Source organism: Macaca thibetana, chromosome 2 (assembly GCF_024542745.1).
Source record: "Macaca thibetana thibetana isolate TM-01 chromosome 2, ASM2454274v1, whole genome shotgun sequence".
In the NCBI taxonomy this organism is placed as follows: domain Eukaryota; kingdom Metazoa; phylum Chordata; class Mammalia; order Primates; family Cercopithecidae; genus Macaca; species Macaca thibetana.
This window is the reverse complement of record NC_065579.1, coordinates 168,254,082-168,804,436: the sequence shown is the minus strand read 5'-3', so window position 1 is coordinate 168,804,436 and position 550,355 is coordinate 168,254,082. Positions and strand designations below refer to the sequence as shown.

The 550,355-nt window shown below is 36.7% G+C and overlaps 1 protein-coding gene and 1 long non-coding RNA gene across 14 annotated transcripts; one reads left to right on the top strand and one right to left on the bottom strand.

The window, feature by feature from the left end:
* Window positions 1-65,562: 65,562 nt before the first annotated feature.
* CBLB (Cbl proto-oncogene B) lies at window positions 65,563-279,243 on the bottom strand. 7 transcript variants are annotated; one of them, XM_050778914.1, is made up of 19 exons: window positions 279,119-279,243; window positions 277,638-277,819; window positions 263,405-263,655; window positions 186,794-186,940; window positions 162,090-162,246; window positions 156,558-156,679; window positions 151,196-151,333; window positions 147,340-147,427; window positions 143,882-144,013; window positions 129,896-130,099; window positions 113,857-114,042; window positions 111,984-112,349; window positions 103,400-103,494; window positions 95,239-95,385; window positions 91,643-91,737; window positions 91,398-91,529; window positions 88,340-88,480; window positions 79,860-79,979; window positions 65,563-69,369 (listed from the first exon to the last, which is right to left on the bottom strand). In XM_050778914.1, the coding sequence occupies exons 2-19, from the start codon at window positions 277,803-277,805 to the stop codon at window positions 69,110-69,112; spliced, it is 2,949 nt and encodes a 982-aa protein (XP_050634871.1). In that variant the 5' UTR covers window positions 277,806-277,819; window positions 279,119-279,243; the 3' UTR covers window positions 65,563-69,109. The 7 variants fall into 7 exon arrangements, with proteins under 7 accessions (XP_050634871.1, XP_050634870.1, XP_050634873.1 ...); XM_050778913.1 differs by having other exon boundaries at window positions 278,944-279,155; XM_050778916.1 differs by lacking the exon at window positions 279,119-279,243 and adding an exon at window positions 278,468-278,708.
* A 93-nt stretch (window positions 279,244-279,336) lies between these two features.
* On the top strand, window positions 279,337-491,409 carry LOC126947844 (uncharacterized). Of its 7 annotated transcripts, none has more exons than XR_007723219.1 (9): window positions 279,337-279,554; window positions 312,840-312,951; window positions 324,046-324,152; window positions 370,035-370,117; window positions 371,574-371,691; window positions 446,670-446,750; window positions 474,086-474,204; window positions 476,048-476,309; window positions 477,032-491,409. It is a non-coding gene; the product is annotated as an uncharacterized LOC126947844 (long non-coding RNA). The 7 variants fall into 7 exon arrangements; XR_007723218.1 differs by lacking the exon at window positions 477,032-491,409 and adding an exon at window positions 449,222-449,322 and having other exon boundaries at window positions 476,048-476,482; XR_007723223.1 differs by lacking the exon at window positions 477,032-491,409 and adding an exon at window positions 281,238-281,268 and having other exon boundaries at window positions 279,337-279,764; window positions 476,048-476,482.
* Window positions 491,410-550,355: the final 58,946 nt, after the last annotated feature.

Below are 550,355 nucleotides of genomic sequence, written 5' to 3'. Positions count from 1 at the left end.
CACCTTCTTCCCACACCATCCCCTTTCCAACTCCCCATTCCACTGAGAGCCACATCCATTGCCCAATAAATTCCTCTGCATATACTACCCTTCAATCCATTCACATGACTTGATTCTTCCTGGATGAACAAGAACTCAGGTGCCAAGAGGGTGGGGGCTTGGACACTGCTGCAGGGCTCTCACAGAGTCTGCTCCCGCCAGAGAGGAGCAACCAGCAGATTCCCGCATACATTCACTCTGGTTCCCACATTTGCTGTGCAATCGCATGCTCCCTCTCTGAAGGAGTGGCAAGTGGCAGACTGAGTAAAACAAGCCATCCCAGTTCCCTCCCACAAAGGGGGTCAAGGGAACTATCCCGTCTCAACAGTTACCTCCTACATAGTAGGCATTCAATGTATATGAGTTCATCTTACTTTATCTTTGTCTTCTGCAGTTGAAAACAATGTGGACACAGGTGGCTCAGTACAGCTAAGATTGGCAGTGTGAAATTTAGGTGACATCACCTCTTTCAATTCAGTTTAGTTATTTGCTTTCTTTGTATCCTAGCCTATTTTGAATATATAACCCGGTATCCTATGTTGGGAGAAAAAAAATTAAATAATTTAATGAAAGAGCTTTAAAGGACCTCACTGATCAGAGATTTTGAAGGCATCATCAAACAAGAATCTTCCTACCTCCCTACTATTTTCCCTTCTCATTCCTCATGCTTCAAGTTGAGAGAATCAAAGCTGCAGATGCAAAGCAAGCGTTGGGCAGGAATGGAGAAAAAGAGCAGTCAGACTTCACTTCTGTCTCCAAGCCTTAGTTGTAAGAAATAAAAAAAGAAAAGCCACACCTTACAATGAAGATTGAATTGTTGATTAATAGGTCAGACACCCTGATTGAGTTGAGTCCATGTTTTGTGATTTTAAGTGACTATAGAACTGTTTATTATCTATGAGTGGGCCAGTTCCCACCCAGGGGCAGGGAACTTAAAAATAAGGCCCTTTTTTCTTGGGGATCTTGTTCTTTAGACTGAAAGTCGTTGAGTGAACAATACAGCAACAAATTTAATAATTGCTAATTTTTGCCATGTTATTACTTTTATGCCTAGGCTTAACAAAGGAAGAATCATCACCTGCACTATGGAGCCATAAGTAACATCTGTTAGAATGCCAAAAGAAATTAGTCAATTGTAGAGAAGAACTCTTAGTGGTAATTTCTTTCTTACCTTTCCTCCTGTTTTTCTTCTCTTATTCAAGTCTTACACACAAACCAAATCGTGGATGGCACAAATTATCCAATCGCCATTACAACTAATGAGATGAGCTTTCTATTGTATTCAATTACAATTTCAATTTTGTAAACAAATCCATCTTCCATTGTGTCCTGATACAAAACTTAGTAAACAGCCTGATAGAGTCCTTTTAATTATTGCCTGTGATAGTGGATTTAAAGGATTTGGGGTCATCTATCTAAATTAATGCATGGGCTGATTACAAAGTACATCACAATGAAATTCGTTTCTTAGAGGATCTTTTCTGAAATTAAGATAGCACATGGTTAGACTATCATTTCCTTGAAATTCCTCTGCATCCCAGGCAGCTTATAATTAATATGCAAGGATAATCATTCCAAATGCAACTTTTAATACCACTGACATGTTCCTCCCTTAGAAGCTAGCAATTTCTAATCCCTTTATTATTAATTTGATTAATGCAAACTGCTATATGTGGCTGTGAAGGAACAGAGGCAAATCAAAGTTAGCACACTAGTTCATTTAAATTTAAATTGCTGAGAAATGATATGCTCTTTAGTCTGTGATCTCAAGCAAAAGAAAAAATATCCCTCATACCAAATAATAGATTTTTTTTCACACATGAAGAATCCAAAGGAATACTTCAAGTTCAGAATGACTCTGAATTCTGGAATAATATACTCATATTCTCCGCGGATTTAAGGAGGAAAAAGAAAATTCAGAACACACCTGAATGACAGTAAAGTAACTCCAAAAGCAACTTGGTTAACCAAGAGCTCATGTGCTAAATGAGAGGGTCATCCAGGTTACAAACAACACCTTAGAGAAATATAACCAAGATAATTTTATAAACCTCATTTACATTTCATTTTCCATGCTAGTGTCCTTTTTGCATTTCACTGATCATCATTTTAGGCAGTTTTTCTTGTTCATCTTGAAGAATACATGATATTCTATAGAAGGTAGCTTCATCTGCATTTAGGTTTCTTTTGGGGGAGGGATGTGTGTGTGTGTGTGTGTGTGTGTGTGTGTGTGTGTTGTTGTTGTTGTTGTTGTTTCTTCTCTTTTTTTTTTTTTTTTTTTTGAGATGGAGTCTCGTTTGTCACCCAGGCTGGAGTGCAGTGGCATAATTTACAGGCAAGCACCAGGACACCCGCACCTGGCTAATTTTTTTTTTTTTTTTTGGTATTTTTAATAGAACGGGGTTTCACATGTTGGTCAGGCTGGTCTCGAACTCCTGACATCAGGTAATCCACCTGCCTCAGCCTCCCAAAGTGCTGGAATTACAGGCATGAGCCACCGCACCCAGCCTGCATTTAGATGTTAAAGTGCAATGCAAACATATGAATACACACACGATCTATTCATGTAAATAAGAAATGTGAAGTTCAGAAAAGTACTTTCTGAAGAGTCCATATTCCATAGTATGAAAAATATTTTTTAATTTCAGCATTGTTGACTTACTTGCAATAGCCCATTCACCTAAAATGCCTTTGTGTTTCCCTACAATTACCCAAATACTTCTCTTTAAGACTACAATTCAGCTGAATAAAGTTGTGATCTTTATTTTATTTTCTAATGACTTCCATGCACCTATACTTAGAAATATCTGGTTCATGGCAGGGCACGGTGGCTCACGCCTTTAATCCCAGCACTTTCGGAGGCTGAGGCGGGTGGATCATGAGGTCAGGAGATCGAGACCATCCTGTCTAACACGGTGAAACCCTGTCTCTACTAAACACACAAAAAAATTTGCCTGGTGTTGCGGCGGGCACCTGTAGTCCCAGCTACTTGGGAGGCTGAGGCAGGAGAATGGCGTGAACCTGGGAGGCAGAGCTTGCAGTGAGCCGAGATAGCACCACTGCATTCCAGCCTGGGCGACAGGGCAACACGGCAACACTCTATCTCAAAATAAAAAAAAATAAAAAGAGAAAGAAAAAGAAATATCTGGTTGTGATAGACCCTCAGTAAATAAGTATAGGAAAGAAAGTAAAGCAAAAAGGGAAGAAGTCAGGGGAAGAGAGGAAGAAATATCACAGAACACATAGTAACTGAGGAGACCATGTAACTCAACAATCTACTCACTACTCTAATGAGTTTTTTCCACATGCTTATGATGTTCAAGCAAATTGTTTTTTTTTAACTATCATAATTCAGCAATGCCAAGGTCTGCCTTTTTCTTTCTCATATTTTACCTTCTCTATAACTGACATGCAAATTATGCTGATGAACCCTTACTTTGCCTGGCAGTAATCATAATATAGTTGTCACTTTGTTTTTAAAAAAAAAAAAAATCAAAAGTTCCAGCATCAAAACTTGCAAAATTAAGTTTCAGAATATTGGAGGAAAATTAAGGACACTTTTTTAATCTATAAGATACAAATATTGTGAGTGGAGATGAGAAGGGCATGGATCAAGCTGGTTGAGCAAGTTCCAAACAAAATTCTAAGGTAGAATCCCTTGAAATCATTGTAAAACTGACTTAAGAGCCCAACACCCATAGTCTTTAGTTAGCTTGGCCCTTAATTGGACAAAGAAAAATGTATGGAGAAGCGTAGACCTTGGTGACTGTCAACTGTAAAGCAATGTGGAAGAGTCATACTCAGAATTGTGAGAAATTCTAGAAATTGTTAACCAACATAGTTTACTAATATTGTTGATTATATGTATGGCAAGAGTAATATATAGTTAAAAACTAGTGCCTAAATAATACTGAAATGGGAGAGTTTCGTGATTCTCCTAGCAGGACGTGTGACAGAGGTGTGGCTCGCCTGTGTAGTTGCCCAGCAGCTCAAACCCCTAGGGAGAGCATGCAGAATGGCAGGTGCAGTGGCCTGGTGAGGCTTTGGGCTCTGGCTCCCTGCTAGTGTCTAGGGGTGGGTGCCTGCAACCCCAGTGTTACAAAGCTCTTTCAGCTTGGCTGTCCACAGATGGCTTGAGCGTTAACCAGCTCAATGGACCCTCTGCCTTTTCACGAGAGCAGAGGGCCAGTGTGATAGTTTTCTGTATCCTGCGCTCTTGTCCAGTGTCCCGGGAAAATTGGGTCACACACAGACTCGAAGGATGAATGCGAGGTTTTATTGAATGGTGGAGGTGGCTTTGAGCAGGATGGACGGGGAGCCAGAAGAGGTGGATGGAATGGGAAGGTGACCCTCTCCTGGAGTTGGGCTGGCCAGCGGCGGGATTCCTCTCTGACCACCCCAAACTGAACTCCTTTCAGAGTTCAGATGTTCCTCCCCTTCTCCCTTTCTCTGCCGCGTCGTTCCACTGTGTGTCTGCTGGTCCGCTGGCTTGTTGGTCTGCTTCTGGAGCTTAGAGTTCGGGGTTTATATGGGTGCAGGATAGGGGTCATGGTGGACCAAAAGGCAACTTTTTGGCATGAAAACAAGAATGCCTGTTCTCATTTAGGGCCACGGGTCTTCAGGCTTGAGGGTGGAGCCTTTTCCGGGAACTGCCCTCTTCTCCCCAGAATTTCCATCTCCTGTCCGTATCAATACCATCAGAGCTCTTTCAATCGGCAGAAAACAAAACTTCTAAGTGATACATAAAACAATGTGTTATAGCTTGATTAACATTTTTCTTTCCTACCACATAAGACAATTGTGAGTCTTAAAATTGGTATTCTCAATGAAACATAGTATATAATAAATAAGCCAAGAATAAATCACAAAGAATGATTCACGTTAGCTGGAAAAGTATAAGCAATACAGTTGACTCATGAACAGTGGGTGGATTAAGGGCACCAATCCCCACCATTGATGGAAAAAGTGAAAGTCTGTAAAATATTTGAAGAGATTTATTCTGAGCCAAATGTGAGGACTGTGACCTGTGACACAGCCCCAGGAGGTTCTGAGAACGTGTGAACAAAGTGGTGAGGTTACAGCTTGGTTTCATTTGGTTTTATAGTTTTAGGGAGCTATAAGACATCAATTGATACATGTAAGGTATGCATTAGTTTGGTCCAGAAAGGTGGGACAACTTGAAACAAGGGAGGCTTATAGGTCATAAATGGATTCGCAGATTTTCTGATTGGCCGTTGGTTGAAAGAGTTAAGTTACTATCTAAAGACCTGGAATCAATAGAAAGGAGTGTCTGGGATAAGATGAGGGACTATGGAGGCTAAGGTTCTTATTAAGTAAATGAAGTCTCATAGGGGACTGCCCTTAGAGGCAATAGATGGCAAATGTTTCCTATTCAGACTTTCAATCGGTACTGAATTCTCAGCTAACCTCTTCAGGATCAGGAAAAGACCTGAAAAGGGAAGGGGACTCTCTTTAGAATGTAAGTTTCTCCTACAAGAGACAGCTTTGCGGGGCCATTTCAAAATATATAAAAGAAATACATTTTGGGTTAAAATGTTTTATTTCTTTCAGGGCCTGCTATCTGTCCTGTGATGCTATACTGAAGTCAGTTTGGAATTTGTTATCTTATTGCTACAGAGAGTTTGTTTTGTCAGTCTTAAGATCTCTGTTTTAATGTTATTGTTAGTCAGCTGTGCCTGAATTCCAAAGGGAAGAGAGTATGAGGCATGTCCAACCCCACCTTCCCATAATGACCTAAACTAGCTTTTCAGTTTTCTTTTGGAATCCCCTTGGCTGAGAAAAGGGGTACATTCCATCAGTTGGGGGGCTTAGAATTTTATTTTTAGTCTACACCATGCAGTCCAAAATCTATCAATAACTTTTGATTCCCCAAAAACGTAACTACTAATGGACTACTGTTGACTGCAAGCCTTACTGATAACACAAAGAGTTGATTAACACAGATTTTGTACACTATGTTTATTGCATACAGTATTCTGACAATAAATAAGATACAGAAAAGAAAGTATGAATTAAAAGAAAGTATGAAGAAAAGAAAGTATGAATTAAAGTATTATGAAAATGGTAAGAAAGAGAAAATATACTTCCTATTTATTGAGTAGAAGTGGATCATCATATAAAGGTCCTCATCCTTGTCATCTTCATGTTGAGTAGACAGAGAATGATGAGGGTCTTGCTGTCTCAGGGGAGGCAGAGGCAGAGAAAGTCAGTGTATAAGTGGACCCGTGCAGTTCAAACCTGTATTGTTTGAGAGTCAACTGTTCTCTCTTCAGTGAATTTGCAGTTCTACAATAGAGAAAGCAATAACATTGAACCTTTGAAACAGTCTGTGTTTAAGTGTTGGGTGCCCAAGCGTAAGCTATTTTACTTTTCTGAAGCCTCAGGTTCTCTATTTGTAAAACAATTAAAATAATGCCTCCCACAAAGCATTGTTGTAAGTCAGTACAAGAAACCCAACTCCTCATTCACAGAAAGCATTTAAAAGTGGTTACTGTTAATTTTATTTATTTATGTTTACACATTTCTCAGCCAGGCATTCAAGGACTTCCAGAACACAGCCTCAATGCCTATTCCTTGCCACAGAAATTATTTGCTTCTTCTTTGCCTCTGTGGTTTGGTTCCTACTTTTAATGCCTTCCCCCTCAACCCTCCCTCCTCATGTCAAACTTCAAATACTGCTTCTCATTCCGTATTCAGCTCATTTGTTGCTCTGTATTCCCTGTTAACTGATAGATTTGGATGCTTAAGTTGATTTAGTTTCAATTATTTAGGTAAACATCCCCGATAGGTGGTAATACCTAGTTTCCTTTGTATCATATCAGAAGGCATATGATGTTTGATTGTCCCACTTTTAGTGACAGCTAGATTTGGGGTTTGAGATGCTGTCAGACCGATCATTCCATCACGAAGATTTCCATTAACTTTTTAACTAATGGTTCAGCATACACTGATGACTTCCATTGATAATTCAGTAATTGAAATATGACCATTTTCTAATTCCATCATTCTTTCTGCCTGTATTAAAGGAAATTCCTCCATAAAGAAGAGCATGCACAAGTTAATTACTTGGTTACCCAAAACACAGCTTGCATAGGAAAAGGAAATGGATGTTTGGTTCTTCCTCTATTAATTTTTAAAGTAAACAGATTGGATCTAGAGAGCCCCAAATGGAGACCAAGGAGTATTTTTTTCCCGAGAGTCTTACTAAACAAATGGAATCTTATATATTTTGTGTGTTATGTGATTTGTATATTATTGTTGATGCTCAGTTGTCCTATTGTAGGCCAATGGGAGGGAGCCCTTTCCATTTGTTTTTTTTTTTTGTTGTTGTTGTTGTTGTTGTTGTTGTTATATGAGACCACTGGTCTAGATAAATTCCTTATTTCCTACTTACAATAAGATGTCCCAGGTTTATCTTCCCATTTTTTGCCCTAGGCCTAGTTAAGATCAGCTACTTCACCAAAATTCCTAGAATATTTTAGTGGAAATCATGTTTAGAAAAGATAAGAATTATCCTTGCTACTGGGCACTTTCTGGCAACAGAGTCAGCAAACAAAAGGTTTTTTAAGAGAAAAAATGAATTTGTCATTCAAATTCAAGACTGAAGATTTTTATTTAACCTAGTTTACTTTATACGGGTATCTCTTTTCAATTTTCTCATGCTGAAAATCTCCTTCCTTAAATACATCAATGTGATTACTTATTCATTTTATCTTAAACATACCTATAATAGTTTTAAAGTTACAATATATGTTCTACTAAAACTTGGCACTTGAAATTTTTTAACGTGATGTAACTTTTTTTTCTGTGTTATTATCCAATGGTTGAGTTTATATTTGTTTGTTTTCAATTTTTTCTATTTATTTTTTCTTTCTATTCATTTCTATTGTTTTTAAAATAAAATTTATTAACTTTATTAAATTTTTTCTATTTATTTTTTCTTATATAAAACATTTACATGGTTTCAATGTCAAAATTACAACACAAGTTTGTACTGCAATCTGTCTCTTGCTTCCTTCCCTGATAGGTAACGGTTATATTGGATGTTTTTAGTTATTCTTCAATTCTTTCTATTTGAAAATATAACAAATAACATGTTTACCTATATAACAAAACTTCACATGTTCCCTCGAACCTAAAATAAAAGTTTAAAAAGAAGAAAATATAACAAATACATGTGGGATGTGTGTGTGTATACATGTTTCTGCTTGTGATTATGTATGTATACACATGTATATACATATATATGTATATACACACATGCAGATACATATATATGTATATACACACATGCAGATACATACATACATATACATGTATTTTTGTATACTCTTGTTTCCATATTTCCTACTCTTTTATATAAAGGGTAGCATATTCTTCATACTATTCTGCCTCTTGTCTTTTTTCACCTAGTAATATATTCCAGCAATCACTTCATATAAGTATGTAGAGATCAGCCTCAATCATTTTTACAGCTGCATGGTACCCCATTCTGCGATCATGTTACAGCCCAGTGGGTTCTTCTTGCTCACGTTCCAGAAAAGCCAATGCAATGACACTAGCAAGAGTGTTGCAGCAGAGAAAAGAGTTCATTTATTGCGGGGCTAGCCAAGCAGAAGGATGGAAAATGTTTCTCAAACCTACCTCTCTAAGAATTCAGAGGCTAGGGTTTTTCAAGGATAGTTTGGCAGGCAGAGGGCTAGGGAATGAGGACTACTGTGATTGGTTGGGCCGGGGAATAAAATCACAGGGGGTCAATGTTGTCTTCTTGTCTGAGTCAGTTCCTGAGTGGGGAAAACAGGACTGGTTGAGTCAGTTTCTTGGTATGTGTTACTCGTCAGGGTGGTACTAGCTGGTTCATCAGAATGCAAGGTCTGAAAAATACCTCAAACACGAGAATTAGATCTTACCATAATGATGTTATCTATAGGAACAACCGGGGAGGTTACAAATCTTGTGACCTCCAGCTACATGACTGCTTAACTGTAATTCTAACCTTGTAGCCAATGTGTTAGTTTCACAAACGTGGTGTTGGCCCCCAAGAAAGGCGAGGGTTATTTCCAGAAGGGACTATTAACATATTTTAAAGTCAAAATATAAACTAAATTCCTCCGATACTTAGCTTGGCCTATGCCCAGGAATGAGTAAAGACAAGAATGAGTAAAGACAAGAATGAGTAAAGAATGAGTGAGGTTAGAAGCAAGATGGAGTCAGCTATGTCAGATTTCTCACATTGTCGTATTTTTCACAAAGGTAGTTTCAATTACACCATGACTGAGTTAATCAGTTCCCTATCGGTTGTTTTGGTTGTTTCTAAAAAAAAGAAAATAACTTTTATCTGAGAAATGCAGGTCCTTTTAAATTATTAGGCCCAGAGAGACATGAAAATGAGACAGCAATCATGTCCTATTACCTTATTGAACCGTGTTTCCATCTCTTGAAACAGCTTGATATTGCCACAACTGAATAATGCCATACCAGAGACTATACCACACACCCTATAACCTAATAATGTATGTAGTCAATCACTAAGCCATGTTATTTCTGTAAACCAATAAGAATTCCTAACGAACAACTTTGTATCAACCCACTTTCTCTCTCTCTTTTCTTAACCTTTAAAAGTTTGCTTGTAACAAAGGAGAAATAAAGTTAATATCCAAGGTTATTGGCTCTGAGTTTTCTGGGCAGCTGTCTTTGCTTTGACTTAAGTAAATTCTTTGAATTACATTTTGTGCCTCAGCCTTTTTCTTTTAGGTCAACGTGTGGCCCGTAGGCTCTGGGTCTCCTAAAAATTTCCTGAAAAATCACTGAAGTAAGGCAGATTGATTAATAGGAAAAAAGCCATATATGTTTATTTAATGTTCATACATGGGAACCTTTATTCTGAAGACCCAACTTCCCAGTGAGGTACAGAAGCTTCTATACAATCTTGAGTTTACAGAAAGAATGGGGACTTGGATCTTGATAAAGTAGGTTGTGGTACGGGAAGAAGAGGAATTCTATGGAAAGGTAATAAATTGCTAAGGAGAAAGATTGGATCCAGGAACAGACATGGACTTGTAAGTAGTTCTCTTCAGAATTTAAATAACCTCAGAGACAGTCAGATGCTCATAAAAGAATCTGCTCAGGCGTGGTCACATCTTGCTTTTTTCTGCAATAGATAATGAGATAATAGGGAGGGGAAGAAAAAACAGTTGTTCTCCTTGGTGACTCTGGATCTTACACAGATAAAGGAACTTCAGCTTCTTTCAGAGAAATGGTGGGGAGCTGGGGGAAGGTTATAGAGACTTTGGGGTTTCTTCAGTTCAGCATGTCAAAATGTTACTGGTGACAGGTATCCAAGTTACCAGCTGTGGATCTGCACGTGTCTGCAGCAACCTCAGTTCTTGCCTCCCGAGAAGGAAGAATTCCACTGAAGAAAAAGAGACCACAGCAAGTTTCAGATGAGGAGTGAAGATGTATTTTAAAAGACTTTAGAACAGGAAAGAAAGGAAAAGAACGTACTCTTGGAAGAGACCCAAGTGGACAACTTGAAGAACAAGTGCAATGTGTAACCTTGATCCTAGCACTTTATAGGCCGGCCCCTTTCCCATGATTCTTCCGTTAGGGTGGGCTGCCCGCATGCACAGTGCCCTCTTACACCTGGGAAGTGAGCACGTGCAGCTTGTCTAGGAAGTGGTACACATGCCCATCCAAGACTTTCTTCCCTCTTCCGGTGGGGTGACCCCAGAAGGTCATACTCCACCATTTTGTCTCTTAACGCACATGCTCAGGAAGTTGCTTCTCCCTGGCATCTGCAATTGATTCACATTTTAGTGCAGCAGGTGTGGACTATCAGGAAATGGCCTCTCCCTGGTGCTGGCTGCCAATTTATCACTTTTAGAAAGGCAATGTGATCATTGCTAAACCATCACCTGACATTGCTAGTGAGTTGGGGAGATGCCTCTCCTGCCCTGCTCATGCCTGTCTATCTGGAAAAAAAAAAAAAAAAAAACACACCATATTGTGGAGTATTGCTTTCTGAGCCCCAACACTGACATAACCATTTTTTTGATATTACAAATAGAGCTTCAGTGAATAGTCTTGTGCACACTTTAAGTATTTTTTTTTTTAAGCAGTGTATGTTTAAGATATATACCTAAAGTGAAATTGTTGTGTCAAAGGGTAAATGTGGCCTGGTGCAGTGGCTCACGCCTGTAATCCCAGCACTTTGGTAGACCAAGGCAGGCAGATTACAAGGTCAGGAGTTCGAAACCAGCCTGGTCAACATAGTGAAACCCTGTCTCTACTAAAAATACAAAAAAATTAGCTGGGTCGCGGCCGGGTGCGGTGGCTCAAGCCTCTAATCCCAGCACTTTGGGAGGCCGAGACGGGCGGATCACGAGATAAGGAGATCGAGACCATCCTGGTTAACACAGTGAAACCCCGTCTCTACTAAAAAAAAAAAAAAAACAAAAAACTAGCCGGGTGAGGTGGCGGGCGCCTGTAGTCCCAGCTACTCCAGAGGCTGAGGCAGGAGAATGGCGTAAACCCGGCAGGCGGAGCTTGCAGTGAGCTAAGATCCAGCCACTGCACTCCAGCCTGGGTGACAGAGCAAGACTCCGTCTCAAAAAAAAAAAAAAAGAAAAAATTAGCTGGGTCTTGTGGCGGGCGCCTGTAATCCCAGCTACTCGGGAGGCTGAGGCAGGAGAACTGCTTGAGCCTGCGAGGTGGAGGTTGCAGTGAGTGGAGATCAGGCCACTGCACTCCAGCCCCGGTTAACAGTGTGAGACTCTGTCTCAAAAAGAAGAAAGACAGAAAAAGAAAAAAGGGTAAATGTGTAAGCAATTTGGCTGGATATTACTAAGTACTACATCACAGAGTTGTATCACTTTTTATTCTCAACAGTGTAGGGGAAGAAAAATTAATTTTTCCCTGCCTTTTCTGCAATCTTGTTTGGAAGAAATCCCTGTAGCAAAAGTCAGATTAACAAGAGAAAAACAAACAGAAATTCATTAACATGCATACCTCATGTGTGCATGAAAGATACCCGAGTGTATCCGTTAGGGTTCTCTAGAGGGACAGAACTACAGGATATATATACACACACACACATATATAAAGGGGGGTTTATTAAGTATTAACTCGCACTATCACAAGGCCCCACAATAGGCCATCTGCAAGCTAAGGAGCAAAGAAAGACAGTCCAAGTCCCAAAACTGATGAACTTGGAGCCTGATGTTTGAGGGCAGGAAGGGTCCAGCACAGGAGAAAGATGTAGGCTGGGAGGCTAGGCCAGTCTAGTCTTTCACATTTTTCTGCCTTCTTTATATTCTAGCCATGCTGGCTGCTGATGAGATGGCGCCCACCCAGATTAAGGGTGGGTCTGCCTTTCCCAGCCCACTGACTCAAATGTTAAAAATGTTAATCTCCTTTGGCAACACCCTCACAGACACACCCAGGATCAGTACTTTGCCTCCTCTATCCATTCAAGCTGACACTCAGTATTAACCATCACAAGTCCACCCCTTGTCAGCTTCAACCCATACACATCTCCTGAGATCATGCATAATCTTCAAATAAAGACAATAATAAGGTCATAATTATGACCATAATACAACTATCCTTCATACAACTAGAAATCCACCAATTCCCAACCCAAATGCTATTATGTAAAGTTACCAACACTTAAATGCTGATATGAAGTCAATAAATCATGTCATATGATAAAGGAAAAAGGAAATAAAATGAAGATATTTTCTTAGTACAAGTGTATACATGAACAAACATGTTTTTAACAAAAGAAGGAGGAAATACTTATGACAATTACAGTTCTCATTTCTGCAGCTGGTCATGTGGTCGTAACTGGTATTGATGACTACTTTCTTCTACCACCCATTCTGTATTCCCTTTGCCTTTGGCAAGCACCTCAGCAGGTTGTGTTTTTTTTTTTTCTTTTCCTGGTGGAGTGACCCAAACCTTCATTCCTGAAGGGTCTGGGCCATTTGTAGTCCTGCCTGGACTGGGCTGTTGTAGATTCCCATTGACCTTAATCATAGGGCATGATAATACTGAGAGATGCCCTAATGTGTCTCCTGGTGGCAGCGTTCCACCCTCTGGAACTGAGACCTCCAGGCCAGCAGAACATAATGTCGTGAGAACAGGAAGCAAAAGTTCTGCAAGTGGATCACTATGGGTGATGGTGAGTGGGGTCACTCCCACTTCCACCTCTTGATTCATGAACCCATAAATCCTGGCTATGGGAGAAACAGTACCATATGTTGGATGCTGATTCAGAGCATACACAGCCTTCTGGAGAACTTTGCCCATTCCTGCAAAGTACTTGTCACCTAGTTGTCATCATAATTGTGACTTCAAAAGGCCATTCCATGAATGAATCCAGCTGCTTCTGGATAATGAGGAACATGGTAAGACCAGTGAATTCCATGAGCACGAGCCCACTGCTGTACTTCTTTAGCTGTAAAGTGAGTGCCTCGGTCAGAGGCAAGGCTGTATGGAATACCATGATGGTGGATAAGGCATTCCCGTGAGCCTACGGATGGTAGTCTTGGCAGAAGCATTGCATGCAGAATAGGCAAACCCATATCCAGAGTAAGTGTCTAGTCCAGTGAGGACAAACCTCTGCCTTTTCCATGATGGAAGAGGTACAATAGAATCAACCTGCCACCACGTAGCTGGCTGATCACCCCCAGGAATGGTGTCATATCGAGGGCTCAGTGTTGGTTTCTGCTGCTGGTGAATTGAACCCTCAGCAGTGGCTGTAGCCAGGCCAGCCTTGGTGAGGGGAAGTCCATGTTGCTGAGCCCATGTGTAACCTCCATCCCTGCCACCATGGCCACTTTGTTCATGGGCCCATTGGGTGATGACAGGGTGGCTGGGGATAGAGGCTGAGTGGTGTCCACAGAACAGGTCATCCCTATTCACTTGACTAATAAAATCCTCCTCTGCTGAGGTCACCCATTGGTGAGCACTCACATGGGATACAAATATCTTCATAGTTTTTGAGCGCTCAGAGAGATCTATCCACATACCTCTTCCCCAAATTTCTTTGTCACCAATTTTCCAATCGTGTTTCTTCCAAATCTCTGACCATCCAGCCAAACCATTGGCTACAGCCCATGAATCAGTACATAATTGCACATGTGGCCATTTCTCCTTCCATGCAATGTGCACAGTCTGGTGCACTTCTTGAAGATCTGCCCACTGGGAAGATTTTCCTTCACTGCTGGTCCTTCAGGGATGTCCTAGAAAGGGACTGTAGTGCTGCAGCTGTCCACTTTCGGGTGGTGCCTGCATATCATGCAGAACCATCTGTGAACCAGGCCCTAGTCTTCTCTCCCTCTGTCAATTGATCATAGGGAACTCCCCATGAGGCTACTGGTACAGGCCAGGGGAGAGAAGGCAGGGTGGCAGGAGTGGGGACCATGGGCTTTTGAGACACTTCCTCATGTAACTCACTTGTGCCTTCAGGGTCTGCTTGAGCCCAATCACATATATAGCACTTTCGTTTGATGACGGAATGCTGTTGTACACAACCCATTTTATGGTTAGATGGGTCAGAAAGCACCCAGTTCGTGACAAGCAGTTCGGATCACATTATGTCTTGATGACCCATAGTCAAACGTTCGGTTTCCACCAAAGCCCAATAACAGGCCAAGAGCTGTCTTTCAGAAGAAGAGTAGTTATCTGTGCAAGATGGCAGGGCCTTGCTCCAAAATCCTAGAGACCTCCACTGTGATTCACCTATGGGGGCCTACCAGAGGTTGCAAACAGCATCCCTCTCTGCCACTGACACCTCAAGCAATATTGGATCTGCTGGGTCATATGGCCCAAGTGGCAGAGCAGCTTGCACTGCAGCCTGGACCTATTGCAGCACCTATTCTCCGGTTCTGGACCCCACTCAAAACTGGCAGCCTTTTGGGTCGCTTGATAAATGGGCCAGAGTAACACATCTAAATGAGGAATGTGTTGCTTGCAAAATCCAAATAGGTCCACTAGGCATTGTGCCTTTTTCTTAGTTATAGGAGGAGCCAAATACAGCAACTTATCCTTCACCTTAGAAGGAATATCTCAATGGGCCCCACACCACTGGACCTCTAGAAATTTTACTGAGGTAGAAGTTCCCTGAATTCTAGTCAGATTTATTTCCCACCCTCTGGCATGCAAATGTCTCACCAATAAGTCCAGTGTGTTTGCTGCTTCTTGCTCACTGGATCCAATCAGCATAATGTCATCAATGTAATGGACCAGTGTGATACATTGTGGAAGTGAAAAGTGATCAAGGTCTCTTTGAATAAGATTATGACACAAAGCCAGAGAGTTGATATACCCCGAGGCAGCACAATAAAGGTGTATTGCTGGCCTTGCCAGCTGAAGGAAAATTGCTTCTGGTAGGCCTTATGGACAGGAATGGAAAAAAAAAGGCATTTTCCAAGGCGGTGGATGCACACCAGGTACCAAGAGAATGTGTTAATTTGCTCAAGCAATGAAACCACATCTGGTACAGCAGCTGCAGTTAAAGTCACCACTTGGCTAAGCTTACAATAATCCACTATCATTCTCCAAGATCCATCTGTCTTCTGCACTGCCCAAATGGGAGAGCTGAACAGGGATGTGGTGGAAATCACCACCCCTGTGTCTTTAAAGTCCTTGATGGTGGCACTAATCTCTGCAATCCCTCCAGGGATGCAATATTGTTTATGATTTACTATTTTTCTAGGTAGAGGCAGCTCTAATGGCTTCCATTTGGCCTTTCCCACCATACTAGCTCTCATCCTACAAGTCAGGGAGCCAGTGTGCGGGTTCTGCCAGATGCTAAATATGTTTGTGCCAATTATGCATTCTGGCATTGGGGAAATGACCACAGGATGCATCCAGGGACTAACTGGACCCACTGTAAGTCAGACCTGAGTGAAAACTACATTAATTACCTGACCTCCATAAGCCCCTACTTTAACTGGAGGACCATAATGACGTTTTGGGTCCTCTGAAATCAACATCAGCTCAGAGCCAGTGTCCAGTAGTCGCCAAGACAGCTGATCTTTTCCCTTTCCTCAGTGCAGTTACACTAGTAAAAGGCCAGGATCTCCTTGGGGAAGGATGGGAGAAAGATTAACAGCTTCAATTGTCAGTAGTGTAGTGGGTCCTTCCCCAAGGGGACATGGTCTCCCCTTCATTCAAAAGGTTCCGGGTTTGTAAACTGGATCAAGTCTGGAAATTGATTGAGGGGCTGTGATTCTGTTTTTATTTATTTATTTATTCTGCTTCAAATTATTATTCTGTCCATTTGCCTTAGAAGTTTTCTGCTTTTATAAATTAAGTAGGAATGCAGTAGGCTTCTTAGGAACACCTTGATTAATTAGCCAATGCCAGAGGTCTACATGAGTCAGACTACTCTGGTTGCTGCTTTGCCTCTGCTGTCCATTACGGTAGCTACGCTCACCTTGCCTTTGATGGTTGAGCACCGCCACTTGGCCCCTGCCACCTCAGGATCCAATTATTCCCATTGTTTTTAAATTTTTTAGTTGAGCGACTATGATTCTCACTGTTAGATCTGACATTCAGAGAAGAGCAATTACAGGGCTCTTCAAAGATGCAAGTGCTGCCTTCACAAATCTATTTCACAAGGCATTGGTCAAGGGTATAGCTTCTGGACCCTCCCAGCTGGGATGAGTAGGTCTAAAGTGACTAATCCAGTTCACCATCCCAATCTCCCTAAGCCTTTGGATCCCTTCCTATACATTAAATCAAGGGAAATCAGGCATTTCTAGCTTGTTCACAGTGGGCCATCTTTTAATCCATATTTCAGTTAACCAAGCAAATAAACTGTTAGAACCTTTTTTAACTCCCCGAGCTGCAATATTAAATGCAGAGTCCCTACTTAGTGGGACCAAATCAATAAATTCATCCTGATTCAACTCTACATTCCTTCCACCATTATCCCACACCCTTAATATCTATTCCCATGCCTGTTCTCCATATTTCTGTTTATATAAATTAGAAAACTCAAGCAGTTCTTTTTGAGTGTAGTGCACCTCCTCATGGATTACACTCTTGGCCTCACATCTAGGGGCCTGTGGGGACTTTAGTCTAGTTATAGGTCTAGAAGCAAACAGGGGTGTTGGGGGTGGCTCCCAATAAGAGTCAACATTATCTTGCCTGGCAACTGCCTCAGGGGAGGCAATCACTGCTGGCTCAGGCAGCGCAGATTTTATCTCCTCAGACGAAGGTGGAAAGGCTGATGGCAGCTTGAGTCAGGTTGTAGAGGGGATGTTGCCACTACTGGGGACAGGGAAGCTGTTTCTTCTGGCAAAAAAAGTTTCACCAGAATTCACAAACTCAGTCTCCCCAACTTCATCAGTGTCCTCCCATACATCCCCATTCCATGTTGCAGGGTTCCGTTCTTTTCCAACAGATGCCCTCGCTTCAACAGTAGACACCTGGCAAGGCTGTGCACGCAACTTTTGTTGAAAGTCAGCCACTTTCATGATAAGAGTTTGTGTTTGTTTTTCCAGTTTCAACTCTTTCTCTATAGGAGATAAGACTCTCACTCAGGGCGATCTTAGCAGATTTGAGGCTCAGTATCTGCTTCTGAAGCCAAGAGTTAGAATCCCTAATCTCACCATTTTCTTCCATTACTTTTTCCACTGAACTTAAGAGCAACCAATCAGCTTAATTATGTTCCTTGGTTCTCTACATATGGACAAAAGTATTATGGATAGAGTCACTAAACTCCTTGCCTCTCAAGAGTGGTGAGTCAGGAGTGTCAAATGCATTTATTTTGCATAACTCTTTAAACAGCTAACACCAAGGACTATCAGTGTTCTCCATACTATTAGAAGTAGAGTCTTTAACATTTAGTCTCATCACATTAAGCAGCCAACTCCAGAAACCTCAAAACCAACAAAAGAACTCCATCCTTAACATTGTGTTCGTCTGGAAGCACTCCTGGTACCAAAATCTGTATATCTGTATATACACACATATATATATGTATATATACACACACACACACACACATATATATACTCTGTAAAGAAGGTTAATGTCTGTAAATAGATGTCAATATTAAATAGCAATAAATATTTAAATACTAACTGTATCCAAATTTGTTTTTTCTGTTTGTTTGCTTTTTGAGACAGGGTCTCACTCTGTTGCCCAGTCTGGAGTGCAGTGATGTGATCTCGGCTCACTGCAACCTCTGCCTCCCAGGTTCAAGCGATTCTCCTGCCTCAGCCTCCTGAGTAGCTGGGATTACAGACATGTGCCAACAGGCCTGGATAATTTTTATATTTTTAGTAGAGACGGGGCTTTTCATGTTGGCCAGGCTGATCTCCAACTCCTCAGGTAATCCACTTGCCTGGGCCTCCCAAAGTGCTGGGATTACAAGTGTGAGCCCCTGCAACTGACCACCATATACAAATTTGAGCTAGACACTGTCAGAAAAACAGTTGACAGCTTGCTGAAAACATGCTTGTAATTTGTGGTGGTTAATTTTGTGTGTCAATTTGTTTAGGCTATGGTGCCCTGTTGTTTGGTCATATATATATGTATACATATACACATGTATATGTGTGTGTGTGTGTGTATATATATGTGTGTGTGTATATATATATATACACACACACATATACAGGGCAGTTTATTAAGTATTAACTCGCACTATCACAAGGTCCCATGATAGGCCATCTGCAAGCTAAGGAGCACAGAAAGACAGTCCAAGTCCCAAAACTGAAGAACTTGGAGTTCCATTTTCAAGGACAGGAAGGGTCCAGCATGGGAGAAAGATGTAGACTGGGAGGCTAGGCCAGTCTAGTCTTTTCACATTTTTTTCTGCCTTCTTTATATTCTAGCCATGCTGGCTGCTGATGAGATGGTGCCCACCTAGATTAAGGGTGGGTCTGCCTTTTCCAGTCCACTGACTCAAATGTTAAAAATGTTAATCTCCTTTGGCAACACCCTCACGGACACACCCAGGGTCAGTACTTTGCATCCTTCAATCCATTCAAGCTGACTCTCAGTATTAACCATCACACTGGGGAAAAGGAGTAAATCTCAAGGAGACAATTTTTGAGTGCAGACTAAAATATAGTCATCCCCTTAAACTAATTAAAGAGGAAGGCGGAGGCTGTTTATGGGGAGGTGACCAGGAAGAGTACAGTAAGCAAGGATAAGTTTGTTATGCAGATTTAATTCTGTGCCTTCTTTATTGATAAGAATCTCTAGTGAATTTTAAATCATCCTTCTCTTACTGATACAGACGAGGAGACACCCTTCCAAATGGAGATTTCTCTTATAAATCTAAATTTCCCTTACAAAAGGGTAACCTCACTTTTCAGGGCATTTCTGTCTTTGGTGTCTTTACATAATCTGTCCAAAATAATCCTTATGCCTAAAAGGCATATTTTGGAGTGGCATATTCTGGTCTCCTATACCAGCAATGTCCTGTTTTCCCACAACCAATGAGTATAACTGGGCATTTCTTTCTTTTCTTTTTTTTTTTTTTTTTTGCCATTCTGATGTATAAGAAACACATTTTAATTTAGTTTTAATGTGATTTCTCTTATTTTAAGCAAAATTAAATATATTTAGCATTTATTTTTATGTTAAACAATTTAATAACTTTTGCTCATTTCTTCTTGAGTTACTGGTTTTTTTTCTTAATTTTATATACTCTTTATATTTTATGTATTTTGCATTAGGGTTCTCCAGAGAAACAGAAACAGAACCAATAGGACATATATATGTATACATATATATATATATATGTATATGTGTGTGTGTATATATATATATAACTTACAAGTTACCATAATTGTAATGTTTACTCATTTTCCCTGAGTATCTTTCATGTACACAAGAGATATGTATACACACACACACACAGCATTATATATAATGCCTTCTACACACACACACACACACACGGCATTATGTATAATGCCTTCTACACACACACAAACACACGGCATTATGTATAATGCCTACACACACACACCACACACACACATGCTTTTCTGATGGATATATATATGTATATTTATACATATATATGTCCTATTGGTTCTGTTTCTCTGGAGAACCCTAATGCAAAATACATAAAATATAAAGCGTATATAGGAGTATGTTCTCCTATATATTATATATGTGTATGTCTGATACAGAACAGCTGGGTTCCCAGTTTAACCCCCACCCTTACACCTGGAATCACAGCCCTAAGTGAAAACAGCTGACCCCATTTTTCTACCCAAATGTTACCTTTTTGGCCTGCCACACCCCTAACCTGTGCCCATAAAAGATTCCAGCTGGCAGAGCAACACAAGCTGCTGAACAGCGGGAATACAAGTTGCTGAATGTTGGGAATACAAGCGGCTGAGCCTAGGAGACTAGGGATAGAGCTAACTTCAGAGGGTGCGACTTCAGAGAAAAGCAGCTTTTTCCCCGCACCATCCCCTTTCCTACTCCCATTCCGCAGAGAACTATCACCCAATAAAATCCTCCGCATACACTCCCTTCAATCCGTTCCTGTGGCCTGATTCTTCCTGGACGCCAGACAAGAATCTGGGTGTTGAGAGAGCAGGGACTTGGACATTGCTGCGGGGTCTGCACAGAGCCTGCTCTTGCTAGAGAGGGGCGACCAACTGGTTCCAGCGTTCATTCGCTGTGGTTCCCGCACTCACTTGCTCCCACGCTCCTTCTCACGAGGAGTGGCCAGTAGCAGGCTGAGTAAAATGAGCCACTCCAGTTGCTGCCCATGAAGTGGGTCAAGGTCAAGGGAATAACCCTGTATCATGTCCATCAGAAAAGCGTGTGTGTGTGTGTGTGTGTGTGTGTGTGTGTGTGTGTGTGTGGTATGTGTGTGTAGAAGGCATTATACACAATGCCGTGTGTGTGTGTGTGTGTGTGTAGAAGGCATTATATATAATGCTGTGTGTGTATATACATATCTCATGTGTACATGAAAGATACTCAGGGAAAATGAGTAAACATTTACAATTCTGGTAACTTGTAAGTTATAGGTCTAAAGTTTGTAGACAGGCTAGCATCATGGAGATTCAGGAAGGAATTGATGTTACAGTCTCAAGTCTAAAATTCACAGGTTGGAAAGTCAGTCAGTGTTTCTACGCTGCAGTCTTTTTTTTTTTTAATACTTTAAGTTCTAGGGTACATGTGGATAACGTGCAGGTTTGTTACATATGTATACCTGTGCCATGTTGGCGTGCTGCAGTCTTGAGGCAGAATTGCTTCTTGTTCAGGAAATCTCAGCCTTTACTCTTAGGACTTTCAAACAATTAGATGGGCCCCAGTCACTTTATGGAAGCTAATCTGCCGCTTTACTCAGTCTACTGATTTTTACAAAGTTAATCACATCTAAAAATTTCTTTCAAGGAAATGTAGAGACTGATACATGACCAAACAATGGGGCACCATAGCCTAGACAAATTGACACACAAAATTAACCATCACGAATTACAAGCATGTTTTCAGCAAGCTGTCAACTGTTTTTCTGACAGTGTCTAGCTCAAATTTGTATATGGTGGTCAGGAGCTGTGGCTCACGCTTGTCATCCCAGCACTTTGGGAGGCCCAGGCAGGTGGATTACCTGAGGAACTGGAGATCAGCCTGGCCAACATGAGAAGCCCCGTCTCTACTAAAAATACAAAAATTATCCAGGCCTGTTGGCACATGTCTGTAATCCCAGCTACTCAGGAGGCTGAGGCAGGAGAATCGCTTGAACCTGGGAGGCAGAGGTTGCAGTGAGCCGAGATCACGCCACTGCACTCCAGACTGGGTGACAGAGGGAGACCCTGTCTCAAAAATAAATAAATAAATCATAAATAAATGTGTATACAGTAAGAATGTAAACATTTATTGCTATTTAATATTGACATCTATTTACAGATATTAACCTTCTTTACAGAGCCTAGGATGCCCACTGAGAGCTATTAAAACTTTATTAGAATTTTGTACAATTCAATTACAATATTTTTGTTAAATATTAATAATTTGTTTAATGATTATGTGAAGGTTATTAATAAACAATACTTTGCATGAATTTTATAATCATAGGACTGAGGTAAATGAATACTTTTTACATGATCGCAGAAACATTGTATTTCTTTAATTTAACAGATATCTGCCACAACGGAACAGGGAACATTCTTTTAATTCTCAGATCAATAAATATGTGGTCCTTCTGTGATAAGTGAAAATATTTGAAAATCGATGAAAGAATTCCCACAAAATAATATTTCACCTCAGGACCAGACCCAGGCACCTTTTTCTTTCTGGGAAACTTTTTTTAATCTTATTTAATTATATCTTGCAACTGGTCACCACTATCATCTTAAATACCTTGCCTCTTGGCCATAGTGATTGGTTCTGATCAAGACACGACCATTGCTGTCCTATCCTGAAACTTTTAACTTGGGAAGACAGAAAATCAGCTGCAGTCTCTCGTTCGTATGAGTGACGTGATCATCTATGTTTCCTAGCATCTATTAGTTGGTCAGCTGTGAATAATGCCTACTGAAGGAGGAAAGCAAGCCACTAGGCTGAAGTGGCAACCTGGCTGTATTCCTGGACCTGGTTCCACCTGTTCTTGATACCCAGGCTTCCCAATGTACTTTATTTAAGCTCCTTTTAGTTTTGTTTTGTTTGAGACAGAGTCTTGCCCTCCCACCCAGGCTGGAGGGCATTGACACAATCTCGAATCACCACAACTTCCATCTTCCAGGTTCCAGTGATTCTCGTGCCTCAGTCTCCTGAGTAGCAGAAATTACGGGCACCCGGCACTACATCCAGTTAATTTTTGTATTTTTAGTAGAAACGGGTTTCACCATGTTGGCCAGGCTGGTCTCGAACTCCTGACCTCAAGTAATCCACCCACCTCAGCTTCCCAATGTGCTGGAATTACGGGTGTGAACCATTGTGCCTGGCCTAAGCTCTCTTGGATAAGTTACTAAGATTTCAGTTTCTGTCACTTGCAATACAGAGAGTCAACATACACATGTGCACAGTTTCACACATCGTTTTAGGGAACTCATGGACTTCCTGAAGAAGTGCATGTTTGAATTCTTATCCATAGATGTCCAATATGAACCTCTGTTTGAAGCTATCCTGTGAACATTAGTTTCCATATGTTCTTTACCCAGGGAAAAATAGTTATTAAAAACTCTTTCACTTGGTAGTTTTCATGTACTTGATCATTTCAATCCTTATAACCATAATTAAGTCACGTATATGTCATCCTTGTTTTATATTTAAAGACACAAGGCTGTGAAAGTTAAGTAATATTTTATTAAGCAGCACATCTAAACTAAACCTGGTATTTTTGTATAAAATCTGAAGTTCTTCCTCCTACAGTAAGTAATCACCCAACTGGATTCTTCTTGCCTGCTGCACAGATAATGTCAATTCACTAAGACAGTGGTGTTGGAGCAGAGAAAGAGTTTAATAACTGCAGGACCAGCCAAGCAGTAGGACAGGATCCATTTCTCAAATCCACCTCTCTGAAAGCTCAGAGGCTAGAATTTTTAAGGATAATTTGTTTGGCAGAAGGCTAGGGAAAAGGTGCTGTTAATTGGCTGGGGATGAAATCACAGGAAGGTTCCTATTATTTTGCAATGCTGAGTCGATTTCTAGATAAGCGTTACAGGACTGGTTGAGCCAGTTCCTTGGTATGAGTTATTGGTCTGAGTAGAGTCAGTCGGTTGCCAGAACGCAAAAGTCTGAAAAATATCTCAAAGACCAATCTTAGGTTGTGACAATGGTGGTGTTACCTAACTGAGCAATAGGGGAAGTTACAAATCAAATGACCTCTGGTGTAGCAAACAATTATAGAAAGGCAAACTAGGGAACAATGGCTGGTTATCATTGAACTGTGCATACATCCTAGCAGAATTCAGGCCCCTCCCATAACTCTAACCTCATGGCCTTTTATAAGTCTTACAAAGTTGGTTTTGGTCTCCAAGCAAGGAGGGGGTTAGTTTTGGGAAGGGACTGTTACCCTTTTTGTTTTAAAGTTAACAAATGCCGTTGGCTTGTGAGGTTAGAAGCAAGAATCTAAATCAGTTTGGATTTGCCTCACTGTTACAATTTTTGCGAAGACAATTTCAACTAAAGTTGCTTCTAAGCATTATTGAATCTGTTGGTTGTCTTTAATTATTATTTTAAGTTACAACTTTGAAATTTTCCTTTGAAAGAATAAATATGATTCAACTGTAAAAGGAAAAGATTCGCTATTGGCAAATAAAAATGTAATAATAGAAACATATATAAAATATAATTTTAAAAGAAGTTTCAGCTTGCTTATTTGCATATCATCTCACTCCAATTTTTAAGTAAATAAACTGTGATGAATAGCAATAAACTTCTAAAGTACTCTGAAATCAGAAAATCCTTAGGAGAAAAGAGCCATAGTAATAAAAGTGTCATTATAAATAATTAGATATGCTTGTCACACATCCACTTTCAAAGGCTTCTATAAAGTGATTGACATGTAAGCCACCTGGATTAATCTTCCAGCTTCAGTTTAGTTTCTACAAGAATCTATTTATCCTTTGGAGAGTGAAACTCACAGAAGAAAACCAGGAGAACAAAGCCCCATGACTGTTTGGGAGGGCTCAGGTTTTCCTAAACACAAGCACGTGAATTGGTCTTTGCACGTTTGCATTTCAGAAATAATTGAGACAGCAGGGGAAATCATGCTCCACATTATCTCCAAGTGGAACAGCCGGCTCTTCAAAGTTCTTCTCTGGCCAGGCAGAGGAATGATTAAACAACAGAGCTACCCAAGAGTATGCTCAGCCTCCACAGGCTACATGCTTCCCCTGTCTATTCCCAGCCCCATCTCTGGAGAAACAGATTTTCCTTTTAATCAGGCAATATTCACAAATGACAGTGACAAATCAGGAAATTTTAAAGGAAGAGTTGAGTAAATAAAGACAACAGGAGAACTTTAGCTGTGGCTTTATAGTAACCGCCGTCCTAGCTTTTGTCCTCTCTGTGGACCAATTGCACAGCATCTACCTTCACTTGGCTTACAAAAGGCTTCTGTGCTCCTTTGTGCTTGGAATACATGCTCTCACTGTTCTCAACGGAGTTTCCAGGTTGTTCAGCAGCTCTGTGATTTACAAGGCCCCCTGGGTGCCCTGGATCTGGTTAACTCCCAATTCCTTTACTCCAGGAATGAATATTTTCTGTGCTAACAGATAGAACAACTTGCCAGCTTAAAATTAGCTCCTCTTGAGTATAATGCATTGTGGTGTGACAATTTCCAGCCAGCCCTGACTCCGCTGCTTCTCTCAGGCTTCTAAGCAGCTGGTTGGCTGAGCAGCCAGGCAGGAGGTCCATCTTCTCCTTCCTTTGTAATCTCTCACTGGGTCTTATCAGGTGCTTCAAGCCCAGTGGGTGCCCAGGAAATATTCTTGTTTGTCAAGCCCCCTATGGTCTTATAGAAGGTGGGGACATAGTGTGGTCCCTTCCTCCCCAGGAAGGTTCCATTCTTCCCGTGTCCCACTACCACGCACAGAGACACAACTGGAGAAGTGTCCACTGTCACTTGCTCACCATTTGCCCTTCTCTATTTCTGACAGAGCTAGTTGAGGATAGAATCTAGCAATTAAAAAAAATAAAAGTAGCAATTTTTAAAAAAGGAAAATGTGCAAAAAGTTCAGAGTAAGAGTTTTTACAGAAGGTGTATCCAGAAGATAGATGAAGCAAGTCTGTATGTGTAAAAGTATTCTGAGTATCACAAAGTATTGAGCATCAAACATGTGCTAGCCATTTTCTATTATGTATTCAATTAAGCTTCAATAATTCTTTCTACCAGGGTGCTTTACTATCTCCTTTTCAGAGTTGAGACAATTGAGGCTAAACTGATGTAGGTCCCATGCAGATAGAAGATAAGCACCACAATGTACTGTAAAACCCATGCCCATGCTCCCAAGAGCCTCTTCAAAGGACTAGTAAAGGACTCATATTAGTATTCACTTACAATCTCATGAAACACCCAGGTGGGAGATAGAATATGAAGGAATTGTGGGACTAGATTAAAAGACATGCAATAGCTTAAATCCAGAATGACTGGAAATATCCTGGAAGAAATTCTGCAAAACAAATTTAAGAATATAATTGGCTTTAAAGATAAAGATAAAAATTAGGGCATTTTGGGTGTGCAGTGATAATGACTGGGCTTTACAGGGCTGTGTAAGCATATAAAATTGCTGGAAATGGTGTAGTCAGGGATGTGATTACATTTGTATCCATCTAGGACCATATTCTGAATTGGCTGACAGCATTGGTTCACCCACTTTATTTGGGTTTCCTCATTCCTCCAGAGAAATGGTCAGCTGACTGTGGGCAATAAAGCATCACTATCTGCTAACAGCACATTCCAGGGAACACTTGTGTGGCAGTCAACAGCAACTGCTGCTTGGAAAGAGATAACATGTTTCCATCAATCACTCAGAGTAAGAAATGATGTCTGGGGCTACAGCCCACTTATTCAAGTGTGGCATCCTCTTGTCTAGAGTGGAGACTCTCATAGTGGAGGTTTAGAAGGAAATGACAAAAGCATTGACATTTGTTAATCACCTATTACTTCCTAGACACATTACATTAATTACTTACAGCAATCCTATGAGGTAAACATTACTGTCCCATTTTACGGATAAAGAAATGGACATTCAGGGAGGTTAAAGTCAGTTAGCCAAACTCTTGTGGTGGTCAGCAAGTGGCTTTCACACCCATGCTGGTCTAAGTCCAAGATCAGCTTCTTTCAGTATACTATAGCTGACTCATTATGCATAATTGTTAATACCTAATTATAGAATACTTTGGAGCCAGACACAGTAGCATTGGTAGTAAAAAGAGAAGGACAAGAAGGATGAGGAGGATGATAGGGACTAGGATGAGGAGGAGCAGCATCAGCAGGCATTTTTGTGAGATTTCCATGTGTGAGGCACTCATAAAGATTGGCTCATTTAATAATCAATACATCTAAATGAGGTAAATATTTGCACTCTGATTCAAGATGTGAAAACTTTGTCCTTCTTTTCCTTGGGACTAGAGGGGGGAGAGAGAGAGAGAGAGTGTGTATGTGTGTTTCAGGTGGGAGGAATACTGGGAATACTGATGACTGCTTGGACGGTCGTCTGGTGTTGATAGTGATGAAATAAATCTTATGAGCTCTGGTCTACATCTTTGAAACTAAATAACAGGAGGGCATGTTTTTAACCAAAATTTGGGGTGACAGTGAATCCATGGATCTTTTTCAACTTGACATATCTTGCTTGAGCATTTTTCCACTCCATTGGGTAGAGCTGTCATATGGGACAGTGATAGCCAGTTGAATATACACGCATCATGATCCTGATTATTTTCTCCTACATAATGAGCTACATCCATTAATCTAAGAATATTATTTATTACTACAGACTATTTCTTGTTTATTACTATAGATTATTATTTAGTTATATTAGTCTTATGTATGTACTTTAAAATACATATATTCTTGAGGGTCATTTTGCAAATAGTACTCACGAAGGATATCCCTACAAGTATTGGTATGGACAAGTATATATTACAAAACCCAGGGAAACATATGAAGCTATTACCTGGTTTTGAAGAGGAAAGAGAGTCCTGTCAATAGAGATTCTCTCTCCTCTGTTCCTATCACAAATCAGCTCAGCTCATCCCCCATAGTGACAGTGTTACATCTTGTATTTATTAAACAGTTAGGGTCCTGGCTTTCTTTCTCTTTCAGGTGTGTAATGTGAATTAGATATCACTCTCCTTAGGTTACTGGGTATTTCTCAACTAATTGAGCATTAGATTTGCATTCAATTATATCCATTGTTACCAGTTGAACACGCTACCACAGATCCATACTGAACTTACACATATCTGTCACTTTTGTCCTAACTCTGGCAGTTGCCTTGTGCTGAGAGATGGGAACGTTCCTGAAGGGAAAAAGCCAGTGCCTCTCTGAGAATCATCCAGGAGATTGGTTTTTACTTTCATTCTCAACTTGCCCTCAAAACACAGATGCTGTGCTTACAAGACTAATTGATGATTTTATTTCAATTGCACAGAAATGATGTCGAAAAAGTGAGCAGACCTTGGGCCATTATAGCTCAATACTGGGTGGAAGGCCATTGAGTTATCAATTAAAATTAAAAACTGAAATCCCCACTGTTTTCAACTGTCATGGTAATAAAGAAAAATGTACCCCCAAGTGGTACTGTATTGATCACTTAATTCATTCATATGAAACTATGCCTAGTGCAATGTTTATAATATCAGCAATGTCAATTGCAGTGGAAATCTGCTGGTTCTAATAGCTAATAATTTATATGTATTTTCCTTTACCACAAGCCATAAGTGAAATATGATAGTCTTTATAGGCAATAGATCTGATTCCCTTTTCTACCACATACTTTACATAAAACCATATACTGTTGTTATCATTTGTATAAGTTAATAACTTCTTCCACATTGTTCTTTATAGTTTGCAAATAAAATGCCATTTGGGTCATTAGCAGTGAAGAAAGATCAGAAAATCCAAACTACTTAGACTTTTTGTCTAAGGCAAAATTCAAGACTTCCATGGCTGTTACCACGTCGTTTCTAAATTTAATTGCTAATTCCAATCAACATTCAGTCAGTTCCAATTATGTGTCTTGCACTGCGCTCAGCATTATAGTTGAATCAAAGAAAATTAAGACAAGGGACTGGCCCTCAAGGAGAATAGATAGAAACAGATGTGAAAACTGAGTATAATAAAAGGCCAGCCAGGATAAATAATACAGCACTGGTAGGACGTTGTCAGAATGCAGAGGAAGAAGGAATTATTTTAGACTATAGGGTGCCGACAGGATTCATGGAAAAAGTAATGGAGTCTGGAGAAGAAATGAAAAGAACTTTAATATACGAAAAAGAAGATGTTGAAGTCTCCCAGCTAAGGGAAGAAAACACAACAGGGCACAGAAATTCAACTGTATTCAGGGAATGGGTTGGGATTTCTAGGTCTCTGGACCAAGTGGCAAGGGGAGGTGACTAGGAGATGAATCTGGAGAATTAGGTTTGGAAAATTTTGAATGTTTTCAGGTGCTGTGATAGAATGCAAAAGTGGTCAGAAATTATTCTCACCCCTTTATGCACACAACTTCCCCACCCCCCTTTCAAATAGAGTTTATTTTTTCTAAAAGCATTTTAGATTTATAAAAAACTGTGCAGAAAGTACAAAGATTTCTCAGGTGCTCCCTCTCCTCCCCCTACACTCTGACACACGTGGTTTCTCCTATTATGATTTTATATTAGTGTCATACATTTGTCACAACTCATGAACCAATATTGGCACATTATTACTACCTAAAGTCCATAGTTGGCATTAAGGCTCATGCTGTGTCACATATCCTATGGGTGTTGATAAATGTATAATGTCATGTGTCCACCATTAAAGTATCAGAAGGAATAGTTTCACTGCCCTAAAAATTCCCTGTGTTTCACCTATTCATCCCTCCCTTCTTCCCTCAAACCTCTGGCCTTCATTCATCTTTTACTGTCTTATAGTTTTGTCTTTTCAAGAACGCTATATAATCGGCTGGGTACGGTGGCTCACACCTGTGATCCCAGCACTTTGGGAGGCCGAAGCAGGCAGATCACGAGGTCAGGAGATCCCCATCTCTACTAAAAATACAAAAAAGTTAGCTGGGTGTGGTGGTGCACCTGTAAGCCTAGCTATTTGGGAGGCTGAGGCGGGAGAATCGTTTGAACCTGGGAGGCGGAGCGTGCAGTGAGCCTAGATTATGTCACTGCACTCCACTCTGGCAACAGAGTTTGACTTCATCTCAAAAAAAAAAAAAAATGTGATCTAATAGAAAGCACACAACATATGAAGCCTTTTCAGATTGGCTCCTTTTACTTAGTGAAATGCATTGAAGCATTTAAGAGTCTTCCATGTTGGCCGGACGCAGTGGCTCACACCTAAAATCCCAGCACTTTGGGACGCTGAGGCAGTCGGATCACTTGAGGCCAGGTATTCGAGATCAGTCTTGCCAAAATGATAAAACCCTGTCTCTACTAAAAATACAAAATTAGCCAGGTGTGGTGGCACGCACCTATAGTCCCAGCTACTCGGGAGGCTGAGGCACAAGAATTGCTTGAACCCGAGACAAGGAGATTGTAGTGAGCCGAGATTGGCCACCACATTACATCACAGCTGAGATTGGCCACCACATTCTAGCCTGGGTGACACAGCAAGACTTCGTCTCCAAAAAAAAAAAAAAAAAAAAGAAAGAGTCCTCCATGTCTTTTCATGGTGTGTGATAGCTCATTTCTTTTTATTGTTAAATAATATTCCATTGCCTGGATTTATCACAGTTGTTTATATATCCATCTATTGAGGAATATCTTGGTTGCTTCAAATTTTCGGTAATTATGAATAAAACTACTATCAGTATTCATGCACACCTCTTTTTAATGTGACTTTGCAGCTCTCCTCAGCAACATACGATATCTGTTTCTCTACCCCTTGAAGTCAGGCTTCACCATTTGATTAGTTTGGGTCTGTGGCTCACTAGGAAGCGTGAAGAATGAACAGGGGGACTTTGCCTGCTTGCTGCTCTTGGAACCCTGCCACAATTATGCAAAGAAGCCTGGGCTAGTATGCTGGTTGATGAGACACAAGACCCAACTATTCCTGGTAGTCCTGGCTGACAGCCAATGAGACCACCCTAAGCTATTCAGTCACAGACTGATCTGCAAGTTGGCTTCAAATGCATGAAAGACTGATAGAAATCAGCAAAGCAGGCTCAGACCAGAAGAACCACCCAGCTGACCCAAGATTTTCTCGTCTAAACAAATGATTGTTATTTGAAATCACTAGTTTTGGGGTAGTTTGTTATCCGGTGAAAGCTAACATAACAATGCTGTACTAAATATGAAGTGATCTGTATTTTATGATGAGACGTTAGACACTGGAAACAAGAAGTTTAGAAGGCTATTGTCATTAATCTACAGAAAAGATCATGAGGTTAAAAACTTTTGGATGATTATTAGATAAATTGGGTCTTGCATATATTGTAGCAGAGAAAACTGGAAAAAAGAATATCCATTTCTTCATGGAATTTAAAATAATACCTCATTCTTAAACTTAAAAATCAACAAACATCAATGAACTATATAAATATCAATCTCATTTTATTCGAGAATAAACATAGACCTATGATAAGAACGTTTCCATGGTATTTCTGTAATCATACTGACCAAGTTTTGGAATCCTGTGGACTCCCTGCAATAAAAGATTTCTGCCTCTGGAAATAAATGCTTCAAGGCAAGCACAAGCTATAATCTATGAAAGTGCAGACACAAAAGCTTCAAATGCCTACTATCTTTTATTCTAGATGCCAACCTTGGACTGGACTCAGAAGATTGGAGTTGGAAAAGTAGTATAAAGAGGTTTGTTTCTCAATTTTTTTTTTTTTTTTTTTGACAGGGCCTCGCTGTGTTGCCCAGGCTGGAATGCAGTGGCAACCATCATAGCTCACTGTAGCCTGGAACTCCTGGGCTCAAGTGATCTTTCTGCCTCAGACTTCTGAGTAACTGGGGATATAGGCACGCACCACCATACCCAGCTAATGTTTGCATTTTTTTGTAGAGACGAGGTCTCATTATTTTCCTGAGGCTGATTCTGAAATTCTTGCCTCAAGAGATCCTCCCACCTTGGCCTCCCTAAGTGCTGGGATAGCAGGCGTGAGCCACCATGCCCAGTTGTAAAAAGAGATTTATAATTAGAAACTCAGCAGACACTTTAGGCAGGGACAGACCCTTGGGAGCACAATCAGTCACAGGAAGAGGGAGACTAATCAGGCAAGTGGAACGTGTAGCAGGAGGGCATAGTGAAAGACAGCAGTTGACGAGTTCATGTTCTAGAAATGCGGCTTTTGAATGCCCAGTAAGAGCAGTCGTATTTTGGCAAGTGGACTGAGGCTGGCTACAGAGAAACTTGTAGACATTTAAGAGGCAGATGAACAAAATCATGTTGGTAATAATGTGACCTAATTAAAGAAAACTCACTCACTGGTCACTGGATCAGATCCTGGAAATAAGAGAGTAGCTTAATACTAATTTCCATGCTATCAGGAATGTCCTTCCTCCATGTAGGTACAGGGGTCACTCTCAATTAAGTAGCTACTCAGATGTCACCTATCACAAAGATCTTCTTTGACTCCAGATTCTAAAAGGCCCCCCACCTCTTATGGACATGATTCTTGTCTCATAACCTGCTCTACTTTTCCTTACACTTATTGCTTCTGGTATATTTTTTATATAATTTGTTTATTTTCTCTGATGTGTTGTCCCCACAAGAATGCAAGATCCATGACAACAGCAGCATGATTCTCTGGTGCATGTCAGGGTCCAGTAAAGGCCCTGGCCTCAGGCCCTTAGCAAATATTTTAGAAGTATCAAGCAAACTGAAGAATGGTAAGTTAATGAATAAATGTCAGAGCAGGACAAGGTGTAGGATTCTGTCCTACCTCAGTCTGGAGCGGCTCAGGTCCTGGGGTTCTTGTAAACCCACATATAGGCAGCACCTATAGACTTATCTATAAAATCTAAGGCACAGAGAATTAGGGGCTGGTAAGGCAATTGACAGATGGTGATAATAAAATTTCTATCCACTGATTTTGTTAAGATTCTGTTGATAGTAAGACATCACATTAAGTGGTGTGTGTGAAGAGGTATACCTGAGAACTGATGAAATGTAGTATTATCAATTTCATAACAATTCTCTTATTTAATTATTATTGACCTGAAGCTGAAGATGGAGAAAAATAATTCAGATTAAAGTCAGGTACTCAACTGTGGCTCAGATTGCCATTTTCCTATGTAATATCCATTTTCTCTTCCTTCTTAATGACAAACCCCCGAGTTTTACCTTGAGTACACATCCTCTCAGAATTAAAGACTATTGTTTCCCAGATTTTCCAGCAGCCCTTATAGTGAGGTGTGGAGGTGCGGTCATGTGACTTAGTTGTGACCCAGTGAGACGCAGATGGAAGTGCTGTGGGCATCTTCAGAGACAGTTGCTTAACAACAGCGGATTCAGTTTGGGAGGACTCATTTTTACCAGTGTTCTGCAATTCTTCACATAACCCTCAACTCAGAGATGATGGTGGGAGACCCTGGAATTGCAGCAGCTCTCTTGGGACATAAAATGATACTGAGAATGGCAGCCATGCACTAAGATGGTGAGGCGTAAACGTAGGAGCTTGGTCCCTGATAGTGCCTTAGTGTCACCAGAGCCGCTCAATGCTGCTCAGCTCAGAATACGGACGTCAGTAAAAGGCAACTTCTATCCTGTTGCTGTTGTTGTTACATGCAATCGAACCTGATTCTAACTAATATATCTGGTTACCAGAATTACAACAATAGGTTATTAATTTTAAAAATACTGGATTTATGTTCAGAACATATGAGTTCCTGTTGCCAGTTTCCCTGAAAACTGTTATCGCTGACAACGGGAAAAGTGATTTTAATCTTTCTGGAAATCTGTTTCCTCCATTTTAAAATTTGAGAAAATAATGTGTATGTGTAATGTTGTTCTGAGAAGGAAATGTAAAGCTACATATGAAAAGTATGTTGTATACTTTAAAGTACTAATAATTATAAATTTGGGGGTGTGTGGGGCCTCTGCAAAAAATAGTTTAATCCTTGTTTCCGCTGGTCTACCTAGACATTCTGAAAAAGAAATCAACCTGTGTCTCATCATACAATTTAACTGATAATTAGAGACCAGCTACTATGTGCCGATCTGCATGGGGTGCTCTGGTACAAATAAATAAATAAATGATGATACTAGCTACCAATCACCTCTAAACTAAATAGAAGGGAAACATTTTTTTGTTTTGTAATCAACTATAATCCAGTCGTAAATTACTTCTACTCCCCTTACAGATAAACTAAATATTGCAAGCAACAAAAATTAATTTTGGATTCTCTCCACCACAAATCAATATCTGGCTAGACCATAGCATTTCTTAGAATAATTGAGTGGAAGAGACTGAGAGTCTGCTGATTATTTTCTGACAATTTCTATGCAGAAAAGGTTTTAAACCACATTTTAGAATGAATTTGGAAAAGTTTCACATTTCAACTTTGGGCTCCTCTATGGCATAGCTAAAATATTTTGGGGATAATTTTTAGAAAAAGGAAACTGGAGATTAAAGGGAATTAATATAGATGACAGAGTAAAAAGAGCTGTTTGTGCAACGTATGCTTGCAAAAAATAAAATTAGTAAACAAGGGACAAATAATGCCGAACCTTAGACCGCCACTTCTGCATTTAGCGGGGAAAAGAGATAAGAAGTAGGTTAAGGGTTATTAACATAGTGTAGTAATTGCTAGTAATGTTTATAAAAGTTTCTGGCTTACTACTTCTGAGCACTTTGGGGTCCCTTTATGGATGGGTGATAAGGTACGAACAGAATATATATGTCACTTTTTTTCTTTTTTTTAAATTAAAAATAAACAGACGGGTCTCCTTTTGTTGTCCAGGTTGGGGAGTGCAGTGATGTGATCCTAGCTCACTGCAGTCTTGACTTCCAAGGCTCAAGCCATCTTCTTGCCTCAGCCTCCTGAGTAGCTGACACTACTGGTGTGTGCCATCATGCTTGGCTTATATATGTCATTTTTGAGCCTAAGCATTCAGTTATTACTGCCAGATCCCTAGAGCTTTTTCCTCTGCCATTGTGACCAGCACTGTTTGATATGGTGGTTACTTCATCAGACTGGGTCCTAAAGTGTGGTAAAAAAAAGCACAAAATTCCAGCTGACCAATTAATAGACATATAGAAGGAGCAAGAAATACATTTTGATTTTTTTGTAACTGAGATCTTTGATTTCTTTATTACTGCAACATAATCTAGCCTTTCCCAACTAGTCTATACAATATTAGAAAGTTTGCCATGTTCTGTCATGAAGAGGCCATATGTAGAGGTAAGGCTATATAAACTATATACTTATAATGAAGACGTTTAAAAAAAATAGCTGGATGGCCATGGAGATTTGCTCCACTAGTCATGTGAAGCTAAGCAAGTTAAAAATATGATAGAAAAAATTACAGTAGGGAAATACAATCAGTTATTTACTGATTTCTCACAGGAATGGCAAATACAAAAGCTGTATTGTTGGCTGAGCGTAAGGTGAGGCTGGAAATGAGTGCTAAATTGCTCTGGACCTAGAGAGAAGTGGAAAGGGAGAGATATAGCAAAAGCTGATGGTCGAATAATGAAAAATAACAAAGCCAAAAGAGCTGGAAGGGTTGGATGCTGAAAGAGTGGAAGGGAAATGATGTGGCTATAGATCGATTAGAACTTTGGGGGTAAAATTGAAATATCTAATTGGAAATTATATATATATATATTTGATATATATATAGATTGATATAGAGATAGATATCTAATATACAGATATACATATCTAATATATTAGATATGTCTCACTCTGTCTCTCAGGCTGGAGTGCAGTGGTGCAATCTCCACTCACTGCCTGCCGCCTCCTGGGTACAAGTAATTCTCCCGCCTCAGCCTCTCGAGTAGCTGGGATTACAGGCATGTGCCACTATGCCTGGCTAATTTTGTATTTTTAGTAGAGACGGGGTTTCACCATGTTGGCCAGGCTGGCCTCGAACTCCTGGCCTCAGGTGATCCCCAGCCTCAACCACCCAAAGCCCTGGGATTACAGGCGTGAGCCACGGCATCCGGCCTTGTTCCAAGCTTTGTATTCTCCCATGTGTCTCTGACTCCTTCAGCCTTGTGAGTGATTGGTGAATTTGTGAAAGTCAAGCACCAGGACTTCAGCTACCCATCTTTAATTATAGAAACAAATCAAACCAAAATAACATCTTCAAAGCAGAAATTAATTACGAGATAATTTATATGTGTGTTTTATGATCCAAAATAGAGTTACAAGAAGGGATTCTGCCATATTTCAAATATAAACAATTTCTATTTTTAAGACAACTCTGCCAGAAGAAATACTGATTTATTTCTAGAAACGGACAAATCTTCCAAATAGCCTAGGAAGGCATTGGTAAATCAGGCTCCCAAGTTTTGTTCTTCAGTCAACTTGTCATAGGAAACTTTCTTACGAAACCAAAAGTGTGGGATGAGAGCACGAAGAGCAGTGCATCAGGTTTAAGTGTGTGTGTCAATCACTTGGTTATGCAAATTTCATGTGCCTGTAGGAGCTGCTCAAGCCTTATCTCCTATATACCACTTACATTGCATAATGAGCTGCTACTGCACATGCCCAGATATGGTTTAGTGGAATAGAGAACACTCCATGTAAGACGAGTATTTTCAGTTCCTGGTCACTTGTCCTAGGTTGAACATGTATTTGGTCTCCACCAGGACCAGGAACAATCCAGAGCTGTATCTCAAATGGAAAGTAACTACTGAAGAGCACATTTTATTGCTCAAAAACTCTGAAATACTCATATGAAGGTTTTTGACAGGCCTCACCCCACATTCTAATATCTCACACACACACACACACACAAAAAAAATTGAAGCACCATTGGATAAGCTGGTGTTAAGGTTAAAGTGATAGGGTATTTGGAATGCAACCTGGGAAAGTTAAGGAGCCTTCTCCAGGCCATACATAAAGTTGTACAGGTTACTTGGTAACTGGTCAGAGCAGCATACACAAATATGATTTATGTTACATCCCAAATCAATGATGCTCACTAAATGTTTAGCCATTCTCTGCGGTTGGTAGTACAAAATGCAGGAATGGTCATTCCTTGGAGAGTACAACTTGACATGCCCCAGAAAACTGGAGATCTGGAAATTTCAATGAACTGGCATGCTCTAGAATTTTCTTGGGGTTTATCCTTCATTAACATGCGTGTGTTTTTCTTCCCAAGATATTTTGTGTATTATACTTACCAAGTACAATAAGTCTGATGTTTCAATGTCATAGGCAAATGTAATATGCTGTGGAAATATAACATGATCAACATCCCTGTTGACTAATTAATAATAGAGAATCAGAAAGCTAACAGAGATTAGTAAGATTGTGAAAATATACTGTTGACTCTTTCATGTAAAAGAAAATTGATTCTGATAATCCTGGCTTGTTGGTACTTAAAAATCATTTTTCATCTCAATAGTTTCATGTCAGTTTGCTAAAATGCTTTGCTGATTTACTCCAGTCAAGTGTCCATGTTTGGCAAAGCAGTTCCAATTCAAGTAACTACCCGACCTGTTAAGATATTCCAACATCATTCTCCAAGAACTATCTATTTTTTTCAGTGGTAAAACAGAAAAGTTAAATGAAGATATGAAAGAATAGCACTTGTCTTAGTTTCCTAGGGCTGTGGTAACAAAATACCCCCAAACTTGTCTAAAACTGGAAATTTATTGTCTTAGAGATTTCGAGGCTAGAAGTCCAAAATAGATGTGTTGGCAGGGCCATGCTTTCTCTGAAACCTGTAGGAGAGAGGATTCGTTGCCTCTTCCTAACTTCTGGTGGTGGCCATGAATGGCTTTCCTTAGTTGCAGGTGCACCACTCCAATCTCTGCTTAGCACATCACGTGGTATTCTTCCTCTGTGCACACCTCTGTGTCTTAACATAGCATTCTTCTCTCTTTGTCTCTCTCCTCTTCTTATAGGACCACTAGTCATATTGAATTAAGAGCCTACTCTACACTAGTATAACCTCATCATAGTTTAACTGGTTACATCGGCAATGACCCTATTTGCAAATAAAGTCCCATACTGGGGTTTAGGACATCAGCATATATGTCTTTTGGAAGACACAATTTAAACCATAACATCACCCCTGCATCTTTTCAAAACTTTGATGTTGGTACTCATTTCTGCAATTTCCTCAAAGATTCAGTGTTGGATCTGAGAAGAACAATTGCTTTAGGGGCTTCAAATATGCCCCTTTTCTTTCAATAACCTTTACTTCATTGGTCAGGGACCATTTATCAGGATTCTGCTAATTGCAGTTTATGTGTATACCAACTCTGCATTCAGAAACAAGGAAAACAATCTCAGCGTGTATTTACAAACTCATGAGGCCTATTCTGACATGGACTCAGGCTGCTCCACTTACCTCCTGACCCTATGCCCTAAGCCGCTGGTATGACTTGTCTAGCAATGGTGTTCTGGCTTCCCAGGGCCTGAGTATTGCCCTTTCCTAGTTGACAGCAACTTTGGTAAACAGCTGCAGGACAATTTGGGAAAGACCACAAAGAAACTTCACATTACATACGTGTGGCAATGTCAAGGGGACACATTCTCTCTTCATTCAAATGTCTGTAGAAAAAGTGGTCTGGAATTGCTACAGGTCCGGAAAGTGGGAAGAAGTGCTAATCATTATAGTGATAGCAATTCAAGTGAGGTGTACACAAGCCAAACCTATAGTTTTTTGTTTTTGTTTCTGCCTTAATTTTACATAAATCTGTAGGGCGACAGTCTTCTGCCCAATTATTTTAATCCATTGCCAGTGATTTCTAATTATAAAAGCATTTTGATTATGACTCTGGACTTGATTTCTACCACAGCAGGAAGAGGTGCGGGAGAGAAAGAGACATTTCAAAGAACTGACTTACGTGATTGTGGTTGCTGGCCAGTCTGAAAATCTGGCAGGACTGCCGGCTGGAAACTCTCAGGCAGGAGCCAACTGTGCCCTCCACAGGTGGAATTTCTTCTTCCTCAATGACATCTTAATTATGTTTTTAAGGCTTTGGATGAAGCTCATCCAGATTTCAAAGAATAATCTCTTTGAAAGAAGCTCCTCCAGATTTTGAAGAATAATCTCTTTTAAAGTCAACTAACATTGGATGTTAACCCACCTACAAAATACTTTCACAGCAACAGCAAGATCAGTGTTTAATTAAATAACAGGGTACCAAACCCTAGCCAACTTGACACATGGAACTTTTACAGTCCTATTTCTAAGATACATTAACTCAATGAAATAAGTCAGACCATTTATATGGTAGCATTTCCCACCTTAATGCTGGCCTACAGGGAACAGTGTTTACAGAGCTTTATGATAATCTATAGAGTATCTCTCACTTTGCATTTCTGAGTGTTTTGGTGAAGAGTGTGTTCTCTGGGTCCCATCACAGACATAATTACAGGCTGAATGGGTAACATAGAAAATAAATCGATTCCATCATTCCTACCTTCCTAAATCTTTGTATTCCTCTTACTACAATATACTAAAACCTTCCTTGAATGTTTACATCATTCCACATAAGACAATCTCTAGTCAGAAGCACTCTCAAATGCTTGAGCTCACACACTGATTTACAAATCTCTGGAAAATGCACGTACATTATAAATTTCACCTAATCTAATTTTGGTTCTTTTTCCCTAATTTAGAACCTCAGGGATCCATTCTGACACCTATTCCTCATGTTGTTGCAAGGAAATTAGCAAAATCTTGAAAATGTTTGCTGTAAGGCTATCCCATACCATTGAAGTCTTTCTCTGGGGCCCCCTGGGCATGCTGAGGTCTGATTGTAACACAAAAAGCAACAACATTGAGGGTGGAGTCACAAGAAAAGTTGTTTTTTTAAGGAAATGACCCCAAGTGAGGACTTACAGGATCTATAAACAGAATAGAATCAGCCTCATAAGACAAGGAAGAGGAGTTGCTTCTGCTAACATGGGAGGACCATAGATCTGGAAGCCAGAGAACTCAGATTCTTTAGAATCCATCTGTGGATTCCCACCTATATCTAAAAAATGCCCTAAAATACACAGGAGAGCTGCTTCAGCAGCCTACATGATCAGACTTTGCCTTTGAGTTTTAGCTAAATCATCCTGATAAGACATCATTTTAGGGTAGTCACAAAGTCTCCTGGCCCTTATCAATTCCTGAAGCTAAGAATTTAAAACTTGATTTAATTATTTTCTTCCTCTTTTTCTCCCTCCATCTTTCCCTCCGTTCTTCATTCCCTCTCTTCCCTTCTTCCTATCTCTCACTCCTTCCCTCCTTCCCTTCCTTCTTCTTTTCTTTCTTCCTTTTTTTTTTTTTTTTTTTTTTTTTTTGAGACAGAGTCTCGCTCTGTTGCCCAGGCTGGAGTGCAGTGGCACGATCTCGGCTCACTGCAAGCTTCGCTTCCTGGATTCACGCCATTCTCCTGCCTCAGTCTCCCGAGTAGCTGGGACTACAGGCGCCCGCCACCACGCCCGGCTGATTTTTTGTATTTTTAGTAGACATGGGGTTTCACCATGTTAGCCAGGATGGTCTCGATCTCCTGACCTCGTGATCCGCCCGCCTCAGCCTCCCAAAGTGCTGGGATTACAGGCGTGAGCCACTGCACCCGGCCTTTTCTTTCTTCCTTACTTCCTTTTCCATTCCTTCCTTCTTTCCTTCTTCTCCTCCTCCTGTATAGATTGCAATCACAAGTTTTCAGACCAATTTACACTTTGTATTCCTCTTTGTAGCCAAACAAGCCTACTTTAGAAATCTGTTGGTCTAACAAAGCCTAACCTTTATTCCAGGTGGCAGTGGACAATAATTTAAGTAACTTTATGTGGTCATGTGTACCCCATCTATTTTGTGTATCCCGTTTTTAATGGTACTACATCCTTACTTCCTTTAATCCAAACCAGGTGAGAAAATCCCAGATGCTTACTCTTAAGTGTTAACTTCTTGCTCCAAAATATCTTATCAGTGTTGAAAACGGAAACAACTCTAGTTATATTCAGAAGAAAAATCTTGACACAGATAATTAAACGATAAAAAAGAAAGAAAGAAAGAAAGAAATCATCAGAAGGGCTTAGCCAGAATGCTCAAGGCTTAGCCTGTAGGAATGATTTCCAGATATGTATAGGACTGACCCACAAGAGTCTGTTTCACTGGAGGCCATTACTAGAGCTGAGCTTAAGAACAACCCTGAGGTTTTGATTGAAGCTTTGAATTTTAACACCAAAAAAAAAAAAAAAAAGAAAGAAAGAAAAGAGATTGGACATTGGAATATTGCTTCAGGAAAATCTCACTTTTCCACAAACTCTGCCTCTCTTAAAACTTCCAAAACTTAACCTAGTTCATTTCATGGGCAGAATGTAATTAACATAAATAATCTAAGTTGCAAGGAAATCTGGGAAATAGAGATTTCAGTTTTCCAATCTCACAAATAGGGGGGTGGATTGATGGTTGAGCAAGCCTTTCCACAGTTTTTATCAGAAGTAGAAATTGAGCTGGGCGTGGTGATATGCACCTATGGTCCCAGCTGCTTGAAAAGCTGAGGCAGGAGGATAGTTTAAGCTCAAGAGTTTGAGTTTGAAGTGCAGTATGATCATGCCTGTGACTGGCTACTGCACTCCAGCCTGGGCAACATAGTGAGACATCATCTGCAAAAAAGAAATTAAAACAATCTGTGAGATGGAGACCTGCCCTTATAAAGTTGTTTTGCTAAGGACTTATCCTGCTTGTTTTGACACATATGTGGGAGTTTTGTGTTTCCAGTGTCCTATAATTTCCATTATAGATGACAGAATCCCTTGCCCTCATTCTCATTGTGTTCCTAATTCAGTCTTATCGCAGGAAGTATGAGGTCAGAAGACTGGGAAAGGACTACTTTGAAGGGCACTGAGTTCATTTTCAGAGACTGTATTGGTATATCTAGCACTCAAAATTGGTTGGCCAGGGCAGGCTTCCCTATTCCATAAGTAGAAATGCTACTTATAGACCTGTTGTATTAATCAATCTGTGTACACCTCGTAGATGATATTCCTTCTTGTAGAACCCTAAGACACTCATAAGATTTTGGGAACCCTGCAGAGCTGGTGATAAAACAGCTCTCTGGGGGGGCAAAACCATTTTTCAATGGTATAACATCAGTTACTTCCTTTAATCCAAACCAGGTCAGACAATCCCAGATGCAGTGTTTATTGTTTGATTTGTAGCGCTTACTGTTTTTGGAGTTTACATTCTCCCTGCATGTCTGATTTCAGGGTACCAACATGATACCATTGAACACGGGACATGATGTGCATAATCAGCTCTTGGGAACCTTCAGGAGTGGGCTCCAGCACCTCACTGGACCTCTGGGTTCCTAGTAGAGTGGAGAAAGTGTTCACTTAGCCACAACTTTGCCTCTCCCTGGAGGCCAACTGAGGCATGTTAGTATACCCTCTCCCTGTAGTTCTGGAGGGATGACATTGGAAAGCTAAACAGTGGTGTTTGTTTCAAGGTGCTTGATCCAATTTCTGTGGCCTTTGTCTGAAAAGGGAAGAATAAGAATGTGTCAACCTGGCATTCCCAGACTGCCTGATTGGGTCACATTTGGAAAGCTGCTGTGTGCACATCTGATTATCCTGAACCCAGGACTATGATTTATTCTTTCTTTCTTGGGACGTGCATCAGTTTATTATATTGATTAGCATGATTGTCTGAATAGTGTATTTCCGTGTCAAATCTATGGAAGTTTGAACCCTATATGCTTTTGCTCAATACTGTATTTCCAATACCTAGTAATTGTACCTAGACTGACACATAGTGGGAATTGTAAAATAAATATTTTTTGAGTTAGTGAATGAATGAACAAAGGAAACTGCATACCAACTCCTTGACCACCTATACGCCCATGAATGGCCCCCAGATCTTCCTGGGTTATATTATAATGAAATAACTAATTTATCCTTCTTTCTTCTTTGTGAGCAATATTCAAATATAGATGTACTTTTCATTTACTTTGCTAAATAGACCTATATGTGCCTTTTAAACCTTCCTTATAAGTCAGGTGCCTTTATTTCACTCTACTTTAGATATTGTGTAGTCAAATACTAAATACAAAGAAATCCATCCTGGCTCTCCATAAAGTGATGTTTCTAGCTTTTATTTATGATAAAGGCCTTCATATTATTCACATCTAAGAACACAGTGAAACCCCCAAAGAATGGGGCAGATGAATTATACTGGGTTTATTATTAAGATAAATGAGAAGTATTTTGGATAATTCTTCAATTTTGGAAAGATCAGGGATGCCTCCCAGTGAGACACTGCACTTGGGAAGATGAAATCTTCTCCCTCAATGATTTTCTGCTCCCATTTCTAAATTAACGTGCCAATTTCATGTCTACAACTGAGATCATTCATTCATTCAAAAATGTATTATATAACTATATTCTCTTATGTCCTCTTTGCCCACTTTTAAATTGCTGTTATGTATAGAGGGGCTGTTAATTTCTTCAAGGGAGATCGAAAAGAAATCTAATAAATGATACCTGAATATTAATTTCAAAAATATTTAGTGCAAAGAGCCAAAAGTAATAGAAAACACAGGAATAGCTGGTGGCAATACCTTTTCGATTTTCAATTTCATCAGTTCAGTACAATTTAAAGATTCTAGGTAAAATTTAAAGCACTTTTAGAAAAAGAAATTACTCATTAAAATGAAATCCAAGGAACTCAGTTTGTGGCTCCACAATCTCTCTCTTGTGCTGATGTCCCCTACCAAGGACAATAATGATTGATTGAGAAACTTTCAGATTATGGAAAACCCGTGTCAAAAACAGGAAAAAATAAGAAAGGGCTGGCCTAAAATGGAAGGCCAAGCTAAACTAGGTTGGATCTCCATCTGCTGGGGTTATTGGGGAGAATGTTTCAGCATTAGATGAAGGGTTGAAAGACATATAAAGCCCTCTTTAACCCTAAAATCTGTGCATGCATATGCACATACACACACATAAATGATGAATGCTTCAGTCAATGAACTGTATAATAGTATCCAACTAAGTGCATTGTAACATTACCTGATTGTCTACAAATCTTAATGTCAGTTTACAAGCTTCATAAAGTCATGAAATGTCCAACACTCTCATTGTACATGAGAAAACTGTGCTTGCTCCTGCCTTATTTCACCATATTGATGGTGTCTCAGAATGCTGACGTGATTTGCTCAGAGCTATAAAACTGTATGCAGTTACGGGAGTAGAGCTATAGACCAGATCTCCTGATGCTAACATGATAGGTGCAATTTTTCTACTACCCTGCCTTGCATCTTAAGTTGCGGTCTCCTACAGGAAAGAGACCAGCTTTATTTCTTTCTATGCTTTCAGAAAATAAATACATTCACATATATATTTTTACACTCTTCTCACTGAAGAAAACATTAGTGTTTTTAAATTATGGAATTAAACATTTAGAATGAGGCAAAGACATATTCCCTCTACCTTACATTGAGCTGAAAGATTGTTTCACAGCAAAGCAATTGGGAGGAAAGAGGGATGGCTAAGAAGTATAAAGTACCGAGCACAAATAAGGCCAAAGATAAGAAATAGTTATTTGTGAAATTTTCTGTAGAAGTTACCTTTTATTTTGGAAACTTCTGAAAGAGCAGTTTAGAAAGTCTTTCACTGGTAAAAGATGCTTTTAAATATACTTTTAAAAGCACATTGCACTGAGAATTAAATCACCAGGCAGCTGTAAACTTTAGGACAAATAAAACTACAAATTACGTTTATAGGACACATTTCATCCAGAGGAATCCCAGAGCACTTTATAAATGGATTAGAAAGCATGCATCTAGGAATCAGCACACCCACAACTGAAAAACTTCTGCCTCCGGGGCCTGTCCTGGAAGCTTGTTAGCAAAAGACAGCCATGCTGCACTCCAACACGGGCAAAGAGAGCCAGGTCTTAACCGACCCACGTGTCAGCTCCTGATTCAATGCCACCGAGCGGTGCATTACGAAGCATGATCCTGAAATGAAAATTTTTAAGAAATTTCATTAGGACCAATCATCCAGGAAGTTACAGTGTTTCTCTCTCGTAGCACAGTGAATAGGACATGGGCTTTGAAATCAGACAATCCTGGGAGAAAAATCAGTTTGGCCATTTATTAGTTGTGTGATCATGGGCAAGTTATTTAACTGCTCAAATTCTTAGTTTCCTTATGTGCGCTTGTTGCTATAGTAAATGAGGTGATAGAAGACCTTAGCCCTCTGCTTGAGAAATAGCAAACATTCAGTAAATGTTTGTTTTATTCTTTTGCTATGGAGTACAGAAATTATCCCTTCTTTTTAAACATTACTAAAAACCAATTTAAATTTGCTTTCTTATTCATGTTTGTGTCTTCTTCACCACTATTATCTAGGCACATATATATATATATATATACACGCACATATAATATATAATATATGACACATATCAATACAACTATTTTACTACATGTGAATACATATGTATCATATGATGTACACATATATACTTGGTTGGGGGGATATTACATTTGCACCCTTTTCCTACACCCCACAATTGTTAGGAATTTGCCTGGAAAGAGAATGAAATCTGGCACACATATAGAGGGAGTAACTTACACAGGAGAAAAAGAGCTCTTTTGTGGTGTCAGGTGGGGAGGCTGAGTCTACGAGAGCAGAGGGTTGTAGGTGGGCAGATGTGGTAGTGCCAGTCTTAGGAAGGTTTTACTGATTGCTTCAATGTTCTCGTATCCTCAGTGCCGTGGAAGTAAAACAATCCCCTAGAGTGAAGGTGGGGCAGGAGACTGGGGAGATATAAGGAAAGAGAAAGGATATAAAATACTCATCTAAGAAACAGTGAGAATAAATAGCCTGGGTAGATAGACAGGATTTCTGGCCAGCATAAAAGGCCTTCTTGAAGTCTGGGATCATGTTTTTAAAGTGAGACTAGTCAGCGTGTTGGAATCTTTCTTTTGCCATGTGTAGCTGCATGGTTGTAAACACGGAATAGGTGGAGAATTTGATTTAACCAGTGTTTAAGTTTGATTTAATGAGGACTTAGTTGTGCTAAGAAAATCTAATGACAAGAGAGAGGCAAGAGAATGGAGAGCGTTTGCAATGAAGGGATTATAATGGTTGGCCTAGAATTTAAGCTGTGAAAGGACAGAAAGAGAACATCAGGGATGTGAGGGAGAGTGACAAGGTGGTAGAATTAATAAATTGGAGTCACTGAGAAGACTGAGGAATCAGGACCCAGTATACTAGAGGGGGTGAATTAGAAAGATAGGAGCTAGTGGTCAGATAACTTGCTGCATGAAATTGAGACTATAGAGGGTGGTTGTTACTAGCATTGACAAGGTCTAGAGTGTGACCCTAGGTGTGAGTAACCAAGGTAGAATGGAAGACAAGACAATTGGAGTAGAGAGGGTCAAAGAGCTAGGAGGCACGGTGTTGGAAGAATCATCTACTTATATATTAAAATCACTAATTTTTATAACAGCAATAGTGTGAGAGAGACCTTTATTCATCCAGGTTGTAGCACAGTAAGGGTAAAGCCAAATGCCTCAGAAGTTGGTTAAGGTTTGCAACAAGGTAGTTAATAATTTAATCTAATTCCATGAGATTCAGAGCCAGTGGGACCCGAGGGTCTTTGCAACCTGTGATAATAGAAACAAAGAGATTTAGGGGGAAATTAAGAATAAACCATTATCCTACCACTGTACCATGATAGTATTTTGGAATGCATTCTTGCAGAGTTTTAGGTACTTATCCATACCGAATACCAAAAAGAGTGTAGTCAGTAATAATAGAGATCTGTAAGTCAGCTGCTCTCTTTACCTCCCTGTAGAAATCAAAGCTCCTACCAGTGATTGAGGAAAACTATTTTCACTGGATGATGAAAGAGAAATTGGGAAGAAAGCATAGATTACCGTCTCACTCAAGGAGTCAGTCAAGCAAGGAACAACCAGAAAACTCAGTCACACGCTTACTCCAGGCACGAGAAATATAAAATCCAAAGTCACCTACAGCCCACGTGTAGTGGGAATTTAGGAGTAGTATCACCAGTCATAGTCATTGAAGGTATTTTTCCCTGTCTGTGGTTGTTTATCTTTATTCTAGGTAATTAGATGTGTGAACTTTATCTGTTGGGGAGATCTCCTATTCTTCTTGGCCCAAGTTTTCCCCCCAGGTACATCCAGGCAAGTATTCTACATTGTGAAAGCAAACTGGCAGAGGAACAAAGTCACTTTCTCCAGTGAACTCGATCAGTAACGAAACTGATCTTTTGATCCACAGCTCATGAGCCTTATTTCTAAAATTGTTCTGAAAGTAGGGAGAGAAAATAGGGGAGTTATGTATTTGTCCATCTATCCCACCCATATATATATATATATATATATATATATATATATACACTTTATCCTTTATGTTTTCTGACTTTTTAATGTCCTGTTTCAAAAGGTCTTGGCCAGAACAAGATAATGTATTTTTCTCATATTGTATTCTAGCACATTTATGGTATCATCTTTCATATTTAAGTTTCTACTCTAGCTGAGATTTGCATTGTTTGAAATAGTGATTTAATTTTGTTTCATCAAAATATTGTTACTTGTTCTAAATAATAAATAATAATAACTAATAATAAATAAACCATTTATTAAACAGCCTAGATTTCCCCCACTGATTTGAAATGATAATGCGTATAGCCTAGATATCAGATAGCTTCATCTTGTCTTATGTGCATCAGATGAAATGGTCTCAAACCATAAATCTACAATTTCTTACACTCTCTGGATATTCTTGTGGAAGTGTCATCTCAGGCTTAAGTTGAATTACCTCAACCTTTGTTTGTCTGAAAGACTGTGTTTAGTCATCTCTCTCTCTCGTTTTTTTTTTTTGAGGTATACATTTTCTAGATTGAAGTTTTGCTTATTTCATCACTTTAAAAATGTCCTGTATGTGATGTTTCTTTTTCTTGGTGTGGCAGCAGGAAGCTGCCTATAAGATATTCTCTTAATATTTGTTTTTCAGTACTAAAAATTGCATGCCTTTGTGTGTTTTTCCTAGCGTTTATCTTACATAAATTTGTTGAGCCCCTTAGATCAGGGCCTATAGTTGTTATCAAATTTCAAATTTTTGCGAAGACTATTTCTGCAATGTTTTGTTTTGTTTTGTTTTGTTTTGAGACAGAGTCTTGCTTTGTCACCCAGGCTGGAGTGCAGTGGCACAATCTCAGCTCACTGCAACCTCCACCTCCTGGCTTCTAGCAATTCTCCTGCCTCAGCCTTCCGAGTAGCTGGGACTACTAGAGGTGCACACCGCCAGGCTCAGCTAATATATATATATATATTTTTGTATTTCAGTAGAAACGGGGTTTCAATGTGTTACTCACGCTGGTCTCAAGCTGCTGAGCTCAGGCAATCCACCCGCCTCGGCCTCCCAAAGTGACAGGATTATAGGCGTGAACCACCGCGCCCGGCCTATTTCTGCAATATTTTTTATATTCCTTCCTCTCTCCTTATGTCTCTAATTATGTGCATATATATATGCATATTATATATACATATATAACTTTATCCTCAGGCTAGGCTTTGCCCTTATCCTAGGCTATATACATATATAGTATATATAATTATATATAATGTATATACCTAATATAATATATATTTAATCATATATGTAGATGATTATGTGTATATATTATACATAACATATATCCTAGGATATACACATAAATAGCTTAATTATATATATAATTGTATGTAATATTGTATATATGTAATTATGTGTATATATAAACACATAATAAATATATATGTTAAAACACAATATTAGACTAAGGTCACTAATATTTCTTTTTCAGTTTAACTTTCTGCTTCATTTGGGTATATGCTATTGATATATCTTCAAATACTGTGTTTAATTTGCTCTTAAACTAATCCAGTGAAATTTTTACTTTCATTTGATTTTTTAAAAAATGTCTAGCATTTATCTCATTTTCTTCATATTTTTCTTTCGATACAGTTATGATAGCTATTATAATATATGCTTGTTCCATTATTGCTGGCATTTCTGTATCTGTTTCCATTAATTGAATTTTCCCCTGGCTAGGAGTTGCCTTTTTTGCTTCTGGCATATCTGGTAATTATGACAGGATGCTGGATGCAATGATGATTACTTGGTTGAAGGTCTGGATTTTATTGTCTAATTTTAAAGAGTGCTGAGCTTTCTTTTATCAGGAAATCAAGCCACTTACAGATGAGTCTGATCACTTTGAATCCTGCTTTAACTTTGTGCTGGTGAGCCTAGATAGTTCAGGCCTACTACTAAGGCATGACGCCTCTGGGTTCCACGGAATGACCTGATGACCACTGCGGACACTCCACTGCGCCTGACTGGAGCTCAGTAACCCTGTACCCATGGTGAGCTCTGAAAATTGTTCTTTACACAATTCCCTGGTCATCCTTCATTCTGCTTTGCGGAGTTTTACTCTATGCATGTGTGGCATAGTCCTTAGCAAACACTCAAGGAGAAGCCAATGCAGGTATTAGGGATATATTTTCTGCATATCTCTTTCCTTTTCTGGAACTCTGCCCGCAGATTTCACCTGCATTGGTCTCCCTTAGCACTGATTGCCCACTTAACTTCGTAAAACTGCCACACACTCTCTTTAGTTTTCACCTTTTTTGCCTATAGTCTGGAAACTGTTGCCTAATATCTGAACACGGTTATTTTTCAAACATTTTTCAATATTTTTGCAACACTCAGGCCTAGTTTTCTGGTTATTTATATCAGGAGGCTAAGTCTTGCTTTTGTTGTCTTCATCACTGGAAGCAGAAGTCAAATCTTCAGAAATTTTCTGTCAGTCTACTTATCTGTTTGCGTGTGATGTATCTTTTTACTACATATTATTTCAACCTCTTTTTCATTTTTTTCTTTGTGAATTTTACTATAATGTATCCAGATATGAGCTTACTTTTATTTATCCTGATTTGTCATTTTTGTGCTTCTCAAACATAAGATTTCATTTAGTTTACTATTTCTATCACATTCTCACACACTTAGTGTTTTCAGCAGTGGCTTTTCACACATCTCTCCATTTTCTCCATCTGGAATTCTTTTCAACTTATGTTGGGCCTTTTAATTATGTCTTCCAGGTCTCTTATTCTATCAGTTTTGTTGTATTCTGATTACTTTCCTATAATCTGTCTTCCCATCATTAAGTCTCTATTTCTAGATATTCTATTTTATCCTTATTCAAATCTTTTTTATTGTTCCTTTTCACATTGACAGATTTCATTTTACTTTGCCTCAGTAATTACATATCCATATTTATTCTGTATTATTTTCAGACTATATTCTATCAATTAAATTCTTGCTTACATAACCCTCATGGTTGCTGGGACTCTGACTCCTCTTCTTGGTGTTTTCTCATTGTGTGTTGTATTAGTCCATTTTCACACTGCTGATAAAGACATACCTGAGACTGGGCAATGTCCAAAAAAAGAGGTTTATTGGACTAACAGTTCCACATGGCTGGGGAGGCATCACAATCATAGAGGAAGGCAAGGAGGAGCAAGTCACATCTTACGTAGATGGCAGCAGGCAAAGAGAGAGAGAACTTGTGCAGGGGAATGCCTCTTTTTAAAACCATCAAATTTCATGAGATTTTTCACTGTCATGAGAACAGCATGGGAAAGACTTGTCCCCATGATTCAATTACCTCCCACCAGGTCCTTCCCACAACACATGGGAATTCAAGACGAGATTTGGGTGGGGACAGAGCCAAGCCATATCATTCTGTCCCTAGTGCCTCACAAATCTCATGCCCTCACATTTCAAAACCAATCATGCCTTCTCAACAGTCTCCCAAAGTCTTAACTCATTTCAGCATTAACTCACAAGTCCACAGTCCAAAGTCTCATCCTAGACAAGCCAAGTCCCTTCCACCTATGAGCCTGTAAAATCAAAAGCAAGTTAGCTACTTCCTAGATACAATGAGGGCACAGGCATTAGGTAAATACAGCCATTCTAAATGGGAGAAATTGGTCAAAATGAAGGGATTACAGGTCCCATGCAAGTCCAAAATACAGTGGGGCAGTCAAATCTTAAAGCTCAAAAATTATCTCCTTTAACTCCGTGTTTCACATCCAGGTCATGCTGATGCAAGAGGAGGGTTCACATGGTCTTGGGCAGCTCTGCTCCTGTGGCTTTGCAGAATACAGCCTCCTTCCTGGCTGCTTTCATGGGCTGGAATTGAGTGTCTGCAGCTTTTCCAGGTACACAGTGTAAGCTGTCAGTGGATCTATCATTCTGGGGTCTGGAGGACAGTGGCTCTCTTCTCACAGCTCCACTAGGCAGTGCCCCAGTAAGGACTCTATGTGGGGACTCCAACCCCACATTTCCTGTCTGCAATGCCCTAGCAGAGGTTCTCCATGTGAGCCCCACCTATGCAGCAAACTTCTGCCTGGACAACCAGGTGTTTCTGTACATCCTCTGAAATCTAGGTTGAGGTTCCCAACCCCAATTCTTTTTTTTTTTTTTTTTTGAGACGGAGTCTCGCTCTGTTGCCCAGGCTGGAGTGCAGTGGCGCGATCCCGGCTCACTGCAAGCTCCGCCTCCCGGGTTCCCGCCATTCTCCTGCCTCAGCCTCCCGAGTAGCTGGGACTACAGGCGCCCACAACCGCGCCCGGCTAATTTTTTGTATTTTTAGTAGAAACGGGGTTTCACCGTGGTCTCGATCTCTTGACCTTGTGATACGCCCGCCTCGGCCTCCCAAAGTGCTAGGATTACAGGCGTGAGCCACCGCGCCCGGCCCCAACCCCAATTCTTGACTTCTGTGCACTCGCAGGCTCAACACCACATGGAAGTTGCTGAGGCTTGGGGGCTTGTACCCTCTACAGCCACAGTCCGAGGTGTACCTTGACTCCTTTTAGCCATGACTGGAGTGGCTGGGATGCAGGGCACCAAGTCCTTAGGCTGCAGACAGCAGGGAGGCCCTAGGCCCCGCCCATGAAATCATCTTTTCCTCCTGGGCCTCTGGCCTGTGATGGGAGGGGCTGCTGTGAAGATCTCTGGTATGCCCTGGAGACATTTTCCCCATTGTCTTGGGGATTAACATTCTGCTTCTCATTACTTATGCAAACTTCTGCAGCCAGATTTAATTTCTTCTCAGAAAATGGAATTTTCTGGAATAGTCAGGTTTCAAATTTTCCAAACTTTTATGCTCTGCTTCCCTTACAAAACTGAATTCCTTTAGCAGCACCCAAGTCACTTCTCAAAGGCTTTGCTGCTTAGAAATTTCTTCCACCAGATGGCCTAAATCATCTCTCTCAAGTTCAAAGTTTCACAAATCTCTAGAGCAGGGGTAAAATGCCACCAGTCTCTTTGCTAAAACATAACAAGAGTTACCTTGCTCCACTTCCCAAGAAGTTTCTCATCTCCATCTCAAGCCATTTCAGCCTGGATTTCATCATCCATGTCACTATCAACATTTTTGTCAAAGCCATTCAACAAGCCTCTAGGGAGGTCCAAACTTTCTCACCTTTTCTTGTCTTCTTCTGAGCCCTCCAAACTGTTCCAGCCTCTGCCTGTTTCCCAGTTCCAAAGTTCCTTCCACGTTTTTGGGTATCTTTTCAGCAGCACCCCACTACTAGTACCCATGTACTGTATTAGTCCATTTATATGCTGCTGATAAAGACATACCTGAGATTGGGAAATTTTCAAAAAAAGAGGTTTATTGGACTTACAGGTCCACATGGTGGGGGAGGCCTCACAATCATGGTGGAAGGCAAGGAGGAGTAAGTTACATCTTACAGAGATGGCAGCAGGTAAAGAGAGAGAGAATTTGTGCAGGGGAATGCATCTTTTTAAAACCATCAAATCTCATGAGAATTATTCACTATCATGAGAACAACAGGGGAAATACATGCCCACATGATTCAATAATCTCCCATCAGGTCCCTCCCATAACACGTGAGAATTCAAGATGAGAAATTTGGGTGGGCACACAGCCAAACCATATCGTGTGTTTTGTACCATTTTTATACAAAGTGGGTCTTTGTTTTCTGTACGAGGGGTAGATGACCTGGATTGTGGAATTCAATGTTTCTCTCAGGAATTTTAGGGTTATTACTGGTCGTGAACCATTTTTGATTAATTGATCGACTTAAAGGTCTTGGAACTCTAGGGTGTTATAATTTCAATATCTAAATAGGCAAAATTTTCATAACTTAGATTTTCAACGGACATTTATTGTCTCTCTAGAGTCTAGGTAGAGACAGGTATGCTGTCCCTTCAACTCCCTGTGTTTACGCACAGGCTTTTCCCTAATCTGCCTTTTGCTGACATTTTAGCCCTTTGAGATTCTAGTTTTATGTAGGAATCTCAGTTTTAGCTTTTACTTGGCAAGAGCCCACGGCCTACCTACTGTCCATGCAGGGCATGAGCTTTATGAAACAAGCTCTTCCATGATTCAGAACAATAACGGAAACTTGGGCAGCCACAACATATATTCTCATGTTTTTTATTCTAGTTTTTAGTTCACTATTTGTTTCCTGCATCTCGAGATTTCCTTTTCTTTCTTGAATTACTTTTGTTTTATTGTATTCAGCATCTCTACTTAGTTTTAAGAGGAAATGTTTCAGTTTCATAGACAATAATCTGACCAGAAATTGTATATTATTTTTAAAAGAATAAAAAATGAAAATTGCTTCTCATATGAACATAATATAGACATGAGATTCGAAATGGTCATGGTTTCCTAACCCTTTCCTATCTTTAGAGTTATCTATTTAATTTAATTTTTGGCAGAATAAATTTACTACATATTTTGATTAATAAAATATCTTACTGATGGTGTCAATCAGGGAAATGTGTTTTGTATTCAGTCCTTGAATGTCACTGTGCAAATTAAGGAGTTATAATTTAATTCCTGTATAAAACAGTGGATTATAAACCTGGCTCTATATCAGAAACATTTTTAGAGCTTGGTGAACATAATTTGAGCTTGTGATTGAGTAAATCTTGGGTGCAGCCATGTATAAATGGAATTAAGCCTTAATCCTACTTCAAATAACATGTCCTGAAGCCTTTATGTCCTAAAAATCTTGTGTCCCACCAAGTCTAAAATACTGCTAACCAATATCCCGCTAGCCATAGAATTTGAAAATAAAAAAAAAAGAGAAAAACAGAAAACTCTCATTTGAACAGTACACCTTTATTTAGGGTGTGCAAATTAGTGTTTTCTTTCCTGGTACCCTATGTGGTAAAGTGCCAGTTGACCCCATTTCATTTTTGGAATGTGCAGAAATTTTAAATTTCTATCATTCTGATAATTAGAATTAAACATCCTGCTTATTTGTTTTATTAACTTCGCTTTGTTTTAAATGTAGATAGGATTAAGCTCAATATATACTTGCTGAGCTTTACTTTGTATCTCTTTCAGAAATATTGTTATTGCCACTCTAAACTTCTATATAGCACCTGAAATTTTATTCTCAATTTTCCATTAATCTTTTTTTCTCAATAATATTATACATTTCTTGGGGCCAACCATCCCTAAATAAGTACCCTTATCATTTTACCACTGTGTCTAGTATAGGCACTTAATACAAAGATACTCAATCAATGTCTAATTGATCTCATGGCCTTTATTTTACATGCATTTTCCATATAATTACCCACTCTCTACTCTTTTCTCAGTTTATTTATTCATCCTTTCTCTCACTGTACAGTCTCTCGAAACCATAGATATATGATAATCAAGAGGCTATTTCATGAATGTATCACCTGAATACTATAATTGTGGTCATGTCTATCTATAATATTCCTAGAAGCACTAAGAATTTCCCTGAGGACTGCCATAATACCAGAAATCTACACTCATGAACACTATTTGACCTGGGCAGTAAAACCTAGTATTTTACTACCTACTATTGTACTTCAAATCTAATCTTAGGGGAAACACATTAATATATTAAAAAAAAACATTAACCCAGAGTACTTGCTCTGTTCATGACAGAGTAACTGGTATTTCATCAACCCACTGGCCAATAGAAAACAACTAAGAGGAGCGGTAGGGTTGGGAGAGAGACAGTGTGTATGTGTGTAATGAGACTGCAGAGCAACTAGGCAAGGGACTAGAGCTCAAACAACAACAAAACACATCAATTCAACTGGACTGAGGATGTAGACATCATGGCAGCCAGAAGTGTCAAATCCCACACAGAAAGCAGCCATAAAGAAGAGAGGATAAAATTTCAAATATAATTTCCCCTCGTGGTATTGATTCTTAAATGTCACAAACAGAGAAATTTACAAAATCAGGAAGATGGCAGCAGTTGGAGTTTAAAGAGCTAAGGAGAAATTTTAGCATTATGCTGGGTCATGTAGATAATGTTCAAATTCTGTCCAATTAAAGGGGCCCAGGAAGCATTAGGAATTCTCTTGAAGCCCTGAAAGACCATGTCCTAGGATTAAGAGCAAAACCCAAATCGGCCAAAGACTAAAGCCATCCTTTAAAATTATAAGGAATCCATGTGAACCTAATACACCCTCAAAAACATTTTAATGATTTTTGGAGAAAGAAAATATCAAGGGCCTCCACAATTTTTTATTAAAAAAAAAAAAAAAGGCCAAGTTAAATAACTGAGTGTAGCGAGACATATGGATGATTCAGATATTTGTATTTTCAGAAAAGAATTTTAAAATGAATACAATTAATTTGTTCAAGAAAATATAGGATTGTATTTATAGTTTCAAAAGATACCTCGAATCCATAAAAGCAATTCAAAGAAAAATTCAATTTTAAAATGGAAAAACATGTTTGAATTATTTGATAACTGTAAAGAATGTGTAATCTCTAAATTATGAGAGTAACTATTGAGAGAATTATGAAAGACTGTATCATTAAAAAACTGAGAATGGTGGCTCACTCTTATAATCCCAGCACTTTGGGAGGCCAAGGAGGACAGATCACCTGAGGTCAGGAGTTTGAGACCAGCCTGGTCAACATGGTGAAACCCCATCTCTACTAAAAATACAAAAATTAGCTGGGGATGGTGGGGTGTGCCTGTAATCCCAGCTACTCGGGAGGCTGAGGCAGAAGAATCACTTGAACCCAGGAGGCAGAGGTTGCAGTGAGCCGAGATCGTGCCATTGCACTCCAGCCTGGGTGACACGAGTGAAATTCAATCTTTGAAAAACAAAAACAAAACAAAACAAAAAAAACTGATAATGGAGGAAAAAATGGAATAATAAAAAAGGCCTGATTTATAAAAAAGAAGTCAAGGAAAAAAGAAACACACGAATGAAAATAAATAGAAAGACAATAGAATTAAACCCAAGTATTAATTAATTGGCATGTATCTGAACTAAATATTCTAATTAAAAGGCAAAGATCATCATGCTGGCTGATAAGGTAATTATATATGTATATTATATATATGTTTAATATATATTTTATATGTATACACAGAGACGAAATACACTTTAAATATGTGGAGAAAATAATTGAAAATTAAGGCTGGGTGTGGTGGCTCATGCCTGTAATCCCAGCACTTTGGGAGGCCGAGGCGGGCGGATCATGAGGTCAGGAGATTGAGACCATCAGGGCTAACACGGTGAAAGCCCATCTCTACTAAAAACACAAAAAATTAGCCGGGCGAGGTGGCGGGTGCCTGTAATCCCAGCTACTCAGGAGGCTGAGGCAAGAGAATGGCGTGAACCCGGGAGGCGGAGCTTGCAGTGAGCCGAGATGGCGCCACTGCACTCCAGCCTGGGCGACAGAGCAAGACTCCACCTCAAAAAGAAAAAAAAAAAAAAAAGAAAGTTAAAATATTGAACAGCTGTACATGAATACATTAATAAAAAGAAAGTAAATATGGTTTTATAATATAGAAAAAGCAAACTTTAAGAAAAAATATTTCTAGAGATAGTAAAGAATGTTTCATAATAATTATAGTCAACTCAATAGGAAATGAAATAGCCCAAATGTGTATACATCATATATCATAGTTTCAAAATATATAAGTCAGGGAAAACAAAAAAGGGAATAGAGAAAAGCATACTTAACTAGAGATTTTAACGGTCCATCAAAGGGTAAAGACATGTAAGACATGAAAAAAAAAAGAGGTCTAGTGCAGTGGCTCATGCCTGTACTCCCAGCACTTTGGGAGGCTGAAGCAGGAGGATTGCTTGAGCTCAGGCAGACAAGGCTGTAGTGAGTCTTTGCACCACTGCACTCCAGCCTGGCAGACAGAGCAAGATCCTGTCTCAAAAGTGAAAAAAAAATGAACTAACTTGACTTAATTGGCACCAATTACATTTATTGAACATTGTGCTGTATAGTCGCAAAACAGACTTTTTCCCAGTGCACATGCAATATTTACCAAAATGGACTATACATTGTCACAAAGCAAATCTCAAAAAATTTTAAAGGACTGAAATAATTCAGAGCATTTTTTTTTTTTTGACTACATTAAAATTAAGCTGGCCAGGCATGGTGGCTCACGCCTGTAATCCCAGCACTTTGGGAGGCCGAGGTGGGTGGATCACGAGGTCAGGAGATCGAGACCATCCTAGCTAACATGATGAAACCCTCTCTCTACTAAAAATACAAAAAATTAACCGGGCGTGGTGGCGGGCGCCTGTAGTCCCAGCTACTCGGGAGGCTGAGGCAGGAGAATGGTGTGAACCCGGGAGGCGGAGCTTGCAATGAGCCGAGATTGCACCACTGCACTCCAGCCTGGGCCACAGAGCAAGACTCCATCTCCAAAAAAAAAAAAAAAAAAAAGAAAAAGAAAAAAAAATTAAGCTAGAAAAAGTAAAAGAAACTTAGAAAATTTCATTTGTTTGCAAATTAACCAATATATCTCCAGATGAGCACTACCATTCAAGAGAAATGAATGCATATGTTCCATAAAAGACATATATGAGAGCATTTGTAGCATTTAATACTCTTGAAATAGCCCAAATGCCCTTTATTGGGTGAATGAATAAACAAATTATGGTATATTCATATACACATAGCAATTAAAAAGAGCAAACTGCTACTACATGGAACCATTTGGATAGATTCTACAGAAACGTTATTGACTGAAAGAATCCAGACACCAAAATATATATACTGTATGATTTCATTATTTAAGGTTCAAAGATGGGTAAAATTTCTCTCTCATGACAGAAGTCAAAAACTACTTCTGGAAGACAAGATGGTATTGATTGGGAAGGTACATGATGGAGTATTTGGGGTGTAGGAAAAAACTGCAAGTCATCTTGTAGGACATAGTCATGCAAGTATGAGTGTGTGTTTCTGTGGGTGTATGTGTACAATTTACTGTAAGCGTGTTATACTCTCTGTTATGCGCTGAACTGTGTCCCTTCCAAATTCATATGCTGAAGACCTAATCCCCAGTACCCCAGAATGTGATGGCATTTGGAAACAGGGCCTTGAAAGAGAAATTAAGGTTAAATGAGGACATATGGGTAGGTCCTAATCCAATCTGTAAAACTAGGTGGGCACAGTGGCACATGCCTGGAGTCCCAGCTACTTGGGAGGCTGAGGCCAGAGGATCACTTGAGCCCAGGAGGTCGAAACTGCAGTGAGCTATGACTGGGACACTGCATTCCAGCCCAGGAAACAGAGCAAGACCTTATACCAAGGGGAATCTGGACACACAGAGACACAGGAGCATGCTTTAACAGGAAGAGGACCTTCTGATGAGGCGGCAAGAAAGCGGCCATTAGCAAGCCAAGGAGAGAGGCCTCAGGAGAAACGAAGGCTGCCAGTGACTTGACCTTGGACGTCTGTGCTCCAGAACTAGGAGAAAATAAATTTCTGATGTTTAAGCCTCCCAGTCTGTGATATTTTCTTATGGTAACCCTGGTAAACCAACAGAACTCCCAAAATAGAAAACAGAAACTAATATTTTAAGTGCTTAACATACTCATTTAATCCTTTCTACCACCTTATGTAGTAAACACAATAATCATCCCTGTTTTACAGAGAAGTAATTTGTCAAAGATCATAAAGGTATTCAGATGCAGTCCAGTAATGTAACTATATTGTTCGACTCTGAAGTCCCTATGTTAATTCCTAGGGTACATTCTTTACAGTTTCTTTTAGCAAGTCGTTGGCTAGCAGAGGGCAATGGTTCTGCAGACATGGCCAGGAAAGTTTTTGGATATGAACACTAAGAAAAAGAAAACTCCAGAGCATGGGGCATTGTCAAAAGAGTAAGACTAAAAGGACCTCTAGCATGAAGGGTGTGGGTGAGGGTAGGTACCCGTAGAGCACTTATCCTCTGGGTAAAGTGTCAGCAATAGGGAACATGTTGTTTGTGCTTCACACTCTAACTAGTTATGAATGTTTCCCACTACAGCGCCAGATCCTCAAGTCCTGCAGCAAGGACGACGTCTCATTTTCATTATCCTGTGTGGTATGGGACGTTGAAGAGACCATGAATGTGTGTTGAGTTAAAGGGAAAGGACTGACAGATCTTTCGAAATGACCTTGTCCTACTTTACGTTGTTTTCCTTAAAACTAGTCCCGCTCTCATCTTACACCTCTAATGGTGGAAAATAAATTGCAGTCTCACATACTAATTCCGAAGCTCTCTGTCAGTTTTATTTATTAATGCTAATCAAATATGCTAAATATGCCAAATGTGCCTGTTGCACATAAAATGTGATCCAGCAGTGGATTTTTGGTACCATATTTTCTCTGTCCCTTTAATAGCTTTATTCTCCTCCAGAGCGTTGTTGTATCTCCTGTGTCTCGCATTTTCCTGCTCCCTTTTGCTCTGTGTGGTTGTCTTCCTGTCTTTTTCTTCCATTTTCTCTGATTTACTCCCTTTTGAGGGGGCTGTCACTGGCTCAGCATCTAGTGATTGATAATCATGTCTTGTTCTCACACTGTAATTGCTGTGTCAAGATGGCAGGCGCAGTAGGCTGCCACGATTTTACCACTGACTAAAGAGCAGATTTGCTGCCTGCTGATTAATTGGAGGGGTGCCTCAAATGAGGAAGTAACTCTCTCTCCCCAAATGCCTCTTTTCTTCATGTAAAGACAGACTCACTAACCATACACTAGAGCCCTCATCCGCAGTGGTCAAAGCAATATAGCTTTCAATATATTATTAATTGGTTTTCAGGAATTTTCAAGATAATGCTCATTTAGCTTTCCCCAAGTTCTTTCAAATAATTGCAAGGCAGTACTTCTATTTTTCCTTACAGATAAGGAAACTAGGTCACAAAGACTTCAATTATCTTTCCTGTCCTCACTGTGAGGAGTCGTCAGTGATGACAGAAGTAGAATTGCAGGCTATTTTTCCTTTAAACTAATTTTCAGATTATACAGCCCCACCCCAAACACATGCAAACACAGAGTTAATCTAAAAACAAAGAGATAGCAATAATGTATCAATACAGTTTATCAATAAAGATTCTTAGTGTGAAGTTTTGCTGGGCTAATGCATACATTCCGTTCCATTAGACAGTGAGTCCCTCAGAGAGATATTTTTGAGTGAAGCAATTGCCTTTGCAGCCCTCAACAGTGGATGCCTCACTTGTAAAAACGAAACATGGGATTGGAACTGGCATCATGTTTTACTTATAGTTTGAGCTAAAGTTTGAACATTCTTTGATATAATTTGAATTATTGGTAGGCAAACTATTTATATATGTATTTTTCACGTGTGTGTGTGTAAAGACAGATAGACAGAGAGAGAGGGTCTTGCTCTATTGCCTAGGCTGGAGTGCAGTGATGTGATCATAGCTCACTGCAGCCTCAAACTCCTCGGCTTAAGCCACTCTTCCACCTCAGGCTACCAAGTATCTGAGAATACAGGCATGTACCTCCATGCAAGACTAATTTAAAATAAATATTTTGTTTTTGAGACAGTGTCTTGTTATGGTGCCCAGGATGGTCTCAGGCCTTCTGCAATCCTCGTGCCTCAGCCTCCCAAGTAGCTGGGATTACAGATGCAACCACTGCACCCAGCCAGATTATATATTTTAACATAAACTTCATTGTTTCTAACTATACATAAAAATATGAACAGGACCAGAATGTTGTATAGTCTTGCCATGTGACAAGGAAGATAATAGTAGAATGAAATCATGGACTAATTACCTCTGAAGTTATGGGTAAACAATGTTGAGGCCAGAAACTCGTTCTGAAGGCTTTTCCCATAGAGACAACCAAGTTTCTAGAACTTCCCTTTAAGAAACCTGGATGAGTTGTAATTATATGTAGAAGCAGTATATTAAATGATGCTGGGAAACAACCATTGAAAGGGAGTTCTGGTTCCTAATCTTCGTAAAAAGTGTAATGAATTTAAGAATGCATACTTTAAAATGTGGAGAGCATCAGTGAAGTCATCTGAGGTCTTCTAAACTCACCTGTGGATTTTCACAACATGCTGAGGCATATATTAACTTTCTAGGTGAAGAGATTTGAGCATAAAGTAAAATCTGAGGACACTAGAGTTTAACTGAGCTAACAAACACACAATTAACCGCAGCACTGCTAGATCTAGTCTGTGACTTAGCATTTTCTCTTTATGTTTTATCAAATACCCTGGCCATCTTCCTGAGGAAAATGGAGCTTGAATCTGATTTTAATCAACAGTGAAGGGTTTGAATACTTCTAAATTTTCCAGGTGGAATGAAAGTGTGTGATCTTTAAATGGAACTAAGGGCTCTCGTTGTCATCTTCAACTTCAAGAGAGTTTAATTTTAGGGGTTAGTATCACAAAGGATTGACAAGTCACACACTGAAGTGGTAATGGTCCTTTGAGAGGAGAACAAGAACATTGGTCTTCTGAAGGTGCTAAAGTGATGATGAGAGGCTTAAGTGTCCTTATATGTCATTAATGTGAAAAGCAAAGTATGTTCAAGTTGAATTTGCAGTGTCCTTACCATGACAAGTTTATAGCCTCTTACAGATTAATAGCATGGCTGCCAAAATTGCCTCGGTGCCTATGCATTAAAGGTTCACAAATGAAACAGGTTTTTTTTTTAAATTTAACCTCTGAGAATATTTATTTGTTCCCCTTCCCTATTTATTAGCTTTTTTACTGAATTGAGTAATTAGAACACTTTTCTTTTGCTGAAAAATGGCAAGCGGTAAGGTAATTTTTCCTTTCCCCTTCGTAGTAAACAGTAAATTGATTTTAAAAAGAGGTACTTCCACACATTAAAAATGGCACTAGAAAGACACATAGTGCTAAGCCACTTTAGAATGCAGATTGCTTAAGTCATCCACACTTTCAAGTTGCTGATCTCTTCGCAAAATTTGCAGTGCATATGTAGTTCAGCTTCAACTACATGATTGTGTTTACTTTACAGGGTAGTGCTGACCACTAAGCAAATCATCTTTTAAAAAACACCCCAACTAGTCAATAAGTAACATGTTTCCATGTGTTAGTCATGTTTAACATGTATTAGTCAGTTCTCACACTAATAAAGACATACCTGAGACTGGGTATTCATAAAGGAAAGAGTTTTAATTGACACACAGTCCAGCATGGCTGGAGAGGCCTCAGGAAACTCACAATCACGGCATAAGGGGAAGCAAACACGTCCTCTTATACATGGCAGCAACAAAGAGAAGCGCCCAGAAAAAGGGGGAAAAGCCCCTTATAAAACCATCAGATCTCGTGAGACTTACTCACTATCACCTCGTGAGACTCACTCACTATCACGAGAACAGAACGAGGGTAACCGCCCCTGTGATTCAATTACCTCCCACTGGGTCCCTCTCACAACATGTGGGGATTACATGAACTACATTTCAAGATGAGATTTGGGTGGGGAACAGTCAAATCATGTCAGCATGTACTTATCTTTCTGAGTGATACCTCCTGCAATATGTGATAATAGTAGGAGGTGAAAGTCTCTTACTCATTTTTAATTCTCTTTCTTGCACACAGAAGGATTGCTTAGATCTTGCCTGATTGTTTTTAGGTCTATTTTTAATATCTAATGCATTAGGTGGGACTAATTGATATGATCATAATTCTAGCTCTCGTCAATTGTTGAGTGACTCAGGCAAAGTTATGTTCTCTGATTTATAAATTCTCTGTGCAAAGAGAAGGTATCAAGTGTAATGGACCTACTTTATAAGAATTTTGAGAAATGCAACTTTGAAAATCAAACAGAAAATGTTCCCAAACTCAAAGTGCTATATAAATATTTAATTATGTTAGCACTGATTAAAATGCCCAGTAGAGATATATTAATCTTGTTTTAGACCATCTTTTTTTTTTTTTTTGCAAGAAATTCTAGATAGACATTAAGCATCACTCTTGATTAAACATTTATACAAGTAAGTGCCTTGGTACTGCTGTTTTTGATTCATGTCTAAATAGCCTAGGGCCTAGGCACTTGTGGTTACGTTTAATTTTCTGCAAGGATACTTTGTATCTTACATTGGAATGGTTCTTTAGGGAAACGTAAGCTCCTTTTGAGAGTAGTTTGAGGACAGTCACTGATGTCCTAGGGAAGTTGCTGCCAGACGTTTTGTTTCATGTCCCTGATATTTACCTCGTAAACAAGCTAACAAATGAGGGTTGAATAGTTTACTGAGGGGGAAGCAATGCTTGTAGTGAAGGGAGAACTGGGTGAGATTGGGCCCTGCACTGCTAAGGGGTAGAGGAGAGGGTCTCTGCTCAAGAGACTGTGGGAGGCTTTAGGTAGAATTTGCATCTCGAGGGGTGAGCCCTCTGAGCCTGCCCGGCAGGAAGTATTTCCAGAGAAACAAAATGCATCTGTCCAATCCACACCATCTCACCAGAGGACCCTCTAATAATGGCTATCTGACTATAAATACTTTTTGTTAAGCTAAGGAAACCACTGAAGTTCATTTGAAATGAAATGTCTGTGTTTTTTTTAGTAATTTACTAAACATCTTGAATCTTGTGGGCTGCCAACATGGTATGTTGAGATTTTTTCTGTAATCACTTATTTTGACTATTAATGATCTTTCCTTGTTTAATTACCTGCATTCTAATTCAGTCTAGCCTGTCCACTCTCTCCCAGTGTTGGGCAGCCCTTAACCACAGGGACTGGGAGCAGAGAAAGGGCAAGATAAACCCTTTTTTACCCCTCCTCTTCATTCTGACATTTCTGCTTCTTTGGGATTGGGGTAGGGGAAGAAGACTTAAGGGAAGAAGTAAAATTATTTTTACAAGTGCTATTATAGGGCATGTTCGATTTTGTATTTTGCCCCATGCGGTAAGTTCTCAAATGTGGACTTTGTTGTCAAGCTCAAGTGGGAGGCCACTCGGTTAGTGTCTGACACATCAGATACATCAGATATCCACTGGCTTGACTTCCTTGTGCCTGGTCCAGCAGTGCATACTCCAAAGTCTCTTGCTGCTTGACTGTGGCTGGCAGGAGGTCTCCTTGGGTCCTGCCAAGACAACTCCAGCTCAGCTGCCTTGACAGGGCTCTGCCTGTCCCAGGGGAGTATGATGTATCCTTGTCCTCCCAATGGTGGGGATGCTTATCACCTGATTGACTGCTGACTCCTCTCTAGTTTTGTTCTACCCTGCTCTAATAACCACAGATGGCACATCAGTAAGTCCACTGTATGGACTCTAATAGAATAAAATACCAGTTCCCTAATATCTACACTTGGTGCTCTCTGGAAGCTATCATTAGTTGAATTGGGAGAGGTGGACCAAACTCAGAACATTCTCTGTCATCACTCACTATTCCCAGGTACCCCTCCAGTCCATCCTCTTCTGCTTGTGATGACTCTTATGACACAGGAGTGGAAGTTCTGCCACCAGCCTCTTAATGAGTCCCACAGAGGTTTCTCGGGGGGGCTAGGAGAACAGTCTTCTCAAAGCACTGAACTAATGATGAGCGGCATCTCACCTTTGCTTAAAAAACAGTATTTTATCATGTGTGTTCTTCCTATTTGAAAAGCTTTAACTCTGAATTTCTTTCTTAATATCAACAACAAAACCTTGCTCCTTTTAGGCTTACAAAAGACTACTTAGTCTTATGGGTTCTCAAACTTTCTATGAGAAACATCATTTCCAACTTCTCTTCCACAGTCCTAAAACAGGCAGCGTTGTCGAAAGCATTACATGCTTTGACACTAAACTCCTTACACATAGTAAGGGCTCAATAATTAGTTCTTAAGCACTTACCATACAGACATAATTCTAGTACAGTGTGGTACGTTGTACACAACATTTTTGTATTGGAATTACTTGCTTATGTGTGTCTCCCATTTCACGGTATGTGCCTCCAGGAAGTAACTGTTATTGCTATGCATGGAATTTTGCATGTAACAATTACTTTCACAACATTCTGCCATGATTCTTGATATAAAAGCAGTTATTAACATTGTTATCTCTGTTGTTCTCTCCCCACTATATACTGATCAGTGAAAAAAATGATTTAAGAAATGGGTAATTTAAAGACCAGATGGTATGGTTGATCAGTACCCTCAATTATCAATTAATTATATATTATAGGACATCATCCTGAAGACTTTCAGCATTTCCTAGATATGATATTTCTTACTTGGAACATTGATACACCTTTGACTTTCAAATCTATGACATAGGGACAATTTTATCTATTATGCTATCTTAAAATTATGATTTTGGTATTTAATAACTAAATTACTTAGGATGGGTATACCTTGCACCACTTTGTTCAATTAGACATGAAGAAGAAAACTTACAACATAGAAATGCTCTAAATTTTTTGTGTTCATTTGAAAAATAAAATACCAACTCTGCATTTGGTTAATGTTCATTTTATAAAATACCTTAAAAGAACAGATAAAATAGTTGAGGTTACATAATAACCAGAATTGAAAAGGAATGAAGAAAATATAAATTAATGGAAGACGTGACTATTTTGCCACATTACACAAGTTTTAAAAAGGCATTTAAAAAAACAATAAAACAGTAATTGGGGAAAAAACCCTTCACTCTATCGGTGTCTTTGTCTGGAAAACTTTCCCAGAATCACTAAAATTCCAGGTCAACAGGCAGTACCTGAATTATTCAAATATACTGTAATTTGCTTTCAAATCTGTTAGCTGAAGAGAAACTAACATTTTAACCAAGTTAATTCAGTGCAAATCAAAGCTTCAAGTTGAAAATCTGAGATAAAAAAGTAACGTTCAAACTGTAGGAAATGCTTCTGGAACTGAAAAAAAAAATTCACATTACGAACAAATCTTTGCAAGTGTTCTTGGTATATGAAATGCTGAGTTAACAAATGGGACCCTTCTAAGTTGCAATGAGGGCTCTATTATGAAGACTATTTGCAATGTGGGCAGGACAGAAACGGAGAGGGAAGAGCTGAAGGTCGTATTTGTGGAAGGAAATTCAAGTTAAGCAAAAACTGCTTTTATTCAATTCTAGAAAAATTTGGTGAGGATATATCATACATTAGGGGAAAAAACAGATTATGGCGATAAATTTACTGGAATATAATTGAGGATAAGTCCTTCTACCTCCAGAACATGTTTGGGTTGAGTGAGAAGGGTTCACATTGGCCAGATATCAATAAATTAATTTGTCTTAATTTTATGAATTATATGAAATGCTGACTTAAAAAAATATTTGCGTTACCAAATCTTGAGAAATGGAAGGAATGTCTAACTTGTTGAATCACAGTGAAACAAAGTCTGGATCACTTCCAAACATCAACTATCAATCGCTTTTACAATAAAAAAACATTTAATTATTTTCTCAAAAAAAAATTTTTTTAGGTTTAATTTCATAGGTGATAGATAGCAATGGGTCTTTGTTGACAGTGTTTAATAGAAAGTTTTCCTCTTTTCATTCCATTCTGTATGAATTTTTGATTCATTCTTTTCAAATGACAATACTAATGGTTGCTATCGAGTACAAGATGCAGAGATTTTGGTGGAGGCTGGTAAATCTTCTCTGCAAAATAGATATCCCTCCCACAAATTTCAGGTCCAGGTTTGCTATATCATCACCAGTCTTTCTTTTTAAATTCTCACTGGAAATTTTCAAATATTATTTATAAATGGAATGAGAATGTGCTGTTTTCTAACATTCTTATTTTACATCATTCTCTGATCTATTAGGAATGTTATAACAATGTTATCACAATGAAGTGGCAACTTTTGGCTTTTAGACTGTACCTATCAGCAGCAATCATAAAAAGGCCAAAATAAACTGTGCTACTCCAAGGTGACATCTGAAACTGTTAAAACAAGTGAAAAATCACAATGACAAAACAGGGGTTCATAAAGCAAAAGAAAATGTGCCAATACAATTTTAAAAGTGTAAGAAACTTCGCTCATACACCTACTTCTGGGAAGAACATCTAAGGCAGACGAAAAATTCCCCTCCAGGGACATAACCAGCTCAGAACCATCTGAAAAAATTCATACAAAAGCAGAAATTACCCAAGGCCTGTGAGTTCTCATCTCATACCATGAAAGCAAGACTGTCAAAAAAAAAAAAAAAAAAAAAAAAAAAAAAAAAGGGCACGTCACTTTGCAAAGGAATGCATTAACTCCTCTCCCAGGGTCAACTTAGTCTACGTGTCCTTTGTATAACATTAATTTCCACCAGATCTACTAGATGTTCAGTCATGTCCTTCCAAGTCCTGAAGGCAGGCTCACTATCTGATGCATCTCGGTATATCACAGTGGGTGTGAATTGAAAAGAGGAGACACAGAAATATGCACAAACCCACAATTAGTCCGTATTTAGAAAACTTTCTGTGGCTTCAAGCATTTACACAGAGATGATTTTATCTCATTTCTCCATTAATTTCTCACTAGAAATGAGTAACAGCTAATTCTAAATTCTAAAGCTTTGGGGGAAACTTTCCAGGCTTTGTCTTATCAGACAGACTTTGTCATAAAAAATACAGAAAAACAAAAATAAAACATTACGCTGGAATCAGCTTTTGAGAGTTTGTGCTTTAAAAACACAGTGCCTAACAGCACCAAGCACATCATAGATGCTCAATAAATAGTTGTAGATTTATTAAGACTAATAACATGGTATCTGAAGAACCAACCACCATTTTGTAAAAAAGGCAAAACTGTATTAATTTCTTTCACCTGATTTGATAGAGTAGTGTGGAGCAATGAATGAGAGAATCTGCAAATTAAATATGAACTCTAATTTGATTGCAGAGAGGAAATTACTGGGAACTTTGCAAAAAACATCGCCACAGTAGCCTTGACACTTAACAGTGCATCAAAGAGTTAACGTTTCCACTGCAGTATGAACTGGTTCCCACAGCTCTCAGGAGCTAGAATGTAATCACTCAAATGGGAAATGAACTCTTAATTCCACTTCAGAAAAGATATGCCCATAATTTTATCTGAGAATTGTTAATATATTTCAGGGAGAGGGCCCTCTCATTCAGCATCCCTCAAAGTAACACAGGCATAAGTATCAGAGGACCTTGTTATATAACTTCAGTACAGCATTGTCTTATACAAGTGTTATATCTTCCACATCTGTAGTAGCTGCTTTCTAATACTGTAGATTTTTACAGTTGTGATACCCCGGGATGACAGACATGAGACTATGGAGGATTAAAGGTCACAAAGCTTAAACTAAAAAGGGAAGCTCCTCGATGTTATGTGAAAACCCCTTACAAAAGGCAGTTTATTGACAAATAAATGCTCTATACATTCAGGTTTTCTCCATCTCTCAATAGTGATGGTTTCCAAAGAAGAAACTCAGTAGTGAAGAACACATAATATATATATTTTTTTGCATTCGTTTGATCAGTTGAAAATCAGAACCTTTAAAGCATCTTGTGAATGGGAGAAATGGAACCGGACCTGGGCAGGGCCTGGGGATGGTAGAGAGCCAAATGAATAAATGATTTAACTGTTGATGTGGACAGCAAGAGAGCTGGTGGGAAATGTTACAGCAGACCTGACCACGCTACAAAGGGTCTGTGAAGAACACAGTACAGGTATCAAAAACCCAAAACAAAACTAAACTAAAAACAAGAACAAACCGTAACTTTGCCAAATTGTAAACAAGGAAAAGCATTTCACAGGTTCAAAGTTCAAGGGAAGTAAACGTCTTTAAATTATTTTTGTCAGTTCAACCCTGATTTAAAAATATGGCTAGCAAAAACAAGGAAGCCACAGCAGTCGACATCCTGAGCAAGCATCGGTCTCCTTTGAGAAGCTGCACTCCCAAGCCTCTTCTCAAGCTGCTACACGAAGAGGAGACACTTCTCTCTTGAATTCCATCTCAGTTCTCTCATTTCCACACTCCTGGAATATGTCGATTGCTTTCCATTTTGGTGTCTACAGTTCTGGTTGCTATAGATTTAGACGTGGGGATACTGGAGGAGGGAAGGCAAATTCTCGGAGGATGCTCCGGGCAACTTCGACATTATTCTGGGCTATCTCTAAGGCTCTCTTCACCTCTTCAAAGGCATAACCCTCTCCCATGAGTTTTGCAATTTTTGCATCGACATTTTCCAATGCCGCCTCTGGCCCATGGGGTTTTCTGTGGTGAATTTCTGGTGCAGTCCTGCGGGGTCGTGGTTTAGGGGGTCTGGCTGGTGCTTGTGAACCATCTGTGTAGATTTTTAAAGAGAGATACCATTTAGACAGTGAGATAAAAATGAAGGCAAGACAACATAACAGCATTATCTCATTTCCTATGGAAATACTATTTCTTGTTTTCTTTACAAATAAAACTTTTTCAATTTTTCCATACTATTGTGGGATAGGTAGTATTATCCTCATTTTGAACAAGAGAAAATTAAGGTACAGTGTGTTGGTAGTTCCACTGAGAAATTTACACATTTCCTTCTCTAGTCCACATTTTATTCTTCAGGCCGTATGTAGTCAGAGAGATAGAGAAAGAAAAAATAATCAAAATAACTATCTAAAAAGGGAAGGCTTTCACTTTGTTTAGCAATATAGTTCACGTTCTACTACAGCACAGGCTCTGGTTGATGGTTCCCCAGAGGAACAATCTTGGGAGGTTTCTATGAGAGGAAACTTTGTTTACAAGCTCACAGATATCCATGGCAGACCATTCCCATAGGTCCTGAGTGCCATCCATGTCACAGCAGAACTGCTCTAAAACAGATGCTCTGTAGCATCTTCCTAGCTGATTTTTCAAGTTAATAATCTGTGCCTTACTGATGCTAGGAGGAAAAAAAAAACAACAACAAAATAGTAGATGCTTTGACTCTACTGTAGTCAATAGGTTGAACAGAAGGAAACTCAGTGCTTTGCTCCAACACTTTATACAGATTGCAATGTAAGAAGTTTTGCTCAAGAACGAGCAAACCTAGAACAAATATTAGGAGTAGAGAATTGGGTTCTAGATCAGTCCCTTGGTGATAATACAGCCTCCAATTTAAACCAATGACACTGGTACCCATGAATGGACAGTAACCTTAAGGAAAGAGAAAAGGTCCCAGGTCACGGGCTAGCTAACTTGACAGGGCACTTTCATCATGTATTTCCTGGTCATGTATAGCACTTTATCTCAAAAGCCTAGACAAAAAATATACACACACACTATACATATGCATGTATACATTTTTTTTTTTTTGTTTTTTGAGATGGAGTTTTGCTCTTGTTGCCCAGGCTGGGGTGCAATGGCGCAGTCTCAGCTCACTGCAACCTCTACCTCCCGAGTTCAAGCAATTCTCCTGCCTCAGACTGCCAAGTAGCTGAGATTACAGGCGTGCGCCACCAGGCCTGGTTAATTTTGTATTTTTTTTAGTAGAGACAGGGTTTCACCACATTGATCAGACTGGTCTCGAACTCCTGACCTCAAGTGATCCACCCCCCTTGGCCTCCCAAAGTGCTGGGATTAAAGGAAGGAGCCACGGTGCCTGGTCCAGTTATACATTTTAAAATGTCAGCTTTATGTCATGAAATACGCTTATGGATTGAAGACTATCTAGACAACAATATTTAATACCTTTCTCCTAGACCACTGACAAATGCCAAACAACAAATTCAAGGACACAGTTAAGTGAATGGTGATCTGAGGTTAAAAGCCAAATGTCTCGTACTTAATGCTCCCATCTTGTCTCCCCACTTCTGCTGCCTCAGCAACTTTCCCAATGGCTTCAGGAGATACTGTAAGCGGATATTTTCAATAATAATAAATTTAAATAATAAAAGCTAATCTAATGTATTATTTAATATTTTTCCTTTCTAAATCAAAAGACGTATATTTTTCCATGAGAAGGTAACTTGTAAAACTATCATCCTATATACAATTCTAGCAATATCAATATAACATATATAAAACAAAGCCTCTAGGATAAAAGCATTGTTTCCACATCAAATAGTATGTCTTTTTTTTTTTTTAATGAGATGAAGTCTCATTATGTTGACCAGGCTGGTCTCGAACTCCTGTCCTCAAGCAATTCTTCCATCTTGGCCTCCCAAAGTGCTAAAATTATAGGCGTGAGCCACGACGCCCGGCCATGATGACAGTCTTATTTTAAATTATTCCTTTTTTGTAATAAAATGTCCAGTTTTAAAAAATATTATAGCTGTAGATAATGTATATTAAAGTATGCCCATATGTAAGAACATATAATTTCTGGTCCTTGCTAATATCTATACTGTTTCTTGGATCTGTAATTAAACATCTCAAACTATTATCGTCTGCTAAATTGCATCTCTTAGTATGTTTTGTAGTTCCATTTATTTTCCTATTAAGTATTTTCATTATATCATAAAGGAATGGACAATAAATTGTGTTTTGCTTTTAATCATTTTCAAAAACTATTAGAAATTATTGAAAGCTTTCCTTTAATCAATTACCAAAAAATTCATATATTTAAATCATGTCTCCTGAGACACTTTTAGATGAGAAAAGTACCTAGACTTTGATACAATAGTACCTAGACTTAGAAAAACATTAACTTGTTTTCCACAGGTAATTTTCTAAGAAATTTTTAAGTTATTTTGTCTGTCCAGGATACTGAGATGTGCACACAAATGCTAGGCATGTTTGAAAAGAACAGCTGTGTATACAAGTGGGATGAATAATAGTATTCATGACAGCCAGGAATGACTCTAATAAATAGTATAATTGGCAATTAAATCTTAAATCTCAGTTTGGCCACTAAGATCTTGGGCTAAGCAATTTACTTTCACAATTCTCATTCTCCAAATCTACTTTTATATATCTGTGTTTAGAGGTATTATTTATCCCTTTTCAATCAGGTAGTATGAGAATTAATGTAATATACAGTATATGGACTGAGGAGACCATTAAAAAGAAAGAACAATGAATTAATGTTTATAATGATAAGTGCTATACTCAAATGCTATAGACCAGCAATTACTATAAATTAACAGGAATGCCAGAGAAGTATGAAAGAAGTTTTGTTGTGAGTATCTGATTCTACAGAAAGCCTTCTAGAAGAATATTAAAAAGCAAGAGCTGGTGCAACCTGAACTACTAGTTGTTAAAAAGGGGATCATTTCCGCATTGACCATAAAAGCAAATTGCTTAGAACCAATCACTCTGTCTCTTCCCAAAGCTCAGACGCAGCCTTCACTTTCTCCACTTTTCTTTTTCACAGTATCTAAAAGTGGATCACACCAGGTCCTCATTTACTTTAGCACTTTCAAATGTTTAGGATAGTGGAAGGAAGCAATGAAATGAAGATGAAACTATCTTCTGTTCCCCTAAAAGTTAATTATATTGCAGTTTGGGAGCACATTGAAATAACTATAAATTTTATCAACCCTATGGAATTTCTGTACCTGAATACACATCATCCTTAAAAATAGTTATTTTGGAAGAGCATGTGTTTGTTTTAGTGCTAACATCCATGTTCATGGTATTTTTGAACTCTTACGACTAATTACAGCAGTATCAAAATAAGTACAAGAATGTGAGCCACAGGATATAAGTAGTACATCTTCTGGGGTACCAATTTTATTAAAGGATATAAGGTCATTAATATTTTAAAGCACTGAAATGAATACAGATACACTAAGGAGTAAAATACAAAGTTTGCACAAATTTTTGAGATAAAACAGACTTTGAAACAATGTCTTGCACTAAAAAACTAAATATTGACCTCTTCTACGTAATGCCCCAGTCCTTTGTTGTTCACTGTAAACTCTTCTTTGAGAAAGAAAGATTTGAGAAGCCCTGGTTTCGGAGTAAATTTTGATTCAGCTTTCCTTTTCTGAGCATGTAAAAGAACAGAGTGATGTGGCAGATCATCAATAAGACAGTTACTATACCACTGTTACGACTTGAGACCATCACTGCAACAGTTACTACTGTTACTACTTGAGACCATCATTAGGAGAGTTACTACTGTTACTACTTGAGACCTTCACTACACAGTTAACTGCTGTTACTACTTGGAGACCTTCATTACAACAGTTACTACTGTTACTGCGTGAGACTGTCATTAGGACAGTTACTACTGTTACTGCCTGAGTCCCTCACTACAAGACTGAAAAAAGGGACAAACACAGAAATGATAACAACAACAACAACAACAACAAAAACCCAAAAGAAACTGTTTTAAGGAAAGGGTTGGGAAAGAAGAAGAGAGCTCCCTGCTTCTAGTGAGCAAAGGCAGCACCCTGAGCTTCTACAGCCCTTTGTATTTATTGGGTAGAAAAAGCAGGGAGGGGGAGGAGGTAATGATTGGTCAGCTGCTTGACTGATTACAGGTTCACATTATTGTTAACAGGCTTCAGATGTGCCTAATCACAAGCAACACTTGTGCCTGGGTCCTGACTGCCCTCAGCATCCCTTCTGGGCAGCAGACGCAGTTTGTCAGTTTCCCAACATTCCTTTAGGAGAACAGTTTGCTGTTTACTCGTATAGCCTCCAGTAGTATACTGAGTTGATCACCACCCTCACTCTTTCGGCCTCCAACAGAGTGACATACAGAACAATACTGGATGGCATGGGAATTAGCATAACATGGTTGGAATAATACCTAGCATGATTACTCGAGGTCATACATTCTAGGCGGGGGCAATCATTGGTTCTCGTGGGATGAAAAAAAAAAAAATTTTATATGCTAATATGGTTTGTGGCCTTCCCAAGAGCCATAGTACATAGAGATATATCTCTAACTCTATGTCTACTAAGCACATCTGTGGTATTAAACTGTCATTTTTCCTGGGGACAGAAAGCTTATTAGGAAAAAAAAAAAAAAAAAACAACAAAGCAGTGTCCAAAAGACCCATAGGCAGACCATAATTTTTTAAGTGAGACACAATGCTGTATATCTACATAACCTCTATTTAAAGAATTGAGAATAGTTCATTTCAGTGGCTGTCAATTATTTTGCCACAAAAAGCCTTTATTACTCCCCTCATCATATAAAGATTGGGTTGGGTTTTCTTTCTGTCTATATTTTGAAAGATGTGTCTAATAAGCAAATGCTATTGTATTGATGAATACATTTTCCCATTTTCTATTATACTGGATCATGTTCAACAATAAGTATAACACTGAGCTTCTACATATCTAGACAATAGCAAAGGGATTTAACGTGATAGTTTTCTTGTATATAAAGTTAGGGTTTCTGTTATGGTTTCAAAATGTTAAAAATGTATTTGATAGCACATAAAAATAATGGACTGTCAAACAATAATTTAAAATGACATTTTTTAAAATGATGCAGTAAAATATTTATAATACTCTTAAATGGAATTGAGACAGAATTGACATATTGAGTTTGATCTCGAGATCATAAGTGAAATGTGCATAGACAAAACATTACAAGGTTACACTTGAAAATGGCAATAATGTTCCTTATTGATAGGGTTATAAGTGATTGCTTTTTCTTATTGATTATTTTCTCTGTAATTTCTTTTTATTTTCCAATGTATATATAGTATGTGCATAAATAGAAAAACTACCACCACCAACAAAATAGTCTCAGATCTCCTCTGATACTCTTAAAGGCCTCAGCTGTACAAGTATCTAAGACTGAGAACCAGAGATTGATTTTGCTCATGTGAAAAATACAGGAAGTACATAGTGGGTGGCTTTCCTAAGGTCATGTGAAAGATAATCAGAATCTAGATTTTGAAATCTCTAGTACAGTTTTACTATTTCTAAAACCCTCCATTTCTTTGTCATCACGACTATTCCATCACTATTATCATGATTTTACCACTGAACATCTCCAAACTCAGTTTAGCAATTCTTGTGACATGCATATGTACATTTTTTTCTAACTTAATTTTGGCATGCTGATAGGATAACAACATAAACTTTATTTATTAACAAATTTTTTAAAAACTGAAACTGATTTAAATTCTGTCACGCTTATACTTTCTGCAGTAGCTTGAGTTAGTTACTAACCTTTGCTGTGTCTTTCTTTCTTCTATAAATTGACATTAACAATATCTATTTAAGGCTGTGCTCATTGGCTCATGCCTATAATCCCAGCACTTTAGGAGGCTGAGGCAAGTGGATCACCTGAGGTCAGGAGTTCAAGACCAGCCTGACTAAAATGGTGAAACTCCGTCTCTAGTAAAAATACAATAATTGCCTGTAGTCCCAGCTACTTGGGAGGCTGAGACAGGAGAATTATTTGAACCTGGGATGTGGAGGTTGCAGTAAGACAAGATTGCACCACTGTGCTCCAGCCTGGGTGACAGAGCGAGACTATGTCTCCAAAAAAAAAAAAATGTATATATATATATGTGTGTGTGTGTGTGTGTATATATTTATTTCAGAGTGGTTATGAGAAATAAAATTATATCTATTTCTATATTACACAGTAAAAATATGTTGATTTATATTTATATGTATAATATACCATATTATGTAATCATATATTTGTATAAAATATTAAATATATAAATGTATAATTATAAATAGATAATATAAAATATACATTATTAAATAAAATAACATGAATATTTATATTTTAGTGTATAACTATATAAATACAATTATATATATTAACTTATATAAAATTTATATATCTGTATCTAAAATACTTAGCAAAGCATCAGGACTATAGTATACGCTTAACAAACTTAACAGATTTTAATTAGATAAAATAATATTGTACATATTATCTGAAACATACTTTCTAAATCTACTTAGTAAAATAGCCACAATTCTTGGAACAGACATCAAAACTCTTAGACTGCTGACCTTCTCAACTATAACAATAACAGAATTAGAAAAAAATATAAATAAATTTAATTGATCAATGAATAAAAGAAATCTCAAACACATTATAATAACTTTGTTATTCTACCAGAAGTTGGATCAGTTAATTCTGGGACTAATTTTTATGCCATAAGGTTGAATTACTGCCAGTCACATGCAGTGGCTCAAGTCTGTAATCCCAGCACTTTAGGAGGCTGAGGTGGGCAGATCACAAGGTCAGGAGTTCGAGACCAGCCTGGCCAACATAGTGAAATTCCGTCTCTACTAAAAATACAAAAATTAGCTGGGCATGATGGTGGGTGCCTGTAATCCCAGCTACTCAGGAAGCTGAGGCACGAGAATAGCTTGAACCCGGGAGGCGGAGCTTGCAGTGAGCCAAGATTGAGCCACTGCACTCCAGCCTGTGCAACAGAGTGAGACTCCATCTCAAAAAAAAAAAAAAAAAAAAAAAAAAAAGAAAAGAAATACTTATAGAAGGACATGATTTAATAAACTAAATTACAAACAAAAAAATCACATATACTGTTTTAAATATATACAGAAAATGGTTATTTAGAATTAGATTTGTAAGGAAAACAACTCTAGGTTCTCTGGCTTTCAAACTGAAGCTGTCAGTATGCCCCAGTATTTTACGCAGCTGAACTGTGGGAAAACGCAACATTGCCATTTCCTTTGTTGAAACAGAAAATCTTAAAGACATATAATCTACCTTAAAATTACAACCCTTGTGTGAAGTGAAGCCATGATTTTCAACTGAGATCATAACAGAGATAAACTATTGAATATTTGGTCCTAATATAAAATTTATTCACTATTCCATCAATTCTCCTTTAAGCTAGTAAACTAATAGTAGTATTGAAATTAATTCCTTTTGTAATGAGATCTCCTTTATTTTATAATGAGATTGGCTTATTTGGCAATAAGGTCTTTTAATAGTTTCACACACATGTGAGTTGTGCTAAAATCTAGCATTGTTTTCAAGTGTTACCTTGAACTTCCTTCTACATACTAACAATATGAAAAATCACCTCAAGAGTGAATGGTGCACTTCATTAACACAAGCCTTTTAGAGTTTTCAAAGAATGGTATTCAAACTGTAGTACAGTATGTCTTACAACAAGGGAAAGCAAACTGGGAAATTTGTAAAACCTCACACATAGAAGAGACATGAGCCCCATGTGAATAATACAACCATGTAGAGAAACAAGCATATTATTAGCAAAAATATTTGTCCTATATACAAGTCTATGTGAATTTAACATGCGCTGGTAAGCTCTTCTTATATCTGGGCTACCTATGATATGTTCATATATTTAAATTTCAATTATACATTAAAAAAAACTTTAATAAAACTATAAAATATTTTCCTTTGGGTGTAATAAACATTTAAAAGGCTCTTTGTATATGTAGACATACGTATACATGCAGACATACTTTTTAGATAAAACAAGGGAGATATTTTAAAATCAATGAACCTACATTTTAAAATTCTTTAGAAATATGCTTTCCATAGAAGCCTATCCATAAATAAGTCACTATCAATTATTTACACAGCCATAAGTGACAACAGAAGTTGAATTCATAAGGTATAGCAGTCATACCAGAACCCCCATTTGGTCATCTTAAAAAGGCCTTAATAAAAACAGATTAATTACTGCAAAATAAGAGCTATTAGAATCCTAAAGGCATATATGCATTCAGTCTCAAGGGCTGAATGGAAAGACCTCATCTAGAAGGCAAGCTCAGTCTCTCTGCTGATGTGAAATAAACTAGTCAACAGCCTGGTAGGCCTGTGAGCTTCACGTAAACAAACGTTGGAAAAAAGTATCTTATTTTCTGTGGTTGACTGTGTTTCTAAAGAGAATTTAGGGAGTAGACTGAAATATCTGATGTCACAGCTAGCTGGGGCCCTCAGAGTAATAGTCATGATTCTTTTATTACTTAGGTAAAAACCAGTTCAGGCTTCTGGCAAATGGCTATTCGGGGATATTTCAACAAGGTTTGTGATTTGAAGTTCTTCCAGACATTTCTAGTGTAATGCTAATCGGGATTCACACTGCTTGAAATCATATATGTGAATGATGTTCCTCTGGGCTCTACAACACCCACTTATTATGCAGCAAACTGTAAAGAAGCTGTGAAAACACTGTGTTTTGGCCACAACTTTTCCCATAACTAAAGTGTACGTTTCTTTTGATGCAGAGCTGGTGGTACTGAATATGTTATTTTAAATCAGTCATAGCACTTTGCTTGAAGTTATATTTTAATGCTATTTTCTTTTTAAAAAAATGCTTCCTTATGTTATACAGAAGCTGTCAGATACTGTCTTTCTTTCTTGATTTTCATGTTTTGTCATCAAATTATTTTGACTGGAATTTCAGGCTAATCATGGATATATATGAAACCCTAGAATGACTAGAAACAAACTGGTAAGAGAACACCGGACAAAATTTGAAAAGATTAAAAAGATTTTCTATGCTTTCCTGAGTTATATGCAAGCATTTAAACATATAAAACTACACAGGGATTTCTGCATCTCCCAAGCATGGCATCGAGCACATAAGAACTACCATACTGACAATTCTTAAAACAGCTCATTAATTATCTTGATTCAGAAGTTTCAGAATGTATTGCTATTACTATTAGCAAATCTTCTATCAACTGAGGTTTTAGCTTAAAAAAATTTTGAAATAAGACAAAAGTTCATATAGGAAAACTTCTGATATTCACAAATATGAGACAAAAATAGTGCTTATCAGATATGTGTGTTGAGTTTAATACAGACATCGGCTATTCTTCCCTCCTTTTGCCTATTTGCCCACTCAAATCCATCCATCCATCCATCCATCCATCCATCCATCCATCCATCCATCCATCCCCAACTATTCATCTAAGAAACACATGCTCGGCACTCTGTTGGACACCTGAGTAGGCCTTTGGGAGATGATTAGATTATGCAGGTGAAGCCCTCATGAAAGGGATTGGTTTCCTTACAAAACAGATCCCAGAGTACTCCCTTGCCCTTGTGAGGACACAGTATGAAGGCAGTTATCTATGAACCCGGAAGAGGGTCCTCACTAGACACTGAATGTTGGTACTTCTTGGATCTTGGACTTCCCAGCTTCTAGAACTGTGAGACATATATGTTTGCCGTTTAGGCAATCCAATCTATGGTATTCTGTTATAGTAGCCTGAACTGACTAGGACAAGCAGTGAACCAAACAACATTCTTATCTTCAAAGTGTTAATACTTGAGCAGATGAGAAAGATAACCAACAGTCAAGCAAATGAATTTTGAATAACAAAATTTTAGGTAGTGATGGGTGCTATGAAGAAAAAGCAAAAAATGAAAGAATATGACTGCAGAAGATAGGGGCTATTTAGATATGTTCAGGGAAAGCCTCCTCGAGAAGCAAAGAAGCAGCATTCTGTTATTAATAGTTATGAGTATGACTTGTATTTATGAAAATGGTACATCCTTCTATTTGATGGCTGTCAGTGGAACACTGGTTGGAGGCCTAAATAAGCTAAGAAAATGAATAGTTTGGTGCCAGTATTAATTCCACAGAGATTTCCATAAAACAGCATTTCAATGTACAAAGAGATTTTCCCCATTTCCCAAATCTAAGACAAAATGAAAGTTAGATAATGAATACATTCTGAATCAATGAAGTGGCTCCACTGAGTGATCAAAGATAATATTAAACTTGATATTTTTCTTTTCCATGAGGCAGTTTTGTAGCCATTCCTCTCACAATGCAAGCTTCATAAGCAAAATGCAAAGATGATCAAAATACTTTCTTAGGTGGACAACATTCATTAAATTATATAATGAATAAGAAGGTGCTATGAAAAGCATAAAAGCACTATGTAACAATAAGGGATTATTGTTACTGTTATTAGCCAACTCACCTGAACACGAAGGAAGCTGATCATAGTCCTGTGATGTTCTGTTAGTTTTGATATTTTCACCTGGTAACCTTCTAGCGGGAGGCAAAGGAACTTGGCCACTTGCTAGATCAACAAAGGGATCTTAAAAATAAAAACAAATTTCAAATTAAAAGGATGATCTGTTGACTGGCTGAAGAAAAAAATTCTAGAATTATTTCATGAAGATTATGGCTTTCAAAAATAAATTAGAAAATTAAGTTCATGACTGATATTAACCATTTTTTACTGCCTGCATATTTTCAAATTTCTTCATCACTTGCTTAAATATGCTCTTCACATTTATTTCCAGAAAATACAGACTACTTGTTTTATATTTATATTTTGCAGATATCTTGTTTAATTATAAGATTGTTGACAGTAAAAAGAGTTTCTAAATTTCATTTTCTGTCCCAATCCAACCTGTACAATATAGAAGTTCTAAAGTAAAAGCAAAAAACAAACAAACATACATAAAACCATGGGTTTGGATCCTCCCTGTAAGAGTATTATCAAATTACTTGATCTCTCTAGGCACTGGGCACACAAGATTTGTAAAACAGACCTGAAACTCTGGATGTGTGTGGATTAAATGAAGTTGTGTAAAATCTTCTGTACATACAAGGTGCTTATTTTACATTGGGCATCCTATGCTTAACATCATTGTTGTTAGTTGGCTCACAAAATAGTCAATTTAATTGTTAAAATTATGCCAAGTAATTAACATTTGAATATACAGTAAAATGTGATAATTTACCACCTTGGCAGTCAGAGACAGGGCATCTGAAACAGTAAAAAATATGATATTTACTAACTGGAACTAAAGAGAGAAAAAGAGATTTTGTCAACGTTGCTGTATTAAATCATTAACACCATAAATCCAACTGGTTTAACATTCATAGTATCACATGGGTTTAAATTCTTAGTGAATTGATTCCCTTTTTGAGTAGAAGAACATTATATCTGAAAACCTCGGTTCACTAATAATTTATCTAACTATCATTGCCACCTCAGGCTCTGCTGCTTTCCTCTCATAGTACTTTTATGTTGTCGGTATCTCTGAAAGCACCATCAATTCTTCTGAGAACAGGGATCTCTGGGATCTTGTCTTACTCCTCATGTTTGAATCATACCTCCTAACTCAAACATAGCACCTAGAACACTCTTGGCAAATAGCTTGCACTTAATATTTACTTTTAACCACCACAAATAAATCCACACAAATTCAGATTGTTCACAAATTCAAAATCAGTGAAACCTGAATTGCTAATGTAAAGCAAAAATTTTAAATATTAAAGAAGACCTGATTGAATTTCACTGTTTTAACTTCCACTCCCATTAGACATTAATAATATGTAAGTATTTGATTATTTAAGATGAAAACATATGCTTAAATATTGCCTATTTTTATATTAGGTTTTGACTGGATAATGTAAGGCAGGATTTGAAGCCATTATCTTTTCACCTTTTTTGCAGTATAATAATTATCACCAGCTTTGCTGAGGACTTTCTGACTTAGACAAGGTTCTTTAACTTCTTTTCATTAATTTCAAGATTAAAATAACTCTTAGATTTTGAGTTTTCAATATTTGAAGAATTGATGGTCCAGCTCCACTATTTTCCCAGAAATATGTTTAGGAAGGAATGAGAAGATAAATCGCATGAGACAAATGTTGATTTTTCGGTTTGTTAGAGAAACCAAAGGAAACAAATACGGTGATTTCAGCATAAATTTTGAAATCTCCCAAATTTCAAAAACTAGATATTTCATAAAATTTACTTCAGGTTCTTGTAGACTCTAAATGCCCCTGATATAACATTAAATCAGAGGAAAGATTGTCTTTTACAATACATACACTTGCTTATTTCTTTACGGGAAATTTATAGGCTTGTCAAATATACTTAATGCTATTTCTAATCATCTATTTAAGGTTAAAAAGTAAACTCTGGACACATTTCAGAGCCATAAATAGATAGACTACAAAATATACCACTCTACTATATTCTTCCATTAAACTCTATTATTTTAAAAGTACTAGATACACTCAAAATATTATTATAAATAGCAAAAATACCTCCTTATGGTTCTATTTTGAATCATTATCATTTCTATCTTGCATCATATCCTAAGTTTGCTATTTGTCAGCCATAGGGTAAACTGGGCTCTCTAAAGCAAATTATAAAGTTGGAAGCATTCAGGCTTTAAAGGGAAAGACATTAGATATAACACAATTGCTACACAGAGTACAGTAATTACCAGTTGTCCCTGAAAAGAAAATTTTGTAAAGTAATAACGCTTTTCTAAAATAAATTCTTCAAAACTTCAAAAACTACAGAAAAATATTATATCCACAGGATTAAAACAAACTGAAATTATCACAGCCAATTTATCATTTATATAGTAATAAGCGTTTGAGAAATAAATGGATACATACAAAGGTATTAATCTGTTCTAAAAAGCAAAGTACTACTGCCTGTGATTTATAGTATAGCATTGCAAAACTGAAAATTTAATACTTATCTGGGAGATTATAAAAAACTAAGGAAAGACTGGGAGGAAATGGTTTGCTACTTAAAAAAGAAATGAAATATATATCAATAAAAATTACATTGCATACAAATATTTAATAATTATATATAATGCTCATGACATATTAACTGGAAAATGGTTATAAACAGCATGTACTATGAGAAATAAATTTTACATAAATGTGAACTTACATACTCATAGGCAAAAACAAAAACAAAAAAATAAAGAAGGATACCTAACAATGATTATCTTTAGTAGGAGGAAGTATGGGTTTTTTTGTTTGTTCGTTTTTTTGAGAGAGTGTTGCTCTGTCACCCAGGCTGGAGTGGAGTGGTGCAATCTTGACTCACTGCAACCTCCGCCTCCTGGGCACAAGCTGCTCTCTTGCCTCGGCCTCCCAAGTAGCTGAGACTACAGGCACGAGTCACCAATCCAGCTAATTTTTATATTTTTGTAGAGTTGGAGGTTCGCCATGTTGGCCAGGCTGGTCTCAAATTCCTAAGCTCAAGCAACCTGCCTGCCTCAGCCTCCCAAAGTGCTGGGATTACAGGCATGAGCCACCATACGTGGCCCAGAATGTTTTTCTTAATTTTTTTTTTCTTCACTATCTGAAATATTTTCCAAATTTTTACCAAGTGTAAAAACAGAGGCAAATAAAATTAAATATTTAAAACAATGGCAAATTTCCTCCCTGGCTGTCCATAAACCACCTGGAAAATTTATCGATTATCCCCCAAATTTTAATAGAGTATATCAAAGCAGAAACTAATTGCTAGAAAAGGTTTGAAGAGCCATTTAGGTGAAACAAAGTTCTCCCCTCTTTGCTGCCCTCATGCTTTAGCTCACGTTCTTATCTTAGTGTGTAATGATCTACCATTGGTTTAAATCCTCCAGTGTCAGATAACTCACTACACTCAGGTAGAACAATTCGTAATGATTTAGGAAACTTCTTTGTAGGATGAATGCAATTTTCATTCTTAACATTTCCCATTGATCTTACTCCTACCTTCTGAAGTGACATGGAAGAAATATAATCCTTCTTTTCCAAATATTGTAACCAAAGACAACTCTCATCTACATCCAAGGTCTTCTCTTCTCTGAGCCAATTCTCAGTTCTTTTAATCCATTCTAGTTTACTTTATCATCCTGGTTGCACTCTTTTGAGAATACCCCAGCCCAGCATATTTCAAACTTGAATATGCATCAGAATCACCAGGAAGGCTTGTGACCACTGGGTCCCATTCCCAGGGCTTCTGATGTATTAAGTCTTGAATTTTCATTTTAAAGCAAATCCCCAGGAGATGTTAATGTTGTGAATCTGGAGAATACCATTTGAGAACCTCTGCTCCAGCCCATTAACGCTTCAACATCTGCCTGGTCTCCGCAAACGCTGAGCGCTGTGGAGGACTTCACTCCTCAGATTTGAATTCTGTGAGTTCAAGTCCCAAATGGCATGAGCTTCCTTATCATGACAATGCTTTATAAAGACTGTAGTCAACAAAACCCCTAAAACCTTTTCAACAATTGTTGCTAGTGATCTGGATTTTCTTCATATTTTACTCATGCATTTCTGGATCCAAGAATAAAACTTTCATTTATCTTTAATAAAGTCAATTTGGCTAGCTTTCAGAGTTTAACTGTGACTTTAGATAAGATCTTCAAATGAGATTACAGGTTAGAGAAACAGCAAAAGAAAGGTAGCATAAGGACTGACAAAACACTGTATTTTGTGCACTGCACAAACACACCTAGTTATGGTTATGAGAAGGACTTAAATACAACCTTTGTTTTGTTTCTTGAGTCCTGGCCTGGCACAAAGTAGACAGAGGGGTGTCTACTTCAATTCACCAGCAAAAAGGAAGTACTTTTTTGTAATATGGAAAAAAGCACATATACACTAGTGGTAGCCTTGGGATTGGAGACAAAAAAGTGTAAAGCTTTTTGGTTGAGGACTTCAGGTTTTGTTAAGAAATGATTGGCCTGTCCAAAATTGATGGCTCATGTACAGCTGTAGGCATTACTATTCTGCCAAAAGAAATCTTGTATGAAAGCCTAAAATAGAAAAAGAGATAAAAGAAGAACGAGAGCCCTGGCTCTGCTTGCCCTGCTCCCTTGATCCTACAAGAGTCCTGAGGCTCTTTTGCAGAGACATAGGACACTGCAGTTTGACAATCACTACTATATAGAAGTCAACGAGCTATAAGGCTGAAAAGCTGAACCTGGCCCAACTGTGCAGGGCACTGAATGCTGGAATAAAAGTGTAGGCTTGATTAGGTACTTAGTATAATATCATAAGAAAATTCAACCTCTTTTCCTAAGACACCTATCATTTGTCTTTAATTAGAAATAATTATTTCCTCAGGAACAAATCTCAATAATGTTTAGAAAACATGTATCATTACACCAGACTAAGATTTCACAGACTGAACAACGAAAACAACAGCAAAATGCTCACAGAGTTGGTTAAATTTAGCAGTCCCTTTTATTTACCTTTTATAGTTCTAAAACTATTTAGTTAAACTTTAGCATTTGTAGCATATTCTTAATAAAGTCAATTCTTAGGGAGAAGAACTGCTATCGAGAATCTTTTACATTTTTTTAGACAGTATAATGTATTAAATACTTTGCAAAACAATACTCAAATGCTCATTTATCAGCCAAAAAAACCTTTATGCTCTATGATACTATGTAACAGCATTAAAATATTAAAATATTTCTTTTGAAAAGGAGGAAAGTTAATATACATGGCTTTAAATTTGAATCAAAATAATTGTCACCATGAAAGACATAAAGGCGCTGGGTGGTTGACGTCTGTAATCCTAGAATTTTGGGAGGCTGAGGCGGGGGGATCACATAAGGCCAGGAGTTCGAGACTAGCCTGGCAAACAGGGTGAAACCCCATCTCTACTAAAAATATAAAAAATTAGCGGAGTGTAGTGTTGCACACCTATAATCCCAGCTACTTAGGGGGCGGAGGCAGGAGAATCACTTGAATCTTGGAGGCAGAGGTTGCAGTGAACTGAGATCGCACCACTGCACACCAGCCTGGGCAACAGAGTGAGACCCTGTCCCCCCCCCCCCCCCCAAAAAAAAAGTCATAAAGGATCTGGTACCAGACTAGAAATTTGTCATGTAAATGACATGAAAGACTGGAAAAGGAAGAAAAAAAGTTGCCTGTTTTTTTTTTTAGAAATACTTATTGTAAGAGATGTCAACATTATTTGGAACAGAATTAGAATATGTCCATGTATTAAGAGGGTCAAGAGAGAGTCAACAGGCTTGGAGAACATTGCCCTGACCCCCATGCTAGCCTGACACTCTAAGTTAAGGATAACTGTTGTTGAGCTCCCTGGCAGCCATGCAAACACAAAACAGGCAAATCTATAAAATAAGTAAAACAGTTTATAAAACTTGCATTTTAGCTAATAAGAGGGGACATTTTCATTTTTTTTTTTTTTTTTTTTTTTTTGAGACGGAGTCTCGCTCTGTCACCCAGGCTGCAGTGCAGTGGCCGGATCTCAGCTCACTGCAAGTTCCGCCTCCCGAGTTCACGACATTCTCCTGCCTCAGCCTCCTGAGTAGCTGGGACTACAGGCGCCCGTCACCTCGCCCGGCTAGTTTTTTGTATTTTTTAGTAGAGACGGGGTTTTACTGTGTTAGCCAGGATGGTCTCGATCTCCTGACCTCGTGATCCGCCCGTCTCGGCCTCCCAAAGTGCTGGGATTACAGGCTTAAGCCACCGCGCCCGGCCGACATTTTCATTTTAAACTAGTAATTTTTTGGCAGTTAATCCTGAGGGGTATCTTTATGAAGATTTTTACATAAAAGGAAATGAACAACTAAGATAAAATAAATAAAACCTGTTACAATTAATTCTCTTGACAAAAACAGGTAAAAGTGTATAATTGTGTAAAATATTCTCTTCTATTATAGCTCTTTGAGAGCTTGACTTTATTTTTCAAAAATGCCACAACATCAAAGTTTCATCTACTGGGGCTTAAGTTACATATATAAAAGGTGACAGGAGAGCCAGAAACTATCCTGAACTTAGCATCAGGAAGTTTAAGTAACTAAGATTTAGAATGACTCATTGTTCTAAAAATTATGTTAAAGTCTATGTATAAGACAAAGTTTTGAATAAGTGAAAAAAAATAGCAAAATATAGCAGTGTTGACATGTAGCTATATGAATAAAAGCCTAAGCAGTTATGATATGGTTTGGCTCTGTGTCTCCACTCAAATTTCATTTTGGGTTGTAATCCCCACGTGTTAGGGAAGGAACTGGTGGGAGGTGACTGAATCATGGGGGTGGTTCCCCCATGCTGTTCTCATGATAGTGAGTGCTCATAAGATCTGGTTTTTCATGAATGTCTGGCATTTCTCCTACTTGCTCACTCTCTCTTGCACCTGCTGCCATGTAAGACGTGCCTTGCTTCCCCTTCACCTCTGCTGTGATTGTATGTTTTCTGAGGTCTCCCCAGCCACGCAGAACTGTGAGTCAATGGAACCTCTTTTCTTTATAAATTACCCAGTCTTGGGTAGTATCTTTACGGCACTGTGAAAACGGACTAATACACTATACTTCCTGCTTGGACTGGAATGGGTTATGACACTAGTGCTTTAACTGGCAGCATCCAGTGAACTCATGAGGTCCCAGAGGTCAGGAGGCATCTATCACAAGTGGGTAAACAGTGAATGGCTCAATCAATATTTACTGATGAAAAATTAAGCAGAAGATTATTCTTGAAAAATAAACCACTTTAAGAAAGTGAAGCTGTGTATTCAAGTTGTATGTCCGTAACTTGTGTGTCTTATCAAAACTCTTCAAACTTTCTAAACTATCAAACCAAGTAAAGAAAAAAACACTAAGAAAAACTAATGGTGGACATGACTAATAATCAACTGAGGAAACTGATAAGGGAATCAGTTGGGAATAAAGATTCTCAAGTTTCCATGAGGCATATACGTAGCTAAAGGACAAACTGAGCACTTTTTAAAGATTTTCATGATTTATCTCATGTAGAAATGTAAGGAACTCATGAAAACAAGAATATCTTTACCCTACATTTTCCCAAACCAAGTCCAGGAGGCAAAGGTTTCAGGGCACAGTATCACTAACAGGACAGACTGGAACTGTTAATTAGTATCAGCAGATTCCACATAACAATTTATTTTCTTTTTCCTGATAATTCTAACTAATGCAGCAGATGGTTTATTAAGTCTTCATTTTTATTTCAGATCCTCTTTTGAAATTTTAAAATATACTAATATAAAAAATTAGTTTACTAATATTAAACAAATAATAATTATATAATATATAATATATAAATATATATTAAATAGCATTAAATAGTTACTAAGAAAAAATTAGTTTTCCTTTGAATACCAATAATTAGTGAGTAGATACACACCGAGGCATTAAAAATATCACAAAAAAATAAAATGCAGCTATTTCAGAAAAACTTCTCTATTCATGTTATAACAATGTAATTTACCAAAATCTTATGTTTTGAACAAAATTATGACACTAAGGCATATCTAGTAAAATTTTAAAAACCTATTAAAAAAGACTGCATTGGGAATCAGGAGACAAAGTCTAAATATGTTCCCATTACTATTAGCTTAACCCCTTAGCAGTTCTGGTTCTCAGGGTTGCATTTTGTAACATAAGGAGGTTTCTGGACTGGACAATCTCTATAGCATCATTTCTATATTCTGCAGTTCTTTATTGCTCTTTCCATCTCTCTAATTCTGTTGGCATTAGACCAATCAACTGACAAACAAATGTACCCACAATTCCTACTTTTACAACCCAGGAATTTTTCTGTTCTGTTAGGAAGGTAGAGACTAATGAATCACTAGCATTTATTTGATAGTACGGTTTTGGAAATATTTTTGCTTTAAGTGAATAGTTTTCTTTGGCTTTTCCCTCCTACCTGAAGGAAGAAGAAAAAGATCCTGTCCTGAGGATGGCCGGCTACTGGAGCCAGGAGGTTTTGAATGTTCAATGAGACTATGCCTTGCAGGAGGTGGGGGAGGTGGGAGAGTTGGAGGGAGGGCATCAAAAGCATCTTCACCTGCATTTAAAGAAAGGTCGGTATCAGCAGCAGAACTTCATTAATCAAAATACACAGCATCAAACAAAAGTAATAACTGATTTTCTCTTGCTGCTTATAAAGAATTTCACTCGCAGGGTTTATCCAGCAGTTCACCAACTTTGATAACGGGATCTCATTATTTTGTGGGAGATTCTGGAGAGAAACACACACACGCATATACATACAAACATACATACATACACATACACATACATACAAACACACCAATGCAAACTTTTTCTATCAGGCCTTTTTGTAAAAACCAGCATTGTAACTTATGAAACAGCTCATAGTTTACTTGTAACCTTTATAATATTAAGACTCAGAGTTTGAACTAAAAATTATTATCAGTCACACCATGAAAACAGGATTTTCTGTGTAACAAAAAGAGTTCGCAGCCTTTAATTGGAAAATCACATCAAATACATATAATTTAATGTCACAGAATATTAGATTATCCCATATAGTTTATTCCACTGGATTTTAATTTATTTAACCTAATGTTTCATATATTTGATATGCTGTCAAAATATATATAAAATGTACCTAGAGCAGAGGAATATATTTTTCAATTTATCAGATTTAGCTACAGAAGAACAGCTAAATACAGAAACTTCTCTGGTTCCAAACACTACTTACATTTGCATATTTCCCAGCTTTAATAACTAGAATGTTGCAGCATATTTTTATATCTACTTATTTGTCCCCTGACACACCTTACTATTCTACTCACAGTTTTCATTACCTTGAGTCTTTAAAAAAAAAAAAAAAGCATATGTAATTTTCCAAGCTAGCTCAAAATACTTTATGAGACAGGGTATACACAAACACATATTCTAATAATAAAAATTCATGTTTTTAAGTTGAATGATTTAAACATAATGGCATATTTAAAGAAAAATGAGGCTGGATGTCGTGACTCACGCCTGTAATCTTAACATTTTGGGAGGCCGAGGTGCGTGGATCATGAGGTCAAGAGATCTAGACCATCCTGGCCAACATGGTGAAACCCTGTCTTTTATTTGTATAAAATATAAAATATTAGCTGGGCTTGGTGGTGGGGCACACCTGTAATCCCAGCTACTCTGGAGGCTGAGGCAGGAGAATGGCATGATCCCGGGAGGCGGAGCTTGCAGTGAGCTGCGATTGTGCCACTGCACTCCAGCCTGGCGACAGAGCAAGACTACATCTCAAAAAAAAAAAAAAAAAGATATTACTGTTTACTGAACTTGCTTTAGAAAAAATTTGCAGAATAATTTCTTCAATCATCATATTTTTCTTATTAACATATCTGAAGATACAGGAGAGAGTTTTGCTATCATTTTAACTTTTAGCTATTTCTCACATTGTCATATTTATTCAAATCTTTTTTCAGCCCTTAAACATCAGGCACCATGCCAGGGTCATGCATGATATGAAAATCAAAATTATAAGGCTCTGACTCAAGGAGCTGAGATTCCATGAAAGGAGCTTAAGAAAAAGCTCACAAATAGGTATGAGTTACAGGTGAAAGTGTTCGATTGGTCCCATAAAAGAGACATATGCACTGGATGAAGAAAGAGAAATGTAGACAAGCAGTATTCAGTGAAGTATTGAAGAACAGAAAGTACTGGGATATCAGAAGGCTCAAAAATTTATTTGTCAAATGCAAGGGCAGGATCGTCTAAGTAGAGTAAATAGTATGAAGAAAAAATGACATGCACAAGAAGACCTAGAAAAAGGCCAACGTAAAAAGACAGGTTGGAGAATCTATCTACTTTGTCTTATAAAGTAGTCACCCATCCACATATAGCTATTTAAATTTAATGAAAAGTCAGTTCCATAACCACATTTAACCCATATGCAAATATACAGATCCTTTACATCACCACAGAAAGCTTTACTGAACAATGCTTATCCAGGTGATGAAGATCTGGGTAATACGTCTAAAACCAGTGTGCAGAAAGAAGTGGAAGGGAGAGAAAGACTGTAGGTAAGAAAGTTAGGAGGCTTTTGTAATCGATGTAGATGGGAATACAGTCCTGAACTATAGAGTGAACAGGAGCAAAAGATACTGCTATTGTGTCATTCAAAATACTAGTCAGTGGTACTTGTGAGAAAATGGAAGGGTTCATTTCGTATTTCTGGTGGCCTAACAGCCAATTCAGAAAAGCTTGTAAATTGATTTTCTTCAGATATTATTTTATGTTACAATGACTTGTTATTGTGAAGCCTTATGTAAGGTGTGCAGACATTCTAACTGTCTTCTAAAAACAGGATGAGATGCTTCCTAATTAATGAAATTAACAGTGACACTGGCACCAGTCAACTTCAACATACACACATACCTACGTGTACCTTCACCTGTGGATACACACAAATACACATAGGATGTTTCTTCATATTATAATTTGAAACAAGGAAATTGAGAGTTTTTTGAATGTGTTATAGTTGTATTGATTAGAATAAAACAGAATTTATTATCAGTTCTCTACTTATAACTATTTAATTTTGCATAATTTAATTAGCATAAGTGGAACTGCTCATGCTACAAGAAAAGCAAGTTCATATTCATTAAGAATTATTATACTTAAAGAAAATCTGAACACTTCAAGTCATCACTTCAAAACTACTAGAGCACAAAGCTCTCATATGTTTTTAGACTACATTTAGTATGGACCAAACAACTTGCTTAAAACCTGACTGATGCCCAACTATTACACTACTACTTTAATCATCTACATGGAGAAATGTTCTCGTGAACTTGGGAGTCACCATCCCTGGAGAAACCATTCTAATTTCAGGCACATTCACAACCCAGTGAGTCTGTGTTATAGTGAACTCTGAATTCTGAAAATTCTGAAATTAAGAGAAGAAGGAGAGGTGGGTTGCTGAAAATGTTTTTAAAGGTTTCAACCTAATGGAGGGATGAGAAGATCATAATCAGAGGGCGTCCTGTTGAGTGAAGAACCATGCTTTGGATTGTCCCGAGTTGGAGGCCTGGCAGGTGGTAATGGCACTGGATCAGAGGCTGAATCAAAAACATCTCCTAGAGGATAACACAAAACCTTAATGTATTTTCAGTACAATGGCATGAAATTTTGCCTTTAAATTCTGACCATTAAGATGTACATCACAAAGGAAATTATATTCTATACGTACCCTTTAAATATATGCCTAAGTCAGGGATGTTTGATTTCTTCTCTGAAGATGGACCATGTGTTCCATTCAGTATACAGTGACCATTATCACAAGACCTAAAGGACAGTTCACAATAAAATCATATAAGGAGAATACTTTCCAATGAAAAGTAATTCAAGAGGTAGAGGGAACTAGAATTCCTGCTCATTTAATAAAGTTTGAACATATATTTTCTTTTCTGGAAAAATTATCAGTAATAACATCAAGATACTCCTTATTTTAAAATGTAGAAGTAAATATCTGAAGGAACACAGTCTCTTTTTGTAAACTATAACCAAGAATTACAAGGGCCACAAAAATTGTTGATATCCTAAACACATATGTAAAATTAACTTATCTCTGCGGAAGAATTCAGCAGAACCTGGTCAAGTTTTTGAAGTAAAAAAAGAAGTATGTGCCAAGGCAAAAACATATAGCGGTCTCAATGACTTCATTATTTGTTGATAGTATTTAATATCACATTTTTGCTTCTGTAACTGAAAATTTCCTTATAAAAATAAGCTACAGCCCATAAAAGAAGAAAAACTATTAAACTTTCAGTAATTCCATTATAATTCTGACAGGAACATTCAAAGAACTAGAGCCTGTGGTACTATTTCACCACTGCCAAGAACAAAATTCTGGTCCTCTGACACTGCAAAAAATGACTTTAGCAAAGGCCTCGGGTACATGACAAGCACAGTATTTTAATGTGTTTGTAAAGGGTACTACTCACTAGAAAAGTATGCTTCAGTTGTTGGGGCTTTTTTTGTTTTGTTGTGCATGTGTGTCTGTGTGTTGCAAAGGCTGGAGTGCAGTGGCACGATCTTGGCTTACTGCAGCCTCCGCCTATCAGGTTCAAGCAATTCCCATGCCTTAGCCTCCCAAGTAGCTGGAATTGCAAGTATGCATCATCACGCCCAGCCAATTTATTTTTATTTTTTAGTAGAGACAGGGTTTTGCCATGTTGCCCAGGCGGTCTCAAACTCCTGGCCGCAAATGATCTCCCCACCTCAGCCTCCCAAAGGAGGCTGGGATTACAGGTGTGAGCCACTGCACCCAGCCAAATTGTTGGTATTAATTCTTTGGAATCATACTGTGAACACAATGGCTAAAATTGGGCCATGGGAAGATAGCAGTAGGAAGAGAAGATAGGGAGCATATTTTGCTTCAGTATATAGCTCTATAACAATCAACTGACAAAGAGCTATAGAAATCAGAGTTTACATTTTACTTTCCTCTGATTTACTCTGAATTTTTAGAGCAAAGTAAAAGTGCATATGTAATGGAGGAGATGGTGGATATTTGAATAGATAATGCAAGAATGCTTCATCTGAAATTCATTTCTATTCTCTCTGGTGGCCACTTCTCTTTAAGGGGCCAGATATAGTTCATTTAAAAATAGTTATCACGTATTGAACCTTCATAACAATGATGGATTTTTACTGAAATTAAATTGAATTATTCATTTACTGTGTCACTTTTTCTACATATTGACAATTCACTTCTCCTGATGTTCTAAAGGGGTAAAAATACACACAAGGAGAGAAAGAGTTAAGCTTAAAGAGCTCTTTGGAGAGGACGAAAGAAGATACTTCATCCATCAGCTTTCAAGAACAAATTAGATAAAGAATTCACTCCAATTACATTTAGGGATTATCAACATTTATTTCTCTTCTGTAACAATAGAAAAATGGTAATGATGGTTATAATTCAAATTTATTTTCAAGATTTGGGCGCTCTGCCACAAAAAAACTCATCCAATATGATGTAACAATTAAAATTTAACGTATTAAAATATACTCCTCACTTATTCAGCAATAAAAAAAAAAAAAAGACTCCCAAAGAGACCAAAAAAGCTCATCCTACTTTAGTTTTTAAAAATTACTGCACATTTGCAAGAGCCAAAGAACTGAAAATTGTAACAACTTATATTTGATGAGAAGGAATATCTTTTGTTCTCAAATACATCACTAGCTACTTGGTTCTTCTGATACATAAAATTACCTCCTCGTTATTTCTTTGTCTTCTCAATGATACTATTTTATCAACAAATTTCTTATTTAAACACCAGCAATAGCAAGGAGTGTTTAGGTTCTTGCTTTAAAAAAAATAAAGTCCTGTGGTGTAGACTGTTAATTCTGGGTAATAATTCAGCAGAATGTTGATAATTCTAACCAGGGTCACTTATTAAGACAGACATCTGCTTAAAATGAAAATGTGCTTCTCTTTCCAAGTGCTGCATTTTCTAACTCAGTGACATGCCTGAAGAAACACATTAAAACATTTTTTAGTTTTTCATTGGAAAAGAAGGGAACACCGTACTTATAAAATGTTTTCAGTTGATTGACTTGACCTCAAAAGGAAAAGGCACACTAAGTAAAGATGGCACAGAGGACTGAAGTAATTGCCATCTCCCCTATCCTTCAGTCAGTCCTGGAGAGATGCTGGAATGCAGGGCCAACAGCAGTACTGGAGTCCTATTCTAGGTGCCAAGCATGGCCCCAGGAATGTTATACAAAGGAAAGCAGAACTCAGAAACTAAGTTTTGAAGCTGAGAGTACTGAGTACCTCATAACATGTCAGTCAGGTAAAACAAACAAACGCAGAAATATGAGATTTCAGTTTATAAATTCAATAATATAAATGCAGACTCATGCTTTTACTTAAAGATAAATTAATATTTCAATACAAACAACACATTATTAATAACTCTTATTTACCTTAATGGGGCTTCCAAGTCAAAGACCAAGGCTATCCCCATGTAAGTGAGAATAAGCAAACAAAAGGAACGAAAAACCCCCATTATTCCTCACATTTTTTTTTTTTTGAAACAGTGTCTAGCTCTCTCGCCCAGGCTGGAGTACAGTGGTGCGATCTCGGATCACCGCAACCTCCGCCTCCCGGGTTCAAGCGATTCTCATGCTTCAGCCTCCTGAGTAGCTGGGACTACAGGCGCCCGTCACCACGCCCGGTTAATTTTTGTATTTTTAGTAGAGACAGAGTTTCACCATGTTGGTCAGGCTGGTCTCGAACTCCTGACCTCATGATCCTCCCGCCTCAGCCTCCCAAAGTGCTAGGATTACAAGCGTGAGCCACCACGTCTAGCCTATTCCTCACATTCTTATTTGATCTGAAGGAAGGTAAAACAGCACTTGATAGAAAAACAGAAAGTTAAGGGAAACAACTTGGTATTTGTTCCCATTCTTCAAAATCTGAATAGAAGTAGGTAGCAAGTACATCAAGAAGGAAAATGAAAATAAATTATACTAGTCTTTACATTATGAAGAAAAATTCTAAGGAAGGTCAGAATAATACCTTAGTTTCTGAGCACTAATTTTTTCTTCATGAGATACATGCTTAGAACTGATCAAATAAAGTGACTTCCTGATTAATGAGAAATCTGCATCTTTTAGTTTTCTTTAGAAGTAATGCAGGGAATGGTATACAGGAAGAGAAGGCTTTGAGCTTGAAATCAAGGATTTTTAACTAGACATAAATCAAATGTTTAAAAACAAACATTGCAAATGATAATGCTTACGCAGATCTAAGTGGCAAAAAGCTGCCCGTATTCTTACCGAACAGGAGGTTTTACATTATGACAATGAGATGGTTGTGAATTCAGGGAAACAGGGTGGGATGAAGGAATCTTGTATTCATCATCATCTTCCTCTACTGGGTCTCTTGTTTTCTCTGAAAGAGAATTTGCTAGCGGACCAGTACACCTACCAGGGGAAAAAAAATCCAATCTAGTTTAAGCATAATATTCAAAACAGGCAAGTCTGATGTGACATATTCAAGTCAAAGAAGCTACTTTATCACTTATGTTCATTATTCAATTACAGGGTATCATCTGAGAAGCTGTTCTTATATTAAATACAAATGAAAAGGATTTTCAATCTTTTGTTAAGACTCTTGATGGGATAAAAGAATTTTCATCCTTACAATTTTAAATGGCACAATAGGAAAAACTAGTAACCTGTTGAATAAAATAAAAAGATGTTGGATTCGTAAGATAAAATGTATAAATTTATTCAAACCAAAGCTATTAAAATATTAATATTTTATCTCAATTTAAATCAAATGGGTAAAGTATGATGTTAAAATAATAAGCATGGTAGTTTTATATATTAAAGAAGTCTTTACAGAATGGTCAGACTTTTTGTCTCCTGTGAGTATTATTTATAGTTGGAAAAATATCCAGTTTAATTCTGTAAAACTTAACTATCCTGTGAAATTATAGGTGAAGTTGTTAGGTTTTTCTTCCTACCAACAACTGAGAGCTAAAAATGAATGGAATGATTAGATGTAGATAATGAGATAACTTATTTTTAAGTCTTTGAAGTAGAGTACATTATATTTATGGCTTAGATTCCCTGGCTAAATAAAAGAGAATTAAAACGAGTAAAACCATCATCTCATATCAAAAATATTAAGGATTTCACTTATCCATAAGAGTAAATAAACCAAATAAAACAAACCCAATCAAATAGGCAAACATAAACATAATGTTTTTCATAGCTGTTGCTACTGGAGTTTAACCCTGGCTGAAGCCAATGAAAAATGCCAAAGCAGAAATGCACAAACTCAACCTGATTCACTTTAGGAAGACGAACTAGTTTGCAAGGCATTGCAAATACACTAATCATCATGAACCTCATGAGAAATCTGTTCAATTTAAAAAGGAAAAAAAACCCCCAAAAAACAAAAAACTAAGTGACTGCAATTTTGAAGCACCTTCTGTAGAGGGAGCAAGAGGCCTTTGGTATATTAAACAAACATGCCTGAATTAACATTCATTTTTATTTCTTTTTATTAGTTAGAACGGAAACAATTTTAGGGGCTTTTCTTTGCGAACATTACAAGAAGACATTTTGAAATCAAAAGATTCAAGTTTCAAAGATATTATCTAAGTCTCTAAGACATTCAAAGATCAAAGAAAAACTAAGATTTTTCAAATATAGTAACTATCTTTGAAAAAAATTTCAATACTGATCTTTAAATTCTTGTTGTTTCAGCAACCTTAGAATTCACATGAGCTTTACAGGGAGACAAAAGCACAGTGATATAGTGACAAAAGGTCAATGTCACTACCTACAGCATAACCTAAGGGCCTTAATAATAATCTATTATTACACCTATTATGGTTTAATTTTGGAGGATTTACTTTCCAATTAAAGAAAGTTAAGTATATGGGCTGCAAAATGGTGATCTGATGGCACTGGAGCTGGGAGGGACTTCTAATATTACTTCTCCATAAATTCCTGTAAACACAGACATCAATTTAGCTAAGTCAAGGACCAGAATGGGTTCTATTATCAAATGAAATGAGAAATAAATACTGTACATCCTTTCTATGCCTAAGATATTTTCATTTATAATGAATCCCTTTCTATGCAATTCAAGCATACACTATGTAAAAAGAAAACAGTATTTCTCACTAAATATTCAACAACTATTCAATATCAGAAATGTTCTAACATCTGCCTGTTGCAGGTTCCCTCCAAAGATTTAAGTTTCCAAAGAAGCAGTTCATTATGAGTCAACATGGACACTTTTTTAAATCACATATGTTGCGGCTAATTTGATATTTTACTTTCATTGATAGACAATTTCTCGAGTAATTTCCCCCATTTGTGGCTTTGCTACAAATCAGTAGATTATTTCTGAATGAAGTGAAAAGCAAAGCTCATCTAATACTTCATGGAGATAAGGCTTATTGCTAAAACTTGCTAGTATAAATTGTTAGCTTAAATGGATTTTAGAGAATTATATCTAGAAGTGAAAAAATAGTCTTCAAGTGGTGTTTGTATCTAAATATGAAAAAAATACTTAGGTGTCCCATTTATCACCTTTTTAATAAAGTTCTAAAGATTCAGATTTTATTTTTCTGCTTATGGTTTTTAATAAAAATTGTTAATATCAGTATAATAGTCTATTTAGATTAGAAATAAGCCAATTTATAAGAATAACATTCCAGTGTGTTTTATTTAAGATTACATGGTTTTTATTAAAAAGTAATCTTATCCAGTTCTGAAAAAAAAAATGGTTTCTATCACAAAAAATAACATAAGAGGATGGTACAAATGAAGTAAAGAAGATGTATATAAAATAGCAAAATAAAGAACTAAAGTCATGTAACTAATTACACCATCTGGAATGACACGCGGGGTTTTATTTTCCTCTACAAACTCATTCAAAAAACAGGTTTAATTTTACTTGTTACTAAATAACTGGCAAAATAATTAGATTTATAATTAGTCATTATCTATTAATATATACAACATTTGGCAGTAGAAAAAAATTCTATCTTGCGGGGCATGGGACAATTTTCAGTCACTGACTAAACTTACGGGAAATTTTTAGGATACCAGAGTTATAATAAAGCTGAACAAATGGTATTGGCTGACTCCACATTAAAGCCTACCATTACACTTATTACTGCAATCCCTTTATATTCTCATCCTACATTCACAGAATGTTCTGCACTGTTGCTGTTATTACTGAGTTAATACTCTGGTAATACATAGAGACACACACTCTCAAAGATGCATAGTCACCCTCCCCACAACCTGGACATTTTATTAAATTCATAGTGTTAGCTATTTGAGCCTTCAGTGATAAATACTTTCATTTTCTACATATGCACATTTGAAACAAACCAGGAAACAGGTGAATTTTCAGGCCAGCACAGGAGATAGTATCCAATGCTATGCTTAATTAGTAAGCTTGTTTTCTACACATAAGGATCTATCTTCCTTTAATAGTATCTGAAGGCAAGTAATGAAAAATATCTTCTGTTAGAATCTTTAGAGCTTGCCCTATACATTATTCCATATTTCTTATATTACATTATCCCAATCCTAACAGGGAAAATGTCTAATTCAAATAAATAGTCCAGAGAAGAGACAAAACAAAATATAGCTATATTTGAAATGATTTTTGCACATGTGCCACATATAAATCATTTCCTCAAAACACTAAATTTTATCATATACATGCTAATTTTGAAGGGTCTTTCATGACATCAAAAACATCTGTGTGGTATACTATCAAGCTTTAAGATAAGCTTTACTTATAAGCATTTTCACTAACTTGTTTGTAAATCGGAGCAACAGATTTGAAGTTGCTTTGTACTTGTGTTCTATCCAGCTTCTGTGCTCTTCACACAGATAACCTCTTGGTTTGCTCCCTTACTTCCTTCAAGTTTCTGTTCAAATATTAGCCTTTCAGAGAGGTCTTTCCTAATGACCTCATCTAAGTATAAACCTCTCTATCATTATTTATCCTCTTCCTTGCTTATTTTTCCTCCTAGCACTTACCACTAGCTGACAATATACAATATAGTTACTTGTTTACTTTCTCTTCTCTCTAACTAGAGCTTAAATTCCAAAGAGGATAAAGGATTTTATCTTGTACACACTGAACCTCTAGTCAGTAAAGCAACTGAATGAAAATAGGACAGTTAGGTGAAATTTGTATTCTCTGTTTATGGAACCAAAAATGTAGGCACTTATCTCTTTAGGAAAATATATATTATAAGAATATATATTCATAAAAATAGATAATACCACTTCTAACAACAAAAAAACCTTTCTTACAAAAATGCAAACCAAGTAATATTGGTTCATGGGTATTTGAAAGCCTAAGTTTAATATGTCAAAAGTACAAAAGGTCCATCTCTAAAAGACAAGGCACACACACACAAAAAAATTCTAAAAAAAAAAAAAAAAAAAAAAAAAAAAAGATATTCCTCAGCATTTCAGAACATTATCTTACCTGGAAGCAATTACTCCATTATTACTTGTAATAATGCCTCTGTTCATTTGCCAAACTATTGTGTGTCAAGTAAAATAAATATTTCCTTAACTATTCAGAGTATCATTTAGTTTTAATTTTGAAAAATCAAATTATTTCAAAATAAATATAATTTAGTAAATAAATAATGTAAACTATAAAGTAAAAAGAATCCACATAGGATTACTTTGTTCTCCCTCCAAAACAGTAATTACCCATGTTTCTAGGATTTACTTAAAATTTTGTATTTATAGCTAAGTGTCAAAGATGTTAAGCAGACACCATTTAGAAAAAAACATTACTTTAGAAAAAGACATCATTTTAGAAAAATTAAGTATATAGATACAAGTAATTTCAGATTGCTTTTACAACAGTATATTTTTTTAGAAGTAAATTTCATACTCTTCTAGGTCTCAAGACAAATTACACAATAAAAGTCAAATAACTGCAAAGATACAGTTTAACAGGAAAGGAAACACTATCACAGAGCAGTCTCTGACATCACGTAAATGGAAATCAGTAAACAGTATCAAACATTTAACAATACTATTTCTGTAAATATGTATAACAACATAGTATAAATATAAAGGTAAATGCTAGCTTTGACGTTCTTGGATTTAACATTGGAGTTTTCAACATTTGTGAGAACTAGAGAAGTGTATGTTTGGTAGCAACATGTAATTTTTGCTTTGGCCTGATTTTGAAACATGCACCAAGAGTCTAAGATGGAAATGAATTCTCAAACATCCGACATTCTTATTTCTGTGAGTGGCATTTTGCTAAGACCTCTGTTCTAAGACCATCCAGAACCAGGACTCTCGACTCACTGTTAGGTTGCCAGGTTTGCCATCAGTATTCTTTAAAAAAACACACTGTATAAAACCTAAAAAGTTGAATCTCAAAAGGATTTTGGAGATAATTTAAGTTAAACAGATCCCCTCTTCTATCAGATGGGGAAAGGCCAGAGAAGTTACCCCGTTAAAAATAAGACAAAGGCTGTGGTGGTTCATGCCTGTAATTCCAGCACTCTGGGAGGCCGAGGCAGGCAGATCACAAAGTCAGGAGTTCGAGACCAGCCTGGCCAATATGGTGAAACCCCATCTCTACTAAAAATAAAAAAATTAGCCGGGCATGGTGGCGGGTGACTGTAGTCCCAGCTACTTAGAAGGCTGAGGCGGAAGAATGGCTCGAACCCAGGAGGCAGAGGTTGCAGTGAGCCGAGATCGCGCCACCGCACTCCAGCCTGGGTGACAGAGTGAGACTCTATCTCAAAAAAACAACAACAACAACAAAAAAGACAAATACTTAATGGCGGAGTCAGGTGTGGTACACAGTCTGATTTTATTCTACTGTTCACATCAGCATTCCATGCTGGTTTTATAATAAACACAGTGTATAACTAAACAACTAAGAAAAATGCTTATGATAATGTTAAGAAAGGAGGGCATAAAATTATCTCTACAATATAATCTAAACAAGGTATAAACAAGTTTAAACAAAAAAGTCAAAATGTTAAAACTCTGGACATTGATATTTAGCATCTGCGTATGCTTATACTTATGTATCTCACTTTTTTCTTATTTATATACTTTGCATATTGTCTAGAATGAACAACTGCTACCTACAGAGTCAGAAACAAAAATAAACTGGAGAGATAAATGTGCCATTAAAAGCTAACATTTGTATTGCTAACTACGGCTGACATGCAGCATGCCAAATTGAAAACTAATTTGCTGGTAAGCGTGCACTGTTAAAATATTACTCTAAGTGAAACAACTGCACTGTTTCTGAGTGAAAAATCAAGAGTAAATAGGGAGAAAGTATGACTAATTTTAGATGCACTTACAAATTGAAGTATTAGAAAAAATACATTTTACTATGAATTTGTTATTCTTGCTTCATTTACAGGAGAAGCAGGTATTTAATGTTAAATACAAATGAAGCAAACTGCAACTTCCAGCTTGCTTGCCAATATGAATTTAATAAACAGAATGTGAAAATTTAATCTCTAATTAGCAAGATTTCATTTTCTAATGTTTTCTGAGTTATGAGAGGTAATTGAGCTTAGATGTTTTATTACATGCACATATATCCAGAGTTCATTTAGGGCTAGAATATCATCACATGTTGTCACTGATTTAGAGCCTACTACGCAGAGTATGTGTAATTGCTTCCAACTCCTATGTCTGCTAAATATCTGGCAGTTCCAAGAGAAGTTCCCACTGGAGAATGATCTAATTTGCTGAGTTTTCCACCATCCCCTGAACAATGTCAAATTTCACACCCTTGTTTTTTCTCATATGCTGCCTTTCCCAATTGTGCGTGTACTTCATGAGTCAGGAAATGGCCATCCCTCCATGAAACATCCTTCCTTCACAAAGGCTATAACAGCCTCTCCTCCAAACTCATTTGAAACTACTAAGTTAGCATTATAAATGTTAGTGCATACCATTCTCTAGTGATTTCGTATATGTTAATGTTATTTTCCAAAGCAGACTGTAAATTTCTTGGGGGCTGGGATCTACCTTATTTTTCGTTTGCATTGATGTGTATAGTGGGAGTTCAGTGAACTGCAGATGAAGGAATGAAGAAGCTCTAAGACTTTCAATTGGAAATAAGGACCTCAGCAGATAAAATTTAAATCAACTGACCAAGCATCCACGTATTCTCTGTGTACTTACTTACTATATGCAAATCATTTACTTAGTATACATCAAATACAGGAAGATGTCATGGGAGATACAGAACACAGTTTTTGGCCTCAAAGTCTTGTAATCTTTTCAATTGGAGAGCCACATTAAAATCAGAAAACAGTATGGCAGAGTATATAATTAAATGAGTAGAAAATAAACTGCAGGAAGAGGAATGTGAATCTGTCTTAACCATTACAATTGAAGAAGTCACAGATCATTTCACAAAGAAATACAGTCTGAGATACGGACCTTTAGGATAAAGATTAGGAAAAGGTAAAGTACAGGAGGAACAGCATAAAAATCTCAGAAAGCCAGAAAAAACAATCCAGATAAAATTACAGGGCAAGTATTAGGAATCACTGAACAATATTTTAGTTGGGTAAAATTCTGTAGGATCTTACTGTTAGCAGAAGAGTATAGAATTAATTTAATAGAAAAAGGGAAACAATGCTGGTTTTTGAGTGGGAAAGTGACCGGGGGAAGGCAGAATTTAAATTAAATGAACTCAGTTGCAGTGAACAAAATACACTGGAGGAAAGGCAGACATCCTGACTTCATATAAAGAACAGGAAAATTAGAATTGGGATATCCAGTTTATCCTGGTTTAACTTGGGAAGATACCAATGAGAGATATCTAGTGTGCCTCTGCAGCCCCATTTTTCAAATGAGATACCCACTTATCTCATTTTACTAGCCCTAAACCCACTGATACTAAATCTCTGATCATATGAGATGATCAGTTGCTCTTTCAGTTGTCCAGCTCTGAGGCAAAGCTAGAGCAATGGAGAAGAGGAGAGGAATATGAAAAACTCCAAAAGAGTAATCAAAAGGACTTGGTAGCTGAATGGATGTGAGAAATGAAAAAAACTGGTAGAACCAAAGATTCTTTTATGATGTCAAACTGGAAAGCTAAGATAAAATGGGTTACCTCTGAGGAGGAGAGGTAAATTTGAAGGGATACCTCATTGTGCTACTCTATCCTCTTTGATGCAAGGAATACTTAGCTTTCTCTCCCTGTTGCTCTATGTGTAACCTCAAGAGTTAGGTAAGTCTCATAGATGTTGTGGTTACCAGCAAAGTATCAGGAAGGATCTTAATTTATGGTAAGTTAGTTTGTAAATACAGCTGGCTGTTTAATATCAATGACTTTCTATTCGTCGTGTAGTGTCTGTATTGAGAACCTCTCAAAACCACTTTTTACCATATCTTGATGCACAGACAAGTGATCTCCAAATTCAACAAAACTCACTTTATGCTAGGGAGGAGGGTGGTAACTGGAGGAGGAGGAGAAAGCCGGGGAGGAACGTCATATTCTTCACTTCCAAGATGACCATTGGAAAAGACCTGAAAGTAAATCAAATGGTTAGTTTCCAAGAATTTAACTTCTGAAGGACCTTACAGCAATAGCTGCTCTTAGGTAACCTACCATTTTGAAGACAATGTGTAAGTTCAGTATATTTAAACAAGCGAAATGTCATACAATTTATTCAGGAGTCAGTAGCACCACACTGATGAGTCACCACCGCCTAAAGTGGTTCAAGGTTATACAAAAAATAAAAATGTTACACTATGATTCTTAAACACTGAGAGGTAATACTATAATTTATATAAATCACATACAGATATTATTGGCTAAATAGGTAAATAATAAAATTCACCAACTATGATCAGGTTTTATTGAAAAGTTAGCATTCTCTATAAGGGGTAAAGAAAAAAGCAGCACTGATGTTATTCTTTTTTTAATTCCTTCCAAATTAAATTGCTCTAAATTATATTTCTCCATGGTGAACGGAACATTCTTAAACTTTCTGATAAAACAGTACATTAATATAATCAGAAGTGCCTTTGTTCTTTCATGGTTGAAGCTTCTGCGCTAAAGATAACTAGAGACCTGTTCTGGCTTTCCAAGTGCAGGCAAATTTAAACAACATTTTCAGTTAGTGAACATACAAACCACAATTTCTAACTTGCTCATATGGGACCATCCAAAGCCAGCGTTCAATTACTCTGAATTAGGGAATTCTGGTGTCTAGATTTCTGTTACACTATAGGAAATGTCTGAAAAACTGTTATTTGTTTCTCCTACAATTTGAAATTACAGCAACTTAAAAGGGGGGGGTTATGAGAGGATCATTTTGCAGAAACATATTCACAAGAAAAGACTGAACACATTTTAAGACCTGTAAGCAATCATTAGATTTTTATCATGGAGTTCCTTTGTAAACTCTTATTAATTCATATTTATTAGGTAGACTGATGGTGGGGCTAAATGCAAGTGAAGTAATTTGAACAGCGATGGATAATTCAATTGAGGACTTAACAATTACTTTTCTCCATCACATTTCTAAAATGATGTTGAAGCTTTAGAATATAAAATTGAAAAGGTCATACTCTTACCTATCAACTTAAAATAAGAAAAGAAACAAGTTTAAAGAACACATTTGAAATTTATCAGCGTATGTATTTCAGAGCTACAAAGCTGATCCTAAGCTTTAGTACCAATTTCTCTTTTTTCATGTTTCCCCTCATTAGACTCAATATACTGTAGCCACACCATGACAAAATATTACCTTTAAATAAAATGATTTTATCCTGGGCTTTTGACTGTGGCCAAATAACAGAATAAGGCAAAGTGTTCTGAAGTGTGCCAGAAAGAAGAAATTTCCTAATAGACATTAATCATTTTGAAGTTTAATAAAATCCTTTAACATAAAAAAAGGTCTTTTAACTGACAAATACACAAATGCTCATTGTAATACTGAGCTTTGGAAGTCATTCTTCATTGGAATTCTTTGCATGCTGCAGGAATAGATACAATGTAAGATATCTGCAGTCAAATTTCCTTAATTCATGTCACAAATACATATAAAACTCATTTGGGAAAATGTAATGTGAATTTTATATGCAATAGTTTGTTATTTGAGGACAAATCATCCAACATAGATAGATGCTTAATAAAATTTCAGCAACAATAAAATAAAAGAGAGATATGGGAGTTTCAGTTGTATTGGTTCTAATTTAACAATAAACCAACCATAATTTTATAATCAGAACACTGTGAATATATCTTTCAAAAATACCAATACACTCAAACATTTACCGGTATTGAAATTGCTTTCATCTTGCACATTAGGTAAATGAGAATAAAATACTAATAACAGAGCTTGCATATTTTTGTGTACTACTATTCAGTTTCATGAAGAGAAGTCATACAGGCAATGATGGCTATCACTAGTAAAACCACAAAGTACAATTAATGAGGTAACTTACTCTTGGAGGGCAGTATCTAAGAAAATTAAATGACTTGTTCCTAATTTTTTGAAACAATCCATTAATTTGCTTTAAAATGTAAATGGCACTTTTTCTAACTGTTTCAGAAATACCATTTGTTACTGATGTATAGTAACTAAAGGATTTCTAGAGCCACTGAAATGCTGTAGTGTCTTTTCTGAACCATTCATTTGATGTTTGGCATCTGATAATATTTTGCTCGTGTTCTGTGTACTTACATTTCGTCAAGGAGAATTTAGGCCACGCTGGGCCTCTTTCAGGACAAAAACTCTTATTACTCCTTTACCATTTTACAGCATATGCCTTATGGTGCTTTACACACAGTAGGGCTGAAATGAATATTGACTGCTGATTGGCTTAGATGTACTTATTAACGGAGGTATTAACTAGTGAAATGACTTTCCTTAGGTTTAGCTGAAAGAAACTCATTATTACTGAAATACTCTCAGCAAATATGTGTATATATATACACACATAAATATATATACATACATACATACACACACACACACATATATATAATTTGTTTAATGGCTGTTATTCCTGCAAACTGTTCATAAATATATACTGAGAGTTGACAATATGCCTAATACGAAACTTGGAATTCTGTATAGTTCTTTCCTAATTATTAGATTGAGACAGCAAAGGACCTAAATGTGCAGGTACTTTATAAAGTGATGATCATGTTTCTGTTCATCTAAAGTGGCTGTTTATATTTATGGATAGTGGCTAAAGGACAAGATTTAACATTATGTCATTCTGAATTTTATGTTCTCACCTGCAACCATTTCATTACACCAGAAAATCATTTTAGCTGCCACTACCTGAGTGAGTACAATAAATCACAACTTTGGGGGCTAAAAATAAATACTTTATATATTTTCAAGATATCTAAAAAACCTGTTTGCAAATGGTAAAAAAAAAAACTGTAGTTCTTCAAATGTGCAGACTGATAGAATCAACTGAAGCAGTTCACACTGAAACCTCACTGAATCCTCAACTAAGAAACATCTTTTCATCCTCTGCATTCTTAGCTCACTGTCCCAAATCTATCACAATTGCATTGGAAATGCTACCAATTTAAATCTTCTAAATTCACAATTCTAATCCTAGTAATTCCTCTGCCAGAAAAGAAAACTTTAAATGTTCTTTCCTGCCTACCAAATTATGATTACTTAATGTAGAATTCAAGACACTTGATAATTGGTTTCAACTTACCTTGCCATGGTCTTACCTCACCTGCCCACTCTTTTTATGCTATAGGCCATCCAAAACTGACTGTATTATCACTAAACATATTCTCCCACCTCCATGCTATTCCTTTCTGTAATAACTACAAAAACAACAGCTGCCAGTCTTTTAATATCTATAGCCAGTGACCCTCTTGCATGAAGCTTTCTTTATTACTTTTTCAGTCCTGCATCTTGGAATTTTTTTTCTTCTTGGGGATCCCACACATTTTCTGGATGCTTCTCATATGCCTTACCTCTTAATCACATGCCTGTCTCATCCTGACTAGCTTTTCTGTGCTTTATTCCTCTTTGTATTCCCCAGAGTGTCTTGAACATGCTAGGTACTCATATAGCTGAATTAGGTAATGAGGTTGAAGAAATAAGAAAACAATAGTGGAAGTGTAGACTTGTGAAAGAAGTATAAACTGGCTTGTATAATTTATTAGAAATCTAGGTTATCTTAGATTAATATTTCTCTAAATGCCTCAAGGTATCATCTAATCCTAAAGTGTAAAATGTTTTCTTGTGATTCAGATATTGTTTAAAAACTGAAGATTAAAACATTTGGGACCCTTGAGATACACAGAAAACAATTTTGTGAAAATCTTCGCACAATTAAGAAAAACATTTTTTAAAAATCTTACTAAACACAAGCCTTTTCCCGATCCTACACATGTCAACCCCCATGCATGTCAATCCCTACACATGCTACCTCAAAAGTACCCCTGTATTTTGTCCTTCAGCATCAGACTGGACATGAAACCAGCACACACAGAGGACTGATTTTCTGAAAGACAGTCCTCGAAATTTATAGGTAACTTTAGGTCATTAATATAAACATCTGCCTCTCCACCAAAAGTACAACAAGCCACAACTGCAAAAAGGGAAATCATTTGATGTATTTATCTTGCAACGTCTTCAAAAAATTATCATACAAAGGTCATCTTTAGAACAATGTCACTGTAAGTAACATGACCAGTTAAAGATAGTTTTATCACAAAAGAAACAGCAGTATTCTTACTGCCTCAAGGGAACAAATAATGACAGTTGGGTACAATGTTGATATCTAGAAATAAGTAGATACATTTCAAGTTTCTAGTCATATTTTAATATACTTTGGTAGAACTATTTTCCTCAGATAATTAAAACAAACCACCAACGACAGTAAATATCTAGCCAACAAGATGTCTATTAAGGAACAGCTTTATAAGGTGACTAAAATCTAAGACTTTCAGAGAATGGAAACAATGCTATAGGACAGAAATCTCTTACCAATAAAGTCAGATAAATAAACTTAATAACTCTTAGCCTGTAGATCCACATTTAAATTACTACCTTGACTAGCTTTTGATTATGCCAGGCACGAGGGGAAGAGTAAAGGGAGTAAATGAATGTCACAAAAAATTCTTACACTTCATTTTAACTATGAGCTAGAAGAAGTTTTTTCCTCAGAGCTCTCTACAATTACCAAATGGAGTAATTAGAGCTTAATTTATTCCCATTTCCCCTACCATTCATTGTTCTAGTTACAACGCAAACAGAAAAGGCAAATGGTTCTATTGGATGATGAGAACTGACATACTGACAGGACGAGTAATGAAGGGAAGCGAGTCCTCGCCCATCGACAGGGTATTGACTTTTATAAATTCCTGTGTGTTCCAGATGTAATAATTAGTTTTCACTTCAATTTTTAGTACTTATCTACATTTTCTTATCTCTAAAATGGGAAGATGCTATTAAATTTGAAGCTTTGCCTCTAATGAAAACTACTAAACCTAAGCGGCAGTTTTTATGATTTGACCAAAAAAAAAAAAAAAAAAAAAAAAAAAGCGTATTTGCTTACATTAGGGGGCCTGATGAATTATGTGAACAATAAAACAGCCTCCAAATATCTAAATCTCCACAATCTTTATCCCAATGATAAAGTAAGACAAAACAAAATGGCACTATTAGGTATGAAGGGTGAAAATATGTTGTTAATATCTACTATTTTCATTAAAAATCTTAGTCCTTTTATAAAATAAAAATATCTCCCCTTTCTCTTCACTCGCTCTCTTTTTCTTATTGTATATGATCTACATATTTAAAATGACTACTCTTCTGCAGAGGAAAAAAATCTACTTTAAACATGAAAACTATGCAAGATACACAAAAACCTGTCCATTTGTAACTCCTTGCATATCATGGCCATATTCTTCCTCCACCTTTTCTCTCCTGGCCTACAGCTGCCTACACTCAAACCCAAGCACATATACTCCTTTTTCTCTACCACTGGCTTTAGCGTTAGATTACTAGCACCAAGGAAGTATTATATTATAAGCTTAACCAAGTTATAACTTGGTTATTGAGTGCCTACCAAACATTCATTAGGAACTATGCTAAATAAAAGAAAAAAGGAGTGAAACAAAGATGTTTTGGTTTATAAAACAGACAACTATTTTGAATAAAAATGCCAAGTGTTACAACTTATTTTGACACTCTATGTCCAGCTGTTATTTTTGTTTTTATTCCTGAACCAAGCGGTATAGAAATTCAGATAGTTGGAAGCTAACTATTATCCTAGATACCAGGTATTATTATTATTCCATTTTATATAAAGGAATAAAATAAAGTTCCACCTTATTTATAAGGAAAATAAGTGAGGTTGGAGACAAAGATGAAGTAAGTTGCTATATACACAAAGCCAGTACATTCTAGAGCAGAAAGTGAAATCCAGGCCTGATTTCAGAGCCTGGTAACAAACTCCAACCCAGGATCACAGAAACTGAGAATTACAGGATCCTAAGTGATTATGTCAGTTGCTAGTTGAAGCCAACCTCTTAAGTCTCCCAACAATGAAATGAGAGAGGAATTAGGCCTTTTCTACTTTATGTAAGTTCTGGTAAGCCCTATGATGTAATGAAGTGAAACCATTTTTCCTTTATAATGGTAATAAAAGAGGAGACAAGGTCTGTTTTATAGTTTTGTGGCATTCAATGAATCAAGGTCTTCTTTACAGTTCACTCCAGAAGTTAAACAATTAGGTTGAAATTAGAAATCTTAGAAGTCTAATTTTGGTTGAAACACCAAATCTAAGAGTAACATGAGATTAACTTGAGGATATTAGCATTGCAATATAAAGACACACAATATATGAGATTAGACCTTAGGGAATCTTAATGAAAATTATTTAGAGAGAACTAAGCAGTAAAGTTTAGTTTTCAATAAGAGATAAAATTTTCAGTCAGTCTTCTCTGTTATACTAATCTGCATCAATGACCACAACATGAAAGTTCACAGAGAAATATTTAAAGAAATGTTCTTATAACTGAACTCACAATTAATATTTCATACCTAAAGTTAATAAAATACAGTATCTCATACCAATAACCTAAGAAACTGTCACCTCAATTTTTGCAACTGTAACATTTCTTAAAAAAATTATCAGCCAGCTTTCTAGAGCTTAGGAGGGTAAATTTATAACAGCATTAAAACTAGAACACGTTATCCAAAAGAACCCTGAAACAAGATATCTTCAATGAAATGGCTATGACAACTATTATATTTCAAGTACTTTTGAAGTCCATTTAGAAAATAAATTATAACACGCTTCTGAGATATAACTAGGTAATTACAACTTCTTCTAACACTCTTCCCAAGATAAGTGTGATCACATATGAATAAAAAGTTAAGGCTAAAGGGGAAAAAAAAAACAACACTGAAAATTTTTGAAAATGAATGGCAGGTCCTTCCAATCAGCATTCTAGGTTGTGGAAAAACTCTTTTGAGGATGAGCTCCCCACTGACAGAGATCATTATAAAATTGATTTTATTAGTATGTTCTCTTACATTTACATTATATTTAGATGACCCTGAGGAAACTTTTAGAGATCCTCATATTTATAATAGATGAGACTGAAGGTACCAAGTTGAGTCACCAGCAAAGAGTCACAGCAAACTGCCACCACTCCTTGCCTTTGTTTTGAATGCAGTGCTACTGAGTTGTGATTCTTCCTTTCCTGGCTACCCCACATCACTGAGGTTAAATATTGTCATACAAAGTGTTCATTATCACTGTACCTCCACACACAGAGGAGCTGAGTGCAAGTCACGCTTCTTCCTTGTATCCTGAAAATAAGATGAACTTACCAACTTTAACCATTATTTTGAAGGACTAGACTACTTCTGTAAAATATCAATTTAAGGTCTACAGAGATGAGATCACTTTAATATTACAGTCTTCAGAAGAGCCAACGCCTCCATCAGTAAAGGGAAGATGGCAAGGATCTAATCTCAGAGTCAAAAGCATCCTGGAACCAAATACCAGAAATTATTACAGTATACCTCTGCCAAGGAACTACCAAGAATTCTAAAGTAAATGATTTCTGCTGCTGTCTCTTCAGTTTCCTGCACACATAAACTCCTTCCTGGACATATAAATGATAGTGGTAACATCCTTCAAGTGAGAAGTCAACAAGGGGGAGAATCTCTCAGTTTTAGGGGAAAAGAACTTGATTTTTAAGAGTGAACTTGGTTTAGTGTTTTTGAGTATATAGGAAGTTCATTTTACCTGGCTGCCTAATGTGTACTGTCCCAGGCAACAATAACTAACTCCAGCAACGGATTTATCACATGTACAGTAACACGACTTGTAAAAATTGGATGGAACTAAAACAGTTTGTTAAAAATACAGTGCTGACCAGGCGCAGTGGCTCACAACTGTCATCCCAGCACTTTTGGGAGGCTGAGGCGGGAGGATCACCTGAGCTCAGGAGTTCAAGACCAGTCTGGCCAACATGGTGAAACCCCATCTCTACTAAAAATACAAAAATTAGCCAGGTGTGGTGGCAGATGCCTGCAATCCCAGCTACTCGGGAGGCTGAGGCAGGAGAATCACTTGAACCAGGGAGACAGAGGTTGCAGTGAGCCGAGACCACACCATTGCACTCGAGTCTGGGGGACAAGAGCGAGGCTTCGTCTCAAAAAAAAAAAAAAAAAAAAAAAATGCAGTGCTGATTATACCACCACTAAGTTGTTAACAGAAGAAATTTTTGGCAAATGAAATAAGGGAAGGTGAAATAAATCTCTGGCAAATTGTCTAGTGTCTTCACATTAAAATTAAATCATTACTTAGAACCTCCTGACTTCTCTTAAGTTCAAATTTTAATGAGCTTCTGATTATTTATAACTTGGGGATAATTAAAGACTTGCAGGGAGGTGCCATGCTAGGCAAAAAAAAAAAAAAAAAAAAACTTCCCAACCTTTTATGCTACTGACCATCAGAAGCATTTATAAGCAGATTCTCTAGCTTCTGCTTTGCGTATTTCTTACCTTAGCTCCTTCTAAAGGCAAATCATGGCGTCTGTGTTTCCGCATAAGCACTGGGTCAGAGCCCACTCTACTGTGCCTTCCATTCACATTTGAACTCGCTGTGATTCCAGGTTTTGGAGAGCCCTCTCCTAGGAGTCGACATCCCACAAGCTGATTAGTCCCAAACACATCCCGAGGGCACCATGCTTCAAGAGGCATTGGTGGGTCTCTGGAAGGCACGCTTTCCACATGATGGATGTGTCTACTCAGTCTATTGTCTGGTGGGATTGGGGGAGGTCTTTCAGGTGGCGGTGGAGGAGGATCTCTTAAGGGAGGAGGTGGTGCTGGGAGTGGTTTATCTTGTTTTCTCACCATGCAAGGAGAAGACTAAAGAAACAGGAGAGAGAGAAAACAAACTAAAAGTTGTACCATGCATTGAAATAACTTTCAAACATGTATTATTACTTTAATTTTCTAAGCAAACAAGGAGTTTTACTAGATTCCTGTGCCATCTTTTAATAAGTTTCTTTTATTACCAGTTAATGAAATTTAAATGAGAATAAAAAACTCATAAATACATTTCATTAGGATTTAAAAAAACCAGAAATGAGTACATAAATCCAAATGTTAAGTTATAGAAATGATACAGAAACAAGTAGATCAAAATCATATGATGGCTTTGACATAAAATGTCAATAATTTATTTGCACATTTCTATGATTTAGGTGAGACAAGAAAAGTTGTCACTGTTCTAGTTTTTTTAAAGAGCAACTTGATTTGTAGTATTTGTAATATTTTTAGAAGATTAAAAGCTTTTTCTTTATTTTTGTTTTCATCAGTGTGATACAGCATTTGGGGGCAAATGTGCTCTGCTTCTTTATCAGTTATTACCAGAATAGTAAAAGATCACAAATAACAGAGCAGCACTACATATCAAATTACTTCAATTTTATGAATTCTTACAGTATTTTAAAAGATCAGGCTGATTCTTACATAGAAATATAAAGGTATAGATCAATGAATTGAATGTGTATGCTTTTCATAGCTTTTGACTTTTATTTACATGGTTAATCTGATGATTGATTTGTAATTTTAATGTTAGAAAGTAGCAGAGAAAAAAGGAATCTGTTGTGTTTATATAATTCTAAATGATATTCTAATAATGTGTGATCTTAAAACCAAGTTAACTGGTAATACAGGAAAATCAAACACTACTAAATATATTGTGCTTCCAACAAATTTTAGAGAACAGAGCATGTTACCAAATAAAATTAATTTTTAAAATTGTATACTTATCAAATTTGAAGAAAAAATCCACACAATAAAATAAACTGTAGGCTTAACTGTAGAGTAAGAATTATGTCTTTAATATTAAACAGTAATATAATTACTTTGCAAATATTGCAATTCATTGTAATTAATTTCCCGAGGTTTAAAAACTACATATAATTCTCTCTTCTGAGTCACCTTGAAACAAGGGTGATAATTTGTCACACCTTAAGCCCTTATGCAAATATACTCCCATCACATTTTTCTTGTCATGGCACTATAAAAATGAGTGCAAAATATCATTTGATAACAGCATGCAAATTATTTCAATGCATATAATGACTTTTTAAATCTATTTTACAAAATAACCATACTTACTCTGCTACTTATTTTGGTAAATCATGGGGCTACAGACATATGCTGTCTCTGCAAAAATTACATGTAACTTTTACAGTAATAAAACAAGAAACATGAACATGTGCTCACCATAAACTAAATGAGAAACTCATCAAACTTGTTCACAATTAAAAGCACAAAAAATATGAGTAATGGAATTTAGAAGAATCTGAGCAATCAATAATTGTCTTACAAAATTTTATCTGTGTTTCTAATAAAATTGATCTACCTTTGGTGAACCCGTTGGGCTGCCACAGGGAGATCTAACTATGCCTTTCTGAATTAGATCCAGGCGAGGAGGCACTGGTGGCAGGCTTAGATGTGGGATCTGGAGTGGGTCAGGCTGTGGCTTTCTTCTCTGGGCAAGGGGAGAGGATCCTGGTGATGTGACTGGTGAGTTCTGCCTGTCAGTGCACTAGAATAGAAAAAGAGAAAGATGCCGCTGTTTATTAGCTGTGCAGAGTGTTCTCTGTTCTTAAAGAACACATTTGGTTGGAAGAAGGTTTCTGGCACCATACATTTGTTAAAATGAATTCCCTTAGTTTACCCTGATTAACAGAAGCAAATAGTTCACATTGTCCCTCAAGGGTAGTATTACAAAAAGAACAGATTGATAAGTTTTTCTTACATATTGCAGAAAGGGGCTAAGAAAAAAGAACAGCAAAAGTATAATATAAAGACAATCAAATGCAGATATTCTTCAAGAAACCCATCTATATTTTCTGAGGAAGCCAGAAACACATAATACAATAATGCACATTGCTCTTGGATCTCTATATTATAAATTTTTTTGCTCGTCCTTTGTACATTCTAATAGTTAGCTATTGCTTTGTTCCAAACATGCATCTTGTACATAATCTATTTTCCTGCAAACCAATGAAATCAGGTGGGGTTTTAAAAAAAAATTGTATGTTTAAAATAAACAGGTTTAAGCCCATTTTTTTTTCCTTAATACTACACATAGAAAAGATTCTCAAGTTAAACATTTTTCTTGAAACACAATGAACTATATCTAGGAAAGTCTGTCTGTACTTCTGGCAAAAACTGATTAAGTTTCTGTTACTACAAGTTTTCCATATTGTCTGGTAGATAAAGTAGCATCAAAAAGCCAGTAAGTATTTCAATTTGTATGTAACGCTTCCTATTGCATAAGGTTGTGTGTTTGTGTGTGTGTGTGTGTCTCTATGTGTTTTAATGCAGCATAACCTGATTTCTATTTGTTCTAAAAGCCATATAGTTAATCAAGTAGCCTTAACAGGATAAACAATATTCTGTTCTAAAATACTGGGCAGTTTCCTTTTCAAGTCTAAGTTACTAGCTCTTTCAAGATTTAGGCTTACTTTTTACAACACTCTCTATCACGCTTTGATATTGTTCTGTTTCTGAATGTTAGTATTTATAGAGTTTTAAACTTATTTGTAAGCCATTTTCCTACTAACGTTACTTACCTTTGTACGAATTGCTGATGTCATCACTTGACAATTTAATATGAACTCAGCAGCTTTATCATTTAGTCTGTCTTTAACTGAGATAATAGATTTGTGTTCACATTCACACTGTTACACTGTATAAGGCTTTTGTTAATTAACTAAAATCCATACTTTATTCAGATTTTCTTAGTTTATACCCAATGTCCTTTTTCTTCTCCAGGATCGCATGCAGGACACTATCTTAGTTTTTATTATTACGTCTCCCTGCTCTCCTTTTGGCTCTGACAGTTTCTCAGACATCCATTGTTTTGGATGACTCAGTTTTGTAGAGTACTGGTTAGAGATTATACAGAATGTTCCTTTACTGGGATTTGTCTAATTTTTAAAAATAATTAGCCTGGGGTTAAAAGTTTTGAGGAGTAGGACCACGGAAGTAAAGTGTCATTCTGACCACATCATATCAAGGATCCATGCTATCAACATGATTCATCACTGCTGTTGTTGACCTTAATTACCTGACTGTGGTTTTGTTTATCAGACTTCTTCACTGTTAAGTTTCTTTCTTTTTTCTCCTCCTTCCCATAGTATACGATTTGCAAGGAAGTCACTGCACAGCCCACATTTATATAGTTGGAAATTTATGCATCCTTTGTAAAGACTTTTTAAAAATAAATCTGAGGCCAGCCCTGGTGGCTGATGCCTGTAATACCAGGACTTTGGGAGGCCAAGGCAATAGCCTGGGCAACACAGTAAGACCTCCTCTTTACGAATCTTTTATTTTTTTTAATTAGAAGGGTCTGGTGGTACACTCCTCCAGTCCCACTACTCAAGAGGTTGAGGCAGGAGGATTCCTTGAGCCCAGGAGTTTGACTTTACAGTAAGCTATATCGTACCGCTGCACTCCAGCCTGGGCAACAGAGCAAGACCCTGTCTCTAAAAAAACAATAAAATAAATAAATCTGGGTAGCTAAACAGAAGACCATACCTCCGATATGCCTGAATATTGTCATGACATTACTAAACTGCAAAGTCTTTGTCTCTGTTGGTGCCAAATAACATAATCATTCAACAAAATTCAACATAATTTTACATTACAATTTTAAGAAACATTTCTTTTTAAAAAATTAGTGATTCTTTTTCATACCTTTTAGCTTGGTTATGGTAAGTCGAAAAAATTCAATTGTCACTGAAGGAGAAAATAAAGAATCTCTATAGTCACAAACTGACTTTAGTATAGTCAGTGATTCTTAACTAAAGAACAGTTCTACCCAGAAAGTCACAGGCCTCACATGTTCCATAAATTTGATACTTCTGGAGCAAAACTAATCCCAAAGTCATCATAGATCAGAAAAAAATCCTCATATAAAGCTATCTGCATCACAGAATCTTGACACTGTAGATCAGCAATTGTCACAGGACAACTAATTCTCCAACATTCCTATTAGGATAAATTATATTCTCTGAGAACTAGAAAAGCTGTTACCTGAGAAAAATGCTTTGTTGATATGGCTACTATCCTTTACAAAGAAGAATCAAGAAGCAAAGCTATCAACACTGTTTCTAGCCCAAATAATATATTTTTATATATATAGAAAGAATGCATAGTTCTTTAGTTACTTGCAAAGACACTTTTCAGGGCTAGATGCACACACTGCAAAGACTGCTGAATGAGACCTGTGTTCCTCCAAGCACTTTTCTTCTGCAAATATTTTCCCACTTCTCTCATTTACTGTAACAGGACACAGAATTGTGATAGAGCTAACAGCCCATCATCAGTATTAGAACATCATCAGTATTAGAACTTTCACCCTAGAGTAGATTAATTACTAATATTTAAGCAGTTACTAAACTTCTAGCATGTTTAAATAATGGGGTAAACTTGATTTGAAATGTGTTGAAGAGCCTGTTAGATACTGAAAGAGTATAATGAAAATCCTCAGAACAGACATCCAAACCAATGTGTGTGGCAAAGTAATAACCTTGAAATTTTAGATACTTCCAGATGAGCAGACTATCTGAAGCTTTGTGAATGTAACTGGAAGCACACCTTGCTTAGTGCAATTCATACTGTGTTCTGAAGGTGATTATGTACTGTCCTTTTGAAGAATTAATTCATTTTGAAGCAATACAGTATCTGTAAGTTGGCTTAGTTAGAAAGATTTTATGGAGAGTATGTAAAGGACCAAAATATCTTATCAATAATCAATCTTATAATCAATCAACCTTTATTGATTATATGTACTAAACTCACCAAACCTCATTTTCCTGAGTTCTCCTAAATTACAGTAAAATTCTCACCTAAGAGTACATAATTTAACAATGCCCTTTTGATAGTAATGCATTATTCTTTGCTGAACCTTTTACTATTTTTAAAAACAATTACGCAATTAGCATGCTGAAGCTTTGCAAAGTTGGTAAAATTCAAACACTACGAAGATTTGTAAACATTTTTAGTAGATATTGTTCATATAGAAGGTCATTTTTAATTTATTTGAGTCATGACAAATTGTATTTTTCTTGCCTTCCTATTTGAAAGTCTAAGGAAAAAAGGAAATCTAGCACAACGTTGCACAATCCAGTCCATAATTAATTTTTTGGATGAGATATTAAAAATTCAGGACATCAAAATTTATCAGCTTGCTTTAAAGAATAAAAAGTCTGCTCTTTTTTATCCTTCTGAAAATAAAAAAATAAAGTAGATCAATTCAATGTAGACTGAAATTATTTCTCCTTTAAAAGACAATGCTGTCTTTATGTAATATCTGCATTTTTAATTTTTATTTTTGCATTTTAAAAGACTAAATTCTAGAGTAACAGGCTTTTCCCCTGTACAGGTAATCACCAAATAATTCAAATGCCTCTATAGCTGGGACCTGAATGTGGGACTTCATCTTTAGTCTACCAGTTCATATCATCCCCTAAATTGACTCCTTATCAGCCATTTCCTCCACCCTTTTCTGGGCCTTCTTCCACAGTTCTAATCCCCAGTTCAATTTACCCAGGCTATTTATCTTTCTCTACATATGATAGGTAATAAAGAGAGCTGTTGGAGTAAAACAATAACAACAAACAAACACAGAACCAATCCCCTGGCTCAGGTTTAAATCCTAAGACTGTGAACTGTGCTAATTATCACTTACTGATTTGTCCAGTATTCCTCTTAATCACTACTACTTCCATTGTGTATAAAAATGCAGACCAAACACATAAGTATAAAACATCTTGGGTAGAAAAGTAGGAAAGGATTCATTTAAATTCTGAATAACAGTTAATATTTTGTTCATATGGATAATCTTGATTAGAAAATGTAAATTTCAAGTATGGCTATCTAACTAAGCTCTAATGCCAACTGGTTATAAAGAACATTTTTTTTTTTTCATTTGAGTAATCATATAAATAAACATATAACCAAATGTATAACCTGATTTCATATGCAGTCTTGAAAATGTCACCACCTATTGGTATTGTTATCTGTAGATTAAAGAATAAAATTAATCCATTTGACAGGAACATTTTGGGTTAATAAAATTAAATAATGCATTATAAAATAAATGCTGATGTAAAACATTTATAAACACATAAAATAAATGCTGATGTAAAATATTTAATTTTTATTTAAATGAAATGATTAGGAAAATGGATTATTTTGATGTAAAAGGGACAGAATGTAAACTATTATCTCTAAATTTCTAGTCAAAGCTTGCCCATCTACACTGCCAAAAGGTAATTCCATTAAAGTTATTTTTAAACAGAATGCCCATCCGTGTTATTTCTTATTTTGTCCCAGACAATTCCTCCCACTATCAACTCTAAACAATGCAATAGTAACAAAATCAAATATCTAACCAAATAATTAAATTAAGTAAATATGCATTCAAAAGTCAAATAGAAATGCCTCTTGGACTATTTGCTATTATTAGCACTGACCTTTAAAAAAACAAACTTAGAATTTAATTTAACATGATTAGGTTCTTTCTTCTTAACCTAGAAAGGGTCTTAAACAAAAAAACAACAAATGATAACGAGAAAAGTAGTTTAAGAATCAGATTAGGCTTATAAATTTAGGGGTATGCATGTTGTCAAACTGTTTGCCATAAAAAACATGTTTTACTGGTTTTGGCAGTCCTGTCCTTGTGTCTTTTCAATTTTCTGTTTATTTCACTTTTTCTCTCTTCATTATAAAGAACATAATTTCACTGCAGGAAATTTTGGAATTATAAGGAAATATAAAGATATTTTAAAGAACACCTACATATAGCCATTGGTGATGGTTCCTAATCACATACACAATGTTAAATCTACTCAATGTTTGTTAGCATTATACAGAAAAAAATTAACTGACGTTAAACATTCTTCATGAATATAATTTTAAAGTATGCATATATGGATGTACCAGCATTTACAAAACCATTCCTGTGCAATGAACACTTATGCTGTTTTCAAGTTTTCTTTATTATAAAGTAGTACCATAAAGAAATCTTTAACCATATATGTGCTAGTTTTTAAGGAAAGAATCATAGAATTTTTTTGAGCACAAGATTCTAGACATGTAACTGTGTCAAATTTATGAACATTCTTAAGACACTTTTGCTGTCCAGATGGTAAAACCAATTTATTCTCTCACCAGCCATGTGTGATAATTACCATTACACAAAACTCAAACACAAAGAATATTTTTGTTTGCTCTGATGCTTGATTGTCAGTTTAATGGGTCATACCAATGTTTAAATTTGCCCTTTCTTCCTTGACAAATAATTTGAAAGAAAAGCAATGTTTGTTGGACACGTATATTTCTTCTTTGGGTCACTAGCTGCTTCTTCTTTTTTTTTTTTTTTTGTCCCCATATCCACTAATTTCCTGTTTGTTGATATGAATGTGCTCTTTATATATTAGGATAATGAACCTCTTTCTTTTATAATTGCTGTCACTATTTTTTCTGCAGTTTAATTTTTCTGACTTTTTCATGGTAGAGATTTCACCTGTGCTCTTCTAGTTTTCATGTGTTAATGAATGACTAAAGTATCATGTCCTTTTGGGCAGTGCTTAAATGAGTTCCTTTCTTTGTTACTCCTTCATGTTCATCTCTCTACTCTTAAGCCAAATAAATATAAGTATGGAAAAATTAAGTCATAAAGCAGAGAAAGTAGAATGTGAACACAGAATTAATGGTACAGAATTTATTCACAACATCAAAAATCTTTATGTAGCGGTAACTGCAAAAGTTGGGAAAGACAGAAACATCCTTTCAAGTTACAAGACACTGAGTAGTATCATTTCATTCCTTTATCTTGATTTTAGGTGATTCCCACATTTTTCTAGTATTAACTTGTTTCTAAAACTTTATGATAAATTATCTGTTTCAGCTTCTTACTAAATTCAAAGGCTGAGCCAGCCTTGATTCCTTCCTGTATTATCATCACACCAGTGTATTTGTCTAATTAACAATTTCTCTTAAGTTCTCTAGTCCTGGTAACATTGAGAATATCTTTTACAAACTAGAATACTGGTGTTCTAGAAATTTAAAGACCACATTGGATTCTTTTATGTCTACATACTCACCCTTTGCCTTTGGAAATTAATAAATACTATTATTTATTTTTCTGACAAAATGCACAGAATCCTTTTTTAGGATCCACGAGGAACAGAGAAATCCACATTTTCAATCTTTAACAGAAAATCCTGACAGAAAAAAACTCAAGAAGTAAAGTAGTCAAAAGCCCATCTCATTATGTTCAGTAATTACCAATAATAATCGGGGACTCATTCTATTTTAGTCACTGTTCATTTTATCCACATCTTTAAAGAGCCATTTTATAAAAACGTTAATAAGATCCATTATTATGGAAACGGCAAAACATTTGGTAAGAAACTTCAAGCACAGTCAGGCTTATTATAAAAACAGGACAAGATAAAACCTCTCCAATTACTAATAGGATGAGAGTTCCGACAGTCCCAGAGATAATCAATTTTATAATACTTTTAACAAGATTTTTACTTAATGCATTTCCATATCTGAACAAGGTATATACATGTATTATAATAAGGATGATGAGAAGGACTCAGAGAGTCAGTGTTTTTCTATAAATGAGTGAAAATTAATGAAGGGCATTGATAAAATATTTATCACATGATAAAATATTCTAAGTATATTTTACTTGCTACTGTTCTCTTCTTTTTTTTGCTTTATTTTGTGAACAAAACAAAAATCAAGAGTATTTAAAACAGTAGCCTACACAGAATATTATTCAGAGAGGGTATATGCTACAAAAATGCTTACACACACACTCACATATTCATATGTAATTATAGCTTAAGTAAATGACTTTTGTTATCTATTTTGGAGTACCTCCACAGATAATAAACAAAAGCCTATATGAAGAATATTGTGCTAGAGCAACACAATCATTTCCTGCTTACCCACAGTCATACTTCTAGAAGTCTCAACCTATAAGAATTTGCGGAGAAACCCAGAATGAAACAGGAAAGTCCTCTGAAGTAGGAGGAACATTTTTTTTTCCTACTTCTTCCTACAGAAACAGAATGTAGGCACCCTGCTACCTTCCTAAGAATATGGACGTTTGATTTGTGTGTAAAATGAAGCTAACTCAAAGGCCGAATTACTGTCTATGTTCTACTAGTATGTTCTGGAAATTTTCAAATTAGAAGCAGTAAAGAAGTGGAGGAAAACAGAAACCTATATACTAAGAAATGCCAATTGGAATAAGAGCCGATTTCTCTTTGAGGTCGGGCAGGGAAGTGGTCAACAAAGCTGCCGACAGGTCTCCTTTAAAGTAGTGCAGTCTCACACTTGGGATAACCTCAAGGGCACTGTTCTACCGAAATACTGACCACTGTTAACACAAGAGATGATACTGCTTCTCCTTGAAATACCTTCTTATAAGAGGGACTTGATCTCTTGGCCTATGATCAGCCTCCATAACCTTGAAATTTCTTTAAAGTTTTATATTTTACTTTAAATATTTATACAAATTTTACATCCTGATCCAAATATATGTGTGATTTTAGTTTAAATTTATGGTTCTCTTCTCTTTATGCAACCTACCCTTAAATCTTGTAGCAAAATGTAAGCTTCTAGAAATGTGTCGTGTTGACTGTAGTGGCTTCTTATGCCCTTTGGTTCACTCAGCTGCATAACCAATTTTGAGAAGGCAGGGAAGGGTGACATATAATTCAGAAATATTTCCATAAAAATGGCTGAGAAACAAGAACATTCTGAGAATTAAAGGAATAAATTTCAGTCACTGAAAATAATGGTTTCATGTGAAACCCTTATTGCTCTCCAAATGCCAGCTAAAGCTGGTTCGAACAAGCAATTGCTATTTGGTTACTGTAGTTCTTCACCCTACTTTAGATAATACTTAATCATTTCAACTTAATTACACAGAAAATAAGAACAATGTAACCTTATCTAAATTATTTAATCCTTAAAATAGTGTTTCAGCTGACATGTTGACAAGTTTGCATTTTCTGAGTTTCAAATTTGAAATATGGTTTAACAGTAAATTATTTTAATGTGGTCATGCAATGAAATTATAACTATATAGATGTTAATATGTTAAAGAAATACAAATAATTGCTTGGTAACCAACATAATTTTGGCATCTAATTCTTCCTAATGGAATGATATCGTATCTAAAAGAAAAACTTCCATAGACAACTCAAAAATACAGATAACTGAACTCTTAGAAGCAGAGCAATATTTCAGGAGTCTTAAATAACACTAGTATAAAAAATGTGGCCAGGTGTGATGGCTCACACCTGTAATCCTGGCACTTTGGGAGGTTGTGGTGGAAAGATCACTAGAGGCCAGGAGTTCAAGACCACACTGGGCATTAGAGTGAGATCCCATCTCTATTAATCTATTTTAAAAATAATATTAGTAACAACTAATACTTAGCATTTTCCATGTGCCAGCACTGTTCTAATGTCTTTTTATATATATGAACTCATTTAATCTTAAAGAGGCAGAGTTTTATGGCCCAAGTACTTGAGGGAAGGGGAGTGGAAGGGGTGTTAAATAAAGCAAGGTACATAGATACTAAGTAGGAAAACTAGAAGATGAGCCCAGGCAGTTTGACTCCAAGAGGGTAGCTCTACTTAAGAATATAACAAGTAAGAACAGTGTCACCACTGATCATTTAAACAAAACAAAACAAAACAAAACCTTCTCAAGGGCCTACTGTGTATCAAGCATCATGCAAAGCTCTGAGAATGAGAAGAAGAATAAAGCATAGTCTGTGTCCTCAAGGAGCTGACAATCTACCAGAGGCAGTGGACTCAAAACTGAGTAAAAGAGTTCAAGTGTTGCTTCTTCTAATATACTATGTATTCAAGTTATTTTTGAGAAATACGTAAAAATGTCTTCAAGGTATCCTATGACATCATACACCACTTGGATGAGGCAGTTGTTTCTTCTGTTAATCACATGCTAATAAAGAAAATACCACTATTTCATATGAAGAGCTTTTAGAAAATCAGTAAACAGAATGCAAATAAATGAGAAACAACAAACCTGTGACTTTGGATTGCTTACTGTCACTCATGACTCTACCTAAATGTTATGAGAAGGGAGTGGTGAGGACTAGACTATCAGTACTATAGTCACAGTCATTCTTCTTGGGTAGGATCACCCACGTTGCAGGATGGTTAGTATCTCTGGCCTGTTCTCAATGCCAGCAGTATTTGCCACCCTTTAGTCATTGCGAAAACCAAAAATGTCCCCATATATTACTGAATACCCTCAAGAGGTAAAATTGCCTATAGTTGAGAACCATGTTCTACATTTCCAATGTCTATTTTCATTTTTGTATTTCACTTCTGTTGTAATTTTTGTCCTTACAGCTCCAATACGGACACTAATCCTGTGAGTCAGATTTAAATAGACAACATAAAAAGGCAACACCCTCCTAAAAATAGCTGCAACAACACTGTGATATGTACCCACCCCTCTTTCCTTAGGATCAGGAATACTATGCAGCAGCAGTCTCCAACCTTTTTGGCACCAGGGACTGGTTTCACAGAAGACAATTTTTCCACGAATGGTGGAAGGGAGGGGAAGGGGATGGTTTGGGGATGATTCAAAAGTGTTACATTTATTGTGCACATTATTTCTATTATTATTACGTTGCAATATATAATGAAATAATTATACACCTCACCATAATTTAGAATCAGTGGGAGCCCTGAGCTTATTTTCCTTCAACTAGACAGTCCCACCTAGGATGATGGGAGACAGTGGCAGATCATCAGGCATCAGATTCTCCTAAGGAGCGCACAACCTAGATCCCTCCCATGTGCAGTTCAAAAAAGGGTTCATACTACTATGAGAATCTAATGCCACTGCTGATGTGAGAGGAGGCAGAGCTCAGGCAGTAGTGTGAGCTATGGGGAGTGGCTGTGAATACAGATGAAGCTTTGCTCACTAGCCTGTTGCTCACCTCCTGCTGCACAGCCTGGTTCCTAACAAGCCACAGACTGGTACTGGTCCACGGCCTGGGGTTTGGGGACCCCTGCTTATAGAGGCTTTCTTCACACTTATTAGGAAAAGCAATATTTAGATGACATGTTAAGTTTTTAACTAGCAAGATGTATTTTAATTGAAGAAGGCAACAAAGGAGAATGCATAAAAAAGAATAACTCCCTTGACTTAAGGTTACCCATTTTTATTCTAATATGGCCATTCATTAAGATTTTAAATATTATTTTAAGAAAATACAATGTTTAAAACCATAAGAACTAATCTGGGCTCATTCACTAGTTCAGTCTGTCAACATTTTAATTTTATATGTGAATTTTTATTTATTTCAAATGTAAATGTTATGTATTTGGTGATTAATACTGTGAAAAACTGCTAAGATTCCTTCTAATCCTCTGGCAAAAGGAAGCAAATCTCTGGGTAGCAACAGATCCTCTTTTTTAGCTGTGATCTGATTGAAGTCAGAGAGAAGGCTGTGATCTTACCCATCACATCCTGAACTTTCTCTGAGCGCTCACATCTGATCTCATTATCCCAGGACTCTGACAGCTTGAAAACTCAGGCAACGATATAGACTCAGGCAAAATCGAAAACATATTCTAGTTAGAATCATAAAATACCTTCTATCAAAGAGGGAATCAAAAGGTATGTATTATAGACTTCTAGGTGCTATTGCTTCTGTAAGCATTAGCATTATTAAACACATTTAACTATAAAAGAAGTAATAGAAATACACTATACGTTTAGTATGCTACTATTTATAAACTCCAGCTGTGGGGTATCACCTTGGTAACAGGAATATACAATCAAAGTATGTTTCCATGCTACGATGGAAGCATTACTCATTTAAAGAATGTAATATGCTTAAGACAGGCAGAAACAATTTCACAATATTGTCATCGGCCCACTCATAAAAGAAGAAAAAGATGAGTATTCAAAATGGCAGATAGAAACAATGGAACCATTCTGTTGGACAATCACTGGCAGTCACTCTTTTAACTGACAGAATAAAATGTTGTAAAAATAAATGAGTAAGGCCAGGCATGGTGGCCCATGTCTGTAATCCCAGCACTTTGGGAGGCTGAGGCAGCTGGATCACTTGAGGTCAGGAGTTTGAGACCAGGCTGGCCAACACGGTGAAACCCTGTCTCTACTAAAAATACAAAAATTGGCCAGGTGTGGTGGCAGGAATCTGCAATCCCAGCTACTCAGGAGGCTGAGACAGAAGAATCACTTGAACCAGGGAGGCAGAGGTAGCAGTGAACCAAGATAGTGCCACTGCACTCCAGCCTGGGCAATAAAGTGAGACTCCAGCTCTAAATTAATTAACTAGTTAATTAAAAAATGAATGAGTGAATGAATGAAAATGCATGAATGAACGAAGAATGATTTAAAAAATAGAGGAAGAACATACAGGTAGAAGAACTACTGTGTCAAGATGACCGTGTGACATTTGTTTATAACCACTCCTGTAAGAAAAAACTAGACAAAATCTATTAGTTTGATGTTCGGTGTATATATATATATTAGTATTCAGGTTGGAACAAAGTTTAAAACATGCATAAGATTAGGTCATTGCCTAAAGGAACACGTGTGCAGGTGTGTGCATTTATTAGTTCACTTAGTAAATAGTAATTGAGTGCATTTAGGTGCCTGGGAACACAAACACAAGGCACTGTCCCTGGCCTTAAGTGTTAATAATCTAATAGAAAAGATAGTCCTTTAAATAACAATTTACTGTAGCTCCTGATATAGAAGTATATATAAAATACTATAAGAACATAACATCATCGCAATATTTTCCAAATTATTCAGAAAGAATTATGCTTGTATCTACATAAAAATTTAGGTTTTATTGAAAATTAAGTGGTATACATTTATGAAATGCTATAAAAGTCACAATCAGCTTAATTGACTAGAGGCAGATGAGTAGACATAAAGACATTTAATTGAAATATAACTCTTTAACTTAAAAACAAATAATTACAAGTGATATACATTTCTAAACTATATAACGGCCACAGGAAAGTATAACAAGATTGTAGTGAAGTAAAGCTTTATTAAATGACACTGCTGACTGCCAAATAAGTTACTGAAGTGTGACTTCTAGGGCAGTAAGGATTCAGATCATCATTCTACTCTTTGTGGGGTAAAAAACAGAAAGCATCAATGTAAAAATCTCTCAGTTCCCTTGCAGAAAGCTCACCAGTGTGCCAGAGACAATGAAATATGAATGGTCTTGGGAGTGGGTGATAAGATCAAGGAGAAACACTAGAGCCACCTTGGAACATTCTGCTTCTCATGTTATGTTCCCAGTATTTCCTTTCTATTGTTAGTGCCACTACTGAAAAGAAGCTCAAGCTTCAACTTAATTCAATGGAAAGCAGGTTGAGACTGCAACTTTTCCCAAATTCACATAGGGCAAATACTGTTTTCTCCCAAGGAGTAAGGTATACAAAATTCTTCTAAAAATTTCTCTTAAAGCCTAGACCCACCCTCTGACTTGGATCATTGAAGATGAAAACCCATTTAGTAAAGAAAATTGAAATGTCTTCACAGCTAAAAAAAAAAAAAAGCACTGCTACCTGGAGCACTTGAACTACTTGAGCTGTTGTATCTCAAATACTTTTCTGTCATTCTCCATTATCCATCCATTCAATAAGCATTCTTTAAATGCTTACTATGTCCTAGACCTGGGAATGCAAACTTTTTCTTAAAGGGCCAGGTAGTGAATATTTTAGGACAAGATGTAAAATCAAGGACATCTGTAGGTACTTAGTATCGTAATTTAAATATATACCACTTAAAATGTAAAATTATTTTTAGCTTTCAGTAAAAAGGGTCACAAATCAATAAAACCAGCATTAATAACATATGTCATTCTCTCAACAATTTAGGGAGGTATTATTCTTCTCATTTTTCAGAAGAGGAAATCAGGCTCAGACTAGTCATGTGATTTGTATTTGTACATTGTAAAGCCAGTATTCACACTTATGTCTTCTGGGGAACAGTACATTAGTATCACCAACTCCCCATATGTAGCTCTCTCACATGCATAGTGATGAAATGATTTCTACTAACACAGATTACGGAGTATGTCCTAGAATATGTATTACATAGTATTATTAATTAACATTGGTAATAATATAGTAAGCATTTATGACTTTGGTGACCTGACGTTCTTCTAGGTTCTTAGGTCCTTGATCTCAACTGATCATCACAACACCCAATAGAGAAGCGACTATTATTTTTCTGTTTTACAAAGGGGTAAACTGAGGAAGAAAGAGGTTATATAACTTGCCTGGCATCCCATTACTACTCTGTAGCAGAACTGCTGCTTTATTTCACGTCTTCCTTAAGTTAACGTTTTTTGAGATTCAAGTCTCAAGTCTGTTTCAATTTGAGATTATTTTTCTTGTTCATCCTTTAGGGTTTCTGAGGAATAACTACTTTCTTTCTTCCATTTCTTAGGTCAAAAAAAAATCCCATAATTCAAACTATTAATAAAAACTATACGTTTCAGGAGTAAAGCGTGAACTCATGTGTAGTTTCTCTGAGGGTTAAATTACAAAATTTATGAAAAACCAGTAAGATAAATAATAAAAATCATTCCAGAAAAAAGCAAAATTTGAGAGTAGCCATGTTGGTGATGTTAACATATCTCCCTATGTAAAAATTTGTATGTAAAAATATCCTAAGGGAATGTATTTGGTCAGCAGGGAACACTGGGAGGGAGAAAATGCAGGAGTTTCCCAAGAGGAAAACTCGGACACAGTCCTAAAAATGAAGTAACCCAAAGAAATGCCTTGTCGAAATTCCAGTACCAAGCATTTCCTTACTACAGAGATAGATGAATACAGTGAATACAATCTGATGCCATTACACATTATCATCACTGCATCTAGTGACAACGGCAAATAAGTTTCATGCTACCTGCCAAAACCTAATGAACTATAGTGGAAGATCTTCAGGGCTGCGTTGAAAAGGCTCTGTAGGCCAAGTCTGAACTCAGTGATGATAAGTATCATGACTGATTAGCCATGTCTGCCCAAGTCAGGAGGAAGGGTGGCACCATATATGCAGACCTTTCACACCACTCAATCCCATTTCTCTGATTTTGAGAGCAAAAAATTTGTGAAAGTAATTGGGATTTCATGTATCTTCCTGTACAGGGAATAGCCTGATATCCAAGAGTCTACCTCCCTTGACCACTGTATTTCCGGTCTGCAAATTAATCAGTTGGCATTCTGGTTCATTGACTAGTCTGTTGTGTACCTGGTTATATAAACTTAAACTGGGCAGTAACATCCATTCTCAGTGAACTGACAAGGTCAATTTTTCTGAGTCAACAACACTGATGAGCAAACTCAGACTCTGGTAAATTCACAAAAGTAAATCTTATGTGACCTCTTAGAAGCCAAACAGTGAGACAGCCTTCCCATTAAGAAAAAACTCTATCAGACACTTCTTCTAGAATTGAACAAAGAATATTTTTAATCAATTTCAGTTTCACAATTTCTAAATTTAATAATTTCCCTTCTTAAATTTTTTCTTCACAGATTTGCTACTGCCAGTGTTAGATGATGTTTAATTCTATACAAACACACTCATCACCTCTGATTATGATGTTTAAAACCAATGAGAGTACCTTGAGTAGAATCGAGTTCTCTCTCAATCTATGATTATATCAGCCTGTCAACATTATAGTTGTGCCCTGCACAATGATATTTTGGTAATGGACCATATACACCATGGTGATCCCGTAAGATATTATAAGATTAAAATGAAGCTGAAAAATTCTTGTTGCCTGGTGGGTGATATCATAGCCATCTTAATGTCATAGCACAAAGCATTACTCACGCGTTTGTGTGATGCTGGTGTAAACAAACCTATTCTGCAGCCAGTTGCATATAAGTATAGCACATATACTTATGCACAGCACATAATATGTGACAATGATAATAAATGACCATGTTAGTGGTTTATGTACTTACTATATTATACTTTTTATCATTATTTTAGAGTATACTCCTACTAATGAAAAAACGTTAACCGTAACATGGTCTCAGGTTCTTCAGGAAGTATTCTAGAAGAAGGCATTGTTATCGTAGGAGATGACAGCTCCACGTGTGTTACTGCTTCTGAAGACCTTCCAGCAGGACAAGATGTGGACGTAGCAGACAGTGATATTGATGATCATGACCCTGTACAGGTCTAGCCTAGTATGTGTGTGTGCTTCTTTTGTAAACTCAAATACATTCAGTCATACTCCATTTATGACAGCACCATTTCTTTTTCATATGGTCACACCACCCTAACTAAACCCATGTTTCTAGTTTTACCTTTCGGACGTTCGCCAACCGATTCATCATCAAGGACTCTTCTCGATCATCATCGTCGTCCAAGTCGAGCATCGGCATGCCAAAGGGGTCAATGATGCTGCAACACCTGGAGCCTTCATCTCTTGGATCAAAGGGGTCCACGATTATGGGCTCAGTTCCTTTTATTTCACAACGACAGAAAGGGCAGCCCTGACCATCTGACTCCTAAACAAACAGAAAATGCATGGTTTCAAAACAAACAGTACTGAGAAATGCTAATGTTCTACAACTATAAAAGTCACCCCCCTAAAAAAAGTTGATGGGGTAGGAGGTGGGGGAAGATTTGTCTTGAAGAGGTAGTGTGCGTACAACAGGGAGTCAACAAAATATATAATAAATGGTCAGTATCTTCAGTTTCCTAAGGAAAAAAAAAAATTTAAGTTCGATTTTCCCAAGAAAAGAAACCTCTTTATTTTCCTGAATGTTCACTTATTATTCTAATGTATCAAGGCAATAGAGTACTGAAGAAAACTGGACATTGAATCATGTCTCTCCTTATGAAAAGACAGCAGTACTAACTAAACATTCCATTAAAAAGTACATTTTGGTAAAAATTCATAATACAGCAGTAGTATCGATGGGAAAAATACAATACCTGTGCATCTAACTGTGGCTGAATATTTGTTTTAACTGCCTGTGTATTTTAAAATCTTTATACACAATTAGGAAAAATTAAAATGTGTGCATTTATATTCAAAAGCCATCATCTGTCCTGAAAGCCTCCCATCCTGACATACAACTCATTTGGAATATAAAGTTCTCTGTGAGATAGTAAGTTTTGCCCCTTATCTTGCTTTTAAACAATATGATACAAAAAGATTTGTGCAAATACTTTTGGGCTGGAAATGTATTTACTGGTCATTATTGGACATTTTGCTCAAAGTTTCCTACATTCATTTCTCAAAACTAACTATATTAAAAATTCACAATTTGCAGGGAAATAAAAAGACTGCTTTCTTGCCCTACAGACAACATTGCTTTCTAGAGATAAGATGGTATATGATATTCTCCACCCTATTTTTGGTTTTGCATTATACCCTGACTTTAGCAATGTGTTATTTAAACGTAGTAAAAATCACAAAATTACTTTAAGGGAGAAACAGGATGAAATAGCACCATTTTAGTGGCAAGACAAGGGATGCAGAGAGCTGATGTCTTTAAAGAAACTGTTCCATAGTTAATTCAGGACTCTCCTGTCCACTTAGTTTAATAGGAAATCAGTGATCTACCTGCCCAACAGTGACGTTTGGATCAAGGATGGAATAACTCTCTCCCTCTCTTCTCACTGAACAACTACCTCGCATCTACTTTGTGGCAGATCTTGTGATAGTTTATTCTTTCTAAGCTTCATTCAGCTCAACAAATTGAACACCTCCTTTGCCAAACAAAGTGTCAAAAAACAAAAAACACTGAGCTTGCTTAAGAAAAATAAATCGCAACATTCCCTTATTCATCTGCTTGTATATAATTTGGAAAATAAACTTGGAATGGTAAAATAGTTGAACTAAGGTGGTATAAAGAAATACAGATATGTAAATACAGAATCCTTCAAGGTTTCCCACCAAACATGTTCATGTCCAGCGGGCTTCAAAACATATTAAATATTATTTGCTCCATCATTTTATAGATAATAAAACCAAGATTTAGTTCTTCTATTTTTGATAACCTCCTTGCAATGATATTTTCTAACACAGGAGTAAATAAGAAAAACAAAATCTTTCTCTTATAAAAAGAATATTAAATTTGAAGTCATATTCAATATATGTTATCATCCAGGCAAAACTCCCCTTGTTATAAAAGTCAAAAGGGATCCATATTACGTACCTATAGTGGAATACTTTTACAGATTTACAGAAGACAATTTCAAAAAGACAGTTTTATTTAACAGCAAGCTGTGCCAGCCTGGGCAACATAGCAAGACCTTGTCTCCACAAAAAATAAATGTTTAAAAAATTAGCCAGGTGTTGTGGTACACACCTGAAGTCCCAGCTGGTTGGGAGGCTGAGCTGGGGGCTTCGCTTGAGACCAGGAGTTTGAGGCTGCAGTGAGCTACGATAGCGTGACTGCCCTCAGACTGGGTGTCAGGGTAAGACCCTGTGCCAAAAAAAAAAAAAAAAAGAAAAAAAAAAAGAAAGCAAGATCTGAAGATCTGATGGTCCCTCTGTCTTTAACACATGAAGAACGGAAAGCAGTACTTTGAGACCTACGTAGTCGCTTAATTTACTCATACGTTTAAAAAAATTATTATAGAAAATCTCAGATACACATAAAATTTGAGGGAAAACTATAATAAATTTCTAAGTACCTATCACCTGACTTCAACAATTATCAATTCATCCTCAATCCAGTTTTATCTATATGTTCTCTTGTTCCTTCCACTCTTAGATCATTTTGAAGTATCTCCTACACATCATATAAATTCATTGGTAAATATTATAGTATCATAACTAAAAACCAAGAACTTTTTAAAGATCTAATTCCAGTACAATTATCATAACTAAACATTATTCCACCCAATCAAAATCATGAAAGTCACGTTATTTTTTAGTATAGTGCATAGAATGTGCAAGCCACACTATTAGGCTACGTAAGTTTCTCTTTGAACCTCCAGGGTTAACTCACATATCGCTCTGGTTAAGGATGACTTCTAGTTTATGTGATCTATTTCCTTATAAGAGGCAACTGAAAATACTGAGTTTTGAAGCTGGAGGAGGTGAAAGGCAATAATTGTGTCTTTATAGCACAAGAAAAAACAGAACTATTCATCTAAAACTGAATTTAGATTTTTCTCTATGCTACTTGAAAGTTTAATGTTATACAAATTACCGATGTGTGTTAAGAGTACCTATTATAAGAGCAGATATCACAAAATACATCTTCTCTTCAGTTTTGTTGTTGAGAGTGTACATTACTCATCAGATCAACAAACAGCTCCAATGAACACTAATTTTGATTTGCAAACACAGATCACACTGAATGTGTCTCTAATGGTACTTACTCTAATATGACTTCATCACACTTTATAAATAGACTACTGTCACATGCAAATTATGTCTAACGACAAAGTCTCAAATGATACTTTGGTTACTCTGCCCTAGTTTCTGTCAGATGGTTGATTAAATACACATGAAAAATGTCTTTAATACAATAATTAAAATAATGTTTCTATCAATGTATACTTAATGCAATATCAAATAATATGTGTTAATGGAAAAGAAAGACCAATAAATAACTCATTTTCTAGTTCCCACCATTCCGTGAATGTTAAGAGGAAGTACTGAGGACTCCGTCTATTTAAATGACTCAGTAGGTTTCACTTCCTCAAATAAGAAATAATTCTAAGCCAAAGGATACATAAGTTATCAGTGAATACAATACACAGCTGAAACTCAATTCTGTCATTTCTCGTAATATAGTAAAATAATTCAGACTCACATCTCAAACATTAATACTGTAAGTCAGTGACATTACTTAAAAATATAACTTTGGGTAAACTCAGATAAAAAACAATGACAAACAAATATAAAAACAATTTAAACCTTCATAATACTCCATTCTCCACAAATACTCCATGTAAAAACCCAAATGAATATTATTAGTACCATCTCATCACCATCATGTATCAATCACCTTCCATACTCTGCTTAAGTATTGCTAAGATAGACATACTATATCTTAAATACCTTCTTTTAAATGTTTTTCAAGATAGCATTATATATAGTGTAATTTATTTGCTTTCAGCCTGATCATTAGAGGCATACTTTGACTTAAGGTCAATCATTTTATGCCTTCCCACATATATAACATACACCAAGGGCTGTAGGGTATATACATAGGGCCTCCTAAGTCTCATTTTGGAGTGCATTTTATATTTTTACTGTATGTGTATGCATATGCATGTGTGTATTTTTTCCTTTATCAATAACTTCTAATATATATTACCTTGCTGTATTTCATGTAGCTATGAGGCTGCCACAAATCTTTTTTAAAACATAGCAATTATAACTGGAAAAATTGTATGTCTATAAATGCACTGAGAATAGGTTGGATCCATACCAAGAATTTTCAAAGCACAGTATCTCCCACAGAAACTCAGTAACTCCTGACTGAAAGAACGAAGGATAGTTAATAGTAATCTTAGACAAAATGCCCCAGAGTGGGAGAGATCTTTGGTTCTGGTTTATTTTATGATGAACAAGGGAAAAAGACATTGGTGAATCTAGACTCTTCTAGTTCTGATTTGGGAGGCCCATAAAAGCCTGCATAGTGAATCAGAAAAGGAGCACAGATACTCTGAATTAGGATACTTGGACTGGACTTCTACCTTCCCCAATTACAGCTGTGTGACCCCGGGCAATTCATTGCATCTTACATACAGGGTACAATGAGATAATGCACATTTAGAGACACCATAAAGTGAGATAAATTATTTTAAAGCTTTATAAAGTGCTATAAAAATTCCAGTTGGCATAATTAGTATAAAAATAGTCTCAAGAATAAATACAATAAGAAAACTAAGGAAACATATCTTAACATTTGAAAAAACTCATATCTCTATACGAATTCCATTTTGTAATGAAATGAATACAACTTAAAACCTGCAGAATTATCAGTGTGCATAGATTAATCATAATTGGAAATATGAGATATCTCCTAAGTACTTTATTAGAAACAGTAATAACTAAAATTCTAGGTACTATTGTAAGCACTCTCTAAATATTAATTCATTTAATCCTATAAGGTAGGTACAATTGTTGTTCCCCCTTTTACCAACAAGAAAAATGGGTTTACTGGTTTGATGAAGGTCACATAGCAAGCAATACTAAGTAGGAAATCACAACAAGGGGGTCTATTTCAAGAGTCTAATCATTTCAACACTACACTATAGGATCAGCATGTAGTGGTTTTTCAATCTCAGATTCATAGCCAAGGTTAAAATAAAGGTGAAAAACAGCCAGTTGCTACTACTGATCAATCACAAATGTAAAAAATTTAAAACTATTTTGCTTAAATTGCAAATTTCAAAATTAAAAAAACTACTAAAATCAATGAATATTCTGTTGGCTCTAATTGAAAAGTTTCAGCTCTTTAACAGGAAGACGTAAAATGTATCTGAATAATTATACCATTTCTGAGGATACGTTTTTACATAGTAAAAGCTTTTTGTTTTAAACATTTGTTGCTTGAATCCAATTTAAAATTTTAATGCATGAAGTTGGTCTAGAATGAGCTGGTCATTTAGAATGAGTCCACATTCTAAACACTTTTTAAAAATGGTGTCAACTTTAACAACATCTATAAAAGATCCATGCTGGAGTCAACTGAAAATGTTTCCAAAGTGCCAGTATCTGTTACTGTCCACACACTTTACAACAGAGTGAGCATCCATCTAATTTAATCATTAGACTTAAGAGTCAAGTACTTATTCTGCTAGATTTTATAATATCCATCATTTCCTTTCCTTTTCTAGTGTATCACTCTAGTTCATAATGTTACTATAATGTATTTGGACAACTCTCGCAGCTTCTTTATTACTCCCAATGTGAAAGGGAAGCTCTAACATTTAATCACATTTACACGAAAGACACAACAGGTGGTTAGAGACAAAAGTGCCAATTTAAAACACTCGTAAAGGCAAGTATTATTTTCTATTTGTAGCACCTAAGTTACAAAATTTCATTGAGGCTAGAAATTTGAAGACCGTTGAAGACCGGTTGCCTTTGAAGGAAGATAGAGTAAAAGATTTATTTTATCGTTTTTTTAATCTTTTGAGACAGAATCTTGCTCTGTTACCTAGGCTGGGGTGCAGTGCCGTGATCTCAGCTCACTGAAACCACTGCCTCTAAGGTTCAAGCCATTCACCTGTGCCTCAGCCTCCCAAGCTGCTGGGATTACAGGCTCCTGCCACCATGTCCAGTTATTTGGTATTTTTAGTAGAAACAGGGTTTGCCATGTTGGCTAGTCTGGTCTTAAACTGCTGACCTCACGTGATCCACCCATCTAGGCTTCCCAAAGTGCTGAGATTACAGGTGTGAGCAAGCATGCCTAGCCAAAGATTATTTCTTATTGCTTTAAAAGTGATCATTTGAGCTTGTTTCTCACCTCTCTCAGAAAACTATATACTTTTTCCCAACAACACTCTCTACATATGGAACATCTAGAAATCTCCTTAATCATATTCCATATTAAAATCAGAGTTTATTGATTTTTGGTGAATTACTATTTTAAATACTCTGATATCTTTCTTTTAAATTATATCAAACAATATACAGGAAGAATTACCACAGGAAAACTAATTTTACGTTTAATTGAATTAAAGTCCTTGGCAGTAATTCAAAACATAGCTGCATATCCAACTGATAAAGATATCCATTTTTTATTTTTGAAGGAAGATATGAAGAACACAGTTTGGAGTTTTTTCCATTCAGGAGCTCAAAAGTCACTTTCTTTTTTTTTTTTTTTTTTTTCTTTTATTATACTTTAAAAGTTCTGGGATACATGTGCAGAACATGCAGGTTTGTTACACAGGTATACACATGCCATGGTGGTTAGCTGCACCCATCAACCCATCACACATTAGGTATTTCTCCTAATGCTATCCCTCCCCTTGCCCCGCAGCCCCTGACAGATCCTGGTGTGTGATGTTCCCCTCCCTGGCTCCATGTGTTCTCACTGTTCAACTCCCACTTATGAGTGAGAACATGCGGTGTTTGTTTTTCTGTTCTTGTGTTAGTTTGCTGAGATGATGGTTTCCAGCTTCATCCATGTCCCTGCAAAGGACATGAACTCATCCTTTTTTATGGCTGCATAGTATTCCATGGTGTATATGTGCCACATTTTCTTTATCCAGTCCATCACTGATGGACATTTGAGTTGGTTCCAAGTCTTTGATATTGTGAACAGTGCTGCAATAAACACACATGTGCATGTGTCTTTATAGTACAATGATTTATAATCCTTTGAGTACATACCCAGTAATGGGAGTGCTGAATCAAATGGTATTTCTGACTCTAGATCCTTGAGGAATCGCCATACCATCTTCCACAATGGTTGAACTAATTTACACTCCCACCAACAGTGTAAAAGCATTCCTATTTCTCCACATGCTCTCCAGCATCTGCTGTTTCCTGACTTTTTAATGATCGCCATTCTAACTGGTGTGAGATGGTATCTCATTGTGGTTTTGATTTGCATTTCTCTAATGACAAGTGATGATGAGCTTTTTTTTTCATATGTTTGTTGGCTGCATAAATTTTATGTCTTCTTTTGAGAAGTGTCTGTTCACATCCTTCGCCCAATTTTTGATTTTTTTTTTTCTTATAAATGTGTTTAAGTTCCTTGTAGATTCTGGATATTAGCCCTTTGTCAGATGGATAGATTGCAAAAATTTTCTCCCATTCTGTAGGTTGTCTGTTCACTCTGATGATAGTTTCTTTTGCTGTACAGAAGCTCTTTAGTTTAATTAGATCCAATTTGTCTATTTTGGCTTTTGTTGCCATTGCTTTTGGTGTTTTAGTCATGAAGTCTTTGCCCATGCCTATGTCCTGAATGGTATTGCCTACGTTTTCTTCTAGGGTTTTTATGGTTTTAGGTCTTACATTCAAGTCTTTAATCCATCTTGAGTTAATTTTTGTATAAGGTGTGAGGAAGAGGTCCAGTTTCAGTTTTCTGCATATGGCTAGCCAGTTTTTCCAACACCATTTATTAAATAGGGAATCCTTTCCATATTGCTTGTTGTTGTCAGGTTTATCAAAGATCAGATGGTTGTAGATGTGTGGCGTTATTTCTGAGGCATCTGTTCTGCTCCATTGGTCTATATCTCTATTTTGGTACCAGTACCATTCTGTTTTGATTACTGTAGCCTTGTAGTATAGTTTGAAGTCACGTAGCATGATGCCTCCAGCTTTTTTCTTTTTTCTTAGGATTGTCTTGGCTATATGAGTTTTTTTTTTTGGTTCCATATGCAATTTAAAGTAGTTTTTCTAAGTGTGTGAAGAGTCAATGGTAGTTTGATGAGGATAGCATTGAATCTATAAATTACTTTGGGCATTATGGCCATTTTCATGATACTGATTCTTCCTATCCATGAGCATGTAATGTTTGTCCATTTCTTTATGTCCTCTCTGTATATTTAGAAAACCCCATCGTCTCAGCCCAAAATCTCTTTAAGCTGATAAGCAGCTTCAGCAAAGTCTCAGGATATAAAATCTATGTGCAAAAATAACAAGCATTCCTATGCACCAATAATAGACAAACAGAGAGCCAAATCACGAGTGAACTCCCATTCACAACTGCTACAAAGAGAATAAAATACCTAGGAATACAACTTACAAGGGATGTGAAGGACCTCTTCAAGAACTACAAATCAAAAGCCATTTTCTAGATTCCTGAAATAAGCACAGAATGAAAACAATTCCTTAACTTTTAACCTTACATGGTAATGCTGCAGAATCCCTGCTGCATAATATGCTGCCTCACAAAGGAAGATGGTCAAGGTTGAGAAGATTAACATTTTGTTAATATCCCATTAACACGTGGACATGAAAGACAGCTCTCCAAGTTTTATTACCAAGGGTAGCACGGAAGTGTTGCACACAGAGTAACATTACTTCAAAGAATGTCTCTAGAAAGGTGATTATTCAACTTATTTAGTATTCTGTGCAAACTCTGTTCGCTTATTCAATTTATTAAATAACACAGATGTTTCAGAAAGAGAAAAAAGCATCTGACACCTCTTCAGAGGCATGACTAATGGGCCATTATGACAGCAATTAAAGAGTAACCACTTGCAGCCTGTAACAACTGACACAGCTACTGTGCATTTCTTAAGTTTTCTGTTAATTACATAAAATTTAAGTCTCTAACAAATTTCAATTAAACCAAAGTAGGGCCTCAGATGGAAGGAAAAGTTGGTGAAGAATGACTTGCTAAAAATGCGCACTGCTGCGCATAGTATGATTAATGGTCAGGGTTTAATATTTCCTATTGGATTCTAACTGATTTATCATAGCTTCCTGGCAGACATGCAGCCTTTAAAATCATTTTCATATCAGCATGCCCAACCAACGTAGTAGAAAGTAACAAAAAATGTCTAGCAGCCATAATTAAATTTGAACGACAACAGGATACTCATTTCAAGTAATTATTAATATCATGCCCCTCAATAGAAATTTCAGGTTTAATTTTAACTTTAACTTCTTGAGGCTAAGGATTGTGTCTCAGAGTTCTTCTTAGTTCAGGGCATAGGACAGAACATGGGATGTTGCAGCTGCTCAAAGAATGTTTCCTAAATAAATAAATAAATGGAAAATGATAGTTGAAACAATCTTGGTTTGCTTCTACCAAACCAGTAAGAGGAAGAAGCAAAATAACAAATTCTTCCTGCGCACAGTTAAGCTTGCAAATTTAATCATACAAAACAAAAACAGTGTCTTTAAAGTACCATTTTTGAATGAGGAAAAAATAGAAAAAGAGAAACATAAGTTATTTTACTCTTAAGTCCAGAGACCTCATACCTTGAGAACATTTCTCTACGTATCTACAAGCTTAGATACCACTTTTGACAATATTCTGCGCAACTATGAAGTGTGCTATAATTTTGTTCTTCTTACTGATACATTTACTATCAATTAGGTTAAGTCAAGCGAGCAGCTAGGTGAGATTACAGATACGAGACCTTCAGCATATCTGTTTTACAACTGTGCTTTCACTAGATTAACTTTATAAGACTTTTATTTTTATTAAATACCAGAGGCATTTTGCAATAACACGTTTAAATGATCAACAAACGTTGCTGTTCATGCAATAATACAAAAGCTGCCAAAACAGATATGCCAGTCGGCAGGAAGCACTACTATGTGAAGCCTATATCTAAATGTAAAAATATTTAGATTATCCAAAAGTAGAAATGTTCAAAAGTTGAAACTTCCTTTGACCAGTAAGATCCCACTGAGATACAGAGACTGTGAAATATCAACTTAGAATTATTGACCTAAGAACAATTTTCTTTAGGGGTAGAGAAAACATGAACCGGGGATTACTGTGCATATATATATTTTTTTGGTGCAAAAAAGCAATAAAAATGCAGTCTTATTGCTTCTGTGTTAGTGCTGGTAGTACTGCAAACAATAAAAGTAAAATAACATGGTTCAAAAATGGTTGGAAAAAATCACAAGGTAAAAAGTTAAGGAAATCACACAATAGCTAGTGAATGGAACAAAGGGAACTAAGCCTTAGAATTTCTAGGATTCGCTCTCAGATACTGAACATGATAAAAGGTCTTTGAAAAGATCATAAATACTTCTCAGAAAAGTATTGTAAGAGCTTGTCACAATCAATCTACAATACTGTCTTTTTATTTAATGTACTTTTAGATTTCCTTTTCTTTTACATTACCTAGCATGCAATCTATAAGTATTTACTGAGTAATGACCAATGTGCAGATAACATGCTAGCAGAGAGAGATTCTAAAGTAGGTAAAGTAATCTACATTCTAGAAAGGAAATACATAAATATGGAAATATTTACAACATGAACATAATGAGGTAAGAGCTTACAGAGACATATACAAAATGTATCAGGAGGATGCTTATTAATGATGAGCTGCTTTGTGTGAGGAGAATTCAAAAATAGTACTGAAAATAAAGGTTTGCATATTTTTCATTAATTTGGGTGCAAAATTCAATGATCAGATTAAGATAATAACATTAGTGTCTAGTAACATAAATGTTATTATTTCAGCCTTCTGAATAGTTTTGAATGTGTCATTTTTGTTACTACTTTACTTAGTAAACTACTTTATTATTACTGTCTCACATAACTTTAAACATTTTAGCTAAACACAATTTTCAGAGCTTGACATTTATGTACTTCCTCAATTTCTAAAGCAAAACTGAGAAGCAGCTCAGAGTGAAAAAGAGAAATAGTAAATGTTAACAACTTACCAACATTACTGAATATATCTTCATATAAGGTCATTAGGTCAATATAAAAAGTCATGAAATAATTCAAGGAATTGATAAGCAACAAGCAAGAGGAACTACACCAATCTGGAGAATGCACAGTAACACACAGAAATGTTGTGGCGATGTAAAGGACACAGCATTAATAATACAGAATGATAACTGGGAAATATTCCTATCCCTTTTGCACATAATGGACCTATTGCAAATAGTTCACAAACCTAACAAATAAATACAGTTAAGTCCTCAATTAATATTGTTAATCAGTTACTGGAAATTGAGACTTTAAGTGAAACAACTTATTGTATGATGAAATCCATTTTACCATAGGCTAATTGATAGAAACAAGAGTTAAGGTTCCTACAGCTTACAGTATGTCACTTTGCTCAAAGTTGCAGTTTCCAGGAATCTACTGACAATGTTAAGAGAGGACTTACTGAAGGCAGTATTTATTTACTAAGAATAAACTTTCTTTTAAGAAGTATATAGAAAGTAAAATAAATAAAATATTTGTTGCTTTATATTCAGCCATACTTTTCTACTCACCCTACTTTTCTACTCACCCTGGGCTGCAAGATAAACAACTGTTTGTTGTGTTTTTATTTTTATTTTTATTTTTTTATAGAAATGGGGTCTCCCTATGTTGTCCAGGCTGTTCTTGAACTCCTGGGCTCAAGGGATCTTCCTGCCTCCGCCTCCCAAATTACTGGGATTTAAAGGTGTGAGCTGCCATGCCCTGCCAGTAAACAACTATTTTGTATGATGCTTTAAACAAAACATTTTACTAAACAAATGTTTCTGTCAAACTAATAGCAGCTTCTGACTTTTTTTTTGAGACGGAGTCTCACTCTGTCGCCCAGGCTGGAGTGCAGTGGCGCGATCTCTGCTCACTGCAAGCTCCGCCTCCTGGGTTCACGCCATTCTCCTGCCTCCGCCTCCCAAGCAGCTGTGACTACAGGCGCCCGCCACCGCGCCCGACTAATTTTTTTGTATTTTTTGTAGAGACAGGGTTTCACCATGTTAGCCAGGATGGTCTCGATCTCCTGACCTTGTGATCTGCCCGCCTCGGCCTCCCTAAGTGCTGGGATTACAGGAGCGAGCCACCGTGCCAGCCCTAGCTTCTGACTTTTAACCAACTTAACCCCCAAATACTAAGCACAGTATTGAGTTACAGATGGGAAGTCTTGCAACATATATGCATGTGTATGTTCTAAGACTGAAGCCTGGAGAAAAATGGGTGAAATACAGAAGCCTTGCACGGAGGCAGTGTTAGGAATTTGTATCAGGCTATTATTCTGATTTTCTTCAGGGAGAAATGCAAGGCTTTTAGTTTCTATGCACCTGTAAAAACCACACTACCATACTGAAGGCAAAGAATGGTGACAAATACCATTTGTTTTCTTTGTTAGTTTAATATGTATCCTGAAACACTGAATCATTATCAGGTACACCAGTCCTAAGTAGTCCAATTACAGACAATCTATCACTAAGTCACTATCTCTATAATACCTCCTACTGACACATTTGAAATAAACCTGCAATTTTGTCTTCTACCAACATATCTAAATTTATTGAATGTAGTTTTTAAAAGGCACTGCTAAGTTTGCAGAATTATTACTGTTAACAAAATTTAAATAGAAATCAAGTATCTATGTTGAGAATGATCTCCTCCAACATCTCCCTGTAATATGCAAAATTCATCAACATCATGAAGGGATAAAAGGAAATAAGGGAGAGGAAATAAAAACCTAAAACAAAACAGAAACCAAATTCATATCGAAGGAGAGAAGTATAGGGATTTTGAACAATGTTCCTGAGGTAGCAAAGATCTCTGGGCATTCAGAAAGGACTTCGAAAATATAAATCAACTGTAATTCATTTCCTAATTCTTCCTCTTTTCTTCATCCATTAAAAAAAAGTTTTTCACAAAAGAAGCAGCAGGCCTTTTTATGACTATGAAAATGGGAAAATCATTATATTTTATTACTAAGTAAGGAGCTTGGCAGGCGAGTCTGTCAGCCCCCTTCCATGAACCTCAATGTCCATCCTTCCTCAAGTCATGCAGAGGTACAGGGTTGGACAAAGAAAATCAAGGACTGAAAGGGCCCAGAAATAGGGTAGGAATGTCAACTACATGCTTCACTGAAAATTTTTTTAAAGGCTAGAAAATTTAATTATTTGCTTTCTAAACCCTATAAATATACTTCTAGCTTCAACGTAATTATGTCAAACAGCAGTTTCAAAATGGCTTGATCAAAATATTCCATGACTTCTCCAAATACTCAAAACTGGAAATCTGTCCAAAGATCCATTTTTAAAATCCCCAATCTTCGTTACAGATGAAGAAATAAAAGAATGTTCTTGGGAAAACCAGTTATTCTCCAGACCTTCCTATAAAACATCAAATCAATTTATATTTATTGAATGCCTGCTACAAATGGGCAGGCAATTTTCCTGAGATTATGCTTCAGTAAATAGGAAACTTTAATGCCTGTTTCTGTGGGAACTGTAAGTATTTGGAGATACTTCCTGTCTTGATTCTCCAATTTCAGCACTACGGAGCATATGAGACAGGAACCATGACTCCTCAGGAGAAAAGGAAGTTTGCTTGAAAATATCAAAATAAGATTTATCTACTAAGATTTACTTGCCTTTGGAAACTGACCTACTACAAACTGAATCTATGAATAAATGGCATAAATATATTTAGTTGGTAATATCTACAAGTGAACATCCTGAAATCCATGGTACTATAGAAGTACAACTACTGATGACTAATAAAATTAAGTTACACATTTAAAAGAAACAAAATATAAGATAGTTAAAATCAAATTATATAAAGCAACTCAAACATACAAAATGTCTACACAATCATTTAAAATAAAGCACTTATCAGCATTACTTCCTAAGCCATTAAGAAGAAAACTGAAAAGAAAAATACTAGTAGGACACATAAGACAGACATCCAGGTTGTTAATGATTATACCTGCCATGCCGTAAGGCAAGAGGTGCACATCAAATGCCCACAAGGCTCAATCTTGACATCTTTGTCATTCTCTGCACAAATCTTACAGAGCTGAAAAGTGGAGCCCATTTCACAATATAATTCATATTGTTCCTGGAATTTGGGGGAGGGGGAAGGAAAGTAGCATTAATGTATTTCCAGCATGAATTGTTAGTATCAAATTTTCCCAAATGAAATGACACACAGTAAATATCTCACAATTGATCTTGTCAGAATTTTGTTACCATCTGAGACATGTTTTGAATTGATAATCACAATTTGGTCTACAAAATCCATTCTAAAAAGGTTTGAACTTTTATCATCTATCTTATATGCTTCTTAATTATTCATATTATTTAAGGTTCCTTTAGGAAAGGACTTGCTTCAATAGTCATGGTGACTCAAAAGACAAAATCTATGGTTTTAAAATAGGAATATAAAATGATTTTATCTTTTTTATAAATGCCACATGCTCATATAATTTAACTATCAAATTGAAAAAAAAAAAAAGGATACTTGGCTAAACATTATTTTTTGTTTCAATATCTTTAGAAATCCCAGAAGGGAAGAGAAAAGTGACAAATATTTACCAAGCATTTCCTGTAAGCCAGGCACTGTGGTCCACACTTACTATGTCACTTAATCGCCAAAGCATAAGAAGATATATTGAACTTAACAAAAGTTAGGCCTGGGGCTTAATAAGTTTAAATTGTTTGCTTCAAACTCTAAATGAAGTCTCTGACTAAAAAGTGCATACTCTTTCCCTAACACTGTCAAGAAAACAAATCACATCAGTAACCAAAAACCATTTTATTAAAACTGCCATGTTCTTGATTGATTAGGCTTTTAGCTTAAAACATTTGACAGTAAAATTTTCAAAATTCAAAACATTTGACACAGTAAAATTTTCAAAATTCAAATACCGAAAAGATCTTTGTGACAAAGATACAAATAAATTGGTAAATTCGAAAAAAAATATAAAAAAAAAGTTAGGAATACAAAGAAAAGGAATTATGAAACCAATATTTGGGTAAATAAAGAAACTTTTAGTTCGGTAAGTGACTACAACGTGCCTGGCACTGAGTAGGATAAATAAATAACAATATTTAGTCCACAGCCTACTAAAATATACTATAATCCTGGTGAGAAAAAAATATATATACACATAAACACACGTGGATACATATGCATGTACATGCAGGTACACACATATAAACTGTGTCTACTATGATGCGTGAATATACAAAAATTTTATGGGGAACTTAAGGAAAGAGACAAGAGAGAATGCATAAAAATGGAAAAGAAATAAAACTAAAGTAATTCAAAGTAAGTTATAAATTGCTGATGTCCCTGAAATAATAGGTAAGTATTGATACTGGTTATGACTGTCTAAAGGACAAATACGCAATTATAAAAAAAATTACATTAGGCTAAAATCACAGATACAGACCTCAGTGCAACCTAAACAATAAGAATATGTATGAGTAATTTAAGGGAACGTTATTACTTCCAAAGGTTTATTTTTTTAATGGCTTTATAAAGAGGAACTGTCTTTCCTACGTATCCTTTCACACATATTTGAAAATACGGGATCACTACATAACTTTTAAAACGGCAATCACATATTAAATTTAAAATGGCAATCATAACCGGGCACAGTGGCTCACGCCTGTAATCCCAGCACTTTGGGAGAGAGAGGCAGGTGGATCACCTGAGGTCAGGGGTTCGAGACCAGCCTGACCAACATGGAGAAACCCCGTCTCTACTAAAAATTCAAAAATTAGCCGATGTGGTGGCGGGTGCCTGTAATGCCAGCTACTTGGGAGGCTGAGGCAAGAGAACTGCTTGAACCCAGAGGGCGGAGGTTGTGGTGAGCCGAGATTGCGCCACTGCACTCCAGCCTGGGCAACAAAAGCAAAACTCTGTCTCAGAAAAAAAAATGAAAGAAAATGGCTCACGCCTGTAATCCCAGCACTTTGGGAGGCTGAGGCAGGCGGATCACGAGGTTGGGAGATCGAGGCCATCCTGGCAAACACGGTAAAACTCCGTCTCTACTAAAAAATACAGAAAATTAGCCGGGCACGGTGGCGGGCGCCTGTAGTCCCAGCTACTCAGGCTGAGTCGGGAGAACGGTGCAAACCCAGGAGGCAGAGCTTTCAGTGAGGCGAGCTGGCGCCACTGCACTCCAGCCTGGGCGACAGAGCAAGACTCCATCTCAAAAAAAGAAAAGAAAAAGGCAATCGCTTATTAAATGTACATGTACAATATGTACATATAAATGTCAACGTGTATGTCTCACATAGTAATGTAAAGACCACAGGAACTGAAACTTGGATAATTATAAGGCAAATCATTATCTACTATCTTAAAAAAAGCTGTAATTCTCTTGTTTTTTTCCCTCAGATTTTTATTATTTATTACACAAGGCGTGAACATGTCTCAAATATAAAATATTTTAAAACCAGACTGAATGTAAAATAAAAAAATACTCAAATTCTCCCTTCATCCCCTCCCTGATTGCTCAATCCCTGTTACCTCCTCAGTTAAATCCTTTTACGTTTGGTGGTTTTTTTTGATCTTTTAAAAAGTATACTCACATGTTCACATACAGCAATTAATTATGTATTTCCTTACAGAAGTTGAACATACATAATGTAACTTTACCAAATGAAATGTTACCTACTTGTACTTTACATAAATGGAATTATTTTATAGTACAAGATGCAGAAGTTCCCCCGTGAGTATGTAGAGCTACCTCCCTCCTGTTGATGACTTCACACAATACAGTATGAGAATAGTAGCCTACTTAATCTATTACTAAACTTCTTAGTATTTTGTAACTTTTTACTTTTAGAAAAAAAATTACAGTAAATATCTGTTGTACAGGTTTTTGTGTGTGTGTGTAAGTGATATATATGGGATCTATTACATTTATAGATTCTAAAGTGAAAAGATATTTTCACTTAGATTTTTATAATTACTGAATATCACTCTCAAGAAAGGTTTTACCAACTTACATTCCCATTCAAAATCTATGAGGTTGCTAGCAATGGATTTAGAAAAACATAACTGTTATCTTCAACAGGCTTCAATTATCTATTTGACTCTAAAATCTAAGGCATACGATTATTCTAATCTTTTTTTTGGGAGCTTTCTAAACTATGGCTCTCTCCTTACATCCACCTACCTGCTCATGGATTTATTTATTTCCCCCATATAAATGCCAATACTATATGGAAAGCAAGAATTCTAACAGCATAAATTTGTATCAAAAAATCTAAGAAAGTAATATAATTTCTCTTTAAACACTCTTATAATTCCTTAAGTATATTTTGTATTAAATACTTGTGCATGATTTTAACTACTGTATGAGAGTCTTATTTATTTAGAAGGCATTATGGATACTTATTTAATTATACTTTTCTAGAAATTATCCTTACCTGTGTAACTTTTATATGGTCATGAGGTGTAGGTTCACATAATCCAGTTAAATCAGGATTATAACTCCTCCCGTCAGGATAAAGATAACTGAATTTAAACAGAAACTTTATTATCTTAAATATGCAAGTTTTAATTGCATTTAAGGATATTTAATCAACTTTTTCTATATTCAAACATACATTTGGATGTTTCCTTTTTATGTAACATATCGATAACATATTACTTCATTATTTCCAAAATATTATGTTGTTTTTAGGACACTTGGAATGTAGAAATTATTTTCATATAAGAAATATATAATGAATATAGCCCAACCCACTAAGCAACCATTTTCAATGAAATACCTTTAATATATGTCTCTTATATAAGCTAAGAATATTTCACTGATCAATCATGTTCTATTCCAAAACACTTTGAGGATATACCTATTTGCAACTGTTACATCTTTCATCTGAGGCACAGGTAATGTTAATCACATCATTTTACACCATGCCTAATACCACGTGGAAAGAAAATATAATTAAAGGCCACAGTTCTCTTGTAAGTTATCCAAACGCTTCTGTGGTGTTCCTGTTTCTACAGTTTCCATATCTCTTCTCTCATCTTCCCCTCACCCTAACACAAACACATATGCACAAATGCAAATACACATACACATGCATATACACATTTTAAAAAATTAGAAAATGCTACATTTCCATGTTTCATTGACTTAACACTACAAACACAAAATGGTCTATAGATAGAAACAAGGTTCTATTATCAGGAAAAACTGAAATCTGAACTAAAAGTTGTAGTAATAATGCATTCTTGCTGTGTTAAATCAGAAGTTGTACTTGTTATTCAAAAATTCATTAAAAAATAAAATTTACTGTGTTGGTAAACACTTATTTTTAATTTTAAAAAGTGGTAATGTCACTGCTGTGTTTCATCAGTTTATTAAATTATGGTTAATTCTGTTTAACATCTTTCTATACTAAATTTCTTAAATAAAATAGTAAGAATATAGTACTATAGTATGTATATTTAAAAGGGTAAAACTATAACAAATCTATTCTTTAAAGTAATAAACAATATTTATCCTCGAATGAGGTGTCTACAAACACGTTAAGTGTTAGAATTTACCCAGGAAAACCAGAAAAATGAACTTAAAGGACAGATAATTCTGACATAGTAAGGGACAAATCAGTGAGATGATTTTTTTATGATTTAGCAAAAGGAATTTACTACATCTGAGTATGATACAAATTTAGAATGTCCTTATGGGTGTGCTACAAAATTTGACAAATATTAAATGAGGAATGATAATCCAAAGAAGATAAGCAACTTTTTAATATACTCTAAAAATTGGCCATTTAAAAAAATATTATATAAAATTTTAGGTATCACATTTCAATAATATGAAGAAATTCTAGCAAGAATTCAGAAATTAAAGTTACAAAAATAAGGATTAGGGTACCATAGGAAAGGTTAAAAGTTCTTTTTAACCTATCAGGAGGTTGTTGATAGGTTAAAAAGGTATAAAAAGGACCTTTAACATTTCCTATGGTACGCTAATCATCATTTTTGATTATTTCTGTCCTTAGTACACCCAGGATATACTGCAGATGAGCACTTTTCAATGGCATTGAAGGAGTAAAGAATGTTGGGTGGTTATCAAAATAAACATCTCTTTCAACTATGTCATACAATATTGGATTAACTATTAATATAAGGAAATACAGTGGACCCGGATGGTAGCTGGATGCAATGATATCCTATTCTGATCTTATGAGAAACCTTATCTAATTAATTTATAAATCCTATTTTATCCTAATATATTATTAAAGTTCAAAATCAACTAGCTAAATCCCTCTGGAGATGCGTGTGTGTGTGTGTGTGTGTGTATGTGTGTGTAACTCTCAAGAGTTACTGTGCCCAGGAGTTTAAAGGCTTTGCTCCGCTGATTATAATACTAAAATTTGTGACTCTTTGAATGACATTTGAAAAACAGAAGGAATAACTCAAACAAGCTATATCAAAATTTTTCCCTCTACAGATTTGTCCATTTACCATCTACTTATAAATTCAAACTTTAAAGTATATTTTCTTAAAAAAAAACTCTGTAATCATTGTAAATCAAAATCTATACACAAATCTTTGATGCATTAGAAGAAAGGTATAAATAACCAAGACTAGCAAATTTATGAAAATCAGAAGGAAAAGGAAAGAGAAATACACATTTGGTACCATAACTTGCCATACAATTACTACGTAACTAATTTATTGAAAGGTTTCGTGTGTGTGGGTTTTTTTTTTTTTTTTTCTTTCCAGATAGGGTCTCACTCTGATGCCCAGGCTGGAGTGCAGTGACACGATGTCGTCACTGTAGCCTCAACTTCCCAGGCTCAGGTGATTATCCCATCTTAGCCTCCAGAGTAGCAGGGACTAGTCACACGCCACCATGCCCAACTAGTTTTTTTGCATTTTTTGTAGAGATAGGGTTTTGCCATGTTGCCCAGCCTGATCTCGAACTCCTGAGCTCAAGTGATCCTCCTGCCTTAGCCTCCCAAAATGCTGGGATTACAGGAGTAAGCTACCAGTCCCACCCAAAAGCTCACAGGTTTTTAAAAATTCCTACTTTTTCTTTGCATAAATCTCATCACTTTTTTTCCTTTCTTTCTTTCTGTTTTGCAATTACTTTGAGAAAGGTAAAACTCAAATCATTTCCTCTTTGTTAACTCTGGTGGAATTTCTTCTGCTAGGTTTCAGAATTCATACTGCAGTGAGTTTGATCATGAGCATCTCTAAGTTACGCAGCAAGGCAGAGGGGAAGAAAAAGCAGCATGATCAAGTGCACTGAGAATACAAGGAGAGGACAAAGGGAGTGACATGTGAATAAAGCAAAGAAGAACCAGACATATTTACTATTAAGGGACCCAATAGATTGTCCATACTTTGTGTGTCGAGGGAGTGGGGAGAATTCATTAATTTAAAAAACAAAGGGGAACTTATTTATTTTTAAATTTTAAAAAGGAATATAGCCTGAGATAAACTAAACTTAGCTATTAACACATAGTCCTAGAATATGGAGTTATTATCAGTGTGAATGAAGGAAAGATCTACGAGAGAAAAGAAAAGGAAGGGGTGGAGGGAGAAACAGATAAGAAAGAGAAAAGAAACTCTGGCACTAACAATCAAACTTTAAAAAGTGAAACTGGCCGGGCGCGGTGGCTCATGCCTATAATTCCAGCACTTTGGGAGGCTGAGGCAGGCGGATCATGAGGTCAGGAGATCAAGACCATCCTGGCCAACATGGTGAAACCCTGTCTCTACTAAAATACAAAAAACTAGCCAGGCGTGGTGGCACATGCCTGTAGTCCCAGCTACTTGGGAGGCTGAGGTAGGGGAATCCCTTGAACCCAGGAGGCCGAGGTTGCAGTGCCAAGATTGTACCACTGCACTCCAGCCTGGCAACAGAGTGAGACTCCGTTTCAAAAAAAGAAAAAAAAAAGTGAAACTAGTAATCTAAGGGTTATATGAGGAAAAAGAAGTCAATTATTCTAAATAATTTAAAATATAAACAGTTTTACATCCATTTTAAAACTACCTTTAAGTCCCAACTTTTTATCATATGAAAGATAAAAATTCATGTAATTTGAAGTTGAAATGTATTTGCTGTAACACAGTTTCAAATAATTAGGTTACCTTAAAATGACTATATAAAGAGATGAACAACAAACTAAGGAACATCCATTATTTCTCAGTCTTAAGATTAAAAAGCAGCCTCATTATCCATTTTCTCCATCACAAAGCAATCTTTATTTTTCAAATTCATGAATCATAAGCACTCCAACTCCCATTTCTCATACTTACAATCCTTCCCTGCTGCCATCGATCAGGGCTTGAAATAAGGGCTTGTTATGAGGTATGGTCTGTAAGATATTCCCATCCCCAGTCACATAGCCAATGGCCCACTGTCCCAAACGAGTGCAACTTAACCGGAAAATATAGCTGCAAAACATAAGAAAATTATGTTTAATTTAATTCAGAATGTAAATCAATACTAAACAATTTGTTAGGGTTCCTTCAAGCAAAACAATAAACAGAATCATTCAGAATTCCTGAATACTCCTCATATTCTAACTTCTAACTTATTTTTAACAACATTGTACTTTTCCATTTATCAATTTAGAAGAGAAACACTGATCATTACTTTTTATTTAAATACTTCCAGATACATATATAAGGAAATAAACAAGATTGTAAACTATCTAGGGATTTTTTTTTTTACCATCATCAGGGTGCTGTGTATGGAAGTGTTGATGGCATGGAATAGCTACAAAATAAATCACTCTTGGAATGTAAAAACAAAATAAGTGAAAATTTAAATTCAATTTGCTTACCTCAGAAAAAAACTGAGCCAGTTTCTACTGTAGAACTCGATATATTCCTTTGTAATTTAGACATTAAAATTAGTTTTGTTTGTTTGTTTTTTGAGACGGTGTCTCTGTCGCCCAGGCTGGAGTGCCATGGCGCGATCTCGGCTCACTGCAACCTCCGCCTCCCAGGTTCAAGCGATTATCCTGCCTTAGCCTCCCGAGTAGCTGGGACTACAGGCGCGTGCTATGATGCCCAGCTAATTTTTTGTATTTTTGTTGTTGTTGTTTTTTAGTTTTTCAGACAGAGTCTTGCTCTGTCGCCCAGGCTGGAGTGCAGTGGAGCGACCTCGGCTCACTGCAAGCTCCGCCTCCCGGGTTCACGCCATTCTCCTGCCTCAGCCTCCCAAAAAGCTGGGACTACAGGTGCCCGCCACCACGCCCTGCTAATTTTTTTGTAGTTTTAGTAGAGACGGGGTTTTATCCTGTTAGCTAGGATGGTCTCGATCTCCTGACCTCGTGATCCGCCCGCCTCGGCCTCCCAAAGTGCTGGGATTACAGGCGTGAGCCACCACAACCGGCCAATTTTTTGTATTTTTAATACAGACAGGGTTTCACTTGTTAGGATGGCCTCGATCTCCTGACCTAGTGACCCACCCGCCTCAGCATCTCAAAGTGTTGGCATCACAGGCGTCAGCCACCGCGCCCTGCCCGCTTTTTAAAAAATAGTAACTTTTCTTTCAGGTATTCCAGCCATTCATCCCTAAGGTTCAAAAGTGCAAACTAGGTAATTTCATGGCTGCCATCTAACCATATCAAATTCAGTATCTTACAATGGGAAGCTAAGATAGTTCAAAAATATAAATCAAATCAAATCCAATCCCTTAAAACTAATATCCAACAAAAGGAGACAGCAACTTGGCTTTAAATCCATCATTATCATTTATGTATCAATCTAGCTATCTATATACTTATTTCATTTTAGATCATTTCTCTTTATTTGAGTGTACTGCATTTAATCTTTCTATCAGGATACCCTTCTGGATTTTATTACCCCATTAAGCAGATCAAAAACAAGCCAATTTAAATCTGTTGGCTGTATTTTAATACTCTAGCTGCTGTATGTATGTGGCAGACACAAGTATCTCAAAATATACTTTAGTTATTGATAGACCAAGTACTATAAATGTAACTTTAAAGATATACTTTAACATACATAATGGCTGTAGTCACTGGATTTAATTAACTTGTATATTTAGTAGTAGAGTGTAATTTCATCTTTTGACAAACTAGAATTTTAAAAAAAGAAGTGATTTTTAAATATTAAAAAAATTATATTGGTGATAGAATCTTTGGAAAGAACTTTTCAAAAAAGTCTAAAAACATATATCCCTAGACAAACTGAAAATAGGATATCAATCTGTCGATTATTGGCATTCTTAATCAAAATCAGATAAAATAATGCCACTGAGACTTACGGCTATGATATTATGAGAAGTGCCAAAAATAATAGAAAGTCACTATAAATTATAATTCAGAAGGACATTATTAAACTGTTATATAAAAAATAATATAAAATTCCTTCAAATTAAATCAAAAGTTAGAATCTTAAAAATCTGTGTACTATGAATCTCAGCAAAATTTATAGAGTATATTAACATGAAGAAAATAATTACAAATCTGCATTGCTAGTAATTTTAAATGTAATTCCAAATTTATTCGTATACTAAGAATTTGGTAGATACTGAAATACATACTTGTGAAATTGCTCAGATTTTTAATTCATGTCCTTTTCTATTGCTCTAAACATTGTTTTGGGATGGTGTTTCTAAAACTCATTACTACACAGAAGGTTCAAGCAATTCATGTATATAAGAGATAGTAATACCAGCAATCTGGTAAGAGCCAAGGGCATTTTAGAACAATTTCTTCCTCTCATGCACATTTTTCCTATCCCATTTAATTTGCTGCTGACCCTTTGGCTTGTGGCTACCCCTTCCCAACCTCAAGTGAATTTTTGGCTTATTTTTAGCACCCTGCTCTCTTAAACAGCATGCTTAATTTAATCAAATTAGGGGTAGGTGTGGTGGCTCACATCTGTAACCCCAGCACGTTGGGAGGCTGGGCCAGGTGGATTATTTGACACCAAGAGTTCGAGACCAGCGTGGCCAACATGGCAAAACCCCGTCTCCACTAAAAATACAAAAAAAAAAAAAAAAAAAAATTGGCAAGACATGATGGTACATGCCTGTAGTCCCAGCTACTCAGGAGGCTGAGGCATGAGAATCATTTGAACCCAGGAGGTGGAGCTTACAGTGAGCCAAGATGGTACCACTGCATTCCTGCCTGGGGTGAACACAGTGAGACTGTTTCAAAAAAAAAAAAAAAAAAAAATACACACACACACACACACACACACACACACACACACACAACTGAGGTATCTTTCATGTTGACGAGGTGGTTTAGGGTTCAATGCCACTCTTATCACCTAAAAAGCCACCTAATGAATATTTCACTTAGATTCCCAAATGTCACTACCTTCACCCTGTAATTCATATTTTGTCAGATGGATCCCTAATAATAAAGCACAACCTAAGGAGCCAAAATGTCCCTGAAGTAAATCCAATTGTTTTCTATACTATGAAGTCAAAGACACGAAATACTTTCCAAGATTTAAAAAAAAAAAAAAAAAAGTTAAACGCAGATATTCTCCAAAGCAAATATTTGTTACAATTTTTTTTTATTCATTAAGGGTGTTTTCCTAAACACATCTTTAGTACCCACATCATACTTTACACATTATAATTTGTTATATATTATTTATTTCATCATTAGCTACCTAAAATTTAATAGAAAAAATCATTACATGGCAAGTTAGGAAGGAAACAAAGATTTTTTTTTCAGAGGACACTATTCTAGTTTTTTAATTTATGATTGATACACAAAAAAGCTGTATAAAAGGTATATACTGTACGCATTTGAAGATAAGTTTACTGGTGGGTCTTATGAGAAATATTCTTAGCAGAGGGCAGTAGTTTTTTATTAAGAGAACTTTTCCAAATAGTAATGAGATCTGGCTGTTTTTCTCAACATTGTAATTCATGTTCTCCATGATATTGAACAAGTAAACAAAACCAAAAATAAAGGCCTCAGTTTCCTCATTATTTCTATGATTGGACAAGATAATTTATCAAATAACTCACATGTTAAGTTTCTATGATTGCATAATTCCAACCACCACACATTTTTCAAATCATACTCCAAGCGCAAGAAAGATACTTCATATGACGTCATTCAAGAGAGTAAAAATTATGGAAAAATCTGGTCATAAGAGATTGTTGAATGAAACAAAATCATTCATCTAAAACATTGTCAACATGCAAAATAACTGATGTGCTCTCATGGTCACAATGAGAACTAACTCTCCTTAGTATAAATGGAAGATTTCAGTGGAAGCCAAACTGTTTTTGTACTCACTGGCTTCTTTTTCAAATATACTATATAAATTCTTAAAAAGACAAAAACATGGAAAGTTTCATTATGACAGAGAACAAAAAATCAGCACTATTGGCTTGTACTAAAAAAAAAATGTTTTGGCCAGGCGTGGTGGCTCACACCTGTAATCCCAGCACTTCGGGAAACTAAGGCGGGCAGATCACGAGGTCAGGAGATCAAGACCATCCTGGACAACATGGTGAAACCCCGTCTCTACTAAAAATACGAAAATTAGCTAGGCATGGTGGCACATGCCTGTAATCCCAGCTACTTGGGAGGCTGAGGCAGAAGAATCGCTCGAACCAGGGAGTCGAAGGTTGCAGTGAACGGAGATCGCGCCATTGCACTCCAGCCTGGCGACAGAGCAAGACTCCATCTCAAAAACAAAGCAAAACAAAACAAAAATGTTTTAAAGTACAAACATTATATACAGCACAAATCAAATAAAAATGATACTAGAAAAAAAAAGGTACACTTAAAAACCACCACCAAATTCATCCCTAAAATGAAATGTTCTCTATATGAAAATCAGTGCACTAATGAATACTGGAATAGCATCTGAAATGTGAGGATTCTGACAAGCAGGTCTCTAATATCCCTATTGCTGTACTCAGCATACTGCCTGCCATAGCACAAATGCTTACTATGTGCCTAATGAATTTTTAGATGAAATACATGGGAAAATGCACTGAACCATGAAAGAGAGAGATTTTCTGGACCCCGATTTGCCATTAATAAGGTGTAATTTCTTGGCCAAAGCCACAGGGGCTGACCGACCTCTCCAAGGTTCATTTAGTTTCATCATTTGGAAAATAAAATATAAATTCTGAGGCTACAATAAAACATAAGGCATTATGAAAAAAGTTTTCAAGGACACGAAATTGGTTTTGATTATAACAATAGGTCTATATATGCTATGTACATACATTTATTTGTTCATAAACTTACATTTATATTTATGTGTTCAGGTGCATGTATATGTACTTGTATTTATCAGAGAACTTAAATGAATGTCTTTAAAATACCCCAAAGTAACGAACATAAGACTGTTCCATTTATTTGTTCTTTAGCACAGTATTCAAGTATTCAAATATATACATACAATTTTGCACATAAACACAGATATCATGAAAACAGAAAGGAGACCACATCCCCTTTCACTTTATGAATACCAAGTTTCAGAGTAAGCACAATGTATCAATTTAAAGGATTAGATTAAGAAGCACCATTTTGGTCTTTTAGCTTTTCTAGCCCCCTCCCAAGCATGCCATCAGTGGGTGTTGCTGACTAACTTAGGAACAAACCATGGAGAATTTTCATCTTTGGATATATCACATAATATTACTGCTAAAAAGTCTTACCTTCCGGGTTTGGTGCTGTATTTCTGTAGTCGTGCTTTAACTTCATCATACGTGAGAAATGCCATGTAACCTGGATGCGTCACAGCTAAGAAATTCCAATTCCGCAAAATAGAGCCCCAAGGCTAAAAAATAAATAAATTAAAAGAGATTATCTAGAGAATATCAAATATTGATTACATACTGAACCATCATTTAATACATTTAACATTATCTTGGATATTTTAAATTAATCTGACCTTATGTGGTTTAGGTCAACTTTTGTTACCTACCAGCAGACATTCAAGTCTATTGTTCTTTAGAGAAATATGATTAGGCAGAAAACAGATTTCTCAGGAAGAGAATACGGAGAAGAAAAAAGAAAACCACAAAATCTCTTCTCTACACAGTCTATTCTCACTACAGCACTTGTGACCATTTTAAAACATAAATGAAATAATTCTTCTGTTCAAAGCCTTCTAACTTTGAATAAAAGCCAAAGTCCTCATATATTGCTTAGAAGGACTTTACAGGGTTTGATCCCCAGCAGTACCCCTTTTTGTCTCCATCTGCTATAACTCTCCCACTTTCTGCATCTTCTCCAGCCTGCTATTGTCTTGAACACAAATGCCCTCTTTCCTCTTAGAGTCTTTGTATTTGCCGATGCCTTTACTTGAATTTTCTTCCCCCAAATATCCATCTCATTCCTGTCTCCAAATGTCACTTCCTCAATGAAGCCTTCTCTGATCAGCATATTTAAAACTGTTACCTCTTGCCATATTCCTCACCTCTGTGTATGTCTGTTTCGTTAACAACTGCTTCATTTTACAGAGTGAGAAACCATATCATAGAACTTACATGACTTGGCAAAGGTTACACATTAACCATAAGCTACATAAGGACAAGGAACATGCCTGTCTTGCTTGCCCATGGGATGCCAGGACCACTGCAGCATCAGATAACAGTAATCAGCCAAGGATCAATGTCACTGAACAGATCCTCCAGTGACTTGTGTAAAAGGTTAGTGTTAACACTACTGTAGTCACATCTGGCTTAACTTTACATAACTATAAACTTAGGAAAGGTTTAGGGTTTAAAAGTGAGTTACATAAAAACAAAACCTTTCGCATAAGTATTTGGTTTGTACCATTGCATCATTCTCTCTTTAATCTGATTGGTTGTATGTCCAGCTACCAGGGCAAGAGAAAAAAGGCAGGCAGTGATAGACAACTTTACTCAAGGGTGTGGATGAATCATCTCTGTAATTTTTTTAAGGCTGAAGCTACATTTATTCCAAGGAACTGGCAGCATACTCTATCTGATGTGCCAGATTATTAAATCTTCTACATAAAAGAAAAAAAACAAAGTATTTTTACGTTGCCATGTTAAAGCTGTTAAACAGTTATTCTAGACATTATTACTGGTAAAAGTTCCTGCTTTTGTTTGTTTTGAGACTTGTTCCTCATTATTGTTAAGCAAGTTACAAATTTATAAGTCAGAATTCTTCAAGGATTATAACCCTTGAGATGAGGATAACAAAGAATGATTTAGTAATAATAAAGTTTTTAGCCTTTTTCAACATAACAAGAAAAATCTTCGGGGTATTTCCCCATCACACTAAAATACCTAATTGGGCAAGAAAGGCGCTCTAGAGAATAATAATATGAGAGGCTGAAAAAAATGCATGTTTTTAATTTTCTCCCTAATGCATGACTAAAAAATTGCATTAAACATTACTTAGAAAATGTCAGTATGTATTTTTAAAAACTGAGCGATAACTGTTATTCTAGACCCTAGTTTTTGTTTTGTTTTGTTCTACCCATCTATAAAGGACAAGGATGAAAGAAATATCAAACAAATATTTGGGTCACTTCCAGTAAAGTCCACACAAATTAGTGGAAGAGTGGTTGAAAAAAAATGCTGAACTTTATAGAGCACCAATGCACAGATCAAAATATAAGTAAAAAAATTAAATTGGTGTTTTGAGCCAACTGCTACAGTATTTAGCAACCATTTCTTAGTACATAACCCAGAGGGCCAGCTTCTAATTGCAAAAATATTTATGTAATAGAATGAGTCTGTGTATTGTTTTTCTTGTATGCAGCCCACTCAAAACAGAAACATGCAGTACCTATGTGCTTTTTATTTTTAAAGTATTTCGATGACTACTGGCTTAAAAAAGGCAAAACAAAGTGTTTTGGAGAATATATTTTTTTTATTTTGCTTTTCAGATTAAAGAAATTTTTTCGTATATAAGAACATAAAATTATCTAGATATTTTAAATGACTATAGAAATTAATGAAGTGAATAAAGGAGACAAGTCCCTCCATTCTCTCAAATGCTACTATTTTCAAGAAGAGCCAGTTACTGACTTATAGCTTAAGTTGGAAGAGGGTCCTCGGCTGGTCTGCCTAGATACTCTCTTTAATTCTTTGCTACAACTGAGGACTTACCTCTTCTTTGATTTTCCTCACTATTCCATTGATGCTACATATTCCACAGTCACTAGGATATTCTACTAAAATACTCCATCCTTATCCTGCTACCCCCAAATTTAGTGCCCCATTTCTCAGTGACCCCATTTTTTCTAATAGTGGGGATATAGAAGAAAAGGAGAACAACAGCCCCAGGGAGAAGGAAGAGAGAAGCAAAATCCCTATAATTCCTTTCCAGGACAGTAGCATGTGCCGATTCCAGCATCTCTAAGTGACTTTGAGAGAAAAGAGAAGGATAAAGAAAAGGAAAGAAGGAAGAAGAGGAAATGAGGAAGGTGACCACAGTAAGATCCCTCCAGTGACTCCCAAGTATTTGTTCAGGTTCTGCCTGCATATAAGAATGAAAGCCAAGAGGAAGCAAACCTTTTTACTTCTTTCATTCCCTCTGTAATTCTCAACTTCATCTCCTGCCCCCCCGCTGGCTCCTTCTTCAAAACCTTCTGCTAGTTTCTCTACTTCAGACCCCAAATTCTAAAAGTGTACCTTGCTCACCTTCAGTTCCCATTCTGCTAAATATCCCACTCTCAATAATTTGCAGTCAGAAGAAGTCACTGCCAATTAACTACTAATATCATGGCTATAACTGAATGTATGTTCCTGCAGTCACACAGTATTAGCAAAACATATGTTCATACGTAATATATAAATGTAAGGATTTAATGAATACATTTAAGAAAATCACTTAATTTTTAAAGTTGTATAAAAAGATCAGCAAAAGTTAAACCATCTACTTCTCTATACACAGAACCAATTTTATCATATTTTAAGGCACACATACGATTATATTCAAAGCATTTCATTGGAGTATAGAAATAAACAAATGATGAATCTCAGAAATACACAGGGGCTAAACAAGAGTTCTTCAGCTCCTTCTGTAATCACATTTTTAAAATGATTAGGAATTCCCTGGCCCAGGTAAGATTTTCATTTTATGATCTAAAACTTTTCACAGTAGCTTGACTTAAAAATAGCCCTTTCTTTTCCCATCCCAGTGAAAGTAAATAAGATATATATTCCTTAGAGTATCAAGGCTGACTTGTGCTATTTTAAAGTAAAACAGCTTATAAGAAAATATGTCCACATATTAAATAGCAGTTTAGGTAAGTGTTTAACCAACATTAAGTTGCCCTCATACTTTCAATATATAACGCCAGGGAATTCTAGCATTTAATACCCACAGTAAAAAGTCATCCAGGCTCACCACAAAAATATACTCACTTCCTAGAATGAGCAGTTAGGTTTAATGTAGGAAGATTACTTTTACTCTCTTCCTTGACAAGGTGAAGAAGCAAAGCTCCTACTATTTAGAATCTCTTTGTATCATGTTAAATAAATAAGATATTCTGTAAAATTATCAGAAACCTTTAAAGAAAGGAGAGGTTCCATTATAAAATGACCAATATCAGATAACTTTTTTTTCTAAAATAGATCTTAAAATCTTTGAAAAACGTAAACTGTCAAACTATAATATACACCAAGGGAATAATCATGAACTCAAAAATTTAAAATAATCAAAAGCACACTTTCATTAGTGATTTATCTAATTGCTTACCCTATATACAAGGTAGAATTATGATTCCGAAATTGTAATACAATGAAATATATCCTGTATTTCTTTTTTTTTTTTTTTTTTTTTTTTTGAGACGGAGTCTCGCTCTGTCGCCCAGGCTGGATGCAGTGGTGTGATCTCGGCTCACTGAAAGTTCCACCTCCTGGGTTCACGCCATTCTCCTGCTTCAGCCTCCCAAGTAGCTGGGGCTACAGGCGCCCACCACCACCATGTCCAGCTAATTTTTTGCATTTTTAGTAGAGACATGGTTTACATCCTATATGTATTGTTGACAGGAGTTAATCTCTCTTCTATTAATGGGTTCCTTCATAAATTAAAAGCTAATCCTGTGCAATGTGGTTTTTATTACATAAACTAGTCATCCAATCCTTGCTAGCTAGTGCCAAGCAGAATTAAAGATCAGAGAAGTGAAGTTCATGTAACATGAAAAACATGAAACCAATATTATACTCTGATATTTGTTGAAAGCATGTTTCAAAGAGAATAAATTTTACTTCAGATTAAAATGATAAAAAATTGTATCAGAATATAAGTAAGCCCAGTCTGATCAACTTACCTCATTTACTATATAATTTATGTTACTAAATCATAAAAATGTTAAGCAGAAAATTTTTATTTTGTGACTACTTGAACTGAAACCCATAGATGATATACATTTTAGTGGCAGAGGCAAACTCAAAACACAAATTTCAAGTCTTCATGTTTAAGGTAATTCCATTAAGGCATGCAAAAGAAGAAAATGATAGCATCCATATAATGCTACATTCTTCTAATTTGCTATGTGAAAACAATTATGGAGGATAATTTAAAAGGAAAAACAATAAGCATAACAAAAATGTTCATCTTAAAGTTGTTTACACTAGAGAAAATGCAGGTAAAAAATCTAAATTTTTCAAAAGAGAGCTTTGTTAATACTGACATACTATTTTGAATGAATATGACATAGGAACTTATGAAGAATATTTATTGACACTGAAAACTGTTCGTTACACATGGTTGAATGTGCAAAGCAATTTATAAAATAAGTACAGGACACAAGTTCTGTTCTATACAGAACAGTCTGGTATTTCTAAGTTTACTATTCTAAGTTTACTATTAACCTAATAAACGCAGAAGGCAAAGGGAAAGATTTTAGATCTAGCTGGAAAATGCCCACCTGCAGTTGTTGCATTCTATCCATCATTGTGCTAAAACATCAACAAAATAAAGTGAGAAACTAAGTAGAGAGTTTAAAACAAAGCTCTTTTGGATGGATCCTCTCAAAGCTGACAAGCAGCCACCAGGCTCACAGCATCCGATACTCCAAACTTAAGCCAAATGGCTCACTCTAAACTTTTAGCAATGACCAAACATACCAATAAAATTACAGACTAATAGTAATGACACTATTTTCCATATGTTTGTTTATATGTGTGTAAGAGAGAGAGAAACAGAGAGAAAAGAAAGGGAGAGAGGAAGGGAATGGATAGACTAAGCAAGTATAAACTTACCTGAAACAGCCTGGTAAAAATATCAAATTCAAAAACTGAAATGTAATCATTGCAAGTTAAATCAATTGTTGATTTTAGAGCCATTGCTTCCAGGCCAGAGCTAATCTGGTGGACCTCATGAAGGCACTGTCTGAATACTTTCCATGGTACGATAGTTCTGTGCAAGGTGGAAAAAAAGGGAAATAATTGAATCAAGTGTCATTTAAGAAATACCTCCCTTTGAAGCAGCAAAATTCAATAATAAAATTAATATAATTGTATTTGTACTACCAGACAAATATTTGAGAATACTGTTCATATTTCAGAACAAATGTAGTGGGTTCCGTTTAACTCAATTATTTTGCATTTGCTAAGAATAAGACAAAAATTTAAATTAATTTTCTCTCAAACAGTTCTAGGCTATCAAGATAGCTATAGAAACACATCTAAAAAAAGGTATTAGGTCAAAGTCTTATGTGTCATGACCTCTTCATGTGTGTATACAAGGTTATTTAATAATGAATCAAGATTTAATTCTCATTTTCTAAAAACAGTCATAAGATGATGGATCCATATAATATACATCCTTTATTCATTGCACAAATGAGTAATATGTATTAGCCAATTCAAGAAGACTAAGATGGAAAGCCATCAAGACATTTCTGCCACAACCTTGATGTTTTCTGCAGAGATGAAAAGCATATGTTATCTAACTTTTCATATTAATACAAAAGAAAAACTTAATTTTTTAAACCAACCACAATGGTTATATCATGGGAGTTTATTCAACATTTATTTATTACTGTATTTTGACTAAATATCATTCAACAAAATTTTAACATGTAATACAGTTACATGATCCAAAAAACTTAGAAGAGCACAGAATGGTAACTAGGGAAACGTCTCTCGACCTCTCCCCATCTGACCAGTTTCCAACTGACCTACCCTCTTTCCCACCATGAAAATTAGTGACACCCAGGATGCATTTCTTAGTTAACCTTCCTGCTTCAGAATAATGCCTATTCCTAACTTGGCAGAAGAAAGAAATCATTCAGTTTTTAAAATTTAAACTACAATTTTTACAACAGAATAGTATAAAAGCCGTCCCTCTTATAAGATAGCATCCTCTTATAAGATAGTAAATATTTAAATCTTAGGTTTTCTTTACTAGTATCTCTGAAATACAAGAATCAGGCAGAATAAACTAAACTGTGCCTGGCCCCATTCTGTATCAATCCACTCAATGAGATATCACCATAAAGGTACAACTTGATATTCAGTAATTTTCTGCAGCAGTGGTTGTCAAACTTCAGCATGCATCCAAATTATCTGAGGCTTGTTAACATAGCCTGATCCTCAACCCAAGATACTATGTTTCAGTAGCACTGGGGTGGGGCCTGAACATTGACAGCTATAAAATGTTCCTTGCAGCTGCTGCTGCTGCTCTAGAGACAACACTTAGAGAGCCTACTATAGCTACTCATTGCTAAAACAAGGCACTGTTGGGGAAATACAATTATAGAAATAAAGATAACATCTTTGCCTTTGAAGAACACACTTTAGGGATAGAAGTAAAACCTGTAATGCTAAAGAATCTAGAGTGGGGTATATAAGGACATGCAAGCTGGGTGATGGATACACAGCAAGGGCTGGAGGGATTCCAGAGAAACAGTCTGTGGGAAGTGGCATAAACTAATGGTGAGACAGATTGACAACACTATGCTGTATAATTTATAAGAGAGTTTAGGTTTGAGGTACCATTAAAAGAAAAATATGAGGCTTCATACCTCAAAAAGTTTTTCTCTATGTATGAAAAAAACAGGAAACCACAGAGAACTGAGGAGAGATACCACATCAGATGCCATTTAGAAGAAACACACGTCAGGCTCTGATTAAGGTTAACAAAATGCTGCTGTTTTAAAAACACAAGGAACACTTTTAAGAATATTAGGGAGCTGTTGATTTACAATGAAGTATAAATATGCAATTATGTCCAGCTTCATTATAATTACCATGAAACCAATGTCTAAGAAGTACATTTTTCTTTTCCAAATTAAAGTTTCAAATACTCAGAACACAAAAGGGACATGGATCATGATACTCAGAGTAAAAAAAATATGATCAGAGAACCCGTGACTTCAGAACAGTATAAATTTTATTTTTTGTATGAAGAAGTTAAAGCATTTTGTTTCGTATATAAAGTATACAACATAAAGTGGTCAAACTGTAAATATTTATTTTGTGTATAACATATAAAAAGTTTTTTTAAAAAAGGCCAAATAGACACCTTCCACATCTGTTACTATAAAAATGATTCTAATCTAGTATGTACAGTGAATTCAATTCATAATTCTTTTGAGCACCTAGTGATTTCCCAGAGCCAGTTATACGAGATGTATGAACTTAAGAAAATTTTGGTCTTATGTACCCCTTCATAATAACAATTTACAAAAGGACAAGTTACATTTCCACAGTACTTGTGTAAATGAAACTTTGTCAGATTACTCGTGACAAACCTCAAACCCAAAGAGGCATTCACTGGAATCTTAATTAGTGGTAGTAATAGGGATTAGGAAGCCAGGGCATTATTTTGTTAACTTTTCATATGTGAATGTTTGCACAACAGATACTCCTCCTTTGATCACCTCAGCAAAACACCCATTATTGTGTAGGAGGTGGGGGTGGGGAACAGAGGTAGGGGGAAGGGGATTTCAAGAATGAAGAATAGATACAGAGTATAACAACATAGTCTTTAAAAACAAACAAAAATTAGATTATTCTCAACTGTTGCACTAAGGCTCTAAACTTTCTTAAGACTAAGTGGCTACCATTCTTTTTTGAGGTGTATGGGAGGAAGGGAACCCAGAGAGCATGAATTTTCACACTTCTATTTAAACTTCTGCAAAAAGACAGCGGTTTCTACTACCTCTTCCTTTAGAGATGAAGCAATTATCTCTAATATGAGAGAAAATATTAATGAGAGAAAATATTAATGGCAAATTGTTTTACAAATGTAGAAATTTCAGGGTGCTGGCAGAGACCTGGGAAGAAGTAAAGGGAAGAGACAGAGACAGAGACAGACAGACAGACAGAGAGAGAGAGAGAGAGAGAGAGAGAGAAAGAGAAATGAAAGAGCCAACTAAACTCCAAGTTTTCACTAATCCAAAAATCTTTCAATATGTTCTAGTTGACCCTTACAATTATAAACCACTTAAGTTGCAGGCTGAATTGCTTTTAAAATACAGTGGAAAAGTATAAGTAATTGTCAATCTACAAAGAATAGAATACACATATAATTATATGAGTAATAATATAATTTCAGGATCTTTTTATTTCAAATAAGAGTAAGAACTGCTATTTATTGATGGCTTACTACCATTTATCTATTATACAGAAATCTATTGATGACTTTTTGTTAAAGTGATAGTTCTGTTCATATAATGTCATGAGACATAAGAATATGATAAATAAGACTACGTTATAATCCTGTTATTAGATAATGAATTCTAGCCTGTCTACCAAAAAAACAATAGTAATCCTCTTTAAAGTCTTGAAAAACAGTATCCTTTCAAAGAAAATGGGATTAATCAGATGCAGGGAAATAAATCTGGAAAGGTGTCAGCTGGTCAGTAGTGGACAGATCACTTAATCTTCCAGGCTGGTTTTCTCCTGTGTAAATGTGGAGAAGTGTATTAGATATTCTAATTTGAAAATCCTGCAATTTTAAGAAAAAAGTAAGAGGAATGGAAAATAGTGTGAGGAGGATGATTTTTTTTTAAAAAAAGGTAAAACATTTTCATTAAACCACTAGTTCGTAAAAGGTTAAAGGTTTTAGTTTCAACTGATAGGAAAAACAAAAAACATTTCATACAATACAGGGTGAATATCAACAGAAGCTAGGGTGTTTGCAAACAGGAATTTTGTATACTACTGGTGTGAATGAGAATTTACACAGCACTTCTAGAAGGCAATTGGGAAACAAATTTCAAAAGCCTATACATTATAACTAAGAACATCAACTTCCAGGGATTTCACCTAAGGAAATTATGTCCAAAAAATATACAGCAGCCAAAGGCCCATCCACAAATCTTTGAAATGCAGTGTTGTTTATAAGACAAAATATTTGAAAATAAATATATTCACTAGTAACAATTTTGTGCAGAAAAATATTTATTGTCATGAAAAAGTGTTATTGGGATATTACTAAATGGAAACAGTATTTTTAAAATTTTGTCCTTTATGATCCAATGTTAAACTATAATGTCTGGAGATACCACAAATTTAATAACCGTATTGTGGTGGAAGGGATTATAAGTGATTTTAAAAATATATTTTCTGAATTTGTACATGGTTTTTAACTTTTTATATGTCTAATATGCTCTGGTGTACTAAAAGAATAGAAGATGTACTAAAACTTTTAAATATATGTAATTGTAGAAGAATCAATGAAAAACACAAAGCAGTATCTGCTTATGACATAGCTTTATGTGTAGAAAATACAAAAATTTTACAGATTAAACTATAGGAAATAAGAAAATTGAACATGGTTGCTGAATACAAAATTGATATAAAGTATCAGTTATCTTTCTTATATTGGCTACATATAACTAGAAAATGAAACTTTAAACATTTGATTTTTATAATGCTATCTAAAAGTCCCAAATAAATAGAAATAAAGCTAACAATAGATGAGCAAAGCAAAAATATCAATATACACACATACACAGAGATATAAAAAACATAAATAAAGGTATATAACACTTTAATGGTAGATTCATATTACAAAGAGTTCTTCCCAAATTGGCCTAAAAATTTAATATAACTGAAATAAACAATCCCAGGAGGTATTTTTTGTAGTAGATACTAATAAACTGGTTCTGAAGTACATGGGAAATGCAAGAGTCAAGAACAAAAAAGGTAATCTTCACTAAGAACATTAACAAGTATATACTCCTTACATTAATTAAGACAATGTGGCATTGGTACAAGCATAGACAAACAGATGGAACAAAACTAAAATTTTAGAAACATGTACCCATATATAAACACTGGATGATATAGTTTGGATATTTGTTCCCCCCAAACCTCATGTTGAACTGTAATCCTCAATTTTGGAGGTAGAGCCCAGTGGGAGGTGATTGGATCATGGGGGCATGTTTCTCATGAATGGTATAGCACCATCGCCTTGGTGCTGTCCTCACGACAGTGAGTTCTTACAAGAGCTGGCTGTTTAAAAGTGCATGACACCTCCCTTGCGCTCTCTTCCTCCTGCTCTCACCACATGTGACATGCAGGCTCTGCTTCACCTTCTGCCATGAGCAAAAGCCCTCTGAGGCCTGCCTGGAAGCCAAGCAGATGCTAGCACCATGCCTGTACAGCCTGCATAATGGTGAGCCCAATAAACCTCTTTTATTTATAAATTATACTTGATGTTATATATCCAGTTTCTGTGTTAGGTTGTTTTAGCAGTGCTATAAAGAAATACCTGAGGCTGGGTAATTTATAAATAAATAATCAAATGAATAGGTTAATTGTAGTACAGCTATACAATGAAGCAAGGAGAATGAATAAAGTACTGCTGCATGCAAGTAGAGAGTTGAATTCCATAAACATAAAAAGAGGAAGAAGCCAGTTTTTTTCCAAAACAGTATAATTAGTATGTTTTCAACTATGTATAATTTTATGGTGCCATGTATCAGAACTACTAGGTGGTGACTATGTGAGACTTTCTGACGGGCTGAGAGACGGCGTCTTCCAAGATGGAGGTAGTAAGGTATTACTACTTTATCTGCGTAGCATATACATGGGTATGTTTACTTCAAAAAATTTCTCACTCTACATGTATGATTTGTGTACTTTTCCCCATGTACATTAAACTTCAATTATATATTTAATTTTTAAAAAATATTACACTAAAAATCCAAGACTAAAAACAAAAAGTAACTACCTTAATACAAACAAGGAAATTGACATGTTTGTTTATTGTTGGTTTGTTCTGTTGCTGTGGTATTAGTGGTGGCAGGTGTTTAAGATCCACAGCTCAGGATCTTGTAGCTCAGGAATATATACTATCATCCTCATTTTAAACAAAAAGAAAATATGTTCTATATACATTAGCCCAACTCTATTTCTAATTTTATGTAAATTTTGTCAGAAAATTCACCTTGATCAACTAAGATATGTTCAATGTCAGTATCTTTAAATCGAGGGCAAGCTTTGTTCAGAAGATAATAGGATATTTGTAACATATTTGACATGTTTTGATTACATTATGGACACAAAATATTAGCACTGTGATTCCTAAGTCCGTTGACATTTTGTATATAGTTATTCCTTAAATCCAACCTTTTTTTTTCATGACTCCACTTTTTAAGAATATGAAGATAGATTCTTATCAGGCCATTATTACTCTTGCTGTTCTATCAACAAGGGAAAAGCAATTGTTTTCCAGCAATCTACAGAAACAGCATATCAAAACACTCTGGTCACACAGTCACCATACAGCAAGTCATCTTTGATAGGATGGTAACCATAGTTACCAAGGATATTCATAATTAGATTGAACCACTCTTCCTCATACATGAAAATTCCTGACACTGATAAAGACATAGAGGCTGGGTATTTATGCTGGATAATTTTTATTTGTCAAAAAGCTCATAACACTTCATCTATAGTGTAGATAAGCACTACTGTCACTTATTGTTTGTGTGTCACTTTTCCAGCCAGAAACCTCTGTGATCGGTGGCACCATTACCCGAGTTTTCCTCAGGCCTGCTGGGCTCATTCCACCAACTTGACCTGGCAGGCCACACTCACCGTGCACTACCAGCACAGATCCCACACCTGCCAAGGGCGAGTCAGATGTGGAGCAACAAGTGGTGCATGAGCAAGTGAGCGTGGAGTCGGCCACTGCGCACAGCCACGCACATTGGCTGCTGTAGCAGGGCGGGCAGCTCTGGGCACCAGCACAGGCACTGGCTCTGGGCAAGCCAGTGGCAGGATCTGACGTACAGCAAGTGGCTTCCGCTGTGCGTACCTGTGTCTGGAGGAGGGGAACACAGTGGCACCCAAAAGCTTGGAGACTCCAGAAACTACAGAGCCCCAAATGGGGTGTCACAGCCCTAGCTCAGGGAGCCTGTAGGTGTGGGTTCCCCGAAGAGCCACAGCTCTTCTCTCCTTCTCATTGCCCACAATGTGGGGAATGGAGGGAGTAGAGGGTGGGTACATTTCAGCCCTGTTTGTGTTACTGTTTTTTCAGTCCTGCCATTTGGCAGTCCCTGAGTTCTTGTCCCGTGTCCAGGAAGAATGAGGTATACAAACAACTGGAGGGTGGGAAGGCAGAAAGGAGCTTTACTGAGCAGCAGAACAGCACTCAGGAGACCCAGAGTGGGCAGTTCCCTTTCTGCAGGCAGATCATCCCAAGGAGTCAAAGAGACTCAAATTGGGTAGCTTCTTCCTGCAGCTGGTAGTCTGATGTCTGTGTGAGTCCGGCTGGGTCTGGAGGTTTTTATGGGCTCAGAAGGGAGGATGTGTGTGCTGACTGGTCCACAGGAAGGCCCAGAAAAAGCACCGCAAGTTTTCATTCCCACTGTGAACTCCACCAGGAACTGACAGCCCAGCCCTGAGGCTGTAGGCTGTCCCTGTCTTGAAGGTGGGGCTTCAGTGGGGACCTGCGCCTTTCCACCCATGAGCCTGTCTGCCTCCTGCTGCCACCAATCATGTCATCTACAGGTGCCCTGGGTGTTTCTGTGGAGGGTTGCCTGCAGGCCCACATGGAGCTGCCCTCAACTCTACCCCCTTGGCCTCCCTCCAGTGCTCCTTGGTCCCAAAGTTTGGAAAGGGGTGAGTTGGCAGGGAGCTGGCATGTCAGCGCCATCCTGAGTGTGTGCACACCCAGCCAGGTCACAACAGTGCCCATGCTTGGCCACAGCTTTGCTCCATCCCAGAGCAGGCACTGGGAGCAGGGTGAGGCCAGACAACAGGAGCAGGCACTTCCAAGCCTGCTGGGGTAGGGGGACTTCCCGGTCCCCAAAGAGTATAGGGATGCCCAGGTCCACAGCTGCAGCTGCTCCTGGAAGCACGGGGCTCCAACCTCATTAACGCGGAAGAGGGTGGGGCTCCTGCCTGTTCCCACATCCCGCCCACTCCATGGAGCACACAGTCCTGGCCATGCCTCCCCTATTGCAGCATCTTCACAGCAGCCGCTTCAGACGGGCAGCTGCGGCCATCATTACTTCTCTGTATAGTGGACAAGTATTTTTCACATATTCACATTCTGAAGCCTAAATCTAGAATCATATTTTTATAAGATTGCAGGAACACAGGAAATAGCGTCTTTAGTATTATTTCTAATCTTCTCAATTCTTTCGTTCACATGATAGATTTGACGCTTTCTAGCTTCTGGTCTCACATGCTAACCTTTGAACATAATAAACAATAAATTTGCTATAGTCATAAAATTATTTTTACATAATTCTATTTCTTTTCCGGCTTTGAAAATAAAGTTCATTAGTGGAAAGGAACAGGAAGAGGAGCTGAAAGTATGATCCATAATAATGTGTAAAAATTCCATTTAAAACTTTTCCACTTAGAAGTCACTGACTGTAAAAAATAGAAAGATTCCGGTTTTAAAACAATTAATACTTGTTCTTTTCTTTAACTGTTCTTCAGCATATATTCTCTGAAAGTTCACTAATACAGGATAAATTTATGAGATACAGCAGCTCACAGGTTATGCAACATACCTTTGATATGCTGAAGTCAGATTAAATAAAATTTAAAAATTACATACTCCAGAAAGTGCTGCCAAAGAGAGGTTTAAGTAAGGCTTTAGAATGATCTTTCCTTTAGCAATAAGAGCTCAGAATTACAAACAAAAAAAAAGTCAATAATAAAACCAAGTTCCTTGTAAGTCTCTCAACATGAGCCAATTAAATTAACAACCAATAGGTGAAGTCTCCTAGATGTATAAGATAAACTGAGGCAAAAAATAAAGAGCTTCTGATAACATTTCTAAAACTCTGAAAGAAAAAACTGTGCATATATTGCTGTGCATAATTAAATCCATCAAAAAGTCATTTTAATAAAACTACTGAAATTTTAAATAACTCCTTTGTTATTAAAGACTAACAAAAACAAATCTACGCAAGAAAAACAACTATAGCATTTCCTATTAATAACCAACATTTAAAATAAGGAAGAACAGAAAGATCAATCATGAGCAGCCTATTACTGAAATGCAAATACCCACATATTGACTTTACTGTTGTTGTTTTTGTTTCTCATTTCATTTTGTTTTGTGGCAGGGTCTCATTCTGTCACCCAGGCTGGAGTGCAGTAGCGTGGTCTTGACTCACTGCAACCTCGACCTCCCAGGCTCAAGCGATTCTCGTGCCTCGGCCTCCTAAGCAGCTGGGATGAAAGCGTGCGCCACCATACCTAGCTAATTTTTGTATTTTTTGTAGAGACAGAGTTGTGCCACGTTGCCAGGCTGGTCTCGAACTTTTGGACTCAAGTGATCCACCTGCCTTGGCCTCCCAAAATACTGGGATTACAGGCATGAGCCACTGCACCTACCCCCTACACACTGACTTTAATAATGATGTGGTTTGGCTGTCTCCCCATCCAAATCTCATCTTGAATTATAGCTCCCATAATTCCCACATGTTGTGGGAGGGACCGGGTGGGAGATAATTGATTAATGGGCAGTTTCCCATATACTATTCTTGTGGTAGTAAATAAGTCACATGAGATCTGAGGGTTTTATAGGGGTTTCCCTTTTTGCTTGGCTCTCATATTTTCTCTTCTCTGCTGCCATGTAAGATGTGCCTTTTGTCTTCTGCCATGATTGTGAGGTCTCCCCAGCCACATGGAACTGTGAGCCCATTAAACCTCTTTTTCTTTATAAACTACCCAGTTTTCAGTATGTCTTTTTCAGCAACGTGAAAATGTACTAATACAGTAAATTGGTGCCAGTAGAGTGGGGTGCTGCTGTAAAGATACCCAAAACTGTGGATCCAACTTTGGAACTGGATAACGGAGAGGTTGGAACAGTTTGGAGGGCTCAGAAGAAGAGAGGAAGATGTGGGAAAGTTTGGAACTTCCTAGACACTTGTTGAATGGTTTGACGAGAATGCTGACAGTGATATGGACAATGAAGTGCAGGTTGAGATGGACTGAGATGGAGATGGGGAACTTCTTGGGAACTGGAGTAAAGGTGACTCTTGCTATGTTTTAGCAAAGAGACTGGCAGCATTTTGCCCCACCCTAGAAATTGTGTAACTTTTAACTTGAGAGAGATAATTTAGGGCATCTGGCAGAAGAAACTTCTGAGCAGCAAAGCATTCAAGAGGTGACTTGGGTACTGTTAAAAGCATTAAGTTTTATTCATTCACAAATATATGATATGGAATTGGAACTTATGTTTAAAGAAGAAGTGGAGCATAAAAATTCAGAAAGTTTGCAGGCTGACAATGTGATAAAAAAGAAAAACACATTCTCTGAGGAGAACCTCAAGCTAGCTGCAGAAATTTGCGTAAGTCAGGAGGAGCCAAATGTTAATCACCAAGACAATGAGGAAAATGTCTCCAGGACATGTCAGAGGTCTTCATGGCAGCCTCTCTCATCATAGGCCTGGAGGCCTAGGAAGAAAGGTTTCATCGGCTGGACCCAAGGCTAGGTCTAGGTTTCATCGGCTGGACCCAAGGCTCTGCTGCTTTGTGCAGTCTCAGAACTTAGTGCCCTGCATCCCAGCCACGGCTATAAGGGGCCAACATTGAACTCAAGCTTTTATTTCAGAGGGTGCAAGCCTCAAGTCCTGGCAGCTTTCACATGGTGTTTGAGTCTGCAGGTGCACAGAAGTCAAGAAGTTGAGGTTTAGGAATCTCTGCCTAGATTTCAGAAGACGTATGGAAATGCTTGGATATCCAGATAGAAGTTTGTTGCAGGGGCACGGCCCTTGTAGAGGTAGACATCTGTTGTAAGGGCAGAGACCTACTTCTGCTAGGGCAGTGTGGCAGAGAAATGTGGGGCTGAAGACCCCACACAGAGTCCCCACTGGGGCACTGACTAGTGGAGCTGTAAGAAGAGGGCCACTGTCCTTCAGACCCCAGAATAGCAGATCTACCGACAGCTTGCACCATGCCCCTGGAAAAGCCACAGACACTCAACATCAGCCCATGAAATCAACCAGGAGGGAGACTGTATCCCTGCGAAGCCACAGGGGTGGAGCTGCCCAAGACCACAAGAACCCACCTCTTGCATCAGTGTGCCCTGGATGTGAGACATGAAGTCAAAGGAAATCATTTTGGAACTTTAAGATTTGACCAGCTCTCTGGATTTCGGACTTGTGTGGGGCTTGTAGAACCTTTGTTTTGGATAATTTCTCCCATTCAGAATGGCTGTATTTCCCAATGCCTGTATCCCTACTGTACCTAGGAAGTAACTAACTTGCTTTTGATTTTACTCATAAAATCAAAAACTTGCTTGCTTTAAATTTTACTCATAAGTGCAAGGGACTCCTGTTGTCTCATATGAGACTTTGGAATGTGGACTTTTGAGTTAATGCTGGAATGAGTTAAGACTTTGGAGGACTGTTGCAAAGGCATGATTGTGTTTTGGAATGTGGACGTGAGATATGGGAGGAGCCAGCAGCAGAATGATATTGTTTGGCTGTGTCCCCACCCAAATTTCATCTTGAATTGTAGTTCCCATAATTCCCACATGTTGTGGGAAGGACCTAGTGGGAGGTATTTGAATCATGGGAGTGGTTTCCCACAAACTATTTTTGTGGTAGTGAATAAATCTCACATTGGCTCTCATTTTCTCTCGTCTGCTGCCACGTAAGAAGTGCCTTTCGCCTTCCACCACGATTGTGAGGCTTCCCCAGTCACGTGAAACTGTGAGTGCATTAAACTTCTTTTTCTTTATAAATTACTCAGTCTCAGGTATGTCTTTATCAGCAGCATGAGAAAAGACTAATATAAGTAAGTTTTATTTACTTTGCTATTAAGTCACACTTTCCTACCAGCAGAACATGATTCTAAAAAATCAAAGAATCTGAGATTCTACTCTTCTTGCAAGCTAACAAGTTGGCCTACGAGTTTCATGTATAGTGGCAGAAGACACTGGGTTTCTGTCAAAGGACTGGGTCAGAGTCAAAGGACTTTGTAACTCCCAGCAAGTGCAGTGGCTAGAGTACCAGCATTTCCTTGCACTTGTTCCCTAAACACAAATTCTCCTAAAAGAATGCAAAGACGGCCAGGTGACATCTGCATAAACTGTGGGTTTGATTCTGGAGTAGAATCTAGAACTTGAGGAACCCAAACATTTTATAATGGATAATGCCTGTCCTTTGACCCAGGGAGAAATACTACCTCTATTTTACGAGGCTTTAAGATCCTTGCTCTAGAAGGAGACCGTCTCTCCCTTTATTGACCCAAGTAGACACATTCAGCAGAGAAGAGAACAGATGTTTAGAGGATTAAGACCAGGACCTCTATAAATCCAGGGGTACACACTATTAGTCCAGTGGTTCCAAATAGCTTTCAGATATTAAAAAGTCAACTATCTGGGGACCAGGTAGATAATATAAATGAGTAAAGAGGCCCAGGAAAGGACTGTGATGAATTGGAAGAGAGATGATGTAAAAAAAAAACAGCTGGCACCCAGGTCTAGCCAATTGCTGCCATATCCCAATTCATACCTATTGTTGCCATCATTCCCGGTTTTTCAGTTTCAAAACAATATTTTTTGTGTGAAACCAATAGTTTTTGGGCACTATGAACCATGCCCATGTAAGACAACAAACTTAATGGTGTATATTCTCACTGCTCCACCAACACTGTTCTCTTTTCTCTCTCCCTCTCCTGGGGACTCTCTATTCCCTAAGACACAACAACACTGAAATTAGGCCGAATAATAACCCTAAAATAGCCTCAAGTGCTCAAGTGAAAGGAATAGTCACAAGTCTCTCAGTTTACATCTAATTATGGACATGATTAATTTTAGTGAGAAAGGCATGTCTAAAGCTGACATAGGACAAAAGTGAGGCCTCTTGGACCAAACAGCCAAGTTGTGAAAGGAAAGAAGTTCATGAAGGAAATTAAAAATGCTATTTCAGTGAACACATGAATGATAAGAAAGCAAAATAACCTTACTGCTGATATGGAGACAGTTTTGGTGGTTTGGTTAGATCAAACTAGCCACAACATTCTGTTAGGCCAAAGCCTAATCCAAAACAAGGCCCCAACTCTCTTCAATTATATGAAGGGTAAGAGAATTAAGGAAGCTTCAGAAGTAAAGTTTGAAACTAGCAGAAACTAGTTTATTGAGTTTAAGAAAAGAAGCTCTCTCTAACATAAAAGTGCAAGGTGAAGCACCAAGTGCTGATGTAGAAGTTGCAACAAGTTATACAGAAGATCTAGCTAAGACCATTGATGAATGTGGTATACAAAACAACAGATAATTAATGTAGATGAAACAGCCTTAAGAAGAAAGAAAATGCTGTCTAGAAAATGCTAGAGCTAGAGAGAAGTCAATACCTAGCTTCAAAGCTACGTGATGGGTTCAATCATACCCCAAACCTCGGCATCACGCAAAATGCAATAACTTGCCTATGTACCCCCTAAATAACCTCCAAAATAAAGGTTGAAAAAGAAAAAAACAAAAGCCTCTGATAGTTGCTCACCCTTTCTACCATGTGTGGATATTGCAAAAAGATGTTTGGTCATCCATAAATTAGGAAGTGGGTCCTTACCAGACACTTTGTCAGCACCTTGATCTTGGACTTCCTAGCCTTCAGAACTATGAGAAATAAATTTCTTTTATTTAAAATAAAAAAATAAAAATAAAAATAAAAAAAAGCTTCAAAGGACAGTTTCATTCACTAATCTAAAAATCCTAGGTCCTTTAAGAATTATGGTAAACCTACTCTTTCTGTGCTCTACAAATGGAACAAAAACCTGGATTACTGAATATTTTAAGCCTACTGTTGAGATATGCTGTGTAGAGGAAACAATTCCTTTCAAAATAGCACTGTTCATTGGCAATGCCCCTAATCATCCAAAAGATTTGATGGAGATGTACAAGGAGGTTAATGTTGTTTTCATGTCTTCTAACACAGTACTCATTCTGCAGCCCATGAATAAAGGAGCCATTTTGACTTTCAAGTCTTACTATTTAAGAAATACATTTCCTACGGCTATAGCTGTCATATATTGTGATAGATCTGGACAAAGAAAATTGAAAACCTCATGGAAAGAATTTACCTTTTTAATGTCATTAAGAACACTTATGATTCAAGGGAGGTCAAAATATCAACATTAACAGGAGTTTGGAAACAGTGAATTCCAAATCTCATGGATGACTTTGAGGATTTCAAGACTTCAGTGTAAGAAGTAACTGTAGATGTAGAATTTGCTAGAGAACTAGAATTAGAAGTAGAGCCTAAATATGTGGCTAAATTGATTGAAATCATAAAATTTCAACAGACAAAAAGTTGCTTCTTATAAAGAAGCAAAACAAGTGCTTTGTTAAATGTAATTTACTCCAGGTGAAGATGCTGTGAACATTGCTGATATTACAATAAAGGATTTAGAAAATTGCATATACTTGGTTGATAAAGCAGTGGCAGGGTTTGAGAGGATTGACTCCAATTTTGAACGAAACTCTATTGTGACTAAAATATTATCAAACAGCATTGCATGTTATAGATAAATATTTCATGAAAGGAAGAATCAATTGATGTAGTAAACTTCACTGCTGCCTAATTGTAAGAAATTGCCACAGTCACCTTAACTTTCAGCAGCCACCACCCTGATCAGTCAATAGCCATGAACATCGAGGCACAACTCTCCAGCAGGTAAAAGATTACACCTCACTGAAGGCTCAGCTGCTTGTTAGCATTTTTTAGCAATATTTTTTAGTTAAGGTACATACATTTTTTTAGACATAATGCTATTGCACACCTAACAGACTGCAGTATAGTATAAATACAACTTCTATATTCACTAGGAGGCCAAAAATAATCTATATGACTTGCTTTATTGCAATATGCACTTCATTGTGATGTACACTTTATTGCAGTGGTCTCAAACTAAACCCACAATATCTCTGAGGTATGCGTGTACTAGTAAATTAATTTATTATTTGTGACATTCTTTATGTGATTTTCTAATTGTACAGAGCTGATTTTAAGTATTTATCTTCTTTTTATATCCTGTCTTCCCCAAATTGAATATTGCTTATAGGTAGAAAATTATAATTGGCATCTTAGTTGTTTTGTATCTTGTTACAATGAGTTGAACAAAATAGGCCTCCAATAAATATGTTAAGTTTTTATTTTCCTTATTGACATAAAGATACCTGAATTTTTTTTTAACAGGCAACAAAGGGAGGTGGCTAACTAGTAGAAATATTAACTAGTGATTCTTTGAATCCTACTTTAGTTCTTTTTTCTTTCTCTTTCTGCTAGAAGTTTTCATTGTAAAAACTCTTAATTTCTCCTGTATACCCCCTCTTTTAATTTAATATAATTAAGTTGTGTTTTCTTTACCTAGAGGGAAAACTGATCTAGTTAATATGCTAGAAGAACACATATCTCACTCGCTGGAAAGGTAAAGAAAGTATTTTCCTTTGTTTCTTAGTAAAAGTGAAAGGAACATACAGGAAACCAAAGAAGGTCCTTATCGCTTTTGCAGGAAATCAATCGTAGAGGCAATAAATTGAGCTATAAATAGATCATTTCCCCCCCCCATGATAACCAAGAGTTTCTTATCTTCAATTCTACTTTTATCTTGGGATACATATAAAATAAGTTTTTAAATTTTTCTTTTTTTTTTGCTTTTAGATTGCTAGGGAGTATGAAACTGCCATCATACAAAGTCAAATGTAAATTATATTATTTAGAGAATTAATTAATTAATATACTGGTAGTATCTGGAGCACTATTAAAGGTTTAAATTGGTTAATTATTCCACAAAATAGAATGTTTATTATATGCCAGACACAGTTTTATGTGCCTTAGAGGTAAGGTTTAGCTACTTTAAGTCTTCATAACAAACACAGACGGTAGCTATTATTAGTATCATTCACATTTTATAAAGGAGGAAAAAGATGCATAGAAAAACCAACTAGATTCCCCAAAGGCACATAGTGAGTAAATGTTGCAGTCAGAACCTGTCCAGGGACAGATGATCTGGCTCCAGAGTGTGCATGCCTAACCCTAAGTATGCTGTCTCCCAGTCAATCAAGCAAGTAGGCTCCACCTCACACAAACACATGCTCATGCACATTCCTCTACTTCTCAACTCATCTGAATTAAACGTGCAATGGTTCCTGAAAGCCTATATATCAAACATTGTGCTGAGCTACTTTAGAAATACAAAGATGAATAAATAAGCTTGATTTCATGGAGCATATAGTCTAGGGGGAAGTATGACAACTAGACAAATAATTTTAATAAAACCATAAAAATAGTAAATGCAGAAGATAAGTCAGAGATTAGAGAAGTTTAAGAAGAGATCTAGTAATAACACTAATGGGAAAAATCATGAGCAAGATTATCTTTGAGGGATTAGTAAGAATTTTTTATGCCAGGGATTATAAAAATCTTCAAGTAGAAGGAGCAATATGAGCAAAGACATAGAAACCTATCATTGCTGATGTGTCAGGAAAGAGCCAAATAAGCCAATTTAACTGAAGAACAGACGTAAGTAAAGGAAGAGAGAGCTTAAATGGCAGAAAAGTTGCATCTTATATTCATACATTCAACTAACAACTACTGAATGTCTATAATGTATACAGTACATAAAAGACTCATTCAACAACCATTTAGAGAGTAGCTTAAAGATTACATTGAAAATGAGGCTAGCATATGTGAAAGCACTGAATACAAAATCTGACATGGAACAACCTAATAAACGTGTCTGTTTTCACCAACTTTTGCATAGAAAGTCATTGAAGACTCTTGCAATCAAGCAAGAAAGACCTACATAGTAAACATATTTTAAAATATAAATGTGTCTAAAATACAACAGCAACCAAAGTATACAGTAATTAACATAGATCACATGGAAGGGTGTAAATGAACGAGAAAAACTCAGAAAAGTGGACTTCTGAACTGAACTTAAAGAAAGGTGTCAAAATTCTAGGACAGAAGAAAAAGAAGAGGGAAGAGAGGCATCTAAGGAATAGAAATGTAGGAACTGATTATTTAAAAAGAGATCAATATGTATATAATGAAGGCACTGCAGATTGAAAGTAGAGGATAGACATTGTCCATCCATGCAGTTATTCACGTAGTCTGTTAACAATTATTATTGCTGCTGGGCACGGTGGCTCATGCCTGTAATCCCAGAACTTTGGGAGACCGAGGCAGGCGGATCACCTGAGGTTGTGAGTTCGAGACCAATCTGGCCAACATGAAGAAACCCCGCCTCTACTAAAAATACAAAAAAAAAAATTGCTGGGCGTGGTGGCGCATGCCTGTAATCCCAGCTACTCGGGAGGCTGAGGCGGGAGAATTGCTTGAACCTGGGAGGTGGAGGTTCCTGTGAGCCAAGATGGCGCTATTGCACTCCAGCCTGGGCAAGAAGAGCGAGACTCCGCCTCAAAAACAAAACAAAACAAAGCAAAACAAAACAAAACAAAAAAATTATTGCCTAAACATTCCAGGAAATGTGTCAGGCTCAAAAACACAAAAATAAGTAAGATGCCGTCTCTGCCTCCAAAGAAACTTTCTAGTCTATTGGAAACCTCTCAATTGAGAAATGGGTGCATGTCAGCAGTTCACTGTAATCTGTTATGACAGATGTGAGCTCAGGTACCTGGCAGCACAGAGTAGGGATATCCATTAGGGTACTAAAGTAAAGCTTCCAAAGTGGCAACACTGGTTAGGGCATGGGTGACTGCCTATCCAAGCAGTGAATGCAACATAAGAAACCAAAGACAATGAGGAGTAAAAAATGAGACATACATCAGGAAATACGAATAGTATTGAGTCGTTTGTTTCTTTGCAGATGAGTTAAGTATACAAAAATCATAAGCAGAAAAAAAGAAGCCAGAAAAAAAAGTTTATAAAGCTTGTGATGTTAATGTAATTTTAGACTTTAACCTAGAATTAATATTCATGGAAACACTTCAAGCAAAAGACTGGAATGATTAGCTCTGCTTTTTAGAGAGCTCACTGGTCCCCTAAGAACAATTGGGTAGGTTGTTATTGGAGATAGGGAGACCAATCAGAAGGTTGTTGGGGTAATGCAGAGTATGAATTTAAATTTGAAGAAGAGAATTTTAAGTATGAAGAGGACAGGATACATAAGAAGATTCAAAAGTTAGTATCTATGTTTCTAATTGAATTATAATTTGTTTGGAAATTTATGTCTATATCTTCTCAATGTTGGTTTTTCTTTTTTTTTCAAGATGGCAGACTGGAGGCAGTGTTAGCATTCCTCTTCCACTTGGAAGGACAGAATAATGTGCAGAGATTCACACTGTGAATTTATTTTCAAAGAACCAACGCAGGAAATAAAGAAAACAGAATCTACAGACCCTGTGAAAGAATTGGTAGGCTACAGCCTACTACATGAGACAGGTGAAAAACTCTAAGTCCTCAGAGTGCGAGAGGGAGAGAGCCTGCCTCCGAGTACACATCCCCACTGGGGAATCTGAAAATCCAGGCCATTGGAGAAGCCCTTTACCCCTCCAACAGCTGGAACAGACTTAGGGAAATAAAAAAGCAAGAGCAGCAGCAGGAAGAGCTATGTAGGTATTCCCAGTCTCCAGCATGAACCCAGGGAAGCTATTCCTGACTATATCTCACAGGGACCCTCTGGAAGTCAGCCAATGACCTCAGGGAAAGGACACAGGATAAAAGAACCTCCCAACAGAATTTTGTAATATAATCTCGAGTGGAACAAATTCCCTTGAACAGAATGGGACGGGAGGAGTTGCAGCAAGCGGGAAGTGTGCTACAGACAGGAGAGTAGGAGCTGGGTGCCTGGCCTTGTAGGCAGACAAAGAGGTGCATGGGTTTTTGAAAGCCACGGCAGCTTTCTATGTGGAGAAGCTTATGACCTGGGGCAGGTCTGAGTTCTGTGTACAGGCTGCCTGGATCTAAACCAAACATTGTTAGCAGAGCACTGTGGGAGTGAGATCAGCCTTGCCAACTGCAGGAGAGCTGGGTAAGGTTTACTGCCACCCACTAACAATAACAAGCAGTGAGACTGAATCAGTAATTTTAAAAATGCAAACAAAGAAAGTCCAGGACAAGACAGATTCACAGCTGAATTCTACCAGACATTCAACGACGAATTGGTACTAATCCTACTGAAACTATTCCAAAAGACAGAGAAAGAGGGAATCCTCCCTAAATCATTCTATGAAGCCACTATCATGCTAATATCAAAACAAGGAAAAGACATAACAACAGCAACAAACTACAGAGCAGTATCTCTGATGAAAATAGATGCAAAAATCCTCAACAAAACACTAGCTAACTAATCCAACAGCACAACAAAAAAGTAATACATCACAATCAAGTGGGTTTCAGAGATATAAGGACAGTTTAACATACGCAAGTTAATAAATGTGACACATCACATAAATGGAATTTTTAAAAGTATATATAATCATCTCAATAGACCCAGAAAAAGCATTTGATAATATACAGCACCCCTTTGTAATCCCTCAACAAAATACGTATAGAAGAGATTTACCCAAAAGTAATAAAAGCCATATATGGCAAACCTATAGCTAACATCACACTGAAAGGCAAAAAGTTGAGAGCATTCCCCCTGAGAATTGGAACCAGACAAAGATCCCCACCTTCACCACTTCTACTCAACACAGTACTGGAAGTCATAGCCAGAGCAATCTGATTTTTAAAAAAAGAAAGAAGCAGCACACAAATTGTAAAAGAAGAAGTCAAACTGTCATTGTTCACTGATTATGTGATCATATACCTAGAAAAGCCTAAAGATTCATCCAAAAAGCTCCCAGATCTTATAAATGAATTCAGTAAAGTCTCAGGACACAAAATCAATGTACACAAATCAGTAGCACTCTATACACCAACATAACCAAGCTGAGAAACCAAGAACTCAATCCTCTTTACAATAGCTGAAAAAATAAAATAAAATACTTAGGAATATATTTAAAGAAGGAGGTGAAAGATCTCTCAAAGGAAAACTACAAAACACTGAAACACAGAAATTATAGATGATACAACCAATGTAAACACATCCCCTGCTCATGGATGGGAAGAATAAAATGACCACACTGCTCAAAGCAATGTACAGACTCACTATAATTCCCATCAAAATACCATCAACATTCTTCACAGAACTAGAAAAAACAATCTTAAGGTTCGTATGGAACCAAAAAGAGACCATATCACCAAAGCAATACTAAGCAAAGAACAAATCTGGCGGCATCACACTATCTGATCTCAAATTACAACACAAGGCTATAGTTACCAAAGCAGCATGGTACTGGTATAATGAGAGGCACATAGACCAATAGAACAGAATAGAGAACCCAGAAGTAAAGCCAAATACTTACAGCTAACTGATCTTCGACAAAGCATACAAAAACATAAATCTGGAAAAGGATACCCTATTCAATAAATTGTGCTGGAAAAACTGGCAAGCCACATGTAGAAGAATGAAACTGGATCCCCATCTCTCACCTTATTAAAAAATCAACTCAAGATGGATCAAAGACTTACATCTAAGACCTGAAACCATGAAAATCCTACAAAATAACATCAAAGAAACTCTTCTGGACATTAGCTTAGGCAGAGAATTCATGGCAAATGCATAAAAATACAAATAAATAAATGAGATCTAATTAAACTAAAAAGCTTTTGCACAGCAAAAGAAATAATCAGGAGAGTAAACAGACAACTCACACAGTGGGAGAACATACTTGCAAACTATGCATCTGACAATGGACTAGAATCTAGAATCTACAAGGACCTCAAGCAAATCAGCAAGAAGAAAACAATCCCATCAAAAAGTGGGCAAAGGACATGAGCACACATTTCTCAAAAGACATATACAAACAGCCAACAAACATATGAAAAAATGCTCAACATATCACTAATCGGGAAAATGCAAATGAAAACCACAGTGAGAAACCACCTTACTCGTGCAAGAATGACCATAATTAAAAACAATAGATGTTGTTAAACATCTTTAAAAACAACGGATGTTGACGTGGATGTTGTGAAAAGGGAACACTTTTACATTGCTGGTGGGAGTGTAAATTAGTAACAACCACTATGGAAAACAGTATGGAGACTCTTTAAAGAACTAAAAGCAGAACTGCCATTCAATCCAGCAATCCACTGCCAGATATCTGGTCAAAGGAAAAGAAGTCATTTATGAAAAAGACACATGCACATGCTTGTTTATAGCAGCAGAATTTGCAACTGCAATGATATGGAACCAACCTAAGTTCACACAGACCAACAGATGGATAAAGAAAATATGGTATATTTACACCATAGACTATTACTCAGCCATAAAAAGGAATGAAATAATGACTTTTGCAGCAACTTGGATGGAGCTAGAAACCATTATTCTAAGTGAAGTAACTCAGAAATGGAAAACCAAATATCAAATGTTCTCACTTTCAAGTAGGAGCTAAGTTATGAGCACACAAAGGCATAAGAATGATATCATGGACTTTGGGGTCGTGGTGGGGAAGGGTGAGAGAGGGGTAAGGGATAAAAGACTACATATTAGGTGGTGTGCACTGCTCAGGTGACCCGTGCACTAAAATCTTATAAATCATCACTTTAATCAATCACTTTTCTCAATGTCAAAAAGTACTTAAATAAGTAGCTCATGAGCTGCTACCTGACTTGCTGAGAAAAATGACTGCTACCCAGAGTCTAATCACATTAATGTGCTTCTTTTTTTTAACAGGCAGTAATATATTTTCCAAGCTTCATGCTTAAAGTTTCTAGATTATAAGCTATTATTCCAGAGTGTGAAGATTCAGTTTAGTATTGGTCTCATTTTGCTGAACATAGACAGACACATTTATTCAATAATGTCACTTTTCTTTTCCTACAGATTTCTATCTCTTGGTCAACAGACTATGAAAGGAAAAGCATAACTGTGTTGTTAAAATATTATATTCATTTGCATAAAAATTGACCATAAACAGAATTTCCCAAAAAATTTGCCATGATACATGTTGTGTTACTGTTCCCCTTGGGCCACAAGGCAGGCAGTGCCTCTTGGCTGCTGGGCTTGGGCCCTGAACAGAGAAGGTAGCACAACCATGTCTTCAAGAACAACAGTGCTATAGTTTGAATGCCCCTTCCAAAACTCATGTTAAAATTTAATTGCCATTGTGACTGAATTAAGAAGTAGAACCTTTAAGAGATGGCGCTGCCCTCATGAATGGATTAATGGTTCTGTTTTACGAGAGAATGCTGTTTTCAAGTTTAAAGGCACTGGTTAGGCTAAATGAAAGCATTCTCACATGGCCTCCATGAATCTCACATGGCCTCAATGAACAGTGAGATAAATGACATGCATGCTCCCACAGGAGAACTAAGTTTTGGGAAAATATAAACAATACTAGAGCATAATGAAAAAAAAAATCAACCTTTTGAAAGGATGCACATTATTCATGCATATGTCCATTCATTCAATAAAATATTATGGAACCACAAGGTAAAAACCTAGGAAGAATAAAAAAATACTTTCTCCAATTATCTAATAAAGGAATCGCTAATTTGGATGACTATGGTAATGCATATATGTTCCAAAAGGAGCACGAAATTTGGCAGTTATCCACAAATTAAAAGTGTTAAAAAAAATTAAGCAGCTTTCTCAATTCAGTAAAAACAGTGGATAAAGATGAAAAGACTTGGGAGGTAGGGAAAGTAACTAATCACTATTTCAAGAATCCCTCATTTGATGTAGTAGTGATTTCACTCATGTAGCAGTTGAAGAGAAATTTCAGCCCCTTGATGTCTGTGGTTATAAATAAAGGGAAATAAAGTTGTCTCAAATGCATAATTTTCTGTGGCTTGAAGTGCCAGCAAAGTAAACTCCTCTCTTAATAAAACCGATGAGCAATCTTTCCATTTTTTATTGACCTTATGACAAGTAAACAATTTTATAACTCACCAGAAGTTTCAGTTTTCAAAAAGAAATACCACAATCAATTTGTCCTATATATTTTCTTAAAACTTTAAAAAAGAAAGTTTATTTTGAAGGTTACCGACTGTTTGAACTAAGCTTACAATGTTAATAAATGAACTGCAACTACAGGAAACCCTCTCAGTTCCTACATCCCGAACCTGGCAGGACTGTTCTACTTTCTACAATTAATATTTAATTAGTATAGTCTTAGCTGTCTGTATTATTCTAATTCAGATAAGGATAAACTTTTTTCTAAAATTCTTCATTTCTGAATGAATATAGGAACATTATAAATAACTAGATTGCTACAACACAGAATTTCCATGATAATGGCAACAATGGTATTTTATCCTTTAGTGCCTAAAAGTAACTCTGAATACATTTTAGTATAATGTGGGAAATAGGCTTTAATATTTTGGCTGCCAAAAAAAGTATGTGCTTAATTAAATGTACATTACTTTATGTAGGTATATTCCAATCTTGATGACGACTATAGTAAACACAATACTTTGTAAGAAAAAAACAAAACAAAACAAAACAAAAACAAAAACAAAGGAAAACCAATATTGTAGTTCCCATATCAAAGTACTATAAAAAAAGTGTTTATTAACAATTTTTATGTCTAATTTCATCAGTTAAAGGACAAATACAGACCTTTGATACAAGATTAAAACAATAATCTATGTAAGCAATCACACTTCCTCCTTACTACTCAGCCAGGGCTTTGCCTACATTCTAAGACATTCTGAGGATGTGCTCTCATTAAAGGTAATTCTTAAAAAGTTACTGGGGAAACCACTTGCCTCCTGATGCTCATTCTTGATCATTTTACTGAGAAATTGGTGACAAGAGTTTCGCAACTTGTATATAAATTATGCTGACTTTAGACATTCAATTCCATTATTTACCAAACTCACCAGAATCTGTCTCTGTAGGGCATACCTAACAGAAAACATCTTTAGCTACTTTGCAACAGGCTACATCTTTGTGATAATGTTATCCTCATATCTTATTCACATATATATAATCTCTATGCAGTAAAACAAAGAAAGGCTGGATCAGGGTGCCAGGGCCTTCTCTCACCTCGATTTCAGATCTTAACCAAGCTTAGCATACCACCTCCTCCAGGAAGCAGTCCCTGATCACTGATCCCAAAGCAACTATTCCCCTCTAAACTGTCAGAGCAATTTACTTACACGATTTTTTAAAGTATCTATTCCCTTCTACCTTTTATTTTGTGTATTAAGCATATATTAAATTATAAGAAGTTATCAGCTTCTCATGTATAAAGACTCTTACATACTTCTGCTTCTCAGAACAAACTCAATGAATGCTCATGTAATAAATAACATTGTATATTTACTTAGTCATTAAAAAACTACTGTATTATTGAGGTATACCTTTGGTGGCTACAAAAATTACCAATCAATCAAAATGCTTATCAAAAATAATAAAATACATTCACAAAACACTCAAGTAAAATATATACCATATCCAACTGGAGGGAGGATACAGTAACCCTTGCAAGATAGATCCGCAGCTATAAAAATGATTTTTACTTACTTGTCTCCAAAAAACTTTCTCCAGAATTCAGCAGCATCTGCTTTTGTGATACGAAAGTTATCTCCCTGGAATTGACCATTGGGAAAGATTGCTTTGATTTCTGCCAGCATGTGACTGAAGATAAGGGACAGTTTTGTGAGATTTCGTCTGTAGGCACAAGGGAAAAAAATGAAGATAAGAAATAAATACCTATATGCACACAAATTTTTATGGGAATATATATTAAGACAAATGTTATGCATGTATCAACGTACGTCTTGATGGTTGATCATGAAAACCTCAACTGAATGCTGCCCTTAAAAACAATGTTTATGAAAACATTGAAAATTTTAATTCCTAACAAAGCTGTCAATTTATTAGTCATCCATGTATTCGTTTAACATAAACACAAATAAGATAAATCACATAATTTCACTGAGCTCACAGATTAATGGAAGAGATTGACACTTAAAAAATAATAATCAAATATAAATGGTAAACATAAAAGAGAGAGTGACTATTTCTACCTGGGGGAGTAAGGAAAGATTTGCTATCAGAGGAGAATCTAGGAAGAAAACTCATTGTTTGACAGATAAAAGACCTGGAGTGGAGAGAAAGGGAGGATGGAGAGGGAAGTAAAAGGTATTTCAGGCGGTAGAAATATCATGTACAAAAGTTTAATACATAAGTATAAAATGAAAATGTATTTGTATTATATCATTTTTGGCATGGTTAAAGCAGAGCAGAGGGTAACTGGAGAAAATAACATGAGACAGAGTAAGAAACTTTGGTTGGGATATGACATAAAGAGGCATCTGAATCAATGCACAGTTTTTGTTAAACATACTTGCCACTCCTACCGAAATATCAGATTTTCTGAGGATGGGTTCTAGATATGTGCATATTTTAGAAGCCCCCTGGGCAATTCTAACGTGCTTTCCTCATTAAGAGGTACTACTATAAGAAATGGAGAGTCAGGCCAGGGGTGGTGGCTCACCCCTGTAATCCTACCACTTTGGGAGGCTGAGGCGGCCAAATGGCTAGAGCCCAGAGTTTGAGACCAGCCTGGGCAACATGGCAGACCTCATCTCTACAAAAAATTGGCGGGGTGTGGGAGCACATGCCTATAGCCCCAGTTATCAGGGAGGCTGATGTGATCTCTTGAGCTGGGAGGTAGAGGTTGCAGTGAGACATGATCACGTCCCTCCACTCCAGCATGGGTAATAAGAGTGAGACAATGTCTCAAAAACAAAAAATTAGAGAGAAAAGAAATAAATCGAGAGTCAAATGGATTAACAGATCCAGAATTTTGAAGACTTGATGAAGTCTGTTTTAGAAGGAAAAAACTGTGGTAGTATGACAAAATGGTTTAGAACGGAGATACAGGTGTCACCTCTATTCTAATTTCCATATTAAGTTCCGGAGATTCTGGCAAGATTTAAACCAGGCTTCATACTACAAAATAGTACTATCAATCACCTGTAATCCTTGCTAACATTTCTTAAATTTTCAATATTACGTTAACTGGCATAAAACTACTAGTGCTAGATAGGTAAGAAGCAATTAAAACACAAAATACTAAATAACTTCCCAGTTTTAAACAAAGCGTATTTCTTTATATCCCCTTTTGCTCAGAATGACCAGAAATCAATAGGTACATTCTGCATATGTTTTCATTTTGAAGCTTCAGCTATTATGCATGTGTATGTGCGCCTGTATATATATGGGGGGGGGGGGGGAGAGAGAGAGAGAGAGTGTGTGTGTGTGTTGGGAGGTGAATGGAGGCAAGTGTATTAGTACTCAATAAAAATATAGCGGAAAATTAATATAGAGAAAGTCATCGAATTTACAACATATAAAACCATATAATGTATCAACAGAACTTTGTCATTGAAAGTTATGTTTCTTTGCTCCATATTTACTAATGTATCTGTGTTTAATAACTGTCAAATAATAACAAAAACTCATGTTTGTTACCAAGGAGATCATGTAATATGTACCTGACCATAAAACCATTGGGTGACACTCTTTCTAAAACATTTACAAAGGAGACACATCACTTCCTGTATAAGATTACGAATATAGAATAAAGATACTCATGATCAAAAGTGGGAAAAGTAGTAATAAGAATGCAGTAAGATATTCTATAAAGTCAATAAATTCATCTTCCCTAAAAAACTAAAAAAAAAAAAAAAAAAATCACCTATTTCCATAACTTATATTATCTATGAAAAGCTTTTTGATGAAAAGTGGGGGGGGGGGCATAACATAGGCTTTATTTTAATGCTTGACCTGTGCCCATAAACCATCTGCAAAATTCATTATAATATACACAAATGTTATATCATTTTATTAGATTTAGCCACTTTTGCACAACTCAACCTAATCCAAGTGTAAAACTTTTGTTAATTAGTTGAATCTTTGATATCAATATGATTTTGTCATTTATGTTAACATGTCATCAATTTAGATGATGGTAGATATAAGATATTCAGTTTTAAAAAATAAAAAGTAAACTGTTTTACTATATCGAAGGAAAGACTTGTGGCTAATATAAACTACAACCAACTACCCAACTTCTAAGATTTGAGTTTAAGAAAAGTATAAAATCACCTTAGGAAATCTGCAATGAATTTATTTCTATAATTGGGCTAAAGATTTAATTTTACCGAACTTCCAATTGATACATACAAAAGAAAAAAGAAAAATCAAGATGACTATAATTAGGGTAAACCAACTGTTCTTTATTTTCTGAATTGGCTGCACTCCATTCCCTTGATTCTTTGTCCTTTAATCATATCCGATTTTTTTTTTTTTAATTTTTACTTGTTAGATCTAAAGTCTGAAACACCATGCCAGTGATTACCCATTCTGGGTATCTGATCCACTGGCTATGTAGACCCTGAACTTTAAAAGAAACATAGTAACATTTTTTATAGTCTAGAAGCTCTAATAATCACTAGTATCTATATAAATACTCACTGATTGATTATAAAATGTGTATATACTTCTATTTGCTGGCTTCTGTAAATGGATCACCACAATTTTATTTGGCTTTTTACACAAAATAAGGCAATGAAAAAATACATTTTGCCTTTAGTCTTGAAAGAAACTCAAGCTCATATTGTTAAAAATATTTGAATATATATATGCATATATACATACACATTCCAGAATATATATATTTACTTTATACTTATACACTCACACACACTCCATATATATGTAAATAATCATCTTAGAAATCTACTATTTAACATATTTATAGAGGTTGCAATCTACAGCAAGGTATGAAAAGAACTGACAAACTTATTCTGTTGGAGCTTAAAAGGAAAAAAAAAAAAAGAACCAAAAACTAATTCCGGTATCTAATGTCATTTAAATTTGTTATCATAGCAAATACATTTTCTTTTTTATATGATACTGTGACTTATTTTTGTTTACAATGTTTTGCTATGTAGTATGTGCTTTCTTTATTCCCCCATCCCACTCTGCATCCTTTGATATCCACTTTTTTTTTTCGAAGCGGATTTTTGCTCTTGTTGCCCAGGATGGAGTGCAATGGCGTGATCTCAGCTCACCACAACCTCTGCCTCCCGGGTTCAAGCGATCCTCCTGCCTCAGCCTCCCAAGTAGCTGGGATTATAGGCATGCAACACACCACACCATGCCCGTCTAATTTTGGATTTTTAGTAGACACCGGGTTTCACCATGCTGGTCAAGCTGGTCTCAAACTCCTGACCTCAGGTGATCTACCCGTCTCAGCCTCCTGAAGTGCTGGGATTACAGGTATGAGCCACTGTGCCCAGCCTGACACCCATTTAAAAAAAAAAACTTTCAATTTTGAAAATAAAACAATCCAAGAATACAATCATCTCTAACCATCTAGACATAGAGAGAAGAAAAGAAACAATCACACATCTTTGTAAATGGAATTTTTTTCTATTATGCAATTTTTCCACACTTAGCCAATTTTCCCTAAGCCCATGGGATTTCCCATCATCATAAGACCTAAAATGATGACTGCCTAATAAAGGGTCTGATACTTAGTAAGAATATATTTCTGACACTAAAACAAAACAATCCCCAGACAACTAACTAAATACAAATCTGCCCAGAAAGAATACACTGAATAATCTTATAAAAGAAATTTTAATTTTAATAAATTTTAGATGGAATTTTTGATATCAGTTCTTTCACTTAAAAGAGAAGCTTCTTATTTCCACATATATTCCATTAACCATCACATTTATTCATTTGCTTTACATGGGATTTTGTTTACAATAAATAATTTTACAATAAAAGTTTTTTTTTTTTTTTTTTTTTTTTGAGACGGAGTCTTACTCTGTCACCCAGGCTAGAGTGCAGTGGTGAGTTCTTGGCTCACTGCCAGCTCTACCTCCCAGGGTCACGCCATTCTCCTGCTTCAGCCTCCCGAGTAGTTGGGACTACAGATGCCTGCCACCACGCCCGACTAATTTTTTGTATTTTTAGTAGAGACGGGGTTTCACCATGTTAGCCAGGATGGTCTCGATCTCCTGACCTCGTGATCTGCCCACCGAGGCCTCCCAAAGTGCTGGGATTACAGGCGTGAGCCACTGCGCCCGGCCAATAAAAGTTTTTTAAAATACTAAGTATTTTAAAATACCAAATAATCAAAAAGTAGTTGTCAACATTGGCCAAACTGCCAAAGATGTTAACATTAGAGGAGCCTTGAAGAAGAAAGAGGGACGGAGGAGTAAAAACCAAGGAAGGAGAAGAGCTACATTAAAAAGAGAGAAAGAGAGATGTGAAATGCATCCACAATGTCATCACCTAAGTAACAAGGTACCTCTTTCATCCTGGATTCTGTCGCCTATATCATATTTCTTTAAAATGGTATGAATCAATTTCTCCAAATGTCAAGTTACATTGTGGGGATTCAACTAGAATGTGGATTTGAACTACAGTGAATTAGCACGCTCACTCTATTGGAATGATGGAGCTTCACTGTTTATTAGCAAGTTTTAACAGTTTAACATTGCTATAGTCAACATAATAAGCACAAAGGAAGTATATAAATCGCTTGATGGAGGATGGCACAATGCTACCCTTAATGAATTTATCACATAGTGTGAAACAAAAAGTCATGAAGAGATCATCATAATACAATGTGGTAGGAGTAATCTGCTCTAATTATAGCCATCTTGACTTGAATTAAATTCATAAAACAAATAGAAAATATATCAAGATTTGATTAGTAGCCTCCACTAAATGCAGGAGACACACACAAAGAATGTAATCTAATTATATTGCATGTAGTCCTCGAGTTTTTTCTATTCCAGAAACAGCTGTGCTATAAATCAGAGGAGGAAATAAAAAGCTTTAAATGCTGAATTAGTGAAAACTTTAAATGACTATTTTCAGTGAGGTGCAAAGTCTGTGAGAATGTGCTGCTTTTGGTAGAAGAAATGGGAGATGACACTTTTACCCAAAATCTATTAATAATTCAATTCTCACATTTAAAAGCTAGAACATGCTCTTCTTAATTTTTACAAGGTGAAACAAACTCAACATAAAAAGAAAGGCAGGACATAAAGAATAAAAACAGAGGTGCTTAAAATGAAACTCATATCCAGCTAAAGAGCAATTTCCACTGTATTTCTGATGTACTGCCCTCCAAAATGGGTTCAGAGATTTACTCCACACTGTTTCTGACCTTAGGAATGTTGTGATTCCTAAGTGAGGAGACTAGGCTGATATAAGTGTTGCCTTTCATTTCTCTCTCATGGGAATAGATACTATTACTGAGATGGGTCCTGAGAGTCTTAAATAAAACTGGATCCTTACCCATTTCCCCTGCCCAAATGCTTTAAAGTTTTAAATGTATCTAAGGGGAGTACACAACAGACATTAAAAGTTCAATTACCAATAAAGACTGAGTCTACCCAAAGTCATAAGAGAAGTCAGCAGTGCACCCAGGAACAATCTAAACTGAAACACAGGCAGAAGGACAATTTTTCAACTTGCTCCATTTTACTTCTTGGATACTAAACTGATAACTTTAACAGAAATTTAGTAAACTAATTCCAAAAAACTACACTGAACCGGCAATTAAAGGAAGATCTTACGTTTCCTTTGTTAAACACCTCATCTACCACTAGCATGGCTAGGGAGGTTACACCCAAAATTCTGGCTGGGAGAGATAACTTTGAGCATTCTTTGATCTCTCTGTAGTATTCTTTCTTTTTATTTATTTATTTTTTTTGATAGAGTCTCACTCTGTCGCCCAGGCTGGAGTACAGTGGCACTATCTAGGATAACAGCAACCTCCACCCCATGGGTTCAAGCGATTCTCATGTCTCAGCCTTCAGAGGGTGTATGCCACCACACCTGGCTAATTTTTGTACTTTAGTAGAGATGGGGTTTCTCCATGTTGGCCAGGCTGGTTTGGAACTCCTGACCTCGAGTGATCCGCCCGCCTTGGCCTCCCAAAGCGCTGGGATTACAGGTGTGAGCCAACTGCGCCCGGCCTGTGGTATTCTTTTCAACATATTATCTACAAAGTTTTATCAACGGCAAGAAGCTGTCCCTCAAAATAAGGATGCTCTTCACAGGACAAATATATTTGCTTCTAAAATAAATAGATTTAAATGGACAATTTACAAATGCCTTACTTAAAACATGAAATAACATGCCAGCCTATCATGCTCAATGTAATGTCCTTTGAGAAGCTTCCAGAAAGATATTCAAAAAATATTCTGATTAATTTTTCTAGTATCTTACATATTGACGAGTTTGGTCCTTAAGTTTGTTAGTACTGGCTTAATATCCTCAGCCTGCTTAAAGATAAAGAAAATGTTACTTAACCTCTCTGTTTCCTCATTTCTAAAAATTTTGAATAAAAATACATAAGACATGTAGGTAAGATCCTGATGCATCTAATTTTTTGAAAATCTTCAATCAGTAAGTTATTTATTATTAATTCTACTTACCACTTTTGTTTAAAATTATAAACACTTATAGCAGCATTTCTTCTTTTTCCATATAACTATCATCCAATAAACTGAAAGCTCTCTTACTAAGGTAAGAGAATCATATTCTCACATTATTAAGATCATCAATTATCATGATAGCCTCGTATAATTCAGAAACAGCAAACAATGGGCAAGTATTTGATACAATCATTTAGTCATTTATTCTTCAAATCTCTGAGTGCCTATCATATGCCAGGCTTGGTCTAGGCACTGATATTACAAAGATGAAGATGACAGAATCCTATACCCAATGAATTTAAGGGATTTAGAGAGCTCCAAAGTTAAAGAACAATGCAGTTGGAACGAAGCTGAGATGGGACCAGAAAAAGATGGCAATCAGAAGAGAGAGAGTGTGTTTAAAATTTCCAGGGTGATGCAGTTCTGGCCAAAACGCACCTGGCCCTGCAACTGGTAGCTACAGCAGAGTGAAGGTAAATTAAGTCAGGAATTGGATAGCTTGAGGGTTGAATGGGGTCATTCATGTGGATTTTGAAACCTCCTAGAATTATGACAGCAGTATGTATGAAGAGAAGAACCACAATAAACCTTACCTCAATATATTCAATGAAGTTTCCAGAATGATTTTTTAAATGTCAGTTATTTTAACTTTGCATCAATGCTAAAGCTGGATTAACATCTCTTTGACGATTTCACTAAATGGTTTTATCTGGAAAATTTATTATGAAAACCTACTACAGCATAATATGATCACTCATACTTTCATTTGGTTTAAAAGCTTAACAATATCTATTTCAATAAAGAAAACTCCTTTTTCTTTAGTATTTAACTTCTTTTGATGAAACCTAATCTGTAACAAGTATCTTTTTGTAAAATAAACCTTTAAAATGGAGACCACTCCATTATTTGAGACAAAAAAGAAAAAATAATCCATTCTTTCATTTCTTTATGGTAAAACAAAATGAAAGTTCTGTAAACACAATGGAAAATCATGATTGCTACGAGATTCACACAGAAGCAACGAGAACACTGCAGAACTTTGATTATTTTTCAAAAGAAAAAGAAATATTACAAACACTGGAAATTCAAACTATACTTCTATGACTTAGAGTTATGTGATAAAAGACCAGTTTCATCAACAAGCAAAATAAACTTGACCTTGAAACAACAACAGTAGTAACAAATTTTTTAAACAAATCTACATTAACTTTTTTATTATTTGCTATTCTCAGTAGCCTATCATAAAACAGTGAAGTGGCAATCTGAATGGAGTCAGTTAATCCATATTTATTGCTCCTGATCCTCTACCTTAATTTTAAAAGCATGGATCAAAAAGATATATTTGGTCAGTTTTTTTTTTTTTTCCAAGTTCTACCCCAAACCCAGCAGGAAAATCCTACTTCTACTTGTTACATCATTTTTATCACTGTTGACAAATCAAGGATGGTTTTTGTTTTGTTTTTACTCAGTAGAATATAGTTAGAAATTCTGGAAAATAATATTTTCCTCAAGTATTCTATTGTCCTTTCCACCATTTCTCACACTACTTCTGTTTTCTCCCCAAGCTATCCCAATGGTCTGCTTTCCTTGAGTTAAGCACCCCACTCTGATACAATGTTTCTATGCCTCAGCCTGTTGAATTCTCAAATGCACCAGCTTTATGTCAAAATACTTCCATGGAATCTTTTCCCTACCCCTTCCTATATATGACGTGCCACAACACTTTATCTGCCAGGGCACAGAGGTTTCCCTGAAGGGCACCATGGTTATTTTACATAGATACTGTGTTTCAGCTCTAACAGAGCACATGTCTTTGTTACAGAAGAAAAAGTCTTATACCTGTAACAACTTCTTAAAATAGATATCCAATAAAAGCTTGCTAATTTCAAAGATTATAAAAAATATTTTTAAACTATAAATAAGGAATAATTTGCTGACCCCAAAACAGTGCTAATGAACAGACAGATAGGAATAGCCTATAAAATTAGTTTACAGAAAAGAATTTTTAACCAAAACCCACTTTAATAGAGAATTAAAACTTGGGAGTTTGACTTTAAATTAGAAAAATAGCCTTACTCTGTGAGTTCTGAGACCTTTTATTTTCTCTCATATTTTTTTCTTTCTTCATGAATGGTAAAACAGAATACCAACAAGACAAAGGAAATTAATGCTATATCCCTCATGTGCAGTTTCCAGAAACTCAAGTAAATGTAACATATTTGTCATACTTTCTGAGGAAGCATAACATAGTTTCCCATCACACTAATTGTTCCCTGACAGTTCCTTCCTTCTTCTGGCTCTGGAAATTTTCCTTATTGATATCTGTGTCTCACTTCAATACTGTTCTTTTGGAATAGGGTAAGTAAAACACAAATGAACCATAGGAGGAAAAATGTCATCTCTCTGATGCTTATGTTGTGCAATACTAATAGAAGAAAACTAAAATCATGAGTTTTTTTCTACCTCTTCCCCAGGATTAAAATTATCTTTATTCAGTATGTGCAAATATAAAGATAAAAACAAGCACAAATTTGCCAAGCAATTCCTACTCATTTCAGGCATGATCTGATATAGATACCTCATAGAAAACTGGGAACCAGTGGTAGTGCAAGTGCATATGAAGTGCCCCAGATATGCCTTCTCCATTTGAAAGCCAACGCAGCCTAGTTGCCAATGGGGCCCTCTGAAGGATGGGAGACACTGCAGTGAGTCTGGAAATCTATTCTCACACATAACACTGTGTGAGTGGATCGGGGGAAAGTGGGTAAAATGAAAGTGTAGAGTGAAAAAAGCAGGATAATCAGTAGTATGCTCAGTACAATCTTAGTTCTATTAAAAGGCTATAAATAGCACATTATAGATTATATGTAAATAGGAAAACAAATACAGGATATAAACAAAAAGGCATTATCAATAGTAACCTCTGGTTAGCAGAATTATTAAAATTTTTCTTTCTTTTCTTCTTTAAATTGCCCTATTTTCAGTAAGAAACAAAAATGTCATTAAAAAGCCTTTTTTTTTTTTTTTTTTTTTTTTTTTTTTTTTTTTTTTTGAGACCGAGTCTCGCTCTGCCGCCCAGGCTGGAGTGCAGTGGCCAGATCTCGGCTCACTGCAAGCTCTGCCTCCCGGGTTCACGCCATTCTCCTGCCTCAGCCTCCTGAGTAGCTGGGACTACAGGTGCCCGCCACCTCGCCCGGCTAGTTTTTTTTTTTTATTTTTTAGTAGAGACGGGGTTTCACCGTGTCAGCCAGGATGGTCTCGATCTCCTGACCTCATGATCCGCCAGTCTCGGCCTCCCAAAGTGCTGGGATTACAGGCTTGAGCCACCGCGCCCGGCCAAAAAGCCATTATATTGATGTTCTCTGATAAACCTGAGATGTGCCTACCGGAGACAGAATAGATTTCCAGACTCACCGCAATGTCTCCCTTCCTCTGAAAGGCCCCACTGGCAACCATACTGCTTCGGCTTTCAAACGGAGAAGGCATCTCTGGGGCACTGAAGCCAAACCACTTGCATGAACCCACTGATCCCCAATTTTCTAAAAAGCGTCAGTCCTTCCTCCACAGTACATTCACAAATGGTACACCAGTATTTTTTCCACCTCCTTCCCCAAAACAAAAACCTCTTAGTTCTAATTTCATATCTTTGAAATAAAAACCAGACAACAGAAAGCTCAAACACTTAAATCCACAGTCTAAAAATGGTTTAAACAGAATGAGGGGTCTGGATCCTTAAATCTAGTTCGTGATTTATCTCCTTCCTTTATAATAGTCTCCTAAAAAATACAACTAAAATTAAATTATTCTTAGGAGCAAGAAACCTCAGACTAGTTATATAGATAAATTAGCACATCACATGTATTCTTTGTCATATAACATCACGAAAGAAATGTGTATAGACGAACCCAACCAGATGATTCAATTAACTACATTTTTCTTCCATTTATTAGATATATGATATGTCTTAATATGCATGATAACAGTTCAAAACAAGAACACTAATTTAGATGTCAGTGGTCTCACAGAAAACTGCTTTCTTTTTAAAGCATTGAGACTATGCCAGGTAGTTTTTTTTCTTTCAAAATGAAAAATAAAAAGTAATCATAGAAAAACGTGGCTGTAATAACCTACTAGTTCTCAGCAGTACAATTTCCCTGAACCACTATAAAAGTCTTAAACTTTCTGAATACAATGATGACTAATATAAATATATATACATACATATATGTATATATATGCATTTTTTAAAGGTCTAAGATTTTCACAAATGCAAAAGTTAAGCTGGATTTAACATGTTCTACAGCTGAGAGGTGGCGATGGGACCTTTTTGGATACCTGGTTTATATTTCTAATAACAAGGCTAATTAAGGAAATACTAGGATACAGTGGAAGAAAACACAGTGTTGATAGACCAGGTTTCTAGACACAATTCTGTCCTTCACACTATTCCATGATATGAACCACAGTGAAAGCTTCTCTTATCCAAACCTTCTTCTATAAAACCAGGGGGTTGTGGTACATATGTTCTATGGCTCCATACCATTCTATGGGGCTATCTACCACTTTTATTCTGATCAGCAGGAGACTAGATAACTCTGGCACTAAAATGTCTATATGCTTTAAGCAAAAATTGTGAATCCATTTCACAACTTACTACTAACACGAAAGTACAACAGATTATATGATGTTTTCAACTTATAGACTTTCCTCAATATGCCTCAGTCTTAGACTGAAGAAATCCTGAAGGCAGTATGCCAAGAATCTAACACAGAAAACTGAAATTACGGTAAGCATAAAAACTTTCAATTAGTATATTTGAAAGCCTTGACTTTTATTTTGTTCTTTACCATCACAGGCATCACTGACATTTCTTTTCTTCTTTTTTCAACAATGAAAACTCCATGAATAACACTGGTCCTCAAAACAAAGAAAACCACAAAGCAGTAGAAATAATTTTTTTAAAAGGCAATTTGAAATCTGTATTTCATGTTAATGAATAGTAAACACTAGAATACTGAAACCATATGAAAAATATAAACTGTAGTAGAACGGAAAATGCCCACTGGGAAACTTCAGGTTTAAGAAGCTGACTTATTTATTTGCTCTTAGTGAGGCAATGTGCTAATATTTGTAGTAGACACAGGATAACATCAGATGTAAAAGTTTTACCTTTCATCTCACCCAACAACTCAGAAATTTCCAAATTTGGAGAGACTACTACTTTTACCACATGATGACTCCTCAATAATGTGATCCAAATACCTTCATAATCTCAGTCTCACTGCAAAGAGAATTATCCCCCCACATAAATAAAACTATCCTCAGATACTGGCTTTGAAGCAGAAGGACAAATTTATCTGCCTATACCATTGAAGGTAATATATTACAATGGTGAAAAGCTCCAGCTCTAAAGTAAAAAAAAAAAAAAGCAGGAGTGTCCAATCTTTTGGTTTCCTTGGGCCACACATAAAATACACTAACACTAACAATAGCTGATGAGCTTAAAAAAAGAAGTCATAAAAAAATCTTATAATGTTTTAAGAAAGTTTACGAATTTGTGTTGGGCTACATTCAAAGCTGTACTGGGCCATATGCGGCCCACAGGCCACGGGTTGGACAAGCTTGCTCTAAAGCTTAAACCACTTACTAACTAGATGACCTTGGACACTGACTTAACCTCTTTAAGCTCAGTTTTCTGATCTCTAAAACATACATTGTAAAAGTACTTAGCTAATTTTGTAAAGGATTGAGTACTTAGCTCAATTTGTAAAAAATTAAAAATGGCCACAAAATCTTTGGTACTCTTCTCAACACAGGGGAGTCTATTTCCCTCCCCTTTTACTGAAGTAGCCTGTGACTTGCTTTACTCAATAACATGTGGTAGAAGTGATGCTACATAAATTTTGAGCTAGGCATTACAAGTTCGGTAGTTTCTGCCTCTGCCTCTAAAAATTATCTTGCGTTTAGCTGCCATGTTCTGAGGAAGCCCAAGCAATCACGCCGAAAGACCCAAGTATGCTGCCAGCTGCCAAGTACCAAATGCTAGGCATGTGAGTAAAGCCACTGAACCTTCTAGCTGAACTAGCATCTCAACCAACATTATATGAAGCAGAAGAAACATTCAGTAAACCCACAAAACCATGACAAATAATAACTGCTGTTAAATCAAGCCACAAAGTTTTGGGGTTTGCTATACAGCAGTAGAGAATTAGTTTAGAAAATCGATAAAGAGTATGCAATCAATAATGTTAATTGTTATTAGCACTATTAGAGCTACCAATCTGTTATTATCACCATACTCAATACTAGCACTTGAAAGGATAGGGCTCTTTTCTCTCTGAGAATAGAAATAAGTGAAGAAGCTGTGTATAAAGTATCAAACATCATATTTAAGAATGTTATTCTTGTTAAAGTAATTTTTACATTAGAAATTATAAATTTCACATGTTCTATATTTTCTCTGATACAAAAACCAACCAGGAAAGGTTTTTAGAAGAAATTTGTACTATCCTATTTGGAAAGCAGCATACTCAGATTTGAATCAGAAGTAATTTACTGCAATTAATTCCCAAAACATATTTACTTAGATAACCACACAATGAACTGAACTGTGAGAATACCATTAAGCTAATCCACTGATTTCTACTGACAATAGACTTAATTTCTACAAGTTTTAAGTTCTCAAAGGTAGAAAAACCCCTGACATTGTATGTAGTAAAATGTAAGCAAAGACATAGAATGTTTATAGACCTAACAGCAGTGTCTTTTAATTAAGCTGCCATTTAAATTATGTGTTTTCTGAAGACAATTTAACATAACTAGATTTGACATATGTCTAGATAAGAAATCATCCTGGATGTTGGCTTGTCTATTCAGTGGGGGTCTCTGTTTAAAAGTCAAGCACTATTAATAATCCAACTTATCAACACTAAAGATACATACTGATTATTTTAGCGTAATTCTTTTGGCATCCAGCTGTACCTGACCTATCATTACAATACTTTTTAAGAAGACATTTAAAAATACTGCTTAACAGATCACTGTACATGTCTACCTATGTAAATGCTATTAGGGAAATGATTATTCAATAGATGCATTGCTATACCCAAGACTTGTAGGACTTCATTTATATGGTAAGTACCAGAATCAACTGTTACTCCTCTCATGAAGACACTGATCATTTTGATGTAATAAAAATAAGAAAACAATTTTTAAAACAAATTTTAATATTTCTGTTAAACATTAAAATGATGGGAAGATTGTGTACTAATTTTTTTAAAAAATGATTTCTTGCTTAATTATTTCTTAAGAAATTAAATATTCAAATAGAGGAAAAAGTGCTACAAATAATCCGCAAAGATCAGGCTGCAAAGCAGCACTAGAAAATCTTTTCATTTTCTTACATATCTTACTCATGTCACAGCTTGCTGCTTCTTTGTCTAAAAGTACAGCTTATTTACACAAATATCAGTTCTCCCTGTTTTCAGATTGATTTTATATGCATAAAAATTATAATAAACATATATGGAGTTTCATCGACTGTAATAAAGTTTATTCACTCAATGAACCTTTTTTGAGGACCTGCTAAAATCTGCCACTACATTAGATAATGGAAATACAAGATAAAGCCAGTTCAGTCCTTGCTTTCTGGGAGTCGACAGTCTAGTGGTTACTTAGATATAGAAACACACAATTACATACACTCTAACTGTACAACTAAGGTCATTCAAGGTCCTTCCAAAACACAGGAGCTAAAGAGAGGTGTTCAACTCTGTTAAGAGGAGCAGAGCAAATGCAGAAGAACGTGCCAGGCAACAAGCCTGGCAGATGAAGGCATACAGATGTAGATCAGTCTGGCAATATAACAGATTGCAGGGTTAGAAGTGATGTGTTTTCAGGAAAGAGGCTGACAGGGGAGCACATCATAGATACGGCACTGCCTCCCCATCCAGGCTGCCCATTGTGCCAACACAGGACCCCTTATACCCATGCTGCTCAGGAATGCAGAGGTCTGCACGTGCAACCATGCTTCCACCAGGGAGAACTGCATGAGTGGGGAGTTCAAAATAGAAAGCCACTTTCAATAATACGTTATCACAAGGCGTAATTTAATCATTAGGAATTCTGAGATTTTTACCCAAATTTAAAAGATCGGTTGAAGATTTCGCTGTTGTAAGATATTAAATGAGTTTAGAGCGTTTCTTCCCTGTGTCCTTGATGAAATATAATCTAGATTTAACAAACTGAGAAAAAAAGCAAAAGAAAACAATAGTGCACAGAGAAGAATGCACCAGAAGCCTATGTCTTAGAAGCAGATGTTCTACTCTGGCAGACTCTCAGCCCCTGGTGTATTCACCATTTGAAACACATTCAGAAATCACACTGTTGATGTACTTCTGAAAAGATGTGTTTCTCTTTCAAAATACCACAGTTAATTCCCTCACTTCCAGAAATGATTCATCCGATAAATATTTAGTGTAGTAAAGAAATATATCCTTTATTCATGATCTAAAATAGAATACTGAGCTGAATATGGCAAACTCAAAGCACATATTATCAATAACCAATCAAACTCAAAACACATATTATCAATAACCAATCAAATACCATGCCACCTGCCGACATTCTCTTAAGGAATTCTCTTGATAGAGAGACTCCCAGCAGCTCTCAAGAATAAACCCCACTTGATTCTACGGACTACACTGAAATCCGTCTTTTTTAAACGGAGTGAAGTTAAGCATTACATTTTTCCATTAAGTTTTATGGAGCAAGATAAATTTCCTGTGTCAAAATCTGTCACAAAAATCTGTTTTCCAGACATCTGGTGTCACACACAAGAATATGGTACCACATGGGGATATCTGTAAATAGCAATGGGTGGCCTAGCATTTGGTTTCTGATCAGAATTTATTTTCAGCATGTTAGTTGGTGAGTTTAATTTGGATTTTATTAATATCTATTTTTATCACTGTTCATTCCATAATAGTTATTTTATATATGCCACAAGGAATAATACAATATCTTCTTCATTGTTTACAGCATTTTCATATTTAAGTGTAAACAAGGAAAAACTAAATACACGGAATGGTGAATCTTATTTAAATCTTATTTAAATAAGTATCTAACAATGACACTCAAAATTTGGTCCTTAGACCAGCAGCATAGCAATTACCTCAGAGCTTGTTAAAAATGCAGAATCTCAGGTCCCACACCAGAACTGCTGACTCAGAATATACACTTTAATAAGATCCCCAGGTGATTCTTATGCATGTTTAATGTCTGAAAGCACTGGTTTAGCAGGAACCTCAAAAGATCCTTTATTTTTCACTGCTCTGCCTCTAGGTAAAACTACATCTAAAGCATCTTCAAGATCTCAGTACTTATTTAAAGATTTGTGAAAGTGATTCCTCTCTGTTGTCCCAAACGACATATCTATCAGTCAGTCCCTCCCAAGCGGGGAGGCTGCTAACGTCACTACTGGACTAGAGCATCATTGTTTTAGAGTGAGTTAGCTTCTCTTTCAGGTCAGACCTCAAGGGCAACTACTTATGGGACTTTCATTTGTCATCCCTCTTGCTCAATAACTCTGAAGTACTCATCCCCTCCTAGTCTTTGACAGCCCAGTTCTAGAACAGCGTGTACTTTTTACATTTGTAAATATCAACAACAGACTGATAATTCTCTCATCACCACACCCCAGTTCACCCCCACATTTCTATCCTGGGAGAAAAATTAAATTCTTCTGATGGGTCAACAGATTGCCAAAGGTCAGAAATATTGCTCTTTCCTTGTTCCCTCCCACTACAAGAAATGGAAGAGGACCAGGCACATCACAAGTTCAGTCTAAGTGTGGCTCACCTCTGCCTAATTTGAGAAAAGAGCAAATTAGTTCTTCCCTCAATAATCTCCATCAATCACCATTAACCTTTGAGATTCCTAAACACACACAATCCACCTGCCATATCTAGTTCTATCCTTAAGATCAGGAAAGGAGGAAAAAAAATTGAAAAGGTAAGACCAACCAGTAAAGAAATAAAAAAGTATTTTCTCCAAATGCACCACTAAGATGCTTTCTCCTCTGGAACTGATTTTTCCTACTGTTATGTATCTCTCTGTAACTTAATAATTAAAGAGCCATAGGGCCTCCCTGATTGCTTCCACTAGCATAAATATCCTTGCAAAATGTCAGTCAAGCACTGTTAACTTATTTTGTCATGAGAACCTCTAATCAAGAGAAAGATCTTGACACAGTCTGTGGTGGGATGTTGAAAGCAACATCACAGCTAACAAGGCCAGAGAGTGGTTTGAAAGGAGCAGCTGCAGAATCCTACAGGAAATGCCGCTACATTCTGGTACCTGAGAAAAGGAAAGTGAAAGGCAGAACTCTGGGTGGAGCACACAAGCATGCCCAGCACTCTCTGGGAAGCTGGCCCTGCAGTAATAAGCCAACGATAAAATGAACTAAGGGGCTCTGAAAAGCTGTGATGCAGAGAAGCAAGTCTTTTCATAAGGAACTGATGGAGGGCGGTGTTCCTTCCATAAACCTCTGGTTACCAGATGCTTTTATTTAAGAGATGCTAAAATGTTTACCAAAAAAAAAAAAAAAAAAAAGGAAGGGGGAGGGATTGACATAGGACTCTTATTTAGTTCACCAAATGACACCATTAACACAAAATCTATTATTTACCTGTCATTAATATTTTCACACAAGAACAAGGAAAAAAAAATCTCAGGAAAAAAAGTATCCATTTAAATGGAATAAACTGAATTTCATGAAATATTCACTAAAATGCCTATTATAACTTCCAGTTCCAGGTCACAAATAGGTGCGAAGGAACTCATCAGGAGCAACTCTCAGGAAAATCCGAGGTGTAGCTGTTCCACTTTGCAGTACATCCACATGCTTCTAATCATAGGAGTAGAACTGAACTCAATATACACTACAAACTTTGATAAAGAAATGCGAACAAAGGTGACAAAGAAGCTTCTCACAAAAATAAATTAAATATGCACTGTTAATAACTAGTTATTCATCTATGAAGTATGAAAATATTAGCTCATTATTTTCCAACTCTGAAAATAACTTGCAAATATAGTTTATATATGGGAAAAGGCCATAAGAAAAAGAATGAATTATTAATTCATTACCCGGCAAACACTAAAAATAAGACTGATCATGCTCATCTGACTCAATAAACTCAACTGAAAATGTAACATAAGGCCGGGCGCGGTGGCTCACGCCTGTAATCCCAGCACTTTGGGAGGCCGAGGCGGGCGGATCACAAGGTCAGGAGATCGAGACCACGGTGAAACCCCGTCTCTACTAAAAAAAAAAAAATACAAAAAATTAGCCGGGCGCGGTTGTGGGCGCCTGTAGTCCCAGCTACTCGGGAGGCTGAGGCAGGAGAATGGCGTGAACCCGGGAGGCGGAGCTTGCAGTGAGCCGAGATCGTGCCACTGCACTCCAGCCTGGGCGACAGAGCGAGACTCCGTCTCAAAAAAAAAAAAAAAAAAAAAAAAAAAAAAAAAGAAAATGTAACATAAAATACAAAGATTTCTTTGGGCATAAAATTCCAGGTCATCAAATTACTTAACAGTAAGTAATACACTTGTAGTGCTTTAATTTAATTATGAATATTTTCTGTTGAATTTCTTGACAACTGTTACCATGTAAAGAAAAAAATTGTTATTTTAATATTGGTCTTATGTGAATTAGCCTATTACTAAAAGGCTTGTTACTGAAAAATCCAAATAGATTTCTGCCTAACCTAATACTACTTCATTAGTGTAAAAATGATATAATCTGACATTAACCTTACAGGGCAGTTTGTTTCCCCAGAGTCAGCAGCATATTTTTAAAAAACATACTTCTGTAACACTCTTTTAGGATATTTTGAAATAATCACAGAATTGTACAGATGGAAGTCAACTCAGAGATCATTTATTAATTTATATCTTACTTACAAAGGTGAAACTGCAAACCTAAAGGCTGTGACAGATCCAATGTCACAAACCAACTAGGGGCTAGAATTGAGTCTTTGAACTACAAGTTCCACTGAAACTATGCAAACCTTATTATATTACCCCCAATACAAGTAGGCAAGACTTTCTTGTGAACTAACCAGTTAACAAGCCACAACTCATTATTAAGTGACTAAAAAATGTTAATAACAGATACCACATAACTATATAAAACTACGTTTAAAAATATATCATTCTACCAAAACAGAGAATATACATACCCAACAACCCAACAATCTTACTCCATATATCCAGAAGAAACGCATGCATATATGCACCAAAAGACATGCGACATGCACAGAACCTTGTTTTGAATAATGGCAACTTTTGTTGTTGTTGTTTGTTTGTTTGTTTGTGACGGAATCTCACTCTGTCGCCAGGCTGGAGTGCAGTGGCGCGATCTCAGCTCACTGCAATCTGTCTCCCAGGTTCAAGGCATTCCCCTGCCTCAGCCTCCCAAGTAGCTGGAGCTATAGACGTGCACCACCATGCCCAGCTAATTTTTTGTATTTTAGTAGAGACAGGGTTTCACCATATTGGCCAGGATGGTCCAGATCTGCTGACCTCGTGATCTGCCCACTTCGGCCTCCCAAAATGCTGGGATTACAGGCATGAGCCAATGGCAACATTGTTCAAAACAAATGTCCATCAATAGCAGATCAATTATGAACCAGTCACAACTAGAATACTCAACAGCAGTGAAAATTAACAAAGTACAACAATGTGCATCAATAAGGATGAATCTCACCATCATAATGTTGACCGAAAGAAACCAAAAACACAAGTATACATCATATAATTTCCTTTATCTACGAAACAGATATTTAGACATGTGGAAATATTACATATTAATGACTATAAATATGCATAAATATGTGGATAGATGTATGTTGACTGTGTGTGTATAAAATGTATTTATTTCCCCCTCGTTCTCTGGATAAAGAAGAACGAGACTTCTGCACCCTTAACATTAACTCCTTGAAACGCAAGCTCATGTCCACAGGAGAGGAACCTCTACTTTCTGTCAAAACTCATCCCCCAAAACTCAACGTGAAATAGCCAAAGTCCATGAACTGAGGCTAATATCAGAAAGAAAGTCGGCTTATGATTTTTTTCAACTTGTATGGTGAATACCATAATACTGTGATTGGTTTTTGTTTTTTTGGAACTGAGTCTCGCTCTGTCGCCCAGGCTGGAGTGCAGTGGCGCCATCTCGGCTCACTGCAACCTCCGCCTCCTAGGTTCAAGCAATTCTCCTGTCTCAGCCTCCCGAGTAGCTGGGTCTACAGGTGCCTGCCAACACGCCTGGCTAATTTTTGTATTTTTAGTAGACACAGGGTTTCACCATATTGGGCAGGCTTGTCTCCAACTCCTGACCTTGTGATCCACCCACCTCGGCCTCCCAAAGTGCTGGGATTACAGGCATGAGCCACCACGCCAGGCCAACACCGTGATTTTTTTTAAAATTCATCTTCCTTTCACAATGACATTCTTCACAGAATCAGAAAAAAAAAGTTATTTTAAAATTCATATGCAACCAAAAAAGAGCCCAAGTAGCCAGAACAATCCTAAGCAAAAACAACAAAGCTGGAGACATTACAATACCTGACTTCAAACTATATTACAGGACTACAGTAACCAAAACAGCATGGTACTGGTACAAAAATAGATACAAATGTCAATGGAACAGAATAGAGAGTCCAGAAATAGTACCTCACACCTACAATCATCTGATCTTTGACAAAGTTGACAAAAACAAGCAATGGAGAAACAACTTCCCATTCAATAAATGGGTGCTGGCAAACTAGTAAGCAGAAGATTGAAACTAGGCCCTTTCCCTTACACCATACATAAAAATCAACTCATGAGGATTAAAGACTTAAATGTAAAACCCCAAACTATAAAAGTATGGATGAGAACCTAGGAAATACCATTCTGGACATAGGACCTAGCAAAGATTTCATGAAGAAGATGCCAAAAGCAATTGTAACAAAAATAAAAATTGACAAATGGGACCTAATTAAAGAGTCTCTGCACAGCAAAAGAAACTATCAACAGAGTAAACAGACAACCTACAGAATTGGGAGAAAATATTTGCAAACTACGTATGTGGCAAAAGTCTAATATTCGGAATCTATAAGGAACTTACATTTACAAGCAAAAAACAACCCCATTAAAAGTGGGCAAAGAACATGAACAAACACTTTTCAAAAGAAGACATACATGCAACCAACAGCATATGAAAAAATGTTCATCACTAATCATTAGAGAAACGCAAATCAAAACCACAATGGGAATCATCTCACAGCACTCAGGATGGCTACTATTGAAAAGTCAAAAAATAACAGGTGCTGGAAAGGGAATCGTATATACTGCTGAGAAAAGGGAACACTTATACACTGCTGGTAGGAGCATAAATTAGTTCAGCCACTGTGAAAGCAGTGTTGATTACTCAAAGAACTTAAAACAGAATTACCATTCCACCCAGCAATTCCATTATTGTGTATATACCCAAAGGAATAGAAATCATTCCAAGATAAAGACATACAAACACATATGTTTACTGCAGCACTGTTCACAATAGCAAAGACATGGAATCAACCTAAATGCCATCAATGGTAGACTGGATAAAGAAAGCGTGGTACACATATACCATGGTATACTACACGTCATAAAAAAAGAATGAGGTCATGTTCTTTGTAGCAACATGGGTGGAGCTGGAGGCCATTATCTGAAGCAAACTAATGTAGGAGCAGAAAACCTAATACCATATATCCTCTTGTTTAGCTCTCACTTGTTGTTTAGTTCTCTCCAAGAACACATGCACACAAAGAGGAGAACAAAGGACACCAGGGTCTACTTGAGGGTGAAGGGCAGGAGGAGAGAGAGGATCAACAAACTACCAATGGGGAACTATGCTTATTACCTGGGTGATGGAATAATCTGTACACCAAACCCCCATGATATGTAGTTTACCTGTATAGCAAACCTACATATTTACTCCTGAACCTAAAATAAAGGTTAAAAGAGAGAGAAAGAGAAAGAAAAATCTAACCACCAAGTTTACATAATAAATTCTGGATTTCAATAAATATTCAGTTTTTCAATAAAATGCTTTTGAATTTCTGATGGCATGTACAACAATGAAGGTAAAATTAGACTTGATTTAAGTTTGTAATTTAATTCAAATTTGTAATGTGATTCAGACATCAGGGCAATTTGCTTTTCATGGGTATGAATGTCTCTTCCATGGGCATCCCCTAATTCTGTCCATCAAAGTAGAAAGGAGAATAATGAAAAGTGGAAGCTCTATCCTTTTGATTAACCTATTCAAGCTCAAGAGCAAGGCAGTTTCTGCTGGTTTTACCCATCACAACGGTAGAAGCGCTGCAAGGGCCAGTCACTAAGCTGTACCATATGAAGGGCAGATGCAGAGCAACTTATCTTGGCCATTTCAAATTTTAAGTTGACACACATTATCAGAAGTAGGAACACATTTAGTTTTTGTAAGAGACAAGCTTACTTACAGAATATTCTCAGCAAATGGCAAAACATATCTACTTTTCAATAATTCTTCTTTAAAATTATATTGAACAAAGAGATATAAAGTCCTAGTTAATTCCTTTTCTAAAATAGAGTTTTAAAAAACACAGGTATCTCACAGGACTGTTTCAATTCTGCCCGTTTGAATGTATTACTTATTCAAATGTTGAAATAAATTAAAATTTTAAAATAAAATAAATATCATCAGTAGATTAATTAAAGGTTTCTGTTTTTTGTTTTCTCTCTGAAATAAGACAGAAACACATGAGGTCCAGCAATTAACTTATTTCCTTCAAAGTTTTATTAAATAACGATTAAATCTAGCCCTATCTAGAGATTTGAAATGTTGGCATGTTACATTATAACCACTCAGAGAAATATAAGGCATTATCTTCCCTTACAAATCATTAACAAAAACATCTGACCATATAGACTACAATAAAAATAGAAATGTTATCAGTGATCAAACTGTTTGGTGGTAAGACAGGATGAATGGAGATTTAGGTCTGTTTTTCCTCCCCATCTTTAGACAGAACCAGATGTTAAATATTGAGACTAGGGGTGGGGGAAGCAAACTTCCTCTTTTAAAACCCAAGAGCTACTCTTTTTTTTCCCCTTTACTGCTTATTTTGAGTGACATGCATTTATGCAAAAACAAGATTTTCTGCAAGATTTTCAATGAAAAGATGCAGCCTAGATGTCAAAATCTCCTAACTGCCTGCCTTATGTGTGTGTGAGACAGGGGGGTCGGGCATTATGCTGTTGTTCTGGATGGCAGGAGCATCACAGAGAAACACAGAAGTTGACTAAGTTGGACTCCAGAACAGTAAAGGGCCTTGTTTCTTTAAAAAAGAAAAGAAAAGAAAAGAATTATTAGTACTGATAAAAGTTAAGATGAGATCTCAAGGATGATAATTAGCTGTTAATCCTTCAACATCTAACAAAGTATCTGGATGGAAAAATCAAATGTATAAAAATGACCAGAATAATAAAATAGAAATGGGAAAATAATGAATAGCAGTGAGAGAAACACACGGTAAATAAGGACAAAGAAGAAAAAAAGAAAGAAATCCCTGCAGTTAAGAAAATGAAGAAAAACGTAAAAACATTAAGAGGGTATTATCAAAATTAAAAAGCAAATTAGCAAAACAAAGGGCAGGAAAAAACAAACAAGGCTATTTTGGGTAGACATTATGTAAGAGAACATTTGAGCATGGAAAAACTACCTTTCAGTTATCTTTACATTTTTATTAACTACATAAACAGGCACAATTAGTACCATTTGTTAAATAGATGAGGCAACAGTTGCAAAATGAAGTGTGTTTCAGTGCCTTTCATATAGTTATTTTGTGCACAACTGGAAAACACCCACATAACAAGCATTAAAAAGGCATTTATTTCACCATTTGATTCGCAACATAACATTTGTGCTGTTATCTCTGGATGATAAGATTACCTACAAGTGATTTTTTTGTTTATACTCATATATTTCCAACATTTCTATAATATTCACCCTATAACCCAGAAAAGAATAAAATGTTTTTTTAAACATTCTCCTAGAGAATGACCCATGTTATAAACACAGGCATTTATATAATTCCTGCTATAGAAATAGTGACATGGAGTTAATCTAACCTAAGAAAATTTCAGTTGGGTTATTTATTTGCCTGATTTGCTTCCAGAAAATGTGGACAAGTTATAGGATACATGAATGTTTCTAATTCTCAGTTCCTAAGGTCTCTTATGACATAACTAAGGTAATGGCTGGATCTTAGTCATGTCCTTTCATATTTCCAGTATTAAAATAAATAAAATAAATATTTTTTAGACTAAGCAGCCAAGGACATAATTTTAAAAGTACATCTGAAATACGAAAACCCACGTTTTCTTAAAAATATGTGATGTCCTGGTAAAAACATTTGATAACAAGTCTGAGGATCTGAATTCTGGTTCTGGTTCTGTGGATCTTGGACAAGTCACTTAATCTCTTTGGTTTGGGCCTCAAATTCCTCATCTGAAAAACAGAAGCGGTGGTCAGTGGTTTTCAAACCTACCTGCATGTTACAATCACCTGGCTATTTTATTAAATCGCCATGTGCAGACCAATATCCCAGAGAATCAATCAAACCTCTAGGGAATGGACATGGCTATTAGAGAGTTCAGTTCCCCAGATGATTCCAATGTAAGCCAAGGCTGAAAACCACTGAGTAGGAGGATGCTTTCTAGTTCCTTCTAATACACAATGAATCCCAAGGTGAGCTGCGTACTGGAATCATCTGAGGAACTTGTAGAGCCTACCATTACCAGGGCCCATCCTGGCTCAATTCAATCACAGCCTTAGAGGTACCAAAGCACTGGTATTGCTTTAAGAACTCCCCAGATGATTCTGGTGTATCACCATGATTGAGACTCACTGTCAAGACTCACATGTTTGACAGAGCAACTAGTCTCAGAATTATTTAAATAGCAAGGTTTTGTCTGGTTACAAGCAGGTTGTTGACAACAACCTAGAATTACATAAAAATGTCTAGGAAAACAAAATATACATAAACCCCACCACCTACTTCCTGTGAGCCAAGCACTATTCCAAGGACACCTACTGATAATTATGGAATAATGTCTCTAATATGATCTGACTTACTGGGAAAATACAATTATAGTAAATTACCACAGGAAGAAAGAAGGAACAAAGTGAAAAGACATACATATAATCTGGGTTTTACCAAACTGCTACGCAAATCGAATTTAGATAATAAACATGAAAACAAATTATGACAATACAAAGCACACTTTGTCAAAAAAACTTGATCCATTTGGCTTATATATCATGTGAAAGTAAAGAGGCAGAAAATGAGAGAAGGCTATCGCAGCATGCTTTAAAAAAAAATCTCGGGAAGAGACTTAAAACATATTTCTTAAATATTTGACTAATGAATTCTCACAACTGTTTTTTTCTTAATCACTTGTGAGTTGAGCAGACTGAAAACCAAATTTTTTAGAGAGGATTCACCCTTACTGTGGGCTGAAATATTGGCTAATTAATAAAAATAACCTTTAAAGCACTCAGGAAAATAGCATAAAAAGGAGCAGCAGCCATTATTAACAGATAAATGGCCTATAACTTTAATAGCTTATAAAACCTAGGTATAGGAAACGAAAATGACACTTAATCATTTTGTTAAATACCCTACTTAAAAAAGTGGGAAAAGACAGTATTTTTAATGAGAAAGCGTATTTTTAATATTTTAATGTATTACAGATTATTTAAAATGTGTTTAGCTACTTTAAGTATAATGAACTCAAAGGTTAAAATGAGTAATCCTCTAACAAATGGCTAGTCAAATTAGTCATTTAGACATTTAAGTAAGCATTAAACATTAAGACAGGTCTGAACAATTTTAATTTTCATTTTACGAAGACCTTTGATGTGCTTACCCACATCACTGCATTCATTTACATGAAATGGTCTTCTTCACTTTCTTCTGCACTGTGGTACAGTGAACAGCTAGGGGACTTCCTAAAACAGGCTGGAAGAACTGCCCATTTTGAAGATTCCTTTGCAATCTGTTGTTGCTTTGGCATGGGCAAGTTACAATTCTAAGCTAGCCTACTGCTAACAACAACAACAATGACGAAGTGTGTTAAAATTCCTTGGGGTAAGAATTAAGGGTATTAGAATGCATTCAAAAACATACTTTAGAAATGGTGACAAGCTCCAGCCTGTCAACATGACACTTTGAGCTGTAACCTTGGAAAAATCCTGAAAGACCCACAGGATGGTGGGGAAAGATGAGGAAGTTGCCTGGATTCTAAAAGGGACTGAGAACAGCCTTGTTCAAATACATGAATGAAAGTATATACACATTTAAACCAGAAAGATAAAAACAACAATTAGCCAACAATAACTCACTGAATCACTGTAATAACCTTCAAGAAAAATCTCATAAGCAAGCCACTAATATGCAATAAATCTGAAATACCCCAGAGAGAAACCCATACACCCACAGATACCCGCAGCATCCTGGATGTTGGATTCTCTTCTTCATTACTTGACCCCTACCTCTAGCCTCATTTCTTACTGTAGCTTTCACACAGAAGATTTGCAGTTACCTAAACAGGGAGGCACCAGTGTCCCTTCCTATATCCAATCCTCTCCAGCTGGAACAGTTCCCAGTTTGCTGCTTAGTCTCACTAATTCCTCCTTGGCCTTATGCAAAATCGTTCACATGTTTATGTACATCTCTCTGGTAAAAAGAATCCCTAGGTCACCATTAGACTCTTAAAGGTATCTGTGAGCGAAAAGAGCTTAGGAACCAGTATTCTCCAGAGTTGCCAACAAAAAACATAAGAGAAAGTTGCATGGGTGCCAAAGAACAGACTGGAAGTCCCGTACAATAATGTTCACACCAATGAAGGACCCACAGGATTCCTAAAGGACCCACAGCTAACACCAATACATGAAAAATATTCAAATCCTAAAAGCATCTACCTATAAAAATCATTTACTTGCCCCTATGTTTTGGGAGAGAAGCTTAGAAGAAGAAGATATACAGCTGGCTCCATCTAGACACACCCTCAATCTGCACTTCAGGATACAACAACTACTGAAGCAGCTCACACATTTTATAGTCAGCAGTGGATTCACCTACTAAATTCGAACTCCATAAAACATATAGAAGATACTTAATTTTCATTTAATAATGGCAAAAATTGTAATGAAGTTTGCTAGCAAAGGGATTAACATATGAATTAAGTAGTATTTTCTTAGAATTTATACACATATATATTTTGATACAGTGTTCCATTACACCAGTGTAATTTAACTGCTTTATTCTAAGAATAAAACCCCTTTGCTTAAATATTGAAGCAGGTACTACTTAAACCTGTAGTGCTGATGAAAATTAAATTAGAGAAATCAGAGAAGTCTTTACACAGCCAATACTAACAAGTGCTCCATTATAAATAGCACTCATGCATAGTCATTTTATGTACAAATTTTGGTTACTGAAAGATACACACTGAACAAGCAATTTCAGGTAATTTGCTGGTTGTGATTATTGTAATATGTAATTTTTAGTTGTGATAATTACCCAAGAGATTCAGAATACACAATTTGTAGAATAATTATGGAACTTCTATTTATTTCTTTAGGCTTAGTATTTGAGAAGAGAGGCTGTGAATTTATGAGGCCTGCAATTTATTTTTCAAGCCCCTGTTGATTTATCTTTGCATGGCAGTTTGTATGTCTCAGATTCTCCTCCATAAGTGCTATTTGCTATTAAATACAGCTCCTTTCAAAGTGTCAAGGGGAGCATCAAGACATTCAGAGTTCATTTTCATGGAGTGGACCACCTACCTCCTCATGATTCAAAAGTCAGTAAAAAGAAGCCTGTCTCAAAGCACTGTTTATAACTTCCACCATTCTCAAGTCTAAAGTCAGGTAAAGCACAGGGAGTTGTGGCTCACTTGTGCCCCACTCTGCATCCTGGAAATCTATGAAGTAATAGTTTTAATTATTTGTTCTAATATTCTAACTGGGGGTGGGAGTAAGGAGGCAGTCCATTCTTAGTAGAAAATCAAAATAATCTGGAAGTTGATTAATATAACCAAGTTAACAAAGCTGGGTATACATTCTTAAAGGGAATAGAATGGACTTAAATTTGTTATACTCCTTAAAAGGGTCACCTATCTTTTCACTATAACTTTTAAGTTACATTTCCCCCTCAAAAATACATTGCTGGCTTAATAATATTGTAAACTAGAAACAGTTCATGAAAATAGCAAGACATTCAATTACAAAATGATTTTTAGGGTAATGTTGAGAGTAAGTTTCTTCTATTCACCCAGGAGCCTGTGTGCTTTTCTCTTAGGCTACAACTTTATGAAGTTAGTTCTCACATGGCACTCTGACTGCACACTTAAACTGCCTAGCTTCAACATTTTAAAATATACATAAAAATCATAGAGGACTTTAAAAAACTGACTTCTTAAATCTCAAATGCCCAAATGGTGGTCACTCAGGATGTGTCCTACTCTGCACTTCAAATGTGGTTGCTCTAAATTGAAATAGGCTATAAATGCAGATACACTCTGAATTTCAAATAGTATGAAAAAATGTAAAGCTGGGTGAGGTGGCTCACACCTGTGGTCCCAGACTTTGGGAGGCTGAGGCAGGTGGATCACGAGGTCAGGAGTTCAAGATCAATCTGGGCAAGAGGGTGAAACCCCATCTCTACTAAAAATACAAAAAAACTGGCCGGGTGTGGCGGCGGGCGCCTGTGATCTCAGCTACTTGGGAGGCTGGGGTGTGAGAATAGCTTGAACCTGGGAGGCGGAGGTTGCAGTGAGCCAAGATCGTGCCACTGCACTCCAGTCTGGGTGACAGAGAAAGACTCGGTCTTTTAAAAAAAAAAAAAAAAAAAAGTAAAATATCTCATTAAGAATTTGTTACAATGAATACATCCTGACATGGTAATATTTTAAATATTTTAGGTTACATAAAACATACTGTTAAAATTCATTATATTTGCTTATTTTTACTTTAATATTAATATAGCTACTAGATAATTTAAAATTACCTGTACTTACATGATACTTCTGTTGGACACTGTTGTCCTTAAAGTTCATGAGTTCCCAACATATATCCATTCTTTGTTCCTATTTTTCTTTAGTTTTTACCTCCTCTTTATTTTCAAGGATCTTTAAGGATCCTTGAATCCATTTAGATATTTCCCTATAGTAGAACAGCCTTCCTTTATCCTCACTCCACAGTGGGAGAGTATCCCATCTCTAATACCCTCCATACCAACCATCTAAAAAAAATAAGCAAGACTATATTTATCAGTTCCTCTTCTTCACTGCATGGTAACTTCCATACCCACCACCATAGTAGTTGCTGTTTGAGAGGTCAGGCCCTTACCATCATTCATCCAAACAATAGCCCATGGCCACCTGTTGGTTCCACTGCTTCCAATCTTTCACCTTTGACACATTTTCCATACTCTGTCACCCTCATCTTTCTAAAGCACAGGTTGGATCACTCCATTTACCTCCTGAAATAAATGCCAATGGTACCCTAATTTTTATAAAGTTTGCATCTCTGAGCATGGCATTCATTATCTCCCGCCCAAACTAAAGAGTCCCAGCCACATTTCTTATTACATCTGTCCTTAAAACATATGGCCCCATTTTTTTTTAAGAGGGAGTCTCACCGTCACCCAGGCTCAGATGCCCAGTGGCACGATCTCAGCTCACTGCAACCTCTGCCTCCCAGGTTCAAGCAATTCTTGTGTCTTACCTTCCCAAATAGTTGGGATTACAGGCATGTGCCATCACACCCAGCTAATTTTTTGTATGTTTAGTAGAGACAGGATTTTGCCATGTTGCCAAGGCTGGTCTCAAACTGCTAGCCTCAAGCAATCTGCCTGCCTTGGCATCCCAAAGTGCTGGGATTACAAGTGTGAGCCACCCCACCCAGCCGATGACTCAAATTCTTGTACTACTATATTTTATTCCCTCAACTGCCAGGTTCATTAAAAACCCTTTACATGTCCTACGGCTTTAGGCTGCAACAGCCTTCCCTCACAAAGGTGTTTATCAGAATCCATTCATAACCTAGTGAAACTATCTCCAGTCCCTGAGATTGGAATTAATCACTCTATTCTCTGAAGCCCCACACCACTTTGCCAGCATCAGTAGTAGGACATTAATTTTTTTATTACTTTGAATTATATTCACATATCTCCACTGCATGATTCTTAAGAAAAAAGAATGAAAGAGTGAAACAGAGGGAGGGAGAAATGGGTAAGAAAAAAAAAAAAAAACAGAAAAAAAATTATTCTTAAAGATAGGAAGCCAGTCACATGAACCACTATTTTCCCACAGTACCTATTCTTTCCATGGTCTACATATGGCAGGAACTCTATAGGAGAAAAGTTTGCTAAAGAAAGAACAAGATGAATGAAATTGATTCTGGGTTTAAAAACTCAGAAATTCAGTGGGATTTTTAATTCTCACTTTAAAATGACATTTTGCTCAAGAAAGAACAAAGTGAATGAAATTGATTTGGGGTTTAAAAACTCAGAAATTCAGAGAGATTTGTAACTCTCACTTTAAGATGACACTACATATAATATGTGTTGAATTAATGCATAAATGAATATACTTCTGTATACACTCATGTAAATACCTTGTAACAAACTTAACCATATTTACCACTGAAATGAAATCTCTGGACAAGGAATACAGTCCTCAATGAGAAGCTGTCTATATTCTCAAATATTCATAAAACTCCACTTCAAAACAAAAATAGAAGTGGTAAATATTTATATGGATTTGTGACCTAATACTAAAACCTCAAAAAAAAAAAAAAAAAAACCCAGAAATTGTAAGTATGAGATCCCTATCTGTTACAGCAAGTGGATATTCTTTTTAAAGATCACAAAGATATGATGAGTCACAACCCCTCAGTGAGCTTTGCCAAATAGCTGGCTGAAAACCAACTCAAAGAATACAGACATGCCACGGGAAGCAGGCATGTCATGCCAAGTTACTTTTAATTTTTTTTCATTGAAGTACTACCCTGCAATAGGTTACTTTTAATTTTCAGTGGCAAATTGATGGATAGAATGCACAAAAAGGAGATATGGTAAAAATATCCAAAAACTGTTAAAATACTGGTCAACAATACGGAATACTTAGAAAACTAAATCTTAATTTACCAGAATTAAAGAAATTTAATTGAGGCTGATTTGTGTAAAACAGTCATTGTTGCTTCCAAAACTAAAAAAAAAAAAATTTTTTTAAGCAACTCATTCTTGTTACAAAACTAAAAATGGAACCATATGAATTGCTAGACTACTGTTACTGAGCTGCTCAGGGACACGAACAAGGTCTTTTAGGCCCACTCACTGCTATCTAACTATAGCAATAAGTTAATTTTGAGTAACACCAAACTAAATATTTAAGTCAATTAGTACTCAGAACAGTACATCATACATACATCCAGTAGAATACTATTATACGAAAGGAAACTTTAACTTTTCAAGTAAATTTCTCCTAATACATTCAAATATCAAACCGAAATAAATTTTACCAGATTAAATTTTGGAGAAAGATTATTCAGTTATTTTCCTAAAGATTCTACTTTTCCTCAAAAAATTGTGATGTGGCCAGACACGGTGACTCACACCTGCTATCCCAGCATTTTTGGAGGCCAAGATGGGAGGATCACCTGAGCCCAGGAGTTAGTGAACAGGTTGGTCAACATATCCAGACCTCGTAGGTAGAGATATTCTCCACTACAAGTGATTCTATTATTGCATTAATTAGCAATATAATCTTGAAAAGAATCCTGAGAATCTGGTATGTGTCCAGTAAGTCCTTTTACTAGTTCAATACATAGGTTTATTTGTGAAGTAAAATCCTATGTTCAAAGAAACACATATGATTTAAGGGAAAAACATAATTTCATCATAGTTGGATATAATTATACATTTTTATATATTTTTATAATTATATATGTAATTATATATGGCACAAAACATAACGAGAATTTATTTTTAAAAGCCCTTATTGCTTTAAAGAAAAAAAAAGCAAAACAAAACTGAGATCCTTCTCAAGATTATACTGTGAGTTTATGCAAAGATTATTCAGAAAAACTTCTTTTGAGGTAGAATCTAATACATCAACATAGAGCTGGAAAGGACCTTAGAGATGGTGTGGTGTAACTCCATGAGTTATTAGATAACTAAAGGAACTCGGAGGACTTGCCTGATACAACTAGTTTGAAATAGAATCAAGACTAGAATTGGGATCCCTTGATGCTTCAGTGAGTGCTCAGTCATTACACTATCATAATGTAGGTAACAAATATGTAACTACTCTATGTTATAAAATTAGAAGACAAGCCACCAATAAGGAACCTATGTTTACAGAACTTTTTCTAAAAAATATTCTTCATCCTTTGGCTGTTTAGCCAGCTTGACTATTAAAGCTTCAGTGCTAACACCTGTCTTCAACTGAGCCTTATAAAACCAAGATGAAAAGTATCTTTCATATAAATTTTAAAAGAAAATATTAACTTTCCAAACTTCCACAAAGCCATTTTTCTGTTTTTTTTTTTTTTTTTTTTTTTTTTTTTTTTTTTCCCTGAGGCGGAGTCTCGCTCTGTCGCCCAGGCTGGAGTGCAGTGGCGCCACGACCTCGGCTCACTGCAAGCTCCGCCTCCCGGGTTCACACCATTCTCCTGCCTCAGCTTCCCGAGCAGCTGGGACTACAGGCGATCACCACCTCGCCCGGCTAGTTTTTTGTATTTTTTAGTAGAGACGGAGTTTCCCCGTGTTAGCCAGGATGGTCTCCATCTCCTGACCTCGTGATCCGCCTGCCTCGGGCTCCCAAAGTGCTGGGATTACAGGCGTGAGCCACCGCGCCCGGCCTACAAAGCCATTTTTCATATAAAATGATGTTTTGTTAAAATACCTACAAACTTTAAAGAAGAAAATTTATTTTTAAAACTCCTTAGCTTAATATAAAAACTTATAAAAGAACTTTAAACTGTTCCTGTCCCACATCTTTAGTAATATGCGTTTCTCTAAGGACCTGTCTGTGTATTTGTTTTGCAGTCTTTATTTTACAGGTAAGTTGTCCAAGTACTCATTCACCTGAAATTCCATTAGGACAAGATCTGTGTTTTCATAATATAAACTTTACGCCAGTTTCATGCTGTCTACTAGGCTATCTTATGTCATTATACTATATTTATCCAACTATATTCTTAAGTTTCTTGAAGGCAAGAGTCATATTTTGTATTCCTTTGGTTTTGCACCATTATGCTTTGTAAATAGTACACATATAATAAGTGTTCCCTGTAGATAACAAAATCTATGACTTAAATCTCACCATTTGAGCCACCAACAGTAATATGCATTCAGATTAAAGTACACTGAAGAGAATAGCATTAATAGGTATTATTCACTGCAAATATTTCAAAAAAATAAGTATTCATTGTTTATTTGGTTGATTTATAGAAACCAGTTATAGAAATAACGGATACAAATGCTTTCCTGTAAGTTTTTAAATATCACTTTAGGATAAATGCAAGAGGATATTCAAAAATAGGAGCACTGAAAATTAAGAAAAATTCCTAACACTATGTATTACTTAATTGTAGCTTTTAGATTATAAGATCAGAATCACTGTCAGCTGCTTAAAAGACAAAATAACCCACCATTTAGGAACATTCATTCATTCACTTAGCTTATATTTATTGAGTTCAGCTATCTGCGTGCACACATCTGAGCAACAGTGACACAGCAGTGAATGCATAGAAAGATATCTGGATAAACCGATGAAACGGAGAAACAGAAGCAGACAAATATACACATTACACAAATCTTAAAAAATAACTTTGGTTTTATTATACTCAACCTTGTTATAATAACATCAGAAGTAGTTTAAAAAGTATTATGTATATAAACACACATTCCGTCTATGAGGAGCTCAGGAAACAAATATACCCAACACTTGGGTTTCATCATAGGAGATTATTAACATAGACTGAATGACAAGAATGGAATTTCACTCCTTAAAAATTGGATCAACAGTCATTTAACTCCTTGAGCAGCTTAGAAGCTGGCAGATGATTAGCAGGGGGTTACACTACCAGCTCAGTAGATGCTCCCATCACAGAGCCAGTCACTCATGAGTCTACACACAGCACCTTGAGACTTATTTTTTAAACATACATACAGTCTACCAAGAATCACAAGCAAAAGAATAGCCTCATTACCATCTTGGATTTGTTTTTAATCCCAGAATATCTACTAAAAGATCTGCTTTATGCTCACTCTTTTTTATGACTGGTGGAGTCATAAACTCAAAGTCTGAGAGAAAGAAATGTGTATAAACTCCAAGCTGGCCTAGCAAGCTGCCAAACACTGTTCTTATTGTTTTCCTTTACAAATCCTGGTTGGTTATCTACTTTCTCAAACAGACAAGGGATCAGATGGGGGAAAGGTCATGTACACTGTTTAATAATACCTAGAATAACAATAAAGCAATGGTAAACTACACATGTGGTTTTAATGTCCCATTATCATGTTTCTGAAGTGAAAAAATTCAGTGAGAAAAAAAGATGGGACATTTAGAAACAGGGAATCAGCACTCCCTAATAACAAAATATAAGTAGCATAGCAAACTAGCAAGCCTAAAATTCCTAAGGAAACATATTTGTAAACATTAGAAGAAAAAAAGAAACTTTAAAATCTCCACTGTCTTCAAGATGAAATATAAGCTAACCACTTCCACCAAAGACAGAACGCGTACACCCTGAGACCTGCTTGATAGGAGCTCTACAAATTAAGTTAAACTGGTTCTGCTATGAATTTATACTTGTTTAAAATCAATTGGCCTGGAAATAGTGCCAATTCAAAGAGATTTTCTATTGGGAAATGTTTTGCTCTCATCTTATTCAATAAAATTAATTACATTTCCAATTGCATTCACTACAGCATGCTGTTACTAAAATAAAAGTTTCTTGGCCCAAAATCTTTTTTAAAAAAATTTCCTGGTAAAAAAATTAAAATACTTGGATATTTTTTGTGAACCAGATTTACTTAGGCAGTTTAACATTTATTTTTATTTTAAATTCCTAAGAACCACACACTTAAAAAGACATATTCCATAGCCCACCAACTGGCTTATTTTAGTGAAATTACAAAAACAAATCAGAGGTTTTTGCACGGGTATAACTTAAAGCATTTAGGGAAGAAATAGCTAATCTTTATTAAGACTTTAATTCTAAACCTCAAAATAAAAAATCAAAGGGAACCTGCATACTCTTCTGTTTATGCCCAATGATAGATAACTTACCGACCCAATCAATAATATTCCATAGATTCAGAAAATAATTTATAGTTCTGTCATTTTTCTATAATTATAAAAAGTAGGATATATGATATATAATTATTTGCAACACAGAAATGAGTTTGATTTTTAAAAATGAGACTCCAACGCTGAATCAAACTCTATATTAATTTCTTTGTACGAGTAAATGCCTGCTGCTTCCAGGAAACACTAAGTAAGGTTGCCTCCTGATCAATTTTAGACTGTAAGTACTTCATAGGTATAAGTTTAAGATACTACTTAATGCACTAAGTATACATATTTTATAATGTGTATGGTATAGAAACTACATGTTTAAAATATATTAGGTCTCCAGTTTTATTACTACTTTTTATTATCAAAGCAATTAGATACTAGAAGAAAAGCATTAGCAGATATGTATGTGATTAAAAACATTTCTTTTTTATTCTAAAGTGATTAAAGAGTATTTTTCAGGAAACCTTAATTAGGGCTTTCCCTGAATAGTAGAGTACTCCTGCTGGGCAAAAACAAAAGTAGGTTTTTAATTCTAATTTTTGACATACATCCAAGTTGACAGAATTAAGTTTTTTGAGCCATTATAAACACAGTTGGCTAAAAGGCATAGTTAATATCTTTCAATATTGAAGATTAGTCTACATCCAGCACTAATGCTAATGAAAAATCCCAGATATCTGTAGAATTTTATGATAGAATTCATGGCTGTTGGGCAGATAGCAATATACAGTTTAAAAACCAATTATTTCACCTCATGGCCTGGTGGCTTTGAGTAAGTCATGGAAACAAGTCTATAAACTTCTATTATCTTAAAAATGACTGGCCTAAATAAATCATCATTTATCCTCTTAAATATCAGCATTTTCTGACTATGAAAATGAGTCCTAATTTCAATTACAAACTAGTCTTTCAATTGTCAATTATACTTCAATAAAGCTGGAAAGAAAATTAAAATTAAAATTAAAAGTCTTTAAAGGTTTGTAAGGTTATTCCTCCAAGGACCAAAACCAATAATTTATAATTATCACAGAAATATTAGATATATATTTTTGTGATGAAAGAATTACATGAGAAAAACACATAAGCAGCTATACATATGGAACCAATATTACAAGATTTTTATTGTTAGACCTACACCAAAAAACTTCAATAACAAGAAGCCAAGTGTAGTATTCCTCAACTAATCTTAAAAAATTGTGACTGTTTCCTTGTCTTTCTCACTTGCGGAAAATCAGCTTTTCTCCTCCTCAACACTGGCAGGATTGCAATGAAAACCTGTCTTATACGCTGCTTACAAAGCCTATCAGACTTGTCTAATGACAAAGATTGCAGGACAGAAAAAGTTGCTAGAGTTATAATTACCTCTATAATTTGGTTTCAAATGTAGTTCAATGAAGCAATTCTGATTGTTTGCTTGTTTAATTCTTTCTAATGAAAATTTTAAAAAAAGATCATCAGGTTTTTATGCCCAAACACTCATGACTCAGAACTTGAGAAGTCAAAGAGTGAGACTCAAAATCTGAATAGAATTTTGGACAGAATTAAATTCTCCCAAGTAAAGCTTTTGTGTGCTTTATGTTTATATGTGCGTCAAAGATAAGAAAAATAAAATGTGATGGAAAATAAAACAGCATAGAACCCAGATAAGAGGATATTTCAATATACCTAAATCAATTAATCAGTATTACTGAGACTGTTGATTCCCTTTTGTCTATGCAAATGGTATATATAACTCTTTTAAATTCTGTAACAAACCTGAACTCAGTTATTTGTCACAAGAGTAAAGAGACTTTGATGCTACAAAACTAAAATCGTTTAATCAATTATCTTCCACCACTGAATATATTGAAGGAGAATAGTGTAAGTGTACAATATGTACTTAAAGAATGACAGAAAGGATTCATGGAAATATAAATGAATATGGCAGCAAGTTTTGCGGAGTGTCTTGAAATCACTCTTGTGTCCATTCCTTCTTTTGCATTCCTACTGCCATTATCTTCAGTTTAGGCTTCAGTTATTTCTTACTCATCCTACTACAATGTCTTGTTTAGGACCGTCCTCATTACCAATTTCATGATGCTCCAATTTATACTCAACAGTGCTGACAAATTTTCATAAACACACCTCTGGTCATGAAAATTCTCTTCAACTATTCCTTATGTCCAATGAATATGAGAAAAAAATCCATAGTCTAAGATTCAGACACCTACCAGATATGGTCCAACTTATCTCCAGAGCCAAATTTTCTACCCACCCCCCACCCTCTACTGCCACACACCCTTATCTCCTGCCCCTATATCTCACACAGTACAGTCTCTCCACTTCCATCCTTAGCCACTAATATCCCAACTGCTTCCGAAGATGAATTCAAATGCTGGCTACTTCACAAAATACTCTGTAATTAGCCCTGTCAGGCATAAGAAATTCTCTCTCTTCAGAATTTCTTGCTTATACATCTATGAAAGCACTTCCCAGTGCCCATTCATGCAAAATCATACTGTCTTTTGGAAACCTACATTATTGCTCTAATTTAAGAACTCCTAGTGGCCAGGCATGGTGGCTCACGCCTGTAATCTCAGCACTTTGGGAGGCCAAGGCGGGCACATCACAAGGTCAGGAGATCGAGACCATCCTGGCTAACATGGTGAAACCCCGTCTCCACTAAAAAATACAAAAAGTTAGCCGAGCATGTTGGCGGACGCCTGTAGTCCCAGCTACTCAGGAGGCTGAGGCAGGAGAACTGCATGAACACGGGAGGTGGAGCTTGCAGTGAGCCAAGATAGCGCCACTGTACTCCAGCCTGGACGACAGAGTAAGACTTAAAAAGAACTCCTTCAGTGCAGATTGAGATTTAAATCTAGAGAAAATGCTTTGTACACCTGTAGGTACCTACTCTTTATTGAATGAATGATAAAAATATCTTTGTTCTTTTAGAATGTAGTAGTGAAAGGAAAGATAAAAGCATCCATTCTGTTCAAAGGATGATTAGCAAAAAACACAGGAAGAAAGGTTGTTAATGGCTTTATATTACAAATGGAATATCAATGACAATTTCTATCAGTTCCAATGAAACTGAAAGAAATTTCATGATGTATCACTAGCCATTAGAGAAATGCAAATCAAAACCACAATAAGATACCATCTCACACCAGTTAGAATGGTGATCACTAAAAAGTCAGGAAATAATAGATGCTGGAGAGGATGTGGAGAAATGGAATGCTTTTACACTGTTCATGGGAGTGTAAATTAGTTCAACCATTGTGGAAGACAGTGTGGCGATTCTTCAAGGACACAGAACTAGAAATACCATTTGACCCCACAATCCCATTACTGGGTATATACCCAAAGGATTATAAATCATTCTACTATAAAGACACATACACACATATGTTTATTGCAGCACTATTCACAATTGCAAAGACTTGGAACCAATCCAAATGCCCATCAATGTTAGACTGGATAAAGAAAATGTGGCACATATACACCATAGAATACTACACAGCCATAAAAAAAAATAAGTTCATGTCCTTTGCAGGGACACATGTGAAGCTGGAAACCATCATTCTCAGCAAACTATCACAGGAAGAGAAAACCAAAAAACCAAACACCGCATGTTCCCACTCATAAGTGGGAGTTGAACAATGAGAACATACGGGCACAGGGAGGGGAACATCACACACTGGGGCCTGTTGGGGAGTGGGGAGCAAGGGGAGGGATAACATTAGGAGAAATACCTAATGCAGATGATGGATTGATGGGTGCAGCAAACCACCATGGGACAAGTATACCTATGTAACAAACCTGCACGTTCTGAACACGTATCCCAGAGTTTAGTATATTTTTTAAAAAAGAAATTGTATGATGTCATCTGATCTTGTTTTTCTCTTTGCAAAACCATGAGATTAGTAAAAATTAGTAAACTGATTTTAAAAAGTGAATAAATTGGCTGCTCCAAAATCACATGAAAAAAACCTGTCAACTAATTTTTTCTAAACCATTTAGAAAACTACTAAGCAGGCAATTTCATATTTAGTACTTAAGCTATCCTTTCTTCAAAAGCTTGATTTTGCAATGTTAAGCTCCTGGTTCTAAGGTTACAGGTACATTAACAGAACTCTCACAAATCCTCACAATTACTCACTAATCCCCATGCTAAAAAAATACATTTTTAAATAATAAAAGCACTCCAGAAAGTAGTTTACAAAAAAGAGAAGCAAAATGCAGCATTTTTGAACTACAGGAGTAAACAGTGCATACAGTAAATTCTACTTTACATGTTCATGTACACGGCTGTTCAACTAATATAAAGTTAAGTACTTTTTAAAAACAAAGTCTTTATTTGAAAGTTGAAGTATCACCTACTTAATCAATTAAATCAATCATCAAGTTTACTGGGTACCAAAATATGGGCCCAGCACTGCTGCAGTGGATACCAAAAAGTACATGGTCTCTTATCAATGGAACCAACCTTTCATCTTTAGTGACAAGTCTACCACAATTCTAAGTAATGTTTTAAAAAAAAAAAAAGGATATTTTGATATACATCAGTATCCATGCTCTTAAAAGTGAAGACAGGTTCAGCAAAAGGACAAATCAGCAAGGCCTGAAGCCTCATGGAAAAGCTAGGACAGGAATTGGGTGTGTAGGATGAACAAATTTCAGATGAGTGGGTGAAAAAAATCATGACCAAAAGCACAGAGGCAAGAATTAGCATGACATGTTTTTAGAATTATGAAGGCATGAAAATGAGATGAAGACAAGTCTGGAGTAGTGAGAAATAAGATGGCACATGTAAAATAAACCAGATTAAAAAGAAGATAATTAATCTTTCACAAGAAAAGCAAATGCCCAGAAGGGGATTAAAGTGTTAAAGACTTCTCTAGCCTTAGCACATTGGGGAGCAGGATACTAGAAGGCCAGCCGTTATCAGTAATCTTGTCACGAGTAAGGGAAGGATGAAATACCACAGTTGCAAGGACAGGGGACAAGAAGGAGCAGCAAAGATTATTTTTAAGGGAGAGGAGATTCTAGCACTCGGGACTAACTGAAGATGGTAAAGAGAAGAAAAGGATGAGTAGCCATGGGTGACTTGAAGCTAGAGGACACTAAAAGAAAAAGCCTTGGAGAATACTGGCATTTAGGAGGATGAAACCCTACAAGAGGAATGCAGATGAAGTAGTTTAGAAGAACTAAGATAGACAATGTCACTGAACACTAGAGTAGTAAATATTCTGAAAACTATTGGGAGATGCAACAGAGCCCAAGCCACTGAGTTGAACAATGAGGCCGAATGAAGCCTTACTTGAGCAAGTTCTGAAAACTGTAACATACCAAAGCTCATATCTAAGAAATAACTGAAGGCATTAGTTGTGAGAAAAGACAGTTGTGTATGACACTAGTCTGGCAATAAAGGCAAGCAGAAAAGTGGCTACTGTAGGTTTTCAGGTTAGTGTGAGAAAGATGCTGGTATTTAGTAAGTATTTTGTGTATCTGAGGTATTATATAAATAAACATAAAGCAAAGTACATCGACACAACCAACAAAAGCTACTTTGCATTATTAAGTTTTATGTCTTTCAATTTATTATTTTAAATCATGATGATGAAACTTGTTTCCTGGAATAAAACACACTAGTGAAAATAAACAATTTTTTCCCAAAAGATGTAATTATATTATCTTGTTTGAAATTCTGGTTTCCAGAAATCCATGTGCTTTCCTTTAAATATGTCACAATATTAAAGTGGCTTTTTCAAAAACACCACAAATTTCATCAAAATTAGTGAAAACTTATCCCAAAGAAACTTCTCAGAATGATTATTCCAAAGAATGGACACCAATAAATTTGTAATAATAAAATGTATTTATAGGCCTAATCATGTAAAATCTAATCCTAGACTTAAAAACAAAAGCATCAAATTTAGCAAATAAGCTATTAATTTTAATGGTTCATGACCATTAACAATCGACATTTACGGAGATTATACATTCACATTGATAAAAAGAAAGCTTGAGACATAAAATTCCCAGGTACTTACAATACAGTTAGGGCAACTAGAAGGATATTTAAAAAGTAATGAAATGGGGTTCATGTTAATAATATTCCCTACTGAAAGTACCAGAGCAATTTAAAAATAAGGCACAATGACTACATAGCTTCTTCACCTCAATGAAAATGCTAAGAAATTGCAGTGAAATTTATGAAATTAAGGCAACTTAATTTAAGTTAAAAACTCAAACTTACCAGCAAAAAAACATGAATAATTTTTACTTTTTATAGTAAGTGTATTATAATGCAACTGTATATTACCACTGAATTTAATGCAAATGCTGTTTACCTAAATCTAAGAGAAACTGCAAGAATTCATCAAACAATAAATTAAATATGAAAAACATACAGATGTTCAGAAAAACAGATTGTGAAGATTAGTTTTATGCAAAATTCTAAGAAGAGTACGCAACTATTTTAACCTATTCTATTACTTCAAAACCTTTAGTAGTTTATGAATATAGGATATAGAAAAATCAAAGTCTAGAGACTTAATTTGTAAAAATAATATAAAATGGCTACATCAGTAAGCGAAACTATAGTGAAAAAGTCTGTTTTAACTTAACTGTCTCTGACTTAACTTCATAATTACATCTGTGAATCTGCAAATAGAACTTCTGCGTATGTGTAGTTATACAATAACTCCATTCTGCTTCAAGCATACTTTGCAAAATGTTAGATATAACTTAAATCTAGCTTCATATATCAGTAAAATATAGTTAACAATGGCGAAAACACTTGAAAAGTAAATATGAATATTTAAGTTGGAGTATAAACTAACAGATTCATCAAAACACATAATGAGGCCGGGTGCAGTGGCTCGCACCTGTAATCCCAACATTTTGGGAGGCCAAGGCAGGTGGATCACCTGAGGCAAGGAGTTCGAGACCAGCCTGGCCAACATGCTAAGCCCCTGTCTTGCTGGGCATGGTGGCTCACGCCTGTAATCCTAGCACTTTGGGAGGCTGAGGCAGGTGGGTCACGAGGTCAGGAAATCGAGACCATCCAGGCCAACACAGTGAAACCCCATCTCTACTAAAAATACAAAAAATTAGCCAGGCGTCGGGGTGGGCGCCTGTAGTCCCAGTTACTCGGGAGGCTGAGGCAGAAGAACCGCTTGAACCCAGGAGGAGGAAGTTGTGGTGAGCTGAGATTGTGCCATTGCACTCCAGCCTGGGCAACAGAGCAAGACTCCACCTCTCAAAAAAAAAAAAAAAAAAAAACAAAAAACAACACCATAATGAAGGGAAAGTAGGATGTATAGAAACAATTCAATTTCTCCTCAAAAGTGATGAGTAGTATTTTGTTGTTTTGTTTCGTTTGTTTGTATCTTTGCTCTCATTTCTAGAAATGTGATATCAGAACTTTGCAGGAATTGATATGAAGCAAAATTCATTCAATGGACACCATGCTTCCTTTCAGTTGGACTCACTCTCTACCAAAACTTCATTGATATACAATTTTCCTACTACTACATGGAGAAATATATTCCTAAAATGAAAATGTTACCTTTATACCTGTATGTAATATCCCACTTATCCTACATGTGTCAGGGCAGCAGTCCCCAACTATTTTGGCACCAGAGACTGGTTTCATGGAAGACAGTTTTTCCATGGACTGGGGGCATGGGGGATGGTTTCAAGATGATCCAAGTGCACTATATTTATTGTGCACTTGATTTCTATTATTATTACATTGTAATATATAATGAAATAATTATACAACTCACCATAATGTAGAATCAGTGGGAACCCTGAGCTGGTTTTCCTGAAACCAGACGGTCCCATCTGGGGGTGATGGGAGACAGTGACAGATCATCAGGCACTAGATTCTCTTAAGGATAGCATAACCTAGATCCCTCACATGCACAGTTCACAACAGGGTTCACACTCCTATGAGAATCTAATGCCACCACTGATCTGACAGGAGGCGGAGCTTAGGTGCTAATGTGAGCAATGGGGGGTGGCTGTCAATACAGATGAAGCTGCCCTCATCGCCCACCACTTACTTCATGCTGTACGTCCAGTTCCTGATACTGGTATCGGTCTGTGGCCCAGGGGTTAAGGACCCCTGTGTTAGGGTTCAGAAAGAAGCAGTTAGCAGAAAGAATTTAAAGTAGTAGAAGCAAGAGTTGGGGGCAGGGGTAACATTTACTTAGAATCTAAGAAAATATTTGTAATATGTAAATGAACAGTACAGCCAAGATATCAAAGCTCATGCTCAACAATAAGCAATTCTACTCTGCCACTTACTTCCTTCTTTGTTCCTATAGTGACTAAGGAAAATAACCTGTCCCAGCTTAGAAAAGTATCATTTGTTTTAAACCCCTCCCATAATTAAGTTGAATGGATTTTACACACACACCAGATAAAAATGTAAAACCTCAAAGAGCACAGAAAGAAATTCTTCAGAATTTTTTAAATTTTATACCATAAAATCAAGAAAATGTATGAGAGAAAAACTAGACTATGTACTACTTCTAGGAAATGAACAGAACTATTAGCCTGAATATTAATTTTGCTTAAAAAGTCCTAGGATGTTCGTTCTCTATCTTCACTATTTTCTGTTCCATTTTGTTCTTCACTCAAAATTTTAGTTTTATAAAAACTAAAAATTCAACATTTTAATGGAAATTTGTAAAATCTGGTTTTAAAAAATGTTACCTTTTACCTATATCCTTGGAGGTAGCATATAAATTGATGGGTTGTGAAGTACCATAAGAGACAATGATCCCCAACACTTACATTTTGTATGTAAATACCAAATAAGAAGTAAACATCATATTGTTTCTGTTTTACCAAATTTATAGGATGAAGAAAATTGATCCATGTAGTTGCTCTGTCCCTTACATCCAAAAACAAAATACATCCAAACACCAAATAATTAAGATACCTAGCTAACATTATTCTACAATCCTAGTCCTTTAAAGATCAGATATCTATCTATCTATCTATCTATCTATCTATCTATCTATCTATCTATCACCTACTATTCAAATGGTGATACAACTGCCTAAGAGATCCATAAATCTTTCAATGCCAAACCGTTCAAAGGCTTACACATTCACCTTCCTAAAAGTCAAGTGTCAGAGCAAATGATCTAATCAGTCCTTTCTAGTCCTAAAACAGGTAGTAGACCATCACACAAACCAGGCTATTGAGTAAGTTAAAATTTCACAGTAAGGGTACAGGTTCACATAAACACTACTGCCAAAACAAAACAAAAAGAAATTTTTGCAGGGCAGGTAGAAAAAGAACCTGATTACAAAGGTCAGGGCTTTTGAGAAGTGCCAGTGCCAAATGCACATTTGGACTTTCCTCTTTGAACACACAAGAAAGTACTGCAATCATCCAACCTATGACCCTGGCTTTCTCAAGATTGCCAGGGATTGAAATATTTATAAAAACAAAAACAGGATTTGTGCTCATTGATTTCTCCTTTCTTCATCAACTAATGTTTCATCATTTCATATCTTTTCCCAACTTCTTCCCTTCCACCTCAGAGGAAGAAACAGCTTCTTATTTTCAAGGTCATGATTTCATCCCTTCTCATTTCTTCTCATAGTTCAAATATAAATGAACAGAGATGTGAAGCCTGTGCCTGTGTGTATCTCTGTTTGCCTCAAGTTATGATACTAAACACATCTTTCCGAACCTTAACATTTTTTTTGCTTGTTCCATACCAGCATGTATAAATATGGCTCACTATATTTAAAAATGGAAATGTTTCATATTATGGATGTATAAGTTATTTAACCAATTGTCACTGTTATAAATTATAACATTATTATTTATCATTATCTTTTATTCATTTGCAACTATAATATGAACATATATGGTGTACACACACACATATACAATGGCAGTGTTGAACCAATTTATCACCAAATTACACTTTTGAATGGGATAACATGTCTAAGTATTTATAAATGCAAGAGGCACAGAAAAGCTGCTCAAGAAAAGCTGGCTGAATGTGAAAGAAATAAAATGCCTTAATGATTCTAAGGCCTTCTAGTCATCTAACACCTCTAATTGCTCAGGTCCTATTCTTAGGATGAGCATTCTAACAGGTGAAGTTTCTACGTCTTTTCATGGCTGGTCAATTCTGGAACTAATCGGTACTCTCTATTTTAGGTACTATGAATTGGATCTCCCTCTTCTTTTGAAAGTGAACTAAAATAATGTTCCCACTCAGTTACATCCGGTGGGAGGTTGTATCTGTTCTAGCACACTCGGGGCCAAACTAAACAAACAAATCTAAAATAGAGTGAAGGGATAACACTAGGACCTTTTTAGATATGCATGGGAAAATCCGCCTCCCATTTAAATGGTCTTCAGTCTGCTCTACTACTCTTAGTACCCAAATAACTCTATCCATTTTGTTTCACTTTTCCTTCTTGTGTTTTCTTTTAAAAGCAACATTTAGTTAATGAACATATATTGCTAATATTATTCACATCTCACCCAGTAGCACTGTCTACGGAAGTGAACAACAGCCTTCAGGTACATCAGCATTTTCTGCTATCTATAACTTCACTGCTCCCTAAATCAATCAAACAAACAAACATAGTTGCTTCCCCAGAATGGCATAGAGAAGGCTCTCAAGTCTTGCCCTTTTCACAATACGCCCTACCTTGTTAACATGCTATCTTTGTGCTGCTTTTGTTCCTGTTTATGGCTCAGAAAAGTACTTGTTTATAGAATCCGTTCAATGCCCTATTCATCCCCAGAAGTTAAGTGTGCTGAAATTAAAAGTCTCTGCTTGAATTTGATAAGTGAAATGACAGAGGACAGAAGGTTTAAACAGCTTTATCTTAGGCTCCTATAAAAGGTCCTAAAATGCAAACATTGTCTCTGACACTCTTTCTGCTTCTACTGAAAATAGATGGCAAGTTTGAACTTCACTGAAACAGCTGTTTCTGTTAGGATCAGTGTCACTGACAAAAAAACCACACAGAATCGGGTGACCCTGAAACAGAAGGCTCCCTGGCCTAATCTCATGGACGCTTCTCTTGGAGACCTTCCGCCCACACAACGTACGGGAAGGGAGAGAAGGAATGGCTTCCCCTCCAGACTGAACCATCAGGATTTGTATTTCTCTTGCTACACCTGTCTCCCTTAGCAGTCACAGCAGTTGAGCATATACATTTTCATATCACAAACTATTTTCACAACACTAGAAGAGAATCTTGAGTTCAAAATAATCAGTTTAAGAAACAAATAGGAGATTCATGTTATTTGGTTAGCTTAACCTACTTCCAAATCAATCATTCTATTCCAAATCCTGCCCTGACCCAGTCACCAGCACCCTTTGATAAACAACTTATTGCTTTGCTGCTGGTTATTCTTCCCACTGCTTGCAAGGTCTGAGTCATGGACCTCAGCAATCTTGACCTTTGAAAAAGGGAGGCTTTTCTGTCTGGGCCACAATTAGCATCTTTATTTTAAGTAGCAACTAATCTCTTGTGTTGAGCTCTAACTCGCCAGGGTCCACGAACTCTGCACCCAGAAATTCTCCATACCAGAGTACAAAGCACCTACACGGCTCTCTTGAGCTTCCATTCTCACAATTTCTCCATCACTTTCTTCCTTCTTATGCCCTCAAACTCAACCCTACCAAGCTGACTCTGCATCTCCCCACTGTGTTCTATTTTATTCTTTAAAAGAATCCAAAGAAACTCTGACATTTCTCCCTCACATTCCCATCTTTCCCTACTTCACCCTTTTGAACTCACAGGTTCTCCAAAACTCCTCTACTTTCCTAACTTTCGTCCCCATCATCAGTCCTCCTGAGAAGCAGGCAGTGAAGTGGGAATCCTGAACGTAAGCTTGCTGGTGTTTCCTTCCTGTAGCCTCAGCATTCCCCAAACTCCAGATTTATAGGTTGTTAAATCCACCTGAGCTGCTTCTGCAGTCCTGCTCACTCTTCAAGGATCCATGTAGGGTGGGGTCCTGATAAGAAAGACAGGTCGCTACAGTCTGTCTTTACAGTACAATTGTAGGCCTAAAGGGCTCTGTAACACGTACTATTGGTGGAGACTGTTACCATGGATGCAAAGTCAAATCTTAAACACCTTCACTGCTTATGCTTGTAAAATGGACTATAGCTTAGGTTTTTGTCACCCAAGCAAGGCGACTTTAGTTAACAAATATGCACCTGGAACCTAAACCAAGTACCACATATTTCTGTCACATAAGAGGACTGAATATCATAAACACAGCCTTAGGTCAGGAGGACTGTGGAGTAGAGTCTGCCTGACTTTAGTGAACTGCAATCTCCCCATCTGGGCCCCCTTCTTCTTTGTGCCCTTCCCTGATGCCAGCAGTGCCAGGGCAGAGTAAGTGCTCAACAAATAATCACTGAAGGAACTGATGAATAAATAAGTTAATAAAAATTTGAGATTACAGTAGATTAACAATAGCAGATTTTACTGTCATGTATCTCTTGCCTCAGCTTTTAGAGTAAAAACAACTCCTCATTAAATTGTTTTAAAGGCACAAAGTGCTTTGCCATTAGTTGAAATTTGTGTCCGCTTTTGCCTGACTCTTCCTGATGAAAATATATAAAGGCTGGAATATAAAATAGCATATCACTATCACAGACTAATGTTAAGCATTTACTTTCCAGTACAATAAACAATGTACCAAAGATAGACCCCAATTTTTACACTTGTTATTTCATTTCAAATCAGAACAGCATTTTTGAGAGGATTTTAATGACATACAAATTCCTAAAAATTAAACAAAATCAATTAGTGAGATTTAAATTCTTGAGAAGATAGCTTCAATTAAGCTCCTAAACAATTTCCTTGACTTTTGAAATTTAACGTCAAACACACTGACGTTTGAAATGGCTCCAGGCCGGGCGCGGTGGCTCAAGCCTGTAATCCCAGCACTTTGGGAGGCCGAGGCGGGTGGATCACGAGGTCAGGAGATCGAGACTATCCTGGCTAACATGGTGAAACCCCGTCTCTACTAAAAATACAAAAAAACTAGCCGGGCGTGGTGGCGGGCGCCTGTAGTCTCAGCTACTTGGGAGGCTGAGGCGGGAGAATGGCGTGAATCCGGGAGGCGGAGCTTGCAGTGAGCCGAGATCACGCCACTGCACTCCAGCCTGGGAGACACAGCGAGACTCCGTCTCAAAAAAAAAAAAAAGGAAATGGATCCAACATGACACAGCTCCAGCATGAAAGCATGACATGGATCCAGCATGTCCCCAATTTTGTTTATGCGGACTCAAGTTAATTGTACAACTCATGTAGTGCTATAAAATAGTAAATACTTCAAAATAATCCATTAGCTCCTTGATCAGAGAAACGAACACACAAACATTTACTAAATATACAAAATGCTCTATTAAGTCATTCATAAAGAAGTAATAAAACTATATAACAAGGCAGAATAAAACATGATCTTATTTTCAAAAAAGATAAAATATTAAATAAGATATGCTATCCTAGAAACACTTTAGCTTTTCGGTATAAAATCCAACAAATTTCTTACTCCACTCTCCAGTCTTTACCGTCATCAAACAAACTATATTAATCATTCATAGGCATTTTAAATGGTGTCACTTCACCGCTTAAGAATGCACAACGGTTTCCGACAGCTTTTGTAAGATCAAATCTATATTCTTTAGCCCTCTATTATTTTGCCCCCAACTTCATCCACCCTTTCATCCTATTGTACCATTCTCTCAAATACTCTTCATAATATAAAGACATACATTGACATCTATGTATGCCAAGAAGCCTTGGCAGAAAAGGCTTTCAAAAATAAACAGAAGAGCAATGATACACATGATGCCAATGCACCCAGAGAATCCCATTACTGCTCCTAGGACCAGGAGATAGGGGCTGTGGTATTAGAGGATTTTCTATACTGGTATGAAAGGAAATGTTCCCTCAACTTTCTCATTCATATATAAAATGAATTTTAAAACATAAATGAATCCCAGACAAGAAAGACTATGTGTGTTCACTCCCTGGTTTTCTTCAAAATGCAAGATGTGTGGTATTTACATACACTTACAGCTATGCATACAGAATGTGATGGAATTTAGCACAGCCACAAATATAGAGCTTTGACAGGACACCAAGAGTAGGACACACATTGTTCCTGTAATATAATATGGCACTCCTTTCAATTTTTCTCCACCTAGAGCTTCACACATAGATTACAATGATTCTGGCAAGGGTAGGGTATTTCAACACAATGAAACATAACTAAATAACTTGGAACCAAATGTTGTCATTCAGTGAAGCTATATTCCATCCCCAGAGTAACGATGTAAGTAACCTTCTGGACTAAAAATGACAAACCAATGCTTTCTGAAAATTTCTCATTCATCATTATGAAACTTTTTTTTTCCCTGGTACTCATCTCCCACACAGAAGTTGGTTCCCATAACACTCACAATTTCTTGTAAGTGTTATTACTTAGTCTAAAAGGTTGCAAAGCATAGGGCATTTTTCCATCCATTACAATATAAACTCATAAACTCCCCAAGCAAGTAATTGAATTTTACCAGTGTGTGTGTGTTCAAAAGTTAACGCCAGCTCTCTGTTAAGGTCCCTGTACTCCCGTGGACTGGCCAGGCAGCACTTTACCAGCACTGGCCCAGACACTAGCCAAAGGCAGAAAGGGGAGGGAAAGACATGAGGGAGGAAGACAAAGAAAGGGAGGCAAAGCAGACACAAAGATTTAAGACAGGAAATTTAGATTACCAAGAGACAGCACTCTGTTTATGCCTCAAATGGGTCATAACATCTAACAGTTACAGATAGTCACAAAATGGTTTAATACTGAATAACTATGTAATATAAAAGCAGTATTAGCATGAATCCAGTGGTTGCTCTGAAACAAGATATAGCTAATAATGTTTTATTTCACATGAAAATGCCTTTACATATTATGCAAATTTGAAACTTAAACCTCAAAAAAATACAGCAGAAATGGTGAATTCTGCCAGCATGGTAATGTATTTTATACAAAGTTTTGGCTAAGTGTGACACAGAATAATACTATCTGATGCTGATGTTTATTTCCTTCTTGCCTAAGCAAAGCAGCTCTAGTCTATGGAGAAGGCAAGGACTTAGGCTCCTTCTCCATTGAAGTTCTGCCATCCCTGTTCCATCACCTTCCTTCACATCCCTGTTCCATCACCTTCCTTCACATGGCTGAGATGACTCATAACCTTGTTCACATTCTAGTCAGCAGGGAGCAGGAAAAAGAAGAAGGAGTGGGCATGTGGCTTCCCTTTAAGGGCATGATCTAGAAGCTGCACAGCTCACTTCTACTCACATCCAATTCATCAAAATTTGCTCACAGGGCCACATCAGCAACATGTGAACCCAGGAAATGCTATCTTTACTACGGACGGATAACAGTGGGGAAATATATAATGATAGGAAAGGGACAAAATGGATTTTGGAAGCAATTAGCAATCTTTAATACAGATATCAAAGGAAATGACAAAATAATATTCATTAAATATTAAATGATGCTTCACTGAGTGGATTAAGCTAAGTTCGAATAAGATTTTTAATTTCTGTCTTTTCTTAAAGGAGAAAATATTAAGATAGATGCCAAAATACTTGAAAGGTAAGATTATGTAAAATACTAAACATTTTCTAAACTAACAAAATAAGTATATTTTCCAATTTTAGTTCCACACATTTTTTAGCATAAAATAGAAAAGAAATAAATATGCACTAATAAGTTTAAATGATTTCACTCTTGACCCTAGGGCAAAATACTATCTTTCCTTGAGTCATGAGTTTATAAGAGAGATGATTATACATAAAATATAAACTGAAATAATTTTACAAATAAACTTTATTTTTCAAACACAACCTACTTGATTTTAACAAGAAACTGTAGGTCTAAGGTAGCTCAGCCCTGAGTCCAGAAAGGTCAAAGGAAGTTTTACACAATGTTCTCTCGGGACTTTTCATGACATCACCTACAAAGACAGTTCAAGAAGGTGAGAAAACACTTCAACCACAGTGGAACAGAAGCTTCTAGGAACCTCTATACCACATTTCTAGACCAGAAAATTTAACATATATAATTTGCCACAATTCTTTTTAAGTTACAGTCTTCCTTCTTCCTAAATACAAAAAAAGATTTCAGTAACAATCAGTTCGCTTTTTTATCCCCTGTCCTCCCATGTAATAACTGCTGATGAGATCCTGAAATATTCCCCAAAGTAATGAAAAAAAAATTTTAAATACCCAGTTCATATAGCTCCTACAATATGCCTACTTTTAGGAAACACAAGTTACTTTTCTAATCTGGTTTTGTAGCTTATGAAAAAAATAAACATTCTTGAATACACAGGTAAAATAAAATACACAGGTAAAATAAATGGAATGAATACTGCTTGTCTTTCCATAAAGATGTTTTGTCACAGTAAAGGCAAGATCCACTCTCACACACAAAACTGCAGCTATCAGCTGGGTGTGGTGACTCATGCCTGTGATCTTGACACTTTGGGAGGCCAAGGCAGGACAAATGCCTGAGCCCAGGAGTTCAAGACCAGCCTAGGCAACATGGCGAGACCCTGTCTCTACAAAAAATAAAAAAATTAGCCGGGCATAGTGGCATGTACCTGTACTCCCACTTACTTGGGAACCTACTTGGAGACTGAGGCAGGAGGATGGCTCGAGCCTAGTAAGTACAGGTTGCAGTGAGCTGTGTTCATGCCACCGCACCATAGCCTGAGCGACAGAGCAAGACTCTGTCTCAAAAAAAAAAAGAAAAAGAAAAAAAAAAAGAAAAAAAACTGCAGCTATCTTTATAATATAGAGGAAGATCTTCTAAAATCAAATTTTTATATTTTTTCTTCTACATTATTATAATTTTGAAATACTTCTTTATATTTCTAGTTAATTATCCTACTACAAGAAAAATACTTGCTATGGAAAGCCATGATTAAAAGCGTAAATCATCTATTATATGTATTTGAAGTGGTATCTTCAAATAGTTTTAATTTAAAGGGATATCTCATTTTATATGTAATTAGTCAGCACACGTATAAACACAATGATCCCAACTGTCAGATGTATTTTATTTGCTTCCCTTTTCACTAGAATTCTTACTCTGGGGAATTCCAGTGCCTCAGGTGTTAAGAAATAAATGAGAGCAAAGAAGGAGTGACGTAAAGTTATCACACTTTCTACCTCCTCCCTTGCCCCTGCCCCAGTAATGCATTGCTGCCAACATCAAAACATCTTGGAAGGCTGTCCATGGTATCGTTACCTTATAAATCCCCATAAACCACGACGAGAAAAGCCTATTATTAATAAATAAATAAAGCCACATAATATGTGTTCAAAATTGCCTAATAAGGTTGTCCATTGTTTACATGACAGACATTTAGATCCTTGTACCCTGTACTTAATTTCCTACCGGAAGCAATATTTCCTATCAAAGACTTTTCCTTTGTTGTACGTAATAATTTCCCCTGACTCAGCACTATGAGGATCTGAATGTTTTTCTTCTGTTACAGGAAGTGTTGGTAACCTGAATACAGAATCAATCTTATAAAGCATCATATAACAAGAAAGATCAGTCAGACTTAGTTGTGAAAGACAGAAGACAGATTAAAAACTAGGTATTTTTTATTGTTGTCTTAAAAGACCAATTTCTATATCTAAAAGTTTGTTTCCAATAAATAAGTAAATAACTTACAGTCTAAGATTAAGTTGTAAAGTTTAAAAACAGTAAAAATCTGTTTATATAATTTCAGAAACAGAATTATTATCAAGTAAGAAAGTCAGACACATGCCATGTAAAAGAAAGCTTATCTAAAGAGTAGCCTAATGTGAAGTACAATGTCTACTTCTCCTTCGATTAAAGCATAATGAACAAAACCCACCAAATTTATGTCAAACTCTGTTCTCAAAAGTTGGTCAATTCATTCATTCAGATTTTAACTAATTACACATTTTACATATAGCATGTAGTCTAGTGTAAATATAAAACATAGGAAGCACCAAAATTATAAGTCAGTGACACCAAACTTCTAAGTGACTAGAACTCAGCTGATGAGACACAGCTAACATGAAATATCCAAAATGCAAAACCTTGTCATTTAAATATGAAATTGCATGGTACACAGAGTAACTTCCTTTCTTGTTTTATTTTTTCTGATATATACTTCCCCCAAACCAGATCATAAACATAATCATGTTCATGGTTGAAAAATCAGAAGAGCAGAAAAGTATAAAAACTAAACCACAATCCTTCAATTCCTACACTCCTGAGATATCCAGCACCAAAGAACCACAATACAATATGCTTTCACATACTTCTAAGCTAGGCATGTACTCCCATTCCTTTAAAATATCTTCCATGACATCTTTTCCTGCTTATGTCTCCTACCTGAGCATTAGCTTAGGGAATAACTCAAATACATTTCCCCATTGAAAGCACGGGGACCTCCAGGTGGGCTCAGATCCCCAGGTGGGCTCAAATGCCATCCGCTGTGATTCCTGAACATTCTGAGCTTCCCTCAACTAGAAATGGGAACCTGAAGCATCAAGATAGAACTGTCTCTACACCACCAACTACAATGTTCTGACAAAAAGTAAAAGCCAAAAAATGCTCAAGTTCTAGCACTTGATTATTCAGAAAATGCTTCAAGAATGAGAACTTCGATTATACTTTGAAAGACAGTTAAAATTAGTTGGGGGAGAAAATAAATCATCAGAAAATGTTCACAATACTAACTGTGACAACCTATTTGATAGGATGGTCAAAAAAGACCCATCTAAGGAAGTGATATTTACACTTAGATCTCTAAGCATAAATTTTTAGGGGAGGTCTTCCCTCCCCTAAAAATATGTAGAATCAAAAGAAAAACTTTTCAGGAAGGCAAAGCAATTTGAGGAGGCAACAAGTAGAACATACCTTGTAACTGAAATTAGACAAGTGAGGCTGAAGTTTAAATGTTAAGAGTAAGCAGGAAAGTAACACATTATGTTTTTTAAATTATTTCCAATTAAGGGAACGAAATAAAAATACACAGAGGGATACTGAAAAGAAGGAAAAGAAGCTTGCGGCCGAAATGCTAGTCAAAGTAGTTTCAGATTCATACAACAGGCAATAATTTTTTTTTCAATTATTATAAAAATAGAGCTGGCATAATTATTAAAGCAATGGATGAAAATTCTTTAAAGAAGGTATAAGGTAATGCCCAAAACTACTGACCTGTTTGATGAAAAGAGATATGTGCCATAAAAAGACTCCCATATACAATATACAACCCATATGCAACTAATAAACTACCCCAATGGTACCTTTGTTACAGGAATTTTGAAATTTTAATTTCCATTAAGAAGAAAATATAACATGAATCAGGATAAATAACAAACATCAGGTTCCAATTTCATGCTTCTCAGTAAAACTTTTAAATATGCTAATCTTCAGCAGTTAATGTACAGCAAATAACTGTGGAAAGTGGTTTTACTTATAACTCTGATACTTCAGTTCTACACAAAAACAGATTCTAGATGCTGGTTCTAATTACGGATCAGCAGGCAAAGAATGATGCATGTGGCTCTAAGACCCTCTTCATCCTTTTTAAAATGTCACATGAAAATACAATCCACAGCTGATTAAAATAAGTACCTCTCGACCATACCAGATTGACAGGTCCAGCTTAAGTTTCTCTGGCTTTATCACTATTAAATTTCTTCTTTCATCTCCAGAAAGAAAACAAAACTGAACAAAACAAAAACAAACCATCAACACCTCTTGTCCCTATAAAGGTCTAACAATGACTGCCAAGTTTTATGGTGCTCACTAAACAGGATGTAGATCAAGATGAATGCATATCTATCCTTCATTCCTTCAATCTGTATTGAGTACCTACACCGTGTTGGAAATGAAGTAGGCGCTGTGGTGAGAGTGGTGAAGAAAACGAAGAAGCAGAAATTGTGACAGGCCCTGGAAAGAACAGAGCAGAATACCATGAGATAAAATAATGTGTCCAAACATTTAATGATGGGTCAGGGAAGGCCTCTCTGAGGAAATGACATTTAAGTTATGCTGTGAAGGATGTGTTAGGTAGCTGGAAAAAAATCGGGCACATGAAGCCTCAGATGTGGAGGTCCTAAAGGCCTGAAAAATTGAAAAATGATGTGAGTGGATAAAGATGGAAGACCTGAGGGAGAGTGTCATGAGATGAAGCTAGAGAGGTAGATGATGAAGAAATATGAATGATTAAACCCTTCATATGAGTAAATAATGCTTTTTGTCTTCTTACTTCTCTAGGTTATAGCCATCGCAGTTTCCATTCATTCTGATCACATAATCTTGAATAATGAGAATGAATTTGAAGACTAGCAAACACTGCAACTTATTCTCTAACAAATAATTACAACTCATTCTGCACGATTCCGAAGAACATTCCAGAATCCTGCTTCAGGCAGAATAGTGAAGGCAGAACAAATATCTCTCTCTGAGACGGACAGGCTTATTTATTTCTATGATCAGTTAAAACTAAAGATAAAATTAGAGACTTTATTGTAAGCATAAAAACTAGAAACTTTCACTTTTTTTTTACAACACATTTTGCTTTCAAAGTGACACTCAAAAAGATATTTTCTCTTGTTGCTTGCAACCAGTTTTGTTTTCTGAATAAGAAATGCTGTTAATATTTATTTTCAGTACTTAGGGGTATTATAAATATAAATGAGTTTAATTCTGGTTTGAAAAGAACTCACATGCTTGGGTATTTTCCTTATAACTTGAATAATTTTATTATTAATGGAAATTTCTAAAATTAAATATACTTTTATATCATTTAATGTCAATAATAATAATTTAGATTAGATCTGTTTTGAAATCTCGGAATAACATAAATTTTCAAATGAAAATTCCAAACTTTACATAACAGTTTCCTCTGAGACATTTAAACAATCACTGAAGACCAGTATCCTAACGGAATTAGAACCTGATAATTAAGTAAAACCTTTCATTTAAAAAAAAAAAAAATTGAGAGTAACTATTTTTCCAGATCTTAAGGTTGTCAGGTCCAGAATTAACGTGCCCTCTGAAAAAAACTTTGACCTAGTCCATTTTACTATTAATATATTTTTAACTGCAAAATATAATTAATTCAACATCCTTAAAAAATATATCAATCACAGTTTCCTGGGGTGGGGGTAGGTAGTTGAGGCAGTGGATGAAGAGCTATTGGTCAAAGGATACAAAATTTCAGTTAGACAGGAGACGTAAGTTCAAGAGGTTAACAACAATATACCATATATTGAAAATTGCTAAGAGGGTATATTTTAAACGTTCTCACAGGTTTAAAAAAACAAAAAAAGTAAGTATGGGAAGTAATGGCTATGTTAATTAGCTTGATTTAGCCATTCCACAATGTATACATATACAGAAACATCATGTCATACAATCATAAATGTATTTGTCAATTTTAAATAAAGAAATAGGGCCAGGCGTGGTGGCTCATGCCTGTAATCCCAGCACTTTGGGAGGTCGAGGCGGGCGGATCACGAAGTCAGGAGATCAAGGCCACCCTGGCTAACACTGTGAAACCCCATGTCTACTAAAAATACAAAAAATTAGCTGGGTGTGGTGGTGGGCGCCTGTAGTCCCAGCTACTCCGGAGGCTGAGGCAGGAGAATGGCATGAACCCGGGAAGCAGAGCTCACAGTGAGCCAAGATCACGCCACTGCACTCCAGCCTGGGTGACAGAGCAAGAAAAAAGAAAGAAAAGAAAGAAAAGAAAGGAAAGAAAGGAAGGAAGAAAGGAAGGAAAAGAAAGGGGGAGAGAGAGAGAGAGACAGAGAGAGAGGGAAAGAAAGAAAGAAAGAAAGAAAGAAAGAAAGAAAGAAAGAAAGAAAGAAAGAAAGAAAGAAAGAAAGAGAAAGACAGCATGACAAGTCAAAAATCAAAAACAAAATCTTCCCTACTATACATAAAAATGAAGTATTCAAAAACAAAATATGAAGTACTAGGTTAAACTCGGACAATAAGCACACATATTACATGGGGAAGATCTGCCCTGCTTTTACCTTGCTGGCTTCTAGAAAAACAGTTCTTAAAACTCCTAACGCATAGGGCTTTCACTGAGAACCCAAAAAACTACTTCTCTAGTTGTACACAGTAGGTGGTACTGTTCTAATTAAACAATGTTAACTGCTACTTAAACCAACAAAAGAGCTAAAGGAAGCACAAATATACTTGTTATTTTGTCTAAGTTTATACCGATTAAAGAAAGTTGGTTTCCAATTGTAACTTTACAGCTGCCCTATCACAAGATACCCTATATTCTTCAGAAATGCTGCAGTCTCAAAGGAAAAGATCATCCATGGGACTTTTTACTGGAAGCTTTTCTTGTTTACCAATTGAACTATGACTTCATGTTATCCCAAACCTGACAAGGTACACAAACTATGTACGTTAACTTTTTGCAACTACAGGACAGTCTGTCTTTCACATATCACTTATTAACCTCCATGAACTATTAGCATCAGCCATTTTTCAAGGCTCTTTATCTTCATTTTAACTGAGAAAAGGAATTGCTTTTTCCAGGTTCTTCAGGATTCTTTCCACTGGTGAAAAGCGGCATGTAATTTTACAAAGAATAACCCAAAAAAAAGCTTTCAGTTATGAATGTATTTTCCTATATCATGAATAGTTCTAGAAACGAGCTTCAGTTTAGAAATCCTTTCGTGAAAACTGAACAACTAGATGTTGAGTGATGTGTCAAACTACTATTTCACAATGAAGAAAATGTCCAGGGAAGCTGTGGGAAATTAGAAATGATCACCATAAAGAAAAATAAACACCAGTTTAGTAGGAAGGAGAGGGGAAGACATCAGGAGAAATATTTAAATCTTTAACTCAACCAACTTGATTCTGAAGCCCAACTTAGAAATTTAAAATAGTATGATTTAAAATTAAACAGAAAAATTATTTTACTCTAAGTCACACTGAAACCCAGTAAAATGATTACACTCTTACAAATACAACCTACTAGCTCCAGATTAACTAAATGCAGTGGATTACTAACACATTAAAATACTTGGTGTACATTCTGCTTCTTTCTAAGCTTCAATGACCTGCAGTAAATTGAAAGCTTCCTAAAATAACATCTAATTAAAATTCTTGACAGCAGTTTGAGATTGTAGTACAGCAAATAAAGTCCTACTCTCACCTTGTTTACTTGCCATCTCTCTCTCTTTTAAATGTCAAGTACTGAACATGCTACAAGAATTCCAGTTATTTAGGCTTTCCAGTTATTTTAATCCCACATAAATGACAGTTTACAATAAATGCATACAAAGAAGGATTAAACTTGCTGTTGGAATGATGCCACACATACAGTAGAGGAAGCAAATAAAGAATAGTTACATAATGGAATGTTATCTGGGACACAAGACATCTACACTGATCTTCCAATATAAAGGTTACCTTGAGTGATTAGAGGTAAACACTACTTGCCTTTTGGGTCTCACCTCTAAAGCTTTACTTCACAACCTTAATTAATGTCTTGATAAAGATGTGTGAAGACCACCATGTTACACAACTCTCAGAGGTACCACTTCTCTTAAGAAATAGTAAAAGGGTTAAGACAGCTCTGTCTAGTACACCTTTCCTTCACTAATGGTTTCTGAAATCAAAAGACCCTCTCAATGAAGTCCAACAAGTCCTCTCTTTCCAACACGCTTACCCGTATCAAAATAATTTAGCATAGTTACCTGTGTCTAACACGATCTCCCAGGAAATGAAGTGTGGATTTGGGAGTGTCCCCAATCTTGCTATAATAAATAAAAATTAAATTTAATTGTATAAGAACTATCCAGATAAATTTTAGAAAGTAATTCAAGGAGGTTCCAAAATTAGTTTGGGGACATACCATGAGCACCCCGTAGAGGCAATACGAAACAGGAGTATATCTTAGGGCTGCGTTTTGACCTCCAGGGTTATAAGAAAAGAAAAACTATTTCACAAATATGTATGGGCAAGTTTCAGAACCACAGTATGGCCTGAGAAATAGGGCAAATGTGAAGGTTTCTTACATGAAGGGATCATGGCCAACTGAAATGGTAAAGCTGAGATTACTGACATCCCACACTAGCTAACTTACAAAAACACACAAAACCACCCCCACCCTTGGTCTAGTGAGTCAAAACAAACTGCTGACAAACCCTAACAGCTATGTGAGGGGGCGCAACGATAATACACAGTGAGAACACACATGCCTCTGTTTTCCTGTCAAGTCTAAGTCTGCATGGTGGATGTAAGAAAACAGCAATTCCTTTCTTTAAAAGCCCTGCCTACATATTCAAAATATTTCAGATGTCCCTCAAAGCTGATATGCTCACATCAAAACAAAACAAGACCAAAAAAAAAAAAAGAAAAATCATTTATAGCAAGAATACCAGATCCAACCCTCTGACCTTTACTTTAAAAGGAAAGAAAAAGAGATAGCAGTTAAGCAATACATAAATACAAAATTGCCTCAGCTAAAATTTAAAAACTAGTTTTCAAGTTTAGAAATCTTCATCTGTGTTGAGGAAGTCCATTAACAAGGACACAAGACAATTCCTACAATAAGACTTCAAAAAAAAATTGTGCACATGTATTCATGCACTCCCTCAAGAGTCCTGAATATAACCACCATCTGCTGCACAGCAAGCTATGAAGAGGACGAAGCACTTCTGTCAATAATACATACCAAATGAAACTGGACTATTCATGTCGAAAGCATAGATTTTTGGAGGATTCCCCAGTTGCTGAAAAGTCCTGTGTATTCAGAGTCATAAGTACAATACAGCACAGAAACAAAAACAGTCTTTGAAGAAATGTTAATATAAGAATAAGAGGAAGTGAAAACACTCATTGGAGCTCAGATACAGAATAAGTCAGTAAGAATATGCTCATTGCTTTGAGTAATTTGTGAGGGTAGGCAGAATGATACGAATTTTTTAGGAATTTATCTTACAGGCTAAGCGTAGCTACAAGGACACTCCATTAAAGAAGTACTTGTAAACTGCAGTAATTTCATGAACTTTGTCCAAGAACATTATTACAGTAAAGCTATTTGAGAATACATACAGCTAAGAGTTGCCTTGAAATATAATATTTATAATTAAAATATAAATAATAATGATATTACTATCCTTATAAGCATTTTCTTTTCTTCTAAAATCACTGGCATTCATTTCCAAATGTGAAGAAGCTAACATTCAGAGTGTAGCTACAAATTCTAAAAACAAGCCTTCAGACACTTCAACACTTTCCAATGTAACATCTCTCTTTCGCCTCCCTCCAGGCCTCAGTAACTCACAATCGAGGAATATTATCAGGATTTTCAAATCATCCTATAGTAATTCTAAAGAAATAACCATATATTATTACGAGTGTTTGCCAAGTATAAGGCACTGTTCTGGATACCATGAGAGATACAGAAGAGACATGGCCTATTACCTTTTTTTCTCTTTTTTTTTTTTTTTTGAGACAGGGTCTCACTCTGTCACCCAGGCTGGAGTGCAGTGCCACGACCTCAGCTCACAGTAGCCTCAACCTCCTTGGCTCAAGCAATCTCATCCATTTCAGCCTCCAGAGTAGCTGGGACCACAGGCATGTGCCAACACACCTGGCTTTTTTTTTTTTTTTTTTTTTTTTTTTTTGTAGAAATGGGATCTCTGTTACCCAGGCTCCTAACACCATTTTTAAAAGATAACAATATTTGACAATATATCGTTAACTGCCACATGAAAGGCCTTGATAAATGCTATGGTCAAAAGTAAAAGATACATTTTAGCTAGAATGATCAAAAATCAGAGCCAAGATGGGCATGGGGATAGAGTGGAAACGTTAGCTATGCCAGTAATAAGAAAGAATATCTGCATAAACTGGAAACAGAAAAGTGAGGAGAAAGGGGCAGGATAAAAGGCTGGCAAGCAAAGGTAAATTCTAAGGATAGTGATTAGGCCAATCTCAGAAAAACATAAAAAGAGAATTGCAATTCATCTTTTCCAAGCCATTCTCCTGCCTCAGCCTCCTGAGCAGCTGGGATTACAGGCGCATGCCACTACACTCAGCTAATTTTTCCATTTTTGGTAGAGATGGGGTTTCATCATGTTGGCCAGGATGGGCTCAATCTCCTGACCTCGCAAAGTCCTGGGATCACAGGCATGAGCCACCATGCCCGGCCCCCTCTTCCAAGTGACTCATGACTGGAAGTGGATTCCTCCGGTAGCATAAAGGAAGCTTAGTAAAATGAAAAGAGGTCTGAATACATCCAGGATTCTATCCCCACCTGTGCCACCTCAATAGTCCTTGATAATCTTATACATAAAAGGAGATAATTTGACTCATGTGGATTCTGAAAGCAGATAGAATGTCAGAAACTGCTAGGGCACTATTTACCAATACATATGTGCAGATCCCAACTGGTAAATTTAGCAGGTATTATATAAAGGCTGGGAAGCCGTACTTAATAATCATTTCAGAGGATTAGAATGCATCTGATCCACAGAAAATGCAGGAAAGCCACTAGATTAAATGCTTGTCAGACATTAGTGGCACATCTTGTGTTAAAAACAAAAACAAAAAAGGCCTAAATTTTTATGTTTTAAAACGATTATACACATCAGAATATTGAGACAAGATAGGAAATGTTAGTTTCATAGGCCTATAGCTATCAGTCATTGACTACCTACCATTTTTTTGCCTTTAGAAGATCACAATGGTAATTCACAAAGAACTGTTGGCAGAAATAGGGTAGAGAAGAAAACAGCAAAAAGAAAAAAGTATTTAAGTTTTAAAATGTCAAGTTTTTAAGACTGTTATGAAAATGGTATCAGTAATGCAGGAGTCAGCAAACATTTTCAATAAAAGCCCAGAGAGCAAAAGTTTTGAGCTCTGCAGGCCAGATAGTCTCTATGGAACTACTTACCTCTGCCATTGTAGCCATAGACAGTAAGTAAACTGATGGGCATGGCTCTGCCACTGAAAATTTACTCAAAGAAGGAAATACAACCTGGATTAGACTCACAATCTGTAGTGTACCAAGTGTTGATATAATGGGGAAAAAAGTATTGTGATAAATTATTAACTTCAAAGTTTCAGTTGTTTTATCAAAACATATTTTTTACATATGCAATTGCAATGAGAACAAACTAAAATTAGTATTAAAAAGGAAAAACTTCACACAAAATTTGGTAAGGAGAATTTGCTTTAGGACTTGTACCCATGCAAACCTATTTTAATCAGATAAATGAGACCCAGCTGACCAGTATGGAAATCTTTAGTTAAATTAAAATTTTCTGAAATCTCTGGGAAAAGAATAAAATTGACAGCTCCACATATTGTACAACCATAGAAAAACAATATGCCCTACAAAAACCTTCAGAACAAAACGTGAAGTGTTTTCAGCATCTGTAAAATGAGCTGAGATGCTTTATCATTAATACAGTTCAGAAAAAAACTAGGTAATCTTTCTTACTTCCTTTTTAAAAATCTGTGCCCATCGAGACAAATTAAATGCTTAAAAAGTGACAAGCAATATTTCACACATGTGTATACACAAACAGAGTGAGAAAGAAAGAGATACACAAAAAGGTATGCTTGAAAAATAAAGCTTTAAACACTCTTTCTAAATTTAACTAATGAATACAATCATCTTGTTAGGAAAAAAAAAAGTTGCATCGACTGACCAGATGACATACAATATTAATTCTGGTTTAATGAAGAGAAAAAACAACAGTTCATTTTCACAACCATAAAATGTGCTAATTGTTCAAATGAGTCCTCCTGAAACAAAGTTGAAAAAGGCATTACAATTCTGATAGCCTTCATATGCCAACAGCTGCAGGCTCAGACACGCTAACTGGTAATGAGACTTCATTTAGAAATGTATCACACATCAATATTATATGCACACCCCAGTGTGTCAAGTCATGTAACCACCAGTCTATTTAGCTTCTTCACACAGGAAAATGGAATTGGACTACCTGGTGCTCATCTCTGAGGTTTAGACACTGCTAACAAAGATAAATAATATCATCCTATATCACATAATTTCAACCTTCCTTACCTACTGAAATCAATTATTTGGGTCTAAACCTAAAATTATAGTAGTCAAAGTTGAAAAGTGAATGAAGTATATTACTCAAGAAAAAAAAAGAAAACAGAATCCTCTTCTCTTTCTAAAGAATGAGCCTGAAATGAAACAGTCTTTTTAAAATTGTTTCTTTTGTAATTATTAAAGTTTTTTTTTCTAGAATGCAAACAAGAATAAAAAATGTAGGCTGAGCGCGGTGGCTCATGCCTGTAAGCCCAGCACTTTGGGAGGCCGAGGTGGGCAGATCACCTGAGGTCAGGAGTTCGAGACCAATCAGGGCAACATGGTGAAACCCTGTCTCTACAAAAATACAAAAAAAATTAGCTGGGCATGGTGACATGCACCTGTAGTCCCAGCTACTTGGGAGGCTGAGGCAGGAGAATCGCTTGAACCTGGGAGGCGGAGGTTGCAGTGAGCCGAGATCGTGCCACTGCACTCCAACCTGGGCAACAGAGCAAGACTTCATCTCAAAAAAAAAAAAAGGCCGGGCGCGGTGGCTCACACTTGTAATCCTAGCACATTGGGAGGCCGAGGCGGGCAGATCATGAGGTCAGGAGATCAAGACCATCCTGGCTAACACGGTGAAACCCCATCTCTACTAAAAAAAACACTAGCTGGGCGTGATGGTGGGTGCCTGTAGTCCCAGCTACTCGGGAGGCTGAGGCAGAGAACGGCGTGAACCCAGGAGGCGAAGCTTGCAGTGAGCCGAGTTTGCACCCCTGCACTCTAGCCTGGGCAACAGAGCAAGACTCTGTCTCAAAAAAAAAAAAAAAAAAAAAACAAAAAGGAATGAAAAATGTTTACACCACAAAGTTTCCACAGTTGTTCTGGAGATCACATTATTTCATATATATGTGAGATTTCTAATATACATATTTGATATGTCAAATACATAGTTTATTATATATATATTAAAATGGCAGAACCCAAGATTTTAAGCTTACCAATAATCCAAAAAAGAATCAATATCCTTACTCTTTAGTAGTATTCAAAACTGAGAACATGAGATACAATTATGGTTTTTAAGAATGAACAGAACATAAATATTTTGGGGAGAAGTATCTATAGGTCTCTCACATTTTTTCATGTCTTGCAACCAGATACTGACAGCCTTTCAAATTATCCTTTCAGGAACATTTGTGTAGCAAACAGCCTTAGATAATAGGGACAGTGTTTTCCTCTGGAAAAAAAAAAAAAGAGGTTTGCAGTCTAGTTCAACAAAGATAATGTCTCCTTCCAGGGAAAGGGTCAGGCAGGTTTACTGTCCATTATAAAAGATTCAGGGTCCTCAGGCTTGGGGTTCATCTGCAATGCCAGCCACTGCACATACAGGTGTCTCCTGCCCTTTATACTGTCCTGTAGAAACTGAGGGTTGGTGACCTGCCACAAATGATGACACCTTGCCTAGTGCTGTCCCTCTGTGACTAATGAACGGTTCATTTTTCCTGACCAAATATTCCCCTGTCTTCTGCTAGCACTGAAAGTATGGCAAAGTAGCTTCAGGCTCTTCATAGTTCTTGACAATATATTTTTAAAGAAATATGCCTTAAAGGCAAGTTATACCATGTTTAAATAAACAGTGTCTGTGGATATCTGACTATCTCTTTTGACAATTTAGACTGAATGAGTAAACACCCTTTCTCCCTTGCCCTTCTTTGCTATGGAGGCTGAAATATCAAAGTTTCAATATACCACTACCTTTGTAACGTGGAGTGACCCAGTGGCCTAAATAATATGGAAGAGAATCGGATAGAGGAAGCAAGTAGGTGGAAAGGTACTGTGGCAGCTTTTCAATCCAAGATAAGCAGACAGACATGTGTGGTGCTGCCCTTCTCCTTTCCTGCCTTGTATCCTTAAAAAATAATAAGCTGCAGCAGGAATTCTACAACTGTGAAGAAAACAGAATGAAGATAAAACGCAACGTGCTAAGGAAAGGAATTACGATCAGCCAGAAAGAGCCTGGGTCTCTGACAGCATTGTATTGTTAAGTGGGTATTGTTACTTTTAGCCAACTTATATACTCAGTCTGTGTTGATGAAACTTATATATAATGCAACTTATATGATGGATCGGTGTGTAAAATAGTTTTAAAATTTTACTCTCCAAAAATTAGATTGGTACTTTAAGCCAAGGGTTGGTGAAGGACCACCCAATGGTCCAGTTTGGTCTGGCTCATTTTTGTAAATAAATTTTCATTAAAATACAGCCATGCCAATTAATTCACAGACTGTCTATGTCTGCTTTCCCAGTACAGAGGCAAAGCTGACTAATTGCCAGAGACCATCTGGTAAAGTCTAAAATATTTACTATCTGGCTCTGTACAGTTTGCTGACCCATGGTTTAAACCATTCAACATGCCACTTTCGGAAACAATCATTTACTCTTGTTTAAACTAAAATCCTCAAATTGATTTCCTAAAATTTGAATTGAAATCATGTTTAATACTTCGTATTTTAATACTAAAGACAAAATGAATGTGGTGTCGCCTTCTCTTTGCCACCAACATGGAAAACACTTCCCAATTATTTCTTTTCTATGTGCAATAGAGAAAACTTTAAAAACAGATTTAATAAGTTATAATTAACTATTCTAATTAATCCTTCAGAGATTATCACAAAATTAAACAGGGATTGTTAAGAAATAACTAGGGCTATTAATATTATAAATGTAAACTAAATCTACATATTTGTATTATTAATTTCTAAAGAGAGATGGCATTTTATATATTAAAATCAGTAAGAATGTTATAAAAAGGTACTTACAGATTCAATTATATCAATAAATATAAAAATGTATTACTGGTAAATGTAGAATACACCATGTTTTCCAATAATACTTACAAAAAGTAATGCATAAATAAATTAACCATGCATTACACACCTGAAAAAATCTTATTTGAGCTACAGACCTTTATAAAAAATAATTATAAGTAATTTTGTTTGGTATTATATTCTATTAATCTAAGTTTTTCAAACTTCCATGACATGTTCTAATGAGTTTCAACTTTCTTCCCCTTCTTAGTATAAATGTACACTGCCATATTTGGTCACTGTTAGGGATTGAACGGTGTCCCCTAAAAAGATATGTTTAAATTCTAACCTCAATCCTACCTGTCAATATGACCTTGTTTCAAAACAGCGTCTTTGCAGCTGTAATGAAGTCAAGATGGGGTCACAAGGGCAGGCCCTGATCCAAAATCACTGGTATTTTTATAAGAGGGAAATTTGGACACAGACGTACATACACAGAGAACACTGTGTGATGACAGAGCAGAGAACAGACTTACGCTGCCATAAGCTAAGGAATGCCTGGAGCTACCAGAAACTGAGACAGACATAGAAATTACCTATTCTAGAGGGTTCTGAGGGGGCAACGCCCTGCTGGCTGACACCCTGATTTCATATTTCTTGCCTCTAGAAATGTGAGAGAATAACTTTCTATTGTTTAAGCCACCCAGTATGTGGTACTTCGTTACGGCAGCCCAAAGAAACGAATACAGTCACACATTTGTGATTATATGTGAAAGTGGTATATTATAATCACATGGTCAGATGCATTTCAATAGGACGTCTAAATTACCTTTCAGTTTAATTTGTTCTTCAGTGTTTCCACTGAACAACAGTGCCTCAATCTCTATTATTTTAATCTCTAAAAGGCACTTTTTGTAATGATCTCATGTGTGTCTTGCTGTTTACAGCACAGCTATGAACCATTGATGTATACTTGTATAGTCAAACAAAAACTCATGTTCAAACAATAAATTGGAAGAGACAAAAGATTAATATCAAAAAAAGATTTAGAAAACTGAATGGTTATGAAGTACTTCACATCAAAACAATCAGACATGAATACTATTTTACACCCTACCCAATTAGCACTGAATGCTAATCTGTTTGGATTCTTGGAAACTCCACTTCTTTGTTAAATCACTGAAAAACAAGACTCTTCTTGGGGTAGGTTTCCAAGCACTCTTTAGGCTATAGGATTATCATTGTAGCTTGTCTGTTTTATAAACAAACTTCAGTTTTATAAGAAACTGCCAAAGGAGCTTTCTCTAACTAAATAACAACTCTGCCACTTGAAAGACATCATTCATCAACTTTCTTTGTGGGAGTATTGTTATTATGAAACTAAAAGCAGGCATTCTTTCTTGAGTGCTTCTAGATTTTAATTATCAAATTTTAATGTCATCAGATATTTACTGAAAGGAAAACATCAGTTTTAATAAGCTACCTAAGACTGAAAAACATGAAAAGTATTCCACTGCAAAGCCAAGTTCACTTGAGTCTTGTGAGTTCGCTTATTATATATAATAAATTGGTATCATTCTCAGGAATATATAAACATTTAACAAACGCTCATCTGTGGGGAAAAAAGTCCCCAATTTTAATATCCAACTATCATATGTGTATAATATATAATCTGATTTAGAAGAAATTAAAATACTTGCAATAAGTTTTAGTTACTAAGAAACCAGGAACTGGGGACTGAATGGTATTAACATGGGGCTTAAAAAAAAAAAAAAAAAAAAAAAAAAAAAAACTAAATAAATGAAATAAATAGCAAATAAATGTATTACAAGTAAGCATTTTATTAAAATTTAAAAAGCTAATGGTGGAATTCATTTTAATTACATCTGAATAATGTTGTTTTCTTTTGTATTTTGTAAAATATACCCTAGAGAGGAAACTGCTATTAAAAAAAAAAAAAAAACAACTTTCACTTTTCACTGAAAAATCAATAAGAAAATTACACTACATATAGCTAGCTAAGCAGCAGCGGTGCAGTTAGCCAAATACATAGGGCCATAAAGTCCTTAACGGTCCTGCAAGCTCTCACCTGCCTCCCCTAACAGACTCCCTTTGTTTAACTCTGAAAACATTTGTCTAAATAACTTTCTTGTGGCCTCTACTTTCATGGTGTGTTAAAGAAATGAGCCCCTTGATTTCTAAACTTTAGAAAAGTCTGTTCACATCACTCAGATGCTTGAAATATGCATACAAACATTCTCATCAAGATAAAATGAACTTTTTATTTATTTACAATAAATCAATCTCAGAAGATTTTTCAAGCTTTCTAAAGCAAATTCTACTTCCTATCTGGCAGACATACTTCTACATAAGAGATTGATTACTATTTGTCTTCTGAATCCAAGTTAAAAATTACTATTCTGAAGTATCAAAAATTCATATTTTCATTCCTCTAGTTTCCCATTTAAAAGGAAAAAAATGCCTTGAATGCAAACAAATATAGAAAAAAATGAATAAAAGTATATGTTTATATCATAATACTTGTATTCAGAAGAAATTAGTTGCCTATTTTGATTTATTTAGAAATATTTTCTACTTGCAATTTGACCTTTGTCCTCATCAAATTCAAAGTAATTGCAATTTTCACCATTAGTAAACAAAAAAAGGAGTAACAGAAAAACTAGGTTAATGTTTTAAATGTAAAATTATTTTTAATGATGAATATAAGCCATTCCCTTTCATGTATCATTACATATTTCACAGAAAGATATCCAATATAGTATAATTTACTTATAAAATACAAACCTTCTTAAGATTAGTTCTCTTACAAATAATTACAATAACGAAAACAATATTTTTACCAGAAACTACTACTAAAGTTGAAAAATTAACAGACTGAGGTAGCCAACAGTAGCATTTAGTCTGAAACAATTTAATTTTCATTTATAATATTGAAATGTCTGAGGTGAAAATGTTATGAATATCCAGAAAATAATTTAATAACTCAAAAATGTAGATTGGAGTCAGGAAGCCAAAGTTACAAAGAACACTGGGAGCAGAAACGGCATCAGAGCATGAGATTTCCTGGCTCCACATTCCTATACTTAGCTAAACAGCACTTTTTTCATTTTCTTCTCACAATATACAGAGCTGACTATGAGAAAATGTGGTAATTGATGTAGTATTATAAACATGCCCGTTAAACTGTGAGGTCCAGTAATTATTAAAACTACCACTTAAAACACAGATTACACATACGGATCAGTCTCTTTATATGGTGAACTGAAAACCTATGAAGACTTGCAAAACTATTTCAATGACCACGCTATCAACATTTGTATAAATATAAATTTAAGCATTTAAATTACTACTACTTTATTCTTTACTCAAAGCAATGATATCATACAGTAATATAAGGAAAGAAAGTAGGTTTGTTTGCAGCTTTTGTTTTGTCATTGCTCTTGTTATTTTTGTGGTTGCTGTTGTTTTTGATTCAACTTTTAACTATGTATCTTCAATGTACCAGTTGCAAAATGTTTTTCGGTACACTATCTTGTAAATAACCAACACAATTAGAAACAGCAAGCATAGTGATCTGTAGTTCTTTAAGGGGAAAGGCACTTTATCAATGGAGCAGATTACAAGTTATTCTTTGTTTAGCCAAATGGTCAATGGAGAAAAATATTTCTGCCCGATTTTAAATAAAGGCTAGCTTCTTCTAGAGCTAATTTTTCTATGTCAAATACTTTTTTAAACTACAAAACATGTAACCCTCCACCACACACACACACACACACACACGCATTCCATTTTGTCATTTATTTTTTCTACAACACTGGTTTATAAGGCATAGTTCAAGGGCTCTGAAATGACATTAATGTTAATGTTAAGGCAACACCTACGTTTTCCTCTCTGGCCAGAGCTTTTGTTAATCTTTATTTTATTCACAGTCTATCAAAGGCAGAGCTATTTTTTCCACCTCAGTTGACTTTTTTTTTCAGTGGCTGTCTAGCAGTGTGTAGGAAGGGAAAATGGGTTGTAGCACCCTGGCTCACTCAAGCAGTTCAAATATACGGAAAATCTCAGTATCCTTCGGCCATCATCTCTGAGCGTTTTGAAAAACACAGTGGCCAACACCAGACCTTGCAGAGCAGCTGATTAATACATACTTTTCAGATGAAACAAATTTTACTATTAAAACGGTTAACTGATGAAACTGCCAGTCAAATCGCAGAAGTGCCTCCTGTCAATTACACATTTGTTAGCCATGACAATTGCCATTTTTACTTGTGCCACTAAAACTTGAAGTAACATGATACTTAAAGTTTCTCCTTTTCTCTGGGCTTCAAACTACAGACTTCTCCACATGTTCTTTACCCTCTCTCTACACATATACACACATACACATGCAAGCTTTATGCTTGCCAGAAATCACTGAATTACTCTTCCCAGAAATGTCAGCTCAGAATGGTTTAGACACCCGGCTGGAGGAGCACCAACTCAGTGTGACATTGAGCTGTTTGCAGGAAAAGAGAAAGAAAGAAAAAGAACAAAACAAAACAAAAGAACACCAGCAACAATAACAATTTGGGAAAAAAGATATAAAAAATGGAGGTTTACTTTATCAGTCGGGGGAGGCATGCAGCCTCTTCATGCCTTTTCTCTACTAGAAATCATTATCTACTCTCAAGGCAAAAGACTTTCACTGTGCCCTAAATATCTATTTCAGTAGCATATGATACAATTATGTAACTATAATTTCTACCTCTCTCCTTCTACACAGGACCTAAGTAACCAGGAAATGTATTGAATGCCACTTACTTATTTATTTTTCTATTTATTACATTTATATAAAATTGCTTTAAAATTCAGGCTACTCATTCATCATTATCAATCAATCAAAATTTTAAAAAGCAATCAGTTCAGAACTGACACCTAAACTTTTTCTCATCTCCCCTTATATTTATAACAATTCCACATTTATTGTTGACACAACAGAGGTGCAGGAACATTAAAATACGCATTTTGGGCCGGGTACAGTGGCTCATGCCTGTAATCCTAGCACTTTGGGAGGCCAAGGCGGGCGGATCACGAGGTCAGGAGATCGAGACCATCCTGGCTAACATGGTGAAACCCCGTCTCTGCTAAAAATACAAAAAATTAGCCAGGCATGGTGGTGGGCGCCTGTAGTCCCAGCTACTTGGGAGGCTGAGACGGGAGAATGGCGTGAACCCGGGAGGCGGAGCTTGCAGTGAGCCAAGATCCTGCCACTGTACTCCAGCCTGGGTGATGAGCAAGACTTCATCTCAAAAACAAAAACAAAAAAAAACGCATTTTGATTCATGTACTCATCCAGCACTATTTCTTCAATAAAGTGGGCAGAATCACATGAGGTAATACTGATTAAGTCAATTAACTCCAAATTACTGTTTCTACTATTACTGTCCTCCATTTTTTGTGCAATTATAGTAATGTCCCTAGTGAGCTACTTACAGAATCAAAGAAACGATTCTTTAGTGAATTTATAATATTCCCAGTAATGAGCGTTGTCATACCTATTAGGTGGAGTCATTCTACTAACTTTGTTGCCTAACTACCTTTGATTGTTTTGCTTATGTAGAAACATTTCATAGGAGACTTTTAAGTTTTGATTGGTAATGTATAGATTTTCATAGATTGATAGAACTCATAATGCTGATTATTCACAATGAGGCCACTCTGTACATGAAAACATGCTAAGAAGACTCTTCTATGTTCTGTAGAGCAAAATGCCTCAGAGCTCCGTGTGCAATGGCACATTTTAGACTCAGTTTGCATTTGGAATACTACGGGAACCTAGAAATGAATGTGTCCAAATATATTACTAGAAAAAGAAACTCAGTTCGAAAGTTTATATGCCTGTTACGGTGTACCAAGAATGGTACATTATTATGAATTATTATGAAACATTTATCAAATGTAACTCCTGCATAAACACAGCTGGCCACAGAACACTGTCAGTAAACAGAACAAAGATGAGAGTACTATCCAATTAAGGATATGCTATATCAGCATAGAAACTAATAAATTTTGTCTTAGGGTTGCATTTAGGACAGTGAACAAAATTCACTTGGACACTTAAAATGTAGGCAAGAATAGAAAGAATGAGTGACCTCATTGTGAACAGTCAGCATTATGAGAGCTATCAAAATCTATGGGAATCTATACATGATCAAAACTTAAATGCCCCCCATAAAATGTTTCCACATAAGCAAAACTATCAAAATTATCAAATGGAAATTATAAAACATCTACTGAGTTAGAAAATGTTTCAAGTTTCCACAGAAGATGTAAAAGTGGGATACAAGTTTATCACATCATATATGATTACATCCAATTAAAACACTGTATCCACTCAAAATCCTAGTCAAAGAAGTTATATACCTTATCAATGTCCTGATATCCTAAAGAGTAAAATTTAATGGATGACTTGGCTGGATCAGGAAGAATTTCAAAACTACTAACTTTGAAAAAAGAATTATAAAGACATTTGTAAAGAACTTAGTTTTATTAGGTCAACGGCAGAAGTACAATGTGAAAAATAAAATTTTAATATAAATATCTGGCTTTCCAAGATGTTAGCAGTTCTTGAAAAGTCTACAAGAATAAACAATCACTATAATATTTCTCTACCTTACTTCTGTCACATTGTGACAACTCAAATTCCTCTTGTTACTCCTGGAGAATTTTAGAGCATTAATTAATGCTAAAAGGCAACTGAAAGATTCACCACCCTCAAGATGAATAAACTGTGGACCAAGAATATTAAGTGATGAGCCCAAAGTTACATAATTGGTTAGACGTCTACGAGTATGTTTGGGTCCATCTCTAATTGAGAGAGAAAATTATAAAAACATAATTATTTATGCCATTTTACATCTGGAAGAGGGTTTTTTATGTTTGAATTTGATGGTTTTACTTGTTACGGGTATTTGGCCAGTATTCATAGAAAATTTAGAGTCCGCATACCTCCATAACTGAATTTTCTATTTTACAACCCTGTGCTGTTATTAGACAGAATGGGGCTAGTTTTTCTGACCTGAAAGAAATCTTAGAGGTTTCTTAAAGGTTTTTCTATATGTCAGAAAACTAAAATACAGACAGGTTAAGAGTCTCACACTAAAATTTAACTAATATATTCAGACATTATATATTTTCATTAATAATGATTTTCCAATTTGGAAATCTAAATAAACTATCACTATCATGAATATTCCATATATATTTAAGATAGCCCAGAAATGGAAAACTCTATCATTTTCTTTATTTTGTTTAAGATAGATCCTGAAATTTAACATTAAAATGGCCAAACAACAAATTTGAGTGAGGATCTCTAAATGAAGAATCCTGGCTATAAAATTAGGATTTGGTTGATGTCAATTCGGTCTTTGAAAGCCCAGTTCAGTTTCCCACTTAAGTAAAAATATACAGATGGAAGTTACATCTCCCACCCACATCTACCACATCCGCAGATTCAATCAAACTATGTCTTTAAAACACTTGTCTCCAATACCAAATTCTGGTGTGGATGTGGAGCACCGAGAACTGTCATTCGTTGCCGGTGGGAATGAAAAATGGTAGAGCCACTTTGGAACCAGTCAAGGAGTTTCTTACAAACTTTCTTGAAAGTTTCTTATGTTCTTTCTAAACTTATGCATACCCTGAAAATCCAGCAATCTTGCTAGGTATTTTACCCAAGTGAGTTAAAAGCCTAAATCCACAGGAATACCTACATACAAATATTTATTGCAACTTTATACATGATTACCCAAAAAATGGAAGCAACCGAGATGCAGTTCAAGATGTGAGTGAAAAACCAAACTGGTACAACCACACAATGGAGTATTCTTCAGTGGCATAAAGAAATGAGCTACCAAGTTATGAAAAGGCACGGAGGAACCTAAAACGCAAATTGTTAGGTGAAAGTCAATCTGAAAAAGTTACATATTGTGTGAATCCAACTACATAACACTGTGGAGAAGGCAAAACTACGTAAACAGTAAAGAGATCAGTGGTGGCCATGGGTTCAGGGGGGAAGTGAGACAATAAAGTAGATCACGGGGCATTTTTAGGGGAGTGAAACAATTCTATATAATACTGTAATGGTAGATACGTGACATTATGCATTTATGGAGCATAGAACAGTGCAAAACATAAAGCGGACCCTAATGTAAACCCTAGGCTTTAGTTAATAATAATGTATAACGTATCGACAATAGTTTATCAACTGTAACATACCACATCAATGCAAGACATGAGTAGGAGAAACTGCTTGGGCAGAGGAGATTTATAGGAACTGTAATTTCTGAATAATTTTCCTGTAAACCTAAAATGGCTCTAAAAATAAAGTCTATTAAAACATTGAGAATACTGTCTCATGAACTAGCTATTATCGTGAGTAAATTTACGTAAAGCTATTAATGTTAAAAGCAAATACAGTCATGAACCCTGTAATGACATTTCAGTCAAGGACATTTCAGTTAATGACAGACCATATTTATGTTAGTGCTTTAGTAAGATTATAATGGAACTGAAAAATTCCTATTACCTAGTGATGTCATAGTCACCACAAGGTCATAGTGCAACATATTACATGTTTGTGGTGATGCTGGTGTAAACAAATCTACTGTGTCACCAGTCACATAAAAGCGTAGCACATATAATTATGCATAATACATAATACTTGATAATGACATTATAAGTGACTATATTACTAGTTGATGCATTTACTATACTATATACTTCTTAACGTTATTTTACAGGGTATTCCTTCTACTTATTAAAAAATATCTAACAGTAAAATGGCCTCAGGCAGGCCCTTCAGGAGGTATTCCTGAAGGCACTGTTATCACAGATGATAGCTCCATGCATGTTAATGCTCCTGAAGACCTTCCGGAGGAGTAAGATGTGAAGGTGGAAGACAGTAATATTGATGATCCTGACACTGTGAGGTCTAGGCCAATGTGTGTGTGTGTGTCTTAGTTTTAACAAAAAAGTTTATAAACTTTTCTAAAAACTTAATTTTTTTTTTTTTTTTGGTTCATAAAAAATTCTTTATTCAGCAAGATAAAATGTGTATTCTTTATCAGTATGCATTTCACATTAATACAATTGTACACTAATCTAAAAAAAAAAACCTCAATGAATTCAAAATATTATCCTTATACAGACCATGAGTTCTATACAGGAAATAATAATTGTAGGAAAAAAAAAAAACAAACAACTTAATTTTTAAAATATTTTAAAGCTTATAAAATAATCAAGAAAATATTTTTGTTAAGCTAATTGTTAATACCAGAGTCAAAAAGTAAAAAAAAAAAAAAAACAAAAATTAAAAGTTTATGAAGTTTAAAAGTGACACTAAGCTGTTCATATTGGAGAAAGAAATGTTTTTTATATAAATTTAGTGTAGCCTAAGTGTACAATGTTTCTAAAGTCTGCAGTAATGTACAGTAACAGTCCTAGGCCTTCACATTAACTTGCCATCATTCACTCACTCACTTTCAGAGCAACTTTCATTTCTGCAAGCTCCACGCATGGTATACAGGTTATCCATTTTTATCTTTTATACAGTTTTTTTTTTTTTTTTTTTTGAGATAGAGTTTCGCTCTTGTTGTCCGGGCTGGAGTGCAATGGCACGATCTCAGCTCACCGCAACTTTCACCTCCGAGGTTCAAGCTATTCTCCTGCCTCAGCCTCCCGATTAGCTGGGATTACAGGCATGCACGACTACACCGGGCTAATTTTGTACTTTCAGTAGAGATGGGGTTTCTCCATGTTGGTCAGGCTGGTCTCAAACTCCCGACCTCAAGTGATCCACCCGCCTCAGCCTCCCAAAGTGCTGGGATTACAGGAGTGAGCCACCGCGCCCAGCCTTTTATACAGTATTTTTACCATACCTTTTCTATGTTTAGGTATATTTAGACACACAAATACTTACCATTGTGTTGCAATTGCCCACAGTATTAAGTACAGTAACATGCTGTATAGATTTGCAGCCTAGGAACAATAGGCTATACCATATAGCTTAGGTGTGCAGTAGGTAATACCAACTAGCTCTTGTGTAAGTACACTCTATGATGTCCACACAACAATGAAATTGTCTAAAAATGCATTTCTCGTAAAGTATCCCCATAGTTAAGTACTACATGACTGTATACAAAGTGATTCACATTTACCCCAAAACAATTACATGGTGACGTTTAGGTTAACTGTTAAGTAAAAAGCAACATAAATGACCTTTACGCCAAAACATCTGAAATATTCTTCTTACCTGTCCTGTGACTGTTCTTCATACATTCTCTCCTTGCCTTCTTTAAAGAGTCTTATTGCCCGTTTTGACTTTTTCATGAGGCTATCAATGTAGATTTTAAAGTACTCATTCTCACTGAGTTGGGCAAGTTTCTGGTTGTCATCATATTTACTCAGTATAAGTCGTAAATGCTGATATGTATCAGGCAAAATATCAAGTATATATGGTGGGCTATTTTTCAACTGAAGTTTGGGATTTTGGCACAGTCTTACCTAAAAACAAAGATAAAAACAAAATAAATCATAATATTTTATTTCACAGAAAAATTAAAAAATTATAGAACCATGTCCTATTTCTTCATTTTCCATAATATAAATTATGATCTTAACTTACTATCTCCAATTTATTATTAACTGACAAATATTCACTTTTGTCATAATCTAAATAAGTCCTATTCTGTTCTCCTACAATCTTTTCTATATCATACCCTTACTTTGAACCCCTAAAGCTTTAATTCTAAGATACCTCACTGTGCATAGGTTAACAGAACTCCAGTATGCTAATCACTGTATATCACTGATAGTCTTTTTTTTAATAAAAATGAGGAAATGGGCCTTTTCTGTTGACAACCAATGCCTCACATTTACATGTTATTTTACTACATTGAACTCCCGGCTGGTGCTGTCTCATAGTTTGTTAATTAGTGTTTTGGTGTACTGTTCCTGAACCCCGAGGAGAATAAAACAAAGAGGTGCAATTTGAATAACTGAGTTATTAAGTAGTAAATGTGTGTCAGGTCAGAACCAGTCTTTTCCACCTCCCCATACTGTCTACCACGCCTATAAACATGTGGCATATAACGGTTCAGTCATCCCATCACAGGTGCTGCCCAACCACTGGGGCGTTCCGGGGCTGCCTGCAGAACTGAAAGTACCTTCTGCCGGCCAGAGAAGGTAGTAATTCAACTAATGTATTCACTTCTACATGTTCATGTGATTTAGCCAAGAGTAAGATAGTCTACCACATTCTTATCCCTCCAGAAAGGGCATAATGAACTCTTCACATAAATAACTTTCAAATGAAATCATTGAGAATTGCACAATAGCATTATGTAGTGTAATGGGACAGCACTCTTTAAAAAGGATGTTCACATAAAGATCATAAAGATACATGGCTCTCTTCTAAGGCCCTCGTCATTTTTTTTTTAAATAAAATTGTCAAGAGTATAATATTTTATTTATTTTTTTAAGATGGAATCTCAGTCTGTCACACAGGCTGGAGTGCAGTGGCATGATCTCAGCTCACTGCAACCTCTGCAGCCCGGGTTCAAGCGATTCTCCTGACTCAGCCTCCCAAGTAGCCGGGATTACAGGTGCCTGCCACTGCGCCTGGCTAATTTTTATATTTTTAGTAGAGACGGGGTTTCACCATCTTGGTCAGGCTGGTCTTGAACTCATGACCTCGTGATCCACCTGCCTCAGCCTCCCAAAGTGCTGGGATTACACATGTAAGCCACCACACTTGGCCTATGAGTATAATATCTTAAACATAATTGGCTAAAGCCTCCTGTTGGGTGGCACTGGAGTTGCTGTGGGTGATTTTGGAATCTGGCTAATGGAAATTTGAGTTGAAGATACATTTACTTTGGGTTTAGTGAAAGGTATATGTGAGGCATACAGTCACTCCTGTAAAATGATTTAATTACTGTCAGCAATCCCAATGAAACTGAAATAAGACAGGCAAAGAAAGAATATATGATCTCACTTTCATATGCAGAATCTTAAAAGAAGGAGTTAAACAAACAGAAACAGAGAGTAGAACAGTGGGTGGGCCCCAGGGATGGGGAGGGGAATAAATGGAGAGAAGAAGGTCAAAGAGTACAAATTTGCAGGTATGTAGGATGACTAAAGATCTAATGTACAGCATGAGGCCTATAGCTAATAATACTGTATTCTGAAAATTTGCTAAGAGAACAGAGTTTACATGGTCTTACCACAAAAAGGTAATTATGGAAGGTAAAGGATATGTTAATTTATTTGATGTAGTAACCATTTCACTATGTGTATATATATCAAAGCATCACATTATACACCTTAAATACAATATTTTTTAAATCTGTAATCGAATTTTTTTTAAAAGATGGTTTCAGAAACACTTGAAGTGCCCAAATGCTGACTAGCCTATCATGCGAACAGTGAAATCCAATTCAAATCTGGCAATTTGAATGTGTTTCATGGCACCCAAAACTGGAAGTATATGTGGCAATGGAAGAGAATCAAAGTATAAAATGTACAGAGCCAAAAACTAGTGCAGATTATTTCTCTAATCATTTGTAGATATACCTGTTTTTTAAAAATTATAGTGTTTTGTGGATTTTTCTCATTCTGAAGAAAATTCACTCTCATACACAATTTGATGTCTGTACTTTCGTATTCTTTATATTTAGAAAGATTCTTTTAAATTAGGTAAGTTTCAGGGAGCATAAAACATGGATCTGCCCCTGGGCACCCATAAAAGTGCCTGGGACAAATAAACAATTGAACTACAACAACTTCAAGCCTAACAAATACAATAAACCAAGGAACCAACAAATTTAAAAAGTACTCTTATAGCACTATCACACTTACTTTCTTAAAGAAACTGACCGGGCGCAGAGGCTCACACCTGTAATCCCAGCACTTTGGGAGGCCAAGGCAGGCAGATCATGAGGTCAAGAGTTCAAGACCAGCCTGGCCAACATGGTGAAACCCTGTCTCTACTAAAAATACAAAAATTAGCTGGGCGTGGTAGCAGGTGCCTGTAATCCCAGCTACTCAGGAGGCTAAGGCAGGAGAATCATTTGAACCTGGGAGGCAGAGCTTGCAGTAAGCCAAGATCACATCACTGCACTCCAGTCTGGGCAAGACAGCAAGACTCCGTCTCAAAAAATAAAAACAAAAATAAAAATAAAATAAAAAGAAAAAAAAGAAATCATTGGGGATCAGGGTTTTTTTGGGGGGGAGTACACGGGGAGAAAAATCTGGCTGAAATTTCCAACCATCGGCCCTAATTTAGGATAATATTTTTCACATTAACCCAGGGCATGATCATATATTCTTCCTCTTTGTAAACAATGCCTTAAAGCAGAATTGTTGAGTATATAACCAACAAACTAATGGATTGGTTGACTGCTATTTTTTTACACAAATAGTTTGACTGTATTTGTCCTTTATTTTTACAATTGAACTCTGAAGTATCAAGTATTCAAATTAATAACCCAAAGGTACAGGCTTAGTTTAAAAGTAATAATATTATTTTAATATCCTAGAAAGTCCTTGGAAATGTAGAATGGCATCTCATTTACTAAATAATAGCAGATCTTTACAAAAGTATAGTGAAAAGGGCTGACAGAGCTTTTTTACTCCCCTTTTAACACATGATACATTAGTATAATCAGAGTTCATTCTGCCCTAAAGATTAAGTCCTACATATGTCAATTATTTAATGCTTGAAAAAGAATACAGTTTTTAAATTATTTAAACCAAAAATACTATCACAAGTATATATAAATACCAAGAATATTGCCACCAACATTCTACAGCAGGCATGGTTTAATTTCAGCAACATAAAACTTGGTGCAACATGACACAGACTGATACATTATTTTCTTGTAGTTTGGGGACCAGGCAGCTTCAAATTCATTTCCTCTTCTAGGGAACTTTTTAACTGATAAATACAAAATTTCTGTCAGGTATTTTTTTTTTTTTTTCCCAGACATTCCACATAAATATTCTTCGACAGAAACGTTTACATTTTACAAATATTTAATTCACTATTCTTTATCTGAACTTTTTTCTCATTTGCTTTATTTAAAACTGTAATTCCATGTGGGAATGTATCGCTTTATCAGGTGGAAATTGTTTGAACTACTATATGCCAGGTACTGAGCTTAGTGCTAGGAAATTATAGATGACTAGAACATACTTCCTGATTCAAAGAGATGCAAAGAGTCTGGCAGAAGAGACGTAGTTCTCTATAATTAACTTAAGAGCAATGTAATTCTTGCTCTAAGGGATCGTAGTAAAGATTCCATCCAATCCATTCATTTCCAGATTTAAAAAAAAACTAAGAACTAGAAAGATTAAGGGACCATTAAAATATCATTAATCCAATACAAGAGCTTGCATCTTCTGAATCTCGGGCTGATCTAACTATATCACAATTTAATTAAAATTAGGCATATAATTAATGATCCCTGCTAAACTCATTTACATTTTTATTTTATTCCATTTGCAAATTTACATAAAGTTCAGGACCCATTTGTTAATTCAACAAACATTTATGTGGCAGGCATTGTTTCAGGCTCTAGGGAACAGAGAAAGTAATAAATCACACACCTGCCCTCAAGCAGCTGTCTAGTGGGAAAGACTGGTGGCTTAGGAAAAGAATTACAGGAGAATTTAGTGCTATAATGGAGGCAAGTACAAACTGCTACAGGAGAAAAGCAGCAGCTCACTCATTTCCACATAAGACTGTCAGGAAACACATACTTAACTTTGTCAAAAGGAGTATTCTAGGCAAAGGAGTGTGCAAAGGCTTAAGAGACACCAGAGAGCAAGCATGTTAAGAGAGGAGTACATGCAGCTATTCTAAAAGGTCGGAGCATAGGAAGGAAGGCTGTGAGTGAGTAGTACGAGAGATGTGAAATAGGCCAGAGTCAGCTCATCAAGGCCCTGTAGGCTAAACTGTTGTCTAAATTTGCACTTGGGAAAGTGCAATATACAATGCTGAACTACGGTATGCCGCTGAGTGCACAGTTCATCAGTTGGATTACTATTAAACCCTGTGATTTATGACAGCTTCTGACAAAAATGAATAACCCTACATCAGGACTATGACTTCTAAGCAGGTCAAATTCAGTTCCATTCACTAAATATTTATTGAGTACCTGCTATGTGCAAGGAGTTGCAAAAGCCAGGAAAGAAAATCTGCTTTTCTAAAAGCAGTATATTAGAGAGAAAATCAAGCTCACCACAAGGGTCAAGTTCAGATTCAAATGGTTACACCTCTTCTAAAAATACCTAAATTGCTTCCTAGAATGAAGGTTGGTACTAATACAGAAGAGCTTTGATATAGAACAAATCTGTAGTCACATTATAAAATGATGAACTTTTTAGGGCACCGATTGGTGCATAAAAGAATTGGTTCGATAGCAATATTGCTCTTTTCATTTGAACTAAAAGGCAAAACATTTATTATTGGAATTAGGCTGAAAATTCCACTATAGTCATTGACTCAAAAAATTTGGAAATCACCAGTACCAATTCCTTTTGACATGTCAACACTGAAATACAGAACTAGAACCTAACTAAGGTTACTGCTCAGAACCCTGATAGCTGGTCTTGAGAATCAGGAACTGTCTCCATACCAATATACAACTGACTTTTATATTTGCTTAAATATATTAGAAATGTTTAAGGAGACTCTCTCTGTACATGTAGTCTGCATTGTTTCACATAGATAAAAATATATTATTAATAAATTGGCTACACATTCCAATATATAAATATGTATTTAAATACATATATTCAACCATATCAAAGCAAAAGCACAAATACAAAAGCAGGATTCACTAATGCTATAGGAATGTTCAAAGTCATTACTTAGTCTTGGAATAATCTTGCATTTAAAGAGTTTTCTGACTGTGCCTTAGCTAAAACTTCCAGCCAAAAGGTAAGAAAAATGTATTAGATAAGATAGTATACTCCTTGCAAACAAGGTTCAAACCAGCCTGTGAAACATAGGGAAGAACTTTACCAAATACAATGAAAATTTCAACAGTAAGGAATTGTGCCTATACTATAAGACTTTCATTATAAAGCACACCTCACTTCATGAAGCATTCAGTTACACTGAATCAAGTCATATACTCTCAAGTGAACTACTTCATTTTTAAAGACAACATAGAAAGCCCTGGGCTAGGTGCGGTGGCTCACAACTGTGATCCCAGCACTATGGGAGGCCAAGGCGAGCGGATCATGAGGTCAGGAGATGGAGAACATCCTGGCTAACACGGTGAAACCCTGTTTCTACTAAAAATACAAAAACAAAATTAGCTGGGTGTGGAGGCAGGCGCCTGTAGTCCCAGTTACTTGGGAGGCTGAGGCAGGAGAATGGTGTGAACTCAGGAGATGGAGCTTGCAGTGAGCCAAGATCATGCCACTGCACTCCAGCCTGGGCGACAGAGTGAGATTCCATCTTAAAACAAAAAGGCCTGTCCTCCTGTAAATGTTAGAAGAGGTTTCTTACTACAGTTACCTAAAAGTGTGTGTGTGTGTGTGTGTGTGTATGTGTGTGTGTGTATATATATATACACACGTATATATATATATCTCTCTCTCTTTACAATAAAAGGTACTGAAGAGTTCTTTGGGTTCTTTCCATTTTAATGCAGCAAATAATTACAACATATAAAAATTATAAAAATGTATTTTATTAAGTATAAAAATGTATAAAGTGTAAAAAAGTATAAAACATACACTCTTTTTAATAGAATATTAATTGGGCAAAACAAAATTGGCATATAAAATTGATCATGAGTCCACTACAGCTGAATTTAGAGAAAATTACCAAGTCCTTTACGGTTTTCCATGAAGATGTCTCCAGAAGATTGACATTAAGAAGCAGCATTAAAGAACTGACTAGTTATAATTAAAATATCAATTGTATACTCTGTTCACTCTTTCTTCCAAATGAGAATAGAACTTCCTTAAAGGTGAAGAACAGTCTTTCTCATTGGTCTGTCTCTATCACCTAATATAGAACTTTGCATATACGTGCAATAAATATTTGATGGCAGAAAGACATGCAATAAATATTGCAATAAACATATAGACATGCAATAAATATTTGATGGCAGAAAGGAGGAAGAGGAGGAGGAAGCAAACAAAGTAAGGAAGAACCTCTCAGGAAAATTATATTACAAATAGGATATCTACAACTATATTGAATAAAGCTGCCTAAAACTGAGTACAAAATTTGGAGAAGAATTTGATAATATCAAATATGGGAGTGGAGGAGGGGAATGCCCTTTTGATTTACTCCTTTGGAAAAAGGAAGCATCATATTATTCTATGGAGGAGTGTGCTTGACTCTTCATACTGTGAACACAGACATCAGAATCAAGCAAATCTAGGATCTGGCCCTAACATTTACTAGCTTTACAACCTTGGGCAGGGTTCTTCTTCTGGAAACCTCTTAGGATATTATAATTCTTACAAGAGTAAATGTAAAGTGCTATGCACTGTGTCCAGAACATAGTTAGCCCTATCTCCTTCCTAATATTTCTTCTCCCTTCCATATTTTACATTCCATCACAAGGCAAAATCCCTGCAGATTTTGCAAAGGTATGAAAATTAGACCAAGGGCACTGAGCAGTTTGTTGAGGATCATGATTTTTAAAAGTTCGTTTAGCTCATAAAGTTACTCATGCTGCCTAAAACCCTTAAAAAGTCTGGAATGTTCTGTGCAGAAAAGCAGGAAATAAGGTTAAGCCCAGGTCAGTATTCCTGTCAGCTGACATGGTATCCTCTGGTTTCTTCAAACCCAAGAGGCTCTCAGGAAAAGATGTAGGGCTTTAATATTTTTTAAAATCCTTTAACAGGTAGAATATTATAACTATTAATACTTTTTTCATTGATACTATAAGATAATATAAGCTCAACAATTATCTAAATGTTATCATGTTAAAAACCTACAAAATTTGTTGGATATTTTCAAAATGTATCTTTCATTACTAGAAAAAATTAGCAACCTACAAATACTTAAAAACAAAAAACAAAAAAACCTTAGTTAAAAGGTAAGAATAGCATTAATATATGCCCAACCAGAGTAGATAAAAATAGCACTGTGGTATCCTTTAAGTCACAGCAAGTGTATAGTAAGATGAACTTAATATTAAAGATAAGAATTGATTTCCATTTTAATTTTTTACTTATTTACCCACTTAATTGCTAGAAGACTAAAATATATATGTATTGCGTATTTCATGATACAAAAATTTAAAACTATAAATATTACGCCTTAAATCACTTCCCGACAACCCAATATAAAATTTACAAACGCCCTCAAAACTTCTCTGTATATTCCCTCGCTTTCCTCCTCTGTAAGTGGAAGTTACATTTATCCACCAAGATTAACCCTTCTACTTGTTCCTAGTCTTTCCCTCCCACAGTTTAATCTAGAATGTTACTGCTTCTATTTCTTTCTTCTTGCATCTTAGGCCATTCCCTAACTACATCCTTTCCCATCAATCTTTTTTTTTCCCCACCAATCTTTGAATCTCTTCTATGGTGTGTGCACATAAACACACACACACACCCACACACACACCCAGTTATTTCTATCATGTTCAAATCCTCAAGCTAACAGAACTCCCTTCCTTTTCATTATTGTTACCGTTCTAGAACCATTTTAAATAATCCACATACACATTTTAATCTTGCCCCATCACAAAAGTTAAAACTGCTCTATAAAGGTCAATAATGGCCTCTAATCATACAATTCCATGACTTTTCAACTTTTCACCCTTTCTGGTTTTCTCCACTTGAATTTGAACTTAGTTTTATCAGAACTTCAGATTTTATCTTCTTCTTAAAGCTGTTTCTACCTAGGAAATCATTATGTTTTAATTCTACCTTTCTCATCACTAATCTATGTAGATTCTCTTCCCTTCTCTGGTATTTAATTACACCCCTCAAACGCCCCAAAATTCAATTATCTGACTTTTTCTCTGAATTGCTCCCTCTACTCTTCCTCAGAAATCTCTGGCAGTTCTATAGCTTGAAATGCTATCTCTATGAGAATATCTACCAAATATGTGTCTCTTGTTTCTACTTCTCTTTTGAACTGTACACTTAATTTTCTGACTGTAAATGAAATTCACTCTGGCATGGTGAACTTAGCACGGCCAAAAACTAACCCCCACACTTCCTCTTTTCCTTCTTACGTTCCTTACCTCATTAAGTGCATCACTGCCTTCAAAGTCAACTAGGCTGAAAACCTCAAGAGTCACTTTCACTGCATCTTCTCTTTTGTCCTCTAACTCTAAGGGGTCACCAACACCTGTAGATTTTACCTCCAAAATGCCTCCCACATCTGAACCAACACTTGCTATACCTACTTCCAATTATCTAGGCCAGCATTTCATTATTTCTTGCCCAGACTGTTTTAATTCCTCTTGATCATTACTCTTGCTTTCAGTTTTTTTCTCTTAATCCAAGCTTTGCAGAGTCAAGTAAGTACTCTATCAAAGCACAGCTCTGATGTTTTCCTTCCCTGATTAAGAGCCTCCAATGGTTTTCTACCAAATAAATTAAGACAAAATTCTTTGACAAAAGCCAAACCTCTATCATCTTCCCCTAACTTCCCCTCTCTTACTCAACAATCTATCATTCCTTCAACCTAACATGTCCTCCATCTCACTGGAATCCAGCCCATGAACGAGACAGTACCTCTTCCATACTTCATTTTACACCAACTTTTCACCCTTAGCAAGCAACGGTTCACCTCCGCCACGTACTACATCTCAGCACTTTATTTATACCACCTTAAAGCACTTATTACATTTTACTCTATGGCATAGCTGTTTGGAAAGGCCTATTTAGCAAGCAACGGTTCACCTCTGCCACGTACTACATCTCAGCACTTTATTTATACTACCTTAAAGCACTTATTACATTTTACTCTATGGCATAGCTGTTTGGAAAGGCCTATCTTTCCATAGTTGAGATTTGATAAATGAATGATGAAATCAATAGACAGCACAAAAAGCACCTTTTAAAAAGAAGAAAGAAATAGATTCAAAATCTGAAAGCTAAAAATTTTTTAATAGTTAAAAGATTACTAACTGATTAAGGCCTGTATTATGTGACTGCTTTATATCGCAGGGACAAATCAAGGTAAGTCTTGGTAGTATTCCTTTAAATCTTTTACTTTATCAAGCTTTTCTTAGAAGTCATGTACCAGACTTTGCGATCACTTCACTTACTACAATACAAATTCAAAACTGAATTGAGTACTAAACAAAACTGTCCAGACGATTTGTTATTATCCCCTAACCAAGTCTACTAGGATCCATTGATTCCGCTAAGGTGGAACAACTTCAGTGAGGAAAAGGAAATAGGTCAAGAAGCATAATTCGAATGAATGATATCCCCTGTTTTATGGCTCTAGGAAGGTAAGAGTCTCCAAATCAGTAAACACAAACAATAGGCATCTAAAACCTGTTTTACTCCACATGGAATATCTTTCAGAGGTATGAGGAACTCAGCTTAGAAAAGAAAGTTTACTTGTGTTCTTTAAAATATTTGTATATAATCCAAGCATCCTTGATTGACAAACTTTAAAATATATTATTATCACAATGAAATTAAAAAGAGTATGAATTATATTTCAAGCTTGAAAAATGTACTAACTAGACTGAAGGCAAAAGGCAGAAAAAACCTAATAGGCATCATCACTTCCTAAGTGCTTTTTAAATTCTTTCGGTAATGCAATTTAAAAAAATTGACAAGGACAGCAAGACAAAAATTTGAGGCAGGTACTCAGTGTGCTTTGCTCTTTAGCATCAATTAATTATTTTCTAATTTCCGGAGCACCCACATATGCTCAGTATATTTAGTATCTATTAGATGGAAAATTGTTTCTTCTATTTTCCATCACCTGGCTAAGATTCTCGTGAAAACCATGCTCAGGAACCTCACATTAATAAATTATCATTCCAACCATACTGATTAGCAATCACTTCCTTACTCTCACCTCAGCATTTCCAACAAGAACACACTAATGCTGTTCCTAAAAGGCAATGGCCAGCAGAATCCAGAAAGAAAACTGTCTGAACACTGGCCAGAAAAACAAGGAAGATGTTCTCTATTCTGTTCCCACTGTACTTTGGGTTTGTAATACAGCCCTTCCCATACTACATGGCAATTATCCATTTATGTGTTCTCTGAGTTCCTTGACAGGTCAAAGGCGGGATTATGTCTTGTCTAGCTTCATATCCCCAGTAACAAGCACTCAGTGGACACACAGGAAGCCCTCAAAAAATGTTTATTAAGTGTTTAAGAAACCTTGTCTCTTGAGTAGCTTCAGAACAGACTCCATATTTCATTCCGGGCACACCTGACCCTAGATATGTATTCATGACTACTACTTCCATCACTGTATCAAATAAGCATCCACTGATGTGAGGGCTTTCGGGTCGGCTAGCAAATGACACTGATACACAGAGCTAAGGCGCTAAGGCCAGAAAATCTGTTTAAATGGGATGTTTTGGGATGTGTTACTATCTACTATTCTTTCCTCAAAACATGGACTGTGCTAACTCTGTGCTACTGATTTTCTGTTACAAAACACTCTACATCTTATAAGGAGACAACTGAGCAATTACGTTCTCCTATTCTCAGTGACCTTAGAGAAAAAGCCTGCCCTCTGAAAACAGAACATTAATTGGAAAGAATTTCAATTGACCATTTTAAATTCTAGAGGCCAAGAAATGGTAAAACTACATACCTATTAGATAATTACCCTACAACCCAAGACTGCTTCATTATTCCCTGTAAAAACAGTTATCTTCCTTTATTGGTGGCTGGAACAAACTGAAATTGAAGTTTGTGTTCATATTTGTACTTCCAAGATCCACCCTTGCAAAGAGGCGTCACAAGAAAAAAATAGTAACTGTACACTTAACTCCGCCTTTTACATACCTACCAATTAGACGTGAAAGTTGCTATTTTCTGTTATTCACAAACTAAATTCATGCTATCGCAGTTATTTTTTTTAAAAAGGTAATGCGTCAAGGGATTAACTTCAGAACTAATAATAAAGCCCCTGATGTAATCATCAGGACATTGTTGATATTAGGAGCCACTTCCTTCACCACTAACAAATAAGAAAAGATAAACAAAAGAGGGGGATGCTTCTGCACTACACACTTAAATAAAATATACTGCCAATTAGTGATTATCAATGCCTTTCTATTTACTGTATCTTAGAGTAAAAATAAACCTATCGAATTCTTTCATAATAATTTATGTGATTTCTCTCCACAAAGCCCCTGGGTACATTCACGAATGAACACAACCATTTTCATCTTTGACAAATAATGAAGATAAACAGGCAATGTACATTTGCCAACACCCGCACCCACATCCCACTAAGTAGAGACTTTTGATAATAGATTTCCTTGTTGAGTCAAGTTTCTCAATTGGAGAGACTAAACCTAAACCCACAAAAGGGTTAATAAAATAAATAATAGCAGATGTTTAACTATCAAATAGCCATCTATTGTACCATAACTCATGGTGAAATAATTAAAAGTGAATAAAACTTATGTTAACAACCAGTTATAGACCAAAATCGTGTACATCATTTTTAATGTTTCAAAAATGATTTAATAGTAACTACAGCTCACCACTTCCTTATATAAATCTTTTTGATTTGATGTCCTAACACTCACAAATGTACAAACACTGACCACTCAAAGATGGAGGGTGGGGGAAAAAGAACAGCCCCTTTATAGAATCTGAACCATTTGCTGTCCACTTATGTAGCAGGTAAGTTAGAGAAAAACCTTGAATTCCTTCTCTTACCCCAACTAATGATTTAGGCAGTGAGAGTGACCTTCAAATGCACACTCGTTAGCAAAGAAAAGATAGGCAGCATTGTGCTTGCCAAATATGTGCTATTTTTCCAATTAAATAGTCCTTATTCTAAAGTATCCAATGCTAAAATCAAAACTCAACCCCAAGCAGCAAGTTGCAAAATTTTGACACTATGATATCATTCTGTCTGGAGCACTTTAATATAACAATTTGAATAAATTGGCAGAAGCTTAAATAGGTCACACTGAAGCCCAAAACTAAGGCTATTTATCTGGCAAAAATATTCTGGCTCTGCACTTAGCACCACTGCCTGTAGAATGACAGGCCAGTCATTCATCTATGTGTCCTTTCCATCAGAATAAATGAAAATAAAGGAAATCTTGTCACATTCGTGTATTGCTACTACTACTACTACTACCGATAGTGGCTTTTTATAGCCGATATTTGCAGACAGGAGCAAATCAAAGCAAAGATGAATGATTTCATGGATGCTTTGGCACATCCCTATAAAGGAATTTTTTTTTAAAACCTCCATTTCTTCAGTTATAAACATACCAAGTCTTGCTTCAACTAAACTTATAATTAGCCCCAGATATCTACGAAATAAAGACATAATGTGTTACAAACATTTACGAATAAATACAGGACAGTGCTACTGCTTCAAAAAAAAAGAATTATTAATTTTTGCAAAGCCGCAAGCTACATCTTAAATTTATTTTATAATCATACTTAGTAAAGTAGGATACTGACAGCTACAGTTTCTGAGTAAATCTCTGTAAGGTATTCAGATTGACTTCTCTGGATACTGACACCCATCTTGATTTCTTCTTGTGAAATTATAGTTTGTCTGAAAGCAACATGCAGAAACCACAGAGGTTTCTGATACTCTCAGCTTCACCACCCCCAACATAAATTTTCCTTTCACAATAAACAATGTGCCATCGAAAGGTTTCCTGTTTCAAAATGGAATAGTAGATGAAAGAAACTGTTAACTCTCCCATTAACAACAAAAAAAGTTTCTTAATGAAGATGAATTCTCAAAGATGAAAATGGAAACTCCCTCAAATACTGCCTCTACACTTAAGAACTAATCTGTTTCTGGATGACTTTGAGGAGTTCAAGACTTCAGTGGACGAAGTAACAAAAAAAGGAAAAAAATTTAAAAAAGAACTAATCTGTTTCTTTCCCCAGTAAATATTTTCAGTATCACACCAGATGATTGTCATGAGTGGTCCATCAAAGGCTTAAATAACCTGCTTGTACTCTTTTGTTATCTAAGAGCAACACAACCTCACAGAAGACAGAACAAACACTTCCAAACATTCTATGGCCATACACCAACAAAAAGCAGCCAATGGTAAAATTCTGCATACAGAGTCATGTAGAGGAACTGTGAACCTTAAAGAGTAGAAAGCACAAAAGGTTAAAAAAAAAAAAGTCTTTGAATCCAACTTTTCAAAAAACACAGAGTTGAAGTAAGAAAAATGATGAATTGAAATCAAAAGACTGTTGCCATAACAAAGGTTGGTATTAATTAACTGTATAAATAAATCTGGAGAAACCACAGACAAAGTGAATAGTGTTTCGCACAGGCAACGTCAGACAGAACTTACCACTTTGTCCATGAGTTTCCAAGTCTTCTCCACGGTCCTGCGATCTGCTGCAGCTTGCTTAGGGGGTCCAACTGCATCCTGAATAGCATCAATAATACCCAAAATTCGACCTTTTCGGGGATTTCCTCCTCGACCACCAGGGTTTCTGCCATTCATTGAGTTTGCCATCTGGAATTTTAGTTCTTTAAAAGGCAGATTTAAAAAAAGAAAAGTTAGTTGATTTCGAAAATACTTACCACCAGAAAACTAAAGAGACTAGTACCCACTGTATCTTCCTCCATCCGTGAGAGCAAAACCAAAAGTTCCACATTCATTTTCATCAATAAGCTTGTGAATTTACACTCTCAATCTTTACACACAGTAGTTTTAGGAGCAATGATCCTAGATTTGCTTTTACAACACTGAGAGTTAAAGATGCACCCTGCTCAGGTTTCAAGTAGCTAAGGCTGAACTAATACCCAACTCATAAAACAAAACTTAAACAGGTTTCCTAGATAAAAAACAGAATGTTCTTCCCCTCCTGCTTTAATTCCAATTCAAAATACTAGAACAACTGAAGCTCCTATCATACATTTTGGGAGCCTTACGCAGAAACTTCACTTTCACTCTGTTAGATTTCTCCAAGTTATATAAACATAAAGATTATTCTACACAAACGTAAGGGACAGCTCTGTTGTCAACAAAGGCGCACGACATGTCCCACACTAAAACCACCAAGTACGGACACACGAACACATTTCTTTAAATCAACGCGGTGGGTCGTTATTCCCAAGAACCAAATGAAATAACACACAAATAGCCCATTTGAAAAGAGACGGAGAGACACTGACAAGAGCGGCCACGGAAACGAGGAGTTCACTTCTCTCGCTCCTCGCCTCTGCTCTCACCCAAAGCTTTGTTTCAGGACGCCTGTGTCCCTTCCCCGCTCAAGCCCCTTCCTGGCCCCTCGGCTCTGAGCTGCGGGAGGAAGGTGGACGGGGAGGGGACAAACTGTCCCTCCCGTGCCCGCAGCCCCGTCCGTCTCGGGCGCGGGAGGGACACTGTGTGCTCGGCGCCTGGGTGGACGCGCCTCCTGGCCGCCTGCTGCAATCCCCACCGCCGTCTGCCTGGACTCCGTCTCCTCCTCCCCGGCCTGCGGGTTCTGGTCTTTAAACGCCCCACTTCAAACTGGACGGCGGCGGCAACGGCAGCTGCAGCTGAGAGCCGGGGCTGTCCCCTCTTCCTCCTTGGCCCGCGCCTGGCTACCCCCGGACCCCCGAGCCGGTAAGAAGTGTGGAGCCTCCCCGGCGACCCCTTCCCTCCTTGCCTTTCGGCGCCGTAGCTGTCCAGAGACACGCGTGTGCGCGGGTCCCACTCCACACGCACGCAGCCCAGTGTGTGTGGGGAGCCCCGGCGGGGAGTGGGATCGCTGAAACAGCTCGCTCCCGAAGAAGGAGCAACCCAGCGCGCAGGCCTCCGAGAGGTGGAAACGCAACAATTACCGTCAAGACAAATCCACACCCGCTCTCCCCTCCCGCCCGACTCTGGGAGGCCGCGGGACGCCGCAGCAGCACTAGCAGGAGGAGGAGACCGCTCGCTGGACACCCCACCCCTGTGGCACACACAGGACCCAGGCTCCGGGCGGGGCGGGGGCGGGGCCGCGCGCCGCTGGGCCAATGCCGCACACCCGCGCACTGCCCGACAGCGGGTGCAGCCAATGGGCGGGAGGCGTCCGTCCTCCTCGCGCTGCCGCCCCGTCCACGTCCTCCACAGTACACAATGGCCCCAGAGGAAGGCCCGCTCGCAGCACGTCAGAAAGGAATTGGACTCGGAGAGAAATGAGGGGCCTGGACTCGCCCGGGAACGAAAGTGGAAACGGGAAAGGAAATGGAAGAAGGGATGCAAGGCACGAAGGAGCTAACCAATAAGGGGTGGCAGGTGGGCGTGAGCGTCGGGAACGGGAGCCAAAGCCGTCTGGGGCTGAAAGGCGGGACTTCCTGCTTCGCTTACCTTCCTAGTCTTTTGTTTCATAGCAACAGAGTAGTGGCTGGAAGGGTGTTGCTTCTCTGCTCTGGGCGGGTCCAACGCTGGAGAAATTCATCTCCCTAGGGCTGCCAAACCCTTCTACACAGGACAGCAGCCAAACAGGTCTATGACGTTGCTTCTTGTTGGCTATCAAAAAGAGCAACAGCCAGCGAGCTTCTAAAATGCAGAATATAGCTCACAGAGAGTAGGCTAAGGGTGACACCAGCCTGCCAACTAAAACTTCCTAAGTTTCTGAGTTTCTCTTTTGCTGTTAGTTTTAGAGGGGTTGCAGACCAAACATCAGGCTGACGAAAAAGCAAATAGTTGCCAACGGTGGCCAAGTAGTCTCTGCTAATCATGCCAGAGCAATAAAAGTACCAGATAATGGGAATTGCTGATAAAGACCTTGCACCTTTTTACTTAGTGCAAGTGTCTGCCTAAATGACTGAGGAGGAGACAGCTGTTATGTTTTGTCGGAGTCACCTTTATATAGATTTCTATCCATTTAAAAACAACCTTACTGTAGCTACCGTTCTCTACCAGCGTTGTTATCTCTTTCTGTGGTTCCATTCTTTGTGCTCTTAAGAAGGCCAACATCTGGCTAGTCTTTAAAAGAGAAAGCTACTGTGCTGGGACTTGTCTTTCAACAAGATCGTAGATTAAACAAATGCCTTCCATTTATTTCAGTTTACTTCAATCCCACCACTCATGCTACCAACAATTGCTCTGTATTTCGTACTTTGGAACGAACTTTCCACTACAGTTGATAGCGTGTATTACACTTTACAGCTTGGACATCTCAGGTGTTCTGATATTTTACAATGAGTTTTTTGTTTTTGATTTTGTTTTTTCAAATCTTTCTCTAACCACGTAACCTGATAAAATGTTTCTCAATGGTTCTAACCACTTTCTAGCAAATAAGAATTTTAATACTGTAATTATTACTGTGAAGGATCCTGAGTTGTCCTTTACAGCCTTGAATTTACATGGTTAAGATTTTAATTTGACGAAAACAGAAAAAAAAAAAATGTGCCTTTGCAACCAGTCAGGTGATAAAGTGTGATTCAGGAAGTAATTTTGTTTCCTTGTCATTATTTCTGTGCCAGTAATTAAAGAGTAGTTCCTTGTTTTCACATTGCATTTATCTAGAAAAGTGCTGGCCTCTCCATATCTCCTCCACCCATCCGTGTTTCTTTTACTCATAGTCGTAGTAGCTACATTTACTAAGGGGAGACTGTAAAAGAAACTGTGTTACCTTTAAAATAAATTTTAGAAGAATCAATGTATAGAAGCATGTAGCAAAACAGTGGCTTAAGGCAACATTATAACTAAGTATATCACTTATATTCATATCTGGGTAAATGTAAAATACCCAAAATACATGTTATAGCATATGCCACTCCTTTTATATGGTGTTTTGCAACTGAAAGAAATGACTTAATGAGAAAATGGCATTGCCTATGGTATCAAGCATATCATGTTGATATAAATTATAAGTTTTTAGGTGTATAGTTTGACATATTTTGAAATATATGTATGTGAGATATGGTAGCATTCCTCACCACTTATTTGCCATCTCACTTTCCTTGGTTCTAGTTACCTGTGGACAAGCAGGGTTTGAAAATAGGTGAGTATAGTACAATAAGATATTTTGAGAAAGAGAAAAATACCACATTTATATAACTTTTATTGTAGCATATTATTATTGTATTAATATTGTTATTAATCTCTTACTGTGACTATTCATAAATTAAACTTATCATAGCTATATATGTATTAGAATACTCATAGTATATATAGGGTTCAGTATTTTCTGAGATTTCAAGCATGCACTGTGGGTTTGGGCATATCCTGTGGATGAGGGGAACTGCTGTATGTACATATGTATGTGTATGTACATATGTACGTGTGTGTGTGTGTGTAGTCAAGAAATTATAGCTTATTGTCAGCTAGCTATTTTATCAAGCAATCTGGAATCCAAGTTAAGTTCTGGTGTAGCAGGGTTCCCAGTTGAGCTCAAACTCGGATTCAGAGTTTGGTTTTGTCTGATAAACTGATGGGGCAGTAGAAGTCCTCCCTGCCAATTATTAGAAAAAGTAAATGTGCACGGGGAATAAATAACTGCTGGGATAAAACTTCATACCCCAGGTGCCTCCAACAGAGACACAAGAGATAAAGCACAATGAAAGATCCGTGCTTCAGGACTATACATAAGGACACAAAGAAATGTTTCCATAAGAGACTTTATGATACTCAGGACATAAGCAGTAGTACTTCAGGCTGACAGAGTTGCTAGGGAAATAGTCACCTCATTTCTATAGAATAAGTCAGTCCCCAGTAGGGTACAGTTTAAAGTAAATGCAACATCATTTAGCAGTGTGGGAAATTGTAACCTAGAAAGAACATGTATATGGCCTTGTTACAGGACAGCAGTGTTCTATTGGAAGATCCTGACATGAGACAGAATGGTGGAGCTCCTACATGAAGGATCTTGTAAGCACGAGGGTGGCTAGTAAATGAGTAATGTGAGCAAACTGGTCATAAGGACATGTGAGACCCTTCCCCCAGGTCTCCCAGAAAAGAGGGGGAGACTTTGTGGCAAGAATACTTAATAAATTATGTAGAGACAACTGTGAACCCATGTGATTTGAGCATTACTGTTTGACATTAATATATGTACCAATAGGCTGGTGCCATCTAGAAAAATGCAGCTTAAATTCCAGTCTGTAAACACAAGAAATTAAGAAAAAAAAGATAATTATTTGAGGAAAATATTTAGACTTTTGTCATTTGCTTTAATTTTTCTTTTCTTCCCTTTTCTCCAAATTCAGAACTGGCCCCTGTGATACTGGACATGAATTGACTAAATAACAAAGCCCCTCCATAACTTATGTAATCCATAATAGCTCAAAAATATTAATCGAATAAATGAATTGACTGTTTAAGAGTATTACATACAAAATATAATGCTGTTCCTGTTTCTGCACAATGGAGAATTCATTTAATTCACAATTCCAAGCAAGATTTTATTTTTACTATTAAGTAGATTTACAGTGACCATCCTAACACAAAACCAGAATACCATAGCATCAATTTCTAAGTCCTTATAGAGAACATGGACCCAAATCTCAAGTTAGAGAGAAATAAGAGCAATATGACCTCGTCATATTTGGGCATAACAAGTTGTTCTTTGTTACATGAAATAGATTCCATTCACCATTAACCCATTACATTCAATAGTTGGCATTGAGGGATGCTGATCCAGGGGCTGTCAGATATAACCAGACTCTGAGTCCTAGCTTGGGCTCAGCTAGAATGCTAGCTTAACAACAACAATATTAACAACAAAAATAACAATGACTTAAGATAAATCTCTCACACATAGAAATAAGTCTGAAAGTAGGAATTACAGGTAGATATGGTGGCTCCACAATTTTCTCAAGGACCCAAGTTCCCACCTTTTTTCTGTACCATGCCAGCCTTGCTTCCCACCTTCAGAATCACGTCATGTTCCAAGATAGCTATTGGCTCTCCAGCCATCACCACTGATTTTCAGGCTAAAACCTAAGAGGAAGGTCAGGTGGGCAAATGGACCTTCCATCTGAGTTAGTTTCCTTTAACCAATCTTCAGAGAACTCTCACAAGTATCTCTCTTAAAGAGCTCAAGGCCAGAATTTAGTCCCATAGCCAAATTTAGCTGCAAAATCTGGAAGGCAATATGTTTTTTATTATGGGAAGCAATATAAAAACTCCGGTTTGTTTCTAAAGAGAAAGGGATGAGTAGATGTTGTAGCAAGAAACTGGCGAGTCCTACCACAATAATACTCTAAAATTAAATATGTGATTAATAATTCACTTCTTGAAGGAAAAACTGAAGATCCCAATGCAAGTGGTGTAAGATAATAATTTTGTATACTCAGTTGAAATCCAGAACAAATATGTGCATACACACGCATAATCTTAACATCATTCCCTTAGCCATATTTATTAAAAGCTGTAACCATTTCTTTAGTGGGCAGAAACATGCATCTGCTATTACTAGACACATATATCCTTTAATGTCTATCATATGTGAGTATATATAGTAAATTATATACAATTCTTATGACAGCATGTGTGCTCAATAATCCTGAACAATCAATATCAGAGTGTAGAACGGCAAAATTAAGCAAGAAACTTTCCTAATAGTTTTCCATCGTAAAGTTTATTTCAGATTAAACAGTTACATATCTGAAGAAGAAATGAATGTCTTCACAATCACTTCTTTGTGATTTTCTTTCCCAGTTGATTCCCAGATCAATTCTTTTCCACACAGTGATTTATTTGATAGCTGTTCTTTGTAATAAAGAGGAATTATATCAAAGCATTAAATATTGCTACTTGTAAACTTGGAGTAAACCTGTTATTTTGTCTCAGTTCTATATTTTTTTCATGCCCTTCTCACATTTTCTGTGTTTCCCTAAGAAGCCATGATTCAAAAAAATATGGACAATTTTATTTTCCCTAAAGATTTTTGTGAAGAATGTAAAATTAGAATTTGTTATAACCATGTCTCTACAGTCCCCATGCATTTTTGATTAATACCAAATAAATACAACATTGAATTTTTACTTGTATTTTTTAATTAAAACTATCAATTCAGAAATTTTAAGGCGGAAGGGGATCTTAGTATTGATCACATCACTCAGTTTGCCAGATCTGGACATTGGCAAATTTATGTAGAGTGATTGAACCCTGAAAGTTATAAGTAATAAACCTAAATTCATACATTATTTTATAGTGTAAAAACCATGTAATTACATGAAAAGTATCTGCTAATCAGAATAAAATTAACATAGACCAGTTATATGTTCATTTTTCTACTCAAGAAGCCAAACTAAGAGTGTAAAGATCCAAACAAATATAGAAATCAGAAGACAGTGACCTACAGAAGTAACTAACAATGCCAATAGAGATCTAATATGTTGCAAATCTACAGAAAGTCTTCCCTATTGGTTTTCAAGTTCCTATTCTCAGCGTAAAGGAAATGATCTTTTTCTATTTTAATTATCTTGTTTGTTTTAGGGGACAAAACTTATTAGGCACCTATCTTTATGTTATCAGCTATAATTTCTGATAAAATTGTTAATTTCTTATTCACTCATCTATTTAGTACGCCTTTTTTAAAGTATCTAGTATATTCCAAGCATTATGCTGGACATCAGGATATACAAAGATGATTATGAACCAGTCATTGTTTCCAAAGAGAAAGGAACATAAAGAGATTATTATAAACTCAGGTGGTACAAGCAGTAATTTCTATAGGCAGAGGTCATTATGAGAACTGAGGAAAGGCACTCACCCAGCTTGGAGAAAGTAATTACTAAACCAAGACATATACAATAAATAGGATTAATAGTTAATCACAGAAGGATCATTCTAGTCGGAGGAGAGCTCATGAACAAGGGCATAAAAGAAAGAAAGCTGTGTGTGAAGAGAGAAAAGAGGCCAGGTGTGGTGGCTCAAGCCTGTAATCCCAGCACTTTGGAAGACTGAGGTGGGTGAATCACCTGAGGTCAGGAGTTTGAGACCACCTGGCCAACATGGCGAAACCCCGTCTCTACTAAAAATACAAAAATTAGCTGGGCGTGGTGGTGGGTGCCTGTAATCCCAGCTAGTCAGGAGGCTGAGGCAGGAGAATCACTTGAACTCGGGGGGCGGAGGTTGCAGTGAGCCGAGATCACACCATTGCACTCCAGCCTGGGTAACATGAGTGAAACTCTGTCTCAAAAAAAAAAAAAAGGAGAGAATAGGAAAAAATTCCATTTTGTGGGGAGCAGAGAACAGTAAACAAAAGGCAAAAAGTGGCAAGTGGTGCGTAAGTGAAAATACAGCTTCATGTGCCCAATTAAAGAGTTAGGATTTGAGGGGTTTTTTGTTTTTTTTTTCAGGGGAAGCTATTGAAGGATTTTAAGCCAGGGGAGAGTGTATATAATAGAAACAGGAGAGACGAGGGAAATGATTTTATAACATTTCTATTTGAGAATGTTTACCCTAATGGCCAGGTTGATAATGGATCAGATGGGGTATGACTGAAGGCGGAGTGGCCACATATAGGAGATACCCATTAAGTGACAATGAGGACCTGAAATGGGGCAGAGGTAAAAAAGTGACATTTGAGAAAAGTGATTTCCATTCCTCTCTGCACGTTAGAATAACGAATTCTAGGGCCTTACTCCCAGAGATTCTGTTTTAGTTGATCTAGCATATTTTTAAATCTCTCCAGGTGATTTTAGTTAGCAAGGGGGACTAAACCACTGATGAGTTAATTTAGTGGTCGTTGATAATTACAGAAATACGAGCTGTGCAAAAGATGGAGGAGTCAAGAATAAATGCCAGTGTGCTAGCTTTAATTACTGGGTGAAAGCCTCAACAACTGGCATAGAAAATATTATAGAACAATCTATTTCAGGGAAATAAAGAATTAATTTTGAAAATGGAAAATTTAAGACATCTATGGAATAAGCAGATGTTTATTAGATGATCGAATATAAATGATCACAGGTTTGGCAACATTGACAATTGAGTAATACCTGAGATATTAAACCATAAAGGGAGATTATATAGGATAAGAAGAGCACTGAGATGACAATTGAACCCTAAGGAACAACATTCAGAGAACAACAGAAGAAAAAGACTACAGACAAACAAAGGACAAAATAGAGAATCACACACACACATGGAAAAAAAACAGTTGCGACTTCCATGTTTCTGTAGGGTGAGCAACAGTTTCAATACAGGAAAGAGTTCCAATTTATTTCAAAAACTGCAGGCCAGGCTGGACGCGGTGGCTCACACCTGTAATCCCAGCACTTTGGGAGACCGAGGCGGGCAGATCATGAGGTCAGGAGATCGAGACCATCCTGGTTAACACGGTGAAACCCCGTCTCTCCTAAAAATACAAAAAATTAGCTGGACATGGTGGCGGGTGCCTATAGTCCCAGCTACTTGGGAGGCTGAGGCAGGAGAATGGTGTGAACCCAGAAGGCGGAGCTTGCAATGAGCTGAGATTGAGCCACTGCACTCCAGCCTGGGTGACAGAGTGAGACTCCGTTTCAAAAAAAAAAAAAAAAAATTTGCAGGCCAAGCGCAGTGGCTCATGACTATAGTCCCAGCACTCTGGGAGGCTGAGGCAAGAGGATCCCTTGAAGCCAGGAGTTTGAGACCAACCTGGGCAACATAGTGAGACCTCGCCTTTACAAAAAATACAAAAATATCTGGGCATGATGGTGCTCACCTGTAGACCCAGCTACCTGGGGGGCTGAGGCTGGAGGATCACTTGAACACAGGAGTTCAAGACTGCAGTAAGCTAGGATGCTGCCAGTGGACTCCAGCCTGGGTGATAGAGTGAAACCCTGACTCAAAAAAAATTTTTTTTTTTTTGCAAAACATTCATAGGCTATACCAACTGGAGATAAGAAGAGAAACATGAGAAACGTGGAGAAGAGAATTTAAATAATGCCTATACATAAATGCAGGTCATGTGCGGATGGAAGAGAACAAAATCTTGGAATGAGAAATTTAAAGAGTGTATATGTTGAGAGATAATTTTAAAAGGAAGAGATTAAAGGGCATGTCACCCTATGAGAATGGAAAAAAGGAGACCTCTGCTATAAGAAGAGCAATACACCGATAGACAGTCATGCACTCCATAACAACATTTCAGTCAATGACATACCACATATACGACTGTGGTCCCATGAAATTACAATACCATATTATTACTGTACCTTTTCTATATTTAGATATACAAATCTGACCAAGCCCATCTGACTAGGCCTTCTTTACTTAACCAACTTCAAGTTTCTATGACTCTATGATCTTTAATGTCGGAGCTCACCCACACTGTACACATTGTACTCAGATTGTATTATGGTTTTTTTCCAGGCAAGTTCCTGTTCTCTCTCAGTCTCCTTTCCTCCAACTGACTGCTGAAAAATTATGACAAATTTTCTCACAGTGACAGTTATATGAGCTTAATATGTTATCTTTTCCCAAATAGTTACCTTTTATGCAGGAATAACAGGATGTCTTCATTTGGTAGTGTTTTATGCCAGCGTCATGCTTGGGTAGGATTGATGATTTTGATTATGGGCACCCCCACGCAAACACCTCCCCAACAGGAAGTCATTTAGTCTACTTATATACCGTTTTTTTTTTCCTGTCCTGTCTTGTTTTTGTTTTTATTTTGCTTGCTGATTACAAGAAAATCTCAATTTCCAACATAAAAAGAGAAAATGAAGGAGGCTTCATGCTGCTATTTAATCTTTGGTATTAAGGAAGAAACAGATGTACATTTTAAATATAATTTCATAACCAGCAGGCAAGGACAAGAGGCAGGGTGAGGTCAGGAGATATGTGTAGCTTATGCCCTCTATATAATACAAAGGAGTATTCATATGAGTAATACCAATAAAATATCGATCAAAGCCTTTCTTACCAGCTAAGGTGAACTGAATATGAAGAAAAATGAATTTGAAAATAAAAGACAGCATTTTAGAAGGCAGTCTTGGGAAAGGGACTGGGGTAATGAAACAGTTGATTTCCTACACTTCTCCATTCCCTATGCCTGCTCTCTAAATGACCTATTTTTAATGCTTCATCTTATTCTCACAAGTCACAAGAATATTGTGGAGAAGGCAATCAAAATTGCAAACATTGATTTTTGAAATATGTATACATAAAAGGATAAATGACGGGATTGTTTTATTGAATGTCAACAGCAGAGAAAGAAAGAACTAACTACCACCTGCTAGTCAGTTTCCTAACGGAACCTGACTTAGAAAAAGAGGTTTATAAAAAAGTGGGGGGAAAATAGCCACTTCAGTTCTCCCTAGTTACCAAATATCTTGACAGTCTTTTCTTTTTCAGTTACAAATAAGTCTGCCAGAAAGAAAAGCAAAATTGTTTAGTACCCTACAACTCTCTTTTCTTTTTCTCAAGTTCTTCCTCGCTTGGTTTTTAAAGCATGAAACAATTCTCCCGTTGCATCAACATATACAGAGAACGGCCAGGGAGTCTTTGCTCTGGGTCAGATGCAAGATAATTCTTGCATGAAATTAGCTATTTCTTGGCAGAGCTAAAAATAACAAACTGTTTGAGATTTTACCATGGCTCATCCAACTTCGAAACAAGCTTCTCTTCCAAATTCCTTGTGGATAGCTTGTCCTCTGCCTCTTCAACTTTAAAGTACCTGATGGAAGCATTTTCTTTCATAGGTGAATGCTTCCCTTCCAAATTGACAGAGAATTGCCACATGCTTTCTCAGGGTTTAATGTTGAAGGAAGTATGTGTTATTGTAGAATTGTGATTACATATGCACAATTAAACCATATTATTGGTAAAAAAAAAAAAAACGAACAGGGATATATTATAAATCTGGAGCTTCTCTCAAACACTGTAAATTGAGTGCTACCAGCTTATTCAACACATATGTACATAAATATGTAACTACAGTGCTTACTAAAAAGTAAGACAGAAATGGATGTTTAACTTGGGCAAGAGAGGTAAGGAAGTACACCAGGGAGAAAGTAAGCTAGACCTTCCAGGATACTGAGTGAAGGAAATAGAAGTTCAGAGATGGGAGTTAAAATTGGGGAATGAAGTACACACAAATAATCAAGTCTCAATGTCCCTAGAAAAGAACGGTATCAGACCCCATACCAGAAAGGTCACATTGAGAATGACAAAATTTGGTAAATAATAAAAATTAAGTTATGGGAATTTGTGAATTTTTTAATTGGGAGTTTGTACCAATTCTGTAGTCAAAGGAAATTTTAAAAAGGGAAAGAAGTTAAAGGTAAAATAAAATTATTATTTGAGGAATGTATTCTTGGTATGGTAGAGTATGTAAGAAAATATAGAAATGAGAATACTAGTAGCAAGGGCTCTTGTTAGTAGGCTATCTATCTGGTTTGAGTTTGAGTAGATTAGGATCTGGGAAAATGTGGCAGCTCCAGCAACGAAAAGAAGTTAAAAATAATGAATATGAGACATACATTTTAAAGAAAAAGGATCATGACTTTGATTTTAATTCAATATGATTTAGAAAAGAAGTAAAAAAAAGACATTTATTTATAAATATATGTAGATATAGATACATACTTTTATCAAAGGTACATTCATAACATGTATCTTTGTTAAAAAAATAGGGGAGTCAAGAAGGGGAATAGAATTGGGGTTATATCACAATTCCTAACAATATCTGGTTAAATAATCATTGGTTTGATAGCTTAGGATAGAGTAAAATCTCTGGGTTAGGAAGATTCAATGCTTCAATTCCAAATACAACCCCACTTTGTGATATAACAACCTTTGCTTAAACACAAAGAGAGTATTCTGTTCCCACTTAGGTACTTCTCTTTATGGGAAGAAAGCTGTTCCTTACAAGCAGCCAAAATCTGTGTACTTAGACATGCCTCAGTGACCTCAATTCTCCCACTTGGGGCCATAAAGAAAAATGAAATCTACATTTTGGTAGAAAAGTCTTTACAGTATATTAATAAGACAATGTAAAGTTTCCTGTACCTTCTATTATTTAGGATAAATTATCTTAGTTTTTTAAACTGGTCTTCAAATTATTTGCTTTCTATTCACTTTATGGTATTTCTCCTTAAAATATAATGTTCATGTATGAATACTCTTGCAGATACTGTCTCATTACCAGCCATATTTAGACTTGTTCATTTTACACGTAATAAATTTATTAAGGCAGCCTTCTCTACCACCGATGTGGTCTGTCAGGTCATTGTTTTGCTTAAGCTCGAGTCTATTTCATCCAAAATACTTCTTAATTTTTTTACCCATCTTTTTGATTGCCTAAATAAAGTTATTATAACTTTCTCATCGCCCATCAGTTAAAACATACACACACACACACATATATATACACACACACACGCACACACACACACACAAACTCTAGTGATCAATGGGACCGTTTACCATAGTAGCAGACCCAAATCTAAGAAAGTTTGTGAAGTCTACCTTAAAGGATCTCTTCACTAGAATCAAAGGAAGAGTCTTCAAATCCACTTCAGATAATTTCTCTTAATGATTAAATTCAACATTTATGTAACACAAGCCACCAGATGACATTTAGCTAATGCCTGAAATGAATAAGCTTATTAAGAACGGCTCAATGTTTTTTGGAGGTGTCATCAAAGGTTAAGCTTCAATAAGAAAGAGAAATTCAAGAGAAGTCATTTTATAATAACCTCATATACAACATATAATTGAAGAGACATGCTGAATCAGTATTTGATGAAAATATTCTTATGCTTATATAATTTAGATGTGTGTTCTTTCATACATAGCAGATTCTAATATGTACTTCTTAACTAAATAAAGAAGCTTATCACTGTGGAAACAAAAATGGTTACCTGAAGCCTGAAATGGACTCAACTGGGTGGAACTTATCTCAGAGGCCTCAGTGATGCTTGTAGCATAAAATCTACATTAAAAATAGAAAAAGAATTAAATATAGTCATCAAAGCATAATGTGTGAAAATAAGTACTCAGTAAATGCTACCTTGATCCAAATAGTGAAAAATTGTGGGGGCAGGGAGAGATGCTGAGAGTAAAGGAAACTTTTACATCAGTATAAATTTGATTAATAACCTGACACATTAAAAAAAAAAAAAAAAAAAAAAAGCTGGTTCAAACTAAGCCAGAAAAGGTACAAATAGAACTTGAAATCATAACTTTCGATAAAGCAGAAAAAACACAGCAGTAGTAAAAATGAATTATGCAGTGACTAAAGTTAACTGTAGAGGTTGGTGGTCGTGTATTTCAGTGGAGCCCACCCTGTTCATAGCCACAAACCAGATTTGTTACAGTTTCTGATTTAAGACATTACAGGTGTGGAGACTGTGGTAGGTAGAATCAGAATATTTATAGGCCCTAGAAGTGGACACTTAAAAGTAAAAATTCCTTTTTTTTTTCAGAGAGTGCTAAAATTTCACTACTTTTTTCTTTAAGGTAGTCCCAGAAAATAGTGGATTACTTTCCCTCTGGTAATAAAAATGGTAGCAGTGTCAGTAATTTCAGAAAGGAAAAATTAGTACCAAGATTATGGCCACTACATTTACAGTTAGATAGAGGAGTCAGATTTTTCATTCTGATTCCATTAAAATGAGGAATAATTGAAAATTCTATTTCCTCTCTCACACAATGGAAGACTCATAGTTCTAATAATCTTCACTCACAATTTTCAAAAGGAAAAAAATTGTATTGTTATAATAAAATGGCAACACTGATTATATCAGTACTCATACTAACTTATTTTTCATAAGCTTAAAGGTGTATTTGCAACTTAGAGATACAAAAGGAATTTTATAAAGACTTAGGTTGAAGACCAATTTATCAAGTTAGAACCCAAGGGGGAACAAACATAGGAAAGAAGGTAAATGGGATAATATACTTTAAAGACTAGAGAGAGAAAGGCAACTGAAACCATTAAATGAATGTTGTCCTAAAGTAATTCTTTGTCCATTCACTGAACTATGAAAATAAAGGGGAGAGAAAAAAGAAGAAAGTGACCTTAAATTTTTAAAAATTAGTTAAATTATTTACTTGTCAATGTTGACATTTTGAAAAGATCAACAATTTTGGTTGAAACTGTGTTTTCTCAGAAAACTAAATGTCTTTGTCTAGTAACGGGAGGAAAAACCTTTAAAATCCTTTCAGTGTTAAATAGCTAAACTAATGATTTAATTTTAAATCAGGGTATGTTATTAAATACTCATTTTCCATCTTATTTAATAAATATTTATTAAGCATCTTTTGTGTATGGATGGAGATACGCTGGTGTACACAGATAAACAAGACAAAGTGTTGTGTTAGAAATTCTGGGAGTTCAAATGGTAAAAACTCAATTCAAACCAGTTTAAGTGAAATAATGAGGAAAGGAGCGGCGTCGTGGGGAGTTGTACTTTTATCCCCAGGCCCAACTGAGTTTCCAGACGCTCACACAACTATCACGTTGTTTCAGCGTTGGTCCTATTTTTAAGCAGTATCTTCCCCCACTTGGTAGCAAGTTAGGCACTGGCAGTTCTAGGCATTCGTCATTCTCACAGCTCATTATCCCTGTGAAAGTAGTCCCCTACTCCACAGTTGAAAGAGCTTATTGGCCGGGCGCAGTGGCTCACGCCTGTAATCCCAGCACTTTGGGAGGCCGAGGCGGGCGGATCATGAGGTCAGGAGATCGAGACCGTCCTGGCTAACACGGTGAAACCCCGTCTCTACTAAAAAATACGAAAAACTAGCCGGGCGTGGTGTGGGCGCCTGTAGTCCCAGCTACTCGGGAGGCTGAGGCAGGAGAATGGCGTGAACCCGGGAGGCGGAGCTTACGGTGAGCCGAGATCGCGCCACCGCACTCCAGCCTGGGCAACAGAGCGAGACTCCGTCTCAAAAAAAAACAACAATTCCTAAGAAAGATCGATTAGCCTGGATTGTATCATTAATTCATACCCCAAATAGTTACTGGAGCCATAAGATTGAAGGTCTGATTAGTGGGCTTCATTCCACCAACATGGAATGAGGATGAAGTGAGGAGATAGTTCCTCAAAGAGATGCTAACTAGACAAAAACCAAGCATCCACCTCAGGTATTTCATGGCCACAAGAGCTCTGTATGTAAGATGAATAACATCTGATTTTTGTCCTCACTCGTCTGATTACTAGTTTTGACCAGTCACCCAATCTCATTAACTCTGTTTCTTTTTTGTTTGTTTGTTTTTTGAGACGGAGTCTCACTCTGTCGCCCAGGCTGGAGTGCGGTGGCCCGATCTCGGCTCCCTGCAAGCTCCATCTCCCGGGTTCAGGCGATTCTCCTGCCTCAGCCTCCCGAGTTGCTGGGACTACAGGCGCCCACACCACGCCCGGCTAATTTTTTTGCATTCTTAGTAGAGACGGGGTTTCACCGTGTTAGCCAGGACGGTCTCGATCTCCTGACCTTGTGATCGGCCCGCCTCGGCCTCCCAAAGTGCTGGGATTACAGGCGTGAGTCACCGCGCCCGGAGGCAACTCTCAGTTTGTTGTAAAGTAGGAACATAAATAGTTGGTCTGGAAAGACAACGAGGTATTCTATTCATCAAACGACAGTTCCAGGACAACACACTTTGCTAGTTTTACTTCTTTCTCACCAGACATTACTTCTTGTTGTCTTCTACTGCATCCTGCTCTCGTAGTTAATTTCTCAATGTGGAACTGACTAGTCCTCTGGTCTGCTCTTCTCCATCTGCAACATCTCTTTAAATGACCTCATCCTCTCTCATGGCCTTAAATACCATCCAAATATTTAACTTCAACTCTGACTTCTGCCTGCCACTCCAGAACCTTATATCTCTATATCTACTTGATATTTCTACATGAATATTTAATAAACCCAAAACAGAACTTCTGATATCATAAACCCTCAAGCCCATTTCCTCCTGCACATATTTAATTCAAAAATCTAGGGGTTACTCTTCTGTTTCTTTCTTTACCTTTCTGTTTCTTTCTTTACCTTTCATTTCTACCTTACTGACAAGTCATGTAAATTTTACTTCTAAAACTTAACCCAAACTCATTCCCTCTCTCCATATTCACTATTAATAGTCCAGTCAAGAAATTACTGTCTGTTGGCTTGACTATTAACCTCCTAAATGATCTCTCCTGCCTTCCTATATTCTGTTCTCAGCAGAACAGCCAGAACATTCCAGTTAAAACGTAACTTAGGTCACAACACACAAAACTTTCAAATCCCACTCAGCTTCCTATCTCACTTGGAGTAAAGATCTTCATCTCTAGCATTACCGACAAAGCCCTGCATGGTCAGGCTCACATTATCTTTCATATCTCATCTCTGACCATTCCTATTTCTCAACCACATTAGCTCATTCTTGCCTTAGGGGTTTCTTTCCAGCCTCTCCTTTGCCTGCTCTTCCCTTTCTCTTCTTCTCAGGCCTGATTCCTTCTAGCAGCTATCAGTTTAAATGTCTAGTAGCTATCATCTTTGCAAAATGTTGTTCTCCAATTAATCAAAAACGGCCACCCAATCTCACTCTGTTATAGGAGTCTGGAAACTTTTCCTGCAAGTACTACGTAGCAAGTATTTTTAGGCTTTGCAGGCCATATGTTCTCTATCACAGCTAATTGACCTTGGTGTTGCAGCAGAAAAGCAGTCATAGACAACATATAAGTAAATGTGTTGCTGTGTTCTGATAAAACTTTATTTGCAAAAACAAGCCAGCATAGTTTGCCAATCCTTGCTCAATAACATCAGACTGTATTGATCCTCTGCTTAGCTGAATCTTATTTGTGCACTGTGCTTTTGTTTATTAGAATTTAAACTCCACTGGAGCAGCAGCAACCTTGCTTATCTCAATCATTATTTTGTTTCCAATGCCTACTGCCTGGAGCATAAAGGGAAATACTTATTGAATGAAGGAGTGGATAAATGAATGAATAAAACTAGTATGTAAAATCCAAAACAGAGAAAAACGCAAACATCATCCCAGAGAGCTTACCTAATTTTTCATTATGATAAGAAAGATTAGAAAATTGTTACTATTAGTGGGTGATTTTACTATTTAAAGGCTTGCCTTTATTCTTTAGGTACAATTATACCATATAATGATAGAAAGTGAAAAGTGAAAATTAAATTATGATTACACCATATATATTTTACAAATTCTACTCTTTATTGCTTTCCATTAAGATACTTCTCTTAGGCTAGTGGTTCTCGGCCTGCAGTGATTTTGCCCCCAAGGGAACATTTGGCAAAGTCTGAAGACATTTTTGATTATCACTTCTTGTAGGAGTTAGGGTACTGTTAGAATCTAGAAGATAGGGGCCAGGGATGTGATTAAATGTCCTGCAATGCACAGGACAAACTCTCACAACAAGGAATGACCCTGTCTAAAATGTCAGTAGTGCTGAGGTTAAGAAACTCTGTCTTATGCTTGTTTCTCATGAAGACAGATTTTTGTTGTTTTTGGGGAAATTCTTATGGAATTTCAGGATGCTACCTTAGGCTGTAGACTAATTTTGAAAATTTCTGAGAAAGATAATTGTATTTCTTAAAGGCCATGACTTTTGTTTGAGATACAAAGCCATTCTGAAGGGTTCACTTCACATAGGGGAAAGAGACAAGCCTTATTGTCACATTCATATTCGAAGAACATTCAGCCAATCCGATAACCTCTTTAAAGGAGTCAGACTTCAGACTGCATGTTCGGTAAGTGCCTACCACATTTCCTAATATTCATTGGCCAAATGACAATAATGGCAGTAAATTTGAGCTGACATCCTATTGCAGCAACAAAACAGGAAGGGAAGGAAGGAGCATTCCAAAGGCAAGAACAATACAGCAAATATCCTTTTATAGTTTGCATGTAAGCCCAGTGACTTTGTTGTTACATTGCTGATACTGTCTATTGTTGAGTTAACCTGGCTGCATGCCACAATATCTCAATAAGTTAAAAGCAGACAAATAACAGCTGTAATTTCTTGACACTTAATGCTAGAGATAATTTTTCTCTTGTTTCTGTTTTTCATAGATCTTAATAGAATATAGCAAGAATCTGTTTGTCAAATACAGACCTATTATTGAGGATAATAAAGAGTAGCTTTCATAACCATTTACCTCATACTTACCTAACACAGCAGGGGAACAGGTGTGTATGTGCGCACGCACGTGTGTTTGTGTGTGTGTGTGTGTGTCTTTTGAAGTTTTGGAGGGAAGGAGTCTAGAAACCAAAGTCAATGTTTGTACATCTTGATGCTGTTCATATCATTAAATATACAAGAGGGATTATACATGAACAATATGGGTAATTAGGTCTTCATGAAACTCCATAGAGCTTTATTATTCAGATTCTTCTACTCTCAACCTCTGTGATTGTTTCTTCGCTGCCAATCTTTTGGGAATGTCTCCCTTCTGTTTTCTTACATGGATATTTCTTAAAGTTCCGTCTTTGGTGTCCCTCATTTCATTCTGTATTCTGCTTTAGGATTTCATTTGCTCTAATGGCTTCAACTACCACATCTGTGCCAACGACTTTCAGGTCTTTATCTCCACCATTCCCCAACCTCAGAAATAGCTGTTCTTCATTTTTAATAGCTATGGGTATATCTTCTTGGAAATTGGAAATTATCTTATTGGCTTAAACTGCGTATGTCCAAAACTCAGCTGATAGTTTCCTCTTTTTATGTGGACCTCTTCCGCTGATGCCCATATCATTTATCCCATTGGGTAATACAAAAACATAGAAATTACTCTGGCCCTTACTTCTCTCTAATGCATATCATATCATAAAACCCTACCTTTGGCCGGGCACGGTGGCTCAAGCCTGTAATCCCAGCACTTTGGGAGGCCGAGACGGGCGGATCACGAGGTCAGGAGATCGAGACCATGCTGGCTAACACGGTGAAACCCCGTCTCTACTAAAAAATACAAAAAATTAGCCGGGCGAGGTGGCGGGCGCCTGTAGTCCCAGCTACTCGGGAGGCTGAGGCAGGAGAATGGCGTGAACCCAGGAGGGGGAGTTTGCAGTGAGCTGAGATCCGGCCACTGCACTCCAGCCTGGGCGACAGAGCGAAACTGCGTCTCAAAAAAAAAAAAACAACAACAACCCTACCTTTTTCCTCTGAAATATTCTTAAAAAGGTTCACTTCTCCCCTGTTTCTCACTACCACACAGTCTATATTACCCCTTTGTCCTCTGATTATGGTATTTTCATGCTTAAAAATTTTCAGTGTCATCCTTTTGCTCCTAGCTTAACACAAACTATAAGGCCATACATGATTTAGCTTTCTTTCCCCTCTTTTCTGGGATTGCACCTCCTCTCCCCTTGCTGTCTGCTCCAGCAACATGGCCATCTTTCCACGTCTTAGGCAACCATCTTCCTTCTCTTCTCCATTAGATTCTGCAGTGAGTTTGTTGTTGTTGTTGTTATTGTTGTTGGTTTGTTTGTTTATTTTTGAGATAGAGTCTGGCTCTGTCACCCAGGCTGGAGTGCAGTCACGCAATCTCAGCACACTGCAACCTCCGCCTCCCAGATTCAAACTATTCTAGTGCCTCAGCCTCCCGAGTAACTGGAATTACAGGCATGTGCCACCATGCCCAGGGTTTCACAATGTTTGCCAGGCTGGTCTTGAACTCCTGGCCTCAAGTGATCCACCTGCCTTGTTCTCCCAAAGGGCTGGGATTACAGGCCTGAGCCACCACGCCTGGCCCTGTCGTGGTTGTAGCGGCATACGCACGACCTCGGCTTTAGAAGGCCTTTTGCTGCTGTCTCTTCTATTTGACTCCCTCTACTTACTCTTCAAATTTCAGTTTAAGAGTCATTTTAATGGGTGAAACAATCTCCCTAGAAGCACTAGAAGCACTTTTTCTCTGGTCTCAAGTGCTTGTCACATTTGTTACTTTCATGTTTATATTTTTTGTATTGTCAAGTATCAAAGGTGTCTTCCTTAATGAACTGTAATCTGTTTGCACTCAGCATTTCATCCCCAGCATTTCGCATAACTTCTGGCACATAGTAGAATATCAATAAATATTTCTTAAAAGTATAAGTAAAAGATTACTCATGATTTCAACATATCAGTCCACCCCACAAAATTCTTACATTTCTGATTTCTCCAGTTCTGATAGCATTAGCATCATCTCCCAAACGCCAGTCCCAAATTTTCAGATTTACTTGGCTATTCTGTATCTCCCTTGTTATCTACCCCTGATTGTTTGCCAGGTGCCACGGGTTCCGCCTCTAGAGCATATCGTCCTATAAACTTTCTCAATGCCATTACTGCTCTTCCCTGGTGCAGGGAGGTGCTCCCCATCCTGTCCCTGTGCTATTACAAAATCACCCACCTGGATTCCACATATAATCTCTTCTTGTATCAATCTTTCTTTTTGTCTTCCAAAAATACTGTTCTTGTTGCTCCTATCATCAAAATGATTTTAGGGTACCAACTCTCTTGTCTATTCAATACAGTATCCAGCATTTAGGTTCTCTATGATCTTGATTTGATGAACATTTACCCAATTATTTCTAAACATTCTTTTTTTACAGATTATATTCCAATCAAACTGAAATATTTTGTGTGCTCCATATATGCCTTGCATTTACCACTTCTAGGACTTTCTCTGTATAACTTCGTCCCTGTGGATTTCTGTCCTTCAAGCACAAATTCTACTTCCTCCATGGTCTTTTCTGATTGTTTCAGACAGACATAGCTCCCTCAAATGAAGCACTACAAAACTTTTCACCGTATAGTAGCTTGAGTTCCTACCTTATTTCCTTTTCTGGACTATTTCCTTGCAATCCAGGATTCTTTCTTATTTATCTTTGTGTAGACTACGGTGTTTAATACCAGGGATTTGGACACAGATGACGTTCAAGAGATAGTTACATTAATTGCTTCATTTATTTCTTTATTTTTCCAATGTACATTTAGTCTGTGAGTGATAAATACTTTGTTTTGTATTTTATATTCTTTCAGTTTCTCCATATGTTTTTTGAAAAGGGAGCTAAGAGATAACATTTTATGAAGCATGTCTCTTTGCCTTTTAAACCTTTCAGGCTGGGCACTGTGGCTCACGCCTATAAATCTGAGCACTTTAGAGGCTGAGACAGGAGGTTTGCTTGAGGCCAGGAGTTCCAGACCAGCCTGGCCAACAGAGTGAGACCCTGTCTATGCAAAAGAATTTTAAAAAAGAAGAGGACTTCATTTTTCCCCAAAATCAACAAAGTCATGAGTAGGATTTAGAAATTATTATTTGGGAACAGTGAGCGTAAACACTTGTTAAAAATGTATACTTTTTTATACTCAAAGATGACATGAAATTCACAAACTGGTAAAACACTGGAAAAAGATAAAATTTATCTAATTAGTAGCACATATGATAGCATGAATATAATAGCCTTGGAAAACTTTAAGTGGCTTGTACTACAACAGTTATGTTCCTACTGTTCCTTGAGGGCATTAAACATGATGTCACTGATGTTTTAAGCCAGGACAACTCATTCTAGTATTCAGTTCCATGCTAGTCAACCTAGAAACTGGAATTTTGAATTGCTAACAATACAGATGTTTTCCTCTTTCTGAAAAGCATACTAACCTTATATGAAAACAGTATTTTTAACAATTATACCTATGCTCTACCAAATGCCTAGCACAAATTTTTTGGTGAGACTCTTCTATATTTTAAAGTAGCTTTTATTTTCCATTTTAAATATTCTTTCTACATAAACCATATAAGCATTACATTTTTTTACTACACATTTTTTTTTTACCTTAAATGTCTTTTAAATACTTCATTGCTCCAAGCCATATGCACACACCCATATTTCAGTATGATTAGTAAAGCGCACACAGTTTAAAAGATTTATAGATTAAAATGAGAATGTGAAAGTATAGAGTATAAAGTTTAAATACCATCTCTAAAGAATCTACACATATAAAAATCATGTTGGTAAAACCACAAACCAACCAATGCATGGAAATCTTTCCTTTTCAAATTTCAAGGCTTTTCCAAACAGAGTTTTAAAACACTTAAGGCCTTTCTGTGAAGTAAATTTAATGTGCATATGTGCATACATGGAAGTGCTTAAAAATAAAATAATCCCATCTGTGGACCATTTTAAAATTTAACTCTTGTGGTCATAGGACCTAGAGTGAATGTCATCTTTCAAAATTGACATGTGGTAAGGAGACCACCTATTATCTCTTAAGATACCTTACTGTGTGGCAAAAGGATAGTTATCCACTTAAAATGAAATTACAATAAAGAAATCTATTCTTTATGTTAACATAAACATTAAGTTTATATTAACGTAAGTTAAACATATATTTGTTAATTTATTCTCCCTTAAGTGAAGAAACCAGGATAACAATAATGAGATAAAAAGCATTATTTAAAACATTGACAATCAGTAAAATGTTGATGAAAAGACTATTTCAATAATGGCTCAATTGAGTTACTGGAGTATCTTATTCTTTAATAATAGCAGCAGTGACAATTATTACTATTATTGTTATTTCTATATTAGGCAGCATTTTATACTTTCTATGTTTTAGTTTATGAAATTTATGGAAGTTATTTTGTGGTATACAAATTTGCCTTGAGTATGACAGGTAACTCACATTTTGAACACTTATTAGCATGTGACTATTTAGTAAGTACCATGCATTATATAAAGTGTTTTACTTGTGTTTTCTCAAATAATTCTTTAATTCTTACAATGCCTCTATGTGGTAGATATTGTTATCTCAATCTAAAGAATTGGTGTTTAGAAAAGTAAGTGGTTTGCCCAAATCACATATCTTCTAAGGAGCAGACTCAATTCAAACACAGGCCTTTCTGATTCCAGAGCCCATCCTTTTAATTTCTCAGAATACACACTTCCTAAATGGGGACATTCTGAACTAAGACTGTCACAACATTTAATCCTAACGACAATGACATGATGCAGAAAATGCTGCCTGTGATTTAAACATTAAAATTGCGACACAAATAAATTAACTTGCAAGTGTCATTAATCTCAGCTGATGATTTTGAATTGAGGTCTATCTAAATGTAGAGCCCATGCTGTTTCACTATTCTGGTCCAATTGGACTGTCAGCAAGCATGGAAGTGATCTTTCTCCTTGGCTCTCCAATGAGATTGTCACTAGCCACATGTGACTATTGAACACTTGAAAGGTGGCTAATGCTACTGAGGAACTGTATCCTAAATTCTATTGAATTAAAATACAAATTTAAATGATACATGTGGCTAATGGCTGCCAAACTGGACTGCACAGCCATTACTGAACTTTCTTATTCTGACCTTGTAAGCAACATATAAAGAGAACTTTATGAAAAATTGTTAAATGAGCTCACTTATTAAATTAACTCAATTTTAAATAAATTGAATTATTCCTCATTCCTTTAATTCATTATAAACCAGAATTTCCAAGTAAAGTAGCCCAGTGATTTATAATGCAGAACTCAAAATTTTTTCATTTGAAATTCTTGCTATAAGGTGAATTTTTTTCCAGTTGCTTTACTTCTCTTTAACTTCCTGTCAAATTACCTAAAAATAAAAATTAAAAAATCAAACATTTAAAATCATGTTAGGAAAATATTTCTGCATACATCCTTGACAGCCTCCCCCTTTTGCTTTCTGTATCTAGAATATGTGAACTCAATATCTAGTCTTTCTCTTTAAGTCTGTTTTGTAGTTTACTGATTATTTATGACATTCACAGATCAGTACATCCCAGCTTGGAGGAATAGGTGTCAGAAATGAGACAGTTAAGTCAAAATGGGATTGAGTTTAATGTCACAGTTTCTAGTCTGGGCAAACAACCCCAGGGCACAATCCTTTTACTTTTTCACTCTTTCAGTAACATGAGAAAACAACCCCAAATCTTACAAAATTAAATGTTTCCCCAGGCTAAGGTCTGCAACAAAAATTATTGGCAGGCCAGCTGCCTTGGTACAACTTAAACTGCTTCTTCAGATGGAGGACTCTGAGGCAACCTCTTGTTCCAGTACCTCTCCCAGCAGCCCTCCAACCCCCGCCCACACCCTCACCACACACATATACATTATAGGACCTCAGACTACTTCTAAATGTTATTTACATTTTAGGATTAGTCTTAGAATTGTCTAGGATAATATCTGGTCTTCTGGGAATCATCAAATAAAACAACTTATTTTTAGCTTGTGGACTTGATACAGATCCTCTCTATGCTACTCTGTCTCTTCTTGTCCTATTCTGCCTTTAGAATCCAGACAGTATGCTCAAAGTCGAATGATTAAGCTGTTCATCTATACTAATGTATACTCATACCTGCTGAATGATTTTTATCACACATATTTCCCTGATTTTTCTTAGAATCCAGGAATGTCAATGTAAAGTTTGATTCAAATCTACAATCACTCAAAGTAGTATTAACTCATTTTTCTTCATGGTTAAAAAACCAAGCATTTTTCTCACTAACATAATCATTTCCTTTAGGTTTTTTTGTTTCTGTTTCTGTTTTTTTCCCCTGGCTCCATTTTAAGATTAAGCAAAACTTTCACACTGTAGCTCATATATCAGCAGAGTAGAAATGATTTAGAAATCATTAGCCACATTTCTGGTCATGTACCTCTCTGGACTTCATGGGAATTTTATTATTAAATTAGATGTATTACATGTAAACTTTATTTGTTTTCTGTTAGTGCCTGAATTTTAACTGTGCGTCTTGTATGTTGTGGCCTTGATCAAGTTGTTTTAATTCTCTTATCTTTGATTTTTAATCTGAAAAATGGTAATAGATGAGACTACTGTGAAGATTACATGAGATAATCCATGTACTTAACACAAAGCTTGACATATTAGAAACACTTAATAAATGGTGTTAGTATCTTTCTATTTTTGTCCATTTAAATAGATGTAGGAGAATTAACCAAGTATACATTTTGGTCTATATGTAGCGCCGTTTACAGTAATGGATGTTGAGTCTAAACCAGCGAGAATTTAAATTTACTAAAATGAGCAAGTTTGAAATGTTCTCTTAGTTCTATAGGATTCTAATCCAAGATAATAAAGAATATTAAATATTACTCATACGTGAAAATGGCTGAGAGCATCTACAAAGTGTCACGTGCGTCCGAGTGAAGAGACCACCAAACAGGTTTTGTGTGAGCAACAAGGCTGTTTTTTTCACCTGGGTGCAGGCGGGCTGAGTCCGAAAAGAGAGTCAGCAAAGGGTGGTGGATTATCATTAGTTCTTATAGGTTTTGGGATAGGCGGTGGAGTTAGGAGCAATGGGGTGGACCTAACAAAGTACATTCTCAAGGGTGGGGGAGATTACAAAGAACCCTCTTAAGGGTGGGGGAGATTACAAAGAAACTTCTTAAGGGTGAGAGAGATAACAAAGTACAATGATCAGTTAGGGTGGGGCAGAAACAAATCACAATGGTGGAATGTCATCAGTTAAGGCTATTTTCACTTCTTTTGTGGATCTTCAGTTGCTTCAGGCCATCTGGATGTATACCTGCAGGTCACAGGGCATATGATGGTTTAGCTTTGGCTCAGAGGCCTGACACAAAGAATTGAATCTGAAGACAGGATGCTAATGCCTGAAAACATAGTTTTTTCCAATTTTTAAAGAATATTCAAACATAAATCAGAAATAATAACAATGGTATTTCCTGAGGTTTTACCTGGAGTGAGTTAATACCAATTTGTATATTTTTAAGCCAGAAATAATTCTCAATGTATAGACCAAAAAAGAAAGTACTACTTTTTATTGATCAAATAAATTCTGCTTTCTTATTTTCTCTATTTTGTATTTGCTGAAGGAAAGCTACTTAAAGACTAAATAAAGAACAGAGTTGGAAGAGGTAAAGTACCAACTTCTTGACCACATGTAAGGAGTTCTTAGACTGGCCCTCCTGTGTGTATAGTTAGGTCTCAATTAACCATCATGATAAGGCCTGCTTTGGCATAATCTCTAAACTCAGGGATGATCTCAAAATTACATCATCTTTTTTTTTTTTTTTTTTTGAAACAGAGACTCACTCTGTCACCCAGGCTGGAGTGCAGGGGTAGGATCTCAGCTCACTGCAATCTCCGCCTCCTGGGTTCAAGCCATTCTCTGGCCTCAGCCTCCTGAGTAGCTGGGACTACAGGCACCCTCCACCACACCCGACTAATTTTTTTGTATTTTTAGTGGAGATGGAGTTTCACCATGTTAGCCAGGATGGTCTTGATCTCCTGACCTCGAAATCCTCTTGCCTTGGCCTCCCAAAGTGCTGGGATTACAGGTGTGAGCCACTGCGCCCAGCCTAAATTATATCTTCTTTATATGCTTCAGCTACATCTTCAACCAGTACTGTTTTCTAGCTTTTCATAGTAAAATTTATGCTTTCATCTTTTGGAAATACAGTCACAATGGTTCTATAAAATTTAAGACTGACTTGTTTATTCTTATTTCCTGAAATAAAGCAGAAAGAAAGCAGTTTTAAAAATATATGAAAATAAAAATGTAATTATAAAAGTATAATATTTATTATTTCCACTTTAGTGCTGATTTACTGTGTTGTGAGCATTTGGGCACATAGTGTCTGTCAGCAATCACAAGTTCTTCAAAACATACAGTCAAAAATAAATGACACAGCAAAACATTTTGATAAGACTTGAAAATATGATTGAAAGCAAGAAAATGCATTTCATAATAACTTATTCAAAAAATCAAAATTAAATTTTCACTGGGCCAGAACTTTTAATGGATCAAAATCCTATCTGAGTTATCTGTTTAAGGAAAGTTTTAAAATGGCAATAAACCTATTTTTGCAAAGCATATACTATATTAAGTGGCAACTTTGCAGTATATTTGAAAACATCTGAAAGACGTCAAGAGAATAAATTATTATCACTCAGGATAGTCTGGCTGCATGCATTTGTCTTAACTTTAAAAGTAAAATTGAAAAGAAATTGTCAAAATGTTAGATGTGGTTTTCAATAATTGAAATAGGCCACTACTAGTGTAACGTTTTGTTCCTTAGGGAACTCTGGTTTTCATTTGAGCCAATAAGGTATCCAGCTAAAAACAGACTCCCTTGCAGCTACAAGTGGCTATTGGACCCAGTACTAGACAGTGGGATGCAGGAGGAAGGCCCAGGCCGTTTAATTAAAAAACGTAAAACTTGCTAAGACAAAACACTTTTGCCATTTGCATTTTCTACTGCTTTCTGTCTAGAACACAGGATCAAACTTGCAACTGTGAGTATGAAAGACTATATGTTTAAGATAGTGGGAGCAGAAAAACAGGAGCCTGGGGAATTAACAACATCATAAATATGCTGCACCATTCTGGACCACTGCCATCAGATAACTCCTTATATGAGAAAAATGGGTAACCTACCTGATTAAGCACTTGTAGGTTGTGTTCTCTGTTGAATATAACCAAGTACAAACCTAATTAATTCAAAACTCTGTAGAATTACAAGTATTATGAACCTTGATATTTAATTATTTGGCTAAGACCAATAATAGAATGAAAGATGACAATGTGTAAAAATGGAAAAGAAATAATATGTGTGTGTTCTCTTAAACATCTTCTAGTATAAGTTCTAACTTCAGCAATTTTGAAAAATTTAGTCATTCTAAAATAATGTGTTTTTAATAGCCAAAAGCAGGCTGCTAATTCATCAAGTAAACAATAAACTTGTTCCTAATTTGCTCAAATCTGAAGCAGAATGATAGAAATTATCAAAGTCCTTGGGTTAAAATTATTCAAATTACGAGTATTGGTGTATAAATAAAATGGACTTTTTACTCGGTTTGGTAATTATCTCTTCACATGATAGAAACATACGATATAGCAATTGAATTTTTAGTGTTTGTGTTACAAGCAGTATTTGAAAACATTTACGAATCAACAAATTTATATATGAAAAAAGCGGGATTGACTATAAAAAGGAAAATTAATTATTGTTTCATGATACATCCAACATTACTTTTTAAAATAAATTATTTATTCTGTGATCTATATTTACATACACACTGCCTTGTGATATTGTACGTAAGTGAAAATTATCATTTCTAATGAAAATTTAGAGTAAGAATCAATTTCTACCATAAGAAAGTCCTTTCATAAAAAATATTCTGAAACAGCTCCTGTGCCTATTTCCTCATGTATAATATAGTTACAAGAACATTTCTTAGCCCATAGAGTTGCTGAATTATATATATTAAGCACATCAAATAATATAATATCTTTCTTAAAGTAAGCAAATATTAATAAAAGATTGTTATTATCATCACTAGGGAGGTAGATATGATGATATATCCACCAAAATTTGTATTTTCCTTCTGTAGTAGTGAGTTTGTGCTGGGAAGTGGCTTCCTAGCTAGGGATTCTATACTACTCTTGCAGCACAATGGGTTATGTGATTAGTTGTTGCTTGTGGATTGTGAGTGGCAATGGTATACACTGTATCACTTCTGGGCAAATGTATTTACAAAGGATGTAGATGTGCCTTCCCTATGCTCTTTTCTCCCCATTTGTCAAATATATGTGGAGGAACTCCAAGACCCTATGAGATGAAGTGACAAAAGGGAAGAACCCTAGGTCCTTTAATCACCACATGTTGGAAAGTCACTTACCTAGGGATGATTAACACCAGAATGAGAGTGTGACATGAGTAAGAAACAAAATTCTGTCTGGGCGTGGTGGCTCAAGCCTGTAATCCCAGCACTTTGGGAGGCCGAGACGGGCAGATCAAGAGGTCAGGAGATCGAGACCATCCTGGCTAACCCGGTGAAACCCCGTCTCTACTAAAAAATACAAAAAACTAGCCAGGCATGGTGGCGGGCGCCTGTAGTCCCAGCTACTCGGGAGGCTGAGGCAGGAGAATGGCGTGAACCCGGGAGGCGGAGCTTGCAGTGAGCTGAGATCTGGCCACTGCACTCCAGCCTGGGCGACAGAGCGAGACTCCGTCTCAAAAAAAAAAAAAAAAGAAAATTCTATGATGTGAAAAGATTAAAATGTAAATATTAACTTGTTATTTGTTAGTCAATTGTCTAAATGTTTTACAAGTGATTTAATAAAATTCATATCATATTTACCAGCTACATGAAGAGCAAAATTCTAAATTTTCTTTCTTTTTTTTTTTGAGACAGAGTCTCACTCTGTCACCCAGGCTGGAATGCAGTTGCGTGTTCTCAGCTCACTGCAACCTCCACCTCCCAGGTTCAAGCAATTCTCCTGCCTCAGCCTCCCAAGTAGCTGGGAATACAGGGATGTGCCACCACCCCAGCTAACTTTTTTGTATTTTTAATAGAGACAGAGTTTCACCATGTTGGCCAGGATGATCTTGATCTTCTGACCTCATGATCCGCCCTCCTCAGCCTCCCAAAGTGCTGGGATTACAGGCGTAAGTCACCACACCTGGTCAAAATTCTAATTTTTCTATGGGTTTCTTATGATATTCTGATATATATGTATTTTCTAATTAAGTCTTAAAGTAAATTTTAACCTCATTACATTATTTCATCTGTATTTGAAAATTTTATATTCTATGAAGTTCTCTTATCAAACCCAATTAATTTCTGCAAGTTTGAAACTTAATTATTGAAGCCAGAGGATACATTACAGAAGCTATTATAATTCAAGATATATTTTTTGCACAGGATGGTCATAATGAATATTTACAATTTAAAAATGAATTAAAAGGAGGGATGTTCTAGTAATTGATGTTCTACTCATTTTTCTGGTGGTCAGTGTTCTGTTAATGTAAGTTGAACCATCTTTCAATTGACATTTGCCTGAAGTCATATTCTCTGTGACTTTAGTTACGATATTATGACCAGAGACAATAGCTATTTTATTTATACAAATGCTTATAATTTGATTTTAAAACTTCTGTAATCCTATTATTAAAAGTAAGATGGATATAATTTAAACTGTAAAAGTTGTGCTAGTACCAAGTATCTCAGTTTCCCTACTATTTAAAAAATAAAAGTAAAGAAATAATTAATCTGATATATTTTATGATATACTTAGATCCTTGAATGCAAGTGTACATGTATGTGTACATTTCATACATATGCACATAAATATGTTCACAGATATATTGTTTAATCTTCTATTTGACCCCTATACAGAGTCTGCTTATAGAGATTGTATAGTTTATTTGCCCAATTAAACCTCATTCATGTACTTTTCCCTTTTTCAAAACTAGCTCTGGACTCATATATGACCCTTGACATATGTGTGTCTGTGTTATGTGTTTATACATATGCACACATGATTGTGCATTTGTAGATGGAAAAGGATAGATAAGGATCATTATTCAACATGTTTGGGTACTCTTACTTCTTGGAGACACTGGTTATAGAGAAGTGAAAAATGCCAACCTCTGTCTTCGTGTATCTTAAAATATTAAAATATTTTTCTTTGAAAATAGTGCTCATCTTAAAGGCATGGTGATACGATTGGTTTTGGCACTAACAACTATTTCAGGATGAGTTCCACTGCCATATTGTTTTGAAAGAGTTAATGGTTAATGTTATATTTACTCAAGGAAACAGATTTGCAACCTGTCCAGTTGCTATGGGAACTACATTTTTATGTTCAATAAATTAATCTATGTTAAAAAAGGATAGAAACTGTAAATGATTACAGTAATATACATTTATTAAATAAGATTTTGGAAAATACTAAAAAAGTATAATACTTCACCCATAACTCTTTCAACAAACACATATTCTGTTGCTCTTTTGAGACTTTTCTTTTCTTTTTCACCCCACATGTTTTTTTTTGCAGTTGTGCTGTTGTATCATGTATGCATTTTTACATCATTGGTTTCCAGCTAACATTGTATCATAGTTGTTTTCATTAAAGCCATTACTTTAAAAAGAAACGCACACAGAGCACATAGGATTATCTATTCTTTTAACATCATTTTGCCATCTTGCATGTTAGTGCCTATGAAACAATCTGTGATAAAATGCATTTATATTCCTTCCCCAACTGTTCTTCATAACACATTTTTCTCTCAAAAATTACCCTGTTCTTTAGTTCAGAATCCATTTCACTCATTACCACTTATTATATTGCCATATATGGACAAGTTTATACAAGGTTTCCTCATGGTTATCTGCCAGATTAACTTCTAAAACAAACACCCTTTTGGAGAAATTATCAGTGGCGATTATGTTGCATCTCTGTTGCTCTCTGCTTGCTCTATGATCGTTCTTTCTCCTTAGGCTCCAACTTTCATTCTTTACTTATTTGGCAGATATTTACAGAGCACTTTTTCATGCCAGGCAATGTGTTTGACACTGGACTATGATAATGGTGAACAGTGCACAATTTTTGACAGTCAATTACAATATAATATGAAAAGTGCTTATTGGTGTAAATAGAAGGTATTATGACAGAAAGAGTATAGGCAGTCAGTCCTGTCTTGGGGGAATCAAGAATATCTTTCTTGAGAACATGGCTTTATCAACTGTAATACTGCCAGCTCAGGTTATGAGTACCTGGCTAGAAAAGGAAGACTTAGTTGTTATGAAGGATTTCCTCAAATATTATTTTGGTAACTCAGGTAGATTCAGGAATGAAATATGCTACAACTGGAACAATGCAAGCTGTTAAGAAAAGGGTAACTAAGTTCCAGCCAAAGACTTATCTTTAAAGTGGGGAAGGACCTAGGCAAACTCATTTTGCTACAGAGCTGCCTCTGATGACTATCCCATTGGTGGGCCCAATGCATAGTACCTAATGGGCATAGCAAGCCCCCATAAATGTAATATGTGGATTGATATCAGGAGGTTTAGCCCAGTGGGTGAAGCAGTACTGCAGATAATTCAGAAGTACAGGACATTAGGAGAACTTCCTATACACAGCAGATCTGTGGACAGAAAGTACTGGAGGCAGGATCTAGATTTGGGAAAGGGTCTTCATCTCTGACTTTGAATTCAGTAGGCCTTTCTGTAAGACAGAGAAGCATTCGAGTAGAGTCAACATGCAATGACATCTAAGGGAAGGAAACACAGGCTGAAACTTATGATATCCTGGGTCAACATGGAGTACAAGGAAGGCTGTATTATTGGGAAGGTGACACACTTCAGGTACTAGCTACACTGAATTTGATTAGGTATTTTTTTTTCTACCAAAAAAAGTATGCTTGCAGACACACTAAATTATTTTCCTTCATTTGTAACCCTTCAAAATGTAGTTCTACACTATCAAGTTCTAGTCATATTTTCAGTACAATGCTGTTAAATGATAAAGTGCATGAGTAAAGAGGGAAAAAAATAGAAAAGCATTGTCTGAGAAACACAAAGTCCCACAGAGAATCTAAATTTGGGGGTAGTGAAGAGGTCAAAATTTTTTTTAAATAAAAACTTTAAAAATTTAAACAATTTAAATTTTATTAAATTTGAGGAGTGGGCTATGTCTTAAACCAAGACGTCTTGGAGAAGCCTGAATCTTTGGATGTCAGCTTGTGGAGCTTCTGAGAATGAAATGGCTAAGAAGAGTGGGGGCTCTATACTCTGTTATTTACATTGCTTTGTGAGCTGTGTTAGTAGGTGTTGACTTTGTGGATTTACAACATTACAAGCTTGGAACTGAGTAAATTTTTTGAGATGAATTCTCTCCCTAAGTTCCATTATGGTAAATAATTCCTGCTGATGGCCTTAAAATAAGAATCTGAGAAGGACACAAGAAATTCCCATAGACTATCTCAGGAATGTACTTGCTGACTCAAGAATCCCATTTTATTAAGCAACAGGCAGAGGCCTACAGATGGTATCTATGACTCGTGTGAGTGGTCAAATGCAGGAACTTCCTCTGACCAAAAATTTTCCCTGACTTTACAATCTTCTTAAAGTCCTTTATTTTATTATGAAGTTTATAAAGACCAAGTATTGAATTAATATATGTTCAACATAAAACATTTTGAAAGTACTGATTGTTAAGATGGAAGAAATATCCATCAATAATTTTACTGACTTTTTTATTTTAGCATGTCAAGGATCTAAGTATTTTGGGAGCCTATTTTCTCAAGATTTTAAAGCTCCCTGAGGCTGAGCAAAGTATCTGAGACCCCTACATTTTGGGGGGAACTCTTCCTTTGTTTATGAAATTCTTCCGAGAAATGCAATGGAATTGAGATTGAGTTGATAGCAGGTGGAGTTTTTTCTCTTGAGCCTTTAAGAGCCAGCATAGTTTCTAACCAAACTTGTATAATATTTAAGAAAAAGCCATTTCTAAAATTATGGCTTATTTTCATCTTAGGTTAAATAACTCAGAAACAGAAAGTCAAATACTGCATGTTCTCACTTAAAAGTGGAAGCTAAATAATGTGTATACTTGGACACAGATAGTGCAAAAATAGACACTGGACACTCGGATAGGTGGGAAGATATGGAGGTAATGAGAGATAAGAAATTACCTAATGGGTGCAACGAACACTATTTGGGTAATGGTTGCACTAAAAGCCCAGACTTCACAATATATCCGTGTATCAAAACTGCACTTATACCCTTTAAATCTATCCAATGAAATAAAATTGTGGCTCATCCATATGGTGGAGGAACACCAAGCCTGCAATATAAAAAGCAAAATGTAGTTCTTTATTCATTAATATGAAATGATACTAAAGTATATTAAGTGCAAATAAAATTAGACTGTAGAATAGGATATTTGTGTTAAAAAGATTATAGATAGATAGATAGATAGATAGATAGATAACATAACTTGTATATCTAAAGGATTTTTTGAATAGAATACACAAAACACTCATAACTGATAACAGTAGTTTCTTCTTGGTGGGTTGGGGAAGAGAAAGTTGGGGAAGCTATAAAAGATGAGGACTGGGTGGCAGGGTGGAAGCAAGACAATTCTTATTTAATTTCCTTTATTCCATTTGATTTTTTTTTTTTTTTGGTATTATGACCTAAAAAAATCTATTGTTACCTAAAAAGTTATTACCTAAAAAATTTAGGTATATTGTTATTTTTATTAAAGCCTAGTTAAATAAACTTATCACTCTATATGCCTAATGAAATAATATACATTTTAACACAAAATTAACTTACTTAGCAAATTATTGTTTTGAGACACCCAAATCACTACTTTATATTGAACCTATGATTTAATACTCATTTAAAACGGGTTGTTTGCTCGTTTTCAACACACAGCATATTTATGTAAATTGGGTCTCCACCAGGCAAGTGGCTCACACGTGTAATCCTAGCACTTTGGGAAGCAGATGCTGGCGGACAGCTTGAGCCCAGGAGTTTGAGACCAGCCTGGGCAGAATGGTAAAACCCCATCTCTAACAACAACCACAATAACAAAAGTAACTGAGCATGGTGGCATGCACCTGTAGTCCCAGCTACTTGGGAGGCTGAGGTGGGAGAATCACCTGAGCCCTGGAGGTCGAGGCTGAAGTGAACTTTGATGGTGCCGCTGCACTCCAGCCTGGGTGATGGGAGTGAGATCCTATCCCCAACCCCCGCCCAAAAAAAAAGCCTATATGCTGTTATAGGGAATAGAGGTCTATCTATTCTTTCAGGGCAAAAGTTTCTTCAGGAAACTTTAAAGTTATTAACTAGGAATTCATAGCTTTGATAGAATTCTACATTGTAATAGCCTTTATCTGTTTATTTTCCATTTCTTAGACTATTGGGCATTTAGATAAACTTCAATTCATCCTTCTCTTGCACTGCCAAAAGAGAGGTCTCCTGGGAGTGTCATCCGAAGAATGAAATCTGCCTAACCTGGAAGAAGAAGGTGTGACATACAATTTTATTACTTTGGGAAATGCAATATTTAATGCATGGGAATAGCTTACCTATAGCAGTTGATGACATTGCCTATATGAATCAAGAGAGATGCAGAGAACATACAGTTGGTAATTTTTAATGCCCTGAAGAAAAATACAGCATTTTAAGACTTTGTCTTCAGTCATGTAGATAATTGCAGTTTAATTTTGAGTAATTCTTAGATAATTCTTGATAATAGTCCGTGAAAGTAGACTATTCATAAAATCTTAAGAGATTGGCCATTTTCTGGATTTATATATTTAATAATGCATTTCTCTTCTATTATTTAAATTCTTCTTATTTTGGAGTCTGCAAAACAGAGATCTTAACTATGAAAAATTTATCTTATTGTAGAATGTATGTTGAAGTGTCAGAACACAATGTTTTGTTTGAAACATTACATGAGATTTGACAGAATAAAAATATATCCTGGCACTGAGTAAGCAAATGAAAGGGAAGTGAAGGAGATTTTACTGAAATAGTCTATCTTTCTGCTAAGAATTTTTTTGTTTTATATTCCACCTCTAGCCTTTTGAAATCCTACTTTTGATTGCAGAAGCATTTCTCTAATTGCCCTTTAGTCTATTCTTAGTTGCCCCAATGTAAAGGTAACATATTAGTAAGATTAAAGAAAACCACATAAATAACTGACTTATAATCACACTCCTTGAAAACAAAAACAAAAGAAGAGAACATTTGCACACCAAATACACTTGACACAGCAGTTCCACTTCTGAGGTAATTTTTGTCAGTTTTTGAATAATTACATCACTCCTAATATATCTTTTATATAAGCCTTGAAAATATTCCAAATGAATTGTGATCTGATTGTCCTGTAGAGCCTAATGCTAAAAATGTCTGAAATTAAATTAAATTCAGTGTTTTTTCTTGCTCATTGCCCCAACTCCTTTTCCTGCTGTGTTTCTAACCTCAGCAAAGATCTCTATACTTCACTGCCCTCATTCACTCCATCTTTTGAACATCATCCTGTGAAACTGACCTCCAAACAACTCTTAAACAACTCTTAAACCCACTCCTCTTTCTCTTTGTTTCCTCCCATTAACCCCATTTTACTTAAAAATTAGTAACTTATTCCCATAAATATTGTAGGATTTAATAATTAGTCTCCATGTTTTCAATGTTTCCTCTTAAAGTCCATCCCCCACAGGTGTTTTTAAGACACAAATGTGATTATGTTAGTTCCTTCAAATGACTTCCTTATGAAGAGTTCAAGGCTCTTACTCAGGTGACACTCGCTTAATTTTCCATGATCACATTTTGTACTGTTTTCCTTATATATTCTGAATTCTCAAGTGTAGTCCAATCATTACCTGTGTTTTCCTAATGAGACAACTTCTCTTTTGATTTCACGGAATTTAAAATGTAGCTGGGCAAGTAAAAGTTGTAAGAAAGAATTTTTGCAAATATGCCCAAGGATTGGCCCAATAGTAAATAATTTAAAATACACATATGGAAAAATTGTGCTTACTCTTTAAACACAAGAAAATATAAATGTATAAGAACCAACCTCTCACCAACAGACATTAAGGAAAAGGCTACAAATAAACCAATCACAGTCTTAGAATGTACGTTCCTCTTTGTGAAAGTAGTAGAAAGCCACGAAAGAATAAGAAAGCCAAGAAGAAAAATATTTGTTTTATTGTCTTGATCTAGAAGGGGAAAGACGGTTTAAGGAGTAATTTGCATCAAAGTATTAAGTGCTGTCCTAGGAGGGAAGTGGCAGATGAAGAAATCCAACTTTCCCATGTCCCTTAATTTCCAGGCAAACCACTGTTGTTCCCTGAAGCTCCCTGAAGCAGTATCACTTGTCAACTTTAGGCATGTTGCTCTCTCTGCTTCGAATGCTTTCCCCTCTCTTTGCCTGCTCCTTTAATAGCTATTCATCTTTCAAGTTTTTTGGGGGATGGGGGCCGGAGTTTCACCCTTGCCTCCCTGGCTAGAGTGCAAAGGTGCCATTTCGGCTCACTGCAACCTCCGTCTCCCGGGTTCAAGCGATTCTTGTGCCTCAGCCCCCTAAGTAGCTGGGATTACAAGCGCCTGCCACCACATCTGCCTAATTTTTGTATTTTAGTGGGGATTTCACATTGTTGGCTAGGTTGATCTCTAACTCCTGACCTCAGGTGATCCGCCCACCTCGGCCACCTAAAGTGCTGGAATTACAGGGGTGAGCCACTGTGCCCGGCCTCAAGTTTCTTTTTAAGTATCACCACCTCTGGAGCCTTCTCATCCTTCTCCTCTGTTGCAGCACTGTCCACAGTATATTGAAGCTCTTTGCTCACTTGTTTCTTTCCTGAAATATCTTGCTTTCCTCAAAGGTAACACTGTATCCCTAGTATCTGTTGATAAATAAAGGAATGAATCTACCACAAAGTCTGAGGAAAGAAACAAAGAACAGTGCTATTAAAATTATTAGGTAGGATGCAGATTTTATAATCATTAATTTAAAAAAAGTTAACATTCAGTTCATGGTATAAATTCAAGTTTATCTGCTGAAAGTTATTGACCTTCTTACCATTGTAAGTGAAACCATCCTTTCCCCCTTTCTGTCTTCTACTTAGTTCATTAAACAGGAACTTAGACTCAAATGATAATTTTGCAAAGAAACCATTAACCTTTTGCTTGCTTCTCACTTGATGTTTTCTTTAGTAGGAAGAGTGATTTATATGATTGGTGTAATAGTGGGAGACTGACTTACATTGATTTACACTTTTTTTTTCTAATGGCCACCATCAATATGCTCATGCTTATTGACCATAAGTGGCCTTTCCTCTTGAGCTCTGTGTGTCGTCGGAGGTGGGGCAACTAATGAAGAATATGCCTGCTTTGCAAACCCAACTATCTACATATGTAAGTTCCAGTGCCTGCATATGTGAAGAAAACTGTTGTGGTCTCGGGTACAAGAGTGATTTTCTAATCTAGCTATATCAGATATAAATCAATGCTACAATTTTATCTATAGTTAGCCCTTCTATTTCTTTCTTTTTTTCTTTTCGTTTTCTTTTCTTTTCTTTCTTTCTTTCTTTTTTTTTTTTTTTTTTTTTTTTTTTTTTTTTTTTTTTGAGACAGGATCTCACTCCATCGCCCAGGCTGGAATGCAGTGGCAGCAGCACAATCTCAGCTCACTCTAACCTCTACCGCCTGAGTTCAAGCTATTCTCCCAACTCAACCTCCCGAATAGCTGCAAGTAAAGGTGCACCACCATGCCTGGCTAATTTTTTTATATTTAGTAGAGACAGGGTTTCACCATGTTGGTCAGGCTGGTCTTGAACTCCTGGCCCCAAGTGATCCACCCGCCTCGGCCTCCCAAGTGCTGGAATTGCAGGCATCAGCAACCGCGCCCGGCCCCTTCTATTTATTTCTAAATTGGTACAGAATTTGTTGGTGTTTGCAGAGACTAGTACTCTCAAACCCAAACAACACTTAATAAACCTCATAAATAAACATATGTATACATGGTGATAAGGTTAGGCTTTGTGTCCCCACCCAAATCTCATTTTGAATTATAATCTTCATAATCCCCATGCATCAAGGGAGAGACCAGGTGGAAATAACTGAATCATAGGGACAGTTTTCCCCATGCTGTTCTCATGAGAGTGAGTTCTCACGAGATCTGATAGCATTATAAGGGGCTCTTTTCCCCTTTCCTTGGCACCTTCCTGCCACCTTGTGAAGAAGTGCCTAGCTTCCCCTTCACCTTCTGCCATGATTGTAAGTTTCCTGAGGCCTCTGAGGCCATGCTGAACTGTGAGTCAGTTAAACCTCTTTCCTTTATAAATTACCCAATCTCGGGCAGTTCTTTATAGCAGTGTGAAAACTGACTAATACATATGGTAAAGCAATTTTTTGGCTACCAAGATGCCAGATATATTAAATGTTAGAACTGAAATGTAACTAGAGGTTACTTCAGTGATTTGATAGAAGATAGTCCATGGAAATAAGATAATTAGATTCTACTTCCAAGAAACGCATTCAAAATACAGAAATCAGAGCTGGCAAAATTTAGGCCTAACTTGACTCTCTCACCACCAGACGACTGGAAACCCTTAGACATTCCAGCAAAGTTACTGTCTGTGGTTGACATTGCAGTCAAAACTTGGCTCTGCTTATATGATGGTTTAGTTGGCTCCTGCATTTTATTGCTAAAGCTGGATTTTACTGAGTTCTTCTTTCTTTGACCTACTTTCATGTAGCATCCCCTCCTTCTTCCGCATAGGACAGAAACTTCCAAATGAATGGGATAATGGGAAAAGACAGGATAGTATCTCTTCGCTTGAATGTTACAGTAGGTAGTCAGACATGAGCAGGGCAGGAGAACCACCCTCTCCAATACCAACCAGGAATGTCAGGCAACCATCAGGTGACGGTCAGGTGGTTGTTAACTGTGTCTCTAAAATAGTAATTGGTTACAGCCAGTGCCAGGAAAAGACAGTCTCCTAATAGATAGAAACCCCTGATACTGGTGATCAGCAGCTTCTTGATAAGATCTCAAGAGTTGGGCAAGTGAGCTCAAGCACATGCACTAAGAAGCAAAATCATAGAGTTTAACCACTACATGACCTCATAGGAACATTTGACTGGTAAGGGAAGAACGCCTGAAGTGAGCATGCGTACAACTCCAGTAAACACAATGCACATGCAGCCCCTCCCAAGTGCTGGCAGGCCACTATGCATGTGGAATGCCAACGTATAAGACCCCAAGTCAAGGTCACACCGGACACTTCATCTCTCAAGTGACTCACTTGGCTCTCTTCCAAGTGTACTTTATCTCCTTTCATTCCTGTTCAAAAGCTTTTGAATAAACTTTAACAACTGCTCTAAAACTTGCCTCAGTCTCTCTGTGTCTTATGCCCCTTGATTGAATTCTTTCTTCCGAGGAGGCAAGAACTGAGGTTGCTGCAGACCCATACTAACTCACTGCTGCTAACATACTTTGGTGCTGCGTGACTTGGAATGTTCCCTAAGGGTAACCGAACATGATCTTCACTTTTCTGATGTAGAATAAAGATAAAGACATTAACTTGGAGATGATGTTATTTATCTTTCCTCTCCATTCTAAGAAAGGGTCATTCCAGAAGTTTGTTAATATTTATTCATTATATGAATAAAATTTTTCCTCTTCAAGAATCCAGAAGGAATGACTCATATTTGGGAAAATGCACTGTGGAAGGAGACTATAATCAAGACATAGGTAGGGCTAAAGTTTGCTGAAAAAAAAAAATGATGAAGATTAGCCAAGAAAAGCTTTAGAATATGAAGCACTTAGAAGAGACTACCATTGATTTCATTATGGGGAGTGGGGAGGAAGACATGCTTAGAAAGTATCTGGGGAGATGCCCGGGATTGGACTCCTTGTAAGTAACTCAATTCTTATTGTGATTTCTGTTTGGAAACTGTAAATATACTACTTAACATAAAGCCCTAATTTTTCTCCTTTTTTTGTTTGGTTATCATCTTAAATTACACCAATGCTTCAATAAAGAAAAGCACCTATATATATCTGCATATATAGAGAGATGTTCTTGTGGAGGCTAAAGAAATGACGTGGTAAAGAGTTGGGATGACCTGAGTCCACCCCCAGGAAAAAAAAAAAACAGCCGCCCATGCAGACAGTGACCATCATCTCAGAAAGAGTGCAACCTCAGCCCTCTCCATTTTGACCCTTAAGCTAGATGTTGCTTCTCTCTAAAGGATGGAGCATGACACATCACATGTCATCCGGATAAAAATATATGCAAGCCAGAAAGTCAAGTGATCACTTTTGAAAAATAAAACTGTAGTTAATTTTCAGTTGAAATATTGACTTGAATGAACATGAAAATCTTTCATCTAGAACACAAGCAAAATTCAGTCTTCCTTCACAACTGAGGGAGAGCCAAAGATAATAAAACATGAAATTAGAATCTAGAGCCAGAAAAAAAAACCTGATGAATGATTCAGTTCTCACTCCTGCTTTGGAAACTGAGGTTTAAAGAGGCTAAAATCAAGGTCACCCAGTGGATGTGTGACAAGGAGTAGGGATGTGGAAACCAAGGCTTTTGTGTACAGTCTGTTTCTTACACTCCAACCTGTGCCCATTCTCAGACAGCCCCTATAATGGTGATGAAAACCTCTCCATGCCCCAAATCAGCAATCAAAGTCCAAGAATGATCAGTTTTCTAGTCAGCTGTGCTGAATGAGCTCTGTGCCCTGGATTTCTCCTGTAATATCTTCGTTTTCCTTTGTCCAGTTACTTTTATGACCTATTTAATAAGTCATAAAAGTATGTACTAAATTTAAAAAGACTATAACTTGTAATACTGTATTATAAGGATAATGTCATTGGTAAGGAATCCTAAATAGACTATTACTTTTTTAATTTCTCAGATATCCATAAGTTCTGCTTGGGGGAACTGGTTTGAACCAGATACAAAGAAATTAGCCATATAACAGTTTATCTCTTTGGCAACCCCATTTTCCTAGTACTTCAAAATGACTCCTGTTTCAGAAATGAACACATGTTCAAAGCCAGTGTACAAACTGAATGGTCATGACAGTAATATTGCAAAATATCATCTGACCTGCCCAAATACATATTTTTAGACAGTTCTATAAATGGCTCCTTCCCACGGGATACATATTTCTATTCCATTTTTTGTGAATGAATATTCCCTGCTCCCACACCCTTCTTTACAGGAAGAGGAAGAAACACTGGAATTACTAAATGAAGCATGACTCTTTTTCCAGACAACAGGCCCAACCATGAGAATTAGAACGTCACTTGGCAGCTGGATCCCTTTTCTGTCCTCAGAGACGATGACACCTCAGGAAAGTGCTTACCTCCACGTACTTCCTGAAGCCTTAAAAGGTCAGGAGTACTTGTTGAGACACATTTTATTTTCTGCTGTCCAGTCTAAAGGCATCACAATGTTTTTCAGAGAGATTTTAATTCTACAAAATGATTCAGTAAAAGACTAAATTTTGTCATGTTAAAAACTACTAAAATCAGGTCATGGTACAATGATTTGCTCCAGCTTATAATAATGATCATGAAAGTATAACTCCTGCATTTGTGTTTCTTAAACTATCATGTTTTAAAAATTATTTAATATTGTTTTATCCTAATCATATTAAGATTAAACAAAGGCATAGTTGTTTTTTAACTGGCAAAAATGCAGGAAAGAAAGTGTAAACTTTTAAACATAACCAATATTCAGAGTAAACTTTTAGAAAATGTTAAATTTATCCCTCGAGTAAACTGTTATTTGCTTATATGCCTTTAAAAATCCACCAGGAAACTCTGTCCATTACTCTGACTTGATTGTACCATTAGGACCTCTCCTGGTAATTCTGTTTACCTCGTTTTTCATATTAAAAGCCAAATGCTCATTAATGACTCTTAATCAAAGAAGACAAAGGAGCAGAGAAGTTAAATAGGCATCCTAAAGATATTGGGATTCACTTGGAAGGAAAAATATAGAAAGCAAGTTTGTGGTTGGTAAATATTGAGAGGCATTTAACAACTAAGGTCTCATGTACGTCAACATTAAAAAGCAGAAGCAAGCTGCTGGAAAGCTGGCTGCTGCAAAAATGTTTGAGCTCTTATCACATGACTTTCTGAAAGCCTTTGGAAACATTAAAACCTAAAAGTCACCACCCTACTTCCTTCTGAGAGTTTCTAAATGCCACTGAGAGTTTCTAAAATGCCCTAATACCCTACAGCTCTTCCCTCTTGGAATAAGGATCCAGAATGTTTTAGACATTACCTGGTTACATTGGCAACAATTATCCTGAGTCTTAAAATACTCCTTACATCAAACTCACTTCTTAGATTCTATCATGTTCACAAAAATAGTATCATAAAATGCATAGAAACTGGCTGGATCCTGACAAATAATTATAGTTGGGTTTTTTTTTATTATTAAAACTCTGATAATATTTAATTCATTCTTTTAATTTTTATGTTATAACTTTTGACATGTATGGATTAACTTTCAGATGTTTTTCCATTTTAAAGCAATAAATAAAATGTAATCTAAGAGCTCATTTTTGGAGATATGTTATACAAAAGGTAATTTCTATTTTTTATGCAATGCAACATTTTAATTATTTAAAATATTATAAGTCTGTTGGTAATGAATGGTGCTGCTGCCATTGATACTAGAGACAGTCTTGCAATGCGTGAAACTGGAATTGAAAGTTTAGATAGACTCACGTCAGCTACTAAATTTAGGTAATAGATTTTTGTTGATTTTTTTTTTTTTCTTTCTTGAGAAGAAGGCTAGTTCTGTTGCCCAGGCTGGAGTGGCACGATCTCGGCTTACTGTAACCTCCACCTCCCGGGTTCAAGCTATTCTCCTGCCTTAGCCTCTCAAGTAGCTGGGATTAAAGGCACCCGCCACCATGCCCAGCTAATTTTTGTATTTTTAGTAGAGTTGGGATTTCACTGTGTTGGCCAGGCTGGTCTCGAACTCCTGACCTCTTTGTCCTCCCGCCTCAGCCTCCCGAAGTGCTGGGATTATAGGCATGAGCCACCACGCCCAGCCTTTGTTGATTTTTTAATCTGTTAACAATATCACTCAAACAACGTACATAATTTATCTTGTTTTCATATGTAATATTCTACCTTTATTTTTCTTTTTAATTTTTGTGGTAACATAGTAAGGTGTATATATTTATGGGGTACACGGGATGTTTTGATACAGGCATGCAATGTGAAGCACATCACAGAAAATGGGGCATCCATCCCCTCAAGCATGTATCCTTTGAGTTACAAACAATTCAATTATACTCTTTAAGTTATTTTTAAATGTACAGTTAGGTTATTATTCACTATAGTCACCCTACTGTGCTATCAAATAGTACGGCTTACTCATTCTTTCTAATGATATTTTTGTACCCATTAACCATCCCCACCTCCCTCCCCAAACCTTGCCCACTACACTTTCCAGCTTCTGGTAACCATCCTTCTATTTTATATCCATGAGTTCAATTGTTTTGATTTTTAGCTCCCCAACATAATTGAGAACATGTCATGTTTCTCTTTCTGTGCCTGACTTCTTTCACATAACATAATGATCTCTAGTTCCATCCATGTTGTTGCAAATGACTGGATCTCATTCTTTTTTATGACTGAATAGTACTCCATTGTATATATGTACCACATTTTCTTTATCCATTCATCTGTTTATGGACTCTTAGGCTGCTTCCAAACATAATTTGTCTTTAAAGTCTGACTCTGTTCCTATCAACCATTATTTGCTTCATAAAGAAACTTTTTGGCTGATGGACCTTTGTTTTACAGAATGAGAAATACCCAAAGTTTTGTCACTGAAATGAATGGTTCAGTTTTTCCCCACATTAGCTCTTGTATCAGTGCATCCTTCTACTTTGCATCTAATATATAAACTCCTCAAAGATATTACTTATAACTTGTTTTCAATGTTTCTGATTTTTTTCCTCCCTTTATTCTCTATATAATCATCCATATGTCATCAAACCACTAGGCAGAGAAAATTTTAAATGAAAAATAAGAATTAGAAGTTCTATCTTGGGTAAGAAGTTACATGCAGAAAGAAGCTACAATGGGCTAGTAATAAATGTTTAGATTACTTGTGTATTCTTGTCAGACATTCTTTCACTTAAAAGAGAATATGATCATTGATTTTATATTGCCAGATGTTATGAAAAGGGGCTTTCCTAGAAGAACTCATAAAAGATCAACATTAATTTATTAAAATTAACTTTGATGATCATTAGTAAGAGAAAGTCAAATAATGATATCTGTCTCAAAAATGCATAGTAGTAGCTGGGTTTAGAGAAGGATATTCATAGAGAAGTTTTTAGGTTAATTTTGGTACATCAAAATTGTTCTTTGCAGAACTCATTTACTCATTCATTTTTTAAAAATGTATATATTTTGAGAGTCTATCATGCATCATGCTCAGTGATGAAAGCTATGGTCCTTGCTCTCAAAAAAGGCATGGTCCAGTGAGAAGATAGGCACAGCAAACAAAATACAGTGAGTGAGTGGTTATGAAAGGGCTTTAAGCTGGATTCAGAATGATGGGGAATTGAAGAGGGCAATCTTTCTGGGGGGAATTTCTTAATTAATGAGCAGAAATTGGTCAGATACAGGTAGGTAGGCATTTGAGATCAGGAATAAAGGCTGAGGGACTTAAAGATAGACGGGCTTAAAACAGATGATATGTAGGGCATTTCACTGATATTGCTAAAGCATAAAGTGGAGGATCAAAAATGGTAGTGAGTTACTAGATTGATGGGGAGAAGCCAGATTCCAGAGGGTCTGGGATGTCATGTTTGGGATGTTGGTCTTCTTCTTATGAACAAAGAGGAGACATAGAAGTATTATAAGCAGCTATAGACATGTGGAGAATGAATTTGAGGGGGTTAGCTCGAAACTAATTAGGATGCTGTTGTAATAATCCATTTTAAAGATACTGTCTATCCAGAATTTGGAAAGTTCTAGTAAGAAAGAATAAGACTAGATAGATCTGATAAATGCATTTTGTGGTCAAGTCAGCAGGATATTTATTGAATTGGAAAACTTAAAATTCAGGTGGTAAGTAAAAATAAATATACTGTAGGTAACAAAGTAGATGGGAGAGCCCTAACTTGTAAAAAAGACTCTAGAAAAGTAGGTTTAGAGAGGAAGACGATAGGCTGAAGTTGAGACATTTTAATTTTAAAGAAGCCTTTATTTAGGTCATCCAAATGGAGTTATCTGGCAGGCACTGGTATATACAAGGCCAAAACTCCAAGGAGATTTCTAATCAGAAATATCAATTCAGACATTGTGTATATATATATAGTCAGTATTTAAAATAATGAGTGAGCTGAGGCGTCCCAGTAAAAGTGTATGGACTGAGATCAGTAGCCCAACAACATGGTCTTTGGAAGTAGTTTTAGGTGGTCAGAAGAGGAAAGCTCAATAAGAAGACAGAATGGGATTGGCTAGAAGTTATAAGAAAATTTAAGCTGGAAAATAAAGTGTCAATGAAGCCTACTAAGTATTAAAGTTTTATGTGTTTCTGTTTGTTTCTAGAAAGCTGGACAGAACAATTATCAGTTTTAATTGCAGCAGAAAAGTCCAGAAGGAGAAGTAATAGTATCTGCCTATTACTTGGTGATAAGAAAGTCACTGGTATCTTGGTAAGTGATTTTTTCCAGAGTTGTAATGGGGAAGAATCCTTATGCCTATGTGTGAGGAATAATTACACAGATGAAAAAATAGAAATAGAAACTAATCTTTTGAGAAGCTGGATAAGAAAGGAAGGAGAAAGATGAGATGTTTCTTAGAAGGAGATATTGCATTAAAGGGAAGTTTGTTTATAATGGGGAAGACTTGAGCGTATTTATGGACTCAGAGGTTAGAGCAAATTAAGATAGAGAGAGGGAAGTTGAAAATACAGAGGTAAGAGGTAAGGTAAGACAACTAAGAGCAAGGAATCTTGGAATCAGGAGGAATCAGGAGAGCAAAGATTTGGGGATTGTTTAAAGCATGAGAGATTAAATCCTCAGCTACTAGAGAGAAGGAAAAAACCTTGGGTTTATACATAGACAGATTTCTGTATGTGGAGCCTGGAAGTCAATATGGATCATATCTGAAGGCTCCAATAGTATCAAAAGAGTTGGAATCAAGGATTTCTTCTGAGAAAGATGATTGTGGGAATTGATCAAAGAACTTAAGAAAAGAGATTCATTGGGATCTTGAATAATCACTGATAGGAATGGAAGAGGTAATTGACCAAGGACAAATAAAAACATTAACTATTGGTACAGAGGAGCCATCTGAGATTTGAAATTGTGTACTAAAGATGACCATAGTTTGGTTTGTTTGGTGGTTTTCTGCACTGTGCTCAGAGTCCAGGGTATATAAGTACAGATGGCATATTTTAGCATTAATGCAGAGGGCGGAAGACGAAGATGAATGCAAGGAAACTGAAGGTAATCTGAAAGTCATTTAGATAATCAGATATAGATTTGGGGGTAAATAAAGACAACAGAGATTGTAGGAGAGGTCTGATAGTCTGAGAGAATATGGAGGGGGGAAACAAAACTGGAGAATCAAAATTGTCAAGGACAGATGAAAATAAATATGCAAGGGGCTTAAAAAGAATGTTTTGGCCAGGGATCGAAGCTAAAGAAAAATTATTGAACACAACATGGCTATCGAAGGAGTAATTTGAACAAAAGTATAATATTTTCTAGCATTTATAGTAATCTTTATGTCTCTAGGTGATCTTCTCTCATTAGTCACTTTTCACTTAATTTCTCTTCTAGTGAAAATGAAAAAGTTATTACTTTTAGACAGGTAGTGTGTGCTCTTAAGAGAGTTATCAAATATTGCAGAAAGTTTGTGAAGAAGAAAAAATATAAGTTACAGTGCTTGTTGGGAAATTAGATTGAAGGGATCACTCCAAAACTTGAATAAAGTTTTAGTATGTTTTTCTTATTTAAGAAGTATAGGTTGTTTCACAAAACATTGCTGTAGAACTAACTCCATGCTTAACTACAAAAGTTAAGTGGGAGGGAAAAAAAAATAACAGAAGTTAAGTGGAGACGAAGATGTCCATGTTCTGCTTGAAGAAACCTTCAGAAGAAATACCAGCACTAGTTCAGTGTGTGTGTGTGTGTGTAACAGAGCAAGCTAAATGTCTAATGAAGTCTATCAAAATAAAATAGTTGAGGTGAGCTATATGATTCCTTATATCCTGTAATATATCATAGACTGAAAGATTCTAGAATTCTCTGCTCTTATAGATATCCTTCTGTGTCTCTCTTCTTCCTCTATCCAAAGTTAAAAATAAATACACAAATAAACTCTGTCCCAAATACACACTCCAATGGCTACTTACCTTTCTCTTCCTTCCCAACTAACCTTTCATTCTTTTCTGCATGTACAACTCTTAGCCTTCCCCTTCATTAATATTAATTATATTGGATTGCAGGGAAGTGAGGCGGAAAATAGGAGGGCTGAAAATCTAACAAATTAGTATTCATCTTTTCTGTTGGCCAAACTGATGCTAGGATATTACTAGGAATGGCACTATGATATCCAAATGCTGTTATCTTATGTTTGTAGATTAGTCTATGGAGTAAAGTAGCAGAGAAGTGCTGTTAGCCTTATAAAGCAAAACACTTTATTTCTGGAGAAGAGCAATCTCTCTCAAGTTAATATTTTCAGTCCGGTCTGATATCATGTAGTGGTGAAAGTGAGACAGCCAAGTATAAAGGGGACCGCGGAAAGCCTCTGACCCGCCTGCGCACTGGGAGGAGTGCACCCTGGCGTGGAGCCTCAGGAAGTTAGCCCTGTTTGCAGGGGTTGGAGCCTACCCCCTCCTCTTCCTGGGTAGTACCTGGGATTCAATCTGAGAGGCAGGAAGCATATAGTATCAAGAGACTCGCTCTGCTGAGAGTCCCTATTTCCCCCTTTTTTCCTTTGCGCCCAATAAATTCCATTTTTCTCACCCGTCAAATGTCTGTGAGCCTAATATTTCAGGGTCATATGACGAGGACCCCGTTTTCAACTGAACTAAGAAGAAACTACCACAACAAACGCTTCGACTCTAGAGTTAGGCTGGCTAGGTTATAAATCCTGGATCTTCAACTTATGAGCTGTGTGCCCCTAAGCGGGTTATTTAGCCTCTCAATATTTGCATTTCCTTATCTGTAACACAGGAGACGTGATAGCAGCACCAAACTCAGTGTTATTATGAGGACTAAATGCGATAATATTGATGATATACAGCATGTCTCCAATAAATGTTAACCATTATTACTTTGACTACTAATACAGAGAAAAGAAAAAGGGAAGTCGAATTTAAACATGTGTTAGTTTATTTCTGAAATAGTCCACAAAATAGTTATCAGAGTTTTTACTTTTGGGTACATTGAAGTACTCAAAGCTAGCAGACCAGCAAACCTTTAAGGGTTTTTGACAGTGGGTTTGCTGGAAATGACATGGCTATTTAGTTTATAATTGAATTCAGGGTGAAACAAATTAGAAAGATAAAGATAATTTCTAACTAATAGATGGCTCTTAATATTTATGTATAGTATGATAGAAACTGATACTGATAGAAACTAACATTGTTCCTTGAAGTAATAGTAAAAGATTGTTGAGAAAGATATTAACAGGAACCTTAAGCAATGATTACATTATCAGTGATGTTTTATTAAAAATAGTTGATTCCATGAAATGTTATTATGTTTAGTTTTTACCTTTAAAAATGGTGGTGAAGGCCGGGCGCGGTGGCTCTCGCCTGTAATCCCAGCACTTAGGGAGGCCGAGGTGGGTGGATCACAAGGTCAGGAGATCAAGACCAATCTGGCTAACATGGTAAAACCCAGTCTCTACTAAAAATACAAAAAATTAGCTGGGCGTGGTGGTGGGCACCTGTAATCCCAGCTACTCAGGAGACTGAGGCAGGAGAATGATGTGAAACCGGGAGGCGGAGCTTGCAGTGAGCCGAGATTGTACCACTGCACTCCAGCCTGGGTGGTAGAGGGAGACTCCGTCTAAAAAAAAAAAAAAAAAAACAAAAATATGGTGAAAAATATGTGGTACTATAGTGAATGTCCAGTGTAACCTATGCTTTACATTTCAGATTAGGTGACTGGTATTCCTACTATCACCTGTTGATAGTATAGGATTTCTATAGTTTAAAGCAGTAAATAAAAATTCTTGAAATTTGAATCCGTAGCTTAAAGCTATGTAGTAGCACTAAATCTTATATATAGGGTCAAACCTTCTTACAACTCTACAATAAGCAAATGATCAGTAATCTCTACTTTTCTGAATTAATCCATTGAGATTCCAAACCATTTACTACCTACCACATATTGCCCTGTATAATTAATTAAACTTCTCTGGTTTATGACTTCACTCCTCAAGTTATAAATTCCTTGAAAGCAACATTATTTGACATCTAGATGTGACCTAATATACCTGATATGGTTTGGCTCTGTGTCCCCACCCAATCTCACCTTGAATTGTAATAATCCCCATATATCAAGGGTGGGACCAGGTGGAGATAATTGAATTATGGGGGCATTTTTTCCTGTGCTGTTCTCATGATAATGAGTGAGTTCTTACAAGATCTGATGGTTTTTTATAAGGGGCTTCCCCCTTTGCTCAGCACTTCTTTCTCCTGCCATCACGTGAAGAAGGGCATGTTTGCTTCCCCTTCTACCATGATTGTAGGTTTCCTGAGGACTCCCCAGCTATGCAGAAGTGTGAGTCAATTAAACCTCTTTACTTTATAAATTACCCAGTCTCAGGCAGTTCTTTATAGCAGCATGAGAATGGACTAATACAATACCATTTTACACAACAGTTGGGTTTGAATCATAAAGAAAACAGATGATCAAAAAACATTTTACATGCAACTTTTATTTGTGTACTCACATACTCTTTGTGGAAGTGGACTTCCAATTTTTTAATTGGATTTTTTTTTCTTTCTATTGGGTTGTTTGTCCTTATATGTTTTGGATATTAACCTCTTATTGAATGTATGGCTTGTAAGTATATTCTCCCAATCCATAAGGCACACTGGTAACTGTTTCCTTTGCTATACAGATGCCTTTTAGTTTGATGTAATCCCATTTGTCTAGTTTTGCTTTTGTTGTCTGTGCTTTTGAGGCCAAATCGAAAGAATCATTGCCCAGACCCAAGTCATGTAGTTTTCCCCTGTTTTCTTCTAGTAGTTTTACAGTTTGTGGTCTTACATTTAAGTCTTTAACCCATTTTGAGTTATCGTTCTTTATAGCATGAGATTCGAGTACAATTTTTTTCTTCTACATGTGGAAATTCAGTTTTTTCAACACTATTTATTTAAGAGACTGTCATTTTCCCATTGCATATTCTTGACTTCTTTGTCATAAATCACTTGACTGTATATGTATGAATTCATTGCTCTTCCATTCTCTATTCTGTTCCATTGGTCAGTGTGCCTATTTTTTGCCAATACCATGCTGTTTTAATTACTATAGTTTTGTAGTGTAGTTTGGAATTAGGTAGGGCTTTGCTTTGTTTTGTTTTTCCTCATTTAGTCATTCTGTGTATTTTTATTGGGAAATATAATGTATTTACATTCCAGGTAATTATTGATAGGTAAGGACTTAGGATAGCCATGTTGTTAGTTGTTTTCCAGTTGTTTTGTAGATACTTTGCTTTCCTGTCTCTTGCTGTCTTCCTTTGTGGTTTGCTGGGGTTTTCTGTAGTGATATGCTTTGAATCCTTTCTATTTTGTTTAGCGCTTTTACTAAATATTTTTGCTGTGTGGTTACCATAAGGGTTATGTAGAATAACATATACTTATAATGGCCTATTTCAAGCTAATAATAATTTAACTTGGATTGTGTCTAACAAACATACACACTTTTACCACTCCCCACTTTTAGGTTTTTATGTTAGAATTTACATCATTTTGCAATTTATATACCTTGAAAATTTATTTTAGCTGTTGTTGTCTCTAACAGTTTTGTATTTTAACCATTCTCCTGGGAATAAAATTGCATTAGACACCATTATAACAGTCCTAGAATATTCTGAATATGCATCTACTCATACAATTAAGTTTTATGCATTCATATGTTTCATGTTATTAATGAGCAGCTTTTGGTTTCAACTTAAATAACTCCCTTTAGCAATTACTGTAAGGCAGGTATAGTGGTGATGAATTCCCTTAGCTTTTGTTTATCTGGAAAAGTTTGTATTTCTCCCTCATTTCTGAAAACAGCTTGGGTAGATAGGATATTTTTGGTTGGCAGATTTTTTTTTTCTTCAGTACTTTGAACATATCACTTAACTCTCTCCTGATCTGCAGGGTTACTGCTGAGAAATTTGCTGATGGTGTATTGGCAGTCTTTTGTGTGTGATGTGTATCTTACCTTTTTCTTTGATTTTTATTAGTTGGATTATTATGTACCTTGGTATATTACTTTTGGGATTGAATTTAATTGGAGACCTCTGCGCTTCCTATATCTGGGTATTGACGTCTCTCTCTATATTAGGGTAGTTTTCAGCCAAATATTCTTTAAATATGCTTTCTGGCCATTTTTCCCTTTGTTCTCCTTCTACAACTTATATTATGTGAAGGTTTGGTCTCTTGATGCTGTCTCAAAATTATGGTAGGCTTTCTTCATTCTTTCTCATTCTTTTGTCTTTTTGCTCTCCTAACTGTTCTATCTCCCAGCTCACTGGTTCATTCTTCTTGATTGTGTTTGCTGTTGAAACTTTCTATTGAATTCTTCCATTCAGTTATTGTAGTCTTCATCTGAAGGATTTCTATCTTTTTTTTTAAATCATGAAACTAACCTCAAAAGACATTCCTTTAAATTTTAAGTTCTGGGATACATGTGCAGGATGTGTGGGTTTGTTATACAGGTAAACATGTGCCATGGTGGTTTGCTACATCTGTCAACCCACCACCTAGGTATTAAGCCCTGCATGCATTAGCTATTTTTCTGAATGTTCTTTCTCCCCCTAGCCTCTCCCACAACCTCCAACAGGCCCCAGTGTGTGTTGTTCCTCTCCCTGTGTCCATGTGCTGTCACCATTCAGCTCCCACTTACAAGTGAGGACAAGTGGTGTTCAGTTTTCTGTTCCAGCATTAGTTTGTAGAGGACAATGACTTCCAGCTCCATCCGTGTCCAGATTATTTTTTATTGTTTCTATTTCTTTGTCAAACTTCTCAGTTTTTTTGTGTATTGTTTTCCTAATCTTATTAAATGCTCTATTCATACTTTATTGTAGTTCCCTGAAATTATGAGTGTTAATCTGAATTATTTGTCAGTAATTTCATAGATGTCCTTTCTTTTGAGGTCTATTTTCAGAACTTTATTAGTTTCTTTTGGAGGTGTCATATTTCCTGAGCCCTCATAATTCTTGTGTCCTTGCATTGTTGTTTACACATTTGAGGAAACAGCCTCTCCTCAGGCTTTATAGACATTCTTTGTCAGGGATAAGCCTTCACTGTTTAGTCTAGCCTGTGATTCTGGAAGGGCTTGCTGCTATGGCCCTGAACAGGTAGAGCTGTTGAATTCGCTAGTTGACTGAGCCCCTCCTTCTGCTCTGATGTTTGCTGGGGCTGCTGACTATGTTCTGCTGTCCAGTGAGACTACTGGCTAAGCTCTGCTATCAAGTAAAGGTACTAGTTGGGCTCCTAAGGTAGGTGTAGTCACTGCTTGGGACAGGCAGGGCCACAGGCTCTTATCCTTAGAAATGCATAAATGAGGATTGAAATCTGTGAAGATGAATGTATCCCTGCTTTGGTACAGTTGTGGGTGGGCTTTTTGACTGAGTGGAGCCACTACTTGACTTCCTGGGTCAACCCAGTCAAGTCCTTTTCCTTCTCTGAAATCCACGGCAATGGGAATCTCCTTGGCTGGTTGGAATTATTTGTCAGGCATTTGGACTGACTGAAGCTGCCTAGCCTTTTGGTTCAAGCTGTTCTAGCCTGTATGCTACTCTGAGATATGTGAAGATGGAAGTCTTTTTGCTTGGATGAGGTCATTGGGAGTGCCTATTGATTGAGTGGAACCTCTGCTTGCCTTCCTAGGTCAAGCTTGCCTAGCACCTTTGCTTCTCCTAAATAGGGCATATAGAAGACCCGAAAAGAGCATTCAGGCTGTGTGGAGACATGAGCTAAGGATTCGAGCCTAAAATAATTATGGACTGTGTTTTCTGCAGTGTGATCCTCTTGGCTAGTTTCTCTGGTGTAGTGCCTCCCTTTCCTGGAATGTAGAGCAGCCACCAAGTTCTGTACACTGTGAGCTCTACCTATATTCTTTGTTTCTAGCTGATCTCAGGTGGTCTGACTCTGTCTGTTTTCCCAGTGTTTCTTGTGAGATGAAAGAAGAGTGGGTCCTAGAATGGTGGACAAACTGAATGTCCATTTACCTCACTTTTCCTCTACCTCACTTTTCCTACTGTGAAAACCATGGTTCCAGAGGAATTCTCAATGTGTGGTGCTGGGCTGGCTTCGGGGAGGGCTGGTGCACTCAAAGAGAATCATTCTTTTTACCATTTGATTACAGCTTTCCTTGGTGCTGCAGTCCGGTGTAGGTGTTTCAGCTTCACTCCCAAGTTATGGGATATTCGGGATGCTATTCTTGTCTGTGAATAGTTGCTGGTTAGATTTTGTGGTTGTGTGTGAGGAGTCTTGGGGGGATGAATGGGGTGGGGAAATAGAATTAAGCCAAAGAACTCCTATTCTGCCATCGTTCCACTCCTGACATACTTTTAATACTGTAGTGTTTATGAATTGAGACTACCCTCCCAGAAGTAATTCAATAATAAGCCTTTATTTTTATTTTCAAATATTCTATAAGATTCATAAGACATGAAAAAAGAATTCCCTCTTACTGAGGGTCTTTTTCATGATGACCACAGTCTCTCATTCCAGAAGTCTGAAATTACAGGTTTGAATCTTTTTACATTACAATCAATTAAAAAGTTGCATTTCACAAAATATTATCACAGAAATATCTGGAAAAAAATTAATGCTCACAGTACTCTGTTTCATTCATTAAGTTTAAAAAAGTATGAATCCAAAGGCAGTTAGCACAATAACAAATGACCTGAGTGGTTCCTTGACTCTTTAGCCAGTCTTCCTCCACAATCAGACACTCAACCTACACTTGCTAGTGAGTTTGTCCCAAGCTTTAGTATATATTTAGGGGGTAATTTTAGTTAAGAATTTCAGCAACTTAATGTACTGAGCCTTCATTTCAGTCAAAGAGGCCCAGAGGCCCTGTTTTGTATTTCTCTGTGTCTGAGTTCCTGCTTTGATAATCAGCCCAAGTCTCTGTAACACAAGAATCTGGCCTTATTCTCATTAGTCCTTGAAGACAGAACACCCCCACCTTATGTCCTGCTAGATCTTGGAATTTTGGGGGGATGCACATAAATGGGCAGAAGCACATAAAGTAAGATATTTCCCTCTTCTCACAAGTCACATTACACATAGCTTTTACAAGTCACATTACAAATAGCTTCTCCTAGCAGCCTGGAAACTTTCTAGTTCCTGGACTAGGGTATGGCATAACGCAGGTTTTAGTTCCTGGACTGGGATATGGCATAACACAGGAATGCATTCTCTGCATGGAAGAAGGCAATTGTGAATGAGCTGCCCTAACTGTGCATGAAGACAGGGGAATTATCTGCCGGGCTGAAGCTCTTTGCCCTAAAGCATGAGAAGAGTCATTCTAGAGAAATTGTAACTCAGAAGCTATGTTGCCTACTGGTGAAAAGCCTAACGTAATTTAAAATCTTGTTTGGTACTGATAATCTCTGTACACTCCTGACAGCCAACTTTGAAGTAATCCCATGGGGTGGCCATTAAGTCCCATGCACAAGTATCTGATAGAAAATAACTGTCTGTGAACATGGAAAGTACATATGATAATTAGAAAAAACATGAGGCTGGGCACAGTGGCTCATGCCTGTAATCCTAATACTTTGGGAACTGAAGTGGGAGGATCACTTGAGGTCAGGAGTTCAAGACCAGCCTGAGCAGCCTAGTGAAACCCCGTTTCTACAAAAAATAAAAATTTAAGAAATAGCTGGATGCAGAGGTGTCTGCCTGTAGTTCCAGCTACCTAGGAGGCTGAGGAAGGAGAATCACTTGAGCCCAGAAGCTTGAGGTTGTAGTAAGGAATGTTCATGGCACTGTACTGCAGCCTGAGTAACAGTGCAAGTTTCTGCCTCAAAAAGAAGGAAGGAAGGAAGGAAGGAAGGAAGGAAGGAAGGAAGGAAGGAAGGAAGGAAGAAAGAAAGAAAGGAAGGCAAGAAGGCAGGGAGAAAGGGAGGGAAAGACAGAAAAGAAATAAAGAAAATCTATAAAAAATTATAATCCTATGAGTCCACAGATGAGACAGAGAAAAATCTGGAAAAGGTTTTAAAATAAGTATGCTTAAATTCTTCAAAGAGACATAGGAAGGAATAGAACCCACAAAATAAGAATGGAAATATTCAAAAAAGACTATCTTAGAAAACTTAGAAATAAAAAATCTATTGAGGGCCGGGCACAGTGGCTCACGCCTGTAATCCCAGCACTTTTGGAAGCTGAGGTGGGAGGATCACTTTTTGGTCAGGAGTTTGAGACCAGCCTGGCCAATATAGTGAAACCCCGTCCCTACTAAAAATACAAAAGATTAGCTGGCCGTGGTGATGCGTGCTTGTAACCCCAGCTACTTGGGAGGCTGAGGCAGGCGAATTGCTTGAACCTGGGAGGCAAGAAGTTGCAGTGAACTGAGATCACACCACTGCACTACAGCTTGGGTGACAGAGCGAGACTCCATGTCAAAAAAAAAAAAAAAAAACCTATTGAAATTAGTATTATTAAAATTATTATTTAACTGATTAAGGAATAGGCTAGAACAGTGAACAGAAAATTACTGAACTAGAATATACAGTTGGTAATTCAGATCAGATTGCAAAGATATAAGAAAATGAGAAATATTGAAAAGGAAGAAGATAGAACGAGAAGCTTCAGTACATGTGTAATATTCGTTCCAGAAGAAGAGAACCAGAAAGAGACAATATTTTAAAATGCATACTGAATGTAAAATGCAAACATAAATACATCATAATGGAATTAAAATTATAGTCACAGAGAAGGTCACAAAATCCACCAAGAAAACTGCCACCTGTTTCCTTTGGAAGAAGTTGCTCAAGAGGAAGCACAATTCAAATATCCTAACTACTCCTCTGTCCTAGATTGGAACAGCCTAAAGGTAACTTACTCTTTCAGTTTCTGTGGTTCCAATTCATGAAGTACTGTGCTTACCTCATTTTAGGGATTAAAAGGTCTTTTCTTTCTATACTCCTCCTACTTCTTGGTCCTATTCTTTCCATTCTTTAACTTCTGTTGGGAGAGGGTTTCATGGTGAAGCAGACCATGTGGGGAGATTTCATAGGAATATCCTCATATGTGAGTTGCTCAGGACTAACGGAGAGTGTGCACAGAGACACATAGGAGAGTCGTCATGGCTGCCCATATCCCCCACTCTGGGTTGACGGAGAGTGTGCACGCACACAGACGCACATAATTGTATATTTGACTGCCCGCATTCATCACAAAAGATGTATAGTTTTATGTTTATCAACCACTCAGATTTGCTTTTCTGTGAATTGACTGTTCATATCCTTTTCTTTCGTATCATTTCGGTTGCTAAACTTCTAAAAATCATTTGCAAAATGTATTTATGCATTACAGATGTTTTTATCTGTCATCTATATTTCAGTTTTTTCTAAACTGGTGTTTGCCTATCAACCTTCATATATTTTTGCATACAAAAATTTTTTTTAGAACATGTTTCTTTCTCTTGGTTTGGAAAGACCTCTTCAATGTGTTTCTTTTTCTTGGTTTGGAAAGACCTCTTCCATCTCTAGGTTGTAAACATGGTGATTTTTTATTGGTGCTTGAATCTGGGCCATGGTAAATAGTCATTAGTACATTTTCTATAATACACATTATAGAAAGTAATATTTCTGGATATACTCTTCTCCTAATGTTGACTATCAGAAGTATTTATGAAATATGTGAATATTTCTGTGGAAGGGAGTACTGGTGATCAAAGAGAGAAATTCCACTTTATTTGATGACACAGTAGACTATAGCATTCATAATATAACAGATTTAATGCCAATTATGATGATAATACCTTTCCACTGGAAAGTTGTTAGTTATAAATGTAAATGATGAGATAAATGATTAATGCTTGCTAGCAGATGATGAACGCAATTGCAAATGCACATAGTAAGTATCTTTGTAATACATGTAAGAAGTGTAACGTATCCTTTTAATGATAATTTATTTTTAGATATGGCCAATAATTGTAGCTGACATTTATTTTATAGCAGTGTTCTAAGATCTTTACATATAGTAGTTAATTTCATGCTCACAATAACCTGGAGAGGTAGGCCATATAATTCTCATCCTTTTATGAAAAACTAAGTCAGTGTTAAGTAAAATTCACATAAATAGTAAGTGGTGCAGTGAAACCCAATCAACCCTATATTATCTCTCAAAACGCCTAAACACAGTCTATTATAGAGATTTTTAAATAATATATTAATTAAATCTATTTAATAAGGAGTAGAATAAACATTTAGTAGTTCAACTAAAAAACTTAGAAAAAATTTATAGTTGGTGTTCTATGTACTTAATATAATTATATTTGCAATCCAGGATTTTATCATTTGCATTTATCATTCAATAAAAGCTAATTTTCAGAAGTACTTCTAGAGAGAATGCTCATTAAAAGATAACTTTGGAAAAAGTAAAATGTAATTTAGAGAAATGTATTGTTCTAAACAGTACTAGCCTTAGGCAATAATCATGCCACACTCAAATTAATAAGTTAATGTCAACTTTAAGGGAAAAATAAAATGACCATTTTCATGATTATTAATTTGATTAAAAGTTTTGAGATACTGGGTTCTTCTGGATTCTATAGACAATTCCATTTATAGAAATATATTAGCTTCATTTAATATATAAAAAATAAAACTGTGTGTCTAGTTTTTTTTTGGCACAATATATTAGAGGGTTTAAATTTACCGAGGAGAACTGATGAATAGTGTGTTGAATTTATAAAGCAGGGCTTGGAAAATTATAGTACATGGACAAATTCTTCCATATGAAATAGGATCTGTGAATACATATTGTTGATAATATTTTCATACATATACACAGAAGCATGCTTATATTAATCTTTAGACCTCCAAGCTTGCTAAATGATGATGAAGAGACTGCTTGCCTCAAGAGACTGTTCTGAAGGTAGAGAATAAAAAAGAAAAAAAGCAATTTTACAAGTATTATATTTTAATGAAGAAATGTTTCCTTAGTATCTAGAGGATAAACCCCTAACTTCTGAGTATGCATGAAGCCTCCAGGACATGGGCCTTACCTGTATACCTGACTTGTCTTATCCACAGCCACTTCCCTATTGCAGGAATAATCAACTCCAGCAAGTAATTCCTGGTGCGTACAATGTGTTTCATGGAAAGCCCTTACCTTTCTCAAACATCTGGTAAATTTCTGGTTCAAGACTTAGTTTAACAGGCTCCTTCTTTTAGAACTTTTCTTATAGTCTATTTAAACAGAATGGGTCTTTATATTTTTTGGGCCAACAATCAATGCCATTATTGTTTATTTATATTATTATTTTATAGCAGACACTGTTACTGTGTGTGTTATTTTAATAATATTTATTTATCTACATTAGATCTGATGTGCAGAAAATTGGGTAATCATATTTCTAGTCCATACCATGTTAATATCATTTGTCCCTGTAGGGAACTCTTCTTCATTAAAAAAAAAAAAAAAAAAGTAGTATTTCCCTCTTATTTTTCACAGTCAGTTGTGTCTCCTACAACCAAGGCAGGACTCTAATGTGTTTGATTGATGCCATTCAGTATATATGAGATCTTACAGAGTATTTCCATTGTTTTTATGTGAATATATTTAAATTTATAGAAATGATATTATGCTATACATCTCATCCATTTTTTTCTCTCTACGTTTTATAAATCCATGTTGCTATGTACCATAAACCATTTTTATAAAAGTGGAATCAGTTTCCAAAATTTACAAGTAAAAATATTTTTCAGCAAACCTAAATTGTTGAGTTCTCCTTGAGTCTGCACTCCTGTATGGCAAACAATTATAGGCGTCGTATTGACTACTACCTGAAGAAGGGAATATACTTTCTGTTTCATCATTAGGCCCTAATCACTCATTAACTGCCTCCTCTAAGCATTTTAATTTGCAGCCTCTAGAAGCTATGAAACATGAACGTGGCTCATGGGATACTGTGGCCTGTTAAACATTTATACTTTCCTTCCCTTCCCCTCTTTTCCATCTCTATCTCTAAGTCTCCAAGTTAACTTACAACTACCAATCTTCTTGGTTATTAACAAGTTTTTCTCTAAGGACAAAAAGAGACTGTACCATTCCTCTCCATATTCACATTTAAATAAGTTCAGTCCTTCGTTTCCACTATAGCCTTCTCGTATGTCTTATATGAACACTTTTTCTTTTATCTTTAACCTAAATGTACTCTACAGTAGCTCTGTTTTATCTGCAGTTTTGCTTTCTTTGGTTTCAGATATCTGTAATCAATGGCAATTCAAAAGTATTAAATGAAAATTTGCAGAAATAAAGAATGTATAGGTCTTTAGTTGCATGCCATTCTGAGTAGCATGATGAAATCTTGGGCCACTCTATTCGATCCTGTCCAAGACATGGATCATTCCTTTTCCCAGCATCTCCAGACTATCTATGCTATGCACCTCTTCGTCTCCTAGTAGGCATCTCAGTTATTAGATCTACTGTCACAATATTGCAGTGTTTGTGTTCCACTAACCCTTATTTTGCTTAATAATGGCCCAAAGCACAGGAGAGGGGATGCTGTTAATTTGGATATGCCAAAGAGGAGCTTTAAAGTGCTTCCTTTGAGTGAAAAGGTGAAAGTTCTCAACTTGAGGAAACAAAAAAAGTCATATGTTGAGGTTGTTGAAATCTATGGTAAGAACAAATCTGTTTTTGAAGTTGTGAAGAAGGAAAAACAATTGTGTTAGTTTTTGCTGTGGCACCTAAAACTACAAGTTACTGCCACAGTGCATGCTAAGTGCTTAGCTAAGATTGAAAAAGCATTACATTTGTGGGTGGAAGACATGAACAGAAACTTGTTCTAATTGAAGGCAGTCAGGTTTGGTAGTATCTGCTGTTTCAGAGATCTACTGGGGAGTCTCCAAACTTATTCCCTGCAGAAAAGAGGGCACTACTATATGCATTTTGTCCTCACTTGTGAGATGAGACTTCCCTCTCCAGATATAATTTCCAGTATTTCTGTTAGAGCTCTGCCTTTTCTCACTTCTCTATACCTTCATATATTAATCCCTATTCTATAACTGCTGGTAAACCCAGAATTCTCAGCACCCTCACACATCTCCTGTTTTGAAGTACTATATACTTCAAAACATAGTGTTTTTACTATTCGTTCGTTCCTTCAATCAGTTGATCAACAAATATTAATTTAAGGGTTAAATACAGCTTGAAAATACACTGAAGTCTCAACATGTATTAGAATCCATAATTAGTTTGAAGAATCACAGGTTGATGGCTTAAATTTATTTCCAGATTAATTTCTCTTCAGCTTATTACTATGTCAGCAAAAAGAAGTGGAAATAACATATTTAGGCTAAGGATAAGTGTGGAAACTTCTCTCTAATGTATTGCTATTTCCTTGTGGAGCCAGATCTTAAGTTTGGTAGTTATTGCAGATGATATGAATCTAGGAATCCATGAGGTCAAAGAATTCAAGGCCCTGGTTCTGCTACACTTTAAAACATCAGGATAGAGGAGGAAATTCCTTGCTGTGACAGTTACCTATCTCTGTGTCCTATTTCCAATATGCCACTGGACTCATAGCAGGCCTGGCCATGCTAATTGTCCACAGTATGCAAGAAGTTTCTAACCATCAAAGCCTTCAGTTCTTTCCAGTTTGAGCTGAACATAGAACGTCAGTGATAGAGAGGTTGTAGAGGAGGACTTTAAATTGTAGATCTCTTCCCTAAAGTGAGTACAAGGAATACAAGCATGACAATTTGTTTCATACATCTGGAAAAGCAATTTCCAATGTTAGTCATGGATCACAGGAAGCAGAGTACTTCCCTTTTATAGATCTTTGTCATGAAATAATTTACTTTTCTCATCTATCTGAAGATCTAGTATATAAAAGTCCAAAGCAACATTCAAGATGAAAATTTGCATATACCTACAGAAAAATGTCATATGCCTATGGAAAATTTTTATATACCAGTGTTGGGTTGAATTTTGATGATTTATTTTGTTACCACTGCAGTTTTAATCGACATGATTTTTTTTTTTTTGTAGTATATATAATGTATTTCTGGCATTTTAATGTTAATTTCTTATTTTTTTGGTAAGTATTGTTTAAAATAAGAAAGGCGATAAATCAATTTAACAACAGCACATATTTCTACCAACTTGTTTATTTTAAGCCTGTAATAGAATTATGTTTATGTATGTTATTTATAAATATAAAATTTTGTTTATGCTAGTTTCAAGGAAACAGGGTGCATAAATGAAGTTGTTTTTCATTCAATGCAGTGTTCTGGTATCTATTGACTACCTACTTTGTGTCAGGCACTGCACATGTTGCTACACATATTTTATTTAAACATTCAAATTAAATCGAGGTTGATGTTATTGTTTATGTTTTACAGAATAATGAGTCTCATAGAGAATAAGTAACCTGAAGAAGATTATACGGATAGTATGTGACAGAACTATAATTAAACAATGATATTAAATAAAGCCTACACACACATCCGCACACTTTGAAGACTAAGACAAATGTTTAGAACTTGGCAACTCACCTATCTGATTCTAGATCTTGCAGTTTCCCCACTTTAATGATTGTGTTACAAGAGACAACTTGCTTTGATTCCCTTCCCCAGGGTTGGCATGGAGATGGCTTTACCTAGTTTGATTTGAGGGTCAGTAGGAAGGAAGGCTTACTCAGACCCAGACTAGCTCCAGTTCAAATCCTCATTCGAAAGGCTACCATTTAAGAAATATTTCTTGGCCGGGAGCGGTGGCTCACGCCTGTAATCCCAGCACTTTCGGAGGCCGAGGCGGGTGGATCACAAGGTCAGAAGATCGAGACCATCCTGGCAAATACGGTGAAACCCCCATCTCTACTAAAAATACGAAAACGAAAAAGTAGCCGGGCGCAGTGGTGGGCACTTGTCCCAGCTACTCGGGAGGCTGAGGCAGGAGAATGGCATGAACCCGGGAGGCGGAGCTTGCAGTGAGCCGAGATCTGGTCACTGCACTCCAGCCTGGGGGACAGAGTGAGACTCTGTCTCAAAAATATATATATATTTATTAGGGTTTTTTTTTTTTTTTTTTTGGTAACATCTAGTTCTATACAAATCCCTTAGTAAAATATCAATGTTCTTTGAGTATTATGCTTTGAGTCAATATCAGTAACACTTTAGGGGATTTGTTGATCCAAATCATTTCCAATGGTGACAGATAACAGAGAGCACAATCCCAAAGGAGTGAGGCAAAGGATGCAGGGGAGATTTTCCCTTGGGAAGGCAGGCAGTAGGTAGTGCTGAGAGAGCCAAACAAGTGATATGAAACAGAAAATAAATTGCATTTATTTACAGCTTTATCAAACCGTATCTGCTTAATGCATAGACAGGCATCAATTCTGACCTTGGGAAAAAAACATCAGTTGATAATATGAGACTGTCAATTTGCCATAGAAATTACTTAGGAAAGTAAACATAGTACCCTACAAAGTCTTAAGCTTGTTTTTTTGCAAAACAACAAAAAAAGCATAACCTAGTTCAGATGTGTCAGATGTGTTCTCTTCTAGTAACGTGGGCTATCTCAAGGTCAAATGAATCCCAGCAGGGAGACCACAAATACACAGCATTATAAATGACCCCAGGAAAACAGAAACATGAATATTCATCATTTTTAAGCATTTCAAGACAGCAGGAGACTATTTTCATGAGGTTGGATGACACTTTTAATGATATGACTATTTGACAGCTCTTTCATTCCAGGAAAAAAAGTTCAACAAAGAGTCAGGGGAGTCATAAGTCAAATCAAAATCTCAAAGGAGAAATCAAACCCCAGAAGTACTTTTCAAAGAGTGGGACAGAGTATCCAATGTAAAGGTGTGTTACAATGTCTCACGTTTGATTCTAAAGTGTTATACAATCAGTAATTAAGCAACAATAATTTCAGTTGAAGGAGGACTAGGAAGATTTCAAAAAAAAAAAGGATAAAACTGTAAAGACTTTGCTCAGCATATCTAGTTACTCAGAGACAGAATAATAATTTATAGTTTTAATTTTTATTTCCTCATCACTAGGCGATAAAATGATTGGTATTCTTTGTTGATAGCAAAATCCTAGTTTCCACTACTAATATCCATTCATCTACTTATTCCTTTGACAAGCATAAAAATATTAGCTGTACTATATGCTAAGGACTGTCAAAATCACTAGGGTTGGGGCTGGGCGCAGTGCTTATGCCTGCAATCCCAGCACTTTGGGAGGCCGAAGCAGGCAGACCACTTGACGTCAGGAGTTTGAGACTAGCCTTGCCAACATGGTGAAACCCCGTCTCTACTAAAAATACAAAAATGAGCTGGGTGTGGTGATGGGCAGCTGTAATCCCAACTACTTGTGAGGCTGAGGCAGGATAATCACTTTAACCCAGAAGGCAGAGGTTGCAGTGAGCCAAGATCACAACATGGCACTCCAGCCTGAGCAATACAGTGAGACTGAGTATAAAAAAACAAAAAACAAAAAAACAATTCACTAGGGTTATAAGAATACCAGAAGATGGGAGAGATGAACTTGAAAGCAAGATAAGGAACACAAAGTTTCGTTATTGGAGAAAGAGCCCAGGTGTAGATACAGTGAAGGAAGTAATTGAGTAAAAGGTTGGAAGCCAAGGAATCCACAGGTGAAATGGTGATGAGTTTCCTCAGCATCTGTCTGGTTGCCTGCTGTGGGTGCTGGTTCTCCATACTTGTGGGAGTTATACAATATCCGGCACAAAAAGGGTCCACGTTAAAGTTTCTGTGATTCTAGCTGCCATGTATTGACTCAATGTGTTAACTCAAGCAATTATCAAATGCTGATCAGAAATGCTGAGCATTTTAACATTGTAAATGGGATCATGTTAACATTCCTGTTAAAAATTGCTTCAAAAACTTTCCATTGCACTCAGAAAAATGTTCAAACTCCTTAGTACCACCTATAAAGCCTTACGTGATCCAGTCCCTGCTACCTCTTCAATTTCATCTCATCACCCTGCCCCTGACTCTCCATTCTCCACTTTAACTACCCTCCCTTTAGTGCCTCCAAAATGCCAAGACTTCTGTATGTGCTTTCCCTTTGCCAGGAATTCCCACGTCAATCACTCTCCATCTGACTAGCCCCTATTCATCTTTGCAATTTGAGTTCAAATGTCTCTTAATAACGAAGCCTCATCTATCAAGTCTAAAATAAATTACTAGTTCCTCATTATGCTATCTCATTTCCCACTGTTCTTTTTCTTCATGGCACTTATTATAAATTGAAATCATATGATAGTGTATGATGTAATTATCTTCCATTATATCTAGAGTGTTTTAAGCTCCATGAGGACAGGGATCATGTTGCTTTTATTTACAATATAATGCTAGACTTATAATAAGTACTAGATAAATGTTTGCTAAAAGGATAAAGGACAATTATGTATAACTTTGAAAAATATGAGAAATTAATTACTATATAATGCATATAGGATGTTGCAATCAAGAGATTATTTTTGACTTGAGTTCTAAAATTTAGAATAGCAGATTCAGCCCTTGGTGACAACCATGTGGGCTAGATGACTGTGACTGTTCCTGGCACATCTGGCATCCAAAAGTGTCCAATCGCAACTCTTTGGTCCTGTCACTTTACTTCCTTGAGCCTTAGTTTCCCAAAACATTAAATGGGTGGTTGGGTTGGATGGTCTTTGTGATTTCTACATTAAAGTTTTTGTAAAATTATATTCTCATGTAGAAATTTTAGGAAAAAGTGATTTCTATGCAGCTTTTAGGATTTTAATTCTTAGCAGCCTTTGCTTATCAAGTTGCTGGTATAACGGTGAAAGGTTAAGGACTTGGGTCTATTTACTCGCTTTTCACCCATTTCCTTCCACCTAAAAAACATATCTGATTCTCTGAGCAGAGACTAGAAATATGCATGGGCATGTACTCATAAAAAAGACAAGCATTTAACTTTCCTAATACTCTTATCACTTCAACATCTAGGTTTGTCACAGAAACACAGAACTCCTCACAACAGCTGCCTTCACTATCATGTGTGCATACCAGATAAGGATTTCTACTTTACAAGATGCTGTTTCAGAAAGTCAAACACACAGTTGCTCTATCCTCATATGTCACTGTCTTAAGAAAGTAAATATTCTGTAAATTCATTTTAAAGAATATGTTTGACTTTAAAAATAAAAAAGTTTTGATCTGTACTCACATACTGTAAGTTGCCAAAGGACACATTAAGAATGTGGGTAAAATCTCAAATATATGACACCATACTTACAAATATTCTTGTTACTGCTACAGTAAGTCTTCTGACTTTAAAAATACCATTCTGTCAATGGACGGTGCCACTGTTTCTCAAAGGGTCAGTGTTGTAGAGTATCTACCATATCATTTGGCGTGATTATACAATTACTGTTGATAAAGTTCAATTCATAGGCAGGAAATAATAGCCATCAACTAAGATTCCCAAAGACAAGTCTATTAGTAAATCTATTACCACAGCCACCTATAGTTTAGTATAAAGAAATTTTCTAAGTTGTAACATGACTTACTGAGAACCACAAGATGTCACAGACTCATTTTATAATCTAGGAGAAGAAAATTTTATTCCTAATTATTCCTTTATCCTGAAAGAGAGAAAATAATACCAGATATATGTCTCAGCCTTAGAAACATTCAGAATATTTATGGATTGATGGTATAGGCCCTGATCTGATGGATACTTTATGAACATAGACCTGAATAATCATTATGCATATGCAAACAATTGTCTAATAATTATTTTTGGAGAAGATATTTTTATAAATTACTATATTAGTTAAGAGCTGAAATCAAATCATAAAGAACTGGAAGTACAATTGGAGTCCAGTAAGACCCAAGACTTTGGTTTACACCGTTTCTTCTGTAGTCTGGGATACTCTATGCTCTTTCTTTTCCCAGCATGAACATCAAATGTCGCCTTCTCTGTAAAGTCTCTCTTTAATTTGCCTCCCCCAAGCAAATTGATCACTCACTCCCATACTTTTTTGTATATTACTGTGGTACTCTGCACACACGCCTATTGTAAACTTTAATTACTTTGTTGAATTCGCTTCCCTTTTGGTAGGAAGCTTCTTGAAGGAAGTCACCATCTTATTCATCTTTGTTTATATTCAACTTTATCTTAGTACTCTATGCCATGACTTAAAAAGACGAATAAAGTCTAGGCTCTGCTTGCTGGGACTTCTCATTGTGATCAGATTTTTAATAAATGTGGTTACTTGACACGTGGTATTAATTGCTTGTCAAAGATTAAAGATTATGTTCAGCAGAAAACTGACCGTGGCTCTCAGAAAAAAATAAGTAAAATGTGGTTTGTTTCCTTTCCTTTTCTCACTCTATGCCTATCTTCCAACCCTCAGGTTGTCAGAGTCTTCCGGTTGCCTATAGAGATTCAAAATCCTCACATGATTCACATAGAATAGATCTGCCCTTCCTGGAAATGTCTCAGGTCTCTTCATTTTTTTATCTATTTTTTTTCTTGCTCTAACCTGTCCCCAGTGAAGACTCCTTTTTATACATGTTTATGCTTGGTATTGATCTGATTATATGAACAAAGTAATTTATATTACACAGTAACTTATATTATAATAAATTATTGATACCTTATGGAATATTAATAAGAAGAGTTTCTGATTAAGAGAAAGTGTGAGCTTACAGACAGGCTATTGCTCAGTTTGATCCTGAACTACAAAGCATGAGTCCATCTACTTAACTCTCCTCTTCTGGATTCCAGGGCAGGGCAGTGAGTCCCTTGGATGAGACTCTGATCTCTCTTAGGTCCACTTTTCTGAAACAGGAAGAAAATACTCTCTGGGATTTGGTGGAATGAGGTGGCCAGAGATGACTAATTTAAAAATGAATGAAGTCTATCTTTGGTACTATGTATATTCTCTCTCACATTTTTTATATTCTTGTTTATCCTAATAATTGTTTTTTATTTTTCTAAGGAGCATGGTAAGTAGGTAATTTAAAAATTGTATGAGAGTAGAAATTCATTCTCACTCTGCTAATAAAGACATACCTGAGACTGGGTAATTTATAAAGGAAAGGGGTTTAATGAACTCACAGTTCTACACGACTGGGGAGGCTTCACAATCATGGTGGAAGACAGGAGGAACAAAGTCATGTCTTACATGGTGTCAAGCAAGAGAGTGTGTGCAGGGGAACTCCCCTTTAAAAACGATCAGATTTCATGAGACTTACTCATTACCACAAGAACAACACAGGAAAGACCCATCCCCATGATTCAATTACCTTCCACCGGGCCACTCACACAACACATGGGAATTCTGGGAGCTACAATTCAAGATGAGTTTTGGGTGGGAACGCGGCCAAAGCATATCAGGTTATAAAGTGTTTTCTGGGTTAAATTGATAATTTTAAGGACTAATTTATCCAAAATATCCCTAGCCTACTTATTATTTTGATGAAATGAAGTATACTTTCCACAAGGAATGTAGAAAAAAAAAAGACTGATTTTACTAAGACAGTGTAGACAAACAAGTAAAAAGATTTATATAAGCATACATCATCCATGTCCAAATCTTGATTTTGGGTTCCAATGCAGGGACACATCCATGGACTGGTTATCTACAATGTATAGTCAGTGATGGACAGTGGGTCTATTATACTTTTAGATTGTCATGTTTTACTTCTGCTGGATCCCCAATTACTTGATTTGTTCCATGAACTCATGAAGCTTTGGTTGACTGAAGTACCATTTGACCAAAGCAGTGGTGACTCGATTCCCTCTTCCCTAGTAAGTAGCCTTATAAATGCCCTCTGTGCTCCAGTCACTCATATAAACTCTTAAATTAAAAGTAGATTTTTGCCCTTAATTCACTCCCTCAGCTTTGTTGTTTCAAGCCTCAAAATAAGATCCACTTCAAGATGTGGTTATCTAAAATCATTATTGGAATCAATTGTTTGTTCTTAGGAAGATAGACAAACAGAACAGTTTACACTACATTCATTTAGCTTTTTGTCACTTAATATATATCACATGCATTTTCTAATTGCTATGGTTTGAATGCTTTTGTCCCCTTCAAAACTCACGTTGAAAATCCATCTCCAATGCAACAGTGTTGCAAGGTGAGGTCTAATGGGAGATGTTTAGAACATGAGCACTCTGCTCTCATGAATGGACTAATGCCATTATAAAGGGCTTGATGGAGGGATTTTGCTCTCTCTCTCTTTTCAGAGGGATTTTGCTGTCTCTCTTTTCTCTCTTTCTCTCTCTCTTTTTGCTCTTCCACTTTCTGACATGCGAGGACACGGTGTTCCTCCCCTCTTCAGGACCCAGCAAGAAGGCTCTTATCGATGCCAGTGCCTTGATCTTGGACTTCTGAATATCTAGAACTGTAATAAAATTAATTTATGTTCTTTATACATTACCCAGTCCCAAGTATTCTGCTATAGCAGCACAAAATAGACAGAGACACCCATTTTATTTACTATTCCCATAAAATAACTCTCTTGACTGCCTAAAAATAGTGCACTGTGTAAAATAACATGCTTTATTTTACCAATCTCATAGTATTGAATATTTAGTTTCTTTCTAAATATTTGCTGTTACAACTAATATTCAGCAACAGTTTACATATTAAAATCCACTATCACCTGACCTTTGTTCCACATTCATTTTGTTGATGACTTAAGTGTCCTTTACTCACAGGACACTAATTGGAACACTAATAAAAAATGACCTTGGTTAGGAGCTGGGGATACCTTTGTTGTTCAATTATTAATTTGCCACCATCTTGGCAACTGAAAGAACATCCAGAAGCCAAAAGAAAGCTACCTTGATTTACCTTGTTTTTTTCAAGACACTTTACCATCATTCTTATTGTCCTAATAGTGTTCTTTCAAAGCTTTTCTCAGCTGACTGAAGTGGTGAAGAACCTATGAGCAGAACTCTCATTTTAATCACCTGTGACTCTGAGAGATTAACAGAGCATCCACTATCTATTAATTTTTTAAAAAGGAAATCACTTCTTAATTACAAATAGGGAAAACATTGATAGCTACAAATAAGAAAAAAGAGAACCATTTTGTCTCTGTATATCCATTGTTTTGGCCTTTATGGCTATTTACAGAGGACTTTTATTTTCTCCCCTTGAAAAGGACCATATGCTTTAACATACAAACTTCCAGAAGGTCAGAAAACACAACACTTCCGTGGAATACTGCTTCACATAGGGCTATTTGTGTTGGAGCCAGGAAGCTTGCTTTTAAGGACCCAAGGGGACTATGAGCCTTTTCTGCTGGATGGAGCTCCTGGTATTACTTTCACTGTGTTTCTGGCCTTAGCAAAATCTGGAACAGACTGCAGGCTGGAGTGTGTTGGCACATGTATGCAGCTCTACCATCTGTTTTGCTTCTTCAATTCATCAATTTCCTCTGCTTATGAGATCTCCCACCACTTAGTAAAGTTATGAAAAATATGTACTTGTCTTTAATTACTTTTACAGATCTTTTCAGAGGAAATTGTGCTATAGTATATGAGTAATGATAAAGTAAAATGTTATTGCAAAAAAAGCAGTAAATCATTAAAATTAAATATTTAAGCTTCAACTTATTAACAAGTCCATGAAAGTTGCGGTCTTGGCCACCTAATGAACAGTTAAGGAAAGGAAGCTGCGTAGCCCTGTCCTTGACAAAGGCAGGGTCTGCTACTGTTCCGTTGCAAGCTTATTTTTTAAGTACTTTAGATTTATGTTTAAAACTCCCAAAGCCGTTTCCTCTATACATATGATTTGAAATATTTAAGCCCTAAGATGGACTGTATCTATCTCTTACAGAAGGTAGGAAATAACTCCCTTGAGAGAAGAACCACCATCATTTGTAATACCTAAAATAATTGGTAAAGCCTGAAAACATTTTGATATTTTAGAAGGGATATATTTATTTTAACATGGTAATTATATTTCCATCCTAGATGACAGAAACTAAGTGCCCTTCTGCCAGGGAATTTTTCCAAACCTCTTCAATTCTTTGCACACAACAGCCAGATGGGCAGCATCTGGGACAGAGACAGCTAGAAGAATCAGAAAAGGTGAAAGAGAGCAACTATAAAGATAAAATACAGGGCACAAAAACATATTCTGGGTCCACAGGAGTTCCCCTGTCATATTAAAAATGTATTTTAAAAGAATATTAGTACGCCACCCCACAAAACTGCCTGACAAACTGTAACTTGCCCAGCATAATGGAATCTGATGACCCTGTGGCAGAATTAGAAATACAACCTAAAATTCCGGACAAAATCATCAATTACCAGAAACTATTCCCCTTCATGTCATTTTAGTTTATTGCAAAGAATGCCTTGTGGTCACAAAAACTCAAATTATAAGGTGATTCTGAAGGCAGTTAAATTTGTATTTTTCCATTCCTCATGGAACTAAGAAAGGAAATGAGAAAAATTGCTTTAAAATTCCTTAACTATTCTGACCACTCACCAGTAATCTTAAGTAAGAGTTGACAATTCAGGCTTTAAACCTGAAGGCAACTACTCAGTGCAAATGCAACTTTTTGCAGTTCCCTTCAGATAAACAATAAACAATTTCTCTACCTGTCAACTTTTGTTGCTACAACTTGGATAAGATTGTTCTTTTGTCTATGAAGTTCATCAGATTCAAAACAAATGTATTCTATTTTTCTCCAGTGTGTCTATGATTTGTTTTATTTTATTTATTTATTTCTTTATTTTACATCAGTCTACAGAAGGTGAAAGAGATGGAGGATTATACACGGAATTCTGTTTTATTTTTTGAGAGACTTTTGTTCTTGTTGCCCAGGCTGGAATGCAATGGCTTGATCTCAGCTCACCACAACCTCTGCCTTCCAAGTTCAAGTGATTCTCCTGCCTCAGCCTCCCGAGTAGCTGGGATTACAGGCAAGTACCACCACTCCTCGCTAATTTTGTTATTTTTAGTAGAGACATGGTTTCTCCATATTGTTCAGACTGATCTCGAACTCCCAACCTCAGGTCATCCACCCGCCTCGACCTACCAAAGTGCTGGGATTACAGGGTGTGAGCCACCACGCCCGGCCTGTACATGGAATGTTTTTAAGGAGTTAGGCCTGGGTCAACAGAAGGCTGAAATAAGGAATAGACCATAGTCTGCAATGAAGAGGTGAAGAGCACAGTTTCAGGCTCCATGTAATAAAATGATTGTGTTCTGCTTAGGTATTTCTAATTAAGTGGCCTAAGTATAAGGCAATTTCTTGGGGACAGATATTTAAGAAGTCTGGAATCATCATTGAAGGAGGCTCATTGAAATACAGATTCCTTCTTTCTTTGACTGGTTTTAGACAGGTATGTGTGCTGTGCGGAGACCGCCACTGCTCTCTGCATCGACATTAGATGTTTACATATCTGTCTCCTCCACTGGACTGAGACTTTCCCAAGAGCCAGAAGTATATGTTATTAATCTTTGCTCTCTTGGAGGTCTGGCATCTCGAGAAATGAAACAGTAGGCCTTTATAAACTAAATTGAACTCCTTCGGTAGGTATATCTTAAACATACCGTACAGCCTCTGACAGGAATGAAACAGGTTCTTGTTCAGACAGCTTCCTTATTTTTACGAAATATTACACAATTTTCAGTTTGCATAATTGTTCATGGAATTATTTGTAGAATCTGGATCCTTGATATTAAAGAACATTCAGATTTTATTATGTTTCCACATGTGTAGGGAGAATATGGTATTACTATCCTGCTCTGTTAAGTAATTGTGAAATCCTGTTGAGGTATCCTGATTTTGTAGGTGAATGCATAGTGGATGTTGTCAAGGCACTGTTAGTGTATATCTCGTAACAATCATACATCCTGGAGAATACGGTGAAACCTCGTCTCTACTAAAAATACAAAAAAATTAGATGGCTGTGGTGGCGGGCACCTGTAGTCCTAGCTACTTGGGAGGCTGAGGCAGGAGAATGGCATGAACCTAGGGCGTGGAGCTTGCAATGGACATTGCGCCACTGCACTCCAACCTGGGCGACAGAGCGAGACTCAGTCTCAAAAAAAAAAAAAAAACACACACATAAACTGTCTTCCTGTGTCCCATTTTTAGGTGGAATCACTTTGTGGTCATGCAGTCTACACTCAGTCCAGAATTATGCTGTTCTTGCGATCGTTTGCTGAGAATGATGGTTTCCAGCTGCATCCATGTCCCTACAAAGGACATGAACTCATCCTTTTTTATGGCTGCATAGTATTCCATGGTGTATATGTGCCACATTTTCTTAATCCACTCTGTCACTGATGGACATTTGGGTTGATTCCAAGTCTTTGCTATTGTGAATAGTGCCGCAATAAACATACGTGTGCATGTGCCTTTATAGCAGCATGATTTATAATCCCTTGGGTATATACCCAGTAATGGGATGGCTGGGTCATATGGTATTTCTAGTTCTAGATCCTTGAGGAATTGCCACACTGTTTTTCACAATGGTTGAACCAGTTTACAATCCCACCAACAGTGTAAAAGTGTTCCTATTTCTCCACATCCTCTCCAGCACCTGTTGTTTCCTGACTTTTTAATGATTGCCATTCTAACTGGTGTGAGATGGTATCTCATTGTGGTTTTGATTTGCATTTCTCTGATGGCCAGTGATGACGAGCATTTTTTCATGTGCCTGTTGGCTGTATGCATGTCTTCTTTTGAGAAATGTCTGTTCATATCCTGTGCCCACTTTTTGATGGGGTTGTTTGTTTCTTTCTCATAAATTTGTTTGAGTTCTTGTAGGTTCTGGATATCAGCCCTTTGTCAGATGAGTAGATTGCAAAAATTTTCTCCCATTCTGTAGGTTGCCTGTTCACTCTGATGGTAGTTTCTTTTGCTGTGCAGAAGCTCTTTAGTTTAATTAGATCCCATTTGTCAATTTTGGCTTTTGTTGCCATTGCTTTTGGTGTTTTAGACATGAAGTCCTTGCCCATGCCTATGTCCTGAATGGTATTACCTAGGTTTTCTTCTAGGGTTTTTATGGTATTAGGTCTAACATTTAAGTCTCTAATCCATCTTGAATTAATTTTCGTATAAGGAGTAAGGAAAGGATCCAGTTTCAGCTTTCTACTTATGGCTAGCCAGTTTTCCCAGCACCATTTATTAAATAGGGAATCCTTTCCCCATTTCTTGTTTTTGTCAGGTTTGTCAAATATCAGATGGCTGTAGATGTGTGGTATTATTTCTGAGGACTCTGTTCTGTCCCATTGGTCTATGTCTCTGTTTTGGTACCAGTACCATGCTGTTTTGGTTACTGTAGCCTTGTAGTATAGTTTGAAGTCAGGTAGCATGATGCCTCCAGCTTTGTTCTTTTGACTTAGGATTGTCTTGGCAATGTGGGCTCTTTTTTGGTTCTATATGAACTTTAAAGCAGTTTTTTCCAATTCTGTGAAGAAACTCATTGGTAGCTTGATGGGAATGGCATAGAATCCATAAATTACCTTGGGCAGTATGGCCATTTTCATAATGTTGATTCTTCCTATCCATGAGCATGGTATGTTCTTCCATTTGTTTGTGTCTTCTTTTATTTCACTGAGCTTTGTAGTTCTCCTTGAAGAGGTCCTTTACATCCCTTGTAAGTTGGATTCCTAGGTATTTGATTCTCTTTGAAGCAATTGTGAATGGAAGTTCATTCCTGATTTGGCTCTCTGTTTGTCTGTTACTGGTGTATAAGAATTTTTGCACATTGATTTTGTATTCGGAGACTTTGCTGAAGTTCTTATCAGCTTAAGAAGATTTTGGGTGGAGGTGATGGGGTTTTCTAAATATACAATCATGTCATCTGCAAACAGGGACAATTTGACTTCTTTTTCTAACTGAATACACTTGATTTCTTTCTCTTGCCTGATTGCCCTAGCCAGAACTTCCAACACTATGTTGAATAGGAGTGGTGAGAGAGGGCATCCCTGTCCAGTGCCAGTTTTCAAAGGGAATGCTTCCAGTTTTTGTCCATTCAGTATGATATTGGCTGTGGGTTTGTCATAAATAGCTCTTATTGTTTTGAGATACGTTCCATCAATACCGAATTTATTGAGAGTTTTTAGCATGAAGCGCTGTTGAATTTTGTCAAAGGCCTTTTCTGCATCTATTGAGATAATCATGTGGTTTTTGTCTTCGGTTCTGTTTATGTGCTGGATTATGTTTATTAATTTGCGTATGTTGAACCAGCCTTGCATCCCAGGGATGAAGCCCACTTGATCATGGTGGATAAGCTTTTTGATGTGCTGCTGGATTCGGTTTGCCAGTATTTTATTGAGGATTTTTGCATCGATGTTCATCAGGGATATTGGTCTAAAATTCTCTTTTTTTGTTGTGTCTCTGCCAGGCTTTGGTATCAGGATGATGTTGGCCTCGTAAAATGAGTTAGAGAGGATTCCCTCTTTTTCTCTTGATTGGAAACCAGCTCCTCCTTGTACCTCCAGTAGAATTCGATTGTGAATCCATCTGGTCCTGGATTTTTTTTGGTTGTTAGGCTATTAATTATTGCCTCAATTTCAGAGCCTGCTATTGGTCTATTCAGGGATTCAACTTCTTTCTCGTTTAGTCTTGGGAGAGTGTAAGTGTCCAGGAAATTATCCATTTCTTCTAGGTTTTCCAGTTTATTTGCATAGAGGTGTTTATAGTATTCTCTGATGGTAGTTTGTATTTCTATGGGGTCGGTGGTGTTATCCCCTTTATCATTTTTTATTGCGTCTATTTGATTCTTCTCTCTTTTCTTCTTTATTAGTCTTGCTAGAGGTCTATCAATTTTGTTGATCTTTTCAAAAAACCAGCTCCTGGATTCATTGATTTTTTGGAGGGTTTTTTGTGTCTCTATCTCCTTCAGTTCTGCTCGGTCTTAGTTATTTCTTGCCTTCTGTTAGCTTTTGAATGTGTTTGCTCTTGCTTCTCTAGTTCTTTTAATTGTGATGTTAGGGTGTCAATTTTAGATCTTTCCAGTTTTCTCTTGTGGGCATTTAGTGCTATAAATTTCCCTCTACACACTGTTTTAAATGTGTCCCAGAGATTCTGTTATGTTGTATCTTTGTTCTCATTGGTTTCAAAGAACATCTTTATTTCTGCCTTCATTTTTTTATGTATCCAGTAGTCATTCAGGAGCAGGTGTTCAGTTTCCATGTAGTTGAGTGGTTTTGATTGCTTTTCTTTGTCCTGAGTTCTAGTTTGATTGCACTGTGGTCTGAGAGACAGTTTGTTATAATTTCTGTTCTTGTACATTTGCTGAGGAGTGCTTTACTTCCAACTATGTGGTCAATTTTGGAATAAGTGCGATGTGGTGCTGAGAAGAATGTATATTCTGTTGATTTGAGGTGGAGAGTTCTGTAGATGTCTATTAGGTCTGCTTGGTGCAGAGATGAGTTCAATTCCTGGATATCTTTGTTAACTTTCTGTCTCATTGATCTGTCTAATGTTGACAGTGGTGTGTTGAAGTCTCCCATTATTATTGTATGGGAGTCTAAGTCTCTTTTTAAGTCTCTAAGGACTTGCTTTATGAATCTGGGTACTCCTGGATTGGGCACATATATATTTAGGATAATTAGCTCTTCCTGTTGAATTGATCCCTTAACCATTATGTAATGGCCTTCTTTGTCTCTTTTGATCTTTGATGGTTTAAAGTCCATTTTATCAGAGACTAGTATTGCAACCCCTGCTTTTTTTTGTTCTCCATTTGCTTAGTAGATCTTCCTCCATCCCTTTATTTTGAGCCTATGTGTGTCTCTGCATGTGAGATGGGTCTCCTGAATACAGCAAACTGATGGGTCTTGAGTCTATCCAATTTGCCAGTCTGTGTCTTTTAATTGGACCATTTAGTCCATTTACATTTAAGGTTAATATTGTTATATGTGAACTTGATCCTCTCATTCCTCTCATTGTGATATTAGCTGGTTATTTTGCTCGTTAGTTGATGCAGTTTCTTCCTATCATCAATGGTCTTTACATTTTGACATGTTTTTGCAATGGCTGTTACTGGTTGTTCCTTTCCATGTTTAGTGCTTCCTTCAGGTTCTCTTGTAGGGCTGGCCTGGTGGTGACAAAATCTCTAAGCCTTTGCTTGTCTGTAAAGGATTTTATTTCTCCTTCACTGATGAAACTTAGTTTGGCTGGATATGAAATTCTGGGTTGAAAATTCTTTTCTTTAAGAATGTTTAATATTGGCCCCCACTCTCTTCTGGCTTGTAGAGTTTCTGCCAAGAGATCTGCTATTAGTCTGATGGGTTTCCCTTTGTGGGTAACCCGACCTTTCTCTCTGGCTGCCCTTAACAGTTTTTCCTTCATTTCAACTTTGGTGAATCTGACAATTATGTGTCTTGGAGTTGCTCTTCTTGAGGAGTATCTTTGTGGCATTCTTTGTATTTCCTGAATTTGAATGTTGGCCTGCCTCGCTAGGTTGGGGAAGTTCTCCTGGGTGATATTCTGGAGAGTGTTTTCCAACTTGGTTCCATTATCCCCCTCACTTTCAGGCACATCAATCAAATGTAGATTTGGTCTTTTCACATAATCCCATATTTCTTGGAGGCTTTGTTCATTTCTTTTTCCTTTTTTTTCTCTAGACTTCTCTTCTCGATTCATTTCATTCACTTGATCTTAAATCACTGATACTCTTTCTTCCAGCTGATCAAGTCAGTTACTGAAGCTTGTACATTTGTCCCGTATTTTTCGTGTCATGGTTTTTATCTCTGTCAGTTCATTTATGGCCTTCTCTGCATTGATTTTTCTAGTTATCCATTCTTCCATTCTTTTTTCAAGATTTTTAGTTTCTTCGTGCTGGGTATGTAATTCCTCCTTTAGCTCTGAGAAGTCTGATCAACTGAAGCCTTCTTCTCTCAACTCATCAAAGTCATTCTCCATCTAGCTTTGATCCGTTGCTGGTGATGAGCTGCTTTCCTTTGGAGGGGGAGATGCACTCCGATTTTTTGAATTTCCGGCTTTTCTGCCCTGCTTTTTCCCCATCTTTGTGGTTTTATCTGCCTTTGGTCTTTGATGCTGGTGATGTACTGATGGGGTTTTGGTGTGGGTGTCCTTTCTGTTTGTTAGTTTCCTTCTAACAGTCAGGACCCTCAGCTGTAGGTCTGTTGGAGATTGCTTGAGGTCCACTCCAGACCCTGTTTGCCTGGGAATCAGCAGTGGAGGCTGCAGAAGATAGATATTGCTGAACAGCAAGTGCTGCTGTCTGATTGTTGCTCTGGACGCTTCATCTCTGGGGTGTACCCTGCTGTGAGAGGTGTGAGGTGTCGGTCTGCACCTAGTGGGGGATGTCTCCCAGTTAGGCTACTCAGGGGTCAGGGACCCACTTCAGCAGGCAGTTTGTCCGTTCTCAGATCTTGACTTCTGTGCTGGGAGATCCATTGCTCTCTTCAAAGCTGTCAGACAGGTTCATTAACATCTGCAGAGGTTTCTGCTGCTTTTTGTTTAGCTATGCCCTGTCCCCAGAGGCGGAGTCTACAGAGACAGGCAGGCCTCCTTGAGTTGCAGTGGGCTCCACCCAGTTTGAGTTTCCCAGAGGCTTTGTTTACCTATTTGAGCCTCAGCAATGGCGGGCACCCCTCCCCCAGCCTCACTGCCACCTTGAAGTTAGATCTCAGACTGCTGTGCTAGCAATGAGGGAGGCTCCGTGGGCGTGAGACCCTCCTGGCCAGTGTGGGATATAATCTCGTGGTGTGCTGTTTGCTAAGACCCTTGGTAAAGCGCAGTATTAGAGTGGGAGTTACCCGATTTTCCAGTTGTTGTGTGTCTCAGTTTCCCTTGGCTAGGAAAAGGGATTCCCTTCCCCCTTGCTCTTCCCAGGTGAGGCGATGCCTCGCCCTGCTTCAGCTCTCACTGGTCGGGCTGCACCAGCTGACCAGCACTGATTGTCCAGCACTCCCCAGTGTGATGAACCCGGTACCTCAGTTGAAAATGCAGACATCACCCATCTTCTGTGTTGCTCGCTCTGGGAGCTGAAGGCTGGAGCTGTTCCTATTTGGCCATCTTGCTCCGGGGGCCGGAAATGATGATAGCTTTTTACGGTTCCTGGATAACTGTGATCACTTGGTACCTAAGCAAAATATATTCTCAACAAACTCTTTCCTCTCTTCTCTCCCTCCATTCTTTCCTTTCTTCTTTCTTTTGTTTTTCTTCTTATTTATCTATTATTTGTATCATTTTTATTAAAACTTATTTATTTATTCACTTAAATAAATATTTGATGGTTTAAATAAATTTTAAAATATGTAAAGGAATGAAGTTACTAAATAAAAGTCTCCCTTACACTACTGTTTCTCTATACAATTTTTCTCAGCCTTTGCTGTCATGCTGCAATTTTTATTATTTCTCTTTTATTTCTTAATATTAACTTGACCTGTAGACTTGTGTGTAAAAAAAGACCTGACTTTTTTGCCCTTCAACTTTACTTTTAGTAAAGAGGTACCAAGATTTACCTAGATGTGTGTAATATTTTAATAAAGAAAAAGAAATTGAAGAAATTCATTGTGTGACAGCACATATATTAGCAATAAATCCAGGATATAGTGAATCCTTGACATGAACTTTATAAAGTTATTCTTTTTTTTTTTTTTTTTTTGAGACGGAGTCTCGCTCTGTAGCCCAGGCTGAAGTGCAGTGGCCAGATCTCAGCTCACTGCAAGCTCCGCCTCCCGAGTTCACGCCATTCTCCGGCCTCAGCCTCCCGAGTAGCTGGGACTACAGGCGCCCGCCACCTCGCCCGGCTAGTTTTTTGTATTTCTTAGTAGAGACGGGGTTTCACCGTGTTATCCAGGATGGTCTCGATCTCCAGACCTCGTGATCCACCCGTCTCGGCCTCCCAAAGTGCTGGGATTACAGGCTTGAGCCACCGCGCCTGGCCTAAAGTTATTCTTAATGTAAATTTTTTCAACATTGGGTCAACATGTAAGGGACTATATAAATGTAAAAACAGAGTTGATATCAACCTGGAGCTGATATCCAATCCATTTTTTTCCTGGAAACAGATCCATAATCAGAATATATATATAAATCAAATGCTGGAAACAGATCATTATTGTGATATTCGAATAATTTCTGGGTGCAAAGAAAAGCATAAACATCCTCAGTAAGCAGTAAACTATGGGAGGGACAGAGTTTTACTTTTAAAAATCTTACGGGTTTAAGAAATAAGTATTGGCTGGGCACGGTGGCTCACGCCTGTAATCCCAGCACTTTGGGAGGCCAAGGTGGGCAGATCACCTAAGATCAGGAGTTTGAAACCAGACTGGCCAACATGGTGAAACCCTGTCTCTACTAAAAATACAAAAATTAGCCAGGTGTAGTGGTGTGTGCCTGTAGTCTCAGGTACTCTGGAGGCTGAGGCAGGAGAATTGCTTGAACCCTGGAGGCGGAGATTGCAGTGAGCCAGGATGGTACCGCTGCACTCCAACCTGGGCTCCAGAGTGAGACTCCGTCTCCAAAAAAATAAATAAATAAATAAAAATAAAGCCGGGCATGCTGGCTCACGCCTGTAATTCCAGCATTTGGGGAGGCCAAGGCGGGCGGATCACGAGGTCAGGAGCTCAAGACCACCCTGGCTAATGCGGTGAAACCCCGTCTCCACTAAAAATATGGCGGGCACCTGTAGTCCCAGCTACTGGGGAGGCTGAGGCAGGAGAATGGCGTGAACCTGGGAGGCAGAGCTTGCAGTGAGCCGAGATTGCGCCACTGCACTCCAGTCTGGGTGATAGAGCCAGACTCCGTGTCTCAAAAAAAAAAAAAAAAAAAGAAAGAAAGAAAGAAAAGAAATAAGTATTACTGGCTACTGGCCAGGCACAGTGGCTCACCCTTGTAATCCCAGCCCTTTGGGAGGCCAAAGTGGGTGGATCACCTGATGTCAAGAGTTCAAAGCCAGCCTGGCCAACATGGTGAAACACCGTCTCTACTAAAAATACAAAAATTAGCCAAAAATTAGCTAAGCATGGTGGCAGGTGCCTGTAATCCCAACTACTCGGGAGGCTGAGACAGAAGAATCGCTTGAACCCGGAGATGGAGGTTGCAGGAAGCCAAGATCACACCATCACACTCCAGTCTGGGCAACAAGAGTGAAACTTTGTCTCAAAAAAAAAAAAAAAAAGAAAGAAAAGAAAAAGGAAAAGGAATTAAGGATTACTATAAAAAATATTTTAGTATTCTTACCCCCCCAAGAAAAAAAAAAAAAAAAACCCTGTGAACTCAGTAGAAGGGAAAAAAAAGAAGAAAGGAGGAAGAAGAGGAAGAAGAAGAATTCCTATTATCACCGCACATTTTTGAAATCAAGTAGACATGGGTTGGAAAACCCAAATCCACCATTTTCTAATTGGTTAAATTTAAACCTGGATCTCAGCATCCTCATCTATAAAATAAGAATAATCATAATACCTACTTAAAAATGGACAAGAGCTTTGCAAACGGACAAGTGTTAAAATAGCTGTTATTTTGTTGTAATTATTTTGAAACTGCAATTCTATTCTTTCTAACTTAGTTTAGTAAGTTATTAACTTCAATCATTGAAACCTAGTATTGGAATTATTGTCAGGCCAACTAGTACACATGACGTGTTTGTGCATACTCCAGAAAGGTGCCCCTCTCAGTAGGTCTTAATACTGTGGGGATTAAGCTGGCAAATATAGAGTGCCTTTGTCTGATATAGGCCCTCATGACCAGAGAGCCTGGAATTATTTTGCAGGTTGACATTGGTTAAAATATCATGCTCCATTCACTTCATTGTCTACGCTTCTGTGCAGAGCAAAACCTGAATTGTGGGCTGGGATTTGGTTGGAAGACTTTTTTGGAGGGCATAGAGTGGAGGTTTTTTTCCCACCTCCAGAGAACATGTGTAAATTAAGGGACTCATTCATTATGCAGCAAATTTTGTTTGTTATTGCCTTTCTGTATATTCACCTTTAACTTCCAAACATTAGTCTTACATTCCCTCCTGTCAAGTCACAGGATGTATTTCTATACAGCAACTCCTAAACTGAAATCTACAATCAGGTTTTCACTAGGAGTTGTTTGGTGGACTTGACTGGTGTCCTTTTTTTTTTTTTTTTTTTTTAAATTTCTAACAGAACTCTCAATTTTGCTTAAATATGCATTGTCTCTCTCATATATGGTTATACCTCAATGGAATATCACCCCTCAAATATATAAAGTTATTCTGAACTGATTATTAGTTCCAGAGTGTTCTGGCTAATGTAGGACTTGCCCCATTCCTTTGTAAGTGATGAAGGAAGGAATTGCACTGAGACACAATTCTGACCAATGCAGTTACAATAGAAATATTTTGGATAAAGTTTTGTCTCTCTTTCATTAGAGAGCCATAGGAAGACTATTGGTTGTCTTCTGTGGGTTTAATGCTTTTATCCATCATTGTCATCGGAAGGCTACTTTAATTCTGAGCTTCCTATTAAAAAAATACAATTTCTTATAGTTCACACCAATCTGAGTTGGAGTTTCTGTTACTTGGACTCAAGAACTTTATAACTGACGAGCATACACTTATCTCAAGGCAAAGTAGCCTCAGTGTTTTTCCTTTTCAAATTTCCTCATGTGCTTTTCTCCCTGACCTAGCTTGTCCCAGTCAACCTCCTCTGATGCTTTTTAACATATTGAAGGCCAGGGTTGAAAGCAGCACTTCCTTATGGCATGTCCAGTGCAGAGCATTCTACTGACTCATGTTGAATTCGTGGTGACACAAATCCTATGACATTTTTGTGCACTCCCCAGGGATACCACATTCCCTTCATCCTGTAACAGTGCAGCCCTTTGCTGGTTTGTTTAGCTAAAGTGTATATTCTTTTTAGAAAAAAAAAAAAATCATCTTTATTATATTTTATCTGGTTAGATTTAGTCCATCACTTTATCCGGTGAAAAAGTATGGAAATCCTTGGAAAACTATGCATTTGTTTTCTTTTTCTCTTTAATCACCCTTAATTAAGTTAAATATGTCTTTTATATCTTTGTAGATAAAAATTTTGATCCCGAAAGGATTAAAATGAAATTACTGAATCAAGTCATTAAAAACTCTTCTGATTGAGATTGATCAACCAGTAAGCTCTTTTCATAAACTTTCACAACCACTTAAAAATGACCTGGAATATACGATTTGGCCCAAGGTCTATCCCACCTTCTATAAATACTGGTATTGTTTTCCTTTTATCAAAAAGAGGTGTTTTTTTTTTTTTTTCCTTTTTAGCATTAGAATTTATTTTTACTATCTTTTTAGTTTTAACATATAACTATTTTCATTTGCCATTTCTCAGTCTTAATGAACACGTTGTGATCTTTACTGACCAATTACTTTCTTAACTTTTTAAATAGACCATCTATAATTTTTCCTAGAATGAATATAACATATGTATGCTATTGTTAATGCAAAACCAAATTTCCCATTATTCTGGAAATATATTGAGAAACGATTTTTCTGACTCTAGCCATTAGACACCAGATGGCTGTTCCATTATTCTTCATAGATCATTGCAAGAGGTCTAGTGATCTCATTGGTATGTACTTTTAATTTCCTGAAAGGTAATTAATCTTGACCAAGGAGCTAGAAGTCTAAATTTAGAGTGTCTAGATGCTTTGCAGGTATCTTGGACTTTAATATTCTTATTCTCATGTATGTTCCATCATTTCCACTCTGAAAAATGATTTCTTTTGATGGAACAGATAGTAAAATACTGTATAGTGATTAAATATATAGGTTCTATAGTTAGGCTACTTGAGTTCAAACCCTGGCTCTGATGCTTTCTAACTGTGTGACTGTGATACAACCTCTGTTAATTTCAATATCCCCATTTGTGAGAAAAGGAATGATAACAATATCCATATCATAGTGGGTTTTTTTTTTTTTTTTAGATTGAATGAAATAATCTGCCTAAAAGCACTTAGTTTGATGCCTGACACATGGAGATCAACTCAGTAAAGTGTAGTTTATACAGCAACGATAAAGGAAGAGATACAGGGTTTTACATTGCTGCTTTAAGTGACAGATCTGTGTTTTCTTATTCTTCTTGCACTAAGCAAGTATTTAAGAAAAGTCCTTTATCATCCGTAATATTTCTCACTAGTTGCAGCTTATTCTTGGCACTGTATTATATTTTTCTTAGAGGCTTTGTCTTGCTCATTCAGGTGCGTCCTGCACCCATCTTGTGTATGTTTACAGACATTGCAATTTATCACGCTGTCTTTATCTTTCTCTTCTCTTTTCTCTCATAAAAAGATATTTGCAGTTGATAGTCATAATTTTATTGGTTGGCATTAACTTTTCTCCTTGAATCAGGCATGGACATCTGCCCCTAACTTTTGGAAAAGTGCTTTCCTAAAGTAAGCACCTATTCTATGCCCAGTATTCCTCTTATTTTTAAGTGAACAACTTTGTATTTGCCTGTGGTTTCTATTTCTGTCGGAGATGGAACAGTTCCTCATGATTGGTCTGAATTAGGCCTAGAGTTCCTTTTGTCACTCAACACATCCATCTTGTGAAGAACAAAATTGCCCACAAGGTGCTTTGAGAATTTATCAGACGTGGATTTTAGCCAAATTAAAAGCTTATTTTTCCAGAAGGTAAGGTCCCTTCCCTCTGTCAGCAGCAATTCCTTTCCTATTTAACAAAGAAAGCTTTCATTACTGTTCTAGGAATGAGTGTTATCCCTTCAAGTTCTAGAGAGAGTAGTATTTGGATACGCTGTGTCTCAGGATTAGAATCTGGTTTTCTATTTGCTTATTATTTCCTTTTTTTGCTTCATCATTCAGATTTCTGGAACCACAAAGTTTGTAATTATCTTTTCTCTCTTTCTGTTTCCTCTTACAAAATGCTTTATTATTTTTTTGTCATAAGTCCTCCATAGTAATTATGGTATGAGTTTAGCATTTATCTTACTCTTTCACCTTTTTTATGTAAGGAGACTGATTTTTAAAGTAAGAATAGTAATTAATTTAATGCAAGGCATTCCCCCATAATATATTGTTTCCATTCTCCATCTAGAATTGCAGCAGGGCTACATTAGGCTAATGTTTTAGGGAAAGATAGTGAAACAGCCTTAATATTCTGTATTTCTTTTCAACAGAGAGTTCTCAGCTCTCTGCCTGACTTTGCATGAAGGCTTGGCATTAAATCTTGAGCACTTCCATTAAAATAAAATTGCTTCAGAACTTCTATTTCAGTTAATACTTTTAAAAGAGAGACACTCTTTATATGTCAATTTCTGTTCATTTAAACATGCTTGTGGAGTGAAAGGAAATTTTTGACTCTGTTAAGGCATTAGTAATGACAATCCTAATTCCGGAGAAATAATTTTTCAGTAAACTACATGAACATTTCTGTTTTAAAGAAAGCGTCAAGTTTTCTTCAGACATTTAAATCACCAAACAATGTATACAAACAAGTAATAAACAAACAAAACCCCAAATATTAACATACTGAGGTGTGCTCTTGAACAAGATGAATTCTTCCAAAGGCATCTAAGTGGAACCAACCTACTAACATTATTTTTTTACCATGACAAATTATCATTCTTTATTATAAATTTCCATTTCAATTTAAACTTCTTATTAAAATTAGTACAAATAATTAGGTAAACTTAAAAGCTTTATTTAAGTACTTAAATAAACAATAAGCTATCCATATTTAAAGTGTAGAATTTGATAACATTTGACATATGCATACGCTTGTGAAACCAACACAACTGTGACAACGATCATATTCATCACCCCAAAGCTTTTATCATGTCCCTTCAGAATCCCTCGCTTTCACTGCCCCATCTCTATCCTCAGGCAACCTTAGGTCTGCATTCTGACACTACAGTTAATTTGTATTTCCTAAAATTCTAAGAAATGGAATCATGCTGTATGATTCTTTTTGTATGGCTTCTTCCAGTCAGCAGAATTATTTTAAGATTTATATATGCTGCCTGAAGCAATAGTTCATTCCTTTTATCCCTGAGAAATATTCCATTGCATGTACATAAGTATACCACAATTTGTTTATCCATTTGCTTGCTGATGAGCACTTGTATTGTTCCTACTTTGGAGCTATTACAAATAGACCTGGTATGACATTTGCATACACGTCTTTCTATAGACACATGCTTTCATTTCATTTTGGAAAATAACTGGGAGTGGAATGGCTGGATCATATAGCAGGTGTATGCTTAACATTCTCTTAAATAAACATTTTGTTTTAGAAGAGTTCTAAATGTCCAGAAAAATTGTGAAGGCAGCACAGAAAGCTCATATATAGTCCATATCTGGTTTTCCTTATCATTAACATCTTACATTAATATAATACACAACTCATGAACCAATATTTATATAATATTATTAAGTAAACCCTCTATTCAGATTTTCTTAATTTTTTACTTATGGTCTTTTTTCTCTTCCAGGATCCCATGTGTGATACCACATTATATTTAGTCATCATGCCTCCTTAGGCTCCTCTTGGCTATGACAGTTTCTCAGACTTTCATTATTTTTCATCACTTTGATAGTTTTGAGACATAATGGTCAGGTATTTCGCAGACTGTCCATTAACTGGGATTTGTCAGTTTTTGCCTCATGTAATTGATGCATTGATCATCATGTAATAAATACCTTTCATTATTCCTGATGATTGTCCTTGTTCTAAAGCCTGCTTTGTCTAAAATTAATATAGCTATTTTTTTCTTTTCTTTTTTCTTTTCTCTCTCTCTCTTTTTTTTGAGATAGAGTCTCACCCTGTTTCCCAGGCTGGAGTGCAGTGGCATGATCTCAGCTCACTGCAACCTCCGCCTCCTGGGTTCAAGCAATTCTCCTGTCTCAGACTCCCAAGTAACTGGGATTACAGGTGCCAACCATCACACCAGGCAAATTTTTGTATCTTTACTAAAGACGGGGTTTCTCCCTATTGGACAGGCTGGTCTCGATCTCCTGACCTCAGGTGATCTGCTGCCTCGGCCTCCCAAAGTGCTGAGATTACAGGCGTGAGCAACCGCACCTAGCCAAATTAACCTTTTATGTGATTCCTTTATATCTCATCTCACCGTATTATTTATATTTTATTCAAAAAATTGTAATTGCCCAAGAGTTTACAATATGCATTTCTAGAAAATTGAAGTCTATCTTCAAATATCACTCTATGGTTCCACATGTAATACAGGTACCTTATAACAGACTATTTTCTTTTCTTTTATTTTTATTTTTTATTATTATTATTATACTTTAAGTTCTAGGGTACATGTGCATAACGTGCAGGTTTGCATAACGTGCAGGTTTGTTACATGTGTATACTTGTGCCATGTTGGTGTGCTGCACCCATCAACTCGTCAGCACCCATCAACTCGTCATTTACATCAGGTATAACTCCCAATGCAATCCCTCCCCCCTCTCCCTTCCCCATGATAGGCCCCGGTGTGTGATGTCCCCCTTCCCGAGTCCAAGTGATTTCATTGTTCAGTTCCCACCTATAAGTGAGAACATGCAGTGTTTGGTTTTCTGTTCTTGTGATAGTTTGCTAAGAATGATGGTTTCCAGCTGCATCCATGTCCCTGCAAAGGACACAAACTCATCCTTTTTTATGGCTGCATAGTATTCCATGGTGTATATGTGCCACATTTTCTTAATCCAGTCTGTCACTGATGGACATTTGGGTTGATTCCAAGTCTTTGCTATTGTGAATAGTGCCGCAATAAACATACGTGTGCATGTGTCTTTAGAGTAGCATGATTTATAATCCTTTGGGTATATACCCAGTAATGGGATGGCTGGGTCATATGGTACTTCTAGTTCTAGATCCTTGAGGAATTGCCATACTGTTTTCCACAATGGTTGAACCAGTTTACAATCCCACCAACAGTGTAAAAGTGTTCCTATTTCTCCACATCCTCTCCAGCACCTGTTGTTTCCTGACTTTTTAATGCTCACCATTCTAACTGGTGTGAGATGGTATCTCATTGTGGTTTTGATTTGCATTTCTCTGATGGCCAGTGATGACGAGCATTTTTTCATGTGTCTGTTGGCTGTATGAATGTCTTCTTTTGAGAAATGTCTATTCATATCCTTTGCCCACTTTTTGATGGGGTTGTTTGTTTTTTTCTTGTAAAAAACCCTCCAAAAAATCAGTGAAACCAGGAGTTGGTTTTTTGAAAAGATCAACAAAATTGACAGACCTCTAGCAAGACTAATAAAGAAGAAAAGAGAGAAGAATCAAATAGACGCAATAAAAAATGATAAAGGGGATATCACCACCGACCCCACAGAAATACAAACTACCATCAGAGAATACTATAAACACCTCTACACAAATAAACTAGAAAATCCAGAAGAAATGGATAATTTCCTGGACACTCACACTCTTCCAAGACTAAACCAGGAAGAAGTTGAATCCCTGAATAGACCAATAGCAGGCTCTGAAATTGAGGCAATAATTAATAGCCTGCCAAAGAAAAAAAGTCCAGGACCAGATGGATTCACAGCTGAATTCTACCAGAGGTACAAGGAGGAGCTGGTACCATTCCTTCTGAAACTCTTCCAATCAATAGAAAAAGAGGGAATCCTCCCTAACTCATTTTATGAGGCCAACATCATCCTGATACCAAAGCCTGGCAGAGACACAACAAAAAAAGAGAATTTTAGACCAATATCCCTGATGAACATCGATGCAAAAATCCTCAATAAAATACTGGCAAACCGAATCCAGCAGCACATCAAAAAGCTTATCCACCATGATCAAGTGGGCTTCATCCCTGGGATGCAAGGCTGGTTCAACATTCGCAAATCAATAAACATAATCCGGCGTATAAACAGAACCAAAGACAAGAACCACATGATTATCTCAATAGATGCAGAAAAGGCTTTCGACAAAATTCAACAGCCCTTCATGCTAAAAATGCTCAATAAATTCGGTATTGATGGAACGTACCTCAAAATGATAAGAGCTATTTATGACAAACCCACAGTTAATATCATACTGAATGGGCAAAAACTGGAAAAATTCCCTTTGAAAACTGGCACAAGACAGGGATGCCCTCTCTCACCACTCCTATTCAACATAGTGTTGGAAGTTCTGGCTAGGGCAATCAGGCAAGAGAAAGAAATCAAGGGTATTCAGTTAGGAAAAGAAGAAGTCAAATTGTCCCTGTTTGCAGATGACATGATTGTATATTTAGAAAACCCCATTGTCTCAGCCCAAAATCTCCTTAAGCTGATAAGCAACTTCAGCAAAGTCTCAGGATACAAAATTAATGTGCAAAAATCACAAGCATTCTTATACACCAGTAACAGACAAACAGAGAGCCAAATCAGGAATGAACTTCCATTCACAATTGCTTCAAAGAGAATCAAATACCTAGGAATCCAACTGACAAGGGATGTAAAGGACCTCTTCAAGGAGAACTACAAACCACTGCTCAGTGAAATAAAAGAGGACACAAACAAATGGAAGAACATACCATGCTCATGCATAGGAAGAATCAATATCGTGAAAATGGCCATACTGCCCAAGGTTATTTATAGATTCAATGCCATCCCCATCAAGCTACCAATGACTTTCTTCACAGAATTGGAAAAAACTGCTTTAAAGTTCATATGGAACCAAAAAAGAGCCCGCATCTCCAAGACAATCCTAAGTCAAAAGAACAAAGCTGGAGGCATCACGCTACCTGACTTCAAACTATACTACAAGGCTACAGTAACCAAAACAGCATGGTACTGGTACCAAAACAGAGACATAGACCAATGGGACAGAACAGAGTCCTCGGAAATAATACCACACATCTACAGTCATCTGATCTTTGACAAACCTGACAAAAACAAGAAATGGGGAAAGGATTCCCTATTTAATAAATGGTGCTGGGAAAATTGGCTAGCCGTAAGTAGAAAGCTGAAACTGGATCCTTTCCTTACTCCTTATACGAAAATTAATTCAAGATGGATTAGAGACTTAAATGTTAGACCTAATACCATAAAAACCCTAGAAGAAAACCTAGGTAATACCATTCAGGACATAGGCATGGGCAAGGACTTCATGTCTAAAACACCAAAAGCAATGGCAACAAAAGCCAAAATTGACAAATGGGATCTAATTAAACTAAAGAGCTTCTGCACAGCAAAAGAAACTACCATCAGAGTGAACAGGCAACCTACAGAATGGGAGAAAATTTTTGCAATCTACTCATCTGACAAAGGGCTAATATCCAGAACCTACAAAGAACTCAAATAACAGAGTATTTTCAATTCTTCCTTTCTGATCTTGTGATATTGTTGCCATTTATTTCTCTTATTCATATAATCACCCAGTACATTGTTCCTATTATAGTTTTAAACAAACAGTTATTTGTTGATCATTTAAGAACAAGAAAAATAAAATATTTTATTTTACTTTTCTCTTCCTATAAGACTTTTCTTTTCTTTATGTAGATCCAAATTTCAGAACTACATGTTTCATCTTTCTCAAGAACTTCTTTTAATATTTCCTATAGAGAAGGTCAGCTGGAAATAAATTCCCTCAGATTTTATTTATCTGAGAAGATCTTTTTTTCTCCTTTACATTTGAAAGGTAATTTTTTGAATTTCAAATTATAAGAAGATTTTTTTTTTCAAAACTTCTAAATAATTCACTCCTCTCTTCTTGCTTTAATGGATTCTGATGAGAAAGAACTTAGCTATAATTTTTACTTTTTATTTATTTATTTTTTTTGGAAAAGTTAAGATGACTTGTTTTCTCTGCCATACTTCCAAGATTTCCTAATTGTCTTTTGTTTTCTGTAGTTTGAATATAAAATGCTTGGTTGGTTTTGTTGTTCTCTGAGATTCTTGGGTCTGTGGTTTATTGACTTTAATTAATTTTGGAAAATATTTGGCCATTATTATTTTAAATATTGTTCTGCACCATTCTCTTTCTTCTTCTTGTGTTCTAATTATGCATATGTTGCATTAATTGATATTGTCCCACAGATCTTGGATGGTCTATTCTTTTTAATTAGTTTTATTCATTCTTCTCTCATTTTCCGTTTCACTCTGTGAAATTTCAAGTCACCTATCTTTGAGTTCATGGATTCTTTCCTTGCCCATATTGAGTCTACTGATGAGCCCATCAAAGGTATTTTTAAATTTTCTTTTACTGTTTTGGAATTCTAGCATTTTCTTTTGATCCTTTCTTATAATGTTCACCTCTCTCCTAGAATTACCCATCTATTCTTGCAGTTGACTACTCTTCCCAAGAAAGTCACTAACATATTTACTATGTTATGTTAAATTGCCTATCTGATAATCCAACAACTGTATCATATCTAAATCTGATTATGTTGATGGCTTTGTTTCTTCAGACTATGCTTTTTGATGTTTTTGTCTCTTGACATGACTTGTAATATTTGGTGAAAACTAGACATGTATCAGGCTATAGGAAGAGAGGTAAATAGGCCTTTTCAGTGAGGATTTATGTGAATCTGGTTAGGAGTTGAGCTGTATTTAATGTTTATTGTGGCTAGCTACTAGAGACTTCAGCTTTTTCTAGGGCTCTTATTTTTAGCTCTCCTTTTGGATTTGGTCGTTCTTTATGTATTACTCCTCAGAGAAAGTTCGTTTCTTTTAACTTTGCAGCTGTACATCACTATCATACAATGCAGATTTATGGATGTAGGGGAGAGAGGACATTCTATAATCTTCTGATTAAGACTCAGTCTTTTATTGAGCTTGAGTCTTAGGAATGTGGCCTTCACGAGTATGTTTCTCCCTACTCCAACAGGATAGCTTTGTTTCCCCTGTCCCTCCTAACTTCCCTGGCTGCAGCATTCCCAATCTACTTTGAAGTCCTATCTCATAAAGCTGATAGGGGCTGGAGTTTATAGGAATTCCTTTCCCCTAGCCAGAAAAATGTTCAGAGTTGTGCGGTGGTGAAGCAGCATGATTTTCCTTGAAGAGCAGGTCTTTATTATGGAGAAGTCTCTGGATGCCCTTCACCTGGCTGTTCTTCCCTTCCCCTGAATGGTGCCAACAGGGGATCTTTCTCATATTTTCACTATGAAAATCTGGTGTGATCCCTGCAAGAAAAGTCCATAAAAGTGTGGGGGCTTCTTTAAGACTGTTTCCTATTTGTCTTTTGTTTTCTGTAACAAAAATTTCTAACCACCAGAATGTTCTTACTCTTTGTAGTCTACATTCAGCCTCCAGCTAGTCCTCAAAATTACAAGTTATACGTCTCTACCAGTCTATGGCTTCAGCAGCTTTTCCTCCAGGTAAGCAGATCTCATCTGTGACTCCATCTACTCAACTGTCTTCTCAGATTTCAAGGTGGCAGTGTAACTTTTGTTGTAAAGGTGACAGTGATGACTTCTAAGCTCAATACATATCGCAGCTGAAACTGAACTTTTGTTTAACTTTCAAAAAAGTGCGAAACTAGTTGCAAAATGGTTGTTCCATTTTACGTTCCCACTGGCAGTGCATAGAATTCCATTTGGTTTACTTCCTAACACTTGGAATGGACAATCTTTTAAGTGATAGACAATGTAATAAGTGCTGCCTTATTTTGATTTTAATTCTGATTTCCCTAGTATCTAATTATGTTGAACATCTTTTCATGTGATTATTTGCCATCATGTACATTCTTTGGTAAAGAGTCAGTTCAAATAGTTTTCCTATTTTTGTGCGGGGGAGCAGTGTTTGTTGTTTTTTTGCTAAGTTCTATATATAAGTCCTTTATCAGATATGTGATTTACCAATATTCTTTCCTACTCTGTGTCTTGACTTTTTATTTTCTACAATATATTTATAAAGGAGTTCTAAATGTTGAAGTCTAACTTATTTTTCTTTGTATGAATTATGCTTTTGGTGACATATCTAATAAACCTTTGCTTAGCTGACATCAAAAATTTTTCTTCTCTGTTTTGTTTTGGATACTTTATAATTTTAGGTTTTACATTTAGGTTTATGACATGGTAGAATTAGTTTGTAAATATGTTGAGAGTTAAGGATTGATTATTATTTTTTGGTATGTGGACATCAAATTGGTCCAGCATTATTTGATAAAAAGACCATCCTTTCTTCACAGAATTGCCTTTGCACCTTTTCCAAAAATTAGTACTCCATATATGTTTGAGTATTGTATTAGTCCGTTTTCACAGTGCTACAAAGACATACCTGAGAATGGGTAATTTATAAAGGAAAGAGGTTTCATTGACTCACAGTTCCGCATGGCTAGGGAGGCCTCAGGAAATTTACAGTCATGGCAGTAGGCAAAGGGGAAGCAAAGACCTTCTTCACATGGAGGCAGGGAAGAGAGTGTGTGAACGAGGAACTGTCAAACACTTATAAAACCATTAGATCTCGTGAGAACTCATTATCAAGAGAACAGCATGGAGGAACCACCCCTGTGATTCAATCACCTCCCACCAGGTCCATCCCTCAACAAGTGGGGATTATGGAGATTACAATTCAGCATGAGATTTGGGTGGGGACACAGAGCCAGACCATTATCAGATATATAACAGATATATTTCTGGATTCTTTATTCTTTTGCATGAATCTGTCTATGTATCTTTGAGTCAATGCCAGCATGTCTTGATTATTGCAGCTTTTTGGTAAGTCTTAAAGTTTTTGAAGTAATTCCTGTAACTCCTCTCATGTTGTTTTTTCTTTTCTTTCTTTTCTTTTTTTTCTTTCTTTCTTTTTTTTTTTTTTTTTTTTTGGAGACAGAGTCTTACTCTGTCACCCAGGCTGGAATGCAATGGCACAATCTTGGCTCACTGCAACCTCTACCTCCCAGGTTCAAGTGACTCTTGTTCTTCAGCCTCCTGAGTAGCTGGAATTACAGGTGAGTGCCACCATGCCTGGCTAATTTTTATATTTTTACTAGAGATGGGTTTTTCCCATGTTGACCAGGCTGGTCTTGAACACCTGACCTCAAGTGATCCACCTTCCTCACCCTCCCAAAGTGCTGGGATTACATCCATGAATCACTGTGCCCAGCCTCATGTTGTGTTTCTATTTCTTCTTCTTCTTCTTCTTTTTTTTTTTTTCTGAGATGGAGTCTTGCTCTGTCGCCCAGGCTTGAGTGCAGTGGTGCAATCTCGACTCACTGCAAGCTCTGCCTCCCGGGTTCACACTATTCTCCTGCCTTAACCTCCCGAGTAGCTGGGACTACAGGCACCTGTCACCATGTCTGGCTAATTTCTTTTTGTATTTTTAGTAGAGAAGCGATTTCATTGTGTTAGCTGGGATGGTCTCGATTTCCTGACCTCATGATCTGCCCGCGTCGGGCTCCCAAAGTGCTGGGATTACAGGCTTGAGCCACCGCTCCCAGCCTGTTTTTCTATTTCAAAGTTGTTTTGGCTACACTAGGTTCTTTACAGTTCCATTGTAGACTTTAAAATTCGCTGCCAAATTTCTATTTAAAAAAAAAAAAAGCATGTTGAAATTTGGATTGGGATTTTATTGTAATTATAGGTCAGTTGGAGGAGAACTAGCATCTTAACAATATTAAGTCTTCTGATTCATGGATCAAATGTATCTCTCCATTTATTTAGATATTTTAAAATATCTTTCAGCAATGTTTTGTAGATTTTAATGTTCAGGGCTTGCATGTATTTCTTTTTTACATTTATTCCCAACTATTTCATGTTTTTAAATGCTTCTGTAAATGGTAAATTGTTCCTAATTGTTCTTTACTATTGTATAGACATACAACTGACTTTTGAATATTGCTTTTGTATCCTGCAGTTGCTAAACTTACTTATAAGTTATAGTAACTTTTAAAAATATCGTCTACATTAAATTCCACATGATCTTTTGTCCAAGAGTTTTATTTCCTCCTTTAAAATCTAGATTTTTTTTTTTCATATTTAAACAACTAATTCCCTTAAGTACAACGTTCACCGTGTTGAGAGTGGTCATTCTTTTCTTATTCTTCACCATAGGGGAGAAATGATTCAATCTTTCACAAGTAATTTGATATTTATTTTAGCTAGAAGTATTTTTGTAGTTGCCATTTATCAAATCAAGAAAACTTACTTCTATACCTAGTTTGTTGAGATTTTTTTTTCATAATTGAAAGAACATAGTATTCTGACAAAAGCTTTTTCTACATGTATTAAGGACACCATATGTTTTTTCTTTTTTTTTTTTTTGTTTGCTTATATTAAGAAATATGTTGGTTGATTTTTGAGTGTTAAGCTAACCTTGCATGCCTGGAATAAAACTGGCCATGATTTATTATCCTTTTCATATATTGTTTAATTTGATTGGTTAACATTTTGCTAAAAAATTTTCATCCATGTTTATTAGGAATATTGGTTTGCAGTTTTCTTTTTTTTTAAATGTCTTCGTCTGGATTTGTTGTTGGAATAATCCTGAAATCAATGTATAAATTGGTATTATAGTATTATTGCCTCTTCAAGTATCTGGAAACACTTGTATAAGATTTGTATTGTTTCTTTCTTAAATACTTGATAGAATTTATCAGTGAAGCAATCTGGGGGGTTTCCTTGTGAGAATGTTTTGAACTACAAATTAAATTTTTGTAATAGATATAAGGCTATTTAGTTTTTATCTCTCTCTTCTTCACTGAGCTTTGGTAGTTTATATCTTTCAAATAATTTGTGCATTTAATATAACTTTTAAAATTGGTTGTCCTGATTTAGTTTGTAAATTTCTTTATTCTTTCTTCTAATATAAAATTCTAATATCTGTAGATATATTCTGATATTCTAATATCTGTAAAATCTGTAGTGATGTCACTGCTTTTATTTCTGATATTGGTAATTTATTTTCTCTTTATTTCTTGAACAGCCTGGCTAGAGATTTATAAATTCTATTGATCTCATTTTCTTGTTGGTCTGTTTTATTGAACTCCAATTTTATCTTGATCATTTTTTTTTTCTGCTTACTTTGGGTTTCATTTGCTTTTCTTTTTCTAAATTTTTAAGATTGAAGCTAAGACCATCGATTTATGACCTTTCTATTTTCTAATATGAGGAGTTTGACATATATTCTTTTCTCTAATCATTATTTTTGCTATCTTCCACAGTTTTTATATGTCCTGTTTTCATTCTTCCTTAGTTGACACATGCTTTCTAATTTCTCTTTAAGTTTATTCTTTGCACATTGGTTGTTGAGAAACGTGTTATTTTTTAAATATTTGGAGGATCTTCCAGAAATCTCTTTGTTGTCAGTTTCTAATTTAATTCCATTGTGTTTAGATAATATGTTTTGCATGTCTTGAATCCTTTTAAGTTAATTGAAATTTGTTTTATAACCCAACCTGTGGTCATTTTGGTAAATCAGTTTTGAAAGTACCATATAATGAATTATTGCAAACAATGTTTTCTTTTTGTTTTCCTCATCCTCTGTTTCTACCATTAAGAAAAAAATAAGGGAAACATTTATAAGATTTAGACAAATATTTTCATTTATTTATTTTATATATTAAGAAAGCATTTTGTTGTGACATGATTTTTCTTTCTAAAAGCTTACTTTGATCAGGATCTGGGAGAATTATCAATAAAAAATGAAAGCTTACTTTAGATTATATTACCCTGAAGATACTTGCTAATATTTTTGCATCAACATATCTTATCTCCTTTGAAATTTGGCTCTTTCCCTACTTTTTCTGGAGCCTGATGCCACATGTGGTTTTCTAGCATTTTATGTTGGCATCTAGTGCTACATGATCTTTTCAGAAATATAAATATGACATTTGTTTAGATAATAATCCCTTCAGCTCCACAGCAAACAACTTTCCTTGGAAATTTTAACCTAACCTTACTTCCCAATCATGACTTTTAAATTTTTCCTGTCATGTATTCATTGCTTTGCTGACCTATAACCTTCCCAAGGTTAATATTCTATTTCTTCAAGGGAAATATAATTCAAGGGGACTTTAAGTTGTCTTGCGGTTTTCTTGTTTCATAGTAGGACTATTGCAAGCAAGACATTTTTATAGTTGCTTTTTTTTTTTTAATTCTGAAATCTTTATTAATACTAATAGCATAACTTAGGAGAAGTTCTTAAAACAAGAATACCTCTCTCATTCAAGACTTTTTTTAAAATTGTGAAGCAATTAAAAAAACATAGAGATTTGAGAAAAAAAGTCTGCAAATATTGTGTGGTATTCAAAATAAAGCCTTTATATGAATCTAAAATAAACCTGTTACATGAATATCATACATAAAAGACTTCTATCTTTTATATATGCTCTTCATGTATTTTTTTATCTTCTGCATTAATGTTAATAAAGCCACCACAAACCCGGTGTGCATTAATACAAGTATTATTGATGTGTGTGAATATATATTACTTATAAAAACACAAAGACAAGATTCAAAGTTTACTTCAAAGTGAACTGCATTCACTTTTGCTAGTAAAAGTGAGTCATGCTTTTGATCTTATCTCTAGGATCCAGAGAATTGCTGCAGGCAATACTACATAAGAAAAGAAAAGTGGCCGGGCGCGGTGGCTCAAGCCTGTAATCCCAGCACTTTGGGAGGCCGAGACGGGCGGATCACGAGGTCAGGAGATCGAGACCATCCTGGCTAACACGGTGAAACCCCGTCTCTACTAAGAAATACAAAAAACTAGCCGGGCGCGGTGGCGGCGCCTGTAGTCCCAGCTACTCGGGAGGCTGAGGCAGGAGAATGGCGGGAACCCGGGAGGCGGAGCTTGCAGTGAGCTGAGATCTGGCCACTGCACTCCAGCCTGGGCGACAGAGCGAGACTCCGTCTCAAAAAAAAAAAAAAAAAAAAAAAAAAAAAAAAAAAAAAAAAAGAAAAGAAAAGAAAAGCTTCTTCAAAAAAGATGTATAGACTGTATTCCTATTTTTCTTCTTTCATGGTGTTGTTTCATTCACCAGCCAAAATTCTGTAGAATTTACAAACTAATACCACTAAAACATTTGAACATATAGCACTATTTTAGTGTCTTTCATCCTCAAATTAAAGGTATAGAATCAGTTTCTTTAGGTTGTTCCTTTAGTCTCATAAGTCAGAAAGTTCGCCTTGCAATAGAGATGTTGTTATCTTGAATCTCATAAAATTCAAATGACCAATTTTTTTTTTTTTTTTTTTTGAGACAGAGTTTCACTGTCTCAAAAGTGCAATGGTGCAATCTCAGCTCACTACAACCTCTGCCTCCCAAGTTTAAGTGATTCTTCTACCTCAGCCTCTGGAGTACCTGGGATTACAGGCATGTGCCAATATGCCCGGCTAAGTTTTATAGTTATAGTAGAGACAGGGTTTCTCCATATTGGTCAGGCTGATCTTGAACTCCTGACCTCAGGTGATCCACCCACCTCAGCCTAGCAAAGTACTGGGATTACAGGTGTGAGTCACCACGCCCGACCCAACCAGACAATATTTTTCATGTATCTACAACATTTAAAAATTATTTGTGATACATTTTTGTTAGAAAAAAGCAAAGTACAGCATATGAATGTTTCCTATGTTATATCATTAGAGATGACCACTATTAATGTTTTGGTTTGTAAACTGTTATAGACAGATAGATACTTCCAGTCATTTATTAAATTAGCTAATAAATAGGCTTACTAAATTCACCAAATTCCTAATATCTTTATTCCTCCTATCTGTCTGGCATAACACATCCAATATTTAGCAAAGATTATTGTTTCTACCTTTTAAATGCAGTAGTCCACTCTTATCTGTAGTTTTGCTTTCCATGGCTTCAGTTACCTGTGGTGGACCCAGTTTGAAAATACTGCATACAATAAGCTATTGAGAAAGAGAGAGAGAGAGATCAAATTCACATAACTTTTATTATAGCATCTGATTATAATTGTTCTATTTCATTATTTGTCATTATTAATCTCTTACTGTGCCTAATTTATAGATATAAATTAGATACCTATATACCTGTATAGGAAAAACCATAGTGTAGGGTTCAGTATTATTTGTGGTTTCAGGCATCCACTTAGGGTTTTGGAACATATCCCCTGAACATAAAGGGGAACTCCTGAATATCTAGCACCTAACCAATTCCCTACACCAGTCCACATCCTAGTCTAAATCATTGTCATCTATCAGTAATGCAATAATAGCCTTCTAGCTGCCCTCTCTGCTTGCATTCTTGACTGCTACAGACCATTCTTCACATAACCATCCAGTGAGTATTTTAAAACATGAGTTATGTGGCTCTTCTGCTTTCTTCCATCCAAAAACTTTTCATGTGACTCAAAGTAGAGGCATCATTACAATGACCTAGAGGAACTGCATGATTAATTCTTAGCCATTTCATAACCTCAGATCCATTGTGGAAACAATGGAATAACGGCAATGAAATTAGAAAGCAAAACACAAAATTCCTGTTTATAGTACATGCTGTGACTAAAAGAAAATTTATAATACCTCTGAGCACCTCCCTGTCCCCAGCCCCAAGTTCCTTGGGGTTTTTAAATTGAATTTCACAGCTTTTCTGGGACCTGAACTCCCTTGAAACTTGAGAATGAAGTGGTTGTTAAGGCTTTTGTGCCTAGAAGGAGGGTTTCTTGGCTGAGCAATACCTAAATAAGCTTTGAAGAAAGGTGTATTAATCTACTTAAGCTACCATAACAAAATACCACAGACTGAGTGGCTTAAGTAACAGGAAATTATTTTCTCAGAGTGCTGGAGGCTAGAAGTCCAAGATCAGGGTGCCAGCAGGGTTGGTTTCCAGTGGGGCCTTCTCCTTGGGTTGCAGACGGCCGCCATCTTGCTGTGTGTCCTCACATAGCCTTTCCTGTGTGCTCCCCAGGAGCATCTCTTCCTCTTCTTATAAAGATGCCAGTCCTATGGGATTAATTCCCCACCTTTGTGAACTCATTTAACCTTTATTACTTGTTTACTGTATCTCAAATACAGTCACATTGAAGTAGGACTTCAACTTATGAGTTTTGAGGGAACAAAATTCAGTCCATATAACAAAATACTTTTGCATAAGGAAGTGAGGAGGAGTCTGAGAAAGCAGTCTGACAGCTGGGGACTGAGAAAGTGCCTGACTGGGTGAGGGAAGCCCACAGCAGATGGGCATATTGGTGCTAGGGACCTCAGGAGAAGGCTGGTAAATCTCCTACCACCTGTGTTTATTTCCCCAGACTTTCAAATCTAAGCAGCTGCTGTTTATCATTTCTCCCTCCTCTCGTCTGGCAAAAAACTTGACAAAAGGCACAGGCTGTTTACCCTGACAGCGTTCTTTAAGGACAATCTCAAGGCATAGTTTCCCTTGCCTAGCAACATAGAAATACCTGGTGAAAATGTAAATGTTGACCTTGGAGACCTATTTCAGACCTACTGAGTCAGAATCTCTAGGGTTGGGTCCCCAAAAGTAGAAACCAAACCAAGTATCCGAGGTGTTATTACACACAGAAAAGTTCCAGAACCACTGCAGAGTTTTGGACAAATCACTATCTTGCTATGTTACATACAATTAAAGTTTTAATTATAGTTGTCTTCCTGCATGCCTGCCTTGCTTTCTTCCTTCTCTCTTTCCTTCCTTCTTTCTTCTCTTTATTCCTTCATTTCTTTCCCGCTTAAAGTCCCAAGTAAGGACTTTAAAATAATATGTGTATTTTATAGGAAAATCAAGTTAGTATTCTATTTATTAATGTATCTACAATAGCTGTCAGAGTATAAAGAAATGAATCCGTCCTAGCACCTTGGGGTGAGGCGAAAAGCACATGTCAGAGAAGGGTTATAGATCATAGGATTTCTGAATGGAAAAAAAAAAAACAAAACATGATTAGAGTGAGGCAGCATTGTGGTCAGAAGACGCTGGTCTCACCGTCAGTTAAGAGTATGCAGTTTCGGCTGCGCGCAGTGGCTCAGGCCTGTAATCCCAGTACTTTAGGAGGCCGAGGCGGGTAGATCAAAGATCAGGAGTTTGAGACCAGCCTGGCCAATATGGTGAAACCCCAACTCTACTAAAAATACAAAAATTAGTTGGGCGTGGTGGCAGGCGCCTGTAATCCCAGTTAGTTGGGAGGCTGAGGCAGGAGAATCGCTTGAACCCGGGAGGCGGTGGTTGCAGTGAGCCGAGATGATGCCACTGCACTCCAGCCTGGGCGACACAGCGAGATGCAGTTCCTTTGTTGCAAAGAGGATGGAAAGTTTGGAAAGGAAAAAATGAAACAAAAATATTTAAGGTACTTTCCGTTTCTCTCTTTTTTCTTTCTTTCTTTTTTTTTTTTTTTTTCCAGTTCCTGTTTGTGTTTAGAAGCCCCGAGGCAGAAGAGTTCTTCTGTGGAGGAAGTAGCCTCCAGCTTGTGCATTTGCAAGACTTCAGCTTGTTGATAAGGGCATCTTATCCTCAGGAGGGTCAGATGAGTTACTTAGAAGGAATATTTTTTTTTTTTTTTTTTTTTTTTTTTTTTGCCTCCTGAGCCCTAGGGCTGGTAGTATCAAGCATCATAGATAAACAAGTAATACTTTTCAGCCAGGAAGATAAATTTCGGTTTAGAAAAGTAGTCTAATCAGTTCAAACTCAGTCCTTCTGATTACTAGAATTCCTAGATATCATGTGTGATTTAAAAATAGCTTTTCTGACAGGTCCTTCCAATCTCATGTTATTGCAAAATTGCATTATTGCACAAAGGCTTTCTGATGTATGGATTTATCCAAGCCCCTTAAGCATAATTTGGAAATGGGATGAGGCAGGAGCGGAGGCAATATCTCCTGCTCTTTAGTTGACCCAGAAAAAAAATACAATTTCAAATGATTTGGCTATCTGAGGGAGCTTCTCTTTGCCCTGCCACCTAGCTCTCATGACCTCAATCCCACTCATTAAGTGCAGCCCAGGCAGCCTGTCTGAAGGCTGTCAGCTTAGGGTTTATCCCAGGAGATTCATTACAAAGAATCAAAGATCGTGCATAACTAGCTAAGGCTAAACTCCAGGCAAACCATAATTACACAGCTGAGGTCCAGAAAGAATTATGTATATGGACACATTGCCCCAGGTCTTCCAGACTTCCCAAGTCATCAATGCAGGGGATTCCAGCGGTTCCGTCATTCAGGGCATGGCCTTCAGTCCGTTTGTTTCTCTGTACTAATTTTCTCCCTAAGACAATGTGTCCAATATGTTGCCATTTGAGTAATGTTCCTAAATTATTCTTTTGATTAATGGCCTTCTTGTTGTCTAGAAATGGAATTCCTAACATCACTTTAGGCATCTCTGACTCTAAAAATGTACTTCACAGACCAGTGGTGTCAGCAACACTTGGGGAATTGTTAGAAATGCAAATTCTTATACCTCATTCCAGGCCTACCAAATAAAAATATTAGAGAGTGGAGCCCACTGATCTGTGTTTTAACACATCTTCAGGTGATTCATACATGCTAAAGTTTCAGAAGCACTGCTCTAAACCCTAACAACCCACCTTTGTGAACTTACCATATTCCATTTCCTCTCCACTTACAAATTTGACCATAGTTACCTAAATTATCTCCATACTTTGTTATCCCTTCATCTGTTTATGGCATTTCGTTTGAGGACTAAATTCTTATTTATTTATTTATTTATTTATTTATTTATTTATTCGAGACAGAGTCTCACTCTGTCACCCAGGCTGGAGTGCAGTGGCGCGATCTCGTCTCACTGCAAGCTCCGTCTCCCGGGTTCTCCTGCCTCAGCCTCCCCAGTAGCTGGGACTACAGGCGCCCGCCGCAACACCCGGCAAATTTTTTTGTGTTTTTAGTAGAGACAGGGTTTCACCATGTTAGACAGGATGGTGTCGATCTCCTGACCTCATGATCCACCCGCCTCGGCCTCCCTGACCTCATGATCCACCCGCCTCGGCCTCCGAAAGTGCTGGAATTACAGTCGTGAGCCACTGCGCCCGGCCATTTTTTTTTTAATCTTGCCCAAGTTCCTAAGAGGTTTGAGGAGTCATGTCCTACAAATCATAAATAACCATCAGATGGGTTTTATGTAACCCCATGTATCGTGACTTACTTTCCAACCTGACTCTGTCATAACATAGGAAAGGAAGAAAATAAAAATATTTTACCCCAAAACATGTTTCTTTGCCCATATGTTGAAATGGCCCTGCAAAGTTGTCCTTTGTGGGAGAAAATTTGTCTCTGTGAAGAATCTCTATTAACACGGAGATCTTTTTCTTCTAGGTCCTCCCACTCCTAAAGAGATTAACTAGAAGTCTAGCACCTTTTAAAGATCTGAATAGAAAGCATTTGTCATCTATTGTCTCTACGGACAGCCACTATAAGACTTCAAAAGAACCTTGGTCTCCACAATCTTTTATCCTTACCTGAACATTTCCCAAGTCTTCTATCATTCCAGGTCTTCAGATAAACTCAACCAGTTGTCAACCAGAAATGTTTAAATTTACCTATGACCTGGAAGCCCCTCCACTGCTTGGAGTTGTCCTGCCTTTCTGGACCAAACCAATGTATTTCTTTTTTTCTTTTTTTTGAGACAGAGTTTCGCTCTATTGCCCAGGCTTGAATGCAGTGGTGTGATCTCGGCTCACTGCAAGCTCTGCCTCCCTGGTTCACGCCATTCTCCTGCCTCAGTCTCCTGAGTAGCTGGGACTGCAGACGCCCGCCACCACGCCCGGCTAATTTTTTGCATTTTTAGTAGAAATGGGGTTTCACCGTATTAGCCAGGATGGTCTCGATCTGACCTCGTGATCCACCCGCTTCGGTCTCCCAAAATGCTGGGACCACAAGCTGAGCCACCGGGCCCGGCCAACCAATGTATTTCTTAAATGTATTTGATTGATGTCTCATGCCTCCCTAAAATGTATGAAACCAAGCTGCACCCTAACCACCTTGGGAACATGTTCTTAAGACCTCCTGAGGACTGTGTCATGGGCCACGGTCACTCATATTTGGCTCAGAATAAATCTTTTCATATATTTTACGAAGTTTGACTCTTCCTTGACACTTTTGACTTTAATATTATTATTATTATTATTATTATTATTATTATTATTTGTGAGACGGAGTCTCTCTCTGTTGTCAGGCTGAAGTGCATTGGCGTGATCTCAGCTCACTGCAAACTTTGACTCCTGGGTTCAAATAATTCTCCTGCCTCAGCCTCCTGAGTAGAGGCGCACCACCATGCCCAGCTAACTTTTGTATTTTTAGTAGAGACGGGGTTTCCCTGTGTTGTCCAGGATGGTCGCCATCTCTTGACCTTGTGATCAGCCCGCCTCGGCCTCCCAAAGTGCTGGGATTACAGGTGTGAGCCACCGCACCCATCCTTTACTGGAATATTCTTAAAGGCCCAGCTCAAATATTATCCTTTTCCCTCCAGGTATTGTTTTTTTAACCTCTGCACTGTTGACATTTGGAGCTGGCAGTGATTTGATTTTTTGTTTGTTTGTTTATGTATTTTTAGAGACAGGAGCTGACTCTGTCACCCACACTGGAATGCAGTGGCATGATTGTAGCTCACTGCAGCCTTGAACTTCTGAGCTCAAGTGATCTTCCTGCCTCAGCTTCTTGAGTTAACTGGGACTACAAATGCACACCACTACGCCTGGCTAATTGAGATAATTTGTCACTGTGGGCAGCTATCTATGCATTCTTAAGTAGTAACCCCCTGTTGTGACGATCAAAAATGTATCCAGACATTACCAAATGTCAACTAGGGAAAAAAGTCTCCTTTGGTTAGGCACCACCAGTTTACCCAGTCATTCTATCATTTACTCCATATCCCAAAGCCAGACTAAATTTCTCCCTTCTCTATGCTTCTAGAAAAATTGGGCTTTATTCTTTTGCTAAATCAGATTCAGAGAGTCGTATATTTTAAATAAATTAAAAAAAGGGTTTACACACACACACACGCATACACATACATCAAACTTCATCTTTTGTAATGCCACTTATGCCACTTTTTCATTAATGCAAAAAACTAATCATTTACCATCATTCAAATGTCACATAATTCGGCATAATTGGTTTCCCAGAGCAGAAAGGTTAGACTGGGAGTAGTTAGGAGCTGTTCTTCAACCTTCCTTGAATGTGAGATAGATGTGACTGGGGGATAAAATCCAGTTACGTGGGCAGAATAAGGTGGCTGGGGCACAGGGCATGGGACAATGAGATGGTTAATTTTATGTGTCAACATTGAGGGTGTTTTTGCATAAGATTAACATTTAAACAGAAGATTGTCCTCCAGAATGTGGGTGGGCCTCATTCAATCAATTGAAGGACTAAATAGAACAAGCAGGGGGACTTCTTCAGCCCACTGCCTGGAACTGCACCTTTGGCTCTGTTTCACCTCTAGCCTACTGGCCCGCACTGCAGATTCTGGAATTGCCAGCCTCCAAAATCATGGGAGCCAATTCTTTGTAATAAATCTGTATTTCTTTATATACATATACACATCCTATTGGTTGTTTCTATGAAGAACGCTGACTACTACAGAAATCTGTGGAAAGTTGGTAGTTGAAGCCGGCAGAAAGCATCGAAGGGTCCAATACAGAAGAATAAGGTTTTATTGAACGTCTTGGGGGACACAGCCATAGAGATTTCAGAAAGAGGAGGCATTTAGAAATTCAGGCAGTTAATTGACGTCAGAGTAGTCTTTCAGCAGGTAGGAATGCCCCCAACCCTCTTTTATTTATGGATAAAGAAACTGGCAAATGAGGTATGAGTCCAAAGACTTGCCAGGATAGTAACTTGGATCAGGAAACACATGATGGATTGAGGCTTAGATTCCTAAAGAAGAAGTTAGATAATGAATAAAGAAACTTTTTATTACATGATATTGGATATGTCATAATTGTTATAAGAACCAGTAAGCAGTAATACTAATAGTGACTTTTGCAGAGTGAACACTGGAGTCAGAAAATCACAGCAGCTGTTCACACCTGTCTGCATAGTACATGATGATTTATCAGTGATAGCCCTAACCTATTACTTTTGAGAGGGGACAATAGTTAGCTGCTAACTTGTTGTTGCTCCTGAAAATGTCCTTGTAATTTGTAAAATCCCAACCGATAAAGCTCTCCTTTTTGCGGGAAAACAGAAAACTCACATATTTATTTGTTCAAAGCATTTTCTAAAATTAATGTATGTAAATTTTTGACTTATGAGGGATGAGGGGAAAAATCCGTCTCTGTATCATAGCCTAAAATATTATCAAAGATCACTGTTAAATATCATAAATCTCAATTATAATTAGTCATATTGAGTTTAATAACAATATTGATCTCTTGACTACTTAGAACTATTAACAATATGTTTCTGAAGGAGTTATCTTATTTGTAGTAAGAAATTATTTCCAGCTTCACACTGCTTTCTTTCTCTACAATAACACCAATAGAATACCAACAAATACCAACCTGTTCTATGTGCTACCAGTTTCCTTTTCTCCACCTACTCAGTCATTTTTCTCTTTAGTTGGGGAATGTTATAACAATCACTCTTCCCTGTTGTCACAGAATTTTAAAAATTTGTCCCCAAACTGAAAAAAACAAACAAGCAAAAAGATTGTGAAAGAATGATAAAAGTACAGATTCCTGGGTCATACCTTCAAGTTTCTGATTCAGGAAATCTGGAATGGGCCTAAGATTTGCCTTTTCACCCAACATGCTAGGTAACTCTGATGCGAAGATTTAAGAACCATGGCTTGAGAATCATTGGTGTAAGCAGTAGTCCCTGTTCCTAATATACTAACTGTTACTAAGATACTTACAATATGCAGCAGACAAAACGTCAAAGATTTTGGTATCAACATACTCTAGGTAGAGAACATAACTACAAAGGGAAAAGCAACCGGTTTTAACCACTAACTTGACTCTCTTTTTCTCCCTACTCCTTTAAAATCCTTCTGCTTCTCTTTTTCCTTTCTTTCACAGCCTCCTCAAAGTTATAGCTGTTTGAGAAGACTTAAAACACTCAGCAAAAAAGACTCCACTTCAATTCTTTTCAATTATTACTTTTATTCAGTTTGGGTACCAAAACTGATACTAAAATATAACTTCAAATTATTAATTAAAACAACAGATAAAATATTTAATTTTCAAAAAAAGGCAATTCGTATACCCATTTTTCAACCTGCTTGATGCTATTCAAGGAAGATTTGTATATTACCGCTCCACAAATTTAACATTCATAAGTTTAATGCGTGGGAGCAGCACATTTCAGTGTGTAAGCCAGAATGATTACTTGTAGGAAAAGGGGAAGAAGATTCCTGAAAACTCCGTGCTCCTAATGTGAGCATGGTACCAGGCCAAAGAATGAATAACACTTCCAAGAAAAACAATTAGCAGCAGGCAAAGCCAGAAAAGCATCAGCAATGGAAAAATCACAAACACGAAGACACAGACAGTAGATTGAGAAATTTTCGGGACAGTTTATGCCTACATAATAATATATTTAGATATAATGAGTACTCCAAAGCAAAATAATTAGTTCACTGGGCTTAACAGAAGATGGTGGTCACTACTGAGAGACAGGACTAGCTGGATATCCTAGGCCTACTAAGAATTCCTAAGCCTAGCTGGGGAAGGTGACTGCACCCACCTTTAAGCATGGGGCTTGTAACTCAGCTCACACTCGACCAATCAGGTAGTAAAGAGAGCTCACTAAAATATCAATTAGGTTAAAAGCAGGAGGTAAAGAAATAGTCAATCATCTATAGCCTGAGAGCACAAGGGGAGGGACAATTATTGGGATATAAATCCAAGCATTCCAGCTGGCAGTGGCAACCCCCTTTGGGTGCCCTCCCATTATATGGGAACTCTGTTTTCACTCTGTTAAATTTTGCAACTGCACACTCTTCTGGTCCGTGTTTCTTCCAGCTTGAGCTGAGCTTTTCCTTGCTGTCCAGCACTGCTGATCACCTTGCAGACCCGCCACTGACTTCCGCCCCTCTGGGTCCTACAGGGTGTCCGCTGCACTTCTGATCCAGCTAGGCGTCCACTGCTGCTCCTGATCAGGCTAGAGGCTAGCCATTGTTCCCATGCAGCTAAGTGCCTGGTTTTGTCCTGATCGAACTGAACACTAGTCGCTGGGTTCCATGGTTCTCTTTCGTGACCCATGGCTTCTAATAGAGCTATAACACTCACCGCGTGGCCCAAAGTTCCATTCCTGGGAATTGTGAGGCCAAGAACCCCAGGTCAAAAAACAAAAAGGCTTGCCACCATCTTGGGAGTGGCCTGCTACCATCTTGGGAGTGGCCCACCACCATCTTGGGAGCCCTAAGAACAAAGACCCGCTGGTAACACTACTAGGAGTGAGACAATGTTGGTTTAAGAACAATAAAAATAGTCTGTGTATTAGTTTGCTAGGGTTGCTGTAGCAAGGTGCAACAGACTGGTGGCTTAACCAACAGAAGTGAATTTCCTCATGGTTCTAGGGGCTAGAGGTCTCAGATAAAGGTTGTTTATTTTCTTTTTCTCCCTCTGAGGTCCCTCCTCTTGGCTTGCAGATGGCTGTCTTCTGTGTCTTCACAGTGTCTTTCCTCTGTACTTGTCTGTGTTCAAATTTCCTCTTTTTATAAGGATACAAGTCATATTGGATTATAGTGCACCCGAATGGCCTTATTTTAATTTAATTACCCCTTTAAAGACCCTATTTCCAAATACGGTTACATTCTGAGGTACTAGTGTTAGGACTTCAACATATACATTTTGTGGGGACATAATTCAGTCCACAACAGCCTGTCACAAAGTTGTGTCCTCTAGTATCACCAAAATATGCACTAGCTAGGTAAACAAAGTCTTGAAACTCGAGTCTTTCATGAATTGTGAATTCCATCACTTCAGTTTTAGAATATCAAAATTCCTGTCACAGTTATTCCAGTTGCAGCTTTCTCCCACTCTATCCTGCTCCTGTCACTTTGTCCAACAGAAATCTTGGCATAATAGCAGTTCAGCTATTGCCTGCCCACAGACAGGCAACAGGGCAGGAACAGCACATAAGACTTAATTTACTGCAGTCAAGCATTTAGACAGCCCAGCAATGCCGGAAGATTGATTTATTGCCAGCAAACTCACAGAGGTGCCATAGTGATGACTTGTCTTATGGGGGATGATAAAAGTTCATGGTTATGTACACTGTGCTATCCACTGTCAGTGGGGGGTAGAAGGAAGGAGAGTAGATACCATTTGGTTCTCTGCAAAGAAGTGTGGAGATTCACCGAGCCCTTCTAATGTGCTAGGTAATGTGTTAAGCCTCTTACACACACAAATACCCCATTTAATCCAAGCAATAGACTTCTAAAGTTGATAGGTTGTTATTACCACTTTACAGATTCGTAAAGTCAAGGTTTAGTAACTTGCCCAGAGGCATCTAGATTTTAAAAACAGCTTTATTAAAGTGACAGGCAATAAAGTGCACATATTCAAAATGTGCAATCTGATACATTTTGACATGTGTATACATCTGTAAACCACCAACACAATCAAGGTATTGAACTTATCCATCACCCTCCAAAGTTCTGTCATGTGTCTAACCCCTCCTTCCTGCACTACCCTCCCTCAACACGCATATCCCCAGGCAATACTGATCTGTGCTCTATCACTATACATTGACATACATACCCTGGAATATTTTTTTTATTCAACTTTATTTCCCTTGTTTTATTGCCTTTAGCAGGGCAAAAGTAGGGCTTACCTTGTTCAACTTCTGTCTTTTGTTACCTGATGTCAAGTGTCATGAAGAACACTTACTTCACATATTTTGTCTGGTTTTAATGGTGGTTTCAGGTAGGAGACTCAATCTAGTCCCTGTTACTATACGTTGACTGAGAGCTTCTGTCTATCTGTTGTATAGATTTTAAGTAACAAAGTGGAGCTGGAAGCCAAGTCTCTCCCATCTACTACCATATACTAACAGTCATGATCAGAGCAAAGGGGCCTAGACTCCCTTTCAATGTCCTTCAGCCTCACACCACCTTTCTTGATTTTTATTTCCCAAAATACTGTCTCTTGGAGTTTATTACTGCCTTCTAAATAAATACATATGTCAGCATACAGTATTCTTTTTCTGTATCCTCTGTTTAAGACCAGTCTTGGTTATATGTTGGGTGTAATTAAGTGAGAAATTGCTAGAAAATAATGTCATTTTGTGACTCTCTTAAGGGTCCAACTAGACTGGGAAAAATAGTGAAACTGCAAAAAATAAAAATAAATAAAAATAACAAAAAAGTTAGCTGGGTGTGGTGGCACACACATATATTCCCAGCTACTTGAGAGGCTGAGGCAAGAAGATCACTTGAGCCCAGGAGTTAGAGGCTGCAGTGAATTTAACTAAAAATTTTATTAATTATTCAAAAAATGTTCTAGGCCGGGCGCGGTGGCTCAAGCCTGTAATCCCAGCACTTTGGGAGGCCGAGACGGGCGGATCACGAGGTCAGGAGATCGAGACCATCCTGGCTAACACAGTGAAACCCCGTCTTTACTAAAAAAATACAAAAAACTAGCCGGGCGTGGTGGCGGGCACCTATAGTCCCAGCTACTCACGAGGCTGAGGCAGGAGAATGGCGTGAACCCGGGAGGCGGAGCTTGCAGTGAGCTGAGATCCGGCCACTGCACTCCAGCCTGGGCGACAGAGCAAGACTCCGTCTCAAAAAAAAAAAAAAAAAAAAAAAAATGTTCTAAAGAAGAAAAAGATGTTAGAAATTGGTTAAACATTATTTAATCAAACACACACACTGACTGCAAAAATATCTGTAAAAAATGAAATTTATTATGTAAATATTAGAAATATGTCTTAAATTCAGGTATAATTTTTATCTGACAGACTTGAGAATTTATATTTTATGGTTCATTACGATGGTTGCCATTCACAGACACAAAAACACAACTTACCCCCGCCAAGGGGAAAACTCACATATTAAGAATCTTCTCATTGATTTCCAAATACCCATGTACATGAATATTTTTTTAAATAGCAAGCTTCTCTATTTCTATAGAAACTCAAACAACAGGTGCATCTGAACCCAGGCTACCATCTGTAGTAACACATGGATTTTTACATGTTCATAGAACTGAAAAGCATTTAACAAAATCTCTTATTAAGGCAGTGAGGAGACCACAGATAAGTTGTGTTTTATGGCCTTCATTGTTACTGATTCCTTTGCAAAAGTTGTTAATGACTTATCTTTGAAAATACATATCTGTGGCCAGGCATGGTGGCTCACGCCTGTAATCCCAGCACTTTGGGAGGCCGAGGCGGGTGGATCACGAGGTCAGGAGCTCGAGACCAGCCTGGCCAGTATGGTGAAACCCCGTCTCTACTAAAAATACAAAAATTAGCCAAGCTTGGTGGCGTGCACCTGTAGTCCCAGTTACTCGGGAGGCTGAGGCAGAAGAATCGCTTGGACCCAGGAGAGGGAGGTTGCAGTGAACTGAGATCATGTCACTGAACTCCAGCTTGGGTGACAGAGTGAGACTCTCTCAGAAAAAAAGAAAAGAAAATACTTATCCTTAGGCTGGGTGCAGTGGCTCACGTCTATAATCCCAGCACTTTGGGAGGCTGAGGTGGGCGGATCTCTTGAGGTCGGGAGTTTGAGACCAGCCTGACCAACATGAAGAAATCCCATCTCTACTAAAAATACAAAATTAGCTGGGATTGGTGGCGCATGCCTGTAATCCCAGCTAATTGGGAGGCTCAGACTTGAACCTGGGAGGCAGAGGTTGCAGTGAGCCAAGATTGTGCCATCGCACTCCAGCCTGGGCAACAAGAACGAAACTCCAATTTATTAAAAAAAAAAAAAAAGAAAGAAAATACATATTCAATTACTCTATTAGAGTAATTGAAGCCTTTAGTTTGAGAGGGGAAAAAAACAAGAAAAGTATAGGGCAAACTAAAAAAGGAACTACATAGCCACAGGACAGATGCATTGTGAAAATGTTTGGTAATATAAGTTAGAACATAGTTCAAGCTTCTGTTGGTCACATACTAGTTTATAATCTTAGACAGTCACTATGCCTCTTTTAACCTTGACATTGATAAAAGGATGAAATAAGGTAATAGATATGAAGGCACTTTGGAAACTGTTAACCATGATAGACAGAGTAATTAAAACTTTTTTTTGACCTAATGTATTTTAAATTTCATTAAGTCAGAGAATATCTAATTAGCCACTGTATCCCCAGCATTATCAAGAGTGCCAACATATAGTCACTTCTCAATATATATTTTTTGAATGAAGGAATAAATACTTGGATGCATAAATCTCATCTCTTGCCATTCCCTATCTTTCATGTTCAAGCCCAGCCACACATATCAATCCAGTTCTGAGCCCTATCTCATTTTTTTCTGACTTTGGTCCCTTTGCATATACTATTTTCTGTGCCTGAGTGCTCCCACTACCTTCACTGGCTGGCTGACACCGTCTTTCAAACTCACTCCAGGTGTCAACCCCTTCAGGGAGCTTTCTTTTACTGTCCACCATCTGAGACTTGCACTTCCGTCACTCCACTGCACTCACATTCTGAGGTAACTCTGCCATTGGGGTTTCACAATGCTCACTTCTGCCCCAGACACATTCACTCTTTTGTTTCTCTACCAAGCCTTAAGCTTCCAGAGAATAGACTTTTAGACTTGCGTCTTGAGAGGCTACATATGGTGTGTGGCATTTAGACAATGGCCAATTCATAACCATAATAATAAATAATTATTTAATAAACAAACTCCTTGATGCTGGGAATAATCTATTTGACATCTTTAACATCTACTACTAAGTTTGGTGCAGCTCTAAATAAGAGACACTAAGTTAATATTAAATAGCTAATTCATTATTCATTTATTTTACCTAATACCTATGAATAGCTTCCTATTCTATTCCCCAATTTATGTAGCTTTCTTCCTTGTATTATTCTTATGCATTATAAAAATCTTTTACTAGTTCATTCTTATGCTGCTATAAGGACATGCCTGAGACTGGGTAATTTATAAAGGAAAGAGGTGTAATTGACTCACAGTTCCGTAGGGAGGGGTGGCCTCAGGAAACTCACAATCACGGTGGAAGGGGAAGCAAACATGTCCTTCTTCACAGGGTGGCAGAAGGGAGAAGAATGAGAGCTGAGTGAAGGGGGAAGCCCAGTTTAAAACCATCATATCTCGTGAGAACTTACTATCACAAGAATAGCATGGGGAAAACTGCCGCCATGATTCAATTACCTGCCATTGAGGCCCTCCCATGACAGGTGTGGATTATGGGAACTACAATTTAAGATGAGATTTGAGTGGGGACATAGCCGAATCATATCATTCTGCCTGATCCCTCCCAAATCTCAGGTCCTCACATTTCACAACATAGTCATGCCCTTCCAACAGTCTCCCAAAGTCTTAACTCATTCCAGCATTAACTCAAAAGTCCAAGTCCACAGTCTCCTTTGGGACAAGGCAAGTCCCTTCCACCTATGAGCCTGTTAAATCAAAAACAAGTTAGTTACTTCCTAGATACAATGAAAGTCCAGACAGTGGGTAAATACACCAATTCTAAATGGGAGAAATTGGCCAAAACAAAGGGGCTACAGGCCCCATGCAAGTTCGAAATCCAATGAGGCAGTAACTAAATCTTAAACCTTCGAAATAATCTCCTTTGACTCCATGTCTCATATCCAGGTCACACTGATGCAATAGGTGGGCTCTCATGGGCCTTCAATACCTCTGCCCCTGTGTCTTTGCAGGTACAGCCCTCCTCCCAGCTGCTTTCATGGGTGGACATTGAGTGTCTGCAGCTTTTCCAAATGCACAGTGCAAACTGCCAGTAGATCTAACGTTCTGGGGACTAGAGAATGGTGGCCCTCTTCTTGCAGCTCCACTAGGCAGTGCCCCAGTGGGGACACTGTGTGGGGCCTCCAACTCCACTTTTATGCTGTGCTTTCTCTTGAATGCTATGCTGCTTAGACTCCCCCCCCCCCAGATGCTCTAAATCATCTCTCTCAAGTTCAAAGTTCCACAGATCTCTAGGGAGGGGACAAAATGCCACCAGTCTTTTTGCTTTAGCATAACAAGAATCACCTTTGTTTCAGTTGCCAACAAGTTTCTCATCTCCACGTGAGACCACCTCAGCCTGGACGTTATTGTCCATACCACTATCTTCATTTTGGTCAAAACAATTCAAGAAGTCTCTAGGAAGTTCCAAACTTTCTTGTGTCTTTCTGTCTTCTGAGCCCTCCAAAACTCTTTCAACCTCTGCCTGTTACCCAGTTCCAAAGTTGCTTGCACACTTTTGGGTATCTTTACAGCAACACCCCACTTCTGGTACCAATTTACTGTGTTAGCTCATTCTCACACTGCTATAAGGACATACCTGAGACTGGGTAATTTAATAGGACACAGGTTTAATTGACTCACAGTTCCAGAGGGCTAGGGAATCCTCAGGAAACTTACAACCATGGCAGAAGGGGAAGCAAACATGTCCTTCTTCACAAGGCAGCAGAAGAAAGAATAATGAGAGCCAATCAAAGGGGGAAGCCCCTTATAAAACCACCAGATCTTGTAAGAACTTACTATCACGAAAATAGCATGGGGGAAACTGCCCCCATGATTTCAATTGCCTCCCACTGAGTGCCTCCCAAAACATGTGGAGATTATGGGAACTACAATTCAAGATGAGAGATGAGTGGGGACACAGTCAAATCATATCAGATCTCTGTACAAGGGAAATATTCTGCAGGATGAGAAATGCCAAGGAATAAAAAATGGAACTACCAGTAATCTAGAGATTTATGTCCTTAACAATTTTTCTATTTTAAAAGGCTCAAAGAAATATTGAAGATAGGCAGACATTTCAAGTGCACTTATACGTCTCATTCTACCTGAAAACACACTTTTCCTAAAAGTCAGTAATTTAAATGCAAACTGCTAGAAGTGCCCATTATATTTATATCCGTATATATATATATTTTAAGGCAGTTCTTAGTTTTCTATATTAGTCTTCATTTTGTCTTCCTTTCTATTTGAAAAAAAAATGGTAATACACTTTGGTTGTGATGTTTTAACTTTAAATTTATTGCTTACATTTTACTTGTGACAATGGTTTATGGGTGACATACATAAGAGATATATAATATAATGTATATTGTATACATTATATATATAATATTTTAAAAGTCACTTGCAACTTCAGGATATATGACTTTCTTTGCAAGAATATTTGAAATCTACAGAAAACAGATATTGAAAAAGCATGTTTATGAAGAAGTATTTCTTCCTTTGTGATATATTTGTAATACGTATTGCAATTATTGTCGTCCCTAAATTTGCCAAGATGATTGTAAAAAGTTCCAAAAATCTGAAGGGTAGCCTAATAGTATCTTCAGTTCCAGCCTCTGACAATCTGTGTAAATTTAGTGACAATTTAAAATGGCTAAGAAGATCTAGCATTCACTGCTTCAAAACAAAATTTGTTAATACAATTTTCAGTTTTTAGATGTTTCACCAGGTGTGTTTGACATTCTTGGGCAAAACAGGAAAATTAGTTGCTTTTAATGTAGGTGAAAGGATACAGAGTAGCGCACATATAAGATTAACAAGGTAGAAATCTAATATACAACACGAGGACCACAATTAATAAAATTATACTTTATTGAGGATTTTTGTCAAATAAGTAGACTTCATCTACTCTTGTCACCAAACAGGTAATTATGTGAAATTATAGTTACGTTACTCTTTCACTATAGTAACCATTTTACTATTTATATGTATCCTCTGACATCATGCTGTAAACCTCAAATACAAACAATACAATTTATTTGAAAAAAGGCAATTAATTGCTTTAAGAACTATAGAATCATTAAGATTGATGTAATTCAATAGGGTGATTATCTAAAAATGCTTTTTTATAATTTTTATACCTCAATTATTATTCATTCAGCTGTAACCAAATGTGATATCTTAGCCATCTTTAAATAAAATTTGTTTAAAATGTGCCCTAATGATTTCTTAAATAACAGCTTTTAAATCTACTGAGACAGTTAGTAAGACAAAGTAGTTTAAAATAAAAATTTAAACCTTCAGAGAAACTCTGTGACAACTCTGACTAGGACTGAAATACATTGATCCCATTCTGTGCTAATGTAAATTGGCTAGAAACTTTCTAGGCATTTTCAGTGATTTTCCACTGAGATTTCTGACCTTTATCCAACAGAAGAATGAAATCTCCAAAGTGCAGAAATTTTTCCTCTCGTTTCCTACCTTGTACAAAAATCCAAATCAAATGCTTGTCCCAGACGGTACGTGTTGTTACTTTACGTAAGACTGAATTTTCTGGCACCTGTACATTTGGATTAACTCCTGAATGAGCACAATTGTCCTGAATTAGTGTGAAATATATTGGCTCAGTGAAATATGTTCCCTTTGAGGCATTTTCTTTGCTAGGGGAGCTGATATTAAGTAGGCCTTGCTATTTGATATTATTAATGGCATTTTAATGTAGAGTCAACCTCACCCATAGGTCTCAAGTGACCCTTAAAAAAGACCCTCACAAGAATAGAAATGTAAATGGATTGGTAGAATGAGGAAACTATGCTCCATTCTTCTCTCTTCATAGTGGCCCTCACTTTCATCTTTCATTTCCCTTGGCTACAGGGTACCCTCAGGAAATTCACCTGCTATGTGCTGACCATAATAGCATTAATCAGAAGAATAAGAGATACATACATGAAATAGATCTATTCATTTGAGCTAAAAATATGCATATTGTAATAAGATGTTTTATGCCTTCTTTGTACCAATTTTAAAATCACCAAAACTACCTTCAAAATGATGATTTTTAGATAACTAAGCAATGGAGGTCTGTTGTATCCTCAAGATGTGTGATTTTACTAAAGGAATAATAAATATAACAACTGAACATGTATGACATTAGATAAAATGCAACTAATGTGTTGAGTAAATTATGTCCTAAATATGAATGTATAAATATAACCTGGAATGAACCTATACTGATTAGTGCAGTGAAATGGAATAAAGGCTTCTGTACAAGAAATAATATATTGTAAAACTGAAGAAAAATCTTGGAGCCAGGGTGCTATGATCTGAATGTGTCTGTCCCCTCAAAATTCATACATTGAAAACTAATATCAATGCAATAATATTAAAAGGTGGGCAGTTTGGGAGGTGATTAGGTCACGAGGGCTCCGTCCTCATGTCCTCTATCCCATGAAAGAGGTTTATGGGACCCACTGTGCCCTCCTACCATGTGAGGACACATAGAAGACACCGTCTATGAGGAATTGACCCTCACCAGACAATGAATCTGCTGGTGCTTTGATCTTGGACTTCCCAGCCCCTAGAATTGTGAGAAATAAATTTCTGTTGTTTATAAATTACTCATTCTAAGGTATTTTGTTGTAGCAGCAGGAACAGACTAAGATACAGGACCTTCAGTCCCAAGCTGTAGGCTTTTGACTTGATTTTTCAGGTAAGGATAAAAAACCTTTGTGCAAAGAGTGACATGATCAAAGCAGCCAAGTATTTCACAGTCCTCAGCAATCTTCAAGTTCAACAGGGACTTTCTGTCATGCTGTGAAGCAAGATGCTTTTAATTCATACAGCTCTGGAAACCTCATGAAAGCACTTGATAAAGCTGATCATTTCAAATTGATTTTAAAATTCAGAAGTGCCACCTTGGGATTAATAGGTCTCCTTCAGTTTTAATCTCCAGCAAGATCCCAGCAGGCTCAGCTTGCTGAGATAGATGTACACTCGAGGTGAAAATGAAAGACAGTAGGAGAGTTCACACGTTACACAGCAGAAAAGGTTGAGAGCGAGAAGTCAAGGTTAAGGGATGTGAGCACTGTCGACCTACTCACAATGAGAGAGGGAAGATAAAACCATGGTATATAATGACATAAGGAGATATTAAACAGAAGCCAGGGAACCATTATTTCTTCCTGACAAGGGGAAAGGAATAGGATATAATGGTCATGTGCTGCAGTAGGGAGTATTTAGGTCAAATACTGAGAAAATTTCAGCTTAAAGAACATTTAAACAAGTATTCACAGGAGGATTGAGACACCATTGTTACACTATATATTCAAGACAGAAACTTGGCATTCATTCTTCAAGAAAGATTAAACAGTAGTCCACTGCCTACTAAACTTGACTGGGTGTCTTTTCATTTTTTAAAAAAACTTTACGTTTTATTATGGGAAGGTGGAGAGGGAGGGAGGCCACACAATATCAACCAAATTCTTATAAACTTTCTCACAATATGGTTTTGATTGTACTGTCACTAACTAAAACAGAATTCATAAGCAAAGACTGTGACATTGTGGAGCTTTAGTCAGTGAGTTAAAAAAAATTAGCACAAATGCCCAGTAGGAACATTAGACACTGAATGAATATAAGCCTTGCAATTTTCAATGTCTTCTCATCTAATTTGATAGTATCTTTTCATCCACTAGTGGTTGGCATAAATCTCAGACTATATCTTGGGCATAAAAGAGGAATCCCTTTATTTTCTATTACCATTTAATTTCTGACTTTTTTATTTAGTGGGCCGTTGGGAAATGTTAACCTGAGTTCCTCCTAGGCCTCTTCTCCAGGTCTGGACCATGTTTTCTGAGACCTTATGCGTTGCCTCTGGCTCTTGGTCTCTGGTCCACCATGAGGGTTACTCAGTGTCAGTTGTTCTGGTCTGCATGAGATATTGTTCCTGTCTGCCTGCTCTTTCAGGTCAAGAGACTCTTGATTACTCCTACTTTCAGAGGAGAGAGGAGCAAAAAAATGTGAGGATCTCAGTCCAAGTGAACAGCCTGTGTGACATCCCTTAGGTAGGGAGGATCACAGTCCTGCTGAGACACATAAAGAAGGCCAAGGTGGCTAGAGCTCAGAGAATCAAGGGAGAGAGACAGAATAAGCCCATGGGCCTGTTTACCTCGTCCCAGGATGTCACTACTTGCTTCCTGACTCTGCCCGCTAGTTATACTACTAGGGGACAGGGCCTGTTTCTGACTCCCAGAGAACCATAGCCCAGGATAATTTGTTTCTAGAATAACAGGATAAGTTAAGCCCTCATCTACCTCTTGCTTCTCCAAGACATATTTTTTAATTTCCCCAAATCCCCCCTTTCCTCATTACTTCCTTCACAATCCTTGTAGTATTTTTCTAAGGGTTGAGATGTACCCCAGACCTCTTCAGAGTCAATGTAATGAAGACTCATTGTAGCTGAAGGGCAGGAAGGGAAATATATCTAAGAAAAAAAGGTATGTTAATATCTCCACATACTGTCCAACCTTCATTTAACAGCAATAATTGAGTGCCAACAATATGCCAGGCACTGTGCTGTGAATACGGAGATGAGCAAAGCATTTGCGATGCCTTGGGATTTCTCATAGTCTTGTGGGATAATACAAGAAAGAAAAGGATTAATATGAAGATAAACTTATATTCAGAGCACTTTTTTATAGGCTCATTTAGATTTTTGAATTTTAGCATTGAATGGAGTCAAACTACTAGAAACCCTTCAGACCCTATTTTTACAAACATAGATTCTGTATGGCATGGGATCTTGGTGGTCACTTACTTTACTTCTTATGTGATGTCCAGACACCCTTAATATCACCAAGAAGTAATCACACAATCATTGCTTGATTTTCAGTTTTCCATAAGTCCATTCAATTTTTAACAGTTCTTTTTCTTAGAAATGTCTTTCTAATAATAACAATAATTAAAAATATACTCCTTATAATTGTATTTGCTGGCCCTTACTCTGCTTTCTGGAGTCAAAACAAATAAGTCTAACTTCTCTGACATTGTAGAAGTCTTATAATTAATTATGGAGCTATGTTTGACACTAACATATTTCTCAAGAATTAGGTGCTTAACTGGATGGCCCCCAATGCAGACATTTATCATGATGATTTGCCTAGTAATGCCTCATAATTAATGTTTAAGAAATTGGATGTGGTTTATTATTCTTTTTTGCATATTACTACATCATATAAAATGCATTATGATAGATGTTTTGAATTAGTATCATTAACATATTCACTTATGGTAGAAGAACTTTATTTGTAGCCAGAGATTCATAATCATATTTATAATATTTATGCTTTTGAAAACCCACATATATTTTGCTCACCAATTTGGAAGGTGTAGTAAATATAGTAAATATAGCTCAAACATAGTAAACACTAAAAAAATGCACTAAGCTCTTGCACTAATAAGCATTAAAGGAAAAAGTCAGGGAGTTAAGTCAGGGATACCTATGGTGGTAATAAATCTGGTGTAACCTCATCAGGGCAGGAGGTGTGGACCCTTTTTGCAGTCCCAGAAACACAAACTTGTTAGCAACTCCAAATTGAATAAGTTCTTGGAAACGCACTTTCATTAACCAGATTGTCAATATGTGAGAGGATGTGTACTTCAGAGACCATAGCCCAGGAGAATTTGTTTCTAGGAGCAATGAAATAGGCTAAGCCCCCCTCTATCTCTTGTTTTTCTGAGATGTATTTTTTATTTTAAAGAATTCCTTTTTTCTTTTCTTCCTTCACAACCTTTAAAGTATTTTTTAACAGGTTAGAAGTTACCACATACCTCCTCTGAGTCAGTGTAATAGAGATCCAGCTTCTAGCTGAATGGAAGCAAAGGAGAGGGGAAATCATATTTAGATTTGTGTAATATGAGATGGAGAGCCTCAGTACTTAGGATTCAGGGTACTCCCTTTCTATCTCAGGGCATCCAGAAGGCCAAAGAAATAACCAGATGCTATGAGAAAACAGTAAGACTGCCACAACCCCTGAAACTGCAAAGGAACTGATAAACCAAAGAATAACTCGGACAAATCCATTTTGACGAGTATGTGAGTTGAGTAGGACTTGCATACATGACACTCCTTGTATTTTTTAAGCTTATTTTCTGGCTCTTTGCCTACTGTGTTTGAGCGATGAGGCTATTCTCTTTGGTAGGTTCTCAGATACTCTCTGGGATGTATGGGTTCTCAGGGACACCTGCTCCTCAGCTGGGCACCATGGCCCTGCCTCATCACTCAGTCCTCAGGGTTTAGGCAATGGACATACACCCTTAGGTAGCCTGGTTGGGAATCCGTCACACTACACCAGAATATAGCTGAATTTCACAGAATCACTTATTCGTTGTCTTACCAGCTATTTGCTGTGAACTAAGGTTAACCTTAATGAATTCTCTTTATTGTTTATTAAACTATTCCACTGTAATGTTTTATGTCCACTAGATAAGACACGTATCTCGACAGCGCTAGATATACATCAATACATTATTATTGCCCAATTGTTTGTTTTTGTGTTCTTCATGCAGACCACCTCCCTACTTTTAACTCATCATTGTATTAAGCAGATGACAACACAGATTCCTTCTCCCATGGTTAAATTGTAGCCTTGAGAATATATTTTGGTCACCACAATTTGATTGAGACACTCCATGTTTTTATTACACTCAAGAGATGACTTCATCATTTTGCAAAAGGCTTGTTAGTCTCATTAATATCCCTTTCACATACTATCTTATGGATGGCTGAGCCTGTTCATTTTATATTGATTTTGTTAGGTTATATTTCAAAGAGTGAGCTTTCTGACCTCACCCCGCGAGTAAATTAAATAAATGATTGCACAGTCTTTCTGGGTATTCTAGCAAAAATCAACACAAGTCCACCAAAAACTTCACTGGGAAATTTGTAAAATAACTGCAGTTTAAATTTTGATTCACCAGGCTTATCGTTCATTCTTTCATTACAATTTTTTTCTTAAAATCTCATCAAAGATTAATGTAATCATTTATCTAAGAGTCACATAATAAAGGAAATAGTAATAACCAACATTTCTAAAGTTGGATGTTTAGGATTACCAAGCACTTTAATACATATTATTTCCTTTGATCCTCACAGCAATGGTAGATTATGATATTTAGTATCTTCTAAACTTTAGACTAGAAAAGTTGTCCTTGAAATGTGGCTCCCACACCAGCATCATCAATATAACCTGAGAGTTTGATAGAAATGCAAACCTTGGTGCTCTCCAGGAGTACAGAACCAGAAACTCTTGTTTTGTTTTGGTTTGTATATATCAAAATAGTTTTTCTCATTATAAGGTATTCAAATCTTTTGGGTATAGAGATAGTGGGGGCTCCCCTACCAAATTGCCTTGCCCTCCAAAGAAGACATCAATTGTATTTGCTACTCAGCATTCATTCACCATGTACTTTCCCCTGCTTCCTTCTATGAGATGCTCCCATCCTCATTTGCTTTAAGTGAGCTATAATCCACAACATCCCCACCCACTACTTCTAGAGTAAGCATTTTTAGCCAAGCTAATTAGCCCATCATGTCTCCTTAACACAATAATTGGTACATGGACAGGGCATATGACCAAATTAAATCCGAAACATTAAGAATTTTGCTAGTTCATGCTCCTAAGTATATATACTAGGGAAATTTTCTTACAGATCCACAAGGGGCCAAGTGTCATGATGTGTACTGCAGTAATGTCTGTTTTATTTACTGATGTGTCCCATGTACACAAAACAGTGCCTGCTGCAGTGTAGTGCCCATGATATTTATAAAAAATAAGTTGTTTGTGGCAAGTGGAGTTGGAGGCAGCCTGATTGTCATTGAGAGAGATAGGAATAATATGATGGATGCATACTGTGGGGTGCTACACAGCAAATAGAATAAATCGATTCGATGTTCAATAGTAACATAATTGGAACTTAAAAACAGAGCGCCTAGCAAAACAGTAGGATATATAATAAACTATGTAAATTAAAACACAGTTATACAAATAGTACGTATTTTGCAATAATACAATAAACAGGTATACAAATGGTATTGGTATGTATGATAGAAAATATATAGATAAATACACACATAATACTTAAAGCAAGGAGCCTTGAAAGGGCCAATGTTGATGTGTCATGAAATGAAAGGTATGCTTGACTCAAGCTCAAGGACCTGAGGTTAAAAAAATTGCTAGGAATTTTGAGAAAGTGGTTCCTCTCTTGCATGAAACCCAATTAGGATATAACCCAACAATAGGAAAGGAGAAACTGGAACCTGATTACATCATGAAGACCCTGCATCAAGCCTTGCTAGAAGGGTGTTTACAGGCTGGGTATGTTCAGTTACCATTCCACACTCTTCTAGCTCCATTTCTTGTTGCTGTTGTTGTAAAAAAATCATTTGAATATGGTTTTTTCTTTTTTTTTTAAAAAAAACAAACATATAACCAAGAAAATACTGAGCCTGTCTTTTTTTGTTTTCCTCAATTGACTTGTGAAAACACTATTCTAACTTGCTGCCTCCATTCCACCACAAATATACTCATGCACATGTTGAGGCAATCTGATGATGCCTTCACCTGTCTACTGAAACTGCTTTTATTGTTACCAGTAATCCCCTAATCAGGATATATGTTTGATGCCTTCTTAAAACGCTCTCCTCCTATCATTTAACTGATTGTTCATCCTCAGGCATTTCCACTGGATCTTCCTTAAATACAATGATTTTCAGTCCACGGTAGCTGAAGACAAATATCTAACCAACTGTGTGTAACAGGCATTATAAATCGGGGCAGGTGTACCAACCAGTGAAAACAGCCACTGGCCTGCAAACAAAGGAAATTGTCTGTTTGTGTAGTGCTGGCTCAACTTCAGCCTGGGTGGAAAGTATTTTTATTAATACTGTTATTGCTATTAAGTTCTGAGGTACTCTATTAATTCTCTGTATTTTACATTTTCTTCCAGAAATAAATTATCCAATGAAATAAATAGCTTTACTATCACTTCAAAATGAAAGACTTCAAAATCTGCATTTCTTTTTTTCACTTTCAAAGAATTATTTTTCACTGACATGTAATAATTAGACATATTTATGGGTTACAATGTGATGTTCCAATACAGGCATACATTGTGTAATGATGAAATCAGAGTAGTTAGCATATCCATCACCTCAAACATTTATCATTTCTTTGTGGTGAGGACATTCAAAATCATCTCTTCCAGCTATTTTGAGATACATAATACTTCACTGTTGACTACAGTCTCCCTATGATGCAACAGGACACCAGAATTTATTCTTCCTTTCTAATTGTAATTTTGTGCCCATTCACCAACCTGTTCCCCTTACTCCTTTCCTCCTCCCCTTCTCAGTCTCTTGTGCCCTCTGTTCAATTCACTGCTTCCATGAAATCAACTTTTTTAGATTCTACATATGAGTAAGAACATGGAGTATTTTTCTGTCTGTGTCTGGTTGATTTCATGTCACATAATGTCCTTGAGGTTCATCAAATGGCAAGGTTTCAATTTTTTTTTTTTTATGGCTGAACTGTATTCCATTGTGTAAATATACCATTTTTTCTTGATCCATTCATCCATTTTGAACATTTAGGATGCTTCCCTATCTTGGCTATTGTGACTAGTGGTACAATAAATACGAAAGTGCAGATATCTCCTTGACATACTGATTTTACTTCCTTTAGATATATATCAAGTGGTGAAGTTGATGGATCATATGGTAGTTCTAGCTTTAATTTTTTACTGTTTTCCATAATGGTTGTATTAATTTAGGAATTTTCTTTTCTTCACATCTTTGGCAATATTTGTTAACTTTTATCTTTTTGATAATAACCATTTTAACTGGCATGAGATGATATCTCATTGTGGTTTTTGATTTGAATTTTCCTGATGATTAGTGATGTTGAGCATTTAAAAATATATCAGTTGGTAATTTGTATTTCTTTTGGTAGATATCTATTGAGATCTTTTGCTCATCTTTTAATAAAATTATTTATTTTCTATTGAGCTGTTTGAGTTTCTTATATATTCTGGATGTTAACCCTTTGTCAGATGTATAGTTTGTAAATATTTTTTCCCATTCTGTAGGTTGCCTCTGTACTCTGTTGATTGTTTCCTTTGCTGTGTATAGATTTTGGTTTGATGTAATCCTATTCGTCTATTTTTGCTTTTTTGTCTTTGCTTTTGAGGTCTCATTAAAAAAAACCTTGCCTAGACCAATATCATGAAACATTTTCCTTATGTTTTATTTTAGAAGTTTCATATTTTGGGTCTTACACTTGAGTCTTAAATCCATTTTGAGTTGAATTTTGTATATGGTAAGAGGTAGGAGTCCAGTTTCATTCTTCTTCATGTTGACATTCAGTTTTCTAGCACCATTTATTAAAGAGACTGTACTTTCCCCAATGTGAGTTTTTATCATCTTTGTTGAAAATCAGTTGTCTATAGAAGAATGGATTCATTTTGGGGTCCTCCATTCTGTTCCATTAGTTTATGTGTCTGTTTTTATGCCAATGCCATGCTGTTTTAGACACTATAGCTTTGTAGCATATTTTAAAGTCAAGGAGTGTAATGACTCCAGCTATTTTTTTTCTCGATATTGCTTTGGCTCTTTGGAATTCTTTTGTGGTTCCATACAAATTCAAATTGTTCCTGTTTGCAGGCAACATGATCTTATATATAGAAAACTCTGAAGACTCCACCAAATACTGTTAGAACTAATAAGGAAATTCCATATAGTTGCAAGATACGAAATCAACATACAAAATTTGGCAGCATTTCTATACACTAATAGCAAACTATCCAAAAAAATCAAGAAAACAATTCCATTTACAATAGCTAACAAAAAGCAAATAAGATATCAAGGAATACATTTAACCAAGGGAGTGAAAGATCTCTACACTGCAAACCAAAAATTAATGATGAAAAAAATTAAAGAGGCTACAAATAAATGGAAAGATATCTTGTGTTCATGGATCGGAAGAATGAATATTGTTAAAATGTCATACTACCCAAAGCTATCTACAGATTCAATGCAATTCATATTTAAAGACCAAAAATATTCTTCACAAAAATAGGAAAAAAAATTCCTAAAATTTGTATAGAACCATGTAATTTGTATTTCTATTCCTCACTCCTGAACTCCAAATCTAAATTTCCTGCTAACATGAGACATATACTAAGATTAAACATTTTTAAAGATTAAAATGTGCTAAGATTGAACACTTTAACTCTTAGCAACTACTGAAGTGATCTTTTATACTGAGTCTCTTCTTTGGTAATGGCATTACCAGTGACCAATTCTCAAAAAACTAGAAATGCTAGTCATTATTTTTCTTCTCTTTTCTTCAACATTTTACCCTCCCTCCACCCAAGTTAGTTTATCAGTAGCCAGGTACTATAGGTTCTACCTTATGGTTTTTAAAATGTGTGTATCCTTTTGTCAAAAGCTCACTACTATCATATTAATTTAAACCTCACAATTTTAAATCCATATTATAGCATGAGTCATATGACAATCTCCCTACCTCTAATCTCCTGATTTTCTAATTCATCTTATGCACTGCTGTTGGAATTTTCCCCCTTAAATCACAGGTTGGATCATATCACATGTCACTTGTGGTCTCAAGTAATATTCACTGGTTTCCTGTTGTCTACAGAAGTCTCTATGCCCTTATGTATTATTCCAAAGCTTTCCTGAAATGGCAAAATAAGAAACTCATCTTCTACTGCATCCTTTAAAGGAGCTCTAAAATTCAGTCATATTATTTTTATTGTCATCCTGGAGGATAGAAGGAAATCCTAGGCTTCTATGACTTTTAGATACCATTTGTTGAGCTTGAATTGTTCTTCTTCTCTTTATTTATAGAAGCCTTTTATTTAAGGTCCAATTCAAGGTTACTGTTCCCATAAAGGCTTCTTGAGTAATCTTGCTATAATGAATGACTTCTTCAATTACAATTCTATAGCATGTTCCTTCTGCTCCAACTAGCACTTACCCAAATTAACCTTGTAACTTGACTTTTCCACTCACAATTATTGTCATGCCTACTCCATGAGAACCAGAGTCTAAGAAGTCTTTTGATGAAGATTTTGTTTTATACAACTTTGGTTCTCAATTCCAAACACAGTGGCAAATATGCACCCAATAAATGTTTAATTAAATTTAACATTTATAAATGTTTATAAAAACTTCCCAAATCATGGAATAATGCAAAATATAAATAAAACTATAAACCTACATCCTCTAAAAAACCCTAAATATATGTATACACAGAATTCTGCATATAATTTAATAGGATTTGTGGTGGACACTTGGACTCGCCTATTAACATTTGCTCTAACACTTTCTGGTGTACAAAGGCTAGAAAGCTTAATTTTTTTTTTTTTGGCAGACTCATTTGAAGCTTTTCAATTTCAGTTTTATAATTGCATTATCCAAAATATATGATCCATCATCTCTTCCTGTAGCCACTCTCAGACCCTGGAGTCAATCCTGACATCGCTTGATGGTTTCAGCTCCTGGCTTTCTTGTCATTCCTTCTAACACATCATATTTTGTAACTCACATGATTTCAATATCCATGTAGATAATCTTTTCAATATGTTTGGATTCACAGTTCCAGAGAACTTCCAATTTCTTATCTTTTTAGCACATTGCTTCTATTATCCCACTGCAGGAATCTTCTACGACTAAGACAAAATCCAATGATACTATTGGTTTCCTGTGATTACTGCACAGTTCATCTTTCTCAGCACACTTTTGCTTATGACTTCCACTGTCTCGCTTCTGTATTCCTCTTTCATACTCACTTGGAAAACTGCTAATGCCAATTAAATCCGACACTCTTTAAAGTTTGTCAGCACTTGAGTAGTAAAAATGATTGTAGAAAATCAAACAACCATGCTGATTACTCTTACTTAAATTCATGACCTCAACTGCACTCTGTGCTGCCTTTCACCATTGTATTCACTATAACCTAGACGGAATATAACATGTTTTCTTTTCTCAAACCTCAAAAACGACATTCCTCCATTCCCTCCCCATCCTCACCCTTAGTTCACTGAGAAGATATAAGCAATCAAAAAAGGTTTTTCAAACTATCACCATATACTTGTCTCCTGCTAGATTAGATTAATTTCACTTGTTTTCTGTGACCTTTTGACTTCTCAAATATATCCTTTTACTTTTGTTTTCTTTCTCTCTGGCATCACCAAACTTTCACTCTATACTAATAATTAAATCAGAATATACACATTCTATATCTCATTTTAAAAACTCATTTGACCCACATCTTTTTCAGCTATAGCCCCTAGAAAGTGGTGACTATATTTATTGTCTACTATTTACTTTCATTTTCTCTTTTGTTTATTTGTTTATTTTTTTTGAGACGGAGTCTGGTTCTGTGACCCAGGCTGGAGTGCAGTGGCGCGATCTCGGCTCACTGCAAGCTCCGCCTCCCGGGTTCACGCCATTCTCCTGACTCAGTCTCCCGAGTAGCTGGGACTACAGGCACCCGCCACCACGCCCGGTTAACTTTTCCATTTTTAGTAGAGTCGGGGTTTCACCGTGTTAGCCAGGATGATCTCAATCTCCTGACCTTGGGATCCGCCCGCATCGGCCTCCCAAAGTGCTGGGATTACAGGCGTGAGCCACCGTTCCCAGCCCATTTTCTCTTTTATCTGCTCTAATCAACCTTCCATCCTCATAATTCTCCTAAGTTGTCAAAATCACCAATAATTTCAACACAGCTGTATCTAATGGTCAATTTACTGTTCTTGTTTTGACTTGTCAACAGTACACCACTTTCTCTTGAAACTTGTTCTTTACTTACCATTTAGAATATTACTCTTGGTGTTTTTCTTAGTCTCATTTGCTAGATTCTCCTCCATTCCCATAATGCTAAACCTTGGAGTACCTAGGGGCTCAGTTCTTGGGTCTCCTCCCCTCTCTGTCCTCACTCACTCCTGGGTGATATTATCTAGCTCATGGCTTTAAAAATTTTGTGAATGTTGACAAATTGCAAATTTATATCTCCAGACTTGCCATCTCCCATGAACTCCAAATATACATCCAACCACCAACTTAACATTTCTACTGGATGTCTGTTATGTTTCTTAAATTTAACATGTTAAAAATGGAACTCTCAATATTTCCCTTACTCTAAACATGTTCTACTTTCCATCTTCATCATCTCAGTTAGTGACAATTTTATCTCCTTAGTTTGTCAGGCTAAAAGTGTTGATGTCATTCATGAGTTATCACTTTCTCTTACATCTGACAACAAATCCTATAGGCTCCACCTTCAAAATACATTCAGAAACTGCAACTACTACTTTTGTTGTCACTATCCTGGTCCAATGAATCATAACTTCTTGACTGGATTACTGTAGCCTCTTTACTCATTTCTCTATTTCTTTGCTGACTCGACTAGTGTATTCTCCAAAGAGCAGTTAGGATGAAATCATTCAAAATGTCAGTCAAATCATGTCACTCTTTCCCTTGGAGCCTCTTAATGTTTTTGTATTTCATACAGAAAGGCAGCTGAAGTTCTTAGAACGCTTTAAAAAGCATCACCCAATCCAGACTACTCAGGACCACTTTAACCTCATGGTCTTCCACTCACTCTTTAGCTGACTTTGCCCCTCCTCCACTGGACTTATTTGCTGTTTCTTGAACATACCAAGCGCATACCTGCCTTAGAGCCTTTAAAGGTGTTCATTTTCCTTCCTAAAATATTATCTGCCTGGGTATCTTTATGGCTTGCTTCCTTGCTTCTTTCAGGTTTCTTCTCAAATGTTACCATAATTACCATACATCATTGAGGTTTTCTTTGATAGAGGTATATAGAATAATAATTCCTCCTTTTCTAACACTGCTTTCCCCCAATCCTAATTTTCTTAAAATCATTTATTACCACATGGCCTACTACATAAAGAATTTTATATAGTAAAATTTGTTTATTGCCTGCCTCTACAAAGAAGGAATTTGTTTTGTTCACTGCTCTATCTCCAACACCTCGAATAGTAATAAAGTACATGGTAGGTATTGTAAGATGGAACAAATGAATGAATGAATGAATGAATGAATGAATCAGATACAATCTCCAAAAACATTGTGACCTGAGTCATGTTGAGAGAGTGGTAAGTAAAGCATTCTTATATTTTCTGTCTTAGATCATGACACAAGTGAAATTTTTGTTTTTTTTTTCTTTTTAGAGGGAGTTTCGCTCCTGTTGCCAAGGCCGGAGTGCAATGGCGCAATATCGGCTCACTGCAGACTCTGCCTGCGGGGTCAAGCGATTCTCCTGCCTCAGGCTCCCAAGTAGCTGGGATTACAGGCTTACACCACCTTGCCCGGATAATTTTGTATTTTTAGTAGAGACGGGGTTTCTCCGTGTTAGTTAGGCTGGTCTTGAACTCCCGACCTCAGATGATATACCTGCCTCAGCCTCCCAAAGTGCCAGGACAACAGACGTGAGTCACCACGCCCAGCCCATAAAGTGGTTTTATACTCAGGAGCAGCAATAGCATTTGAATCTTCAGCCTTCCATATTAGTGCTCTTATGATCAAGGCAGAGGGATTCTGGAAAGTGAGAACTGTTTCTCAGAACTTAGTGTAGAGCCTGCCCCTTTATGGTTTCTTTTTTTTTTTTTCTTTTTTAATTTTTTATGGGTACATGAGATTGTCTGATACAGGCATGAAATGTGTAGTAATCACATGAGGAAAAATGGGGTATCCTTCACCTCAAGTGTTTATCCTTTGTGTTGCAGACAATCCAATTATAATATTTTTGTTACTTTTAAATGTACAAGTAAATTATTATTGACTATAGTCACCCTGTTGTACTATCAAATACTGGCTCTTATTTATTCTTTCTAACAAGTTTTTGTACACATTAACCAATCCTACTCCCTCCCACCTCCCACCAAGCCTCATTATCCTTGCCAGTCTCTGGTAACCACCTTCTACTCTCTATCTCCATGAATCCAATTGTTTTAATTTTCAGTTCCCACACATCAATGAGAACATGTGATGTTTCTCTTTCTGTGCCTGGCTTTTTTCACTTAACCTGATGACCTCCAGTTCTATCCATGTTGTTGTAAATGACTGGATCACATTCTTTTTTTATGGTTGAATAGTAGTCCACTGTGTATATATGCCATGTTTTCTTTATCCATTCATCTGTTGATTGACACTTAGGTTGCTTCCAAGTCACTATTGTGACTTAGTGTTGCAATAAACATGGGAGTGTAGATTATCTTCGATATATGTATTTCTTTACTTTTGGTGATATACCTAGTAATGGGATTGCTGGATTGTATGGTAGCTCTATTTTTGTTTTTTGAGGAATGCTCAAACCCTTTTTCATAGTGATTGTACTAACTTACATTCCCAGCAATAGTGTACAAGGGTTCATTTTGCTCCACAACCTCTCCAACATTTGTTCTTGCCAGACTTTTGGATAAAAGCCATTTTAACGGGGTGAGATAATATCTCATTGTAGTTTTGATTTGCATTTCTCTGATGATCAATTATGTTGAGCCCCTTTTCATATACCTGTTTTCCATATATATGTCTTCTTTTGAGAAATGTTTATTCAGATCTTTTGCCCATTTTTTAAATTGGCTTATTAGATTTTTTTCCTAGAGAGTTGTTTGAACTCCTTATATATTCTGGTGATTAATTCCTTGTCAGATGGGTAGTTTGCAAATACTTGCGGATTGGCTCTTCATGTTGTTGGCTCTTCATGTTGTCGATTGTCTCTTTTGCTGTACGGAAGCTTTTTAACTTGATGTGACTCTGTTTGTTCATTTTTGCTTTGGTTTCCTGTGCTTGTGTGGTATTACTCAAGAAATATTTGCCAGTCCAATATCCTGGAGAGTTTCCTCCATGTTTTCTGTCAGTAGTTTCCTAATTTGAGGTCCTAGATTTAAGTTTTCAATTCATTTAGATTTCCTTTTTGTATATGGTTAGAGATAAGGGTCAAGTTGCATTCTATTGCATACAGATATCCAGTTTTCCCAGCACCATTTATTGAAGAGACTGTACATATTACCCAAAGCAATCTACAGATTCAATGCAATCAATCTCTACCGGCTCTAACTATCGGCCAATTTATTGGCCTGTAGTTGCTCATAGTAGCCACTAATTATCCATTAGATTTCTGTGGTATCAGTTGTAATGTCACCTTTCTCATCTCTGATTTTATTTATTTGGGTCTTCTCTCTTTTTTTCTTAGTCTGGCTAAAAGTTAGTCAATTTTATTTATATTTTCAAAAAACTAGCTTTTTTGTTGATCTTTAATTTTGTTTTCTCCATTTCACTGCCATTTATTTCTGCTCTGATCTTTATTATTTCTTCTCTTCTACTAATTTTTGGTTTGTTTTTTCTTGCTATTCTAGTTCTTAAGATGCATTGTTAGGCTATTTTTTTGAATTAGTTTTCTTTTTTGATGTAAGCACATATAGCTATAAACTTCCCTGTTAGTACTGCCTTCATTGTATCCCATAGGTTCTGGTATGTTGTGTTTCCACTATCATTTGTTTCAAGATATTTTTCAATTTCATTCTTAATGTCTTCATTGAGCCACTGGTCATTCAGAAGCATATTGCTTAATTTCCATATGTCTGTACAGTTTCCAAATTCTTCTTATTATTGATTTCTAGTTTTATTCCATTGTGTTCAGATAAGATGCTTAATATTATTTCAGTTTTTTTTTGACTGTTTAAGACTTGTTATATGACTTAATATATGGTTTGTCCTTGATAGTGATCCATATGCTGAGAAAAATGTGTATTATGTAGTCATTGGATGAAACGTTCTGTAAATATCTATTAGATACTTTTCATGTATTGTACAGATTAAGTCCAATGTTTCTTTGTTTATTTTCTGTTTGGATGATTTGTCCAATGCTGAAAGTGGGATGTTGATGTTTCCAGCTCTTATTGCGTTGGGTTTTATCTCTCTGTGTAGCTCTAATAATATATGCTTTATATAACTGGTGCTCCAGTATTAGGTGCATGTACATCTAATATATTTGTTATATAATATAATTGTTATCCTGATGAGTTGACCAATTTATCATTATATAATGACATTTTTTGTCTCTTCTTATCATTTTTGTCTTGAAATCTATTTCATCTGATATAAGTATAGCTACTCTTGCTCTTTGGTTTCTGTTGACCAGGAATGTCTTTTTCCATCTCTTTATTTTCAGTCTGTGTGTCTTTATAGGTGAAGTGTGTTTCTTGTAGGCAACAGATCACTAGGTCTTTGATTTTAATCCATTCAATTACTCTATGTCAGACTGAACAGTTTAGTCTATTTCTATTCAATTTTGTTGTTGATAACTAAGAACTTTGACATTTTGTTTTTTGTTTTCTGGTTGTATTGTAGTCTTCATCTTCATTAAAAAAACAGGAAGAAAAGAAGGAATAGATTTTCCCTGGTGGTAGGACTTAATTTTTCACTTTTTATTTTTTGTGTATGTGTTGTATGTTTTTTGGTTTGAGTTTATCATGAGTCTTGCAAATACTATCTTACAACTCATTATTTTTAAATGAAGACAACTTAACACTGATTGCATAAACAAACAAGCAAAAATGAAATTAATAATAACTTTACCCTTTAACTTTGTCCCCCTGCTTCTTCACTTTTTGTTGTTTCTATTTATATCTTACTGTAATGTCTATGTATTGGAAAGTTGCTGTAGTTACTGTTTTTTATTGGTTTATCTTTTAGTCCTTCTACTTAGTATAAGAGTGATTTAAACACCACAGTTATAGTATTTTAGCAGTTTGTGTTATTCTGGGTATATGCTAATTACCAGTGAGTTCTTTATACCTTCAGGTGATTTCTTATTGCTCATTAACATCCTTTTTTTTTTTTTTTTTTTTCTGATTAAAGAACATCCCTTTAGCATTTCTTGTAGAATAGTTCTGATGTTGGTGAAATTCCTTAGCTTTTGTTTATCTGGGAACATCTTTATTTCTCCATCATGTTTGAAGTATATTTTCACTGGCTATACAATTCTAGGGTAAAAATTTTTTCTTTAGCCCTGTAAATATCTCATGCCACTCTGGCCTGTGAGGTTTCCACTAAAAAGTCTGCTGCTAGATATATTGGAGCTCCATTGTTTGTTATTTGATTCTTTTCTCTTACTAATTTTGAATGTTTTATTTATTCTTGTCCCTTGGGTTTTGATTATTAAATGCCTTGAGGTAGTCTTCTTTGGGTTAAATCTTCTTGGTGATCTCTAACCTTCTTGTGCTTGAATATTGATATCTTTCCATGGGTTTGGGGAGGTCTCTGTTATTTTCACTTTGAATAAAGTTTCTACCCTTGTCTCTTTCTATACCTCTTCTTTAAGGCCAATAACTCATAGATTTGCCCATTTGAGACTAAATCTAGATGCTGTGGACATGCTTCATTCTTTTTATTCTTTTTTTCTATTGTCTCCTTTGACTGTGTATTTCAAATAGCCTGTCTTTAAGCTCTAATTCTTCTGCTTCAACAATTTTGCTAATTAGACACTCTGAGGCATTCTTCAGTATGTCAATTGCATTTTTCAACTCTAGAATTTCTGCTTGATTCTTTTTAATTATTTTGATCTCCTTGTTAAATTTAACTGACAGAATTCTAAATTCCTTCCCTGTGTTATCTTGAATTTCTTTGAGTTTCCTCAAAACAGCTATTTTTGAGTTCTCTTTCTGAAAGATTACATATCTCTGTTTCTCCAGAATTGGTCCCTGGTGCCTTATTTATTCTATGTGGTGAGGTGATGATTTGTTGGACGATCTTGATACTTATAGATATTTGTCAGCTTCTGGGAATTGAATTAAGGTAGTCATTTCAGTCTGGGCTTGTCTGTACTTCTCTTTCTCAGGAAGGCATTCCACCTATTCAAAGTGACTTGGTTGTTGTGATCAAAGTTATATCTCCATTGGTAAGCACCTCAAGCCCAGTAATGCTGTGGTTCTTGCAGACTTGTAGACATAGCACCTTGGTGGTCTTGGATGAGATTCAAAACATTTCTCTGGATTACCAGAGAGAGACTCTTACTTTTTACCCTTAATTTCTCCCAAGCAAATGGAGTCTCTCTTTCTGTACTGAGCTGCATGTAGCTGGGGGTGTGGTGACACTAACATCCTGTGTCTACCTCCACGGAAACTGGGTCAGACCTGAAGCCAGCATAGCACTGGGTGTTGCTCATGGTCTGGAGTAACCACTACTTGACTACCACCTATGTTTGCTCAAGGCCCTAGGGTTCTTCAGTAAGGACAGCTAGGTTTGTTTCCTTCCCTTTAAGGTGGTGAGTTGCCTTAGGCCCCAGGTAGGTCCAGAGATGATATCCAGGAGTTAGGGACTAGAGCAAAAAAAACTTTAGAATTCTACCTGTTGTTCTATTGTACTGTGACTGAGCTGCCTGTCAAACCACAAGATGCAGCCCTTTCCACAGGCTGAGGGGCCTCTCTCCATGGCCACCACCACAGATCCATTGGGGTTACTGCCAGGCTACTGCTGATGTTCCTTTAAGGCCTAAGGGCTCTTCAGTCAGCTGGTGGTGAATGCTGCCAGGCCTGGGACTCACTGTTCATGGCAATGGGCTCCCCTCTGGCCCAGGGCATGGCCAGAAATGCTGTCCAAGAGCCAAGGCCTGAAATCAGGGACCCCAGAAACCCATTTGGTGCCTTACCCCACTGAGATCAAGCTGGTACCTGAAGCCAGTACATCTGAGCCTCCCCTGAGGCCTACAGCATACTACTTGGGTATTTCTTCTGATTCTTCAGAGCTCAAGGGCTCTTTAGTCAGCAGGTGGTGAATCCTGCCAGGAATGGGTTTTTCCCTTCAAGGCATTGGCTTCCCTTTTGGCCCAGGGAATGTCTAGATATGTCATCTGGGAGCTATGGCCTGTAATGAGGGCCCTACAACTATGCCCAGCTCTCTATCCTACTGTGGCTGAGATGGTATCAAAGATGCAAGACAAAGTCCTTTTTATTCTTCCCTCTCTTCTTCTCAAGCAAAAAGAGTAAGTCACTTTTGTTGCTGCAAGTTGTGCTGTCTGGGGTTGGAGGAGGGGTGATGCAAGCACTTTCTTAGCTGCCCTGGCTGGTGTTTCATGTCCACCAGCTCTGCATTCAGCACAGTACTCAGACTTGCCTAGGAATTGCAAGATTTCTTTTCAAATTTATTGAGGACCCCAGAGCACTTCAGCTTGTGATGGCAAGGCTTGCCAAAACTCGAGTTCTGACCACTGGGATGAAGAGTACCCTCTGGCTGGGGCTGGTCTAGATGCTTCCTCCATGGGTGGGTGTCAGCTGATTTTAGTTGGGTTTTGTTTTCTGCTGTGACAGGGCAGCACTTAGTTGAATGCAGAGTCCCAGAATTGCTGTGCTGTCTCTCCCCACAAGGACACAGATTCTCTCTATATACCTTGGAGTCACTGCCAGCGCATAGAGGAAGGGTGCCATCTGTAATTCAAGACTGTCTTTCCTACCCTCCTCAGTGCCTCTTTCAGTGATATTAAGTTGAAACAAGGTACTGTGATTGCTCACTTGATCTTTGGCTCTTATGAAGGTGTTTTTTTGTATAGATAGTTGTTAAATTGGTTTCCTGTGGGAGGGATGATAGACAGTCAAGTCTCCTATGTGGCTCTCTTGCTGTGCCCTCTCCTACAATTTCTTATTCATCTAATTTCCTCTGTTAGCTCTTATCTGCTTGAACTAACTAGAATGAATTTTTGTTAGTTCATTTCTGGTACTATAACAACGACAACAACAAACAATCAAAACAGAAACTGGGTAGCTTATAAATAACGGAAATTTATTTCTCACATTTACAGAGGCTGAGAAGTCCAAGATCAAGGTGCTAGCTAATTCAGTATGTGGTGAGAGCCCGCTTTTTGGTTCACAGAAGGTGCCTTCTCATTGCATCCTTACATGGTGGAAGTGACAAATGAGGTTTTAAAAATCTCTTTATAAGGGCACTAACCCCATTAATGAGAGCACCATCCATCATCATGACCAAATTACCTCTGAAAGGCCGTAACTGCTAATACCATCACCTTGGGGATAGGACTTCAACATATAAATTTTAGGGGACACAAACATTCAGACTTTAGCAGAATTCTGTTGTCTACCTGCAGGTGAAATTTGAGTTACACAGTAATTGCTTCATCAAGTGGTTGCCAGCAATTAATATTCAAATAAATCTTAATATTTGCTTGGCTATGTGGCCAGGGTCTAATTATCATTAAAAGATAGGATTTGTTTCCATGACAACCAGTGGTAAAACATTTAAATTATGTCTTGTGATAATCCTAGAATGAAGTCCTATTAAAGGTGAAGCTATCTAGATTGAGTGACTGCTGTGATAGTCCATTAATGGTAGTTCAAGCAAAAAAGACTGTGTGCGTGGAATGGCTACCTCAAACTGTACTGCAGAGCTTTGAATGCATCGAAATATCACCAGAGAACCAAGAGATTTCTATGATTGCCTTAAGATGATATCTTATCTCCTATGTGAGCAGAGTTGAAGAAGTACAAATTCAGAAGCTTTCTGATTTCTAGGTTTTATATAAAGGAGCCCAAGATGGCCTCTGTATATTGGCCATATATTGTTTACTTCTTTATAACAGGCTGAAGTCTGTTAACTCAAGAGTTTGACACCACTAAACTCTAACTTATATATATCCAGTTGTTTTAAACATACCCCCAATATGCAGAGTTTTAGCCATTTAGAGCCTCTTGGTTTTCCATATTCCACGAAAATGTACCAAACACTTACTAGGCAGAGATAAGATAAACCGTGTAGATATAAAAGATGCCAATTCTAACCTTTGGAAGTGTTGGACTCCTCAGAGATTCACTGTAGGACTGCTGAACATTACCTAAAACATAAGCTTCCTCCCTGATCTCTCTCTTTCTCCTGGGAGTTCTCTTGCCCTTGTCTCACTATGAACAGCGGTCCCTGTGCTGTATCGCTTGGATGTTCTCATGCTCTGAGGTCCTTTTCTCTACCCCAAAACTTGTTAAAGTGTTTCCCAGATAATGCTGATGTTAAGCTCATAGTATGCTACTCCTACCTCACTGTCTTATTTTTTTTTTTTTTGGAATCAGTCCCCACATTCATCACACTTACTGTACCAGGGTAGTTGAATTGTACTGCAGATCACATTCATAACTACATTACTTCTCTTGAGTAAAAATTAATTTACTTCTTGAAAATGAGAAGGATCTGGAAAGTTAATCAATTGGACGACTATGGATTCCCTGAATCTCCTGTCAATCTACCTCCTATGCCAGCAGAAGCAACCTCTCTTTCTCACTCATATGTCTAGTTTTTTTGCATCCAGTAAATGCCTCACTTGAAACAATTATCTTGCAAAAGAATTCAAATTCTTCTCATTTCAATATATCTACTTCCATTTTTTGTCTCAAGGCCTATAAATTGTGTCAGGTTTCAGTGTGACCTAGGGAGTCATTTACAAAATAAACCAGGTTCCACACCAAAAATAATTGCAACATTTTGCTAATATAGCAAGAAAAAATCTGGAGAATTTATGAAAATGGCCTCTGAGATTATAGACAATGATGGGAAGGATATCATATTTGGGTAGGCTTTTTGCTTGTTATTGTTAATATGGGCTTATACAACTAGAGCTTATTTAACTCAAAATTCTTTATTTAGAGTTCTAGTTTGAGGAAATACGAGTGCTGCTAAATGTTTTCTCAGTGGATTGATTAAAACTTGGGCTCCATATTGGCCTATGATGAATGAAACTGAGATGCCAGTGCACTCGTCTGTTCAATGTAGCACTTTTCACAATAGCAAAGACATGGAATACACATAGGTCCCTGTCAACAGTGGATTGGATACAGAAAATGGGGTACATATATAACATGGAATACTAGACAACCAGAAAAAAGAACAAAATCATGTCCTTTACAGCATCATGGATGCAGTTGGAGGTCATCATCTAAACAAATTAATGCAGTAAGAGAAAACCAAATACTAAATGTCCTTATTTACTAGTGGGAGCTAAACACTGGGCACTCATGGACATAAAGATGGCAACAGTAGACACCAGAAACTACTAGAGAAGGGAGGGAAGGAAGTGTCACGGATTGAAAAGTTAACTACTGGGTACTATGATCAGTCGTTGGGTGGGATCATTAGTACCCCAAACCTCAGCATCACACAATATGTCCACGTAACAAATCTGTACATGTGCACCCCACATCTAAAATAAAAGAAGAAATTATTTTAAAAATTATTAAATAAAGAAAAGAAATAGAGATGTCAGAATTTCCTTAGTATAATGGAGAAACTTGGGGAAATAGGATGGCTGAAGTAAATTTTCTCTGAGAGGCAATTGACTCAATCACCCTGTAGTTCTGTTTTCTGAGAGGTCCTAGTTTATAGTCCCTTCCCCACAGAATTGAGAAATAAATTAGTATAGATAAATGTATTAGTAGAAACCCTGTAGCGCCTGTTCTCTGTAGACCAAGGATAAAGATGAGAAATAGTGACGCTGAAACAGACTGTCTGATTTCAATGGGGTTATAGAATCCCTTGGTAACAGAGGCAAAGTAGCAGCACTTAATGAAAAGGGACAAGATTATAACAGTTACTCTAACAGGCAGCAGAGCCAAAGTGGTAATAGAAATGCTTTGATCTGCAGTTATTTTTGGCAATAACTAATTGATCATTACATTTCTAGAACTGAAATAGATGAACATTTCATTAATTCTCTACTTGACCTGTATTATCAGAAACGATAAAAATTTATCTATATTAGAAAGGTCAAAGTGGAAGACTTTGCAACTGGAGAAATTTTCAGAAATATAAGTCTATCGTAATTATAAACAGGGAATTTCTTAAGCCACATGGACAGAAACTCGGAGAGTAAGTTATAATCTTGATGACAAAAAGATTTGGGGAGAAGACTCATGAACGAATCTCTTGAAATAATCCCAGAATGGGAGATTGTTTGCTTTTTGTGTAAATGGTGATCTAATAGAATCCTCTTCTGAGTAGACTCTTGGTCAGGTAGATCACATGATCACACTGTGGATGTCTGTTTCTTTCTTTAACTCTTCCAGTTCATGACCATTGAGCTCATAAACAAAGTGGGGGTAATGGTGGAGACTCAAGATTTCTCCTCACTGAAGTTTTTGCCTGCCTTCTTACATTGTAGTGTGCCAAATATGGCATTTACAGGGAAGAATGGTGAACCCTTGTGTAACATCATATTACATGAGACAAATCAGCCACCTGGGAAAAAGTGAACCCATTTCATTATGTAAGTAGAAACTTTTTATGCTAGAAGTGACTTAGGTTCTGAAAATAGATGAAGCTACTGAATAAATCTATTGAATACCATAAAATATTCAATAAATAACTACATGAGAATAATTCATATTATCCCCACAAATCTAATAAGCATTATTGTATGAGTCTAAGCCATCTGTTTATTTTATGTCACATAAAGTTCTAAGAACTAGAGCAAATGCAAATTGAAAGTTTCTCAAAGCATTAAAAAGTACTTGCTGAGAACTTTCCTTTCATTATTCTTAACAAAGGTGAGTATCTATAAGGTCAGCATAGTGTGGGTTATGCTGCCGTAAAACACAACTTCAAACCTCAGTTTGAAGAGTCTTAAAAGAATAAAGGTTGATTTCTTACCCATGTTCCTGGACAATTGCACATTGCCAGGTACTTATCACGCATTCTCAGGTATGCTGGCTAATTGGACAGCCAACATAATGAATATTGCCTTTTTTTAGCAGAGGGAAAAGACTGCTCTGGAGAGTCTCACTATAGCCGAGAAGTGACATACTTCAGTTTTGCTCACACCTCATTTACCAGACTAGTTACGTGACCCAAAACAACTATAAATAATCAAGAAGTGAAATCCTGTAATGAACTTGGAGCAGGGAGGACTGAGACTATGCTGCTGACTCCAGAATATCTATCCAAGAGTTATGTCAAGTTTTCTCAAGGCATTAATATTCTGGGATGATAGTTGATAGATAGCTTTTAATTTTAACAACTGACAAATTGCTCTATATTCTTCTAGGGATTTTCCCAGAGCTATGCTGCTTTTGCTTAATGTTCCATTTCTTTTTTCCCATTTTCTTTGTTTTCCTTTTCTCCCTTTGTCTTGGGCAGGCATTCCAAGAATAAAAATTCAGATTGAGAGCATAGGTTGACATAGGCTGATGATTCAGAGTGAAAGTACAGGCAGGGGAAGTGTTTTCATTGGGAAAAGGTCAAAGACTTAAAGATGATTCTGCAATGTACTTTGTTGGATGATGAAGAGTATTACATAAAATTTAATTCTATTATAACTCTCTTGAAGTACTTAAAGAATAATGAATTAGAAGATGTGGTAATAGAGTGACTGTGGAGGAAAATGTGGTCTCCATTATCCACTTAGTAATAGTTCAAAGATGTGGATATTAAAACCTGGTTTCATAGGTTGCATTAAGAAATGCTACCCAGGCCACCTCAATTATTTCAAAGGGCTGTGGATCTCTTTGCTTCCATCTGACATCCAGATGGACAGGATGGGGTGGCAAATGATGATTATTTTATAGTCTGCCTCCTGGGTTGTAGGGGTGGAGATGGAGTCTTATGAAATAAAATCCCGTCATAGATGCTGGAATGCCTAGCTATCATCAGTTAGGTGGACTAGTGTAATTTTACCAAAATATAACTTCATTAATAATAATTTCCTAATAAAATTATTGTTTTAAAAATCCTCAACTTAATCCAGACTTAACTGATATTTGCCAAGGATTTCTTATGTGCATAGCACAATAATCATATACATTTTAGCTTGAGCTAAAGTTCTCTAGAAACTTCATCAAATCTAAGAATTTCATAGAAATTCTATAATGGTGATCACCATATTGGGGAATTGCATTTACTGAATATGTTTGTCAAAGATAAAGATGAGATGTATGCTTTCTCTACCAAGATAAGAACAATTGGAATTTAAAAGAGAAATGAAAAGCTATAGATGGGGTAGGTTTAAAGTAAATGTTATAACTTACGCAAGAGATCTTAAAAGCAGTAGATTCCCAACTGCTAAAATAGGGTATTTTCCTTTAAATATGTACACCAAATGGAATCTTGAAGCCCTAAACCCTCTCATGATTCAGTCACAAGCTTTTGGACTTATGTAGTCTTATCTGAGGCACTCAGAGCACATCCACTTCATTAATGCTTGCTCACAATATTCTTAAGAACCAGGAAGGGGGAAATCAAATTATCAATTCAAACACAGAGAAACTGAGAGCAGAGGAATCAGTGACATGCCCAAGATAAAAAACGAAAACAAAAACAACAACAAAAAAAACACCACCTAAACTGGAGATAGAAGTAAATTCTGTCTTCCCAGCAATCTTGCCCTATCCCACATTGTCTATACAGTTCCCAAGTGACTCACTCTGTTGATAAACTGAAATATGCTGAACTCCATATAATTATGCTACCTAAACACAATTTAATGAGTGTGTAATAAAGCCCTTCTAGAGATATGAGGGAGGAATCATTATTATTTTTAGCAAACTACCAAGCAGCCACTCAAAAATAATCTAACTCTAAATGCCATACTTTGAAGTTAATACTGTGAATTCTATAGTACAATTTTCACTTTTTCTTTCTCAAATGATAACTGATATGAGAAGGAAAGAGTTGCCAAAACACAATCTGTAAGCTGATTAAAACAACAGTTCTAATGAAAAAAATCTAAAATGAAAATTGAATGGTAAAAGTCAAAGTAATGCCCAAGCCAATAAATAAAAATGACTTTGAATTCGTATTTCTTATGGTACACACTGAATATTGTACTCTTTATGAGGTCAGAAAATTAGTATTCCTTGCTAAACTGAATTGATTTTATATAAGCTACCTATTTGATCATGAGAACTAGAAGTATTTGAACTTTCACCCACATTAAGCCACAGGAATAAGCACAGTGAGTGGCCTGACATTCCTTGTGGAGTGGCCTGATCCTCAGCTAATACGTGTGGACACATTTGGATAGATTTTAAATTATCAGTAATTTGTGATTATGCAGTCAGGTGAATTACAGTTAAAGGTGTATGAAATTCCATCACTCGATAGTGGTTTTTGTTCAATGACAAAAGTCATTGAACTTGTAATGACTTATAGGGAATCTATCCAGAAATGAGCCATTTGTCATCCCAAATGCAAAATCCAAGCTTCACCTCATGTCAGATGTAAAATGATGTATGAATAAATATTTTATGATTATTACACCGCTAAAAACTAGGAGTTGGCAAGTGCTTCAGAGTGTTGGTGACAGCTCTAGGCCTGTGTACATAAGCCTAAATTAGTAAACTTTAAGCTTAATAAATAAACGTTAAGTCTTAATCGGTAAATTGTACACATTTATAAAAAGATGAAAAATTATCCATACTCTTCTAGTGGCAGTAAAATGTATGAAAGGCAACATGGTGAAACAAAGAAAACAGAAATAGAACACAGAAAACCTAAATTCTAGTTGTGCTGAATTGCAATGTAATTATGGATTTTAATTATCTTAGACATTTTCTTCGTCTATTAAAACTATGAGAATAATAAATGTATAAAAGACTACACAAACATAAAACATAATTATATTGATAAAATTGAGATGCACTAATTGGAACATTAGTGTATCCTATGAACATAATTATTTAGGTTAACATTTACTTCGAATTACAATTACATTACCTAGTTTCAAAAACATTCTCTCAAAGCAATAATTTCTAATATTTGATACATTTATATTCATATATCTCAAAAGACACTGTCTAAAAGGTATGATTGTGGATTAGTTGTACTTGCCTATATTTTCCATTGGGACTGGGATATTGTTGTATAATTTTTGTATGCTAATAAGATAACGAAAGGCTGGGGCCTCCCGAGTAACCTCAGACTGAGAGCTGGTTGCCAGAGGAACCAATCCTGTGATTGGTGGTTTGGGAATTTTAGCTCCATTCCTGGACTTTCAGGGTCAGGAGAGAGGCCGAAAGTTGAGTCAATCACCGATGGCCAGTGTCCAGTGATTTAATCAATCATGCTTATGTAATGACACCTCCACAATAACCTAAAAGAACAGAGGTTGGAGAGATTTCTGATTCCTGAACACGTGGAGGGTAGCATGTTCCAAGAGAGTTTGTAAATTCCCGGTCCCTTCCCACATATGTTCCCCAATACATCCTTCCATCTGACTATTCCTGAGTTGTCTCTTCCAACTGACTGTTCCTTTTATAATAAATGGATAATAGTAAGTAAAGTGCTTTTCTGAGTTCTGTGAACTGCTCTAGCAAATTATGAAATAGAGAAGGGCTTTGTGGAAACCCCAATAGGTAACTAGGTTGGACAGAAGTTGTGAATAACCAGGAACCTGCTACTTATGACTGACACCGAAGTCGGGGTAGTCTTGTGGAACTGACCCCTCAACCTGTGGTGTCTCTGATAACTGAAGTTAAGCACCAAAATTGAATTTAATTGTAGGACACCCAGTTAGCATCAGAGAATTGCTTGGTGTGGAAAAATCCATGCATTATGGTAACAAGAAGTGTTATGAGAGCAGAGAAGAGAAAAAACAGGTTTTTCTTTTTCCTATATATGGGGAGAATGAAATGTTACTACAAGCACAAATACTAGCAAACCCAGATAAACATATCCATTCACTGTTTAGCAAACCCACTCCCACACACACTATTTGGCACAAGAAAACGTTTGCATTTTTCATGCATTTCATCTTACAGTACTATGGGAATTTGGGATGGGTGTTTAGTAAATTGTTCACAATAAGTATTTTCAAATTTTCAGTTATAAGTAAAAGTTTCTGACTGATGAAGCACGAGTATGTAGTCATGTGATTTATGGGTCATGTCACTTATTCATATATCTGGAAGTGACTGATTTATTCATCCAGGGAGTTGTTTCCAAGTCATGCAACTGCTTTGTGAACATGACTGATTTAGAATCTCAGAAGATGATGAATGGTTCATGCACTTGATTTATAAGATTCATTACTGACTTATAATTCCTCCAGCTGAGGCAGAAGTCAGTGCTTAATACTTGGGCATAAACATCCATTTTATTAATAAAACAAGACTGATTTGTTTTATTTATTTGTGTACACAGACTTCAAATTTTAGCTATAGTTATGCTCTAAATCCATGTGATTCTCAAGCAAGCCTAAGGTACAGATTGTATAATTACAGTGTAGTTTACGGAAACTTCTATTGCATGTTGTACTACATTTTTTCACAGCATGCTATGACCAAGATGAATTCTTTGCTTATTTTTTTTTTTTCCCTTTTAGGGATAAATACACAAGTCTTTACTTGCTTTGCCTGTTACCTCCTATTCTCCTATTCTTTATTCTCATCTTTTTAAAAAATGCATATAACCACAGCTGGGACACTGGGGCCTTAGCTGCCACTTCAGAATCCAAAGGCTGGCTTAATGGTGGCCTTGTGGACATTACTGCTCCTGTTGGGTTGTCTCATGAGGGAGATGGTACCAGTACCTTAGAGACATAAGGCTGAAAACTAGCACAGAGCAAGCTGAAAATGGAGGGGTCAAGGACAGGGTAAAGAGATCCGACTATAGACACTCACTTTGAAAAGGGCCATAAGGTCTCAGCCAAAAGTTTAAGAAGGGCCCAAGTATAAACTTTATTTCCAAACTGGTTGAAACTTAGAGTATCTAAACTTATGACTAAGGCATAGCAAATAGTAATGTAGAATCATACAGTGATCAGAATTCCATATAATAGTGATGTACTTTAGCTTTGTGTCTTCACCCAAATCTCATCTTGAACTGTAATCCTCAGGTGTTAAGGGAGGAACCTGGTGAGAGGTGATTAGATCATGGGGGTGGTTTCCCCCATGCTGTTCTCATGATAGTAAGTGAGTTCTCATGGGATCTGAGGGTTTTATAAACGTCTAGCATTTCCCCTGCTTTCACTTCTCTCTCCTACCACTATGTGAAGAAAGTGCCTGCTTCCCCTTTACCTTCTGCCATGATTGTAAGTTTCCTGAGGCCTCCCCAGCTGTGAGGAACTGTGAATCAATTAAACTTCTTTCCATTATAAATTACCCAGTCTCAGGTATTTCCTTATAGCAGTGTGAAAATTATTACAAATTTGAAGCCAGGTGATCAAGATTCTAAGAAATAATAATAGTAGTTAATATTTAGTGAGTGTTTTCTGTATGCAAGATCAGATACTCTTCTAAGTGCTTTGTGCCTGTAAACTCGATCCTCACAATAATCTTCTGAAGTAGATACTGGTATCATCATTTTTATAGAAAAACAGACACCCAGAAAGTTTAAGTATTATACCCACTTTCTCCCAAGAGCCAGGCATCAAATGCAACCTGTTCTCTACTGTCTTTCTAAAAGACAGCAAAGGTGGGAAGTTGGCCTCAAACTCAGAAGAGACAGCTTAGAAGAAAGAATGGATGAGAATTTCCGTATATCGCAAAATGCACTGCAATTCATGGTGCAGCTTAATTCTTTAGGAGGTAAAAACTTGAATTGTGTCCAACATAACCAATTAAAACAAGGGAAAAGAACTCTAGACTGTTAAAAGAGATGTGGGAAATAGAGGCAGGCTAAGAGTGACAGGGTTAGAAAATCATCTGAGTATCAGAATGTATTGGAAAGATCCCAGAGTCTAATGGCAATGAGAACTAAGTATTATGTCTGGAATAGAGTTGACTCAATCAAACTTCATTAAACGAACATTGTTGAAAGAAAAAAGCAACTTGAAGAAAGACATTATAATCTATTCAGGTATTTTGAACCCCATGAAGTTTGTAAATGTAGGCTATTTATGTAGCTCTGAATTGAATGAGGAATTAGAGAAGGTAGAGCAAGTAACTCAGGGTAGAGAATTAGCATAAACAATTTGAAAAATACTTAGTATAATGTTCCTGTCATGAACCCATTGAATGAATATTAGCTTTTAAAATTATTTAAATTGCAAAATCAATTGACTACTATGGTTAAAAAGTCAATGTTTAAAGAAAGGACTTTCTACTTCCAAGCATCAGAATAGCTGCAATTTAACTTAACCTCTCATCATAAACATCTAGAATACTGGACAAAATATATGAGACATCTGTTATCAGACAATGAACAACAGGAAATGCAAATCTGTAGCTGCTGCAAGAAAAGAAGCATACAAAGTGAGCTTCCATCTGAAGCCTCTTTTCAGATCTCAAGTAAAGCGCACTGTGCGTGTTGAGTTGAGGAGACTGAGACTGGAGATAGGGAAAACAGAGGCAACATGAATTTGCAGAATAAAGTAAGAGGTAGGAGAAAGGTATGTTGAGAAAAGAAACTCCAGAAATCTGCATGGGAATCACTTTGAGTTTTTGCCTAAATTGTAATCTGTGTATGTGTAGGATGTTGCTTAACATCAATAATAACTAAAATATCAAAACTGCAAAAAATCAAGAACAGTGGAGAATGGGGCTAAGGGTGGTCTCCTCAGTAAAAGCTCATGATCCTTTGTTTCATTCCCAAACCTGATCCAGTTTTCAGATCCAGAATTCGTTGACTGTTGAGATGGCTTTGTCTCTGGGAGGAAGGACTCTCAACACCATGGCAACCATGTACCAGTATGACTCCCTAGTCCTTCCCCAGAGGGACCTATGGCCATTTATTCAGGTGCATGTTTAATTTGGGAAGAGTTATGGAACACAAGGTCTGGGTTAACATTGATTTGTAAAGATTTAAAAATAATTTCTGTTCCCCTTCTAGAGCTGGCCTATGGGAGCCAGATCATAAATAGAGCACTGGCCCAAGTTCAGCTCTCAGCAGGCCCATTATAGTCATTTCTCTAGTTCTTAAGTGTATAAATGGAATTGATATACCTGGCAGTTGGACTACACCCACATTAGGTCCCTGGTCCCTGGGGTAAATTCTGTCATAGTGTGGAAGGCAGAGCTGTGAACATGGCTACTTCATGGTTAAGTACGAGGTAATCTACAGTCATTTCCCAGGTTCCATTTATTTTTTGCAAAGGCCAGGCTGGCAAATTAAATGGAGATGCGATAGGGACCACTACTCTTGCTTCCTTTCCTTTTTAAAGGCTATATCAGTCTCTGCTACAAACCCCATCCTCACGCTGGGATACAGGATTGTTTTTGAGAACTACTGCATTGCATTGGTGACTGAACAGGGCAAATGGGAGATAGTTTGTGTGCTGACAAACTTAGACACTTCAGACAATGGGAGATAAATCCTATGTAGATTCAATGGAGGTTTAAAGCATCTAGTTATCAGGGCTATGCCAGAATATTTTTCCAAAGGAAAAGACAAATTGCTGTATCTTGCCTCCCCTACCACAAAATAGTCTTGTAGGCTTCCTTGGGTTCTGGAGGCAGCCCATTCTACACCCAGAAATACTACTTCAGCCCAAATATCCAGTGGCATGGAAAGCAATTAGCTTTGAGTAGGGCCCAGAGTAGGTCTAGACTGCAATGAGTGCAATCAGCATACTGCTTAGGTCATATAATTCAACAGATTTTATGGCGTTAAAAAGTTTTAATGGTAGGAAAGATGCAGCGTAGAAATTATGGCAAACTCCAGTGGATGGGGCTCTATCTCTCATGCAAAAGACAGGTTTGTTTATTGTCTGGTACAATAAAGGTACCATTTCCTTTAAACGCAAATATCAGGGAGGCTTATGAAATAAGCCCATTATGAAATACTTGGATTCCTTAAGCTCAGAATCCCTGTCCTATAATGCAACCCACTGCTAGATGTCACCTGGTTTTCTTCATATTTCTCTATGGGAACTGAAGCTCAGGAAGATAGCACAATGTTGATATTCTGGCTACTGAGTGAATAATGTGAGTAATATCACCCTTTGTGTTACCCAGGAGTCTCATGTCTTCTGCCAGAACCCAGAAACTGTGGCAGGATTGTTAGCTTGCAAGTAAGGTAAAAATCTCATTTGCCTTATAATTGATAACATTCTTAACATATAAGAAATCATTTATTGATGATTCCTGAGTACATTATTTTTTTGTTGACTTATAATGTGTCCCAAGTTTTAGGGATCATTTTGGTTTTCTAGACGCACTTATGCTCAACTAGTGCATCCTCTAGACCTTTAAGTTCATGTCATCTTGATAGTAGAGATCTAAATGTTATCTTCCCACAGATCTCTTGGTTATATTCTCTCTTTTTCCTGCCAAGAATGATAAGTAAGGTTTCACACCATATAGGTCATGAAAATGTGTCATAAAGATTCCAGAACACTCAGAGGGTTTCACCTCTGTCACACTTGGGGCAGACCTTTTCTTTTCAGAATTTGCCAACCCCCTGAGTTTCATTTTTGTTCTGCAATCCCTCCCAAATAAAAGAGAGTTCATGTGAAAGAATAATTCATGTAAATCAGAGTCTCCTAGGTTTGTATTTTGTTCTGAGGTTTTTAGCAAAGCTATTTAGTAGATATGTACCAGCAAAGAATAGATATTTTAGAAATACTTTCTCACTTTTTATAAATTTTGACTGTCTAGTTGTATATGCATCACATTTCATCCTATTTTATCTCAATAAGTATTAATACAAATTGGAACATGGATGTGAAGAATAAGGAACAGAGTTCCCTGGCAGAGAAAAAAAAGTAGAATAAGCATCAACAACTTCAGATGAATACTTAAAACTAAAATTGTACTCTTTGTTATTTACCAAAAAGAAATGAAAACATATGTTCTCAAAAAGACTTTACATGAATTTTTATAGCTGCATTATTCATAATAGCCCCAAATAAGAAACAACCAAATGTCCATCAACCGGTGAATGGGTAAACAAATTTAAACAAATTGTGGTATGTCCATTTAAAGGAATAACACCAGGAATAAAAGAAAATGATATACTAATACATGCAGCAACATGGATGGATCTCAAAAAAATATACTAAGTGAAAGAAGGTGGATACAAAAAGTACATACAGTTTTGTTTCATTTATGTGAATTTCTACAACAGGCAGAGCTAATCTATGATGACTGAGAGCAGACCCATTATTTTCTGGGGTTGTGGAGTAGTAATTACAAAAGAGTAAGAGGGGGTTTTCTGAGGGGACAGAAATCTTCTGTAACTTGTCTGCCATGGTGATCACATAGTTATATATGTTTATCAAAACTCATTGAGCAGTATATTGAAAATAGGTACATTTTATTGTATGCAAATTATACCTCAATAAATTTCTAAAAAGAAAAAAATTCAAGATTATAAAAAATTAATGATTCTAACTGTCTTCGTTTAAAGTACAAACATAACTTGGAGTTACATATATATTTTGTATTATGCAAGAGAAAATTTTGAGATTGGTGCTGGGCAGAATTGTGGTAACCATGATGAAAATAGTGAGGTCATTCTATAACAACTCAATTTCAATGACCTGAAACACGTGTTTAAGGGCTCGTAATTATTGTTCAGTAATGCCAACTATACTTTTATGTATGTAATTACTTCTATTTTGTAAACCTCTATTAGTCCCTATTGTAAATTTTTTGGCTATAGTTAAAGTGCTAGTGCCAGTATTTCAGAAATAGTACTGTCATATATGTTCACATGAATTTTGTGCTGCACAACTCAATGGGTGACATTCGTGGACACTACAGTATGATTTTACCACAAGTTGAGTTGGCATTAAAAGTCCTTTTCAGGTGTCCTTAAGTTAAAGACAGTGCCTATACATCTTGGCTTCAGGGTACCTTGAAGTCAAATGGTTTTGTAGGCTTTCTTAAAGTATGGGTCCAGTCTCTCCGTGAGAAAGCTGCCAGCTTACAATATATCTGAGGTACTTTCCACTTGCTCTTCCAAATGTCCAGCTTGTCTGTTTTGTCATTACTAGACTGAAAAAGGGAGAGGCATTACAAGAAGAGTTGTGTGGTTGACTTATTTCGTTCTGATTTATTGCAATCTTTACAATAAGGAGGGAGACATGATTTTTCATTACATATGACTAGTTTGTTTTAAAGTCCTCCACTCTTTTCTGATCAATAGCTTGATTTACAAATAATGTTTAAATTCATTAATACTATACAGCTGTAGTTTCCTTGAGGCTTTGACATCCAGTCTCTGACATAGACCATAGAGACAATGCTGTTTTCTTAGGGGATACACTAGTTTAGCCCCGCGTTAACGCAAAGGGGTATAAAGTAATTTTTTTACATATATATTAATGTAAAGCAAACCAGCATGTATTTAGGCATTATAAGATTTCATAATATGACGATCTTCTTTCCTGGTATTGTCTCAAATAGTAATGGAAAATGTCAAATACTTCGTGGTTTTCCCTTTTTGTAAAATGTAGGAGATACACTAACTGATCGACCGGCAACTTTTTATTAAAGGGCCAAACAGTAAGTGTTTTAAGCTTGTAGGCCGTGAGGTTTCCTTTGCTATGTCTCTACTCAGTCACCACAGCATGAACACAACCATAAACACTGCTTAAATGAACAAGAGAGGATCTGGGTTCCAATAAAACTTTATTTACAAAAAATTGGTGATTGACCCACAGGCCAAAGTTTGCAGACCACTGAAATAAATAATATTTACATTTTCTCAAGTGTCTAACTCTATAATAATAAAACAGAAAATATTCTAAAACAATACCATGTGGTTTAAACAAAAGATAGAATTCCTTGTCAAAAAAACTGGAATTATAAGTTTGTAAGCCCAACTTTTGACATGACAGATAATTGAGCATTTAAGATCATTTCAGAAGCAAAGAAATTAATTTCTTATCTCTTTCACTCTGGGCACTTTCAGGAAATGTATTACATATATTTATTTGATAAGAGTTAAGAATGGGTATATTCAGAATAAATGAACCTGAAGTGCAAGATGTATTTTAAAAAGTCTTTGATCAAAAGCCATGTTACATTATAAAGGTAAGATGCTATCCTGAAGATTTTATGGAACAAGAATTTAATAGCATGCCAAATTTCGGATAGAAAGCACTTGACATTGTCACAGCATATAAGTGACCTTTCTGGGGTGGTATGTCCTTGATGAAAATAAAAATACATTCTGTTCCTTAAAAATGCAAATTCATTTCAAAGTACATTAAACTCGAATAAATAAATTTTTAATGAAACATAGGGTTGTTTTTGAAATTCACTCTGTTCTTTGACAGATTCTAAATGGCTTCATTTCTCTGTGCTTATCCCTTTTTCATAAGGTCTATAAGTACTATTCTACAATTATTAAGTTCTGGACAGCCTTTTGTATCTCTGACATAGTTTGAGGAAGGAATTAATGAGCAATAAGCCTGTAAGTTACTTGCTCAACTTCTCCTGTTAAAACAACTCATCAGAGATCACTCAGAAACAGCTGTGTCTACAAGTCATAAATGGTAGGTCATGGGTGGTGACTAAAGTATGACTCCCAATCTGTGTGTCTGAAGAGTTACTCGTCAAAAGGGATATTTTCACTATGTGAAAAGTTATTTTAAAGGGCTCTATCATCACCAAGTTATGTGGGCCCCATCTAACCTACACCAATTTCAAAAATGACACATGGGTAGGAGATAATTTACTCTTTCAAGTCACACAAGATTGGTAAACCAGTTAAGGGCTTCAAGGTCTCTAGGGACAAGGTTCATCTGTCCCTTAAATTCCTTTCCCTTCTTCCTGAAGGCATTTGCCTTATAAATTTCATACAAAGTTTTGACACTATCAGCAATCAGAAGCAGGGACACATTCTCCATTCCCCACCCCAATCTTCATTCATCTTTGATTTCATGTAAGTCCATCCTGCTTGAAATTGGGGTTAGAGCTTTGGGTAGCAATAATGTTTGGCAAAATAACACTCTAAAACTGGTTTGCAAAGCTCAAAGGGGAAATCATTTACATTTTAAGACTTTTGCTACTTCCTGGTTCCAGACAGTGCAGAAACACCCACAAATATGAACACTTTTCAAAATTGCATTTGGAACAGGCTTTTTCATTTCCAGCTAGATTTAGGAAATGTGCCAGGTAAAAATAATGATAATGTAATATGAGCAATAATTTTTTTTCTTTCTTTTTTTCTTTTCCTGTCTTCCTGAACCTCTAGGAACACTGTTAATACTGTCAAAGAGGCATAATTACCTTTTTTTTTTTTTTTAACATAAATTACATTTTTAGAATTACACTCCCCATTCCTTTGATGGAACCCAGAGCCAGGATGGTGTATAATGGTAGGATGTGTGTGTGTGTGTGTGTGACAAGGAAATGCTGAGCCTGAGTATAGAGCCAGGAGTGGGGAAATGGGAAATGGGTATTTGCAGATGGTAGCTGACAGGCAGCATTGTCCTGCCTGGATTTCATCCTGACTTGTGTCTTCAAATTATAGAATGTAAGGACAGATCAGAAGATACCCAGGAAACATGTGTCATCTGTGTTTTCCTTCCCATCAAATCTGTGCATCCTATTTTTTCCTTACAACTGTCATATACCATCTGCAAACCTCAGCCTTGCCAACAGTTACCCTTGAAGATAGAATGCTAGAAATTTAAGAAAAAAAACAAAGGCAGAATTTTGGAAAATCGGATGGCAGTTTCTTATAAAGTGAAACAGATACTTATCCTGTGACCCAGCAATTGTACTGCTAGGTATTTACCCAAGACAGATGGAAACATGTGTCTACTGAAAATCCTGGGCTCAAATGTTTATAGTAGCTTTGATCATAATAGTCCCCAAAATGAAAATAACCCACATGTCTGTCAATTGCTGAACAGATAAATTTTATATATCGACACAATGAAATACTACTCCACAAAATAAAATAAAGACATGAACTACTGATAAATGCAAAAACATGGATGAACCTCAAATGCATTATGCTAAGTAAAGTAAACCAGGCTTAAAAGTTTAGACACTGTTTGATTCCATTTACATCACCTTCTGGAGAAATAAAAGCAGCAGTGACAGAAAGCAGATCAGTGCGGGTAGAGGAAGGAGTCTGACAAAGGGGAATGAGGAGAATTTTGGAGGCAATGGAAATGTTCTCTATCTTGATCCCAAAATCCTGGAGTGATCCTTATACCTTGGCTTCCCAAAGTGTTGAGATTATAGGCATAAGACCCTGGGCCCGGCTGTTCTCTATCTTGACTGTGTGATGGTTACATCTCTTTGTGCTTGTCAAAACTCACAGAGCTGTATGCGATAAAGGGGGAATTTTTGCTGTATGTAAATTATATGCCAATACACCTGCCTTTAAAATAATTAGGCAGAACTTCACTGAAAACTTAATGTATGTTTCTTGTGTCCCTTCTGGTTTCCTTTGTTAAAAAAAGAACATCCCCAGCTACTTGGGAGACTGAGGCAGGAGAATTGCTTAAACCTGGGAGGCGGAGGTTGCAGAGACCCAAGATTGTGCCACTGCACTCCAGCCTGGGCAATAGAGCGAGACTCCGTCTCAAAAAAATAAATACATAAAAAAATAATTACCCTCTTCCTTTCCCATACATTAGCAGTTCGACTCCCCCTCCTATTAGGACAAGTTAATCAAGACACTCATTGTTCTTAATCAGTGGGTTCATTTTAATGCTTTCTGGTATCTGTTTAGTCTCCACTTAGTTCTAGTTACCTTGTTCTCTTTCTTCAGCAACCCTGCTGTTTTCTGAAATCCCCTACCCTCTGATAATCAGCACGGGGCTTATTTATTTGGGTTCTGTGGTTTAAACTGTCCTGAAAAGGTGGATGGGCCCCAAATGATTCTCTTTGTCTTTACAGTGGCTGTGAAATGTGGAGACGGCCACTTCATTTACTAATTCAACAAATAAATATTAATCACCCACTGGCTGCCACACACTTTGCTAAGCACTGTGGTACCGCCCCATGTAAGGGGGACTTAGTCACTGCCTAAGTGACCTGGTGTTTCCTCTTGTTGTTTCTCCCTGCCTAGTGTTAAACTACCATAGCAATAATGTTGATACATGCAAGAAAGGAAAAAGGAAAGCTATGTGAATAGTTAGAGCAGGGTCCACAACATTTTTTTTGTCTAAATACAATATATTTGATGTGATAGTATGTAATGGCATATGATTAGTCGATGAGATCAATAGAAGGTGAAGGAGACCAATACCATAGCATATCAGCAATTCCTGTAATGCTGCAGCACTGGTAGGAAAGCTCGGATTTGGAGGACTTAACTTGTCTGGAACATAACATAAAGTTGAGACTAGAAGGACGAGTTCCAGCAGTAACAGTAGTGGTGACCTTGTTGAAGGAAGTGGTGAAGGATGTAATAATTACGGTGTAGCAGTAATAATAGTAGCAGTAGCAGCAGCAATAGTGGTAGGAGTAATAAAGCCAGGCTGTGTAGGGGAAGGATTTCAGACACAAGAAGTTTTAAGGGAGGATGAATATTATACTCAAAAAATCATGATGGGGCATATGTAAGAACTCATAATATGTAAATCTTTAAAACTGGAAGAATTAGTAATAAACTAGATTGGATTTTTTTTTTTTTCTGACAGGTACATTTTATTTGTATTCACATCAAGATATTATCTATGAAGCAACTCGGATGTTTTGTATGGATACTTCCTGCTATTATGGCAGTAATTTATTGGGGAAAAAAGATATACACACTAAGCACGTAATTGGAAAATGAGACAGGACAGAAGTATTCTCACCCTAAAACATCGGCTACAGTAAATAGAAATCTGGAAGGATAGAGCTCTCTAGCTGATAAGGGTCACTCCTAGCTTTAAGAAGCAAGACAAGAGATAAAGGAAGATGTGGGGCTTGCATCCATCTAGTTGGATGAGGTAGAGTGTAGGCCTTTCAATCTTGGGGTTCTCCTTGAGCCAACCCAGAGATGCAAGGGAGATAAATTTACAGGAAAAAGCAAGAGCTCATTTTGTTTAAATTATGAAGATAATTTGGTTGTCCATTATTCCCAAGAGGAGTTGTCCCAAACAACATGCGCTGTTCCCATTTGAATCAATATGCTGTTTCTTGACATTAGTTCTTGCTCCATTGGAGAAAAATGCATTATTCTCCCATTATGTGTGCTCTTTATCTCTCAACATAAAAAGTGCTAGATGTTTTGATTAAATTATCAGGATGAACATCTGCAGCAGTGAAAGGTACATAAACACTGGTTCAAATCACTTTTTTACTTTTAACGTCTTTCGGGATAGGCTGGGATCTCCTGTGAGGAACATACATCTGAGCAAAGTTTTGTCTCATTTTGTTCTGTACCTTCCCAATATGCAGAATAAGATATGGTCTCAATGTTTGTGTCCTTCCAGATTCATATGTTGATACCTAATCCCCAGTGCAATTGTATTAACAGGTGGGGCCTTTGGGCGGTGATTATGTCATGAACAGGATTAGTTCCCTGATAAAAGAGGCCTGAAGGAGCATATGCACCGCATCCACCATGTGAGTGCACAGAGGGCACTATTTATGAGGAACAGGCCCTCACGAGACACTGAATCTGCTGGCACGTTAATGCTGGACTCCCCAGCTTCCAGAACTGTGAGCAATAATCTTGTGTTGTTTATAAATTGCTCAATCCAAGGTATTTTGTTATAGGAAGAGAAGTGGACTAAGACAGAAATCTCTCTAGGTATCTTCTCTGACCTTTGGGGATGGTTCCACGTATGACCTAAGTTTAGTGTTGATTGTCTTTAGAACCTCGCTCTTCAGGAAGTCTAGGAAAGGGTAAGACTCATATTACAGTGAATCAAGAGTTTGTATTAAAAAGGTCAGAAGACATTTTCAGAGTTAAAAAAGTATCAACCTCAGAACCAACGGCAAAAATACAAAACAACAGCTCCCAGACTGAATGCACCCCTGATGCATTCACTACAATTTCCTGAATGATAATTTTTTAATTTATCTTACTACATTAAGGATTTCTCTTTGAAAGACTCTGAGTTTGGGGTCTTAGTTGCACCATCGTCTCAGCAAAGTAACCTTATATAGGCTGGTTGCTCCATAAAACTACCACACTGTGTGAACATTAAAAATAAAAAAAAAATACAAATAGACAATGACCAGGCCAGTCTGGACTTTAGTCTGGCTTGGTAAATGTTAATTATAAATTAAACTCTTGACATCTTATGCTATAACCCTTTTAAGTTCAGAATTATTTCAGTCTCAGACCTAATAGAGCTTGGTCCCATAGGTCTAGTATAAAGTCTCTCTTGTCTCTCTCTCTCTCTTTTTTAATCATTAGCATCAATTCCCTCTTAATCGCATGTTGCAGTTTTCCTTCTCATAGTCTTCTGAACACGCAGTTACCAATTTAGCATATATTTCTACTCAGTTCATGTCAGTTGATTTCACCTCAACAAAACTTTATTGGGTACTTACCATAACCTTGGCACTGAGGGGCCACAGAGATGACTGAGCCTTGTTGCTATCAATCTTTTGGGATAGAGAAACATGCACATCCCACTGTGGCATAAATGAGACACAAGTACAACGTGGAAACAGAGGAGAGAAAGATGCGTTTTTATTCAGGTAGTTTTACAGTACCTTTTGAGAGTCATGGGATTTCTGAGCAGCCTCTGGAATAGTGGGTAACACGGAAGTTGGAGACATAAGTCAAAGGAGGAACAAGAGAGAAGAGTCTGAAGACTTTCCTGGATTAAGAATTCATTTGAGATGGGCATGGTGGTTTACACCTGTAATCCTAGCACTTTGGAAGGTTGAGGCAGGCAGATGCCTTGGGCTCAGGAGTTCAAGACCACCCTGGGCAACATAGCAAAACCCTGTCTCTACAAAAAATACAAAAAAGTTAGCCAGGCATGGTTGTGTGTGCCTGTAGTCCCAACTACTTGGGGGGCTAAGGTGGGAGGATTGCTTGAGCCCAGGAGATCAAGGCTACAGTAAGCTGGTCACGCCACTGCATGGGTGACACTTTGTCACTTTGTCACTGCCTGGGTGACAAAGTGAGATCCTGTCACAAAAAAAAAAAAAAAAAAGAAAGAAAAGAAAAGAATTTATTTGAAATGCACTATCTTTTTGATAGTAATTTACCGAACTTTTAATTTACCTAATACTTCCAGTTTTGTTGACATATTGTTCATTGTTTTTTTCCTGATAGTTAACACTTCATTGAATTCAGTTTTCTTCTCACCCATTTTTTTTTGTAATAACAATCGACCTAGCTGTGCCACTATTTTGCTATGTGAACTTAGGTAATTCTCTGAAAATTGTAGATAAACTAATAGTATATACCTCAATCATAGAATACAAAGAGTACATGATAGCTAATAATTTACTGACACTCATGCATTCATATTTAAATTATGGATAATTTGGATAATTATCTTTACCTTTGAAAACTTCTGCATGTCTAATAGTCTAATATTTCTTTTACATTACGGTTTTTCTTAGATTGCAATTGATTTTTAAAATATTTATATATTATAAAATATAAGTTTTATAGCCAAGGATAAGAAACGAGAAAGATCAAGATGATTGAATTCAAATTATTAACTGTGAAGGAGAATGAAAGACGGTCAGTAGTTCCAGTGTGGATGAGCCTGGTCTAAAGATATAAACCACACATTCTTCTAACTCAGCTCTCAAAGTGCAATCAATAATTCAGCACATAAGGATTTACGGTTTGGAAAACTTTTGCAGTATCATCATGCTCTAATTTTTTTAGTCCATTCTATATGTGAGTTTTATTCCAACTTCTAGTTGGAAAGGCTCGTGTCTTAAAATAAGCCTGATCCAGAAAGAAATTCTACATATGGCTAAGAGAAAAAGAAATTCTTTAGAACTTACATAGACTTAGTTATTTCTTGTGTAGAATCCTTTCTTTGCCTTTTTGTAGTTCTTTTTTTTTTTGAAACATAGGACTTCCCTTCCCTAGAATTTGTTTCAGAATTGTCTTTCACTCCAGAAGCAGGCTACTCTTGCCTCCATGGCATAAAAAGGAAGAGTGAATGAGTATAATTGGCATTGTGCTGCTTTTTTGACATCTTAACACCACCTATACAAATAATGTAAATACATTCATGTTAGCTCAGGAAGAACTTGAAAATACAGCTTCACAAATCAGTTCAAGTATTTTAAAGCACCATCCTCCCCTTAGTACATATTCAATAAATGAACATAATCTGAACTTACCACTGTCCTGCTTAAATAAAAATTTACATGTTGAGCCTTTGCAAAAGAAAAGTGGTCTACCTATTCATTATTTGCCCCTCTCAAAGCTAATGGATATTGCCAAAAACCCATTATGGCATGTTAGCATCCCCTAAGTAAAACAGTACATGTGAATTAGAGTAACAAAAGAATTCTGGATAAGAACAGAAGTTTAGTTGCAATTGCATTGACTGAGCATTAGTTATCAAGGCTATCCACCATGCTTCTTTTTGAATCAGCTGGACAGGATCATCACAACACCTAGACGAGTCAGTGCAAATTCAGGCCATTAGTTGGTGACAGTTTTTCATCCCGCAGCTTACCAATCTGCCCACTTGCATTATCCTCTCTTTTCACTTTGTCAAGTAATATGCGATCCTTTTCATTATTTTTAGCGAAGAGAGTTTGCCTGGAGCTAATGAGTTGTAGATACCAGCAGAATTGGAACCTGATACGACCCCTTTGTCAAAATAATAAAAGAAGCTTAAATTGTTCCTTTTTCCTGATATGTCTTTCTCATATTTACATTATTTATGCCTAGTATAGGGTTTTGAAGTTGAACTAAAGATATTTGCTGAAATAAAAGTAAAAGAAAGAATATTCTACGAAGAATCTCACAACCCATGTTTGGGGAAGAATAGGTGAGATTGTGTGTGTGTGTGTGTGTGTGTGTGTAAGGCATACTTACAGATACGTGTTTATGTGTGGAGATATGAGGGTGGATTCAAGGTAGGCCATATATAATTAAGGCTCTTTGTTCCTCCTTATGATATAAAATCGTGGAAGAAGATTATCTTTTCTTTTTCAATTTTAGCAATAAAATATGCTTTAAAAAACAACTTGAACATTATATTGTAAAAGTAACTCAAATATATCACAATCATCAAAATAATACATTAAACACCAACTGGGGTAGGTATTGTGGTTAAGGCTCAGACAACCATTGATTTAGATTCTGCCTCTACCACGTACTTCCTGTGGGACACTGAACACACCACTTTATTCCTCTGAACCTTAGTTTCGGTATTTGTATAATGCAAGTTATAATACTAATACCTACTTCTTGGGGGTAGTTAGGACTAAATGAAATGATGCATATAAGCCTCTTACTCTAGTCCCAGCACATTGTAAGGCAATGTTAGACTTTTTTGTGTGAAATTATATAAATTAATAATCTTTGTATTGATTGCATATGCATGGAGATGACTACTTCTTAAATGCTGAAGAAGCCCCGAATACTTTTCAGAGACTTTAAGAAGAGCATCAATATAAATAGAATTTTTAAGAAAACAACTGTCAAATTCATTTTTTAAAAATCTGTTTTCCCAAAGATTAGAATCAGGGCTGACTTCTCTATTAGAAATAGCAGGCATAGTGTTTAGAGCCCAGAGTACCTCTAGGGTGCCAAAAAAATTTTAATTTCTTTTAAAATCAGAAATAAATAAACTTAGATTAAAAAGTTTTAATATGCAATATCAATATATTCATCTTGGTGGCAATACAGTCATAAAATATCATTAAAAAAAATTTTTTTTAATAAAAAAGGGGCCCAAAAGGGCAAAATTTCCAAAAGCCTGTGGAAGTCATAATGCAGCTTTATTTAAAATGTGATGCCAGACTGCAGGAAACAGAATTTTCTTCAGGTCACACAGTGTGCCAGAAGAAAATGTGAAGAGCAGAGTTTTCCTTATCATTTTTGTTTGTTGGGGGATAGGAGCTTGTAATTAAGTGAAGGAGCAGCACTCACTTTGTTAGAGTATAACAGGCATGTTTTTCTTGGAATGATATTGACTTATATCCTCACAATAAAATTAACACTGGTATATGAAAGACTCATGGATGGAAACATAGATGAATAAGGCCAAAATAAGTAGTTTAGAAAATGGGGAAAAGGTAATATAGATAGAAATAATTTTTACTGTTTATAAGACATGAAGAAATGCACCTCATTTAAAGTTATAAAAATAATTTCAAGACCTGCTGGAGTTCAAACCGCTGAAATAAAAACCCATAGTAGTAATATGTGCTGCTACAAATTTATGATATTATAATATAGTAAATATTACAATAGTTGTTTTGCTCAAGAGGCACTGGTATGTTTAAAACATGTCATCATGCACTTGTAATGTCTTAGCAAAACAAATCTGAACTTCTTGTTAAGGCAAGCTCTGGGTTTAATCCTTTGGTATAGTTATTTGAGCTCAGTGTCTGATGTCTCATAAGATCTTTTTGAACATAAGAATAACATATCAGGGCATGTTATACTTAAGAATAAGGAGGTGTCTTCTTTCTTGGTTGTTGGTTTTAGAGAATTGTACAAAGTTACATTTTGTACAATACTGAATTGCTTTCATTGACAATTTGGAGTTAAAAAAAAAATAAGTAGTGAAGTACTTGATATCCTTGAAATAAAACATGCAGAAGGTAATTTCTCAAGCGATAGAGATGTAGAAATCACTGATTTCTATTAAATGCCAAAAACATGCATTTTAATGGTAGTCTATAATGTAAATTCTCTAAACAATCTTGGGAATTTTGAATATATTGTACAATGCTCTGTTCAGTAAATCTTACTTTTATATCATAAGTACAAATTTAAATGCCTACAGTGTAGATGACACTTTGTTAGGCACTAGAAAGTTTGATCAGCCCTGCCAACTACAGTGTAGTTGCTGGAACTCTGAATTACTGAGCAACTTCATTTCACTTCTCTGTACTTCATTTTCCTTATCTGTGTACTGGAGACAATAATTCCTGCTTTATAGTCTTATTGTGAGGCTCAAATCAGATAAGGCCTGTAAAAGTGCTTTGAAAACTGCAAGGAACTCTGAAAATATAAGATAGAATTATTACTATCCTTTAGGCTCAATGTTGATACCAAAGCAATTAATTATGATTATTTTATAAGAGTAGTATGGAATTTGGAGCTATTTTGTGAGCTTAAATATATCTAAATGAGTAATGTAAGATTTAGCTCAATGGCAGTCTCCTAGACCATCATATTTCTCTTGGACTAATATAAAAGCAAATATCTTTAACAAGGAACAAACTCAGTTGCTCTTTGTTTCTGCCTTAATCATTCTGCAAAGTGATTTGTTTTGGTCTTTGCAAAAGTGTTAGTTGAGAGTTTCCACCTAAAACTAACTGTCATTGAAAATAATGAAGGTACACTTAAAATGAATTTATTCAGATTCTTAGACTTCACTGACAAATCAATGGTTTATTCAAGTCTACTCAATTTGAATGTTTTCCTCTGAAGCTATGATTATAAAATCTTCAGAGTTAAAGTACTTCCCTAAGATTATTGACTAGATAATTGATTTGCAGTAAATGTAACTTATTTATTGAGACTCGTTCTAAGAGATTTGTGACTGAGAAAAGCAAAACTAAGTAGATGGAATTGGAACCCTCTTTGGTGCTCCAGGTGTAAACTTTCTGTCTCTTACTTTCTTTCAACTAATATTTATTGAGTACCTACTCTATGCTCAGTGCTACTACATACATTATCTCATGTAATCATCATAAAGATTCCATTTTAGAAACTAAGAAAATAGAATTTCATAGAAATTAAAAATCTGTCCAAGATGATCTGTCCAGCTGTAAGTGAGGACACCTCTTCTTTACTAACTCCAATACCCATATTCTTTTAAAAGCAATGTAATTTCTCATCCAAATCTACGTGCTAGGCAGAAAGTTTCCTCATATTCTTTCTGTCTTTCCAATCAAACCTTGATCTTAGGAAAGAATTTGACAAATAACTTTACAACAAGGCAGTAGGACACAGATGATTCATAAAGCTTAAAGTCATATCAAACACAAGGAGATGTATATTTTACCAGGAGAAATAAAACTATTTGTAATATTATGTCAAACGTATGCAACTCTTCCTAAAATTTCAGACACTAGCATGCAACTGTGTGAAAAGGACTAATCAATACTCTGAAACCATATTCCATAGGTGATTTTCCCTTGCTAAATAAGTGGCACTCAGAACTGTAACAGTGATGGGCTGAGGTTTTCATGTAAACTTGCAATTAGATCTGTAACTGTTACTGACGGCCTTTGCTCTTACAGAGCCACTTGCAATGAGGTTGCTGTTCAAGTTGGCACGGGCAGTTTCTGTAGAATATTTTTCTGCTCCCCCTCAAAAACTCACAGCAAAGATAGAAGATATGTTGCATATGCTTTTAAAAGGCATGGTTACAACCAAAAGGAAGATAAACATCTTTGAAGATCAGAAGAAGAATAAAAACACATGGCAGTAAATGTGGTTTAAGTCACAGGCCTACCACATTCCAGGACAAGGAAGTAGCAGAAATGTTTATGCTTTCAACTTCTGAGGATCAAAACGGGTGGGAGAATGGAGCCAGATTCAGTGTGTGCTATAGAGAGTTAGGCCAGGCCAGCCATGTTCAGAGGCAAAGCTGAGGCTGATAAGTTGTTGCCTAATAGGTGGGAGGAAGCACAAGTAGGTGTTTCACCAAAGCTTGGCCAGGCCCCAACTAGCTAATACACTCATAATATCCCTGCATTCTGAGAGTCTGGGTGCCAATACAAGGGCAAGGCAGGTAGAGACAACTGTAAAACTGCCACACATGGAGAGGTGAGAAAGGAGAGATTCAGCCAAAACAAACAAAGAAACCAAAAAAGGAACATTGTAGCATGAAAGACTGGTATATGAGTGGTATAGGAAAGACTAAAATTTCAAAGCATATAAGCATAAAAAGAAATCACGAAAGAGAGCCATCAAGCAGATGTTAACTGAATGGCATAATTATGATTGCACAATCTGAGAAAAAATTAAATATGTATTTTTAAGATCTTAAAATGTATAAATTAAGAAAAGAAGAAATGATTATAGTATCCAAAATGGTTGTTTCAAAAACATGTGGCTATAGACAAGTTCTAAAGAGAAATTTTAGAAATAAAAAATCAAATCATTAAAATTAAAAAGCAATAAAAACCAAAAAAATTGAGTAAATTAGGTTAACATCAGTTTAGAAGAGCTGAAGAAAATATTAATGAATTAGAAAGAGCACTGGGGAACTGACCTACAGAACGAAAAAGAAAGAGAAGGAAGGGGAAATACGACATCAAAGTTATGACAGTCTTGAAGAACGGTCTGACTTGATTTTTTTCCCCAGCAAATTATCAAAAGAGAAAATGTCAATATTTAAAGACGTAAAGTGATTTAGAACTATTTCCAGACTGAAGGCCTGAATCTTCATTTAGGAACTGCACAGCAAGAGCTAAGCGGAATACAAGCAAACAACACTTTGACAAACAACGGAAGGGAGAACATAATAGCCAAAGAGAAAACCATGCACCCTCTCTGGGAGAAAAACAAAATTTCTAATAATTAGAATGAGAACAGATATCCCTTTAGAAGCAGTAAAGATCAGAAGACAACGAAGTAATAGCTTCAACGTGCTGAAGAAAAGATGATCAAACTACAGTTATGTACACCTATAAACAATCATTCAAGAGTAAGGGCATTAGGAAAACATTTTTAATACATAAACGAGTAAAGGAATTATTTACTCATAAAAATTCAGAAGCATTTACTTAGCAAAAAGAAGAGTACACTTGTATGGAAGGCATAAAATGCAGTTAGCAATTGTGAGAAACGAAGATCCAATATGTTTGTACATTTTATTTAAATAAGTAATTTTTGTTGAATTTCTTTCTTTCTTTTCGAAAACACCTAAAACTAAAATTCTAGATAGAATAATGTGAATAGCATATGGTTTGAGAGGAGAGAAGAGAAACTAAATGCTCTAAATTTGTTGGAAAAGTTTAAAGTTTAGGATATATATTGAATTTCAGCAAGTTCATTTGCTGAAGGTGGGTTTTGCTTGTTGCTAAGAGACACAGGTCAATTCAAATTCCCTGAACTTCCCTCTTACCTACAAAAAAGCAAAAAAACTAATGTTGATAATAATAAAGAAAAAAAATCAGATAAATCATTATTAGAGATAATTATTACATGGTAATTCTGTATCTAAAATGTTAATGTTACCACTAAAAAAACAGAAATACAGTTGATAAATCCATATAAGCAAAACATATGAAAAGAATAACAGAGAAAAACAGGAAACTGCATCATCACAGCAAGAGATAAAGAAAACAAAAAGAACCCAGGGAAAAATAAGGAAGAAAGGGAAACATAGCATGCCAGACATAAGTCAAAATTAGTAATATACTCATTTGTTATAACAGAATATATAGGAATGTATTTTAAAATATTCATTTTAAATGCTACTCTTAAGAGACACAAATAAAGCCAAATAATACAGAACATTTGAGATAAAAGACATAAAAAATAAAGAATAATAAGGAATAGTTATTTTTAAAAAGCAGGCCCAACAATAGCAAATAGTGGTATTATTAAAAAGAATTTAGTAAAAGCTTTAACAAGAATAAGACACTCTATAATAATAAGGGTATTCACTAATATACATATAAATATTATAAATTGTGATACTTTAATGATATAAAATTAAATGCATAAAGTTAAAATTAACAGGATTATACAAAAGAAATGAACAAATTTATAATTATAGTGGGGTCTTTAAAACATTTTCCAAAAAGCTGATTTAGAAAAATATCAGGGCCATAGAAAATATAAGCAATGTAGTCAACAGCATTATTTCCTGTTTTTCTGTCTCTATCTAACTATAAAACTCTACATTAAAGAAATAAATATTGTACCTTCTTTCCAACACATGTGAAACCTATTTTAAAAATCAATCAGTACAAGCCACCAGGGAAATCTCAATTACAAAAAAACATACTTGCATTATTTGACCACAGATAAATGGTGTCAATAACAAAATTACCTATTTGTATTAAAATATACACGTATGCACACAAACATTGTGTAAATAACCTTCAGTTTGAAGAGGAAATCTCAATGGAAATACCAAAGTGTTTAAAAGTGAATAGTTGCAAAAAATTACCTATCAAAATGTATTCTACACATCAAAATGTACAGAATATGGTTAGAACACTTATTGCTGTACATTTATAAATTAGAAAAAGAAGAGAAAAATTAGCATAAAGAAGCTATGTGGTAATGTTAAAAAGCTAGGTGAAGGTGAAAAATAAAATATATCCAATAAATAACTCAATTATATCTGATAAATAGAATATATATTCAAAATACATACAAAGCATGCAATGTAGCCAAGAAAGAAGGAGAAACAAATTACAAAGGTAAGAGAAAAATAAGGCAGCACACATTAAAATAAAAGAGAAGATATGAAAATCAAAATCTGTATTTTTAGAAAAGAAAAATAAAAGAACATTTTAATCAAGGCAACTGAAGAAAAGATGAAGCTCAAATAACCAATACTAGAAAATGAAAAAGTAGAGTATTTTTAGATTTATGGTGATTTAAAACTTACAGGAATAATACAATAAAATTAATGCCCAAGAGAACTTTTTGAAAATATTTACATTATAAAATGAATAAAACATAGAAAACTTGAAGAGACTAATAACCATTAGAAAATGTATTCATTCCTATTCCCCCTTCTTGTTCTATCCACAGAAAAAGAAAAGAGATCAAGGCTAGAAGATCAAATAGTCTATATATACGTAATCACTAACTAATAAAGACTGTTCTAAAAATTAAAAAATAAAAACTATTCAAATTATTTTTCAAGATCAATATAACCATGATAGAAAAACCAGGTAAAGGTATTATGAGAAAAGAAAATTATTCACCAACTGATACGGTTTGGGTATTTGTCTCCTCCAAGTCTCATGTTGAAATTTGATCACCTATGATGGAGGTGAGCTGTGGTGGGAGGTATTGGGGCAAGGGGGTGGATCCCTTATAAAAGACTTGGTGCCTTCCTGGAGGTAATGAATCAGCTCTCGCTCTATTAGTTACCCTGAGGTCTGATTGTTCAAAGAGCCTGGCAGCTCCTTCTCTCTCTTTTCCTTCCTCTGCCATGTGACATGACAGCTCCCATTCCCCTTCCACCATGATTGGAAGCTCTCTGAGGCCTTCACCTGAAGCTGATGTTGGTGGCATGTTCCTTGTACAGCCTGCTGAACCAAGAGCCAAATAAACTTCTTTTATAATATTTATGACTTACCCAGCCGTAGGTATTTCTTTATATTCTAAGTTGAATTTGAAAAGCAGGAAAACAGAGAAGAAAGACTTGGCTCATTACCTACCACATTTAAAGCCACAGTATTAAACAATATTTAATTGGGACAGGAGTCAATAAAAAGAATTTAAAAAGAGACCCATAGCCACAAGGAAATGCAATGTCTGATAGAGGCAACAGTACAAATTAATCATGAAAAGGTGAGCACTGCAGTAATTGGTGCTGGGTCAACTGGCTCTACATATGATAAGAATGCGACGAGATTCTCTGTCATGAACTTTACCCTCCACAATAATCCTGCTGGATCCAAGGCCACAGATTGAAAAGTAAAAGTTTAAAATTTTTAGAGGAATATGTAACTGACAATTTTCCTTACAATGTGGAAGCAAATAATTTAAGACAAAAAAGTCATGAAGAAAACATAGATCAATTAGATACATAAAACCTAAAGGTATAAAATTTTTTTTAACTTGTGTAACTAAAAATAGGTAGCTACAATGGTAAAAAGAATTTACTAAAGTGAACAAGAAAAAATGAATAATCAACCTAGTAAACAAGTGTACCATCTACATGGAAAGCAATTCAGAGAAGCGCAAACTTGAATGTTTAAAAAAAATTAAAATTATGCTCAATCTCATAACCGAGAAAATAAACCGTTAGTTTAAAATGCTGTATTATTTTACACCAATAAGAGTGGAAAAAAATTTTAAAGTTTGACCTTGCCAAATATAATTTAGAATGTGGATAAATAAAAACTCTTGTATACTGGGGAAAGAGTACAGACTAAGGACCAATTTATAATCTGACAATCTAGCAGGAAACTGAAGATGCAAACCTGTGACTCAGCAATTCTACTCATAAGCATACATCCTACAAAAAGTCCTGCACATTTCATAACGATATATATAAAGTTGCATATTGTAGAATAATTTGTAGTAATGAAATATCAGAAACAAATGATATCAAAAGAGAAATGGATAAATAAAATGCAGTATATTGTTACAATTGACATTTATCAACATCAATGGATCTCAAAAATATAATGTTGAATTTAAAAAGCATATTGTAAATGATTCCACATGATATCATTTATGGAAATTTGAAATATGTAATGTTTTGATAGTGACTACATATATATGAAATAAAGTATAAGAGCATAAACTGATTAAACACACACAGTTGTGATGGTAGTTGCCTCTGGCTAGTCAAGAAGTAGAATGATCGTGGGGAGAAAAGGGGATGAAGTTGATTCATGATAACTTCATTTATTTTATGAAAACATGTCAGAAGCCAATATGAGATAAAGTTAGTATTTATCATCCTGGGTAGTGGATGCAGGTATGTGTGTGATATTTACTTACCTTTTCTCTGATTTTTAACATTTTTTCAACAAATGAAATAAAAACCAAACCCACTAGCATATTTGTATGATGATGTGTTTACAACTAGTCAGCACACTCTTTAGTTGTATCATGTTACTTGCTTGAGTAATACATTTAATTATTAGAAGAAAATGTTTTTTTAATACTTCTGGTTTCAAGGGAGAGGAATTTTCTATAAACATTCCTAGATCTTTGTCCCAACCTCTACTGCACCTTACCTGCTTGTAATTCTGGTCTCTCTTTGTGGGAACCAGTAGCTTGCAGTTAACATGCATCCTGTGATTTCTCTACATTTGTTCTCTGTTTTCTAGATTGTTAAAGCAGACTTTAAATCTGTTTGCCACATAAGAATATATCCTTTCAGGTCTTTGTTCAGAAATTTTATATTAGCAAAAGGGTTTGATAGCATGATGGCAATTTTATTTTATGTTTTCTTTAATTCTTGGACAATAGGTATTTCAGCTGCGTAAACAGAACCTGAATGTTGCAGATTAAATGAAGAAAATAGTCACGTATCCAGGACGGAATATAAAGGTACTTGGGCTAAACATAATTTTTATTTAGTTTTAAAAAGAGGCTTAATGTACCTAGGAAGGGATATAAAGTCACTTGGGCTAAACGTAATTTTCTTCCGTTTCTACAAAGAGTATTAATATCTATCCGTGTTGTAAGCTCTTAGCAATTTTCGGAGGATTGTAGCTTGTGTTCCGTGCATTTTGATTAGCACAAATGGAGACATTGAAGACTTATGTAATAATAATACTCCATGCATTCTGTAATGACTTTCTCTAAAAAATGTGCTTTTCTCTGTAAACATTTTTATGAAAAGTCAAAGAAGTGGAAAATATGAGAAAAAATATTTTCCGGTAACTATATTCGACTTAAATATTTTGGTATGCCAAATTCTGATATGATGTTTAGAGATATTATAATGAATGCATGAGAATTCATTCCAGAAAAATAAATATACATTTCTTTCTATTTAAAATCTCTGTTCCTTGTATAATATACCATTTGGGGATTTCTATGTTAGTCCCTCCACTGCCCTCCCACCCCCCATAAAAGAAGCTGATAACTTCTGTATTCTCATTCATCCAGGAGTGATTAAATTACCAGAATCCTTGCCTCACAATTTGGATGATCAATCCGAAAGTGGTTACAGCAGGACTTTTAGATGGTTCTTTGTTTTTGCTGAAAGAATTGCTATTTTCTGTAAGATAGCAGCATATATCTCAGTGGTAAATATGTCTCAACTGTGATACACATAAATGTTAATATTGTTGAAAATATACATTAGCATATAGTGCACCCACATCCCTCCCACTATTGCCCCTCTCAGAGCCTACAGACTTCTCTGATGTCTCAATTATGCTATTAGAAGAACTATGTGTTGGGGAGACAATGCTTTCTGAGCCCCATGTGCTCCTGGTGCCATTGCTCACAAATGCCAGGCTTTGGGCCTGGCTGAGGAATGGACACACAGGGCTGTGCATGGTGCTGCAAGACCCTCCCATTCTACTTCCCCCAACACTTACTGCCCCACCCCACAATATGCCATGGACACTATCAATCCGTTCAAGACTCAAATCCTTCTTTTTGTCAGTCACCACAAGGCACCCCAACCCCCAAGTCCTCCCTAAGTGTTATCTAAACACTCACTCTCATGAAACTGAGTACCTCTCCCACTCTAATCCAGGCTTACACACTTCCCAATCCATCAAACCCTGTTCTGTTCTCTGAAACTTGAGTCAGTCATCATTGACTTACCCTTTAAGTTTAACCTCTTGCTAAGTTTTCATTCCCCTGCTTATCTTAACACAAAAAAGGCTCCTCCCTGAGGATGCTGCCTTCTCTGTGGTTCTTTCAAGTGGTAGTTGTGTTTTCTCTCCATTTAAAACCTTTTCTTCATCATGACATTTCCAGAACATTCTCCCTCTATTCTTCCTAAAAATTTCCAGCCCGTTTGAAGATTATATCATCAAAAAAAATCATTCCCCTTATTGTAGTTATGCTCAATCCTTGAAGATACAACCAGCCAAATCACTATCTTAAGCTTTCTTACTTCAACATTAATCCTGAATGACACTCCTGCCCCTTTGCTAATGCCCTTGCCACGTTCCTGAATCTGACTGGAGTCCAAGGTGAATCTTGAGGTCTGCATATTCTATAGATTCCATACATTGTCTATACCCTACTGCCTTCACTTGCAGACTTACATGGAGTGATACGCTGTTTGATAACACTTGAAAGTGAGGGGTCAGCTCCCCAAGATGTGAACCTTAACTAGTGGGAAAAGGGAGATGAGAGAGAACAGAGAAGACAAATGTCTCTTTATTTCTCCCTTACATGGACTGCTCCAGTGTATGTCTTCTCCTTGCAAACTTCCCAGAGAAACCTCACAGTCTAAGTGAAAACACTTGCTGAATGATCTACCTTACCTCTCTACAAAGTGCACTTGCACTTCTTACTACTGCTTTTATATTACTTTGCATCTTGTTTTACCTTGTCTCTTTTCATCTTCACTGTCCTGGACTTCCACATACTGAATAAGGTGTAAGTACTTTGATCCCTGCCTCAAGCTCTATTTTCTAGAAGCTGGAGGCAAAGACAAATCATTAGTACCTATGCATATCTTCTGTGTAGGCCAGAGGGAAATCAATATGAAACTTCCAAGGCAAAATAAAGAAGATACTATATTCTGTCCCAGCGGATTCTTCATTCTTAATCATGTATTTGAGAAAAATGATACTCAATCAATGTGTAATGAGCCACAAGACAATATATTTTTTCTGCTTACTTTACTGACAGATGATCTTTGATTTTTCACAAGGGATTACATTTTATTATTTGTTGTTTTTCTTAATAAAAATGGAGTAAGAGTCTCACATGAAATGGATCAATGTAAGGCTGGTCACCGGCATTCCTCTGCTCCCAGCTGTCAAACCAGCACAGATTTTGATATAGCCATTTCATGATTGAAAATTTCATTTTCTTGTGAATTGCAGATGCCACTGCACTTTATGAACTCTAGACCAGTGCTGTCTCGCAGAAATTTTGTTGGTGATGGATTTATTCTGTGTCATTCAACACAGAAGCCGCAGGCCAGGTATGGCTATTGAGCAGTTGAAGTCGCAGGCCAGGTATGGCTATTGAGCAGTTGAAGTGTGGTTAGTAAGACTAAGGAATACAATTTTTAACTTTTTAAAAAAGTTTAATTCAAATGTAAATAGCTACATGTAGTTAGTGGCTAACATATTGAACAGTATCAGTCTAAACCACAGGAGTGATGCTTTTGTTTTTTTTGTTTTTTTGTTTTTTTTTTTTTTTTTTTTTTTTGAGACAGAGGCTCGCTCTGTTGCCCAGGCTGGAGTGCAGTGGCCGGATCTCAGCTCACTGCAAGCTCCGCCTCCCGGGTTCACGCCATTCTCCTGCCTCAGCCTCCCAAGTAGCTGGGACTACAGGCGCCCGCCACCTCGCTTGGCTAGTTTTTTATGTATTTTTAGTAGAGACGGGGTTTCACCATGTTCGCCAGGATGGTCTCGATCTCCTGACCTTGTGATCCGCCCGTCTCGGCCTCCCAAAGTGCTGGGATTACAGGCTTGAGCCACCGCGCCCGGCCTGGAGTGATGCTTTTGTAACCTAAGACACACAGCCTAAAGTCAGTCGCCTGTTCCAAAACCAGCTCTGAAGATAGCATTTCTGCTACTTAGAGCACACAACAAGAACTAAACTACAATTGAATGATGAGAAAAAATCCTAATATAGCTGGAAAAAGTGATTGTAGCAAAGTTTTATAATATTAACCCTCAGAATAAAATAAAGCCACTTTGTAGACATTTCTATAGCAAATGTTGCTGAAAAATTAATGTATCTGCAATGATTTACATGATTTGATAATCCAGCTTTTAAAGGGATCCTGCTTATTAAACTTTCTACTTTATAAGTTAACAGGATACAACTGACTAATCAAAGCCTCCAAGCGATAGTTAATTCTTTGTTTTTCTCAGTCACGTTAAAACCATGTCCTTAGGAAAGTCTTATTTGGACCTCCCCCATCTTCCTTTTCAGTCAAGATCCTACTTACGTGCTGTCTTAGCATCATGTTCATTTCATTCAATTCAATTTCCTGTTCACAATTATACATTCACTACCATGATTATTTTATTAAAATCTATCTCTTTTAATAGACTCTTAGATCTTTATAAGCAAGAGGATGACTCACTCACCTGGCACAGGGTCTGACATATAATAGGTGATTAATGAGTGCTGAATGTAAGAGCAAAGTATATTCATGTTTGCAGAAAAAAAAATTCAATTTAAATTGCTTTCCTGTATGTAAAATTATCTGAATGCTTTCCAATGGTTAATTCAAATAATATGCATTGCCAGTTAACTATACTTCTTTATGCCTCCTTTCCTTTTAACCTGAAAGGATAAACCAACTCTTTTCAATCCAATGATAATTAGTAGGAAACTTAGAAAACATAATCTAGCTTAATTGACAGGTTTCAAAAATAAATAATTGCCTTTGGAAAACTGAATAACTGTCAAGCATTAGTTGTACAATAATCAGCCACATAAAGCTTCAGAACTCTGCTGTTTAGTAATAGTTTCTCGGTTTTACACAGTAGTCCTCTTTTATCCATAGTTTCCCATTCTGTAGATCCAGTTACCTGCAGTGGATTCAGTCAACTACAGTCCCAAAAATAGATGAGTATAGTACAAGAAGATAGGTTGAGAGAAAGAGAGACCCCGCAGTCTTGTAACTTTTATCACAGCATATTGTTATAATTGTTCCATTTTATTATTAGTTACTGATGTTAATCTCTTACCATGTCTAATTTATAAATTAAGCCTTATAATAGGTGTATATGTATAGGAAAAAACACAGATTACAGAGGGATCAGTACTATGATTTCAGGCATTCATGGGGGGTCTTGAAACATGTCCCCTGTGGTAAAGAGGAGACTACTGTAATTCTTGTGACCTTAATACTCTCCCTCTTACCCTCATGCCAGAAAGAAACCACAGACAAGAATAATTGCTTTGTGAACTATCCCTTTCTCCATTTATATCTCATTATTTTATCAGATTACATAGTATTTTATCATTGAAATATTTTAAATTGTGATTACAAGTTCTTTCCAAAAGAGAAAGTTTCTAAATTCTGTTGAACTGAGTTACTGTCTATGTATACTTTTGGAGCATAGGTGCCTCATTTTTTTTTTTTTTTCATTTCTTGCCATTTTTTTCCCTAATTCTTCCAGGGGATAAGTGTGCCTAAATATACTACAAATCAACAAAATCAATATTTGCTAAGAGTACTTAACGTTTCAGGGCTATTATTTTATAAATCTTCAACAATAAAGCAAAACTGGGCTACTGAGGTTAAGATCTTGACTTAGTCTGTTTTGACTGCTATAAAAAGCTACCATAGATTGGTGGCTAAGAAACAACAGAAACTTATTTCACACAGTACTGGAGGATGAGAAGTGCTCAGCCTCCAGGACCAAAGTGCTGGAGATAAAAAAGTGCTGGCAGATTTGGTGTCTGGTGAGGAAGGAACCATTTCTTGGTCCACGAACAGCCCTTTCAGACTGTGTCCTCACGTGGTAGAAGAGGCAATCACGTTTTCTGGGTGTTTTTCGTGAGGGTACTCATCCCTTTCATGAGGGCAGAGTACTCATGACCGAATTACCTCTGAAAGGTTTCACCTCCAAATACTGTTACATTAGGAACTAGGTTTCAACGTATGAATGGGAGTTAGAGGGTGGGACACAAACATTAGTCTTCAGCAAACCTAAAATATTTATTTATTTATTTATTTATTTATTTATTTATTTATTTAATTATTTATTTTGAGACAGAGTCTCGCTCTGTCACCCAGGCTGAAGTGCAGTGGCACTATCTCTGCTCACTGCAACCTCTGCCTCCTGGGTTCAAACAATTCTCCTGCCTCAGCCTCCCAAGTAGCTGGGATTACAGGTGCCCACCACCATGCCCGGCTAATTTTTGTATTTTTAGTAGAGACGGGGTTTCATCATGTTGGCCAGGCTGGTCTTGACTTCCTAACCTCAGGTGATCTGCCCACCTCGGCCTCCCAAAGTGCTGGGATTACAAGTGTGAGCCACAGTGCCCAGCCTAAAATATTTCTTTTCAAGTACTAGGTGTTGTTAGTTCCTTGAAATAGGCATTGCTGCACCCCATATCTACATATCACTTAACTGTCTCATGTATTCTTCAATAAACTACTAATGAACGCCTACTATGCCAGATACTGTGTTATTAACAAGGGATAAAGAGTTAAACAGAAAACAATCTCTTGTATGCTTCTGACAGTAAGTGATAGAGCATAGATTGCTAAGTGCCAATCCAATACTCATCTTGAGTTTATTCAACTCTAAGCCAACAATTGTTTGAGCAATACATAAACAAAAGACTGTATTCTCCATCCTTACTTGTAGCTAAGTGTGGTCATGTAATTATTTTTTGGCCAGTGACATGCATGTAAAAATATATTATAGGACCATCTGGAATACTTCATAAAGAAAGCTGGGAGACATGTCCATTTACTACACTTACCATCTCTCTTCCTGCAACCTGGAAAACAGACTGAACAACTGGAGCTCCAGCTGGCTTCTTGGGCCAACAGGTGGCCTTGAGGATAGAAGCCACATGGAGGAAGTCACAATAGAAAACTAAAAGAAGCTTTGTTAATTTATTGCAGACATTTGAAGCTACAACATAACCATAAGCTTTTAATCAGAGGATTTTTTTTGTTCAATCCCATGTTTTTAAAGATATCCTATATATGTAAATCAAGGTAATACTACCCGACATATGTTAACAAATAGATATATACTCTGTTCTAGCTATACACAGAACACATTGGGGAGACAGTGACTACATCTGCTTGGGGATCAGGGGTGCCTATTCAGAAGCATAACCTTTTGAATTAACTCTTAAAGGCTGAGTACTATTAGTTCCTTGATATAGGTATTGCTGCAATCTATATCTACATATCTCTTAACTATCTCAAATGCATTCTTCAATAAGCTATTAATGAATGCTTACTATTCCAAACACTGTGTTGTTCACGAGGAATAAAGGGATACATAGAAAACAATCAGGTAAAAAACAGAAAAAAATGGCATTACAATAGAGGAAAGAGCACATGGTAAAGCACATGGTTAAGCACATAGATTTAAAAAGTAGTGTTCATTTTAATAACTGGAAGTAGTTTACCAATGGTTGGCTGATGACAGATTTACATAGCTAAGTGGAAGATAGGTTGGGAGGTTAAATCAACAATGACCTTGCACATTAAAGAGTTTTATTCGTAGATTATGGAAGTTTCTAAATCAGGGGAGTGACATGATACGTTTGGGCTTTTGCAAAGATGGATTAGAGGTATGTTAAGCCAGAGGCTAAGAGAATTGTTAGAAGACTAGTTAGGGTAAAATACTAGGGCAATATATTACGAAAGATTATGCCACGTGAATTAATGTATTATCCATAAAAATGGGGAGAGGCTTTAAAATGAGCATGTAAATGAATAAATCAGTGACTTTACAGTTTGTTGGGTGAAAGAGGTGGAGAAATGGGTTTCAGTATGGAGCCATTTTATTTCTATATACTCTCAATAAACAATTAGAAAACAAAACTTTTAAATGATACTATTTATTTATTCATTTACTTTTTTGAGACAAAGTCTCACTCTGTCACCCAGGAGGGAGTGAAGTGGTGCGATCTCGGCTCACTGCAACCCCCACCTTCCAGGTTCAAGCTATTCTCCTGAGTCAGGTGTGCACCATAAAGCCTGGCTAATTTCTGTATTTTTAGTAGAGACCGGGTTTCACCACATTGGCCAGGCTGGTGTCAAACTCCTGACCTCAAGTGATCTGCCCGTCTTGGCCTCCCAAAGTGTTGGGATTACAGGCGTGAGCCACTGCTCCCTGCCTATGATACTATTTATAATATAGTAAAATAACATTAAATCCCTGGGAAAATACAGTGAGAGATTTGTAAGACTCTTATACTGAAAATAACTAAGCTATTGACAGAAATTAAGTAAATAAAGAAGTGAAGGGATATAGTTTGTTTACAGACTGAAGAAGCTATTGGAAAGATGTCCGTTTTCTCCAGGTTGATTTATGGATTCAATACAATCACAGTAAAAATCCTAATAGTTTTTCAAAATTGTTAAGTTGATTCCAAAATTATCAATTACAATTTTGAATAAAAACTTGAATATCAGGATTTATTATAAAGCAACCAAAATTAAAACATGTTATTGGCATGAGTTGAGACAAACCAGAATAGAGCTATAACAGGTCAGAGATGATATAAAGAGGCTTATATTTGTTGTTACATAATTACCACAAAGTGATAGTGGGGCAAAATATGATCTTTTCAAAAAGTGGTGCTAGATCAATCAGATAGTTATATAAAAAAAAGAATCTTGATTCCTACTCTTTCACTACTTAAAAAGATTAAGTATAAAAGGCAAAATAAAAAAGCTTATAGACGATAATATAGAGAAATTATCTTCATGAACTTAGGGTAGTAAAAGATTTCTTTAAAAGAGTATGAAAGCATTAAGTATAAAGATAAAGACTGATAACTTGGATTACAATAATATTAATAACTCACATTTATCAAAAAATAAAAGGCAGCCAGAGTGGGAAAAGCTTTTAGCAATATAAAATGCATGCAGTTCACAATGGACTCATAGGCAAAATATATAAATAACTTCTACAAATAATAAAAAGGCAGAAAACTCAATAAAATTATGTCTTGTAAGCAAGTCTTCTCTAAAAGTCTCAGATATACCTATAAAAAAATGGTCAACCTCATTAATTATCAGAAAAATAAAAACTAAAATCAGAATTCACAGGTTTCAAGAAACTTAGTAATTTTTACTAGCTAAGCACACTCCATTTGGTTTCCATATCTAGGTATAATCCTCCGTGGCACTAAGCTTTACCCTCTGGATTTGAGGCTGTGTCCTCAGAGTCATGCTTCTTTTTCACAAGCAGAACATGTTTGTTGCTGCATAGTTTTATCAGTCTGTTTCATGACTGTAGGAAGAAGGCCAGGCTGTCCTCTTTCATTTTGTACTTTCTCTCTCTCTTTCATTTCAATCTGCCAGTGTTTCTGTTGGTATAAAATTTTCAAGAAATTTTACCGGTCTCCTATGTATGTCACAGGGATTCAACTCACTGGAAAAAAGGCTTATATACAGATTTTCCTGCATAAACTCACTGATATGTTTGATTTTTGCTGAGAGGGTGGGAGAGGAGGCAAAACCCTTCAATTTCTAAAATGTTCTTTTATTTAAAAAAATTTGTGAGCAACACCCTTAACCTCTTTGGAGAACCTTTTATATGACTGAATACTTTCAATCTTTCTGAAATATTGGCACAAGATTATGCAGCCATACCTCTGCTTACTCACTTTCCTAATAATGAATCTCTTAATTTTTATGCATTTTTTTTTTTTGCAACGTAGATAACTGAGAACTTTCAAAGTCCTCAAGTCATAGCCTCATTTTGTTTAACAGCTTTTCCCTCAATTTCTGTCTCTTTTCATACTTTAAGCAGCAAGAAGCAACCCGGCCATACGTTCAATATTTCACTCAAAAATCTCTTCAACTAAATTTCAGTTTCACTTTTTTTTTTTTTTTTTTACAAATTCTGTTTTCCACATAACTGTATAACATAATTATGCTAAATTTTCTGTCACAATATAATAAAAATCCCCTTTCCTTCAATTTCAAATAACTTGCTGCTCATTTTCTACTAAGTCTTCACTGGCAGCACGTTTCATATTTGTATTTCTAGTTATAGTCTTTTCGAGACAATCTAGGCTTTTTCTCTCTGCCGTCTCAAAATTCTTCCAGTTTCCACTTAGTGCCCCATTCCAAAGTCAATTCTACTTTCACATTTTTCTACTCATTACATCAACATTCTATTTTCAGGTACCAAAATCTATATGAATTTTCTATTGTAGGCCTAGCAAATTACTGTAAATGTTGTGGCTTAAGCATCAGAAATTGTTATATTTCTGTGAGTCAGAAGTGTGGTATGGGTCTCAATAAACCAAAATCAAGGTGCCAACAGTCCTCATTGCTTTTTGAAGGGTTCAGGAAATAATCTCTTTTCCATTTATTTAAGTTGGTGGTAGAAATCAGTTCCTTCAGTTTGTAAAATTGAAATCCTTGTTTTCTTTCTGGTCTTAAACTGAGAACGATTCCCAGATTCTAAATGTCACCAGCTTTTGGCTGCCTTCCTCCATCTCCAAAGTCAGCAGTGGCCAGTTAACTTTATCTTATCCCACATCTTCCTGAAACTTCTTCCATGTAGTGGTTATACCTCTTTCTGACCACAGGTAAGAAAAGTTCTCTGCTTTGAAGGATTTATAAAATTAGAATGGACTGACTCTGATAATCCAGGATAATCTTTTAATTTCAAGGTCCTTAATCATAATCACCTCTTCAAAATCTCTTTTATCATGCAAGGTGACATATTCACAAGTTCTGAGGATTAAGGAGTGGACATCTTTTGGGCCCTCTTTCTGCCTACCACACTAACCATTTCATTGGTCTGCCTACCACACTAATCATTCATTTCATTTCATGATTAACCAACGTTAATCATGAATGACCAAAACATTCCAATTGAATCACAAAGGTTTCTGAATAAATACAAAAAAGACTCAACTACACTCTCCCTCTAAGAGACAAACAACTATGAAAATACAGTTAAGTTGAAGGTAAATGTATGGAAAAGATATACCATGCAACCCTCAAGAATAAGAAGGCTATAGTAGCTATATTAATGTCAGAGAAATTAGATTTCAAAACAAAAAATATCATCAGGTATAAAAAGAAATACTTCAAAAAGATAATTTACGGTTAATTCATTAGGAAGATATACAATTATAAATAGAGCTTCAAATTATACAAAGCAAAAATGTACATAATTAAAAGGAGGAATAGAGAATTGCACAATCACCTATTTAAAACCTCTCTCACAGCAATTGATAGAGCTATACAAAAGATTTTTACATATAAAGAATGTTTAAACAACACCATCGATCACCATAATTTAATTAATATTTAATAGATTACTGCATCAAACACCTGTAGAATACACAGTCTTTCCAAATGCAATGGTAATTTTAGCAGAATATACCATATTATAGGTTATAAAACAGTCTCAATAAATGTTTAAAAATCTGCACAGATTACTTCTAACAAAAGGTAATAAAGGGAAAAATGAGGAAAGCAATGGCACATAGATCAAAAGCCAAGAGAATAGCTACCCTGTCTTCTTTTCAATTACAGAAGAATTTATTGTGTTTCCACAAGAAGCAGTGCACTTTTTAGCACCAAGAAATCTGCAGTAAAGAAATTAAAACAGAAAAAGAAAAGAAAGAAAATGCAATGTTTTATTTTACAGCAACTGGGGAATTTTAAACACATTGATTTATTTCTCTGTATCAAATATTGAAATCAATAAACACTTTAATGTTTTCTAGATGATTTTTAAGAAAAAGGCCTCAGAGTTTTTGTCTTTTTAGCTGTAATCACTTAAATAAAACAGACTTCCTAAGGAGTATCCCAATTATGATTTCTCTATCCTCTGAACTATTAGAAAGAACATCCAAACACCATCCACAAATACAAAGTCATCAAGAGTTTTGTATTCCCATTAGTTCCGAGACTAGTTGAAACATTTATTTCTAACAAATGATTTTTTAATGTAAATGTTTCCCACTAATGAAATATCTCACTGAAAACGTACAGTTTAAAATAAGATAATGTGGATGAAAACATTTTATAAACTGTATAGTTCTGTGGAAATATAATCATTATATATTTTGTTGACATCATATCAATATGCCATGTGAGACCTTTATTTTATAAGCTCAATTATAATATTAAATTCTCGAGGATTTTAAACTAATAGAGTGATACGGTTTTGCTGTGTGTTCCCACCCAAGTCTTCTCTTGAATTTGAATCCCCATGTGTTGAGGGAGAGACATGATTGGATTATGGGGGCTGTTTCCCCCATGCTATTCCCATGATAGTGAGTGAATTCTCATGAGATCTGATGGTTTTATAAATGGCAGTTTTTCCTGTGCTCCCACATGCTCTCTCTTGCCTGCCACCATGTAAGACATGCCTCTTCCCCTCCGACCATAATTGTAAGTATCCTGAGGCTGCCTCAGCCATGCAGAACTGTGAGTCAATTAAACCTCTTTCCATTACAAATTACCCAGTTTCAGGTATTTCTTTATAGCAGTGTGAAAACAGAGTAATACATATAGTAAAAATCCAAATCATTTCTGTTAAAATGGAAGAAAAAAATGCATTTCTGAAGACACATAGATATCATATACTTTATTGATAAAAGTTACTTATAAGGAAGTAAATTAATATTTTATTTATGAGATACTATCCTTCAGTGTTCAGCATAGGTGTCTCCTCCTCTAGGAATCCTTCTTAACCTAACTGATGGTGATGGTTAATTTTCTGTGTCAACATGACTTGGCTATGAAGTATCCAGACACTTCATCAACCATTATTTTAGTGTTTCTTAATGAGATTGACACTTGAATCATAAACTGAGTAAAGGAGATTGCCCTCCTGAATGTATGTGGGCCTCATCCAATCAATCGAAGACCTGAAGAGAACATAAGATTTGATTAGGAGGAAACTTCTTTAGCTTCACTTTCAGAGCTGGAACACTAGTTTTCCCTTCCCCTCCAACTGGAATTTATATCCATCAGCTCTCTTGGTTCTCTGACTTTTGGATTTGAACTGGAACTACACCATTGGCTTCCTGTGTCTCTAGCTTGCCAATTGCAGATCTTGGGATGGATTTCTTAGTCTCCATAATTATGTGAGCCAGTTCCTTTTAATAAATTTTCTCTCTCTCAATCTTACTGGTTCTTTTTCACTGGAGAACGCTGACTACTCACTAGTTCCAAGGTAGCTACAATTCGAAATTTGTGCTTTTAGCTCTTTCTCTATCTCTCTGTATAGAACATCACTCTATATTATATTTGTCTCTTGGTTTTAAGTTCTGAGAAGTCAGGAATAATGGCCATCTTCTTTATCCTTTATCCATGGTCTTAATATGGTGCTGGACACATACTATGCACTGAATAATATTTGTTGAATAAATGAAAGAATAGATGAAGTTTAGCATTTCCAATCAGAACAGAATCGAGTTTACTTTTATAAGAGCCTCTTCTTTATGTATTTTAGCTATTATTGGCAATAGATAAGTTAAATCCAGGTAGACATTTCTGACTCTGATTCTTAAGTCATTAAATCCTCAGTCGACCTATGTAGCAATTTATTGTTTTCTATTTGCTTTTTCAGTTTACACATCTTTTCAGGAAAATGACTTTTTGATACATATTTCTTGTGACAAAACTAGATATTCTGATGGACTTGGGCATTTCTATTCCCAGTTTGGTACAAAAGCAGTAATCAGCATGGAGGGACTATGCTCCTCTTTCATTCCACTCAGCCACTTGTTCAAAGTGAGATGATCATCTTCCCATAATAATTAAAAGCAGGCATGGCTACAGATAAATAAGTATCATTACTAAAAATTCCTGATCTTAAAATAATTCCAATTGATCATCTTTTATGATTGCATTGGTCACCCGACAGAAAATAATTAAGCATGTTAGTAAATACTTTGGCCTGCAGATGTACATCAATATTTTTTCCTTTTGTTTGTGTATGTATATTAATATAATTTTTAAAAAGTAGGTCAAGGATGGTTAAAATTGCTCTGCTTTCTTTTCTATTTTTTTCTGTAAATTTTTTAAAACAACACTTAAATCCAAATGTCTAGATTTGATTTGATACATATCAATAGAAAATACAAACAAGAAATAGAATGAACAGAGACCATTATTGATCCTTTACACAAAAGGGATTATTTTCTTGAGTCTTGGCTTTAAAAAGTGGTGTTTTCTCCCTGTTCTCTTCCCCTTCAATAAAGAAACCAACGAATCATTGTGTATAAGCTGAAGCTGCAAGGAATTACTGAAAAGCACCTGAAAAAAAAAAAAAAATTATACCGAAGAGAGAAACACATTTCAAGTCAGGTTTATCTACTCTCTAGGATTTAGGCACATGCATCTTTTACTGTGTGCTGAATGAATGAGGTGGAATAAAAGCCTGCATTGATGATGCCTTACACCCCCAACCACATTACTAAAATCCTTCTTTTTCTATAGAAATTGCCCAGTGTTCCATTCCTTTTATTCTCTACATTGTTGTACCATAAACACCTAGTTTAAATGGACATGCAATGCCATTTTATAAGGCCTCCAGGGAGCGATTTATTTAAGTATGTGTTATAGCAAGAGGAACAACCTGGCACGCATTATGCCAGCATACCCCTCTATGTAAATAATGACATTTATATTCCTCTAAAGACTGATATTTAGAATTCTAAATTTTAAACTAAAGTTGTAAGAAACAAGCTTTCCTTTTTCAAAAAGACTATTCCAGTGTCTCCAATCCATAAAGTATCATAAATGCATTTCTTTCAGTTACTTATTGTACATGGTATTGGTCCATTTTCTGTTGCTCATAACAGAATAATTGAAACTGGGTAATTTATAAAGAACAAGAATTTATTTCTTACAGTTATGGAGGCTGAGAATTCCAGGGTCAAGGAGTCCTATCTGTTGAGAGGCTTCTTGCTGGTGGGGACTCTCTGAAGAGTCCTAGTGGGTATCACGTGGACAGGGGAATGAGCATGCTAATACGCTGGCTCAAGTCTCTCTTTCTCCTTTTATAAAGCCACCAGTTCCACTGCCATGATAACCCACTGATCCACAAATGGATTTATCTATTCATAAAGGCAGAGCCCTCGTGATCCAATTACATCTTAAAGGCCCTGGTTCTCAGTACTCCCACACTGAGGGTTAAGCTTCAATATGAGTTTTTGGGGGAATATTCAAACCACAGCATACACATTTATCAAAAACATCCTTTTCTTTTCTTTTTCTTTTTTTTTTTTTTGAGGCGGAGTCTTGCTCTGTCGCCCAGACTGGAGTGCAGTGGTGTGATCTCGGCTCACTGCAAGCTCCACATCCTGGGTTCATGCCATCGTCCTTCCTCAGTCTCCTGTCCTGCCTCAGTCACCTGGGACTACAGGTGCCCGCCACCACGCCCTGCTAATTTTTTCTTTTTTGTGTGTTTTTAGTACAGATGGGGTTTCACTGTGTTAGCCAGGATGGTCTTGATCTCCTGACCTTGTGATCTGCCCACCTCTGCTTCCCAAAGTGCTGGGGTTACAGGCCTGAGCCATTGTGCCTGGCGCATCATACATTATTTTTAAAAAGCTCAACCTTCACAACTAGCATTTTTTACTATTTACCTTCATTGTTCATTTTAAGTAGAAACAGTTTTGATGTCAACTTTCTTCACTTGATATGACATCAGTATACATTTTACTCTGATTTTACATTCTATTCTTAATATCCTATTGTAAACATATATATACACATATATAATTTTCAAAGCCATTAAAGGTATTTACATTTTTTGTTATGAATCACACTGTAATAAACTGTGCAGATACGTTTTCATAATTTGAGTGAGATAAACCTTTTGCAACAGAATGCTATTTTAATGACCTTCTTTCCTGAATGGAAGAAGTTGAATCAGTATCCCAATTTAGTCACTTTCTTTCTGAAATGGATAGGTAAAATGCAAGTCTTTTACACAACTTCACAACAGGTTAGTCTCTCAGACTTAGTGTCACTAGGCTCAGGTCTTAATTCTGTCTCCAACTCATGTATGACTTTTGGGAAGTCACGTTGTACCTCCTGTGATTCTTAGTTATCTCATTTTAAAATGGAAATGGCAACTTCTGGTTTCTGGTCCTGCATGTAAGGAGCTTAGAGATCATCACTTTATGCTAAAACAAGTACAAAGCTGAGGGATCAGGAACACCGCTACCCCTAAAATTGGAGAGACATACAGGTGGATGCAAAGAACTACTGCTCAGAGCAGAAACCCATGAGCAGAAATCTGTGGAACCACTGTCAGGGTAGAGAAACCTGAATGCTAATTGATGGATTGCTGGGGACTCAGTGTAGACAACCGTGAGAGTGAAAATCTCCAGGAGGACCCAGTTGTCAGGGCCCCGCATACCTTCGTGAGTTTTACCTCCCAGATCTCTGCCAGCTCCTCACAGCGAATACTAGAGGAAAATTCCCTTGAGCTTCTACAGAGGGAGGGAAAAGGAAACCACTTTTTAAAACGTCAGAGCTTTATGATCTTAACGAGGTCAGCCCCCTAGAGAAACTATTTTATCAGAACCTAACCCGCTGGGATTTTAGTAGAGCCTACTCTACCTGGGGAAGGGAAATACCCAATCTTAGTTCTCCCTGGCTTTCCATGTGAGGAAATTAAAACCCAGAACTCTAGCTCCTTCAGGCCACCCTCAATCATGTAGGAGGGTGATACATTGAAAATCACTGAATGAAGTTCAAAGTCCAGAGGCACAGGCTCCCCAAAAGACTGAGACCTAATCATAAGATGGTAGAATGTTCCCCATCCCCCACATCTTATCACTACAGCTCCTCTTAATCAGTATATCATGTCCACCTTTCAACAAGAACTTATAAGTTGTCAGCCTAAAACAAAGACAGTAGAGAAAAATATCTCTTAATATGTTGAATTTGTTCGAAAATTAGAAAAGAGGATTATAATCCAGGTACACGGCCATTGCAAGCCACATGTGCATCTGGTGAGGGAAATGGAAAGGGAAGCTTTTAGTGGCAAAAAGGAGTTCACATAAGCTGCTTAAAAATAGAGATCATGATCCTGAAGGCTTAAAGCCAGAAATGGCACCAGTTCATGGGTGGAGGTGCCATTATGGGATAAGAATTCTTTCTAGAGCATCTTATCTGAATATTGCAGTCTTAACTAATGTCTGGTAATAAACCTTGTCATAGAAATGTGGGCATATGTACAAAATGTACAAGCCACGCAAAGGAGGAGGCGTGTGAAAGATGTGAAGAAATTTATTATGGGGTTTTAGGAAAATTCTTGGAAAGAGTTTGTATCTCAGACATGCAAGGATGAGCCCCAACCCTTTGTGTCTTTTTGGCCCTATTTTGTCTGTATCTGACAACAGTGACTTCATCTTGGTATCTGCAACCTTTACATTTCCTCCTTTTGACAAAAATCTTTTTTTTTTTTTTTGAAAGCATTGCTGATCAAGTAGCCTGTAGTCAGGTTTTAATTGTCTCTTGGATCTCTGATGGACATGTCCTGGTTAGTTTGATATGGTTCCACTTTGTAGGGAGGTGATAGACAGCTGGAAGTTAGTGTTAAGACCCTTTTAGCCACATTTGAGTAATAAGAAGGCCAGAAGGAGAAACTCTCAGGCCTAATTCATGTTAAAGTTATTGTTAAATTGGATTTTTCTGTTCCATAGGTGTTGGCTATCATTTCAAAGTGCTGGGCCAACTTTTTCTTTTGTCAAGAAATGTAGTTTTGCAATGATATGTCAGATAACAGGCATAAGGTTTAAAATGAAAAATATAAAGCAAAAGTAACAGCAATATGACAATCCCAGTCTGTGTAATGGTTCTAAGTCATGAACCTAGACTTAAAGGCAACCAGCTGAAAAGATCAAATGACCATAGGGAACTACATGATACTTGTAGCCAGGTGGCTGTTCTCTTATTTTATATAACTTGTCTCTTATTTTGTCACCCTCTCCCAAGGAACTTATCCAGGTACAGCATATAATATTAATATTAGCAAGAATAGAGATACCACCGTGCTCATTAATAGATTATCAAGAACAATTCTATTATCTAAGATTACCCTGGCAAGAGAAACTATCACATGCTGTTGTGTGGTGATAGCTTTTGCGGTCAAGCCAGTAAAAATTGCTAGGGTAGCAGACACATTAAAAAAAATCATTTCTTCATTAGTAGCAACACCTTACCAAGGTACAAAAGTTCTGCCAAAGGATACAAATCCAGAGTCCCTGAACCCAACAGGTAACTCATATTTGACTTTTTGATGTAGTAAGAGGGGGCTAGTCCAATGCTTGTTCAAGTCATAACTTTCAGATCTACTGTCTATTGACAATAGAGCAGTCAAATATCCCAACCCATTTTGGCCTTCTGTTATCCAAGTCTCTAAGGATCTGGAGGCTCATGCTGAGTTGCCCCACTGACTAAAGTAAATATGCCCAATAGGAGCACAATTTTTTATTTTTTTATTTTTATTTTTGTAAAACATAGAAGTAAATCAGGGTCAGTTATGTCACTACAAGCTGTTCATAGCATCTCCTCCTTAATTGTTTTTACATATATTAGGGTGTCCTAACAAATGGTTTAGAAAGGATGATCCATTGCGTATCTTTGGGGCATAATTGGGATGCCATCAGTTTAAGGTGAGGCAGGAAACAAGAGTTAAGAGAAATGAAGAAGCTGAATTCTACAGGAGGGTCCAATGGGGCAATTTGTAAGGTGGCTGGACCTGGGATGTTAGTAAAATCTGTTACAGGTTGAACTGTTGGGGGTGGAGGTCACTAGAATCAATCTGTTGTGTATCTGATGCTAAATCTGTATTAGTCAGGGTTCTCTAGAACTCGCTCTCACTCCCTTTCCTCAGACTTCTCAATTTCCTGAAACACAAAAATGTGGAAAATAGGCCAGTCTATAACTTTTCATTGGCCTCTAAATGTTCAAGTGAAAGGAAGAGATATATGTCTTTCATTTTAAATCAAAAGCTAGAAATGATTAAGCTTAGTGAGGACGGTATGTCTAAAGCTGAGACAGGGCAAAAGCAGGCCTCTTGCACCAAACAGTCAAGTTGTGAATACAAAGAAAAAGTTCTTAAAGGAAATTAAAAGTGTTACTCAGTGAACACATGAATGATAAGAAAGCAAAACAGCCTTATTACTGATACGGAGAAAATTTTAGTGGTCTGGTTAGACCAAAGTTGCCATACCATTCCCTTAAGCCAAAGCCTAATTCAAAACAAGGCCCCAACTCTTCAATTCCATGAAGAGTAAGAGAAGTGAGGAAGCTGCAGAAGAAACATTTGCAGCTAGCAGAAATTAGTTCACGAGGTTTAAGAAAACAAGCCGTCTTCATAATAAAATGCAAGGAGAAGCAGCAAGTGCTGATGTAGAAGCTGCAGCAAGTTATCCAGCAAGCTAAGAAAATTGATGAATGTGACTAGACTAAACAACAGATTTTCAGTGTAGACTAAACAGCCTTGTATTGGAAGAAGATGCCATATAGCACTTTCATAGCTAAGGAGAAGAAGTCAATGCCTGGCTTCAATGCATCAAAGACAGGCTGACTCTCTTGTTAGGGGCTAATGCAGGTGATGACTAAGTTGAAACCAATGCTTGTTTACCATCCCAAAACTCCTTGATAATTTTGCTAAATCTACTCTGCCTGTACTCTATAAATGGAATAATAAGCCCTAATTACTGAATATTTTAATCCCACTGTGGAGATATATTGCCTTGAAAGATTCCTTTCAAAATAGTGCTGCTCATTGGCAGTACAGCTGGTCACCCAAGAGTTCTAATGGAGATGTACAAGAAGATCAATGTTGTTTTCATGTCTGCTAACACAATATCCATTCTGCAGCACATGAATCACAGAGTCATTTAAACTTTCAAGTCTTATTATTTCAGAAATACATTCCCTGAGGCTATAGCTGCCGTAGTGATTCCTCTGATGGATCTGGGTGAAGTAAATTGAAACCTTCTGGAAAGCATTCACCATTCTATATGCCACTAAGAACATTATGATTCATGAGAGGAGGTCAAAATATCAACATTAAGTTTGAAGTTTGAAGAACATGGATGTAAAACCTTACGGATGACTTTAAGAGGTTCAAGACTTCAGTAGAAGAAGTAACTGCAGATGTGGTAGACACACCAAGATAACTAGAATTAGAAGTGGAACCTGTAGATGTGACTGAATTACTGCAACCTTATGATTAAACCTGAACAAATGAGAAGTTGCATTTTATGGAAAAGCAAAGAAGGTGGTTTCTTGAGATGGGATCTACTCCCGGTGAAGACACCATGAACATCATTGAAATGACAACAAAGAATTTAGAAAATAGAACTTCCATTCAGCCCAGGAATCCCACTACTTGATATCTACCCAGAGGAAACGAAATCATTCTACCAAAAAGACACATGCATTGTATTTTATTGCAGCACTGTTTACAATAGCAAAGTCATAGAATCAACCTAAGTGCTCATCAATAGAAGATTGGATAAAGAAAATGTGGTACAGGCTGGGCGCGGTGGCTCACGCCTGTAATCCCAGCACTTTGGGAGGCCGAGGCGGGTGGATCACAAGGTCAGGAGATCGAGACCATCCTGGTGAACACGGTGAAACCCTGTCTCTACTGAAAATGCAAAAAAATTAGCCAGGTGTGCTGGCAGGTGCCTGTAGTCCCAGCTTCTAGGGAGGCTGAGGCAGGAGAATGGCGTTAACCCGGGAGGCAGTGGAGCTTGCAGTGAGCAGAGATCGCCCCACTGCACTCCAGTCTGGGTGACAGAGCAAGACTCCATCTCAAAAAAAATTTAAAAAAAAAAAATGTGGTACATATTGACCATGGAGTACTACACAGTCACAGAAAAGAAATAAAGAATGTTATTTGCAGCAACATGGATACACTGGGAGGCCATTATCCAAGTGAATTAATGCAGGAACAGAAAACCAATTAGGACATGTTCTTATTTTTAAGTAGGCACTTAACAATGGGTACACAGGAGCATACATATGGAAACAATAGACACCAGGGCTCTGGTGGGAGGGCAAGGGTTGAAAACTACCTATTGGATGCTGTGTTCACTATTTGAGTGATGCGTTCAACAAAAGCCCAAACCCCAACATTACACAACATACCCACATAACGAACCTACTCATGTACCACCGAATTTAAAATAATTTAAAAAGGAGAAAATTTAGAATATTACATAAACTTAGTTAATAAAGAAAAAGCAGAGTTTGAAAATATTGACTTATAGTTTGAAAGAAATTCTATTGTAGGAAAAATACTAGGAAACATTGCATGCTACAGAGAAACCTTTCATGAAAGGAAGAGTCAACACATGCAGCAAACTTAATTGTTTAAGTTATTTTAAGAAATTGATCACCACAACCAAGCAAGCCTTTAGGAACCACCACTCTGACCAGTCAGCAGCCATTGACATCAATGCAAGACCTTCCATCAGCAAGAAGATTATGGCTTTCTAAAGGCTCAAATGATCTTTAGCATTTTTTATCCATAAAATATTTTTAAATTAAGATATGTGCATTTATTATTGACATATAATATTTTACGTATTTATGGAGTACATGTGAGTGTTTGTTACAAGCATAGAATGTGAAATGAGTAAATCAGGTTATTTGGGGTATTCATCATCTTAAGTGTTTACCATTTGTATGTGTTATCATTTCAAGTTCTCTCATCTAGTTACTTTGAAATACACATAATATTGTTGCTAAGTATTGTCATCCCAGTCTGCTATCAAATATTAGAACATATTTCTTCTATCTAATTGTATGTTTGCACCCATAGCCAACCTCTCTTTACTCCCTAATCCCTGACCCTTCCCAGTCTCTAGTATCTATTGTTCTATTTTGTATGTCCATGAGATTAAAATTTTTAGCTCCCACATGTAAGTGAGAACATGTGATATCTGTCTTTCTGTGCCTGGCTTATTTCACTTAACATAATGACCTCCAGTTCTATCCATGTTGCTGCATATGATGTGATTTCATTCCTTTTTTTTGACCAAATAGTATTCTATTGTGCATATATACCACATTGTCTTCATCCATTTATCCACTGATGGACGCTTATTTTGATTCCATATCTTTGCTGTTTTGAATAGAACTGGGATAAATGTGCAACTGATATTCTGATTTATTTTCGCTTGGATAGATACCCTATAGTGGGATTGCTGGATCACGTACGTGGTAGTTCTATTTTTAGTTTTTTTTTTTTTTGAGAAATCTACATACTGTTTTCCATAGTGCTTGTACTAATTTACATTCCCAAGAATAGTATATGAGAGTTCCTTTTTCTCTATGTCCTTGCCATCATCTGGTATTAAACACTTAATAAAATACAGTATGATGTAAACATTAGTTTTTTATTTTTATTATTATTTATTATTATTATTATTTTTTGAGATGGAGTCTTGCTCTGTCACCCAGACTGGAGTGCAGTGGCATGATATTGGCTCACTGAAGTCTCTGCCTCCCAGGTTTAAGTGATTCTCCTGCTTCAGCCTCCCGAGTAACTGGGATTACAGGTGTGTGCCACCATGCCTAGCTAATTTTTTGTATTTTTAGTAGAGACAGGGTTAAACCATGTTAGCCAGGATCGTCTCGATCTCCTGACCTCGTGATCCACCCATCTCAACCTCCTGAAGTGCTGGGATTACAGGCATGAGCCACCACACCCGGTCCATTACTTTTATATGTACTGAGAAACAATAAAATTTGCGTGACTCATTTTATCATGATATTTGCTTTATTTTGTTTGGGACCAAATTCACAGTAGCTTAAAGGTATGCCTGTAGATGAGCTACACAGCACCAACAACATCTGACTGAATATAATTGACATGTATAGACTACTCCAACCAACAGAAGATAACATATTCTTCTCAAGTTCACCAAGATAGACCACACTCTGTGCCATTAGAACACCTTAACAAATTCAACAGAATAGAAGTAATACAATATCTGCTCTGAAACTATACCAGAAGTCAATCTACAAAAAGATAACTGAGAAATCCTCCCCAAATATTTTAAACTAAATAAAAATAAAAATACAATTATCAGTATTTGTGGGTTGCAGCGAAAGCAGCTGTTACAGCAAAATTTATAAGACTGAATGAATATATTAGAAAAGTGGAAGGATTTAAAATGAATAATGCAATCTCCAACTTTAGAAAACTAGAAAGAGTATATTATATCCAAAGTAAGCAGAAGAAAAAAAATAAGAATTAGAGCAGACATCAGTGAAATTAAAAATAGGAAGTAAAAAAAAATTATCAAAACCAAAAGGTGGTTATTAGAAAAGATCAATAAAATCAATAAGCCTTTAGCATAAATATAAAATGCAAAACTGTAAAACTAGATAATAACATAGAAGAAAACCTAGATTATCTAAGAAAAATGAGAAAAGACACAAATTATTCATATCCGAAATGAGAGAAAGAACATCAGTGTAGATTGCATGGATACTAAAAGAATAATAAAAAAATGATGAACCTGTCTTTGTACACAAATTTGATAACCTAGATGAAATAGACCAATTCTATAAAATGCACAATCTGCCAAAACGTACACAAGAAGAAATAGATCATCTGAATAGGCATATATATTATAGAAACTGAATCAATAATTAATAATCTCCCAAAACAGAAAGTGCCAGGCTGAGATGAGTTTACTGGTAAATTCTACCATGTATTTTAAGTAGAAATTATGTCAGTTCTCTACAATCAATTCCAGAAAGTAGAAGCAGGAGGAACACTTTCCAATTCATTCTATGAGGCCAGCATTATCCTAATAACAAAACCAAAGACATTACAACAAAAGTTGCAGATTAATTTCTCTTATTAATACAATGCAAAAAACTTAACAAATACTAGAAAATTAAACACAAAATGTAAAATGAAGTATACAACATTTTCAAGTAGGATTTATTCCAAGTATGCAAGGCAGTTTCAACTAAAAACCAACTAATGCAATCCACCACATCAACAGACTAGAGATGAAAAATAACATGATAATATCAATAAATACAGGAAAAGCATATAGGAAAATATAACACCCATTGATGATAAAAACTCCCAGAAGACTGGAAACACAGCTGAAACTTCTTCAATTTGATAAAGAATATCTATGAACAACCTGAAGCTAACGATGCACTCAATAATGAGAAACTTGAAGGTTTCTTGCTAAGATCAGGAACAAAGAAAGGATATTCCCTCTCACTATTGCTTTGCAATATAGTACTAAAAGTCCTAGATAATGCTGTAAAAAAAGAAAAGGTAAGCAGATTGAGAAAGAAAAAATACAATTGCTTTTGTTTTCAGACCACAGACTATGTAAAAATTTTAAAAAATTGACAAAGAAACTCCTGGAACTAAGAGTTATTATAGTAAGATTGCTAGATATAAGGTAAATATACAAAAGTCAATCACTTTCTTCTATACCCACAATAAAAAAGTGGAATTTGAAAGCAAAAACACATTACCATTTACATTAGCACCCCAAAATGAAATACATAGGTGTAAGTCTAAAGACATGTGTACAAAATATCTACGAGAAAAACCACAAAACTTGGATGAGAGCTATCAGGAGATTGAGACCATTCTGACTAACACAGTGAAACCCCGTCTCTACTAAAAATACAAAAAATTAGCCGGGCATGGTGGCGGGTGCCTGTAGTCCCAGCTACTCGGGAGGCTGAGGCAGGAGAATGGCGTGAACCCAGGAGGCAGAGCTTGCAGTGATCTGAGATCGTGCCACTGCACTGCATCCTGGGCGACAGCAAGACTTCATCTCAAAAAAAAAAAAAAAAAAAAAAAAAAAGAATTAAATACACGTAGAAAGATATTCCGTATTGGCAGTAGAAAAACTCAATGTTGTCAGTATGTTAGCTCTTCAACTTGATCTATAGCTTCAATGCAATCCCAGTCAAAATCCCAGACAGTTTGTTCATGAATTGATAAGCTGGTTAAAAAGTTTTTATAAAGAGATAAAAGACCTAGAATGACAATATTGAAAGAGAAGAACAAAGTTGGAGAACTAACAGCAACTTCAAGACTTACTATAAAGCTACAGTAATCAAGACTGTGGTATTGGCAAAAGAACAGAAAAATAGATCAAAGGAACAAAATAGAGAGCCCGAAAATAAACCCACATAAATATAGTCAAGTGATTTTTGACAAAGGAGCAAAGACAGCATAATAGAGCAAAGATAGTCTTTTCAACAAATGGCATTGGAATAAGTAAACATCCACATGTCAAAAAAAAAGAATCTAGACACAGATATTACATCTTTCTGAAAGTAAATCAAAACACATTATAAACCTAAATATAAAATGCAAAACTATAACTCTTCTAGAAAATAACATAGGAGAAAACCTAGATGATCCTTAATATGGCAATTATTTTTTAGACAAAACACCAAAAGCACAATCTATGAAAGACATAATTGATAAGTTGGACTCTAATAAAATTAAAAACTTCTTCTCTTTGAAGGACAATGTCAAGAGAATGAGAAGACAAGTCATAGACAGAGAGAAAATATTTGAAAAAGACATGTCTCATAAATGACTGTTATCCAAAATACATGAAAAAGGTTAAAACTCTACAGTAAGAAAATGAACAATCTGATTGAATAATGTGCAAAAGACCTGAACAGACACTAAACCAAAGAAGATATACAGATGACAAGTAAGCATATAAAAAGATATTCAACATCATATGTCATTAGAGAAATGCAAGAAAACAATAACAATGTACCATTATACTTATTAGAATAGCAAAACCCCAAAACATTGACAATATCCATTGCTGACAAGAATGTGGAGCAACAGGAATTCTCAATCATTGCTAATGGGAATACACAATGGTATAGTCACTTTGGAGAGCGGTTTAGCAATTTTGTATAAAACTAAACATATTCTTACCATACAATATAGCAATTGCATTTCCTTGTATTTACCCAAAGATATTTTCCCAATATTGTAAGTTAAAAAGTATGTCCACAGAAAGACCTGCTCACAGATGTTTACAGAAGCTGTATTCATAATTGCCCAAACCGTCCTTCGGTATATGAGTGGATAAATAAATAGTAGCACATCTAGACAATGGGATATTATTCAGTATTAAAAAAATGAGCTATATATAAAGCCATGAAAAGATAAGGAGAAAAGTTAAATGCATATTACTAAGTGAAAGAAGCCAATCTAAAAAATATGATTCCAACTAAGTGACATTCTGGAAAAGCCAAAATTATGGAACTGTAAAAGAGATTAGTGGCTGCCAGACGTGGGGAGCAGGTGAGGGAGGAGAAACAGATAAGTAGGCTGAGCACGGAGTAATTTTAGGGCAGTAAAACTATCCTGTATAATATTACAATGATGGATGCATGTCATTATCTATTTTTCAGAACGTACAGAATTTATAACATCAATTGTGAATCCTTATGTATACTGTGGACTTTCACTGATAATGATGGGTCAATGTAGGTTCATTTTAACAAATGTACAACTCCGGTAAGGGATGTTGACAGTGGGGAAGGGGAGATTCGTGTGGATGGGGTTAAGTATATATGAAAACCCTCTGTATTTTCTGAACAGTTTTGGGAGAAACTAAAACTGCTCTAAGAAATATAATTTATTAATTAAAAAATAAATGGAAATTGTAATGCTTACTTGACCATTGAGGTGATTATGTATATTGGAATATGTGAGAGCAATACAAATGTAAATAATTAAGTTGTTGTAGATTCAAGATAATCATAAAATTGACAGGTTAGTAAACACTTGTGTAATTTAGAAATAAAGAAAAAATCCATGACGTAAGATAATATTAAGGCAACTGTTTTTCATTAAAAATCATCTAAAAGGTGAGATGATCATGTGCTGGTAATAGTTATGTTGTTGTTCTAGAGAAAGCATTATCAACTTTTATGAAATATTTCTGAGTTTTAAAAAATTGATACTTCCAATTTGGAAAAAGTAGAAAAGGATATCAATAGAGAAACAGCTCAATGATCTTTAAATTGTGTTTGTAGGCCTCCCTTGGGCAATACTTTTGAAAATCTTGACATTCTGAGGTTTTCTTTGTGTATTCTGAAGATCTCTGGCAGGACCAAGCATCAGAAGCATTTCGGACAGCTAAAGGGTTGTAGCCTTTATCCTCAAGGCACATGTCATTTTTAATCATATCTGACTTTTCCTTCATTTTCTAGTCTAAAATGTGACCAGTTTCTAACACTTAAAATAAGTACAGAGCTCTCTTGCTCTGAGATCTATGCTAAATATAGTATAAACACTTTTTCTTTTCAGTGAAAGCTTCTATCTGATTGTCTTTGTTTTTCTCAGTTTTAATTGTTCAAATCTGTTATTCTTAATTATTTTCATCTTGGGAATTAATGATTAATTCACAACCATTTGGAATATGTTTTATGAGACATTTAAACAGCCTACAGATGTGACATGGTATTTATATCAATGTGCATTTTCATAAAGTTTGTTTCTATTTTAGTTTTCAGCAGTAACTGTTTATTTTAATAAAAATAAATTAACTCTGTTACAAATGGTCTGATAAGGTTTTTCTAGCAGCTTGGTGTGAGGGAAGGAGGCATGGTTTGGTTGACAGATACTCAGTAGCCTGGCTACACTGTTTTGGTGGAATAAAAACTGTTTAACTTGGTTTTTACCCTGACAAACAATTGAGTCTCTACATGTTATATAAAATTATTAAAATCATGTCAGATTGTTGGTTATTGTTAATTTTAGGATTTAGCTCTGGAGAATCAAGAGATAATGTTAGGGTTTAACAGCATCTCTCTATTGTTTTTGCATAATCTGAAATAAGGAAAATCAGAGAAAAGATGAGCAGGAGAGTCAGAACTATGGAGAAGCATTTGAGAAAACATATATGAATAAAAGGTGTTGATAATTTTGATTAGATGAGTATGTAGTATCAGGATAATAGTTCGAACAAAAGTTAACATATATGAAATCTGAGAAGATTGCTGCTCCATTGGTTCTTTATTTCTCCAATTACAGGTCATCATATTTATAACTACCAAAGAGTTCTGGAGGATGAAGTGAATGTCCTGGTGGCCTTGTATGATACTCCCAGTTATGAATTCTGAGATAACAGGTTAATCTGGAGTCCTGTTTTTGTGTTTCATTGGCTTCCTGAGAGCAAGGAAATATAGTGCCTAATAATCAGTCCCCTTAGAATATCAGAGAAAGAAGAAATGACTCTGATAAGGTTATGTAAGAGCTCATCCTGAGGATGGGAGTGGAATGGGGGATTTTTAAGCTTGTTTTCTGACCTGAGACAGTAGCTTATGATCAATAAGGAAAATATTCTGTAACCTTTAATTCTCTTTGATTTTATTTCTATAGAACTCCTTCAATTACCTAATAAGCAAGACGATAAAACTGAAACTTAGGGTGGCAATTTGGAAACTTAAAGGTCTATAAGAGTTGGAAGGAAAAAAAAAAGTTTCCTTTCTTTGTGGCAGTAGATCTAGCTCAAGAAATGAGAAGTGAGGTGTGGTAGTCTTTGCATTTCGAGAGTAGCAAGAGAGCAAGTCAGCAGGCCTGTTGGAGAGTGAGCCTGGGACGCATGCAGAGCAGGGAGAGCTAGAGGGTTCAGAGGCCCTTTCATGATCCTGACGAGAGGGCTCAGAAGCCAGCATAGCCTAGACAACAAACAAACAAACAAATCAACCGAAGCATGTCCTAGAGAATTATCAAATGTTTGTTGAATTGAATTAAAATAGGTAGATAAAATGAAAATCAGTATTGGTTTATTAACTTTAACTATGAAGGTTAGTATTGGTTTATTAACTTTAGGTAAAGTTTATTTAAGGACATTATTACACAGTGCTTAGACTTTTATCCTTTACCTTTGGAGGTGGGCATTTTATGCATCAGCATGCCTAATGCTTGTTAGGGATTAGTGGAATTAACAGAGCATCACCTGGTTGGTCTCTGGTGCCCCCTTCTCAGTTGATATTGCCCCAAATCATCTCCTAGAGACCCAGGTTGTAGACTCACAGGATAAGAGTAGAGAATTATCCATTCTATGCTCTATACTAATAAGCTTCCAAAACTTGTATTATCTTTGGAAATCCTTACCTCCTACCTGAAGGACAAAGTGGCTGAGAGTATGGAGGCTAGTTTTCAGTGTTTTATGACAATGTTAAACAACAATGATTTTCCTCCATAATAAACACCTACATGACAGGTTGATGGGTGCAGCAAACCACTGTGGCACATGTATACCTATGTAACGAACCTGTACGTTCTGCACATGTATCCCAGAACTTAAAGTGAAAAAAAAAAAAAAAAGCTGTATGCCACAAACATACAATAAAATAAAATAAATAATCGCCCAAGGACACAATGCTATGGTCATTTTCTTGATCTTATTTCACACAATTCTTTGAAAAAGACTTGGATATTATTCTTAGATAATTTCTCACTAGCCTGCAAAGAAATTTATAATTTTGAGTTTTAAAGTTTCTATCCTGAAATTTTAGCAAAAAATGTCCCCCAAGGACTGTTGGCAAAAAAAATCTCACATCTCTACTATTACCTTACACTTCTTACCAAGTTAACTTTGTTATGATCAATAGCATCAGATGCTGTATGCCTGGAATTGTTTTTAATAAATCAATTTCCATTATGATGCCCTTCAAATATGGAAATACAAAGTGTTGCTAGCAAAGATAGTCTGCTGGTTTATTAAAATTAAATTTATTAAAATTCAGAGGTTGCTAAAAGAGGAATGTTACTGGCTTATCAACATTTGAAGCTTTCAGTTTTTTCCTACAAGATTTACTTATTATACAAGCACAAAGGATTAGATGAAAGGGGGAAGTTTTATCTGAAGTTGCACAGGTATGCATTATTTAGAAAGGTTGTGCAAATTTGTGTGTAGAGGAGATGAAGTAGGAGTGTTGTTATTGCTCTTTAAAACAAACTGAACTGGATTTAACTTCATTGCCACAGTAAGAAAAGAAAGCCAGTTGGTCAGAGGAAAAAGTCATCAGGAAGAGTTAAGTTGCAGACCTCTCACTTCAGAGAATCTCAACTCATCAGCGCTGCAGCCAACCAGTCAAAATAAGATCTGAGGCTTCCACACAGAGGAGCCCTTCAAAGACTTGCCTTGAAACTGCTGGGTCTCCTCAGATCATTGTTCCTTCAGTGACTTCCCTGGCATTGATATTAGTGTCCTCTGTCCCTGCTGAATGCTGCACACAACCCTGCAGTGGTAAGTGAAACCATACAGAAGTAGACTGTCTAGAACAAGCTGCTCATTCAAAAAAGCAGAATCCAAATGCATATCAAACACAACTTTAACTTTGGAAGAAACCTTACAGACCACGTTTTTATGTTCTCTCTAGTAGAACACCTGCTTTGATCATCCAGTGACAGGGAGCCTATGGACCTGAAAGAAAACAATTATGTTATGTTATGAATGCATTCATTCATTGTTATGTTATTATGAAATATAAGATTGTGTTCTCTGTTATTGATATGAAGTCTTTGTCTAAACTTCTATACATTGGTATGTGCTTGCTTTGAGGTTACCAATTTTAAAGTAATTCTGGTTTTGCTTTTATAAGCACCTCTTCTATATCTTAGGACTGCTCTCACATTCTCATTAAGTATTCTCAATCCCAGTATAAACATTCTAGTTTATTGTAACATTTCTTACATAAAACAGCAACGTCTCTTAGTGTTATAGCCACCATTCTCAAAATTCTGTACAGTTTTATCACAGTTCATTTAAAACATGGTAACCAGACATAAATATAATACATGGTACAGTTCACAGAAGAGGTAAAGCAAAATGGTGGAACAGAAGGCTCCGCTCCTCCCTCAAGGACACCAATTTAACAACTATTGACACACAAAAAAACACCTTCATAAGAGCCAGAAATCAGATGAGCCTTCCTCATACCTGGTTTCATCTTTGTATCACTGAAATAGGCACAGACAACATTGACAAAACAAACAGCCTTGAATTGCCGACGCCGCTCGTCCACCAACCCCAGCAGCCAAGGCATGGTGCAGAGAGCATCTCTGGGCCCTGCGAGTGGTAGAACACAACAATTGTGAGACATTGAACTCAGTGCTATCCTGTTAAGCAGAATGGAAGACCAGACCAAATTCACCTGACACTCACCCATGGAGGGAGCATTTAAACCCGCACTCACCGGAGGATAATTGCCAGTTCCAGAGGTCTGAAATTGACTTCCCACAAACTCTGCCGCCAAGGGCCACAGTGCTCTGTGTCTCTAAGTAAACGTAAAAGGCGGTGTAGGCCATACAGACTTCAATTCTTAGGTAAGTTCTAGTCCTCAAATGAGCCCAGACACAGTGGATTGGGTGGAGGGCACGCGACCTACTGAGACATCAGCCAGAGTGGTTAAGGGAGTGCTGGCATCACCCCTCCCCTAATCCCAGCCTGCTTCAAAAGAGATCCCTTCCTTCTGCTTGAGGACAGGAGAGGTAAGAGTGGAGAGAACTTTGTCTTGCATCTTGGATACCAGCTCAGCCACAGAAGGATAGGGCACTGGTCTGATTTGTGAGGCCCTCATTCCAAGACCTAGCTCCTAGAAGACATTTCTAGACACACTCTTGGTGAGAAGGGAACCCACTACCTTGAAGGGAAGGGCCCAGTTCTGGCAAGGCTCATCAGTTGCTTACTGAAGAGCTCTTGGGCCCTGAATAACCAGCGGCAATACCCAGGTACTATATTGAGGGCCTTGGGTGAGGCTCTGAGTCTTCCCTGCTTCAGGTGAGATACAGCACATCATCAGCTGCGGTGGCTATGGGGTGAAACTCCTTTGGCTTGTGAAAAGCAGAGGTAAAAGTAATGGGGAATTTGTCTTACACCTTATGTACCATCATGGCCACAGGGGCGTAGAGCACCAGGTAGTCTCTTGGGGTCCCAATTCCAGGAATTGACTCATGGACGGCATTTCTGGACTAGTAGGGGAGCCTGTTGTCCTGAAGGGTGAGTCCCAGGCCAGGCAGAATTCACCTTGGGCTTTAAGGGAACATCTGCAATAGTCTTGCGGTACTCCTTGTGGCTTGTGGTAGCAGTGGGTATGGGATGAGGCTCCTCTATTTTTGGAAAGAGTGGGTGCATCTTGTGGTGTGAGTGCCAGCTCAGCTGCAGTACAGTAGAACACCAGGTAGACTTTTAGGGTTTTTGGCTCTGGTTCCTGTCTCCTGGATAGCATCTCTGGACCCACCCAAGGCCTGGGAGAGCTCGGTGCCCTGAAGGGAAGGACACAAGCCTGGCTGGCTTTGCTGCCTGCTGAATGTAGAGGCCTAGGACCTTGAGTGAACATAGGCAGTAGCCAGGGAGTAGTTACAGTATCTCTTGGGTGAGATCCAGGGCTGTGCTGGCTTCATATCTGACCCAGCATAGTCATAGTGGTGGTGGCCACAGGAGTGCTTGTGTCACTCTACTACAAGGTTTAGGTGGCTCAGAACAGAGAGATGAGACTGTTTGTTTGGAAGAAAGTAAGAGAAGCGAACAAGAGTCTCTGCCTAGTAATACAGATAATTCTCCCAGATTTTGTCCAAGATCATCAAGGTGGTACCTCTATAAGTCTGCAAGAATCACAGTATTACTGGTCTCGGGGTAACTCCAAAAGCAAAAACAGCTTATATCACAGCACTCAAGTCCTTTCAAATACCTGAAAAGCCTTCAGAAAAAGGATGGGTAGAAATAAGCCAAGACAATGAAGACTACAATAAACACCTAACTCTTCAATGGCCAGACACCAAAGAACGTCTACTAGCATCAACACCATCCAGGAAAAGATGGCCTCACCAAATGAACTAAATAAGGCACCAGGGACAAATCTTCAAGAAACAGAGATGTGTGACCATTCAGAGAGAGAATTCAAAATAGATATGTTGAAGACACTAAAAAATATTCAAGATGACACAGAAGAGGAATTCAGAATGCTATTAGATATATTTAACAAAGAAATTGAAATAATTAAAAAGAATCAAGCAGAAATTCTGGAGTTGAAAAATGCAATCAGCATATTTAAGAATCAAAGTCATTTAATTGCAGAATTGATCAAGGAGAAGAGAGAATTAGTAAGCTTGAAAACAAAGTATTTGCAAATACATAGTCAAAGGAGACAAAAGAGCAAGACTAAAAAACACTGAAGCACACCTATGAGATCTAAAAAGTAATCTCAAAAGGGCAAATCTAAGAGTTACTGGCCTTAAAGAGGAGGCAGAGAAAGAGACAGAGGTAGAAACTTTATTCAAAGGGATAATAACAGATTAAAATAAAGTTTATTCAAAGGGATAATAACAATAAAGAAAAGTCTGGGACCCAATGACTTCATTGCTGAATTCTACCAAACATTTAAAGAACTAATACCAATCTCACTCAAACTTTTCCAGAACATAGAGGAGGAGGGAATACTTCCAAACTCATTCTACAAGGCCAGTATTACCCTGATGCCAATACCAGACAAAGATATATCAAAAACAAAGCAAAACTACAGGTCAACATACCTGACAAATACTGATGCAAAAATCATGAACAAAATACTGGCAAAACAAATTCAACAATATATTAGAAAGATCATTCATTAAGACCAAGTAGGATTTAACCTGAGATGCAAGGATAGGTCAACATACACAAGTCAATCAATGTGATATATCATATCAACAGGATGAAGGATAAAAACCATATCATCATTTACATTGATGCTGAAAGAGCATTTGAAAAAATTCAACATTGCTTCATGATTAAAAAAACTTAAAGAATTGGGTATAGAAGGAACATATCTCGACATAATAAAAGCCATATACGATAGACCCACAGTTGAATGAGGTAAAACTGAAAGCCTTTCCTCTAAGATCTGTAACATAACAAGGATGCTCACTTTCATCACTGTTATTCAACATCATACCAGAAGTCCCAACTAGAGAAGTCAGACAAGAGAAAGTTATAAAGTGCATCCAAATTATAAAGGAAGAAGTCAAATTATCCTTGTTTGCAGATGGCATAATCTTGTATTTGGAAAAACCTAAACACTCCACAAAATAGCTATTAGAACTGATAAGCAAATTCAGTAAAATGCAGGATACAAAATCAGCATACAAAAATCAGCAACATTTCTATATGTCAACAGTGAATAATGTGAAAAAGAAATTAAAAATGTAATCTCATTTATAATGTGATAATGCCTTACCAAGGAATTAGTAAAATAAGTGAAAGATCTCTATAATGAAAACTATAAAACACTGATAAAAGAAATTGAAGAGGACACAAAAAAATGGAAAATTATTTCGTGTTCTTGGATTGAAAGAATAAATGTTGTTAAAATGTTGGTACTACCCAAAGAAATATACAGATTCAATGCAATCCCTATCAAAATACCAATGACATTCTTCACAGAGCTAGAGAAAATAATCTTAAAATTTCCATAGAACCACAGATGACACAGAATAGCCAAAGTGATCCTAAGCAAAAATAACAAAACTGGAAGAATCACATTACCTGACTTCAAAATATAGTATAGAGCTATCGTAACCCAAAGAGCATGGTACTGGCATAAAAACAGACATACAGACCAATGGAACAGGATAGAGAACCCAGAAAAAAATCCACACACCTACAGTGAACTCGTTTTTGACAAAGGTGCCAAGAACATACATTGAGGAAATGACAGTCTCTTCAATAAACAGTGCTGGACTAGATACCCACATGCAGAATGAAACTAGACCCCCGTCTCTCAATATATTAAAAAATCAAATCAAAATGGGTTAAAGATTTAAATCTAATACTTCAAACTATAAAACTACTACAAGAAAACATTGAAGAAAATATCCAGGACATTGGCGTGGACAAAAATTTCTTGAGCAACACCCCACAAGCACAGGCAACCAAGGCAAAAATGAGCAAATGGGATCACATCAAGTTAAAAAACTTCTGCACAACAAAGGACACAATCAACAAATTGAAGAGACAACATACAGAATGGGAGAAAATATTTATGAACTACTCATCTGACAAGGGATTAAAATTAGAATATATAAGAACCTCCAACATCTCTACAGGAAAAGAATCTAATAATCCAATTAAAAATGGGTAAAATATTTGAATAGACATTTCTCGAAAGAAAACATATAAATGGCAAACAGGCATATGAAAAGGTGTCCAAACAATCGTTTATAATCAGAGAAATGAGAATCAAAGCTACAATGAGATATCATCTCACCCTTGTTAAAATGGATTACATTCAAAAGACAGACAATAACAAATTTGGTATGTTCAGTAAAGGGAGCCCTTGTATACTGTTAGTGGGAATGTAAACTAGTACAACCACTATGCAGAACAGTTTGGAGGTTCCTCAAAAATACTAAAAACTGGCCCAGTGTAGTGGCTCATGCCTGTAATCCCAGCACTTTGGGAGTTCAAGGTGGGCAGATCATGAGGTCAAGATATTGAGATCATCCTGGCTAACGCGGTGAAACCCTGTCTCTGCCAAAAATACAAAATTAGCTGGGCATGGTGGTGCATGCCTGTAATCTCAGCTACTCAGGAGGCTGAGGTAGGAGAATCACTTGAACCCGAGAGGCGGAGGTTGCAGTGAGCCGAGACCGCATCATTGCACTCCAGCCTGGGCGACAAGAGTGAAACTCCGTCTCAAAAAAACAAAAACAAAAAAAACCCCTAAAACTAAAAACTGAGCTACCGTATGATCCAGCAATCCCGCTGATGGATATATATCTAAAAGAAAGAAAATCAGTCAATAGAAACGATATCTGCACCCCTATGTTTGTTGCAGCACTGTTTACAATAGCTAAGATCTGGAAGCAACCTAAGCATCTATCAACAGATGAATGAATAAAGAAAATGTCGTACATGTACACAATAGAGTAAATATTCATCCTTAAAAGAGTAAATATTCATCCGTAAATGAGTAAATATTCATCCTTAAAAGAGAATGAGATCAGTCATTTGCAGCAACATGAATGGAGCTGGAGATTATTATGTTAAATGAAATAAGCCAGGCCCAGAAAGACAAATATTGCATGTCTTTACTTATCCGTGGGATCTAAAAACCAAAACAACTGATGAACATAGAGACTAGAAGGATGGTTACCAGAGGATGAAAAGAGTAGTAGGGGTATAGTTGGGGAGGTGTGGATGGTTAATGGGTACACAAAAATAGAAAGAAAGAATAATATTTACTATTTGATAGCAAAACAGAGTGACTACAGTCAGTAATAACTTAATCATATATTTAAAAATAACTAAAAGAGTACAATTGGATTGTTTGTAACATAAAGGATAAATGCTTGAGGGGATGGGTACACCATTTTTCATGATGTGATTATTTCACATCGCTGGCCTGTATCCAAACATCTCATGTACCCCATAAATATATATACCTACTGTGTACCCCCTAAAATAAAAAAAATACGTATATTAAAAAAATACACTACATATGATCTGACCAAGATTGAGTGCACAGGTCTAAGTTCATTCTTTCCTCTGTTAGTACAGATTAGGATTTTATGAATGTTTTTGGAAACCAATTGCATATATCGGCTTATATTGAGTTTGAGGTAACTAAACTGCTTATTTCTTTTTCTAAGTGAATTATTTAATTGACTTACTTGAAGAGTAATGCAGAATATTAGATCTATTAAATTTTACCTTGCTGATTTTGGTCTTGATCTTGACTCTTGATAGTTCTGGATGATTTGTCATCATCTGTGTATTTATATAGAAATATAAAACAAGAAGAAATAGTGAGTCTTGCTCTTCCAATAGAAAATAATCTATATGTTGTCTTAATCCTCTTTACATAAGATTTTTTCAAGTGGCTACAAATCCAGGTGAGTTCATATATTGTTCTAGCTTATCTTACATGGACAATTCCTCAGATGCCTTGTTGAAAAGATTGTCATGTCTTTAGAGTATCCATACTGCTTCCTGGTGAGTACCAGCTTCCTGTGTTAAATATTAACAAATCATGTATTTAAAATCCTACTCTAAATGTTTTCATGTATGTGTGTCATAGTTTTGGACCCTCTTTCTAGAATTCAAATTCATTATAAAGAGAATTTGTATTTTATCTTTTTTGAGGCCAACAAGATAGATTTTAAACATAACCAAACTATCATTAATAGCTTTTCAATAGTGATGTATGCAAATTCCTTCCCACACTTTGGACTATATAATTCATGATAAATTGCATGGGGGATTTGGGGCTTGAATCTGAATATAATAGTGTGAATTTAATTGGGGTCTCTTAGAATATGTGTAATATCAGTTAAATGACTTACATTCTTTGTGACTTGGTCTGTAAGGATGATGAATATGACCACTGATAGCAGTAACTATCAATCTTGAATTTAAATATATTTGCAACATATAATGTACCCATCTTCACACTTTTTCCTAAATTCAGCCAGATAATTAATTTTATGGAATATTGCTGGATAGCATATTTCCTCCACCTCTCCATTCATAGTACCTTTGGGAATAACTACTATTAGTCACAACTGAAATATTAATTAAAGGGAAATTTGGCTAGACATCGTGGCTCACACCTGTAATCCCAGTGCTTTGGAAGGTCAAGGAGGTAAGATCATTTGAGGCCAGGAGTTAAGACCAGCTGGTGCCACGAAGGAAGACCCTGTGACATGGTTTGGATATGTCTCCACCCAAATCTCATGTTGAGTGTTGGAGGTGGGGCCTAGTGGAAAGTGATTGCATCATGGGGGCAGTTTCTAATGGTTTAGTGCCATCCCACCTAGTGTTGTTCTCATGATAGAGTTCTCACGAGATCTGTTTGTTTACACGTCTGTAGCACCTCTTCTCGTCCTCTCTTCCTCCTGCTCTGGCTATGTTGTGAAACACTGGTTCCCCTTTCACCTTCCTGTCATGATTGTAAGTTTCCTGAGGCCTCCCTAGAAGCTGAACAGATGCTGCCATGTTTTCTGAACAGCCTGTAGAACCATGAGCCAATTTAACCTCTTTTCTTTATAAATTACCCAATCTCTATTATTTTTTATAGCAATGTAAGAATAGACTAATACACCCTATCTCTACAAAAAATAATAAAACAGAATTATCTGGGTGTGGTGGTGCATGCCGGTAGTTCTAACTACTGCACTCCAGCCTGAGGGACAGAGCAAAACCCTGTCTCTAACAAACAAACAAACAAAAAAGGTGGTCGGGAAAATACTATCTAAACTATAAAAAATTGATAGCATCATCTACATCTAGACTCAAAATTCTTGGAAAAAATCACCAATGGCTTGTTCATTTTTTCATGCAGTATAGTGAAGTTTGAGATACTCTTACTTCTTTTTTTAGTCTCTTAGCATTTCCTAGAATTTTAATGCATGTGCTAAGCCTAGGAATTTTCTTTGCAGTTAATCTCATTTGAGTCCCAGTCCTTCCCTGTTTTGGCACTGGCCCCAGATCATTGTTTCCCTTTCCTTGCCAAAGGTTACCCATTACTGCTGACTTTCTGTGCCAGTTCTACAACTGAAATATTCTTGTTGACAAAAGCTCTTTCTAAGTCACCAGAGGGTAGGCCTTAACTCGTTTCAATGGCAATTTCCATCATATCTCTGATGTTCTCATATCCTTTTCTATTTGGAGCAGAGACTATAAGTCCTTCAACATACCAGTTTAGAGTATAGTCACAAATCCATCAAACTACATATCGTTTTAGAGATTAGTACTGTGTTTTGGTAGAGTTTCAGAAGAAAAAACATAGCTGACACTAAGATTGGCAAAGCTTTGAAAATATAGCTATAAATAATTCTTTCAAGGGTGTCATATATTATGAGGATAACACCTTCACAGACTATCTGTATGTCATTCTCTCCAAAGTGGTTTCTTAACTTTGGTAAGCATCTTTCTCTTTCCCTTTTGACATCTCCAGGCACTCAACTGCAACACATAGAAGGCCATGTTTTGAAGAATGAAAGCAATTTTCAACCCAGAATTCTGGCTTGCTTTCCCTATCATTTTCTCTTAGAATCGAGTAATCTTTGAATTGTTCCAGAAAATATGAAAATGAACATTGTCAGTATAGGAATCTGTTCAACACACTTAAAGATTTTGAATCACAATCTTGCTCATGTTTGGGTTTTGCATGCTATTTACATCAGACTAGAAAGATCTACATAGTAAGGATGGCAATGACCTTCCTATTTGATATCAATAAAAAGAGTAATTATTTTTTTATTTTTCCTAAAGTGAAAATTCTTTAATCCAATTGATGGAACCAGGGATTATTGGTATTATTAAGGCATTATAAAGGGAGTGCTGATACAAACCTAATCTTTTAAGTAAAATATTGCTTCAGTGGATTGAACTAGAGATTATTGGTTATACAAAGGGCACAATAACGCTGTGTGTCTCTGTTATAAGCCTAAATCTTTTTAATAAAGTATTTTAGACCACCGTGTTTCACATTTGCTTTTGAATAGGTAATGGCTACTATTATGCTCTTTTATGATAAATTTTCAGAGTGATCCCTAAAGGCCCTTGCATTAAAACGTGAGAGTGAGTGGGAGTGATCTGTACCCTTGACTCTTATTTTTATTAGCATGAGATGATTCCTCTTAATACTTTTCACTTGAGTGGCCATTATAAAATTATAACTTTTCGGATGGAAATTTTTTAAATCACAGAAAAAAGAAATGGAGTGTACAAAAGTGGAAACTACTCATGCAGGAAGTGCCTTTCTTGCCTGAGGAATGTTATAATTTTCTGGGAAATATTGTCATAAAACACTTGATATTTTTAGAATGCTTTTACCATCAAAAACCTGCTACATTTTAACAGCGCCTTGCTCTTCTTTTATTGCAAAAAGAAAATTCCAAGCTTCATATGTTTTCAATAAATGATTACCTTCACACTCTCCTTTTCTTGCCTCACATTCTCTGAGTTTGATATTACTTGGGTCTTTCCTTGGCTTTTTGTGGAGAATGAGGTTGTGCCTGGCATACATCAAACATTGACAGCAAGGCCATTAAGTCTTGGATGGTGTCATTTCAGCTGATGATGTCAGCCAAATGAGCACATATCCTGACTTTTGAACTTTATTAAGGCATTCCAAATTTTTGTCTTTCCTATATATATGAAAACAATGTGATTTTTAAAATATGAATAACCAGTCTTTAAAATAGTGGGCCTTCTATATACAGAGAAAAATTAGTGTGATCACTACTCTCACAAATTTTATTTTAAAATAAAACGATATCAAGGACAAGAACAAACAGGGACTTTCTGATTCTGAGAATGGAAACCCACATACAAGTCCTCTAGGGACAGTCTATGTAGATAAAAACAGTGAGAGTGGAATTTTCCTGAGTTTTACTTCTATAAATAATCAACCAAATATACTTATATAAATAAATACTTCCCTCTGGGAATTTCGGCATCATTAGGAATTTCTGAATACTAATTCTGATTTTAGCTTCTATTCCCTATTCTCACTTTTAGCATATTTCTCTCTCCTTGTCTTTTAAGGAGAAATCTTCCATTTTCTGAAAGAAATAGACAAATTGCATAATAGTCAAAACTAATGTTTGTTATTAAGAGCAAAATGGAATTACTATAAGGGGAGGCATGACAAAGGGGCAGGGAAAAATAACTTTACCACTGAAAATCCACAAATCTCTGGGGTTACAATTCCTAGGGAATCCGTCTGTTTCATTTTCATGTTGGGGCTTTATTCCATTACTCTTTTCTTGATAAAGGAATATCACTAAACTACTAGAAGTAGCTTTTATATCAGTCATATTCTCTTCGTTTTTCAATTAGTTACTGTTTTGTAATATCGTAGAGACAACCATGGGAGTTAGCCTATACTTCAACCACCAAGAAGTCAAAGAAAATCCCAGCACTTTGTGAGGCCAAGGTGGGCAGATCACGAGGTCAGGAGCTTGAGATCAGCCTGGCTAACATGGTGAAATCCCATCTCTAGTAAAAATACAAAAAATTAGCCAAGCGTAGTGGCGGGAGCCTCTAATCCCAGCTACTTGGAAGGCTGAGACAGGAGAATCGCTTGAACCTGGGAGGCGGAGGTTGCAGGGAGCCGAGATCACCCTACTGCACTCCAGCCTGGGCGACAGAGTGAGACTGTCTAAAAAAAAAGTCAAAGAAGACAAGTGTTCTATTCTCTTATTTCTGAAGTCATGATAGCCTCCTTTTTCACGCTATTATGATTCAACATGAAAGAAAAAAAGATGAAAGACTGTTAAACACTTACTTCCATAAATAAGGCATTTAGCTAGTACTAGGGAAAAAAGCAAAATAAGCAAGAAGACTACATAGTTTTGGCAGTAAGTCATCTAAAATAGCTGAGAGAGTCATAGAAACTGGAAGATGTAATTCACAGAAGTTTGCTAAGTGTATGAGCAGTGGATTTCCCCTTATCAGAACTCTAAATGGTATGTACCTAAAATTGTTTCAGTCCATTTCATAACCTCATTAAGGGAGCTCTTTGTAAAAGGAGTTCTGTGTAAATTCTTTTGGATTGTGAGTAATCATTTCTTCATTGATCTGTTCTGGAAATCAGAATTGGCTTAGTCATATTTTCTTAAATCGTAGGATTACCCATGTCATAAAAAAGCTTCATTTCTCTGAAGATCCTCCTTAACTACTGTGGGGCCTAGTGTGGGAGTGGAGATAGATTGGTGGGAAGTAGTGTCTAGTGAGATAGCTGACTCTTGCTTGTTCAGACCCATTGAGAGGTGAAGCCAGTTGGACTTGCTAGGTCCAGTGGGGACTTGGAGAACTTTTCTGTCTTACAAGAGGATTGTAAAATGCACGAATCAGTGCTCTGTAAAAACGCACCAATTAGCAGGAATCTAAAAGTAACCAATCATGGGGAGGATTGAGAAAAGGGCATTCTGAAAGGATAGAAACAAGATGTGGGAGGAGACAAATAAGGGAATAAAAGCTGGCCTCCAGTCAGCAGCAGCAACCTACTTGGGTCCCCTTCCAGGCTGTGGAAGCTTCACTCTTTCACTCTTCACAAAAAACTTTGCTACTGCTCACTCTTTGGGTCCGTGCCATCTTTAAGAGCTGTAACACTCACTTCAAAGATCCATGGCTCTATTCTTGAAGTTAGCGAGATCACAAACTCGCTGGAAGGAACCAACTCCGGACACACCATGATCTGGAGAGAATGACCTCATGGACTTATCAAAGACTACCTCACCTTCTGGCTTCTTATTAATACTGATAAAAGATCTCCAGGTGGGAGGAGAGAATGAGTGTTTATTTTGCTGGGTCCATCCCTTTTGGGCTGCTGTGTGTTGCCCATGTCCCTCTACCACAGGTCATGGTTCCTGCCAGGCTGTGCTCCCTTACAACCATCCTTGTGTGATTGTCCCTTCAGTCCTAGATATAACCATGCTACTGTCCCTAGTCCTGAGTACCACTCTTCCCCTTGATGGTTTCCTAAAACTCTGCCTTTGCTCGTAGTTCTTTATCAAACTCTTCTCAACTGTTCGAGTGAGCCATCTTAGTTCTTGACCATATAGAAGGTTTTATGATGTGCAAAATAGTAGATGAATTTTCAATAAAGACTCCAAATAGAGATAATTTCCCCTAAAAAGCATTCTGCCTTCCACGTTTCTCTTCAGCCTACCTATCCTCTAAGTTGTCTTGGGCTGCAGGAGAAAATGCACTTGCTGGAACTAAAGAATATTGATCCCTTTCTACAAACTAAGACATGATAGAAAAGCCAAAGAGGTACCTTTCCTGAGAATTTCTCTCAGCCTTGTTTACACTAAAGTGTCTTCAAGAATAGGCATGAGATACAGATTCCAAAACTTGAAATATATGGAAGAGAACTGGATACTGGAAAGAACTATTCTCATAACTTTATTGATAATTACACATTTTAATTTTATTTATTTGTTCATTAATTTGTGTATTTAAAAATATTTGAGTGGTTATCTGTGTTTCAGGTACTTAGATAGGTATTAAGAATAAAATTGTCACATAGTAGCATCTCTGTTCTTAAGGAGTGTATATAGCTTTGTAAACAGGGACCACTGACCAATATCAAAACACACCATACACTCATTATAGCTTTTAAAGGTCCTTCTCAATCTTTGTATCATTTTAATATAACATGAAGTTAAAAGAAACAAACACTTTAGAGTTATTGGTACATACATGTACCTGAATATGATGGACTCTACCATCACTATTATCGACCAATTCTGGTGCTTCCCTTACCAAATTAGGTCAGAGTGTCAGAGTGTGTATTAGTCTATTCTCATACTGTTATAAAGAACTGCTCAAGACTGGGTAATTTATAAAGAAAAGAAGTTTAATTGACTCACACTTCTGCATGGCTGGAAAGGCCTCAGGAAACTTACAGTCATGGCCAAAGGGGAAGCAGGCAACTAGGTGAAAAAGAGAGAGAGAGACAAAGAGAGAGAAACACACACACACACACACACACACAGGGAGAGAGAGAGAAAGACAATGAGAGACTATGTAAAGGAGGAACTGTCAAAACTTATAAAATCATTAGATCTCGTGAGAACTCACTCACTCTCATGAGAACAGCATGGGGGATACCGCTCCCGTGATCCAATCCAAATCTCACAGCAGGTCCCTCCCTCGACACGTGGGAAATATGGGGATTACAATGTGAGATGAGATTTGCGTGGGGACACAGAGCCAAACCATATCAGAGTGTATTATGTGTTAAAGGGCAGTCTCCCATTTACAGTGGGGATCTGTGCTTTGTGTAGAGGCTGATGTGGACACCTCTATTCATTGCTGCAACAAATACTGATCATTGAGTACATATGTGTCTCCAAAGGGAATGTGCAGAGTCACACATTTTGGTGCTTATTCTCTAAGAGTCTTAAGTTTTGCAATCTAGCCACACAATAAATTGTATTTAAATAAAAAACTGCAACAGTTATTTTCATATCTTTAAAATGCAGAAAAATGTTTTCTTCCATTTATAGTACCTATAAATACAAAAGGTAAATGAAACTGTACATAAATCTAGTTTTCCAAATTTCCCAGCACAAACACCAAGTGTAAAGAGTTTGAGCTGTAGTATTCCATACAGTTTTCTCTTTTTCTTAGGCATCTTAGAGCAATATCAGCGTTGATTGTCCTGAAATCTCACCTTGTTTCCCAGAAACATACAGACTATACTACAGCTAGTTTTGAAGAAGTTATAGAATCTTGCTAGATCCAAAATAATAATGATAGAAAATAGGTTCAAAATATTTATGGGGTTGTAACATTTTAGATGCTTCTTTTTTCAACTCTAGCAATTTGTATAGCCACTTTTTAGCTCCTCTTCTTTTTCACACTGATTTAACCCCTTCTGTGAGATGCAAGCTGTTGATAGAGAAGGTAAGATTAAAACTCTGTGGTGGTACAGGAAGTTAACTTTATCCTTGGAGGCTTCCTTGCTTTAGTTATGGTAGGTAAAATTGCTTTTTTCGTTAAAGAAAAGCAATAATATATACTACAAATATTGGCTGCTATGTTTTAAAAATACATATTTTAATACATTCTAAGATAATTTTCTATGCTTTTTTGGGTACATAATCAATGATACAGAATTTCTTACATTGCCAATTTAATTGTCTATACTGCTGCTCTCATGGTAAAAAAAGAAACTGAGCAACATAATTCAAACATGGTAATTGGGCAGGGGTAGTGGGTTGGGGGTATGAAGGGTCAGGGTCCACAGAAGCAATTGAAAAACAGTTATTTTTACCAGTTGCTTTTAGAAAGTCTATTTTCCACTTACACCTACCTGCTTTGCCACTGCTCTACATTTGTTATGCTACCAATTACATGTACAAAACCTATCTAGCCTTAAATAACTAGTTTATTGCTTTCTTTAAAAAATGTTTCATGCTTTTTTACATTATGTTATATCTACTTGTGCTCTTTTATATTCTCTTACATTAAACTATGAGTTTCCTGAGGACAGGGTATCTCTCTGGTTCACATTTGCATCCATACAAACATGTAACAGAGTATGTAACATGGTAGATGCTCAAATGACTTTGGCCAAACTAATGAATAGATAGATGTGTGCTAGTCTGCAGTGTAGGTTGTTCTGATTTATTTAATAAATGGATAAAAGTATTATTTAAATCAGATGATGACTTAAAAATTCCATTTGCTCCTAAACAAGAAATACACCTACCTATTATTGACAAGAAAGATTGACACAAATAATAAAAACTTTTCTGAAGGACAGAAGAATACCAAATTCTATGTACTGCTCCCTTATACAAAAGTATTTGAAAAGAAAGAGCATGACAAATTAAATCTTCACTAACAGATTTCAATCTTCAGTCTACAGATTATATAAGCTCTTTGCCTTTTGTTTCCTTCCTCCCTTCCTTTATTCCCTCTCTCCCTCCCTCCCTCCCTCCCTCCCTCCCTCCCTCCCTTCCTTCCTTCCTTCCTTCCTTCCTTCCTTCCTTCCTTCCTTCCTTCCTTCCTTCCTTCCTCCCTCCCTCCCCTTCCTTCCTTTCTTCCTCCCCTTCCTTCCTTTCTTCCTCCCCTTCCTTCCTCCTCTTCCTCCCTCCCTCCCTCCTCTTCCTTCCTTCCTTCCTTCCTTCCTTCCTTCCTTCCTTCCTTCCTTTCTTCCTTCCTTCCTTCCTCCCTTCCTTCCTCCCTTCCTTTCTTCCTTCCTTCCTTCCTTCCTTCCTTCCTCCCTTCCCCCTTCCTCCCTTCCTTTCTTCCTTCCTTCCTTCCTTCCTTCCTTCCTTCCTTCCTTCCTTCCTTCCTTCCTTCCTTCCTTCCTTCCTTCCTCCCTTCCTCCCTTCCTTTCTTCCTTCCTTCCCTCCCTCCCTCCCTCCCTCCTTCCTCCTTCCTTCCTTCCTTCCTTCCTTCCTTCCTTCCTTCCTTCCTTCCTTCCTTCCTTCCTTCCTTCCTTTTCTGCAACAAGATCTCACTCTATCACCCAGGCTGGAGTGCAGTGGCACCAACTTGGCTCACTGCAACCTTCACCTCCAGGGCTCAAGCAATCTTCCCACCTCAGCCCCCCAGCAGCTTGTTCTACAGGCATGCACCAAGACACTTGGCCAATTTTTGTATTTTTAGTAGAGATGGGGTTTTGCAACGTTGGCCAGGTTGGTCTCAAACTCCTGTGCTCAAGCAATCCTCCCACCTTAGCGTCCCAAAGTGTTGGGATTACAGGCGTGAGCCACTGTAACAGGCCCCCTTCCTTCTTTGAGGTACTCTATCTACTTTTTACCATTTAATCATTAGCTGAAACAAATAAGGTATTTCTTTTTCTTGTCGGAAGCCTTTACGAAATATTCAATTCAAGAATAAAATGTTGAATTACATAAACAGGGATTTAATGTATTTCTATTCCTTCTAATATAATAGATCTTTACAAGTAATATGGAAAAATAATTGGGTATTTTGCCAAAGAAAAAGACCCACACAACTGGAATAAATGTAAAAATCACAATTCTGAAACACTTCTGGATCAGAAAACTGTAAGACCTAAAACCGAATATTATCGCCTTGGTCAGGTCATTTATCTTCTCTGAATCTTTCCTCTTAAATGTGAAATAACGACGGCTGAGTAACTTACAAGGTTTTGTTGAACATTTTTCCATTTTTAATTCTGAAATGAAGAGAAATCATTTAAAAATTATCCTTCGTATAACTCTTTCCATACATCATTTTATACTCACAAAACATCCCCTAAACTGGATAAGGTAGGTATTATTAACTTCTTTGATAGGGAGGGAAATTAAGGGTCAGAAAGAGTTTTTGAATCATTTGCTCAGGGTCACATATCCACTTAATGGGACTCAAAACTAGAACACATGATAATTTAGTCCTTGTCCTGTGCTTTTCCTGTGTTAGCAATGTGCTTCTCCAAAAGCTAGACATTACACATGCATAAAAGCTCACAAGCACACATGTATACAGAATCTCTTTTCCACTGTATATACACAATGAGCTTGTGTTGATATTGACATCGGTAAGCATACAGCTCACTGGGTCAATGACTCTACACTGAAGAAAGTTGGAACTATTTCAATTATTGATTTTATGCCAATGTATAACCCAAACACTCACATGAGGGCAATTATTTCAGTAGCTGCAACAGATCAAAGATAATGCGTCTTCCCTTCTCTAGACCCCTTATATTCCCAACATTTAGTTTCTACTGCACATATTGGCATATGGAAATTGATTTATAATAAAATATGTCATAATTTTTTCTAGGGTTATGCTATTTACAATTTCCTACATAAGTCGGAACTAATAGCCCTTGCAACATTCCTGCTTTATAATTTTTAGCATACTGTCTTAAATAGAAGGATGTATAAATAATTACTCTTGCTACTGTACTAGAACATTGCAGTTACACAAGTAAAGTTTTAATAGAAATATTTGAATATAATATTCATGCTTATAACCTTGATATAAAGAGTTTCGCTATCTTTCCCTTCTCCCCTGAAAGAGGAGATGACTTATAATTGTATGACAATGAAAAGGAAGAAATTATGTTTTTAAAAGTATCTTGTTTTGTTCAAATAATAATATAAGGCAGCTTATATTAAATTATAAAATAAATAAAGATGCAATTGTTTTAAGTTTAACTTTTATTTTAAGTTCAGGAGTACACGTGCAGGTTTGTTATACAGGTAAACTTGTGTCACGGGGGTTTGTTGTACAGATTATTTTGTCACCCAGGTATTATATCTAGCAACCATTAGTTATTTTTTCTTGATCCTCTTCCTCCTCCCACCCTCTACTCTCTGACAGGTCTCAGTGTCTGTTGTTCCCCTCTATGTGTTTATGTGTTCTCATCATTAGGTGCCACAAAATGCAAAAATTCAAAGTAGTTGGAAGTTCTCAGTGGCCAATTAAAAAAAAACAAAAAAACCGAAAACGTACTCAACTAGACTTTTTCTAATAGAAACAGTACTCTATTAGACAAACTCATGGGAAAATAGAAATCATTATTTCTGACTAAGAGAGGAAGGGTTACTGTTTATAAAGCAGTTATTTTGGGGACTGTTTATCAAAAGCAATAAAATTAATTTCATATTAATAACTCATAACTGTAATTAGAAACACAGCTCATTAAATATTATGTCCAGGCCCACTTCCCTCTTTTTGAAGAACCAAATTAATATCATAGTAAATAAAAAGATAAAAATGCAACATCTGCATATAAAAGAATATTTGTCTTTATGGTGGGATGATTCATATTCATCCCATCTGAAAAATGTACTGAGCAATTGAGAAAAATTTAAAGAGTGAGTGAGGAGGTGCTGGTCTAGAAACAGGACTTCTGGAAATCATCAAATTATTAGCAAGATGCTAAGTCCAGGCTCTTAAGAGCAGTGACGATTAGTGTTCTATGTTAAGTTCACGTAACTTTGCTAAGCAGTGCCAGCTAACATCCAAAGACTGAGAACTTTCTCAAACAATCATTTCATTACTTGTAGATTTTGCTGCAAGTTTGAAATCTATAGTAGAATAGATGTGCCTAAAGCCTACTTAATTTACATGTAAAAGATTGATTTGAAAAACACGTTTTGGTACTTTGGACAACTATTTTAATACCCTTATCTACCTATCATTTGGGATATAAAAAATAGTGTTTCTTTGAAAATGAATGTTACAGCTGAAACCATAATACTGAGCACAAAGTATTATGCTGGTAAAAATGACAAAGATGAATAAATGAGTAATAACCAGAGCCCATTATTATGAGTGGTCCTCGAACACATCTGTGTGTAGACATCTTTCCTGAATGCCTTATTCAAGTTTTGAACATTGTGAAGGACTCTTTCCAGAACTGAATCAGAACAGCCTGAAAAATCTGCAAAAGCAAGTCAAGAACATTGACCTATAATGCTGCTAATCTTCTCAGGTACAGCAGATTAAATCTCTACAATTTTTGTCTCTGGGTTCAAACTGTAGAAAACAGTGATCCAGAGTTTGCAAAAAAAAAAAAAAAAAAAATGCTAACTAAATTATAGTCAACAGATATTTGTGCACTCTGCCAAATAAACTTTTAGTTCTCCATTTACTCTCCCATGATCAACAGTTAAACAAAGTAGTTTTTGAGAAGGATAAGTTCTTTAATATGAACATGTCCTCCACTGTAGCAGAGTTAAACATCCTGGGGACACAAGAAAGGTAAGATTGAGATGACACATTTTAGACCTGGAATTAGCATCTATAAGTCCCATCAAGTAGAAAAATCCTCGATTTACACATTCTGTGTGGTATTTCTTGAATAGCTATTCAAGTACCTACCCTTACAAAAAATAAAAAGAAAAAGAAAAAGAAAAAAGGAAGAGAAACAAAACCCCAAACCCTTCTTTAGATGGGCTTCTGACTGTGCATTGTGAAGTCACACTTTGGAAAAAGGTAGCAAGTTACACTCCCACCAGCAGCATACAAAAGTGACTTTATTTTGAAAATATTCTCTTATCTCCTGTAATATTCCATTGGGTGCCTATTCTTCTTTAATACCTTTGTTTAGTGCTTTATAAATATACTTTTAACTAGGAAGACAAAATACACTACAGATGGTAGTAGTTGTCAGAGTAAAAGCAAGTGATAAAGTTGTATCTGACAGCTCTTCTTGGCACAGCAAATGTCTAGAACTGTGAATAACTGAATTCCTGAATCCGGAAGGTGTCTGTACCAAAGAAATGGGCAATTACACTCAGTGAATTAAGATTGTTGTCTGAATTGCAGAGAAAATTATGTTCCTGAAATTAATATTATTCAAGATACCCATTAACAACTTACAGGTTAAAGCAAATTTAACTCTGATAAAAATTTACAGACATTAGAAAGAACAAAACTGTAGCAAATGCAAACATTTAATACAAAGCATAGATAGTTGGCATAACTTTGAAATCTTTGCTAGATCAAAGAGTTGAGTTTTAATACAGTGAAACTATCCTAATACACACGAAGAACCTTAATATTTCAATGATACAAATTGGGGAGTAGTAGAAATAAAGTGGATATGAAGAAAGTTGTAATATAATTATGCAGCAGAAAATAAGTACTTCTTATATATTATTTCTTATTAAAGGCAATTTCATTTTATCAGGAATTATAGCCATGATATTTTTAAAGTGATTTGCAAAGACTGCATTTTAGTAATAACACATTGGGTTTCATTTTTTGTTTTAAAAGGGCCTTTAATATTGAGCAATTTAATCATGCTTTGAGAAGGGTCAATAATCATTCCAGTTTCCAAACAATCTGCAGCATTTACTAATAACCTATCATGTGACCAGCATTGTGGCAAAACATTTTACTGAACGTAAATTAGGTGTTAACCTAAAAACTCAACTAATTCATAAGGAGGTCTAAAATGTGACAGAGATACAAACTGGAAGCTGATATAATTTTAGTTTCTATAAAAGTATAGGAAAGCTTCACTACTGTAAAGAAAGTAATGGAATAATCAGCCATTAAGAAAATGTGATCCCTTATTGGAAAGTATTTTCACAAAAATAAAAAAGGCCAACTTTATTAGGTTAGAAGGAAAGAAAAGACTCACACACAAGCAGCAGGTACAAGTAGATAAATCCAGGGATACCTCATATCAGTCACAGAAAGTGTTTAGAACCAGTGTTCCTCTCAGTGTTTCATTTCCTCCCAATAGAGAATCTGCAATGTCCCTCTCCCTTTCCCACACATCAATGTGAATGATTCAGATCCTTTTTGGAAACTAAAACAAAGGAAAAGAAAAATGAGGAAAAAATGGAAGGAATAAAGGAAGGGAGGGAAGGAAGGGAGAGAGGAAAGGATGGAGGGAGGCAGGAAGGAAGGAAGGAAGAAAGGAAAGAAGGAAGGAAATTTTTCTAGAAATCATTTAAGTTTTTCTACCACTGTAGAGAAAAACATTGTTGCATCTTAGAGATTACTAACCATGATAAACCACCCTAACTTCTTCAAAATTAAGAGACTAAACATTCAACTGAATACCAGATTTACCACTTATATTTTAATGCCTTTGAATAAGTGTTACTCTAGATCATCACAGTTTAGTAGAAATTTCCATGATGATGGAAATCTGCACTATCAAATATGATAACTATTCACATGGACCTACTGAGTGTTTGAAATGTGATGAGTTCAGCTGAGGAAATAAATTTTTAATCTTATTAAATTTCAATTTCAATAGCCGTATGTGTCTAGTATCTTAGGCAGCCCAGCTCTGGACTGTAAATACGGTGAAGGCAGAGCCTATGTATTAGGTTGGTGCAAAGTAATTGCGGTTTTTGCCATTACTTTCAATATATGAAACATATGACTTAATCTACAACTGAGTCCAATAAAAGAAGGAACTCATAATAAAAGCTCAAAAATTTAATTGCAATCTTTTGCCCTTTAAAATCAGTTATCTTTTCACATCTTTTAAATGTCTTTTTGTCCAAGAAAACATCAATGTAAATTTAGATGCCTCTTACCTTGAATATTTAAGAAAATAGAATATATCCCAGTCATCGTATCAATTGACATAACATAAATATTTTTAAGTCACTGTGAAGTTGATTAAGAAAGAGGCCACAAGTGTTTCTCCTTGAAAGCTGTAGGCACTGTTTGCTCTCTAGCTTTTTTGGGCTTGAGGTCAAAAGTAGAACTGGAGTCAAGTTCTATTGATGCTCTGTTAATGTGTAATGTGTAACCTAGGATTCTGAGTTCTGTTTTGCCACACTGCCACTATAGATGCCACAATGATGAGTTTTCAAATATCTAAGGCTCAGATCCTTTGTCATCTATGAATTTCTAATGGGGTTTTAGTACAAAGGGTCTGTCATAAGACATCTTACAAGAAATTCTTTTAGGTGGCACAAAAGAAATAAAACAACATTGGCTTCTATTATGAGCATAAGTTTAGTCCTATATTTGAATGAAAAATGTGTGATTTTCATTTAAAAAAACAAAGCATAATTATATTTTAAAGCTTCTTTCTATTTACTGCAAATTGTTACTTGGGTCACAATCACAACACTAAAAAAACCGTAAGAAAGAAATTTTACTTCTCCTTTGAAGACCCCAGTTATTTTACTCTCAGTCATGATAAGCCATTAACAATATCGAGTATTATATGGTGTATTAAAATGTGCCATCAATAGATAAAGTGATTGAGTTAAAACTGAACAATAAGGTCTGTATCCACATACCTATATTTTAACCTTCCACTTAGTCCTTCTTTCATTTTTCATATTTCTTTAAAGAATTTCTATATTTCCATTTTCCAATAAAAGAATAGAGAAACTTTAGTACTGTTGAAATTAACTCACAAGAGTGACTTGGGCATGGAACTACAAAGAATGATATGCTTGGTGTTGCCAAGTATCACGAATTGAAGAGAAGAGACTTGCAGACCTCTGGGTTATAGGGCTCACAATGTTAGGGGTTAACTGGGACAAATTTGGTGTCCTCTTGGGTGGTTATTTCCAAAATACAATTTCAAGATTTGTAAATATAGTATACCGAAGGGTTCCAAACATGGGAAATGAGAGCATTGACATTAGGAGGTGGAATGTTTAGAGCCCCATAGAATATGAGTAATAATAAACTAACAGGGGAGCACACAATGTATCCCAATTAGTCACAGCTTCTGTATTTGTGACTTTTCCTACTTGCTAAAATGTATTTGTAAACCTACCCTAGTCTTTTTGGGCTTCTGTAACAAAATATCATAATTGGGTAGCTTATAAACAACAGAAACTTATTTCACAGTTCTGGGGATTGGAAAGTCCAAGAAATGTGCCAGCAGATTCAGTGACTGGGGAGGTCCTGCTTCCTGGTTGATAGTGTAAGCTGAAGAATCATGAGGCTCATATTTGGAAAGAGAGCCATATATCTCATAAGGAGTTGCAGCCTGCTGGCTGGCCATCCCACAGGCTGGAAAATGTTGCCTCCAGAGTGCAAGCACTTCAAGAGAGGGGTAAAGGGAATAGGAATTTGTGGTAAGTGAGATGGCCAAATATGTATACTGAAGTTACAGGAAGAGTCATGAGTGTTTAAGAAAGAAAATACATATGTACATGCAATGGCACCCCATGCTGCTTCAAAGGTTACATGAAAAAAAAAAAAAAAAAAAAGGTAGCATTAGTGTGATCTGAAGATGCAATTTTTGGCTCTTTGATGTAAAAGGTGAAGTGGACGACACAAAAACCCTCTCTGTGCATCCTCTGTGAGTTGGCCAGTGTGTGTCTGGAGATGGTGGTCAGTTTTTAAAAACTTTTTTTATTTTTTATTTTTAAGGGTGGAGCATTTAATAGGCAAGAAGGAAGGGAGAAGACAGAAGGAAGAAGCTCCCCCGTACAGAGACAGAGAGACGGGGGCTCCAAAACCAAAAGAGGAAACCTCAGTGGTCAGTTTTGAGGAAGGGATGTGCTGTGAAATTGGTGAGCTATCATGTCAAAACTGCAAAGAGGATGGCAGAGTTTGGTCAAGACCTCATATGATTGGCTAAAGGTGATAAAAGAATGAGTCATCTTTTTGTTTTCTGGAGTTGGTTTCTGTCTACTCCTTAGGAGAAATTTCTGATTAAAGGTTAATAAACAGGCCAGGTGTGGTGGCTCATGCCTGGAATCCCAGCACTTTGAGAGGCCGAGGCAGGAGGATCACAGGGTCAGGAGCCTGGCTAACATAGTGAAACCTCATCTCTATTAAAAATACAAAATTTAGCCAGGTGTGGTGGTGGGCTCCTGTAGCCCCAGTTACTTGGGAGGCTGAGGCAGGAGAACCACTTGAACCTGGGAGGCAGAGGTTGCAGTGAGTCGAGATCTCACCACTGCACTCCAGCCTGGGCAACAGAGTGAGACTCCATCACAAAAAAAAAAAAAAAAAAAAAAAAAAAAGGTTAATAAAGAAGGGGTCTACTGAAGTGTGTCTGACCTCTGGTCCCATTTTGTCTGAAAACTCATTTTTTAGGGTGTCTCTGGGGTTCCCTTGGCCAAGAGGGTGTCCATTCAGTTGATTGGAGGTGCTCAGGATTTTATTTTTATTTCTCAATAGGCAACCATCTTCTATTGTAACCTCCCATTGTGGAAGGGGGTAAGGGAGCTCTCTAGGATTTCTCTTAAAAGGTCCCTAATCCCATTCATGAGGGTTCTACCCTCATAACTTCCCAAAGGCTCCACCTCCTAATACCATCACAGTTGGGGTTAGGATTTTAACATATTAAATTAAGGGAGGGGCATAAACATTCAGTCTATAGTGATGCCGAAATCAATATTTGTGCTTTCATAGTCATCGTGACATGTACAGCAAAACATTTGAGGTGTCCTAGACATGTTTCCAGTTGAGGTTGAACAAGGCAATACTCTGCCTACTTGTTTCATACTGTAAACAAGTACCTTTTTCATGGTTTATTTTGTGCAACATTTCTCACATTTTTATGCTTTTTGTTGTTGATTTCACTGTTTAAAATCACCCCTAGGCTTAGGGCTGATGTGCTGTCTAGTTCCAAAATATGTGAAGACTAATGTATCTTAGGAAGAAAATACATATGCTAGATAAGCTTCATTCAGGCATGAATTATAGAGCTGTTGGCTGTGAGTTCAATGTTAATGAGTCATCAATATATATTAAATGAGGCATCTCTAAGTAAATATACATATAAAACAAGGTTTTGTATTGATTGATAAATAGAATTGTTGTAACCAGAGGCTCTCAGGAACCTAACTCTAAATTTTCCCTAGAAGCAATGGTTCAATATTTGTAACAACTTTATGGAATGTAAATACTGTGAATAATGAAAATCAACTGTATATATTGGAGAAGTAGGGAATGTGAGAGATACTTAATTATTATCTTCCAGGAAATATTTATGCCCATAATGGGCTCTTGGCTCTCAGCTGAGCACTAGGACAGTAGAGACTGAAAAGCTTCTAAGACATGTTTTTGTGTTTCATTTTTTAAATTTAGATCCATATGTTAGCTTCAGCAAGTCCTCAGATTCCCTGAAATGGAAGATTTTATTGTGAATACATATACAGGTGTGCATTTTTCTATGGAATAGGGTTTAGAGTTTCTATGAGTCCATGACTCAAAAAATAATTAAGAATTACTGCTGTGAGATGTTGACATGAGGCCCAGGACCATGTTACAACATACAGAGCTTCAGCTGATGAATTGCAGAATGGAGTTTGTTCTGTGGCAGTGTCTGATGGGGCTTAGGAAGGACTTGGCCAATAGAGTGTGATGGGAGATGGAGCTTAGGTGACTTGATAGACTCTCAGGGAAGAAAGATTAGGGAGTCTTTTACATCTGATGGCAAATAATAGCTGCTCAGTCATGAATTTAAAAACCTGGAGAAGACAGGCTCTAAAATCCTAGAGGATGATGTGGACTTTGGTCCTTCAATTATATGTTCATTTTACAAAAACTGGAGGCTCAGCAAAGCCTCAGTACAAGAAATCATCTAGCAGCATTTAGTCTATAGTCATAAATGTGCATATTTTAATTTATAGTTAAGCTGAAACTCAAAGAAAAATACCCTGGTGTAGGAATTGATAGTCATCAGCAGTGTTTCGTGGGTGGTGACTGGTTGTACATTGCCATCATCCTCTCCTGGGTCTACCTTCCCCATCCTTGGCCCTCTTGTCAAGAGCACTTTCCTAGGGAACGGCCAGAAAAACCTATGTTTACTGGTGTGGTGAGGACATTAATAGTAATTAGGATTACAAATGAGATAAAATGCCTGTAGGTGCCCAAAGAAAAAAGGCAAATCACATGGTTTTCTAAGTCTCAGAAAGAACTGATCCTAGAGCTGAAGGAAAGGCTCCTCTGTTCACTCATTGGCAGTCCTCTAGCTGTGCTCTTCATTTGTTCCTGTCTCAGGTCTTTACTATTAAATAGCTAACAAATAATATTTGATTTTACCTAGCAACCCCCTTAGATACATTAAATGCATTAATCTTGTTGGATTCGGTTTATCAGGTCACTGTCTTAGTACCTCAAATAACAACTTGTATTTGTAGAATTCTTTTTACTCCTAATTAATATTCATGTATTAGATTAAATTTATCCTGCTCAGAACAAATAGTAACATCCTAGAATGGTTAGATTAGTGATTAAGAACACCAGCTCTGAAGTTACTCAGGCATTTACTATGTGAAAAACTAATTTTCACCTTCTGCCATTGTTGAGAGAACTAAATAAAATAATATAACAAGAGGATCATTTAGCCTAGTGCCTGTAGAGACTTAGAGCTTGATCTATATATTAACCATCAGTTATTATTATTACGCCACATACTGAACGCTTTTTTGACTTTTATTATACATTTTTGAAAACTAAGACCCAACAAATTACTTTCTCCAGAGAACAAAACTAATGAAGAGAGATTTGGGACAAGAACCCAAGACACCGACTTACAGGTAGTGATCTTTTGTGTAAATCACTGTCAGATATACACATCTGTTCAATTTGAGGATTTGGTGCCTGAAATCTGGTAATCCTGGCATGCTTTAATAAAATAGATGCCTTGAAATTGCAGCAGGGGAACTAGCATCCTGTTCATTGAGGACAGAATTGTTTTGAAAACAACTGGTCTTGTTTTTATTGCAAAATATATCTGTAGTTCATTAACTCTCTGAAAAAGGCCATTGTTATGGAAAAGTTTAAAAGCCCCTTCTTCCCTCAGGCTGTGAGAGAAGGGCTAAAATGAGGACTTCGTAGGACACATCAGGCAAATACATCATTTATTCTTAATTTATTGACGGGCTCCAGAGGCATGAATCTCACGCTTATAAATCAGAAGCATCGTTACAAGGTGGGAAAGTCCACGATGTTTGATATTATAACTGGGCTTATTCCTTGTTTTCCAACCTTAGCGACTGCTGAGCATTGGTGCAGCTGGGCAGCACATGGTTATTTAAGTATAAAATTATACACTGAAATATAAGATTACATTTTCAAGCATACTTCACCATTGTTCTGGTATTCAGATGTTCTTACAGTGACATCAGCATTATCTTCATTTTTGTTGCTTGACAGGGTAAATAACTAGCCCAAGATTATACCATATATTACTAGATGGTTAGGGTAAACCCATATTCCTAGCTTTCACTTTAAAGTTCAAGTGATTTCTCTCCGTTGTTTGAATCATGATTGTAGAAGTAAATGAATCTCATTAAAGCAAATTACTGTGGACTTTTTTCCTTTCACAAAGTGTGGGTTTGTGCCTTAAAGCTAAACCTACTCCTTAAGAGATAATTTTCCTAGCAGCCTTAAGGTAAAGGAAATAATGGTAGACAGGAGGGTGTGGACCAGACTATTCTTGTTCATTGCCAGATATTTGGCCCCATATTAATTTTCAGTAACTTTACTCTGTCACTGTGAAAACCAAAGACAATAGGGCTCTCCCTTTGCCCCAACTTTCTGGAGGCCCTTTTGAGAACCTCTGGTTTAGATTCCCTGGGAGTAAATGAAAGAACCAAAGGCCACTGATTTTTAGTAAGTACTGTTCTCTAAAAGCTTTTGCCACTAAATTCACCATCTTACCAGTAGAGTCTGAATATTTTGTGTTTTAACCCACCAGTCCCTTTAGCAAAACTATTTTGATGCCTATAAGGTGAAGAATATTAAAGTAAAAGGGAAATATTCTTACACTTTCCTGAAACTGGGCCTAACAGCTATTTAGTAAAAAACACTACATGATTATTCAATTTAAGGACTTGAGGGCAAAGGAAAAGGATTCTAAAAGCCTCCAGAAAGAATATAAAGATGATCAATAATTAGAAAGGCTCATGATCTATGGAAGTTACATTAAAGCTAGAGGACAATGCAGAATGCCTTCAAGATGTGGAGAATAAAATAATTTTGAATCAATAATTACGAAACCCAGCAAAGCTATATCAGTCAAGTGTGAGGGTAGACTAAAGATATTTTCAAACCTGAAATCTTTCAAGTATAGTCATACATCATTTAACGACAGGGACGTGTTTTGAGAAATGCATCTTTAGGCAATTTTGTTGTTGTATGAACACCATAGAGTGTACTTACACACACCTAGATGAGGCTGCCTGCTACACACCAAGGCTAGGCGGAATGGCCTACTGCTCCTAGGCTACAAATCTGTACAGCGTGTTACTGTACTGAATACTGTAGGTAATTGTGACATCATGATTAGTATTTGCATATGTAAATATAGAAAATACAATGTAAAATACTATATATAGCACACCCGTATAGAACACTTACCATGAATGGAGCTTATAGGACCGGCTGTTGCTCTGGGTGAGTCAGAGAGTGAGTGGTGAGTGAATGAGAAGGCCTAGGACATTACTGTATACTACTATAGACTTTATTAACACTCTACACATAGGCTACACTGATTGTATGAAAACATTTTTCTTTCTTTAAAAATAAATTAAAATGAATTTATTGTAACATTTTCACTTTATAAACTTCTAACATTTTTTAAGTTTTTGACTCTTTTGTAATAGCACTTAGCTTGAAACATAAGCACATTGTACAGTTGTATGAAAATACTTTAATAAGTTTCTTATTATTCTTATTTTATAAGTTTCTTTCTATTTGTAAAGCATTTTATTATTATTTACTTTTTAAACATTTTTGTTAAAAACTAAGACATAAACACACATATCAGTCTAGGCCTACTATGGGTCAGGATCATCAGTAATCACTGTCTTCTACCTCCACATGTTTTTTTCCACTGGAAGGTCATCAGGGGCAAAAGTATGCACGGAGCTGTCATCTCCTGTGATAATAGCATCTTCTTCTGGAATAGCTACCCAAGAACCTGCCTGAGGGTTTATTACAGTTAACTATTTTTCATGTAAGTAAAATAAGTACACTCTAGAATAATAATAAGCAAGTATAGTGTAGTAAATACATAAACCAGTAACACTGTCGTTTATTATAATTGCTAAGTATTATGAACTATACGTGATTGTATGTGCTATACTTGTAAACAGCTGGCAGTTTACACCAACATCAGCACAAACCATGAGTAATGCATTGGGCTAGGATGCTGCTTTCCAGCTCCATTATAATTTTATGAGGCTACTGTCTATATGTGGTTCATTGTTAACCAAAACGTTGCTAGGCGGTACATGACTGTAATTTATTGCCCAGGCTGTCTTTCTTACAAAGCTACTGGAAAAGTTGTTTCACCCTAATGAGAGAGTAAATCTAGAAAGAGAAAAACATAGGATGCAGGAAATGGAAGCTCCAACTCAGAAAAGAGAGAAAGAGATTGCTCCAGGTTGAAGTTGAAGGTAAATTTCTGGATCATGGAATTTCCAAGGCATGGATCACAACCAAGCTAGTTGGAGCAGATCAGAGGCCTCTGAAGAGTTGCATTCAGGAACTTGATACAATTTTTATGAATTTCCAACAACTCAGGAAGGGTTAGGACACAGAAAACTAAACCAACAAAAAACAGTACTGGTAATACCAACAAAGTATACAGAGAGTTTCTCAAGAAAAGAAAAATAATTCTAGTGTAAAATGTAGCCCAGCCAGAATTTTAAAAAATACAATAATAATGTAAACCTTGAATATTGCTCTAAGTAAAGTTAAAACTCTCTTTGAAGCATGCAGAAATTTGTGCAGTAGAGAGGGTTAGACAGTGAAAATAATGCTAAATTCACATTCTCCATTGTGGAAAATCAACAAATTGACATTTAACTTTTTTTAAAGCATCAATATTATAACGTTATTTGATAATATGTAGGTAAAGCAACATCTACAAATGTTGAAACTGAACTCTGAGGTGTGGGAAACGCAGTTGTTAGGGAGAGAAGTGATGGATTTCTATTTCACAATTTTAATGGAAATTTTTGACTCATTCAACTGTGTGTGTGTATATACATCTATGTATACGTCTATATAAATATCTATCTGTTGAACATAAAAAATTAATTATAAATTTAAGATAGTTAATGCTGGTTATATTTCATTAGAGCATTTTCTCTTGCATTCACCTTAGTCACATTGTCTTATTGTTGGAAACCCTAAAAGTAAATTAATATTGGTATTTGCCACCTGTGTTTCAGGAATATTTTATTTTATATAAAATTGTAAAATTGGATGCTTTACTCTTTATATAATCAATATAATTATTTTAACATTATTTATGATTTAGCTGGCATAGATAGACTAAGTATTGGATTACATTTTTGAAAGTGCTTTCCCTCACAGGACTCTCATTCCAAAGAGCTGCTAGGATAAGTTTGGGCCACCAGTAACTTTGTAAGTGACCTGAAGGTGTGCTGATGTTGCACACAATAGAGAAGAAGTCAACCATGCTTATAGATAGTACAGAGAAATGAGCCATAAGTGACTTTGGAATCATATTTTCCTACTTCACAGATAATTTGACTTCAGGTAATATTTACTGAACTTGAGATTCACTGACACTTTGTTCACTTCTATAAAGTATAAAAATTCTTTATGTACAGGTTTTCTAAATGACTTCCATCACTCTTTATTTCAATATCTAGCTCATATTGTCCTTTCTTGATTTGAAAGCTCATTTGAAAATATATTTTCTTTTGGCCTCATTATCCATTTCTTTTATTATTCTCTTACTTGTTTTATTATTTCAAAACACTTCACTGAACTTTTCGACACCTGGTTTGTAGGAGAGAGAATCTGCTATTTCAGATTCTTGCTGATATTGCTTGTTGGTATTTTAGACTACAGAAAAAATTATAAAACTATTAGATAATGTTGTACAAGTTAATGATGTAGAAAAGGTAAAACAAAAGCCTGGTCCGTTCTCCTTACTGTTCTCTTCATCCTCTCTAGCATGTATCTTCTTGGTTTTCCCTAAGTGTTGCAACTCATTAAATTTTACTAATCATTTTTTTCTAATTAAGGAGATGACTTACTACTTCCATTATTTTACCATAAAATGGAAACAATAAATGAAACACTTATAAAAAATCAGTTAATTTAGGAGACCAATAGTAAATAACATCCTTTTAAAAGAGGCCAAGCTTATTATCATGTAGTCAATATACTTAAAGAATTTCTAAGCCATTTTGGTCCTTTTTATTTCTCTAAGAATTAAGCACACATACACACACAGCCATACACAAATAATTCCTTAAGTATCACCACATAGACCACTGGGTAAGTGCCCCTATTTTTCTCTTGAGCAGTCTACATAGGTATACTACATTTGATCCCAGCCAGAAATTTTTACCTATGTTACATTTGAGGTCTAATACATGACAAGAAAGCAACTAGGTCTTGCCAGGACCTACTCATCACAATAACAAATTTTTCACTATTGGTTCTATAATTCTTTAATTTTGAAATTTCAGCAACATGGTTATTTAAGTAAACAAAAATATTCATAATTGAAGACTATGGATGATAGTGACATCCTTATATTCCTTCCTGCCTTTAGATTTTTTCTCAATGTTATATTAGCTATTTGAGGGGGGAAAAAAAGCTTGTTTCACATACTGAAGTAGTCGATGGGTGATCACAAAATTTTAGGTGAAAGGACACATGTAATCCTGAATTTAATAATAATGATAAGAACAGTACCTAGTTACAATCTTTTAATGGCCCAGCTATAAGAAGTGGTGTAATATGAATACATATTTTAATGGAAACTATAATATTTCTATAAACATTATCCTGGCTATGCAAGTCAATGAATCAACTTCTAATTGTTAAAAAATAACACATTTTAGTGTAATCATAAATTTTCTTTAAATTTTATTTTTTATGATAGTAAAAATTACATTTGCACATATTTAAAAGGGTTAAGTGGTTCTACAAGTCTTATTAAGAAAAACAGCAATTGCCCCTACCCTTCCTTCCATTTCCATTTTCTCAGAGGCAACGTTCATCTGTTTAGCTGTTACTTCTGGTATTTTTCCTCTGCTGGTATAAGTAAAAATAATAAGAACAATTGTTGATAACAAGAAGAATACGATATTTCTATTTCTTAATCCTTCCCACTTTCTACAATGGAAGAAAGGGATTGAGCTCTTTTACTTACTATGTTCCAGAGAGAAAATATACATACTTCCCAATTCTCTATCTTCCCTCTATAATTATTAGATAATTTTGATTAGAAGTATTCAGGACAGGGGGCGGAGCAAGATGGCCGAATAGGAACAGCTCCAGTCTCCAACTCCCAGCGCGAGCGACACAGAAGACCAGTGATTTCTGCATTTTCAACTGAGGTACTGGGTTCATCTCACTGGGGAGTGCCGGACGATCGGTGCTGGTCAGCTGCTGCAGCCCGACCAGCGAGAGCTGAAGCAGGGCAAGGCATTGCCTCACCTGGGAAGCACAAGGGGAAAGGGAATCCCTTTTCCTAGCCAGGGGAACTGAGACACACAACACCTGGAAAATCGGGTAACTCCCACCCCAATACTGCGCTTTAAGCAAACAGGCACACCAGGAGATCATATCCCACACCTGGCCGGGAGGGTCCCACGCCCAGGGAGCCTCCCTCATTGCTAGCACAGCAGTCTGTGATCTACCGGCAAGGCAGCAGCGAGGCTGGGGGAGGGGCGCCCGCCATTGCTGAGGCTTAAGTAGGTAAACAAAGCTGCTGGGAAGCTCAAACTGGGTGGAGCTCACAGCAGCTCAAGGAAACCTGCCTGTCTCTGTAGACTCCACCTCTGGGGACAGGGCACAGTAAACAATAACAAACACAGCAGAAGCCTCTGCAGACGCAAACGACTCTGACAGCTTTGAAGAGAGCAGTGGATCTCCCAACACGGAGGTTGAGATCTGAGAAGGGACAGACTCCCTGCTCAAGTGGGTCCCTGACCCCTGAGTAGCTTAACTGGGAGACATCCCCCACTAGGGGCAGTCTGACACCCCACACCTCACAGGGTGGAGTACACCCCTGAGAGGAAGCTTCCAAAGCAAGAATCAGACAGGTACACTCACTGTTCAGAAATATTCTATCTTCTGCAGCCTCTGCTGCTGATACCCAGGCAAACAGGGTCTGGAGTGGACCTCAAGCAATCTCCAACAGACCTACAGCTGAGGGTCCTGACTGTTAGAAGGAAAACTATCAAACAGGAAGGACACCTACACCAAAACCCCATCAGTACATCACCATCATCAAAGATCAGAGGCAGATAAAACCACAAAGATGGGGAAAAAGCAGGGCAGAAAAGCTGGAAATTCAAAAAATAAGAGCGCATCTCCCCCGGCAAAGGAGTGCAGCTCATCGCCAGCAACGGATCAAAGCTGGACGGAGAATGACTTTGACGAGATGAGAGAAGAAGGCTTCAGTCCATCAAATTTCTCAGAGCTAAAGGAGGAATTACGTACCCAGCGCAAAGAAACTAAAAATCTTGAAAAAAAAGTGGAAGAATTGATGGCTAGAGTAATTAATGCAGAGAAGGTCCTAAACGAAATGAAAGAGATGAAAACCATTACACGAGAAATACGTGACAAATGCACAAGCTTCAGTAACCGACTCGATCAACTGGAAGAAAGAGTATCTGTGATTGAGGATCAAATGAATGAAATGAAGCGAGAAGAGAAACCAAAAGAAAAAAGAAGAAAAAGAAATGAACAAAGCCTGCAAGAAGTATGGGATTATGTAAAAAGACCAAATCTACGTCTGATTGGGGTGCCTGAAAGTGAGGGGGAAAATGGAACCAAGTTGGAAAACACTCTGCAGGATATCATCCAGGAGAACTTCCCCAACCTAGTAGGGCAGGCCAACATTCAAATCCAGGAAATACAGAGAACGCCACAAAGATACTCCTCAAGAAGAGCAACTCCAAGACACATAATTGCCAGATTCACCAAAGTTGAAATGAAGGAAAAAATCTTAAGGGCAGCCAGAGAGAAAGGTCGGGTTACCCACAAAGGGAAGCCCATCAGACTAACAGCAGATCTCTCGGCAGAAACTCTCCAAGCCAGAAGAGAGTGGGGGCCAATATTCAACATTCTTAAAGAAAAGAATTTTCAACCCAGAATTTCATATCCAGCCAAACTAAGTTTCATCAGTGAAGGAGAAATAAAATCCTTTACAGATAAGCAAATGCTTAGAGATTTTGTCACCACTAGGCCTGCCTTACAAGAGACCCTGAAGGAAGCACTCAACATGGAAAGGAACAACCAGTACCAGCCATTGCAAAAACATGCCAAAATGTGAAGACCATCGAGGCTAGGAAGAAACTGCATCAACTAACGAGCAAAATAACCAGTTAATATCATAATGGCAGGATCAAGTTCACACATAACAATCTTAACCTTAAATGTAAATGGAATAAATGCTCCAATTAAAAGACACAGACTGGCAAACTGGATAAAGAGTCAAGACCCATCAGTCTGCTGTATTCAGGAGACCCATCTCACACGCAGAGACATACATAGGCTCAAAATAAAGGGATGGAGGAAGATTTACCAAGCAAATGGAGAACAAAAAAAAGCGGGGGTTGCAATACTAGTCTCTGATAAAACAGACTTTAAAACCATCAAAGATCAAAAGAGACAAAGAAGGCCATTACATAATGGTAAAGGGATCAATTCAACAGGAAGAGCTAACTATCCTAAATATATATGCACCCAATACAGGAGCACCCAGATTCATAAAGCAAGTCCTTAGAGACTTACAAAGAGACTTAGACTCCCATACAATAATAATGGGAGACTTCAACACTCCACTGTCAACATTAGACAGATCAACGAGACAGAAAGTTAACAAGGATATCCAGGAATTGAACTCATCTCTGCAGCAAGCAGACCTAATAGACATCTATAGAACTCTCCACCCCAAATCAACAGAATATACATTCTTCTCAGCACCACATCGTACTTACTCCAAAATCAACCACGTAATTGGAAGTAAAGCACTCCTCAGCAAATGTACAAGAACAGAAATTATAACAAACTGTCTCTCAGACCACAGTGCAATCAAACTAGAACTCAGGACTAAGAAACTCAATCAAAACCGCTCAACTACATGGAAACTGAACAACCTGCTCCTGAATGACTACTGGGTACATAACGAAATGAAGGCAGAAATAAAGATGTTCTTTGAAACCAATGAGAACAAAGATACAACATACCAGAATCTCTGGGACACATTTAAAGCAGTGTGTAGAGGGAAATTTATAGCACTAAATGCCCACAAGAGAAAGCAGGAAAGATCTAAAATTGACACTCTAACATAACAATTAAAAGAACTAGAGAAGCAAGAGCAAACACATTCGAAAGCTAGCAGAAGGCTAGAAATAACTAAGATCAGAGCAGAACTGAAGGAGATAGAGACACAAAAAACCCTCCAAAAAATCAATGAATCCAGGAGTTGGTTTTTTGAAAAGATCAACAAAATTGACAGACCACTAGCAAGACTAATAAAGAAGAAAAGAGAGAAGAATCAGATCGACGCAATTAAAAATGATAAAGGGGATATCACCACCGACCCCACAGAAATACAAACTACCATCAGAGAATACTATAAACACCTCTACGCAAATAAACTGGAAAATCTAGAAGAAATGGATAATTTCCTGGACACTTACACTCTTCCAAGACTAAACCAGGAAGAAGTTGAATCCCTGAATAGACCAATAGCAGGCTCTGAAATTGAGGCAATAATTAATAGCCTACCAACCAAAAAAAGTCCAGGACCAGATGGATTCACAGCTGAATTCTACCAGAGGTACAAGGAGGAGTTGGTACCATTCCTTCTGAAACTATTCCAATCAATAGAAAAAGAGGGAATCCTCCCTAACTCATTTTATGAGGCCAACATCATCCTGATACCAAAGCCTGGCAGAGACACAACAAAAAAAGAGAATTTTAGACCAATATCCCTGATGAACATCGATGCAAAAATCCTCAATAAAATACTGGCAAACCGGATTCAGCAACACATCAAAAAGCTTATCCACCATGATCAAGTGGGCTTCATCCCTGGGATGCAAGGCTGGTTCAACATTCGCAAATCAATAAACATAATCCAGCATATAAACAGAACCAAAGACAAGAACCACATGATTATCTCAATAGATGCAGAAAAGGCTTTTGACAAAATTCAACAGCCCTTCATGCTAAAAACGCTCAATAAATTCGGTATTGATGGAACGTACCTCAAAATAATAAGAGCTATTTATGACAAACCCACAGCCAATATCATACTGAATGGGCAAAAACTGGAAACATTCCCTTTGAAAACTGGCACAAGACAGGGATGCCCTCTCTCACCACTCCTATTCAACATAGTGTTGGAAGTTCTGGCTAGGGCAATTAGGCAAGAGAAAGAAATCAAGGGTATTCAGTTAGGAAAAGAAGAAGTCAAATTGTCCCTGTTTGCAGATGACATGATTGTATATTTAGAAAACCCCATTGTCTCAGCCCAAAATCTCCTTAAGCTGATAAGCAACTTCAGCAAAGTCTCAGGATACAAAATTAATGTGCAAAAATCACAAGCATTCTTATACACCAGTAACAGACAAACAGAGAGCCAAATCAGGAATGAACTTCCATTCATAATTGCTTCAAAGAGAATAAAATACCTAGGAATCCAACTGACAAGGGATGTAAAGGACCTCTTCAAGGAGAACTACAAACCACTGCTCAGTGAAATAAAAGAGGACACAGACAAATGGAAGAACATACCATGCTCATGGATAGGAAGAATCAATATCGTGAAAATGGCCATACTGCCCAAGGTAATTTATAGATTCAATACCATCCCCATCAAGCTACCAATGAGTTTCTTCACAGAATTGGAAAAAAACTGCTTTAAAGTTCATATGGAACCAAAAAAGAGCCCACATCTCCAAGACAATCCTAAGTCAAAAGAACAAAGCTGGAGGCATCACGCTACCTGACTTCAAACTATACTACAAGGCTACAGTAACCAAAACAGCATGGTACTGGTACCAAAACAGAGATATAGACCAATGGAACAGAACAGAGTCCTCAGAAATAATACCACACATCTACAGCCATGTGATCTTTGACAAACCTGAGAGAAACAAGAAATGGGGAAAGGATTCCCTATTTAATAAATGGTGCTGGGAAAATTGGCTAGCCATAAGTAGAAAGCTGAAACTGTATCCTTTCCTTACTCCTTATACAAAAATTAATTCAAGATGGATTAGAGACTTAAATGTTAGACCTAATACCATAAAAATCCTAGAGGAAAACCTAGGTAGTACCATTCAGGACATAGGCATGGGCAAAGACTTCATGTCTAAAACACCAAAAGCAACGGCAGCAAAAGCCAAAATTGACAAATGGGATCTCATGAAATTAAAGAGCTTCTGCACAGCAAAAGAAACTACCATCAGAGTGAACAGGCAACCTACAGAATGGGAGAAAATTTTTGCAATCTACTCATCTGACAAAGGGCTAATATCCAGAACCTACAAAGAACTCAAACAAATTTACAAGAAAAAAACAAACAACCCCATCAAAAAGTGGGCAAAGGATATGAACAGACATTTCTCAAAAGAAGACATTCATACAGCCAACAGACACATGAAAAAATGCTCATCATCACTGGCCATCAGAGAAATGCAAATCAAAATCACAATGAGATACCATCTCACACCAGTTAGAATGGCGATCATTAAAAAGTCAGGAAACAACAGGTGCTGGAGAGGATGTGGAGAAATAGGAACACTTATACACTGTTGGTGGGATTGTAAACTAGTTCAACCATTATGGAAAACAGTATGGCGATTCCTCAAGGATCTAGAACTAGATGTACCATATGACCCAGCCATCCCATTACTGGGTATATACCCAAAGGATTATAAATTATGCTGCTATAAAGACACATGCACACGTATGTTTATTGCAGCACTATTCACAATAGCAAGGACTTGGAATCAACCCAAATGTCCATCAGTGACAGACTGGATTAAGAAAATGTGGCACATATACACCATGGAATACCATGCAGCCATAAAAAAGGATGAGTTTGTGTCCTTTGTAGGGACATGGATGCAGCTGGAAACCATCATTCTTAGCAAACTATCACAAGAACAGAAAACCAAACGCCGCATGTTCTCACTCATAGGTGGGAACTGAACAATGAGATCACTTGGACTCAGGAAGGGGAACATCACACACCGGGGCCTATCATGGGGAGGGGGGAGGGGGGAGGGATTGCATTGGGAGTTATACCTGATGTAAATGACAAGTTGATGGGTGCAGCACACCAACATGGCACAAGTATACATATGTAACAAACCTGCACGTTATGCACATGTACCCTACAACTTAAAGTATAATAATAATAAATAAATTAAAAATTAAAAAAAAAAAGAGATCAATGGGAGGTCAGCAATAGACAAAAAAAAAAAAAAAGAAGTATTCAGGACAAATTATTATATTCAGGCAAGCACTGTTCACAGGTAAGCTATGTATAAACTGTGACTACTTTCCCTTTTTTTTTTTTTTTTTTTTTTTTGATACAGAGTCTCGCTCTGTCGCCCAGGCTGGAGTGCAGTGGCGCAATCTTAGCTCACTTCAAGCTCCGCCTCCCGGGTTCACGCCATTCTCCTGCCTCAGCCTCCCGTGTAGCTGGGACTACAGGCGCCCGCCACCTCGCCCGGCTAGTTTTTTGTATTTTTAGTAGAGATGGGGTTTCACCGTGTTAGCCAGGACGGTCTCCATCTCCTGACCTCATGATCCGCCCGCCTCAGCCTCCCAAAGTGCTGGGATTACAGGCGTGAGCCACCGCGCCCGGCTCTACTTTGCCTTTTTAAAGCATGTTTTCCCTCTGTAGTTAATAATCATCTTATTTGTTGTTAGCTTTATTTTCTATGTACTAACCAATGAAAGATGCCCAAAGTCTCCCGGTTACATAAGTTATTCTATCATTCTAATTTTCTTATAGAATATCTGCCTGGAACCTTCAAAGCTTCCCCATTCTTGATCTTTCTGTCCAATGAATTGTTGCATTCCTGGTACCTCCTATCATCTTCATCCTGGAGCTTTTTTTTGCCTTTATATTTGCCTTAATGAAAAGGCAAAGAAAATCTCATCTTCTGGATCCCGTATCTCCCTTTTCCTTGGTTATTTTCTCATTTTCATAGCGCACTCCTTTACAAGTTTTCCGTGAAGGATGCTTGGCAGCTAAATTTGTGAAACTCTTGAATGTATGAAACTGTCTTCAATCTGTCCTAACCATTAATCTGTCAGTTAGGGCAGGAAAAAAAAACAAGAGGCAAATCTCTTTAACCTCAGTTAAAAAGTAATGTGTTCATTGTATTTTAGCTGCTAACTCTGCTCTTAAGTGGTCCAAAGCCAATCTGCTTTCTCATTCCTTGAATGTGACCTATTTTATCTTTCTGAAAGTGTTAGAATCTTCTTTTTCATCCGTGGTTCTGAATTTACACTCTGAAGTTCTCTGGGGTAAACTCTTATTCCACTTAATGGGATATTAATAGAATCTTTCAACTTTGGAATTCTTGTCTTTTAGTTCAGAGAAATTTTCTTGATTATTTAATGATTTACTGTGCTCTGTTTTCTTTATCATTTGTATGTTATGCCTTTTGGGCTGACTCACTGCTTTTCGTATAAATCTCATATAACTCATCTTTTTGTCACATTGAAACTGACCCAATAGTCCCATAGACTGTTCTTTTGGATAAACATAGAAATTGACCTTTCTCATCTTAAAATTTGAAGCTTACATTTGTTTTATGTGAGTTCCTTCCTCAGCAAAGGACCCTCAGGCCTCTGGAGAATAAAAGTATCAAAGAACTGAAACTCATGAGATCACCACAGCCAGACAATGAGACTTTGGACCCCACATTCATTCTGATTCTTCTTTGCCCCTCTCTAGTTCCTGTTTTCTTACACATATTATATTATTTTTTCCCTGCTATATAAACCCCGAGTTTTAGTGGTCAGACAGATGGATTTGAGATTGAGCTCCCATCTCCTCAGCGGCAGCACCCAATTAAATCCTTCTTCCTTGGCAATACTTTTTGTGTCAGTGATTGACTTTCTGTGCTGTGAGCAGCAGGACCTTGACTGAAACCCTCAGGAACACTTTGCTCTTCTTTCTGTGTTATTTTTTCATCTTTAAAAAAAAAATTCATCTAAAAAAATGGGATACATGTACAGAGTGTGCAGGTTTGTTACACAGATATACATGTGCCATGGTGGTTTGCTGCACCTATTGACCCGTCCTCTAAGTTCCCTCCCCTCACCCCCTGACCCCCAACAGACCCTGGTGTGTATTGTTCCCCTCTCTGTGTCCATGTGTTCTCAATGTTAAACTCCCACTTATGGGTGAGAATATGTAATGTTTGGTTTTCTCTTCTTGTGTTAGTTTGCTGAGGATGATGGCTTCCAGCTTCATCTATTTCCCTGCAAAGGACATGATCTCCTTCCTTTTTATGGCTGTATAGTATTCCATGGTGTATATGTATCACATATTCTTTATCCAGTCTATGGTTGGTGGTCATTTGGGTTGGTTCCATGTCTTTGCTATTGTAAATAGTGCTGCAGTAAACATACGTGCGCATGTGTCTTTATGGTAGAATGATTTATATTTCTTTGGGTATATACCCAGTAAGGGGATTGTTGGGTCAAATGGTATTTCTGGTTCTAGATCCTTGAGGAATCACCATACTGTCTTCCACAATGGTTGAACTACATTCCCACCAACATTGTGAAAGTGTTCCTATTTCTCCACATCCTTGCCAGCACCTATTGTTTCTGGAATTTTTAATAATTGCCATTCTGACTGGTGTGAGATGGCATCTCATTGTGGTTTTGACTTGCATTTCTCTAATGATCAGTGTTGTTGAGCTTTTTTTATATATATGTTTATTGGCCGCATAAATATATTTTTTCTGAGACGTGTCTGTTCATATCCTTTGACTACTTTTTGATGGGATTGTTCCTCTTTTTCTTGTAAATATGTTTAAATTCCTTGTTAATTCTGGATATTAGACCTTTGTCAGATGGGTAGCTTGCAAAAATTTTCTCCCATTCTGTAGGTTGCCTGTTCACTCTGATGATAGTTTCGTTTGCCGTGCAGAAGCTCTTTAGTTTAATTAGATTCCATTTGTCAATTTTGGCTTTTGTTACAATTACTTTTGGCATTTTTGTCATTAAGTCTTTGCCCATGCCTATGTCCTGAATGGTTTTACCTAGGTTTTCTTCAAGGTTTTTTATGGTTTTGCATATTGCATTTAAATCTTTAATCCATTTTGAGTTAAATTTTTGTATAAGGTGTAAGGAAGGGGTCCAGTTTCAATTTTCTGCAAATGGCTAGCCAGTTTTCCTAGCACGATTTACTGAATAGGAGATGCTTTCCCCATTGCTTGTTTTTGCCAGATTTGTCAGAGATCAGATGGTTGTAGATGTGTGATGTTATTTCTGAGGCCTCTGTTCTAATCCATTGGTCAATATATCTGTTTTGGTGCCAGTACCATGCTGTTTTGCTTACTGTAGCCTTGTAGTGTAGTTTGAAGTCAGCTACCATGATGCCTCCAGTTTTGTTCTTTTTGCTTACGATTGTCTTGGCTATACGGGGTCTTCTTTGGTTCCATATGAAATTTATAGTAGGTTTTTCAAAATTCTGTGAAGAATGTCAGTGGTAGTTTGATGGGAATAGCATTGAATCTATAGAGTATTTTGGGCAATATGGTCGTTTTCATGATGTTGATTCTTCCTATCCATGAGGATGGAATTTTTTGTTTGTTTGTTTTTTGTGTCCTCTCTTATTTCCTTGATTAGTGGTTTGTAGTTCTCCTTGAAGAGGTCCTTTGCATCCCTTGTTAGCTGTATCCCTAGGTATTTTATTCTCTTTGTAGTGACTGTGAATGGGAGTTCACTCATGATTTGGCTCTCTGCTTGCCTATTGTGTGTGTAAAGGAGTGCTTGTGATTTTTGCACATTGATTTTGTATCCTGAGACTTTGCTGAAGTTGCTTGTTAGTTCAAGAAGTTTTTGGGCTGAGATGATGGGATTTTCTAAATATCAATTAATCTCATCTGCAAACAGAGACAACTTTACTTTCTCTCTTCCTATTTGAATACCTTATATTTCTTTCTCTTGCCTGATTTCCCTGGCCAGAACTTCCAATTCTATGTTGATTAAGAATGATGAGAGAGAGTATCCTTTTCTCGTACCAGCTTTCAAAGAGAATGCTTCCAGCTTCCCATTAAATATGATATTGGCTGTGGGTTTGTCATAAATAGCTCTTATTATTTTGAGATATGTTCCATCAATACCTAGTTTATTGAGAGTTTTTAACATGAAGGGATGTTGAATTTTATGAAAGGTCTTTTCTGCATCTATTGAAATAATTATATGGTGTTTGTTTTTGGTTCTGCTTATGTGATGGATTACTTTATTGATTTAAGTATGTTGAGCCAGCCTTGCATCCCAGGGATGAAGCCAACTTGATCATGGTGGATAAGCTTTTTGATTGCTGCTGGATTTGGTTTGCCAGTATTTTATTGAGGATTTTTGCATCGATGTTCATCAGGGATATTGACCTGAAGTTTCCTTTTTTTGTTGTGTCTCTTCCCAGTTTTGGTATCAGGATGCTGGCTTCATAAAATGAGTTTGGGAGGAGTCCCTCTTTTTCAGTTGTTTGGAATAGTTTCAGAAGGAATGGTACTAGCTCCTCTTTGTATTTCTGGTAGAATTCAGCTGTGAATCTGTCTAGTCCTAGAATTTTTTTTGGTTGGTAGTCTATTAATTACTGCCTCAATTTCAGAGCTTCTTATTAGTCTATTCAGGGACTTAACTTCTTCCTGGTTTAGTCTTGGTAGAATGTATACACCCAGGAATTCATCCATTTCTTCTAGGTTTTCCAGTTTATTTGTGTAGAGGTGTTTATACTACTTTTTAATGGTGGTTTGTATTTCTGTGGGGTTGGCGGTGGTGTCCCCTTTATCATTTTTTTATTTTGTCTATTTGATTCTTCTGTCTTTTCGTCTTTATTCGTCTAGCTTGTGGTCTATTTTGTTGACTTTAAAAAAAAAAAAAAACAGTTCCTGGATTTGTTGATTTTTTTGGAGGAATTCTTTTTTTGTCTCAATCTCCTTCAATTCTTCTCTGATTTTAGCTATTTCGTGTCTTCTGCTAGTTTTCGATTAGTTTGCTCCTGCCTCTCTAGCTGTTTTAATTGTGATGTTGGGTGTCTATCTGAGATCTTTACAGCTTTCTGATGTGGGCATTGAGTGCTATACATTTCCCTTTTAATGCTGCTTTAGCTGTGTCCCTGAGATTCAGGTACATTGTCTCTTTGTTCTCATTGATTTCAAAGAAGTTCTTGATTTCTGCCTTAATTTCATTATTTACCCAGAAGTCATTCAGGAGCAGATTGTTCGATTTCCATGAAATTGCATGGTTTTGAGTGAGTTTCTTAATCCTGGTTTCTAATTTGATTGCACTGTGGCCTCAGAGACTGTTATGATTTCCATTCTTTTGTGTTTGCTGAGGAGTGTTTTTTTACTACCAATTATGTGGTCGATTTTAGAATAAGTGCTACATGGCACTGAGAAGAATGCATATTCTGTTTATTTTTGATTTCTGTAGACATATACTAGGTCCAGTTGATCCAGGTCTGAGTTCAAGTCCTGATATCCTTGTTAATTTTCTGTCTTGTTGATATGTCTAATACTGACAGTCAGTGTTAAAGTCTCCCACAATTATTGTGTGGGAATCTAAGTCTCTTTGTAGGTCTTTAAGAACTTGTTTTATAAATCTGGGTGCTCCCTTATTGGGTGTATATATATTTAAAATAGTTATTTTGTTGAATTGTTCCCTTTACCGTTATGTAATGCCCTTCTTTGTCTTTGTTGACCTTTGTTGGTTTAAAGTCTGTTTGGTCAGAGACTAAGACAGCAACCCCTGTTTTTTTTTGTTTTTTGTTTTTTTTTTCTTTCCATTTGCTTGGTAAATTTTCCTCTGTTACTTTATTTTGAGCCTGTGTGTGTCTTTTCATGTAAGATGGGTCTCCTGAATACAGCATACTGATGGGTCTTGATTCCTCATCCAATTTGCCAATATGTGTCTTTTCATTGGGGCATTTAGCCCATTTACATTCAAGGTTAGTATTGTTATGTGTGAATTTGATCCTGGCATCATGCTGCTATTTGGTTATTTTGCACACTAGTTGATGCAGTTTCTTCAAAGTGTCATTGGTCTTTATACTTTGGTGTGTTTTTGCAGTGGCTGATACCAGTTATTCCTTTCTATATTTAGTGCTTCTTTCAGGAGCCCTTGCAAGGCAGGCCTAGTGATAACGAAATCCCTCAGCATTTGCTTGTCTGGGAAGGATTTTATTTCTCCTTCACTATGAAGCTAAGTTGGCTGGATATGAAATTCTGGGTTGGAAATTCTTTTCTTTAAGAATGTTGAGGCCGGGCACGGTGGCTTAAGCCTGTAATCCCAGCACTTTGGGAGGCCGAGACGGGAGGATCACGAGGTCAGGAGGTCGAGACCATCCTGGCTAACACAGTGAAACCCCATCTCTACTAAAAAATACAAAAAACTAGCTGGGCGAGGTGGCAGGTGCCTGTAGTCCCAGCTACATGGGAGGCTGAGGCAGGAGAATGGTGTAAACCTGGGAGGTGGAGCTTGCAGTGAGCTGAGATCCGGCCACTGCACTCCAGCCTGGGCAATAGAGCAAGACTCCGTCTCAAAAAAAAAAAAAAAAAGAATCTTGAATATTGGCCCTTAATCTCTTCTGACTTATAGAGTTTCAACTGAGAGGTCTACTGTTAGTCTGATGGGCTCTCCTTCGTAGGTGATCTGGCATTTCTCTGGCTGCCCTTAACAGTTTTTCCTTCATTTCAACCATGGAGAGTCTGATGATTATGTGTCTTGGAGTTGATCTTCTCATGGAGTATCTTAACGGTGTTCTCTGTATTTCCTGAATCTGCATGTTTGCCTGTCTTGCTAATTTGGGGAAGTTCTCCTGGATAATATCCTGAAGTGTGTTTTGCAGCTTGTTTCCATACTCCCCATCTACTTCTGGTACTCCAATCAATCGTAGGGTTAGTCTTTTTATAAAGTCCCATTATTTCTTGGAGGCTTTGTTCATTCCTTTTCATTCTTTCTTCTCAATTCTTGTCTGCATGTCTTATTTCAGTAAAATGGTCTTCAAATTCTGATATGCTTTCTTTTGCCTGGTCAACTCAGCTGTTGATACTTGTTTATGCTTCATGAAGTTCTTGTGCTGCATTTTTCAGCTCCGTCAGTTCATTTATGGTCCTCTTGACAATGGTTATTCTAGTTAGCAGTTTCTCTAAACTTTTATCAGTGTTCTTAGCTTGTTTGCACTGGGTTACAACATGCTTCTTTAGCTGATCATAGTTTTTTATTGCCCATCTTCTGAAGCCTACTTCTGTCAATTCATGCATCTAATCCTCCACCCCATTCTGCGTCCATGATGGAGAGATGTTGCAATCATTTGGAGGAGAAGAGGCACTCTGGTCTTTTGGGTTTTCAGCATTTTTTCGTTGATTCTTTCTCATCTTTGTGAGTTTGTCTAGTTTTGGTCTTTGAGGCTGCTTACCCTTAAATGGGGTTTTTGTGGGAGCCTTTTTGTTGTTTTGCTGATGTCACTTTCTGTTTGTTTGTTTTTCTTTTGATAGTCAGGTCCCTCTTCTGTAGGGCTACCACAGCTTGCTGGGGGTGCGCTTCAGGCCCTATTCATGATTCACTCCCATGCCTGGATATGTCACTCAAGGAGACTGGAGAGCAGCAAAGATGGGTGCCTGCTCCTTCTTCTGGGACCTCTGACCTCGAAGGGCACGAAACTGATGCCAGTAGGATTGCTCCTGTATAGGGTGTCTGACAATCCCTGTTGGAGTGTCTCACCCAGTTGGGTGGCATGGGGGGCAGGACCCAGTTAACAAAGCACTTGTCCCTTGGTGGACAGTGTGTTTCACTGAGGGGAAACCCACTCATCTGGGCTGCCTGGATTCCTCAGAACTACCAAGATCAGAGGCTAAGTCTGTTGGTCTGCAGAGACTGCAGCCACCGCTCCCACCACTCCCCCTAGGGGCTCAGGCCCAGAGAGATCTGGGTTCTGTCCTTGAGCTTCTGGCTGGAGTTACTGGAGTTCCTTCAGGGAGGCCCTGCCCAGTGAGGAAGGATGGGTCAGGGTTGGGCTTGAAGAGGCCCTCTGGCCGCAGACTGCCACAGCCAGTGTGTTTGGCTGTGGGGACAAGTCTTGGGACCAAGTTGTCCAGCCTCCCTAGCTCCACCAGGGGATAATTGCATTCTGGACCTATAGAAATGGGTGCTGCCCTTTACCTACCCAGGGAGCTTAACATCTTAGGCAGTTGTGAGTCCCGGCGATGGCTGCTGCCCCTCCCCCAAGGAGCACAAATGGCTTAGACAGCCGGCAGTTGCAGCTGGTACTGGTCACCCCCCTCCCCAGGAGCTTGGTAGGCTTAAGCAGATTCTAGCTGAGAGGCTGTGAGAATCTGTGCATTCTGGGGTTAGGATGCTAGGCCCTGGTGGTGTGGGTTGACAAATGGGATCTTCTGGTTCATGGGTTAGACAATTCCGTGGAAAAAGCAGTTTCCTCGGCTGGGTAATGCACTCACTCAGTGCCTCCCTTGACTGGGGGGAGAGGGTTCCCCTTCCCTGTGTGGCTCTCAGGTGGGCTGTCACACCACACTGCTGTTCTTTTTCTTCACGGGTCACATCAGTCTTCTAGTCAATTTTGATGAGAGAACCTGCACACCTTGCTTGCTGGTGAAGGATTCACATGCTTTTTAAGGTTTCTTTTGATGGGAGCCTCTGATCGCCACTGCTTCTAGTTGGCCATCTTGGCCCCACCTTATTTTTTTTTATCTTGTCTTTCAACTGTTGCACTGAGATTTTTTTAAATATCATACTTTACATTTTTAACAGGTTTCTTGTTCTCTAAGCACACACATATATGTATATGATTCTATCTTTGTGTCGTGAATGCAATTTCTTTTTTAAATTTTTCTGGGATTATCAATACATCTATATTTGAGGTTTTTATCTCCTTATATAGTGGGTTTCCTTCTAGTGCTTTTTCTCTATTTGCATATTTGTGAGTTTTATTTCTATCATTCATGTTACAGGCTTTCATGAGGTATCTACTAATCCTTTTTTAATCTGTTCTGTGAAGTAGGGCACCAAAAACTGTTTAAAAGCTATAGGCTTGTTGAATTTTTTGGTTGAAAGATTACAACCAATTCCCTGGAGGATGAACTGGTTGTAATCTTTGGCTGGGAAACCTCAAATGATGGTATCTTTTCTTTTGAAAAGAAGAGTACTTTTGCCTAAAGAGTAGTTTTGCCTAAAGTTACAAGTCTGGCTGATGCTGCCAGCTTTCTAGAAACTGAATGGTGAGAGAAATGTGGTCAGTTGAGTACGAACTCACCGGCTGCTCCTATTTGGGTGTAGCATTCTTTCTCCTACTTTTTCTCTTGCGATATCCAGGGACTTTCCATTCCATTCTTGCTAGAAAATAAGTCTCCAAGAGTCTTCTGCTGAAATGTTGAGTGAGATCTGGATTTTCAACAATTTCTCAAATAGACTTTCATCAAATTCCAATTTTTTGTTAAGCACCCCCTTTGCCCTCTCCTTAGATATTTATGCTGTTACCATTTCTTACCTTTTTTTCCCCCCCAGAGATAGGGTCTTGCTCTTCACCCAGGCTGGAGTGCAGTGATGTGTTCTTAGCACACCACAACCTTGAACTCCTGGGCTGAAGTGATCCACCCCTCAGACTCCTTAGTAGCTAGGGCTACAAGTGTGCACCACCACACCCAACTATTTAATTAATAATTATTATGCTGCTGAATGATCATAAGAATTAGAAATAAACAAGCAAATATCAATATATTTTATCATTTCTGATAATTTCTTAATTTCTATTTTCTAGTTCAGCAAAACAAGGAGCTCTAAGACTATTTCAAAGGTAGAAAAAAGGTAATGAAAGAAATGACAAATGTCTACGCAATTAACTCTTATTTTTAAACAGGGCAGGAGTAAAGTGCAGATGTATGAGTCCAAAGCCACTTCCTTTTAATGAGGGCACCACCACACCCAACTATTTAATTAATAATAATTATTATTTTTTCTAAAGATGAGATCTCACTATGTTGACCAGGCTGGTACCAAACCCCTAACCTCAAGTGATCCTCCTGCCTCAGCCTCCCAAAGTGCTGGGTTTACACTTTGGGGTTATGTAACCAGACTCATTTCTTACCTTTCGGGAATTCTGAGGCATCGCTAGATTGCTTCCTGGCTTTCCCACGGCTGCATAAGTGTTCAGCATCTTTGGGTCTTCTAAGTCCATGATCACTTGTTCTTGCACATTTCATATTCCAAAAAGTTGTGCCTAATATGTTTTGATTTATACTGTTTATTTTTATGAGTTAAACCTTAAAATAAATTTACTTTTATTTTTTAGAAGTTTTGTGAGGGACCAGAAATAAATATATATGGACAGATTGTCCTCTTTAAATGACAGTTTGAGTAGTATATATTTATTCCAATATAACTATATGCATGTATACATATTATATATATGTATAAATAAAATGTAAAATATTTATGAAACTACTTAAATGACCATTTTTGAACACCCAGTTTCCATAAAACAGAGTCTAAAAACTGTTGCCCTCATTAAAAGGAAGTGGCTTTGGACTCACACTTCTGCACTTTACTCCTGCCCTGTTTAAAAATAAGAGTTAATTGCATAGACATTTGTCATTTCTTTCATTACCTTTTTTCTACCTTTGAAATAGTCTTAGAGCTCCTTGTTTTGCTGAACTAGAAAATAGAAATTAAGAAATTATCAGAATTGATAAAATAAATTGATATTTGCTTGTTTATTTCTAATTCTTGTGATCATTCAGCAGCATAAGTATTGCCTCCATTTTAAATATAGGAAAACTAAGTCTCTAAAATAATTTTTCCAAATTTTTCAAAATAATGTGACCAGAATATAACAAGACTGAAATCTAACTAGCTAGAAATGTTGTAGCATTTATACACAAGAAACACATATATGCACGTGTATATAATTACTATATAAGTCATTCTATAAGAAACTTATTTAAAAAAAATTTAAAAAAAAGCCCATCGTGGGTATTACAGCTCATGTCTGTAATCCCAGCACTTTGGGAGGCCGAGGAGGGCGGATCACCTGAGTCAGGAGTTTGAGACCCGCCTGGCCAACATGGCGAAACCCCATCTCTACTAAAAATACAAAAATTAGCCAGGTGTGGTGGTGCGTGCCTGTAGTCCCAGGTACTCTGGAGGCTGAGACAGGAGAATTGCTTGAACTAGGAGGCAGAGGTTGCAGTGAGCTGAGATCGTGCCACTGCACTCCAGCCTGTGTGACTGGGTGAGACTCTGCTGTCTCAAAAAAACAAAACAACAACAACAACAAAAAAACCATCAGTGGTTTTATGTGTAATTTTTTAAAGTGAGGACTTGCGAAGATCTTGTTGAAAAGGAATATTTAAAGAGTTGTTGAAAAGGAATATTTAAAAAGTTGATGATTGTGTGCCATGTAATGTAACATGCTTATGTATCTTCCAACAAAATTGACATTATTTATAAACATTCATAGGTTAGATTTTATGATTTTATGCCAAAACAATGAGATTATATTCAGGGTTATAATGTACCAAATATATTAAAAGTACACTATTTTGAAAAGCTTGGCAATTTATTCCATTTCAGTTTTCTCATGATGCGGGATACCTACTTCACTCAATTGTTTAAAGGGTTAGAAATAAAAACCAATTCAATACTAGGAAGGTAGATTCTTTTTTTTTTTTTTTTTTTTTTTTTTTTGAGACGGAGTCTCGCTGTGTCTCCCAGGCTGGAGTGCAGTGGCGTGATCTCGGCTCACTGCAAGCTCCACCTCCCGGGTTCACGCCATTCTCCCGCCTCAGCCTCCCAAGTAGCTGAGACTACAGGCGCCCGCCACCACGCCCGGCTAGTTTTTTTTTTTTTTTTTTTGTTATTTTTAGTAGAGACGGGGTTTCACCATGTTAGCCAGGATAGTCTCGATCTCCTGACCTCGTGATCCACCCGCCTGGGCCTCCCAAAGTGCTGGGATTACAGGCTTGAGCCACCGCGCCCGGCCGGAAGGTAGATTCTTAATAATATGCTCTTTTGTAATACATTCGATTCGCCAAAGCTGCTACATGTTGTTAAATGAATACAAATTCAATCTATGAATTTGGGATGAATTGATACACATTCTCCCTTTTGCTTTGCCCAAACTCTAATTCTGACAAGTTACATTAAGCCTTAAGAAGAAGCCCTCTTTTCTAACTGCAGTCTATTTCCTTGATATCCTCTTGCCAGAAATAATGACAAGAATTCATTGTGAGAGTGTTTCCCTAGTAGGAAATAGACTGCTGTTTAAATTTGTTTTGTATTTCTATCTGTAGCACCTCACATAGTGATTGACAGACAATAGACTCACCATAAATACTTAGAGTGAATAGATGAACGAAAATGTGATTAAGTTAAACCACAGATTTTTCCAGTTAGGCTTTCAACTAGTGTTATTGTTTCCTAACTTATCTTTAAATCTATTACTTATATTAGGGCAGAGTTCAGCAAATGTTTCTGTAAAGGGTCAGACAATAAATATTTTAGGCATTTGATGCAAAATTGTAGACCATTGTAGCCATATGTTCGCTTGCAGCTAGTAAAGTCTGCCATTGTGGCATGAGAGCGGCCAAAGGTAGCATGCATACAAATGCACATGGCTGTATTCTAGTAAGATTTTAATTACAAATACTAAGGTTTAAAGTTTACATAATTATCACAGGTCGCAAAATATTGCTCTTTTGATATTTCAGGGCAATTTAAAAATGGAAAAATCACTGTTTTCACTCACAGGCTGCTCGGAAGCAGAAGGTGGGAGAGATTGATAGACCATAGTTTGCCAGTTGTTTTGTTAAGATATGGTTCTTTGTTGAAAAGCATATAGAGAAAATGCAATGAATAATTTCTTCTAGTCTCCAGCACAGCCATATAGCAAATATAAGACATTTCTATTACAAGTTACAGTAGCATTTCTTAGTGAACTATTTTCCATAAGATTTTCATGGTAAATTTGAGATCCAGTTTATTCAAGTCTTATGGTTTCAATATTATGACAATGATGTTTATCAAAACGTTTTGTTCATCTGTTAAAGTTTTCATTGCGTTCAATCAAATCAACTATTATTACTTTATTTCTTTCACCTTACTTAAAGCCCTAATCATCTTTGACTACTCCCTCTTCCTGCATCTCTCCCCCAACCCCCAAGGACAATTTCTTAATTTTGTCAGTTTTCCTTTTCTTCAAGGAAACTCACAGCCCAGTTCAGGACCTCATTCGTGGTTATATTTTGTGAAATAAACATTTTATATACTCGATTTCTCTTCTGTCAATCACCTGTCGCTATAATCCTCTGAAGTGGGAAAATGATATAAGGAGGGACTCATTAGGAAAACTGCCATGTACTCTTTTTCCTTACAAGGACAGGCATAAGGTATTTGTCAAAATTACAGGACAACTATCTTGGAAATAAATACAAAGAAAATTGTTTTCTATGTCATAGGTTATGACAGAAAACAAATCACATGTCTAGGTTGTATTTAACCCTGATCACTTATTCACAGAATTTGCAAATAAGAAATTGAAAGGAGAAGATCAAGATATCAGGCTTCAGGGATCCGCAAGAATCCTTTGATGGTATCTCTTCCTGTTTTTAGACTTAACTGCGTGAATTTCTCTACGCAAAAATCTTCTGATTGGATTCTGAATATTTGACATTGATATTCAAGCACCAGGATTGCTATGGACTGAAAGTTTATGTCCTTCCTCTCCCCTTACCCCAAATTTATATGTTGGAAACCCTAATCCCTAATGTGATGGGATTTGGAGATAGCTTTTGGGAGGCACTTAGGCCATGATGGTGCAGCCCTCACAATGGGATTAGTGTCCACATCAGAAGAGATAGGAGATCTCCTTCCTTCTTTCTTTCTTTCTTTCCTTCCTTCCTTCCTTCCTTCCTTCCTTCTTTCCTTCCTTCTTTCCTTCCTTCCTTCTTTCCTTCCTTCCTTCCTTCCTTCCTTCCTTCCTTCCTTCCTTCCTTCCTTCCTTCCTTCCTTCCTTCCTTCCTTCCTTCCTTCCTTTCCTTTCTTTCTTTCTTTCTTTCTTTCTTTCTTTCTTTCTTTCTTTCTTTCTTCTTTCTTTCTTTCTTTCTTTCTTTCTTTCTTTCTTTCCTTCCTTCCTTCCTTCCTTCCTTCCTTCCTTCCTTCCTTCCTTCTCTTTCTTTCTTTCTTTCTTTCTTTCTTTCTTTCTTTCTTTCTTTCTTTCTTTCTTTCTTTCTTTCTTTTCTTTTCTTTTCTTTTCTTTCTTCTTTTCTTTTGTCCTTTCCTTTCTTCTCTCTCTCTCTCTTTCTCTCTCTCTCTCCCCCCACCCACCCATGTAAGAAAACCAGGAAGACTGATCTCAGGAGACACCAGATCTGGAGGCAACTTGATCTTGACTTCAAAGCTTCTGGAAAAAAAATAAATGTTGTTGAGCTACTTATAATATTATAATACTTATAATATTTTGTTATAGCAGCTAAAACTAAAACAATGATATTACTTTTGAAGTTTCTTCTACTGAAATTTATTGAACTTTATCAAAGTTAGAAAGTATTGTTAGATGTGAATGAATGGGCAATTTGCAATGTCTTTCATGTCCTATTCAAGAACTCTACACTGTACTTTAAAATTTTCTATTTGCAAATATAAATGTAAACATCCTTATGAAATACCTATTAGATCTAAGGAAGAGGAGACACAGGAGGCTGTCAGATGGCTCTGACATAATGAACCCTTAGGACAGGACAGAAAACCTTTGTGCCCCAGACATCCTCCCTGGCCCGTAAGAGCAAGTTAAATATTCAAAGCAATTGACCACATTTTGAGTTTTCCCTGCCCCTAAACAACAGTTTGGCTTGGTCTTGCCTTTGCATGAATCTGAACTCAAGTGTTCTCTACTGCCAGGTTTGATTCTCGTTTGTGGATCTTCTAGGATTTGTGTTCATAGATGATCCTTTCTATTTGCAGACCTTGGCTTTATAGAATTGATTGTTGTTTGAAATTTTTTTCCTTTACCTCTGGAAAAAAATTTTTTGCCTTTACCTCTGGAAAAAAAATTTTGCCAGCCCCAATAATTCAATCTTCTCTACTTTTCTTTGCCACTTTGTGCCCAGTCCTATAATTCTTAATCACTTTCCAAAACCCTAAGGAAAGAGACACCCCATTATGGAAAGAGAATTTTATGTAAATAATGTGTTAGATTTTAATTGCTGTACATTTGCTTGAAAATTGCCAACTGAAAAGAAGCTACAGGAAAAGCCAGAAACCTGCTTGACACTATTAATTATTTTGAGGGTATGAGTAAAGTCTTAGAAAGGATATTGATCAGGTTCCCAGATGACTCAATTCTAGGTGGTCTGACTGACAAGAAAGTTGACAAAATAAGTATGCGTCCTTGAGTAATGATAGACAGGCTATTTTATTTCCTTGCCTGGATTTTCAACATATCTACTTACACTAGCTTTTAATAAGAAAATTTATTTTAAAACATGTAAATTTTTATCAGTATAGGTTGAAATATTGGACTGAATACAAAAAGATTCTAGATGACTCAATTCTAGGTGGTCTGACTGACAAGAAAGTTGACAAAATAAGTATGCGTCCTTGAGTAATGATAGACAGGCTATTTTATTTCCTTGCCTGGATTTTCAACATATCTACTTACACTAGCTTTTAATAAGTAAATTTATTTTAAAACATGTAAATTTTTATCAGTATAGGTTGAAATATTGGACTGAATACAAAAAGATTCTATCCAGAAGAATGATACAAAAATACACGTTTTTGTTTTGTTTTTTGAAATTTGCTAAAAATACAAAATGGTGCAGACATGGCTTGTCAGCGAGAAGGAACAGAGCTTAACAACTGTCAGTTGTGGAAAAAAATCTGGATTTTGTAGACATGAGCTGACTTAAAAACAACAGAAAATTAATAATCATAGACTGAATTAATAGAATTGTGGTATCCAGATAACAGAAGTTAAAAGACTTAATGAAAGAAGACTCTCAAATATTTCTCTGCCAAGGCATACTTAAATATGAACATGAATATAGTCTGAATTTCACTCATGACAAGATAAATTAAAATTAGGGTCATTTTAAAATATGTTCTCTTTTGAAATGACCAAGATTAAAGAGTCTGATGTCATAATGTACCAGTGAGGAAATGGGCGAAATTTATATTTTTGATAGTTGTTTACATTTCTAACAGTTTGGGGGAGGCCAATTTGGCATCTATAAAATTTCTATATATGCCTACTCATTGTGCTCAACTGTGCTGGGAAATATTTTAAATATTTGCTTCCATCCCTATGGGGAGATAAGGATATATCTATACCCAATTGATTCGAGCCTTGACCACATGACTTTCTTTGTGAATAGAAGCGACATATATTATTATTTCCAAGCAGAAACTTTAAGGGCCATCACATGGATAGTCATGTCCTCTTTTGCTTCTACCAAAAACCTAGCATGTCCTGGAGAGGGATTGCTCCTTAGGCCCAAGCCCAAGTAGCCTGCAATAGAGATGTAACATGAGTGAGAGAGAAATCTTTAATGTTATAAGCTACCAAGGGTTTGACATCATTTGTTATTATGGAAGAATTTAGTATAATCTGTTTGATGTAAGCTATAGCCTTTAACTCAGTGGTTCTACTTGTTTAAATTTATTCTGTAACTATACTCAGGACTATATGAAATCGTATATATACATGGATATCTGTTACTGTATTATTCGTAATAATAAACTATTACGACCACCCTAAATGCTCATCAGTATGGAACTGGCCAAACAAAATATAATGCAGTCATATGAAAATATTATGAAGTTGTAAAAGTATTATGAAGTTTCTTTCTATTCACAAAGAAAGTCATGTGGTCAAGGCTGACATCAATGGGGTGTGGATATATCATTATCTCCCCATAGGGATGGAAGCAAATATTTAAAATATTTCCCAGAACAGCTGACCACATATTTGCAAATTTGATAGATGACAAATTGTCCTCCCCAACACTGTTAGAAATGTAAACAACTGTCAGTTGTATGTATTAATATGGATTGAGCTCAAACATATATTTACAGTTATGTAAATAAGAAGGCAAATGTAAAATATTTATGTGTTTATACATAGACTTTCTCTGAAATGAGACAGGAACTTGACTCTGTATAAGAGAAATGGAAGAGTGACAGATAAGTTTGAAAGGGCGTTTTTTTTTTTTTTTTTTTTTTTTTTTTTTTTTTTTATTGTGTAGCCTTGTGTACCTTTGGAATTTTGAATGTATATGAATTTATGTTACAAATTTAAAAGAAAGAAAAATTTTAATTACCAAAAGAAGATATAATATTTGATTAGACTGTATTTGGATTTTGGAGTTCTGCACTCTCTAATAATTTTAGATTGATTTTATAATCAATCTCTAATTGATTTTATAATCAATCCTGCCTCTATCCCTTTGCTGAATATATCACTTATCCGTTCTACCTACTAAATAACTTTAACCATTTCTTATGTTCAATCTCACTATATAGCTTTTTTTTCCCCAGTGTAGCCCACTTGGATTTTTACACCTTCTCTGAATTACAGTAAACACAGTTGGTGCCCTGCCTAGCACTACTTACTGGGTTGGTGTGCCCATATTGCAGCTACTGTAAGTGTTGCAGTGATTAACATCTGAATTCTTCTCTGAAGAATTGTCCTTGGCCAATGGGAAATCTCTTACCCTGAAATGTCTGGGAAGTTATGGAACTGCCAAGAGGATGCTTATAGCTAGAGCTAACTGAATCAAGGGTAAACAATCTTGTGCATCAAGATGGAACAACTTTGTGGTGCCATTTGCACTCCAGAGCTCTCAATGAGATCAAGACTGAAAATCAAATATTTGGTTTATTCTTCCCCATGATCCTGATTTCTTTATTTCCTCACAGATTTCCCCAATTGTGTTCATCTTGTCAGCCCATGGGACGCTGTATTTACCCACTTAGTACACTGTGTGTGTGCGTGTGTGTGTGTGTCTGTGTTTGTAGGGGTCCAACATTATTGTCAGTTGTGGTCAGTAGTGGCTCTCCTTTGTAAGTTGGGCTTGTTATCACAGATCTAAGATTCTTAGCAATGGGAATGATAGAATCCTAGACTAACAGAGGCCAAGTAACAGTACCTAACCATCAAAAGTCATATTATATTTACTCATATTTTTGTTTGCCATGCTCTTTCTTTCTTCCTCATGTTCCAAATTTCTTTCCTTTATGGTTTCTATTCTGTTTAGGAAATTTCCTTCAGCCATTTTTTAGAGCATGTCTGCTGGCCACAATTCCTCAGTTTTCCTTCATCTGAGAGCTTTCCTCTTTATTCCTAAGGGATATTTTCACTGGATAAAGAATTCTGGGATGACTTTTTTTTTTTCTTTCAACACTTGAAAAATATTGTGACACTTCCTCTGACCTCCAAGGTTTCTGATGAGAAATCTGATATTCAAATTAGTTTTCCCTTTCCCTTTTAGATATAGTGATGGTTTTTCTGTATGCTTTTACAGGTTTTTTTTGTTTTTTTATTTGTTTGTTTGTTTGTTTTTGAGACAGAGTCTCGCTCTGTTTTCCAGGCTGGAGTGCAGTGGCAAGATTGATCTCTTCTCACTGCAACCTCCACCTCCCAGCTTCAAGTGATTCTCCCGCCTCAGCCTCCCAAGTAGCTGGGATTACCAGCATGCACCACCAGACTGGTTAATTTATGTATTTTTAGCAGAGATAGGGTTTCACCATGTTGGCCAGTCTGGTCTGACCTCCAGTGATCAGGCCATGTTGACCTTCCAAAGTGCTGCTGAAATGGGAAAATGTCACTTATTCCCCTCACAGGGCATGCTACGGGAGTGTGGCTCACTTCTTCGGTGCCCCACTGCTCAGACCCCTAGGGGGAGCATGCAGATGGGCAGGCTGTGAGGCTCCAACCCTACACCAGCATCTGTTGTTAAGTGTTTACAGTTCCTGAAGCCCTAGTGTGTGTGTGTTACAGTGTGCTCTTTCAGCTTAGCCATCTGCAGGTAGCTTGTGTTAATCAGCTCAATGAGACCCTCTGCCTTGTCACAAGGACAGATGGCTTTCTGTATCCTGGGTTCCTGCTTTTGTGTTCTAGAAAAATCAGATTACACATGGGCTTGGAGAAAGAGAGTAAGGTTTTATTGAGTGGAGGTAGCTCTCAGCAGATGGATGGGGAACCAGAAGGGGATGAAGTGGGAAAGTGGTCTTCCCCTGGAGTCTGGCTGCCCCTAACCGGATTCCTCATTGTCTCACTATAGATGGCCTGCTGGCATCTGCTGGTGTCTCTCTCTGTATGCTCTGCCACTCCTCTACTCCTCTCGACATTCACCGCCTATGTGCTCTTCTGCTGGTGTGTTCCTCTTGATGTCCAACCAATTGTGTGCATACCCGCTAGGGTCTCGGGGTTTTTCTAGGGACAGGATGGGAGGTGTGGCAGACCAGAGTGGTCTTGGAAAATGCATTATTTGGGTGTGAAAACAGGAGCGCCCGTCCTAACCTAGATTCTTGGGTATAGGCTGGAGGGTGGAGCCGTCACCAGGGACCACACCCTTTTCTCCTCAGCACTTCACTGCCCCCATCCGGTATCACTGGGATTACAGCATGAGCCACCATGTCCAGCCCTGCTTTTCCAGTGTTTTAGGGTTTTCAGAAGCTTCATAATGATGTGTCTTGGCATGGATATCTGTGGGGTTGTCATAGTTGGTGTTTGCTTAGCATCTTGAATCTGTAGGTATATGTCTCATCAAATTTGGAAAGTTTTCAAAATTTATTTTTTTGTTTGTTTTATTTTGGGTTCTTTTTTTTTTTTTTTTTTGAGGTAGAGTCTGCTCTGTATCCCAGACTGAAGTGCAGTGGCATAATCATAGCTCACTGCAACCTCAAACTCCTGAGCTCAAGCAATCCTCTGACCTCACTCTCCCGAGTAGCTGGGACTACAGATGCATGCTACCATGGCCAACTAATTTTTTGTTTCTGTTTTTGTAGAGATGGGGTCTTGCTATATTTCTCAGGCTTGTCGCAAACTCCTGGGTTCAAGCAACCTTCTCACCTTGGCCTCTCAACACTCTGGTATTACAAGCATGAGCCACTATGCCAGGCCCATTATTTCATTAAATACTTTTTCAGACACACCTTTTCTCCCCTCTCTTTTCAATTTTTCCGATGACATAAATGTTAATTCATGTATTATAATCCCATAAGTCATGGAGGCATTTTTTGTTTGGTTGGTTGGTTTGGCTTGTTTTCTTTCAGTCTATTTTCTCGCTATTCTTCTCCATTCCAGTTCATGGATTGTTTTTTTCTGCCCCTCTATCCTGCTATTGAGCCTATCCACTAAGTATTTTATTTTGTGTGTTGTATTTTTCAGTTTTAAAATTTCCATTTTGTTCTTCTTTATTTTTTCTTTGTCTTTGTTGAGGCTTTCAATTTCTTTGCTGATATTTTCTAGTTTTCAGTTTATTTCAAGCATGTTCATTGATTTTAAAGCAAATGTATTATGACTGCTTCAAAATCTTTGCCAAATAATTCTAACGTCTCTGTTATCTTGATGCTAGCATGTTCATTCTGGCTCTTAATATGAGTTATTTTTTATTGAAATGTGCACTTTTAAAATGTTAAGACTCACAATCTCATTTTAACCTTCTGCTGTATAGCTGGAATTCTCCAACGACGCTCCAGAGTCTGCCTCTTTACTACCGGGTGGAAGTAGAAGTTCAGGTTCCCCCCTCAAGTCTCCACTGCCACCTGAGGTGGGGGAACCCTCTTTAATGTTAGGTGGATATGGGAGTTTCAGCCCCCCGCTTGTATATTTTCCAGTTACATCATGCATCATATACAGGTGTCCTTGTTACTAATAGGCGATGTTGAAAGTCCTGACTGATCCCTGGGCCTCCTTTACTAACACCCAAGGGAGGAATGGGGGAAGCACCTCATTGCTGCTGCATTGGGGTGGAAGTCCAGGCTTGCCATGTGTTCTCCATTGACACTGGGATGGGGGCTGGGCCCACTAACACTGATGGAGGTAACGAAGGTCTCAGCTCTCTACTTGGTCTTCTCTGATACCACTTTGTTGGGGCTGTGGGCACACCTTTTTATAGGCAGGAGAGAATGGAGTCAGTATTACGCATTTAGTCTTTGGTGACATGGAGGATAGGACCAGTTTTTTTCTATGTTGTTTGACTAGGATAGAACAGTTGTTGTCTTAGAAATTGTCCATATTGCTTGTGTGCCCCAAGATTTTCTGTACTCTTAGTGGGAGGAATAGGGAAATGTTCATCATCTATTTCCTCTTCCTGGAAGCAGTCTCAAGACTTAAAAGACAGAAACAAAAACAAACAAACAAAAAAATGGAAACAGTTCTTCACTGATTTAGGACTCATGCTCCCCCGTTCAGTCAAATCCAAATTCTATATTGTATTTCACTCTAGAAGCAGAAATCTCCCCACTGCTTTTCATTCCCAAAAGTGTAAAAATAAATCCTCTAGGCTTTTTCCATCCCTCAAACTGATTTTTCTTACTCTGACTTTAATAAATGCTTTCATCAAATGGCACTTGATCAGATGGTTTGTGTGACCTGATAGGGTGACATGGAACCTCTTTTCAAACTGACAGAATATTCAAAGGCTTTACTCTCTCCAGAAGTAAAGCTGCTTTGTAAATGCCAGATTCTTTTAAAATTGTGTTCCTTGCAACTGCATGTATTATTCATCTGACTGAAGTATCCTACACTGTCAAGGGGGAAAATTGCAAGAAATCCATCTTTGAGCTTTCCTTTGATGCTGTGAGAAGACTCAGAATGAGTGGACTGGAAGATGATTGTATTTTTCCTTTACCTTCTGGTTAAACTGACGATATCTGCCTCATGCTTTATATCACCATGTGACATGTCTCCTAGGAGGATGACCCTGAGAGTTTGAGTCACCCAAGAAAAAAGAAGTAAGTCATGAGATCCAAATGTCACTGAGGAGTTACCCATGCTGACAAATAGCTACACACATTTCTTTAGCTCTGTCCATAATGCTCTTTGAATGGGACACCAAGCAACTTACTTGATAAAGTAGTCATAGCAGCAGATGCTGAAAAGTGCCTAGATGTGTTCTTCCTAGTACACAATTTACAAGGCCAGGTCTTAAATGAGGTAGAATAATACAAAGGTAAGACTGGAAAAGTCTTTAGTGGTCATGAATCATAACCTCTTTACCTATCTTGCCATTCTACATGTGAGGAGACCAGGACGCTTCAGTGACTTGCCCAGTGGCAAATAATGGCAAAACCAGGACTTATGTCCAGATCTCTAGTTTTAAGCCCTTGTTCTTTTATACATACCATATGGTCACATATAATGACTTTCAAAATGCTGGCTGATTATTCTAGAGTAGACAGAAAATTATCAAACTACCATAGAAGTGCAATCTATATGAGCTTTGGGAACTGATTCCCATAAGTCAAGAGTGTGATGACTAAGATATTCAAAAACACGGAGGAGCTGCAGGAAATGGGCTGTGATTCATTTAGTGGGTAGCACTCTTTTCCTTGTGACAATCTATTCCCAAGTTGTGTTTATGGTTAGCTGGAAAGTGAGCCAAACCTGGACCCCTCTGAGGTCTCTACAAATCACAGAGTACAGCACGAATTTACTCTTCCAAAGTGGGCCCTAGTTGGGCAATAGTTTGGAATTCTTTTTTGATTCAATTTTGGAGAATGACCTCTAACTGACCTAAATTCTCCTGAAGGCTAAAATTGTATATAGTTTCCATCTTCTTTTGCTATCCTAAATTACGAAGCTCTTCTGCACAGCTGTTTAAAAAGTTAGATTTTATAGAGTTATCAGGGTACTAGTTGTACACTAAATGGATTTTCATATGTTTAAATATAACCGACATGCCTATGAAGGGTTCATTACGCGTTTATGAGTTTATACAATCTGGACATGTTTTATGAAATGTATTTGATGTTAAATGCCACTTTATGTCAGTGTGTTATTATTTACCATCAGAAAAAAGGATGTAAAAATGCCATATTAAAGCAAGAAACTAAATATTTTTTTATAATTATATTTTACTTAATCCTCAAATCAGGGCACTTGGTAAGTAAATATAATATGTGCAATCTGGACCCCCAAAAGATCCAGATCTCATGATTGTCAGAGACTTGGGGGAAACTAAGTTCTCTTAAGAAGATCCATTAGTTCCTCAAAGTCCTTATTGTGGAAATGATCAGAATTCTCTTAATTTTTACCCTGAGTATTTTTTGAAACTTTTTCATCTATTAGACCTTGGTTTTTGCAAATATTTGACAATCTTTCAAATCTAGTAGCACATAAAAAGCAATAAATAAATATAGGTTGAGTGAGTGAGGAAAGGAGGAGTTTGTCTGGTAGATAATAAGAGGCCGGTGAGGGGCTTTAATGTAAGTTTGTTGGGGGATATTTATCCACAGGTAGCTCTTGCATCTGCCCATTTTCTGAACAAAGGTATTGATAGCTTTGTTCCTTGTTGTCTTTTCAAGGATGTTTGTATGGTAAATAGCCTTGGAAAAGAGAGAGTGTGTGTGTCTCTGTCTAGGGCAGAGGGAAGATTTATTTGCTCTCCAAGATAATAAGGATAATGTTTCCCTCCAGGATAAAAGTTGGGCAGGTTGACTAGCAGGTCTTTCGGGAGATTGAGATTTTCTTAACCTAGGATTCCTAAGGTGTGACACATATTCACTATGTGTACAGCATTTCCTTGAGCCATTCTGCATTATCCCCTGGGGCTTTGGAGGCAATGGGGACTAATGGGAGCACATAATAATGCCCTTTGTCTCTGACCCAAGAGTCTCATACAATCTGCTAGTATCTATGAAACTGTGGCAAGCTAACATATTAACTTGAAAGCAGAGTAAAACCTCAGACTTTTCATAGTTCTTAATTACAGGTGATATTAACATTCAAATGCTACATTTCCACATCTTACCTATGAGACCTACCTTAGCAATCTAAACTGAGTGTGTCTATAAGGAGCCACAAATAAGACCGTAGCTAGACAAAGAAACAGGATTAAAAATGATGAAGGTATTCTACTTCCTGGTCAACTATGGTAATATTTCAACTTAAGACCCTGTCCTATATTTCACATTTTCATCAAAGCCATATATAAATGTTAGAGTGACACTGCTGGTGGTCTTGAAAGGGAATGAGAGAGACATTTCCCATATACATGTTGTCATGGGCATAACAATTCTATTCTCTGCTTTCCTAAACTCTGGGTGTTCTTTCAGTGGCTTCCAGTACCCAATGACATTTCCTGTCCAGACCTATTATTTTATCTTGCCATTCTGGCTCTTTTGTCATAAATGTTAAAACTTTGCTGAATATAGTTAGTAAGATATATCAAAGAATGTTGATTTATAGGTGAAAATCTAAGCTCAGGAACACCAAGCCCTACTTTGTCTTTCCTGGTGTTAGAAGATGGGCAACTTCTCTGTTTCATAAAATAATGGAGATTTGATTGTAAGGATAAATGCACAGGAACAGTTGGGTATAGGTAGAAAATTGAAATGAATAAGTTACCTAGAGGAAACGCTTGAACTATGTTGTCGATAGGCTAGCCACTAGTCATGTATGGCTACTGAGTACTTGAAATGTGGCTACTCCAAATTGTCATACATTATAAGTGTAAAGACACTGATTTTGAAGACTGATTACCAAACTAAATGTAAATACTCATTAATATATTCTTATATTGATTTCATGTTGAAATGATAATACTTTAGATATGTTGAGTTAAATAAAATACAATTTTAAAATTATTTTTGTTTCTTTTTTACCTTTGTCTCAGGGCTACTAGAAAACTTAAAAATTATATATGTGATTTTTTTTTTTTTTTTTTGTATTCTATTTCTGTTGGACACTGCTGTGCTGGACTATTCCTTGCCATCTACCTTAGTGATATAAACTGAGTAGGGCTAGAAGAAATCTTAGGGCTGATCCAATAGTTATAAACTAAATCATGTCAACTGTTAAACAATTAATGAAAGACTTAAATCACTTGAAGACTTTCAAATAGAGCGCAGTTTCTTTAGGGCAAAGGTCATTATATTAATAGATTGTCATAGCTTTCCTTTTCCCTAGTGACAAGATTAGTATTTCACTTAGCTTAATAATTTTTGTGAGTTGAATGAATAATAAGAAACTCCAGGAAAAAGAAAACCTACAAGTGTGGTGTTTTGGAATATGAGGAGATTGTACATATTAATTCCAACTAGGATGCCTGCATATTATATTACTTCTCTTAGCAATCATTTGTAGTCTTCATTTCAGACAGCAACCTTATGGTGCAATTTATCTTCCCATAGATCTTTCTGTTTTTTAAGAAATCTAAGCTGGAAATGCTTGTTTTTCTCATGCATATTCACTTCTTTTAGAACACATAGGATAGTAACAGGGGTTAATTAAAGTGAGAATCACTTGTGCACAGATAAGTAAGTTAATAGATTCGTAAGCAAAAAAAAAAATTTTTTTCTCAAGATTGTGGCCTTATAAAGTCTTTCAGTATGTTTTTGTGTGTAGAGACATAGAAAGTTCTAACAGACAGGACAAAGAAGCAGTCTCCATGATGCCCTTGTGCTATCTTCATAGCTTGCTTTATCTGCTTGCAGGAAATTCTACCAGTGAACAGGGAGAGATGTTCCCAAAATGTGAGATCCATGGCCATTAGCACTCACATATGTTGCAGCAGAAATTACTGGCTGGCATATGACAGACAGGGCTAAAGAAAGCAGCAGTGTTTTGAGATCTATAAAGCATACTTGGTGTGTTCTTTGTTAGGTATAATCAATATTGATGCTGGTAGATGAAAGATAATTAACACATAGCATTTATATTATAAATACTAATATAAACTTACTTTGTGATAGGCCATTTATATTATATGATTTTTAAAGATAACTAAGAGGAGAGATGTTATCCCTTTTTTATAATTAAAAATAACCTCACTTTGAGAGAGAGATTAAGTGTCTTGCCTAGAGATAGGTTATGATCTGAGTATTTTTATTCCCCCCAAATTTATATGTTGAAATCCCCACTCCCAAGGTGCTAGTATCTGGATGTGGAACGCTGGGAGGTGATTAGGTCATAAAAGGAATTAGTTGCTTTATCAAAGAGTCAGGAGAGATACTCCTGGCTTGTTCCCCTATGTGAGGACACGGTAAGAAGGCGCTGTCTACAAGCTGGCCCTCGCCAGACAATGAGTGGTGCCTTGATCTTGGACTTCCCAGCTTTCAGAACTGTGGGAAAGAAATTTTTGTTGTTAATAAGTCACCCAGTCTGTAGTATTTTGTTATAGCAGTCCACTGGACTAAGACAGGACATAATGCTTGTCAGGAAAAGGGTCAAAATTCGAAACCTTGTCTAGGCTAACTCCAAAGTCCATGCTTTCTATTCAACCAATTCCACCTCCTCTCCAATGTAACAATGACATTATAATAATAATAATGATAGAGGAAAAACACAAATAGTGTCCACTGCATCATCCTTACAATTACCTGTTGTTTCTGCCTTCCTCCATTTCTCCTTCTCTTCCTCCCTCCCTTGCTTCCCCTGATCCTCTTCCCCATCTCCTACTCTGGCTTTTACTATTTATCACTCTCCTTTTCCTCTCCTTCTCCCCCTGATAATTCTCCCTTTCTTTTTCTAGTTTCATTCATTTTTCCTTCCCTCTTCTCCAACTTTTACTACCTAAGCTGCAGTCCTGTCAATGCCCTCTGGGAACCTTGAGGTGTGATAAAGTCTGGCTGCTAAAGCAATGCAAATGGCTCTTGTAATAACTCAAGAGGTCAGTACAGCCCCAAGTTTCCTCAGACTTGAAGATAATTTTTCCACAAAATATTACAGGTGTTCTGTTAGCATAGAATCCTAGAGTGGCAGAGCTGGAAGGGAACTTGGAGCTTACCTAGCCTGATACCTACATGATATCCCAAACTGAACTCTAGCTCTGGGAAGCTAAGAGACTGCCCTCAGGGGACCAAGCTGGTTAGTGAAAAAGCCAGAACCAGGATCTAGGAATTCTTATTTTCGTTTCTAGGAAGGTGCGTGAAAAATTAGGTAGAAACGCGAAAATGCAAACCTATTGACTAGCATTAAGTGAGGCTTATAAAAGTCAAGTTCATTTCCTTGTTCCATACAGACATTGAGACGATAAATGAAATAGTGTGTGTAAAAGTGCTCAGTACTCTTAGAAAAGCCTGATTTAAATGTGAGGTTGTATGTATTGCCTGAAAATTAAAGAATGACCTTTCATAGACTTAAAGCCAACCTGAAGGAGTTGTTGGACTATAGACCCTTTAGTGCTATTTAACCTAGGTGACAAGACTTCTCATTATAGGTAATAAACGGCTATTGAATGAATGCCAAGTAGATGTCTGTTTTACCATTGTTTCTGTTCAGCAGAAAAACTTTCTCTAGGTAAGTATATAATGTAGTGCCTGAACACCTGCAGATGCAGTAGATGGATTCCAATTTTTCTCTGCCTCTATCTGATTCCCCAGCTGATCCTAAAAGAAAATTTATTGCTGGAGTCCAATTTGACTCACAGTTAGGTCTCATCTCTCCTATCCAACGTGTGCTTTAGTTGAGGGAGGTAGAGGAAAGATGTCTGCACTGAGTGGCAAAACCTTAATCCTATATCAGGTTGTGACTCTAATTAGCCAAATAATTTGTACAAAACGTGTAACCGTTTGCTTCATTTTATCATCTGTAAAATGCAGGTAGTATTGGCGTTGAGCTCCAAAAATAAACAGTAACTGAGATAATGTGGATGTTATAGTTTACTCAGAATCTGACACACTGTGAGACTCTAAAAATATGAGTTACTAGGTTTTTGTTTGCATGAAACTTTGTTTCAGGTGTTAGGATTTAGACTGTCCATATTTCTGTCTTTTAATAAGCAGCTTCAGAAAATTGTGTTTATCACTCAGATCAAAGCTCTGTGAACTGGAATTGCATTTCAGAACAGATTGATGCCCCACACATGAGACATCCTTCCCCAACAGGCCAAAATGTTTGACAGATCGGATGTTTGGCACAGACCAGCATTCTGAAATAAAACTCCTATTGTTTTTCTCTTTCTTCTTATAAAAGTTTTTAAAGGGAATTGCAATCTTGGTTATTTATTTGCTTCCATGGAGAGAGAGAGAAAAAAAAAGCACATCTGTTTGCAATAGTGGATTGAACGGTCTAAAAATAAATATGATTTAAAGAAAAGAAACAAAACTTTGTTGGCTTTCTAAATCCAATCGGCACAAGGAAAATATTTTTTCTAGAGAAGATTGGCTTCCTTTAAAAAAGAAAGAAAGAGCAAATAATGTAGAATTATACAGTTCTAGTGAAGTGGTTCACCACATAAAAATGTATTTTTTTTTACTCATCTCATAGTTTCAAATGTGACATAATATGTTAACATTTACATTTTAATTCTGAATATACCCTGCGTCTGTCATTTTCCCTAAGAAGGGACTGGTGAGATATAAAAATGATTCCTTAACTCTGATAATCTGGAATTAGAAAGTAAAATGCCAAAGGACAAATGTCTATAGTTTGTGTTGGCTCTAGTCTTGGAAAATTCAGTTGCTTTCTGTAGTGAAAAGCGCTTTACTCAGATACACATTTTAGATTGTGTTGTCACCTTTTTATCACTTTATATGAAAAATAAAAGCCATCCCTTGTAAAATAGGCTTAGGAATACTATTCTGACTATAACCATTTCACAGAGAAGGGAACTATCATGCCAAATGACCTACAGGGCAGTTTTCTCTTGGGAAGCCTAGATCCACTAAGGTTAGGGAGTGGAAGTGGTAGGGGAGCAATTAGGGTTGACAAATAAAAGGCAGCTTAGAGGAAATGGAATAGAAAACAAATGGAATCGATAAAGATGGAAGGGCTGCTGGGGTATCTTGAAAGACAAACACTGGCTGCTCAAAAGCAGCTGAGCCAGAAAATTCTTGCAAATGGGCTACTAAAAGGCATTTGTCCAAGTGAAGAGAAGGAGCCCAGGAAAGAGAGATAGGGTTAAGAAGGATTTCCAGAGATAAGAGCGTAGGCTTGCTAGTTAAAGTCATCCTAAAGAAGGGACGATGTGCACAGGAAGAATAGTCAAGTGCTTGGCGTCCTTGGTGAGCCCAGAAAGTTAAATAGACTCTTTTACCTGGGTCAAAGCATATCTCAAGTGATAAATTGGAAATAAATCTAAATAAGGGATTAACATATTAAACAATTGAATACTTCAATGTAGTTGTAACCTGAGAGTTTAACATTCAGTATTTGCTCTAGAAATGGTATTTTTAGTGAAGTAATGTACAGGATAAAATGCCAGGAAAATAAGTGAGAATAGTGAGCCCTTGTGTGGTTGACCTGCCTAAGTTAGACCTTACATTTTACCTATCTAGAAATGGGTAAATGCATCACATGTAATATATATTGCATATATAAATATGCCAAAGTGGCTGCCCTTGTCTTGTAATAGGGTACATTAGTCTGTCCCTGAGGAAATCTTATAAATAACTCTTAGCTTTGCCTGATATTCCAAGCCTTTCCACCTTCTCCTCCAGGCAAAATTTACCGGTGGCACATTTCCTTGAGCTTGCAATATCATAAACAAGACATTTAAAAATACTGTTTGGAGTACGTCAGTGCCCTCAAGACCATGAAGAAACTTATGTATTTTGATAGAGTCCTTAGAAAATATGAAGCTTCTCTGTAATGGTGGCATAACCTGAAACAGTCTCTAAAATACATCTTCTGTTAACTCTTTAGTTTTTAATATCATTATGATTTGGACATTAAAAATGTCTGTTCAAGTAATCACTCAGAGTTTCCCATATTTGCCATCTGTACCTTCTCACCTCATTTATACACCCCATCCTACTCTGATCAGCTATCTCATGCCATCCAAACTGTTTTTGGAAGGTCATCTGGGCTTCAAATTTTCATTCCTTGCTTTAACTTGTCAATTTGTCGGTATTTGCCACAATTTTGGTTTAAAGGGCCTCGGCCTTTTGATTCTGGGAAGCACTCTCTGTTTTCCTTCTACTTCCTTTCCTTCCTTCTTCTCAATCTCTTTTGGAAGACCTTCCTCTTAAACCCGATGAACAAGTATTTGAAATCTTCAGGACTCTGTATTATCACCTTTCTCATGTCTCTCTACATTTCCCTCCCAGATGGTCTCAGCCACTCCTGGCTTCATGATGATATATTTACATCTTCAACGAAGACTCCTCTTCCGAGTTTCTAATAAGTATATGCAACTATCAACTTAACAAATCTACTCCGATTAAATGGTAAAAGATACTCTCAAGATTTTCACTTTTGAATCCCTTTTCAATAAACAGCACCAGTGCTTGCCCACTCTCTCACGTCAGAAATCTGGGCACCAGCTTTGTGACTTCTTTCTTCTTAATATCTGCTCAATCACCTAAGCTTGTTAAGAATCTTCCAGTATATATCTTCCCTAACACAAGCTACCAACACGACTCATCCTGGTTTCCTTCAAAAGTCTCCTAAATTATATATGTTCATCTATTTTATCTGTTCCAGTTTATTCTCCAGATAGTTATTAGAATAATTGTTTGTTTTAAAAAGACTAATCTAATCTTATCACTCTACCACTTAAAACTTTTATATATCTCCCCATGCCTCTTAGATTAAGTTCTATTGGACTTTTATAAAACTAACAGTCCTTTTCCTGGTCCTAAAGTCTTATATGAACTTTTCCTTGTTTGTCTCTTAGGTCGCATATCCTAAAAATCTCCCACTTTCTCACTAGTGCTTCATTCTTCAGAACTAACTTTTGGTTGTTTAACTGTCTGAGTTCTTCTTGCATTGGGATAATGACTCAATTTAAAGCCTTTTCTCCCATCCATTTGCTCTTAACTTGGCGCATTCTTTTGCATTAATTTTACGTATAACTTCCTCAGAGATACTGTCCATCTATACCAATTTAAGGCTATCGTGTTTCATCTTTCAGTATGTCTAATACATAGTTAGCTTCATAGTTTATATAAAAATTAAACTGAAATAATTAATTGTGTAATAATGTGTTTAATTTTTGTGTCCCTCACTGAAATCTGAACAAAGAGTTTGATCTGGATCTTTCCTATTCACTACTCTATTCCTAATACTTTATCTCCCTATATTTCCACTGTATGTACAATACTGTCTTTTCACTACATTTAGTATCATGCCTTTCTGCAGGTCTCAATACATAGCTTTTGAATAAATAAATGAATGTAAAAATGAACGGATGAGTGAATGAATGAATGTGTAAAATTATTATCATGATACTTAAAAAAGATGGTCTAAATGTTTCAAAACACAAAAGCCTTGTAGTTATACCAAGTATGAATAACCAATGTTATAGAATTATGTTCATTGTATTGTTGTTCGATTATTTCTAAAGTCAAAACAAAGCTTTTGATACCAACTAAATTGTACTCCCTTAGATCGTTAGCTATAGACAAACATAACCCTTTGGGAAGCAATTTGGCAACGGATATTAAGAAATGTGCAAATAAATATATTCCCTGGCTTGATAATCCTACTTGTAAGTATCCCTATAAGCCTGAAGATCACAGCAAAATTTTATTCTAGAAAATTTAAATTTGGAAACAACCCAGATGTCTGAAAATAGAAAACTGGTAAAGTAGATTGCAATACATTTTTTTCCCAACGGAATAAATTAAAATTAAACATTTCAAATATGCACACAAAATGATTACAGCTTTAGAAAATATGCATGTGAAAAAATGCAGAATTATATTCACACAAAGTATTATAGTTAATTGGTTAGGTTGGTGAAGAAGTGAAGGGAGATTATTTCACTCTATTTGCCAAACTGTAATTTTATTTCTATAACTGGATTTATGTTTAAATCTATTTACCTTTTTACTTGACAGATATCTATTCTCTGTCTTTGGTTTTAATTCTTGTAATTTCATTAGCCACATGACAGAAAGATAAGTTGTATTCATTTTGCTCTATTCTAACATGCATCATCTAAAACAATTCAGTGATACAACAGAGTGGATTGCCCTAGGATGTGGTAAATATTCTAATGGGAGTATGAAGAGAAACACCCAAAAAAGAGTGCTTGTGCCCCTTGAATAATGAGAAACCTGGAAAAAAGAGTCAAACTGGAAATATTTTTTAGAAGAAGTAAGGATGGCAAGACGGTAGAAGATTTTCTGAGGAATTTTGAGCATATTTATTTTGCTTTCTCTTTTTACTTAATAGCAATATTTTCAGGATATTTTCTGGAAAAGTTGAGAATTTGATGAGCCCATACAGTGGGAGGGATTAAGACTGACATAGTAAGAACACATGTGATTCAACTGCCCAGGACATTTTTGTTTTATTTTAAGTAGATATTTTTTCCTCCCAAATCAGAGACACATTCTTCTTTAACAAGAGAATTGAAGCCAATTCTGAAATTTTAATCCAAACCCTTCAAGTTACACAAGAACCAGAATAAAAGCGTTAAAAAAATTACAGAAAGAGAAATGTCTTTCAATTATTTCCTAGACTTTGATGACTCAGGAAGAATTGTGTGTGAGAAAAAAAAAATTAAAGGTCACGTTTAACATTCAGATATAAACAGAGCAATTCCTTTCTTTAAGGATACTTTTAACCAAATACTTGAAATAAAACTTATTGCTTAAAATTTTCTATTAATTGATGATGGCAATTGTCATATAAGTGAGGGACTGATAACTATTTTTATTTTTTTAATTGACTAGATTTCCAGGAAATGTCAGTCCATCGTCTTTCTCATTTATCAGTCTGACCTAGGTTAGATTTTTTTTTCATGTTTAAATATTCATCTGCTTAAAATGTTAAGAAAATTACTCATAGCTTCTTGGAAAGCTTCCCCACCCCCTCCCATTCTTTTCAGATATAGCCAGGAATTCTCAGGAAGTGCCTCCTACAGCCAGATCTGCCTTCTTCAGGCACATTTTCTCCTGCGCTGAGCCTGCTGCAGTGGGTTACCATCTCACAAAGATATTTTTTGCAGTTTGTCTTGACAAAGTTTATCCACTTTCAACCCAACACTTGATACCAAGCCAAGGGGCATCACTTTGTACATATTTAGTGTATGTAAGGGTGCAGCTGCATAGTGTGTATGACTTTTAAGGAACACATCCATTGGATTTATAGCAACATATTTTCTTAGACTGCTGGTTCAGCCAACTCAGCACAGTGCAAGGACTGCAAGACATAATAATTCCATGCTAGCTCACAGGCCCCCAGAGTGCACAGAGACCTTCTTTAAACTCCTACGGCAAGCACTGGGACGTTATAAAACTTCAGAGCAAAGTCTTTTCTCAAGGAAACTGATTCTTCACACTGAGATAGTGTATGCTTATCCACAGTGGTGAAATTCTTGAATTTAGATTAGAAATTGGATTATAAACTGCCTCTGGGCAGGTAGAAGCAGCTTTAATCAGTTAGGCCAGATGCTTCCATCCCCAAGGAATAACTGCTGAATAAGTGAGAAAAGGAACTTTATTTCCCAAGCTGTCCTCTTCTGTCTCATGTAAACCTCTTTCTCTTTCTCTCTCTCTCTCTCTTTCTCTCTCTCTTTTTTCATTAGCTAGTTGTCTAGGGAACAAGAGTCCTATCAAGAGAATTTGCCAAAGCTAAGCCCAAGAATAAAAGCTTATTTGGCAACATTAGATGTCATAAGCATACATTTTTAAAAGTTTTAAAATATTTTCTGTGAGAAACCAATTTTTGTGAATTCAAATGATTTTATAATTACTTTACAACATAAAAAATACATTTTCAGCATGGCCAAAAAAAAATCTGTTCTTAAAATATTGACATATTTTCTAAATACGTTTTATGAGCCTTCAGACATTTTCTGGTACACTGTGAGAACTCTAATAAAAGCACAAGTGCTCCAGATGTCTTACTATTTGTTTAAAATTTTTTCAATGGTAAAAAAAAAAAAAGATTATATAAAAAGAGCAGTAAAGGCAATTGATATTTTTGTAAAATATTAGTTTCATCTGCCCAAGGCTTTAAGAGAGTTCAAAGACTGCTGTGTGCACATCTATGTGAATATTTTGAAACAAAATGTAAGAATCTTCCTGAATTAAGTAGAAATAATGGTTAAGTCTTTTTTAAAATGTTAAATTATAGGGGATTTTTTTCTTTTTTTGTGAGGAAGTGCATTATATATATTTTCCACTCACAACCAAAACACCAAACTCGAGTTTTACTTTTTTTCTTGACCCTTAGACATGTGATAAAATGTTTTGGGTACAATATTTGTCGTTCTCAAAGTCAGGTACAGTCTTCAAAAGACCTCCTATGATGGAAGGAAAAGAATAACCAATTCAATGTAGTTTGATTGGTTTTTAGTTTCCTAATATTTTTTCTTTAGCGTACACATTTGTAGTGGGAGATAAATGAGCTCTAAACCACTCTGATGATATTTGTTAAATACTTGTTAATCATACTGTTAATTGAAATGAGTTGTTGAGAAATTTTGTTGAAATGAATTCTTAGAATTCAGAATAATGAATCTTTCATTTCATCTGTCTGAGTTATGAGCTCACACTCAGAAATGTACAGACTTCTTTCTAGTCCTCTGCTTTCCGGGATTTTCCAGCACTAGACAACGACACAGTGGGAAGAAACACTAGCTGTGAGTTCAGGGAGCTGACCCAGTGAGATTAAAATTGCTTTAAGCAAAATTCTAAGAAAAACAAGCATTGTCAATTTTGATCTAATGTTCATGTTCTGCCATCACATAGCTGTGGGATCTTAGGCGAGCTACCTGGATTTTCTGGGATTTAATTTTCTCATTTGTAAGTAAGATGTTTGATTAGATTAATTCTTTAAAGCCTTTATATTTTAAGGTAAGGAAGCATATTCTATAAAACTGATGAAATAAAGAGTTCCATATTGGGAAGATTCCATAGGTTGCAAGATGTAGAAACCAGTTTACTTAATACTTCACTTCTTCAAAAAATTACTCTGCCCTGTGAGGGATTTCTTTAGATCACAGTTTGAAAACTATTGGGCCAGATATTCTCCAAACCTCCTACCACCTCAAATATTCTGTGGTTCTAGATGCTATTCTAGAGGTATGTAAAAATTTGGAATTTAGAGTTCAAATAGACTTTAGAATTTATTAACTCAGTATCCTCATTTTAAAGATATTAAAATTAAGACCAATTTTATCAAGTTCCTAAAAGTTGGATCCTTAAGCCTAGCATTTTCTAAACACATTGGAGCCAGATTAACCAGAATGGATTCCCTAGATTGCCAGAATTTTTTCTAAAGGGAAGAAATGATGGAAGTCAACTACTCCCCTACCTGCATACGTTGTTCAAATTTGTTTTATCTCTAGGCTCGTGGTTTCAGATTATGCAGAGGAAGATAACATAAAAGGTAAATCTGAGAAACTGGATTATGCCATAGAGTATCCTCACCTGAAAGACCCAAAGAAAGTATATTAATTTTGTGACTCCATTGAGGAATTGATTGGATCTGTTTGGAGAAATGTGAGACCTCTAGACTCAATTGGAACCCAAAATAATCTTGAAGTTCTATTATTCAAATCACTCCACCCACATTTGGACTTTTCTTAACAAAGGCACTATTGAAATAATTATTGTGAGTTTACAGCAGAAGGATTTTTATTCCAGAATATTCTGTATGTCCAAAAGGTACATTTCCCTTTTAGATTTTTTTTTTCAATATGGCACTATTTTCTTGGAAAGAACAAAGTCTGAGGCTTTACAGATAAGAAGTAGCTGTGAGAATTTCTACTCTGAGGTGCTAAAGTGAAAAACAAAAGCAATGACATTCATGAGCTTTCCTAGAGTTTTGTCCTAGAGTGATTGAGATAGCTCTGCAAGCCGTGCAACACTCCTAAACTATGTTTATGTGTGATATCTTCTTCTTTTTTTTTTTTTTTTCTTTTTTGTATACATTACCTTTAACTAGGAGTTAAGAAACTAGGTTTCTAATCTTAGTTCCTACCTAGGCTCATGGTGTGGCCCTGGGCAAATTGATTAACTTTTGTCACCTTATTTAGACATAACATCAATATGCTAAAACTTGAAAAATAGGTATTTTCAAAGATACTTGAACACTACAGCCAAAATGATATTACTTTGGAGAAATCA

Coding starts and splice junctions, on each gene's coding strand:
- CBLB (XM_050778914.1), bottom strand. CDS start 277,805: ATGGCAAACTCAATGAATGGCAGAAACCCTGGTGGTCGAGGAGGAAAT. Junction 186,941..263,404: donor GAAGAACAGTCACAGGACAG/GTAAGAAGAATA, acceptor TTGTGCCTACAG/ACGAAATCTCACAAAACTGT. Junction 112,350..113,856: donor GCCCAACGGGTTCACCAAAG/GTAGATCAATTT, acceptor CTGTTTCTTTAG/TCTTCTCCTTGCATGGTGAG.